General features: G+C 47.0%; 10 protein-coding genes, 1 long non-coding RNA gene, 1 other non-coding gene and 1 pseudogene across 31 annotated transcripts in view; 8 read left to right on the top strand and 5 right to left on the bottom strand.

Moving 5' to 3' along the window:
* The first annotated feature begins 1,942 nt into the window (after positions 1-1,942).
* On the top strand, positions 1,943-26,920 carry Unc93a (unc-93 homolog A). Of its 8 annotated transcripts, none has more exons than XM_021149216.3 (10): positions 1,943-2,121; positions 9,344-9,397; positions 9,623-9,767; positions 12,116-12,297; positions 12,596-12,825; positions 14,862-14,987; positions 17,717-17,934; positions 19,226-19,361; positions 19,906-20,037; positions 25,684-26,920. In XM_021149216.3, the coding sequence occupies exons 3-10, from the start codon at positions 9,681-9,683 to the stop codon at positions 25,947-25,949; spliced, it is 1,377 nt and encodes a 458-aa protein (XP_021004875.1). In that variant the 5' UTR covers positions 1,943-2,121; positions 9,344-9,397; positions 9,623-9,680; the 3' UTR covers positions 25,950-26,920. The 8 variants fall into 8 exon arrangements, with proteins under 8 accessions (XP_021004875.1, XP_021004873.1, XP_029326745.1 ...); XM_021149214.3 differs by lacking the exon at positions 1,943-2,121 and adding an exon at positions 3,596-3,718; XM_029470885.2 differs by lacking the exon at positions 1,943-2,121 and adding an exon at positions 5,162-5,249.
* A 3,634-nt stretch (positions 26,921-30,554) lies between these two features.
* On the top strand, positions 30,555-38,926 carry Ttll2 (tubulin tyrosine ligase like 2). 2 transcript variants are annotated; one of them, XM_021149479.2, is made up of 4 exons: positions 30,629-30,679; positions 35,662-35,783; positions 37,111-37,210; positions 37,381-38,926. In XM_021149479.2, exons 2-4 carry the CDS (start codon positions 35,776-35,778, stop codon positions 38,923-38,925), a joined length of 1,653 nt encoding a protein of 550 aa, XP_021005138.1. In that variant the 5' UTR covers positions 30,629-30,679; positions 35,662-35,775; the 3' UTR covers position 38,926. The 2 variants fall into 2 exon arrangements, with proteins under 2 accessions (XP_021005141.1, XP_021005138.1); XM_021149482.2 differs by lacking the exon at positions 35,662-35,783 and having other exon boundaries at positions 30,555-30,679.
* Positions 38,927-46,092: 7,166 nt separating this feature from the next.
* Positions 46,093-66,875, bottom strand: LOC110284065 (centrosomal P4.1-associated protein-like). 3 transcript variants are annotated; one of them, XM_021149657.2, is made up of 12 exons: positions 66,792-66,875; positions 66,059-66,185; positions 65,592-65,743; positions 64,932-65,147; positions 61,396-61,554; positions 60,069-60,168; positions 58,419-58,522; positions 57,428-57,526; positions 54,681-54,821; positions 52,653-52,737; positions 48,485-48,602; positions 46,095-47,112 (listed from the first exon to the last, which is right to left on the bottom strand). In XM_021149657.2, the coding sequence occupies exons 3-12, from the start codon at positions 65,694-65,696 to the stop codon at positions 46,923-46,925; spliced, it is 1,317 nt and encodes a 438-aa protein (XP_021005316.1). In that variant the 5' UTR covers positions 65,697-65,743; positions 66,059-66,185; positions 66,792-66,875; the 3' UTR covers positions 46,095-46,922. The 3 variants fall into 3 exon arrangements, with proteins under 3 accessions (XP_021005318.1, XP_021005316.1, XP_021005317.1); XM_021149659.3 differs by lacking the exon at positions 57,428-57,526 and having other exon boundaries at positions 46,093-47,112; XM_021149658.3 differs by lacking the exons at positions 66,059-66,185; positions 66,792-66,875 and adding an exon at positions 65,971-66,052.
* Positions 66,876-78,557: 11,682 nt separating this feature from the next.
* On the top strand, positions 78,558-80,664 carry Gpr31 (G protein-coupled receptor 31). Its single transcript, XM_021186103.3, has one exon. The coding sequence runs from the start codon at positions 78,613-78,615 to the stop codon at positions 79,570-79,572; it is 960 nt and encodes a 319-aa protein (XP_021041762.1). The 5' UTR covers positions 78,558-78,612; the 3' UTR covers positions 79,573-80,664.
* A 9,783-nt stretch (positions 80,665-90,447) lies between these two features.
* On the bottom strand, positions 90,448-374,798 carry Rps6ka2 (ribosomal protein S6 kinase A2). 4 transcript variants are annotated; one of them, XM_029471102.2, is made up of 23 exons: positions 374,543-374,798; positions 370,798-370,857; positions 321,391-321,450; positions 166,749-166,865; positions 158,539-158,620; positions 147,701-147,781; positions 145,417-145,496; positions 143,509-143,615; positions 140,721-140,758; positions 139,220-139,362; positions 134,162-134,232; positions 132,989-133,077; positions 123,644-123,708; positions 117,483-117,585; positions 112,718-112,848; positions 111,747-111,872; positions 105,006-105,095; positions 103,175-103,333; positions 101,047-101,208; positions 98,579-98,655; positions 97,732-97,849; positions 94,378-94,515; positions 90,448-93,562 (listed from the first exon to the last, which is right to left on the bottom strand). In XM_029471102.2, exons 1-23 carry the CDS (start codon positions 374,603-374,605, stop codon positions 93,437-93,439), a joined length of 2,286 nt encoding a protein of 761 aa, XP_029326962.1. In that variant the 5' UTR covers positions 374,606-374,798; the 3' UTR covers positions 90,448-93,436. The 4 variants fall into 4 exon arrangements, with proteins under 4 accessions (XP_029326962.1, XP_085689444.1, XP_029326964.1 ...); XM_085833318.1 differs by lacking the exons at positions 321,391-321,450; positions 370,798-370,857; positions 374,543-374,798 and adding an exon at positions 299,742-299,970; XM_029471104.2 differs by lacking the exons at positions 321,391-321,450; positions 370,798-370,857; positions 374,543-374,798 and adding an exon at positions 257,952-258,055.
* Positions 357,448-357,561, top strand: LOC115029797 (small Cajal body-specific RNA 3). The gene has a single exon (XR_003835359.1).
* A 26,244-nt stretch (positions 374,799-401,042) lies between the features above and the next one.
* Positions 401,043-420,352, bottom strand: Rnaset2 (ribonuclease T2). Of its 2 annotated transcripts, none has more exons than XM_021149270.3 (9): positions 420,332-420,352; positions 417,979-418,039; positions 414,789-414,841; positions 413,867-413,924; positions 410,206-410,276; positions 407,290-407,403; positions 404,516-404,561; positions 402,668-402,742; positions 401,043-401,336 (listed from the first exon to the last, which is right to left on the bottom strand). In XM_021149270.3, the coding sequence occupies exons 5-9, from the start codon at positions 410,259-410,261 to the stop codon at positions 401,142-401,144; spliced, it is 486 nt and encodes a 161-aa protein (XP_021004929.2). In that variant the 5' UTR covers positions 410,262-410,276; positions 413,867-413,924; positions 414,789-414,841; positions 417,979-418,039; positions 420,332-420,352; the 3' UTR covers positions 401,043-401,141. The 2 variants fall into 2 exon arrangements, with proteins under 2 accessions (XP_021004929.2, XP_021004930.1); XM_021149271.2 differs by lacking the exon at positions 420,332-420,352 and adding an exon at positions 419,855-420,073.
* Positions 420,309-421,120, bottom strand: LOC147000558 (uncharacterized; annotated as a pseudogene).
* Positions 421,121-437,685: 16,565 nt separating this feature from the next.
* Cep43 (centrosomal protein 43) lies at positions 437,686-468,984 on the top strand. Of its 2 annotated transcripts, XM_021149129.3 has the most exons (13): positions 437,686-437,887; positions 438,116-438,169; positions 441,256-441,310; positions 441,751-441,839; positions 442,226-442,363; positions 445,721-445,801; positions 448,299-448,358; positions 454,977-455,206; positions 457,168-457,280; positions 458,789-458,857; positions 463,639-463,678; positions 464,418-464,514; positions 467,034-468,984. In XM_021149129.3, the coding sequence occupies exons 1-13, from the start codon at positions 437,786-437,788 to the stop codon at positions 467,106-467,108; spliced, it is 1,203 nt and encodes a 400-aa protein (XP_021004788.1). In that variant the 5' UTR covers positions 437,686-437,785; the 3' UTR covers positions 467,109-468,984. The 2 variants fall into 2 exon arrangements, with proteins under 2 accessions (XP_021004788.1, XP_021004790.1); XM_021149131.2 differs by lacking the exon at positions 448,299-448,358 and having other exon boundaries at positions 437,687-437,887.
* Positions 468,985-501,466: 32,482 nt separating this feature from the next.
* Positions 501,467-524,469, top strand: Ccr6 (C-C motif chemokine receptor 6). 2 transcript variants are annotated; one of them, XM_085832745.1, is made up of 2 exons: positions 501,467-501,576; positions 523,367-524,469. In XM_085832745.1, the coding sequence occupies exon 2, from the start codon at positions 523,369-523,371 to the stop codon at positions 524,467-524,469; it is 1,101 nt and encodes a 366-aa protein (XP_085688871.1). In that variant the 5' UTR covers positions 501,467-501,576; positions 523,367-523,368. The 2 variants fall into 2 exon arrangements, with proteins under 2 accessions (XP_085688871.1, XP_021005425.1); XM_021149766.2 differs by lacking the exon at positions 501,467-501,576 and adding an exon at positions 510,460-510,580.
* Positions 524,349-536,430, bottom strand: LOC115029730 (uncharacterized). 2 transcript variants are annotated; one of them, XR_003835284.1, is made up of 4 exons: positions 536,387-536,430; positions 535,609-535,931; positions 531,877-532,009; positions 524,349-524,695 (listed from the first exon to the last, which is right to left on the bottom strand). It is a non-coding gene; the product is annotated as an uncharacterized LOC115029730 (long non-coding RNA). The 2 variants fall into 2 exon arrangements; XR_003835282.2 differs by lacking the exon at positions 524,349-524,695 and adding an exon at positions 529,895-530,034.
* A 12,287-nt stretch (positions 536,431-548,717) lies between these two features.
* On the top strand, positions 548,718-562,952 carry Mpc1 (mitochondrial pyruvate carrier 1). Of its 2 annotated transcripts, XM_021149726.3 has the most exons (5): positions 548,718-548,904; positions 558,591-558,594; positions 561,821-561,917; positions 562,112-562,244; positions 562,427-562,952. In XM_021149726.3, exons 1-5 carry the CDS (start codon positions 548,834-548,836, stop codon positions 562,449-562,451), a joined length of 330 nt encoding a protein of 109 aa, XP_021005385.1. In that variant the 5' UTR covers positions 548,718-548,833; the 3' UTR covers positions 562,452-562,952. The 2 variants fall into 2 exon arrangements, with proteins under 2 accessions (XP_021005385.1, XP_029327113.1); XM_029471253.2 differs by lacking the exons at positions 548,718-548,904; positions 558,591-558,594 and adding an exon at positions 558,648-558,669.
* Positions 562,953-575,849: 12,897 nt separating this feature from the next.
* Positions 575,850-576,716, top strand: part of Sft2d1 (SFT2 domain containing 1) — a 16,228-nt gene continuing 15,361 nt past the window's right edge. For both annotated transcript variants that reach the window (XM_029471510.2, XM_021186583.2), the window contains exon 1: positions 575,850-576,023. Coding sequence is in view for 1 of the 2 variants with exons in the window: in XM_021186583.2 (XP_021042242.1) it covers positions 575,961-576,023 (63 nt within the window). In the remaining variant the exon portion in view is untranslated. The remainder of the gene's footprint in view (positions 576,024-576,716) is intronic.

Raw genomic sequence — 576,716 nt, forward strand, 5'->3', positions numbered from 1 at the left:
GCATAAAGAATGCATTCAGGAAAGAAGGCCAATGCAGAGAAACAAGGGTCCCACAGAGAAGCCCTCGTGACAGAAAGGAATTGCAGCAGAAGCTTGCACCAGCATCCCTGGTAGAAGCCCAACCCAGTACAGATTTTTTTTTTTATGGCTTTAACATATATTCTGCAAACGTGACTCCAGTAGTACAAACTGGTTTCAGGTGATGGATGAACATGGGCTTCTGATCAAAGTCTGTGAACTGAGTGTGTGGTCTTTGAATGTGCTGAAAGATGTGGTAGGCATACTGAGTGTGATAGAGTACTAAGTCTGGTGGGAGTACTGAGTGTGATGGGGTACTGAGTGTGTGACAGTACTCAGTCTGGTGGGAGTACTGAGTATGAGAGAGTACTAAGTGTATGGGAGTACTGAGTGGGATAAGAGTACTGAGTATGAAGAAGTACTGAGGAAGACTTTCCCCACCCTGCAGCCCCCATGGCTGGTACAGGCACCTTGCTCTCACAGATGTCAGGCCTGTCCTATCCACAGGCACAGGTCTGGTGTTATGTGACTCTTCTCTGAACACCCTGCCTGGGGTGACTTTCCTCTGTGGCTGGATGTACGGCTCAGACTGACGCTCTTCTTCATCACTCCTTCCCTCCCAGAGTTTGGGAACGTTTTGTTTAAGGGTAGAATTGGGGAGAGGGAAAGTAGACTTTGTTTTTTAGATTTGGTGGTGATTGGAAAGAAAGCTGGTCCTGGTGACACCTACCAGTGACTTAAGTCTGAACTTCCTGTCTTATCAACAGAAAGGAGAAACGCCCCTCCCCCACAGCACAGAACCATCATCAATGGAAACATGGCAGATTGGTTTCTCTGGGCTCAGTCCACGAGCAATCAAGCGGCAGCCTGGAGCTTCCCACTGAAGATGACATTTTTGAAATTGCTTAGTCTTCTTCCTGAGGAGCCTAGGGAGGTTGTTTCTCCAGAAGGAGCCCTGGAGGTCACACCCACCCTTAGAGCCTTCCTGTGAATGAAGCCCAGGGGCCATCCATGACCTCACTAGCCTTAGCCCTTATTAGCTCTTATTGCCTCAGTGTTATAGAGAGATAAGACTGGCTAAACTACTTTGGACAGCAGGCATTTGGCACTTAGCACCAGAACGAAGTCCCAGGGTGCTGTGTCCCTCCAAGGACATCAAAGGTGGGCTCTAGGGTCTGGGGGGAGGTATATAGAGGACTTGGGGCTCCACAAAACACTACAACCTTGTAGTTGCTGAGGGAGACGGGAAAGCCATGGTGTGACTGAAGTGGGGGCTGTCTAGGATGCATAGAGACGGATTTCTGCTTCCCATGGGCAAGTGTTCTTTCCCAGCCAGGGCTGGACCTGACACACAGATAGCAATAGTCTGTCTCCCTTCTTACTAAGACTTAGGAAGCTCACTGTCATTTCTCAGTCTCCTGTGAATGTGTGTGGGATATCACAGGCAAAACCAATCTGTCAGGTGACTAATCTGTTAGGGAGAAGCCTGAATGGCAATGGCCAGCCTTGGTTGTGACCTGGCCTGGGCCCTCTGTGAGAAACAAAGGCTGCGGAGGGGTGAGTCAGAGGTAGGGACATCAGGGGCCTGGCTTTAGACCTTTAAAAGTCCTCGGGATGGCAGACGGGCAGAGAGAGTAGGTTAGAGCTGGGGATGGCTCCGTCCACATGCTGACCTGGAAGTGCTTTTCTCTAGGTCCTGGGACTTCCAGAGGTCAAATGGTTCTAATCTCAGCAGCCAACCCTGTGTGTGACTCCATCCCTAGTGAATCAGGGGCCACCTGTGATCTGAGGGTAGCAGAACACCTGGATGTTAAACCTCACCCCAGCAGCATGGGGTGCGGCGGCATAGGCTGTGTAGGGGTGTGTAGTTGGTGGTGAGGTTGCTCTTTCAACACAAAAGGGGGAAGAGTTGAGACGGAGACTGCATATCCATCACTGTTTCCTTGGAGCCTGGGTGCAGCAGAAGTCAGCGGGGCAGTGAGAGAAAGCGTAATCTTCATACATGTTCAAGAACAGCAGGTTTCCATCTCAGCTGTGGCTCTTCTTGTCTCTCAATTATCAGCAAAGGAGTGAATCTGGCACATGGAAAGAGGGGGGTGAAAGGTAAGAGAACGAGGTCGTGTGGAAGGCTTTCTGGAGCCACTGGTGGATGAACCAAACCCTGGGAGCTCAACCCCTCCCTCCTCTGCACTGAGAGATGTATGTGCAGGTACATGTAGAGATTCATAAGATCTATACACACACATGCACACAGACACACATAGACACACTCATACATGCACATACACACAGATGAACGCACAAGGACACAGACACACAGAATAACACACAGTGGGTACTCAATCAAGAGAGGGGGCATAGGCCAGGCGTGGTGGCGCACGCCTTTAATCCCAGCACTCGGGAGGCAGAGGCAGGTGAATTTCTGAGTTCGAGGCCAGCCTGGTCTACAAAGTGAGCTCCAGGACAGCCAGGGCTATACAGAGAAACCCTGTCTCGAAAAACAAAAACAAGAGAGGAGTCATGAGTTCAGAAGCTCAGCTCCTACAACCTAAAAGACTTAAAGGTCAGGGAAAGTTGGAAACATTTGAAACAGGCTGCGCATAGGTGAGGGCTGCATAGAGAGAGATGGCTGGTGCACGGGGCTGGTGACCTCACTGTGATCTGAGCCCCGTTCTCGCTCTGTTTCCCAAAGCTGACTTTCAATCTCCTCTTGGGAAGTGCAATAGCTTATTGGGCCACAGAGACGTCTTATCAATGCCAGCTATAAGCTACCCCCACCCCCTGGGGTAAGATAAAAGTGCCATCTGGCTTACTTGAAGTCACATGACTGAGTCCACATCCCCAGGACTCCTGCCCAGTCCAGACACAGACTATCCAGGGCTGGTGTGAGGAATGATCCCTGACTCATCATAAAAGCACTGGAGACCCAGACTACTCCAAGCCAGGGGGATTTACTTAGTTTTGGTTTCTCAGAAGTCATGAATGACAAGGAGCAAAAATGTCTGGTGTACCAATTGGGCACAAACCTGTCTAACATACATGTCTTTGCTTGTCTAAATGCCTCATTGGCTGAATTCTTCATGGAGGAACAATCTCTCCTGCATTGCCAACAAAGCCCTCACCTCCAAAGCTCCCATTCTCCTGGGGCTTGGAATCCCTTTTCCTTTTTCTGCTGGGTGGGCCGAGCCACACAGCAGATTGTAATAGAGCTACAATGTAACACTAAGACAAACTAAAATGTGCCTAAACGAGCAGGTGCCAGCTGCTGGCTCGGGAAGACAGGGGTCTAATATCTCCTACTTATTTGTGATTCTTTGATGAAACTGAAAATGGACCATAATGATTTAAGTTCTACAGCTGTTTGAGAGCCCATGGGGTGTGCGCGTCTCATCTGGGGGTTCTGACATCACCTGTGGGGTGATGCACACCCTCTGTAGATGACATCCAGATGTGAAAGCCAGCCCCTCCCACAGCCCCTGCAGTAAGAGCAGAGCTCCTGCCTTCCCTTGTGAGTCACAATCCTGCCTGCTCTCAATGCACAGCCTCAGCCTGACTTCTTCCTCAGCTGAGTTCAGTGTCCAGCCTGACTTTTTTCCTCCGCTAAGTGGGTGCTTGCCTCCTTGTGCTGTCTCGGCCATCTCAGCCTTGGGAATCTGCTAGGCAGTACGACGAAAAGGGACAGAGCAAATGGGATGGGCAGGTATGGCCAGGTATGTGTTTGTTAGCCTTAGAGGAGGCAGTTGATGAGCTAGTCCTGCAGGCCACCCAAGCACAAGCCCCAAACCACAAGTTCAGGCTGGGAGGAGGGGTCTGGCTTGGTGGAAGTGGCAGACCATTTCCATATCTAAGGTACAGAATTCAGGAGACATTTGCTAACCAACAGAGCTGTCTACCAGAGTTCACCTGGGCTCCAGGAGGGACCTGGGGATCATGGTAAATAGCCCAACCAAAAGGTGTTTCCCATCCACCTGCCCCAAGCAGATAACCCAGGGCCTGCGGGAAGGAGAGTTGGCAGAGGAGGCCCAGGCTGCACAAGCTGGTCCTTCCACTTCAGTGTTTCTGTACCTGGGCTGGTGCGTTCTTTCCCGGCATCTGGGTAAATCCCTGGGTGGTGGTGTGGACAGATGCCTTCGAGAATCAGGGTGAACATAGATCATGAACGCAGGTGAGCCATAAAAATGAGGCAACTAACTCCTCTGACTTGGCCTGTGTCTGATGGTTGGAAGAAGGCCAGACATGTGACCTAAGGCAGGACCCTGGCTAATTCCCCACCGACCAGTACAGAAGGGGACTGCTCACACTCAGGGGGCTGTCTCAGTTGATTTTGCAAAGTTCTTCCTAAGAAAACTTACTTTTGAAGTATTGTCTCCTTAAGAACATTTTTCCTTGTAAAACTAGATGATCTTAGAGGCTAGACTAGTATACAGCTCCATCAGACATAGACAGGTTTGTGCCTTTTCCTATGGAAGTTCAGCTGCTCAGAGGAGAACTTGATGAGTCAGATCTTAGAGCCACTGTATGTGGGTATGTGCACACAGTATGTGGACATAGACATGTGCACCGATATACAGTGAATATGCAATGCAATATGCTTTGCAGATGCATATATTTATAATATATCCATGTGTACATACGGAAATTAACTTTTCCCATGTTTTTCAAACCAGGTACTATTTATTTCCTTGTTAATTTTATGTGTATGGGTGTTTTGCCCATATGTATATCTGTGTGTCATGTACACATGTAGAACCCTTGAGGCCAGAACTGTGTATTGGATCTCCTGGAACTGGAGTTACAGACTGTCCTGAGCTACAATATGGGTGCTGGGAATCAAGCCCTGATCTTCTGGAAGAGCAGCAAATGGTCTTAACCACTGAGTATCTCCCCAGCTGTAGACACTACGTTTTAGTAGGAGCCTTTATAACTGGCCTTAACAACATTGGGTAGTTCCCCTGCCTGTCTCTGGAATCTGCCCCCAGAATCTTCCCCATGACTGGCTGGTTCCATAGCTCTGATCATGGCCAGCCAGGAGGCACCTTACAGACAGGCTTTGCTACTTGCTCATAGAAAAACAAGTGTTGCCCAACCCTGCTTTCCCAATGCACCCTGGCAAAAACACAACAGCTCTGAACAGTGCATTAAAGTTTTATCCTGGAAACCACACTGGCATCTGAAGATCAAAGTAGCCCTGTGCCAGGTAGTGACAGGAAGCAAGAAGGTCACAAAGGTAGGTAAGTAGACTCAGGGTGACACTTATCTAGCATGGGGACGGAGTACCAGTTTTATGGGTGTGTGTGTGTGCCGTGGGAGCAAGGTTCAAACTTGTCCTTTGAGCTCTTCCAGAATAACTTAATAATACTTGGCTTTGTTTGTGGGGACAGAGCAATCAATTACATGCACACGCAGGACACACCAGCTCAATGACCGCTTGTGTGTACCTTGCCTGAGTGCTGTGGACACACGTGAAAGTGTTCCTCAGCTGTCCAGCTCTTGGCCTCTAATTGCGGGTTGTTAGACCACGGTGAGCTGCCCGCTTCACTGAACTGACAAGCTGTGGAGGCCACAGAACCAGGCTTTACTGTTCAAATGGCAGATAATCTTCCCCTGGGGCATTTATGAATAAGAGCTGCTATGGGTGGTGGGTTTACTCTGCTGCCCCGGTGGGGATGGATTTGTATGTGTGTTTTCTGCCCTAACTGAGTTTTGGTGCCTGCTCTGTCTTATAGTCATGTGAGTTTGCTTGATTGACTTTGGATTTTGCTTGGCTGTTTGGTTTGTATCTGTTTCCTCCCCTGGACCTTGGCCCATGAGCACAGGCTGCTGGCCACCCTGTCAGAGGTCAGCTCCAGCTTTGTAATAACATCCATTCCCAGTATCTGTGGCTAGATGCAGAGGAAGAGCTGTGTCTACAGCACTGGAGACATTTATGTGTGTCAGCACGTATGCATTTAGGTATATCCTAAAACAGGGCCTGGTGTCATTATGCTTTAGAGTGTGGGGGTGTGGCAGTGAGTGACTCCCTGAGCTCTGGTTTTGGGCATTGCTAGGCATTGCTGCAGCAGCAGGGAGAGTCAGGAAGGGCTGAGCCCCAGACCCCAATCTGGCCTCCTTCTGTACAGGGTGGCAGTACCTTAGCCAGACTGGATGCCGTGGTCATTGGCTCTGCAGACTGAGAAGTCAAGAGTGACTGGTTCATCAGGTCACTCAAATGTCAACAGTAGAAGTGTGTCCTAGAACCTCTGAAAGACAGCAAGACCCAGATTCCCAGGTGATCACAGTCTCTGCCAACCTGGGGCTCCATAGGATTCATCAGTAGTGGGAGGGTGAGGGCAGTTTCTACTGTCTGTTGTAAGACGGGCTCTCTGGAAAGTAGTGGAAAATAGCATGGATACAAATTGCTAAGGGAGGTTGAAGGGGAGGCATGGAATATGAGTATTCCTAGAACGTAAGAGTTCCAGAATTCCAAAAGGGAGTGGTAACCCCCCAGTCTCTGAGTATGCGTGTTTTATTTCCCTGCAGAAAATTAGTAGAATCAATGACCATTCACTTGGTGCTACTTTTAGATTTCAGGTGTAAATGCCAAGAAAACTAATAGTAGCTTGCTCACATGAGCACGTTTCCTGAAAGAGCAGGCTATTGCTTAAGCTTCTCAACGGGGAGTTTACTGACTTAAGTGATTGTGAATCTCAGAGTCCCTGCTTTGGGCAGTGGTAGAACAGTGGTCCTCGGTGGCTGGTGAGTTACGTGATCCAGAGCCCTAAGGTTAAAGGACATTTCCTCCCTGGGGTCCTCATGAAGCACTTGGTCTTCATTTGCTCTCTGCTAAGTAGTCTCCTGTCTGAGCTCATGTGCAGGACCATGGCTTCTCTTTAGCCCCATGTGCATGCTTTTCTGGTTGTTGTGGTTTTATTGGTTTATCAAGTTGACATAAACCAGAGTCACATGAGACAGGGGAATCTTAAATGAGGAGACACTGTCATAAGATTGGCCCGGAGGCAGGTCTGTGGGTTATCATCTTGATTGATGACCAATGTGGGAGTGCTCAGCCGACACTAGAAAGTTGGTCCTGAGATGTACAAGAAAGCAAACTGAGCAAGTCAGAAGGAAAGTCAGTCTGGCAAGTGTTCCTCTATGGCTCTGCTTCAGCTCCTACCTCCAGATTCTGGCACTGACTTCCCTCAGTGTCAGAATGTGACCTGAGAGCTGTAAGATTAACTAAGTCATCCGTAGTCAGTGTTCCATGGCTGTGAAGAGACACCATGACCATGGCAGCTCTTATAAAAAAGAAAGCATTTAATTGGGGGCTGGCTCACAGTTAGTCCATTATTCTCAAAGTGGGGAGTGTGGAGGCATGCAGACAGACATATGCTGAAAAAGTAGCAGAGAATTCCAGAGAGGGAGAGAGAGAGAGAGAGAGAGGGAGAGAGGAAGAGAGAGAGAGAGAGAGAGAGAGTTTGTGCCCTGGATTGGGCTTTTGAAAGCCCACCCCTAATGACACACCTCCTCCAACAAGGCCACACCTCCTCCAACAAGGCCACACCCACTAATTTTTATCAAGTAGTGCCACTCCCTGGTGACTAAGCATTAAAATATGTGAGTCTATGGGGGCCGTTCTTATTCAAAACACCAAATTTGAAGTTGCTTTTGGTCATGGTGTTTTATCATAGCAATGGAAACCCCAAGACAGATGGTGAGAGTGTGGCATGATGACCAGTATGGTGTCTAAGTGCTTCAGCCTAGGAGCTTAGCCCTGGGTCAGGGTCTTGTTCCTGTCAGATCTGTTTCCAATACATAGCCTGGACTTCTCTCCTCCCATCCAAGTGCAGGTCTGCAGGGTGTGTCAGCCAGTGAGGGTAGCAGTCAGAATCTGGGACAGTAAGAGCACCCTTGATTCTGGCCTCAAGAAGACTGTACCTAAAACTCATCTCCTATAGACTTTGAACAATATTTCCCACTTCAAAATTCCCCCTTGACACAGATAAGGAGACTACCATCTAAAACATTACCCCCAAAATTCACTAAATGAAGCTAAAATTTCATTCGCTGGTAGCAAGGTTAGTGTGTGAACGTCTACGTGATGCTAAGTATTTCTCTCCTTTAAATGTCCCTCCTGCTCACCCTGTCTTATTGGCATTTGCTGGGGATCACTGAGTTAGGCTGGTTCCACAGTTCTCTATGCTGTTAGCCTCTTGGTCTTTCACAGCCTCCAGTCAGAGCCAGAGGACAGCCTCAGGCATATTGTCTAATGCGTTTGAGACAGGCTGTCTCATTGGTTTGGAGTTCACTCGGACTGGCTGGCCGACGAGTCCCAGGGACTCTCTCTCCCCTTTCCACCTCCCTATCCTTGGCATTATAACTAGTCACCATGTATTTTAACATGGGCTGGGATCAAACTCGGGTCCCCATACCTGTGAGGTGAGTGCTTCACTGCCTGGACCATCTCCTCCTGCCCCCATTAGAATATCCTGCTAGTGTATAGTGTTGTTCTCACATGCTTATCCATGTAATAACCCGTGTTTAGTAAATATTTAAACCAATGACTTCCACAAGGTTTGTCTTTCATAGAAACCGATTAAGCGATAAGAGCCTTATCTCCATTATGGGAGGTCAGGCCCATTACCAAGGCTCTAAGGGTTCACTTGCTTGGTCCACACTTAACAGAAATGACCAAAGACCCAGCACCTTGGGAACAGTCTAAGAACACTTAGGTTTACTAACAACTGGATAGAAGGAGACAAGGTCTCACTATGTAGCCTTGCCTGGCCTGCAATTCTATGTGAACCAGGCTGGCCTCAAACTCCTAGAGATTTGCCTGCCTCTGCCTTCAGAGTGCTATTATAAGCACCTACCAACATATCCAGCATGGAGTGTTTCTTCTTTTACTTATACTCGGTGTGCAGAACACTCTGGCACTCTGGATCTGGCCTGTCCAACACTTGCCCACTTGAATATTCAATGTTAATTAACTAAATGTGATCCAAATTCAGTTCCACAGCGAGTGCCAGCTATCCCTCAAGAACTCGGTGGCCACACATGATTGGCAGCTGCTGCGTTAACGGGCACAGCCCTGGGCTGAAATCCTGGGCTTTGCTGTCTTATAATGGGTCTACAATTTCAAATGCAAATTGCTACACATGAAATGCTATACTATAAAATTGCTCTCTGCATGTGATGAATTACCATGCCCTATCACTTGAAACATCATCGCAACATTGTGAAATCACCTGTCTTTGCACTTCTAAGGCCCTGGATAGTATCACATTAAATGTTTTTCAGAAGTTGGACGGGCATTCTAAAAGTTAGTGGTTTCTGCTTTGTTCTTCAGGACAGAAGAACATTCCATGTTCTGCACCACTGGCAGCTTCTCTGGACATATGAGGTACTGTCAAATCAAATGTACAAGAGTGTGGCATTCCTCTCTGAAAGTAACATGGAGAAAAATGCAGAGGAGCTGATAAGAGCCATAACCTTTCCTAGAGAGCGAGCATAAGGTGGACTCTGGCTTGCAAAAGCTAGCGCACTATCTAATGGCCAACCTACTCCTAACTCAGGGGTGATGCTTGGTACCTGTGCCATTTCCCATGTTCCAATTGGTTTCTCTTAGGGAGCTGGACGCGTACTCACTCTCTGACATCCACTGGTACTGACAATCCGTCTGCATAATGGAGAGGAGCCTGAAGAATGTTCTGGTGGTTTCTTGTGGATTCCTCCTGCTCTTCACTGCCTACGGGGGCCTGCAGAATCTGCAGGTGAGATGCACCCCTCATGTTATCCAGTCCACACCACCACACCCCACACACTGGCACACAACTCCCTGGAATAGTTTTCATTTTCAAATGAAGCCAAACAAGATTTAGTCTTGCTCACATTCCTCCAGAGTGACTCCAGTGCTCCACAGCCCAGGAGTGTGTGGCCCTGGGGCAAGAAGGAGGTTGCTGAGGGCTGACAGGACACTGCCTGTGAGTGGCTTTGTGGTTGGGCAGATCTGTGACTCTGCTGATCCTCACTTGACCTTACAAAGCTTTAAGCGAATCATGAGCTTCGGCAAAATCGTCTGCATTTTGACCGCTTATGGAATCTCTTCCAGCTCACATCTGTGAGCCTGTGTGAAAACCAAGCAGCCATCTCCACGAGGCGGGTGATCATGAGCTTCTAGGTCATGTGGGCCTGGGGATGATCTGAAAGCTTTCCCTGTGTAATTACAGTAAAAGTAGATTAATCTCTTCCTCCTTCCCACCCTCCCTCCTTCCCTACCTCTCTCTCCTCTCCTCCCCTTCCCTCTCCTCCCCTCCCCTCTTCCTTCCTTTCTTCCTTTCTTCCTTTCTTCCTTTCTTTCTTTCTTTCTTTCTTTCTTTCTTTCTTTCTTTCTTTCTTTCTTTCCTTCCACAAGCTTTGTTTTTATTTCTTTTTAAAAATTTATTTATTTATTATATGTAAGTACACTGTAGCTGTCTTCAGACACTCCAGAAGAGGGCGCCAGATCTCGTTACGGATGGTTGTGAGCCACCATGTGGTTGCTGGGATTTGAACTCTGGACCTTCGGAAGAGCAGTTGGGTGCTCTTACCCACTGAGCCATCTCACCAGCCCTTTATTTTATTTTTAAGGATTTATTTATTTGTTATTTATATGAGTACACTGCAGCTGCCTTCAGACACACCAGAAGAGTGTATAAGATCCCATTACAGATGGTTGTGAGTCACCATGTGTTTGCTGGGAATTGAACTCAGGACCTCTGGAAGAGCAGTCAGTGCTCTTAACCACTGAGCCATCTCTCCAGCCCCCCTCTCTCTCCCTCCCTCCCTTCCTCCTTTCCCCTCTATTTTGTCTGTATCTCTCCATCTCTTTCTCTCCCTCCCCCTCCCTTCCTCTCTGTCTCTGTCTTTGTTTTCACTCCCCTGTTCTCTTCCTTCTTTCTTTTCTCTCTTTCAAGACAGGGTTTCATGCAGCACTGGTGCTACCAGCTCAGTGCTGCTGCCTGCTTTGTGGTTTCTGACAGCTCCTGTGAGTTCACCAGCTGAAGGTAGCAGATGCTATGACTTTTGTGCTAACATAGCCCTACATGGCCCTCTAGTGGAAAGCACGTCCCAGCCTTTCCCTGGCCAGATAGAAAGGCTATCGTAATGTTTATGTAATGAGGTCTAATAGTGCAACACTCATGTGCTTATTTTTATATGAATATTCCATGGATGAACTTGTCCAGCATATGCTGGTATGCTAGACAACTTGAGCATAGGTATTCATGTGAAAAAAGTCATTAGCTTCTAAAATTCTGGCCCTATTTTAGATGTTGATGAGTGCCTGCATTTTCAGTGGTCTGCAGTCAGAAGCAGTCATAAGTCACAAATGTCCCTCCCCTAGTGTGGGTGGCAGAGATATCCCAAGATTGACAGGTACTGTGTCAGAATTTCACTAGAAATGCAAAGCAGGCAAGCTCACAGGTGCAAGTGAAGCACCCAGGGCAAAACTGCTTTTAAAAGGGCCAGGCTCAACAGTGCTTCTTGCTACTTGGAGTCTCCAGGTAATACTACTTTAGAGGAAGGTGATTGATTCAGATTCCATCTGTCAGGATTCCATTTGTAAGGATCTTAGGGACTGGCTGGAGTGTATGTTGGGTGCAGCTGACCCATGTGTGCACAGAACATGGGAGAGGACAGGTAGGATGATGCAGGGAGTGGAGGCAGTGCTTGTTCATCCCCTTCTCCCTCCTCTCCTCCCTCACTGTGTAGTGAGGGCTCTGGCTGGTGAATGCTCTGTCTCTGCTTTGAGCACACCTTCCAGGCTTCCCTTCCACCTTCCCATAAACTCCTCCCACCTTCCCACTGACTCCTCCCACCTTCCCACTGACTCCTCCCACCTTCCCACTGACTCCTCCCACCTTCCCATGGACTCCTCCCATACTGCCTCCTCCCTGGGAGTCAGAAGCTGAATCTGGTTTTATTCACCTTTACTGCACTGTCCTTGTGTGAGAAGGCCGGTATCTAGTGGCTCAAGGGTTGAGGTGGCCCTGAGCCTGAGGCCAGCACTCAGCCATATCTCCTCACCCCACCCAGTTCTCTCAACCGTCCCCTCCTCTGATGGCTTGCCTTTCATCCACAGAGCAGCCTCTACAGTGAGCAGGGCCTGGGGGTGGCGACACTCAGCACACTCTATGCCTCTGTGCTGCTGTCCTCCATGTTCCTCCCGCCTATCCTCATCAAGAAGTGTGGCTGCAAGTGGACCATCGTGGGCTCCATGTGCTGCTATGTGGTCTTCTCCCTGGGCAACTTCCATGCCAACTGGTACAGCCCCTCTAGCCGGCCCTTCCCAGTGTGTGTGTGCCTTCCTCTCTGGCTCCTGACCCTGGTGGTAACCCTTTCCTTGACTTGGGATCTCTCCTGGGGCCCTGCCTTCACACACATGGGTGTCTTCATGGTTATAGAGTATCCGATGTAGATGATTCTCAGGGAGATTCAGCCAGCAAGGGACCAACGACCCATTCCCTGTACCCTCAGATTTTGAGAATAGGACAGAGGGAATCACTGGCCTGCGTGGGTGCACACTGATCCCTACCTCCATCTTTGCTGGGTCTTTCTGCAGGTACACCCTGATCCCTACCTCCATCTTGCTGGGCCTGGGTGCAGCCCCTCTGTGGTCGGCTCAGGGTACCTACCTCACAACCATGGGAAATCTGCAAGCGGAAAAGGCGGGGAAGCTTGGCAAAGATGTGGTGAACCAGTATTTCGGCATCTTTTTCCTGGTATTCCAATCTTCTGGAGTGTGGGGCAACCTGATTTCCTCGCTGGTGTTCGGCAAGATGTCCACGCAAGGTAAAGGGTGAGGGCTGAATGGCCTTAGGAATATCCAGGTTTTCATGGGAGCTACATGCGGTCCCAATTCCATCTAAATGCCTGTCCTTACTGTGGAGGCAGGTGGTCCTGCACCTCTGGGGAGCAGCCAGGAGGCTGAGTAGTTGTCTTTTCCACAGGTACCCTGTGGAGGTTGGGAAACTCTTTGGGAAAGGGTGTGGTAGGGAACCTCAGAGTCACCTAAGACACCCCCCAAACCATGCTCACAGCACAAAGAAGATTTGCCCCAGAAGGACAGACAGCAGGGATAACGGACAAAGACGTAGAGGGAGAAGGGGAAGAGAGCAAGGGAGAGGTGAGGAAAGAGGCAAGGGAGAGGGGAAGGGGTGTTTGTCCCAGAGTGAGGGATGCCACAAAGGCCTGACTCTAGCTAGAGAGGAGACACATGTGGCCCATAGGCAAATGGCGGTTTATAAAGCTAAAATGGGAAACCCCGTGTTAGGATGAGATGTTTAATTTTGATTGGGCATGTTAACTGGGTGAGCCACAGGAGGCTTTTGGTTGCTGGACTTCAACACTTTGATAACTGGACCTTGGCAGTCAGCCTCAGTAGGAGGAAGTGGCCAAATAAGGGAATAGACCTTGAGGCTAGCTTTAGGAATGTAGTCTAATGATTTTTTTTAAAGATTTATTTATTTATTACATGTAAGTACACTGTAGCTGTCTTCAGACACTCCAGAAGAGGGCGCCAGATCTTGTTACGGATGGTTGTGAGCCACCATGTGGTTGCTGGGATTAGAACTCTGGACCTTCGGAAGAGCAGTTGGGTGCTCTTACCCACTGAGCCATCTCACCAGCCCATCTAATGATTTTTTAGCAAGGTAGAGGGAACTGGGGAGAAGGGCAAGGCCTGCCAGTCCCTTCAGGTGTCATGGGAAAACTGAGCACTCCCAACTTCCACACAGGTAGTAGGGATACATAGAGTGGCTAAGAAGAATTTACCTGCCTCATCTTCCTATAAAACTGAGCCACAGGTCAGTGTTATGTCCATCTGTCCAACTCCTTATCCCCTGACTTAGGGAATGTTCCAGGCCAGTCTTCCCTCAACCCCACCCACCAGGGGCAGAGCCAGCATCTCCTTCATGCCACATTCTGGCTGAAGGATGTCAGCCTTTCATTCTTACAGCAGAACTTTCTGGAAGTGACAGGCTCTGGATCGGAATGATTTCCTCCCTCCACCCTGGTTCTGATGACAGGAAGCTCAGAAGTCACCCACCCACCTCCTTCCCTCATGATGACCAAGTGTCCCAGGCAGGGAAGACACAAGGCATGTGGTCCTGTGCGTGATCACGGTCATTCAGCCAAACTGAGGACAAACCTAGTCTCTGTATCACATCAGGTGAAAGAAAGGCCACAGACTTTGCTTAGATACAGCCAGGCCACCATGTCCCTCAGTAATGAGATAAGCCCCCACTGGCATGCCCAGAGACTACCCTAACCTAGACAATAGTCCCTCACTCCCCAGAGAAGGGCCCACAGGCTTGTCTCTTACATGATTCTAGATCTTGACAAGCTGACAATCATTCATAGTAGTTCCAATTGTGTGTGTGTCTGTGTGTGTGTGTGAGAGAGAGAGAGAGAGAGAGAGACAGAGAGAGAGAGAGAGAGAGAGAGAGAGAGAGAGAGAGAGAGAGAGAGAGAGAGAGAGAGAGAGAGAAAGGTGTTAGGCATGTATTTATCACTGAACCATGTGCATGTAGTGCCTTCAGATCCCAGAGCAGACATGAGATTCTCCGGAACTGCAGTTAGGGAACCAATCCTCTGCAAGAGCAGCCAGTGATCGCAACCTCTGAGCCAGCTCTCCAGCCATCACCCGCCACATTGTTTTTTGTTTTTGTTTTTAACACATAGAGGAACCAACATTCATTTTCTGAAAAAAAAAAAAAAAAAAAAAAGTATCATGAAGCCACCTGCCACAGGTCACCATACTTTGACCTCTGACTTCGGCCTTAGGTCTTTAGAATTCTTACCTCATCGTCTTTATTCCAACTTTGTAGAGGCCATCCCAGAGGAACAGCTCATGTCTTGTGGAGCCAAAGACTGCCTGATGGGTCCAGCGGCCACCAACAGCACTCATCACCCCTCCCAGCAGCTGATCTACACACTGCTGGGCATCTACACTGGTATGTACAAGTGCCCAACCTCTTAGTGTGCCCGTAAGCCGACATTCTCCATAGAAACCCCAGCCACCCTTACCTGGCACGAGAGACGCCTCGATCACGAAGGCAGTCACCCAGGGCAATGGTTTCTCATTGCACTCTGGGTGTGTCAGCCCTTGTGATTTTCCCAAATGTGCAGAATGCACTGTATAATTTGCAATAATGGGAGGCTATGTTTGTGCTTGCCCTTTAATAAATAAAGCCCTACCAGTTATATTGGGTGCTGATCTCTGACAGCTAAGTCAGTGGCCAGGACCGTCCAACAAAGCCCCATGTAATATGGGCTGCATTGTTCTAGGATGAGGATGAGGTGGAAGAGCGAGAAGGAGGTGGGAAGTGGGTACCACAAGTGGCCTCTATGTTTCTACCTTCTTTGATCACCTGAAATCTACACGTGTGCTCAGTCAATATCTTGCTTACATTGCTGTGGCAATGCAGAGAGCAAGGGATCCTAGCTTGGGCTTTCTCATATCCACCCCAGCTGTGGTGGGGGAGCCAGATGCTTATGGAACCTACTGGGCTAAACTGGTGTCCCTGCCTGCTCCCACTGTTCTTAGACAGTCATAGAGAACCTGGGCTTGTGAAATGGCAGTGTTGTACAACTGGGGCGGTAGATAATTCAGGCTTTGGGCATCACATGGTCTCATGTGTCACTCACTATTATCTTTGTGGTGGGGGGAAAGCCACAGATAACCTTGATGAATGAGTATGTTCTTTTCAGTAGAACTTTAGCTATATATGTCTATAAGAGGCTGTTAAGGATGTCTTGTCCCTCAGACTGTATAGTGTCCATCCTGGCTGTTGAGAAAAGCACAGGCCACAGGCTGGTGTGTTCTTTGTAATTCTAGGGCTCCTCGTTTGTGGCCTTGTGGTACCTCCACAGTGGGGATACCCACAGGCCTACAGGCCCCTCTCAGTACATTCTCTGGTAACAGCCTCCGTCCACACACATAACTTATACACTGGATAAATCCTGTTGCCTACTTAGCAGGTAGAGTGGTTTAGGAAAGGAGGCCATGCCCAAGCTGGGTGGAGACATCGTCTTATTCTGAGACCTGGAGATTGTCTATGACCCTTTTTTTAAAAAAAAACACATCACCATAAACAAATAAGAAGAGATAAAAATGGACTATAATGTCCATAGTGGCATCCCTGGAGTGGTTACCTGGGGTTTCAAAGCATTGCATCCATAATGAAGTCTCTTGTGGTGTGTCTTTAGAGTTCTGTGTCACCAGCTCACACCTTGGAAGGTCCTGAACCTCTGGCATGGGGTACATACACCTCTGATTAGAGGATGTGGCTTCTGAGTCCATGACCCTGTCACTCGCAGGCTCTCACTGTTTCTTGTTAGAGATGGCGTTCTCTGTGCCACTCCAAACTTGAAGTCCCTGGCTGCAGAGTGGCCCGAGAAGAGGGAGCTTCCCACCATCAGTGGAGAAGAGACGCTTGTTTTCAAGCTCTACCCACAGCCAACATCTGGATGGTTAGAAAAGCACAGGGTGTTCCCATGCCCGGGCACCTGCTCACTTAAGGGTGACCGAAGAATGCTCATGGCAGGAGCTGTCCAGCCTGCTCCACAGCTAATCAGCACCACTGAAATATTGCATTAGAGGGAATGCTGTGTAGTCAGGAGAGAAAGCGGCTGAGTTACTGAAAGCTTTGAAGGGATCTGGACTTTTCTGAGTGTAAGTGTGTTAATGAGGAGGTTTCTGTGATGGGCACTGAGACTGGGTAGACCATCTTGGCAAACATTAGTCAGAGAGGTGGCTTCATAATCCCATGGTTCAGTAAGGCTGGAGCACAATGACATAGTCGAGCTACATCGGTGTCCACAGAAGTGCCTGTGGCTGAGATGGGAAAAGGTATTGGTAAGACAGACAGGATAAAATCATGTCATTTTAAAGATTGCTAGGATTTAGCTGTTGGTGCTGGGAGCGAAAGGGAAGAAACACACACCCCGGCTGAGTCTGACCCTCACTCCCAGAGTGAATCTCACATCCCTGGGGAACTGCCCTTGTCAGAAAGAATATCAGTGTTCAAAAGAAGTTACAAAAGACACCTCTCACCACTAGGGGCCAGAGGGGCCTCTGTATGAACCAAAACACCCACTTGAATGTCTGTTTCCTGCGCAGGGGGATGGAGCTGACTGGAGAAGTAGGGTGGGCAGAGCATGAAGAAAGATTTATTGACTCTGTGCATTTCGGTTGTGGATGTACAGAATGTTCAGGGTAAAATGGATACTTTTAGGTTCTTGTTTCGTTTTCTTCTCCCCCTTACAGATAGCCTATTTACATTCCAAATGCGACAAAAGGTCCCAGGACCCCTGGTGCCCTCTGTTAACTGTCCCATAAGCACATCCCTCTCTGAGGTCTGCCTGACGGGACAGCACACACCTGCCAGGTGTTTAATGCAAGAAGAGATTTCTGTATCCCTCTTCAACAGACACAAAGCTCTCACCATCTGTCTTGGGGGACTTTTGTCTTTTCTTTAAAAACATGCTCTTCCTCTGTGGGTGGCCTGCTGTGGGTGGCTTCAAGTGAAAGCAAGCCACAGGTCAGCTATAGACCTAGCACATATGAGATCAAGAGCAGCTTGTCACTAGTTACCCAGTGGCTAGCTGTCCCACGGAGATGAAGAGGGGTGGAACACGTATGACCCAGGTATCACTGACACCCGTCCATGTGTCCTTCTAGGCTGTGGTGTCCTGGCCATCCTGCTGGTAGCTGTGTTTCTTGAGTCCTTGGAAGACAAGCTTGAGAATGAAAGAGAGAGGAAGCCCAGACCACCACCTCTCTGGTCCACATTACTGTCAACCTTCATGCTGTTTAGAGACAAGCGTTTGTGTCTCCTGATGTTCCTGCCACTGTACAGTGGGTTTCAACAAGGGTTCCTCTCTGGAGAGTACACAAAGGTAGAGAAGCCCAGGGCTCATGCTGTGTACCCGGCCTCTACCTAAAGGGACCTTAGGGTGTCCCAGCACCAGTGGCCCGGGATCCTTGAGTGGATTCAAATTCATGGTTTTCCCAGTCCTACAATAGCTGAATCTATGATTCGAGACATTCGTCCCTGCCTTCTTATCTGACTTCTTCTTATTCCTTGCTAGGCAGCTGTCTTCTCTAGAAAGAACAAGGCTGGCAGAACGTAGCTGTTCCTAGCTGTGTGTGACACCCATGTCCTGGAGCCCTCCCTATATTCTCACAGTTGTTAAACACAGGGGAAGGAGTTAAATCTACGGGCAGTGCTGGAATTCTTCCCCATGCCCGCTTTCACACCATGTATTCCAGTCAAGAAACCTGTGTGGCCTGCTGCTCTCTTGCTCATGCCCCACCTGGTTTTTCTGTGCTTACAGAAGTCCCCTCACCTAGGGCAGTACAGGCAGTGTGGACACGCAGAGTGGGCCGTGCCTAGTGGCAGACACAATCACAGCTACTGTCTTCCATAGGGGCCTGTCCCCAGGTTCTATTGTTCTGAGGAGCCCCGGTGCTTCAGGAGGGAGGGAGGGAGCCACCTGTGCCAGGTAGTCCCTGGCTGAGACTCCTTTATGCAGGAGGCAAGGCAAGGTTGGGATCACTGCTGTATCCCCGGCCCTACCCATAAGCCTTGCCTCCTCATCACGCTAGGAATATTTCTACCTTATCCCCACCCTTAGGCCTCCCTCCAGAATAGCAAGACAGTACCTACCCAACCTAACCTGGATTTTCATAAGCTTCAGCTATCTCTGGATAAATGTGCCTCAAGCAATATTTAGCTGTCCTGGGTTTATCGAGCAATACTACTCTTTTAACTGGGGGAGGGGATCAGTCTTCTGTCTTTATTAAAGAAGATTAGCAACCAAAGAGCTGTGTTTTTGATTCATCCAGTAATGGAGGCCAAGTGTTGAGGCTGCCCTATGGCTTCCCTGCCACAAAGGGATGTCCCATCTCCTTCACGGGGCCTTAGGCCCGATAGGAAGTGATGAGACCTGTCAATGTTCTTGTGAACTGTGTAAAATAGTGTGTGTATCACACCTGTGGCAAAGAATGTATAGGAAGAGATTTTCCCAGATGCCTGTCCATTCTGGTCGAACCAGACCCTCTCCCACATGCCAGTGTAAATACAGGTCCTGGGCCACATCCGCATGTCAGCTGTCACATGGCAGAGTCAGACTGGAACCACAGTGGGACCTATAAGCACAACTCATTGAGCTCTTTGCTTCCCCCTAGTCTTATGTGACCTGTGCCCTGGGCATCCACTTTGTGGGCTACGTGATGATCTGCTTCGCAGCTATGACTGCACTGTGCTCCCTGCTGTATGGGAAGATCTCCAAGTACACGGGCAGGGCGGCGCTCTATGCGCTGGGTAAGTAGACACTTGTCAAGGAAGCATACACAAACCCGGGGCAGGGAAGGCTGTAGAGGAACCTTGGAAAGGGAAGCCCTGTGGGTGTGCTTTCCTGCCTCCCTTCTGTTCTTCCTGTGCCTCCAACACCTCCTGCCTTCCTCCAACAAAAGGAGTTACATGTTTCCCTCTTACAGGGATCTGCCGTAGAAGTCATCTCAAGGAACAAATCCAGACATGTCACTGCTCTGATTTCTCCCAGTCTTCTCTTATTGTTTCTATACTGGTTAGATGCCTAGCTCACATTGTAGGGACACAAACTATGGGTCTCCCAGCCACACAGCAGAGACTGTGGTCCTCACAGCATAGAGGCCTCCCTAAGAGTCAGTCATACACTCATACACCGGAGCTTTCTCTCACCATCCTGCTTCTGAGCATGGTGTGAAAGCGTTAGAAAGACTGAAAGCACAGGGGTTCTGATGGTAGTCCTAGTGCAGGCTCCCCGAGGTCCATCTCAGGCAGAAGGAACAGCCAATTGCTGCTCTGTCTTGTTTCCTCTGACCAGGAGCAGCCATTCACTTCTCTTGCATTGTGGTCTTCCTGCTGTGGCACCCAAACCCCAACCAACTGCCTGTCTTCTTCGTCCTCTCTGGCCTGTGGGGAATGTCTGACGCTGTCTGGCAGACACAGAACAATGGTAAGTGCCCAGCACAGGCTAACAAGGCCTCCATCTCCCTCAGTCAGCTGTCCTTGAGGGTAGCAAGGCCAGGAGGCAGCCACCAGGGTGCAATCTGGGCACTCTTTGTGTGGATAGTAGAATCCTCCAGTAGAAGGCAGGTCTGGAGCCCAGAGAGTGAGAGAGACAGATAGGTCTCGAGGACCATGCTCTGGATCTGAAGTGAGTTCTTATCCCCAATTTTGCATGACATAGAAGGAGGGTCCAGTTTGAACAGAGGCTCCATGCAGCAGAAGATGGTTCCTGAAGTGCTCACAGGTGTGCACAGATGCAGAACCAGAGGAAGAGATAGCAAGAAGGGCCAAAGAGCATCCCGATAGGGGCCACAGGACACTAGAATGCATGCCACTGTGTTCTGTGGACATGAGGCCATAGAAGATGGATAAAAGGATGCAAAGGAGAAAGACACCTGTGGGTAGAGGTTTATGGTCCTGATAGACAGGTGAGATGGTCTGATGACCCCCAAGAGAACCACAGGCAGGGAGTGTGACCCCCCTTAACCCAAGAGGACTGATTGGTGGTTGGCAGTTGAAATGACTGTGTAGAAGCGGAGGTAGATGTCACCTGAGGAAGACCTTGCCCAGTCAGAATGCCTGACCAAGAGGTCAAGAGGACCAGCAAGTGAGGGGCATAGCTAGACACAGGAAAATGCACGTGTTTGGAATGTTGCTGTCCCGATGGGCTGTGGAATGGGGGTACCAGACCCAGGGGCTCACCAGGGAGGCTCCAAGAGAGTCAGTGGGGAGGGGGTGTGTCAATGCTGTGTCAAGGTTGGGGAAATGCCAGGGTATTTGCACTGGATTTGCTAGAGGCTCTTGCTTCTACCCCAGGAGCAGTCAGAGGGCTTCAAGGCTGAGAAGGATGCAGGATGCTGTGTGGCTGATTTCTCTGCGCAGCTGACAGGGTGTGCATTTGGGTGCCGGTTATAAATAACATAGTAAGCTGGGCGCTCTCAACCCTAAGTCCTGCACTAACACCCAAGGTCCTGGAGTGCCTAAGGATCAGGTAGGGAAGGGCTCTGTGTCTGGAAGGTCTTAATGACCCCAAGGGAGTTCTGAGACAGATGTGGTTCATAAATGACCCCTTCCCCACTCTGTTCCATCGGCAGTCAGGACACTTTCAGGCTTAGACGCTTGCTAAAGGAAACCCACGGCAGGGTTGCCAGGAAAGGGAGGCCCGGCTACTGTCTGTGGATCTGCATGTGACCATACCACGCTACTGAAGATGGCGGACCACATCCTCCAGAGCTCGTCCTTGCTGCAATCCCAATGTGCTGTCCATTTACAAAGCTGGAAAAAAACACCCTAGGGAAACCGAAAATGGCCAGGTATAGAGGCCCTGCTGGGACCATAGCACTGTTGGCTTTAGTGGAAACTGAACCTAATGACAGGCTGTGTGTGGTTGGTACCCTGTATCCAGTTGTTTTTGACCAAAATCAGTAACTAGGAACAAACAGCTAGACTATTCATGGGCTGGACTGGGCTCCTGTTTGTAGGAATGTATGGGTTCAGTGTGTGTGTGTGTGTGTGTGTGTGTGTATGTATGTGTGTTGGGGTTAGGTAATCAGAAACCCACTTTAGCTTTTATTGGAAGTCCAGAACTATAAACTAGTGTCATGGCAGATCATGTAGGAATTTTAGACACCCTACACTGTCAGCACCAGAGAGAAATTGCATCGAACCCCGTACAGATCTAACAGAGTTCACTGAAACATACATGAAGTCTGCATGCTGGTGTCCTGAGCTCACTGCAGTTGCAGAAGCAGTATTTATGGAAGCAAGGAAGACACTGGGACAGACAGCCTGCTTTATCTCCCACCCCAGCATCAAGAGATTTCAGCAAAAACAGTTTTTCTCTTTGACATATAATGGATAATTACCTTAACTCTCCCTGTCTTTATATGGACTTGAAATATTCACCAAGAGTATCTTTGTTAAGCTTTGCAAATTATTCAAGACTGTATACACACACACACACACACACACACACACACACATGTGCATGTGTGTGTGTGATGAACACTCAAATCCAGTGAGTAACTTGAAAAACGACTTTGTTGAACAAGGGATGATAATTTAAATTGAGATAATTTCAACCTTTTTTGTACAGGTAAGAGCATACATTTTGTTAAAGATAAACCAGCTTCTCGGGGAGCAGTTTCTTTGAAAGCCTGTGCCTGCAGCCACCCCAGTGGGGAGTGTTGAGCGCAGAGTCCCTGCAGCTGGCTCCTGCCCAGTTCCCCAGAGCACAGTGCATCCACACAAAGGCATCCAAATGGACGTCTGTTCCTTTACAACATGGAAAGTTGCATGTAGCTTTGGCCACATGTCAAGAACAGTGCTGTGTGAGGCTGGGGAGATGGGATAGTGGGTAAATCCACTTGCTGCACGAACAGTATGTGACCTGAGCCTAGATCCCCAGGTCAGAGCCTGTAAACCCAGCACTGGGGAAAGGGAGAGGAGACTGGCTGGCCAGGCACTCAGCCGAAAACCAGAAAGCTCAAGCTCTAGTGAGAGACTCATCTTAAGGGTTCAGACTGCTATAGAAGAATATTCAATGCCCTCCCTGCCCTCCGACTGCACATAAGCACATAAGGGACAGATGTGGCAATATGGGTCACCATTTTTATCCTCCCTCAGTTTAGCAATCTGTCACAGGACTCGGACACTCGCTCCTCCTGCTGGGGCTAGGTACCCCGAGGGCTCTAGGAATCTCTTCAACCTCCCAGCAGTGAATCTCTGCCTATCTGCTCATTCAGTCTGACAGCTGAGGGAGGTTGGATGCAGTTGCTATAGCAACCCTCACATGCCATGGCAGTGCATTTAAGATGTAGCATGTCTCATCTAAAAATACACTTTGCCCTGTTAGCTGCTTGAAGAGTTTTTTTTTTTTTTTTTTTCAAGTTCATAAGTGCATGAAGTCTGACTCCTTCTGGGTGCTCCATTTATTTAACCCGCTTTCCCAACAGATGAGATGCCTGTTCGCTCCTCACATAACCTCATCCAAGGACTAGAGTCAGCGTCTAAGTCACTTCAACCTTGAGTGCCTTGAATAGATGAGGCAGACAGGTCAGGCTGAGGCTGAGAGCAAAACAAATCTCTTTGTAAACAAACAGGTTAGTTCACAATAGTCTTATGTTTCTAGACAAGCTGCAGAGGCAGTACCAAGTCTGCGCAGAGCCCGTGTCCAATCCCCCAGTACTGAGCATCTTCCACAGCCAGGCAGATCTGGCTGCTCTCTGGAAATGGGTTCATTGTGGCTCACAAAGGGCAGATATTGTGGGATTCCCCCATTTTACCACAAGCCTCCATTTCCAGCTGTAGGAGCCTGTGTTGGATGCCACCTTGCACTTGATATCCATGTCTGTGAGTTAATACAGGGATGGTCACCTGCTTGCCATGCCCCCTTGTCATCCATCTAGACATTGCTGATATGGACACCTGTTTTCCCATGTGACTTCCCTTGTCTGTCTGGTTGTTAGTAATGTGACAAATGAACATCCCTTCCCCTCCGTTGTCTGTCTAGTTTTAGCTCACTTGGACAACTCTCCCGCAGGGCTGGTTTGATTAACAGGCATCCCCGAAGGGAAGGTGGCAGTTCTGGCTATGCATCCAAACCCTTAGCTTCTTTGGCTGTGTGGTGACCTGGCTCCTTCTGATGGAAGTGTCTGTGTTGGCAGCGAGGAAGGAACAGGGCCATTTCTGCTGGTCCAGTTGCCAGGTAGATCACCCTGACCCCCCACAGTTACCAGCGCTGGAGTTCTTATTCTCCCAGCCTGGAGCCCTCCAGCCCAGGATCCTCCATGTTGATCCTTTCTACCCAGGATCCTTCACTCTGGGCACCCCATCCTGTGTCATCCATCCCAGGGCCCTCCCTCCCAGCATGCTCTATTCCAGGTTCTCCATCTTCGAGCCCTTCATCCTGGGTCATGCTGGGAAGTCAAGCAGGGTTTCTCAGGCAATGTGGGGCCTGAGGAGAAGGGTTTGTGTGAGTAGGAGCTGGGTGGAGCTGGATCAGCAGTCTGGGGCCTGGACAGACCATGGAAGTTCACCTGGTCTGTTACTGTCTCATTGGGTCCTTCCCTGATGTACCTGCTACTCATCCATGCCATGCAATGGAGTCCTAGCTCTCATCCACACCTATCAAAAATGTCCCATCCCAGCACAGAAAGCAAAGGAAGCAGTTTTCAGGCTGTATGAGTTTTACATTTGCTGTGACCAACAAAAAATACCATCGGTGGGGGACTAAGATAATCACAGATTCTCTCACCCTGGGGTGAGATTCCCTCTGCCAGACTGACAGACTCTTCTACTCAGAAAGGTTCAGGAATGAAGGCACACGCATACACATACACACACGCTCACACACACACATGCTCACATATATACACATGCACACATATACACACATGCACACACTCATACACACATGCACACAGGGACACACATACACCCATGCACACAGACACGTGCTATGTGTCAATTTAAAACTAAAAACAAACCAAAACAAAACAAAACGGCTGAGAACATTAACAAATAGAAGTCACAGAACTAGTAGTAGAAGTTTGAGAAATTTCCAGAGGCCTTGATTCCACCTCTAAGCACTTGGGGGTGGGCATCGCCCACTGGAATACTACTACCCAAATGTTGGTGGCATACCCTGAGAGGACAAATGTAGGTCCCATGAATATAACTGATTTCTGTTTAGTCCTGGGTGCTGGGGAGGAGCTGCCCCGCACCTTGCACAGTGTTGCCTTAACCACTTGGCAAAACAGACCAACTGTTGCTTGCTTGAGTAGATACTGGAGGTCTTCTCATGGTTTTCCCCTTTAAACATCTTTCCCTCAACCCCCTTCTCATGGGAATCTCAAATTTGGCACAGTGGTTGTTCTTTCTGCTAGCAGCTAAACAGTAAATCGTTGGTTATAATTGGATTGAGTCTATGGTCTTTCCCAGGGTTCACAAACTCCACAACAACACACACTCAACTCTTTGCTCTCTTTTCTTCATCGTTAGAGAGAGGACTGAACAGCTCCTTCCAGGATCTAGTGCTCTGGAACTTCCATGTATCTCCTCCCATGCTGCCCACTGCCAGCTATCGTCTGACTTGTCAGCATAATTCTGTGCTTTTACTATTTTTTAGCAAGAAAAACATCCAGATATTTTCAAGAAAACTGGCAGAGACAAAGCCTGTGTTCAGGACACTAATGGACCATGTTTGAGGTCTTTGTGTATGTCTGTGTGTCTATGGGTGGTGTGCATATATGTGTTCGTGTTCTTGTGATATCTGTACGGTAACTGGATGTATATGCACATGTATATGCATGTGTGTGGATGTCAGAAGTCAACATTATCTTAGTCATTCTTCGTCTGATTTTTTGAGACAGATTCTCTCTGACCCAGCTGGGTCAGCTGGTGAGCACACCCTGGAAGACCTCCCTTCTGTCCCAGCACTGGGGTTGCAGGCCAGCACCTGGCCTTTTCTGTGGATACTGAGAGTCTGAACTCAGGTTCTCCTGATTACCCACGAGCACTTAACCCACAGAGCCATCTCTCCAGCCCTGTCTGAGGTTTTTCACAACACTTCATTCTGGTCTCTCCTCCACAGCTCTTTTCGGTGTCCTGTTTGACGAGAACAAAGAACCCGCTTTTGCCAGCTACCGCCTTGGGGAAGCCATAGGGTTTGTCATTGCCTTTGGCTACAGCTCATTTCTGTGTGTGAGTACCAAGCTCTACATCCTTTTGGGTGTCTTGAGTCTGGCCGTGGTTGGTTACGGGACAGTTGAGTACCTGGAAGCCAAGGCTGCTTCCAAGGTCCTTGGTGCAGAAACGAAAAACCAGACAGAAGAGGAAGAAATGAAAACAAAAATGTAAATGTGGACAAGTGATGGCTGAGAACCCAGCCTTGGTCAGCAGAGGCGGTCCACGTAGCAGCGCTCAGGACATAGACTCGACTCTCCACAACTGTTTCGTCAATATGTGGACATTCTAAAGATCATCTATAGTTTTTTTTTTTTTTTCTGTATTTTCCGCAATTTAACAAATTTCTAGTCTAGTTTTCTACTCATGGAGATCAAAAGGATATGCAAAGGGCTGGCATTATAGTCCAGTGCTAGTGTGCATCCTTAGCAAACACAAGGCCACACGATCAGCCCACAACACTACCAAAAGGAAGCCGTAGCTAGGTGCTGGGGTGGAGGAAGTGGCTCCGTCAGGAAAGCACTTTCTAGGCTGAGCACGAGGACCCCAGTTTGAACCCTCAACCCATGTTTTTTTTTGTTTGTTTGTTTCTTTTGTTTTTTTGTTTTTTGTTTTTTTAAATCAGGGAAAGGTAATGTGCACATATAATTCCTGTACTGGGGAGGCAGAGGCAGAAAGATCCGTGGAACCATTGACTAAGTAGCCAGGAGAGCCAGGACCATGAGCTCCCGGTTCAGTCCTGAGATCTTGGTCCCAAGAACTAAGGTTAGTAGCAACCAAGGACACATAATGTCTACCTCCTACCCAGACACACAGACACACACACACACACACACACACACACACACACAGACACACACACACACCACTACACATGGAAGTATCTACTAATTTAATGGTAGATATGAATTCAATCTCAAAAATTTCCAGAATGTTTACCTTAGTTTTTTGTTGTGCTTAATAATTGGAAGAACCATCATATTATAAAATATAAACACCATAATTGTACAAATGGGCGAACACCTAATATCACAGTTTTTACAGATGGGTACAGGAAGTCACCTGAACAAAGACACTGGGCACTTTTGCGCCTCTTAAAAGTTCCCGGGGGATTTTCTAAATAAACAGTGAAATTGTTTTCTGGATCTATGTCTTGCCCAAATATGTTTTCTAAAAGCTCATGCAGATCATAAATCATACAACACATACACACAACACATACATGTATACTTGTGCATGCATGCTTGCCACGTTGGGGACTATACGTGTTAGAGGCCGTGGAGGGTTTCCAGATGGGATGCTGGAAACACAGTTCTCACTCTGGTCAATGTCAAACACACCTCACACATCGTACCTGCCAGCTGCTCACGCTATCACGGTGGAGTCAGACAAGGCATGTGTGTTACATGCCACATGCCCACTCTATCGTCATGACCCCAGTGGTGCCTTCATTTTTCTTCATCTTGAATAGCTCTATTAATGGCACAGCTGCCAGTTTTTCCACCCATGCTTTTTTCTCTAAGTCCTTTGTCGGAGATGGCGGCTACTCCGCATACCTTGGTGTTCCTACATGGAGCACAGTACTCCCTGGAGAACAATTCTATCTTCTTCCAGTGAGTTTTTCTTCTCTCCAACCAGTGCCCTGAGGGGTCATCAGTGGCAGAGGTGGGGAAATTTAAAATAGGACACAGGAGCTGGAAAGATTTGCCTGTATTATGCAGAAGTGTACCTGTGGCCTAAGGTGTTTCATGCATGCAAATCCCTGTATCCTGAATGACATTCTGAGGATGGCATGGAGTCCTTAGGAGAGGCAAGTCTGGGGGGTATTGACAGTGTGTGGATCTCACTCACACTTGGCTGATGGGAACCGGATGCCTGCTGGTCCTGCTTTGGAAGGCCTTCCTACCTGGGACCTCTCATGTCTCTCCCTGGTTTTCTTCCCCCTCCCTATCATTTCCACTCTGCCCCACACTGGCTGACTTCAATGGCCCAGCTTCACAGACAGTGGCTCCTCTGAGGTGTAATCCTGTTTTCTCCTAGTCCATCCTTCATGCTGAGAATGGAAAACAGGCTCACGTGTCACACAGACCCGTACCGCATGAACAAATTATGAGGGCTTCGTCTCTTCACTTGACAGGTGTTTAATTAGCACTGTCTTAGCTCCAGCCAGCAAGGCAGTGGAAAGACAATGCGGTGAGACCATGTGCTTCCACTGTGGAGAAATCTTTTACACAAACAGTGCAATGAGTCAGTAGGCAGCCACTGACACTAGCAATGAGACAGGGAAGACAAGATGTCTGGGTCAGCGCCAGGGCAGGAGAAGAAAGGTTAGGAAGACATTAATGAGGGCAGCACTTGCCCTGAGGGGTGAAAGTAAGAAGTGTTCAGGTTTGGGGTGCACTCTCTATATAGAGTCTGCAGGATGTGATGGTGTAGAGAAGGGGAGCCAAGAAAACTCCAGAAGGGTGACCTAGCAAAGAGTGGTCACCTCCTTACTGGAGAATGTCTTACATTATGGTACTGGGCATGTGACACGTAAACTCTTGCATGCATATTATCAATAATGAGTGAGGCTGAGATTCACAGGAGAGAGGACATGTTGGTTGTTCCCATCAACAGACATGACCGATCGCACATAGGCATTTGCTATCTATCATGCTGGAATGAGGCATGAACACAGCGAGATTTTCTGGAACTTTTTCTGAAGCAGCTCTTCTCCTTGGGGAGATAGTAGGGAGGGAGTCCTTGGGGATCTGGTGTGGGGTGAATTGGTGATGTATGTTCAGAAGTGGACATTAGGGGCGGATTTGGGCCACGATGGTGGGCACACCAGGATTGTTAGCAGAGGCTGAGGTGACCCTGGACCATGGAACAAGCCAACATTTCTCTGGGGCTGCTCAGTACCATGAAGCCCAGCCTCAGTATGGCTATTACTGGAATACCACATTCTCTCAAACTGTCCCATGAGATCCTGTGGGCATGCAGCCTAGAAGAGAACCAAGCCATAATGAAACCCAGTGGGAACCTGGAGAGAGTCGGCTCCCAGCCGGGCAGCCTAGGATGTGTGAAACTGGGCTCAGAAGGTGTGGATGTCTGTGTTCAAGTGTTCTTGGCAATGGCTGCTACCCTGGGTGGCCCCTCTCCCTTAGTGTGGATGTTCAAGCACAAAGTGACACAAATCCTGGAAGCTTATTCCTTGCAAATGGAGGGAAAATTAAAAACAGTTAAATTTAGGATTGCCAAGTAACTAAAATAGCTAATGCAGGCCCAGATACTGCCATCCTCCGATATCTCTGAGCTGGATACACTATCCAAATAGAATACATGTCAAACCCAGCCTCCAGTTTATGCTCATAAATAACATAAACTTAATTATATTTATTTATTTTTAAAACAAAATTTACCAGCACCTAGATCTGGAAGGTAGTGAATAATTTAAATTAACCAAGAAAGAGAAATGTCTGTGGATTGCATACCAACAGCCTTGGCTTGCTGGCCCAGAAGCACAGCTGGGGTTGGGTTGTTTTGTTTGCCTGGCAGAGTTCAGTCAGCATCTTGGCTGAGACTTCTTGTACTTACAGTGTGTCAATGGTTAATCACCAGTCAGTGATGCTGGTGATGCAGTGGGCTGATCAGAAGGGTCTCTGGCTCAGAAACAAATAGATGAGTCCTCTGGCTACAACCGAGATTCACTGTACAGACAGGGCTCAGGTCCCTGCTGTGGACACCAGAAGCAGTAAGAAAGCCTTATCTCTGGAGATGGCAAAATAGTAAAGATTTGAAAAACTCATCTGCTTTCCAGGAAGTGAGCTCTCATCTCCACAGGAGTCTGGTAGGCCTCAGAGTCCCCATGCACTGTAACACACAGTATATGAAGTCAAGTCCCCAAGGCACAAGCAACACAGCCCTCCCCCCACCCTGCCCCCTGGGCACTCACTTGCTAGGGTACTGACTGCCAGTCTTCTCTGAGGTAGGGAAGTCCCTCCCTTTGTGAGGACAGCGGGCTGTGCATTGCTAAGCAACAAGCATTTCTGTCATCCTGCCCTATCCACTTAGCTGCACAGGGGACAACACCCACTCTTGGCATCTCTGACCCAAAGAGAGGCCATTCCTATACATTAGGCTGGGGACAGATCTGCAGAAGTCACATGTAGAGTCCAGCACCTTCTGAAGAGGGCACAGGCTATTCAGTGAGTACACACTGGCCTGGCCTACCACAGGACCTGCTTCAAGGGGCTTAGCAACAGAGTTAGTCCTAGCCACCCAAGCTGTGTACCTACAACATACTTCAACCCAAAAGATGCATTTCTAGGATACCCTATGTGCCGGGTGCTGATCGTACAGAGAAAACGGTATTAGCATTGTGTCTGTGGTAAAGGTGGTAATGGAAGGGCACTCCTTTCTCTCTACCTGGCATCTCATGGGTAGAAGAGAGTCTACTGAGTTGAGTGTGTGACTGAGCAAGATGGGGCATCTTGCTGTTCCAGGAACACAGGAAGTGCCATGAATCCTGATAGGGAAAAGGGGGAACCTTTGTGTAAAAGGGGGGCCTAGCATTAACCTAATCAATGTTTCCTTCCATCCGGGATGGATTCGACACTTAAATAAAATATTGGGAAATGGAGACTCAGGAGGGCTGAGCCTAGGTGGAGGAAGCTGGTCGATGGGGTCAACCTTTGAAAGGCACAGCTGGCCTTGGCCTTTTCTTATCTGTTTCCTTATGCTTTCTGGCCACAATGGGACAAGCAGCTTTGCCACACACAGAGCCTGCTATGATATCCTGTCTCGATTTTAAACCAAGAGATCCATCCGACCTGGGATGGAAACATCATACACCAGAAGCTAACGCGAACTTTCCCTCCTTTCAACGGTGTCTTCCGAGTGTTTGTTACAGGACTGAAAAAGTAAGTGTGGAGGCCTGCCGCTACTGTGTGTCCCTGACTGATAGAGGTGAAACTTTCCGATAGCTAAAAGGCTGGCGCTTAGAGTTAAAGCTGGCCGAGCTAAGCTGTGTGAAGGAGTCATGTGTTCCTGGGGTTTTCAGAGCAGCAGACCCCTGCAGTAGACACGGGGTAAAGGCACTAACCAGAAGGTGAGGAACCACGCACTAGCAAGAGGCACATGCCATATGGGTAAATGCTGAGAGCCCAGAAAGGGTAGCTAATTCAACTTTAAAAAAATACTCTAAATACAAATTAACTTTTAGGTAGAAAGGGACAGGCCTTTAATACCAGCATTCAGGAGGCAGGAGGATCTCTGTTGAGTTTCCAGGACAGACTAAGCTATGTAGAGACCTTGTTTCCAAAAAAAAAAAAAAAAAAAAAAAGCAAAGCAAAATGAAGTGTGGCTTTCTTTCTGTTTCCTGTTTTGCACTTGCCAGATTCCAGCATTCCCCCTGGGAAACTTACTGTCTGCAGTGGTGAAAACTGCTTTTGTAGATCTGGTAACAGGGTCCCCTAGAAGGGCGCCTCTGTTTGACAACCAAATAACTGACTTTCCCTCTCAGTCCCTACATGACTGAAGTTCATAGGATTTGGTTACGTGGACTTGCACTTGGGCTTGACTGTGGCCAGGTGGAGAGGCACCTAGCACGGCCTGTCATTTAAGCAGAGACTGTGTCAAGGAGATAAAACGCAAACAAAGAGACTCCTAGTTCTGACTTGAGAGCCTGTTGGGACAGGATGAGTGGCTGAGAACCTGTGGCTACTGTGGCGGTCTCTGGCTTCTGGGTGTGTAGGCCTTTGCACTGAGTCTTTTCTCGTGGGACCCCATCTGCCCAGGATTACATCAAAGTGTGGGAAAGAGGGACCCTTTCTCTTTACCTGAGGCTGGAGAGCTTGTTCCCAAGGCTGAACTGGACTCAGAGATCACAAAACCTATAATTTTTAACAGTGTTCTGGTAACGAGCTCCTTATGGTTTCTACAGAATTGGGGGTTGGTTTTCATTAGGCGATGTTTCTGTTCTGATGACATTAGTGTGGTTGAGGGCGAGGAGCAAGCAAGCTCTGCATATTTTAAAACACGTGTCTGTCTGTTGGCGGCACACTTGAGGGTTCCGGTGCCTTTGCTGGCTCTCATTGCCATGCAGTTAAGTGGTATTTGGTATTTTCTTTGACATGAGAGCTCAGAGCTTACTAATATCCCACGGCTGGCATTCCATGGTACCAGGACCCCAAGCACACAGTGGAATGCACCTGCATTGCTGCTCCTGAAGGCAGTAACACGTGACTAGCCTGGTTAATCCCCAAGATCTGGGTTGACTTTGTGCTGCTCTGAGGTGAGTCTTCAAGCGAGGATTCCTGGTAGAGGCATTCCCCAGTGAAACACCACGGTGACTCCCAGTTCCTTCTCTTCCTGTGTCTTATCTTGGCAGATAGCCAGGTTCCCTCAGGCAGTTTTTCTGTGGTAGTCTGGCCTTGGCCTCTGGGGATGCCTGCATATGAAGTCTTGATGCCAAGTGAGCTCTTAGCAGTGTGTGCTGGTAACAAAGAGGCCAAAACGCCTGTAGTCGCATACCTGTTAGACCTCCTAAGGGGCTCCCCCAAAAGGAATCTTCTAGAAATGCGTGTTGGGAATCATGACACCCTGCCTTTTGTGGCCAGCTCTGGTAGTTTGCTGTCCTAGTGAGAAAACTACATTTGGAGTTAGTGGAGTTGCCAACCAAGCTGGGAACTGTGACTCCAAATGAATTTCTAAGTTTAGAAAGAATGCTGAGTGGTGTTCCTGTGACCAACACACTTGACAGAAACGCTTAAAAGGGGAGGGTTTACTGTAGCTCACGGTTTGGGAGGGATTCCAGTCCACCACGAAGGGAAGGCATAGTGGCTGGAAGGCGGGGTGGTGGCAGTGTGAGCCCTAGGCAAGATGTCAAGATCACTATTCCGGTGGGCGTGGCTTTCATTGACACAGTAAAGGCTCCGTGGTCTTCAAAATAGCACTTCAAATTGGGGAGAGCCTGTGAGGGGTGCTTCAGATGTAAACAGTGACTGTTCAGAATAAAGCTGTTACCCCAGGAGTTCTGCTGATGCCCATCGAAGCTAAGGTACAAGATGAAGGGGCCAAAATGACTCTCTCTTCCCCGAAGACATGGTGGGAACGGTTAGTTAACCATGTCCTGTTGTCTCTGTGATGACACATTTGCAGGTCACACGCTCATCATAGCATAGCGTGGTTTTTCAGTCTGAGTAAGATGCATTCAGTTTAATCTCTTATTTATATCAGTGCCACATGATATAAGCTGAAGTTGTTAGGGCCTCTTGCAGGACCCTCTGCCTCTGCATCCAAGTGCCCCAGCATGCATGACTTTTAGCGTATTTGTGGTTTTCATTACAATTCTGTCTGTCTGTAACATCATCTTGCCAATTTCCCATCTGTACATCTTGTGGGTTATAGACTAGAAGTCTAAATAAACTACTACACGTTACACACCTACCAGCACTCACATCTATACACTCACATATGTACACCATCCCCCAACACACAAATACACACGTATCAGACTTCACACCCCCACAACCACCCACATACACACCAACCCCCATCCCTATTCAGGCCATCTCCACACATATCACACACACACACACACACACACACACACACACACACACACACAAATTTACCCCATTCCCAAATCTCCCCTCCACACACATGCACACACCTCAACCCCACCTACCCACCTCATATCCACTCAAATCCACACCCACATCCACAATCCACTTTTACCCACATCCTTCCACACACTGAGACATACATACACAGATATTGCCACCCCCACATACTTAATGACTGAAGAGTGAGGTGAAGGTCTGGGGTGTGCTCTTTGTAAATGTTAGCATCTGTGACAACTCTTTGTCTTGGAACAAAATTTTCTTCTGAACTTTGGGTTTAGGGGTTCGCTTTGGTGCCAGACTCCTGGCCTCTGACCTAGGTAAGGAGATGCTGGGAGCAGAAATGAGCAATGGGTGAGAGTCTCACAGATGTCTGGTCCCCAGAAGTATCTACTCATGTTTGATATGGGAAAATGTGCAGGGGCTGAGGATACAACGCAGGTCAAGTGCCTGTCACAGAAGCACGAGGACCAGAGTTTGAATCCAGAGCCCATGTAAAAGCCTAGTAGATGTGGAGGCCACCTGTAAATCTAGTGCATTGGAGGGGAGCCAGAGAGACCCCGGAGCAAGCTGGCCAATCAGTCTAGCTAAAACTAAGTTCTGGGCTTAGTGAAAGAGCCAGCCTCAGTAAAAGAGCCAGTCTTAGTATCTAAGAGAGAGAGAGCAATGGAGGGAGATGTGGCACCAACCTCACTCAGGTCTCCACACACATGCAGGCACACATGCATACACACTTGCACACACAGACATGTATACACATGTGCATATATACATGTACATATATATATGCATACACTCACATGCACACACATGCATATACACAGCACATATATATGCACATACTCACATGCACACATACATGTACACTCACATGCACACACATGTACACTCATATGCACTCAAATACAAGACATGTACACACATGCACACACATGCATGCACACACATGTACACCCATGCACTCAAATACAAGACATGTACACACATGCATACACATACATGCACACACATGCATATACACATGCACTCACATGCACACATATGCACACACATCACTCACATACACATGCACTCACATGTACACACACATACGCATACACACAGAGGACTATAACACCTATGTCCCTCCCTCCTCATTCTTTGGCTTGCTGGCCCCCCATTTACTCTATCATGTGCAGGGTGCCTGATACAGGAACAAACAGACTTACTCATGTGGGCAAGGCAGCCCAATGGCCTTTCCTAAGCCTCTGGATCTGGAGAGGACAGAGAGGGACCATGCAGAGATACGCAGAACACCTGGAGGGACAATCTGCAACCTTTCCACTGGAGGGGACCCTGCAGCACTAAGCTATACTTGCCCCGCAGTGCCACCTGCATGGCCTCCAGCGGGACCCAGCAGACTGCCCAGCCTGCCTGGGGAGTTGGGTCAGGAGACTGAGTGGGTTTCTTTCTCTACTCTGGTTGAGGGGGTCGGTGAAGATGGGCACGACCTCTGGAGCTGTGCTGCTGAACCAGAGCTCGTCCCACTGGGAATAAAATGAAATTAAAGGGTGGTTTTCCCACGGCAGAGGGTGTAAGATGTTGCCACACAATAAGAAACAGTGTCCCTGGGTTTCCCCGCATGTGGGGATGTGTTGGGCAAGACCAGATTGCTCTTGCTGCCAGGCCCTGGCTCTGACTGATAGGATCATGATGGCACTTTGAGACATTGGCAGCAATCAAAACTGGGCAAACCCCTTGCTCAGCTTCCTGGGAAGCTGATAAAAACAAAGCAAATTTCCACTGCTAAGAGGATACACACCAAGAGTGAGCCGTTCCCATCAGAGAGAGGTGCATACCTGCTCTACTGGTGGGCCTTTTTCACCAGGTCCCATGGTTCATCTGAGTGAATGGATCTCTTTCCGAAAGGTTGGAGGCTTCTGTTACCAGCTCTTGTGCTCCGCAGTGGAACCCCTGGTCTGGACAATACCAAGGGGCAATCCAATGACTGCAACATAGCTATGACCCACTGTATGGTCTAAAGTATAGTCTGTGCTACAGCCACATATCATAGCCTATGCTATGGCCCATAGCATCCTTTACATCATGAACTTCACAACAGCCCCTGTATGAGAACATGAATGTGTTGGACTGCTCATTAACTTATGAGCAGCTGAGAGTCTTGCTTCTGTGGAAGACGGGAACATTAACTTGCAAATGTATACAGCCTAGCTAGGCAGTCTGGCCACCTCCCCTCCAGGGGAGGCATAGCCACAGCAGATCACTGTTTTCTTTTTCAGCCTCAAAGGCGTTCTGCACAAGAGTGGGGAGACACTGGAGATGGCCATTGGTCTTTATGAATCCATTTTCCTGCCCATGCTGTTTATGAAATTCTCACAGGCGCCACAGTACTTATGACCAAGTAAGCTTAGGAGACATGAGTAGTTCTTAGAGGTAGATAACAGTGTGGTGAGATGGTGGTGCCAAAACAAGAGCTTTCCCATTCTAAGGAAATGTTCGACCCTGGAGCCACACCTCTGCCAAAGGAAAGCACTTTTAATTTAAAAGTAACTGCTGTGGCCCCTCGGTACCTGCACAAACAATTTACAACACAGTCACGTATCACACCACACCACACCTAACACATACACAAACAACCATACATCACTTAGACACACACCACGTACACACACACCCACAGACATACATCACATACACAAAGACACGCATACCACATACACATACATCAACATACTACACACATACGACATACACAGAGACACACAGATCACATACACCATACACATCACACACAGAGACCCCTCCCCACACACATAGTGCACACAATACAGACACACATACTACATATACATACATACATACACACATACACACACCACATATACATACTCCACACACACACCATACATAACATATGCACATAGACATATATCACAGACACACCACATACACAGTGACACACAGATCACATACACCATACACATCACATACAGAGACCCCCCCATACATAGTGTACACAACACAAACATAGACATACACACCATATATAATACATGCATACATACACATACACACACCACACATACATAAACATATATACTACATGCACACGCTCACACAACTTGAAACACTTATTGATATCATTAAGCTCAGCTTGAAAATACACTACAAATGCAGGTCTCTTATTCAGCCCCTTGACCAAGGTTGTAGCAGTGAACATGTGTCATTTGGTTGAGTCAGTCCTAGCCCAGTATGCCCAGAATCACAGCTGCAAGCTGTATGTTACAGTGGCTCTCAACATTTGGAAACACATGATTGAAGAAACTCAGGAATTGCACGGCATTCACTCTTGTGTGTGAGTTGAGTGGGTGTTAGCCTGTATGCACGCAGGCTATGCAGGTGTGCATGCCCTCGTGTGAGTGGAGACAAGAGGCTGATATTGGATGTCTTCTTCTTTCACATCCTACCCTATCAGTTGAGACACGGTCTCTTGCACACCTGGAACTAACTCAGCAAGCTAAGTTGACTGGCCAGCAAGCTCTACCAGTGTTTGGCCTTTTATGTGGGTGTCAGGGATCCAAACTCATGCTTGTGTGACAAGTACTTTACCCAGTGACCCATCTCTCCAACCTCTCAATCTTTTTCAAAAGATGTGTTGAAATTTGCTTATCTATTAAAAAGTTAATATTTATTGTTTTCACTAGTTACCCTTATTCTTTCCAATACAGTGCTGATCACAGAGGCAGGGCTACAATGGATGGTCTGCACAGTTTGGGTGCTGTGACTGCAGAGATTTTTGGACTGCCACTAGAGGGACAGACTGTACAGGTAAGCAGACAAATGTCAGGCCTAGGCGGAGCTGGGTTTGTCTGCAGAGGTGGTAGGGAGGGCTCTGGCGCACAGAAGCGGGAGCTTGGGGGAGGGAGAGAGGAAACCATGTCACCTCTCATCTGAAGCTCTCTTATCTCATCCTTCCTGTCTGGATGATCAATGTTTAGGAAAGCAAGCCTTTGAGGACAGAAGATGAAACCCAAGGGCCCCCCTTGAAACCACTGGTGTTCCGAGTGGATGAGAGCACCCCTGGGCTCGTACAGAGTGTCCTCCTGGAGCGTGGGTGGGACAAGTTTGATGAGCAACGTCAGGATGTGGAGGACTGGAATCTGTACTGGAGGTCGTCCTCCTTCCGGAGGGCAGAATATGTCAATGTCAAACCCTGGCAGAGGCTCAACCATCACCCAGGGATGACCAATCTCACCAGGAAGGACTGCCTGGCCAAACACCTGGCGCGCATGAGAAGTCGCTATGGTGAGTCGCTCTATGAGTTCACACCCCTGACGTTCATCATGCCCACTGACTACACCAAGTTTGTGGCCAAGTACTTCAAGGAAAAGCAGGATTTGGGGACCAAGCCAAGCTACTGGATCTGCAAGCCAGCAGAGCTGTCTCGAGGGAGGGGGATAATCATTTTCAGTGACATCCGCGACCTCATGTTCAAGGGCACGTATGTAGTACAGAAGTACATCTGTAACCCCTTACTCGTGGGTAGGTACAAATGCGACCTCCGCATCTATGTCTGCATCACTGGCTTTAAGCCTTTGACCATTTACATGTACCAGGAAGGGTTAGTGCGGTTTGCCACGGAGAAGTTTGATCTCAGTAATTTGGAAGACTATTATTCCCATTTGACCAACAGCAGCATCAACAAATTGGGGGCCTCGTATCAGAAGATCAAAGAGGTGGTGGGTCAAGGCTGCAAGTGGACCCTCAGCAGGTTCTTCTCTTACCTCCGCAACTGGGATGTGGATGACCTGTTACTGAGGCAGAAGATCAGCCACATGGTGATTCTCACAGTCCTGGCCATGGCTCCCTCAGTCCCCGTCGCCTACAACTGCTTCGAGCTTTTTGGATTTGACATCCTTATTGATGACAACCTGAAGCCGTGGCTTTTGGAAGTCAACTACAACCCTGCTTTGACCTTGGACTGTTCCACGGATGAGTCGGTCAAGAGAAGCCTTGTCCATGATGTTATTGAGCTGTTATACTTAAACGGCCTCAGAAGTGAGGAGAAAAAGTGTGGGAGAACTCCGGGAAACTCCGTGGTCTCCCTTGCCAGGAGCGATCAGCATGAGTTTTGTGCGACCCCCAATTCCTCTTCCTATGCGTCTCTCATACAGTTTACGACGGGCAGTAAAAGCGACCCAGCTGTCCAGAACAGCTGTCCCAAGCACACTCGAACCTCCCAGTTGAGAGAAATGATGAGCAGGCAGGACAGACTTCTGACAAAAGAGGCAGCCAAAAGCAAGCCAAGGCACAAGGCTTGGCACTTGCCTCGCAAGACAGTCTTCCCGTATGCGTCTCAGTCACAGCCTCACAAGATGAAGGGGCCTGCGGGCGACCTCCCGGAAGCTGAAAGCACACCAAACGACCACGCCGGCAACTTTGTCCTCATCTTCCCGTTCAACAAGGCTACGTTCGGAGCCTCCAGGAATGGGTTAAATGTCAAAAGAATCATTCAAGAGCTCCAGAAACTAATGAATAAATAACTCTTTAAGTGATAAAAGCTAAAATGGAGAAGTGAGGTGACTTTTTGAAAAGTAAAGATTTCTGTAGCCAGGGAAGGCCATAGGGCCGAGGCCCTGACCCGCGCCTTTAGCACACACATTGTTACTGGGTGCAGAGGCACAGGGTGGATGGTCATGCTGCTACTGTCTCGATTGCTACCCATTACTACAATCAAACTGTGTTCCTTATAATGTAAGGGGGGAAAAATAACAAAAACAAAAAATATAACATCTTAAAGGGATTTCTTAGGTAAAATAGTACTAAACTGCCAGGATTCATTTATTTATTTATTTATTTATTCATTTATTCATTTATTCATTTATTATTTATTTGGTTTTCCAAGACAGGGTTTCTCTGTGTAGCCCTGGCTATCCTGGAACTCACTCTGTAGAACAGGCTGGCCTCGAACTCAGAAATCCACCTGCCTCTGCCTCCCAAGTGCGCCACCACTGCCATTGTTGGTCAGAATTATTTTGGGGGAGCTGAGGAGATGGCCTAGTTGGTGAAGTATTTGCCATGACACATGAGGACTCACACCTAATCTCCCCCCACCCCCGCACACACTCAAACAAGGAGCCAGGTATGCTGGCACAGGATTGGGATCCCAACACTGGAAAGGTGTACTCAGGCAGATACCTGGGGCTCTCTGATCAGCCAGCATAGCTGAATCAGTGAGCTCCAGTCAGTCTCAGAAAACAAGGTGGTTGGTTTGGGGGGAATAACACTTGAGGTTGATTTCTGGATTCCACTGACATGTGTGAGTGTGTGCACACACACACACACACACACACACACACACACGTCATCAGCATAAAGCCATTTAGAGTGCAGTGCATTATAGAAAGCCAATTGTTTAGAGATACTGGGTCCTAAATCAGATCTCCTGGAGATAGCTACCTGGAGGGTGGATCATCAGCCATACATATTGAGAAGTGTTCCTCCTGGCTGCACCTGTCGCCTGCCCCCATCCAGCACCTGATGACGGAGCCTCTCACACTTAGGCAAGTTATGGTCCTGGCAGATGAAAAGGCTAAAGATCCCAGACATCCTTACAAGTTAAGTGTGGCAGCCAGCGATGAGGCTGAGTGCACAGTTTGCCAGGAAGCAAGTTGTCACCCATCTCATTACTGGGACAGAGCACCTGATAAAAACAACTTAGTGAAGGGTTTATTGGGGTCCACTATCCAAGGGTACAGTTGGTTTGGGGAAGGCAGCAGGCCACTGGTCACACCGTGTTCACAGCCAGGGAGCAGTGAGAAACAAGGGGCTTGGTACTCAGCTCTCTTCCTCCTTTTCATCCTGTCTGAGACTCCAGGCCAGGGAGGAGCACTTCCCACGTTTAGTTGGGGTCTTCCCACATCGATAAACCCAGTCTAGGAACTCATGCAGATGCACTCAGGGATTTGTCTCCTAGACTCTGCGGAGTCAATACAACATTAACCGTCATGCAGAAGGTGAGTTCCCAGGGCTGGGGCTGGGGTGGGGACTAAGGGAAGGGAGGAGGTATTCCGTTTGGGGTGATGAGCACACTCCAGAACAGGGTAGCTATGACAACCACACGGCTTCACGAATGGGTCAAGAGTAATGCTTATGTTATGTGCATTTTATAACAAACAACAAAATCATTAGGTAATAGAATAAGGGGGTCCCTGCTGATACTTTTTTTCAGACATTTGTGGACAAATGTGCTTTTGTGGGATGCTGGGATTCACACAGGTGCTTGTGAGACACTGCTGGAGGGAACCAAGACTCAGGAGGACGGTTGTGACTGTAGCTCACACCCCAGCCTCCCAAACTGCCCCACTCCACAAAGGCTGTAGCTCCATCTGGCCATGAGCTTGTTGCCATCAGCACTGCTAGGGTTCCACAATCATTGTGCCCACTGGTGTCCCGGAAGGCAGCCCGGCTCACTGGAGACCCAGGGAAACCTATGCAGCCAACAGGTGTGTGAAACTCTACCAGCAGGTATTAAAGGGACCCTGGATTGGCTCCAGGCTCTGTTGACTGCAGTCTGTCTTGGGAATCATTCTGACACCATAGACAACTCCTGAGAGACTCATTTGTGTGCTTCTGGGACAATCTTGCAGACTACACACACACACACACACACACACACACACACACACACACACCAGGCTCTGAAAGGGCCTCAGTACAAGGCACTCACTATTTACTACTCTGACAGTAGCTCAGCCCCAGTGCCTCCAGGTTGTTCAGCAGCAGTCCTCCTATGTAAAGAACTGCGCAGAGTCTTACCTCCCAGGGGACCCAGTGTGGGCTTCCTGAACGGGATCCCTGTTAGTTATGGCCTGGGTTTGCCCCAGTCTGAGTCTCTGGACAGGCTTGCCAACCTCTGACCCATGTCTGCCAATGGCCTGAGACTTCGGACCCAATTTCTCTCTTAAGCTGAAGAATAAGCAGCTCTGCTAGAGGACTGGAAGGAGGTGACTCTCGCAGTGCCTCTGACGTTTCCCTTTAATCATTCTTGGAGTCTTAGAATGTTTCTGTAAATTGGCTTTTGCTGTTCTCAACCGGCTTAAAGCAAGCATGTGAATCCAGGAACCACTTGGACACATGTCCATTCATGGCTCTGAAGCAACGTCTGTCTCGGTATCATAGAGGGGTCCTCTTTTTAGTACCAGACCCATAAACCAAGGTCCCGGAGAGTGTTTAATCCACTCTGTGGCCAAACGGAACTTAGAGAGCCCTTGGTAATGGGTCTGCAAGAAGCAGTCTCCAATATAGCCCCCAACGAGAGCAGTGTCGTCCAGACCCCAACCACGTGCATGTGGCCCTGAGCGCAGAAGCAATTCCATCTTCTCAGACCTAACCTGAGACCAGCGGGCTAAAACCGGTGTGTGAGGGAGGGATCGAGGGAGACTGCGGCTCCTTTGAAGGCAAAGTTCATGCAGACAGCAAGAAAACCGATGGGGTTAGGGAAGCAGCGCGTGGCAGAGAACGTGGGAAAGTAGCTGGAGATAGGTCAGTCCAGACTGTCGTCTGAGGCTCTTCAAACAAGGTCTGGGATGAGATACCAAGGTGTGTGACCCAAGGATGGAAAAGCTCTCCCTGTGGGCTCCTGAGTGCTGTTTGCCCACCCTCAACCCCAGGTCCATCCAACAGCAGGTTAAAAGTAGTTTTCAACGGTGTGAAATAAAGATGGGAGAGAAAGCAGCATATGAATTAGAGACTGGATATTATAATAGAAAACATTGAAAAGAACCAGCCAGAAGTCCTGGAGCCAAGAAAAGCATCCACAGGAAAAGTTACCAGGAGAAAGGCTAGTTCCTAAGACAGGGCCACTGGACTTACTCAGTCAGAAAAACAAAAAGGAAGAAGGTGAAAAAGCAGAGGACAGAGTCGGGGAACATGTGACCCATCACATGATAGCGCCAGATGGAGAAGTGAAGGGAGCGTGGGGACTCCTCAGCCTTCAAGGTAGGGTACCCCCAGTTTCACTTCCCTGGTGTGGTGGCAGGACACTTCACAGGAGCAGAGAAAAGGAGGGACTGTGGCTCACAGTCCCAGGACATGTCGGTCTGGGATGGCAGGGAAGTTAGGGCACTGGCCATAGGTGTGGGCGTGTCCACACAACCTGGGCTCCTCACACCACAGCAGATCAGGAAGCAGAAAGAGCACTGGACCAAATCTGTTCAAAGATTCAAATCTGTTAAAGATTCAAAGGCTGAATCTTTAAGGTTCTATCAATCCACTTTTTTTTTTTTACCAATCTAGACCCATTCCTTAAACATTCCACAGCCACTCCCAGAAGTAGAGTGTTCAAACACGGGAACCCAGGGAGGGGGGCACATTCAACAGGTGCATGTATATGTGCATTTGCATGTATGTATCCCCAAAGACCCCAGAATCTTAAAAGCGTCAAGAAGAACACACATCATATAGGGGAGCCCTTGAGGTGCTCTCGGTAGGACTCTTGGCAGACACCATACAAACCGGAGGAGACGTGTTCAAAGTGCTAAGAGCTAAATGCAGCAAGGACTCTGTCCATACACTCTTGGCAGATGAAAGAGGAGAGGTTCCACAGTGCCAGATGCGGCAAAGGAGCCAGCAAGGGGGCGCCGGGGGGGGGGGCTTTGGGTTGAAATGAGAGAACACTAAATGCTAACTGAACCATGAAGGTAAACATACACTCAGACTCAGAATTCTCTTAACACTGAAGAGCTGGCACGGCAATCACTCAATTTGAACACATGAATTTAGCACCGGAGGGATGAACATAACCAAAGCCAGGGAAGCCTTTTTACTTTCTGTGGCCTCGTGCCCTGTGCTCTGCACTGAACCCATCCTATACTCACGCTCCTTAAGTCCCAGCTGGCTCAGGTTTCAAATGGTGACAGCAGGTGTCCCTGGTAGAGGAGGGTGACACCAATGGAAGTACAGTTGGGTCAAACTGAAAATCTTGAGTTCAAGAGACGCTGTCTATAAGTCACGGCCACATGGACATTAGACATCATTTCATATTCCTGGCTCCTGAATCCCACATGGTAAGATCAAGGTAGGGTGATAAAAACAGGCAGCTCCCTAGGGTGCAGTTTCAGGCATTGCCTGAGAGCTCTATCTGGGTCTGGGTACCGTGGGGTTGGGCACAAGACAGCAGCTTGAGAAGTTTCCCAGGATTTCTCTTACATCCTTTCTCCAACACAGCATTCTCCAACTCTTTGCTGTCCTTGTTCTGTCAATAACTGGTAGAGGAGAGGCAAGGTCCCAACTATGTCACAGCACACATGCTGACTTTCTACTCATCCCCCTCTGAGATACCACACCTCCCCATAGTTGACTCGGTGTGCATGCAGGTGTGGACAATGTGGACAACTACACTTTGGAGGGTGGCACCCACAGTTGTCTCCTTCTAGCTGAATCAGTATCCAAGATCCGGGCCCCAAGGCCTGTCTACTGTTCCACGATGGTACTAAGATGGTGTCCTGAATAGCTTTTTGTCAACTTGACATGGGTTAGCATAATTTGAAAGGAAGGAACCTCAACTGAGAAAATGCCTCTCATAAGATCTGACTGTGGGGAACTTTAATTAGTAACTTTCTTAATTAGTGATCAGCGTGGGAGGGCCCAGCCCATAGTGGGTGGTACCATCCTTGGGCAGGTGGTTCTGGGTTCTGTAAGAAAGCAGGTTGAGCAAGCCTTGGTGAGCAAGCCAGTAAGCAGCACCCCTCCATGGTCTCGGCATCAGCTCCTGCCTCCAGGTTCCTGCCCTGTTTGAGATCCTGTCCTGACTTCCTTTAATGATGAACGGCAATCTGGAAGTAGAAGCCAAATAATCCCTTTCTTCCCCAAGTTGCTTTTTGGTCATGGTATTTCATCGCAGCAATGGAAACCCTAAGACAAATTAGTACCAGGATAGTGGGCTATTGCTGTGACAGATTGACCTTGCTTTGGGAGGACTGTGGAAGGATTTTTGGACTTTGAGCCTTGAGAGCTCAGTGCACTGTTCTGTAGGAGTTTGAAAGATAAGGATCAAGAACAAGATAGGCAGTGGAGACCTGGCTTGTGAAGCTTTCGGAGGGAAGTTGAAAGAACCATTATTTTGAATGATGATTCTGTGGTTCTGGTTAGCTGGGCTTAACAAGATTCCAGAACTACTAAAGCGAGACCTTTGATTTGTTGGGCGATTTGATGCTGGTTAGCTGGAGCTGAGAAATTAGTGGTGATTAAGAAGAGACCAGCTGAAAATTGAGGGGAAATCTGGCAAGTGTTTCCTGAGAGACAGTCACAGAAGCTGTGTTCCTGAGGCAGCCAAGGTTGTAACTTGCACTGGCAGCTGAACCGCTAGTGTTGACTCACCCAGGTGGTACTGGTTTTGAAGGCATGAACGGGGTCATGGAGAACAGCTGAGCATTGGCACTGTGAACCAAGCCTAGGAGAGGCTATTGGTGAAGGTGCAGCCCAGTGGCAGCAGAAGACCCCAGCATTTTGGAGATACTAGTATCACAGGGTGACCACCAAGAACAGCATCAGCCTCACTGTGGAGCCACCTGGAAAGCTGTGTGCACTGCAGAGGGAGGAACTGGCAGTGACCCAAGCCCTTTGAGGGATTCCAGAAGATGGTGAGTGGGTCCCAGTTATCGGATGCTGAGTTACTTATACTGTTGGCTTTGCTTTGCTCAGATTGTGACTGGGCCCTGGTTCTTCCCTCTTGAAGTATGGAAGGACTCAAGTTATTTTTTGATTTTATGAGATCTCACCATTTAGAGACTAAATTTTAAGAGATTTTGCATTTTAAAAGAGACTAATTTTAAAAAAAGGAACTGGATTTTAAAGTGTTTGAATTTGGAAAATTTAAAACTTATAAACTGTTTTGTATTGTGATGTTGATGTCAATGTATGACTATGGGGATGGATAAGAAAGGAAAGATAATAGTGCTGTGTTTATGTGTCAAGTTGAAAAGGGATCCAGGGAGGTATAGGGGAAGAGATGAGTCAAATAACCTTGAACTTCAGCCACCTGTCCAGAGCTCTATAATGTTCTGTTTCATCTGCAGTCCAAGCAAGTCACTTTGCTTAGATTTGACCCAAGCTGGGTATGAAAGTTCCAGCAACCTGGCTCACACTAGGGACTTTCACCACAGCTACAGATGTGATGGCAGAAGACAGTCTGGACAGGGTTTTGGATCCTAGACCTTTGTGAACCTTGTTTCTAGCACCTCCTATCAGTTTTCATGATAATTTGAGGGCATCATCAACTGCTTACAAACTGCAAATCTCATGCAGAGGCTAACAGTGAGAGACAGCGTGGCACAGCCACGGTCACACAAACAATGAGGATTTAACAGCTCACCTCGATGAGGCAGAACCTAGTTGTGAAGACCCTACCCAAGGCATATATGACTCTAGTGGACAGGACATAAGGAAACAAGGGTATCTTACTGTCTGTTCCAGTGTCTGGTACAACAGCAGAATGACTGCACAGCCCAAGATGAGTCCAGAGATAGAGGATCTTTTCCCTACCTCGCAGATCCTCTGCCATCAAGAAGGCAAGCATGCTTGCCCTTTGGAACTTCTTATCATTGACTTCAGAAGGTGAACCAGGGCAAAGGCATGACAGGTGCTGCTGCCAGCCACTCCTCTCCAATGGACACCATTGGCTAACACACAGTGAGTTCTTCCCAAATCTACTCACTTTAGCAATATGGAGGACACAGAAAACAAAAACAAAAACACAAAACAAACAAACAAACAAACACCCACATTCTCAGAACTCCTCATCAGTGCAGGGACTGGAAGATTGAGATTGGTGGCTGCCTAGTAGCTAGGGAGGAATCTCTCCTACAGCATGGCAGAGCGCTCCCAGGAAATGAGGGGGCAGCTGGCAGACTCACAGGAACAGGTAGAAGGTGTGGCCCACTATGGTTCTGTTTTTGTTTTTATCTGTGCTTTTACTCATCTCCTTGTTGATTGACAGATCAAAATTGTGTGAATTTATGGGATAGAATGCCACATGAGGTTCTGTCTAGACACTTCAGGATGGTTAAACCAAGTCTATTCATACATCAGGCACCAGTGAAGATACATCCCCCTGGATCCCATTGATGAGGACTCTAAAAGGGGATAGAAGTAGATGCAGGCAGGTGTTGGCCAAGCAAAAACACGGAGCCAGCTGTTGTTAATGGCTGCTCCCAGGAACTACCTGGCAGTGGTCACGTTGCTCCCATTGTACCCTCTGCTCTCGGGCCAGACTCCGACAGAAGACACGGTCTGGACAAGGCCATGGAAGCCATGTCCAGGACCTCATTTCTGGCTACTGCTTCTATGTCCTCTCTCCCAAGATGGTGGTGGCTACATGGTCTCTTTCTTTACAATTTTTGGATGCCTCTTTACTCCTCATGTGCAGGGGATCTCCAGGATTGTCAGGGGAATCTACTGATGTGAGTCGCTTTGTCTGTTTTGGTCAAAACTATATTTGGAAATTGGAGCCTACTGCCTGGCCTTGAGTCTGTTGGATGCACTACTTCCAGTCCAGGATGACAGTTCCCTTCTCATCTTTGACCCTGACCCTCCCTGAGGCATACTTGGTCTCCTGGCAGCCATTGCAATACACAGTCTTGGTGGTGCCATCTGGGAATTCCTTCCGCTTGAACCTGGCCGTGTGGATTTCTTTCTCTCCGTTGCTGAACATGATGGTTTTGTCTCCGTTCCTGTAGAATAGAGACACTCTGGTAAGTGGAGCCATGCAAAAGCCAACTACGTGAGTGTGGAAGAAATGGGAAAGATCAAAGCCATAGGACCACCTAGATCCCCAAGTCTCCCCTCGGGGAGTAAGCTGAGGCTCTCCAGGGCAAGAGTAGGAAAAGCATTTGAGATTTAAAGGACAGGAGAAGCTCAGACTATCTGGGCATAGAAAGGTGGAGGGGCAGGGGAGCTGAGACCTGAGACCTGAGCCTACATTCTGAGATGGGTGAGCAGAGTCAGCGAGACTGCTCAGTTCATGACAGAAACGCAACAGAAAGAGTCCTGGGTTCTATGCACTCAGCTGAGACCACCAGAAGAGCTATGGAAGCTCTGGGTGTGGGATGAGAACCCTGAGAGCACTGGAGGAGCTGCTAAGGTCAAGATCATGGAGGAAACATGCCTAGAACACACCAGAGTCAGGGGATATTGGGAGCATTTAAGGTAGGTTTACTAAACTCTTGCCCAGGCTATTGGGTATATGCTGACCAAAGGCCCTGTGAACTTCACTGTCTACACACACCAGCACTGACACAGTGACTTATCACATTCTTGTCATAGTTTAGATTCTTTGCTTATGCGTGCTGCAATAGATTCATGCTTCTATCCAGCATGGCTTTGAGGAGGTGGACACTGACTGCACTCAAGGTTGGCCAGCTTCAGTCACCTATTGACTGTGTCTACAACCTGTGTTGACATGTCACCTAACAGCAATGACACACTTGAGAAAGACAGAATAGGATTCTTCTGACATCCAGCTAGATGATGACAGCTGATGCTGTAAACTGTGGGGTGACCTTTGTCCCTGAAGTCAATTATGGCACAACCTTGGGGACACGCAAAGGCCCCAAAATTCTAAGCTCATGTTTTCTATAAACAGATTTGAACTGAGGTCACACAAAAAAAATTCTTCTAGAACCAATGGTGTCATATATTTTCTGGTGTCATTTTTGTATTTTTTAAATATTTATTTATCGTTATTCCCGTGAGTGTCTGTCTATCTGTATATCTGTGAACCACATGAGTCCCTGGTGCCCATGGAGGTCAGAGGCGGCCATTGGGTTCCCAAAGAACTGGAGTTACAGACAGTTGCAATCTGTCATGTGGGTGCTGGGGACTGAACCTGTGTCCTCTCTAAAAGCAGCCAGTGTTGCTAACCACTGGGCAATCTCCCCAGGCCCCGTTGTTATATTTATATGAATGATTTAACTTTTGCATTCACGTAAATGAGTACAGATGTATTATAGATCTGTAGTCTTCTATAGCCCAGGGTTGAAGTATGGGTTCACACCATCTGGTGGGCTGTTGTGGGCGGGGGGTGGGATGGGGTGGTGTGCTGACCTCTTCACTGTCACAAATGTCCCATCGGGGAACACCGTCTCTTCACATCCATCCTTAAGCTGTTTCACTGTCCCATCAGGAAACACGGTTTCCTTGGAGCCATCCGGGTAGAATTTTTCTGCAGGACACATTTGTTTAAAGTACATGTTATAATGAATGCATTTGGAAGCCACGTCATATCTAAATGACCTAGGTTAAAATATTAATGTGAAAGACATTTTTTTAACCATATGAGCTTGTAGTCAGGATTGGCAGATATTACACCCACTGCCCAGTTGATCCAATTTCAGGTGAGTAAGGCTCAGCCATAGTATGGATGGTCTCTGGTGTGTCTAAGTGTGGGTGGTCTCTGGTGTGTCTAAGTGTGGGTGGTCTCTAGTGTGTCTAAGTGTGGGTGGTCTCTAGTGTATATAAGTACGGGTGGTCTCTAGTGTGTCTAAGTTTGGGTGGTCTCTGGTGTGTCTAAGTGTGGGTGGTCTCTAGTGTATATAAGTATGAGTGGTCTCTAGTGTGTCTAAGTGTGGGTGGTCTCTAGTGTGTCTAAGTGTGGGTGGTCTCTAGTGTGTCTAAGTGTGGGTGGTCTCTAGTGTATATAAGTATGAGTGGTCTCTAGTGTGTCTAAGTGTGGGTGGTCTCTAGTGTGTCTAAGTGTGGGTGGTCTCTAGTGTGTCTAAGTGTGGGTGGTCTCTAGTGTGTCTAAGTGTGGGTGGTCTCTGGTGTGTCTAAGTGTGGGTGGTCTCTAGTGTGTATAAGTGTGGATGGATGGTCTTTGGTGTGTCTAAGTGTGGGTGGTCTCTGGTGTGTCTAAGTGTGGGTGGTCTCCAGTGTGTCTAAGTGTGGGTGGTCTCTAGTGTGTCTAAGTGTGGGTGGTCTCTAGTGTGTCTAAGTGTGGGTGGTCTCTAGTGTATATAAGTACGGGTGGTCTCTAGTGTGTATAAGTGTGGGTGGTCTCTAGTGTGTCTAAGTGTGGGTGGTCTCCAGTGTGTAACAGTTCATGGGGTTTCTATTTGGTGATGATGAACAAGTGATAGACACACCTTTAATAGAAACAGAATTCAAGTTTCAATGTCTGACATTTTTCTGTGCTGTGGATTTGCGGTAAAATTCCTTTATTGGTGCCAGGTAGTGCTAGGTGATGGAGTTCCAGACTGAATTAAAATGGGAATGCAAGAGGCACCAGCGTTCATGATTCTCTTCCAGGCTGCAGTGTGATCAGCCACCTCATGGTCCTGCCACCACACCCCCGATACATGGGACTACATTCCTGTGAACTGTAAACCAAAATAAAGCCTCCCTCCCTCTCTTGCCTTTGGTCAAATATATGGCCACAACAATGAAGAAAGTAGCCAAGACAGCGTTGAAAATGCTTTTACTGTTCTATATGGATTTTCAAAGGCAAGCTAGATTATTAGCAATCACAGTGACATCTGCTTTATTCAGGGACAATTCCCCACTGTGGAGTGTGCTTGAAGCTCCACAGCACCCAAGGTTGTCACCCAGGGCCTGAAAACAGTGCATAGTCATAGCACAGAGAACTTGCCAATGTGCATTTACAGAAAATACAAAGGGCTTCTAAGCAAAATGGCAGTGATAGATTTCCTCCATGCAGTAACTATTTGTTAGCATAAAAATCTGAAAAGCTCAGAGGCAAGTTGGTGTGATGCCCTAGGAACTACTGGTTCTCTTTGATTCGATAGTTTGAGGATCTCAGAATCGTGCTGTGGTGAATATTGTCTGGGGGTTTCCATCCCACCTTAGGCCATTTGGTTCCCAAATAAAAGACACAATACCATAACATCTATTATAAGCCTTAAAAACACTAGAGCTGGGCAGATATCAACTCCCCCCACCCCGTGCTAATTTATCTACTTCCCTGTCAATAATCCCATCTTCCACCACGCTTCAATTCCAACAGGCTGACTCTCATGACCCCATGGTCTTTTTCCTTCCTCTTCTCCTCTCCCTCATGGTATCTGCCTCACACCTCAAGTCCAGGAACCAAAATTCCACCTATCTCTCTTGGGCCCAGCTATGAGCTGTTGGCATCTTTATTAACCAATAGCTTTAAACTAAGGCACAAAGTTTGCACAACAGAAGCTGGCACACAAGAGAATTCACTCATTTTGAGGCAAGTAGACTTGGGTTATAGAATTTAGCATTACAGCACATAGCCACAGACAAAACCTCAACAATCCTGTGACTGTCTGGTGCAGAATCAATGCAAAATGGTCTTTGCTGAACTTTGCTGAACACACAGATATACAGGTGCACCCAGAAATGGCAAGAGGGGACTGTGACGTTTTCTTTTCGAACTTTCACGTGAGGGTGCTCTGGAGAATGTGAGCTGTACATACGGACAGTGATAGAATTCAGAAACTGATATACAGTTAAGTGATGCATTTCAGACACATTCCGCACAGACCAGCCAAGATTCAAAAGAGCACATATGTCTATCAAACCCTTTTCTGTTTTTCATCAGACCTGGCTACCATCTACCAACAACCCCACAGGGCACTTGTGAACAAGCAAGTGTAATTTTTCAATGCAGAGTGTATGCCAAAAGTTACTGAAGAAGTAATTTCTCTCCTGTCCACACCTGTGCTCGCTAGCCTATAAAAACCTCAGGGGTGGAACAAAGACCATAATAGCACTGGCTTGCATATGAAGACTCAGCTAGATTCAGCAGCCCTGTGGCTGGGCCAGGGTCCACACAGCCAAGAGAGAAGCCTGATCAGCAATGGATTCATTATGTCTGGGCATTGTCCTATATTACAATTTATGAATTCTCTCACTAGTGCAAAATAAGATCACTCACACACACACACACACACACACACACACACACACACATACATACACACACACACACACACACACACACACACACACACACACACACCTATTTCAGATCCAGTAGCATGGGGAAGGCCCCAAATATCAGATGTCACTAAAATCGATCAGAACTGACGCTTCCAGTGCTCTGGTACTGTTTGATGATCATAGCGTCCACAAGGCTCATCTTTATAGATACACTGATACAGGATGCAACATCTGTGTGTACAGATTGGGCCTGAGCGTGGGCTCAAAATACCCAAAGAAGGGTGAACCAGAAACAAAAACAAAAACAAACAAAAAAACCCTCAAAAACCCAGCAAAACCAAACTACCTCTTGTCAGCTGCTGATCACCAAGGGATACTCCTACTTTCTTTGAGTTCTCTCTAGAGATCTGTAGCTATGGCTCTGAAGTGGGCTTGGCATAGCCAATCTCCTTACCTGCTGGGTCTAGGACACTCTACATTAGAAAACTAACATGAAGTGATCTTGGGCTATAGTGCCAGGGCACCTGACAGAAACACCCAGAAGCCTTTCTGGAGGGGCAGCTCCAGGCTGGGCCCCTAGAATCGCCACCAAATCTGTCTCCACGGGACAAACTGAAAAGCTGAAGAGACACGGCACCCACGAGGAACCAGCTGTGACTAGCCACACACTGGGTTCCGTGCCTGGGGGGTCAGGGGTCACTAGATCAAGACTGTGAGGCAACCATGTGTAAAATGACTTGAGACCCAAGGGAAAGGAGGAGAAAGCAAGAGATTAGGGAGTGTTCGCTGACATACTGGATAGACCTAAAAACGGACCAGAGAAGGAAGTGAAGGTTGTCATCAAACCAGGAAGGAGAATAAAGAGCAAGTGAGATTTAAAGAGAAAAATGGCAAAAAAAAAAAAAAAGAATTTACCTAAATGGAATGAATATAATGTGCTCAGCGAAGAGCAGACTGCCTGGCATGCTGTATCTGCGATTGGAAGGTTTAGGAAGACAAGGAATGGAGGGGCAGGCAATGTTTGCAGAAGAAACAGCTGAGAATATTCTTGAATTTAATAACATAAAAATGACAGACAAAAAAAAATCCAGTACATCTACCCAATCTGATGAATTTCAGGAAAACTAAAAATGACTCTCCGGGTATAATTTTGCCCTATGTGATTCATAGAGTGATTTCTAATTTAAAAAGAAAAACACTAAAATCTAATGGGGAAGCCCGAGCTTCTCCTTTTCTTCGGTGATTTCAAGGCTCAGTGTCTGCTGCCCTCTCTCCGTGGTACTCACCCACCCGACCATTTCCAACACAGGCACTGAGCCAGCAGGCACGCAGAGGTGACATCACTCACCAGTCCACTTGTTAGGAAACTGCACAACTTCAACACCATCTGGGTAGGTTGTGTGCATTGTTTGCGCGTCCGCATAATAATAAATCTGTGAAGATAGGGAAACCCACATTGGGAGGCGGTTCCCCTTACATTGTGAGCAACAGGCAATCATCTGATCAATTACTTCCCGTAGGTGGCTGAAAGTACAGGTGAGGGAGGCCTGACCACATCTGTGGGTGATTCCACAGGTGTGGAACACAGGAGGCGGCACTAGGCGCTGACACCCCAGCAATGACAATGACATTGGTTACAGGGAGACTGCGGGATGCAGCTTAGTCCTCAGTTTTGTACCTAAGTATGTTCTAATTCGTGACTTGCTGGCCTTCATGCCTCATGGGATTTGTAGCTGGTGAGGTCTAGGCTTTGGTGGACATGGACTGTGAGCCCCAGGGTCCCATGAATCCCACAGTTTTCAGACCCAGTGGCTAACTGCAGCCCAAGAGAGTAGTGCTCACAAAGTGCCTTGGAAATCCATGCACCTGCGACTCGTGAGCTGCCATTTGACCTTGGTGTACCTAATAGGCACATCTCCCTTGGTTTCCAAGGAGGAAGAGAGGGAGGGAGGACAACATTTACAAAGGGGAAGAGTGCTAAGTTCAGGGGAGTGGGTGTTCCTGATGCTAAGGCCAGTCCCTAGATCTGAAGAGGGAGACACTCTAAAAAGAAAAAGCCACAGCCAAAGGTAGAGTGGGATTGAATGGGGTCGTTGTCTAAAAAGGAAGAATATGGACAGAAGATGCTGCTCTACTCCTGATCCAAATCCTGCCTAGTTATATCAGATTGGTCCTCTGAGGTAGAGCCATGTCTCTCCAGCCACAGAAGAGGGAGGAGGAGATGGAGTGTCTTCAGATGGAGACATGTTATTGGAAAAGCTGTGACTCTGAGATCCGAATGTGTTTTGGTTAGCATCTGTGGACTTAGCACAGGCTGGTGTCATTGGAGAAGACAAAACACTAGTTGAGAAGACCTTTCCACTAGATTGACCTATGGTGAAATCGGAGGTGGGGGGCACTTTTTTGATGAGTGATTAATGTGGAAGAGTCTAGACCACTGTGTGGGTGGTACCACACCTGAGCAAGCCATGGGAAGCAAGCCATGTAAGCAGCGGTCCTCCATGTTTGCTGAAGCCCCTGCCTCCAGCTTTCCGTAGTGAAGGTGACATGTAAGCCAGATAAACCCTTTCCTTGCCAAGCAGTTCTTGGTTGTGGTGTTTATTATAGCAATAGAAAGCAGACTAGGAAATAGAGCTTTCGTGTCCTATGATTTTTAAGCATTCTCACTATATTGGCAATATGTCCGAAAGCCGTGGGCGTCGGGAGTGCCCCGTCTCCATCACTACGTAAGTACCATGCTTCCTCTCTGCAGAAAGGGGGACACAGGAAGGGAATGGCAGCCCCTGGACAGAGAGCCCTGGGGACAGGCACTCACTGTCCAGGGTTTCCCTGTCACCAGCACAGAGCAGGGGAAGCCCCTCCCTCCCAGCCTGCAGTGAGCCCTGCTCTCTCTCTCCTCCCTCATTCCTATTGCTTCTTATCATCTGTCCATCCTTGCACCACATCTGCCTAAGAAATGTGTTTGTGACCCCCTGCACCCCAAGGCAACGCAACACATCTTTTTACCCCATAGGGCCGTGAATTCCTGAAAGTCACCATTTAAACAGGTCTCCCAGGACTTCCTGGTTTATTTTTTCTCAGCTCAGGTCTGTGGAAGGGCATATGGATAACAACAACAACAACAACAAAAATTCACAATGGAGGGTGGGGGGCTTGTGGAAACACCACTGATGTGCAAATCTACGGGGTGAGACCATGAGGAATCTTGCTTGCATCATACACCAAAGGCAAAATTCTCATTAGCAAGAAAGTGCTGACCTCATGCCTTCCCTCATCTGACATCAGAGAAACAAAAGAGCATGCATCTATAAAAGGTTTGCTAGTCACTGGGTAGCCTCTGATTCTGAAAGAAGACATGCATGTCCACGGCACGTACCACTTTCTGATCGGACTTGATCTTCTTCATGTCACCGTTAAAAAACTTGATGAGGGTGGTCTTCTTGTCAGCACTGATCTCCTTCCTGGTTCCATTGGGGAAGGTGATGATGGTTCGCCCGTCGCTGAGCATCCGCTCCACCTTGATGGACACACAGAAACGCCCAGGTGAAGAGTTAGAGCAGGCATGTTGAACATGTTTCCACTATTTCCTCTTGTATTCAAAATCACTGCCCACTGTCAGCCTGACATGCTGGATACTAGCTGCTGTACACACACACACATGCACGCATGCACGCACACACACACACACGCACACATGCACGCACACACACATGCACGCACACACACATGCACGCACACACACACGCACACATGCACGCACACACACACACACACACATGCGCACACACACACATGCACGCACACACACACACATGCACGCACACACACACATGCTCTATACTGATGAGCTCCTTATTCTCGTGCTGCATGTGGTTATCAATAGGAAGTGTAATGATTTGTTCCTCAGTGTCTGCCATGAGTCTGTATGATCCATCAACCCAGGATTGATTGATGAGCCTGAAATCCTGGGCCAGATACCATTGCACGATTACTAAGTAGAAATGAATTTTTTGTGCTTATTTTGTTTTCCCACTTCATCCTCTCACCTCCTACTCAACACTAACTGGTTTCAACTAATAATGAGCAAATGGTTTCAAATGCATACTGCTAGGCTCTCAGCAGAAAGCATCATCCCTGTAAAGATTAACGCAAAGAAAGACACCAGCAGAAATAACCTCAGTTTGCTATGCCAATGCAGCCTCACCCACCACACCTGCCCCTTGCTCACATCAGGAGGCCATGATGAGTGACAGACGACATCGACGCTATAACAGTCACACAACGGTGAAGTCACCTAATGCAGTTCTGAGAGTGCGCCATGTGTGAGCATGTGATTTTCAAGTTTACACTATTAAAATAATTTCTAATTTAGACCGTGTCATGGTTTTTTTCTTTTTTTAATGTAGTAGATAAGTATATATAAATGGATTTGACAGGATGTAAAATCTAATCTGACTCTTAACATCTTCAGAATGGCTAGTCTAACTGTATAGAAGTTCAAGATGTATCAACTTGGACTAGAGAGACAGCTCAACCATGAAAGGCTAGACTCACAAACAAAAATATACGAAAAGTATACGCTTTGGGTCTGCTTAATTTTATTGTGTGTCTTTTCTTATTGCAAAAATTCTGTAATAAGGGTTTAACTAAAAATATAATTTATAATGTAAAATTAAATGAACAAGAAGTCAGCATATCCAATGCAAAGGCACACATAGATTCAGGGTGAGACATTGAAAGACACAGTACTGTGATGGGGAGCCAGGGATCTGGGGAGTGTGGCTGATGTCAGGTTACAGGACAGGAAGCTCATAGCAGAATGACACTTGTTATGGACCACATGCATATCACATTTATACCCTACGGCTTCTGAAGCCCAAGCCAGTGATTGGTCCATAGCTTGTTGGCCTAAGCAGCAAATGGCCCTCCTTCTTACAGACCTTGTCACCAAGGTCTGGGCTTTGCTCAGCTGTGTTTCTTTGCCTGACAACCATGTGAAACAACCACACTAAAGAAAGGCTTTGTGTTCTAGGAGTGTAGCTCAGTTGGTAGACTGTCCATGATGCTGGAAGTCCTGGAATCCCCAGAATTGCATAACAGGATGTGGGGGCACAGTCCTATAATCCCAGCACTCAGAAGTTGGAGAATCAGAAGTTCAAGGTCATTGTGCTACATGGTGAGCTTGAATACATAAGACCTGAGAACTGCCTAAGAGGAGGAAGGGGAGGAGAAAAAGGAAGCACAGGAAGAAGAGGGATGGAGGGAAGAGAAAGAGGAGAAGGGGAAGGGAGGAGCGGAGGAGGAGAGAAGGGAGGAGGGGCAAGGAAGAGGAAGAAGGGAGGAGAAGGAAAAGAGAAGGAAGAGGGTAAGGAGGGGGAGGAGGAGGAAGGGAATGAGGGGAAAAGGAAGAGGAGGAGGAGGAAAATGAAGCAGGGGAAGAGGAGGGATGGAGGGATGAGGGAGAAGAGGAGGAGGAAGGGAAGGAAGGAGAGGAGGAGGAAGAGGGTGAGGATGGAAGGAGGAATATAAGGAAGAAGAGGAGGAAGAGGGTGAGAAGGGGGAATAGAGGAGATTGAGGATGAGAAGGAAGAGGAGGATAAGGAGGAGGAGGAAGAGGAGGAGGAGGAGGAGAAAGAGGAAGAGGAGGATGAGGAGGAAGAGGAGGTTGTATTGAAAAGCTGTGGAGCCAAGCAGCCTTACTTATCTATTCAAAGCATTCTCTGCTTTCAAGGGTGAAGATCTATATAGCCAAAGTTCCAACAACAAAATGAAATGCTAACTCACTCCAGCAAAAGGGGGAGAGAGTGAAGGTGCTTTGAGCACAGAGCTGGGCTACAGCAGCTCACCCCTTCCCACCCTCCCTGAGGTAACCCCAGCCTTCTGGCAGTAGCACTCTGAGACAAAAAGTGCTTCTTGAGGTAGCTGTTGGGAGGCTCTGAGGGCAGAAGGGTGGGTGGATGTTCCTAACAGAGCTGGTATTTGTTACTGGAAGAAGCTGGATATCAGTGATGCTCTAGAGAGGTGCACCAGCCATTAGCTTGTAGCCCCAGGACAGATGGCATGGCTCAGACTACATAGGACAGAGAATGTGGCAGGGAAAGATTATGTGCAGCAGAAACCTACCTTGCCATTTGGGTGTCGCTTTTCCTTTGTCTCATCAGTCTTTGTAGTGTCCGAGGTTTGCTGTATTTCTTTAGGAGCTCTTGACTTTGTTGGAATATTCTATAAGGAGAGTATAACCACTGCCTCCTCTGTCCCCATCCCTAGCTGTGAGAACCATAGGTCCATCAATGCTGTGAGAACCATAGGTCCATCATTGCTGTGAGAACCATAGGCCCATCAATGCTGTGAAAACCATAGGCCCCATTAATGTTGGGAAAACCATAGGCCCATGAATGCTGGGAGAACCACAGGCCCATGAATGCTGGGAGAACCATAAGCCCATAAATGCTAGCTCTTGGGATCATGTTTGTGTTTGTAAAGGTGTGTCTTCCTCTTGTGTTCCCTGTCCGTACTGGGGACGTGGGGAGTGTGGTTGACAGACACCAAGTTCTGATTCTGTGTGCATGTCACTGAGGCCTTGGGGGAATCAGTGGCTGGAATCTGATTAACTAAACCCGTCTTACCTTTGCTGATTAGGTTGGGAAGTGTTACTGACTGCTTTTAGGGGATCTTCCCACTGCCTACTTTACACTCTAAATAACTTTACAGCCTGTGAGGTAAATACATCTTTCCCATGGAGAAAATGGCTTAGTTCTGCATGGATGTTGTGTAGCTATGATGCGACCCTGGCCATGGAGCTAGGGTATTTCTGCTGCCTTTGAGTTTTTCATTCCATTCATTTCTACTGAGCATTGCAAATAAGAACAGAATAATACTCTGTCTTCTCAATCCCTAAAGCTACAGAAGCTCCACCTGCTTTGCCTATGGGCCTGGCAGTCCTCCATTGGCTGCAGGCAAGCCCCGTCCACTCATCTGAAAGGCTGAGCGAGCTCAGAGACTGAGGGAGGACTTGCAGCCATAGCAGCCTCTGGTGCTCACGGGAGCATCCATTTTTGCCTCTACCTCCAGGTCTGTCTTCCCCAGCCTCCCCACCCGGTAAAACTCTACCTACCTGTACCCACAGTGTATTTGGGGAAAAACAAGGGATGACCCTGCTTGCTTGAGCATGCAGGAGAAGTTCACCGTCCGAAGTCTCTGGATTTGAGGACCAGATGTCTGAAACAGTGGAGAAGGTGATTTCAAGAGACTATGCACACACTGTGAAAAAATGTCATATTCCTAGTGCAGGGCTCCAAGTCCGATTTAAGTTTCCTGAGGTCACTGTGCAAATGCGGGTGGCTGGCTCTGTGGAATACAGGAAGTGCTGAGTGAAGTCAGCTTTTGTCCGCTGGTTGTGTCTTCACTACATGTGGTGGTGGCCCAGACATCTAAGCTAGCAGAGGGTGGCATCTGCCCCAGTAGGGGGCAGACGTAGGAAGAGAAAATTTACGAACTCATGACAACTGCCCATGAGAAGGAAATGGGTGGTTGGGCAGGAGCACTGTGCATCCGAGGCAGTTAGAAACAGGCAGAAAGGTCATGTTTACTGAGGAACAGAGAGCAGCAGACCTGCAGCCAAGAACAGAGACAATACTACATGGATACTCTCTCTCTCTCTCTCTGCTCTCTCCTTTCTTATATTATTCAGGATCCCTTAACTAGGGAATAGTGCTGCCCACTATGGGCCGAGTCTTCCTGTAATGATTCACAAGGCAGTGAGTTGTCTTGTGAATTCTCCACAGACGTGTCCACAGGCCAACCTGATGAAAATGACTCCTCATTAAGATTCTTTTCCGAGGGAGGTGATTTTTTTGTTTTGTCAAGTTGACAGCTAAAACCAACCAACACACAGGTTATGGTAGGTGTGAGCATTTGCACGCTTGGTCTCCATTCTCTGGGGGTTGGTATGACCTTTATAGAGGAAGCGTATTACTTGGGGGCCGGCTTTAAGAGTAAAAAGCCTTTCTTACTATCAGTTTGCTCTCTGTTTTGTGCTTATAGTACCTGCCATTATGAACTAATGCTCTGGAAAGAGCTAATAAACTCTGCTATGGTGGTCATGGTGCTTTATCACAGCAACAGAGAGGTAACTGAGACACAGAGGTTACAAAAGTGTTACAGGGACTCAGAAAGAGAGAGTCAGACAGAGACAGACAGACAGACAGGGGTGCTTACCCATGCACAAGGGTCTGAGGTTCAGTATGTCAAAGGGGACCCACAAGGACTGTGCACGGGGTGGGTAGGAGTCAAGCTACAGGTGGTTGATTGTTCTTTCTGCCCACAGCAGGTGCAGCAGAGCCTAGCAGCTCTGTGCAAAGGCTCCTCACCAGAGGTCATGCACACACACCTAGGGGCAGCCCAAGAGCACAGAGTGTGTGATAGCTACCTCTGGCAGCAGCTGGAGGGGAGCACTCCTCCTACTGTTGTGAGGCGCTCAGAACCAGCAGGTGGGACCCACCGGGACAGGAGAGGCTATATACCTGGATGGACAATTTGAGCTCAGAGGGAGGTCAGACAAGTGCTGGGGAGGGACATGTGCCACAGGTGGCCAGGGCTGAGGCAAAATTGTTGGGAGAGGTTACCAAGACAGACGGAGGAGCTCTAACTGGAATCAGACAATGGCCAGAACCCAGGGGGCTCTTGAGGCTTTACCCACATGCCACATCCCAGATCTTAATGGCTACCCCTTCCAGTGAGCACCGAGCAGGGACTCTCTTCTCACCAGCCAGTGACTCTGTGTCCAGGAATGTGCTGTCAGACAGTGGTTCCGGTGACATCCTGCCGAAGCTTCTTTGCAGAAATTTGGAAGACATGTGTATAACCTGGGAACAGGCAGGATCACAAAACCAGCATGTCATTTCTTCCAGCAATGCCACCAGCAGTGACCAGGTGGTGTGCACAGCCATGTCAGCTCTCAAGTGCCTAAGACACTTCTCAGGCTCTACCAAGAGTACTCGGCTCTGTTCCCTGGTTTCCAGCAATTGATGCAATGTAGAAACCCCCACCCATACACTAGGTTACCAAAAATGAGCCCTGACATTCTAGTGTTCTTCTGGAGCTGAAGGCACATATGCAGCTTTCTAATCTATAGAAACATTGTCATGTTTAACGAATTCCTGAGTCCATTTTGAGTAGCAAAGTGAGGGTTCTCACTGGGCTTCATCCATTGGGATAAAGCAGGATGTGTTCCTGGGGACGAGGAGGTGAGGAGGTAGGGAGAGGAAAGGGCTGGCAAAGGGCTTTCTGCTCTAGCATGAGGACCCAAGTTCAGATGCGTAGCACCCATAAAGCCCAGGCAGCAGGATGCCTGAAGCTTGCTAGCCCGATTGTGGAGTCAACCAGAGAAGGCCAGGCTCAGAGAATACGTCTCACAAAATGAGGGAGAGGGCCTGGAGGACCTGCCCAATGCTTAAAAGCTGGTGCTGCCCTTGCAGGGGAACCCAGTTTGGTTCTCCGCACTTATGTTGGATGACTCACAATTATGTGAACTCTACCTCAAGGTGACCTAGCACAACCTCTTCTGGCCTCCATGGGCACACACATGGGTAAAAACAATTTTTTAAAATGATGTGGAGATGGATACCGGAAGACAATATACACACACATGTACATACATACACACATATACATACATATATACACACACACATACATACATACATACACACACATATGCACACATGCATACACACATACACAAACACACACATACATACACACATGCATACATGTATACACACACATACACCACATACACAAACACACACATACATACACACATACACACATGCATACATATATACACACACATACACACATGCATACATGCATACACACATATACATACATACATACATACATACATACATACATACATACAAACACTTTTGAAATAAGGTAGAGATGGATACTGGACCCCACACAAACAGAGAGAGGGGAGAAAGAAGGGAGAGGGAGGGAGGGCAGAAGGAAGGGTAGGGAGAGGGAGAGCAGGGGGAGGAAGGAAGAGTCAGAGACTACACTCGAACAGTCCAAGCTCCCAAGGTCACCTTTTCATCCACAGATGTAAAAGACAGCCTTTCATCCTGGGAGTCTGTTCCTCCGGTGGCCATTGTGCTTCTGTTTGGAGGACTTCCAGAAAGCTCATCTCTTTCATCCCATGAGGTTGTCCTCTCGGAATCAATTCCCTCTATCTTTATGTACACTGGCTACAAACAAACGTGGGGGGTTTATGTTAACATCAGTAGTGCCATTCCAAAGTATTGATTAACACACCACATTTGCTACCCCACAGCGAGGACTTTAACAACCCCATGTTTTTTTCAGTTCCTAAGGTGTGTGGAGGAGAAGCTGCTCTCAGCATGCCCTCCCCCACAATCTGTGACCTCCCTCACAATCTGAGTTCAGAACCACTGCCTTCTGTAGTTGGCAATACGCAAAAGGTTCACAATCTGTCTAGAGAGGGTTTGATACTGTAGTGTTTAAAACATGTTTAACAAATTTTAAAACCAAATTTCCAGCCTTGGTCCTCTTTGTAAAGCTCACTTCCCTCATGTACACACCTCTGCTGAGCAGTCTTGCTGCACTCGGATCATTAGTTACATTTTCCTCTGTTGTGGCTACTGAACTGGCAGCAGAACCAGGCCACAGAGGAGAGCGTGCAGAAAGGCCACATGTTCAAGCCACAGGCAGGCAGGGACACCAGAGGGCAGGGGCTCCCAGGCTTAGAGGGCACAGTGAGGGAGGGACACAGTTTAAACATCTCACTAATATTGGGATCTCTTGGCAATGGCTTTAGTTAGGAGAGGTAAAACTGGATTCTGTCCAGGCTGGTGAGACTTCTGTGACCCATGAGTGCTTCCTTCTTCTTGCTGACCTCAGTGCCAAACCATCACAGGCCTCCAAAGACTAAGACTAAACAACTCGAACCTTCCTGCCCTTACATTACTCGACTTCAGCTGAGCATGTAGGAAAGTGGAAAATCACAAGTTTACAATGTTTGTTTAAAGATATATATACATATCATATTTTGATCATATATTCTTTCCTTTTCCTAGCTCCTCCCAGCTTCTCTCCACCTCCCTACCTGCACTACTTCATGGTTTATCTATCTGTCTGTCTGCCTGTCTGTCTCAAAAATAACAAAAAACAAAACAAAAAAACAAATTAAAAATTGAAACGTAAAAAGAAAAAAACAATAAGACAAAAGACCCCAACACTACCACTGCAACACACACACACACCCCAAAAAGAAAAAAACAACAAAAGCCAAAACCAAAAACTGAAACAATCAAACAGGACATGGGGTCTGTTTTGTGTTGGTCAACTACAAGGTCTTTCTTGGAGGGTGGTTAATACAGTGCCCCCCCCCTGCCCATCCTCCCCCAGCATTGAAGAACTTTTCTCCTTCCCAGGAGCTTGCATTTGTAAATAGCTTCTCCGTTAAGGGGGTCCCCTGTGTCCACTTCCCCTTCTTAGTGCTGGGATCTTATTCAGCTTGAACCTGTACAGGCCTCGGTGTGCTGTCTAGGTCTCTGTGAGTTTGTAGTGTGTCAGCCCTGTTGTGTCTGGATGATGCTGTTTCTGTGGAGGCGTGAGGGGGAGGGGGTTGAGGAAGGTACCCCGGAAGGTGCCCCATCTAGGACCAAGTGCCCCAAAGTCTCTCTCTGCACACTGTCCACTTGTGCTTTCCATGTTAATTACCATGTATGCAAGAAGAAATGCCTCTGGTGAGGGCCAAGGTGGCACTGATCTATGGATATAGCAACGTGTTATTAAGACTCATTTTATTGATACGTTCCTTTAGCAGAATAATTCTATTTGGTTTTCTCCTCGACTCATGGCCTATCTAGTCCCAGTTTCTTGGCCAATTTAGGTTTGGGTTCTATCTCCTGGAGTGATCTTTAAATTCAATAAAGAAGTGCCGGGTTACTCCCATAATATGTATGCCATGATTGCATCAATATATCATATCTTGTAAGCCGGGTGTGGTGGCGCACGCCTTTAGTCCCAGCACTCGGGAGGCAGAGGCAGGCGGATTTCTGAGTTCGAGGCCAGCCTGGTCTATAAGAGTGCCAGGACAGCCAGAGCTACACAGAGAAACCCTGTCTCGAAAAACCAAAAAAAAAAAAAATATATATATATATATATATATATATATATATATCTTGTAGGCAGGCAAGATATATTGTTATATCTGTTTTGGGTAAATGGGTTTGTAATGGGTGCTACTGATGGTTACTTTTCTCTTCTGGTAGCATGCAGAGTACCTCATAGCACCATGAACACTGGTCAGTAGAGTTGAAGCTCCTAGTGTCTAATAGCTTGATTTCTCCATTCCAGTGAGGAAACTGTGTCTTCAGACATTCGAGCCTCACAAGTCAGTTTGTAAGGAGCAACCAATAGCCTCGGCTATAGCCTGTTCTGTTTGGGGGGTTCCGTGGGACCCCTCTGGCCAATGTCTCAACAAGATGTTATCCATTCCTAGCCCTGGAGGATCTATTTGGTGGTATAAGATGTCTAGTTGGGGGTATTATCTTCCCCATTATATGGTGTATCCATTTAAATTCCTTCCGTGTGTGTGTGTGTGTGTGTGTGTGTGTGTGTGTGTGTGAATGTGTGTGCAGGCAAGTGAGAGAGAGAAAGAGGGAAAGAGAGAGAGAAGGAGGGAGGGAGGGAGGAAGGGAGGAAAGGAGGGAGGGAAGAGGGGGAGAGGAAGGGGGGAGAGGAGGGGAGGGGAAGCAGAAGAGGAGGGGGAGAGACGATCCTGAGTCTCAGGGCTTCCTTCTTCAAGTGTGGGGTGGGTATTCTAGGTGGCACACTCTCCCCTGAGGAAGAAGGGCAGTATGAATCTTCAACACCATGTCTCTAGTGCTGACTTACAGCTTCACACACATGTGTACATGTGGCTGACCTTCTGACATCATTCCTAGAACCGTGTTTGGCTACAACATGTAGCTTGAACAAATGTGAAAGTGTGGCACTCATAGTCTTGCTCTCTGTTGTTTTTGTTGTTGTTCAAAGATGTGTGTTTGTGGTGCGATGCTGTTCCTATCCGCAGTCACGTGAGGAGCGGTGTCATGTACCATCAGTGAGCATTTAAGAACTTGCCAAGCAATTACCTCACATCGAGGAGAGCTTAGCATCTGAAGATGTGGAGTGATATCTACCCACTTAGTATGTGCAAGGGGTAGTGGAAACATGATAGCAAAGGCTATGTGAAGTCTCTTACCAGGACCCCCTCAGCTTCTTTCAGTGACAACAGCCAGCTCCCAGTCACTCAGTTACAGGGTTGGCTCTAAGTCCTACTTCTGCCTGTGCCTGGGTAGGGTTAATGACAGGATCCAGGCCATCCGTTAAAGTAGGAACCTGGAGTCCTGAGGTGGCCTAGTGCACAGTTGTTCCATCAGAGCCTGTGAGTGTCCTGGAGACAGGGTGGGAACATGCTCTCCCCTGGGCTCCCAGGAAGGTTGTCAGGATTTACTGTCAGTTCTGTGTGATTTGACTGACAGATAGTGAAGCCCTCATGGGGTACCCAGTGGAGACAGTGTGCCTGCATGGGAGGGTGTAAGAAAGTCTGCTGTACCAGAGTATTGCTTGCTCTTGTTGGGGTGGGCGAGCCTAGAGAGGCTTTGGTGGCCTCCGCATCCTGCTTCTTCAAGGTCTTCAGCTCCGCACGGATCTCCTGGTTCTCCTTTATCAGAGCATCGATCTGGCTTTGGAGGTCTTTGTGAGCTACGCACCACCAAGATGATTGTCTTGTGAGCTCTGTCCCAAGGTCACAAATCTGCTTCTGCAGCCCCTGGGTTAGGAAGAGAGTGACAGACACTTACCAGGCAACCTGCAGGAGTACACCCCCCGCCCCCCCCCCAGACAGCCTCATTCTGAGAACAAATGGGGACGGATCCTAAGCAAGGTACAGCCCCCACTGGACAAGAGATCAGATGTGTGAAATCCTCTGTGTGTGTGTGTGTGTGTGTGTGTGTGTGTGTGTTAATAGAAGGAGACATTTTGCAGGCAGATGGGGGAACCTGACAAGGATCAGAGAATTTGCTGGTATGATTTAAGGAATGCAAATGTCCTGACATTTTTGATCCATTTTCAGAAGACTAGAGCCTTCTCCTGAACTAGAAGCCAGGGTGTGTCCCAGAGCTATAGAAAGGAAGAGCAGATAGCAAGCAGCAGCAGAGTTCTACCCTGCACAGTTCCCCGTCCAAGGGGCATGCTGCTTCTTGGCCTGGCTTACCACAACTTCATGAAGCTTGCTGTCCTCCTCAGGGATCTGGGCTGTGCTCTCCATCTTCCTCTTCTCATGGTTGGACGTTTTTCCTTGACTCAGATCCTCCAACATGGCCTGTCTCTGCTGACTATTTAGCCTCGAGGTGACCAGTAAGCATCCTGGTAGTAAAATGGAGACTCGTGAGACTTTCTTAGTGCATCCTATCTCTGCCCCTCTGATTAGTATCCAATGGCCTTCCTATCCTCCCACTTAGAATGGAGAATGGCCCACCATGCTTCACTAAGTCCTGCCACCCTCCTGCCTGGGAACAGTCTCCACCTGGAGCTGACCAGGAAAAGGTTCCCATGTCTGGAAACCGCCAAATGGAAAGGACCCAGTCACTTACAAGGGCTGTGTCCCCAGAGGAGGGTGGAAAACACTTTGGTTCAGAGAGTCAGCATGGTGCCTGATCACATGAGTACTGCCAGCATTACCTTGAGGTGAACAGGGCCTTGAGAGGGCGCCTGGGAGGTCTTAGTCCTTCGTCAGACCTTTGCTGTGGAAGGTTTGGCTGCCTCTCATCAGGACAAACCCCTCGTCCCCAACCTACAACTCCATAACCTAAAAGGATGACACAGAAGGAGGATTTATGGAACCTGAGAGTTGGAGCCGTGGGGGAGGAGCCCAGCAGGAGACAGTTGAGTGGAGAGAAAAATGGAAGAGCAGCCTTCCACACGAGAGCACGGCATATGACACCAATGACTAAATCAACCCCTCTACCACTAGTAAAGCCCCTCTGTAGCTAATCGCCATGCCCTTACCAATGTAGACAATGGTAGCCTCTGGCCGGCTTGTGGGAGGGGGTGTGAGGATGGGTGAGTGGCAGGGATTTCCAGGCAGAGCCTTTGGGAATGTCCTTACCCCAAATCACAAATATAACAGCACATTTCCTGTTTCTACATATAAATACTTGTATTCATCAACCTAGGCTGTATAGAAACAAGAATGAGAGGCTTGGCCACCGTGGTAGGGGATCTGACTGGAGACAAGGCAGAGCTTATTCATAACCCATTGCACCTTCATCTGGCCCGGGCCCCATGGTTTTCTGCAGGGGTAGACTGGCATCCATGGCTTCTCAGAAGGAGGACTCTATTCCCCAGCATTGGACCCTAAGCCCTTCTTACCAGGGAGTACCCTCCCTCTGTGCCCCCCAGCCAGTCACTTCACCTAGCCTAAGATGGTGACTTCTACCAGGACATTCCTCATCTAGGCCATATCCCAACAGCTCTCTGTGCCCTCTACACAGCTAGCTTAAGAACTCCAGGAAACCTGTCCATTCTAAACCGACTCTCTGTCTTAAAGGGCCATGCCATCTCATGCAGTCTTGGGGTTTTATATACAGTTATAAGATTTTATAATTACCAACATACCCATGATTCAGCTAGAGTAAGCTCATGTCAACCCATATAGAGGACTGGAGAGAGCCGGACTCTCTGCTCAATTGACAACAGAGTAAGTTGCAACAGGGTAAAAACCCAATTTTCTCAGCACACATTCTTGAAAAAAAAACTGTAAAATTTCTTTAAGATGAAATCAAACTACTCATAGATGTTCACAAGGAGAATATAATCTCTACGGGCTTAAACAGGAGATACGAGGCATGATTTTGTGATTCCACAAAAATGCTCCTCCCACTAACTTGTCCATCTGGTTTTTGTGATCATGGGCAAGGATGAGAAACAGAGAGTCAGTGTAAAGCTGAAAGCCCCGGCCATCACTTCTTACCCCCAGCAAAGTATTTGGAGTGGTTAAATATTTAAAGGCAAACAGAGGGGACATTTTTCATAAGAGTGTGTCATTCCCTACCTGGGGATCCTGGGGACATAGAGGGTTCTAGCTGTGTTGGAATTGACAGTGCTACTTCTGGGAGGCCTTGAACTGCTTCTCATTCTTTTTTTTCCCCCAAGGACTTGGACCAGTCCTTGTTAGCTAGGGGAAGCCATGTGCCCAAGGCTTTGATTGTATCCAATTGGACGATAAGACATCCACCACCTGGCTGTGGTCCGAGATGCTCCTTCCTAGAAAGGAATCCCTAGCAAGGCTCCATGTGATTGTCTATCCAGAGCTGGATAGAGTGGAGTTTCTGAAGCCCGAAGAGGCTGGGTGGAGAGTGTCCAGAAGCAGGGATATAGGAAGAACGAAACCTCATTGCTTCCTCTCCATTTTCTGATGGGCAAACATCTGTGGGAGCCTGCGCCGGTGTCAGTCAGCTTGAACCTGCTTGGGACATTGGTGTTGGATGGCATGGGGTCAGCAGAAAACAATGATGTGTTGAGTGAGGGACACAGTGAGTGCCTTCGCTACACTCCAGACTTGGCTGCTCACGCTCTTACGTCCATAGGGGAGGTGACAGCACACCACTCGTTCACCTTCTGAGAGCAGAAATCGACTCCTGCGCTGCCTGTTAACAAGGCAGTGGACTTTCTAAGAAGGTCCTAAAGACAGAAAGGTTTCTACATGTGATCCTCACAGACTGGCAAGGTGATTTGGGATTTTCCCTCCAGTAGTCAAGCCCCTTGCCTTATGTTTGAGTGTGAATCCTTAACTGTGTGTTTGTGAGATCGATGCTAAGGTGTGAATCCTTAACTGTATGTTTGTGAGATCTATGCTAAGGTGTGAATCCTTAACTGTGTGTTTGTGAGATCGATGCTAAGGTGCAGTCTCTGACCCTCCAACTCCTCTGTAGCGCAGATAACCATGGGCAATGACAGTCCATTGTAGAGTAGTTAAAGCAAAAACTGAAATCCACGGCTAAGAGAGAACACAAGCCCCCAAGTAAGACCCAGGCCCAGAGGTCCAAACATTTTAAATAAGCAACAGGGTGTGATGGTAAATACACAAAGATAAATGTATTTGCTCCCCAGTCTCTCCCTCTGTGGTGCTGAGACAGCCAATCCTCCTGAATTCTGTTGACTTGCCCACCCTAAGAATGAAGTGGCTGGACAGACAGGATTGAAGAAATGGAGGGGGCTTATTCAGATGGCAATAATACTTCAAGTGGGAGAATAGAAGGTCACCATGTGGGAGCAGCCAGCTGAGGACGGTAGAATCTTTCAACTAGTGGTAGCAAAAGGATTCCAACCAAAGGCTGTCAGTGAGTGTCACAGCTCTCACGACATCCAGAGAGCAGTCCTCTGACTAAGCCTTCAGAAGATGTACTAGTCAGGGTTCTCTAGGGAAGCAGTACTTATAGAAAGAGTATACGTATATACATACACATACATATATACAGACAGACACACATACACGCACATACACATATACATACACACACACAAACACACATACATGTACACACATACGACACATACATACACACATATAACACATACACGCACATACACTCACATACACAAATACATACACACACATACACATATATACATACATACATACACATACACACATGCATATACATACACACATACTCACATACATATACATACACACACAAACACACATACATGTACACACATATACACATATGCACAAACACACACATATGACACATACACACATACACATACAAACACATACACTCACATACACAAATACATATACACACATACACAAACACATACACATATACAGGTATACAAACATAAACACACATACATATATATATATATGTTCTTATAGAATTCCTACAGAAAGAATGCACACACACACACACATACACACACATATGAATGGAATTTATCAGAATCGCTTGTGTCCCAGCTAGTTTGACAATGGCTATCTACCAATGGAAGTCTCAAGAATCCAGTAGTTGTTCAGTCCATGAGGCTGGATGTCTCATCTGGTCTTTAGTGTACACTGGAATCCTGAAGTAGGCTCTCATGTCAGTGAAGGGATGAACTTTCTAGCAAGAGATAGGTCAAGAAGGCAAAGTGGCAAAGCTTCCTTTTCCATGTCCTTTATATAGGCTGCCAGGAGAATCTGTGGCCCAGATTAAAGGTGGATATTCACACCTCAAAGCTCTGGATTAGAAGTGTCTCTTCCCATTTCAAATGATTTAGTTACAAAAAGACATAGTCAAGTAGACAACGAAGAATAGCCACCACAACAGGCATGGCATTAAAGAGGGTGACACAAGAAAAGAGCTCTGAGAGGCTGAGGCAGGAGTGAGCTCCCTGCTTGAGGTGGCAGTATGTCTAGAGAGGCAGGAGCAGTCATCCATTTTCCCTCTCCAGGGAGCTGTACATCGAGTTTGACAATAAAGATGCCAAGCACCTTGTTACATAGACCCCTGCATACTCTGGTTACTGGGTACATAAATGCAAATGAGGTGAAGAATAAGAACCAATCAAGGGGAAGCCTGTTAGCCCAAGAAGCACAAACCCACCCAAAGGATTCCCAAACAGGTCAGTGGCTCCATTTTCTTTTTCCGACATAGTTGTTGGCAGGAAGCAGGCACTCTGAGATTGAAGGGCAGGACAGCATAGCATGTGCCTGGACTTTTCACTCCTGGACTCTACTGCTGGAGTTTCTCATGTCTCCTTTAGGGCAGATTCTCTGATAACCACCCAGGCAAAAGAATCTGGCTACCACCGGCTCTAACCATCCACCACCATGGAGGCCCTCCTACCATTGTGAATGTGAGGCTGATGGGGGACATTTCAATTCACACAAAACTCCCTATTTCTTTGGAATTTTCTGGTTGAGTGTGAATACCACAGACCATGCACGCTTTAAACACAGGCTCCCTTTTACACTGTGTAAGGGTTGCAACCTTTTCGTTAAACTCAGTGGTGAGAGCCTAGAGCTATGGTTCTCAACCTGTGGGTCCCAGCCTCTTTGGGGGGTCAAATATCAAGTATCCTGCATACCAGATCTTTACATTATGATTCAGAACAGTAGCAAAATTACAGCTATGAGGTAGTGATGAAAATATTTTTATGTTGGAGGGGGCAGGTCACACACATGGGGAACTGTATTACTAAAGGGTTGCAGCGTTAGGGAGGTTGAGAACCACTGACCTAGAGGAGCTGACAGTTAGCAGCACCCATAAGTTCTTTGTCTAACAAACACCTAGTTGCTGAGCAGCGTGGAGGACACGGTATTTTCCACGGTGACTGTTCTCTGAGCAGAGAGATGTCCAGAGCTGCTGGCACGAAGAATTACTCTCCACATGTGTTTGGTTTTTTGCAAGAGGATCCAAGTGACTTGGGAATTGGGTTGGGTACTAAAAGGAGAGGAGACACAGACTCACATAGACCCAACCATGAGCTATTTATTTCCTATATGACCCAGAGAGCTACTTCAAACCAACCTTGACTTCTGGCCTCAATGCTGGGAGGTCACTGAGAGCAAATCCACAAAGGCTTCAGACACCAGATGATGGCAGCTGTGTGCAGTTTCCTGGTGAAACTCTAACCACCAAGGTGACAGCACGTGATCCTGACAACAGAGTGACATCTCAGACCCAGGAAGCATGCCCCCTTCCTGCTCTTCTGGGGACAAATTCCTTGGTTTCCAGCCCCAAGGGATTGGCGCTCATATTAACTTTGCCCAGCTTCTTCTATTGTTCAAAAAGTACTTTGTTATTTAACAAATAACCCATTTAACCAAGCCTGGAAATTAGAAGTATACTTCTAATCCCAGTGTGCTTTCTCCATCCCTGTAGGCACATGAGCAGTGTAAGATAAAGGTGCCCACTGGGCAGAACCCTTCCAACCAGCACCGTGATTGTCTAGAAGGGGGCAGGGCGGGCAGGGGGGTCAACCAGGAGCCAGGGCAGAGCTGCGTGTGCTAAAGTCCAGGATGCAGCTAAGGGAACCCCACGCATGAAGGCAATGAGAATCCCAAACACTTTGCAATAGACTTGGTCTCCTTCCTTGATGCAAAGCACCAGACACATAGTACTATCTTCTCAGAGGGAAGGCTGAATGACGAGCTAACTGCAGGGGAACTCTGGTCTTATTTATGAGAAACAGACATGAAGACAAGATTTCTGACACCGTGGTCCTGAACCCCACAAAATTATGATCCCATGAGTCATCGGGATGGAAATAACTCAATGCCGTGGGCTTTTGTTCTGCTTTTTCTCATCTTTAAAAACCCTTGAAACAGAAATCAGTCACTGGCTTAGCTCATGACGAGAGAGAAGTCTCAGGTGACTGAGTTTTGGCCTCAGAGGACGTTAAGTGGGGCAGAGTCTGGAATGAACTGAGCCTGGGCCCAGACGCTCATACATGGTAGCATGAGTCAGCACGTAGCTCTAGGTGAGAGTATCTGCAGTATCAGAGAGGTGAGGTCTTACAGAGAGGCCAAAAGGCCAGGACGGGTGATCAACTGCTGTCCCAGGAGACCACCCTTGGGGAAAAGAAGTTCTGGAATCTAGAGATAAGACTAAACTGTAGGGTCTCAGCATAATGCATACTTTATTGGTCAATTGTCCTGTGATGATAATTTGATTCGATGGCACTTGATTAATCTTGTTGAAAGCAGACTCTGGGATTGAGGTTGCAGACTCTACTCCCATTCCAGACCCAAGCATGTTTGTCTCAAAAAGGCTCCCAAAACCTCTTGAGTCTGGGGATGAGATGGCTCCCAAAACTCTGAGACAAGATGGGAAAAGAACAACAAAACAGCCCCAAGAGTTAAAGCACCAAGTTCCTGAAGACACTATGAGGGTAACCTCTTCCAAAAGGGGTTTCTATTGTTTATCCCAGGATATAAAATGTCTACAGTGGGAAAAGCAGAAGTTCAACCATGGGTAGCTCAAACACAGAGTGAAAGTCCATCAGAAACTTCTGACTCCCTCAGCTTCCTGGGTTGGTTTCTGCTGGGTGTCTTGAGACCCGATTTGATGATGTTAGTTTTTGCTTGCTCTTTCAATTAGGTTGCCCAGGCGATGGTGATGATGGCGATGATGATGGTGATGATGGTGATGATGGTGATGATGGTGATGATGGTGATGATGGTGGTGGTGATGGTGATGATGGTGATGATGGTGGTGATGATGGTGATGATGGTGATGATGGTGGTGATGGTGGTGGTGGTGGTGATGATGGTGGTGATCTTTTCTCTGTCTGCTCCTCACTATCTATTATTTCACTCCTGCCAACTATACACTTATTTAATAAACTCACTCATCCAAAAACACAGCTATTATAGATTGTTCTCCAGACCACACAAAACAGTGTCCTTAGAAGCCATTCCTGTTAGATTTAGACCCTTGATCTTAGACTTGATAGAGGAAGCAACGGGGTCTGTTGCAATTTTGTCATCATAAAGCCAGCGGATTGCAAAAGATGATTCCGGACGAAGCATATAAATAACTGAAAGAGGAAGGTAGGATGCACAGCCTTTTAGGGCAGAAGGCAGCAGCCTGCCATGGGGAGAAGGCATCAGATACTGGTGGTTGGCTTCTTTGCTTGCTTAGTTTGCATTAATTTATTTAGACATTGTACCCTAGGCTGGTCTGAATTTCACCACACAACTGAAATATATTGGCCATTCTCCCCCCTTAGCCTCCCAAATGTTCCACAGGCCACCATGCTTGGCCCTTGTTTTCATATATTCTGTAAGTAGCATTTGTGGTGGGAAGAATAGTGGTCTCCAGAGATGCACCTCAAAAAGAGGACTTTCTGTGTGGGTGGGCCATGGATCTTATGATGGAGGAGGCATAGATTAAAGACAACAAAGTCACTAGTGTTCTTGAATCAGGGGGCAGATGGACCCCTGGGAGCACCAATGAGTACTAATGGTCAACAGTGGGAAGCAGCCACAGTGCAAGGAACAGAGGTGCCTCCAACAGCAGGCAAAGGAAAGATTTGCCCCTGAACCCCACCCCACCCCCAGAAGCATGTGGCCCTCGAGTTACGCTTCCGACCCACAGAGCTGTTGGGAGAAACTGTGAGGTTTGGAGTCCCTGGACTGTCAACTTGTCTTTCTCCTCTTCTACCTCCTCCTGCCTTCCCTCCTCATCCTCTCCTCCATTCCTCTTCCTTCTCATTTTCTTTTTTATTTTGTTGAAATGGACTCACCTAGCTCAGGTTGGCCTCAGACTCCCTAGATAGCACAAGCTGACTTTGAATCCCCATCCTCCTGGCTCTTCCTCTTGAGTAAGTACCATGTACAGTTAGCAGAGACTTTCTGAGCCTACCTTATAGTTCTGGATAGAGACTAAAGGTTTTTATGGTACTCTGAGTCATACAGCTTAGTTCTAGCTAGCTGAAACGGAAGAATGTCTCCCTAATGACAGAGGTGCTAAGAATGATACCAGGGATGGTGGTGATTGCCCTCTCAGACACACTGGCTCTACAGTTGTTGGAACAGATGGTGAATGCAGGAGACATGTTGAGGTTTGGTCTTTTGCTATCTATTGTAATGCTAAGTGTCGGCCCCCATGACTGGTTGTCCCAGAGATGAGAGAGTCCTCACATACACCTTGGCCCCAAGATAGGTCTGATTGGTAAATAAAGTCAATAATTGGGCAGAAGAGACATAGGTGGACTTTAGGTTTCCCAGACATGGGGGTTGGAAAGGGACCACAAGGGAGAAGGAAGAAGAAGCCACCATGGTTTAGGACTCAAGAGAACGTGGCCCTGAGGGCTGGCCAATTAGATTGAGAGCAGCACGGATGAAACATAGTAAGTAGTAACTTGGGGCTATTGGTAGGAAAGTAGAATTCTAATATCATAGAACATAGACAGCTGCCAAGCTTTTGTACTGTTTAAGGCTTACTGTAAATATAAAGGCTGTGTGTGTGTGTGTGTGTGTGTTCTACCCTAGAAGTAAGTTGTCTAAGGGGAGGTAGAAACCCCAGGTCAGGATTAAATATTTCTACAACAGAGACATTGAGAAATGTGGACTCAAAACTGCACTCCAGAGGGTCCCCAGCACATGAAACAAGAGCTGCTGCTGAAGGCCAACACATCTGCAAGCAGAACAGTAGTAGATTAAGTGTTGGCGGCCAAGGCAGGGTCTGCCCACAAGAAAGTGCACATTGGGAGCAGGGCACAGTGGGCTCTGGGTAGCACATTGCAGGACGTGTCTTGTAAACAGCCCTGGCTGCAGCTGACAATTCCGGAAAGGTGCAGGCATAGACAATGCACCAACCTAAGGCAGATGGTCAAGACCAAAGTCTTAAGGTTCAGCTCCTTCCTCTATAAATGTTAGTCCCTAAGATCTTACTAAGCTCCAAAAGGCTAAGATTCTTAAAGATCCTCTGTGATCTTTGAGGACCACTGTTGTGGTATGAATGAGAAAGGCATATATATTTGAGAGCTTGATCCCTAGTTGGCAAAACTATTTGGGAAGGATTAGGAGGTGTTGTCTTCTTGGAGGAGGTGTGTAAGGGAGGTTTCAAAAGCCCACAGCATTCCCAGTCAGCATTGTCTCTGCCTCCTCCTTATGAATTGTATATAAGCTCTTAGCTACTGCTACGGGCTATTCTTGCCTGCTTGCTGCCATGCTCTCAACCATGATGATCATAGGCTCTCTTGAACTGTCAACTCCAAGTAAACCCTTTCTTCTATAAGTTGCTTCGGCCATGACATCTCCTCATATCAAATAGAAAAGAAATTAAAATAAGCTTGGGGGAACCACTTCAGAAATCACATCCGTAAGTACCACAATGACTTGATAAGCATACCACATGCATCACTCATTGTTCTGCGACCAAGCTAAGACATACTGGGTCAGTATAAATACATGTTGCCTTCCATACTCACAGGCAGTCTCAGTAGAAGGTCCAGAAGTCCTGCATGAAGCCCTCCCCGTATATCAGTTTCTCTTCTTTCCTCCTGTCTGTGAAGATCTCACAGCTGAGGTGAGAGGCACGCTGGGAAGATCTCACTTCCCTTCTTCTGAGCATCAGAGGATCTTTCTCCCTGGACCCAGACAGAAGACTTAAATTATATTGGCTTCAGCCTTTGCATGATTAAAAGGAATTAAATTAAAATGAAGAATTCACTGATAAAATATAGTTCCCATCTGGAAATTCCTGCTCCTGGTTTCCTCCCACAAGCAATGGGAACAGGCTCCTCAGCCACACGAGACAGACTACCAAGAAGTGCAGCTTAGGGAGCCTACGAGGCATGCATGATCACGCATGTGTGAAGCAGGAAAACAAGGTTGATCTCTGAATCCCTGACATAGGATCTCGAGGTAGAGAGCATGAGGGCAGAGTCTGTGATGGAGTAGCCTCCTAGAGGGTAAGTTAACTAGAGTTACAGACAACTCTGTCATAGCTCAACTCTAGAGGCTTGTGACAACGTGACAGGTTCACCTCATATAGAACACGACCGGCCCCTGGACTAGGACGCACCACAATTGCAAGGCAGTTGAAAGGCCAGTCCCTCTCACCTGCATGGGTGGGCGTGACTTTCTGTGATCCAAGAATCCACACGAACACGTTCCTTGACAAATTCTTAGAAAAAAATCTTGCTTCCTTCAATTCCTGGATTAGTAAGTCTGCCAAGAAAATAAGAATATAAAAATTCCCTTTGTCAACTTTACATTTATTTCAAAAGAAGACTTATAAAAACAAACATTAACACTGTGTACACACAAGCCCCCCAAAGAGCCATTGACACAGTCGAGTTTCTAGCATTCTGCTTTTAGCCTTCTTATCAATTCTTTGTGAATTTCACATCATGTACCCAAATCCCACCCATCTCCCCATGCTTTCCTATATTCTCTCTATACTTTCAGTCCCCCAAAAGAAAATAAGATAGAATGGGGGGGGGAGGGAGAGGGAGAGGGGCAGGGAGAGAGGGAGAGGGTATCACACGGACAGCCCTCCCTTTTGGCCAAAGAACTTTACTTGCAACTGTTCATTGCAATGAGTTGTTGGTCTATTTCGAGGCCTCTGGCTTCCACTACTCTGTCAATCCTGGATCCTCACCAGGGCTCCTCTCAGGTCTCCTGTTGTTGCCATGGAGATCCTGTAGGTTTGAATCTGCAGAACAGAAGCTTTCAGGAACTCAAGAAGCTCATAGATGCTGTAGATGCTCATAGATGGGGTGAGCCAGCTCAAAGGCCTGGACCTGGGTCTGGGTGGTAGCTGAGTTGGTCCGCCCACCAGCTCCCCTGCACCCACACCACCAGGGATAAGCTCTTCAGCACTGCCCAACTAGCTCTCCCAATACTGCAGCCAGCAAGGGGCAGGGTCTCCTGCTCCCCTGCCCTTAGGGCTGGTTCACCTGCCCACCCCATACCACCATGGTCAGTTTTGCTGTGCTGCCCAGGTGAGGTGCAGGGCCCACTCTCAATTTCTAGAAATCTTTACACTGCCTCTGCTAGAAATGTGACAGACCAAACCTAAAGGACGCTCACTCACTACAATGTGCTGGTGAAGTTACTTTTTCAATATTATCAAGATTTAACCAAATCCCAATGACATGAGAAATATGCAGGGATACAGGGAAAAACAAAGCTGTAGAAAACTGTGCACAGCAATCAGTGATGTGTTTATTGCAAATGAAACCATGGACAGGAATGGCCAGACTCTGAGCAAGCAGTATCTCTCAACAGTGAGATTACACATGAGTATTCTTCTATGTACTTTACTTCTTTCCATATTTCCTATAACACTATATTGGCTTCATGATCAAATAAGAATTATAAATATTCAAGATAAAACTAGATAGTGAGTCTCAGCATCCAAAATAACCCTTTCTCTTTGTGATAAGCTGTGCACGTAAGAGCTGAAGCATGGACTTGGGTCTGCAGGCAACCCTCATGTACTCCAGTCTAATTGTAGCCCACATGCACTCCTGTCTGCAGGTAGTACACGTGCATGTGGTCTGCAGGTAGCCCCTGATCAGTCCTGTTCTGGGTGGGGCAGCAACACTTCCTGGGACAAAAGATCTAGGTTCCATGAGACTCCCCAATGCCCCTTCCCACACATCACAAAGAGCTCATGCTTGAAGATGTCACCATGGTAAGAAATATAATGGCTTTCACAGTGTTCATGTCCTAACTGTCAACATACCCCCTTATTTCCACATTGTCTTGCATCCTTCAAATGTCCATAATTTACCTATCAAGAGGCCTTAGTGGTCCAACCGTTGAGATTGGCATTCTCTAAAACCTTCTATTCTGTCTCTACAACTCTCAACCATGGTGCATCTACATGGCTCATGAGCACAAGTCATTCCCAGAACATGGTTCCAGACAGAGGAATATGGTTTCGTGCAGTATTATGACAAGGAACAGACAGTGAATGGATGGAAGGATTCTACCTTGCTTGCAGGGCTCAAAACCCAGTGTTCCAGGTCCTATGTAGGTAGTGTGAGTATCAGGGAAGAGTCTCAGCAGAAAACATTCTCTTGTGTATACACACACACACACACACACACACACACACACACACTTTTGACTGGATAGAATAAATGAAAAGTTCAACTTTAAGTAGCCAAGAAATCTGAAATAGTCTTTCAAGTGAATATGAAAATCAGCTTTGACCTAATGTGTAAAATCTAGCCACACTTCAGAATCTTACCAATGTCACCATTTGAGGAAGGGAATTGTAAACCTTCCCCATGAAACAGTCAGACTACAGAGCCATCTAAGACTGGTTCACACCACAGAACAGCCTGCCGGATTCAATCCAATCATTGTTTTAAGTGTCTAAAGGTGCAGATATCTTCATGTCATGAACCATTTTCAGTTCCTTCTTCAGCAGCTGGGACATGGCTCTGCCCACTAAGCCTTCTCAGAACACTAGGGCCCTGGCTTTGAAGCCCCTGATACAAAGTCAAACACAGTTTCCTCTTTCTCAGGGGCAAATGAAACAGCAAAACTTGGGGCCTTCCCCTGTGTCCATTCATCCTCTTTCCCCAAACAGATTCTGCTGGCTACTTGGTTCAGATTCTGGCACTGTTTCAGTATTATGTTCTCACTGAATAAATGCAGAACTTGTGTGCTTTGTGACAGGAAAGGGGCATTTTCCTTTTTTCTCAGAGGAAGGAGCACAGTGAGGCCTCCTAGCCCCTCTCTCTCCTCGCATTGCTTTAGCTCAGTGAGGCTCAGGCCCATGGAGCGCACCAACTGCTCAGCTGCCAGCACTGTGGTGGAGACAGCTGTGGGCACCATGCTGACACTGGAGTGTGTGCTGGGCCTTATGGGCAATGCTGTGGCCCTCTGGACCTTCTTTTACCGTCTCAAAGTATGGAAGCCTTATGCCGTCTACCTGTTCAACCTGGTGGTGGCTGACCTGCTATTGGTCACCAGTCTGCCCTTCTTTGCTGCCTTCTATCTAAAGGGCAAGACCTGGAAACTTGGACACATGCCCTGCCAAGTCCTGCTCTTCTTGCTGGCGTTCAGCCGTGGTGTGGGAGTAGCCTTCCTGACGACAGTGGCTCTAGACCGGTATCTGCGTGTGGTCCATCCTCGGCTCAGAGTTAACTTGCTGTCTCTGAGGGCAGCTTGGGGCATCTCCAGCCTCATCTGGCTTCTGATGGTTGTTCTCACTCCCCAAAACGTGCTCACTTGCAGGACTACCCAGAATTTCACGGAATGCCCCAGCTTCTACCCCACAGGAGGGGCCAAGGCCATTGCCACCTGCCAAGAGGTACTCTTCTTCCTTCAGGTCCTGCTTCCCTTTGGCCTCATCTCCATCTGCAACAGTGGGCTCATCAGGACCCTCCAGAAGAGACTCCGAGAGTCTGACAAACAGCCCAGGATCCGGAGGGCCAGGGTGCTGGTTGCCATAGTGCTGCTACTGTTTGGACTGTGCTTCCTGCCTAGTGTCCTGACCAGGGCTCTGGTGCACATCTTACAGGAATTTAAGAGCTGCAGTGTCCAGCAAGCCATAGTGCGGGCCTCTGACATCGCTGGCAGCCTCACCTGCCTGCACAGTACATTGAGCCCAGCCATCTACTGCTTCTCCAATTCAGCCTTCACCCACTCATACCGGAAGGTGCTCAAAAGCCTTCGAGGCAGGAGGAAGGCAGCAGAGTCACCTAGCGACAACCTCAGGGACTCCTATTCCTGATGACTATTGGAATCCTCAGTTCACCTTTTGTTTGGGAACCACTTTGGATCTAAGTAACAACCCAATAGTCTCAGGGTAAGGAGAAAGAAACTGCACTGCAAGAATCCAGACACAGTACGTCTCTGTGGTGACAAGCTGGGCTCACTTGGATTTCCCCCTGATATTTACAGTGCCCTGTGGCTGATTTGAATCGCCAGGACAGAGCCTTCCTCCATTGCACAGTGGCCATCCTGATGGAGTTGCCATGTTGCGTTGAGCATCTTTGCACTTCAACACAGGAAGAACTCACTGACTGCATTGGCAGAAGAGAGTGTTGATGCTGCTCCAGCACCCTCTGGTCTTCCCGGTCATGCTCTCTTTCCATGCTTCCATTCCCCAGTGTACAAACCACTGTCTTCTTGCCCTCCACGGAGCTCAGAACAAGGGACGCCAGCAACCTCCCCAGGCTCTGAAGAGGTCACATTCTCTTTATATATATATATAAATTTCTTCTTTGTGTAGGCTGTACAGTGTCTCAGAAAGTCCGGTGAGCTACCTCCCTCACTTTAAGAAATGTCTGCTAATTGCCTCAAAACTGACCTAGAAGTTCTTGCTTTGCTTTGAATGTCTGACTACTTTTTACTCTCCCTCCCCTGCTTTGGAAGAGATGCCATACTTTAATCTTCGTCCTGGGGAAACGGACTTGGAATTGAAATGGTGCTTGAGGCAAGCTAAGGGCTGGCAGATCATGTCATGGGAGCTGGGGCTGCTCTTGTCTCCTCAGTCCTAGAACACACAGGCCAAGCACAGCTGTTGAGCAGAGGGAAAGGGCTCATCACTACTTTATCTCTGTTTGTATGCTCACATCTAGAAAGGCAGTTACAGCACAGAGAAATCTCCACAATGCTTGTGGGGGCACCTACTGCCTTCCTAAATGCTCTTACAATAGCCCTGGCTCTTCACACAGGCATCCTACAGTGTTCCCTGTTTGATGCCAAAGCTGACTGCAATGGCATCACCATGTCTGCTTACAGTGTTCCTTGCCTGCTTGGTAGATTCCTTGTCAGGACCCCACCTGTGACATTATGCAGAAAGGTAGAAAAGTCCCATAGAGTCCCCAGAGAACAGAGACTCTACAGCAGTATATTGGTTTTCAGGATTTATTTCCTTCTAAGAGGGCAGACTGTCACAGGCCTGAGACAGAACTGCAGCCTGACCAGGGTGTGACTAAAATCTGCTGAGTGGAAGCATTCTGTGCTGTGCCCTCTTTCTTCCCTTTTAACTGAGGGAAATTGGCTCCAGTCTTCTCTCCCCACCCTCAGGCATCAGCAGTTTAAATGATGCTTTGAAAGCCTTTTATTTAGCATAAACATTCCCTATGTTGTATTATTGATCACATGAGTCTCAGATCTCTCCTACTCTTGGACCTTTAAGTCTGCTACTGCACTTACAACAGTCTGAACATCATGCCATTATCTGGACAGACTCTTCTCTTATGGAGCTGTAAAACAGACCATTGCCACTCTTTGTAAAGCTTTTCTGGGCAGGTGTAGGGAGGCCCAGGATCCCAGCTTTCCCTGCCCATCCTCCAGTTTCTTGCCTTGGACTCCTCTCTCACTTCAGCGGTACTGCCTCATCTCTGCCTATTTCTGTCCCTGACAAATGACACATCAATAAGCTCAGTGGTTTGGGAGACATCCTCAAACAACATCCCTGCCCTCAGGGTCTTATTTTCTGCCCCCACAGCAGGCACAGAGGAGGAAACACTGGTGCCTTAGCACGGACATGCTCAGCTGGACAAGATGGGGAAGGACACAGCATTGACAAAGTCCCTTACCTTAAATCTATTCATGTATAGCCAGGGAGATCATGGAGATAGCATCTTGCTCTATCCCTTAGCTCTGTGACCTGAGACAAGATGCATAACTGATTTCGTCTGTCCCCACCTCCAAGATGAGGGGAAAATATCTATAAGAAATCCTTGCAGGTATTAAACACGGAGAGCCTGTCCTGTCACAACCATTCAGTAGACATTAATTTAATCAGCACTTATTTCTGTTTGCCTTGCTGATTTTCCCATCAGTCTGTGGGCCTTGGAAACATTGTTTTTCACCAGCATGTCTCCAGCCAGCTGAGCATACAGTTGGTGCTCAGTGATGGGAACCTTGTAAGGTTCATTTAAACTAAAGGCTTTCTGTTCCCTTTGCCCACACTTTACAATGAGCATGCCTGGCTTCATCTCTCACATTGGGAAAAAGGATTTTTCTTGCCCAGGGTGGTGAGAGCTGTCCCTAAGGCATTCTCCTGGGTCACAGCTGCATTTGTGTGGCAGACTAACCTCCCTCTAAACTGTCAGAGGGAGGCACTGACACAAAAGGAAATGGGGGACACTCGTAAACCACAGGTCTCAAGGCCCCAGCTATGTCTTCTTTGGGTTGCACGGACAGGACTACAGTCTCTCTTTCAGCTAGCATCTCTCCAGGCTACTAGATTTCTGGGAAAGATGGCACCATAGCTGTTATGGGTTTTGTTGATATTACATCTCTGTCAGATTCCCCTGATCCTGACATCTTTTGTGAATATTCCCAGCTCCTGCCAGCCTCTGGCCTTAGTCAGGGACATTCCCTTTGTGGAAACTCACCTGGACAACATCTCCAACAGTAGTTGGACACAGCAGGGACTCACCTGATACCCACATCCACTGTGTCCTTACCCACGCTGTTCCCTCACAGCCAAAACATCTGGCTCCCTCTTCACCTCTAGTGCTTTGCTAACAGCCCAATTCACAGAGACCACTTCATAAATGAACAGAAAAGTGAGCATATTAGCCCAAGCTAACAATTGCACTCAATTATGTAGCAGGTTAGGGTTTGTTTGTTTTTAAATGCGGTTTGAAAGTCTGACTCCAGAGGCAAACTTAAGATGATCTCTTTAGGAAGATGCTGATAGAAATGAAAGCTAATGGTGCTGTTTGCTGAAAGATTCCCACTATGTGCACATGGTATTCTCACCAGTAATCTAAGTAACACTGGCCCTACAGCACATCTGTGGGGACTGTCTTGATGTGGAAGATCCAGCCCATTGTGGGTGGCATTATCCCTTAGGCTGAGGGTTCTGAAAAGTTTTGAGTCATTTCAAAGCCAAATGATGATGAGCAGTGCACAGCAGAATAGTGGACCAAAACACAGGGTTGGTAGAGCTTGGATGAAGACGAGGGACTCATGTTGACACCCTCAGAGGTTTTCATCTGTTAAAGTTCATGACGTCATATGCCATTCATGACATTATGTGCCATTTTCACCGTGACTGTGTCGGTTCAGAGGCTCAGTCACTGTGCTGTGAAGGATTACCACCGTCCATCCCCACAGCCTTTTCCTCCATAAGCGCACGTGGTCAGCCCTCCTTACTTTGAGCCACACTCTCCTCTCTGTGTCTGAATCCAGCTCTCTAGATGCTTCTTATGAGTAGAGAACTACAGTGTGTGTTCCACAAAGGATGCATTCTACGAAGCATGGTATCCTCAGAGCTTACCCGTGAGGTGGCAGGCATCAGCTTCCTTTCTTTGCAATAAAAATAAAACCAGGAAAAATAAATCGCATCCGTTCCTGCATCTACTGATCGGTTCTTGGGTTGCTCATGCCTTTTGGCTGGTGTGAATGATTTGGTATGAGCACATGTGTGCAGATGTCCCTGTAGAATCTGCTTACAGGGAGGGAGTGGAGTTTCTGTGTCGCATGGTAATTCTCTTTTTAATGTTCTGGGGACTCTGTTTCCCCAGGAGCCACATCACTTTGACTCTACCAGCAGTTGCTGTACAGGGATTCCAAACCCTCACAACCTCACCAGCCCATTATAGGGTAGTTGTAGAAGACAGAAGGCAGAATTTCTTCCTGGGAATCTGAATGCTTATTATGAAAACATGGACGAAGCTCTCAAAGCCAGCCCTTGGCAATGCCAGTGGGGAACACTGTGATTATCCTTTACTTACATTCTCTTCCCATTGTTTTAGTCAATCGGGGCTGATAGAACAAGACACCCATGGCTGAGGAGGCAAAGCTTGGGGGCTCACAGTGCTGGGAAGAAAGCAAACAACCAGATTATGACACTGGCAGAACAGGGTTGGTGAGGGATGCTCTCAGTTCCAGAGATGGCATCTTGAAAGTGTGTTTTCTTGTGGTTGGAGGATCCTGGGAACATCCATGAGCCTTGAGTGTAAGGGCATCGTGCTGGTTAGTTTTAAGTTTCAACTTGATACAAGTTAGAGATACCTAGGAAGAGAGCCTTAATGAAAAATTATCTGGATCATATTGGCCTAAGGACATGACTGTGGGGATTATCTTGGTTGCTTGTTGACATAGGTAGACCCAGCCCATCGTGGGCACCACCATTCCCTAGGTAGGAGACTCTGAATGGTATAAGTAAGAAGAAAGCTAGCTGAGAGCTAGCAAGGAAGTGAAATCCATGTATTTGTTCTCACTTTGCTCTTGACTGGGCATGCCAAGTTTCAAATTACTACCTTGATTTCCCCACAACCCTGGACCATAGCCTGGACTTGTTAGCCAGTCAAATCTTTCTTACCTAACTTGCTTTTTGTCAGTGTTTCCCACAGCTTCAGAAGTGAAACTAGAGCAGGCAGAGATCTCATGGAACTCTCGGGGGTGCTTTGTTAATGGGTGCCTTCCTCATGTGCCCTCCTTTCTCACAGCATTGGGGGCTGCCTGACAATGAGGCAAAGTGCTCCATTAACAACCACTATCTGGATTTCAAGTTTCCGCAGGGTGACATTTATGTTCCCCTCTAGGACAGATCCGTGACTTGAGTCCTACTCCACTCTATGAGTAGAAATGAAACTGTCCTCCAGGGTCCTGCTAGGACTCATAGGCTTTTAAAGACAAGTATTAGGGCATGCATGATAGCAAATTCTAGCAAGCCAGCTAGGATCCACATGGGAGCCATGCTGTCCCCTAGTGCTCACGGTCTCCTTTCTCATTCAGGACCCGACTCTGGTCAGGGAATGTGGAAGGAAGGAGTCCAACCATCTCTACCCAAGGGTCTAGTGTGGTGCTAGTGGGCATGGCCATTACAAGTTCGATTTCTTTTCAGTTAGTTTCAGTCTGTAGAAAAAATACCCTCCCTGGATATTTTGAAGTCCCATTTCTTTGTGTGAGCCTTTGAGAGGCATTGAAGAGGCTTGGAGGTCCACAGCAACATGTCCTCAAGTGTCTGTGCTGTGGACTGCAAGCGAAGGGCAGAAGCTGGAGTGTGGCTCAATCAAAGAGCGCTGCCCTAGGGTGTGCCGGGCTCTGGATATGATTTCCAATACCACAAACTCTTCATCCATGATATTTTTAGAGGTGATTCTGTAGCCCCCATGTGTGAAATCCATGATATCCATCAGGGTTTGTCCACAGTCACTTTGGTAATAGGTGAGCTCACTGAGGGATGCCCTGGACCCCATTCTCCAACTGCCAGAGGTGTCACCAAGCAGAAACACCCAGATGAGAGCAAGAATGCCTGGGGAATGACAAACGGGAGCCAGTGTGACTGTCCGCCATCCTGAGACTGATCTACCTCCCTTAGCAGAATAATGAAGGCTTAACCTAGGGGTGTAGGATGAGTAATACTAAGACTACATAGTACTAAGTGCTTAGTACATAGACTAAGGGATCACAGACTAGGGACAGCGGTTCAAGCATTGTGAGAGGGGAGGTGCCTCTTGCCCAAGTCAGTTACCACTGCCTGTTCCCCACTGTCAGGACATACATCCTCATAGCCTTCTTCAGAGATACAATAATTTCACATCTCACACATGACTTTGGGGATTTTTTTTTTTACCAGTCTCTGTATGACCTGGACCAGCAGGTCTCTCTTCAGTGACAGGGTCCCAAGTGTAAGGACCAGGAGATTAGAAGATAAGAAGTTGGATAAGTTTGGGGTTGGGAAATCTTGTATAGCCTGTGTCTTATGCCAAACGGGCTTATTAAGAAGTACGGCTTCTTATGTACTATTTCCTGGGAGAAAAGGGACGGTGTCAGCTGAAAGCTATCACACAGTGGAGCAAAATCAGCAAGAGGCTAACCAAGCATCCCCGTACAGAGGGAACACAAGATATCTCAAGGGTGCCATCAGCTGAGCACAGAGGCCTTGGGGCTGATAACTCAGGTGTCTTCAGGGAGAAAAGCCAAGTTCCCAAGAACCAAAACTTTAAACTCCCTCAAGGCCCCCAGCTCCAGAACAGCCTTGCCAGGTCTGGCTCTGGACAAGTACACAGAACTAGGTTCCGTCTGTCCTTTCTGCAGAGTTCCTGAGAAAGCCTTGCATCAGCCTGGCTTTCACTACCTGCAAGGTACCCCTGGCTCCACACACTTCCCAGAGAGCCCCATCATGGCTTAACACCCTTCAGGCAGTGTGTTGGCTTAGAAATAACTAAAAAACAAACAAACAAACAAACAAACAAACAAACAAACAAACAGGGAACTGAGAACAGACTGAGTCCCAAGACTGGGAAGGGTGATCTCTTTCTGTTCCAATTTCTGCAGTGTCACTTTGCATTACAAAGGACATCTTTCAAAGGAGCTGGCAGAAGGCAATTCACCTTCTCTTTCAGTGATACAACTTGGTGAGGCAGGGAGGTGCTGCAGAGCCAAACTGAAGGGCTAGAAGGATCAGAGAATCTGGGTGGGGGGATGGGGGGAATAGCTCAAGGCTGCATGTCCCTGAGCACCTTGATGGGGGTGAAGGGTGACTTCTTAGTCACTAATGGTCCAGTGCCTGTCCCTACTCTACATGACCTTGTAGCCCTCCTTCCTCTGGGGTCAACAGCCCCCCTCAGATGCAGGCAGAAAGGCTCTCTCCAGTATTTGTGCATCTAAGTCCTTCCACCCAAGGAACAACTAGAGTTAACACCTTGGGTTCCAAGGATGCTGCGACACACTGATCATCTCAATGTTTTTCACCTGTGCAGTTCTATTGTGACATTTATGATGCTCAGCTTCTGCCAGTATGGACCATCAGAGCACAGATTCCATGTTCTGCTCAGAACTCGGGACTAGCAGTCGCTTGTCCAGGCTGCAGAAGGAACCAGAAGCAAACACTGGCTAGCAGCCTCACCTGGGGGCTCTGTCTAGCACAGTGTCTGGCTTCTGAGAGAGCTAGCAAAGGAAACAGACCAAAGAAGCCTATCATTTTCGAACAGGGTTGAGCAGGGAAGTGTCGAGTATGTGGACTTACTGCCCTCTAGTGTCAGATTTTAGCAACTGCATACAGACACAACGTGCATAAGGCATGGTGGCCATATTTCCAGAAAGAGCTCTCCCACACTCCCCTGGAATGGTGGAGGACGTGTGTGTGTATGTGTGTAACGTGTGTTGAGGGCATGTGGAATTAGCTATGCCCTACATCGGGGGTGGGGTGGGGGGGGGCAGGCAGGGTGGGAGGCACCTTCCAGATACTGGTTTCTCAGAAGCCAAGCAGCCAAATTTGGGCAGCCTGTCCTGACCCTTACGAATGACAACAGTTGAAGTTCAGCTGTGAGACAGGGAGACTCGTCCATGTGAACTTAGCTTTGTCCCCGTTCCACATGGCGAACAGGGGATGTTCTGTTTGAAAAGAGCTTGGGGACCATTTGTATTTAGGGCTGGGGCAGGGAGCTGTAGTGTTTTACCATGGTTTCTTCTCTTTGAGACAAACTCTCACTGCATAGCTCAGGCTGGCCAGAAAGCCTAAGGTTCTCTCTATAAGCACACACCACCATGTCTACCACTGCCTTACTGTCATGGCATGGCTCCCAAGAGATCAAACTCGGAGACTGCTCCTGTCTGGCGCCAAGGACTTTACGGCTTTGGAATTCTTGAGAGATTTTCTGGATTCCAATGGCAGAGTCCTATAACTGGACTACTATTACCGCTAGTGCAGTTCAGATGTCTCAGATTTGGGTAAGGAGTCTAGTTCTCATCTCAGGTGAATGAAGTTAAATATTCTTTTCTTCTGGAGTGCACACTCACCTTTTCAGTGGCAAGTCAGGACCAAGAAGCAAATCTGCTGGGTCCACTCTCTAGGTCTCTAGTTTTAATCAGGCATGGGACGTGGCAGCCTGTGGGGTCAGTCCAGCCTGCCTGTGGCCAGGGTTTCCAATTTTATCGCAAGTCCCATACTCTGGGGTGGAGTACAAGAGGACCAAAATCAGTGGCAGACGGGGACTCCCAACAGCACTTTCCCCAAGCTGCTGAACCTGGTGCTGTGGTGAGAATTGGTTTCTTACCTAAGCTCAAGTGGGATGAGAAGAACACATGGATGATGTTCTCTGTGCCTGCTTACCCGTCATTCCTCGCCGGAGCAGAGTGGCAAACACCCACACTGACAGACGTCACATGGGAGTGTTTTTCAATTCTACATTTTGCTGTTTTATCTCGAGTCTTGCTGTGTTGCTCAGGTTGGCCTTAAACTCTTTGGTTCAGGTGATCCTCCTGCCTCAGGCTCTCAAGTGGCTGGGGCTACATCCGGGTGCCATTGTGGTCTGCTCATCTATTTTCACCTTAGATCATGGGTTTCTAGCCAAGAAAGGGGGTCAGGTCGATAAGAGGATAAAGGTGCTGAGTCAGCTGTTGGAGGGGCAGGACCAGGCATGGTTTGTGCCCTGCTTCCTCCTCTGCCCCAATGCCAGCAGCTCCGTCTGCTCGGGCTGCCCCCTCCCTCTCTGTATTTCACTCACTCGATGGTTGTTCTGCCCTCTCCTTGCTAATAGGCACCAATTTCTTGAGAGGTAGAACCACATTTATGACAGGACAGACAGAACTCCCAGGTCGGGTGACTTTTACACCATGTGACCTGGAAGAGTGTCACCCTGGGCCACCCTGGCAATGACTGTTGAGTGGTGTCTGGTCTGCTTTGCAGATGAGATTTGTTCATTATGTGGGGAAGGTCATGGGCCTTAACTACTAGAATCCGTGATCCTCAAATTCAGGTGACTCTTCAGTCCCAGAGTGAGGTGGGCCACTCTGAGAAGACTTGATCTCAGCAACTGTTGGTGCCCTGTTGTGCTTGGAGAAAAGCAATCCGCAGAGTCAAGTCTGCAGTTGGCAATTTGTGATACCTTGGAGGCGGGTGTTGCTTAGATGCGACTGAGCTGAGAAGGGCAGGTGTCTTGACAAAATAACACAAAAAACAGCGACAGTCCAGGACAAGCCTACCTTCTATTCCCAGCCTTGCAGACCCATGCAGAACTCTTCTGCTGGGAACGCAGAGCCACTTGTTGGGGTTGGGCGGGGGCAAGTCTCTTACATGCTGCAATCACAGCTGCCTTGATTCTTGACTAACTTTCTAAGGACACCTGTGGAGCAGACAGTATTGGCTTGTCTCTATGCAAGGGCAGGTGAGCTACCTGCCCAGCGTCTTTCTTTATAGGCAATGCTCATTTCAGTGTTAATTATGGGAGGGTTTGCTTACAGCCCCGCTCAGGAATCTTGGGATCATTGAACATACGGCGTTCATGCTATTATAAGCTGTGTGGTCCCTTCCCCAGTGTTTGTGAGACTTTGTTAGCATCTTCAGGACCGGCAGGCTCAGTTATTGGCCTGTAAGTGGGGCAAAGATCAAGAAACCACACTACTTCATACCCGATTCCTCCAACCTAGAAAGCACAGAGGCCCACAGCTGGAAGCAGACCTGCACTTGACTGTGTGGGACTCTAGCGGTTGAACTTCCCCCCGCCCCCAAGCTTCAACACCAAATCCCTAGAACCAGCATGTATGGCAGGTTGGGGAACAAAGAGGGGTTGAGAACAGAGGATCTTTCCATGTCATCCATGTATCTTGTGAGCTCACCCTGAGGGGAAGAAGCTGTTTTTAGTGACTTTGCTGTCATGCTGAAATCTCTTTAGGGAGTTCTGGTGTTCCTGCCTGCTCAGAGCTCCAACAGGGCCAGAAAAATCCGCTGTGGTGGGAAGCCTGGCACATGGGCTTCTATGATAGCCAAGCATACATCTGTGTTTGTGTGGTGACACGGTGCAGGACGGTAAGCAGAGGACATACAGGTATTGCCTATTGACATAAACTCCCTAGGAATTCACCAACCAAGAACTTAGATCAAAGAGTCAAAGACTAACAGTGTAGGTTCATTTTCACCTAATTTAAGGAAGGAAGGAAGGACCCATGAGGACAGGGGACAAAGCAACTCTTCGTCACGTTTTGATACACAGCATAATGTCAGTGCTCCCAGCTTAACACAGGAGAGCATATCTCATACACGTAGATTTAAAAGTGTGTGCACATAAATGCGCTTCTATTCCCAGCCTTGCAGACCCATGCAGAACTCTTCTGCTGGGAACGCAGAGCCACTTGTTGGGGTTGGGCGGGGGGGGGGGGGGCAAGTTTCTTACATGCTGCAATCACAGCTGCATATACATGCATACTCGCTTGCATTTATGCAAATATGCCAACTCATACCTCTCTACGCATACATGCCAACATAATATACACATAATAAGTGTGCACATATTCTCATACATTCATGTGTATGCATTTTATATATAACCACTACTTCTCCCCTCCCCCCACTGCTCTGAAATTGTAGTGGATGGTGTTCTGACTCATTTTCCCACGAGGTATACATATATAAATGCACACAGACACATATACACAACATTTTCAAGTGGATAGATCCCTGATGCTCTAAATTATAAATGCATGTATACACAAATGTGTGTGTGTGTGTGTGTGCGCACGCGTGTGCATGTGTGTGTGTGCAAGGCTCTTAAGTGGAGAGGCCAGTGCTATGCCCCCCCCCCCACGAAGTTCAGTGGCAGCAGAGGTTCACAGTGACCTAGAGTCAGAGGAGAAAACAGAGGAACTAAGGAGCGTTCTGTGAACTGTTATTAGCAACGCAGAAAGTGCAAAGGGTCTCATTATCCCAGAAAAATATTACACTTCATAAAATCCATGTTTATTCAAAAAATCTCATGGGAAAGTTTGGAAAGCATAATAAATATCTGTACAGTGGCCGCCCGTCTCAACACACAGCCAGACAGTGTGAACATGGAGTGAGCTGTAAACGGAACTGCTGATCATGTAAACGCAGCGCGGGCTGGGAGTGGGGTGGACAGGTGCCTTTCACCTGCACCGATGAGCCATGCTGGCTTCCCCTTCCACCTGTCCCTGCCACAGAGGGACCCCAGAGACCTTTCCCACTCCAGGTGTCTCACAGTCTTGCGGGTGGTGAAGGGCAGCAAAACGTGCCAGAGAGAATGAAGAGTCACGGTGTATCTCCTCCTGTGCTTGAGAGAAGCCGTACAATGCAGGGGACGTCCCAAAGGGCATCTTAAGGAAGAACACCATTTAATCAAGAATACTGCTGACATTAGATACCATCAGGACGATCCTCACTTAAAAAGCCAAACAATATCCAAAGACCAGTGCACACAGGTAGTTCAAAATCACACACATTCCAACCATAGGACAGGGGATGTTCACGGCTTGCCTGCCATTGACTCTGGGGTACAGAATCTGACAAGCACCCCATCCCCACCTCCTTCAGTGGAGCGCTCATCATGTTCTCAGCCCAAACAGGGCAGGAGCTGCAGTGGGATAGCCCAAAAGTGGCTCCGGGGGATGGGTAAAGGAGTCCCAGGATGTAGGCTGGGCTTTCCCATGACAAATTCTGTAGCTACACAAGTAGTCATTTGTGTAGAGAATACAGGGCCTTTCCTCGTGTTGGGTAAAGGGTCACAGGACAGGTAAACACTGGGGACACGGGGTTACATGCCACAGCAGACTGCTGTGGCACTGAAGACTTTAAAGAACAGGGATTAAAATGATCCTGTCACATGCTCCTCTGGCTGACTCCACGAGAGATTTCAAGTATCAAGTACTGGGTGAGGTGGGAATGTGGGGTACTCCACTTTCTGCAGGGCAAGGCTGAGCATCCTTCCAGACACTTCGAGGATGTGTTTGGTTTGACTGATGGTCTCCTCCATCCCTTTGGCGAGAGTAGGCTGAGTGTAAAGCAGCTAACCTCACATTACTGAAAGAGGTGATGGGCCATGTGACCATGAGGGGGACAGGCTATGCTCGCCTCCTCAGCCACGCCTTCTGTGTTCTGCTGTTCTTTCTTTTCATCGGAACATGTACACTTGAAGCTGCAAGCAAACCTAGCCTGAAGCCGTAAGCAGCTGGAGCGAGGGTGCATGCCAGAGAGGCCCTCGGAGGGTGCCAGAGCTCCTGTTCTTTTCCCAGAGGACAGACTCCGTCACTAAGACTACCCACTATACTTTCCCTCTGGATTTCTATCAAGAAACGGAAGGATTCGGGCCCAGAACATTAACTGGGAGATGATCTCAGCCTTGGGCAGGGCATCCACTGAGAAAGCAGGAGACCAGCCCCAGGGACACTGGAAATGGCGCACAGTCTGTCCCCACTCTGTATTTTATAATTCTCAAACAGAACAGAGTCCAGTGGAGTAATTAAAGCTTCTGAAATACGTTTACGTTTTGAGGTCTGAAATAATTAGACTGAGCAAAGGAATTATGTTCTGAACATTCCACTGGGGCAGGCATTGCAGAAGCAGCCGTGGTCCACCTGTGGTCTTCCTAGTGTAAGCCTGCTGTGACCAACAGGCGCCTCCTACACCTACTGGGCAGAGGGGCTGCTTCTCAGACTGGCAGGTTCTGAGCCTGACACAGTGGAGTGTCTTCTGACCTGAGTCCACTATTCTCAGCAGCCTTCAGAGAGACTTCAGGACACACAAGTCCCTCCTCTACACCCAGGAGGAGTGGAGCACGCCATGCGGGAAGGGTCTCACTCGGTTACTCTGCATGAAGAGTATGCCACAGACAGCCTGGTCCGTGTAACTACTGCTCCCTGCGCAGACTACAGCCTGAAAACAGGTTAGACAACAGAAACACAAGATGCAACATAGGACCACAGCTTCTAAGAAGAGCATCACTCCCACTGACAACTTGTCCAGGCACCTTCTGCCTGTCTAAGGCAAGGGGCTCAGGTGTTTCTCCTGTCCTCAGTCAAGAAGGGATAGGGGAGAAGACATTCTCTGTGGCCTAGGAAAGCAGAAAGTGAATATGCTATACCACAGCAGGCAAATATGAGCAGAGATGCCAACACACCCAGCAATGGCAGAGCCCCACTCTCTCCAGTGTCCCTGGGGCCACAGGGTTAAGGGGGCAGCAGTGTAGTGGGTACTGGCTCTGCCCGGCAATTTCCTGGGGCTCCTGTCTCAACCAACAGGAATCACGCTCTCAAGTAGACTCTAGCCATCTAGACTCTTGGGTTGGTTGCTTTCATCCTGCCAAGTCAGTGACAGAGTCAGGGAGAGGCTACCCAGCATCTTGCTTGAGAGCAGGAGGGTGGTGAGGGGCACTCTTTGGGTGATTGTGGACAGAGCCAGGCATCTAAGCTGGATGCCTTCACACAGCCACTGGCGTCGCCAGAACATCCAGGAACATCCAGCTCTTTGAGAGTGGCTCTGCTGTCTCCAGGCAGGGACTGTGCACTAACACTCTCAGAGAGACAGTGGGACACGTAGGTGACATCAGGATGGTAAAAGAGCTCTGCTTTGGGCATAAGCCATGATATGGAGACACTGAAAGCCCTGAGTGAGCCCAGGGAGGCTCCAGCAGGGTGCTATGAGGTGACAGATTCATTTGGTTTCACTCAGGAGGAGAGAGAGCGGGCGGCGAGGTCGGCGCAGCAAGGCTCAGACATCCTGGGCAGGACCCTTTCCAGGGCTGCAAAGGAAACAGAGAGACAGCCAAGGCCAGATCCATCTTTGTGCTGGACTCATGGGCACTCAAGTGCCCATGAACAGGACCTGTGTCTGGTGTCTGTGAGGCTGAGAGGACGTTGGGCAGGGCGACTGAGGCTGGAGACTTGGCTGGCCACTACAACCTAGTAGACGTGAGTCTCTTCATGCCTCTGCGTTGGGCCAAGCTAGATGAGAGCACAGGCTCTAGCCTTGGTGCCTGTGGGGTCCTGTTCAGAGCAAAGTAGGTGGCCGCCATGGCGCCCTGTAGGAGGAAAGGCAGGCAGGTGAGCACGGTGCCCAAATACTCTTGAATAGGAAGCTGGAAACACAGGACCTTGAGAGTCTCAGTCTACCCCCATGTAAAGCAGGGAAGGCCCTCCTCCAAGATTCCTGGTACACTAGGACATCAGTTATGCTGCAATGCCTACCACGTGATCAGCCCACGCATGACGGTGACACCTCAGCATCCCAGGCTCAACACGGGCTGCTGCTTTAGGGGGATTCAAGACTGGAGTGGAGTTCCTGGGAAGATCATAGGATAACCTTCCTGATGACAGGAAGGCAGATGTGTTTTGGGACCAGCTGGGTCCCCAGGAATTCATTGTCAATGATTCTTTGGCTCTGCTAATCTGAAGCAGTGTGAACTAACCTGGGCGGCTAGGCTCATCTTGGTGTAGACACAACCAGGATCTGCCTTCTAACAGGACTGGGCTTGGACTAAATGTACTCATTAGAAGGGTGGTCTATCCTGGACCTCGGGTCTGCCCAGCAGGTGGAAGCTGCTTAAACAGGAGTTGTGAGCACAAAGGGAACTTTTACAGACTTCTGGTCCAGACTGAGGGCTCCGGGGCTTAGGGCTGCACAGCCACGGTACCAGACACCACCCCTACACCAAAGCTGTCACTTAGACACAATTTGTGCATGTGTGATAAAGTGACATTTACGTGCCTATACCTGGGGACCTTACACACTACAGTTTCTCCCTCCCACCCCCCACCCCCACCCCCATGCTGAGGCACTGCCTTGTTTTGCTCCAGGAGCCCCGTGCCCACTCTCGGGACCCTGGCCGCGAGGTACCTTCACTAGATGGACATCCTGTCTGCTCAGCTGGCTTTGGGATAGGTACTCTCTGTTCACGATCCACGGGTGCTTCAACACTTGAACTGCTGTTAGGCGTTGCTGAGGGTCCACGTGGAGCATCTTGGACACGACATCCTGAGGAGGGTCCAGAGAGAAGGACTGCGGTGTGAGGCTGGCCAGAGAAGGCCCAGGAGAAAACACAACTCCACCTCTGAGGTGATTCTTTGCATTTTGTGTCACATGACTTCTAAGTCTACGAGTTGTGGATGTATTTTAAGTGTCAACGATTACTGACTTAGCAATAGATAGAAACTCTATGTCTCACTGAAGACTTGATAGCAAAGGTATTTCACATGTTAAATGGCTGAAATACTATTCTAATGAAAACGACGGCCTTCCACAAACACAGGAAATACCACAGCAGTGTCCTTCTATAGAGAAAACTAGCGCCTGGCAACAGAGACCGCAGTGGTGCTGGAATGAGTCTGTCCTGGAAGCACAGGTGCTCCTGGTCTCCAGTGTGTGCACGACAGTCATGAGGCACTGTCTGCTCAAGGTCTCAGCGCTGGGACGTGGTGTCCCAGGGCACACAGAATGTAGAGAAAGCCATGCTGTCAGGGCTGTTGGGGGGCACTCTGTGGCAGAGCGCTTGCCTGGAGTTATAGGCTCATGTGTAAAGCCTAGGTCCCCAGGTGTTAGTCCTATGCTGAGAGAGTCCAGAAACTTTAGGAGGTGGCGCCATCTGGAGGAAGTGGGTCAGTGGGAGTCAATTGTTGAGGGTGTTTTGTTGCTGGCTTCTTCCTGTCTCTCCTCTCTGCTTTCTAACTGGCTCTGCCACCTGCTCCTGCTGCCATAACAAATGACCATGGACTGAGCCCTCCAAAACTGTGAGCAGAAACAAATCCTTCCTAAGTTGTTTATGGCAGGAGTCTTGATCACAGCACAGAGAAACTAACACGCCCAGCATGTGTGGGGCCCTGGCTTTGATTTCTAGTCCCACAGAACAATCCCAAACCAAACTATGGCAAACTCAAAACCATGCTATCACAGGATTGTATGAGATGGGAGGATGGAAGGCTCTGCTGTGTGGTGAGTGAGGGAAGGAAGAGGGACAGGAGAGGATGCAGCAGTGGGAGAGGCAGTACTGACAGTGAGCAGAGAAGGTGTAGGTATGTGGGAAGGAGCAGCTGGGGTGGTAGAGTTCAACACACTTGGCTCACGCTCCCCAAACACCAGCTGTCTTCTTTATCACCACATATCACCTCCTCCAAGACCTCCACCAAACCCACTACTGTCACCTCTGCCGCCACCTCCTCCAGGACCTCCACCAAACCCACTACCGTCACCTCTGCCGCCACCTCCTCCAGGACTTCACTATCTCGCCTCTATCACCTTTACCAATGACCTTTGCCATATTTCCCACCACCACCTTATTCATCGGTTCTGCCAGGACTTCTACTATTATTCTTTACCTTCACCTCTATTTTCCACAACCATATTTCATGCTATCCTCTCTACCATACTGCATCACCACCTTCACCGGGTGAAGGGCATATTCTTTATTGCCCTCCATTGTCATCTCAGAGGTTCACTTCAACATTGTCACCTCAGCCACCACCCTACCCTCTACACCTTCAATTCGTGTGTGTGTGTGTGAGTGTGGTGTATGTATGTGACATGGAGGAATGTGTATATGCTGTGTGTGTATGTGGGCATATATATAGTGTGGGGTGTGTATATGCATGTGTGTAGATGGTGTGTGGCATGCACCCGCACCTGTGTGCATGTGTACAGAGGCCAGAGGAGGATGTTACATGTCCTGTTTACCTCCTTCTGCCTGATTTCCTTGCTGGTCTTTTGCTGAACCTGGAACTACATTGGCAGCCAGCCAAATCCAGTGAGCATTCTGTCTCCTCACCGAGCTCTGGAGTTAAAGGCGCACATTTGGCTATACCGACCTTTTGTTTTTGGGTGTTGGGTATTCAAACTAGCACTCCTACCTAGTCAACAGCTCCCTAGACTGACAACCCCTTCTAGCTCATCACTCCAGCTGTCCATGACCCCAGCTGTCTATCACCCCAGCTGTCCATGACTCCAGATGTCCATGACTCCAGCTGTCCATGACTCTAGCTGTCCATGACTCTAGCTGTCTATCACCCTAGCTGTCCATCACCTCAGCTGTCTATCACCCCAGCTGTCCATGACTCCAGCTGTCCATGACTCCAGCTGTCCATGACTCCAGCTGTCTATCACCCTAGCTGTCCATCACCTCAGCTGTCTATCACCTCAGCTGTCTATCACCCCAGCTGTCTATCACCCCAGCTGTCCATGACCCCAGCTGTCCATGACCCTAGCTGTCCATCACCCCAGCTGTCTATCACCCCAGCTGTCTATCACCTCAGCTGTCCATCACCCCAGCTGTTCATGACTCCAGCTGTCTATGACCCCAGCTATCCATCACCTCAGCTGTCTATCACCCCAGCTATCCATCACCCCAACTGTTCATGTCCACAGCTGTCTATCACCCTAGCTGTCTATCATCCCAGCTGTCTATCACCCCAGCTGTCTATTACTCCAGCTATCCATCACCCCAATTGTCCATCACCCCAGCTGTCCAGCACCCCAGCTATCTAGCACACCAGCTGCCATCTCTTCCATTGTCCACAGTCTCATCCCTTCCTGTCACCTTCCATAAAGTACCATTGCTCTGACACATCCTAAGGTCACACGGCGATGGTGATAACAGATATTGACTTATCACCACCTTCACCAAGACCTCTACAACCATACTGATTGCAAACACCAGGGGTGTTTGACCACTGACCTACAGCCTCAGCTGCTGGGCCGAGGCTGTAGGTCAGTTATTTTACTAGACCATAATTTGGTGATAGCAGACTAGAGTCTGATGGCCAGGAGAGTGAAGCTGATGACTGAATTCAGTGACTTTACAGTACATTTAGGCGGTCACCTGGAAACATCTCTAAAGAGGAGACGCTTTGGCAGCAGAGGGCTCTGCATTTGCTCTGCAGCATCACCTCTTTCCCAGGGTCCTTAACTGCCAGCCACACTGTAAACTTCCGGCTTGTAGGCCTGGTCACAGCAGCCAGTTCCCTGAGCACCACCCGCCTCTGACCCTCGCCACCTATGTCTACATTCGCCTACATTCTATTGGCTCACTTTACATTAACATCAAAGTCTTTCATTAAAAAAATAATGCAGGAATCACTCTGAGAATAACATGTTCATAATATTTATAATGTTCACGAGTGGCATTTCCAGCTTGTTCACAGACAATATTCCTGCTGCAGACGGAACGGCATAGGAGGCATGCATCCTGGGAAGAATACTCACTTTTGCTGCATCAGATATGGAGTCCCAGTTTCCCCCAGAAAGGGCGTACTTCCCACTGCCGATCCTAGCCAGAATCTCCTCAGGGGTATCGTCTGGGCCATTGGCAAACGGGGTGAACCTGTGTGGGAAGAGAATTAATACCCTGAGCTCACAGCTCCATACCAGGGCTTTCTGCTGAGGGGACAATGTCTGTCTCTTTTCTGAGTCCAGGACTCATGCCAGGACATGTCCTAACACCACACCACCTTCCTCAGTTGGTCAGTGCCACAAATCACCAAGATGGCAAGGAAGTCCTCTCAGCCTGAGTGCACATCATTTCTGGGCCCTTCCAGATCCCACTGGTGTCAGGATGGTAAAGGGTCTGCCTGAAGATTTGGATTCCATGATGACAGAGAGGTTCAGTGGCCAGGAACCTAGGGTGTGAAGTCTGAGGAGCCCATGGGCTGGTCTACCACCAAGTCTGGGCTCTTGGATAGACTGATTCTTGCACTTACAAAGGTCATATCATGGATGTCAAGTGTAGTTGTGGTCTACAACCTTGACACAGTCAGGTACAAATGAGCACAAATCGTCCAGGAAGAAGAACACGTCAGATGTGCCTTTAAGGGATTGGTTCAGGTGGTAGAGGGAAGGTGGGGCTGGTCGGCAAAAGGTCTGCAGGTTTTGTTTGTGGGCCCAGTCTATGGAGGCCACATAGCTAACTATTCTTGTCCTTTCATTATGCAGCAGGGTTTGAATATTCACCCTAACCCAGATGGCTTGATATTCATTTACACCCAAACACCAGGGAGGTGGGGTGAAGCCTCCAGTCCTGATGCTAAGAACACCCTTGGTGGCCCTCCATTACCCAGCCAGCATGGTGTACAGCAGGATTCCCAAGCTCCAGACATCACACGCTGCATCGTAGCCTTGCCGCTTCAAGACCTGGAGGAAGAACAGGCATGGTCAGGATTGCACTGGACAGCTCCACTTCAGAGTAGGTTTCCTAGGTGGACCATCTGCTGGCCTTGGGCAGTCCTACCTTCCGTATAGTAGCACCGCCCCCACAGGGACAGAGGAGTGAGGCATAGCCCTTGCCTGACTCATGGTTTTAAGAAGTTTTGTTTGCAGTTTACCATATTGGCCACGTTTAGGGGTATCATTCAATGAACATTCATGGTGCAGTGCGACCATCCTCCAGAGCCCCATTTCCCAGACTGAAACTTGGTCCTTGTTAAATACAAATTCTCTACTGGCCAACTCAGTCCCTGACAACCCCACTCAATGCACTCTGTGAATCTGGCTTTGCGAGAAATCCTGTGTAAGTACTAACACACAGTGTCAGCCTGGAGCTCACGGTATAAGCAAGAATGACCTTAAATTTACCATCCTTCTGTCTCCACCTCTTCAGAGCTGGGACAACAATGCACCACTGTGCCTGGTTTACGTGGTATTGGGGATTGAGCCCAGGGCTTCATGAATGCTAGGCTCGTACTGTACCAACTACACCCTGAGTGCCTCCTCCGCCTCTGTTTGTCTATTGTGACAGCCTGGTTTTACTGAGTTATGTTCTGAGCCCTGTCCTCAGGGTCCGTTCACGTTGTGGCAGGAGTCAGAGTTCCTGGCCTTTGCGGGATGAGTAACAGTATGGTATATGCACACACATATCTGCTTATCAGCCAGTGGCAGGTACTTGGGCTTCTGTTGTAAATGATCTTGGCATACCCAAGGATGGACAGACACATTTAATTCTTGAGGATGTGTACCTAGAAGTGAAGTCGCTAGATTGCTTTGAGATGAGATCTTCTCATGCCCTCTTGAGCCCACTTCAGCCTCCAGAGATTTCCAGCAGACAACAGATGTGTGTCACCGTATCAACATGTCTTAGTTGAACATGAAGGATTACTTAGGAAGGATTCTGCTGCATCATCACGTCACATATGTGTACATCAGGGGGATTGTTGGATGTGTTCATATTTGAGTGACGGGAACAAGCCCAGGCTGTAGTCATGGATCGCTGTGGACTGCTGTACTGGCCTGAACTCTGTGTTCAGTTTCTTCCCAGGTGAGAGTGAGGGACCTGCTTTCTTCACTGCTCTCCTGCCATTATGTGCCATGGTGCATGATGGGTATCACAGGCTGAGTGAAGTGCACACTTCCAAGTCCCTGGCTGAGTGACCTCCCAAAGTCGTGCAAATTCTGCATTCGCTTTTCTTTCCTAAATCTATGAGATAAGGGGACTTGCATGTGCTCTGTCAATATTAATGACACCCAAAAGAGCCACAATTAGAGCTTCAAGCCAGCCGCGTCCAAAGGGACCAAGGCTGCTCACACGCAGCCCCTGTATAACTTGAGACTGCTTCTCAGTCACTCTCGGACCTGGATCTGCCGAGTGTCTCTCAGAAAAGCACGCAGGAGTGTCCTACTTAGGACTCAGCGCAGATCTGACTGTTCTACTGAGAAGGTCCGACACAGGGTCAAAAGCCCTTTCTACACCTCTCCTGACTCCATCAGCCACACCAGCCCCTGCTGCTACCACTGTGGCTCCACTTCCCTATCAACTCGCACAAGAAACCAGCCTCGTCATCACAGCACAGTGAGTAGAACCTATTGGGATTGGCCTTGGGACACTGACAAGAGGGACAAGTTGTCCTTTGAGGTTCGCAGTGAGGAGCAGAGTGGGTCCCTTGCACACATGTGAGCTTCAGTTGCACAGTACTGTGGGACCCTAATGTTTTCCAGTTGGGTGGATTCTGACTTGTTGTCAAGGAAACGCTTGAACAGTGGTTCTCAACCTGTGGATGGCGACCCTTTGGGGGTTGAATGACTCTTTCACAAGGGTTACATGTGACCATCAGAAAACACAGACATTTACATTACAATTCATAACTAACAAAACCAGTTATGAAACGGCAACAAAATCATGTTATGGCTGGGGGTCATCATCTAATGAGGACCTGGTTTAAAGGGTCGCAGCATCAGGAAAGTTGAAAATCACTGCTCTATACAAGAGCCACGGTGCACTAGCACCATTTAAGTTTTTCCATTGGAAAATAAAATGTTCAAGGTGATTGAGTAGGACTGGCTGATTCCAGAGCCACCATATATTCTCTCTCTCTCTCTCTCTCTCTCTCTCTCTCTCTCTCTCTCTCTCTCTCTCTCTCTCTCTCTCTCTCTCTCCTCCCTCCACAGCAGGCTGCCTTCATCTCCTGAAGACACTGCTGAGCCCACTGTGTTGCCTCAGTGCCCAGAGCTCTCTAGTTACCCTGGTAACAAGAAAGGCTGCTTTCCTAAGCCTGGCAAATCTGCCTTTCCTGGGTTTGGGGGACTATATACCTCGGGAGCTACAAAGTTTGCAGTATAGCAGGGGGTCATGAGCAGCCCATTCTCCGCTCGAAGCTGTTTGGCAAACCCGAAGTCACAGATGCGGATCGATTCGGGGTTTCCAGACTCATCCACGTAGAGAATGTTACTGGGTTTCAGGTCCCGATGGACAACCTGGAAGGCAGAAAGCATTATTAGTCAGAGTTGAGGGAGTACGGGAGGCAAGGGCCACCTGAGAACTCATTACTGTGCAGGAGGAAAAGTCTGTGTTCTTCTGAGGGGCCATCCACGTTGGCCACTCAGAGCCAAGTACCCTGTGAAGGCTGTGGGCTTGCCTTCACGCAGAAGGACCACACGACTGAATAAACACGAGCTTACATAGGAGCAGCCGCTGGCACTACACCACAGAAGGGTCTGTGGCCGGCAGCTCTGGCTACAGAGATGAAAAGGTCCCTGTGCTTTATGTTCAACCAGGGGGGTTGGGGCATCCGAGGCACGGGCTACTTGTCACAGGTGCCGGGATCAATCACCGGTGGATCACTGTCACAGGCGTACTGACTCCTGGCAGCAGAGGGAGGGGCTCGGGGCCACACAGACTGCACCTGCACCATCCAAGGCACAGACTTCAAGTATGTCCCTCTGTTACAGTGACAGCTGTCACAACAGAAGGGCCAGCGATCCCTCAAAACAAAGAAGCTATTTAGGATGCAAAGTGAGGCCTTCTGAAGGGACAGAAGGGCCCTGTGCAGACATGTGGTGTGCCATCATGAGGCTTGGAACCTGAACACCCCAGCTGTCCTCTTGTGGAGCAATGACAGACTCTGCTAGGAAGATTAAAGTGACACACTTGGGTAACCAGGCCCGGCTTCCAGACACTGATGGCAGGCTACAGGAGAGTGAAGGGCTTGTCTCTATCCCTATCTCTCATTAAGCAGAGGAATGTCCGGGAAACTCACACTCAAGATACTGCTAGGATTTGGCTTTTGGGAAACTGTTGTAGAACTTCTGGATCTCAAGGAAGCCACACGAAGAATACCCACTGTGTGATCTGGCAACATCTGGCAAGCCTGTGGACACAGCTGGCCCAAGTCTGCTGTATGAGGAATTCTAAGAAGGAAGGAAGGACCACAGGGGAGGGTGGAGGTGAAGAATGGGGGGGGAGGGTGGAAAGGGAGAAGGAGGAGCAGGGTGGAATGAAGGATGGGGGAAGCATGAAGGAGATGATAGCCACACAGGATGGAAGGAAGGATGAAGGAGAGGATGTGGGAAGGAGGGAGGTGAAGGAGGGAGGAAGAAAAGATGCAGGAAGTATACTTTGCTAGGTTCTGCCCTGAGACTTAGAATGTGGCCTGAGTTCTGCAGTGCAGCCCTGGTGGGTCCTTAACCAACCTGTGCTTGGTCTTCATACAAAACACATGGCCTAGGCTTCAGAGTGAGTTCATGGAGAGCTTGGTGCAGCCTGGGCCCGGGCCAACTGTTAGCTTTCTGTTTAGCTTTATGTATCAAATGTAATGAAAATCCCAAGTCTCTCTTTATCAAGGCCAGAGCATCACATCTTCACTATAACTGGTTCACACAATTTAAGTCCTTCACACTTGGTTCCTGTATATACCAAGTGTTCAAATGACTTTAGACCCATAAAGGGTTGGAGATCACATCACAGCAAATGTATATTACTTGGGTACATTGAGTTTTTAGAGCTGATGGAGTAGAAGAGGGTACAGGAAAGCCTTGCCCTTCTGTTTGCCTACAGACAAGGTGTCAGTTTATAAAGGTGTCCCACTCCTACATCTACAGCTCGGTGACTCCATGGTCTTGTACCTATCTTCCTATTGAGTCACCCGCTGCCCACCTGCTTCTCCCTCATCCTTCCTTCCATCCTGTGTGGCTATCATCTCCTTCATCCTTACCTCATCTTTCACTCCACCCTGTACCTCCATCTTTCCTTCCACCTTTCCCCTAGCCTTCACATCCACCCTCCCCTGTGGTCCTTCCTTCCCTCTCAGAATTCCTCATAAATCAGACTTGGGCCAGCTGTGTCCACAGGCTGGTCCACCGTCCTTGCCACTGGGAATGTAGGTAGCCCCACCTAGGCCATGTCTTGTTCCTGTAGGCTATGGCACCCTGACCTGGGCCTTACCCCTTGGGAGTGCAGGTAGTCCATGGTCCTGGCGATGGTATAGAGCACATCACTGGCCTCACGCTCTGAGAAGCACCGCTGACGGAGGATACGGTCCAGCAGCTCCCCACCTCGCATGAGCTCCATCACCAGGTAGACGTACTTGCCATCATCATAGACCTGGAAGCCAACGGGAAGTGCACAAAACCTCAGCTGCCTGTATGGCGCCATGGCTGCCCTCCTCAGGGCCTTGGCTATGTGCAGGAGCAAGGGCTCCAAATGGGTTGTCAGAGAGAAGCTGGGGGCTGGTGCCCTAGGAATTGTTTGATGATTGCAAGCGGGCGAGTAGCCATTCCACCCACACAGAAGTGACTCTTCTTAGGAAGGTTTCAGCTTTGACATCTTGGGGAAGGAGCAGGCTGGGCCATAGGATGCACAGGGGTGGGATATGCCATATAGTGATACTGACAGTCTCTGAGTGGTAGGCATTCAGAGAAACATGACAGCAGCGACAGCACTCCCCAAGGACGTGGCTTCTCAACTATCATCGTGCATACAGTTTCGGAGGTCAAGTCAGAGTGTATATTTTGGCTCTGCAGGTCTGCAGGGGACAGGATATGGCCCTAAGGAAGACACAGATTTTGCCTGCACTAGCTTTAAACTTGGTTTAAAAATGGAAAACAAAATTTAAACTCTGGCTACTTTTGTCCCCTGTACATACAAAAATTGCATGTGTATCCCCCCGTATACACATGGAGATCACACATGTATTCCCCCTGTACATACAGAGATCATAGATGTATTCCAGTCACCATACACATGTGAGCCCGAGGGAGCCCAAGCTCTGAGAACAGTGTAAATGAGGCGGCAGGCCTAAATGTTTATTTTTATCTCAGTGATAATAATTTAATCAACGAATTTCCACAGCAAGCTACTAAAATAATTTATCTGACTTTGACCTGAGTAAAAGGTGTGAGGTTAATTCTACTGTGTTTGCTTTGGGCTTATGAACCCACTGTTCTATTGTGAAGGTGGGAAGATGATGCTGTCTCAGACCTGGGCTGCTCGCTTCTGACAGCGCAGAAGGGAGTTCTGAGTGCATGGATGAGCTGCTGTGGGTTCTGAATCTTACACATAAACCAAGAATGCAGTCAGAGCACCACACTTGTGCAGTGAGGTATCTGAGATCCCCAGGAGACAGAGCTAGCTCCATCAAAGCTTTTGAATACGAGGCACTCATTGCCTATCCCCTGGCATTGACCTCTATTCTGGGAGCTGCTGCCCAAGTGACACTGAGGTAGTACTGGGGGCTATACCCAGAGTAAGGACAAGTAGAGGAGTTTTCTTCTCTCCCCAAACCCACAGCTACACCCGAGGCTTCACGGAGTAGAGTGGCCTTGCATACTGGCTTGATGTGGCTGGCTCCTGCTCCAATCTCCTCGTCCTGGAAGGCCCAAAGAAGGCTATAAAAATCTCCACATCCAGGGCTTGGTGGAACCTGCTACCCTCACGCCACTCTGCATCTGTCAGCCAGGAGTGACTCAATGACAAGGAATAACACTCCTATTCTGATGCACACAGATGGGTCACTTCAGGCTTGTACATGGCAAGCTTGGGGAGAATGGGGGACTATCCAGAGGTATGCATATATCCAGTTACGTATGCATGCACCCAGGTTAGGATGGCCAGCCACCAAAGCATCTGAGACTCCCGGGTGGCAAGTGTCTAATACATACGATCCTGGGCACATCAAAGACGGGCAACATGAGAGACCTTGTACTATGCAAACAGTAGGATTTTATGTCAGTTGACGCAAAAGGCTGAGGAGGGGCTGCTACACAGCAGTACTTACATCTTTTAGGGTGATGATGTTGGGGTGCTGGCCATAGCGCAGGAGGATCTCAATCTCTTCCGAGGGATCCCTTTTGCTCTTATCGATGATCTGAGGGACACACAGCAGGTAGCGGTGAGAGGTTTGCTGCTGACCTTGATGGACCATTGCAGATAACAAACCTGAGGCTCCAGAGAGCCACTGCACAGCTGTCCCCAACCCCACAGTACTCAATCAAGATCAATTAAAGTTACTCAGAAGTGTAGATCTAGTCTCTCCTACATCAGCTAGCAAAAAGAGTCCAATTAAAAAGAGGAAACCAGATCTGTAATTCCAGCTACCAGGGAGCATGTAACAGGAAGACTGCAAGTTGTAGGTCTGTCTGGGCAACTTAATGAGACCCCCGCCTCCGAGTACAAAGTTGAAAAGGAGGAATGTAGTTAGGGATGTAACTTGGTGGCAGAGTGTGCATCTAGCATGTTCAGTGTCTAATGTGTACAATGTCTAGCATATAAAAGACAATCTCCAATAGTGCAAGAAAGAGGCCAGCCCTCAGACCGAACCTCAAGATAGCAAAAGGCCCAATGCAGCAGGGCAGGCACAGAGAGTTCACCCAGGCACTAGCAAGTAGCACAGCCTATTTCTGCCCCTGAACTCTGGGCAGTTAAGTTCCCCACTCCTTCAAAGTGAGCCTCCAATCACTGGATACCTCTGCTTTGTCCAAGAAGCTGCAGGCCAGCCACAAAATGAGGTAAAGTAGCAGGTTCTCCCAGACAGATGCTGGAGGCTGAACAGGGAGCATTTCCATGACCCAGGCCAACCAGATACCCCTTTCGTGTTGGGCTTCTCCTTCTGCCCAGTGTTTTGCACAGTACCTTGGAATAGCATTTAAAGCTGTCTAGTTCCAGGAAGATGGGTGCCTTCCCCTTATATGGTACTGTGAGCGGAAGCCATGAATGTCACATGCCTTTGAAACAGGAGTACTAACAGAGCTACTTGATGGCTCTGATACCTCCCAGGGTGGCCTGCTGCCTACGTTGGTGGGGAGAGAGGATCCATGTGTGTGGGACGGAAAGCACTTATGGTGAGAACAGCTCATAAACTCAGGAATAGCCCTCCACCCCCGGCAGAACTCTGTGCACCTGCGCACTAGCACCATCTAGTTTAAAAGCCTCCTCACTCTTGCTACTGTGGGTAACCCCTCCCTAACAGAGTCCCTTTGCAATACATTTATGGACATAAACAATTTAATAGCAGATGGTTATTTTCTTCTCTCAAAGGCGTTTCATGATAAAGCTGTCCACTCCTAACATCAATCCAGTCTCCTCACAAAGGATGCCAAATAACAAGAGGAAGGCTTTTGTCTACAGCCAGGGACACTCTTCAAGTTGGAAAAGCATTGCAGGTGCGTCCTACGCTGCCATTTGTGTTAGAGGCAGAGAAGGGATGTAGTCAGACACATGCATTTCCTTGGGAATGCATAAATAACCCTGAAAGGGAAGAGGAAAATCTTAATAACCGCTGCTTCCCGTGGAGGAGGAAATGGGCAGTGAGGTGATGGAGCCATGGCTGGGAGACCTTGAGGTTTCCTCCAGCATAGCTTTTCAATCTGGAACCATGAAGCCATTATCTATTAAAAATATTAAATGGGAGAACACTGTAACTATCATAAAAACACGCGGGACTACAAATGCTTGATCTGTTTCTTCACTGTGGTGTGTTTTATGCCTGTGTGTTCTTCTGATGTAAGTCACGAGAAAACTTCTGACAAGAGGTTATAAATACTTGCGAACAAAGCCACTACTAAAGACCTTAAGCTCTCACTGACATCGACTAGGACCTTAAGACCTGTTCAGGAGTAAGGACCTGTGTTCAACTCAGAGGCACACCGAGCACACCTGGTTAATCTCTTACAGCACGGCATCAGAGGCACACCGAGCACACCTGGTTAATCTCTTACAGCACGGCATCAACACAGGCTTGTGTGCTATAATATTAATATTACTCTGAATATCATTTAATTGTTTGGCAGAACTTGTAAGGCACCTCCATCAAATATGATCAGTGAGTGAGGTATTCTCTCAGGTGGCTGTTGCGTGGCTGAAGGGTGTGCAAGACCCTTCAGTGAGTTTCTGGAGGGGTGGTTTCTTGACTTCTAACCAAGTTCTTGCTTTGGCTCTCCTCTCCAGGCATAAGCTTGATAACAGAAACAACACACACAATGGCCGGAGGAAGGGGGCATCTTTCCTATCCACGTCTCTTCTTTTCACCAGGCAGCAGATGCACAGCAGGCCGCTGGCCAGGCAGCATCCTGCCCGGTGGGCTGCCGCCCCTGCTGCATGTGGATAAGCTCCCTGTGTGCTACTTCTCACCCTCCTCAGAGATGCCAAGCCAAGGTGTACCTATGCCCAGAGCAAGTGTGGCTTCCACAATGGCTGGCACAGGAAGATGGCTTTTCTTAGCAAGTGAAGCATGTTTGCTGGTGGCTGCTGCTGGCACACACGAGTCTTGGCCGCCATTCGTGTGTGTGTGTGTGTGTGTGTGTTTCCTCCACATCTCCATTTTCCTTCTCTGTGTCTGTCTGTGTTCTTCCTTGTGTTCCTCACATCCCATCACTGAAGCGCTGTCTTTCCTGGTGCTGAGACACTTGCCAGCTGGGTCTGAAGGCCCAAGTGTGAGCTGCAGGGCAAGCAGGATGCACCCTGCCCTTCTAACAAACGGAAGGATCATACTACGCTGGGACTGAGGTAAGTGGAGCATGTAATTACCTGAAAAAACTCTAACAGACATTTTCTCCTGTAAAATTAATTAGAGCAAATGACAAAGAGACAGAACTCCGGTGCTTTCTCAATAGGAAAAAATTAAAATTTCCATGCCAATCTGTCCTTCTAAAAATACGATCTCCAGGCCAAGCATCTGTTTAACTCCATTTCCTTTCTGGCTGACAAATTATATACACAGAATGAAACTGAGTGCAGCCGTGCAAACTGTGGTACACGGATGATGTGATGTGAATCCAAACTCTGGCTCCTACTGGGAGTGAGGCCTCTCCTGTCCTGGGTGTGGCGGCCACATCCTCTGTGGTAGTTAAAAATAGGATGACATACAAGCCAACACAGTCATCCAATTGCTGACAGGGAAGTCACAAACACCTTGGGAACACTGGTTGTTGAGATAGTCATCTGTCACTCTGCACACAAGCCTGAGACCTCAATGATGGGCACAGGTCCATGAGGTCCCAGCCCTCTTCCGGGGACTAGGAGCAGTCAGAGTTGTTGAGGAGGAGATCTGTGGGGCCCAAGATATGTTTTTCTGGCTCAAATAAATAGCCACACGTCTACTGAGCCATGGAACTGAACTCAGTGGCAACGTGCGGGACAGGGAAGCAGGAGGGAGACTTCTTAGAAAGAAGAGAAGGTTCCAAAGGGAGAAGGATGGAATGGGAGCAAAAATGTCTAAAGAAACTATTTTAAATGCTTTAAGAGGACAAGGTGACACACACTTTGGAATGACTTTAAGGCCCTTTAATTTTTACATTTTCATCCGTTTCTTCGGTTGTGTATGTGTATGCGTAGGCATGGCATAGAGCACGGGGCACCCGTGATGATCACATGACAGCTTGCTAGAATTGGGTCCTTCCACCATGTGGGTCCTGGGCTGGAACTCAGGTCATCAGGCTTGGCAGCAAGGGTTTTTATTTTTTATCTAATACAAACCACATGCATTTACTAACAGCACATGTGTGGCTGAGGGGCACAGCTGTTGCCTCCTAAGGAAAACATGTCCGTCACTGACCAGGTTCACATTTCCCCCAAAACTTCTCAGCCACAGGAGGGGGTTGTTAGTAAAGAGGTGTCAGTGCCTGAGCTGCATGTGTGCATGTAAGTATGCAAGGGGACAGGCCGTGCAATGTATTCCATGTGTGTTGAGGCTTCTGTCCTGTGACCAGGGAGAAAAGATGTGTCAGAGAAGCAATGACTGAAAGCAGCTGGCTTCCTGAAGGCAAAATCAAGGAGTCCACAGGCAGCGCGCGCCGTCGAGCAATTTTCTGAATGCCGAGCAGAGATGATCCAGATCCAACGCACAGCTCTGGAGTGCTTTCCTCTTAACTAACTAAGCGCTACAGTGCGTGAGCACAGGCCTCTCTGTCTTCTACAGCTCAGTCTACTCCCAACACACGTCTGGCTTTCTTGAGTCCACAGACCTACAGAAAGGCTTGACTAGACTCTGCTCACCAGAGTGGACATCCACTGTGGTTATGGACACAGGACATGATGGACTGTTGGCTCTTTCATCTTTAAAAGAAACTCAATAAAGGTTCAACCCTCACAGAAGTGGACTTACTGCTTCCTGCCCACACATGCCCTGTGCATGCTCCTAGGTGAAATGTGGATGCCTAGGTCTTGCCCAGAAACCATGGCTTTCCATGTTCCTTCCAGTGAGAGTTAATTTAAGCATTTTCCAGTAAATTATGGCCCACTATAGTCTTAGAGAGGACAAGGGGAGTCCCCACATGCCCACAACTTGCTTTGAAGCTGTGAAAGAGAAGCAGGAAAGCCTGGCTATTTCTTCACTGTTAACTAGAGACACAATACATAGCTTTTCTTCCTAGGGTGTACAGGTTGGAAAAAGCTATCACTGAGGGTCCACAGGGTCAAACCACAAAAGGATCTATGAGGACAGAGTCCTAACTCCCAACAAAGCTGGTGACAGATGGCTCTGCGTGAGAGCTGGATGCAGGAATACCAGAGAGAACATACAACTCTCCATGGGGCCTAGTCACAGGGCACAGAATTTCACTCAACAGTAGCAGGCTATTTCCAGAAGGGCACTGGGTCAGCTGAGCTGGAGACACAATAGATGTGTTTCTTAGCACTATTTGGCAGCCAGCCCTGCTTGCTTCTAGGAGTGCTGCTGGCCTCTAGATAAACTATCTAAAGAATTTCTGTGAGAAACAATTCACCCAGAGAAATACTAAGAAGCTCAATGCAAGCTTACAAAGCACTGGAAAGTCCCAGGGTGAGGCAGTACAGGTCTTAAGTAAGCCCCCCCAGCCATGCACGATAGACAGCCGGTGTCTATGTCACAGAGGCGGCACTCTGTGACACCGGCTGGTGATCCTGCTGTTTGTCCAAGCCCCCCTTTTTCACTACCATCACATCAAGGACTCCAGGAAGTTTCCATGTCCCACCTCCTCCCTCGGTCCTCCCCTTCATGGGCAGGCAGAATGGTGAGAGCGCATCAGCAGAGTTCTGAAGTTAACCCTTCTACGTTTAAACACTCCTATTTGAGAAATCAAAGGTCAGTTTGTCCAAAGGCCACCACAGGTTCCTGAGATGTTTGGCTGGTGGGTTTTGCTTTTGATTTTGCTCCTCCCCGCCCCGCCCCCTCGAGGCTGATGAATGCTCTCGCAGTCTGAGAAACCTGGGGCAGATAGCCCGTGAAGATGCACATTCTCTAGGGAATATGCTTTTGAGAAATGTTCGCTGTCAAGAAACAGCCGCAGATGCACGATACCTCATGCAGTCCATGTGCGGAGCACCCTTTTCAGAGCCTGGAAAATCACACACAATGGGTGGAAATGGCTCCTGTTGTGTGTCACCTTGCTGGCCAGCTCCACTTCTCCCTACTTACCCTGAAGAGCTGGGCCAGTGACACATGCCAAAAGTCTGTGTGTGTGTATGTGAGTGTCTATGTGTGTGTGTACATGTCGGTGCATACATGCCACACAGCACAGGTATGGAGGTCAGAGAACAACCTCAGGCCTCTCCTTTGACCTTGTCTGAAACAGTCTCTTCCCATTGTTCACTTCAGCACAGGCCAGGCTAGCTGGCCTAACCCATCCTGTGCATTCTCCTGTCTCTGCCTCCCATCTCCTCTAGGAGCACTGCCATACAGATGTGTGCTACACACCTGGTTTCATGTAGGCTGTGGAGATTAGAAGTCAGGCCCACATGTCCTGCAGCAAGGGTTCTAACCACTGAACCACCCCCTCAAGCCCTATATCTTCAGTGTTAAGACAGGCTAGCCTCACAGCTGTGTAGCGAGAACGCACGGTTGTGTGCATTTGTGTACGTCACACTCTGACTTCAGAAGATAGAGCTTTATAGAAAACCCTAGAAATTAGCACTTTGGATTCTTAGGTCCAATATTTAATCTAGCAACAGGTACAGAGCTGAAAATTACTGTGTAGAGCTCAGCATATTGGATTATAATATGTACTGTATTCTGGTTTGGTCTGGTGTGGGTGGTTGGAGGAAAGCCTAAGCCCTCTCCTTCAGTCTATGTTCCTATGTACTTCTTGGATCCATTTTCCACAGCTCTATCTTTTTCCTCTCCTTCTTCCCCCCTGCCCCCTGCATTTTTCCTTCCTTTGATAAATGCTATGCCTGCTTGCCCAATCCTATCTTCTTGGATCCTGGGTTCTGGGACTGTCATTCTTGGCATATGTTATACTTAGTTGCTAAAGATGAATGGTTCCATGTTCGACATAACTGAAATGTTTATGATTTGAAAAGACTTTTTTTCGGTCCTTTGAGATAGGATCTTGCTACATAGGCCAGACTCATCTGGGACACTCAGGGCTTTGGTTGCGACTGTGTGCCACCACACCCGGCTTAAAGAATAATTTTTAAATGGGTGATGCCATATCAAAACAAACTGATGTCGATCACGTCAGACCTTAGAAGCTGCGGATAGAGGGAGCCTGCTCAGCATCCACGTTCCTGCTGTGTCACAGGACATCAGCGCTCCTCAGCTTACCTTCACAGCATACTCAGCATCCGTGGCTTTGTGTACACACCGCTTGCACACTGAGTAGGAGCCCACCCCGATGTCCTCCTTGATCTCATAGCCGTCAGTGAAGTGGATGTTGTTCCCGTGTAGCTGCTGCAGGGAGGCCAAGACAGGGACGGTTACCAGCCTTTCACACAGGTACACGTGGCATCAGACACAGGTTCAGGGCACCCTGAGAACCGGCGAGCTTGGGGAAACTGAGAGTCCCTTGTCCAAGGCCACAGAGATACACGTACAGGTTGTTCTTAATATTCAGACACATAGATATCATGTGTGCACTTAGCATTCTTTTTTCCCCCTGAGATCTGTGGAAGTGAGACTCAGGGAGTGATGAGGCAGAAGCATTCCAGTGTGGCAGGGGCACTGTCTCCAGAGTAGCCCCATGAAGCACAACCTGGAATGCCTAAGTCGAAAGCCAGTCCTGGCTGCTGTGTGCAGTGCCCACTCATTCATCACTGAGGACAAAAGCCTCGTGAGCCATAATCACAAGGGAGACGAAGGCAGGGGAATCAAATGCCATCTACTCTCAGTGAAGGACACAGCAAGTGCTCAAGGGAGCTTGCTCCTAATCCTTCTGAGTTCTCTGAATTCTAGTGACAGCCATGGACTGACAGAAGTCTAAACACTGCCCTCACTGACCTCCCAGTGAATGACATGAGACACCCACAGCTCACACAGAGAAGATCCCCGAATCCGTCCTGAGGGGCCACTGGCACAGATGTCCACAGCAATCCTCTCAAGACCTTTTAATTCCTTCTTAGAAATAAGTGTGTTCAGACCACCAGGAACATCACCATAGTAACAGTTACAACTAGGGACAGGGGGGTGTCTACCATTAACTCACTGCTGACTCCCAACACTGAGCTGATAAAAGTCCACAGGGTCTCCAAGGCCAGGCATCAAGGCTATGGACTGAGCTCCTGGGCAATCAGACTTACCTGTACAATTGGGTGAATGGGGGCCTTGGGTACATCTTGCTGTGAGGGCTCCTGGACCAGGCTGGAGGCCACAAAGCTGAATCCTCTGAAGAGGTGGTGGGCGTTTGCACTTGGGGGGACACCAGGAGAATCTGCAGATAAGCAAGGCATGGTTAACACTTCATGAGATTCAAGTGAGGCAGGGCAAAACCATGGCGTGTGCGTGTGAACCCACATGGACCACCACATGTGCTGGAGAATGTACATTCGCAGAGAGAGGCAGAAACACGTGGACTATTCCAGGTACTGCTGAAAGTCTGACTCGGCAAACACATATAACACAGAAGTTCTCAGGTCACCGTGGATCACATGTTGTAAGGTTACTGACTTCAGAGGTTACTAGATTTTCCTCAACACAATCTACCAACCCCCAACTACAGAGCAAGATGAAAAGTCACCAGAAGTTCTCCTGTGCATTTCCCAGCAGGCACCACCTTTCTAGGTTAGGCGGGTGCTGTGTGCCTCAAGGCAATCAGAGAAAACTCAAGAGCTTCCCCAGGGCCACATTTACCTGTAACCCTACCTCTGCTCAAAGCCCAGCCCACAGCCAGCACAGCCTCTTCCACAGCCTCACAGCTCTATGCCGAGGCTACACCACTCTGATCCTCAGGGATGCATGGATGTGGGGAGCCGCCCTCACATTCGCCATTACAAGGTGGCACTTACACCCTGTGTTCTAAGTAGTAAACAAGCAAGCTGCGCATGTGCTGGGGTAGTTTTCCACTCCATGTGCTCTGCCTTCCCCATGACAACTCCGTCGTCGATGGGCTGCAGCCAATCAGGGAGCGATACGTCCGAGGCGGAGGACAATCCTCCATAAAAGGGACGGGGCTTCGCCATTTTCTCTCTCTTCTCCTCTGGCTCCTGAAGAAGTAAGCAATAAAGCTTTTGCCGCAGAAGATTCCGGTTGTCCTGAGCGTGTTCTTGCCGGTGGGGACAGAAGCTCGGGATACATGGGCAAAGTCACCGCTGCCCCAGAAGTTGAATGAGGAGTGATTATTTTCCTCCACTGTGATTTTTTACAAGTTCACAAAGCCTGCTCAAAAGTATGACTGTTAAAACATGGTTCTCCTCCAGGTTCACCACTAGGCAAACAGGAAGGTACAGGACTGCCTAGCAGGGAGAAATACCTGCATTATATACGACAGACAAGAATGGGCAAAGGAAGCCACCCCACAGCCAGCGTGGCCCAGTGTCTGGAGACACCCAGACCCTCAGATGAGGGGGCATGTGCTGTTTTAAATGCAATGGCAATGTCTGGTGAAGGGATCTGGAGAAGGGAGAGTTAGCAACCACATCTGGATTTGGCCAAAGGAGAAGAAGGCACTGGAACTGGCACGTCCTCTCGGAAGAGGCAGGATGGCCAATGGCCCCTGCATCTTCAAAGGCACACGGCCCTCTGAAGAGCCAGCTTACATAAAAGTGCAATGGGTATAGAGAAATGTTGCCTTTATCATTATTTGTGACAGCAAAAACAAAACAAAACAAAAAACAAGCAATACCACATCTCAAGACTCCTGGATAGAAAAGGAAGAGAGGCAAGACTCGCTGCTAACAAAGAGGGTCTGTCTCCCATGCAGACAGATACTAATGTGACTCTGAATGGGACCAGGTCTGACTGCTTAGAAATAAGCCCCAAATGTGCCAGACTGGGGATGCTCAGTAACACGGAGACCATGGCAGTGCTATTTTTAGAACATGAAGTTATGCACAGCGAGCCGCCCAGTGGCAGTCGGCACTTTAATGTAGACAGGCTGCTTCCCTCAACATGGGCCCTACAGACGGATGGGCTCTGGTTCTGTCAAGCTCTGCAGATCTGTCTTTCTTTTCGCAGCATGAAGAGTCCAACTTTGAGGTCTGTTTTCTTGCTTTCTCTTAGCACTAAGAGACTGGACCAGAGAAAAACAGTTTAACAATGCTTATGCCAATCTCAGGAATTGAGGTTTAAGGTTAAGAACTTGGGCGATTCTAGGAATTCCTTGAGCCTGGCAACGGTGAGGGTACAGACCACTGTACCCTCAGGGTCTGTTTATAGCACACACACACGCGTGTGTGTGTGTGTGTGTGTGTGTGTGTGTGTGCGCGTGCGCGCACACTTGTGCATGTGTGTAGGGAACAGGATACATGAACTTGACCTGATGCATTTTAGAAGTGAGAAAATACGGCTCAGGTCAGCGATGCTTTCCAGCTACTAAAGACGCCCTCTGCTTAGAGCCCAGAAATCAGCAGAAGCACAAGAACGGCCAGTCCACTGAAGTGCGAGGAGGTCATTATAAGGAGCTGAAGGAACTGATAGTTATTTTTTGAGGCTGGATGGAGCGCAAATGGCAAGTAGTATAGGCAGAATTTAGAGAGCTTTATACTCGGTTAAAAGGTGGCTGAACACCAGCATAGTACACGCACGCAGAAGATCAAAATTACAAGTTAAATTTTAAAAAGTAAACTTTCACAAGCAGAAACAACCTTTGGGAGCATTCTGCCCAATGGGATACATTTTCAAACCTTAGATCAGCAGGTCCCGCTGAGCAGCTGACATGCGACCCAGAAGCACAAGCTAGCTGGCTTTACTTTGATCGAGACTTCAGAAAGCCTGCCACGAGAAATACCCTCTGTGTGTCTAGTCTGTCTCAGGATCCCATCACTATGGCTCTTCAACTTGGAGGTTACTCAGCGCTCCTGCTGGGAAAAGCTTGCCTTGACCTCAACATCAAAGTGGCTGCTCTGCGCCTCTGGCACTTCCATTGCAGCCTCCCTAAATGCCAACTCTTGAAAAGATATCTGAACCTAGCATCTGAACAAATCACAATACTGAGGAATAATATAAGGCAGTTCTAGACACGGGGTTGAAGCACCCTGTCTGATGGGTTTTCCTTGGGCTAATATTGAGATAAAGCATCGTTTTCCATGTACAAAAGGCCTAAGAGGCTTATTTAAGGCCACACCAGCCAACCAGGCTGGGGTTTAAACTCCCCATCAAATACAGAGAGCACAGGCACTGGGTCATGGAGCTGCCGGCACCGGTGCCCTCGCTCTCACCAGTGTAACCACTAAGCATTTTTAACACGGAGCTTCCTTCACACGACGGATTCATGACTGCTGTTGTCCTTCCCAGTGGGGCTGCTGGCATCTCTGTGGTCTTGGCAGAGTCTTCTCTGGCTCACAGGCCATCTTCTCATCCTGAGAAAACTGTTTTGGCGTTTGTTCATCTGCAGCTCTGATGCAGGAGGATGCCTTCTGGGGTCTGACTTGCTGACAAGTCTCAGCAGCTGAACAGGCATCCTCCTCTGTGCCCCGGCCCATGCTGTCATGGACTGACCACACTGTGGCATTGACAATGTGTAGCATGACAATATTCAGGGACGCTTGTACCTCAGCCTTGCTGCTGACTATAGTTTTGGTCTTCCCTGGAGATGAGTGGGACCCAGAGGTCAGAAAGAGCCACCTGGGGCTGCCTGCCCTGAATCAATGCAATGTTCTTCGTGCCATATTGCTCAAAAAGGGACCTACCCCAGGCCCAAGAGGAGTCCCCAGAGCCCTGTCCATCATGACATAGGGAGGGCATGCCCATCTCTCTGACCAGTAGGGTGTGGATAAAGGCATTGCTCCAGAGCCTGTATCCAAGAGAATAGGGTGGGCTCTCTACCCCACTTCTCCTGACTTGAGACTCATGGTTGGTAATCTCTTGTTTTGTACTTAGGTTCCGACAACCATATGCCATTTCCTATTTAAAAGTAGCGAGGAAACACAAAGAATCCCTGCTCAGCCATCAGTAGCTCCCACAATGGCTGCCTGAACCTGCCCCTGAGTCTGCCAGGGCCTTAGGCACACCATCATTGGAGTGGCTCCCTCTGCCCTATCAGCTGTGTTTGCACACAGGGTTTTCGTGGGAGAAGTCAAGGTTAAAGGAGGTCAGGGTGCCGGCTTTTTTCCCACAGGACTCGTGCCCTTACAGGAAGAGGAAGAAACGCCAACATTCTACAGCTTCTCCCATCCATACAATAAAGGCATGAGAGGACACAGTGATGTGGCCAACTATAAGACAGAGAGGCCTTGCCAGGAACAGCCCTGCCCACAAAGTGACCTCAAACCCAGCCTCCTGCACCATGACACAACAAATATCTCTTGCTAAGCCACCCTCTGGTGTTACTCTGTCACGACAGTCAAAGACAATTATGGCATATGAGAAAATGGAGAACCAAAACGCTAATGTTTAAAGGGAGCTGACCAGATATGAGGGGTGAACCAGAACGCTAATGTTTAAAGGGAGCTGACCAGATATGAGGGGACTACACACAGAGACTCCAGAGATCTCACACACCATGAAGCTAAGTTTCTGTACTGGAATCTGTCAAACAGGACCCCAGCTTTTACAGAAATAATACACTTAGTTCATAAGCCCAGGGACCTAAAGATGGCCACCTTCTTCCATACCTTAGAAATGTGAACTACCTGTTTCCTTCCTGTGTCTTGCTTGTGTGCCCCTGGGAGGGCTGTCACTATCTTGAATCTCATAACAAGAGAGGAGGGGTCCACAGAACCCCGATTGTTTCTGAAGTGGGTGTCACACAGGAATCGTAAGAATCGATTCCACCCCCGATACCTTACTGCTAAGCAGAGAAATCAGGATCACTGAATGGGGCTGAAGGTTATTCACGAAGAGAGCATCTTTCACGAAGTCTACTGGAGTTAGGTGGGATCAGCCATGCTGGGAAGGACCAGCACACACCTGTGGGGGTCCTTGCAGTAAACTCGGGGTCAAAGTGGAAGGTGTCCTCAGGCCTGCCCACTGCTGGCTTGAAGGGTGGCTTGATCTCCTTGCGGTACAGCTTCTGCAGGGAGAACAAGACAGATGTTGAGGTCAAACTACCGAGAGCACAGGGACCAGAGGCCACAGCAGCTCTCATACTTCCAAGATACATGATGTGGTGCGATACAGATTCTGTTACTATATCCCACTGTGTCCTAAGAGACCGTGTATATAGTGTGGAAATCATATATTACATTACAAAAGGAAAGGTTTGAGATCTGCTGAACGTCCTTCAGCTTAGAGTAATGGTTTTCTAATTTTGGGGGGAGTAGGAGCTACAGGATTTTTATCTCCAAGAAAATATTACAGGTTAGCCGTGCACACTGAACAAAGTGGCTGTGGAACTCCACCTTGGAACACATTTCAACAATCCATGAATTGTAGAAACTGAGGCACAGAACACCCATTGCTCACATAGCCCTTCCCAGTGCCTGGGCCATTGGCAAGACACAGAAGTTCAGGATGGCTCCCTGTCAGACCTGCTGCTGGAACCTGCTTCCGAAACCCACAGTGAGTTTCCAATCCTCTTCGGAGACAATACTGGATGAGGAAATTCAAGGACAGAGCATACAAGTTTGGGATCTGGCAAGGTAGCTGTGATAGGCATTGTGGATGGTAAAGAAACAAGAGACTGAAGAGCAGAGACTAGCAAGAAGGAGGTGTGAAGGAAGAGGCAGGAAGCACCGGGAGAGCTGAGCCTGAGGGCCACCATGGGGACAGAGGGTGATGTCACAGGACTATGGGAACACAGGGTTCTTGGTATGTAGTCTAGGCTGGCCTGGAATTTGCCAAATAGCCTAGGATGGGCTTGAACTTTTGGTTTCCTACCTTAGCCTTTGATACCATGTCCTTGGTACTTATGGGGAAGGTTCTGGGGTCTAGCTTTGCAGTTGGGGAGTCACTGATAGTACAGATTCAATGTCTGCAGGCATATTATGCTCTATACAACTCCAAGACCAGGGAAAGGCAGTCCTATCATCTCACCAGGCAGGGAAACTGAGGCTAGGAGCTAAGCAGTAAGTTGTTCAAGGCCAAGGGTGAGTGAGTGAGGCTGAGAAGGGAGGAGCTAGACCCCAGGCTCTTCTTAAAACACCATATGCTCAAAACACAGTGCATCTGGGGAGAACACACTGAATCAGGCCCACTGGGAAGAGGCTAGCAGGACACTGACAGCCAGCGCCTGCCCTGGGGGTGGGGTGATGCAGAAAGGACAGTGTGACCTCCGATCCAGGGTGATCACAGGCATGCCTTGTCCAGCACTCAGATACCTGTCGGGCGCTGTGGAGAAGCAAAACTTCATCCCAACTCTGGACCAGAATTACTCTGTCATCCCACTCATTAAGAGCAGAGAAGGCCCGTGTTCTACCCATGCCAGTTCAGTCGGGATACACATCTCTAGTGTAGGTACCTCTGGGAGGAAATCCCACAGCAGGAACCTCAGACAAGGACCCAGGCCTTGTCAGGCTCTGGCAGCCTCCTACTCCTGCCCAGAAACGTCCAGCTAAACTTCAGATAGGCTTCTGAGTGCATTAACCTGCAGGAAAAGAAACCACCTCTCCTGAGAGAGGTGATGGAAAGTGAAGTGGGAGAAGGTGGGGAGAGGGAAGAAGAGGAGAGAGGGGAAAAGGGAGAGATGGACAGTTCAAGAGCCAGGTCTATTACTTCCGCAAGGGAGGCTGATTTACACATGGGATTTCCATTAGAAACAAAGTAACGAACGACTGAATGCTTATGTCTGAGGAGCAGCTTTGAATAGGAAAGCAGGAGCTCGGCATTGGTCCCTCAGTCCATAGGGACCTCCGTGTACAGAAGGCTGAGTTCTCACCTATGCTTCCTGCTACCATTTCTCCTCCCGAGGGGAATCCTCCTCAGCAGGACTTCTGGTAATGCCTGGAGATGTGGTCCGTCAGGCCAGTCCACACCATGAAGCATCACCCCAAGTGGTCATGATACCCACATGACCTGGCTTGGCTCCTCTCCCCACCCCCAATTCTGTCCTTTATGGTCTGACCATCAACACTGTGACTGCACAGTCAGGTTTGTGCAGAAGCAGCGTGACAGACAATATACATTGCTTGGCACCCTTTCCTCTCTATAGGAAGCACCGATGGGGGCAAAGCTGGCTGTGAGTCTGTTAACCTATGACAGACGAACAGACAGGGCACTCAACCAGCATTTCATAGGGAAACCAATGCTCCAGGAGCTCCAACTGCCTAAGATGGCTTAGTTCTACTTCCACACATTCTGACTCCAGGGACACTTTCTTGGTCCCAATCCTTCCATCTGCTTTGGTCCAGCAGAGCAGAGGTTCATGCCTTGATGTTATCTAGACAGAAACAGGAGTGACTGGAACACCCAGTGCATAACACAGCCAGGGGCAGAGAGATCCCTGGGTCAAGAGCATCTCGGACAAATAGAGGACACAGATGGTCCAGATGCTGTGCCGTGGGGCTCTGCTCAGCGGCACGTTGTGCTTCACCCCGCATTATGCTCAGTTCACTTCCCTGCCCTTCATATGCCCCAGAGCCCCGTGCTGGAGCCACCAGTGGCCACTGCTGAACGATCAGGGACAGAGATGATCACACATCACATCTGTGTGCTGTGAACGCCAGGCTGGATAAAGCATCCTGGCAGTGTGTCACCTCATGTTCTTTTGGAAGCCTGATCCAGCTACAGAGAGGCAGCAGGAGGCACGTGAGAGAGTGGATAGAACATTTGTCAAGGGACAGTCTTCCTGAGGCAGGGCCTAGCATGTGTCATTGCTATGGCATGGGCCTTCCATGATGGTTATCATTGCTGGCAGCATGCTCTCTACCCTAAGGTTGTCACAGCTTCTTCAGTGCCGGTGGCAGGAAGTTCTGGGCAGCTTCTACCCCACACCCTGTAGGGCTCTCTGGGGCAGTTGCTCTGTGCTACAGTGACTTCCTAGAGACTTCTCATGACCTTAAGGGCAGTTCTGTGTCTGCTCTTGCTGTGCACACATTCTGGAAGGTGCCAATATGTGCTCCTACTACACACAACATAGCTTTGTTTCCCTGTGTCCGCACGTGGGTGGTTCTAAGTTTTTGCAAAATGCCTTAGTTGGGGTTTTACTGCTGTGAACAGACACCATGACCAAGGCAACTCTTAAAAAAAACAATGTTTAGTTGGGTTTGGCTTACAGGTTCAGAGGTTCAGTCCATTATCATTAAGGTGGGAGCATGGCAGCATCCAGGCAGGCATGGTGCAGGCTGAGCTGAGAGTTCTACATCTTCATCTGAAGGACTGACTTCCAGACTGACTTCCAGGCAGCTAGGATGAGGATCTTAAAGCCCTCGACCAAAGTGATACACCTACTCCAACAAGGCCACACCTACTCACCAGGGTCACACCTTCTAATAGTGCCACTCCCTCAGCCAAGTATACACCAACCATCACACAAAGGGTGGCTGTGCTTTTGTTCTTGAGTACAAATGACTGTGTAGAGGTTGCTGTGAAGCAAATGCTAACAGACCTGTGCCCAGACACTGAGCTTGACTGATGTCTGTCATTCTGAGATTCTGGGATAATTCATGTCTACCTGAGTCAGGGCGAGGAAAATGGGACCTCATCGTTTTTTTAATCATCTCATTTGTCTGTCAGTATCAAGATGACGTCAGCCTGGCATTGACATGGAGAGAGCTCTCACAATGCACAGAGCTGAGGAGGCTGAGCAAGGTACGTCATGGTCTGCATACACCTGAGAGGCCTTGGGGAGCGTGAGCTAAGGGCAGGTAGCACAAATCAAAAGTGGAGGCTTCCAAAAACCACGAAGCCGGATCTACCCTGAGGTCACAGGCCCTAACATCTGCTTAATGCACAGTTTTGGGTTAGACAATTTGAAATCAATCTGCAAAGGGTGCAGATGTTCCTGAAGTGGCAATGCCGGCACATGCAGGCACAGTACGGGGGCCGAGTGGAAGGAAGTTGGGGAATGGAGGGACATCCAGGATGCTGTGGATGGGCCTTCAGGAAGAACACTACAAGCCTGCCAAACCCAAGAGAAACTATCCGCATCTACAAAGTCCCAAGACAGTCCCCATGGGGACTTTGGAGAGGTGAACTCTCTCCTGGTGCATCCATCACAGGAGGAAGTGGTGGAAATCCTCCTGCAGCAGTGGGAGTAAGAGCCTGTGATAAAAACCCAGCTGAGGTCCACAGTTAGGAAACACTCGGTGTACCCCAACTGCAGTGAATCACTATCCTCTACCTGCTCCAGTCAGCGCACAGGACAGCCAAGAGCACCAACATCATATTGCTACACACAGAGCTGCCTAGGGCCTCAGTTTCTCTTCAGACTCCTCAGCTCACAGAGAAACAGACAGTGTGCTGGGCTAGAAATGTAAAATGCACCACAAGCATGAGTTGTTCATATTAACAACAGCCATGGCCACCACGCCTGCAGGCACATCTGCAAATCTTTATGTCAAGGGTCTGGACTTTGACTTTGGACATTGGTCTGGAAACAAGCGCTCTGTCAGGTACCTCCATCCTGCCACACTGGGACTGAATCTGGTGCTGTTCTGTTCTCTGCCCATCTGAGTGTCATTTTTACCCTGGGTCAGCTCGCTAGAAGCTGGCTGGCTGGATACCAATGTGGACTGACTTGCTTAGCCCGTGAGGTCACCTTGTGTGTTTATTTTGGGTTTGAGCTAATCCTGAGCTCTCAGCAATGCCTCAGCCACTGGGGAAAAGGCAAACACAGCTTCCATTTGCTGGCCCCACCGTCCTCTGCACGAGCTTCCCAGTCTATAATTAACTTGTAATTTTTCACTTAGCTAGGCAAGCAGCACGGGTGTTCAGAGGGCAGACCTGGAGCTGGCACTAATGTGCTGGGAGCAGAGAACAAGCAGAAAGACGGGTAAATCACAGGGAACTGCCACCCTCCACCTGCCTCAGCTAACACTGGTGACCCACACTCTGACAGACGGTGTGCTCTATGCCCTCAGGTCATCAGATCCCCGGGAGACAGCTGGTGGATGACAGGTGTTTGCATCTAAAAAGTAGAAATATATGGTGGCAGTTTTGGGGGTCACAGAAGGCAGCGGAAAGCAAAATAAATAAGCGATTGTTTTATCAGCTGCATCCTGAGGCTGCACCTGGATATGGGCAGGAAACTGATGCCAGCAAATGTCTTCTCCTTTGTCACCCTTAAGTGCCCATGCTGCCAAGGGACACGGTAGGAGACCCTCTGGTGAAGAGAGTCCCTGAGAACAAGGGACTTCTGTGGGTTTTCAGTGAGGTGAACTGCTCACATCAGGAAGGTGTGTAGGACACACATGTCTACGACTCCCTAATGCATGTGCATGCAGATGTGTGTAGTGGGGTCAGGTTAGTTGTGGCCCTGTCATGGACACAAAGGGGTGGCACCTGGACCACTTGTGTGGGGAAGGAGAGCTGAAACAGAGGGATAGGTCAGATCAGATCAGCAAGACCTCTGCATTGCCTACCAAGGCCTTCAGAGCCTGAATACAGGTTCTTTTGAAAACCGTTCACACCTTCCTTCCTCCCTCCCTCCCACCTCTCCAGGTTACTTCCTACTTGTCTTCTCCCTGCTTCTGTTTGCTCTGCACTGGATGCTCACACACTGCGGCTATGTCTGAACAGCCAACTCACGGTGCATCAGACACCACCCTGATGCATAGACATCTGTTTAAAAGCCCTCAAGGATAAACGTAAACTAATCCCACGTGTGAGCGTGTTGTATGACACAGCATGGATATCAGGAGACATGCCTTGGGAGAGGGGAGAGCCCAGGAGGCTGACAGGGGCAAGTCACCCCTGCAAGCCAGTTGCCTCAGCAGCAGCTCACATCAACAAGATGACAGATGCTGTGGACCCAATGGGCAGGGTGCTAGCCAGGACTTTGGATGACGGGTGCTCACCAGTTTGCATCTCTCTGGGGAGACAGCTGTGTTGAGAATGTTCACACCCAGGTAGACAGCTGTGTTTGTCTCAGACTCTTAGGGTAGACAGAGGCCATGTGCACTAAGCAGCTGCCGTAGTCCCTCCGCCCCCTCCTTGCCCTGTGTGTACAGTGGAGGCCTCCACATGCGACTTACATTCCAGTCTATGGTGACAAAGAACGGGTGACGTTTAATTTCCTCCACTCCATCAACACCAGCACCTGTCACAACACAGCAGAGAAGAAATGTCAGTGAAGGTCCAAGGCCATGTGTCACCTCTGACTGCTGCTATTGCAGCTGTTTGATGCACACAGGGAAAGCTACAGGGAAAAGTCCTGACTTGGTCTCTCTTTGAGAAGAAAATTGAACTTGCCCATGGCCTGAGAGCCCAAGAAGCCCCCCGTTTGACTCCCAGGCCTGTGATACAGACACAGTCTGAAACAGAAGTGTGTAGCAAAGGGAAGGTCCAGACTTCCTGCTCCAGGTGTAGGAGGCCTGCATGGCCAAGAGAGGAGGAGCAGGTGGCTGTCATGGTCACAGGCCATGCTTACCACACCCAGAACACAGCATCAGGCCAGCTTCCCAGGACCTGACAAGGCACAGCGGGGCCAGAAGGTTCTGAGTAGAACATCTGGCCAGGCTGCTGTACCAGTGACCATGGGAAGGACGAATCTCAAGAAAAGGAGGAGATTGGATAGGATCGAGTTCTGGGACACGGAGCCTGGCCTGAGGTTCCATTACCACACCCAGCGCTTGCACAATGGTCACTCTCACCCAGGGGCAGATTGTGGTTCTCTGATTTCACTCACTGTGCCTACCTAACAGCTCCCCTTACTTTGTTTATATCCAAAGTTGTGTACTGCACAGGAGCATGGGTGGGCAGGAGATGGTGGTGTGTGTTGTGTGTCATGTGTGTCTGTGAGACTGTGCTGCATGTCCCGCAGTGGCAGACCAGCCTGGAGTGAATGGTGAGTTCCAGGGGGAAACGTGAATGTGTTAAGCAACTGGCAAACACGCACATGCACCAAATGTGAACCGGAGATGGGTGGGGAGGGGCGAGAGGACTCACTGTTCATTCCTCCTTTAAACCTGAAGCGGTGCTGAATAAGGTCCGTTAATTAAAAGCAAAGTCCAGGAGCTAAGGCAGGCAAGGAGCCCAGCCTCTGAGGCCGTGAGTCGGGGACAGAGCTAGTCTCAGCCAGCTGGGAACTAGATCACAGGAGTCTCATCAGTTCCTGTCCCAAGGGTAGGAAGTGAATGTCCCCTCCCCCAATGCTGCACCCCAAGCTCCTCCTGGCTCGAAGGCCTAACGGTTCTGATCAAAATCAGATGGTCCTCTTGAGCCCACACCCAGTTCCTAGAGCCCTGGCATGGGATGGGGATGCTCCTCCTTTATGAAACAGCTCTGCTCAGGGCACCGGGAAGGTCACCACGAGGCTACCTTGAGATGCTGTGGTGACCTGTCCTAGCTGGAGTCTGCTGGGGGGGGGGGGGGGCAGAGTCCCATGTAGCCCATGGCATATGCTCTGACCTTTCTGGTCCTCTGCTTAGTCCACAGCAAAGACGCGGACTACCTCTCACCTCTCAGGTAGCTTGGTCAGGCCTTGGCTTAGAAATATCTGATTAAGCCAATCACGCCAGCTTTTATTGACACACCAGTCTCAGTCTGTGTTGTTCCACCATTACGCCCAGATCTGATCCTTATCTTTCAGCTCAGACACCCCACCCCCACCCCCGGGAGAGGCTCCTTTGGATCAATGTGCCTATCTCCTTTGCTGTAGCCCAAATCCCAGAACCAGAGTATGTATGGGTTCCCGGCACCTAGGCCATTCCAGTGGTGCTGAAGTAACTGCCAGAGCCACTGACTTCCACAGCTGCCCTCCTGGACCACTGTCCCTGCACCCCTTTTGATGCAGCCTAGAACTGCAGATGACTGAGTGCCCCAGATTCACAGCTCCCCTTGGTCCCTACGATGAATGCCACCCACTTTCCCAGGCCTTGGCGTGCATGCTCTCCAGCGAGCATGCCTTGCCTCTGCTTGCAGAACCTCTGTATACCCATGGCTTGCAGTGCGGCCTGCAAGAATAAGGGAAACACGACAGAGAAGCTGGTGTTGGCTGTTGACGAATCCCCTCTGTTACAGTTCCCTGAAATCATCTTCATCTGCCGCAATTAGAATCGGACACTGTTTCAGTTTTGCAGTCTCAGCAAAAAGGGCTGATGTTCTGATTGTCGCTCAGAAATCCTATGCACTGTCTGCAGCCAGGTCCTTAAAATGTTGTTGTGGTGACCTTTAGAGAACAAACTTGGTCATTATTCTTCACACACGTCTTATCCTCTCCTGACGTATTTTACAATAGATAGCAATGGATTTGGCTCTGCTTTTATCTAGACCGAACACACTTGACAAATAACAGGGGGCAGAGTTCCGGGAGAGGAGGCTGGGAATGTGTTTGTGCTGATGTGAGAGCCAGAGCTGCTATGTTACAGGATCTTCACCAAACACTACTCAAGCCTCCCCCGTTCCAGGAGGATGCCTGCAACTCATCTCCTGTCACAGGCACTGACAGGACCCTGGAGTCAGACAGAGATAGGCAGAATGGAGGACCGTGTAGCTCTCTTTAGGCTCCACTATTCTGCAGCAAGTTTCCCAGGCAGTGACAGAGGACCAAGGGCCCTGCCACACCTCGCCATACACATTCTAATCACTGTGGGTACTTTTCACATGGAACAGCTTGAAACATGCTTCTCTGGACCCTCACTTCTATACTTGATAAAGGCATGAGGCTAATCAAGATCCATGCTATCCTGGGGAAGGATTCCTTCTATTTCCCATGTCTAGCCAGGCCTTCTCTGCACTTGAACACCCTCCTCTGATGTGCCCATTTCATCGGGACTTACAAACCCAGCAAACTATTCAGAAGAGGTTCTGACCTGTTAAAAAGATTTTCACTGGCTTTAATCTTACTTTTGAAAGTAGTTAACCCGTAGCTCCTCCGTAAGGTTTATACTCACTGTCCTTTCAGAATTGCACGGGATACACCAGTGATCCTCTCGGTAACACTCAGAATTCTCTCTGCTGGTGGCTTGCCTCCCTTACCTGCCCTGACTGGCAAACCATCTGAATCTAAGCTGGGACCACTGAGAGAACTGTCCAGGACTAGACATAAATGTGAGCTCTCTTTTGTATTTGTTAGCCACTAATATGGTATTAGCACATCATTTCTTTAAAGTGTTTTCTGTCCATTTAAATCTCACCCATATTATATAAACAACCTTTGCATGACACAACTGTGTGTCATGCAGAACTGCTGGGTTGTGTGTGGTGGTGGTGGTGGTGTGTGCATCCTATCATAATATAGTCCTAGGGCTTCTTGAGTTCTTGAGGAATCCCTAGGGCTGGTTCTGAGCTAAGCTCGTGTTGTTTGTGTAGTTTGAGGTAGCTGCCAAAGGTCCGTGTGGACACAGTCCTGAGGACACAGTCAAAGGCTGGTAGCACTTTGTAGAAACTGGGATGAGGCCTCTGAGATGGACAGTGTCTGCTGTCTGTCCGGATAGCCTTTGGACAGGAAACAGAATGGAGACACAGAACGCTTGGGTGTACTTGAGCAGGGCTCAGCGACTGCTCTAGACCATGTTCACCCCGTCAGTGTGAGGAGGGGCACTGCTTGCCGAACTGCTGTGTTCTCAACCCATCTCATTCCTTGCTGACCTCGCCTCATGCTCCCTCTGGGAGAGGCAGAAGCTGCTCATGGGGTGAATGGAAAGCCACTGTCTTTGAAAGGATCGGGATGCAAGTTAAAAAAATTGATGCGCTTTGTCATTCATCTGTTTCTGTGGGAAATGCCAGAGCAGAAAAAGTGGGGGTTGTGAAAACCAATCCCTGTAGATGCTCAGGTCACAGTGGCAAGAAGCAGACAGAGCTCCATGTAGAAACGGACACTGGGCAAGCTCCCACCAGGACAGTACTTAAGTCTGAGTTGTGGTGGATGCAGCCAGCAGACTAAGCAGCCACAACTCTGAGCTTCAGAGTGACATCTTCCGGCAGATGGTCCTGATTCTGATATGTCCACCTAGAATCATACAGGGTGACTCCTATGTCCTCGTCTCCAGCATCAGGGTTAAGGGGGCAGGCCCAAGCCCCTGACTTGGAAACAGCTCTCATTTACAGATGCCAGGACGGTAATCTCCCATAACCTCTGCTATGGATGGGTGGGTCCTTGATCCTTAGTCTACACCAGTTCATCCATGCAGGTATGAGGAACTGTCCCCCCAAGGCTGTTGTGCTCTCTGCCCCACAGGACTTCTGTTACCCATCCAGAGGACCTGACAGAGTCATCTAAGGGTTCAGGGCCTTGGTATGCCCAGCACTACAGAAGGCACCCAACACTTAAGTATGGCTGTAAGTGGCAGATGGAGGTTTCCATGTGGGAAGAGAAGTGTGTGGTACAGAGTGACTCAGTCAGCAAAGGAAAAGGCTTGGAGGTGGAGGTGGTTCAGGCCTGGGACAGCTCAGGATGCAGAAGGGCAACATGGAGAGATGGCTGCTCTAAGACATTCCTGTAAACCACAGCACCTCCTCACACCCACCTCCCCCCAGGCCCATTACAATCACACTCAATCTATTTGACACAGGGCAGTGTGGCCTGCATGCCAGGCTCTGTTATGCCCCTGTGAGACACGGGATGACTCTGGGGTACACAGTTATCCTGAGTTCACAGATAAGCAAGCACGCACAGACGCACAGGCTCGAGGATAAACAGCAAGTGAGCAAGGACCAGGCAGGGGTCACAGCAAAGCAGCTGCTCCCTCTCCAATGTACCCTGGCAGCAAGGCAGGTGTATGTACCTCAGAGCTGTGTCTTCTGTATGCCACCCCACAACTCCTGATAACGAGGACCATCTGTCAGATCTGGGAAGACCTCTGAGGCCAGCATATGATTGAGGGGCTCAAATGGGACCCTTCTAGATCATGTCTGTGCCAGGAAAGCTGGAAGATTGCCCTGGGCCATATGCAGCATAGTGGGGCTCAGGAAATGAACCCCAAAGCAAATCCCTGGATCCGAATCTGTGAGGTATGAAAGGACCAGAGCTTTTTATTTTATCCCAACACGCAAAAAAGGGAAACAGGTTTGAAGCCATTCTCAGGAAGCAAGAAGTCTGTGATCACAACTGCCTCTCGAGACAGGAAGTCTGGTAAAGGACTGAAGCCCTTGCTGGATGCCTCTGGAGCTGATAAATACAATCTCAAAAATAAACACAAATCTGTTAAGACTAGAATTTTATGTAATTATCTCTCTTCTTCTGTTTTCCGAAACCTTCCTATCTTTTATGCACATTGGCTGTGCAGAATGAAGAGTGTATAAAGGAAAACAAATAAATTGAGATTCTCATAACAATTCAGCAAGTTCAATTGCAAAGAGCGTCCAGGAGCCTCTGCACAGGGAGAGAGAAGAGAGACAGCCTTCACGTAAGTAAACTCCATTGTACAGCATCCAGGTGTGAATTAAAGACAGTTTCCTTGCAAATCTGCCAGATCCCCAAGGATTCAACACAAGGCCAGCCTCGGAGAGCATTTCCAAGTCTGTCCCAAGGATTCAACACAAGGCCAGCCTCGGAGAGCATTTCCAAGTCTGTCCCTGTGGACTGGAACCACCATGGACAATGCTCCATTGCTGCACCGTTAATAAAAGTCCCAAGGCTTGGCTCCAACTTCGGGCTCTGAATGGGTTACCGTCACCTGACTTTGCTCTGGAATGCCAAAGACCCCTTGGAAGCGGCTGTCAGACCTCACAGTATTTTTTTTTTTTTTTTTTGAACAGTAGAGGCTGTGCCTGAAGCACTGTGGTAGTCAGGGAGGAGCTGTCCCCCCCTGAGGTTTCCGACATGGAGTTCTTGTATTTCCCCGATGTCCTAAAAGGCAAGTGTTTATGAAAAAGCCAGCTATAACAGGTTCCTCAAACCTCACAGTCGGAGGACCGCAGGAACGAGTGGAATGTGATGATGGGTTCCACAGGTACAATGAGGACCCTGGATGCCTCCCTGACAGGAAGAGTTGCAAAGCTGTGGGCTCGTGAGGTCATGAGAGACCTCAGGGACTGACCAGCTGGGTCCTTGACCAGCTGGGAGAAGAGCTGACTGCCCACAGTCATTTAGCTAGACATGGCCAGGTCAGGTCCAATACTCAGTTAGGGAAGGACACAGAGGCTCATCTGTGCCTTTGCTTCCCACTATGTGTGGCCCATCTAACGAGGAACTCCACACCTCTATGAGAGGCAAGCAACAGGCTCAAATATGGGATTTGTTTTGTTTTGTTTTTGCAGCCAAAAGCAATTATCGTGGATGTTTCCCTGGTTTTGGTTTGGTTGAGTTTGCTGTTTTTCAAGACAGGATTTCTCTGTGTAGCCTTGACTGTTTTTGAACTCACTCCATAAATCAGGCTGGCTTCGAACTCACAGAAATCTGCCTGCCTCTGCCTCTAAAGTGCTGGGATTAGAGGCGTGCACCACCACTGCCCACCTGGTTGCCTCCTTGTTTATACGTGAGCCAGAGAGTTCTCCTTTGGCCTACTTATAGCACCACTGTGAGGACTTGTCTAAGGGTGACGACTGCACAGCGCTCAGTCAAGTGCCCTGACTTGATCTCCTGGTCACTAAGCAGCAACTGTCACACCTGTCACAGGCTGTCATCATCCCTTAACTGCCTCAAGGTCCACTGAGCATGGCTGTACTTACACTGGACAGTGTAAGCCACTCAGGAAGGGGCATGAGGCGTGCTCCAGGCTCACCCAGAAAGAACTGGCTGGAACCAGACATTTAGAAGACGGATGGAGTCAGGCTAGCCCTCCAGACATGGTTCAGAGGCAAGTGGCAGTGATGTGAACAGCAGTCGCCTGCACTGTGGGGAACCTGAGTCCTACAAAGGCACTCAGCAGTAGTGTGTTCTGAGCGGCAGGAGTGCTCCGGTATGCTCTGACCCAGCTCTTCTGGAGACGGGAAGAATAATCTCAAATTCAAGGCCAAGCAGAGTGAGTTTAAGGGCATCCTGGATAATTTAGTAAGACCTGTGTCAAAAGGAATAAAATGGCTGGAGGTGTAGATCTGTAGTAAAATGCTTGCTTAGCATGAACTAAGGATATCCGCTAATAAATGTAAGCATGAGGCTTCTGGGTGTGACCCTCAGCATCTCAAAGACTATGTGTTCTGAGAGCAAGTGCCCAGCCCTGTGCCCAGCGAGGTTCGTCTCAGGGCTATCCTGTGTTTATAATGTTTAACAATTACTCACCAAAGAGGGCTACAGGCTGGCCTGGGGCAAGTGTAATCAGAGGGCAGCTCTGGGACTCATGGTCACCCAGGTCCTGAGACAGCACTGTGTTCCCTGACTGAAAACGAATGCCCCACCCTCCATGCCTCACCCCTGAGGGTGTGCGGGTCTTGCTTTCATAGGCCCAAGTGACCAAGGACCACAGCCCCTGACTGTGCATTCCCTATCGGGAACAAAGCAAGACAAACCTGGGAGTTCAGAGCCCTGTGGGGGCCTCAGGACACACACATACACACACACACACACACACACACACACACACACACACACACACGAGCCTGGCCTACGACGCAATGCATGCGATCATAACCCACATGGTCCCAAGAGAAACCACAGGGACTCTTGGCTGAGGCTCAGGTACTACCTGAGACCTGCACAAGTGATTCAAGAACAGCACCACAGAACAATCTGGCCCACGGGTTTCCTCCAAGTCACGAGCCCAACACAAGCAACAACGCACATCCACACCAAGGCACCCACTGTGGCTCCACACATCCCCATCCTGGTGTCTGCCACTTCAGTTCACCACTGGCATCCTGGGGACAGGAGCTGCTTATATGGGACCTTCACTTTCACGCTGGTCGTCTTGATGAGCTCTTGCTAGGGAGACTGCTCTGGCCAGTTGTGAACAGTCTTTCAGCTCTAGAGCCCAACTGTAAAGACCCCACTGGGCCAGCCCAGTGAACCTGAGGTGACACAACACCCTGGCTCACCACTGCCCCGCTAGCTCACCACTGTCCTGCTAGCTCACCACTGCCCTGCTAGCTTGACCACAGAGGCAATCACAAGCTCCACACAGGACAAGCACCCTTGCAGTGTCCCCTGTGCATTCTACTCTAGGTGTCTCCACGTCAGTTTGTAGATGCTCCCCTAAGACCCTGTGTGTGTCTGGGCCTGATGGCTATGCACGAGGAGTGGAGGGGTGACAGGAACATCTGGAGCAGGGAGACCACAGTTGCTGTGTCTCTGACGAGATCATGAACCGGCCTTCTTTTGTTTTGTTTAAACCCTCGTCCTGTCTCTTGTGATAGCTCGTAACAGAACTATCTTCTAAAACAACTTCAGGAGGGGAGAGCAGTGTGTGATGTGAAAGCTGGATCAGAAGTTGAATGTGAATCTACTCAGCAGCAATGGCTTGCATTCACTGCATACAAATCCCCTCACGCGCCAACAGGAGGATCCCAGGAAGTGGGACAGTGCCTTTAATAGTAGCTTGACTTTTTCAATAACTGAAAGATTGTAAATGACTATAGACGTTCCCTGAATTAAAGCTGATACGTGAAAGAAATTAAATGAGGCCTGAGCTTCCTTTGGGGCTGAGCCAGGCAGAGAGAGAAAAAAAATCTAATTATTTCTTTGAGAATGATATATTTCCTAACTCACATCTAATGACTTGTTCCTACTTGTGAGGCTGGAGCCAATGGCCCGTGTTCCTTCTGCCCATCTGTGGGATAACCCATCCATCAGCTCACATTTCCATGGACCCTTACCCTATTCCTGTGTCTCAGTCCGTCCCCAAGGCCTTGCCAGGCCAAGCAGAAAACTCTGTATGGTTGGGAGAGGGAGGCGGTGCTCAGATAATGCTAAGGTAAGCCGGGCTCTGTACATGTTGGCTTCTTAAAAGGCTATAAATTAGAAGTGACCTTTCAACCATTTTGTCTGTACTTTATGGCATTTTTAAAGTAAGAGAAACAAAGCCAGAGGAGAATATAGTGGCTTTCTGCAAAAGCGGGGAATTTTTTTTTTTTTTTTTTTTTTTTTTGGTTTTTCAAGACCAGGTTTCTCTGTATAGCCTTGGCTGTCCTGGAACTCACTTTGTAGACCAGGCTAGCCTCGAACTCAGAAATCCACCTGCCTCTGCCTCCCGAGTGCTGGGATTAAAGGCGTGTTTTTAAAAGAGCAAATTGTTATACTCTGAGAATCAAATGCCTTTCAGCAATCCTGGTAAGTCCACGTGCCTGTGGGCGCCAGACCACAAGTGAGTGTTTTCCCAGCGTCGAGGTACCTCTGCTTCCTGCAACCTTAGCAAGGAAAAGTATACAGTTCAGAGTTGGGGCATAGGGAGGAAGTCCTCCATGTTCCCATGGGGAACGGAATGGTGGCCTCTCACATTCCTAAGGGAGGTCTAGAGGGCAGCCTCATTGCATTCCTGGGGTGGGGGTGTCACAGGGACCCTTACCTAGCCGGTTGCAGGGGTTCCGCTTGAAAAGGGCCCTGAGCAGGCTCTGGGCCTCCGCACTGAGGAACTGAGGCATACCCAGCTTGGCTCTGGAATGCAGAAGGAATGCAGGTTAGATGCCAAGAGCAAAGAGATGTGCGGTTCTCCACTTCTCTGCTTGCAAGGGGACAGACCCCGAACACTCAGCACTCTGGGGTAAGGATCCCTTTATGCCTTGAAACAGGATGGAGACACCACAGAGCTTTAGCTCATGTGGCCTGCAGCTGGCCGCTGCTGACCGTAATCAAAATAAAAAAGTGTAAAATTTTCACAACGGCCACTAAATAACCCGTTTAAAACACAGTGAATGATCAAAACAGCAATAGTGATTCCTGGAGTATCACCAGCATTTCACCAACATTTCCAGTGGAAATTAATTTTCAAAACAATTGTATTTTATAGCGTAAAGTTTCTTTAAGCAAAAAAGACTACTAGGGTTACATTTGTTGAGTTCCTTCCAGGCACCCTGGGGACAGTGGCGCTCTTATCTTCCCTGGGCTGGGCTGCCACAGAATTATGGAGGATGACTGGAGCATCCCAGGGGCCCAGCAGTCATGTAGGACCCTGGTGACCGTGGACCTTGCTGAGGAGCAGGTACTCAGTGTGTGCTGACCCGTCAGCTCAGACAGGCATGGGCCCACGTGGGATGGCTGGAGGGCCTGGTCCAGCTTTAGTAAAGAGTAAACCAAGTCCCCATTGAAAGCCAGGGGCAGAGGCGTTCCCACAAGGACACGGGGTGCAGCTATGGGCAGCTACCTGGTAATCACCATTGGTCAAGTGCACACGGATCTGGAAAAGCTACAGGGGGATTCTGAACAATGAGAGCCATTGGGATGTGTCCTCGAGGTAGAGTACCCTCTGTGCATCTTTTATCCCATGTGTAAGGGAGGAATTTACAACGCTAGGCTAGCCTTGCACTGTTTGATGCCTACCAAGTTTAATGATGCCTTAGTATATCCCAGGGCATCAAGGGTCCCACATTCATCTGGCACACACCCCAACCATGGTTATTATGACTTAGAGCAGGTGGGTCTACCCCAATACCACAGCTCCTACTAAATCCCAGCAGCCCACTTCCTCCCCAGCTATAAATACAAAAGGCCACTGTGCTTTGGAGCAGGTGGCCACACTCACTTGAGGATAAGGGCCATTGTTTCCTTCCTGTCCTTCCCCTGGAATGGCAGGGACCCTGTGAGCATCTCGAACTGCAGAGCAAAAGAGAGCAGGTGAGTTTGTCCCTTCATCTCGAATCCCATCAATCAGTGCAACACCAGCCACACGGCGAGGCCCTGGGGACAGTGACCTCTAGATTCCCACTCTAGCTGGAGAGATTCTTGAAGAATGAACACGGTGGGTGACTGTACCCCGTGTGGTTTAGGGACCACCTTTCCCAGGTGAGTGCTGTAGAGAGCTGCCGCAGGAGAGGGGTCAGAAGAAGGTCAAGAGGAAAGTTAGGGAAGGGAGGGAGGGAAGGAGGGAGAGAAAGCAGGAGGCCACCCACGCTGACCCCTGCACGGTCTATATCTTCCTCTGTGATGGGAAAGCTCCTCGTTACAGCCCATTAATAACATCTGATGGAGACAACACGGCACCGGCAGTCTCTCTCGCAGACTGCCACACTAAAACAACACTGGCCAGGAAGGGAGTGGAGATAAGGTGAGGCCCAAGGGCAGCCCTTACTGATCGTGAGTTTCTTACTACACAAACAATGCTGATTCTGTGGGTTCCAGAGGCCATGGCCTGGGATCCTACAGTCACCTCTGCCCACCTCCCTGAGGACACTGCTGCTGTGCGGGAGGGAGGCAGCACAACAGCAAACCCCCTTCATACACGGGAGACTCGAAGGCTCAGCATCACTGTGGGCACCTTTCACTCCAGTCTAAATGCGGAGGCAGCATCCTGGCTGGAGGGCTTTCATTGGTCACATTAAAACTGTGTGTCTTGATATTTTTACTGTGCCTGCCTGCCTCAGCCCCTTAAAATCTTATCATCCAGCGTCTTCCCCTTGCATTGTGAAAATCCTGGGAAACACAAGTACAAAGGCCAAAATAATCACCTCAAAGCCACCATTCAAAGACCCACTGCGCTGACCTCCTATAATATAAAACTTCTCACGAGTACTGTAAAACCTCTGTACCATCATGTGCCATGTGGGTGAGCAACAAGGTATCTACTGCTGGACACTTAAGATGGTTCTAATTAGGGTCCTACTAACAGTGTGCATTAGACCAGTGGTTCTCAACCTGTGGGTCTTGACCCCTTTGCAAAGGGATTGTATGTATATCAGATAGCCTGTGTGTATTACATTAAAGTAGCAAAATTACAGTTATGAAGTAGCAATGAAATAATTTTATGGTGGGGAGGGGGTCGCAGCATAAGGAAGGTTGAGAACCACTGTATCAAACTGAAATGTACCTAAAAGTTTCCTGAACTTGAGAAATGAGGTAATGTTAACCTCTTCCTGCTGGGAAAAGCAACCTGACTAAAGCAACTCAAGGAAAGAGGGGTTTCCAGGCAGGAAAGGTATGAGGCAGGAGCATGACATGCTGCTCACACTGGACCCACAGTCGGGAAGCAGAAAGAGAGAAATGGGGGTGCCTGGCTAGATTCTTCCTCTTTCCCTCTGCCCATGGACAGTGTGTCCATATCTATGATGGGTCTCTCCTCCTCAGGCAAGCCTCTCTGCAAACGTCCTCACAAACACACCCAGACCCGGGTTTCCTAGGTGATTCCAGCAAGGATCAACCCCCACTGACGGGCTATCAGAGTGAAGTTATAAACTTCGAGAAATGAGGAGGTTACAAGCTTTTGATCTTTTTTTATTATTGTTTGACAGCTTCATACATCTACATAATGAATTTTAGTCATTCCACCTCCCACATAAATATGTCATGAGAGTGGGAGGGAGATTGTTAGAAAGGAGGGTGTCAACGGAAGAGGCATGGGGGGCATGGGGTAAGATGGCTGTAATCTGTCTTCTTTTAAAATCGAATAAGCCCCTGCCAGTTCTGACATGTCACGTTGAACGTGCCGCCTGTCTTGAAGTGTGCACGATGTCGGGCTGCAGGCGGTAAACAAATGTACAAGTAATAAAACCAAGAGTCACAGAGTCCAGAAGAAAGTTTAAAAATAGACAGACGTAATTAAAATGACTAGAAGATGAGCAAGTCATCTGATAAATAGGATGAGCATTCATAAGCTGATTATAGAAATTACCATCTCAAAATAGGCTGCCAGGGAGGGGAACTCTTCGCTGCTTGGTTCTTCCTCGGAGTCTATTCACAGCACTCATGAACTCCCATTTCCAAGAAAGAGCATGTGACTGTGTAGAATGAGAAAGATGTGTCCCACCTATGGCCATTAAATCCCTCCTGCCGAAATGGAGCCCATCTTCATGTCTGGGTGCCGACTGGCGCCGCAGTCTTATGCGTGGCAACATTTCTTCAGTGGTTTCGTTCTGGCTTTGTCGGTGGCTGTGACAAGCGGAGTCCATGTTCTCTGCTTATATCTGCCCTTTCCTTTCCTTCCTACGTGTGGTTAGTATCTTTGTGGTTAGCTCCACGCACTAGAGGTCAATACAGGGCGCTTATACAACACTCCAAGTGACACTGAGATACTTCCTGGCCACCTTCACGTGAGCAGCTGTGATGTTCCCAGGGTGAGAAGCCGGACCTCCAATAGCAGTCTCAGAGCTCAGGGACTAGTTCCAAAGTTATCAGTTTTAATTGCCATGGCTTTGGGCATTGGTGTCACCTACATATAGTCTGAGAGGTCAGGGAGGCTGGTGGCTACCCCAATATGCACAGGATGCCTGCAACAACAGAGTTTTGCACCCCCAATTCTCATCAGGACTTAGGTAAAGTCCTGCCTCAAGGGAGCTCTGAGGAACCCAAGGTCAGCTTGAGGTTAGCTGTGAGTATTCCCCTCATACAGCCTCCTGGTATTGGCATGAGAAAAATCTGGAAGAGTGATCTTCACACGAGAGTCTACAATCCCACTTATCTAGTGGATCAACACGCTTAAGAAAAAAACAGGTTTATAGCTAATATCCACTTACCAGTGAGTACATAGCATGCATGTCTTTCTGGGTCGGGGTTACCTCACTCAGGATGATATTTTCTAATTCCATCCATTTGCCTGCAAATATCATGGTGTTCTTGTTTTTAATAGCTCTGTATCATTCCATTGTGTAGATGTAGCACATTTCCTTTATCCACTCTTAAATCGAGGGACATCTTGGTTGTTTTCAGTTTCTGGCTATTATGAATAAAGCCACTATGAACATAGTTGAGCAAGTGTCCTTGTGGTATGATAAGATATCTTTTGGGTATGTGCCCAGGAGTGCTACAGCTGGATCTTGAGGTAGAACTATTCCCAGTTTTGTGAGAGACCACAAAAATTAATTTCCAGAGTGGTTGTACAAGTTTACACTCCCACCAGGAATGAAGGAGTGTTCCCCTTGCTCCACAGCCTCTCAGCATGAGCTTTTGATCTTAACCATTCTGACAAGTGTAAGATAGAACCTCAGGGTCATTTTGATTTGCCTTTCCCTGATGACTAACGATGTTGAACATTTCTTTAAGTGCTACCATGAGAGATTCCTTGGTTTAGCTCTGTACCCCATTTTTTAATTGGGTTATTTGGTTTGCTGTTGTTGAAAATTCTTGAAAAAAAATATATATTGGCTATTAGTTCTCTGTTAGATGTAGTTGATGAAGATGCTTTCCCATTCAGTAGGTTGTCATTTTGTCCTATTGATGGTATCCTTTGCCTTATAAAAGCTTTGCAGTTTCATGAGGTGCCATTTATCAATTGTTGATCTTAGTGCCTGAGCAACTGGTGTTCTGTTCAGTAATATGTCTTCTGTGCCCATGTGTTCAAGGCAGTTTCCCATTTCCTTATCTATTAAATTTAGTGTATCTGGTTTTATGTTAAGGTCTTTTATCTACTTGGACTTGAGTTTGGTGCAGGGTGATAGATATAGATCTAACTGTATTCTTCTATATGCAGACATCCATTTAAACCAGCAACATTTGTTGAAAAGGCTTTTTTCCCATTGTATGGTTTTGGCTTCTTTGTCAAAAATCAAGTGTCTGTGGGTGTGTGGGTTTATTTCTGGGTCTTGGATTTGATTCCATTGATCAACCTATCTGGTTTTATGCCAATAATATGCAAATTTTATTATGACTGCTCTGCAGTACAGTTTGAAATCAGGGATGGTGGTGTCTCCAGACGCTCTTTCACTGTACAGGATTATTTTAGCTATCCTGGGTTTTCTGTTTTCCCATGTGAAGTTGAGAAGTGCTCCTTCAAAGTCGGTAAAGAATTGTGTTGGAATTTTGATGGGAATTGCATTGAATCTGTAGATTGCTTTTGGTAAAATGGCCATTTTCACTATGTTAATCCTACAGATCCATGACCCTGAGAGATCTTTCCATCTTCTGATATATTCTTCAGTTTCTTTCTTCATGGACTTGAAGTTCTTGTCATACAAGTTTTTAACATGCTTGGTTAGAGTTACACCAGGATACTTTATATTATTTGTGGCTATTGTAAAGGGTGTTATCTCCTTAATTTCTTTCCCACCCATTTATCACTTGTCTAAGGAGGGGGGTTGCTACTGATTTTTTAAAAAATAATTTTATATCCAGCCACTTTGCTGGAGTTATTTATCATCACAGGAGTTCTCCAGTAGAACATCTCTTCCTGTGAGTTAAACCTTCTCTCCAACTGTCTGACTGGAAGTACTCCAGAAGTTAGCAGCTTGAGTAGACACAGCCCGTCTTTCTCAGCCTGGGGGCAAGCTGAGGACCCAAGGATTGGTGGCTACAGTTCGTTGAGGCTTCAAGACATAACTAAGAGCAAATGTGAACCAGGGTTGTGGGGCCCACAGGGTAGAGGATGACAGCTGGCTATGTCTATGGAAGGAGCATATTTTGATGCACAGGACCATGTTTCTTATCACATCTACTGAGGGTCTCTCACGGTCTCAGCTTCTTCTGCTATTTAAATATGCTCAGGACAGATGCAGGGATCTCTCAAACTCACTGTTTCCTCCTGCTCAGGTAAGACACCGGGCCTTTCAAGCCCTGTTTCCACTCTAGTTTCCAACATCCCTGGATCAAGCTAGGGGGAGGAATTCAGCTAAGTAACAGCCACCCTTACAGAGGAAACCAGAGGACAAACCCTTACCATGAGCACACCGAAGGACCACCAGTCGGCACTCTGTGTGTGTCCACGCCGGTTCACCACCTCGGGCGCCATGTATTCAATAGTCCCACAAAATGAATAGGCTCTCTTGTCATGGTCGGTGGCCTCCTTGCTCAAGCCAAAATCTAAACATAAGCACAGCACACAGCACCACCTGAGTCTCCGAGCCATGGTCCCTGTGTGTAGACAGACCCCCTCCCACCCCAATACATAACACTTCTCTCAAAGACTATGGGCCTCATGTACACAGCATTACTCAGGCTTAATGTGCTTCCAGAGCCCAGAGAGTTCCTGAGGCTAAGTCCTACAGAGTGGAATTCTTGATAGAGCCTTGAATACTGCCACCAGCACCACCATCATCATCACCACCACCGAGTCCCTTGTCAAGTAGCAAGGAATTTTACTTCTTAGTAGTGAACATGAATTTCTAGAGAATGTTTCCCACGCATAAACATGAGGTGATTGCAGGCTGAGAGGCCCAGATGGAGAGAAATGAGGTGCAGCTCTTGCAGGAAGGAAGAAAGGAAGCATGGCTGGCACCTGCTTGGAAAGCAGTTCCCTGGTGAGCGGACTCAGTGGGTTGCAGTGCATGTGGAGATGAGGGCAGGATATGGCCAATGGGCAGGATAAATACAGGCCAAATACAGTCCAGAACCGATAGATTATCTTACAGCATGAAGGGGACTTGCAGTACACAGTACAGTGCAGTCTACAAGAATGAAGTCGGGTATTAACCATATGGCCTGGATGACCTCACAGATCTCTATGTAGAGGAAAGTTTGACGAGACTGCAGGATGCTAGCCTGCTGTCCCGGCAGAACAAGAAGGGCCTCCACTCGGAGCTGAAGAACTAGGGGCCCAGGGGACAGCTTGAGCTTAGCCTTGAGGCTTAACAGCTCCAGAACAGTAAAGAGTTAAATGTTTGTTTGTGGAGGAAACCACTGGAAGGTGGTGTACCCACGGGCAGGGCATCGGGATAAGATAGAATGTTAGCAGTTGGATTTATGATATTAATGCTACGAGGCTGGGATATAAGCAAGGAGAGCAGCGGAGCCATTACTGCCTGGGGAGACAAGGCTCCAGCCACTGAGCAGATCTGTGTCTGCCAGAGGGTGAGCATGTGCTCAGGGCTTCTAGTCAATTATGCAGTGATGCTGAGCAAGGCCTGGAAGGAGACTTCAGCAGGTGAACAGAGGAGGTGATGTACAAGTCTGGCTGTCCCCTTGCTCTGAGCACACACTGGAGAGGCCACCAAACCCAGGAGGGAGTCTATGGTAAGGGATCAGAGGAAGTATTCCAGAAGTCTGAGATATCCCTGCTGGGTGCTCACATTCAGAAGGCCAGCACTTGGGTATAAAAGACTCAGCCAGGTCAGAGTTGAGATGGGGGTGGGGGAAGCTGTGAAGAGATGGTCCACGTTTATCAGGGATGACAAGTGATGAAGGGAGATCAAGTTATCGGTTTGTTATTGTTTGTTACCAACCTGTGATCTTAATATGTCCCTCTTCATCTAGGAGGATACTGAAAAAAAAAAAAAAGGGTAAGAAAGCACACTTCAGAGAGGGAAAATTGACATAAAGTTCACAGTCCCCAGGCATGTACAATTCAGGGGAAAGCCCCATGGAGCTAAGATGCTCATGCAGGGCCTGGGATTCTGGTGTGGCTGCATCCTTGATAGGTCCTACTATGGCAATCTGTGTCCCATAGCCTGGACCAGTTCAGGAAGAGAATCAAAGGTCATGAGCCTGAGAGAGGAGACCCAAGGACCTAGTCTTGAGCCAGGAGGAGAGGAACCAAGGAGATGGGTCGTGAACCTGTGGGGACACAGGAATACATGTTCTGAGTTATCAGACTGGAACCCATGAGCCCCTTCTAAATATAAAAGTATGGGTTCTTGGATTTTCATTGACATCTGGAGAGTAAATTTCTGACTCTGAGAGTTCCTTGATACCCAGAGACCCTCTTTTAGGAACCTCAGACTCTCTTGGACCTGGTACCTGCAATTGGGACCAATCCTGGCCTCTGTACAGCTGAGGTTCAGCAAAGGGATTCCTGGGCTGACAGAGCTTTCATCCTGTGATGGAACCAGGGCCAGTCCGGCAGTACCCATAGCCACTGGATTCCTGGTCAGTTTTCTAGTGAGCCTTAACATTTTGAGCTGACCCTGCAGATGTAGAATCTGCCCCATCTCATAAGAGAAAGGGGAATGGACTGTCATCAACAGCTTTCCCTTGCACCCTAGGCTGAGTGGCTGTGAGACCCTGAGATGCAGGGCTCCAACATTTCTACCTAGTTTTAATACTGTCATTAAATTCAGTTCAATGAGATCCCATGAGGTACCATCCACCCCAAAGAAATGTGGACATGGCTAGAGAGGAAGGAAGCAACACCCTAAGGGCTGGGAAAGCCTGCCACAGCTTAGATTTCCACTCACAGGCACTCTGAGCTTCATATTCATAAAGAATGGGTTTGCCAGGATTGGGCGAGGGAGAAGTTGGCTAAGCAGAGGTAGGAGGGATAGTTATAGCTCTGCAGGCTGAACGGCACTCTGGTGATGGGCAATGGTGAGGGTACATGACACTGTCTATGGTCACCTAGCTGTGCCCTCAGCCACACATAACGAGTAAAGTTATTCTCTGTGTACCTGTCACAGGGTTAAAGAACAGCCAGTATTTCCTGGAAAGCTGCTATTAAGATGACAGCTTATAATGAAAGAGGTAAATGTTTTCAACTTTGCTTTGTTGTCATTCTGAGTCTTTGCCCTGAACTGAGCAACTTTCAAGATCCATTCCCAAATAACTCTAATTGGACCACAAAACCTTTGCCTTTCTCCTGTGAGTAGATGTTACTCTACAGCTTCAAGAACCATGTCAGTCTTCATAAATGAACAGGACCCAGGGCCTTGATGCCCAGAAAAACTGGCTCTGAGCACAAAGAAGTCTTCCATAGGGGGTCACGACTGTGGGCACTGATTTGTATAAGGTGCACGAACTCCATGTTAATTATGTGAGGTAAACTTACAGTAAGCTTTGCATGAGCCCTGGGAACAAACCAGGCTCAGCTATTACCTCCTGATCAGGGATCGATGAAGGGATGCTATAGGCACTGAGAGACTTGATATTAAACCTGTTCTGAGGTGTCATTCTGACATCTGCTCTTGCTCATGGAAGGGTCAGGTATAGGTCACAAGTTCCCACTCCCTGTGGGCTCCTGAAGACAGAGCCTTCAGGATCGCTTGACCATAGATTCATAGGATCAGCCAGTGATGCCCTGTTAACTGGGAGTTAATCAGAGCTCTATGCTGCACACACAAACAGGTGCTTTGCTCCACCAAACCCAGATGACAGCCACGTCTTCAGGGAGGCAGCTGTCCTTATCTCAGAATGTCTAGGTAGAGGCAAAGGAGGAAGGAGGGGGGTATCCACCCTGACCTGTGACCCCCTTGGATTACGGTATGGCCTAGGGCTGTCCTGGTGGGGTACCTCCTTTAGACACGACTGTGGCTGAGGCCTCGGGGTAGGATGAGTCAGCCAAGGAAACTTTATGGTTGGTCAGAGGATCCTAAAGCACCCCCCAGTAAGTCCGCATGCCTTAGTGATAGCTCCTCGGTCAGTTCTGCCACTCAAAGACCTTGCACAATGAAAATTAGGACGACGAGTCCCATGATTTTGCAGGGAGGTTCTTGTTTTCATTTAGACTAACTTAACAGACAACTCTAGAAATGAATAGATTATAGATTCTCAGCTCCAGATACACAGTGACCTGGGGACCCTGTGGCCATGTCCCTCACTGTTCCTCAGCTCATCCCTCAGAGCTCTAATCTAACCCATCTCCTAGTTAGCCATCTCAGAGGAGGCTAAGTGACCATGTCCCTGGCGCTTAGGGAGAGGCAGGACAAGTGTCTTGCATGGCAGGGTGCCTGGTGGCAGAAGGTGCTGGACTCAGAAGGGGAAAGGGTGTGTGTAGTTAGTCTCAGGTCCCACTTGCCTGGCCATCTTTGTATGTTGAAGAATGAGTGTGGCCTAGTCTCCCACAGTGGGCATTTCTACCGTAATGAAGGAAGGCCCCACATCTGCTGGGTACCGGTGCAGGGTAAGGAGGTAGCATCTGCTCAACCTCCTTGGGACTCCTGTACAAGACCCACCCACATGACACTGTGCCCAGCCCACTGTTGGGAGTGTACTTGGGAACTGCATCCTAGGTAACAGGCACTGCCGTGGGCTGGCAACAGATGCCTGAGGAGGCTGTGAACCACCTCTCTTCGTACTCACTTCTCTGGCTTCAGATCCCTGTAGATGATCCCCAGGCCATGGAGGTGGTCTAGAGCCAAGGCCAGCTCAGCCAGGTAGAACTTGACATCCTCCTCAGTGAACATCACCTAGTGGGGTGGGAAAGGACTGTGGCTCAGCTTACCCCATGGCTGCTTGTTGCAAAGGTCTCCTCAAGGAAACCAGGACTGTCCCAGAATGCATGTGTGGAGATCCTGGTTCTCCTGTGACACTTTCCTGCCACTCCTGAGCAAGGAGAGTTCTTCTCACAGTTGCAGGCCATGCTGTTTGTAGAGCTGATTTTTCTCATTCTTGTGAGCGGAACCTCAGCCCAACACCAACTTGCCCTCACCCCACAAACTGTTCAGGTCGAGTGCAACCCCAGGCTTCCGTCTTATTAGAATGCTCTGGTGTGAATTCATGATGGGTATTGCGATTCAAATAACCACGCTATGGAGGCTGGAGGACTACAGAAAATGGGAATCCTATTTCACTCTTCTCCCTTCCCTCTTCAGTTTCCCTGGGCTGATGTGCAAGCCGGCAGCTTGCACCAGAGGGGTGCGTTCTGCAAAGTACAGTGCGCTGGTGGGCGAGGGGCCTCAAAACACTGGTGCACAATGCTCTGTCCTGCCTGGCCCTGCTACTGCACATTTACTATGACACATTCATGTTGAAGAGACTGCAGTCCATGTGACCACTGAATTCTCTTTGAAAGTAGACATGCAAAAACCCTACATGCAAACTGAATGTGGCTTGAGACCAGAGCTAAAATGAGTGATTTGTGGGACTGTGTGGTGACTGTCACCACCCAAGCAGACTGGGCTCTCAGCTCCCAGTAAGAACACCTCTTCTAGGTCCTACAAAGTGTCACCTGGTACCCCTGGGAACTAGCCCTGGACTGTGGACGCCCTCTGCCTCCCAGCACTCTTCTAACCACATTCTATTTCCCAGGTGTCTCTCCTACTTGCTTGTCACGTGCTCTACATGATCTGCTATTTGTCTGGAGTTTTATGAAGGGTGGAGGAAAGGAGGGGGCAGTTTGAAAACCGCTGTCACAGGCAAATAAAAAGCACTCTGTTGGAAAGATATGAGGAGCCTTCCATCAGCATGCTGTCATACCTCTAACTGCCTTGAGCCTTACAGAATCATTCAAAGAAGAAGACAAGAATGTTGTTGCCATAGACAGAATTCTGAATTTCCTCATCCCACAATGCTAGCTCAATGCTCCTCAAATCACGAGGGACACAGACCCTTCCCGTGTGACTCTGGAGAGTTCTTAACTCTGCAGCTAGAAGCCAATGAAGCTCAGTCAATAAGCAAAGACCTGACAAGATGTTCCTCAATGTAGGCACATAGGGACCACTGTCCAGACAAGAGGCCAGCATGCTGTTAACCGTGCCTTCCAAGGATGGGAAGTGAGATGCCATCAGATACAGTCACTCACAAATGCTCCCACGAACTGTCTCACCTGTCCTATCTGGGGCAGCAGGGACAGACAGGGGACAATGCTTTGAGCGTCATTCATAGGAAGCTTGGGAGGAGTCTGTAAGATCTTCTAATCATGGACTGTCTGCTGATGTGGCTATGCAGATCTTGCTCTGTAGCTTAGGCTGATAGTGAACTCAAAACCTTGCCTCTGTTTCCTGAGTGCTGGGGTTATGGGTATGTGTCACCATGGCTGGTTCTGTGAAAGCTTTTGAAAACTCGAATTTACCATGCCTTCATATGACACCATATACCACGCACACTTCTCATCACTCAGCACCACGTCACATACCTCACACCACATATCACCACATTGTCACATTGCCCATCATACACATAAAACCCTCTCATGCCCATCTCCCTTAATGCCCTTCCTCCCTATCTCCCTAGACAGTCATCTCAGGGGTGGGCAGGGAGCTCACCTACCTCTTTGGAAAGCCTGGTGAAGAGGTCACCTCCCCGCAGGAAGTCCAGGATCAGGTAGAGCTTGCCTTCGGTCTGAAAGGCTGTGGAAGGAGATGCAGCTGAGCAAACACAATTCCCTCTGACCACTGAGTCTCTGTTCTTCCCAAAGCCCAGTTTCTGTTCGGTTCAGACAAGGCTGTTAATCTGTAGAGCCTCCTTTCACTCAGTCAGGCATAGCCGACCAGCTGGCGGTCAGCTGCCCAGGGACGGAGCCCAGCAGGAGGAGAAGGATGCTGCTCATGGTCCTCAAGAGGATGCTGCATGACTCAAAATGACTCAGAGAGAGGAAAGTCTGAACAAACTCATGTTCATCAATGGCATTGTCAATTAGGCATTTGTCATAGCCGGTCCTACAGGCAGACAACTGGCTGTAACGTTTGCTGGTGGAAGATGGTTCTGATAGACAGGAAGGGCATTTCTGCTTCCTCCTGTGGAAGTGCATCCTATACTCGGGGCACAAGAGGACCATTATGGACTTTATCCAGTCTAGCAGTGTTCTTACTGCTTCACTTGCCTGACCCCATGTCAGAAGGGAACTCATGTGCTATGTGAACGCATTGGTAGTGACTCAGGTCACAGTCTACACATCTCATATGCAGGGCTTAACAAGGGCACACCACAGACTGAGGGACCCAAGAGCACGTAAAGACCTGGACAAAAGAGTCACATTATTATTGCTGTGATAGTTAGCCCAATGGGTCTGTCAGCATTGGTGGCTAGGTCAACATCACAGAGGGTCAGCAACCATGATGATCAGGCTGACATTAGGAAGCATCTTTCATTGGGCACCAGGTTTCATACACAGGGTACCAGGCCAGAGGGACCTGCTATTTCTGTGTATTGAAAAGGTTTTCATTTTTTAAGAGGTCCTGGACCATTTATCATAAATGCTGGCATTTAGAAACATGGCTGTTAACTAGACCTTCACTTGGGGCTATGTGTACTACAGAGTGTTTGTTAAAAAGTCTGTGCAAGACGGGCGTGGTAGCTCACGCCTTTAATCCCAACACTTGGGAGGCACAGGCAGGCAGATTTCTGAGTTCGAGGCCAGCCTGGTCTACACAGTGAGTTCCAGGACAGCCAGGGTTATACAGAGAAACCCTGTCTCAAAACAAAACAAAACAAAACAAAACAAAACAAAACAAAACAAAACAGAAAGTCTGTGCAAGACACCCAGTTCTTAATTTCCTCATAAAAGCAGTAGCCCCAGTGCCTGCTTTGGCAATGCGCACCCTGGAAGAGATGGTCCTGAAGTCATCAGTGGCCCCTGCATGGGGATGACACGCAAATTTGAGAGGTGTTCTGTTTTTTGTTTTGTTTTATTGTTTTTTTGTTTATTTTTTGGTTTTGTTTTGTTTTGTTTTTGAGACAGGGTGGGGGGGGGGAAGAGAAACAGAGAGAGTGGGGGGGGGGCACCTTATTGTTGCCACTGAGCCTGAGGCTCTAGGCAAGCACAGCTGCCATGCCTGGAAGAATAAGGATTCCACAGGCTCTTCAGCCAACAAAAGAGCCAGCTTCTGTTCTTTCTGGAGGCTACACCAGATGACTCGCTGCAGGCCTGAACTATTTTCTTGGTCTCTGGAAGTCTCCCCATTCCACCCCAGGTGCATTCATGCCTTTGTTCCCCGTGTATCAGAATCTCTGGTTTCCCATGGTTTCTTTGCATCCTCTCTTTACAGGAATGCCTTAACAAGAAAAGCTTGCAGTGAAGTGCATGACTGAGGAGCCATTAATCTATTGACTCTGCCTCCTGCTTCACCCATGAGGTACAAAGGAAGGGAACCGGTATTGAGTAGAAAGGCAGGTTTGTGGCCTCGGAGAAGGTACTTCCCCTGAGGCTTGAGGGTAGTCTGAGGTACTTGGCACTCCACCTTGCCTTTCTTCATTCACTTTGAAGGCAGAGGTTAGAGATCAATACACTTTCTGCCCAGCAGCACTAGGTGTGTCATCACATCTCACCCCAAGGTCAGGAGACCTGGTACCAGGTTACCATGGTGATGTCTCAATGATGGGCAGCCCCACCTCACACAAAGTCTCTGGGATGAAGATAGGACAGCTTGCTCTCTTCAGAAAATCAAATAGGAAAGAGACTGAAGACTGGGGATTTAAGAGAACTTGATCTTCATACAAGACAGGATCCTGACACAGCGGGATCTCCTTTTCAACTAATAATTATTTCTGTTTCCGCTGATGGAAGACATCACTGTAAGTCCTCCTCAAATCATATCGCACTTACTGCACTTACCATAATGCAGCTTGACAATGAAAGGGTGATTCACCTCTGCCAGGATGTCTCTCTCCATCTTAGATCTGACCCGGTCTCGCACTGTACAACAAAAACAAAAGGATTTCAGGATGTGAGTGGAGATCTCGAGGCTTGGATACACAAGTAATAGACAAGCTAGTTCAGTCTCACCCACAGGGAAAATCTGGAGCAATATAATGGCCACTCTCCTTCACCGGTTCTAACGAGCACATACATCTAACGAGCACATACATTTTGACACATTGGCCTCCTTGTTTCCAGATCTTTTTCTGCTTACCAGAAACATGAAAGTGTATTGTAGACACCATGACACTTTCCTTGTAGGAGAATCTACTGCTGTGCCTTAAGAATAAGGACCCTTTCTCACAGGCTTTAGTGTCCTATCATCCTGTATTGTCTCTGGCCTTCATTCCATGCTTATCACCACTCCTGTCATTTCAAGCTCTTATTTTCCTCAGCCTTGGGTCTTTCAACTTGTGTGTGTGTGTGTGTGTGTGTGTGTGTTGTATTATGACATTCTTTTCAATAAACATTCTTTTCACATTTAGCCATCTGGAATACAGACATCATTAGTTTTTTTTTCTTTTTTTTCTTTTTTTTTATTTTATTTTTTTTTATTTATTTATTTTTTTGACATCATTAGTTTTGAGGCAAAACAAATGAACAAAAATAGAGGCTGACAACCACTATAGAGTAAGAGCAATGCTAAGACCCTACAGGCTAACTGGTATACCCAGGAGGCAGCACCCACTTGGCCTCTCGGAGGAATGGCTGAATATCTAGAATGACCACAGTGACATGTGCTTCATATTACATTGCTCACCGATATTAAGAATGGCAATATACACTTACAGTGTTATTAAAGAAATCCTTCCCCAAGGATGATGTGATGATAACAAAGTAGAATATGACATGGTTTTCCACCTGCGATTTAGACCTAACTCATAGTCCTGGAAGTCAGCGTTCTCACCCTGGAGCAAGCATGCATTTTCTTCTCAGGAGGAAATTATGTTCCACTGATTGAGAAGGTAAACAGTGCCCTCCAGCCAGCTCTCTAAGAGAGTAACTCGGCCCATGCATGGACAGTCACTGCAATGCCAGGCGTGACTCTTGGTGGCTAAGGGGTGGCTCTTTGGGAGGCATGGATGTGAGTCAGAAGAGGGAAAGAACCTAAGCAAGATATTGCCGGTAGAGCGTACTTCTTGTGATGTTCTTGCTGTGGAAGAGAAGCACTGATACACAGCTCCACAGACACACATGCCTACAGGACCAGGGTCATGAATGTGTCTCCCTCCCACTTTCTCCCTCCCACGTCCTCCCTGCCCACTGCTCACTGCTGTTCCATCACCATTTCTTCATGCCGTCTGTGCTAGCATTTAGCCAAAGTTCAGCCTTCTAGAAGAGGCTGGTAAAGAGATCCACATAAGAGGGCAGCAGTAGGGACTGTCAGTGGGAAGCTGCGAGTGCTGAGGAAAGTGGAGGGAAAGGAGACGAACCTTACAAGAACAGCATGTCAAGAGGCTGCAGACCAGGACTCAACAGGTGCTGGGCAGCCTGGGTGCAGCACAGAGAGGCTGTAGTGGGCAGGGCCAGCTTGCTGTCATGAAGTACATAAGATCCAGGAAGGAGGCAGGACATACCCATGGCACAGAGCCATGGCTGGACCTGATTGAAATGCCTGTGGGAATTGTGAGAGGCTGGTGCTCAGCCCCGAAGACACTGAGCTAGCATGAGGCAGACCAGAGAACGGAGACCAGGAACGGAACATCCCACAACAAGTGAGCGCTTATGGTAACCTGGATTTTGAGAAATTACCTTGAAGGGAAGCCATAGGGTTGTCAGGAGGATGCCACCTGCAGCCACACTGGGTGAAGCACTGAGACTGGCGGGAAGCTGGGCTACAGCTTTGCTAGCAATGCAGGTGTAAAGCCCCTGTCCCGTACAGTGGTCAACTTGGGAAGAATAGAATGTCAGAGGCCCTTGATGGGGACCTCAGGAGTATTGCTGTCCTGTACCAGGATTTAGAGAGGGACACACCCCATTGTAGAGAGCAACACGAAGGACAACAGAAGATGGAGAGCAATCCAGAAGCATGAGAGAAGCACGCTGCCCCATACTGGACAGTCCCAGACCACCCACCACTGTGAGAGCAGACATGGGGGCAATGACGAATCATCAGAACCTTTGAAACCTCACTCTTCCTGGGGTCCGCAATAGGACTGGGCAAGTAAAACCAGAGAAGCCCGTGCCTCTGCCACGCCTTTGCAATGACTTTTACAAGTTTTGATATGCTTTTATTTTCTTACAGATATAGCCCAGGGTAGACTTGATCTGATTTCCTTCCTTCAAGCTTTCAAAGCCTATTTTTTGAATTAAAAACTTTCACCTACCCGCTCTTGGAGAAATACCCTACCTAGATGCAGATAAAAACATGGGCTCCTGCTTATGCCAGGTTGAGAGTATCTTTAACCCACCGACTTCCCTGATGGTGCCCTGGAGACTCCAGAGGGGGTCTCTCCACCAACCACGGCTCCCAACCATGAAAGACGAATAAGAAAGGATGTGGGGAATTGCAGGCTGGTCTCCATTCGAGCTGAGGTCTGAACCCCAATGGTCATAATTCACCTACAGGACACAGTAGGCGTTCCCTCATGTTCCTGGAACTTCAGCCCCTGCCTAAGGTACCAGCTCCCACAGCCCCCACAAGAGAAGCATGGTCAGTAGTCACATAGGCAATGGCCCAAGCTTCTGACCTTCAGGCTAAACTCCTCCCCAGTTACCTAGCAACAGTGAAGACCATTAACAGGGCTGTTAAGCCAGCACCTCTCTTATTCCTTTGTCCTCTTACCTCTCACTTCTCTCTCCTCTTCCCTTTCTTTGTCTTCTTCTTTCCTCTCCTCTCTCCTTTTCTCTCTAGCATTTCCTCTTCTCCCTCTCTCTCTCTCTCTCTCTCTCTCTCTCTCTCTCTCTCTCTCTTCTACCTTCTCTCTTTCCCCTGTATTTCTATAATAAAGCTCTTAAACCATAGAGTGTCTCTGTTCCTTCAAGTTCCTCTGTACACTCTGGTCAGTATTGGGAACTTCTTCCCCTATTCCCTCTCTCCCACAAAGCAAAGTAGCTGGGGGGGGGGAAGGCAGGGCTGCCCCTTGGCCACCCCCTGAAGAGTGGGATAGAGGATTGCCCACCCAGGGATGAGTGGATAGGGTAGATAGCAGCCCTCCCACGCCTGACTGACCAAAGAATAGGGAACTTCTGGTGGGGCAGAATGCATTGGGCATCTTTTCCCTATCCTACTTTTCCCCAGGGCCCCCCCCCCGCCCTTATTTTGTTCCCAACAAAAGGAGATGCAGCGTTTCCCTACCTCCTTGGCCCCAAGACACAGATTCAGACTACAGAGGCAGGAGTGCGGAAGAGTTCCGGGCTTGTTGGTCAAAAACCAAACTGAAATCTGCTTATTCAGTGAGAACACAGCTTGGGTGGCAGTTAATAAAGACCTGCAGGGAAGGGAGGGGGGAATGTTCTCAAAATAAAAAAAAATGGGGGGAAACACAGATCATGAACCCAGGCTCTGAGTCTCAGCATCCCAAATCGCATTACCATCAAAAAGGAAAATCTCTCATTCCTGCATCAGGAGCTCAAGGGCAGTTGCTGTGGACCAAGCGGGGTCCTTCTCTATGCTGGACCGGGGCTGATTTTGCTGTTGGCCTCCACAGCACCTGGCTAGTGTTGTTACAACTGTGCTCTTTGTCTCAGTAGAACACAGGTTTGCTGTCATCCCCCCATGTCTCTTCACTATTCAAGTGTTTCCATCCCTATGACCTGGGACACCTGGCCTGCTGAAAAGGGAGGCAGAGAAAAGGGCTCGCTGCTCCATCATCTCACCGTGGCCTTAATCTGGTCCCCGCCACCTGAAAACCCTCTAAAAAAAAAATCAATCAATGTCCTTAAGCTCCCTCAGCTTGAATGAGGACACTGTCCAGCACCCATCTCCCAGATGAAGGACGCGGTCTCCAGCTTTTGAAGGTTTAATTTGTGACAGAAAATAGTCTGTGAGCAGTGGAGCGCCCAGACATATGGGAGTCAGAACTTTCTGCAGGTAATTACTTGATGCCCAAAGAGAAGAAGTCAGCAGGTGGCTTCCTAATGAGGAAATGAGAAGAAGGCTGGAAGGCTGGGGAGGGAGGGCACCAGCATCAGCCTGGCCTCTACCATTTCTGCACAATGTGGTTTGGGGGGGGAGTTTAGCAGCTCCCCCCCCCCCCCGCCCTGCCCTCTCATATGTAAAGTAGCATTACCTGTACTCGAACCCTAAAGGGGGCACCTAGAACTTGTGATTGGAGTGTGCCTTGCATGCCCCCTGCCTCCCAGGAATCTGAAATCACCCAAATGGGAATCAGCTGGCATCAGTGAGTTAGCTTAGAAATGTGATCAGATGCAAGCAACCACTGAAGCCGAGTTTCTGAATGAGTCAATGTTTTAACAAGACAGAAACGAACACAGAAGTGCTGACAATACCACTCTGGGGGCTGGAAGGAGTGTTGGGGTAACTCCAGGCAGAGACTGTTTCAAGACACTGCAGTCAACACAAGTGTCATTAATACTCAGCTGTACTGGTCACCAGAGTCCTGTAGGCATGTGTGTCTGTGGAGCTGTGTATCAGTGCTCCTCTTCCACAGCAAGAACATCACAAGAAGTACGCTCTACCGACAATATCCTGCTTAGGTCCCTTCCCTCTTCTGACTCACGTCCATGCCTCCCAAAGAGTCACCCCTCAGCCACCAAGAGTCACGCCTGGCATTGCAGTGACTGTCCATGCATGGGCCGAGTTACTCTCTTAGAGAGCTGGCCGGAGGGCACTGTTTTCCTTCTCAATCAGTGGAACATAATTTCCTCCTGAGAAGAAAATGCATGCTTGCTTTAGGGTGAGAACGCTGACTTCCAGGACTATAAGTTACGTCTAAATCACAGGTGGAAAACTGCACCAAATTAGCCCTGCAAAGAAATACCATGAGCCAACAATTCCTCCCACACTTGAGAGATGGCTGCAGGGACAAAAATTCTGCACCGTGAATGGTACCAGTCACCTTGAGACATCATTAAGCCCATTGACCACTTCAGACCACGCATGGGGGAAGCACAGCACTCTCCCTAAAGGGATGGCAGTCCCAACTCTGCACAGCCTGAGGTGAGCCTGGAGCCATGCTGCGCATTTTGCCCTCCTGGCCCCATCTCCAGACCAGTTGATTCCCATGGAGAAAAAGAGGAGAGAAGCTTCCTAAAAGTGTGTGTGCCAGCGGCGCTCCAAATCACCGAAGGTCTGACTTTCACACAAACGTGCTGGAGGAAGGCACTTATTGACCATGGCCGTCTTAGCTCAGAGGGTGACATGGCCACTGGAGTCAGAGTTGGCTGCGGCTTCACGCCTAGTTTCACACTCTGAACAGTGTACTAAGCAATCTCCATACTGGCAATGAACAGATACAGGAGGGAAGTTTAAGGTTCTCAGGCTCAGACGTTCCATGAGCCCCAGCTGCAGCTGGGAATCTGCTAGAAAGCCATTGTCACACTCGATACAGAACATCTCTTATGGCTGGTAACCGTACCAGCTCATGAACTGCACAGAAGGAATCAGGTCCATTTGCCATCAGGGCTCGTGCTTGGGACTGTGTCTCCGGGCAGAACATTCACTCAGTCAGTTCCTCCATTACTGAGTGAGACGCCCAAATTCCAGGGTCCCCTACATTTAAAGCCCATAATAGGAAACTATTTCCCAGAGTTCCTTTACACTGTCACAAAACTTTGCCAAATTCAAGAACACACACACACACACACAAAACCTATAAAGGTCCTTAAGGAGCGTCATCCTGTCACGAAGTGGGAGTGGGACTGGGAAGAGGGTGGACCTTAGCTGAGTTGGCAAGCAAGAGCATGTCCCTGAGGGCCCCTTTCTCCTGCAGCTGCAGTGCGCTTAGCATCCCTGTAGATCCCTGTAGAAACTGCTTGTCACCTCTGTGATGAAAGGAGAGATTGCTCCTGACTCTCAGAACTGGAAGGTAAAATAAGAGCCTTGAGAACTATTATCCTCCTTGCCAGGTCCCGGGGACTCCCACAGACAACAGTCCCCCTCCTGGTGTCACTGCACTGCAATCTGAAGTTCCAAAGAACGGTTTCCACAAGCTCCGACCCCACCCCATCCCCCATTTCTTCCTTTTCAAAATGAGTTTGCTATTCAACTAAATTCCAGTTCCCTCTGGTGACTGTACTCTTCGAGTTCATGCCTGGCAAGGGGAGGACACACTGTGGGCGTTACAGACACACCTCTCTCCCCTGCATGTCTTACAATCAACTGGCCTGCAACCTGGGGCTATGATGGAGAGGGAAAGGAACTGGGTACCTGAGTGGATACAGAAAACTTGGAAGGAAAACCAATTTGAATGCTCTTTTGCGTGGACTCTCCTCCCAGCTTTGAGAAAGAAACCCATATGGGGAGAGTGGGGTTAGCCCAGTGGGAGCACAAGGGGGCCAGGTGTCCACTCCACAGGTGCCATGTGATAGATACAGTTATCACATCTCGTGGCCACCACACACACACACACACACACACACACACACACACTGCTCTGTGAGGCTCCTCCATTTTCTCTTAAGAAAGAAACCCAATTGAATTTCTGGGGGAAATCTATTCCTTGGTGATGATCCATTATAGAGAGCCAAAACAGTGTGGAATATAAAATCCTATTTGATTTTAGCTGATTTTGGAAGGAGCACAAGGAGATGAAATCTTTTTTTCATTCCTTTTTCCCATATGGCTCATTTTCATGATATGTACGTGACTGCACATAGTCAAACATACTGTTGTAGAGTATTTGTTTTCTAAAAAACTGTAAGACACCAGGTTCCAGGAGTTCTGTTGTTGAAAACTTGAAATACAATTCATGGGGAAGAAAATAAAAGTTGTCTGTAATTTGGTAACTAGACAGAGTTTTTTTTACATATTATTCCTGCTGATGAAGACATGGAAGTGTGTATATATGTGTGTGTGTGATTTTGTATGTATGTATTTTATGTGTATGTGTGTGTATATGTTATGTGTGTATATTTGTGTGTGTGTTTATGTGTAGATTTGTGTGCGTAAGTGTATATATGTGTTGTGTGTCCATGTGATTTTGTATGTGTGTATGTGTGTGGTGTGTGCATGTGTTGTATGTGTATACTTGTGTGTGTGTGTACATTTAACACAGGCTCAGGGCACTCATTATGATCATCCAGGAGATGCAGTCTCATGTACTACTTAAAACTGGATCGGGGGCTTTTCTCAAGAGCACTTCACCTGCACTATAAGCCATCTCAAAGGCCATCATACAAGGTTATAAATTATATAGTGGCTGGAGAAGTTACAGGCTGGCATCCTGCTTATCTCTGATGGAATGATGGGCTAGTGAGGGCTACACAGAGAGCACATCTTCCTGGTCCTTCATGCCCGTGCATGCTGCAGCACAGGCTGGGCACCTAGGACCCTCCTCAGGGCCTCCCCCTTCACTCTGCTTCCCCTCCATCCACAGCTGAGGCAGAGGGTGAGGGTGCTTGGCAGTGCTTCTCTTGATTATCAACCTCATGGACTAAGGAATGATGGAGTGGTTACTATCGCTCAACCCAGGTGTATCTGGAAGGGCATTTCCGGACACAATGGGGCCCTGACTTAATGGATACATTAACCCCATTGCGGAGTCACAGTTTGGTGACATTACTGGAATGTGAGTGGTAGGTGTGGCCTAACTGAAGAGCATAGGTACCTGGGGTGTGTTTGTGCTCTGGTCACTTCTGGTCCCTGCCCTTTTCTCTGCCCCCTATTGTCCTCAGCACACTCCTGTTACTGCTGCCCTCTGCCCAACCACACGGAGACAAACGGCCCCAGACTGAATCTTCTGAAACCACAAGCAGCCCGTGCTCTTCCCTTCCTCCTTCCTGTCACATGACTGCAGGCTTTCACCACGTGACTGGGGAGGGAACTGATGTCAGGGACAGGAAGGACAGAGAAGGCACCGTTAGGTGTCACTTTAAGACCAGGAAGGCTAACAACAGTCAAGCAGAAAGTGAGGCAGTTATGTGGCCTTCAAGAACAATACACTCCTCAGGCTGAGCACCAATGACCTCAGCAGCCACTGTCACCTACCTTCCTTTGTCTTCAATTACAAGAGGGCCCCTTATCCGGACCTATCTGAGAGGAATTCACCTTTGACACTTTTCATTTTAAAACATTTTCTTCACCCTTAAAGTCCAGGCCCATGAAGAATTCAAGCTTATGTTTCCAACCTCTCTTCTAGAGCCGCAGGTGCAAGAGCTGCCTCTGTGAGTCAATGCCCTGTTTGGTTTCTGTTGCTGTGCTAGGACATACAGGAACTAGGGAAGGAAAGGGCTTGTGTGGCTTACACATCCTCCACCACTGCAGGAAGCCAGGGCAGGAAGTCAAGGCAGGAACCTGGAGGCAGGAGCTGATGCAGAGAGCGTGGAAGAGTGCTGCTTACTGGTTTGTTCCCCGTGGCTTGCTCACCCTGTTTCCTTGGGCAACCCAGGACCATTCGCCCAGGGCTGACACCAACCCCAATGGGCTGGGCTCTCCTACAGCAATAGTTATCAAGAGCAATGCCCCCCACAAACTTGCCTACAGACCAATCTCATCATGGCATTTTCTCAGATGAGGTTTCCTCGGCACGCAGCTCCTCCCTTCCGCCAAGTCCACCAAGCCAGCTCAGTTGGTCTTCTCGGCATCAAGAAACTAGAACATATGAACCTGGTGTCGGCCTTTTTCCTCTCAGTGTCCTGTCCTTGTGCTGTCTCACTGCCCAGAAACACACACTGTGTGGAGAGACCACCTCCCACTATGGGACAAGATAACGAAGAAAAGCATCTCTGGGAAGGAAGGGCTCACAATTCAAGGTACAGTCCACCGCGGTCGGAGCAGGAGGCAGCTGCTTGTGCTGTGCTCACAGCCAGGACGCAGACAGTGATGGATGCTGGCACTCGGCCTTCTCTCCCTCCTTTTATTCACCCATGGGTCGCTGTCACCTAGGGTGGTCCCCCTGTCCTCAGCTGGACCTCTCTGGAAACATCTTTAGAGACCCATTGAGGTGTGCATTTTCAGGTGACAGCGATGGTGACAGGCATCACAGTGCACAGTGGGGTTTGCACTCAGGGGCTATGCTGCTGATGGAGGGGCTCGCTGGGTCTCCGTGGGGCAGCTGGATTTTTCTGCCTCTGAAGAACTGCAGAAGTGGTCTATTTTGAGGACTTCCAAATGATCCTGAGCTAGTAGAGCTTTAATGTCTGTTTCTCTGAGACAATCCTTAAGTAAAGAGTTTATTTTATTAAATGTTGGATGGAGTTGTTTCCTATACACTCCTCAGCCAGAAAGAACAATTCTTTAACATTTTTTGTGAAGAAGTTTGGACTAGCTCATCGTATTCAACTAACAACTACCTGTACCAACATTATACCGCCCTTCAGTTATGGAGCCGAATGACCTGTGGATAACCCACAGTCCAGGCTCTGCTCCTACGCGGCCACGAGTCACTTGCCAGTGTTTACAGTAGTCCTTTCCTAGAAACACTCCAAGGACAGATCTCTGCCCAGGCTGGCAGAAGTCGTCACTATTTGCATTTTCTAACCACTGGCCAACCTAATTTATCTTTTTTATGGAAAGTGACTGCCAATCCCAAAGTTAGGCCTTAGATCTCACATATCTGCGGAACCCCAGAACCATCTCCTTTGGAAGACTTTTTCTGGCCTGTATACTAAGATTCTACAGTCTATGGAGTCTTCGTCCATACATCTATCGCCCTAGTGTACTGGTTGAAAACAAACTTTATCTCCCCAGATGGAGACCAAGTGAGTTGAAGGCACAGAATAACACATTCTTTGGATCCTCTGCTGCCAAGGTCAGTACATGATAGGGCCTAAAATATCCACGTTCCCCCATGACATCTTTTGAATCTCACAGCACCCAAGGGCCTATGCATGAGCTCCTATGCTCCAGCCGGATCAGCCGCTAGTCAAGGCTCCACCTATACAAGGCAGCACACATCACCAAGGAGCCACTGTCATATCACATCCATGCTGGTGTGAACCTTGTGTACATGTCACTAACAGACCACTGTCATATCACATCCATGCTGGTGTGAACCTTGTGTACATGTCACTAACAGACCACTGTCATATTGTGTTCATGCTGGTTTGAACCTTGTGCTGAGGGCAGGGGCCTTGGATTCCCCCTAAGTGACAGATGAAGAGGATGCTCAGAAGAGAACAGGTCTGGGCTTGGGACAGGCCCTTGTGTTGATTGCTTATACCTCACTGAGAGGATGGCACACCAGAGGCTGGAAGCTAGCAGTTCACTGCATGTCTAACCCCCAGTCACTGGGCAACAAAGGAGCCCAGCACATTTTCCAGTCAAGCTTTTGTGAAACTGAGCAATCCAGTGTGGCGGGTGGCGCTTGGCCTACTGTGGAGCCACAGTGGAACAAATGGCTTACTTCTCGCTGCTCGTTTCCCACATGATCCCTGCAACAGAACATATGCAGAACATTCCTTATGCAACAACTTCTCCTCTGAGAACTGGAGAAACTTGCAGGGATAGTTACAGCACCGGGGAAATGTCCAGAGCTTAGTATCAACCAGAGATCAAGTGCCCAGTGCCTTCCTTTCCTTGAGGAGCGGTTCCTGAGACCACGAAAACCAAGCAAGGATAGTATTTCCTCAAACTCCCAAGAAGACTGCAGTGGTGTAACTCAGAAGCAATTGGCCCCTCCCGGGACCCTTACCTTTCAAGGTGGCTTTCTTCAGGACCTTCATGGCGTAGAGCTGACCAGCATCTGATCCTGTAACCTTCCTCACCAAGAACACCTGAGGAACAGAAAACATAGTGGCTGTCTGTGGTGTTAGCTTTAACTGTTGACTGGATACAGCCAAGAGTCGCCTGGGAGGAGCCCACTGAAGATCAGCCTACATTGGGTTTATCTGCAGGAGTGTCTAACAGGATGTGTCTGCAGGATGTGGGAAGAGCGAGTCCATTACGGGTGACATAGTCAAAGGCAGGAGGTGCTGAGCTGTGTGGGAGTGGAGGAGCTGGGCTGAGTATAAGTTAGCAGGCTAACAAGTGAGCACTCATGCATCTGGCCCTCTGTGCTCTTGACTGGATATGACGTGACCGCCAGTCTCAATCTCCTGCTGCTGCAACTGCCCTGCAGCCCTGGGCTGTGGAACTATGCGAACCTCTTTAGAAGCTCTTTCTTCTCTAAGATGCTTCTGTTGGGTACTTTCTCAGCATCAGAGATGAGATAGGACACTATCTTAAGGGATTTGACAAGGGGCTATCTCCAGCACGTAGGCTGCCAACACACGGTTCATCTACCTGCTGCAGCTCTGTGCTGAGCACCATCCTGCATCTGGTTTGAGTACCAGAAGAGAGACCCAAACAGATCAGACTCCTGCTACTCCTGTTTGAACTATTTGATCACTAGTCCTATTGGAACTCTCTGTACCCAGATTGGTCTTAGAGTTTCTGTGATGAAACACCATGACCAAAGCAAGTCAGGGAGGAAAGAGTTTATTTGGCTTACACATCCACATCACAGGCCATCATCAAAGGAAGTCAGGATAGGAACTCAAACAAGGCAGAGAAGTGGAGGCAGGAGCTGATGCAGAGGCCATGGAAGGATGCTGATATGCTTGCTACCCATGGCCTGCTCAGTCTGCTTTCTTATAGAACCCAGGACCACCAGCCCAGGGATGGAGCCACCAGCACTGGACCAGGCCCTCCCCCTAATCACTCACTAAGAAAATGTCCTACAGGTTTGCATACAGCATTTTCTCAACTGAGCTTCTGTCCTCTCAGATAATTCTGGCTTTGTGTCACGCTGACATGAGACTAGCCTGGGCAAGATTCTAGCTGTGGGCCGCGGAAGCTCACAGACAGTTTTTTTTTTTTTTTTTGATTTTTGGTTTTTGTTTTTTTGTTTTTTTTTTGGTTTTTTTGCTGGCCCTTAAGCACACTCCTGTAAGCATTTAACATTCTCTGAAAACACTTTTGATTCAAGAACTAATCAACAAAAACAAAAGATACCTGAGACAGGCTGCACTTAAGGCAAGATTGCTGATTTTTGAAAAAAAAAATTAATGAAGAAAAATGCTAAGTGTGAAAAGGAATGTTCCACACATGAACAAAGCAATGAATTCCTAGAAGCCCTGCTGGGTGGCAGAGCCTACACTGGCACCCTGGGCTGTGGTATAGCTCTGGGCAGAGGGACGTTCCCTTAAATGGATCTTTTGCATTCTCCTTCCCAAAGACTTTCTAGTGGCCAGCCTCCTGCATGCACTTTGGGGTATTCTAGCTCCATGCAAACTCTAGAAAACCCACACTGTCCAAGGATGCGGCACCACCACGAGCTTATCTGTAACAGCAATCACAGAAGGACTGCATGTTGCCTTAGCCACGTGGTAGATATAAGTCCTCGCTCTCTTGGTTCTCTGTCACAGACAAGGAGACTGACTGTTCAGGAACCTGCAGAGTATGGAGCAGGGTCTCTCAGTGCAGAGACAAGGTATGGACCAATCGGTATCTGCTATCTTCCCGGGGAGACTCCAGCCATCTATTCCAGTGGCACAGCAGATGAGGAAGTAGGAGGACGCACTGATCATGGCCAGGACACATATCTGTAGATGGGAGTATCAACCCCACACCTACATCATGTGTACTAAAGGGAAGTCAGCTGCCTCCCGCCCCAGCACCGCCTCTACTCAACTCCTCCTGACCACTGTCAATGCTATAGTCACATCCCTCAGCAGAAGAGACTATGTGATGTCCATGGGAAAATGCCGTGCTCTCTGCTTGATGGCAAAGGAGCAGGAGAGAAGAGCCCTGACTTGTACGGAGATCAGCACCTCCAGGAACATACACGGTCCTAGGAAGTCATAGGGACACAAAAATGTCACTGAAAATGGCATGGGACATCCACGTGTATGTGTATACACATCTCCAAGGCTGGATGAACAGCCTATGGTACAAACCCAAGAGAGAGCCTGGGACTCACTCTCATATGTACCAACTGCCACGCTGGATTTCAGACACCACACCCACACACAGGATCCTGAGATCCATAGGGCCCTGGATACTGCCATGCCACATCCCTACAAGTTACTGTAGGTGGAAGAACTCTTGCTCCAGGCCAGTGGTTCTCACCCTTCCTAGTCCTGCAACCCTTTGATACAGTTCCTCATGTCGTGGTGACCCCCAACCATAAAATTATTTCATTGCTACTTCCTAACTATAATTTTGCTGCCATTATGAATTGTAATGTAAATATCTGTGTTTTCCAATCATCTTAGGTGACCCCTAAGGGTTTGCACCCCACAGGTTGAGAACTACTGTTCTAGACAATGCCATGCTGGGTCAAGGCCACCTCCTTGCTGGAGGGAATGAGCTTCCCAGTAAGCAGGTAGAAACGAAAAAGCATTTCTCTTATTCATTGCAGAAAAGTCTCCTATTCATTGGAATAAGGGATTTTTTTTTTAAGCAAAGGCATTAGAGCCTGACTGCTAAGTCCCTGTGTCTGAACTGACTCAGTGTATAATTCCATTCACTCTTCCAGCCTGTTCCTGACACCCACAGCATCTATCCACACTTTGTCAAAAAAGTGTAGAATTGCTAATGCCTGGCAGGCAGGAGGCATGAGAGAGGAGGGAGGAGGCAGGAGGGAGAAGGGAACAGGAAGGAGGGAAGAGGCAGGAGGGATGGAAGAGAGGGAGGATGCAGGAGGGAGGGAAAGGAGGGAGGATGCAGGAGGGAAGAGGCAAGAGGGAGGAGGGAGGAGAGAGAAAGGAGGAGGGAGAAGAAAGGAGTCAGGAGAGAACAGGAGGTCTAGCCAGGCATCTAGGTGACATGAGGAACCCCAGGTGCTATGCAGACCACGGCAGCTAAGCATCCATCCCATCTCAAGAGAAGGGAGGCTAAGAGCTACAAGGCAGGATGAGGCTTGTAGCAGGGTCTGTGCTGTCTGTCGGCCACAGGACCGGCACATTTACATTTTCCTGCCAGCCATCAGGCTGGAGTCAGGGGGAGCTGAGCACTGAGAAGCCAGCACACATTTCCCCTACTGTGTTCAATGTGTGGAGTCAGGGATGCACGTATCCGTGGCCAGGTCACTGAGTCTCCACAGGAAGAACAGTATCCTGGGTCACTGCTCCAGCCCTCATAAGACTCTGGCCAATACCGGTAGACAGATGATGCCTCCATTCTGTCATGTTATAGTTGAGACAGAAGCCCTAAGAAGGAAAGATGTGCATAGTGGAAATGTAGTCATAAAAATCACTGTGCAGGGAGGAGCCTGGGAAGAGGAAGCAGCGTGCTTACACTCAGGGCTGGCAGGCCGTTCTCTGTGTTTCCCTCCACACCCCCACCCTCACAAAATGTGACATGATATTACAGTGTCCCCCGAGTTCCCTGTAGTCCTCATGTCCACACAGCAGTGTGGGAGAGAGGCTGGTGAGCCCCGTGCCACATGACACCACACCAGGAGAGTCCTCAGATGCACATAGGCTGGTGACACACCCTTGGACTTCCTGACCTCCAGAGCCAGGAGTCAAATGAGTTTCTTTCCTTTAGAACTTGTCCTACTTTTAGTCTTGGAAATTTTAGTTATAGCACCACAGCATGGGCTAAGACAGGGGCCATGATAATGGCTGCAGAGAGCACTCCTGTCTAACCAACATCTAAACCAAAAACCACATTCTCGGTGCACTGGGCAGTGCCAATCACAAATTAGCCATTTCTGCACAGATGTTTGCCTATAAATGCTTAAAATTTTTTGGAGACAAAGATCCACTCTGTAGGCAAGGCTGGCCTCAAAAAATAAAAATAAAAATAAAAAAATCACAGCAATCCTCCTGCCTCAGCATGTGCACACTGAAAATTCTATCCTTATTTGTATTTCAGATTTTAATAATGAAACCACTGTCAGCAGTGGCTAATGCTTACGTTCATCTGTTTTAAAGCAGGGTTTCTACTTTTTTAAAAGGCATAGAAACGGCTGCACTCTGTCGCTATAATAGGCTCCTACTGAGAGCCAAGTATTAGAGCCGTATGCAGTAGCTCTCCCTAAGGTGACTTGAGAGGCAGACAGCTCTCCTAAGAGAAGGGGGCATGGCTGTGATGCAGGCAGAGGACTGAGTTCCCACAGCCGCAGAGACAGCGCTCAGGCGAGGCGTGTTCCTCGGCTTATATAATTTAGAAATGTATTTGAATGCAGTGAGAAAGCCCCGGAGCAACTCTGACGGTTTTAGCAACTGTAGCTGCTGTGCCCTGATGCTCCGAGAAGCAGTATGTGCTGACAGTGCCCCTGATGCTCCAGGGGCCGCGTGTGCTGCCGTGTGCAATGACTTGAACCACTTTCAGAACAAGTTCTGCACAGGCAGCTGTGTGGCCTGGGCCAGATGCAGTCACTCTGATACACACACACACACACACACACACACACACTCAATCTCAGGATCACCGTAATAGAAGACACCACTGCCTTATGCTCTTAGCAGCATGTTACTCAGTCTGGCCTCAGACAGCAGGATGCTCCAGGGCTGAGCCAAAGATGCATGGCTACTTTCTGGGAACTCCCAGGCAACGATCTCCCTCAAGAGAAAGCGTTTAGAGCTCCGCTCATGTAATACCACTGTTCAGTTACAGAAAAGCAAGGACATTTTAAAATGTCAGCTTATTCCCTTCTCAGAATGTGGGACTCACAACTTACCACACTCCAGGAAATTTTAAAGGAGAAAGAAGAAAGCATCTACTTGTCCTTTGGTATTTCTCGATAGAGGGGAGCTGTGGGGAGCTGGAAAAGGTGGGATTTCTCCACCCCGCCACAGGCTCTGGTAGATCCTACATCTCCTCCCTAGAGCAGCCAGTCTTCACCACCCCCATTCAGCACTGGAACGCACGACCAGGCTTTGTCCCTCTCCTAAGCTTAGATCACTTTTCTTTTTGAAGGCAAAGGCTATTTTACTCACCTCCCTCTTGGTCCAAGCCCAGACACCCCAGGCCTTATGCAGTGCTGATGGGCTGTAACCCAACACAGATGAAGAGACTGCATCAGAAAGACTCCACTCACCATGCCCTGCACACACGACAGCATCTAAGCCATGTGTTTCCGGGACACGGGGTACTAGGTAAGACCAGTCTCCAGGCTAAGGGCATTCAGGTTCTGGGGGTGCTCTGGCATGGCGACCCAAAGCGGTTAAGACTCAACTGCTGCCTGAAATCCCATCCTGAGCCTCCCTCTTCTGAGGTTCTGTGTAATCATCTGACCAGGGAGCAGAAGCAGGAATAGGCGCACAGCTGGATTTCAGTGGTCCTCTGCTGAGGTCCAGGGCAAACATGGTTTTCTGTTCCTTCGTGTCAGGGTTCATTCAGTAACCCAGGTAAGAAAGGTGGGACAGTAGGCTCAGAGATGGGCAATGGCCACCACTGCTAGGGTCAGGCTTTCCAAGCATGGCCTGCCCTGGGATCCATGGCATCCAGACTTATAGAGCAGACCAGGACCTTCCACAGAAAAGAGTTATGCCTGCCCTACAAGTGTGAGTACACAGTGCATCTGCCTGTGCCTCGGAGCAGGGATTGGATCGTGTGGGGCAGTCAGACCAGGGCTGGCTTCCCCGGTCAGCTGCTGATGCTACTCTTGTTAAAAAGAAAACCTGTACAGACAGATGTGGCAAGATTTGTGACTCCCTTAGCTGCTGTGCAGAGACCAGGAGAGCCTGAGTGAGTTCCCAGAGGGACCCACTTCTTTCTAGACTCCTAGTCTGGTCTTCTCACTTTCTGAGACAGAGCATGGCTGGAGCCATGAATCTCAGGGTACGACACCCACAGGAGCACACTCTTCCACTGCCTCCTCTTCCCTTCTTCTGACAGGTCCCTGCCCGATTCCAGTCCTTTGTCCCACCTCCCCATATAAGATCAGGAACTAAAGAGGTGGGCTGTGTAGTATGTCATTAACATCTCTCCATCAACAGAGCTAGTCATTTGTTCTATAAAAATGCTTTTTTTAAAGTATAAAATGGCCGGGCAGTGGTGGCTCATGCCTTTAATCCCAGCACGTGGGAGGCAGAGGCAGGTGGATTTCTGAGTTTGAGGCCAGCCTGGTCTACAAAGTGAGTTCCAGGACAGCCAGGGCTACACACAGAGAAACCCTGTCTCGAAAACAACAACAACAACAACAAAAGTATAAAATTAATTAATGAGCAGCCTAGGGAAGCCTTTCCTCTTCTATTTTATTTTTAATACAGGATCTCATGTAGCCCAAGCTGGCCTTGACCTCAATAAGCCATTGTGAATGACTGACCTTCTTCTGATCTTCCTGCCTCTTGTCTCCAGAGGGCAGAGATTACAGGCGTGTTCTCTCCCATCCAGTTGATACAGTGCTGGGAACTGAACCCAGGGCTTCCAGAGTACAAGATAAGTATTCTATCAACTGTTCCATATCATCAGACCTCCTTCTTAACCATATTTTCAATGACCCTATTCATGAGCAAGACATGCTCAGGTTCAGGGTAGCTACCGTTCAGGTGACAACTGACTGGACACGCAGGCTTTCGACGCACCTCTGTGGTGCCTGGGGAGTGTCCAGTTTCCTTTTCCCCAGAAGCTCACTCGGAGCTTCTGCTTTGGGATGGCGCTGTAGCAGCCACAATAAAACAGGAGTTACCCAGAAGCAGAGCCATCAACCACAGCCCATGGCAGAACTTCTGTCCTGGGAAAGAAGGGCCCCACTAGCACGAGTTTACACTGGAGGAGGTGTCTCCCACAGGAGACAGTCCATAGATAATGTTTATGAAAGGCAGGAAAGGGAAAGAACCCTTGTCTGTGTTTTCAAATCCAGACTCTTAGAGCTAAGCATCCACTTTGTAAACCTCGTAATTATACTGCTAATATACACAAGTATATATACACAGGCTCCTTGTTGCCTGACCATGTAGAAGGAAGGAAGGAAGGAAGGAAGGAAGGAAGGAAGGAAGGAAGGAAGGAAGGAAGGAAGGAAGGCAGGCAGGCAGGCAGGCATCCCCCCTCATAAACACAATCAAATGAATGGGGTCTGTAAGAGATCTCTCCAAACCTCAGGATTCTCGTTCCTGCACTTGAGTCAGCATGGATTGAGCCCACCCTCTTTCTGGCACAGTCATGAACACCAGCAAGATTTGGCAAACATTCACATGCAACACAAAAATTGTGACTCCAAAGCACCGGGTCAGTTCTGTTCACACTTTCGGGAGCATTGGCTTCCTGGTATAATGGGGCCCTTCTGCTCCAGCTCTCTGGCTGTCAGTGTATGCCCATCTCGCTGTTGGTCCAGTGGATACTGCGTGTGGATGGGGCACAAGGAAAGAGCCAGCATTTTCCATCTCCTGAAAGGGACCAGCCGCCGTTGCCATGATTCGTGGGGTACGAGGACATGTGCAGGCCCAGCACACGAGCCCTTCCAGCTTGGACTCATGACTAATCTAACTCACAGCAAAACAATATAAAATAAGTTAGTTCCTTTACTTTACAAGTGGGAAAACCAAGGTATCCCCAAAACTACTGTGCCATTGACCAGGTGAAGAGAAGAAACAGACTCCAAGTCCCGGTCTTCCTAACTCTTGAGTGTCAGTTATATAGGCCAATCCGGAGAAGGCCTTTCCCCCTCTATTTCTCTTCTTATTCTCTCATTAGTCACTTCCTTTTCAAAAGGAGCTGTTGTGGATGCCTCTCTCAAGACTCCCTGGCTTAAAAGGGATGGGTAATCCGGCTCCTTTAGTAATAACCACAAGCCAAGGGGGACCCTGATGAGCATGAGAATGTGGGTGATCTGGCTCTTCATGGCTCACGATTCTGACAATCACAGGCTCAACTAATGTGGGCAGTTCCGTGCCCAAACTCTGCCAGATTCAGCCGGTTACCACCTTTGCATCTCATGCCAGCCCACCAGTGTTGATCCGTTCAACTCACCTTTCCATATGACCCTTGTCCTAAAACCTTTAGCAGCTCGAACTGGGAGGGGTCTGCCTTCTCAAAGCCTTCCTTCACATGGTTGCTAATGTCAATCTCCTTCACAATGCCTTCTTCCTGCAAGACAGCAGTGATGTGCGGTTAGGACACAGCCGGACCCCCCCTTCACACCATCTGTACCCCTCAATCTGAGAAAGTTGTTTGCTCTGGGGGCTTCAAGAACGGAGGGTTGAGATGGTGTGCCATAACTGGCTGTAAGCCTTTAATGCTTTCTCTCTTCCAGAGGTTTCTGTCACCTCTCACCAATACCACAGGGACATCTGATTGTATTCCCCACGAACATCACTCTGCAGTTAACAGTTGAAATTGTTGCTTTCAGGCTCTCTGCAATTCCCCTAGGGCCAGGACATGATCTGTGTCATGAATCGCACTAAATGCAGGTTTCTGGCACAGTGCCTGAGAAAAGGAGGGTTTTGTTTTTGTTTTTTTTTTTAAGTATAAAATGAAGTTTATTTGGGAGCATGGGAAGGGGGCGTTGAAATGAAGTGGAGGCAGAGAAAGGGTGGGATAGAGAAGGAGAGAGACAGGAAAAGGCTAGCAGGGAACACATGGAGAGAGGAGGGAGGGGGAAGGAGAGAGAGTAGCCAGGGCAGGGTGCGGATAGGGGTCAGAGAGGGAACAGGACTCTTAAAAATAACTCGGTGTTAGGGGAAAGAAGCTGCTTTCAAGGCCAGACACCAGGTCCACTTACAAAGATATCATCTTGCGACTTTCGAGAGAGACACCAGAGGCAAGGGTCACCTCTGCATGCTGTAGATGACAATGAGCACTAAGAAATCCTACTGAATGGTTGCAGGGTTCCAGAATGTTCTAGGAGAGCAGGAAGTAGGAAGAATAGCCACAAAAGCAGCTGTAAGAGTAGAGCCCCGCCTTCCGCTTTCCATCTGAGCCTGAAGCTGATCCTGTGCCACAGCACTCCATACAGAAATACCACAGGCAAAGAGCTGGTCTTCCAGTAGTGTGGGCACACCTGTGAGCACAGGAAGCCCACCACTTCTGCTTCAAGGGACACGCCCAGAGACCTCAGGCCACAAGACCTGAGGAGCAGCCTGGGAAAGGATTCTCCCAGTTTCCATCTGTGCTGGGAGCTGGTCCTGTGCCACAGCGCTCCTTACCCAAATACTGCCAGGAGAAAGCTGGTCTCCCAGGAGTGCTGACACACCTGTGAGCACAGGTGACACCACCACTTCTGCTCAAATTCCTGGCCCAAGAGGGACCCATCCAGAGCCATCAGGACACAGGAACCAAAGAACAGCTGGGGACAGGATCCTTCCAGTTTCTAGCTGCACCCCAGAGCCATAGCTCTCCATATACAAATTCCTACCAGAGAGAACTGGTCTCCCAGGAGTACTGATACCAGCTTATAGGAGGGACAAGCCACAGTCAGAGACAGAAAGACTAGCTAACATCACAATTAACCAGATGGCTAGAGGCAAAGGCAAGAACGTAAGCAACAGAACCCAAGGCTACTTGGCATCATCAGAACCCAGTTCTCCCACTGCAGCCAGCCCTGGATATTCCGACACACCAGAAAAAGCAAGACTCTGATTTAAGATCACATCTCATGATGGTGATAGGGGACTTTAAGAAGGGCATAAATAACTCCCTTAAAGAAATACAGGAGAACACAGGTAAACAGGTAGAAGCCCTTAAAGAGGAAACACAAAAACCCTTTAAAGAACTACAGGAAAACACAACCAGACAGATGAAGGAATTGATCAAAACCTTTCAGGATCTAAAAATGGAAATAGAAACAATAAAGAAATCACAAAGGGAGACAACCCTGGAGATAGAAAACCTAGGAAAGAGATCAGGAGTCACAGATGCAAGCATCACCAACAGAATACAAGCGATAGAAGAGAGAATCTCAGGTGCAGAAGATACCATAGAAAACATTGACACAACAGCCAAAGAAAATGTAAAATGCAAAAAGCTCCTAACCCAAAACATCCAGGACATCCAGGACACAATGAGATGAGCAAACCTAAGGATAATAGGTATAGAAGAGAACAAAGATTCCCAAGTAAAAGGGCCAGTAAATATCTTCAACAAAATGATAGAAGAAAAAGCCCCTAACCTAAGAAAGAGATGCACATGAACATACTAGAGGCCTACAAAACTCTAACTAAATTGGACAAGAAAAGAAATCCGTCCCCTCACATAATAGTCAAAACACCAAATGCACAAAACCAAGAAAGAATATTAAAAGCAGTAAGGGAAAAGGGTCAAGTAATATATGAAGGCAGATCTATCAGAATTACACCAGACTTCTCACCAGAGACTATGAAAGCTAGAATATCCTGGGAAGATGTTATACAAACCCTAAGAGAAAACAAATGCCAGCCCAGGCTACTATTCCCAGAAAAATTCTCAATTACCATAGATGGACAAACCAAGATATGCCATGACAAAAACAAATTAATACAGTATCTTTCCACAAATCCAGTACTACAAAAGATAATAGATGGAAAACACCAACACAAGGAGTGAAACTACACCCTAGAAAAAAACCAAGAAAGTAATCTTCTTTCAACAAACCGAAAAGAAAGATAACCACAAAAACATAAAAATAACATCAAAAAATAACAAGAAGCAACAATCATTATTCCTTAATATCGCTTAACATCAATGGACTCAATTTCCCAATAAAAAGACATAGACTAACAGACTGGATACATAAACAGGACCTTGTATTTTGCTGCATACAGGAAATGCACCTCAGTGTCAAAGACAGACACTACCTCAGAGTAAAGGACTGGAAAACAATTTTCCAAGCAAATGGTCCCAAGACACAAGCTGGAGTAGCCATTCTAATATCGAATAAAATCAACTTTCAACCAAAAGTTATCAAAAAGAATAAGGAAGGACACTTCATACTCATCAAAAGAAAAATCTACCAAGAAGAACTCTCAGTTCTGAACATCTGTGCTCCAAGTGCAAGGGCAACCACACTCATAAAAGAAACTTTACTAGAGCTCAAAGCACACATTGCACCTCACACAATAATAGTGGGAGACTTCAACACCCCACTCTCATCAACAAAACCAGGACAGATCCTGGAAACAGTATCCAATCAACAAAACCAGGACAGATCCTGGAAACAGAAACTAAACAGAGACACAGTGAAATTAACAGAAATTATAGACCAAGTGGATTTAACAGATATCTATAGAACATTTCATCATAACACAAAAGAATATACCATATAATCGGTCACAAAACAGGCCTCAACAGATAGAACAAGATTGAAATAATCCCATGCATCCTATCAGATCACCACAGACTAAGGCTGGTCTTCAATAGCAACAAAAACAACAGGAAGCCTACATACACATGAAAGATCAACAATGCCCTACTCAATGTTAACTTGGTCAAGGAAGAAATAAAGAAATTAAAGACTTTTTAGAATTTAATGAAAATGAAGGCATAACATACCCAAACTTATAGGACACAATGAAAGCAGTGCTAAGAGGAAAACTCAGCTCTGAGAGCGCATACACTAGCAGCTTGACAGTACACCTGAAAGCTCTAGAATAAAAAGAAACAAATATACCCAAGAGGAGTAGACTGCAGGAAATAATCAAACTCAGGGCTGAAATCAACCAAGTATAAACAAAAAGAACTATACAAAGAATCAACAAAACCAGGAGCTGGTTCTTTGAGAAAATCAACAAGATGGATGAACCCTTAGCCAGACTAATCAGGGGGCACAGAGAGAGTATCCAAATTAACAAATCAGAAATGAAAAGGGAGACATAACAACAGAAACTGAGGAAATTTTAAAAATCATCAGATCCTACTACAAAAGCTTATACTCAACAAAACTGGAAAATCTGGATGAAATAGACAATTTTCTAGACAGATACCAAATACCAAAGTTAAATCAGGATCAGATAAACCATCTAAACAGTCCCATAACCCCTAAAGACGTAGAAGCAGTCAAGCAGTCATTAAAAGTCTCCCCCCGCCCCCAAAAAAGACTGCTCAGGATCAGATATGTTTAGTGCAGAGTTCTATCAGACCTTCAAAGAAGACCTAATACCAATACTCTTCAAACTATTCCCCAAAATAGAAACAGAAGGAACTCTACCCAGTTCATTCTATGAAGCCACAGTTAAACTGTGTATTCTCCCTTGGAGACGGAAGGATTTCTGTCTAATCAGGAACCTGTCACAATTTCCTTTTGTAGGGGACTTCATAAGAGATTTTTTTTTTCTATTTCTATCATGCTTAATGCTCCAAATAGATTTTTAAAACTGGTTGAGTGCATATTACTTTTAGCTTCAGAAGATATCATGTATATTTAAGAGGTATTTAACTATTATAAATTATTTTGATGACTTAAAAAATGTCAATACTGAGCTGTATATTTTAAAATCAATTTTATTAGTTTAATAAAAAAAATAGAATGTTCAAAAAAAAAAAGAGTAGAGCCCCAAAGAGGGATTGTTAGACTTCTTCCTTTCTTGTTTTTATCTCCTTTATGGCTTTCTCGTGTTGTGCTGCTGCAGCTAAGGTTCTGGGTATTACATTGAATAATCATGGTCAGAGCGGGCATCCAGTCTCATTCCCAACTGTAGGGGAAGTGTTTAGTTTTTCCCAGGTTAGAATGTTGGCTACAGATTTGTTGTATAAACCACATGTTCTTTCTCAGTTACAGATTTAGCCTATAACATGTGTGTGCATGCATGCATATATACATACATATAAATACATGCACACAGGAGTATAAAACGGAAAGGACAGTGAAGCTATACTCAGGGTACCTCAGCAACAGGGCTGCCTAAACAGGACCAGAACAACAAAGCAATAGACAACACTGTAGAAGGGTGGGAATCTCACAGAGCCCTGTCCCCGACTACAGGCAGCTATGGACACAGAGGGGGAAGGGGGGCTGGTTACACACAGGGAGGAGTTCATCTCACTCCCAACGGTCAGCCCTGAAATCACATACACACAAAGGCTGCTAGAAGGACTCCGCAGAGTGGATCTTTGCATCTGGGTACTTACTCATATACATAATAGTAACAGTGATGAAGAGGTCTTGAATTAGAGAGGGAGTGAGGTGCTGTACATGGGAGGGGGAGGGGTAAGAAAGAGAGGGGGATGACATAAATATATATTTGTTTGTTTTTGGTTTTTTGGGGTTTTTTGTTTTGTTTTGTTTTGTTTTGTTTTTTGAGACAGGGTTTCTCTGTATAGCCCTGGCTGTCCTGGAACTCACTCTGTAGACCAGGCTGGCCTGAACTCAGAAATCCACCTGCCTCTGCCTTCCGAGTGCTGGGATTAAAGGTGTGTACCACCACGCCCAGCTGACATAATCATATTTTAACTTTATTATAATATACTGAATAGAAAGGAGACCAAAGGAGGATAAATAATGGGATGGATGGGGGATATGAAAAGCTGACACACACACAGGATATGTGTGTGTGTGTGTGTGTGTGAGAGAGAGAGAGAGAGAGACTGACTGCAGAGCAGTGACGGAAGACTGGGTAGTAAAGATAACGAACAGGAAGGAGAGGAAAACCTAACGCATGCCAGCTCCCTTGAGGACTCCACACCTGTCTTCCTTTGAGACATCTGAGTCCAGTCAGCCCTCTGCTCCTCTGTCCATCTGGAAGTTATGTCCTACCAGCCTGCTACTGGGTAAATTGTAACAACTGTGTAACTAACTGATGGTGTCCAAAGCAATGAATTCCCTCTCTGTCTTTGACATTTCTCTCCAGAAATGTAAAGCTAATCAAGATGACCATTTGTCTCTATATATAAGAAAACTGGATGCTACAATGCCCCCTCCCCAGATGTGCCTATTCCCAAGGCTCACCTACCATTATCCCACCTGGCTATACTAATTAGATCTCTGGTCTGTGCTTTGGAAAACAGATAAGATTAAATGACCCTGCTGCAAGGAGAAAAGGGTGGAAACTAATGGTGTGACTGCTTTCTGGATGCAAGGGAAAAGGGTAGAAAAAGAAACCTGGTGTTCTTAGACACATGGGAGTGTTAATATATGGCAGGAAAGACCCCTCTGGATGCAGTGACAGAGTCTTCAATAAGGTGCATGGCGGTGTCCCACGTGCAGTGGGGGCAGCTGTGCCCTTATCTGGGGGCCAAGATGTTTATAGGAGAAAGAGAGCTGAGGTGGGCTTGGTATCAATCTTGGAAACTAAGGAAAAGCCTTTAAAGGTGACCCAGCAGCCAGAGGGGGGGTTCAGCTGTCAAGAACGATTGACTGTTCTGTCTCTAGAGGGCCAGAGCTCAGATCCCATCACCCACATTAGGCGGCTCATAACCACCCGTGACTCCGGCTCCAGGAGATCCTACACACTCTTCTGTCCTCTGAGAGCACTTCCACACTCACTGTATACATATACTCATTGATGATGATTGATGATTGATGATGATGATGGTGGTGGTGGTGGTGATGATAACGTAAAATCAAGGCTCAGTGTCCATCATAGACCTCTGAATCAAGCGTAACACACTTATCTCACTTTCCTGGCCTGAGATAAGGACCTTAGAGTCTGGTTTTTCCTTTCCAGCACAGCAGGGTAGCCACTTCTGCAAGTGTTTGCTGGCTGCACACTCTGCCTGTGAAATCCTGGCAGGAGGTCTCCTGGGACATAGCTCCTGAGTGGCAGGCAATGAGAGGACTCTGTCTCTCCATCTCTATCCTTGGCTGTGTGTTCAGCTCCTGATAGAAGTGGACCTTCTTTGGGATTCTTGTGAAGAAGAAAGTGTCAGAATGGGTGTGACGCTGCTGCCCTGGGGTCCACGGTGTTCACTAGCCCAGTGACTGTCAACAGCAGAACCCAGACCAAAGCAGCCACGGGCAGCTTCAGAATTCAGTTTCTGAAACTGAAGAAAACTTTCGGGCAGAAACCTCATGGAAAGGAATCTAGTAAACTACTTTCTCCGTCCTTCCCTTCCTTTCTTCCGCGCTTCCTCTCTCTCTCCACTGCCTCCTCTTTCTTCTCCTTTTGTTGTAGTCAACTTAGCTATTTCACATTTTTTAAAAGATTATGACATATTGAGGGAAAAGAAAAATAAATGGATTTAGCTCCAAGCTTTCCAATGCAGCCCCCCGCCTTCCGACATGTGCTATTGTCTACCCTTGCTTGGTCTGTCAGAGCTGGAAACCTGGCACAGAAGGAAGACTCACGTAGAACAAAGGTATTTACTGAAGCCCGCACAAATCAACAATTACAGGCCTCCAGTGACAGGCACAAATGAAGGCTGTCAAGAGAGGGGACAAACTGAGCTGCATCCCTGGGAGACTCACCACACAGTTAACTCCTGAGATCACATTTCCACTTCTCTAGGAACACCGTGCACCAAGAACTCAATGATCTGCAGCCAGGCCTACAGCAACCCTCTCTGTGACATCCTACAGGTGGGCTCCGTTCCTAAGCTCCTTGTTCCCTGCATCCTGTGTGCTGGTTTGGAAGAAGCAGGCTGGCCTAGCAACTCTCCCAGAAGCCACTGGGATTCCCATCACGCATCTCAATGTCCATAGGTTCCGCCACAGGACGAGACGTGTATTGCGCCAACTGTATATTCTCTGTTGTATCACTGTCTACCCAGCATCTACTCTGTAAGCGCCTACAAGGGATTCCTTGAGGGATAGTTTAAATGTTGGCCTCTGTAGAACACCCAGCTCAAAACGGCATCCAGTGTTTGGTGTGCACACGACCTCACCACCCTTACACCCTCCCTCTCTGTAGCGTGAGAAGAGTTGAGAACTTTCTCTAACCCTGAAGCCATCATGTAACATTATACACACATTTCTGAGTTTGAGGAAACTATATTGGAACAACCCCAAAAAGCCATCATCGATTGAGGTCCGGCAAAATAGTCAGTCACGTGCATCCAGATACAGATACACGTGCCACAGAGAGAACACACACCCTGTCCACCCCACGTGAGACACTGGGGATGGTCCACCGCTGGTCCTAAGATGCCAAAACGTCAATTTTTTTATCCTAGATAAAGCAGACTGCAGCTCATCCAGGGAGGGCGCCCATCTGGATTATCAGGTGAGAAGTCTGCTGACGTTTCCTGAACCCAAGGAACAGCAGGTCGGATTTTGGAGGCATACAGCAACAATGCAGGAACCCTCAAAATCCTGACCCCTGAGCAGAGGCCTAACGTTGTCAGCAGTGATCTGGTGCCCAGGGCTCTACTAGCGTGGACTCGATGGCTTCAGGGCCTTACTACAGGAACAGACATTAATAACTGCCTGTTAAACTTCCACACTGGACTGCTTGTGTGCTGTGGAGCCATCACCAAGCTCCTTGATCACTTACGAGTGGATACTTGTTTGGTTTGGCCTCTTAACACAAAGCAAGAAAAGTGGCTGGTTTAAAAGGAATGGCCAGCCAGCCTTGGGGTGATCATGAGTGCCTGTTGGGACAAAGCAGGAAGGAGCCTCGGAGCTAGGCCAGCTACCAGCGTGCTTCCAGTCAGAATGGTAACTCTCCCTCGGCTTTGCTCCAGACTTGAAGTGGTGGCTATCTATCTGCTATCGGCTGTCACGGTCTTCCTGTCACCAGACCTCTGGCTTACGCACGGCTGGAAGGCCCAGCACCTGAGTCGAGCCCTGCACGACTGTAAATGAACTCTGGCAAAAGGCCAAGGCACTTAAAAGAGAGAAGCAACCCACCAGCAGCTGCTTCTGGAAGCTTCTGGATTGCCCTTCTGTCTCGGAATGACAGCCGAGGGACGGCAGTGCAAATCCCTGCTGAGATCTGTGTAGGTATTCTTGGATCTTCCCCAGAACTCAGCCCCACTGCGACACACACAGGGCTGGGCAGTCTTCTCACGGCTAACTGGGCTTCGTATCTCAGAATGTCTCCTCGGAAGACTATTCAAAACAGTGGCTGGCTGAGGGTGGGGTTAGGTTTATGGAACATTCTAGCACATCTCTGGGATTTCCTACTTATCGAGACAACGGATACAGCTCATGGGTTCAGTCTTCAGCCACTTCTTCCCAGCGCAACACGTTTTTCTTACTATATTTCAAGCTCTTAGAATAATGGTTACGCAGAAAAATTGCTGCCGTGTTTTTCATTCAGGTTTTCACGAGATTGAGTATATTTTAACCTCATTTCAAGCCTGGGGCCCCTGGGCAGCTTCCGAGAGTGGAGTGTGACAGTGGGCCTGCCCATAACCCACAGACTGGATGTGAAGAATGCTCAGTGAGCATGGAGCTGCTGGCTGCAGGAAACCTCACAGTTCTGTTCCCTTTCCGCTCTCTCCAACTGTGGCTACGTATCCTGACTGGGGCAGGCTCCCAGCACACGTGACAACTGGAACCGCCAACACATGCCTCAGCATGCCTCGGCTCCCCCAGATGCACGGTGTGATTTGCATGAGGAAAGGTATCCCCTCTTCTGGTCCTGCCTCCCACATCCAAGTAGAAAAGACCTGTCCCTAAAAGAGACCAGAGTGGCTGTGTACTGATAGTGTCCTTCCTTCTCACCCAGACCTGCCACTGTGATGAACTACAGAGAAATGGCCCCCAGTGGCTCATATATTTGGATGCTTGGTTATTACAAAGTGGTACTACTTGACAGAGATTAGGAGATGGGGCCTCATTGGAGGAAGTGTGTTACTGGGAGTGGGATACGGGATTTCAAATGCTCAAGCTAGGCCCAGTGTCTCTCTCCTTCCTGGTGTCTGTGGACCTGGAGGTAGAGCTCTTAGCTCCTTCAGCACCATGTCTGCATGACCGCTACCATGCTGACAATGGCCTAAACCTCTGGATGTAAGCCAGCCACAATTAAATGCTTCCTTTGTAAGAGTGGCTGTGGTTGTGGTGTCTCTTCAGCAACAGGACAGTGACTGAGACACCCAGTGATCCCAAAGCAGAGCCACTTATGCCTTGCTTATACGTGGGGGTGTACTTTAAGAAGGCCACGCGAAAGCGGGAAAGCACCACCAGATAAAGAAGCTCATGGGGAGGGGAAGGGGCTGTCCTTAGGATGTGACAATTGCCAAGAAGGAACTCTTTCCAGAGAGAAAACTCACTGTCAGCTATGAGATCGGGGCTGCCACTCATGTGGAGAAATGTTGGGGAGGGAAGAGAATTCCCGTGTCTTTCTCTCCATACTCAGGTACTCGAATGCTCCTCACCTGGAGCTGGTCCGCTAGGCTGTGAGGGGAGCTGGTCTGCTAGGATGCGACGGGCACCTTACAAGATGTTCTCTCCTTCCAAGCTCAGGCAACAGAGTCACACAGGCACCTCTACTGTAGCTGACCCCATCCTGGTCCCTACACCACTGGGCAGCCCCTTCACCTCCATGTGGAAGCATCAAGAGCCTTACCCTCCAGGCTCTGCACTTCCCTGCCGGAGACCCCTGACAGCGGCCGCTGTCATTCCATCCTTTCACTTTTCTCGCCCTGAATAGTCTTCAACCTCTTCCGAGAAAGGCAAGTGCCACAAGTGGACTTGGTACACAACGCATCAGATGCTCCTGCCATGTCCAAGAATTCCCTGGAAGGAAAATGCCATCACACGAAGCCCCCAGGGAATGGCTAGTATCCCTGATTATCTCACCAAACACATGCTTGAGGAATGGAAAGACCAGCACACACTTGGGAAACAGAAGGACCAGCTCCCTGGCCTTGAAGCTGCCCGGCCCTTCCCCAGTCTTCACTACTGTCAATGGCCACTGGTCCTGAAGCCCCACTCCTCCTCCTTAAGTAGACACCCCAGCCCAGCATGTCCTGTTGAGACTCATCCGCAGCACTGGCAGGTGTGCTTGGCAATCCCTATTCCATGACCAAAGACAGCCAATGCAGACATCATTCAACTGGAGGAAAGAGTTCAGATGACCCACCCATAAGGAAAACAACCCAGTGATTTCAATGACATCATTGGAGGGAATCATCTCCTCCAAGCTGGGAAGTCGTTACTTAGATACTTGCACAAACCTATACCCCAAAACATTTGAGGGAACTGGGAGACAACTGGGCACCAACCCGAGGCTCCCCAACCTGCAGGTGCATTTCTACCTTTACTGTCTACAGACCTTCTCTCCAGCCTCAGAAGATGAACACCCAAGCTCCCTTTGATATCTGCCCATTTGGAAACTCTGAATCCTTGGCTCACTCGCTCTCTCCTGCTGCTGCATCACCCCACCTACCAGGCTCTCCTCCTCACTTATACACAGATCTCCCCCCTCCCTCCCTCCCTCCCTCCCTCCCTCCCTCCCTCCCTCCCTCCCTCCCTCCCAGGCAAAAGAGCTGAAATGCACACCTTGCTCCCTCACTAAGCAGGTGAGCCTTTTGGTTTTTGTCTTGACAATGTCTCCAGTGAACTTGAATCAGTCCCTTGTTATCTTCACTCTGCTCCATAGCCTTTCTGAAGCCACCAGCCTGCCTTGGCCTAGAAACTGGCTGTTAGTGTTCCTGGTTCCTTGCTGGCACAATCCACTTCAATCCACCAATGTGCGTGCAGGAAGGGACAGCCTACAGGAGCTGACTGGGCGGTAGTTAGCCCGTGCTCCATGTTCTGTGCTGGCGCCAGGCGAGGCGTCCACACTCCTCACGCACTTTGCCTTCAGCGCGCTCTGAGAGCAGATGCTGCCTCCTCTCAAGGGCAGATATGAACTGAGGACTACAGAGGCTTCACATGGCCAAGCAGTCAATTTGCTTACGAGGAACTCATGGTAAGAAGGGCCAAGAAGCTGGAAAGCAGGCAGTGCATAGGACATGTAAGCAGTGATCACATATGTACACACATCCGTGTGTGCACATTCATAAATAGCAGTGAAGCCAACAAATTGCTTCTCAACTGAGGTAAAGTGAAGAAGCTGCAGTGCCTGCCCTCAGGGTGATCAGTAGCACCAGAGCTACAGGAAGAGCCAAAGACATCGGCCTCGGCTGAATCACTGTCGCAGGCTATCCCCAAAGATAACGTGTTCTCTGCCTCCAGGTCACTCTAGTGGAGACATACAAACGATGCCTGATGAGTCTCAACATGTGGGATCTGCAAGGGGAGTTCCCCCCAGTGAGCTCAGGTTGGGTGGCCCAGGGAAATTGCCATGACAGATGGAAAAGGGATTCACACCCAAACTAGCTCTGGGATTTCTTTGTGAATTGGACCTCAGAATTGAACCTGTTAGAAGCAAGGACAAACTAAGATGGGCACCTAGAATATGCCTGGGGAGCCAAAACAAAGGCCCGGGGGGGTTGGGGGGTGACCAGTGGGAGCAACCAGACAAGGGCTCATTGCTGAGCCTGCATCTCAGAGCTTATGTGAGGTGAACAGGCTCTTCTCCTCATCACAATGTTAGAACCTCAGCTTGATTACACAGCCCTTGCCTCTTATGTAACAATGGGTTCGTTTCACTGCCTCTCAAAAGACCCTTTTGGCAAACCTCTGACATTAAAGAAAAGGAAAACGAGTTTTCTACAGAAATCTTACTAAAGGCACCATTTATGGCTCCCCTACAATGGGATTTTAAACAATGGGGTTGCACAAAGGGGAAGCCAGCTCTCCTGGTGCTAAAATTAATCCGTGAGCAGTTAGCCTAGAGATCATGAAAGATCAATGCTGCCCAGACTGGGCCCATCAGTGCCTGTGAGGATACGCAGAGCTAGAACTGTACACACTCAGTTCCCTGCCAGGACTGCACCTCACCTCCAGCACCTTCTATGCCCCACCCCCACCCCAGGTCATTGAATTCACAACCAATTCCAAATCCTTGGACCAACTGGAAAGAGGTACATGGTTTAGCATGGAAGTCACAAGAAGAGGCGATTACTTCTGAAGTCTGCTTTTGTCATTTCCCTGGCTTCCCCTGGGAGCATCCATTTCCTTTGGGCTCATCCATCCCTAGGGAACCAAGGACCTGAACTATAACTACATAGCAGTCCCTTCAAGCTGCCAGTCAATATGTTCTTCTGAGAGGATGCACCCTGGGAAGGACCTTCCGAATACCAAACACATCCCATTTGCAACCAAGGCCACACTTTGTTGAACCGAGATCTCACAGGTAATAGCCTGACCCAAAACGTTTGCTCTCTAGCCAGCCTCCAATTCCCCGGCCTCTGGGGGTGAGTGCTTAGCACAGAGCTGGGCAGGACATCATCAGGGCTGAGCTGCTATGATGCATCTAGGGAGAGAGAACCTTAAAGCCCATGGGCTTGGAGTTGGGTGTAGCACCCAGGATCCACATGCATCTGTGAGCATCACGGACTTGTCCAGGAGACACAAAGCTTGTGGGCTGCTGCAGCCATCAGTGCCAGCGGGGACATTGCCAGGAGGACGTTCTAACAGAACAGTGTTCTCCCATGTGGGTGTGAAACTGGCAGGCAGTTCTGGAAATCCTCAAGAGAGACACATGGAACCCAGCATCGGAGTAGGGTAGGGAAGGGTATCACTTAAAGTTAGATTAACATAGGTTAAGCCAGAGCTGACCTCTATGTCTGTGGTACCTGTCAGCACTTTCAGCTGGGCTCCAGGAACCCAGCATCCAGGCTTCATCACTAGCCTATTGGAACAAGGTGAGGCCAGTTCTTTCTACGACTAGACTATTCTGGTGGGGTGGGGGTGGGGGGATTACATCAGCACCAATTTCAGAACATTCTCTGGAAAGCCTGCTACACGGCACTGCCAAAAGGACCAGTTCCAGTGTAGGCTCCACGTGCCACGTTCAGTCCACAGAGTCCCCCTCTAATTTCAATTCTATGGCTGTTGTCTAAGGACCAACTGTAACTAACGGGGCTAGCTATCATCACTTTTACAATGTCACTGGTGGCCCCAAAGGCCACCCTTTGCCCTAGACATGGCCAAGGTTATAAGCCAGTGAATGCAGGCCAGTGGTACAATCAATTAACTCATGGTACTTATGGTACTTATATGTAGGTGATTCCAAACCAGGCCAGGTCTGTTGCTACACACAAAGGCAAGGATAGCTTTCTCCTTCATCAGTGTGGACTTCCTGCCCTCACACGGGTCCAGCCCGTCACGTTCTCACCCATTATCTGTAATCTTTCCATGCCTTTAGAGAGAGAGGTCTGTCCACATCCCACCCTGCGGCCCTTGGCAGAGCTGCATCCTCCTTGGAAGTGGAGCTGGATGCTGCACTAGCCACACCCTGCACACACCCCAGCTGCCAAATGCCCACACTGTAGCCACTCCCACTGGATGCACTGCAATTGGCCTCTACAGCTGGGCACTACACATCCTTGAGCCACCTACTATACACACTGAAGCATGTCACTGCATACAAAAGTCACTCACAGCACACACCACAGCTGCACAGACAAATGCACACACCACAGCTGCACACACAAATGCACACACCACAGCTGCACACACAAATGCACACACCACAGCCGCACATACAAATGCATACACCCCAGCTGCACACACTACAGCTGCACACACAAATGCACACACGGCAGCTGCACAGACAAATGCACACACTGCAGCTGCACAGACAAATGCACACACCACAGCTGCACACACAAATGCACACACTGAAGCTGCACAAATGCATACACCCCAGCTGCACACACTGCAGCTGCACAAATACACACATCGCAGCTGCACATACAGTTGCACACATCACAGCTGCACATACAGATGCACACATCACAGCTGCACATACAGATGCACACACCGTAGCTGCACATACAAATGCACACATCGCAGCCACACCTACAGATGCACACACCGCAGCTGACTAATGCTTACCTCTCACCTTGCTCTAGCTCAGTGAGTCCAAGGACCCCAGAACCAGATCTCACCATTTCCCTCAGATGTATGCTCAGGCAAAGCAGAGCAGCATTAGAGGCACTGCACTTCTAGTATTTGCCTGCTTGCCACCTGCAAAACAGTGCAGTGAACTGTGGGTCATGCAAGGAGGCAAATATGATGTTCTAGAAAGAATGTATGACTCAGAGGTCCACTCCAGCACACCTCTGTGCACCTGTAGCATTTCAAGATCATTCTACACCTTCATGTAAATGCTTGATGCCCATCCCCTACACTGGTCCTCCTTCTTCATGCCCACCCCGACAGGGGTCCAGACATGACTAACAAAGGGGTGACAGGCTTAGTCACTTCTCAGGGCTCAGACCCCAGGAGCTGAGGCTACCTGAGTTTTCCTCTAGCTGTGACAATTCTTGGAGGAAGACCCTGTTGGTCTCCAGGTCCAACGAACGCATCTCTCACTTCGCTACCTTCTTGCCTGTGCCCTTGACATTTGAACCTGGTGTATCTCCTTCTATAGGAGAACCTTTTCTGGGCATTCAGGCTGGCCCTGGCCCTTGCTGCATTGAGTGCCTTGCGCTTGACTCCTGGTTCCCGTTCTCAGCCTTCCCCAAGGTCTACCCCTCTGGGCACAGTGACTTCTCAAGGACACAATGGTTGTGTTCTTTTGTGAGGTCTCCCTGCCACTGACTGGAGGTCTGCCAAGAGTGGGTCCACTGTGTGTGGCTGCTGCTGTTGCTCTAGGGTGGTTGTGTGTCCTGTCCTGAGATTTGTCATATGCTTCTACAAAGACAACAGTAGCAGCTGTTGTCCCCACGAGAGCAGCTCTCTGTTGCTCTCCCAAACAGCATCTTCACACATCCCACACAGCTCTGGGCAAGACCTCAAACATATTCTAGTCTGGCAGCCGAGGAGCAAGGGCCCTGCACCTTAACTCTGTTTGCCCAGTGAACAAGATCTAAGGAAGTCAGTTGTTAATGAGCTCAGAGTCCAAATACTAATCACTCCTTGAAGGGACTTCATGAAACCACACGCATAAACTAGAGGACAAGGGTCCACCGCACGGGCTGACCCAGAGCACGCTTGCACTCAGCTACCAAGGCTATGACATCCCTCAAGCAGGTCACATGACAGTGGGTCCTAGACCACTCGCCCTAGGGGATCTAGGCTCTCAGTCCTGTGGAAATGAGCAGCCGCCAGCATTCCCGAGGGCAGGCAGGTCTCAGGGGCACTGAGTGCCTTTCTTTAACAGCTCCTCTACCACACTCCACAGAGCTCCCTGTCAGTGCTTCATAGGGAGAAATAAGGATAGCAATGGTGCCTTCGTTTCTGTGTGTGTCATCTCCCCAAAATTCAGATTCTGGAGCCCCAAAGTACAGGACTTACAGAGATGGCCAAATTAACACTCTTATTTAACAAACTCTTAAAAAGCAAGCGAGTACGGGACAGGCAGCAAGACCACAAAAGCAGCTTGGCGGAGGTGCCTGTACCCGTCACGTAAACCAAAATAAGTATTCTCTATAATAGCAGAGGGTTTGATGTGAAATACCATGCTCAAACCAATTCTACCCTGATGTCAAATATAGCAAAGTGCTTTAGATCAATGGGGAAAATAAAACATTTCAGGGGATAAATATTAAATATGCCCTCCTAAATAAGTAACAGCATCTGTTCAAATACTGAAAACATTGCCTGGGGCAAACCAAAGAATGAGTGAGTGACAGGTGGCGGATGCAAGCGTGCAAAAAGACAAGCGGAACGCTGTCGGGGCAACACACATTTACTCCAGTATAAACCTGAAGTTTTAAGTTCTTCCTTAGCAATTAAAAATGGCAAAATGTCTCTAAACATCACGTAAAATACCAGAGACTGGCACATCAATTTGAGGAAAATGCAGACCGTTATGAGGGGAACTGTGGCTGGTTCCCAAGTACACCACGAGCGTGGACAAGGGCAGTGTGCACACACAAAGCAACTACAGATGGACGAGGGGCCAGGCCACAGTCAGCCAAGAGGCAGGCAGAGCTTCGTGCACAATAAAGGCACCAGAGCACAGAGAGAATGGGGACCAGTCAGATCTGGCCATTAGAGCTGCCTTGTCTTTTGTGGATGGGAAATCAAACTCATCACTGGTGATCTCAGACTCCAGATACCTTCTCGGGGGTCTGATAAATGCTCGCACCCGAGGTGCAAGATTGGAAAGCCCAAGTGCAGACCGCTGCTTCCACCTCAGGAAAGTCACCGTAGGGGAGAGTGGATCTGGGCAGAGCAGCCCTTTCAAAGATCACAAACTAAAGACAATACTGATGGTAGACATGGAAGAGGTTGTGTGGTGGTACAGTTCTGGGGAGGCAGAGGATGAAGCAGGGGGATGGCTACAAGTTCAAGTCCAGCCTGGACTACTTGGCAAGTTTCAGACCAGTTTAGTTTCAGGGTTACTTAGTGAGAACCTGACTCAAACAAACAGATAAACAGTCGGGGGAGGGAGAGTACGTGTGTGGAAAATGTGGTCAGTGGAATAAACACCACGTCGTAATGAAAGTATGTAGTCAAGATTTAGGTTTTCAAAGTCACTTATCCAGTAATCAAATAAAGTAAAATAAAATAGATGAAATTTTTTTTCTGTCTACTCAAACAAAATGTTGAGGAGAAAAAAAAATCCCCAATTGTTTACTGAATTTCAGCACAGTGATTGCCTGACAGAAGAGATAGGTGTGAGCCCAACTGGAGAGAGTAGCAAGAGCCTCGATGTTGATTGTTCTTTCAGTTCTCAAAGCAGCAGAATTACAGACATATAGCTGTGTAAGAACCCATTTCGGGGCTCTTCAGGCTGAAGACATTGGGGAAATCCTAGATACTCTCTATTACGTAAATAAGTTAAATACACTCAGCACACCACTACATAGCAGAAAATTCGTTTATGCTAACAATGACATTAGACCATGCTTATGATATTGTTTCTCTTGAAAGAACATAGAATTCTATGTTAATTTTATGAGAAAACCCCTGTGCAAGTACAAACTGAAAAATGGAACCACCCAAAGTATGAAAGAAACACAGGGGGAGTCTCCAGAAGTCTAATCTCTATGGTCGCCTGATTCATCTCTGATACAATGTCTCCCATGTATTAATTGTTCCCTAAAAACTGGTGACAAAGGTATTGGGATTCCACGGCCTGTGCCCAGAACATGCTGCGGCGTCCTGTTAATGGACTATGGCCCTGACATTCCAGCGTGTCCTTATTTCCTGTGCTGTCCATGATGTCATCATGACCAGTGACATCCTCTAGGGACCTGACGATCAGTAAGGCAGTCCGAGATGAGCTAAGTAGGGAGACACTTTGGACTCTCCCAAGTTCAGGAGAGAGGGAAAGCTAACATAACCGATTAGCCTAGAGTTCAAAGACAAGGAAGCCAACACCCTTCATCCCCTAGAGACCTCCCACGTGCAGGTCACTCAAGACAGCACCACCCACACAGTTACAATGACGATGGCTTTAAACAGTCTTCAGTCCTCTTGATCTCAGGATATGGCTGCCCTGTGAAAGCTGTCCTAGGCAATGTGACCAGCCAGGTTACACCATGTGGGCGATGCCACGGGCTGGGTCCCCTCACCACGGAGCGCATCCCTGGCCTCTCACTGTCCTCACCAACCAACCAGTGCTGGCTTCGGGGAGATCTTAAACACTTCCCCAGTCTTAGGGTAACACAGCGAGGACAGGAGGGTGTCAGGGCAGAGCTTCACTGCTGTGGACCTGCATAGCCCCTACTTGTGCCAGGAGCCAAGAGTGTTTTACTTTAGACATGTCCCACCCACCCCCCACCCACACCCCCAGCTCTCTGTGCTAACACACTGCCATGGTGGGCTCAGCTCCCCTAAATACAGTGCTGGGTTTGGAGGCTGAACGACCTCTCACCTCTTAGGGAAGACCCGAAACCATCAAGTCAGAGCTCAGGAGATGGTAGAGTGGGTAGGGAAGCTGGCTCTACTAGCATAGTGGCCTGAGACTGAGTCCCTGTGACTGTAAAACTCCAGGCTTGCCTGCACAGTCCTGTTACTCTGGCCATGGGGGAGGGGATAGGCAGATCCTGAGCTAACCTATCCCAGCTTCCAGCTCAGTGAGAGACCCCGTCTATTCGGAGAGCAATGGAGGGCAGACAACAGCCTGCTCAGACCTTTGCATATAAGCACACAGGCACACAGGCGCACACACTCAAACACACACCATGAAGACAACAGAAATAACCTTTAGATAACTTCAGAGGTTCCTATTTTTTTCTTTCTGTCTTTACACTGAAACTCAGATGGATGCTAGGTGGTCTGACCAGTACTACAGAGCTCTCTCTGCAGGGTTCTGAGGTCCTCTGTGTGGGGTCCAAGTTTACCAAAACGACAAAGACTCCAAAATAGCAACTTTGTTCTGTTACCATGGAAAAAGCTATGGAGACACCAGCTAAAGCCCACAGAAGTGAGCTGCGATCTGCAATGAGTCTGGCGTTGCTTTCTGCTCATTCTCTGCCTCTAAAAACACCTTAGCATTCTAGCTACCCAGACAGAGACCTCTTTCTTCTTACAACCTGCTCTGCTGCTTACCTACAAGAATCACAGGTAGATCCCCACTACCTGCTCTAAGGAGTATACTGCCCCCCCCCGGGGGGGGGGCAGGGGGGAGTGTGATGGTGAGATTCAGATTGGCCTCCAGTCTTAGGAGTTGTGTACTATGGCCAAGTACCCCATACCCCAGCCATTCTGCACCTCGCTTATTGCTGGAAACCAGAAGCAGACATCTTTGCCCTAAGACGCTGAGGCTTAACAGTGGTAAGTCACAAGCAGAATCGGCACACTCGAAGGTTCCATGTGATCACTCTGCAACACAGCTCTGTGAAACAACTGCTTGACGCTCTGATGCCCTGCGTAGGGTGTGAAAACTGACCTGAGCTTGGGCCATCAGAATTCCCACCACTGTGGACCATGAATACAGAGGGCAGCGTGGACCGACCCGAGAGCTACGAAAGCACGGTGGACAGCATCCTATGCGATTCTGCATCTGAAACCTCCGCCAAGGCAACTAAAAGAGCAAAAGCCCTTCACATTTTGCCTTCTGCTCTAGGTCAATCCCGACACAGGCAGACCTAAATGTAGACATAGACGAAGCCAAGGACCACAAGAGGTTGAAGCGGAGGATGGTCAGTGTAATGGAAGGATGTGACGTGGGAGCATGGGGCTTGACAAGCACTCACAGCATGTTCAAACTGTTTAGTTCTGTGTTGTTTAATTTCTTTTCTATTTCCTTTGTTCAAACTGTTCTGAGTAACACTGTAAAATCAAAAGTTACTATAAAACATGGTGGCGGTGGGCTGAGGGTGTCTGCTTTCTGTACAGAAGCTGGCCCATCTGTGAGGAAGATGCATGTACAGGATGGGGTGCTCCTAGAAGTCTCCAAGATGGCAAATCCTCGGATTATAGAAAACATACTATGGCAGCCCATGCCAGTCAAGCAGCTTCTGTTTGAAGACGTTTTTTAAAATAAAATCATTGCTGAATGCCAGTGTCTGGGAGAAGATGAACGGACCATGTCATGTGAAGTTGACAGGCGTAAGGGCAGCTGTGGGTATATGATACAAGACACCTTAGGAGAGTGAACGGCCTTTAAAATGTAAGAAGTCAATTGGCAGGGAAAGAGCAGTTCTGTGGTATTTAAAGGAACCCTGTCTCTGGCTTTACCATTCCCCACCCTTTCCTTTTCAAAGGTCAGACATTTGCAATCTCATTTGTATGCTAAGAGGAGGACTCACAAGTGTCCCCTTTCATGATGATACAAACAACACACAAGCCAAATAACCCTCAAGGAAGAGTCTCAACCAAAAAGAACAGGGCTGCTTTACCACAGCAGAGTCCGAACTGTGACTCTGAGACCCCAGGTCTTATCACTTAGTGTTTTATGGCTTAAGCATGGTCTTCCCATGAGTCACTGGGCACCCTGGCACTGCTGGTATCAGGGGTCCCAGTCCTGCAGGCCCTGCCCTTCCAGTCCGATGACCAATGCATCCTCACTACCTAGTCAATGGGTATGGAGTCACAGCAACCCAAGGATGACCCAATCTTGGGCAAATGGAGCTGAAGAAGGGGAAGTTAAAAACAACCCCTCTCCCCTCCTCAGTACAGAGCTACAATGCACCCTGCGGCACCCCGACTCACCCTGTACTCTGCTCAGCTCTGACTCAGCTCTGTCAGGGAGAAACCCAAGATCTCATAGTCTGCGCACAACCTAAACAGAGCATTCAGGAAGGTTCTTCTTCGCCTCCTCTACCAGTTCTATGTCCCAACTGGAAAGAGCAGAAGTCCGAGGCTAAGGGGTCTAGGGTGAGTGAGGGAAAGGTATCCTATGGGATAGAATGGGGAGAAACATATGAAGGAACATTGAATTTTTAAATGGTTGGATACACAAAACCCACACCAGCGGGGGTTTTTGGTTGCTTGCTTGCTTGCTAGCTTGTTTGCTTTTTAAGACAGGGTCTGTGGAACAAGTAGACCATGCCACCGGACAGAACTGGGAAGGCTAAGTGAGCTCAGACCACGTGAATCTCAGAACTGAGAATGGTCCTGCCGACACATGTAACCAAGGATCATGACGATCGGTCACGTAGGGAAGACACCTGGAGTCCTCTCCTATGCAAAGAATATCACTAGCATCTCAAGCTGAGCCAGGAGGAAACACCTTCCCCTAAATCCCACTGTACTCCTCAATGTTTATATAGGCCCTGTCTACATGGAATATAGTGCACTTCTGAGACTGGCTGTTTTCACTGAGCTGTAACACTTGGGGAAGAGTTCTCTCTCCCGAAGCAGTCAGCTCTGGACCCTAGACCCACCTGGCAGGCCAGGCTCATCCGAGGGTGCTGCCGCTGCCACGGTAGCACAACCTTGGCTACCTGCCCTGTAAGCCTCCCCAATCTCCTCATTTCTCTGCTAAGAGCTGTAACACTTCCTGCTTTTCTGGTGGACTGAGACCCAAGGGACCCATTCGTCCTGGTTCCACAGAGGACAATGAGCATCTTATGAAGCTTTCTTACCCTGGCCTTGAATTGCGATGGAGCCAAAGACGACCTTGAACTTCTAGTCCTCCTGAGTCTGTCTCCCCAGTGCTAGGATTACAGCCACCACACCTGGCTTACGCCACACAAGAGACAGAACAGTCTTCTGTTCCTAGGCCCAGTAAACTAGTGGGTTTTGATGAATGATCAAAAAGCTTAAGAATCCTTCTTCATACATATTTTACCCAGGATAAGAAAATTCACTCAAGGACCACTTCCAATTGCAATGCTATCTGCTTCCACATTAGGAAAATTCCAGATCTCCCTGAGCCTGGAGCTGGGAGGCGGTGGGGCGGGAGCGGGTGGTGGCCGTACCCTGCACTATACCGTCCTGAGTGCAAGAGTCAAATTGCTTTGTCCCCAAGAATGCAAGAGCTGTTCCTGATCAGCCTGTTCGCTTCTCTTCACCAAGGTGTGAGGACAGTCCCCAAGGTGAGCTCTACATTGTCCTCGAACCCCAGGACAAGAGGCAGACAGACTACAGAAGGTTGGAAAGGCTTGGCTTGGAGACCAGCATAGTGAGAAGGCACTGGCACAGGAAGCTGCTGATCCGGTGGCCAGAGCACAGGCGTAAGACCAGGAGCGCTGGCCTTTAAGCCTCTTTGCCACCCAGGGTGATGAGACCTGGTAGGCGGCCTGCCTGCAGGCACAAGAAGTATTTTGAAAGAAAGCCTTTTTTGTTTGAAATGTCCAGCATTCAACCCAGTGCAACTTCTTAAGAGGGTGTAGGATTTCCCTGGGACTGCTCCCCACCCGTTACTATGGTAACTGTTGCCAGCTGCTCACCCCTGGCACAGTAGCTGGGTGTGGATGAGCTCCCAAGCACAGATTAGATTTCAAATTTAAATGTGCCTGGACCATGAAAGTTCTCCTTCAGCACAGGTCTTTTAAAAAATGTTTTCCCCATTCATAACATAGCAAATGCATACATCTTCCTCTGGAAAATAAAATAAGCATCTATTCTCCCTAGAGTAAAACACCATGGAAAATTGATATAGTTCCAAGTTCTCTGCTATTAAAACTGTTAGCTGTGAGTACACTGTGAATGGGAAGGCCAGAGACACTGAAGGAACAGGTATGTAGACCTGCTGGTTGCCTTTCTATCGCTGGACAAAGGAGTTGAGATAAGTAACTGAAACACTTTGCCCCTCTCATTCCCCATAGTCTCTTAAATCTACTGTTTGGAGCCTTGGGCCATGGTGGCTGGCGTGTATTCCCCTCAGAAAGCAAAGAGAGTAAGAGTGAGGCCAGAGTCACACCATCCCCTTCAAGGACAACTCAGCAGTGACCTGAAATGCCCCCACAGCCCACATCCTAAATATCCCACCACATCCTAAATATCCCACCACCCCAGGTGAATACTGGGAAGCGTTCAAACTCACAGAGCAGCTTTGTGTGGATGGCTGCCATGCATCCAATTACAGAGCATGGGGAACAGAGAGCGGGGACCTTTGCCACAGTCACCAGAAACTGTATCAGTGCCCTGGCAAGCGGGTTTTCAAATTAGGTGGAAAATTATTTGAATATCTCAGACAATAACTCACTGTATCTTATGTCCTCCATCATTTTCCTGACCTTAAAATTTATTTGTCTTCACTTGGTTAATGATCGATTTTACTTTGATATTAATAAACTCACATGAAGAAATGGAACTAAAGTGTAAAGAGAAATTGAACTTGGAAAAACAAAATAATTGTGCCACTATCAGTTCTAAGAGACTGCCATTTGAGTAACGTTTATTCTACATGTTTATGCTTTTCAGAGTGGCTTGTTCTAGCTAATTAGCTGCTAGAAACTGTCAGAATTGGTATCTGTGGCCTGAGCTGAAGGGCCGGGGCTTCCTGCAGCCCACATAGACCTGGATGCTCCACGCCAGGGAGGCTGGCACTTCAGGAAGTGCCCTGACCCAGAAACCAGGCTAGCAGGGCCATTCTGCATGTGAGGAAGACTCAGTCCACTTTGCCTCCACGAAGCTCAGGGACTGAACGCATCACAAGAGTCTCCAACAACCGTAGTAAGAGTTGGTGGGGATGGGGGGTATTGAAGGAAAGACTTGCCCACAGGTAAGTCAGCTCCAGAGCTGTCCAGAGGTGACAAAGGAAAAACGGTCCTGAAATAACGTAGGAACCAAGCTCAGGCAGCACAGAGAAACCAGAGACATGCAGATGTGCTGTCCCTGGTGGCAAGAGATGTGTCTGACTCTGGGAGACACTGGGCCATCTGAGTGGATCTGCTGGAAGGAGAGGTGCAGCCTCACTGGGTCCCACATACTGCGTCCATGCGTTCTATCTAACCTAGAATACAGTAGAGCGCCACCACCAAGTCCTGCCCATGCAGTCATCTCGTCACCCCGGGTGACAGACACTGATGAAGGACTAATAAAAACATAATGTATCCTTGACGTTTACCTGATAATCTTACTGGACTAGCTCTGCCACGAAAGCAGTTCTATAGATGAAAATATCTTGGTATTATTGAAACTTCATGTGCTTTGGATGCCATGACAAAATATGACAGGCTGGGCTTGTTCAAGAGGCAATTATTTCTCAGGGCTTGAGGCTAGAACTTCAAGATCAAAGCTTAGCAGTAAGGCAAGCGTCTTCCTCCTGGCTTCCATGGCTACCCCCTCTCCAGGTCCACGCACGGAGAGAGAGAACAGCTCTCGTGTTCTCTTCGTATATGGGCTTTAATCCCTCTGCCTCGGGGCCCCACTCCGTGAACTCTTTAACTCTGCTTGCTCTTACAGAGGCCTTGTTGAAAATATAGCCCCACCTGTGTCCTTCCTCAACACATGACTTGTTGGGAACACAATCTAGTCCTCAGAACTCAATCTCTCATTTATGGTCCTGTATTCACTGCACTCAGTGGTGATCTAGACGCTGCCAGTATCTATTACACTTTCACATACACTTCTCAGCTATACTAGAGCAGCCATGCCATGAAGCGGCACAGCTAAATGAAGCCTTCCCGGGAATCTTGAGGGGACTTGGGCTCTGATCACTGTGACTTGTACTGTGCCCTTCCCCACCTGCCCCACTACGTCACATCGATTCGAAGTAAAGGTCGACTACAATAGGTGATTGGTTAGGTGATGGCATCAAGTCTGTGATACACAGGTTGTTTGAGAAGTCAAACCCAGTGAGACCACCTTCTCATTGGCTCATGGGTCTCCTGTATGAAATGCAGTATGGGTCCAGAGGCTCAGAAACATTTGGCAGAATTTGTGTTTCCAACAACATTGACTACAGACTCATCTGGGCCAGCTTTCGGATCCTGGCACATCAAAGCTCCACAGAGAGATGGAAGGATTTCTATGCCAGCAGCTAGTGTGGACGACCAGGAACTCTAGGATCTTTGGGTCTCTGAAGCTTGGGCTCCAAGAGAGGATCATGACTAATATATTTGTCTTTCCACTCAAATTGTCCTGAAATAGAGTTGAAAAATAAAGTCCTGCTTTGACTCCATGAAAAAGCAGCAGAGTGAGCCAGCCGTGTGGGACTGGACAGGGAGATCAAGAGACTCCAGTGGGGAGGGCTCTGGAACCTCATGCTGTCAGCGGCTGCCACTGCTTCGCTGTGGCTTCCTTCTTTAGGAAGGCAGGGCACTGAGGAATGGTCACAGCTCTACTGATCAGGATGGCTCTCCAATATGCCTACTGCCAACCTAATCACAGAATCTGCTTTTGAGTTCATGGGTACCCGTGCCCCAAATGATTCTTAATGTTAACAAGACCAAATCAAAGATGACATCAAATTTAAAAAAACAAAAAACTATAAACAGAAAGAAAAGAAAAATAACCAAGGTTTACTCTGATGTAGTGAGAGTCAGTGAGTCAGCCTCAGACAACAGTGGGCTTCTTCAAAACCACCCTGGCAGAAGGAGCCAGCAGCCAACCAGAAACACACCCTACCCTCCATAAATAGGACCGTGTACAAGACACACACACACACACACCGGGAGACACTATATTTCCCAGGTCTCTTTGCAGGAAGTATGCATTCAATAGACTGTGACAAATGATCAAATGCTGCTCCTTCCAGAAGCACAGTGTTTCTTCCTAATGTGTGCAACTCTTGTGGGACGAGAGGGGTCAGTGGTCCTAAGATCCCTGAAATCACCATGAAGAAAACAAGTGGGCCTGGAAAGAAATGATTTCTCTCTTCTTTTTTTTTTTTTATTAGATATTTTCTTTATATACATTTCAAATGCTATCCCGAAAGTTCCCTACACCCTCCCTCCGCCTTGCTCCCCTACCCACCCACTCCTGCTTCTTGGCCCTGGCATTCCCCTGTACTGGGGCATATAAAGTTTACAATACCAAGGGGCCTCTGTTCCCAATGATGGCCGACTAGGCCATCTTCTGCTACATATACAGCTAGAGATACGAGCTCTGGGGGTACTGGTTAGTTCATATTGTTGTTCCACCTATAGGGCTGCAGACCCCTTCAGCTCCTTGGGTGTTTTCTCTAGCTTCTCCATTGGGGGCCCTGTGTTCCATCTTATAGATGACTGTGAGCATCCACTTCTGTATTTGCCAGGCACTGGCATAGCCTCATACGAGACAGCTATAACAGGGTCCCTTCAGCAAAATCTTTCTGGCATTGTGCAATAGTATCTGGGTTTGGTGGCTGATTATGGGATGGATCCCCGGGTGGGGTAGTCTCTGGATAGTCCATCCTTTCGTCTTAGCTCCAAACTTTGTCTCTGTAACTCCTTCCGTGGGTATTTTGTTCCCTATTCTAAGGAGGAATGAAGTATCCACCCATTGGTCTTCCCTCTTCTTGATTTTCTTGTGTTTTGCAAATTGTATCTTGGGTGTTCTATGTTTCTGGGCTAATATGCACTTATCAGTGAGTGCATAGCTAATGACTTCTTTTGTGATTGGGTTACCTCACTAAGGATGATATCCTCCAGATACATCCATTTGTCCAAGAATTTCATAAATCCATAACTCAAAACATCCAGGAAATCCAGGATTTTTCTCTTCTTAACTTACTGAAATATCATCCACGGCACTGGGCAAAACACCCAACAGGGCAAAGTCCAAGGCTGAATGCCCGTGAGTGAGGACATGTATGGTTACCTCCAGTCTTCCAGGCTCCACAACACTGTAGGCAAAGGAAGCCAGGAGGGCAAAATAAGACAAGTGATTCAGATTTGCTTCTGATAAATGCAAGGGAGGTGTGTCCTCTAAATCTGCTCTCATTCACTCTTGTGATACCAGGAAGGCCACGTATACACAGTTCTTACCTCTGAAGGGATGGATGGATGGTCAGCACACTTTGACTGGTCATCACAAAAGATAAATGAACCCTTTAGATGCTCATTTAGAACATCACAAAGTCCGCTCACTCACAGTGGCTCAGTGTGACCAGCTGCTGTTGGACCAAGTAGAATATTAGGCTGGCTTCAGGCTAGGAGACAAGGAGATATGGCCTGGGAGGGCAACAAGGGTGTTGGCCTTTTGTAGAGCAGAGGGGATTGTAAGAAAAGCTGTAAACCTGGTGAGCTGCAACCCAGATCAGAAACACTTAGCTGGCCACCACTCTCTTCAGAGCAGTACTTTACAGATCAGTGGTCCCTGTCTACAAACAGATAGTGAGAATGAAACAGACACTGGCCCTGAGGCCAGTCTCTTCCTCCAGCAGCAGAGACTGTGGAGTCCAGGTCATCTCCACAGCTCAGCCAGATGCAGAGTGCACGCACCTTGGCCTCTGCTCCATCTGCCCAATTCATGTTCATGTGAAGAAGCATAAGAACATAGATCCTAAGTTACTACATGTCACACCAATGCACATACAAAAATAAATAAATAAATAAATAAATAAATAAGCCCAACAGCCAGGATCCAAAAAATTCTTCCTTCTGAGAGGGGAACTCTAGACTGGAGGTCAGTGGAAACAGAGCTGATCTTGCCTTGTGGAAATGCTCCATTTGGGCAGTCATTCGACCCTTAGGTCTTCTGTTTCACCTCCATCAGTTTAAGGCATGGAAGATAGGAGCTGCCTTTCCAGTTTCCAGAGTATCCCATACTGACCTACAGTAGAAAGAGGCCACACCACCTACATCTCAAACATCTCTGGAAACACACACCCCAGCACTCAAAGACCTAAGGAATGTTCAGACCCACGCAAGCTGTATTTGCTAGAAATGTCTTTGAAATCTCTTGCTCAGTAATTCACATAAAAACAAACTCTTGAAAACACAATAAGATTGAAAGAACATTATACACACAGAGAAAGAGAGAGAGAGAGGGAGAGAGAGAGAGAGAGAGAGAGAGAGAGAGAGAGCATCTGTGAGGCAATGTGAACAGGGACCAAGGGAGGATAGACCAGGATTGGCTTGCAGGGTGGGAGAAGGGGCACTGAAACACAAGAGAGCCATTTGAGAAACTAAAAACTGGTTGGGTGGGATCAGTCAAGATAGGACAAAGGCCTAAGGTCTGGAACTTAGCAGCCCTAACTGGGTGATGCAGACCACCTGATTAGAGCAAATTTAAGTCTCTGCTTAAACCTCAGAAATAGTTGCCAATAAAACCAGAGTACTAACTAGTTTACACATCAACAGACCTGACAGATCATGAACTTATCACAGCACTACTTCAGAAGCTGAGGCAGGGGGACTGCTTGAGCCTACAACTTGGCAACTAGCTTGGGCAAAACAAACCCTGAGCTGGGCTTGAAGTACAACCTATGGGAAAGAAGGTCTCATTCCAGAGCTCCACATACCCCAAGATGATGACCCCTCAAAGACTGGGCCATCCACCTGATCTAGAGGAACCCAGGCCTGAGAGAGCAAAATTTGAATCCCTCTAGACAGGGAGTAGGAGGGCTGGGAGACACAGGAATGAAGGCTGTGCTGCCCATGTGCTCCATGCTAAAGCGGCGCTTCACTGTGAAAGTCTTTTATCAATAATCTATAACACCACTCTCTCTATTTTAACTACACACAACAAAATTTACTTTAAATATATGCATATTTAAATAAGTAGATAGATAGATGATAGATAGATAGATTTCTCAAAAGGGCCAAAGCAAGTGAAAGAAGACTCAGCATTCATGAAGCCAGGCAGAGGAAACACAAGCCCAAGGGAGCAGACAGATGTGCAGTCCTGGGGAACAATGGTCCCGCCCTGAGCAAAGAGCCAGGAAAAAAGTAGATCAGGAAAGATTATTCAAGCCAGAGCTTGAGCATATGAGCAAGGACTTAAATACAAAACAGGACAAGGCAAGTCTGTGAGAGCCAGGAGGTGCCTGCCGGCCAGAGGCCACATGGCTTTCTGCAGGGCCCAGCACCACGGGGCTGGGTAAACAGTTTATCTGCATCTGACTTGAGAGTTCCTCAGCAGACACAGTTTACAGTTCTCATTAACCCCATTAACTCAGACCAGATTAACTCAGCCAGATTACACAGGTGAGCAAGTCCCACTCCATAAACGGAACAAGAAACAAAAAGCCAGACAGGGACAGGCTGAGGGGGGTCAGTTCTGCTTGCCTAGCGCACATGAGGCCTTGGGATCTGTGTACAGCATCACATAAAACAGCATGGTGGCACATCCCTGTAACTACAGTCACTCCAACACCGCGGGACTGAATAAATATTTTGTTTTGTTTTTAAAGCCCTGCAGCAGGGCTTCAGCAAACAGAGCTGCCCCTGAACCCTACTCTGGAAGCACAACCCAGACAGGCAAAATCACCACGACCCTCAAGCAGACCCACCTATGCCGAATGCCACAGGCTGGTGGCAAGTCTGCCTCAGTCTGCAGTAGCTGCAGGCACTGTGGTTGAATAGTATCCCCCAAGACATGTTAAACACCAACCTTAGAACATGATCCTACTAGAAAACTGCCTCTGCAAATAGCATCAGCCAGACTGCACAACAGAAGAGGGTGTGTCCCAAAGCAGTATGGCAGCTGTCGGAAGCACACAAGAAGGACAGTCAGGCTCCAACTCTCTGAACCATGGAGTCTGGGCTACAGACACTGGAGAGGTAGGGTGGGTCCTCTCTAGACCCTTGGAGGCAGCTTGGCCCTGCCCCAGAGTGGTTTACACCTTTGGCCTCCAGAACTGGGAGTGCACATGGTCCTTTGGACTAAGCCATATGTATACGATCATCCCTAGGAGTGAACCCAGCTTGTAGTAAACACTGAAACCTGCCACTATACCAACATCCATGGTGACCCACATGACAATTTCAAGCAGGCCAATATTGTACAACCAGCTCCACAAAATACCACGTTTTAAGGAACAGCTGCCAAACCCCAGCTGAACAGATGGACTGACTCTCCCATATCTTCCCAGAAGGAAGCACCTGGGCTAATGGGATGGTTCGGAGCTTAGACATGGGGCAAGCCTTGTGAGATATGAGAACGTCGTCTGGGGAAAGCTGACTGCTGGGTGCTAAGTTCCAGGTGGACAGGAGCAGAGGCACAGCAGTCACACTAAAGATAACAATGCAGACTGTGCTTCTCAGCCTGCCAGAAGAAAGTAGAGGAAATGTAGTCACAGGAGGACAGGATGAATCTTAGATGAGGTATATGTCTACCCTGATTTGAACAAAACCATGAGACATCAACACATCACATGGAACACCCCAAGAAAGTACACGATGTTTGTTTTTATCGTTCTCTTTAAAAATGAATTAAATTATGAAATATGACCAGGTAGGGTGTAGCAGCTATGTAGCTCAGTCTCAGAAATCTGGGAAGGTAGGCAGGAGGTGGGAGCAGCTTCTTTTCCACGCAGAAGGGTAAGGACTGCTCAGGGAGCAAGAGAGATGCGGCTCACAACAGCTGGCAACTGTGTTAGAAACAAAGAACACCACAGGGTGATGCTTTCTCCGTCTACTAGAAACGGGGTCTCCTGGAGGATAGGCCTGCCTTGCTCTGCTATCCTGACCTTTAAGGCTGATTTCCTGGGCCCTGCTCCTGAGAATGTCCTCTGGTATAGCTGCTCACCCAGCTCCAGGAGCAAGCAAGTGTTTGTAACTTCATTTAATATAATGTAGGCCAGAGGAGAACATTTCCCTTCTCAATACACTCACTACTCAAGAGGGGTTGGGGAGTGGGGAGAGGGCTGGGCTTTAAACACAGAGTCTAGGAGTCAACTTTCTCTGCCTTGATTCCAAGTTTCCTAGTATAAAAGGAGTTAAGGGTGAAGCTAGGCACATGTGTCTAGATCAGACTCTTAAGAGACTAGGGGACAATGAGCAGCTGCACAGAAGAGGAACACACAGGTTGGGGCAGGGCAGGGATGGTGTCAAGGAGAGAGCTGCAGTGACACACTACCCTTTCCAACACTGTTACCTGCCATGGCCCACAAGAAAAATGGCCACTGATATTCAAGGGCTCCAACAACGTGGAGCACAGAGCACACACAGCTACCTGCCCAACTACCCTTACACATAAGTATGTATCCATCACCAAAAGTCAGTAGATTCCTACAAATAAAAAACATTGGTGTGAGCTTTGACCTTTGGCTGTGAGACATAGGGAACACAGAAAAAATCAGTCTTTAATCTCTCTCTCTCTCTCTCTCTCTCTCTCTCTCTCTCTCTCTCTCTCTCTCTCTCTCTGATAGCCATTACACAGCACTAGGGGTGTTATGGGTGCTGCTGGGAGAGAAAAGGCATCAACTGTCTTACGCAGCACTGGAACCTGTTTGATACAATACCAACCACTCGGGCAGGATGTGCCCACTGGTGCAATGATGGGGGAACGGTGTATGGGGTAGCTAGTCCTCCCTTGAGTGACCTGTCTTCTACACAATTATGTTTTTATACCCATCGATCTGTGCTGCTTTCAGTCTTCAGCCAAGAAGCTTCTAATGGTAGTGATTCATACAGAGACTCATGACTGTTCAAAGGTCTGAGAATAAGCAATGTGAGTTCTCAGCCACAAACGGTGTGTCTGTGTCACCCAATTCCCAACCAGCCCCACCAAGGCTCAGGAACATCATGAAAGGGGGCACAAAGAATGTCAGGACAACAGGACAAGGAGAAGTGCTATGAAACGCTGCTCTCTGACATGATCTCACAGCAGCTGTGATTACCTACAGACAGCACACAGGAGAGCAAACTAGTTAACAAGTCTAACACGGAGTGGGAGGGCTCTGGAGGCCCCACCCCAGCTCAGGAGCTATTGCCAGTTGGTGGCTGCAGAAGGAGAGTCACTTCTCTTCGAGAGTGGGCACTGCTGCTGGGCTGTCCACACCCCAGTGGATGACCCCACATCCATGATCATATACACAGTGCTAACTGTTCCCCAACAGGAAGAAAGTAAAAGAGCCCTTCTGAGGGAAAGGGAGTGAAAAAGGTGCGAGGGAATGAACCTGTTGTAGAAAATATTTGCTGTCAATCCAAGGGCTTCTTCCCTGCCTTTGATCATTCAGTTCTGGGATAAAAGACATACAACTTTTATTAGTATAATAAGCCTTAGTCCTCACTAGAGCTGGGCAGATATCTACCCTCTAAGCTGTTAGAATCTTCCTCCCCATCAATAATCCCATTGTATAATTTGCCATGGTCCATCTGGGCAGCTCTTAAGTCCAGTTGGCTAGCCCTCATGGCTATGTTTCCATGATTCCTACTTCATGGTGGCTTCCTCCTCTCTCCACCTTCTCCTCCTCCTCATGGTTCTCCTCTAACCCCAAGACCAGGAATCCCAAGCCCAGCCTATCTCAGTTTTGCCCAGCTATAGGCTGTAGGCATCTTTATTCACTAATCAGGGATAACTTGGGGTGCAATGTCATATAACATCACTTGGGTCTACCCTCAGATTCTCTCATCCATGGGGGTAACCAGGCTTTGGGGGCCAGTATTAAACATTACAATACATAGCAAAAGAACAAAGCTCAACAGGAACCCAGTGTCACCAGGCACACTGGGTGACTGGCTCCCCTGGTGCCCCTCTTCCTTACAGTACTACTCCCAAGCCTGGGTAGAAGAGGTTCCCACCAAGAGAGTGTGGGCAGATGGGCAGCCTGTGCTCCTACTTGTAGAAGCAACACAATGAGGCTGATGACAGATGGAACAGTTTGCAAAATTAAGCCTGGATTCTCTACAGTGTGGACAGACAGGGGATAGTAACGGAATAAAAAGCCTAGCTATATTTGGAGCTGACAAAATTCCTAGCTAGCTCTGCTGAAGAAGTTGAGCTGAAAGACATTGCTTGAGGAGTGCAGAGTCTGTTCACGGTGAACTAAACACCAGTGGTCTGGGTGGTCAAAACAGTGTGGTCCTTAAGTGTCTCTGTTTATGTGACACACCTTCCTGTTGCCTCAGAGAGAGGAAGCCAGGAGAATGGAGGCAGGAAAAGAAGACACATCTCAGCTCTGCTACGGCTGGCAGCAGTTCAGGAAGGACTGGCTCTTTCTTTGTATAAATTCCCAGCATCCCTCTTTCCTGTCATCCTCCCCAACTGCTGACCATGGCTCATCCAGTTCCTAGCACATAAGATTCCTACTCACTGTCAGATGGCCATCCTAGAAATTAAGCCCTTAGCCTGCCTGGCTCACCTGCAAATCTCGGTGAATGCAGGCTATTAATGCAGAATTACAAGTGTGGTCACAAGCCTACTGACCAAAGAGAAGGTCTTACTATGGAATGCAGACCAGCCTCAAACTCTCAAACCTCCAGTTTCCATGAACTGCTTGACGTTCACATCAGGAGGTTGGGCTCAGCCTGAGGTGCCAGCTGGCTCACACAGTACGTAATGGCCACTAATAATTATGAGGTCCCAAGAAGCATGGCTGCCAAGAACTGTGTCAGATATGCCAGATCTTTAGAAAGCTGGGTTCTGGACTGACAGGAGTGTTGAGATTGGTTGAAGACGTCTTAGAGAAGATGTTCTCATCAGAGAAGTCACAGGAGAAGTATTCTAGCTGCCTTTTCTTTATGACAAGGTTACCAGTTAGACAGATGTAGGACATATGGTAGGTGCCACATTTCTCTCAAATGTAGCAAGACGTGAGTAAAGCTTTCTCATTATATACCCCAGATGAAACGAAGACCTGGCGTCTTGTACTCAATAGCTACCTCAGCCAAAGTAGAGTAACTGATCAACCTACATCCACCGGGAAGACCCAGCTGTTGGCATCTGGCCTGGCCCACCTTGCTTTCTTGGCAGTACCTGCATGATACAGGAAGCTTTGTTAAGCTTTAAAGGATCAATATTCTATATAATGCAAGATGTACATCCCTAAAACACTAACAATGCAAAGTTCTGGATAGGATCACAAAGACAACAGCCAAGAACAGAAACACTACAAATCTTCTCTCATCAGGCCAAAACCTCGTGCGATCTACAAGGGCAGAAGTGGCAGGCAGCACCTGTGCATCTGAAACCTCTTATCAAAACACAGGAAACTACATTCCTGTTAAAATCCACCTTGTTTTCGCCCACCAGATACAGAATATCACATATTGCAATATTTTTCATATTCAATATTTCTAAAGAGAGAAAAGCTTAACTCAGAGAGATGATGATAAATAACGGAATGAAGGAAGAATTCAAGCCTGTTCTACCTCAGAGCTTACCTGTGCTGCTGCTGAATCAGTATATTCTGAACATACCCAGGCTACAATGACACTCAAAGAAAATGATAGAAATCCAGCAGCTACCAGCCATCAAGTTATATACTAGCAGATGCTCAGCATAGGTGAAATACTCCAAAAAACAAAAAACAAAACAAAAAAAACCCCAACAACAACAAAAAAAACCCACTCATTTTCATGATAGCAGCATCTATGACTTACACCTACGTAGGCATTCCACTGGTTACAAGGCACATCACACAAGTTATAAGGCGTCAGGAGTGCTAGCATATTCAAGACCCCTAAGTGGATCCGAAGAACTGCAGCCCATCAATCAGCATGGGCACTTCATACACAATATCAGATCTAATTGAAAGCAAGCTTGTGTGCTTAGAAAAGAGTTGTGTCAATGGCAAGCTGTCCACAAGCACGGATGGAATTGTGCAGGATCAATGAAGAGCAGCAACAGAGAGTGAGACCCTGAAACACTCAGTCCCAAATGGGATGTGTCCATCACGTCCCTCCCATAAGAGAGCTATGCAGAGAGACTGTAAGAGCCACAGGGGACAGAAAAGGGTTGACACACACATGAACTCAGAAAGAACGTGACAGCATCCACGGGGCCTGCAAGAGTTCAAGCCAGGCAGGGTCTCAGCACTGAGAGAGGAAGTAGACACAATCTCCCATCCCTAACCAAGAAACTATTAACCAATTGGCCACACACGAAGGGAGTCTTACCAGGTATACAAATACTTAAGGGTAGGTCCCATGCCTGGCAGTAGATACCAACACAAAAATGGACTCACTGGCATTTTGGGAGTCTTGCTTTGATTTGGTTTGGTTTGGTTTTGTCTTTTTTTTTTTTTTAAAGATTTATTTATTTATTATATGTAAGTACACTGTAGCTGTCTTCAGACACTCCAGAAGAGGGCGCCAGATCTCGTTACAGATGGTTGTGAGCCACCATGTGGTTGCTGGGATTTGAACTCTGGACCTTCGGAAGAGTAGTCGGGTGCTCTTACCCACTGAGCCATCTCACCAGCCCTGGTTTTGTCTTATAATGCATTGTTTGGGCTTTTTTTTTTTTTTTAAGCTTACTGGTCTTTTACAACGATATTTTGATTTCTGATTTTATGTTTTTATGCATTGTTTGAGTGCATATGCATCTCTGCCTGTGTTTCTGTTTCTCGTGCTTTTTCTCTGTTGGTTTGTTTATTTTTAATGTCTTTTTTATTTTTACTTGCCTGCCTGTTCTCTAATGAGAGAGAAAGATAGAAGGCATGGAGTTGAATGATGTGGAGGATCTGATAGGAGATGAAGAAAGGGGAACTCAGACTACAGTGTATTAAAAAAATTATTTTCGATTAAAAACTCAATAAAAGCTACAATCACGGGCTGGTGAGATGGCTCAGTGGGTAAGAGCACCCGACTGCTCTTCCAAAGGTCCAGAGTTCAAATCCCAGCAACCACATGGTGGCTCACAACCATCCGTAACGAGATCTGGCGCCCTCTTCTGGAGTGTCTGAAGACAGCTACAGTGTACTTACATATAATAAATAAATAAATCTTTAAAAAAAAAAGCTACAATCACTTATAAACAAAACAAGATAAAGCAGGTGAAACTCAGTGTGTTTGATATCAAGACTTAAGCAGGTAATGGCTAGAACAGAATGGTTTGGGTACAAGTTAGAAAATAGAGCAGAATACAGGTGGGAAGTCCCTGTCTCCCTAAGGAACAGGTCAGCAGCCTCCCTGGGTGGTAATGCAGACGGATGCAGAAAGGATGGGTAAACCCAACGAAGTGCTGCTAAGAAAAGTAGGTCATCATAGTCACAAACTAAAGGCCTGTACCACAGTCTACAAGCCAGCAAGCAAAGAGAAACAGGACACTGGGGGATGTCTCAGTTCATAAAGGGTTTGCCACACAGGCACACGAGCCTGAGTTCAATCCTCAGAATCGATGTAAAACATTATTTAATAGCTAGGTGTGAGAGAATGATCTTCAACCAGAGCGGAGGAGGCAGAGATAGCGGATCCCTGCAGCTTGCTGGTCAACCGGCCTAGCCTCACTCACTCACTGAGATACCCTGACTAAAGAAAACTGGATGGCTCCTGAGCAGCAAAGCCCAAGGCTTTACCTCTGATCTCCACTTGCACCTACAAACAGGTGCACCTACATATGTGTGCACACGTGCACGCATGCACGCACGCACACATGCTCTCTCTCTCTCTCTCTCTCTCTCTCTCACACACACACACACACACAGTGTGTGTGTGTGTGTGTGAAAAGAAAAACTTTTTAAGTTTGTAGAAATGACAAACTACTTTTATGACTTCAGCGTGAGGGCAGATTTCTTAGCTCAGAAACAGAATGAAGACACCATAAAGAAAAAAGCTGATAAATTTAGCTGCATAAAATGTAAAGTTTCTGTATAAAAGGGTTAAAAATAGGCCACAAACTAAATGGAATTTGCATAATACATATCACTGATGTCCAAAATACCAGATGAACTCTTGTGAAGACAGAGAATAGGAAAATTCCATAAATGGGCAATGTAGAGACAGTGGCCAGTGACAGGTAATGTGGCCAGCCACAAGCAGGGGAGAAGGGTAACTCCCGTGGCCAGATGGAGAGAATGCAGAAGGTCTATGGCAATTGGAGATCACGTGCCCCACAGACAGCCACTTCATTCTCAGATGCACACTAGGGAGACTTCTGTCCTTCACCGTGCTCTGTGTGGGGGAATGACAGGCGTGAATGAGTGCTCCAAGCAGTATTGAGAACAGCAGGAGGGAGTGGCAGGTGTCCACCCACCGGGAACTGAGGAGTAAGTGTCGGAACCATCCCAGTCAGAAAACAAACAACTCAGAAGCAAGCACGCAGGAGGAGCAAGGCTGTCCCACTGATCAACACTCACGCAGATACCTACGGAACCAGTTATGTAACCGAAGCAACGCGATTCCATTTATATCATATGCAAACCAGAGAATGAGCGTGTCTCTGTGTTTAGGGAACATAAAACGCAACACGGGGAGATAAATAGGCACGAAAGGCATCAAAACCAAGACAGTGGAAAAATGAGATTTGGGAGGGATCTCTGGGTTTACAGTCACGTTGGAAAACTTTTATTTCCGAAGCTAGTTCATGGGTGCATAGACATTTGTTACAGTACTTTTTTCTTTGTACAGATCCCTGACATATTTTATAGGAAAAATTCTGAACTCGGGTCACTGTTTTGACTTACTGAGACAAGGAAGTGAGCTTGCTCAGACTGACAGATCTCAGCTACAAACCTTCACAGACAGTGGAAAGCTATTCAGAATTGCCCGAATAGGTGACAACAGGGACAGTGAAAATAGAGCATTCTGGATCCAGAAAACTCCTTCCGTCTGTTGCCCTGTCTTGGAGATGCCATGTGACCAACCCTGCAGCCTCTAAGGGAAGGCAGCTCCACTGAGATTAGCCTGTGCTTAATGCACAGGCTGTGGCATTCTCACAAAGGAAAGTGTTCCTTCACTCCATTCAGTCAGGACCACAGAAGCCTGGGTGGATGGATTGGGCAGAGCAGAGGATGGGGCATCAGGGCATCTCCCACCGGACCCTGGAGATAGATCGGTGGAGATGGGGGATCTGGGTACCCTCTCTGCTTCAGTGGGGTTGGTGTGAGGAGAGCCCTGACCAGGTTTTGTGAGGGGAGGGTGACTGGCTATAAGGAGCTACAGCAGTGAAGAGCTAGGTTGCCAGAGGGGGAGGGGGTTGCCCTTCTGTAGGGAAGCAGTAGGGAAGGTATCCTGTAAAACAGCAGGCGATTTCAAGCCAACCAGAGATGTGAGCTGGATTGTAATGGGTAAGACAAGACTCCTCTAGGGGGGGCCTAAGGAGAGATCAAGAAACTCAGGTGGGCCAGGTGCATTACATCTAAAAGATAAGCCATCCCTGCTGGGGGACTCAAAGCCACGCCCCCAACACCACCAGCCAAGGGTAAGACTATGGCCAAGAACTTGGCCAGCTCTGCCAGACCGACCCTCTGCTCCTCCAAACATCACTAAGGAAAAGTGGGGGACCACAAACAAGGCCATTTGGGAGCCTGTCCTTGGCCATTCCTCACAGTCATGCTTTATCTGCAAGCGGAGTCCAAGAAAAGACTGACATCATGGGCTTGTCAAGATCAAACAGATACAGAGAGCTGAGTTCCTCCAGGTATGGGGTGCTAAGGGCCGCGGGCTCTGCCCACCCAGGTTCCCCCACACCACCTTCACAGGCCCCAGCTGGGCTGCATTGCCTTCCAGAAGCTTCCCCACTCCTGCATTTCAAGACTTGCCCTCTCCAGCTCATCTGAAAGCTGCCCCAATCAAGTTCCCTGAGGGCTGGTCTTAGAAGCTTAGTTTCATGTCTCAGGCTCCTGGTACGATCCACGATGCTGGTCACCATATCAAACATACCCTTCCCACAAAGCACTGCTGCTGAGTCCACGCCTTGCGTGGGGCACAGCATCTCACCACACTCACCGTTACTTCAGGACTATTACTCTGTTCTCCTTAACTTAGGTGAGCGCCTTAGAAGGAAGCCCTCAGGATTACTCTGAATTTAAGATCCACAAAAATCTCGTGGCCAAAGAATAGAGACCGTAAAAAAGCTACCTTAAAGAAGATTAACCGTAAACTGGGCGTGGTGGCGCATGCCTTTAATCCCAGCACTCGGGAGACAGAGGCAGGCGGATTTCTGAGTTCGAGGCCAGCCTGGTCTACAAAGTGAGTGCCAGGACAGCCAGGGCTACACAGAGAAACCCTGTCTCGAAAAACCAAAAAAAAAAGAAGATTAACCGTAAAGAAGCCAGTTGGCCGAGGAAGACCGGCAGCCCTTCCTCACCCGACAGTGTATGGAGCATGCTCAAAGGAAGGGGAAAACATCCCAAGACACACAAATGTGGGGGAAATGTCTGGAGTCCTCGTAGCGTGGTGCTTTGGGGCTTTTCCTTCAGCTCTTAACCACTCTTTTTCAGGGTTCTTTCTCTCTTAATGCACTGTGTCTCTGTATCTTTCTCCAGCCATGTGCCTCTGGTCTAAGTATTTATTGTGGGACACAAGAACCAGGATACTTCAGCATGTGCCTCTTTGCACTCAGACCCAGGCTAGAAAGACCCTGACTACAAAGGTAACGACGCTTGTTAACATCATAGAAGTTGTAAAATGCCTTGCCTTCTGTTCGGGCCTTGACATCAGACGACAATGTGGACATGAAGGCAGAGATTCTGACAGAAAGGGGCCATGAAGGAGACGTGTTGTAGAGGAAATACAAGCCACCCCCACTCCCCTCTTGTATCCCTGGGAAGGTTCCAAGGATTGCTGTAAATAGGACCAGCAATGAAATCCCATTGGAAAGACAGAGATGACTTGAGACCTGAGATGACACCACACCCTCCGGCTCCACCTAGCACATGGATGTGAACCTGGCAGAAGGCATCCCCCCAACCTCTAATCAAAGATCTGGCCTTGGGCCTCCACCTCTGCTGGCTCGGTACCTTGGCGATGGTCCATGAGAAACAGACCACAACAAAAAGGCACCAGGGGGACAGGACCCAGGGGGACAGGACCCAGGGGCTTTACACATCTAGCTTTCCATCGCCATGTAAGGTTGCAGGGTGACCATCCATAAAGGGAAACTAAAGGTGCGTGAGGCTACTGAACAGTCCAGACTTCAGCTGTCCTCAATGCGTCTTCTCTGACCCACAGACCTGGGCCCTGGCTAGTGTTCACCATAGCATCAAATTTATTACACACAGTTTCTGAATGCACACCCTACTGTTAGCTCTACGGGCTGCACACACAGGGACTGCAAATGAGGGAGAATTTGAGAATTCACACAAAAGTCAGAGAAGAGAATTAGTCTGTAGGTGACCTCCTCATGAACAGAGAGACAAGTGACACCCTGGGAGAGAAGCAGTGGCAAGTGGTGCCTAGAGCATATGTTTCTAGGACATGTAAGTTACTCTTAAAATTCAGTGGTAAGAGATCATTGCTGTTTGAATGGGAACTGTACCCCACTGGCTGGCATGTTTTGGTCCCCAGTTGGTGCTGTTTGGGGAATTCATAAGACATTTTGCACATTGGGCCCCGCTGGCAGACTCAACTTTTAAGGAGAGAAAATTGATCTAAATAGATGTTTCTCCAAGAAAGGCATACAAACGCCCAAGAAAGGGCCTCAGTGTCGTGGGTCATTTGGGAAATGCAAATCTAAACCACAGGGAGATGCCACACCGTGGCCACCAGCGCGTTCACGGCCACCAGCGTGGAAATTGTGGAAACCAGCGCGTTCACGGCCACCAGCATGGAAATTGTGGAAAGAACAGTTATAACCTTGGTGAGAACTGCGTGTCCCCAGATGGCAGTGACTTAAAAACAAGCTGAGTGGCTTTAAAGCATGGAGGGATCTCGGACAACACAGCAGCTCCACACCTGGCTATTTTCACAAGGAAGTGAAAAGGAATAGCCTCAAAAAAGTCACACAAAAATGTTCTTGGCACCATTTCGCAACAGCCAAACCATGGAACATTTCCAACATCTATGGACTTCTTGACACATTCATGGTGTGGCCATAGGATGCAGGACAAAGAAATGCTGGCATGGATGGGGTTTGGAACATTAAAAGTATTTCCAAACACAGTGAAAGGAGCCAGTCACAGAGCATCACTAATTTTAGGATTCCATTTGTCTGAAGTGTCTAGACAGGCCACTCTCTGGGGACAGATGTCCTCCAGCAGGTGCAGGGCTCAGGACAGATGTCCTCCAGCAGGTGCAGGGCTCAGGACAGATGTCCTCCAGCAGGTGCAGGGCTCAGGACAGATGTCCTCCAGCAGGTGCAGGGCTCAGGACAGATGTCCTCCAGCAGGTGCAGGGCTCAGAGCAGATGTCCTCCAGCAGGTGCAGGGCTCAGGACAGATGTCCTCCAGCAGGTGCAGGGCTCAGGACAGATGTCCTCCAGCAGGTGCAGGGCTCAGAGCAGATGTCCTCCAGCAGGTGCAGGGCTCAGGACAGATGTCCTCCAGCAGGTGCAGGGTTCTGGACAGAGGGCCAGAGAACTCTCATCTACATTTGGTTTACCCTGTCTCCTCTGAAGTTGATGCTCCCTAAGCAAAGCCCTGTTTATTCCCAAGTCAAGCATCCAGAGAGCTGAAGACTTTTCAATAAGATTTCCATGAACAACAAAAAATGAATTAACAACTTAAAGATGGAGGTTTGACTCTCAAAGTAACTTCCGGAATGTGTATTGATCGGTCCCCATGCACCCCACCATCAGTCACATCACTAAAAGAATATCAGAACCTTTTCTTCTCCCTGCCCAAGGACAATTGGAAATGACCAGAAGACCCTAATGGAAAGGACCTTGTTGTCCCCTCCCTCAGTAGTTGACTGCGAAAACTCTAGAGTCCTGGCTTTTAAAAGAGTTCTCTGGAACCCATTGTTTCCTGGGGGAAGCCGAGAAAAATGAGCAGGCATCCCACCCAGATGGAGAAAGGGTCTCTCAAAGCCTGTTCCTAATTCCATACAGAGTAGGGAAGCGGGTCCCATGCAGGAGGTGATGGGGAAACCCTCACCTGGTCTGGTCGTCCTTCAAGTGATTGCAGAAAGGACCAGGAATCTCAGCAGATGGGTTCAGTGACCCAAGGCATGTCCTGATATAACACTGTCATAGCTACAGTAGTGTGCCACGCCACTTGACCTTCACACCAACCACGTGGATGCACTGATCTTAGCTGTTTGCTAATAGCATAACCTCATTTGGAAAGGTTGAGTGTCAAGTGCAGTCTATTATCTGCAATTACTGAAAAAATGAAGAATTTACAAACTAGAATATTCAAAGCTTCATTTGGTGTATGTGTATGTTTGCATACTTGTGCACATGTATGTGCAAATACACGAGTGTAGGTCATGTGACAGCCACAGAAGAAACCCAGGTGTCATTCTTCAGGCACCTTGCACATATTTATTTATTTATTTATTTATTTATTGAGACAGGGTTTTTCTGTGTAGCACAGACTGGTCTCGAACTTACAGAGATCCAATTGCTTCTATTCATTCACTCACTCATTCATTCATTCACTCGTTGAGATAAGATTTTTGTGTGTAGCCCAGGCTTGTCTCCATCTCAAGAGATCCACTTGCTTCTGCTTCCCGAGTGCTGGGATTAAAGGTGTGTGCCACGGCCACTTGGCAGCACCTTTTTTTTTTGGACACAGTTTCTCCCTCACCTGGAGCTCACTGACTGGGCTGCATGGGCTGGCCATGGAGCCCCAGGAATCTGTGTTTCCCCTTTCTTTCTTTCTTTCTTTCTTTCTTTTTTTTTTTTTTTTATTTTTGGGTTTTTGGTTTTTCGAGACAGGGTTTCTCTGTATAGCCCTGGCTGTCCTGGAACTCACTCTGTAGACCAGGCTGGCCTCTAACTCAGCAATCTTCCTGTCTCTGCCTCCCAAGTGCTGAGATTAAAAGCGTGCACCACCATGCCCGGCTGTTCCTTTTTCTTGGCATTGGGATTGCCAACATGCACCAGCATACCTAGATCTGGTTGTGTGTGCTGAGGCCCACATTCAGGCCCTAAGGTTCTCTGCGGAGGCACTCTAATGGATCAGCATCTGTCCCACCAGGGACTCAGGAAGTATCCTTCTCTGCTGACTTCAAGATAAAGAAAAGGTGGTTCATTCTGAGACTCTTGCTCCCATTTGCATGCTTTGGAAACTTCCTACTCTTTCCTTTCCTTGTTCCCATTTTTCCCTCCACTGCAATCGCTTCACAATTGTCTTTCTCTTGTGAGAAAGAGTAATGCTTGTTAGCAAAGCTGTGTTCTTTTGTCTGTGAGCAGGAGGCACACACAGTGTGCCGGGCCATCTAACAAACACATAAATAGAAGTCAGGAAGTGTTCTTTTCACTCTTTTGGGAGGCAACTGAAAATGGATCTCCAGTTCCTGTCACGAATAAAAAGATAACCCAACCACACACCGGGTGTGGGGCGCGAGGGTAGGAAGAGTGAATCTAAATGCTCTGAGGTAATTAGCTGCCCAGGAACCATTAGCCCATCACAGGCCACGCCCTGAGAGAGCACCCGAAGCACAACACAAGCAAAAGTCTCTACAGCTGGCCACACAGTTCACTCTGCCACACACTCAAGTGTGTTTCTTCATAGGCTTGTGGACACCTCCCCAGGTACGAAGAGATGGCTTCTGTCCAAAATTCATCAGGAGTCCTCCTTGTAAGCCTTGGCTTCCTTTCCTACAACACCATATCGGTAATTTATCAAAATAAGATCACCGTCAAAGAGAGCAGTGCCCGGCGAAACCTTGACCACAGGGCACAGGGAAAGCAAGCGCGGGCTGCTGCCGGCTGGCTCAGCTGGTAAAGTGTGAGAACCTGACACTGAGGCAGGAAACCAAGCGAAAAGCCAGATGTGGGTTGAGATTCCAGTACTGAAGAGACAAGACACTGGGGCTGGGAGGTCCCTAGGGCTCAATGTGGGTAACCGGGCTAATCTAATCAGCTGTCCTATGTCTCAGTGAGGGACCATCTCAACAAACAGTGCTCCTGAGAAACACACTTGAGATTGACTTCTGGCCTCTGCACATGTGTACCCATACACTCCCCAGTCCAAACCACGCACACGCACACGCACACGCACACGCACACACATACACAAGAAGAAAGCCATGAACACTTCTGTGCTTCTATGACATTGATTCTATCAGTGACATCTGATATTCACTCCCTCGCTGCACACTACAGGGACAAAGGAAATAGAATAGATTTTGCAGGTGGACTGGGGGCGGGTGGGCATGGAGACAGGAGGGATTGGCTGGGGAGGGAGGGAGGGAGGGAGGGAGGGAGGGAGGGAGGGAGGGAAGACAGTGAAGAGAGAGAAGGAGAGGGAGAGAACAGGAATAGAGGGGCAGGGGTGGGGTGATAAGGAAACCGAGTGTGCAGGAACTTCCTGGAACCTATGAGGCTGACCCTAGGAGGACTACTAGTATTGGAGGATACAGAGCCTGAACCAGCCATCTTCTGTAACCAGGCAAGGCTTCCCGGTGGGACTGGGACAACAACGTTCCTTCCACCCACAGCCTGCCCAGCCTGTACGGGGCTCTGGGGCAATGGTGGCTCGGAGCTTGTAGGAGTGGTCATCAATGGCTGATCTAACCTGAAGCCCAAGTCACAAGAGGTAGCCCATGCCTGACACTGCCTGGATGACCAGGTACAGGAAGCTGGATGGCTCAGAGACCTAGGGCAGAACCAAACACAACTGACTTTAAAAAAAAAAAAAAATCAATGAAATGATTCCTGACAATATTCTGCTATACTCGTAGATTGGTGCCTAGCCTAGTTGTCATCAGAGAGGCTTCCTCCAGCAACTGATGGGACAGATACAGAGACACACAGCCAAACATTAGGTGAGCTTGGGAGAAATCCCACCAAAAGTCAGAGAGGGAGGATTGTAATAGCAGGGGTTGAGGCGTGGGGGGTAGGAGGGAGTGTCAGGAAACCAGAACACAGCACATAGAATCAACTAGCAGGGCTCGTAGGGGCTCCCAGCGACTAAAATAGCAATGGCAGAGCCTACATGGGTCTGAGCTATGTCCTCTGAATTATGTGGTTGTTTAGCTTGGGGGTTTTGTGGAGCCCTAACAGTGGAGTGGGGGTGTCTTAGACTTTTGCTTGCTCTTGGGACTCTTCTCCTCCTCCTGGTTGCTCTGTCCAGCCTTGATAAAGGTTTGTGCTTAGTCTTGTTGTATCTTGTTATGCAGGGTTTTTGTTTTGTTTTGTTTTGTTTTGTTGTTTTGTTTTGTTGTTGATATCCCTGAGAGGCCTGCTCTTCTCTGAAGGGAAACAGAGGAGGAGTTAATTGATGTAGGGGGTAAGGGGAAGTGGATGTTGGGAGGAATGGAAGAAGGACAGGACCAGGAGCAGTCAGGATGTATTATATGAGAGAAAAATAAATAAAAAGAGATAAGAAAAATAAATAGAACACAAACCTATCCTTTAAAATAATTAGAAATACTGTTTCTGTAATTCAATCATTCCCACCACGCCTCCATCTTTAAATCCTTGTCTACAAATGCTGGATTTTACCTTGGAGGTCAGCGCAAGAAAGAAAAGTAGGCAAAAGAGGAACAGCCCTACCCCTGAAGCTGCTAAGCATGCTGGGAAGGGTCAATGTCAGTCAGCATGGCAGGATTTAAAACCACCATGGAAGCACACCACTGGTGTGTGTAGGTGGATGTTTCCAGAAGGGTTTAAGTAAGAAGAAAGACCCACCCTGAATGTGGGTGGCATTATCCCTGGCAAAGGTTTCGAACTGGATAAAAGGAAAGAGTCAGCTGGGCACCAGCTCCTGTCTCTACTCCTGCCTGCAGATGGGATGCTGTGTAGACCAACTGCCACGCTCTCCTGCCACTACACCTTCCCTCTGATGATGGAGTGTAAGGGCCAACTGTGAGCCACACAGACCCTCCCGTCCGTCCGTAAGTTGCTTTATCAGGCATGATGTCGGGGTGATAGAAAAGTAACTAACACACACTGAGAAAACCAGAGTGTGGACAAACAAATAACACACATACTGAGAAAACCAGAGTGTGGACAAACAAATAGGGAACTGGGGCTTTCTCAGTGAATGAAAGAAATTTATTCTAATCTCCTACTTCATCATCTCCCATTATACTGTAAATTCAAAAAGACATTTCTACTATTGTTTGAAACATACATTTAAAAAAAAATAGGGGCTGGTGAGATGGCTCAGTGGGTAAGAGCACCCGACTGCTCTTCCGAAGGTCCAGAGTTCTAATCCCAGCAACCACATGGTGGCTCACAACCATCCGTAACGAGATCTGGCGCCCTCTTCTGGAGTGTCTGAAGACAGCTACAGTGTACTTACATATAATAAATAAATAAATCTAAAAAAAAAAACAAAAAAAAAACAAAAAAAAAAAATAGGAGACTGGAGAGATAGCTCAATGAGGACTGCTCTTCCAGAGGTCCTGAGTTCAATTCCCAGCAACCACATGGTGGTTCACAACCATCTTCCGGTGTCTCTAAAGACAGCCACAATGTACTTATATACATTAAATAAATTAATTAAAAAAATTTAAAAAGATTATTGCATTTCCCAAATATACTTCCTAGTAAGGAATGCCTCTTGACGTGTAGCTATGTAGCAGAATTCTAAAAGCACGCTCAACATTGTTAACTATATGCACACCCACTTATCCCAATAAACTAATCATTCAAAAACATTCAGGCTAGAGCACTCTGTGGTACAAGCAATGGGCTGGAAATCCTGTACAATCTCCCGAACACCCCACCACATCCCCATCACACCCACACTGCCCCATGTTGCCCCACGCTGCCCCATGTTGCCCCCTTCTGCTGTTATCTTCTTGCTCACACAAACATGAACAAAGCAGAGAAAACAGGCAGACCTCTCTCATACAAAGAAGTGGTTAAGCTGGCCAACTCATCTCCAAGTAAACGTCACTGTAGTTAAAGACAACACCCTAGACAAATACAACAGAGCAGACGCCTGATTCCATGAGAGGATGTCAGAAGCCCTGACCTTTGATATGGAGTTTCTTCATATGTGAGGCCAACATACTAGTACTTCCTTTCCTAGGGTTCCTATACGGTATTCGTGAGAAAATACACGCATGCTAGAACGGCTTCATTTCCTCAGAGAAAACCTAAGTCAACATGGATTAAATTGGGAAAGGAGTTCCTTGGATCATATAACCAACGTGCTCCAAAGCAAGCTGAACTTCAGGCTCTGGCTGAGATTTCATTTCTCTCCATGACACTGCTCCTCAGTCTGGTGGCTTCATGCTGAGGCTGGGGACTGTATGGGTCCCAGATGGCTACAGAAGTACAAGCCTAGCCTCCAGGCGTCCTCCTCTCTCTGCAGCCTCTGAGCAAAGTCTCCAGGTCCATCTTGTCCTAACTGCCATTGCAGGAAAATATCATGTGTATACATACATACATACATACATATACACATGCACACATACAAGTGCATGCTACACACATATGTGTACATATGTTCATGCCTATATATATATGTGAACATACATGTTCATAAAATATTCACTTATATTTATAAAGATTTACTAGCTTTAAGCTACATTTCTTACTCTTCCTTGCCCATAAACAAGACCTCAAGTCAGCAGACCAGTGCAGAAATAAGGAGGGAACCTGCTGACTGTGTAAAGTAATCTCAGGACCCCACTGAGAGTCCTCAGGTGGGCAGGTGTGACAGACAGGGCCTGACAGGTGATAGACATTGCCTCTCCTCACCACTTGTTCTGAATTCACAGCTCTTCCTGGGAGAAAAGACCAGCCCCATAAAGAAAGCAACTGAGCCATCCCACTCACAGCAGGCTCACGCCAGGATGGGAGGTGGGGTGTTAGGCAGCACTGTCCCTCCATCTCAATGCTCCCCGTAGGGGAGGAGCCACTCTGATTGCACCCTGCCCATCACATCGATGTGGCTTCACAGTACCAACGTCTACTTCCTTCCCTGTTGAGTCCCGTTCCTCAGAGGCTGGGACAAAGCATTTACTCTTCCTGCTCTGCAGGCCCCTGTGTGCAGCCTCCATGCCTTCTGCTCCCACTTTGCTCCCTCTCTGCCTTTCCTTCTCCTTCCTTTGTCTCCTCCTCTCCAGCCCTCCCTCCTCCACTGGGCTCTTCCAGGATCACTATTTAGGATGTGAGCTTGGACATAGGTTGCAGGCCCCACAGAGCAGACTGAACCAGCGTGGATGGTGTGCTGCGCTTGAAGTCGGCTCTCTAGATGCTGTGCACCTGCCAAGGCCCCAGGACAAACAGGGCAAATCAGCAGGCAGACATCCAACCAGAAGCACAGCTGTCTCAACCTGGACCGGACTCCTTCGTGCCAAGTGCATCTGCGGGCGTCTGCTCGCCATGGGTGAACCTGTGGCTCACAAGCTATCACCACCAATGCAATCGGGTGGCTGCTCTGGTGGGTGCAGTAGCCTTTAGTAGAGAGATGGCAGAGCCTTGTGTTTCTGAGACGGTGAAGTGAGGGATTCAGGAAAACAGTCCCATCTGGGTTACTATGCCTGTGCGCTGTCTTCCCACCACAGGACTGGGCTGGCGAGGAAATCACCTGGATTCCTCTTTCAGTCATATGCATGTTCAGTTACCCACAAGGCCTAGCAAAACACAGCTCCTGGAGCTGGCTACCAAGTTCCTCCTCTACCTCTTCTCCCTGCATAAGAATCACTTATTAATTCTTAGGGTGGGGGGGAGGGGAAGGAGAGGGGGAGGGGGAGGGGGAGGGGGAGGAAGAGGGAGTTGGTGCTGGCATGAACACTGAAGCTTGCAAGGCTTGGCATGTGCTCCGCCACTGAGCACCCCACCTCTTGGATCGCAGAGGATCTTTTAAAGCAGAGGTTCCCATTGCTCCCGTATAGATATGTCATAGCTTTTAGAGTCAAAATCTCTCAAAGACCCCCAGCTCCACACACCCAGGCACGCCCTCCCAGGCACGCTGGTCTTCAGGTGAGACAGATCACTCTAGGACTCCCTGTCAGGAATCCACAGGTTTCCTTAAATGGCACGCCCAGCTTGTCCACCTGCCCTGCTTACATTTCTCCCTAGATCCTTTTGAGCAGGTGACGTTTCCTAAGCACACCCGGCTGTTTTCTCTAACACTATGGAGCATAAAGGCTATGATGGTGGAGTCCTTGCTCCCCTGTTCACCCTGGAGGGAGACCTCAGTGAGACCTCTGCTCACACAGGGCCACACGGAGAATAAATCAGATCCGGTGTTGTTTACAGACTGCAGCCCCCGGGTACAGGAGACCCCTGGGACAGCTGTGCTGCCTGGTCACTTCTGGACAGGCTGAGCCTGCAGCTCCCACTTTTTAGGCCAACCCTGTCCAGACCTCGTTCACCTACACTGCTCTGCTTGAGTCACACCCACCTCCATCTTGCAAGGCACTAAGATGTGAAATCAGACTGACAGGTTCATCTGTTACCCATCGCCTGGGTGATAACTCAGCACAGCATGCAGTGCACTCTATAGAGCCGGAGGCCAGGATCTCCTGATTGCTCTGCAGCTGGTAGCAAGGATATTCCCTCCTGAAGACTAGGAACATTGTCATGACTACACCCTACCGCCACCACAGTAGCCCCAGCTCCTCCCCCAAAGTGGAGTCTCCCCTGTCTCCTTCTAGAGAGACACTGGGTAGTACACAGAGAGTCCAGGATCATTTTCCTGTTCAAGATCCCGACCTAATTACACCTGTACAATCACCTCTGACTGACACAGTAACATCTATCAGTCCCAGGAACGAGGCTGTGACTATCTTTGGGAGCCAACCAATAACCACCTTCTGCACCCTCCAGGAATACACACTATCTGCCAAAGCCGTAACACTCTGAGCCCATGACATTGGCAAGGCCCCAGGGAATGCTGGAGAGGGGTGGGTAGCTCTACAGCTGGAGTGCACCTTGCATCCTGACCCCAACTTGTTCCTACTTTATTTCCTGCCATGGAAATCCCAGCAGGAAATGCTGGCATTGTTCATTGTGGCTTTATTTCAGAACTTTGGTCAAACACCGCATCTCAGTGGGTCCACCTAACTAGGAAACAGGCATTCACCAGGGCCTGGACCTTGCTACCCTTGCATGTACCATGGAGAGCATAGTATCTTCCCTCCGGAGCCTGCTATTGGCTTGATGTGCAAATGTGTGATCCAGAGATTGCAAGAGGAGAGAGGAGCCGAGAGGAAGAGAATGTGTGACAAACAGAGGAGACAGAAAAGTACTGTGAGATTTCTGACGATACATCAGGCATGCCGCCCCTGCTTCTTAGCTGAGACAAGAACTGGATGAAAGTCATGATGGACAGAAACACTGACCTATGAAGTTCATAAGTCACACCCTTCCTGTCCGGATGTGCAGTGGGTAGGAGTGGGGTTACAAGATGCTGCTCACATACTCCTCTGCCTGAACGGGGAGGGACAACAGAGGACACTGGGTTTGAAGAAGGTGGGAGGAGGCTCCAGAAGGAGACAACAAGTGCTTCCAGCTCCTTTCTCAGCTGTATCCCCTCCTGGATGATCACCAGGACCCACCAAAGTGCCCTAGGGAAGCCGTGGACTCTGGAGAGCCATGGCCAGTCGTGAGCAGGTGCTCCATCTGCAGCAGAGATAGCACTGAAACCTCCTACTCTGCTAGCTTCTGACCTCCAACGCCAGCCTGAATGGCTTTTTGACACTTTCTGAAGGGCAAATGGAAGATTTCCACTGCATTGGGAAGACCCAGTGTGTACCCAGACAGCACACACTACACTCTACGTGCAGTCCTTCCCACATGACCTAATAATGACCTTAAATGATGAGGCTTTACAAAGACCAGCCACAGAAGGGTGACATCAAGCAAGACACGTATCCTGTATCTCATATGTGCACCGCACCACTCACTGTGTGAGTTTAGAATCCGTGGTTAGAAGGAAGTGACTGAGTTTGACCATAGCCTACTCTCCTGCCTCACTGGCCCTTAGGAGGTACCCACCAAGCCTGCTACACAGACAGCTTTGTTGTCTTCTGATAGATTCCTCAAAGGCAGGGAGTGCTATTTTAACAGTGGAAGGAACTGGAGCTCAGCTGCTATTGCTGGTGACCTTGATGACGTCAAGTACCAAGTATTTCAGCAAGGACCCCAGAGGTGAAGGCTTTGCTCAAGTGGAGCGATCGGTTGCCAAAGTCAACTGGCATCCTTACTACTTGTGTCACAACACAGAAAGCCGACACGGAAGGATGACACAGATGTGGGGGACCACTGAGCATCGCCACCCAGGTCCCACCCAACTACTCAGCAGTAACACTCCTTCCAAACTAGGACCATGCCAGCTAAATCGCTTTCCGTCCAGAAGGCGTCTTCCCACACCTGACGCAGCTCATGGTGCCTCCTTGGCTGCTGCAAGGAGTACCTGGTACAGGCCAGATGCTGGAGACACCCGCCAAACTGAACAAGCCACCCCCACAATGGAGTCCTCGTGACCATCTTAGAGGAGAGATGAATGGGTGAGACGGAGGGTAACATCCCCTCCAGGCTGAGACAGGGACAGGGGTAGTGGAGAAAAATGAAAGTCATGGGTAGTGAGAGGTTGTGTTTGCTCACTGCAGACTGCTACCTCTTCTCCTCTCCCCCACATACACAAGGACCATGACAAGTTTTTTCTGAGGTACAACCCTTGCCAGGCGCCATCAGGACCACAGTACCATACTGTCAAAGGACAGAGCAAGATAGAGCATGCCAACCTCAAGTGGGACAGCTTTAATCCACTTTTCTCTGGTGGTAGGTTCTACAATCCCTCCATTGAGTCACGCATCAACATTCCTGTGTTCTGCATCACCACATTTTACAAATAAATATAACGCATGCTCAGCCTTGTGCTGATTCGGGGACTCCCTGAGATGAAGACTGAAGGTTAGCCACACCATTGCTGCCTTCGGTCCAGTAGCCCATCTCTCCCGGGTTCCACCGTGACAACTGACTAAATGGAATTCAAAAGCTAAAGGTGTTCTAAAAAATAAACATTTTCTTCTGGTTTTGTCTGGTTTTCTTCCCTTTCAACTAGCTTCAAAGTCAGCCAAGCAATGGAGAATCATTTACCAGCTACAAAGGTCTTAGCGCACCTCTGCAAGCCTGTTGTGAGTTACAGAGAGAGATGCCTCCTACCAGCTCTTCTGGGTTTCCTGCTCTGACAAGGAGCTTCTGGCTACCAGTGACCACATGAGCCCGAATGAGGGTCTGCTGGCTCCTGAGAGCATTCAGAGCCCACATGTGGGCTCCTCTGTCCCTCCTGAACACTACACTCCATTATTCCATCCCACCTCCCTCACATGGGCTGCTCCAGGCAGCTTCCTAACAAGCAGCGTCCTTGTCTCTTTGTGCTTATAAAGACATTGATGCTCCACAAGATGCCTAGATGTCAACACCAACGGATAGGCTGTCCTCCATCCTTCATTCAGGCCCTCTATCCTGTTCTCAAACACTTAGACTAGCCCCCGCCACAGCCATTCCCAAACAGAATTCACTTCTCTTTCTATTATAATCTCAGCTACCCACTTACTAAGTGAAACACAAAGGCATAACCCATCCACGGGCAGGAGGAGGTGTCCTGCCCATCCCACGAAGCCCCATCTTGCAGTGGAGAACACTTGCCCATCACAGCAGGTTCCAGGTTTGCACAGACAAGCCCAGTGAGGATGGCAACCCCAGAGGCACACAGACCTCCTGTGGGCTTCGGCTCTTTCCCAGTCCCAACCAGTAGTGACCTGCTTATTCCCCTGCTTTGATGTCCTAATCTCCTGGATTTTCATCTTTTTTCCCCAGGAAGCTAGTGCATTTCTGCCAAGGCTTCACTCCTTGTCACCATCCCTCAGCTTGGACGCACGCGCACACACATACATGCACACACAAACACACACACACACACACACTGCTGGGGTGGGGACACAGACAGACAGACAGAAAGACAGAGATTATAGATGACAGATACAAATACTAAACCTCCTTCTTTTTGAGACAGAGAGTCATGCCTCCCAGACTAGAACTTTAGCTCTATATAGCCAAGGATGAGCCTGAACTCCTGCCCCTACCTTCTGGGATTACAGTACGGGGATTACAGACCTGAGTTACCCCTAGTTTTATGAGGTACAGAGGGTCAGGCTCAGGCCCTCTGGATGCTCTCTACCAAGTGAGCTGTATCACCAGCCCTAAACCTTCATCCTAAGGACACTGTAATCTAGGAAAGCCAGCTTTCTGGTGACAATATTAATCGGAGCCAAATGTGTACCCAGAGTGGGATCGCAGAGGAAGCTGGCAAGAACTGTATAATGCCAGCCCTGGACAGAGGGTCTGGCTATTATCTGGGTACAGCCCCACGGAATAGCCAGTACAGATCTTCCCTAGCTGGCCTATGCCATGCATCTCTGCCCTCTGGAGGCCTGAGGTACCACCACTACAAAGCAGGCTGTCTTTTGCAGTTGAAGAGGCAGGTAATCCAAAGGATTAAGGAAGTGATCCAGCCAAAGGCAAGAAAACAGGAAGTGTGAGGTAGACAGGCAGCTAGCCAGGAAGATGTAGGCATGCTCACAGCAGGCGTTCACAGGGACACAGCTGGCCCAGGGGTGCAGAACTTCCTCTACCACTGGAAGTGCAGCTGCCGACAGAGTCTGGGGACCTTTGCAAGCTGTGGCTGGGGATTAAGCAGGTCTCCATGACCAGTGATATTGTTGTTATGTCTTTTAGCAGACCTCAAGGAACTATGCAAATCGCCAGCTAAGCAAAGACAGCATCCTTGCCGGCTTGGTAGCACACAAGTGCAGCTCTTGCACGTTTACCTGCTGAGCCCCGGGAGGAGGTTCCTCTTGTTATTGGCAGCCACATTACCATAGCTTCATCCTCACTGACTTACCAGACAACATAAACAGTGCCTTCCATATCTGGGCATCAGATACAGGCACTGCATGCGTCTGCATCTGACCCAGGAGCTGAAAAGCTTACTTCTTAGCAGTTTCCCCATGGTCAACTCAACAGTTTTATTAAGTGAAAAGGTATCTACAAACAGAAGGCCAAGAAAGAAGCAACAAACCACGGCCCTATAACTAAGTAAGCGCAGAACATTCCAGAGAACTCTTCAAGTCTTTTTTTTTTTTTTGGGGGGGGGGGGGGGGGTGTCGAGACAGGGTTTCTCTGTGGAGCCCTGGCTGTCCTGGAACTCACTCAGTAGATCAGTCTGGCCTTGAACTCAGAAATCTGCCTGCCTCTGCCTCCCAAATGCTGGGATTAAAGGCATGCGCCACCACTGCCCAGCAAATTCTTCGAGCCTTGCTTATTCAACAGCACAGAATGTTGGCGGGGGTGGGGGTGGGGTGGGGGGTGAATACATATTGATAATATATTATATAATATAAATATATCTATTTATATAATTAAGTTATGATATAAATATAAATAATATTTATTTTATTTATAACACATTACATAAAATAAATGTGTTTTATATTTATATGTGTATTATTAAATATATATTCTTTATATAAATATATATTTTGGGGGCTGGTGAGATGGCTCAGTGGGTAAGAGCACCCGACTGCTCTTCCGAACGTCCGGAGTTCAAATCCCAGCAACCACATGGTGGCTCACAACCATCCGTAACGAGATCTGACTCCCTCTTCTGGAGTGTCTGAAGACAGCTACAGTGTACTTACATATAATCAATAAATAAATCTTTATAAATAAATAAATAAATAAATATATATATATATATTTTATTTATATTTTCTTCTGGCTAAACTCCTAGATACCAACTCTGCCTCCCATGAATAAACTTCCCCCACCTCAGAGGGGCACTCTCTCCACTACAGCATTCAAAGGTCAGGACTGCAGCAGTAACACTAGTCACCTCCCACTTCTTCCTCCTGCAGCTTCCTCCCTGCAGCCAGGGCTATGGAAGCTGCCTCAGAGGGTGTCTTCCTCTCCTACCAAGTATACACCCACCATATCTGAGGAAGGAGCACCAATCCATCACATTTGAGAGAGAGAGAGAGAGAGAGAGACCCCTGAGTAACTGGACATCAGGTATCAGGTGTCCCAACTTTTATTTGATGTTCCCTTCGTTCTGTCTTCTACTTCCGAATGCATGAAAAAGGAACAAATAGTTGTACTGAGTGGCCTCCCTGTGGTGACCCTGTGGTCTCACTGTGACCATGGAGACAGCCAAAGGAGAACTGGCAGAATCTCAAGAGTTTGGTTATATGTATTTTTGAGTAAGCAAAACTATTTTGATAAATTTCTTTGATGTAAAGAAAGAAAGTATGTGGTGGAGGGGGAGCTACAAAGATAAGGCATATCCCAGACACAGTGAGCACAGGGAAAGAATTAGCTATAGTGTCTAGGAAATGCAGTAAAGGATAAATGGCCAAGTGACCTTTACTAATGTGACCACTCTGATTTGTGGCCTGCAGTTCTGTCTGTCTGTCTGTCTGTCAAAGCCTACGACAACAAGTATTAACAGAATTTCTTGGGTATTTACTGTGAGTACTTGAAAATTATTTTAATTGGAAATTATTTTCCTGTAAACTATCTGAATTAGAAGAACTTATGCACTTATCTATTGGTCACCAAGAATAAAAACTGTTTCTACCTACAGCTGGGGGCACGCCTGACATTTGTCCCTAGCTGCTTTCTTAACATACGTGATTGGGACACCATGTTTTTCTTAAAAGGAGTTGAGTAACTAAGATCCCGTCTATGAACACAGACAACCTTTGGTTACCTTTGCCATGACAAATAAACCGGCAACTGATCAAAGTAAATCACCCAAAACCAGTGATCTAAGAAGTTCACATGACTCCCACCCCAAGAGCAGGCTTCGGTGGATTTCTTAACCACTGTCTCTAGATACTAATTTCCTTTGCATAGTTTTATATGCTAATTGCTTAGCTCAGTACATGTTACCCATTCTAAGACTTTTTTTTTTCTTAAACCTAAACAATGGAGCAAGGAAGTAAATGGAATCCTGCCACCCCACAGTTTATCACCACTGAAAACCCCCTTCTTACTCCTTATTTCTCACAGACTCTCATTTGGTAGAAATCTCGGTTTTGGATGAAATGGCTAAAATAACCGATCAGAGATCTCCCTGGTCTTGATAATACCAAGTGACAGGCTATTCCATAAGCAAGCTGACTGTGCGTATCAATACCTTTAGTCAACAGAGGAGATCTCACGTTTAGCAGATAAATAACATCCTTTTACATTAATTAGAAGCCTTTACTGCCTCTGGAGAGAGTATAAACCAGAAGTATACGCCTACGATGGATCGCACCTTTGGGGTTTCAGATGCCTTCCTCCTCAGCTCTGAGTGGAAAAATGGACACTGGAGTATCTCTGTGCTCCAACAGCCAGGGCTAAGCAGCCCACGTGGGTGATGGATCCGCAGATAAGTGCAGCTGACTCATGGCCGGCATGGTGATAAGAGGAGCACTTACCCCAGCCAGGAGATGGAAACTCCATCTGAGTAAACATGGCCATCCTATCCTGTGGGCAGCTGACCTTCCCCCTGCCAGGCAGGAAGGGCACGGGAGCTTCTAGTTACCAGACAAGGCCTCTATCTCACAGACAACACGAGCCACCCAGTCGATAAACACTGGGTGATATGAAAGCCACTTGATAAACCCACGTACATCTTATCAATCTCATCCGCTAACAGTGACTGAGCAGTTTGATCCCCCAGACTCTAGTTTGTCTTTCCATATAGTCACTCACTAACCCCAACAGCATCCATCATTTCTGTCTTGTGGCCAAGAAAGAAGAGGCTTACAGAGGTTAATAGCCTCTCTAGTCAAAGGGGGAGTGTGAATCTAATTGAGTGCACATGTCAGATCCACTTAAAATTGTCTGGCTTCCAGAAAAGGTTTTCGAAAGAAAAAAAAAAAGAAATTAGGCTATGAAGCACATTCCAAAATATTTCGTAGAGTAATTACCTTTTTACAATGGCAACGGCTTCCTGTGTGCCTAAATGCATCAATGGCTACAAAGCCAGAAACTGCTAGACTTGATAACAGCAGTGCCCTGCTCCTACATGAGGGATGGTCTTTAGACCAACACAGGAGATGGGGCCTCCTTAGACTCCACTTCCTCGTCTGTAGCTGGACCCTGGGATGAGGCAGTGGTAACACCTCACTGCTGTGACCTCAGGCCATGCCACAAAGGCTGCACAAGGCCCCAGATTCAACAGTCTCTGGAACACATCTGTGCAAGTGGCCCACCTGGCCTGATCACTTAGGTCAATGCCAATGCCAGACAGAAATATTTAAATGAGATTTAGTTTAAGCTGAAATTCACAACATGTTTCCACACATATTGGGTAACTTGGTCTCCACAGCCCCAGGTTTATCAAACATTGTATTCTAAAAGTAAAATAAATTTTAAACCAAATGTTAAGTCACGTTTAACAAAGATATCACCACTTCAACTTGCTGTTGGTTTCCTCTTTATACCACTAGGCTTCAAGTCGCAAAAAACATAGATATTTACTTTTTCTGTGTATCGTAAGAACAATTTTCAAAGAACAATGAAGACTTTCTGAACGGTGAGTTGCCCTTTTTTATCTGTCCCAACAGAGAGGCACAAGAGTGCTCAATTCTTTATGAACTCTCTCAACCTCAAAGTGCAGACAGACCTTCCAGCTGAGTTTTACATGCTTTGGATGCGCTCTTCTTTGGCCCATAAGCAGCTGTCTATCTACCAAGGAATGCAAAGGGACCTGGCGAACTGTGAAACTGTCAGAAACTTACAGGATGAGCAGACAGAGCCAGTGACACATGGTCCTGGGCAAGTGAGGTGCCCTGAGGCCAGAACTTCTTTGGCATTATTACAATCTGCCTTGTCCAAAAACAGCCTGAACCCACACAGGTTCTTAACACTACAGAAAGGTGGGTATGCTTTTAACAGACCCTTCTTTTCTCAGGGTCTTTCCCCATGCTAAACAGGATAAGGACAGAAGAATATACTAAGTGGGTTTTCACAGACATCAAATGGTAGAAAACTGAGGGGGCATTTGTAAAGCACACATCTATGCATCTGAGCTGACCACCTTAGCTAGGCCATGCATCCACACCTAGCACGGCATTACATGCATACACAGGGGGTGTTCAACTTACTGACAGAATAACTTACTGACTGGGCCTTTCAAAAGTGTGTGTGTGTGTGTGTGTGTGTGTGTGTGTGTATGTGAACAACTGAAACACATTGCCATATATGAAGGTCAGAGAACAACTTGTGGGATTCAGTTTTCTCCTTTTACCATGTGAGTCCCTGGGGATTGAACCCAGGTTGTTGGGCTTGGTAGCCAGCACGCTTGTTGAGCCATCTCTCTGCCCCCTTTTCCATCAGTGTGACCTTCTGCATATCTATAGAGTATACCACATCCTAGGGGTCTTAGGAATGTCATTCACACACACACACAGGTCTTAGGAATGTTATTCACACATACGCACGCACGCGCGCGCGCGCGCGCGCGCGCGCGCACACACACACACACACACACACAATTACTTTTACTGCCCCCAACATATGCGCATCTTGCTCACCACAGTATTTGAGGCCTTTCCACAGCCCAGTTCAGTTCTCCTTGCTGAATCAGCACACAGGCTTCTGTAACACCCAGGTCCCTCCAACTCCTCTATAAATGGCACATAGAGTTTGCTCACAGAGACGAAGAGACAAGAGCAACAGCTCAGAGACAAGGGACAGCATAATAATCTTGGTGTTATGAGAAAATAGATGATAAAAACACATCTGGTGGGAAGGTAATACTTCTGTAATTTCTGTTCCTGTTAGCTAGATTTTTACAGAATACCAGAAAAAAAATGAACTTTTATTCAATTTCTCTCATCGTTAAGTTTAAATACCCCTCTCCATTACCAGAATGATAAAACTGTGTTTGTCCAAAATCAGTGCTTTGCTCTCTGAGAACTGCTCTACTCTCTTCAATTCTGAGCTGGAATTTAGCAACAGAAACTTTTCAACAGCAGTTCCCTGGTGGTTTTAAGTCTGTCCCCGGACTTAAAAGGTCTCTTAATCATCACAGAGCCCTTTGCCTGTGTGTAACATACTAAGGCTGAGACAGAGCAATTCAATATGAAATTTGTGATATTTTTTTCTAACCACACACACAATTCCATATGGGCCTGCACTGAAGCAGGGGCATCAATGTTCCATGAAATCTCTAGGTTAGTTGTCAACTTTCTCTCACACACTTCACTAGCAAAGCGGGTCACACGGCTTTGCTCTCTATGGCCTCATCAACAACGTGGTCTGAGCACTGGAATGGGGTAGTTTAGTTGTTAGTTAGAAATGAAAGCCACCGCTAAAATCACAGACGACTGAGCATGGAAGATGCGAGACCTGCAAAGGTCAAGATTTTCCGGCGTCCCTCGGGTTTCAGAGCCAATGTATCTCAAAGCCTGGGCTGCGGGGGAATTGCGTCAGGCACTCCACCACCTAGGAGCGCCAGAATGCACAGAACCCTCTTGAGTTGCTTTGGTAAACTCTACACTGATCTCAAATACCCTGATCCACACAGTACTAGACTCAAGGTAAAACGGGCAGGCGCCAGAGGCTACAAAACTTAGGACTCATGGAGCCTCCCAAAGCACTCCCACACGCGGCAACCCAGCTGCACCGACCGCACCCCTCCTCTAAAGCCTCTCTCTAGGAGTGACCCCAAATCCTGTGCACACAGGGGCACTAGAAAGAAATTCACTGAGGTTAACTTCAATCGCAGCAAGGACTCGCTCTCTGCAGTTATGAAGTGCTAACATTTGGAGTCGATTTGATAGATTTTCATGACAACTGGACCAGTTTTCAAATAACTTCCCACAGCTGGCTGGGGTCTGGGGTGATGATGCACTGGACTGTAGCCGCACGCCCTGAGGCTCTACATGCCCACTCGAGGCGCAGCGGGGACCCGCATCCTGCGCGCTCCCGGGGAGGGCCTTTACCTCGAGGCGACTCAGACTGGAGCTCTTGGAGCGCGACTTCTTGCGCAGGTACACGGAGAAGAACCTGCGCACCGTGAACTTCTTCATGCTCAGCTCCATCGCCCCGCGCCCAGCTGCCAGGAGCCGCAGGGCCGGCGGGCGCGCATCCCCGGCACATCCCAAGCTAGGCAGCGCGCTGGCGGGCACGCGCGCCGGGGAGCCCGACGCGGCGGCCCTCGGCGCGGATGCGGGCTGCAAGCACAAAGGACAGGCCGCACCGGCCACCGGGCCCGGGTCCCAGGATCACTCCCGCGGCGCCTTTGCCTCCGGCCAGGAGTACCAGCTCCCGGCAGCCTGCCCCGCCCATAGACTACACCCAGCGTCGTTCCGACCAACCAGAGTGCGACGCTGCGCCACGCCTACACGCCCACCCACCAATCAGTGCCTGCAGCCGGAGCTCTTTTCCCCCTTTAGTCGGAAAACCTACTCCGGACAGCCCCACCCTCACCCCGCCCACCACCGTACTCTCCAATTATCACCAGCCATCCTGCCCAGGGGCGTTGTCCCCGTGAACGCCTCCAATCAGCGCCGTTGCCTACTCCTCCCTCTCCTACTACTCCTGCCCTCAGAGAACAGTGGGGTGCAGTATCGCCCTGCCCTCTGCCACGGCCGCCAATCAGCGCCCACGCCCGTTGTGTGCCTAATCAGCCGCTCCTGAGGCACGCTGCTCTTGTCCTGTCTCCCTGCCTCTTCTGTTCGAGCTGTTGTGTTCTTCTCCGAACACCTCTGTCCACTTGGACTCCACGCTTAGCATTTTGAATTTCTCTGCAAAGCAAAACTTTAATGACCTAGCACGCTAGAAAAGCGCCCACAAGCGCTACACTCGGGTCACTCCTACAGCTGGTCCCTGCAACTCCTTGCTTATTGGGGAAATCATTGGGAGAGGACCCCGCCTGCTTCGCAGTGTCAGCGGCCTTCCTCCTCTCGGTGAGGACGCCTCACGTGGTCGGGGCCAGCAGCTGAGAACAAAGGCTCACATCCGCTCTCTGTGACCTCGGGCTCCATTTATAGACAATTATCCACACAGATGACTTATCAGGGCCAGCAGCAGGAACATCCTGCGTCTCAGTCTGAGGGAGCAATCAGCGCCTGCTTTAACCTAAGTCCAAATGATCCTTCCTAGTCACACAAAAAGAAAGGCTGAGGTTAATAAAGTCTTATGCCCTGTGGCAGAATAGAAGCAGATTAGAGAAGAGCCGAGGGTAAGCCCAGTTCCTTTGGCCACTGGAGAAAACAGATTCTCCTGCATGATATGCAGCCCACCGGGCAGTTTTCAACACTTTCCCACCCAGACTGGTGGTAGTCATAAAGGACACAGAAATCAAAAGATCCAACATGCTGGGAAACCCACGTCACATAAAACATCAAAGGGCTAATTTCACCTGGAGCAGGAGTCAGTCCCATCTAGAGAGGGCTTTTAGGAACTGCTATCCCACTGGTGTGGGGCTCCAGAGATAGGCTGAGTGCAGTCAGTGTAAGGGTTTGCAGCTTCAATAGAGACAGTGTACACTGGCTTGTGACTTGACCTCAGCATCTCTCCCCGTGATGTCTTAGCTCCCAGAGGTGCCTTCTAGGGATGAAATTAGGAGAATGGGCTAAGATTGGGTCCTCTAAGCAAACCTTCTTGGCTACCCTTGGAATGTTTATTATTTTACACTGCCTGAGGGCAAGGCCTGGTCCTTTCTCAAGGAGACTTTAGCAATTAGAGTACCTAGTCATAAACTCCTATGGAGAATTGGTTCCTGAGACTCCTGAATTGGCAAGGTCTTGGAGAGCTGAGGGCAGAGACCTCTGGCTCACATTAGTTAGTGGTCTCCCTGATCACTCTGCTATCATCCCCCAGGAAACTGATCTTGGCTCTTTTTCTATACTTGGGGACCCCCTGAGTTAACTAGGTTCAGATGCTCACCCCTTCTGAAATTGCTTGCAATTAAGTAAGAAAGTCTGGAGAGCAGAAAGTCTCCAAAACACTGGAAATGAAGCTCAAAAGCAAGCAATGCAAGCTACATTTCAAAGCTAGGGTGGAGGAGGGCTACAGCCAACAGCCAGGCAGTAATCCACTGTAGTTAGCCGAAGGGAGATTTAGGGAGAAGGTAAGAATGCCTCAAGCTGAGGAAAACATCGCAGCATCAGCTCTGTCTATCAGGCTGACTTCCTGTGGCTTTGGCACTTAGCTGAAGGCCATTCACCTGGAGGAGTTCGGTAGCTGGAACCCACTGCAAACCACAGAGCTGCTCTGCACAGGTTTACTAATCCAGGCAACTTCGTTGAAGATTTTAGTGTTTCCAGTCCCTCTCTGCATGTTACACCTGCCCTGGAATTTGTCAGAGCACATCTATCGTCAATGCCACACATCAAGCTACTGGCTTCCAATGCAACCTTCCTCCCCTTAAGACAGCATGAGTGCAGAGGACTGGAGGGCGATGCCTCAGAAACAACCAGGTAAAGCCACATGGAGATAAGAAGAAAGCAGATTGAACAACTGGTCGACTACGCCTTCACATGCCTGTGTCCCCAGCTCAGGAAACTAAGAGGGAAAGGGGGTGGGGTGCACAAGCCTAAGAGAAAAGGGGAAATGAGCAGTGCATCTCAACTAGGAGAGACAGGTAGAAGAAGATTCATGACTAATGGTGTAGGAAAGCCAAGAGAGAGCACTGACATAGGAGGAGGAGGAGGGGGCAGGGGGAGGAGGACGAGAAACCATTACATGTAGAGAGAGTATCGAGGATCGTGTGTGTTGTATGGATACATTACCTGTCCATTAAAAACTATGGCCTACAAGAGAAGGTAGATTAGAAGGTCCAAAAGGCAGAAAGAATTCTGGGATAGAACTAGGCATGGGAGGAGTCGCTGGAGGTATTGACGAGAACAGATGCATGGGACCTGAGCAGAGGTAACCAGTCATGTGGCAGAATATGGATTAGTATAAGTAGGTTGTGTTAAGTTATGAGCTAGTCAGGGAACGAGCCTAGCTATGTGGCCTAGGTATGTGCAAATATTTTTTTGAGTCTGAGTCATTATTCCAGGAGCTTGGGAACAGAAGGAAAAACAGCCTGTCATAGACCAAGGAAGGGAAACCAGCCCGTTGTATACCAATTCCATTCACGGAGAGCATAAAGGAGAAGCCAAGCAGAGGAGGGGGCTCTTCCGTCGCTGGATGCTAGCGTGATTTTAGAGCCTCGCAGCTCTCCTGGAAGCACGAGGGATGCAGCTGTCGGGTGAAACATGATGTGGATAAGCACTAGGAGATGCAGGTTCTCTCCGCATCCTGCTAAGCTGCTGCATCAACCAACTCTGCAGCCAACCTTCTTTGAGAACTATTTGCATGGGGTGGGGGAACCTCTCTCTACTGACTAAATTTTCTCTTCTTCAACTGAAGGAACAGTATTTGAAAATATTAAACAGAGCTTTCATTCTTAACTCGGTTGGTTTATCTAGATAGGTCCAGTTATGAAACCCAAATTTTTGTGAAAATTGTTTAAGGTTATTTCAGTGGCCGTGATACTAATAGACTGACTATTGTGGGAGCAAATGCAGTGGAATTGTGACTCGCCGTAGCTGTAGGACAGAATTCATCAATGTGAATTCACCCCCAGGCAGGACATGGATTGGTCTTCTGCCTCAGCGCTGTGTTCTCTCCAGAGAACCACAGACTGGGAAAGACCTGTCAGAAAATGAGTAGTCTGTGGCTTGGGGGCACACACCAGCATCTGAGGAAGACTAGTGCACTCCTGGTCGCTCTGGAGGTGGAAAGAGCAAAGCGGGGTGGAGCATAGCTTCTCAGACCAGGTAAGGAGAGAGAAGGATGAAGAAAAAGAGCACCCTATACCCTGGGGTGGGAGACACTGGCGACCCTAGCCTCACTGTGTGTGGCCAAAGCAGGAGCTCAAGAAGTGACAGTTAGAGACATTTTTTTTCCCAAACAAAGGAGACATTATAAGAATCAGTGGATGGTACACACGGGAATACATCTTCACTTTAGGATGTTTTCTTGACAATGGGGTACAGTGTAGAAAATCCTTGGAAAGTGGAAACAATTTCTATAAGAGCTCTGTGACAACCTGGGGGGGGGAGGGTGACAGTGTCTGGGCAGAGAATAAGTTACATTGTTCCAGAACGTAGGCAGGGAGTATAGGAGGACAGAGGGCAGCTCCTGGGCACTACGTCATCCCAAGCTCCGCCTTCATGTTGTCCTCCACGCATGGGAACTTCCCATGGTTCCCTACAACACCACAGCTTCCGTGTCACCTGTGTGCCATCCAAAGTAACTGGGCTGTGGAAAACCAAACCCCTGTGACTTCCAAGGGAGGGGAAAACACAGCTCCCGCCCGGGCAGCATCCTTAAAAATGTAGAAAATAATATCTAATAACCAAGGACTAATGGGGACAATTTAAAAATGAAATTGAACTACGGGGAAAATGAAATCAAAATTTAAATAAGACCTGTGGTCACAAAAAAAAACAATTGTAGTTATACCAAGGCCCAACTGCCTCTGTGTGAACACCTGTGTATTCGGAGTTTATTTCTGTGATTCCCAAATTATTAATCAGTTCTCTCCTGTGTACATCTGAATGTGACTTAAGGAGAAGAAGCACGGTGACTAAGAGAGAGTGACAGCTGCTACTGGGACCTGCAGTGTCATCATCCTGTCTCCATTGATTGAGGCTGTGCCCCACCCAGTGCCAAGCCTGGAGACACAGGGGAAAGGTACCCTAGGCTGTGCTCACAAGTGGGGAAAGCCCTGGGAGCCTCAGAAAAAGTTTCTGGTTCAGTTGAGAAGCAAGAGGCAGCCTCTGTGTTCACCCCGGAAGACAAGGTCATGTTGGCTGATTGACAGTGAAGAGATGCTAAAGAGCCAGAAAGTACAGTCCCAAAGACCATGCTGTCTGCTGAGCTTACATACCAGGTGCTGTGTGGAGGGAAGAGGGCAGAGCGTCCCAAGGCAGACTTTGGTCAGACATTGCACATGGGGACTTTGAGGAGCCCAATCCTGGCAAATCTAACCATGAGCATCTTCAGCCTTCCACATTACCCCTACACAGCTGATGCTGTCCTCAGCCACCCTGAGAACATACTGCCTGTCCACACCACACTGGGAGCAGTGAGCTCTGTGTCAGATATGAGTGATTCTGTACTCCTTGCTGAAGACTTCATAGGCCGCTACCTCCTCACCCACAAAGCAGAGCCCCAACTCCTCACACTATAAAAAAGGCCCTTGGGCCTCCTGCATCCCCCTTCCACCCTTCCCAGCACCAGGCTCAAGCCCTGGTTTTCTTCTTGGTCCCTGCATGTGTGAAGCTCAGTAGCCTTTGTTCTGGAGATAATGGAGGAGATAAGAAATATAAGAACTGGTCGCCTATCCAGCCCTTTCCACTATCTGTGTAAAGACCCCACTGACAAAAACTCAGGCAGAAAACAGACAAGCTGTGCCCGTGTGCACAATATAAACAGCCACACACATTCTCTAGCCCAGTGGTTCTCAACCCTTTAAAACAGCTGTGGTGACTCCCAGTCATAAAATTATTTTATTGCTACTTCATAACTGTAATTTAGCTACTGTTATAAATTGTAATGTAAAAATCTAATATGTGTTTGGTTTCCAACCTAGGACGAGGGACTAAGGTGCATATTTTATGTATCAAAGCAGACTGAGCCTCTAAGGTCTCCCAGCATCCCTCAGTCCCTACCTGGCATTCCCTGCCCCCAGCCATTACCTTGCCAGGCCAGGGGCTGGGCTGCCCTTCCCCAGAGGCTCCTCCCTATATAATCCAGACATTTTGGTCTCACTCTTCTCTCTCTGCCAATCTTTGTCTCCCCCCCCCCCTCTCTCCCCATGGGGACTCCCCTGGCCTCCTTCCGTGGAGCCAGTAAACTCACCTGAGAGCAGTTTCCCAATAAACCTGCCTTTAATATAATCTAATCTGGCTTGAATTGGCTCATTTCACTGGCTAAGAAATAACCTACAAATATGCAGGATATCTAATATGCAACCCCTGTGATAGGGTCACTTGATCCCCAGTGGAGTCATGACCCACAGGTTGAGAACTGCTATTCTAGAGAAAGCCAGGTAGCAGAGACTCCCTCAGACTTGGGACCAAGCTAACCACAAATCACAATGAAACCCACATCAGTCCAAGGCAACAGACCCAGAATCAGATGTGTGGTGACTCAGCTAGGGGAGGTGTCTGCTGCAGATGACAAGATGACCAAATGTAATATGTCCACGGAAATTAAAGCAAGATGTGCGAACGTGATTACAGACAGGAAACCACAAGGGTGACTAATCAGCTCTAAAACCACGGGAGGAAAGATGTGACATTTGACACTAGTTAGGGCCAACATAGGTGTGCTGTTCATCAGAGGAGGGTTAGACAGAGTGAAGTGGGGGGAAAAAGGTAGGTCTCGAACAAATACACATGTTTTATGAGTGTGTGTGTGATGGTGGTGGTGGGGGGCTCCTAATTTGCATTTCTATACTTTTGAGATCAAATGACCCAACCTGTAGTGGCTATTCCCGGTTGTCAACTTGACTATATCTGGAATAGTTCACAATCCAGAATTGGAAGGCTGACCTGTGGTCCTGATCTTGAGGCTGGGAGATATAAATTTCTGACCTGGATCCTGGCATGGAGATCTTGAGGCATAGTGGCTATGAATCCCAGGAGACTAAGGCAAGGAGATCTCCCGAGTTCAAGGTCATCTGGAACAAAGCAAGTCCCAGATCCAAGCATGGTGGTACACACCTTTAATCTGAGCCACACCTTCTGCTGGAGACCTACATAAGGACATTGGCAGGAGGAAGACTCTCCTTCGCCTGCTTGCCTTGTGGGACTGAGCAACTGCTAGATCCTTGGACCTCCATACACAGCTGCTGCTGCTCACCATTGTTGGGGAGTTGGACTACAGACTGCAAGTCATCAACAAATCCCCTTACTATAGAGACTGCCCATAAGTTCTGGGACTGTAGAGAACCCTGACTGTTACACCACCTTTGCTGAAACTGAGTTTAAGTTGTGTGGTCTTTACCAGGCCCTGTCACTGAATCTGAGCCACTCCTGACGTAAGACTAGTTTTCCAACCTCTGCACTCAGATCTGAGAGGCCCCTCAGGACTGTCACCTGTACTTGCAAACATTCTCAGACCCCTCCATTCTAACCCTCTCTCACAAGTTTTGCCAGATACAGTTCACTGGATACAACCTTACCACCTCCTGACACCCTGTCACCAAACTGACCAAGCCAGCAGGACCACCCACAGCTCCCTAGGACTTCTAAACAAGGGACACTCCTCAGAACACTGTTGGCACCCCTGAAGGACACAGGCTCTATCATCTGCCTGTTGGTATCATCTGCAAAGGTGAGCTGCCAGGGTCCATGGTCTCTGTCTAGGTCCTTGGTCTCTGTCTAGGCCCCCCTTCCTGGTTTCCTTTTTTTTTTTTAAAGATTTATTTATTTATTATATGTAAGTACACTGTAGCTGTCTTCAGACACTCCAGAAGAGGACGCCAGATCTCGTTACGGATGGTTGTTAGCCACCATGTGGTTGCTGGGATTTGAACTCTGGACCTTTGGAAGAGCAGTCGGGTGCTCTTACCCACTGAGCCATCTCACCAGCCCCCTTCCTGGTTTCCTTGTCTCTGCCCTCCATTCTATAGGCTCTGTAGGGTCTTTGCTTGGTACCGGTTTTGTCTGCAGCTTGCTATGACCTTGCCTACATCTTTTGCCAACACTAAACGACCCAAGCCTATATTCTACTGTTTTGGTGTACAAAATTGCTTTATCTCTGCGACATCTTTATTTTATTTATTTATTTATTTATTTATTTATTATTATAGATAAGTACACTGTCGCTGTCTTCAGACAGACCAGAAGAGGGTGTCAGATCTCATTACAGGTGGTTGTGAGCCACCATGTGGTTGCTGGGATTTGAACTCAGGAACTTCAGAAAAGCAGTCAGCTCTCTTAACCACTGAGCCATCTCTCCAGCCCTCTCTGCGACATCTTAATCTAACAAACATAAAGACTCTCACCCTTGCAGTGAAGACTGACGCCTAGCCTAGCAAGATGAGGAGGGCAATCTGTTAACTGAGAGAAAAGGACTTTTTCTCTCACCCCCAAGTCTGGGCATGAATTAGAGAGGAACCCTGAATGGAGGTGGGGGGGTGCTAGAAGGAAACAGGAACCAGATTGAAACTATAGCAGGAAGGGTCCTGTAACTTGAAAGAGAGGGGAAAAACTTTTCATAATAGAAAGGTCTAAAAAATCTGGAATCGGTTCAAAAGAGAATGTAAATTCCTTAATAGATTTTTTTTTTTTATTGACAGAGATCTTCATCATTTAAAAATATTTCACAGGCACCAAGAGTACAACACGGAACACATCCATGCATGGCAGGAACAAGATGAGCACACAGACGTTCTGAAAGCCACGAGGTGGAAGGAGGTGGCACCCACACACATACACTCTCTGGTCAGAGCTGGGGATGAGGTAAACTGGGGGATTCTCAACTGTATATTAAAGCCACATTTGTAGGTCCAGTCTTTCTGGGAAACACGCAAATAATGATTAAAGCATCATATGATCCTCTTGACTCTCTTCTTGACTCATAGCTGGTCCTGAGGTTCATCGTGAATAGCTACATACCACAGGTCAAGTTTCCCCAAAGAATCCGGAGATAGCACCAGGGACCATACAAACTAAGAGGTGATGTTAGTCTATCCCAAAGACAGCATCCCTAACTGGGAATAGGCTCATTCTGAAGGAAATGTCCATGCCTGGCATGTGACCAAGAAAGAACAAGGAGAGATGCTGATCTCCCAAAGTGAAGCAAAAGATGACAACACTTGTTTCTAAAGGTCCAGGTGGGAAACATGTAATGCTTACTCAGAAGTGCATGTATGTGCTTGCGGGACACATGCCCTTCACACCCGTGCCATGATAAACACAGAACCCCAGGGCATATGAGCTGACAGACTCCGTGACCACGCGTCAGTGGATGTGACAAGAGAACGAATTTATATTAGAGTCCCACAGAATATGCTCAACTGACGCCTCTGGGGGAATTTAAAGAATTACAAGGACAGTAGATGTTGTAAAACGACCAAGCATGTTTGTTAAAAGAAATAAAACTTGAAGACTAAAACTATAATAATTTATGTTTATAATTGATAAATAAATAGATCAACTTAAAACATTAAAAAAAAAAAAAGGAAACCATCAATTTGAAGAAAGCCCTAGAAAAGGCTGGTAAAGGAGAGGTTTGAGCTGATACAGGCAGAGTGTGAAAGACAACAGGAGCTGAGGCCGAGGGAGGGCAGCCATGTAAGCATAAGCTCCCAGTCTTCAGTGAGAGAGGACTAAAGAAAGGTCAATCTATGTCTAAAGAAGAAAGACAGCAGGTGAGGATGTTTCAAAACCAATAAAAACCCACCAATGGTCTTACTTACAAAGGCCTGATAATTCCAAAGAGGATTAAGCAAAAAGAACCTCACACCTAAACCCACATAATAACAAAAACAGGCAAACAGGAAACAAACCAGATTAGGCCATGAATGAGTTCTCAGTGAGGGAGCCAGTCACCATCTCAGAGACCACACCGTCCGAGCCCTCTGAGCTGTGAGTTTAAGAGAGTGGAGCGATTTGCATAAAGAGAGAGTAAAAGGAAGAAACAATCTCACCATCAAATTCTCTCCCTGAAAAAGCAATAATTTTCACGAACCAGGAAGACATTTGCTCGGAAACAATGTCCAAGCAATGCCAGGCTGATTATTAATTTGTTAAAAAGGCAAGGTTAAATTGTACATTTCACGGTTTTAAAAAGTGGGAGATATATATCTTCTTTTAAACACTAAAAATTACAACCAATATTAATGTGACAGATTCTTCAGTTAAAAGACAGATTGTCAAACTGGTTTAAACTAGTAGAACTTAGCTATAGAGAGATTGCTAAAACAAGACACATGGAAAATTTCAAACAGGAGTATGGAAAAAAGACATAACGTTCAATTAGCAATAAAAGAGACAAGGAATTAGTCTCACACAAAAGCAGTCACTGCTCACTGATAAACTTAGCCACAGGGAAGACACAATCACTCAAATACACATGTGCTGGTTAATACAGCTTCAGAAGACGCTGGCTAAACTCGGACAAAATAAAGCCATCCCAACAAGCCATGATCATTTGAATAAATTGTTAACACTTCCCTCAATAAATGAAAAGAAAATAACAAAAATATCACCACATTTTTGAATAATTAAATCATTTTATTTATTTATTTATTTATTTTTGGTTTTTCGAGACAGGGTTTCTCTGTGTAGCCCTGACTGTCCTAGAACTCACTCTGTAGACCAGGCTGGCATCGATCTCAGAAATCTGCCTGACTCTGCCTCCCAAGTGCTGGGATTAAAGGAGTGAGCCACCATGCCCGGCTAATTAAATCATTTTAAATGCTTTCTTTCTTTCTTTTTTCTTTTTGTTTTTTTTGAGACAGGGTTTCTCTGTATAGCCTTGGCTGTCCTGGAACTCACAATGTAGACCAGGCTGACCTCGAACTCAGAAATCCACCTGCCTCTGCCTCCGGAGTGCTGGGATTAAAGGCGTGGGCCACCATGCCCGGCTAATTAAATCATTTTAAAAAGCTTATTTTTTGAGCCTGTACAACACATACTGTTGAGTTATATATTCTTTTCAAATACACGTGTGTTTTTAAAAGTCTGTGTTATACTGTAGGCTCCAAAGCATGCTTTAATAAGGTTTCTGGAAGATAGTCACAGTAACTACTGCTACTGTAAGAACTGAGTTTTCATGCCATACCACAAAAATTAGCTTCATAACTAAAAATAGCTAATATGTTAGCAATTTTTGTTTGCTTTTTTTTCCTGAGACAGGATTTCCTGAGATAGTAAGATCTGGATCTTACTATGTAGCCCAAACTGGCCTCAAACACTCAGCGATTCTGAGCTCTGGGATTACAGACATGAGCCAGGAAACTTCGCTATCATTGGCAACTTTAAAGGGTAAATGTTTAGTAACCTTGAATCAAATACTACATTACAATGAAGATTAGAGATTACTTGGATTTAAGACATTAAAAACATATAATTAAGTTAGGATTGGGGGTACTATAGCATTAAATAGTTCAGCTAGACAGATTAGTGAATTATGATTATTAGGAAGCAATAAATTAAACATAGAACTTAAAAAATAAAGGAAAAGGGAATTCCAGGAGGATGAGCCCAGGGAGAGCAGAAGGGAGAAAATAATAAAGAACAATAATCAAAATAAACTTAAAAATTAAAGAAAGACAATTCAAAGGTATGTCCAAAAACTTAGCTTTAGCAGAAGCGTTGTGAGAATTAAAGGTCATGGGTGGCCCCAGAGGTGTGGAGGACAGCAAGTCAGGATGTGTCCCTGCCCTTTGTCTACAGTTATCACAGAGCTTAGTCTAGGCAAATCATACAGGGCCCACAGACGAAGGTCATGTGTCCACTACAGCCACACATGGTATCAAGATGCTACAGAGGCGCCCGCCTTAAACCACTCTCCAGGTCCCCTTCCTTCTCTTTCAGCGAATTCTAACAAGACTGCTGAGCCTCTGCAGGCTCCGTGGGAATCTCCAGGTACAGCCGTGGAGGAGGTTACTGCTGGTTCTCATGCTCATCTCACCCCACCTTCCTTGCTCCCTGGGCTCCAACCCCAGGGAGCTCTTTCTCCTTCTCAGACGTGCCAGGTTCCTCCCTGCCTTCCCGGGATTGGGGATATATACATCCGGCTACCCCCACACAGCTCCTGAGGTACTTGATCATTCACCACAAGAGCCACCAAACCCTCCACAAGACCTGTTCTGCAACATCAACCCTTCCCATGGGGCCCTAGATCCCCCAGGCCTCCTGGCGGATGTTTCTCTAGTGAACTGAGCCCCTCATATGTGAATGCTTAGAACTCAGGCATCTCTGTGTGATCCCTTGGCTGCTTCTATTGGACCAGAGACTATATGAGTATGGATTATGTTTGCCTTCCAAACACTACACACAGCTCCTGCCATGGACATCTGTCCTGACAGCCGGAGAGATGCTGTGCTTTCTGGACACAGTGCAGTTTTGATGCAGGACAGTAGAAGTACAGGAAGAGAAAAAATTGGGGGATGGCTTGGGGATCCCACCGGACTCCCTCCCTCTCTCTCTTGAAACCAATAACTAGCATGTCACCATCACCTTGACTCACCTTGACAGGTAATTTTAGGCTGTGAAAGACACACAGCATGTACTTCTTAAAAAGGAACTTTCCTGCAGGGAACAGGTACCACCACTGCGGTGCTTCCTGAGGCTCCATGCCAGGGATGGGGGTGGGTGGGTGGGGGTGGGGTGTTGGGGGTGGGGGCAGCTCCCATCCCCAACCATTTCTCTAACTCACTCTGTGATTGGGCATCCTTCCTGGAATACCTGGCTCGGATTTTGGAGACAGTGCAGAAAGCTCCATACCCTAGCCTCTCCATCTTTGGAATACAACTGCCCTAAACCAATCTCCAGTCTTCTTGGAGGAAAGATCAGACTGAAGGAGTAAGCATGAAAGCATAGTGCAGGTACATTTTAGCTTAGAAAATTTTGATTAGTCTCAAACTATGAAAAACCCCAAAGAAATTAGGGCCTCATGAATTTATCATCTCCACATAGTATTAACATAACTAGTGTGGCTATCTTTTTTTTTTTTTTTTTTGGTTTACTGAGGCAGGGTTTTTCTGTGTAGCCCTGGCTGTCCGGGTACTAACTCTGTAGAACAGACTGGTCTCGAACTCAGAAATTCTCCTGCTTCTGTCTTCCCAGGAATGGAATTAAAGACATGTGCCACCACCACCCCCAACCCTGGCTAGTACTTCTTCTATCTTAATTGTGTCCCTCAGGATAAGTGGCAGCCCTAACCTTGGTACCAGTCAATATAAACTAAACCAGAAACAGGGTCTTAGTAGATAAACCCAAGTGAAGATGAGGTTTTAACTGTGTAGGTCCTAAATGCAATATGGTGGGTGTTTTTATAAGGCCAGAGGGAGAGAGTAAGGAGGGGAAAGAAGGAGGGAGGGAGACAGGGAAAGAGGGTAGTTGAGGGGCCCGGGTGCACCTAAGTGAAAAGCTGGGGTGGCACATGTCCCCTATAGCCTTCAGAGGGAGCTGACCCAAGAACAGCCTGTGATCAGCCTTCCACAGAGAATAAATCTCTATTGTTCAAAGTGGCCCAGTTTGTGGACGGTTGTCATGGCAACCCTGGGAAACCAACAACATAAACTGCATTCTTTAAGGCTAACTATTGAACATTACATCTGACAAAAACTTGACCTTAATAGCATAGAGAAGTAGTCACCTTTCAAAGTTGACATGCCAGGAACAGTTGTCACCAAGGCTGCCAATGGGACAAGTGGGCTGCAGCAGGACCAGGCTTTGGCTTCCTTTGAGTCCTGCGAGATGTCCGCTGGAGGCAGGTGTTACAGTGTGGTCACTTCAGTCTGCTGCCCCAGGGCTCCCAGTGGCCTTGCCTTCTTCCTCACAGGCTCTTACCTCTCCTCTCCTCATGCATCCTTCCACCCTCCTCCCTGCAGTAACCACACCTGGCTACTCTAGATCTACATAGAGATGGAGCCCAGCTCCAAGCCTAACCTAGCCACGGCAATACGATAAGCAAATCGAACGCCCACATTGGGCTCAGGCTTCTCCGCACCTGACTATGGTTAACAACTAACTTTCCATCACAGACTGAACACTGGCATTGACCTCATAATTGACAAACACAGACAACAGCTTGCAAACATCTCTCAGCTTCCACTTCTTTCACCTTGCAAACTTCTCTCTCTCCCTCTCCCTCCTCTCTCCTTTTCTCTCTCTCTCACAGACACACACTCACAATCACATTCACACACACACCAGACGTGTGTGCACTCCCAGTCGCACACACAGGCACCAGCACCCTCCCTGAGCTCCTGGACTACAGTGTGCATTTCTCTATCACATCAGCACAATCGTCACAGCTCTCAGTTTGTTCCTACATTTGTGACTAAAACGCTCCTTAAGGTGCAGACCACGATTCTGACAATGAGGCAGATGGCCAGGCACGGACTTGGTAGAACGGACCAGGGAGACGATACATTTCTAAGCAGTGACTCTCACTCAGGGACTGGCTATCTCAAGTCTTTCATCCATTCCCAGGTGTAGCCGACTTTGAAGTCTCCATTTTCAGCTCTCGGTGGCCTCTAGTCTGTTCCTGAGGCCACTCTATCATCCCGTCTTAGCTCTCTAGCCTTGCGACGGTTCTGGACATCTCTAGTCTTCCGACTCACACTGTGAGTGCTGGTCACAGGATGCCTCTGGCCTCTTCACAGCCAGCCCCTCAGGTGACCCACCATTTCCTAGGCCCCTGTAACTCACTGTGCAATGCCTCACAAATCCACTTCCCCAGGTGACCACGGGTCCCATACCCAGGCTCTTCTACTGCCTCTCCTTCCCTTCAGTTCATCCACCGAGCTCATCCTCCAATCTCAAAGCCACCAATGACAGCCCTGCTAACATTGGGCTGCTATTCAAGCATCCGCTGTCTGCTGTCAATCATCCTCAAGCCTCGCAGGTACACTCTGTAGTGCCTTGACCCTGCTACCCTTTCTCCTCGTTCTTCCCTAGCTAGTGACTGCTGGTGGTTTATACTGTTTGGAAGTCCAAACTCCGTCAAGGCCCATTTTTGCACTGCCTAATTTCCTGATAGGGTGCAACTTTCTCACATGAAACCCTGAACACTTTCTAGCTATTATGTTGACAATAATACAGAGCATTCTAGATAGTAATTTCTTTTCTTTTCTCTTCTCTTCTTTTTTTGTTTTTTCAAGACAGGGTTTCTCTGTGTAGCCCTGGCTGTCCTGGAACTCACTCTGTAGACCAGGCTGGCCTCGAACTCAGAAATCTGCCTGCCTCTGACTTCCAAGTGCTGGGATTCAAGGCGTGCGCCACCACTGCCCGGTGGTAGTAATTTCTTAGTTGTTCTTCCTGGGAGACTGTGTTACATATGGTTGGGGACTGCTCCTTTCTTGTCTGTGTAGGACAGTGTGTGTGTGTGTGTGTGTGTGTGTGTGTTTTAAATAAAATCCCAATTGTTCAGTTTTGCCAATGAAGACTCGGGAGCCAGACACTGGGTGAAAGGCTGCAAGGTCAAAGAGGCAAACAAAGCATTCAGCTGACCCTCCTTCTCCTCCGTCGACTTCCGGAAGAGGAAAAGGAAGCTTTCCTTATCATTTCAAACACCCTCAAACTGAACGTCCCTCCCTTCTGCCTCTACTGCGTCTCTCCATCCATCCTCCTGACTCCCTCTTACTCTCTCTGTTTCTTCTTTCTTTTTCTTTTTTCTTTCTTTTTTTTTTTTTTTTGGTTTTTCAGGACAGGGTTTCTCTGTATAGTCCTGGATGTCCTGGAACTCACTTTGTAGACCAGGCTGGCCTCGAACTCAGAAATCCACCCCCTGCCTCTGCCTCCCAAGTGCTGAGATCAAAGGCGTGGTGTGTCAGTGGGCATTAGCACAGACTTCAGACTCGTAATTAAGCATCATGGGGCAGGGAGCAGGCCACGATGGGTAGAGGGATAGTTCTTACCATTCCTTATTCCTATTATTCAAGCTGTAATGTAGCTTATAGCAAGCTAACCATTGTCATACATATCAGACCTGACCTGAACTGCTACATGAACGACTCAGCTGTCAAGCTGTAGAAACCCAAGAGATGTGTCCTTGTTGCTGGGACTATCAAAAAAGGCATGGTCACTTCAGTCACAGCTGCTGAGCACAGGTCTCATTCGTCAAGGTGGGATGACAGGAAGATCCCTGGCTTATGCAAGCTTGTGTGTCATGTTGTTGTCAAAATGCTTGTGTTGAAAAAAAATGCTTGTGTTGTGCAAGGAATGAGGATATGGAAAGGGGGGCCACTGCCTGGTTGCTGGGGCAGGGGAGAGTGGGGCAGGAAAAAGGGCAGGGAAAGGCAGAGCAGGAAGAAGGAGCAGAGGAGGGCGTGGCAGGAAGGGTGGGGCAGGAGGGCGGAGCAGGGAGAGGGGGCTGCCATCACCTTTTTTCACCAGCTCACTTCAGGGTCATTGAGAATGACAGTTCTTTTAGGCCTCTGCCCTGTCTCTTTGGTGTGCTTTGGAGGATCCAGAAATCTGCCGGAGCTTCAGCCTCCTGCCTCTTTCTTCCTATAAAATGATCTACCAAGAGAGCTGTCCTAAGGAACATGCAGAAGACTGTGAATTCTGCCTGGCTTGGGACTAATGGCAAGATGTGAGGTGTGTGCATGGAAAAGAGAGGCTCAACACTTTATATTTAACATGGAATATGCTGTTTTTATGAGCTGGCGCAGTCTTCGGCACCTAGAGTTATAGCCTCTGGATGGCTTCCTGCAAGGGTCTTCTGATTGCTGGGATGGGACCCAGATACAACCATGCTACCACACTTCCCAGCACAGGATTGTCCCAGAAGTTGAGGCTATTTCCCAGAAGATATTGCTCGACTGCATGAAGGTCCCTGTTCAGGCGAGAGCCTCCTCTCTACCATGCAAAGTGTTTCTTCTCCTACTTTATCTTATTATACGTCTCCTTGGTTAAAAACAGAACATAGCCTTTGCTTCTAGAGTACCATCTGCAACCATTTGTACAATCCAGCAAGTGTGGAACAGTGTCCCAGCACGTGGGCAGCCAAGGTTTTTTTAAACCAAACTATACAATGATTTCTGTGCTCAGAATTATGTAAATGTACCTGAAAACAGATTATAGCTAGAACCAACGAGACTTTCGTTGATCTGCTGTATGGATTTCTGTGCTCTGCAGTGATCTGTAAAGAGTACCAGGCTACTTTCTCTAGCCTGACATATTCTGTCAACTATAAACTACTCCATAGAAAACACAAGAACTCTATGAAGCCTCTTTATCAGAAAATCCTTGAATCACTTTAGATGCCATGTTGAAATATTGGCAACAACATTCAGCAGCGATCAACTGTGCCACATGGTGCTAAACTTGGGCAGAATCCACAAAGGCCTGTGTGTGCCCCAAGGTGCCTGCAGGCATTGTGAAGGCTAGCTCATGAGACCATGACTGCTCTGTCAGTCCACTGACTGGACTTCTCTGAGACTCATAGGAAGGTGGCACTGCAGAAGAGGACTCAGTGCTTGTCTTCATAGCCTCAGGTGACAGAGCCACAGGTCAGCCTTCCCCACCTCCTGCCTTCACTCATGGCTGCCTGCCGCTGTGCAGAGCTGGAACACAGGCCAGGAGCCATGTGCTTGTGTTCTGATGGCGACCAGGTTTGGCCAGACCTGAGTTTGTTCCTGCTGTTAGATTACTGTCATCATCAGGAGTTGAAAGGCTTTAAGGAAACTAAAACAGCCACTTTGACTAGGGGGAGTCAGAGCCAGAGAGCTGGATGACTCACAGAGAGAAAACCACTCAGAAGGCAGGTAGGCAGAGCTCTGTTGGTACCATAGCCTCTCGCCTCTCGCCTCTGTTCTGCTACTATTTATTGGGTTTTGTTTTGTTTTAAACAACCAAGGGCTTGTACCCAGCTGGCTGGAATACAGCCTCCAGCACAGTCCAGTAGTTCTACTCTCAGATGAGCTCTGGTCACTTCTACTTCGTTCTCTTTATAGAGTCCCACAAGAAGGTCCACACGGTGTACACAGCTGTGAGCTGGTCACTGTTCCTCAGTTTGGTCATGTCCTACTTTTTCTGACAGTTTTTACAGAGCACTGGCAAAGTGACCACACTAGTAAGACAGGACATTTGTTGCTAAGATCCTGCCCGTAGCCTCAAGCAGGGCCACGGGGCATGGGAGAGCTGCTGCTGGTTGTGACTGGTTGTGGGATTCTGGATTCAGTACTGAGACTATATAGAGTAAGGGAAACCTTTGTTAATTAAACAGGCAGGCGTGTTAGTTAGTCAAACTCTCAGGTCACAGGCCTTATTTCAGGACCCTCTGTTGGCTGAGCCTCCTGCCAACCTGCCCTGGCTCACTGGAAATCTCCATGTTGCCTAGTTCAGTGGCAGATGACAAGCCAGCACACATAGATACCACAACCACTGTAGACCACCACCACTCTTTTCTCCTCATGCTTTCTAGAGACAAAAAACTTCCCATGGATGTAGCTCATCCTTGGTCTGATGTAGCTCACCCTTGGTCTGCCGCTGGCCTCAAGCTCCTGGATGGGCTACAGAATCTGTGCCCTTAGTGATCTGAAGGTGGGCAAACACTGTTTCGTCACCCCTCCCCTTACAAATGATTCTCTGTTAACAGCTGAATACAGGGGATAGAGCAAGTCACACCCACATAGGCTGGACTTCATAATAAAATCCCCCACACTATTTTGTATGCAACTGTGGGCTTCTGAGATCTGTGAGGAGAAAGAAATGGCCATTATTGTCAAATTCTGGCGGCAATGTGAACACTAAGGAACCTGCTTTCTCTCATAGCAAGGACAGGGTTAAATGGAGAACGTGTACAATTGGAAGTTCTGGAGAGGAGAAGATAACTTAGGGAGAGTTCCTAGTTCATAAATATTTACTTATTAACATTTGTTGAAAGATATATATTCATATTTTAGATAGTATGGGTTTTGTTTTGTTTTGTTTTGTTTTTGTTTTTGTTTTTTTTGGTTTTTTCGAGACAGGGTTTCTCTGTGTAGCCCTGGCTGTCCTGGAACTCACTTTGTAGACCAGGCTGGCCTCGAACTCAGAAATCCACCTGCCTCTGCCTCCCGAGTGCTGGGATTAAAGGCGTGCGCCACCACGCCCGGCTGATAGTATGGGTTTTATAGTGCTTTGTAAAAATCAGAATATTCTTAACCTGTTAACAGATTTCTTCCACACCCCACTGCAATGCTGGAAGATCTCCACTAGACACACACATACACTCATACACACACACTCAGACACATATACACTCATACATACACACTCATATATATATACACATACTCATACATGCACACACTCATACATACATTCATACATACATACACATATACATACTCATACACACGCACACATGCTCATATACATATACGTTCATACATACACACACTCATACACACACACACCCTCATACCTATACTCATACACACACTCATATACATACACACATAGGTAGGCAGAGTTTTCATTCCCTGTCTAGGACTCTGATGTAGGGACCACAAGGAGGGAAAAGAAGGAGGTGGAGAGGGGAGAAGACACCATGGGGTCGGTGATTCATGAAAACATGGCCATGAGAATTAGCTGATTGGAGTTAAGAGCTGCCCAGATGGAACACGGAAAGTTATAACTCAGGGTTATTGGTAGGGAAGTAGATTTTAATAACTTAGAGGATAGATATCTGCCCAACTCTATTGCATTGAAGGCTTATTATAAATATAAAAGTTATGTGTCTTTTAGCTGGGAACTGAATGATCAAACCCCTGATCAAGATTAAATAATTACAACAGCCGAGGTCTCCTCCTGAACCAGAGGAGCTCAAGATGAGGAGATACTGAAGGCAGCTTGGTGGATAAGGGTGATGAGCAAACAGGCTGGGTCTCTCCCCGTGCCACCATCCTAGGAGCAGATGTCCCATTGCAAGATAGAAGAGGAGATGGACATGGTACCATCTGTGAGTTGTCACCACTCCAAAGTGAGGACTGAGCACAAAGTGCAGTTAGGTAATGGGTATGCCCACTGGGAAGGAAACCCACTACAGACGGAGCATGAGAAGCCACGCGGCAAGGTGCAGCGTGTTACACTGGTGAGAGCCTTCAGCACCAGTATCTGCACCTGAAGCCACGTGAACAACAGGCACCGGGCAGTAGAGAGGATGAGGAAGCAAGTCTCATGCTCAGAGCCCATTATACTGCACGGGGGATGGGTTGCAGGGTGGGAGGCCAGGGGAGGTTAGCTGTCACTCAAGCTGGACCACTTTGCACAGCCTTGGCCTTGGGCCTGTGCACTCTAAAGATAGAACTGAGACAGGGTGAGGCTGGTAGGTGGGCAACTGGAGGGAAAGCAGAGAAACCTTAATTTCTCATGATTTCAATGAAAAATTAAAGATTCTCTGCTAGCAGGGCGATCCATCTCTCTTGCTATAATTCAAAAGAACCCATAGCTCTTAGATTCCTGGTATCCTCTCACAAGGCTGGAAAGGATATGAGTTGGCCGTACAGGATGCATTTGGCAATCAAAGGCTCAATCTGATCAGAGTAACGGTGCCCTGGGCATCAGCAGTTCTGAGCTAGAGAGATCAGAATGCTGCATAGGTTCAGAGAATATGCCTGTAAGTACCTACAACTGCCTTGGGCATAAGATCCATTCACTGGAGATAACTGAATGTCCAGCGGCGATAGGAGAAATAGATGGGACTGCAGTGGGTACCTGAAGCAGGGAGATGGCTGAGCCACACACAGCAGCACCAGGCAGAGAGCAATGATGGTTCTATCGGCACAAACTACACAAACAGGAGGAACACGTCATTAGCATGGAAGCCCAACCTGGTGACTAGATAAGCAAGTCATCTGCAGAGGGTCAGGTGACCCTCAGGGGAGGAGAGAGAAGCACACCTTCCCCAGAATCCCCTGCTTCCCAGTGACCCTGGCCGTGGATGCTTTGCCTGGCCCTGCTGCCTTTCCTTTAGAGACCTGAGGCACTTCTGTGAGACACAGGCTGGCTATACAAAGGAGGTGTCCCAGAAGAAGTCCTAACGAGACAGGAAGAAAAGTCAACCAAATATCCTAAAGATATTAAGACAAAAGCCTTGTTTTCCAAATTAAGTCTTATTAATTACAAAATTGAAAACCATGGACTCGCTTATTCTGTCTATAAACGACACGAACACTCTCCTGCTGTTCCTTTGTTGGCCCCGCGCAGGGCTAGAGGGCTCCTGGGACAACAAGGGATCTGTCTGCCTTCAAAGAAGGATGCTGCCAGCAAGGCATAGAGTAAGTATTGCCTAAAGGCAGCTCTTTCGTCTTACACTTTGGGAATAAGGGTCACTGAAGCAGTAGCAGTGACTCTTAGGTTTACCACACTTGTAAGAATCATAGGAATTGGAGTTCTGAGAGTTCCTCTTGAATACTAGCAGCATTTCCATTAGAACGGAGGAGTGTTCAGGGATGGCTTTTTTTTTTTTTAAGATTATAATTTAATTGTAAGATTTTCTCTCTTTCCTTTCCTTCCTACACTCCCTTCCATATGCCCCTCCCCACTCTCCTTCAATCCCTGGCCTCTTATTTTCACGACTTGTTATTGCATGCATATGTGTCTGCATGTATGCACTTATGTGGGTATACACCCTTTTCTCTTTTGCGGTCCTGCTGAGCTTTCTGTACTGTGTACCCTGACCATACCAGTGCTTTGAATGGGGAGCTCTCAATCAGATGCCTCAAGATGCTGTTTTCAAAAGGAGAGAAATCGTTACCCTGCCTCCCAGAGTCAGAGCTGTTATCTTCCCCTTGTGTGTGCGTCACGGAGAAATCAAGAAAGGCAGAGGAGAAGAGGAGAGGGTGGGAGAGGCGGGAGCGGGGGTGGGGAGGTTATTGAACAGAGATGAATGCTTGTCTCCACACAGGAGACGTGGAGACAGTATTGGTACCAGGACGCAGAGGCAAGGGTGATAAACAGTGCCTCCCTCGTGAGCATGAAGTCTGTTTGAAGAAACGTGAGGTAAATGACTACTTCCGCAGTCAATGGCTCAGTCACCAGAAGGATCAGCAGTACAGGAAGACTTGTGGTGACATCTGTAGGCGACAAAAGACTCACCAAGCAGGCCTGTTGCAATACACCACGTCTTGATGCCTGATTTCTTCACACTCATCGCTAGACTTTCCTTTAGATAAGACATAACGACATGTAACGCTTTCTAGAATGCAAACCGTTAATCAGTGTTGCATGGTTTCCTTAGAACATCATCATGAGCACTGGGATATTGAGTAAAGTGCACCTCAGTTTGGAAGTTAATGATGGGTTGGCCTCATCCCTGAAAGTGTAAGTCCACACACTCTCCTGCAGTACTGAAGCGCGTCCTCTCAAAGAACAGCTGCTACATTAAGTATCACCTGTAAACTGGTTATGGTGGCCACACCTCTGATGTCAGTGCTCCAGAGGTGCTATGTATGCATATGGGCCTGGTGAACCTGGGAGGATGGGATGAGGAGGGGCTACCTGGGAGCCAAGGAGAGGAGCCCTGCTCCAAAGACAGCAACCCTGGCCTGCCTCTGAACTCAAATATCCAGCATTTAGGACGAGAATTACTGATCTTTAAAATGTTCAGTGCCAGGTGTGGTAGGGAATGCCTTCACACACCTGCCAACACACAGGAGGCAGAGGCAGGTGGATCTCTGTGAGTTCAAGGCTAGCCTGATCTCCATAGGAATTTCCAGGACAGCCAGGTCTACATAGTAAGGTCCTGTCTCACAAAACAAAAACAAAAACAAAATAATAATTAAAATAATTGCTCACCCCATTGCTCTTGATTCTGGCAGCCCACACAGTTTAACAGAGAAAGCGACCAGCCTGTTGTGGTTCCTCATCCAAAAGGCCCAGGCAAACTAGCACAGCAGGTACAGCTCCTGCTCCATCAAACTTCCCTCAGCTCAGCCTTGTTTTAGCCAGGAGCGGTGAAGCACAGTTGGAAAAGACAGCATCCAAGCGCAGGACCCCAACCTCACACTCAAGCCTGGTGTGGAGCCATAGCAGACGCCAGATGTGCCATCCTGTTCCATGTGTGGTACATGGACGATGGCTGAGTCGTCACGTGTCTGAAAGGATTTCCTTGTCTTTGTACAAGTGGAAGCCTTGTTTCCAAGAGCCCCAGAAAACCTAAGCAGGTAGCACCTGCAGAAGCGGGCGTGGCACCTGCAGCCTCTTAGAAAGGCTGGGGGTTCTGCAGACAGTGGGGTGGGACGGTGGCCAGGCTCACTGGCTTCAGGTGAGAGAGGGATGTGGCATCCCAGAAGCTGCGTGGGATTCTGGGCCAAGTCTGAAACCTTTTCTTCCCTTTCTATCAGCCATGTTGATAATTGATGATAACACTAACTGCTCAGGCTTATGATGGGAAACCACATGGTCACGACTGACCTCCGTGGGTTTTTCTGGAAAGTTCCACTGCGGTTAAAGAGGAAACTTGTTGGGTCCACTGATAGTTTGTCAGTCCATGTGTGTGAACAGTATTGCTGCTTTCTTGGCATCCCACATGGGTTTGATCTAAATTCCCTTGTTCCCAGACAGTACTAAACATTGCAGCCCCATCTTGAGCCATTTCTGTTGGTCCCGTCCTCACTCTGAGACATTATTGGCAATAAAGGGGGTACCATTTCCCCTTCTAGTGAACCCACACACCAGGCAGCACAACGGAAGCTCAGCTGTGTCGTTTATGACAGGCTAACAATGGCTGGCGCTGGACACTCTCTGCTAGAGACACTGTGCCCTCTCCCGAGGTGAAGATGTTTCAGAACTGTTTCAGGAATCTGGGACTTGTGCCTGCTCCTGTGGCACCGAGGAGCCTGAACTCGAACGTCTCTACAAACTCACTCTGAATTTTACAGTGCACTTAGCTGGGTTCCTTTCAGTAGAGGTGGCAAAGCTACAAGTAGAGAATACTGAAGAGCATAGCAAAGAGTATTAAGTGGAATCACAGGGAACTGCAAAGCTTGCATTTAGAATTTCAATTGCATCTTGCATAGTAGGGACTGCGGAAATTGCAGGGGCTCTGCAGCCTGCAGTCTCTATCCCCACCCCTCGGAGAAGAACCTAAAGGCAGCCAGGGCACAGCCAGCACGTCCGGCTTGAGAGACAAATGGGATAAACAGGAGATGGACTAGAGAGGGCTTACGCCCCGCCCACAGCTTTCCTGCCTCACTACTGTTCCTCCTTCTCTCTGAGAGGGCTGCTGTTCCCCTGCACAGTGCATACTTCATTCCAGATAGAAGACACCATGCAGAGTGCTAGGTGCAGCGGCTCACAGTGTAATCCCAACAATAAGGAGGCAGAGGCAGGAGGATGACCATGAGTTAGAGGCCAGCCTGGGGTACACAGTGAATTCCAGCAAGCTGAGCCCTGTGCATCTAACCTCTACCCTGAAGCATTTTTGGTTTCATACCCTTGTGGCTGCTTCAGCCAGCAACAGTCAGTTTTAGCACCAACTGCAGCCAGGACTCCGCTCTGGTCAGGGAAGGAAAGGTAACTCTCTCAGGAAATTGCTTTTGTTCATTGGTCCTCGAGAGCGTGGAAACTCAATAGACCACCCTCTAATTGGATCTTCTCCCTTGCCTCAGGCCCGGTGCCTCCCAGGACCACATCTGTCTGCCGGGCTTCAACTCACTCCCTGCCAGCATCACCATGCCCCTTCTGTCTACGCACTAATATTTGACCGAGGGTCTGGTATTCTTACTATGCCTTCAGCCACTCCCCTGAGGCAGCATCCCCTCCCCTGGGCATGGCTCACTATCCTTCTGTCCCTCCACCTCCACCTGGCCTTCCCCCTCTCTTCTCCACACATCTAAAAAGATCTGCACTTGCATGCTCACTGCTGGCCCCATGGCACTTTGTATTCTCATCCTCCCTCTATCCTTCTGTGTTCATCTTCTTCCACACAGGATACGGATCACAGGGATACTGGGGTTTGATGCCGGAAGAGGCTTTAGAACATCTATCTATTCTTAGGTTCCTTTAGACGTCTCAGGATAGGAGTTTAGACGTCAGAGATAGGAGTTGCTATAAAGTTTTCAGATTTCCAGTGTCTTGTGCACGTGTGCCCCGGGATAAAGCTGAGGGGTATTTACTTACAGGGGGTTATTGTTTCTCCGTAGCTGGGATGAAAAAGTCCATGGGAGCGCATTCCCTGAGCAAGCGAGGTCCTAGGTTCAATCTCAGTACCACACAAAGGAGGGGAAAACATATAACCCACTACACTAACTACCTCTTTAGAGTGGTGGTGACTAGCTGGCTTACTTTGATCATAATTTGATTCACAGTTATACATTTGAATAACAAAATTGAAAAAAAAATATTGTTCTTAAAACAGAGTGTTTGGTTATACAAGCCAAGTTTCAAGTTAAAACATGAAACCATATTGAAAAAAATGACAGAGGCGGTTAAAATTTTGGGACAAACCGATTCCTTTAAATATCTTTATTTTCCAATTGGGAAAATAAAAGCTCAGAGGCCTGGGCATTTTGAGCCCATGTCAGGAGTAACTCCAGACTCCTGGCCCATGGCCAGCTCCATCCACTATCACAAAAGGACAGCAACTGCTGGTGAGTCTCCAGGCAGGGCCACTTTTGGGTGTACTATCATGGGCCCCTGTAAAGTCAGGCACATGGGCCAGGGGATTCCCTTCCTGTGCATAATGCTCTGGTAGGTGTTTGGTTCTTTAGGAAAAAACACTGCATCAAAACATGTCAGAAGGATTCAGGAGTCCCAGGAGGTTCTTATCAGCACTAACCCAGATGTAAGAGTGGGGAGAATTCCCTATGACCACATTCCTCATGGCTTGGCTTACAGGATCAGCAACAAATATACAACGGCTAGTCCTTGAGCTGGAATAATGCTGGTGTGGGTTCCTGTGTCCTGCTAACCTTGAGTCACTTGATGCTAAGACTTTATCTGCCATGTGGCATGAAGCAGCCATGGCAGGCTCAGGAATCCAGCTTCTTCATGATGCACTCATGGGTGGGGTCTGCCCCGAGCCTGTGCCCTCACCAGAGCTACCCATTATGCACACTTCAGAGAAAGCTCCCCAGGCATCTCAGGCAGCAGGAGATACCCCATGACAAAGGCTTGATTTCGGGCTGAGGTAGTTCAGGATGTGAACCAGAGCCCACAGAATCACAGTGTTCTTCGGTGGGAGAGAGATTTGGGGGAAAAGGAGACTGAGTTAGGACTGGAAGAAGAAAGGAGAGACTGGAAGGAGATGGCAAACCGCTAGGGCTTCAGAGTGGGATGTGAGCAGGAGGCCAAGTGAGGAGAGTTAGGTAGTGCCCGGTACAAAATGAGGTCCTTGGGACACAGAGCCACCAGCCAGTAAGGAATTCATCTACGGAACTTTAGCTCTGCAAAGGCCCTGGATTTCAGCCTGAATTCATCACTTCCCAGAGGTGCAGAGAGTTTACCAATATTAGAGTCAGCCAGTTACAACAAGCTCTTAATGGAGGCTCACTGTCCATACCTACTGTGGGATAAATAGGATTGGAATCAAAAAGGTGAGAGGAAAGGAACCAGAATGAACAGAGAATCCCGGAGTCAGAGAATCCCATGAGGAGTCTTCCAGGATGTATGTGTGCACACATGCTCATGTGTGTATGCATACTTATCCACCACACTTGCTCACACATCTATACCTCATGAATGCTTGAGCCCATGTATATACACTCCTAAGCCCCTAGGAGGTCACAGCCAGGAAGAGAATCTGGGATGATGTCTAATGAAGGTAGTACAGGCACCAGATTCAGAAGCCACATCTGCAAGACAGAGCTTGAAGATAAGCAAAGACTGTAGGACTCGCTGGGGGAACCGAGGACTGAGTCACAGAGTCCACGAACCACAGCATCTGGGGGATCAACCCCAGATCTCAATACTCTGGACAATACACTTTGCTCCAGGACCAGGTCAGGATGCAGGCAAGGAAGGCAGCCATCCCAATGGCCAGCCAGCCTTAGACCTGTGGCACTCTGAACCTGGTGCCAGCAATCCCCACGCAGGGACCTGTGCTTCTGTTCCCAGTTCCTGTGGCTCCCGAGGAAAGGCTTAACAGGACTGGGCATCCGTCTACTTCTGTGATAATACCACACACTCCTCACTTCATGCCACCGTCTCCTTGTAGCAGCTCAGTCTGTGTGACATGTGTCACACTTGACTTCTGCTTGAGGCCAAGGTCCCCTTTGTAGCAAAAGCATGTCTGTGCCTGTGAGCCATGAGCTGCATCTGGGTCTGAAAGTCACAGCTGCCCAGAGGGGACACGGGGGTCTAGAAGGCTCTTAACCTTGATTTCTTCCAGGTGACCTACATTTCTTGAGAAAGGATGCTGCTGAAGCGCCCTCTTCTGTGCCATGGTCGGGATGCAGAGCTCAGGGAGATTGAATTCCACTGTCTTACAACAGGACTGTAATAGCAGCTAAGGGTTAACCATGGTGACCATGGCAGTGAGCGCCCTCTTGCTTCGAGCATAGCTGACCCACTCCTTAGTACACAAAGACAATGTTCCAAAATCATCTTAGTATCTTCTTCTTCTCCTCCTCCTCCTCCTCTTCTTCTCCTTCTTCTCCTCCTCCTTCTCCTCTTCTTCTCCTTCTTCTCCTCCTCCTTCTCCTCCTCTTCTTCTTCTTCTTCTTCCTCTTCCTCCTCCTCCTCCTCCTCCTCTTCTTCTTCTTCTTCTTCTTCTTCTTCTTCTCCTCCTCCTTCTCTTCTTCTTCTCCTCCTCCTTCTCCTCTTCTTCTACTCCTCCTCCTCTTCTCCTCCTCCTTCTCCTCTTCTTCTCCTTCTCCTTCTTCTTCTCCTCCTCCTCCTCTTCTTCTCCTTCTCCTTCTTCTTCTCCTCCTCCTCTTCCTCCTCCTCCTCTTCTTCTTCTTCTTCTCTTCCTCCTCCTCATCCTTCTTCTTCTCCTTCTCCTCTTCCTCTCTCTCCCTCCCTCCTCTCTCTCCTGCTTCCTTGCACCTCATGTTCCCATGTGAGTTTACACTGTTTCTTTGTCCTGCAGAAACTACCTGTGTCCTTAAAACAGAATCCAATCTAGACTGACATGAAAACCTGGCTAAGCTAGTATAGAGAATGCTCTGCACATCGTGGCCTCCCAGAATGCCCCTGCAGAGTTCTTTGTGGTAGAACCCAGACTGCAGCTGATGTGGAGATGTGTGATTCCCAACCTGGAGGAGTAGAAGGCTAACAGTGCCTGCGCGTGCATGTGGAGAGGCAAAAACACGGCAAGACAAGTGGCGTGGGATCCAAGCAAAGCTGAGGCCAACTTCAAATTCCTAGGAAACCCCTTGAACTCACTTAGATCTAGTCCTGCTGGGCCAATGGGTGGATGGTGTACCTCCAGGGTGGGCACAGGGACTCCACAGAACAGGTACAAAGTACCAGGTGTAACCACCACAGGTCTCTGTAATTGCCTGTCTGTCTCTGTCTGTCTGTCTGTCTGTCTGTCTCCCCCCGCCCCCCCAGTGCAAGCATCCATGTGGTGTCAGAGGTCAACTTCAGCTATCACTTCCCAATTAGGCTAGGCTAGCTGACCAGCAAGCGCAGCGACTCTCCTGTTTCTGCCGCCTCAGCACTTTTCCCAGGTGTGCACCTCGTCTGTCCTTTTTACTCCAACCCTGAAGCTTGCATTCAGGCCTTCCTGCTTCCAGGGCAGGGATAAGCATTTTGCTCACTGAGCAACCCCCACAGACCCTTTTCTATGGCTCTTTACATGAATGCCCCCTGCTGGGAAAGGGTATGGATAGTGCTTCTGTCCAGAGGGAGCAAGGGACCATTCTACAGGACAAAGCTACCTTAGTCTCTTCTGCAGCATGGGCCATCGGAGCAGGTCGGTCAGCACAGAGAGCATGCAGGAATTCCGTCAACCCTCTGTCTGCAACAACCTCATCTTGATACAACTACAACCCAGTGGTGACAGGCAGCTTTACACAGACACACTCGCATACACATGCACACACATGCATGCCCACACACATGCACAAACACACACAATACACTCACATGTACACATACACACACACTCGCACAGAGGGAGGTGGGGGAGAGGCTAGGAAGGCTGGGAGATTTACATAGTTCTGTCTTCTCTGACCACAGGATCAGCTGGTCCAGCCGGGACTTTCTCCCATAAATGAGGCACAGTACATTCCTGGGGCAGATGCCCTGGGGGCAGCTCTTCAGTGAAGCTGCCCACACAGCCCCTTCTTTCATCATCACCTTCTGGGAAACCAAGTGAGTCCCTCAGTTAACCTCCATTTTCTCACTTTATAAACTGTACCCAAACCTTTTATTCGGGAAATCCTGTGCCTTTGCCAAAGCAAGTCCTGGGAGCTGCTGGGTGGCCTCAGTTTTAAATGGCCAAAGGTATTAAAATGAAGCCGTGTGCTTGTGTGAAAAACAGAAGTCTGTTCTCTTCACTGTCCCAGGGATACCTCTGCTAATGGAGACCTCTGCACATGTGTGCTGTCCACAGGTGTGAGGCTGTTTGCCACATGTCTCAGCTGTGAGGTGGTTGTATATGTACATGTTCCTATGTGTGTTTACATCTCTCTGTGCATATGTGTTTCTGTGTATGTGCATCAATGTGTGTGCATGTACATATGTGTGTATGGGGGTATGCCTGTATGCATATATCTGTGTGTATGTATATATCTGTGTGTATTTGTGTGTATGCATGCACATGTGTGTGTGCATGTGTGTCCCTGTGTGTGTATCTGTTTGTTGTGTGTGTGTACATGCATGTGTGTGCATGTGCCTATGTGTGTGGTGTATGTGTCCATGTGTGTGTGTGATTGTGTGTGTGTGTGTGTGTGTGTGTGTGTGTGAGTGTAGAATAGAGGAGATGTCAGGAGTCTTCCTCAATCATCTGTCCCCTTCATTTTTTGAGACAGGGTCCTTCACTTAAGTTTGAGACTGCCAACTCGGCTATATGGGCTAGCTAGCAAACCTGAGGGGTCTTCCTGTCTCCCCTTTCCAGTGATCCAAAATATATCACCATATCCAGCATATAACGACAGCTCATAATGCTTATTTATTTGTGTATTTATGTATTTTGGAGGTATGTGCCTTCAAGTGCATATAGAGGTCACAGGACAATCTTTGGGAGCTGGCCCTCTCCCACCTCTATGTGAGACATAGGGATTGAACTCGGGTCACTAAGCCTGGCAGAAAGCACCCTTACCCATTGAGCCCTCATGCCCAGCTTTTTTATGTGGACTATGGGGGTTCAAATTCAGGACCTTCTGCTTCCTAAGCAAGGACTAAGCAAGACTGGCCAGTCTGTATCCCTAGCCCCTGATCTGCAAAGCTTTCTAAAGACATTAATGAAAAGAAAGCCCGTTACTTTGGCCCTAAGGACTATAGCATCTGTGACAGTCAATAGCATACAGTTCGCATATGTATTATAGATGGGTTTTCTGGCACAATAATGAAAGCAGAAAGTTCTATTTTCAGGAAGAATCAGGTGTTAGGAGGCCTGAAATTCACTCTGCTGCATTTTTCCTGGTATGTGACTCCCACAGCTGTGGAAACAATGCCCTGGTCCCTTAGCCTTCTTGCTTGGGGACTGCCCCCTGTGATTTCATGGGCCTATGCTGTGAGGCCTTCTTCGCCTGCTTCCCCCTTGCTCCAATAACCTCCAGAATGACTCCCCTTTCTCACAAAGCATGGCACCTGCCAGGCTCCCCGCATAAACAGCTCTCTGCTCACACATCACCCCTTGCTCAGCGGCCTCTTCAACATACCTCCCCAGACCAATTTTTCTCTCTTACATACTTTTGTCTCCCTTCCGTGTGTCTGAGACACTGCTTCACTGGGCGTGTTTCCGTGCTGAACGACGAGTCCCTGAGACTCCCACCTGAGGACAACTCCACACTTTTCTCCAAAAGTGTTGGACACTCCTGGGTTTGAGGCAGGGTGAAGGAAGGATATGGGACCACAGAGAATAACATAGGGATGGAAGTGTGCGAGGGAGACAAGGAAGCCAGTGGGCCTCACCATCCTAAGCATTGTCACAAGCCTGGCATAAACTGCCACCCAGTACGTAAAACATGACCAAGAAAGGGATGCGGGAAAGGGAGACCAGAAGCACCAAGGAGCTCAGGACCCTCAGACAGAGACCTGCTGTGCTAACGGAACCTCAGCACAGAGGAAAGAGCTCAGCCTTGATCCTCAGGCAGCTGTGCTGCACAGATCAGGGAACTTTTACACCCCAAATCTCAAAGGGGACCAGGAATAAAGGCAGTAAGAAAGCGGGCAAAGGAAACGTGTCAGACAACATACTTGAAGTTGTGAGGTAACAGTAAGCCGAGAGGGGAGAGACCTCAAATGCCACCTTTGATCTGCAGAGGTAATCACGTGACCGATGGCTTCCCAAGAGGACTGAGAACGAGCAAAAGGCAAAGCCCACACCCTGGCCCTCTCCACGGGTTCCTTCACAGCCCGACAGTGAGTACTTACTAACAGTAGCCCATAGAATTTAGAGGCAACGCGGCGGAGCCGAGAAAGCATGTCGCTTAGGTTAGAAGTGACGATGATTTGGGCCAGGAAGCAACATGGTCTTATTCTTCAAGCACCCTACTCTTCTCCATTGCTGAGCTGGCCTCCAGTAGGGTTTGTAAACACTCGGGCGGTTCGAGATCCTCTGAAAGTCAGTGGAGGGCAGTACGCAGCTGATCACGGCCAGGATACAGCCATTCCACATTTAGTAACTGGCTTAGCCAAACTCTAGGGTCACTTACTTAATATAGTGCTGCTCTTTCTACTGGGCAGCCAGTGCAACATGGTAGGCTGCAAATCTGGCAGTCCGGAGAGAAGCCCAAACCAGAGCGAGCCACTGTAGCAGCTGGCAGGAGACGCAGTAGTGGGCTCTCAGAGTCTCGACGGGGAGTCCATGCTCCCAGGAAGACAGCCAGGTCCCTATGAGTGCTGAGTGGTTCTTCTCAATGTAGTCATAATATTATTTGGTGTTTGTCTTACAGATTCTATTCTTGTGGCATAAACATGCCAATGTCCTTCTGCCACTGGAAGGTCCTTTACTGAGGAAACCTGAACCTTGAAGAATGTAAGCCATACACTCAAGGTGACACAGTTAATGGCAAAGCTGCCCACTCCCATGCAAGACATGCACAGAACCCTTGGATCTATGGCCACAGATACTTCAAGCACTTGAAGACTGATCACAGAACAGCTTTGGCAGCTGGGCAATGATGCAGTGAGAAAAAAGGCTGAACAGTGAGCCATGTACCCAGCTTAAACAAGAACAATTTTCTTATCACCATGAACTGTATTAATACAGCATGTGTGCACGCACACACACACATCAAAGAGTGTGGCTATGTACTAGAGAGAACTAAAAAAGTTCTCACAGGCTCAGAGATGAGGGTGCGCCTGGGCCTTCAATGATGTGGTCTGTTGGGATAATGTTCTCTGCTATTGCCAAGCTCCAGATGTTGTCATGGAGAGAACACTTCTCCCAGATGATGAGAATTAGAAAGCAAGGGTACAGGACAGCCCTGGAGCTCTGCTAGTGAGAAACAGAGCTGAGGACAGAGACCAATGGACAAGATGTGCACTGTCAGTGGATGGAGGCTCCAGTGAGAAGGAGGGCAACTGAGGTGTGGCTGAGTATGCCAGGAGTGAGGGTAGAGGTGGGCTTGGAAGCACCTGCCACTTCACTGGTGAATGGATCCACCAATTTAAAGAGACTGTGTTTCCAGGTGAACATTGTTTGAAGTAGAAGAAGTGCCACTGAAGATGCAGGGAGAAAGGAGCCAAAGAATCATATGGCCATTCATGCGAGTGTGGATGACGTCACAGGCAATGGCGAGTCTGACAGTGGAGAAGAACAATCTGGGTCTGAGATGGCTGCTGCATGCTCAGAGAACACGCAGCCATGCATGCTCAGAGAACACCCAGCCATGCATGCTCAGAGAACACCCAGCCATGTTGGTCCCACGAGGACAAAGAGAAGTTTGGCAGCCAAGTTACGTAAGGTTTACATGAGGTGAGTCTTTGGGGCTGGGGAGGAACTAGACTAGAAACCATAAAGAAGAGAGTGCTGGTGACCTCAGGACCCTCAGGTGGTCTCAGGAGTAGGACCCATGAAAGCGAACTGCTTCACTTAGAGCAGTGGTTCTCAACTTCCTAATGCGGCGACCCTTGAATACAGTTCCTCGGGCCGTGGTGACCCCCAACCATACAATTATTTTCATTGCTACTTTATAACTGTACCTTTGCTGCTGGTATGAACCTTAATGTAAATATCTGAGTTTTCCAATGGTCTTGGGCAACCGCCATGAAAGGTTCATTTGACTGCCAAAGGAGTCAGGGCCCACAGGTTGAGAATCAGTGACTTGAGGATCACAGAGGGATGAGTCCCTAGAGCCACCATGTCGTAGTTACAGAAAGCAGACACCCAATGGAAAGAGCTGGAGGGGGGGGGATAGTGAAGAGGAGGAAGAGGGTACTTATGTGTAATAATAAATAAATCTTTGGACTGGAGCAAGCAGGGCCTGAGCGAGCAGAGGTCCTAAAAATTCAACTCCCAACAACCACATGAAGGCTCACAACCATCTGTACAGTTACAGTGTACTCACAATAAATAAATAAATAAATAAGTTACCTTGGTCATGCTGTCTCTTCACAGCAATAAACCTAAACTAAGACAACCATAAAAACTCATATTGGACTTAAAAGGGACCAAGGTTACATAATTTTTAATTATTATACATAAGTATACTGTAGCTATCTTCAGACACACCAGAAGAGGGCATCAGATCTCATTACAGCTCGTTGTGAGCCACCATGTGGTTGCTGGGATTTGAACTCAGGATCTTCAGAAGAGCAGTCAGTGCTCTTACCCACTGAGCCATCTCACCAGCCCCCAAGACAACTCTTATAAAAGAAAACATGTCATTGGGGCTGGCTTAGAGTTTCAGAGGTTCAGTCCATTATCACCGTGGTGGGAAGTGTGGCAGGGTGCAGGCAGACATGGTGCTGGAAGAGCTGAGAGTTCTACATCTTGATCTGAAGGTAGCCACAGGGAGGCCATCTTTCCTCAGGCAGACAGGAGGAGGGTCTCTTCCATACTGGGTGGAGACATAGGACCTCAAAGCCCACCCCCACAGTGACACACTTCCTCCAACAATGCCAAACCTACTCCAATAAGGCCACACCTCCTAATAGTGCCATTTCCATAGGCCAAGCATATTCAAAGCAGCACAATGATGATTCTCTTTGCACACACCAGGAATACAGATAAGGCCAAGTGTAGTCCTTTGCCATAGTTTTGCATTTCTTCTGTTACTAGCAGAAAGCGTATCCACATAAACTCAACCCTGACTCAACCACCTGCGTTATGCTATGATGGGCTAATCACTCGCCACACGCGTGAGGTGGTTACCTCTTACACTCACAGCTGTGGGTAAGTCTGGCCTTGGGCGGGGTGACATCTCCATTTGTATGAACATTCTGAACCACAGGGCCTGTGCTAGGCAAATGCTGTCCTGCCCAGCTACAATGGCAGCCTTCATCCTTGTTCTTCTCAGGGATGACTGGGATAGCACAGGCTCTTGCGGGAGCGTGCATATTCCTATATAGCTAGAATAACTAAACTACCAGTCCCTTAGCAAAGGCGCGGGTCAAACATCTCACCGACCTTCAGTGACTCCGTGACCTTTGCTCCAGCTCTGAGATTATAGAGAGAATTGAAACTCATACGCTGGGCAAACATTGGTTTCTCAACATAATCATTCATTCCCCTAGACGCCGAAGCCCAATGGCATAAAGCTTCGACTTTATAACAGAAGCTACTTCACACCAGGGCCCTCTTCAGGGTCCCCGCTGCCCTGGACCCCAGCTACCCTGACCTTTTCCCAGATGAGGAAAGTTATTTCCAACATTTCTCTAATCATCGATTCAATTTCTGTTGTTGTATCTGTCCCTAAGGAACCCTCAGGGTCCTTAGGGTCCCTGTGACTTCCTGTCATTCTGTCACTGTCAGCTGTCTGTCACTCAGTCAGCCTGTCTTCATGCAATCTACCTCAAAATCCTGTTTATTTGGGGGAATTCATCTCAAAAACATTTCACTCTCTTTTTTTTAATTTTATTTTATTTTATTTTATTTTTTATTTTATTTTTTTTTTTTTTTGGTTTTTCGAGACAGGGTTTCTCTGTGTAGCCCTGGCTGTCCTGGCACTCACTTTGTAGACCAGGCTGGCCTCGAACTCAGAAATCCGCCTGCCTCTGCCTCCCGAGTGCTGGGATTAAAGGCGTGCGCCACCACGCCCGGCTGTTCTTTTTTTTTTTTAAAGATTTATTTGTTCATTATATATAACCACACTGTAGCTGTCTTCAGACACACCAGAAAAGGGCATCAGATCTCATTACAGATGGATGTGAACCACCACGTGGTTGTTGGGATTTGAACTCAGAACCTCTGGAAGAGCAGTCAGTGCTCTTAACCACTGAGCCATTCTCTCCAGCCCCAATATTTTACTCTTATGTTCAGAGTTGATGCTCTCATAATAGTCCCCAGCTCAAAAAATGGTGCCTGCCCACATATACAAGTTGACTGAGGGGCCAAACATTTCTCTCAACCTCTTTTCCCAAATCCAGTATCTCCATCCCCCATTGATGTGCAAGCATTTCCTTCTTTGTATGGCTGTTTTGTTGGCATTGCCTGTGTTTGTACCTCACGTGTGCCTGGTGCCCTCAGTGGTCAGAAGGGAGTGTCAGATCCCCTGGGACTTGTGAGCTGTCCTGGGGATGCTGAGAACCAAACCTGGATCCTCTGCCAAATGAATAAGCCACCAAGCCACCTCTCCAGACCCTGGAAACATTTCCAGCCTACTTCTATCTTAGCGTAAGTCGCTGCTGTCTCACACGTAGGTAATTTGTGCAACCTTCTTCGTGGCCAAAGAGAGCCTTGTGAGTCATAGGCCTGGGCAGGTCACCACCTTCTTGCATGAGCTCTGCACAAGGAGCAGAAAGATACCTGGTATGCCTGAGAAACATTCAACGAACATCACATTTCACAGAGAAACTTTAAAATCAGAAGCCAAGTTGCCCATTGGCATCATATGTGTGTAAGTCGGGGCCAGAGATGCATTCTGATGTGCTCGGATGAGGAAGAGAAAGGAAATAGACCCTAGTGGCGTGAAGGCAACAAGGGAGAGGAGTGACAGAAGTCATATATACAGTGTGAAAGCTAGATGCTCAACCGGAATACAGTAAACTAAGCTTAATGAGATCTCAAGATTGCCAAGAGGTTTTAAGTCAGCTTAGAAAGTAGGTCCTAGTTCTCGCTCTTTGGGAAGGTGACTGGCTCGTGTGTATAGAATCTACACCCTCCTAAAAGAGAACCCACAGAGCTCCCCTGAGCTACTCACTATGGGAGGATACAGCAACAACACTACTGTGACCCACTACCTACTGTGGGTCAGGGAAGTGGCCTCACCAAACACTTCATGTCTCAGTCACCTTTATCTTGGGCTAACAGCCTCCAGAACAGTGACCAGTTCAGGCACCCAGTCTGTGATGTTTTATTTATAGCCTGAATGGATGATAACACTGATGGTAAGCAATTACATTTTTATTAAATTAGACTGTCTTTTCAATACCCACCAAGAGAACCATCCAGATAACAGGTCAGCCACAAGGAAATCCAGGCAGCTGAGATGGCTGCTTGTGAGGGTCAACCTAATTTGCTTTAGAAATACTTAGGAGGTTGGTAGGGCACAGCTGTGAGTGTGTCTGTGAGGACTAAAGCATTGGGAAGACCTATCTTGAAAGTGATGTCACCAGATGGAACAAAAGTGGATAAAAGAAAAAGCCAACTGTGATGGCCATTCTCGGTTGTCAACTTGACTATATCTGGAACAAACTACAATCCAGAAATGGAGGGCACTCCTGTGACCCAGATCTTGAGGCAGGAAGATAACATGCCTTTGATCTGGATCTTGAGCCTGGAAGACATAAGCTCTTGATCTAGATCTTGAGGTGGGATTACACATACTTTTGATCTGGATTGACACACATCTTTATTCCATATCTTGAGACACACCTTTAATCTGGGCAGATGGTATCTTCTGTTGGAGGCTTATATAAGGACAATGGAAGAAGGAGGGGTTAGTTCTTCTTCACCCACTTGCACTCACTTTGCCAGCACATCCATTGGAGCCTACTTCTTCTGGATTCCAGTTTATACAGAAGACCAGCTGAGACACCCAGCTTCTCGGGACTGACCAACTACTAGATTCTTGGACTTTCCATTGTTGGATTAGTTGAACTACAGCCTGTAAGTCATTCCAATAAATTCCCTTTACATATACAATACACACATACATACATACACACATATACTTCATTATGTATATGTACACTTCATTTGTACATATACACATACATATACTTCATCCCAGAAGTTCTGTGACTCTAGAGAACCCTGACGAATACACCCACCCAGTACTGGCATGTTTCTCCTCTGTCTTTTGTCAGTCAAGAAGAGATGAAACACCATCATTATATGCTCCTACCACAGTGGCTTTTTGCCTAAGCATATAGGCTAAGCAGCCATGGGCTAAATCCTCTGGAACCAGGGACCAAACAAAATAAATGTTTTCTGCTGTAATCATCTGTTAAGCACTTTGTCCCAGCAACAAAGAGGTAATGGGTATAGAAACAGAAAAACAGGCAATATGTGAGAAGCATTCAGAGCAAGAGAATCTAACCGACAAGGAGGGTGTGTGTTGACCATCGTGTTTCTATGGTTTAGAAAGCATAACAGGACCAGAGTGAGTTGTCTGGAAGTGTGAGCTGAGTAGGTGGATGAATAGGTGACTGCCACTTATGGAAAAGTAACTATTCCAGCTGCACTGCCCAGAAATAGTCTGCTCAGCCATGGATCCTGGGCTGAAGGCCACTCACTCACACAGCATTGAGGGACAGAGTTCTATCACAGCTGTTTATGACCACTGTGTCACATCCTTGTCTCATTCCTGAGCTGTTGGAAAGGGCTGGGACCACAAAACAGGCAGAGCAAAGTGCATCCCTGTGGTGATAAGGGCGACCAGGAGAAACTTGAGGTCACCTTAAGCCTGGCAGACCTTACTGTGAACAGTGGATCTTGGATGTAGCAATGAAACTCCATGTGTGAGTTTTCCAAGCAGCTGAAAGATGAAAGGGCAAGATTTAGATGGACTGGGGCGCAGCTTCCTGTTCAGTGGGTTAGCTCTAATTAGCAACTGTGTGTTATCTCTAAGGGAACAAGATTCAAGATATGTGTGGCTACTGTTACTGGAGAAGAAACACCCAGAAAAGTTGCCAACAGAGGATGCTAAGGGAGTTAGCAGAAGGAGAAGGACAGCACCTCACAATGTCCCCTCCATAGTGACACTCTCTGAGGGTCACCTCACATAGACTGTGAGCTCTTCTCACAGATGAGGGGTGACAGCCACACAGCTAGCCAGCACAGTGCCAGGGATGGAGTGTGACTATGTCCCTGATGTGAAGACATTCTTGGGGTGACAGGAGAGTAAGATCAAATTTTTTTATTGGCTATGTTCTTTATTTACATTTCAAATGTTATCCCCTTTCCCAGCCCCCCCCCCCCCAACTTTCCGGAAACCCTTATCCCATCCTCCCTTCCCCTGCTTCTATGAGGGTGTTCCTCCACCCACTCCCACCTCCCCACCTTCGATTCCCCTACACTATCTATCAAGCCTTCATAGGACCAAGGACCTTTCCTCCCATTGATGCCTGACAAGACCATCCTCTGCTACATATGCAGCTGGAGCCATGTATACTCCTTTGTTGATGGCTTAGTCCCTGGAAGCTCTGGGGCGGGGGGGGGGGTGTCTGGCTAATTAATATTGTTGTTCTTCCTATAGGGTTGCAAACCCCTCCAACTCCTTCAGTCCTTTCTCTAACTCCTCTATTGAGGACCCCACACTCTGTCCAATGGTTGGCTTTGAGCATCCATCTCTGTATTTGTAAGGCTCTGGCAGGGCCTCTCAGGAGACAGCTATATCAGGCTGAAGGAATACTTTTTACTGGCTTGTTTCTTATGGCATGCTCAGTTTTCTTCCTTATATGACTCAGGATCACGTGTCCAGGGTGACACTGCCCATAGTGGGCTGGGCCCTCCCATATCAACTGTTGATTAGGAAAATGTCCCACAGGCTTGCCCAAAGGCCAATCTGATGGGATCCTTTTTCTCAGTTGAGGTGACCTCTTTCCAAACGCCTTTAGCTTCTATCAAGTCGATGTGAAACTAACCAGGACAATTTTCAACATGCAGTGTAGTTTCAAATGAGAATACACTGCTGGGTCATGAAGAAGGTAAATAAAGACTCCTAGAAACAATTCCCTGAAGTGGCAAAGGACAAAGCTGGACTATAGGGTGGTGGGAAAATACTGTCACTGAATGGCAGCACATGTGTGGCACATTTAAGATCCCAGCAGAGAATAGAGAAGTCCAAGATGGGGCTAAGGAGCCATTGTAGGAAGCAATTCCAGATGGTGGGAAGGCATCAGAAAGAGAAGCTATCAAAAATCCACACACTCCCTTCATAGTAATCATTATTACCACAAAGCAAAGAAAACTACTTCTTAACTTTAGACAAATGCAAAAAAGAAACATTCTCTATATAATTACATTTATATATCTGTATTTACATGTATAGCCAATCATTATGATGTCTGTGTTCCTCTGGGACCCAGAAATGGCCTAATTTAACTCAGTTTGTTTCTGCCCTTGCATTCTGACTCTGAGGGACGGGACAGGGCTGTGCTTCATGTCTAGTCGCAGAGTAGATCCTCAGTGAGGTCCTCTGGCAGCTCTGTGGGAAACCCTTGATACTCAGAAGCAAAGCTGTACCAAATGAGCTTCTGTACTGGAGTTGGGGCTCACAAGAATTGGGGTTCTTAAAAAATGATCCCAGTGTTCTGGAGATATGGCTCTGTGGTAGAGCACTTCCCTGGCAGCTATAAGGCTGTGTGTGGGTTTAATCTGTAGCACTGCAGAAAGATATTAATAATTTGGGAGCAAAAACCTTTCTTTGTGAAACTTCTGTCCTTCCTACCTTGGGGGCGAGCATAAAATTACCATGGCAGAGAACGGCTGAGGACATCATATATAGATAAAGTGCCATGTCTTCAGGCAGCAAACAGGAAGGGCCTCGCTGTGAGCTAACACTTTTGGCTTACTCCAGGGTGTTCACCCCAGTAACTCACACCCACAAGCCCTGGAGCCTGTCTGCTTTCAGGTGCAATCCTTTTCAGAGGACATGTGACTTCTCCTTTGGTGTCCCCAACACCAGTTTTCTTGAGCCACATGAAGGACAGAAACCTGAAACTGGGTGGACAAAGTGAGAACAGTCCATGAGCTAGAGACATGGGCAGCTGGGAGAAGCCACAGGGGCAATGCCCTGTGGGTCACGCATGTGTCACAACCCATGAGCTGAGGGCGGCTCACATGTCTTTCTGACACCCATCACTGTCAGCCCGTCCCTAAGCATGTTCTCCTCTTCCCACTGTGCATCTCCCAAGCGGCTGTAAGGTAGCAAGGTAGTAAGAGGCACCGGTCTCTAAGCCACATTAATATGAGCAGGTTGCCAGTGTCCTTCATGAGGAACTGGAGCCTCGGAAGTCAAGGGAGAGACAGGACGCGCACTTACAGGAAAGCACAGTTAGGAGAGAGGACAGTGTGCACCATGCTTTCCAAATCTCAGCTCCCACCTGCCTGCAGGTGACATTCCCCCATGCCATCTCTCTGCTCACAGAAGTCAGACTAGCAAATGGAATCAACAAGAGTCTCATGTGAAGGCTCATTAAGAGGATTAGTAAGCGTCAAACATTGGAGAAGGATGGAAGGAGATCTGGTGTGCTCTTCAGTCAGCCAAGCCCCTGGGTTACAGGCTCGTGAGTGTGCTCCATTCCAGATCACACCAACAGTCATCAGGAAGTCCTTCTCAGAGTCTGCCTGTCTTCTGACTCATCACAGGTAAGTGTAAATGGGTGTTGAGAAGGTCCACATATATACAGAATAACTATGATTTTCTAAAAAGAAGGGCACCTTTAAGAATTTCAGATGATGCCACATTCTCCTATTGAGCCATAAGATAGATACATCACACATATATGATATATATGTATACGTGCCTCACTATAAAGTAAGTAGCATTCAAAACCCTAACGGGATAGTAGTTGAACAAGATGACCTAAGTTTGATTGCACGCACTCCTTAAGCCATCACATAATCCTCTCTCCCCCACATGTCTGCTGGCTTTCACTGCTGTGAAAATACATATGTGACACTTAATGCACAAGTGGGTATCCTAATTTCTGATTCATCTGTCCTTTTATATCAAACCGTGTCTCAGATCTGAACTTCGCAGCTGTGGCCATAGAGACTACATTCTGGCAACACGTGTGCGTGGGCAGACACCTGTGTGCATCTGGGCCCATGGCCAAACGTTTTCTCTCTTCATTTCACCCTGAAAGGGACGTGTATAATGTATTGAAGTGTTTTTTTTTTATGTGGCTGTGACAACCAGAAGCTGAAAAGATGCGTTTTGGCTCATGGTTCAATGGCTTGGCTCCATGAGCTTACTCAGAATACCATGGTGGCAGGAGAGTGTGGAGGAAGAGGCTGCCCACTTCATGCCAAACAGGAAGCAGAGAGGAGGCTCACATCATGGAGAACAGGGAGCAAATAGTGAAGATCAAACTGGGGACCAGTTACAGTTAAAGGCATGTGTGCAGTGACTTCATTCCTTTAGCTAAAGCTATCTACCCACACCCCCAAACAGTGCCACCAGCTGGGCACCAGTGTTTTAGCACATTCAACAGGGGACATTTAGTATTCAAACCATACTATGTAACCGTCTTCTACTGTCAAAACTGGGACACTAAGGATAGCTAACATCCTTCATAAAAGAGGACTCTGACAGCAGAGAAGAAAGTGGGTCGAAGACCTTGGAACCTAAGAAAGAAGACAGTAGTGAGTTCTAGGTTGTATTCATATCTCATGCTAGACTGGAGCTCCAGCCACCCATCACAGAGAAGACTGTCCCCACATGTCTGCTGTGGCAGCCAGAGGCTGGAGTAAGCACAGAATTCTTTGTAAGCATTCAGGAGACTGCAGTGGGATACCCCTGTGGTGGTATCCATTGCCCAATGGACAGAAAGGACTTCAGCCATCATACAGTGGCCATGAGGACAGTCTACTCACCTTGGGATCAATGAACCCTTGCTTGGGGCTTTTACTATCAACCAGTAACAAGCCTTAATTAAATTCCTGCTTTGCAGCATGGAGGTGGTACCCTCCATCCCTCTGGTGGGGTGTTGGATCCGGCCTCTTAAAATAGATGTCGATTGAGGATTCAGTCTCAACACAATACCCCAAACCCACAGGTTACAAGGAAAGTTGGTCATCTCATCAAGAAGCAGGCAGACCTCAGAATGAAAACTGGAAGAGCCCACTGTTACAAATCAAGATGGCAAAGAAGCTGAGATCACCCATCCGTGATCACAAAGCATCAGGGATGGGAATACCCCAGCCAGGCTTGCAAACAAGTACAGAGTGGGGCTTCATCAAAGAAACAGACAGTTCCAGATAAGAGTCAAGAGAGAGAGGGGAGAACTGGACAGAAAACAGTGAGATGGCAGGCTCGACAACGGAATGCTGTCAGTTCAGAAATGAAAGAAAGAGGGCAGCATAAGCCAAATGCAGCTGCAGGAAAGACACACAAACGTAGGTTGCAGTACAGACAGACAACTGCAAGCTGCAGTAAAGACATAGACAAGTGCAGGCTGCAGGAAAGACAGGCAGACACACATGCAAGCTGCAGGAAAGACAGACAGACAAGTGCAGGCTGCAGGAAAGACAGACAACTGCAAGCTGCAGTAAAAACAGACAAATGCAAGCTGCAGGAAAGACAGACAGACAAGTGCAGGCTGCAGGAAAGACAGACAACTGCAAGCTGCAGTAAAAACAGACAAATGCAAGCTGCAGGAAAGACAGACAGACAAATGCAGGCTGTAGGAAAGACAGACAAGTGCAAAAGTAAACAAAGCAGGAGAGATGAATAACATCAAAAGCTTAAATGGGTGAAGAAAATTGGTGAAACAAAAAGCTAGGACTTTCTTACTGAGTATGGTGGTGCATGCCTATGCTACCATCAGTCAGGAGGCTACGAGGATTGAGAGTTTAAGGCCACCCAGGCTACAGGCTTATGGGCTACGGGCTAGTTTGAAGTGTGCAACAAGAAGCCCCCCTGCCCATTTAAATCTTACCATTTTCAAGGATCAATAATATTAACCTCTAACCAAACTGACAGGAGAGAAAAGGAGAGAGGAACGTGAGGAGAGACATCAGCACAGTGATCTGAGGAATGACTAGAACATTCCACACCCTGAAGACATCAACACTATGGTTAGGATGACCCCCAAAGGCCTTGCAGTGAAAGCTTGCTCCTCAGACAACAGCGCTTTGGGGAGGTAACAGAGTTTTGGAGAAGTGTGATCTGGTGGGAGGATGTCAGTTCAATGGGAACGTGTCCTGGAAGGGGATAACATGGTTCTAAGCCTCCACCTCTCTTCCTTCCTCCACCTTCCCCCTGTGTGACTTGCTCAGTTCCCCTCTACAGTGTGCCCCTGCTCCATTGCTGTCCCATCACAAGCCTGAGGCAATGGAGGCGTGCGACCAAGGGCTGTGAGCCAAAGGGAGCCTTCCAAGCTCTTGCCTTTCTCAGGTGTGTTTCATCAGTGACAGAAAGTGGACTCACATTTTTATTTTTACGTTGTAATTGCCAATGAGATGACACTTGTAGATAAGACTTAGGCTGGGGTCAGAATTCATGCTAATCACATAGCCCTCGCCCCCCTTCCATACCCAACACTCAGCTCTCTGATGCATAGCACGTAGCATATACTCAACTTATCTGAGTGTGTCTCACTGCCCTTGAGACCCAAAAGACACTCACTACTTTCCTCTTTAAAGCGTTAGGAGACTCAGATCCACAGACTGCCTTGGCAGCCAAGTGGCTGCCTATAAACCCGAAAAGCAACCAGATCCATTTCTGGCATTCATACCTGTGAAGATATTAGGTCCTTCATGTGTTTACTTAATAAAATCGGTTTTCATTGAATACAATCAATTGGAAATGTATCCATGGGAGGGGAGACCTCTACAAGAGTTGTAGAGATGGAAGTGCTGTCAGACTGTGTGGGAAAGACAGAAAGCAGCTGCTGGATATGTCTGTTCTTTCAAAGGACTAGAAAGTAGATATCTAGGTCAGAGCCCTGGGCAGAAACATAAAAACCCTCATGTGTGATAAAAAGGGAGCTAAAGGACACAGACATCTCAGAGAGGCCAAACACACAAAGAGAACAGACAGCGATTTATGAGTCCTGAAAGCAGGACTTGCTCAGTGCATCATTAATTCACATTTGTTTTCTTTAGAAAACAAAGAACAGGAGCCTGGACTTTTTTGAAATACTCAGAATGACGCCAAAGGCAAAGACTAAATGACTCCTGGATGTCATGTCCGGGTCCCTTTGACAGTGCTGTTTCAGAGGTGATCGATGTTGTAGGTGATGTCCAGAAATAGAGGACGTGGGCCAGCTTGTTACTGCCTGAGCCCCCATCAGCCATTCACTGGACCCACCACCCATGGGTCTCACCTTGTCACTGTCAGCATTAACCAGCCAGTTTCAGACCTTCTTGCCTGGGCTCAGCAGTAGCCTGCCTGTCCTGGCCTCCCTTCCATTTGACATGAGAACAGCTGCTATATCACCTTCTTAACATGCCTTCTTATTTCAGTCCCCAGAGGGCATTGTGCATGTCATACTATGGGATTCCTGCCTGACCCCATGATGAGTTACCCAGAGCCCACTGCAAGGTGAAGGTGGTATGTCCTAGGTTGTTGGTCTGTGGGATGTTGGTTTGAACCATGGTTTGCATTTCTACCAGAAGAAGCACTTCAAATCATGACAAATCATAATCAATTGACCCATAGCTGAGCCCTAGCCCTGAGCTAGTGGGACGACCATCAGACAGAGGCAGGAGGAGGGAGGAGACTGGTCTATTAACGTCTACATTATGCCCCTCTAAAAAGACATGCTGTTATAGCTTTTGGCGCTTATAGATATGACCGTATTTGAGGGAATTGTGCAGATGTCCTCTGCTTAGCACGAAGCCATCCAGGTGGCCAATCCAGCATGGCTGATGTCCTGCTGTGAAAAGACCCTGGAGAAGCTTCCCAGTGGGACAGGCAGGGATTGGGAACGCCAAGATAACCAGTGGCAGAAAGGTCACTGAAAAGCGTAAAGCAGTCCCTCTTCCTGGCCTGAGAAGCAGCCACACACAGGGCTCAAGCTCTGGCTGCAGCCCTGTACTAACGCTCTGCTCCGGGTCTGAGCTGCCTGGCACACACCACACTGCTGCAGTGGCTTAGGAGGTAGAAACACATCTTTCAAGAAAAGGCCAAACTCGGCTCCTGCATCTCCGCTGAGCACTGTACTCCAGATGACTGAGGTGGGGAATAGGCCTTACACTGCTTTCTCTCCCTCTGCACGGGCTGCATCGGTGGTCGCTCCTGCCTGAAGCTCCCTGCCTGGCCTGTGCTCTGCCCTCCACAGATCCAAACCTCAGCCACCCAACACACAGAGGTGGGCACAGCCTTTGCAAAGCTCTCCCTCTGAGGTAAAATGAGGGAAGACCACGGAGACCCAGGAGCTACAGGGGAGGCTGTGTGAGCCTCAGGGGTGCCTGACAGGGACAGGAAAGAGTCACCACAGCCCTTCTCTGCCCCACCTCACCAGATCAAATGGGTGACACCCGGGAACCCTACATCTAGACACATAGCAGCTGGGTACCCCTTCCATGGAGACCTCTTTATGACAACTGGGTGGGGGGGCCCAGCATCCTCTCCCGCACCCCAGGAGATGTGGATAAAGGTGATTACTTGGGGACCCAACAGAAAATGCTGAACAAGAGGGAGAGGAGGGGGCATCTTGGCCCAAAAAAAAAATCTTTTTTTCTTTACATAATCTATCTTGAGGTAATATATCATTTCTCCTTTCCTCCCTCCAAGCCCTCCTGTATACTCCCCTTGCTTTCTTGCAAATTCATGGCCTCCTTTTCTTCAGTTGTTGTTGTTGATGATGATGATGATGGTGATGATGACGATGGTGGTGGTGGTGGTGGTGATGATGTGTTTCTAAGTATGCAAACACAACCTGCTCAGCCTGTAAGTATAATTTCACTTACATATCTATTTTTTAGGGCTGACCATTTGGTACCGGATAACCAGTTGGCGTGCTCCTCCCTGGAGAAGGCTATTTCTCCCACTCTCAGCCTTCCTCCGTTGCCTGTGGTTCTGTCTAGGCTTGAGCCACCATGAGCTCCCTCCCCCTTTCACATTGCCGTGTCTATCTGTGCCGTCTTGGTTCAGAGCATGTTTACTCAGCCACATTAGAGTCCGTCCGTCCGTGGGCAGAGCTTCTGACGGCTCTTAGGTGGCACACGCTGCTCACAGTGAGCTCCCGGCTCTGGCTCTATCAATCCTCCTGACCCTTCTTCTGCAGTGACCCCTGAGGCTCCCGTGCGTGAGAGTGTTATAGATGTGCCCATTAGGACTGGGCTCCAAAACTCTGCATTTTTAATCAGTTGTGGTTTTCTATAATGGTCTTTATCTGTTGCAGAGAGGAGTTTCCTCGGTGATGGGAGAGAGGAGTATTTATCCCAGAGTACAAGGACAAATATTTAGGATGTAGTTAAGAGCTATTATGGTGAGTGGTTATGGTAGGTTGTCTTCCACATCCATGACTTTACTCTGTGGTTGCCTAGGTTCCTAGAATCCGCCATGAATTCCTGCTGGTGGAGCAGGGCCATAAGTCCAGTTAGAGAACTGTTAGTTACCGCCAAGGTATGCATGCGGCTACTGCACCTTGGGGTTATTGTGTTACAGTGGTTGTAGGTTGCTTCTCTCCTTTGGAAGCTTACATGACACCGTCTGAAAGCTAGTCCTCGGAGAAGCCTGGCGCATCTTAAATGCAGTGTTGAAGATCATGTGAAATACAGGTCAGCGGAACAGAGAAGCCTAACTCTGGATCCATCTGCACCTAGGTAGGTAGGACGTAACATACTTGAAATCAGGAACAGCTTGGAACAAAACCAGTAAAAGTCCTTTCCACACAGTACAGGACTTGAAGTGTCAAAAAGGTGAGCGTGCCAGGGAGGAGCCAGATGCCCGGATTAGCTTCCAGGAATGTGTTTGATAGGCGCTGCCTCGCTAAGCGAAAACATGACAAACTTACAATTTCCAGGTGTCTAAACACTGCAGTCAGAACGTAACCAATCTAGGGGAAAAACCAGTTCTATGAGATGAAATGTGTCAGTGTTCCCAGAAAGAGAACAGCCTGCACACAAGTAGGAGGGCCTGTGGGGGAGGAGGCGGAATCAGTGGGGAGAGACGGAAGCTGTGGGGCACGGTCGGTCGGTCTCCTCCCCATAGAGCGGAGGGGGTCTGGTCAGTGAGACAGGTGTGTCTGGTTGTCTGTACTCTGGGGTTTTCAAAGATGGCAGGCAGGGCATCATCTAGGACCCAGCAGTCGCTGCAGAAAGAAGTTGGCCTAGGACAGTAAACATCTGGGGTCAGTGGCGTATGTCTCCTTTCCCAGACTCCAGGACTCAGAGCCATGGGAATCGGAAAGGACCAGGACTAAGTGAAGACGTCAGGAGTGGACATATGAGCAGATCTGGTGCTGAGCAGCTCTGTGGGGTCCTGAGAAGGCTCTCCTGATCTCTGTACACTGCTCCGAAACAGTGCAGGAAGCAGACTGGAGGTGGGAGCCATGGGTGAAACGGAGTGCAAAGGAGGTGAGGCATAGCAGACAAATCCTGAAACTCACTGCTAAAGAAAGACAGGCTCTCGTGGGGCTGAAGACCACGTGAGGGTACAGATTTCAGATGTTTAGGTTCCAGAAGGTTCCAAGAGAACAAGACAGTATGTTGGAATGTTCCAGAGCTGGCCCTAGCAATGCTTTCCATAATTAGATTGCCACTGGCAAACTTCCTTTGTTAGTGATAGCTGTACTGGTTTTTTCATTTTTCTACAAAACATTGCACCTTTACTTCCCTTGCCAAACATCCTGAGTCATGGGCACAGGGATCGTCACATCTGTCCCAGCCCACTACTCTGAGCACACAACAGTTAGGGTGGCCCTGGGCAGAACCGCACAGTAGCCCAGCCTTTGATCCTCCAACTGGTTTTAATTTCTAAGAGGACTCTAAACTGATTCATCAAGGAAAACAAAAGCACCCAGAAATAGTTTCCCTCTTAAGAAGGCAGAGTCTTCCAACTTGTGAGTACGCTTCAGGCTTTTAAAGCTATACAAAAATCCAAAGGATCACATACGGACTCCTTACCAAGATAGATCTGAGCACACAAACGAGTATTTGTCCACACGGTCCTTTCCAAATGATCCAAAGAACATGACGTCAAAGCATGATGATAAAGATGTGTTTCCAATAATGTGGCAAAACACCTAACACAAAGAATCTGAAGATCCCACGTGCTCCTGCTAGTCCTCCTCACGCTCATCCTTGTGGTAGGCACTGGAGCTAAGCAACCACTGGACGACCACAGCAGCCCGAAGCTCATGAAATATGAGATCACCAGGTTCAAACCTATCCATCAGGCTCCTCCTCCTCTTCCTCCTCCTCTTTCTTCCTCTTCCTTCTCCCCTTTCCTTCTCTCTCCTCCTTCTCTCTCTCCTCCTCCCCTTCTCCTCCCCTTTTCCTCCTCCCCTCTCCTCCTTCCTCCTCCACTTCCTTCTCCTCCTTCTCTTCCTCCTACCCTTTTCCCCCTTTTCCCTCTCCTCCCTTTTTTCCTCCTTCTCTTTCCTTCTCTCTCCTTCTCCCTCTCCTCCTCCCCTTTTCCTCCTCCCCCTCCCTCCTCCTCCTCCTCTCCTCTTCCCTCCTCCTCTTTCCTTCTCCCTCTCCTCCTACATGTAGTTGGAAAAATACTAACATTTGAAAGTTAAAAGAATTTCACAAGTCCAAAGATATTGTGGGTGTCTGTCTGATCATACAGGTTAAAAATTGTCAAAGGTTTGCCTAGAATTGACCTCAGACAATAAAGTCAACCAATTCAGCTTCATCTGGCAAACCTTCCAACAGCGGGCCAGATGGTAGATTGTACTAGAAAACGCCACAGACACCGCAGAAATGAGTGAGTGTAGTGTTTTCTAATTATACTTTCTTTTTTTAGCTTCTTGCAGTTTTTATATGTCATGAGAAATTCTTCAGATTTTTTTTTCCAATCACTTAAGAAATATGCAACTCATTCTTGGCTCAGAGACCATTCAAACAAAGGAGGTGGCAGTGTGACAAGCCACAGCATCTCTGTCTCATCGTCAAACAACAAGAGGTAGTCATCTTAACGAGGACACAGAGACCAAGGTGGGAGCACCTGCTGACAAAACCACTCTCCTCACACAGCGTGTGCCAGAGAAGAGGCCCTTGGGTCACCCTGCCCAGCTCTAAGGGGACAGGCTTGTCTGTTGGTTCCTGATTTTGCTTTCTTTCCAATCCATAGATAATCCTTCCTCACATGACCGTCTCCAGATCTCACACAACCAGAATGCTTGTAAGCTCCGGTACCCGCAGACAAGCTTGTCCTGCTGTAGAGGACAAGGACTGGCTCTCAGATTGCCCCCTGTCCTGTGAACAATGGGGCTCACAAAGAGGCAGGTTTGGGCAAGCTGGGCTGACTCTGGCCGGCAGCCAGCCCGACCCACAGAGGTCCTGGGCTGGTTACTTTGTTGCTGTTTGTAGCAGAGAAAAGACAAAGGCCAAACAGACAGTGGTACCCTGGGAGGGATGTGCTACACCAATGCTGTTTCCTAGAGCTGGGAGGATAATGGACAGAACTGTCCGCTCATTAGGTCACTCAGAGGACAGGCCTCTGAGCAGGGAAGAGACAAGCACAGGTGCTCACTCTGCCTCATCTGTCCGCTTAGATTTTTTTATTAGGACAGTATACTCAAGTGACAAATAGCACCGGGGAGTTGTCCTGTGGTCACAAACACTGATCCGGCAGCTACCAAACAGGCACTCAGAGAGAAGGTAAAATGATCTGAAAAGGAAGAGCAGAGCAATTCAGTTGGGGAAAGTGATCAGGCGGGAGACTGGTTCAAACTGGTTCAAAGGATCCTGCGGACACTCGGGATGCCAGCTCTGCCTAGGGCCTGGCGCCATACTGACTTCTCACAGCAGGTGATGTGTCTGAAGACCATGGTCCCCAAAGGCTAGGAACAGGGGAAGGGAAAACAAAACTAAAGCAAAAACAGTGTTCTGCAAGTCCAGGCCCCCAACAGGGCTGTGACGCTCTTTAGATTGGGCCACATGAACTGTGGTAGAAAGACTTTTGATTCCAATTTCAAACCATGCCCTGCTTTGTCCCTCCCTGTACAGTCTTCCCCCCCCCCATCCCACTTTTAGGACTCCACCAGCGATTCTTCAGGTTCTTTCATGCAAACCACTTTAATTTCTGCTATCAAGGCGGTGTCTCTGCATTTCTGGAGGCATCTCAATTATCTACTCCCTTTCCATCCAACTGAGCCTGTAGGTCCTAGGACTACCACTCCCTCCATGGCACCACCCACACCCATGCTTAGCTTGGATGACTGGAAGATGGCTACAGTACCCAGGTCTTGTTACCAGTAAGAGCGCAGAGAAACTGTCTTCAGAGGCTGGATATCAACTCCTAGAGTCCTGTCCAGGCAGCAACTGAGGCTGATGCAGAGCCTCAGATTCTCTCACAAGAGTCTGAAGGAAGCTGGAGGAAGGCCCAGCCCAAGGCCAAAGCCCCCGGATTGATCCTGCTTCCAAACTTACTGGTGCCAAGATCCAGGCTGCTTATTGGTTCAGGTTCTCCCCCTGAGAAGAAGGTGACTTCCAACAGCCAAGTGAGATGTCATGTTGGAGCACCTGGCCCTGCCAGTCAGACTGTCAGAAAGGACAGACGTACACTAGCATATGTGTGAGCTCCCCACCCCACCCCAGACATGTCCAACAGATACACAGACATTTCCTTCACTGGCATGTAGGAACCGCAGCAGCAGCTGGAGGTGGTGTGGGTACTCTAAGGGTACTCTCAAGTATCAATAGGAGAGTAAAGTTAGAACCAAGAGACATATCTTGATTATCTGCGCTACGAATGAAAGGAAAACCAAGTGTGACTCACTTCATCATACAAGAAAACAACAATCTGCCTTGAGATGTAAGTTAAACCACAGATTCGTGGTGTTTTACAGATATTTGAGAGGTGGAGAGAGCTTCCTTTCAGAGACAAGTTTATCTCTGTCCACAAACATCTCCCCCGACCCCCCACATACCTATGGATGTGTGCACAAATCAAATATACCATATTGACTCTATTTGCCTGTGAGTGTAAATAAATGGTGGGCATGGTTGCTGTGGTCTGTCGGATTTTCGGTGGGGAGTCAAGGTCTCCTAACTCGGTTACTCCTTTTTCTCTCTGGATTGTCTGCTGCTCTGGCAACGTGAACTTTGCTGCTGTGTTGATGGCGGTGTGGCTGTGGTGTCTCATGGTGGGCCATACCTGTGTCCATCGTCTGCGTGCTTTAATACTTCTTTCTCCCTTGAAGTCAAGGTTGCTTATTGTCCTTATCAGTTGATCTTTGCTATTTGAAACTTTTAGTCTAGGCTTCTCTGTTTTCACAAACACATACAGATGCATTCTTTCATACAACCAGTGAGTTTTCTGTTTCGTTTTCACTTTCTTTTCTTTTTTTTTTTTATTTATTATTATACCTAAGTACACTGTAGCTATCTTCAGACACACCAGAAGAGGGCTTCAGATCCCATTGTGAGCCACCATGTGGTGGCTGGGATTTGAACTCAGAACCTTCCAAAGAGCAGTCAATGCTCTTAACCGCTGAGCCATGTCTCTGCCTCTGTTTTGTTTTCTTATGTTAAATGCAATCTGAGAATTTTTAGGCTTGATATACTTAGTACTGTCTATTCTTCCAGTACTAGCAGGGGCTAGCCATGTTGCCTGGCTCACTGTGTCCTGACTCTCATGCTCACTCGCATTTCCCAGTGATTGGCAGGTGGCCCATGTCTTTCTTGCTGCCTGTGTGTTCCTGTTCTGCTAGTTTGAGCTGTTGCTCATCTCAGTGAAAAAAAAAAAAAAAAAAACCACAAAAAACAAAAACTCCATAAGGAATGTAAACATCTGTCTCTTGGATTATCACCTTTACCTTGCCTCCTGGAAGGACCTTGCATGAAACAAAACTGCTGTAACCCACTCTGTTGCTTGGCACCTTTGGTTTTCAGTTTATTAAACTGTGACCTTGGTTTTTCTGCCACCTCAGGGCCTCTCTGCTCCGGTTACTGACTGAAACCTTCAGCTGCCTCTGCTCCAAGAGTCCATGGAGACGAGCACCTGGCACCTCCTTCTCATGCCGCTTGTTTGATGTCATTTAGACTCAGCTGCAGACATCGCACTCCATCTGTGACAATGAGCAGGCAGCTCTTTGGCTTTGGCTCCATATTTTAAAGGGCTCTAGTTCTTCTCTTTTTTTGTAAAGACTTTTCCATTTATTTGATTGTGTTAAAAAATGTTTTAGAGAAAGGCCTGCTGCTGCCGTGTTATCTGATAACTTCCTCTTTTAAAGTCTCCTTTTCTTTCTCCTTCAAGACAACCTTGGCTCAGTATTAAATTCACAGGCATACCAAGCAATGTTTTCTTTTACAAGTAACAATCCCTCCCCACAGAGAGGATAAAGGATCTGATCTGACTCATTCTACCTGTCATCCAGGCACACCTGATGTACCCTCACCTGTCAGCTGCTCCCCACCTCAGGTCTATCCTTGACTCTGGTCTGTCCTGGCTCTGAGTGTGATCCAGCCTCAGGGTAGTCCTCCAGGTTTCATCCCCACTGTTGGTTTTTGGGAGCCAGTTTTCTTTCTACTTTAACTGCTTAATTTTCTTCAACTAAACCCAATTTGGCTCCATATCCCACTTTTCCTCAGTCCTCCATGGCGGTCCCAGGAGCTCAGTCCCCAGGCTCTGCTCTGACCTGTTGTTCTGGCTGCTCTGCCGTGTGTTCTGCCTCTCCTTCAGTCTTGCAGGCATGGCTGTCTGCAGTTCTTCACGGGTCTGTCCTCCTGTGGCTCATGTGACCCTCTCCCTGATGACATCCAGTTTAAAAGCGTGTTTGCTCTCAAGCCCTAAACTACATTTACCATTTTAAAGGCTGTTCCTAAATGTCACCTGAAAACTCCCCCAATAAGCCTTAGTCCAAAATAACGTGTCCAACTAAATGACCCAGATTTTCTCCAAGAACACATTTTCTATCTTGAATAATATCGTTTCCATCCCTGGAACCTGACTCAGGGGGATTCTGTCGACTTTTTCTCTCTTCACATCGCTCAGTTACTGGCTACTCCTTAGTAACCCTGGCTGCAGGATTTCTCACACACTCCTCCCTTTCCCACTTCCTGTCCCTGCTTAGTCCTCCTGGGCACCAGCATCTAGATTATCCTCCACTGCCTCCTCGGTGGGCGAGGGCAGAACTCAGAAGCCTGGGTGCTCAGGGTAAGTGCGTGTCCAGCATCTTTGTCATAGGAGCAGAATCAATGCTCACACTCAGCATGGTGGTTTGAGTCCACCTGCCCGGCCTGACTCTCCTCAGTTGTTGCTCTTTGCTGATGATGCCACAGACCAGCTGAGTTAACTGCCAGCTTCAGATAAGGCAAGACCTGCCCACAAGTTGTCTGGTGGCTTTCCCTGAGGGTTGCAAGGTCACAGCTGGTAACTACGCAGTCGGACTCACAGCAGAGAGAATGGATTCTCCCTATGTTTGCATGTTGGTAAGCAAGGAGATACCGATTTCTACAAAGAAAAGGGTCTTTGCCGTAGAATGACACACGCCTCTTAAGCACAGTTGGAGAAGAGGTTCATGTTCTAACCACATGTGCTCTCTGACCACGCATGGATGCTGACCACCCAGAGCACTTTGTTCCATGAACCATAGTCTTGGAGCAAGACAAAAGCTGCCATCCTTTTTGAATACTGGAGTACATATACAGAGCACAAGCACAGCCTTTGCTCACATACACACATGCACACACACATACACACATACATACATATACACATATACACACACACATATATATATATACACACATACATATACAATATACACATATGCACACACGTACATGCATACACACATGTACAGGCACACATATATATGTACATATACACACATACATATATACACGCATACATATATACACGCATACATATATACACACATACATATATACACACATACACATATATACACACATACACATATACACACAGAAATCACAGAAACTGAGAGTACCAGAGAGGCTGTTGATAAAATGTGACAACCCTGGTGGCTGCTGTAGAAAGCAGTCTGACTGTCCCTCAAGAACTTAAGCACATATTACCATGTGAAGTAGCAATTATGCTTCAGGGCATATACCTGAGGAGCTGAAAGCCGGGCCTCAAACAGATGCCCACATACCTGCGTTCACACAGGCACAGCCAGCTATCCACACAGCCCAGTGTGAAAGCAGCCCTGGGGCCCCTGAGCAGACATCGGCTAAACAAAATGTGAGATCTGTGATATTATTTAGCCTTAAGGTAGAATGAAATTCTGACCCATTATACAATGTATGTGTACATGCTGAGTGGGATAAACCAGTCAGGGGAAGAAAAGTGTTGTATAATTCCAGTCCCTAGAGTAGTCATGCTCATAGGACAGAGAGTTTCCTGGGTTGATGGTGCTGTCTGACAGACACCTTTGACCAGTTCTGTGAATCAATCTGTAGCATCATGAACATATTTAGCACTACTGGGCTGTACTGTACTGGGCTGTAATGATGTGGTGTGGTGGTTAGTTTTAACTGCCAGATATATAATGCAGAATCGCCTGGTAAAGGTGACTCACTGAGGACTTGTCTAAATTAGGTTAGCCTGTGGACGTACGTGTTGGAAGGGGTTGTCTTAATTCTACCACCTAAAAGTGGGTAGAATCATTGTCTGCGTTTGATTCCTGGTCCAGCACCAGCATGGGTGCACTCATTCTCTCTGTTCCCGACTGGGTGCAGCTAGCTGCTCCAGGTTGCTCAATTTCCCCACAGCGATGGACTGTGGCCTTAACTCTGAGCTAAAACGTCTCCCTTAAGCTGCTTTTGCCAAGGGATTTGACCCCAGAAAGAGGAATGAACATTAGAAAGGTGGTAAACTTTACAGCTCTTTATATAAAGAGCAAAACCACAGACAAGATTGGTCCTTCAAGGAGAACCATCTGGCATAAAAAGAAAATATGTTAAATGTTCTTGACAAGCCCTCTGGTGGCTCAGCCACTATAGTGAGAAACGGTCCCGTGAAGAAGCCTAACAGGGGCATGAGAAAACCATGCTGAAAGACAAATCTTCAAAAGGAAGCTGTTTCCATACTTATTCCCTAGATAACCCACTGGACATTTAGGACATTTTAAAGGAAATATTTATTATTTTTCATGAGGGTTAAAAGTGGTATTATTGCTTGGTAAAAATATCATAGATTCTCAAGATGGTGAGGGACTCATAGGTTATCTGGATGCACTTAAATACAAAACCTGCTCTCTCTGGTCACTTGGGGACCATCAACTACCCCTATCCAGAAAACATGACAACTAGGCATGATGTCTTCTAGACAGTATGGGTCATTTTTATGGGGCTGGTTGTAAGCCTGGGATCTTGCTCTGAAACTCAGGCTTACTGTGGCCATGCACCGACATGTTCTTATTCTCATTAAGAAAGCTTAGAGGTTAATATTACAGAGCAATCATAGTAAAAACTGCATGGTATTGGAATAAGAACAGACAGGCGGATCAACAGAATCAAATTGAACACCCAGAAATAAGCCCACATACCTGTGGACACCTGATTTTTGACAAGAACAGCAAAACCATACAATGGAAAAAACAGAAAGCAATTTCAACAAATGGTGGTGGTCTAACTGAATGCCTGCATGGAGAAGAACGCAAATAGACCCATATCTATCACCCTGAACAAAACTCAAGTCCAAGTGGATCAAAGACCTCAACATAAAACTCAAATCGCTAAACCTAAGAGAACAGAAAGTGGACAATAGCCCTGAACGCAGCAGTCCAGGAGATAACTTCCTGAACAGAACGCTAATGGCTCAGGCTCTAAGATCAGCAGTTGATAAATGGGACTTCATGAAACTGAAAAACTTCTGTAAGACAAAGGACACTGTCAATAGGTCAAAATGGCAGCCTAGACATGGGAAAGAATCCTCACTAATCCTATATCTGACAAAGGGCTAATATCCAAAACTTATAAAGAATTCAAGAAGTTAAACTCCAACAACCCAATTAAAAAATGTGGCACAGAGCTAAACAGAAAATTCTCAACAGAGGAATCTCAAGTGGCTGAGAAGCATTTAAATAAATGTTCAAAGTCCTTAGTCATCAGGGAAATGCAAATCAAAACAACTCTGAGGTTACATCTTACACCCATCAGAATGGCTAAAACTCAAGATCAAAAACTCAAGAGATAGCACATGCTGGCAGACAGGAGCCTAACATAACTGTCTCCTGAGGGGCTTCATCCAGCAGTGGATGGAGGAAGATGTGGAGACATACAGCCAAACAAGAGTTAGGGAGTCTTGTGGAAGACTTGGGGATACAAGTGAGCAAGTCAGAGGGATCAAGGACACTAAAAGAAGGCCCACGGATTCAACTAACCTGGGACCATGGGGGCTCACAGAGGCTAGGCCACCAACCAGGGAACATACAGGAGCTGGACCTAGACCCCTTGGTCTTCGTGTAGGTCCCCTAACAAGTGGAGCAGAGCTGTCTCTGACCTGCCATTGGATCCCCTTTCCACTACCTGGACTGCCTGGGTGAGCCTCAGTGGTAGAGGATGTACCTAGTCCTTCTGGGACTAGATATCTCAGGGTGGGGTGGTACCCAAGAGGGGCTTTCCCTTCTCTGAGGAGAAGAGAGGGACCGATGGGGGAATGGATGTGTAAGGGTGGGACTGGAAAGAGAGAAGGGAGGGTCCTGTGAGCAAGATGTAATGTGAATAAAACTAAATTTTAAAAAAAGAAGGCTGAGAGGTTTCTAGAATCTTCTTTTTTAAAAACAATCGTGTCTTTCCTATGAATTTACTTTTTAAAGTTTTAGATTCCTTTCTTGAAAACATCTTGTCTCCCGAGCCCTGTGGTAAGTAGGGATTCCCACAGAGTACCTCACTGGACCTTCAAAATGATGCTTAATCCTCAGTTACCCGTGGGATGGTGCATCTCGAGTTTGTCCAGGTACACAGCTCACGGTCAGAACCCAACCCTCCCTAGCGAAGGGACCCGGTCACACGAGAGCCTTTGAAGATATGGTCAGCTGGATGTCTCCTTTCCTACAGATATTTACTTGAAGGAATAAGGTTCACTGTGAGGTGAAACAATTGTTATCCAAGAACATGAAAAAAAATTAAGGTTCTATAACTATTTCCTCCAAATTAAAACATTCCCTTCTGGGGGCAGAGAGAAGAAGTCCATAAGACTCAGAAGCTAAAGAACCTTCCAAACCCCAGGAAGTTCAGAAATCACAAGACTCACAGGCCCACACTCCAAGGTATAAACAATAAGAAATAACGGGGATAGAGGGAATCCAATGTTCTCTAGTGAAACTGCAGCAGGTTGTGTAGAAAGCTTCAGGGGTGAAGGTTGTATGGCTCATCACCCATGCTGCAGCAAGCTTTCCAGTATCACCACTGTCTTGGGGGTCATCCTCCTGGAAGTAACCCCAATAAACTCATTGGTTCAGCAAGCTAGACTCTGGTACAATCACTTCTTTGGTTTGACACTGGCACCCTACCTGCAGCAAGCAGGCATTTATTTGTTCATGTCTGCCCAAGAAAAAGCACACAGTAATGCCCTGAAAGCCTATTACTCCTTCTCAGGAGCTGATAGGAATCTCTGAAGTCTTCTACTTGTCTGGAGCAAAATTTCCTTGGTCTCCATCCTGGGGACAGATGAGCAGGTAGAATACCATTGAAGGGACAGGCACCATTCTCTGAGTCCTGCCCCGAAGTGGTCAATCTCCCGTCATTCACCGTGGCTTCTTGACTCTGCTCTCCCAGGCTCTACTCCCCCTCTCATTCTCTGTGATGGCGAGGAGCTGGATAGGATGTGGCTCGCTGGCACAATGCTTCCTTTTTATACAGGGCCTGGAATCCATCCACAGCAACACAACAACCCTGGTAAGCACCCGAGACCCAGGACTTGCAAGAGGCTGAAATAAGAGAGTAAGAGGGCAGGTAGGGCCTGCTGGGAGTCCTCACCCCAAAGAGGGAGGGTGCCACCATCCATCAAACCCATAGAAACCAAGGGACACTCAATAGCAGCCATCTGGCCACCAGTGGATATCTGTGGGTCTGCCTTTCTCCTCGAAGCTGGGGTGTCAGGCCACTCTGGGAGGTGAAACACAGAGCTGCTAGGCTATGTTCCTTCCTTGCTGCCATCAGGGTGCTGGGCTTGTGAGATACGCTCCTCCACTTGAGGGAGGCAAAACATAGCCTATGATAGGGGTCTCAGCCCATGTTTCTACAGGTGAGAAATGGTGCAGTCTGGGGCCAAGGTTCTCAAACTCTTGGGCACCCAAACGCTGCTGGGAACCATGAGGAGTTGAGGACAGGGCCACAGACCTGGGATGAGCCGGAGTGTGTGTATGGTGGGGGTGTGATGGACTGGGCTTAGCTCAGGAAGAGTGCCAGCAGTACAGAGGGGCCTTCTGTGGGAGATGTAGACATGGCTCTGTATGACAAAGGGTTCCCCCCTCTCCGCAGTGGTCCTTGATGAAGGAGATAGTCCTTGTTTGTCCAAACTGTTTATCCATGGTGGAAAAGGATGCATACGACTTACTCAGTGTGAACCAAAGATTAAATACCTTTTTGCAGTAAGAGACACCTGGGAAGGGACGCTTATTGGCTAAACCCTTGATGCCCATCTAGATACCTCATTAGCATGGAGAACTCCGGGCCCTATGCTGCCTGGCCAGTTGTCAAAGTCCTCCTAGTGGGGTGTTGTGGTCGCATGTTCCAGGATAGGAACCTGGTCGTGAGCAGATTCAAACGCCTTCCATTCTCAATTATGAAATTGCCAGGGTTCCTTAGTCTGCTCGACCTTAGCAGTTTTTCTGTCTGGTGACACGGTCCCACTTGCCCCACAGATGTCCAGATCCTGTCCCTCCACCCACACACCAACATGGCTGTCTTGGTAGTCCTGCTTATTCCAAGCTCCCTTTTGCCTTCCAGAGCCTAAAAGTAGGCAAATGGTTACCACACAGAAGATATTTTATACACATTTAAATCTTAATTTACATAATTAGCTTATTATACCTACTGGATGCTGACATTTCTCAATGTTAAAAAAATAAGCGAGATGCACTACACCTGAGAGAGATCAGCCCACAAGTATCTTAAGAAGATGAAGAAACAACAGTTGTCATACAAGCAGGAGGATGGACATCACGGGAGGAAGAGCTAGCAGCTCATCTCAAACATAAGCGCCTGACTGGTGCTCAGCTTGGCAGATTTCACAATTGCCTCCCCCATACCAACCTCTAGTCCATCAGCAGATGTTGAGAGTGCAGATAATCAAGAGCCATGTCAACACCAAGAGGAGCATTAACAAGGCCAGAGCTGCTTTCTGCACAGGGAGAGAAGGCCCACGATGGAGATGCAAGTTGCTCACACACGTTGCAGTGAGGACAGACACTGGGATCAGAGAATCATTAAGGGGGGACACAGCAAGGCATGGAACACTAGAGTGAACAGGAGGGTTTGTGGCTTCATGTAAGATTATGAGCTAAACAATGAAGATGGGGCTCTGAGACAGTGGGGGCAGGCCAGCGAATGCACTGAAGTCCTTGAGGAACATGGAAGGCACTTCCACACAAATAAGTGTAATAGATTAACTGTAAGTAAGGGTGGTGTGGTGGTTTGAATAGGTTTGGCCCCCATAGATTCATGTGTTTGAATGCTTGGTCATAGGGGGGTGTCTTAGTCAGGGTTTCTATTCCTGCACAAACATCATGACCAAGAAGCAAGTTGGGGAGGAAAGGGTTTATTCAGCTTACACTTCCATACTGCTGTTCATCACCAAAGGAAGTCAGGACTGGAACTCAAGCAGGTCAGAAAGCAGGAGCTGATGCAGAGGCCATGGAGGGATGTTCTTTACTGGCTTGCCTCCTCTGGCTTGCTCAGCCTACTCTCTTATAGAACCCAAGACTACCAGCCCAGGGATGGTCCCACCCACAAGGGGCCTTTCCCCCTTGATCACTAATTGAGAAAATGCCTTACAGTTGGATCTCATGGAGGCATTTCCTCAACTGAAGCTCCCTTCTCTGTGATAACTCCAGCTGTGTCAAGTTGACACAAAAATAGCCAGTACAATTGACCCCTTGTCAACTTGACACACAAACACATCACTAGTAAGCCTCAACCCTTAAATTCTTATTCATCCCCAAGATCTAAATAACTTTAAAAGTCCCACAGTCTTTACATATTCTTAAAATTTCAGTCTCTTTAAAATATCCATCTCTTTTAAAATCCAAAGTCTTTTTACAATTAAAAGTCTCTTAACTGTGGGCTCCACTAAAACAGTTTCTTCCTTCAAGAGGGAAAATATCAGGGCACAGTCACAATCAAAGCAAAAATCAATCTCCAACCGTCCAACGTCTGGGATCCAACTCACGATCTTCTGGGCTCCTCCAAGGGCTTGGGTCACTTCTCCAGCCATGCCCTTTGTAGCACACACGTCGTCCTCTGGGCTCCAGATGCCTGTACTCCATTGCTGCTGCTGCTCTTGGTGGTCATCTCGTAGTACTGGCATCTCCAAAACACTGCATGACCCCTTCAGTCCTGGGCCTTCAATTACAACTGGAGCTGCACCTTCACCAATGGCCTTCCATGGCCTCTCACAGTGCCGAGCCTGAGCTGCTGTGTGACCCCTTCGTGCCTTCAAAACCAGTACCACCTGGGTGACCCTTACACATTACCAAGTCCCACTGCAGAAGGAGTACAACCTTGCCTATCTCTGGAACACAGCCTCTTTGTGCTTTCAGAAAACACTTCCCAGAAGATGTCACCTCAACGATGCTGGTCTCTTCTTAATCACCGCTAATTTCTTAGCTCCAGCTAACCAGCATCAATAGTCCCAGTAATGCAAAGTTTTTGCTTTAGTAGTTCTGGTATCTTGTTAATCACAGCTGATTCTTCAGCCCCAGCTAACCAGAACTACAAAATCTTCACAATCAAAACAGCAATGGCCCTGAAAAGTCTTTAATTTTCCCTCTGAAATTTCACAAACCAGACCTCCATCTTCTGCACTGTTCTCAACATTATCTTCCAAGCTCCTACACAACATCTGACAGAGCTCTTAACAATGAATAGATCTTCAAACCCAAAGTTCCAAAGTCCTTCCACAGTCCTCCCCAAAACATGGTCAGGTTGTCACAGGAATACCCCACTCTGCTGGTACCAATTTGTCTTAGTCAGGGTTTCTATTCCTGCACAAACATCATGACCAAGAAGCAAGTTGGGGAGGAAAGGGTTTATTCAGCTTACACTTCCATACTGCTGTTCATCACCAAAGGAAGTCAGGACTGGAACTCAAGCAGGTCAGAAAGCAGGAGCTGATGCAGAGGCCATGGAGGGATGTTCTTTACTGGCTTGCCTCCTCTGGCTTGCTCAGCCTACTCTCTTATAGAACCCAAGACTACCAGCCCAGGGATGGTCCCACCCACAAGGGGCCTTTCCCCCTTGATCACTAATTGAGAAAATGCCTTACAGTTGGATCTCATGGAGGCATTTCCTCAACTGAAGCTCCCTTCTCTGTGATAACTCCAGCTGTGTCAAGTTGACACAAAAATAGCCAGTACAGGGGGAATGGCACAATGAGGAGGTGTGCCCTTGTTGGAGGAAGTGAGTCACTGTAGGTGGGCTTTGAGGTCTTCTGTGCTCAAGCTCTGCCCAGTGAGGAATCTAGTTTTCTCTTTGCTGCCTACGGAAAACAGTTTTCTCCCGTGTTGCCTGCAGATCAGGATGAAGAATTCTCAGCTCCTTCTCCAACCCTATCTCTGCTTAGACAATGCAATGCTTCCTGACACGGTTATAGTAATCCTCTGAACCTGTAAGCCAGCCCCAATTAAGTGGTTTTCTTTACAAATGTTGCCTTGGTCATGGTGTCTCTTCACAGCAATGAAACGGAAACTAAGACAGATGGCTTCTAACAAGAATCCTCTATTTCAGGAGACCACCCAGACCACCCCACAGCCAAGATGCAAAATGTGTGGTAACCAAGAAAGATTGCAGCTACGTCTTGGTGGCTGTGTTAGAGTTAACTCTCTGCCATGGTGAAGCTACAGGCTGCTCATGCAACTGTGAGAATGACCAGAGCTTAGTACAATTAGCAGCGCTTGAGACCCTTGAAGTTCTGAGGTCAGAACACTGACTGAGTGACTAAACAGCAGATATTTGAGGTCAGTGGCTAACAAGTCACAAGGCAGGGATGGACATGGCTTCAACACCCTAACTAGGTGGGCAGCCCATGCATGGACACTACACGGTCATGGCTCTGATGGGCCAGGGGCATGTGTGGAATGTGTGGGCCCATGATAGCCCAGAGAGTAACCGATATCATAGCAATTACCTCATCCTTTATCCAGTTCCTGCCATGGTCCTATACAAACCCCAGACAAGGAAGTTCAACAGTTTTTCCCCTCTTGGGAAATCCCCTCACTCTCAAAGTTTCTCTGGCCTTTTCTTCATTTCTTACTTTCCCTTGGGTTCTCATTTTTCTGTAATCCCTCTTAAGCCTGCTTCTGCTTTGGACAGTGCCACCTTTAATTTTCATGATACATGAGACACAGGCCGAGACAACGAACTCAGAGCCAGTGTCTCAGACTGACTATTGGGGTAGCTGAGTGTCCAGCACATACAAATGGGTTGAGAAAGATCCTATGACACACGCAAACCTAGAAACATCAGCACAGATGTGTAGTCAACTTCTGGGTCAAACGGGCATCTTCTCCATAGAGAGCTTGAGGCATTTCTAAAAGCACTCTTCAAGGATCCATGCTACATAGACATAACCATCAGAACCCAGTTAACTGCTACCTAAGAACTTGATCTCTCTTGCTGAGGTTTGGGAAATAGGCCTTACCCTAACTGCATGATGGTCTCAAGAAACTTATTTGAATTCATATTGTGCCAAGGTTTTAAGAACAAACACTGTCGGGCTGGTGAGATGGCTCAGTGGGTAAGAGCACCCGACTGCTCTTCCAAAGGTCCGAAGTTCAAATCCCAGCAACCACATGGTGGCTCACAACCACCCGTAATGAGATCTGATGCCCTCTTCTGGAGTGTCTGAAGACAGCTACAGTGTACTTACATATAATAAATAAATAAATCTTTAAAAAAAAAAAAAAAAAAGAACAAACACTGTTGTGACTGTGGTGGGGTATATCCTGTATTCGAGCCAGGGTGTGGGACTACCAGGTCAGAGGGAGTCCCATACCAGATTCCTAGTTGATACCCATGCCAGGCAGACTTGGGTGTCATGGAGATAGGGCCAGGCTTCCTGGTGAGTAAACAGCTTTAGGAAACTGCTCTGGACGGGTCTAAAAGTTTCTAATTCTTTCCGCTATAATGAGGTGCCAAAGCTACTCAAAACCATTGAGTGGGTTCTAGGGAAGTAGATGCCTAAATTTACTAGAACATTCCTACAGGACAGCAAAGCCTTCCCTGTGCCTATAGGAAGCTGCCCAGGAAAAGAGGGGTGTTGAACTGCATCTTCCCCCAAATTGGTTGATTAGTCATCCAGTAAAGTGGTCATCTCTAAAGCTATACATTTGTAAACAACAAAAATGGACACTGCAGATTTTATTTATATATTTGTACATATATAAGAAGTTATCAATTTGAGAGGGAAGGTCATGAGAGAGATTTGAGGGAGAAAAGGGAAGTGATTATATTTTCAATAAAAATGGAAAAAACTTATTAACTAAAAACAACAACAAAAAGGTTGAAGTCTGGGCCTTTCTTATCTCAGAAAGTGGCCTTATTTAACTCAATAATATGGTCACATTCCAAGAAACCCTTCAGAAATACCTAAGTGGAAAATGCATTGATCATGCCATAGACTAGTGGCCAGCCTAGCTCAGCCACATGACACATACAACATCAGTGCCTTCCCTTAAAAATGGGAGGCTAACTGAGCAATTTGGCTTGCTACCACCATGCACCAATCATCATTTGGGATGACAGATTGTGTACCACTTGCCTGGAGAAAGCTCACAGGTCAAAATTCAAAGTATAGCTTCTACTACATATATCACGTTCAAACCACTGTAAAGCTGAGTAAGTGTAAGTTGAACCAGTCTTAATTAGTGGTCATCAATGAAGTCCCTGCAGAGCAAGTTTAAATAAAGTTCTTGGAAGGAGAGCACTGATTTAATGTGACTACGTTCCCTGAAAGAAAGGAATTGAGCTCAGGGTCGCATGCAAGTGAATAGGCACCCAAGACTGGACCTGGTCATCTATGAGCCACAGGGATTCCCCATCACTGCAAACTCCAAAGATGCTCTCACAGCCTCACACCTTGACCCTGACCTCCAGCCTCCAGATTGCAAGACACTAGGTCTCTGTTAAGTCAGACATTTTGTGGCAATGTTACAGCCGTCTCAGGAAACAAATAAGGTCAAATAACTGGGGTCAGACATGTGCAGCAGCACACTGTTACCCAGGACCTAGGTGGCAGAAGCAGGAGGATCATGAGTTCCAGCCAAGCCTCAACTACATAGCAAGAAAACTAAAAATTTAAGAAAATTTAAAAGACTAAGAAAAATAACCAGTGATTTTGAAAATCTGTCTCTGAGGCTCAGAACAGTCTCCAGAGACTAAACATATTAGTGTGGGTTTAAAGCAAAGGACTATAGCCTCTTGCAAGCCCCTCAACACACCAGAGAGAGAGAGAGAGAGAGAGAGAGAGAGAGAGAGAGAGAGAGAGAGAAGAATCTTGTGTATGCCTGGCCCCAGCTCTGCACTAACCACAGCCTCTGGCTGGTCTTATTGGGTCAGCCCTTGGCCACACCTTCAGGCTGGTCCCAGGCACATGAACAGGTCAGCACGTGCCTGAGTACTGGGAATTGTGATGTATAGATGGGGCTTTTCTGGCTGCAAGTCTCACTGAAGATGTTGGCCCTTGAACTGTCCCCCACAGAAACAGCATGGGGACGTGTAGCCTTCCTCAGAGAAGCAGCATCTTTCGTAAAGTTGAACATAAGCAAAGGTAGGCACAGGCAAAGTCATATTTCTAAGAGTCAGAAAATAGGTGTCTTCAGTTTCTTCCACAGCAGGAGACCAGGGTCATCTGTTCACAAGTTGGGAGGGGCTTTGAAGTTTGAGGAGACTTGGGGATGACCACCACAATACTGGGCTTCTGCAGGTTGACCAAATGCAACAGACCTCAGCACCCTAACACCCATCCGACCTTCTTTTGTCTTCAGTAGAGTACGGGGCCACAAACCATTTTTCATAGCCACCTCATCAAATGGAAGATATAAGGATAGCCAGCGTTCAGACTAGGCAATTGACACGTGACTGGCTTTCTGGCATCTCACATCAAGTGTGTTTAATTCAGAGTGGTAAGGAGCTAATGAGTTTCCACGAAGCTGCATTCACCCTGGCAGGACAGCCCACACAGCCCCACAGCCTGTCCTCCATTCAGCAGAAAGGAGCGTGTTCTGCAAGGCTGGACAGGTCTGAGCCAGAGATGCTAGGCCATGCGTTATTTATAAGGCAGCTTCTCCTTCAAGACCATTTAAGCTTTTTGTGAGTTTACCTAATGAAATATTAAGCCAGCTCACCTTTCTCCTCCAAGTCTTTTGACAAGGAATATTTGATGAAATGCTGCAGGGTCTGGATCCCATTGTTACAGCAATCTGAACAATGTGATTCCGACCGAGAAGAGTCTTTTAAAACTTCCCGACCTGATTTGTATGCTTGGACCTCATTGCTTACTTCAGACCCACTGACTCACAGGGGACAGCTGTAGATTAAAATCCCATCAAGTATGACGAAGAACCTTGAGAAGTCACCAAGCCTGTCATGTTGGAAAGTCATGTGATATATAAGAAAAAGCAGGGAACCACCATCATCCCATCCCCCACACGGCCACTAGAGATGATGTCAGGGTTAACCTCACACACAGAAAAAGAAATGCGCTCGCAGCAAGTGTTTGCAACAACACGGGACAGACAGAGACTCGCTTGACTGTGCTCAGAAAGAGAACTGATGACAAGCTCCTCAGAGCAGAGGTCTCCATGCAGGGGACACTGAGCAGATGGCTCTGGGAGTTGAGGAAAGAGAGAGCAGCACATGACTTCTGGTACAAAGTAGCCCTGGGGATCAGCACAGCTATTGTTTAGCTTAAAATCTGTTCTGTTGGTTCACACAATGACAAAGACCCATCAGCCAGTGCAGACTCATCAGCCAGTGGAGAAACTTGCCTGTGGCTTATCACAGAGGCAAGAAACACACAGAGAAGCCGGGTGTCGGTGGCGCATGCCTTTAATCCCAGCACTCGGGAGGCAGAGGCAGGCGGATTTCTGAGTTCGAGGCCAGCCTGGTCTACAAAGTGAGTTCCAGGACAACCAGGGCTGCACAGAGAAACCCTGTCTCGAAAAATAAATAAATAAATAAATAAAAGCACACAGAGAATCGGGAAAGAAAATAGTCAGCTTGGGTGGTACCAGGTTTGCCGCCAGAAAGTTCCTGTGGCTCACAGAGCTGAGGTAATGAACCAGTGTTGCTTATAGCTTACAGGATGGAGCTGAATGTATGGTCATAAATCACATGTGGTGAATTGGCTCTGTCCACTTGGCTCTGGACCTTGGATGTCTCCCACAGCCTCGTGCCATCTTCCCTCATATGTGGAGCACAGCTCAGCTGTGTTGTGCATGAACACTGCCCTCGGGTAAGTCTCCCGTTAGAAGGTTACTCCTGCCATCCGTGCTGCTGACCATTTTCATGGTGTGAGACAAGACTTGATAATGTTTTCCCATCATTTCCTCTCATTTCTCTAGTATAATGCTTCTGATTCAAGTGTACAAAATATCACGGTGGCTAGTGCATGGCAGGAAAAGTTAAGGCCAGACACCCACTCCTGAGTGGGGAAACCCCAAGGTCTGTCTACCCAAGGTTCATCTGTCCCAACCACAGCCCTGCTTGCTGCGAGCTGACCCAGGCTCCACCTGCAGCAGGTCCCCAGCTTCTTAGGCGGTGGCTCTATGAGGAAGCATGAAGGACAGTGGCTAGCTTATGCTGGGAGCATGAGAAAGAAGACTTTCCCTTCAGTTATGGTATCTGTGGACCAGTCTAGTCACTAGGCACAGTGGCAGAAGATGCTGAAGAGAATATAGAGCAGAGGCAACAACCTTGAGAGCCTCCCTGGTACCTGTCCCTCCAGTACTATAACTATTCAAGGTGGACTGGGGGTGGGAAGAAGACAGGAGGGGGAGGCAGAGGCAGCAAGGCTGCAAGTTTCTAACAAAGCCTGAAAGGCAGAGACATAGCCTGCCTGTCACTCATGTTGTGTGACTTGTTCAGAAACGCTACATTAAATTTCAAGGTCGTTTTATGCCCGTTGCCAGCATAAAGTACAAAGGCTACTTTGTACTTTAGCTATGACGAAAGAAAGGTAGATGTACTGTGGCTTAAAATACCCATTGCCCTCCTGGTGAAACAGGGAGTGTGATACTGTGAACGTGTGCCAGCGTCATAGAAGCAAGTAACCTTCGCAGCGTGCCACACACACCCCATCACTCACCCAGCAATGACAGCGGCTGCATTACCGAGACGCTACCAATTTGCTTTTAGTTCCCAAAGTGTCTAATTATCACTCTTGCATCTTAGGCATGGGCATCTGGACTTCCTGGGGAATGACACATGCCTTCCTTATGCCAAGTATAAACCAGACTGTGAGATGCTGTTAGACATAAGCAGCACCCTCCGGAGGTAAGAAAGAGACTTCTAGGATTCCTCTGGGCAAACTGTTAAGTAAAAACCAGAAAGAGTTTCCCTCATAAGAAGCTAATACTCCGTTTAATCTATGAAAACAGTTCCTGATGGAGGGCTCCTCCCAGCTGACCACGTGAGTGTGAAGCAATTCTCTCCCTGTATTTGGGACTCCTGCCCTGATTATATAAAGAAGTGTGTTGACAGTCATGAACTGGACAAAGGCTCTACTTACAATAGCATATCACCTGCGGAGTTGGGCCCTCACCTCAAATCCTTGTATTGTTATAGTCTATTATTTCTGTTTCTGTAAGAAAAAGTCACCTTGCTTTCCTGATTATGAAAGAAAAAAAATGATCTATTTTTAATTGAGAAGAAAATGGAAAATACAGAAAAATACCAAGTAAATAAAAATAGTTTTCTGGGCTGGAGATATGGCTCAGAGGTTAAGAGCACTGACAGCTCTTTCAGAGGTCCTGAGTTCAATTCCCAGCACCCACGTGGTAGCTCACAACCATCTGTAATGGGATGCAATACCCACTGCTGGTGTGTATCTGAAGATAGCGACAGTGTACCCACATACATAAAGTCAATAAAAAATTAATTTTTCCAGTGTAGGCACTCAGTGAGAATCACTGCCCTGGATCTTTCTAGAATAGGTATTGCAATACGTTGTTATTTTAATTGAAATACAGTGCTTGCCAGGTCACTTGCCCATGTCCTGCCATTAGCATTTAGGATACGTAGGTGTCTTTTTCTTTTCTAGAAACACAGTGCATGTATCCAAGTACACTACTGCTCATTGGCTGTCTCTGCAATCACCACTGCACACAGCAGCCCAGGAAGCCCTGCTTTGGAGGAAGCCACAGCAACTTCTCTAGGTCTGCCACCTGCTGGTGGTGGGAAGGGGCTCTGGAGAGAGTGTGAGAGGAGAGTCTGGAAGACTGAGCTGTAGATGTGCTTCAACTAACCAAGGCAGATCTGAAATCTAGAGACACTACACGAGGACCGCGGTGGATACATGGAACACAGAGGCAACGGTGGACACTTGGTGACTGCACGTCCCTCTGATCCACACTGCCTTACAAGGTACACTCATATGCCTGTCCCCAAAGCCATAGAAATAGTTACCAATATGGTTCCCACATTATAAATGAAAAGGTTCAGCTCTCTCTTGAGTTAAAAAAAAATGCCAGCATAATAGGACCCAGTGACCCACATCAGAGGGAGTCAGACAGTGCCAATTCAGGATGCGTCAAAAGAATAGGGTTGGCAGGGAAGCAGTCATGATGCCCTGCTTTTCTGCTGTGGCCCTTGGTGTGTGCCTTTAGCCTCACAGCTCACATCTGGACAGGGTCCTCTCTCCGTGCTTTCGAGGCAAATGCTGGGAAAATACATCAAGTTTTGAAATGTTAATAGCCTCAACCTGGTACTAGCAATTTTGCCTTACTGAAGCTTAATAAAAGAAGCTATTTTTAAGTGAGCGAGTCTGGGAGCATACCCTAACAGCAGATATGAAGTGTACAGGAATTAACAGGAGTGTATAAACCTCTTGAGGAGCTAAGTATCTGAGCAGAGTCATTCATCGGCTTTGACTTGTCTAAACACACGTCTATGGCAGTGGTAAAGTTCCCTCTTTTCCCTGGCATTCTTATGGTTCCATTCTATAATTAAACAGTCCTAAGTCTAGAGCAGTAAAGAAAAAATGGTCAGGAACTCAGCAGTATGAATCCAAGGAAGCCACTAGGTCTGATAATCCCTGAATAAACCCCTTATGCACAACTGCTTTAACTATGTGGACGCATGCTTCCTAGATGTGACCAGGACCCTGTGAGTGCAGGGCCCTGTACTACAGCTAAGGATGTGTTCCATGCTGAGTCAGGTACCCCAGAGTGTACTGATGTACACTGCCTCTGGTAAGGAACGGATGATAAATCCAGAGCAGAAACCTCTGGTTAAGAAGTCTCTGTGGCCATCAAAGCCAGTCACATTGCTATGCATTTGCACAGAGACAGCCCTACCCAGACACATACAATATGGGCAGGAAATTTCCCACAGGCATCTTGGAGAGATTCTGAACTTGAAGGAGGATAACTGTCCAGGGGGTCTGGCCCTCCACAGCTCCTGCCTGCTAGGCCTTTATGCCAGGGGACAATGAGGACAATATATCAACTTTCCATAAAGCAGCCAAGGATCTCAAAACCTGTTGCATTTCTTCTGAGTCTTCCTCTTCCTGCTACCATTTAGCGCCTACATTGCTTCCAAGAGAGCATGCTTTAAGAAAAATGTGTTCATTGACTGTCCCTGCTGTTAGTGTTACTTCTAAGCTCTGTCCTACAGTTACCTGGCAACAGCCAGGTATGCCTAACTCACCATAAAAGGGGCTGCTTGCCCCCTCCTCTCTCTCTTGCTCTCTTCTGCTCTTTCACCTCTGTCTCTTCTCTCCCTGTTCCCCTCCCCCTCTCTTTCCATGTGTTCATGGCCAGCCTTTACTCTTCTACTTTCTCTCTCTTTCCTCCCTTCCCAATCCTCCCCCCCTCCCCGTGCCCTAAATAATCTCTATTCTATACTATACATGTGGCTGGTATTTCAGGGGGAAGGGATGCCTCAGCATGGGCCCACAGGGGCACCACCTTCTCCACACCATACCATACCTCTACCAAACATATCCCTGGCTTCCTTTTTTGTTATAAATCACAACTTCTGTGCTGTGTAAACAACACTCATGTCCAAAGCCTCGTGTTCAGATGGCTGGAGCAGGGTCCCTCAACCCCTAGGATCATGTTCCTCACTATTGCTGGTCCCACAGAACACAGGACAGCTGTGATCTGATGGCAGAGACCCATGTGAGCTCTAGATAGCATGCCCCTCTCCGTGCACCCCAGAAGTCTCTAAAGTTAAGCCCTGTGGTGCTTAAAATTTAGCCAAGATTGCTGGCTAGCATCTACCACTGAAACAATTTTCAGCCCACTGATAACTCGGTAACTAATGGGCTCGGAGGACCTAAATCTCACATTGAAAACCAGCAGGAAGGAGATACAGGCTATTCAAAGATTCCACATAGAACACTAATCTCTCTATGAAAGAATGAAGCAAGTCTCTACTATACACTGCATACCAAATCGCACTAGTACAACACTTCTGTCGTAAGAAAAATTGGCCAATATTTGCATTCATGAGTAGGAAAGGATTCTTAAACAAAATACAAAACTTGACTGATTTGAATATTTCAATTTTTCTTTACTACAAAAGATACTGTTCATAAGCGGAAGCAGAAATGGCTAGAGAGTATTAGCCTCTTTTAGGGAGCCCTGCCCTAGGTAGGTGGGCCCCTTGGCACAGTGACAGCCTCATGACAGACCTCGAGCCTTGAGCAGCATAAGCACCAGAGCAGATGTCACTGACACCCTGCCCCGTGCTGACACCGCCACAGAGCTGCAATGTCTGCCTTTGGGTGCAGTGCTCACGGGAAATGGCTTCGAGAGGACACTCAGCATTGGCTGAATTTGTCTGAAAACTTAAGGTTTGGTGGAGGGGAACCCTTAAGGCAGGGTGTCTCCAGGGCGGGCTCCAGAGCACATCATAAGGGTGGTACAGAGCCAGAACATTTTGACAAATACGAAGTTGAGTCAAAACCCACCCAAAATGATGATCTCTGTGCCTTGACCCCAAGAGAGAACTTCTGTCGCTGGGTCACAGAAGGAAAGACATCTGTGCCATGTGCAGGTCCAGCCACTTGCTCTTCAGCCCGCTTCCTGCCTGTCTGTTCCTTTTCTGTGCTTCTTCTGTTCTGTGCATATCAATGTTCACACACTACCGTCTTTATCACTTATAACACCCACTCAGTTAACTACATAATGGCAGCAAGCTCACTGTACACAAGGGCATTTATTATTTCACACCAGAGAGTCCACCCACATTCATATCTGTGCTTCAGGAGCAACATGGAGTCTGATGCCCAGGCAGATGGGTCCCAGCACAATGAGATGGGACCTGGAGTGAAGATACATGTCCCTCTGATACATGTCACAGGCTCTGGAATAAGGCCACGACCATCTACCTGGTGGGACGTACTACATACATAGACAGCTAAAGGACCAGAACCCCAAGGTAGTACGGGTATTAACAGAAGAAGACAGGAAGCTGTTGCTACAGCCCCCATCCAGCTTGGTACTCTGAGCCTGAGTACCAAGATGCTGCACATCCCAGCACTGTGCTAGGCAGGCCAAGCTACAGGGCACTGCACATAATAATGTTGGTCCCAGACAAGCCCCTCCACACAGTTATAGGCCAGGAAAGCTGACTTAGGGTCCCCACACTACAGAGTGCTAGGTGGTTCTGGCCCTCGCTGCCAGCCTCTAGCCAGAAAAGACTTAGTGGGTAGACAATCAGCCCAAACACCCAGACACTGAATGAAAAGGAAAAAAAAAAAAAAAAAAGCCTGAGTTCCGGTCCATTCCAGTGTGAGCTGCTTGGCTAGGTCACTGCTTTTAACCAGCTTGTGACAGGAATTGTACCTGAAAGGTACTTCTCACAGCACGTGTCTGAATGGCAGGCCCACGTTGCTATAACAACAGTTCTGCTTAGTCACAGAGCAACCGCCAGGGCTCCCTTCACCCCAGGGAGCTACCCCCATCCTGGGCAGCTCTGCCTCTGCCGAGCAGCCACAGCAGGCCACGCTGAGCATTCTGGATTTGCAAGGATGCTCTTCCTTCTCTTTCCCCTTTCACTCGTGACTTGAGAACAGGCAACCAGGCCTACATCAGGCGGGTGCCGGCCGGCCGCCTGTCAGAGCACAGCTGCTTCCCTCTGCAGCAGACACCCAGAGTAGGAGACCGGTGGTTTGAATATTTCTTGCAAACGAGCTTCTGACACTCAGCCCAGAGCTGCTTTTCCCACATCCAGCAGTCATCTCCCTGCAACCCTGAGACTCTGAGACATCACAGGTGGGTACCACCCTTCCAAGTTCATAGCCTAGGTATTTTCACTGTGAGTTTCCCATCCCAGGATCCATGAACATGGAGACAGACTAACCGGCCACTCCCCACCACGCAGCCCCAGGCGTTTATTACATTCTACCCACTGACCTGGACTTTCCTTTCTAAAGAGTCTCTGAGGACAGTCATCCCCGCCGATGCTGAGGTCTCCTGGGGCCAGTAGGGTCCCCGGCCTAAGGTTGGAGAAGTGAAGGTATCGTGCCTTGCCAGCGCATCTGCTTCTGAGCACAGACGACGTCTGCCCTGCTGTGCTGCTGCAGGTCGCTCCTGGGCCATGCTGGCCACACTTCGGACACACAGAAACTCTTCAAGAGCTGCTAGCACGATCCTACTGGCATGCAGAGGACCCAGGACCCCTGGGGCAGTCACTGGGGTCTCAGGAGGATTCCCCTACTTTGAAAACATGCAGCTCTATGGTGACAAGCTAAAGGAGGAACAGTGCCGGGGCCTCTGTATCCAGGGACTTGCAGGAGATACTGCGCTGGGGCTGCCTGCCAGAGGATCGGAGTCATGCCTGGGAGACACAGTGGCTGGACTCTGGAGGCAAAGGCCCATAGCTCTGTGTGGATGCGAGCATACATACATGTCACTCACATACGGTGTACATACGTACACTCCTGTACATATAGATGGTGCCCAGCAGAAAGTGCCTGTTCTTATTCAAGATGCTAGAAAACAGTAGCAGTATTTCATTGCCTTCCTAAAGCATCAGGGCAAAGCCTGCCTAGACACGCGGGGTCTACTCTGCCTCTTCCCCCCCTCACCTCACCTCTCCCCCCCACCTCACCTCCCCCCACCCCTGGGGACATACAGGTCAATCTGCTTTAACTGTTGCTCTGAGCTGGGCTCCTGGATAGCAGATGTTTGTACCCCGCACACCAGCGGCAGAAGGGTAAGACCAAGATCAGCAAAGCTTGTTCCTCTTGGCCCTGCCTCCTTGGCTTTGCAGCCGTGTCCTTTCCATGTGTCTTCAAAAGGCTGTTTGTATGTCTGTACCCTAGTCCCCTTGCTGATAAGAACACTAGTTAGACAAAATCAGGGCAACCCCCATGAGTTTATTTTATCTGAGTCTTCTAAAACAATCTGAGGCCCTAGAATTAGGAAGCCAGTACAAACTGAGGGCCCTTGTCAGCTTTCTGAAATGGCAAAAACAAAAACAAAAACAAACAAACAAACCAGCAGGGACTCCACACAGTATTCACTTGGAGAACAAAAGGGGCCAGGCATCCAGAAGATGGCTCTGGCTCCACCTGCCTCAGGCTTTTCACACATCAAAGGGCACTCGGGAGCTTGTAAACTCTGGTGCCACGATGTAAAGTAATTTGCTGGTTTGGGGAGTCGTGACTCTCCTCCCTATAACAGCTGATGTCAGAGAAAGAGAGGGCAGCAGGAGAAGAGCCAACTAGTTCGATGGAGGATGAGCTGCGCATCTGACTCTGTAGGGTGAGGATGGGGCAAGGTGCAGAATGGACTCCCAGGGATCACACGCTGCCCCACCCCATGCCCTGAGCCAAGGCTTCCCTTTGATCTACACTCCACCTTCTGTCATATCTGCCAACACGAGTTCCCTCACCTTCCAAGTCTCCCCATTTCCCTACGAGGGGCCATTCTACAGATGGATACCTATGCCTTTACAAACATGCAGCTGGCTGGGCCAGGGATGGTGACTTAAAAACTTAAAATTCAGACTCTTGATATCTAGGGAGCAAGCAGAACATAGCTCTGTTAGAATGGATGGACTCTTATTAAAAACAGTTTGGCTTCTCCTGGGAAAGACAGCCCAGTAGAACAGAGAGGGCAAGAATGAATAGGGTCTAAACTACACTAGAAAAGGCAAAGATTAGATATGGCTTTCTTCCTGTCCAGTCTAAAGGGCATGTCACCCATACCTGTCTAAAGGGCATGTCATCTAAAAACCTTCCCATGAGGATCCCGTCAACGCCTCATGCACTTGACTAGAAATCGCATCAAGTCCACATTATTTTAAATATGATTTTGTGTTTACCTTTTCCTGCTATTAATTTCCAATGATCTTAAAGGAGGGGCTAGTCTGGCATACCCACAGCCCATGGGCACCTGCCACTGTGCTAGAAAGTTCATGCTGGACAGAAGTCTGTGGAGCACCTTGGGAGGGTTGGACAGACACGCAGACACTTTAACACCTTGCAGATAAAGGAACTAAAAACGTGTATGTGTCTGAAGAGGTCATTTAGAATACATTGAAAGGTTGACCTTATTTTTTTTAAGGAGGGAGAGAAAAGAGGTAGGGGGAAAAAACCTCTTATGCATTTCACAGTGGACGTGGAGAAAAGTGGTTACTTCAAAGAGAGCATTAGCTGAAGGGATATTAAGGGGCTACTAAATATTTAATGAATTCAGCCTTATGGTATGACTATAGTGAATATAAATATATTCAGTCTTATGGTGCTGACGAAGGTCAGACATGAGGACAACGCTTGCCAGGGAGCAGGGGTTACTCAAATCCCTTTTTAAAGACAGGAAGACTTAGTCCAGCAGAGCGGATGGACTTCCCTCAAGGGTGAAATAGGGATCAGAACTCAGGTGCCCCCAACACCTGCACATCCGCCAGTATCTTCTACGATTAACTGATGGTGTCCTGTTTATTATTAATTTCTCAGGAAAAACTGAGCCAGAGAGATACACACTCATTTTTCTGTTTTGATTCAAGGGTCTTGCTCTGTAGCCCAGTTTAGCTGTGAATTCATGATTCTCCTGCCCCAGCCTCTTGAGTCATGTGACTGGCTGCAAGTGTGTGCATTTGCATATGTCAGATGTGCACTCTGGGTAATTTGACCTGCTCTTGGGGGTTTTTTGTAGTCTGCCACATGATGAACATGGGACGAACAGACATAAACAGACAAGTCTCATGCATGCCTCTGTGCCCTGTTCTGTTTGCTGTGAATTTTGGTTGCCCCTTTGGGCTCCAAGATTTCTTCTGCAGTTCAGTCACTAAGAAGGCAAGAGCAGGGTGCTGCCTACCTGTATGTAGCATCAAAGTCAAAATCCTCTTCTCCTACTTCATTTCTAGGCAGTGCCCTAGTTACCCACGGCAGGGGGCCAGATGTCCTGTGTGTGATATGAACTCTCCAGACTGCCCCCACCCCTTCTTTTTGGACACAGTTTCACCCCTGAACTCTACTAACACACATCAAGCAGACAAGTGTCCCTGGGATGGGCTCTGGTGACAGTATCACATTCAACTGACTGTTCATTTGGAACTAAATTCCATATAAATAAAATTTTAGTTATAACTCCAGAAAATTAGTACCCACAAAGACCCAACAATATTCCTTGAAAACATGCATAGTTCTTGGACATTTATGCAACACGGTGAATACAAATGTCATGTCTTCAGATAAAAAACAAACAAACAAACCACCATCTCTTTGTTGGCCCAGTTCTGTATTGTCCCATCGTATTCTACGGCAGAACAGCATGCTGTAAAACAAGACCACCTCTCTGATCATCTCAGTGCAGAGCCATGCACAGGGGTGTAAAATGCAGGCATAGAGGACAGACTAAGTGCTGGTGCTCACACGTGACCGGGGTATGTCATGAAACCTGACGCTACATATAGGGGCAGCTCAGCCACCACTGATTCTCTGAAACTGGGGGAAATGTACTGAGCTGTGGAGGCCAGAGATGAAAATGGATCCCAAGTGCTCTCAAGGGTTAGCAATAAGCAATATTGGGAGAGAGCCAGGACAGACACCTTCCAACCCAACTCAATGACAGTAAGGAACCAAAACTTGGAAAGACTGAAGATTCCCCTGCTATGGCTGGAACTCTGGAATTCTGTTTGTGATCCCCTGTCTCTCAGTTCTGTCTCCTCAACACAGAGCCCCTGCATGCAGGAACTCCTGCTCAGTGCTTACACAGTGTTTGTGGCTGTTGGCAATAGCTACTCCCACGCCAATGAGACACCAGGAACTATTCTCCTACATAGGACTTGTTCTTATCTATGTGTATTGCCACATCATATGTCTTTGAAGAATCTTGAATAAACAAAACCCACCAATCTTTTAAATTGTATGTAAAATTTTTGGCTTTACAATTTCTTGACAATAGCAACCCAGCAGAGAAAAGATGGCCACGATTGAAGAGACAGTCTGTTACAAGGGCAGTTCATGAAAAGGATATCTAGGTGTAGGCTCACTCTGGTTAGTTTGTGTAGGAAGGCAAGATCCAAAGAAAGCCATTCACTCTCAAGGGGCTGGATAACATAGAGAACAGCTCCCTGCTATGGGCAAGCTGTAACCTCAGAGCATTGGCAACAGACATATAGAACGTGCAGGGTCCATTCTTAGTCTGGCTCTGCTAGACAGCATGTTTAGCAATGGTGCACTAGAAGGATGAGCTCTGAAACAGTGTCCACAGCCAGGCATCCAGCCTCACTGTCATCTTGGCTGCAGGACCTTGGACAAAGAAGGGATTGTAGCATCTTAGAGACCTGGTCTCTTCCTCTAGAGCATGGGTCTCAGCCTTCCTAATGCTTGCGACCCCTTTGGTACAGTCCCTCAAGTTGTGGAGCCCCCAACCATAAAATTATTTTCATTGCTATTTCAGAACTGTAATTTTGCTACTGTTATGAATCATAAGATAAATACCTGTGTTTTCCAATGGTCTTAGAAAACCGCTGTGAGACCACATGAAGTTCAAAAAGAAGGAAGACCAAAGTGTGGGTGCTTCAGTCCTTCTTAGAAGGAGAACAAAATACTCACAGGAGTAAGTATGGAGATAAAGTGTTGAGCATAGACTGAAGGAAAGGCCATCCAGAGACTGTCCCACCTGGAGATTCATCCCATATATACAGTTACCAAACCCAAACACTATCGTGGATGCCAAGAAATACATGCTGAAAGGAGCCTGATATAGCTGTCTCCTGAGAGGTCCTTGGTCCTATGAAGTCTCTATAGATGCCCCAGTGTAGGGGAACTGAGGGTGGGGAGGTGGGAGTGGGTGGGTGGAGGTACACCCTCATAGAAGCAGGGGAGGTAGGATGGGATAGGGGGTTCCCGGGGAAAGGAACTGGGAAAAGGGGATAACATTTGAAATGTAAATAAAGACAATATTCAATAAAAAAAGAAGACCCCTGTGAGAGGGTATTATGGCCACAGGCTGAGAACCATCTCTCTAGAGGAAAGAGGAAGGGCTGTATGGTTTCTGGAATCCCTTCAGTCCCCTCCTGCCACCTGCAGCTGAAAGCATCTACATTCCTAGCCATCAAGGATCCCAAGCTCAGAGCCACCAAATCCGAATGAACATCTCTCATCCCCCAAGGCTGTGATACCTGATCTGAGATATTCCGTGCCTGTCCAGTAGTTTCCAACAGCCCCTGGATGAAGCCAGACTCTGGACCAGCTGGCTTAGACCCTCCTCCCTGGCCCCGAACTGGTTCCCTATAGAAGGATTTTCACAGTGGTATTTTGGCTTCTTCCCTAGCCTGCCAGTCAGGTCATGGCACAAAGCATCATTCAGAAGCACCGTGTTGATCCAAAGGCCCTTGCAGAGAGCTCACTGTTGGCAGCGTTTAACAACGTTCTCTTTCTGAGGTCTCTGGGGGAGTTCATGCATGGGCGTAGATGCGCTACCTTCTCCTTCAGGTTTCGCTGCTTGCTCTTCAGTGGGATTTTGGTTTCTGCGTCTATTCTGCCCAGGTTCTACTCCTTAAGGAGCGACAATCACCAGTGCCAGTGCACACTCCTCTGCAAACACGCCACCCTTTCAGATCCATGGTGGGCACCAGTGCAGGCTGAGAGCCAGACTCATCTTCCTGCCTTCACCTCAACAGGGAGACTGGATTCTTTCAGCTCCGTGTTGAGTGTGTTTAACCTTTTCTAAATCTCTGACCTGAAGACAGGCATCTAGTTAGAAATAGTGACAGGATCCTAACGCTCCTTTAAAGCAAAGTATTTTCCAGCCAGCTTTTAGCAAACTGGTATTGAGATGCAGCAGCCTGAGGGCTGAGATAGATGAGGAGCCAGCGTTCAAAGGCCCATCCTGGCCAAAGGGGGAAACAGGCTACCTACCACCCACTACACTACACCTGAAACAAGCCGAAGACAAGTTCCACTCTCCTCATGTATTAATAGCATCACTTTAGGAGTGATGCTAAACTAAGACACACACGTGCTTTTATTCTCACGTGGAAAGATCTACAGATGTAACGATATCACCCACAGGTCTGCAAAGAACCAAGCCTGTGCCCACTTAGTGCTGTGTGCCAATCCACGGGACTGGAACCCTTCTCGCCCTGCTGAGAAATGCTAGATGCACTATTGAAAAGGCAAGTTTTGTTCAGAAAAAAAAAAAAAAAGAAAGAAAAGAAAAAAGATTAAGGCTCAAAACTGATATCCTGTAACTGAGATTTTAAAGTCTCTTTTTGAGATTTTTTTTCCTCCCTGTCCCCTTAATTGATTTCAGAAAAAACAAAACAAAATAAAACAACAACAACAAAAAACAAAAACATAGGGTCTCAGCCTCAAACTCATCCTGTAGCCAAGGATGACTTAATTTCTGATCCTCCTTCATCGCCCTAGAGCTGGAATCACTGCAGTGAGCCACTCCAAGCAGCAATGCTAGGTTCTCTCTCTCTCTCTCTCTCTCTCTCTCTCTCTCTCTCTCTCTCTCTCACACACACACACACACACACACACACACACCCCTGCACATCAGTCACTGCAGGACTCTGCACATCCTCTCTCACTGAGGCCAGACAAGGTAGCCCAGGTAAGGGAATTCGATCCACAGGCAGTACATTCAGGGACATCCCACCCGCAACCCACTCTGCACTAATTTTTTTGTTATGTTTTGTTGTTGTTGTTTTTCAAGACAGGGTTTCTCTGTGTAGCCCTGGCTGTCCTGGAACTTGTTCTGTAGACCAGGCTGTGCTCGAATTCATAGAGATTCTCCTGCCTCTGTCTACCAAGTGCTAGGATTAAAGGTGTGTGCCAGTTACTACCTGGCCGTTGTTTTTCTTTTTCTTTAAAGGGATTGGAAAGACACAATTAAAAGCAGTCCCTCAGGTTGAGGATGCCCCTCAGTCCAGACCCTGCTTGACCATCGTGCACAAAGCCTTTGGTTACACTCCCGGTGCCGGATGAATCAGGTGTGGTGGCAAACACCTGGAATCCTAGCACTTAGGAGGGGGAGGCAGGCGGATCAGAGGGTCGTCCTTGGCCACACAGAGAAGTTTGTGGATAACCCGAGTTATATGAGCCGCAGTCTCAGAAAAAATCAATCACTAAAAAGTAAATCCTCTAACAATCCATCAAAAAGACGGGAGGAGCCATTCCTCAAAACCCGGACTGGCTGTAATCTGCTGTGAACTGCTAGAGGACATAAATGTGGTTCTTCATTTAACTTTAAAGCCAGCAGAAGGGGGCAGGGCACAGAGTGAGGAGTTCACAGAGTGGAAACTCAGTGTTTGGTCATGGTGTCTATACAATACCAAATCGTTTGCCGACACCAAGCAGGAAGGAGAAAGAGGTAAAGATGATACTTTCTGTTAGGTATATTTGCCACACTAACAACCTTTTAAAAAGAAAAATAAGAGTCCACAATGATAAACAATTAGAGCATGCTTGATTATCTTCACTTGAAACTCTACTTTTTTTTTTTTTTTTTTGAGACAGGGTTTCTCTGTGTAGCCCTGGCTGTCCTGGAGCTTACTTTGTAGACCAGGCTGGCCTCGAACTCAGAAATCTGCCTGTTAATCCGCCTGCCTCTGCCTCCCGAGTGCTGGGATTAAAGGCGTGCGCCACTATGCCCGGCTGAAACTCTACTTTTTATTAAGTCTAATTAATGGCTACCCATCGTCTTCTCTTTCTCTTCTTTCTAAACTTGCTGAAACTGAGAATGGGCCCTTGCTCTCAACTGTGAAACTGCACATTGGGACATTTGATCAGCTTGGGCCACAACTCAAGAGCAAAAAAATAAAAACTGATAGAGCTGTCAGGAGGTACTGCCTGGAGCTTTACATGCACCTACAACCGCCTACAACCTCCACCTGGGCCTCACCTGCAACCTCCCACCTGAGCCTCACCTGCAACCTCCCACCTGGGCCTCACCTGCAACCTCCCACCTGAGCCTCACCTGCAACCTCCCACCTGAGCCTCACCTGCAACCTCCCACCTGAGCCTCACCTGCAACCTCCCACCTGGGCCTCACCTGCAACCTCCCACCTGAGCCTCACCTGCAACCTCCCACCTGGGCCTCACCTGCAACCTCCCACCTGAGCCTCACCTGCAACCTCCCACCTGAGCCTCACCTGCAACCTCCCACCTGGGCCTCACCTGCAACCTCCCACCTGAGCCTCACCTGCAACCTCCCACCTGAGCCTCACCTGCAACCTCCCACCTGGGCCTCACCTGCAACCTCCCACCTGAGCCTCACCTGCAACCTCCCACCTAAGCATCTTTCTCCTTAATGAAAGATGGAGTCTCATTTAGCTCCAGAGGATAATTTTTCCTTTTCCTTGGCTCTCAGTGACAAGCTCTGTACCCCTGGTGATTTCCAAGGGTGAGATCAACTCCCAGTACCACCCCCTTCACCCACCAACATGTATCCCCTTACCTTCCTGAGAAACAGTTTCTGCAGCCTCCTGTGTGACCGCCTGATCATCTCTCACTGCCCAGGACCACTTTGGCTCCACAGACGCTCGAGCCATTCTGACCACCGGGCAGCTGCCTCTTCTTTTATCACCCCCCTCAGCGCTGTGTAGCACGTCACCGGGCATTAGCGCAACCCAGGCCATCTCCTTCCCTCCTCCTCCCCGCAGCCCTCTTCAGCAGCCACCAAGGCCATCAGAGGAGGAGTCCATTTCCTAGGCATCGGCTGGATGGCTGCAGACAAAACCCAGTTCTGTGAACTCCAGAAGAATGGGAAATAGCAATCAGCCCCAAGGCACCGCTCTTCCTATGTGCTAAGTGCAGGCTCCCCGTGCCGTTCGGAATCCCTTGGGGAGTTTCTGTATCTGGCAGGATCCATCAAAGCCAAAGCTCTGAAGAATTACTGCAATGTTCAGAACTGTCAAAGGCCTGGAGTGGCCGCCCTGTGGCCCTCCCCATGGTATGCCTGTCCACCCTTAGCATCGTATAAAAAGGCCCCTCCTTTCCCCTCTTCTATGTCCTTTACCCAGGCGTTGGCTCTAGCTGAGGGATGGTAAATAAAAATAACAACTTATTCTTGCAGGTGGCTCGTCCTGTGCATGAGGTTGTGGTATGGTGACACTATCCCTGTGACGCTCCTTAGTGTGGCATGTGAATCACAGAGACGTGCACACACATGTCTCTGTGGCTCACATGTTGGCTGCCTTTTTGTTCTGGAACAGGTTTTTGGCCGTATAAGGAAATGCCTGTTTTTAGAAACTTTCGTATTACTTCCAGCAGCTGACAAGGAACAGTGGGGAAGTGAGTTGAAGCGAACGGGCTTCCTTTTCTCACAATTCTTTCTTTGCCTCTGCTCATGTGTTTATCTTGTAGGTGCAACAGTTCTTGTTGTAGCCTAAACTGGCCTTCAATTCACACTCCTGCGTCAGTGCCAGGATTACAGACCTTCATCAACCACTTTTGGATGTGGCCTCATGATTGTTTTTAACTTTTTGCTTCTTTTCTTTCTCTTCCTCCTCTTCTCTCCTCTTTCTCTTCCTCCTCCTGTTCTTCAATATTAGAGACTGAAGTGAGGGCCTTGTCCATGATGGCAGTTACATACCACTGAGCTATGCCTCAGCCTCTTTTAATTTTGGAAATAAGGTCTGGATAAGTTGTCCAAGGTGGCCTTACCTCAATGCTCTCCTGCTTCAGCCTCCCAGGGAGGTGGCTGAGGGGCCTGGGCTACCACATCAGGAAGATGGCTGACTGATAGGCTACCACGCCCAGGCTCTCTCCACTCACCTCTTCCTCCTGTTTTACTCTGCTCTAGGCAGTCCTGACACAGCTCAGTCTTGATTTCTCCCTCTGTGAAACCACCAGACAATTAAAAGTCACCCTCCCCATCCTTTTTTTTTTTTTTTTTTTGGTTTTTCGAGACAGGATTTCTCTGTATTGCCCTGGCTGTCCTGGAACTCACTCTGTAGACCAGGCTGGCCTCGAACTCAGAAATCCACCTGCCTTTGCCTCCCAAGTGCTGGGATTAAAGGCGTGTGCCACCAAGCTGGGCACCTTCCCCATCCTTGTGTCTGGACTGGATCTGCATCCCTCCCCAGAATCCCTGGGTGCGGCCTGAGCCCTGTCATTGGGGAAAAACAGCAGCCTTCCTCCCACTGTATTGGACTGGAGGCAGAGCTCCCCTGTAAATGTGGCCTGCAGCCCAGCCAGGCCTGTCTCTGCACACAACCACTGGTGACATCGTGAGGAGAAACGGCAAAGCTTCTTTGCAGTGTCCTACAGGCTGTCCCTAGTGTCGCAGAGGACAAAATGAAATGTTTCACTGGAACTGTAGACTCTTGTGGCCTTCGTGATCAAGTTTATTTTGAGTATTTCAATCTGCAATGACCAAGTTTGATTGAAACATGAGGATTTTTTCGTGGATTTTTGGCTGGGGTAGGCAAGAGTGTGGTGCTGAATTCTGCCTCCTCTCTAGTTATGCAGATACAGTGGCTGGGGGAGGACAGGGCAGGGTGGTTCCAAGTGGGGGCCGCAGTCCATGTTTCCCCATGGAGGAGCACAGCTGCACGTCAGACTGGAACAGGGAAGCAGAGTCCAGGACAAGAGGGATTCCTGGTCAGGTTGGGAGCAAGTGCTGGAGCAGGGCTGGGGAGGAGAGGGAGGCCTTCTTTGAGAATCCTAATATTATGGTTCCTTTAGGCGAAGGCCTTCCCCAGCGATCTTTAATGAAGCAGCTCTCTCAGACAATCTTAGCTTCTTCATATTTCTTTTTCTTTTTTTTTTTTTTTTTTTTTTGGTTTTTCGAGACAGGGTTTCTCTGTGTAGCCCTGGCTGTCCTGGAACTCACTCTGTAGACCAGGCTGGCCTCGAACTCAGAAATCCACCTGCCTCTGCCTCCCGAGTGCTGGGATTAAAGGCGTGCGCCACCAACGCCCGGCTTTTTTTTTTTTTTTTTTTTTGGTCTTCATATTTCTTTATTGGGGGTGGATGTGAACACATATGTATTATTCGTGGTGAACCAAGGATTATATAACTTGGGGGAAGGGTGTGGGACTATCCAGGAAGGGAAAGGTCATTGACTGAAGACTAAGACTAAGGAGAGGCCTCACTAGTGCGGTGATGGTCCAGGTGCTGGGTACGTGACTGACTGCTCGTGATTAACAACTTGGGGTTGTGGTTATGTGCCCTAAAGCAGGCATGGAAACAAGGGGGGAGTTAGCTCTACTCCGGCCAGTCTCAGATCTCTGAGATCTCTGGGGTCTGAGCATGCTCCAGCTCACTAGCTCCAGGCCCATTCCTCTGGTGGCAGGGTCCACGTGCTCTACGGAAGATCATGGAGTCTTTGGAATTGTTTCAAGCATGTGCAAATGAAAACGCAGCTTATATTCACTAGCCAACCTTTCCCTCTTAAAGTACTTAGGAAAGATACTTCTATAGGGAAATGGTCTCAGCTTGACCCATATCACTGTCACTCAGGGACATCTGTGGGGTGAGAGGGCACTTAGAGAGGAGTAAATAATTTCCCCAGCTTATCTTGTGCACAGAATAGAATTAGGCCTCGAGATATTTGCCTATGTCCAAGGGTGGGGTGCATGGCCAGTTACCCCAAAGAAGGGATCCTTCAAGGAAAAAGATGCACCCAACACTATGGAAGATAGATTCATGCAGGTTCTGCTGGCTCTCTGCAAACAGACTGGGATCTAGTCCTCTAAGCTAGCTACTGCATAGCTAGTGCAGGCAAGCCAGCACAGCACAGCAAAGCTCACAAAACCTTCAGCCCGACAGGCTTGCAGCCTGTTTGCTTGTGATCTAGAACAAGACCCCTCACTGGAGGTGCTATGCCCCTTGGCTCTCAACGACTACATAGTTGAGCACGGAGTTGGTATTTCAAAAACAAAAACAAAAACAAAAACAAAAACAAAAACAAAAACTGGTTAGAGGGCTGAGAAGCGAGTCTGAATAACCCTGACCTAAAATGACTACATTTTATAATTGTAGTTTGAACGGTCCTAAATGGAATTCCATTCCAACTTCCACAAGAATTAAAAGGCAACCGTCCAAGACTTGGTGCCTTTGAAAGTGCATTAGCCAACAGACCAGGGCTTTGATCTCTGGGGAAATGGTGGTCATGTCAGGTTGGAGTGCAGCAAGAGAAACCTTTCATTTTTAATGGAATGTAATTGTAGATGCATGTAAGGTGTAGACTGGATGTTGTCATGGTGACCGTGACAAGAATCGCCTTTATTGAATGCCACGGAAGATCGTCATGACAACCTCGGCTTTTTTATCTCCAGCTGCGTGTTTAAAGAAGTGATTTTGAGAAGCAGCTCTCTATTTGTTGGTCCACGCTTTGAGCAAATGGACCATTGCTACATGGGCATCACTCCTGCAGTAGATCTCGTAGGTCACACAGTCACATCCCCGATAGTCAGCACCAATGCTGTGACAGCTGTGACAGCACTGCTTCCTGCTTGTTCCCTTCCTGCCACCAAGCTCAGCCTCAAGCACCATGTCTTCCTGTTCCCTTCTGGTCACTATGCTTGGCCTAGAGTGTCCTGTCCTCTTCTGCCATGAGTAGCACTTCTGGCCACCATACCCAACCCTCGAGCACCATGTTTTCCTGTTCCCTTCTAGCCATCATGCTCGGCCTCTGTCCTGTCTTCCTCTGCCATGTGAAACACGGTGTTTTCTTGCATTGGACCCACTCAGAACAACACAATGAGGATCTGATGTTGAGGTCTCCGTGTGACATGTCCTCCCCATTACAAATAGGGTTGGAAGTGACGTGTGTCTCCATGCAGTGCGTGGGTCCCGTGTCAGGACCAGGTTGCAGGCGCTTAGGGCAGGAGAGTTTCCACCTCAGCCTACTGACGAGGACAGGAGGCCTGTCTCATGTGACCCCTCACAGAGCCACAGAGCATGGCCTGTCTAGATGAAGGATCCTGACAGGAGTCTTTGTGATCCACAAAGCACAGAAAAGAGATTGAGAGTCAGAGAAGTCACCTACAAAGTGGAAACAGAACTCTCTTGCCCACATCTGACTGCATTTATCTTCAAACGCAGTCAAGTGGAAATTCCATAGCCACTGTCCCTTGCCACTTGAGCAGTTACTCTAATCCTCAGCATCCTCCAGGGACTCCAAATGTGTGCATGTGTGTCCCATCTGTGTCCATGCGTCCCAGCCCCATGGGAGAGGGAAGAAAATATGCAATGGTCCCCTGTGTGGTCCCCACACCGGAAGCAGGCACAACTGTGCCGTCTTATCAGAGCGAGCCTCTACCTCCATGGAACTGGTCTATAACCACTGGGGGCCATCTCCAGGAGGCACAGAGGTGAGGTCCTACCACATCCTAACATCCCAGCCACTGAAGATGCTCTGTGTCTCTGGGAGAATCACAAGCAGCTCCACTCACAGGGAGTCAGCAGCTCTGCCGAGGAAGGGCAGAGCTTTGCAGTTTGGCTCTGCTGGAAACTGTCATCACCTCTGTCCACTCCAGTTGCAGATGGAGAAGGAATTTCAATGGATGCCTGGGCCAGCAGGAAGTGTAGAGAGAGTGGCCATCACAGTGTCTGGGCAGGCTCAGATGCTACTTCACATGCTTGTGGGCTGCATGTGAAAACGACATCATGACTAAAACTGCTAGGAAGAGGGGCTCTGTCAGTTAAGCGCTTGCTGTAAAAGCCTGGTGACCTCATTTCAGATGTGCCCCCCCCCAAACATAAGATCTTGGCACAGCTGCATGCATATGTAATCTCAGCACAGGGCATGGGTGGAAATGGAGTGTTGAAAAGTCAGGTGGCTGCTCAGAGCTCATTGGTCGGTTTAGCTGAACTGGTGGACTCCAGGTTCACAGGTGAAATACCTTTCCTCAAATAATAAGGCGGAGAGCAACTGAGGAAGGTCCTCAACGTATACCTCTGGTTTCCACATGCATATAACACATCCACACATGCACAGGAGCACAGAGCCCACGCCCACCCACATGCACACGTCATTTAGAAGGACTACAGTTTGGATCTTAAATGTCCCTCAGAGGCTCATGTGTTGAAGAGTTGGTCCACAGCCTGAAACACAATGGAGTTGGAGTCCTTAAGAAGCCTTGAGGGATACTGGTCTCTTATCCTCTTTTGTTCTGTCATGAGGTAAGCAGCTTGCTACACCATGTGTTCACAATGGCTTGAGGGGCCCTCACCTGAGGCCTAGAAGCAACATGTCTGCTCAGTGGGGAATGGGAAACGCTGATTGTGAGATACAACCTCTTCCTCTCTATACTGGTGTTCAGAAAAGTCAGAGTGGGCACTGATGGACCGACCACACAGCTCTTCTCAGTGCCCAGACACCAAAGGTAAGACTCGTGGGACGTGGGTCTTGATTTGCCGTCACTGTGACTTCAAGCAGGGATCTTGTATTAAGAACATGTTGGGGACCCACTCCTTCAGCGGTCCAGGAGCAAATCAGGATGGCAGGAGGAACTACACTTCCTGCTTCCTAGTTTCAGCTCCAGTGTTGTTCAGCAGAGAGTTGTTAGAGGCATTTTGCTCAGAGTGAAGACACTGAGCCCAGACCATGTGGTTCAAATTCCAACCTCACACCCTGGCTCCATGTCCTCTGTGTTCTCATTTGAGAGCTGGGGACACAGACATCCATGACTACTGTGTGTGGCAGTGACTGATTAACAGGCTAACACTTACAACACTTTGAAATGGGACAATTCAGGACTGTGAGGGGGGATCGGTGGATAAAGTGCTTATTGTGGTAGTGTAAGGATCTGATTTCAAATCCCTCAAGCCCACATAAAGTCAGGCAGGGTAGCACCCGTCTCCATGGCAATCCCAGCCCTTGGACATGAGATGCACGGCAGGGACAGGAGACTGACTGCTCGGGAGCTTGCAGGCCAGCTAGTTTTACGTGTACAGCAATGAACAATGAAGAAACTCAGCTTCAAACTAGGTTGCCCTTCATCCTCTACACATGCACCATGGGGCAGACAGACAGACAGACACAGGGAGCAGGGGTGGTATTTAACATATGTAACAAAGCAATTTGCAGATGGGAGCAAACCTGGAGTGGGGAGATCCTTGCAGGGGATGTGGGGTGAGAATTCACAGAGCATCCCATCTGCCCAGTCCCCTGTCCCCTCCCTGTGCACCAAGGACATTGAGGAAAGCCATGTGCACAGCATGAGGCACTCTTCATGTGACTTAGCCTCCATCGTGGTAAGCCTAGAATAAATCAGGTCAACTCTGTGACGTCACTGACAAAGGGGCAGATGCCCTCTTATCCTGACAACATTCTGAGGAACCCTAGACTTGAAAATGTATCTGTTTGTTTGTTTGATGTTTACGTAAGTCTGTGTATCATGTGTGCTTGGTGCCCACCTGGGCTACAAGAGGGCATCAGATCCCCTGGGACTGGAGTCACAAACAGTTGCGAGCCTCCACGTGGGTGCCGGGAATCAAACCCTGAATTACAGGCAGCCTTGCCACCTTCAAGACTTTCTCCAGGATCCTCCCAATTCCCAACTCTGAGTTGCCCAAGTCTCTAGCATGAAATGACTTATGTAACCAGTGTAGTGCCCCCTGGACTTTGCCTCCTCCAGATGACATGTGATGTGTGTGCTGTGTACACAGCTAGTTAGCAGAGGCCAGAAGAGGGTCTGTATATACTCAGCACAAGTTCTTTTTCCTTAAATATTTTTGGTGTGAGGCTGGTTGCGTCTCTGTATAAGAAGCAAGCATTGATCCGTGGACTGTGCACAGCACTACCCAGTCCTAACACGGTCACAAGCCACTGGAGAATCCTGCTCAGATTCTTACTGCTTAGTAAGAAATGACAGAATGCAAAAATACAGAGAGGTGAAGACATGCGCTTCACCGTAACCCTCACAGCTGCCTCCACTTTAAGGGTTTTGAGGGCTGGTGTGGGGAAACATGATTATTCCTTCTAGAGGGATCTCTGGCTATGGGTCCCTCTCTGTTGCCTATGGAGCCTGTGGACAGTCATGGAGCACCTCTGCGTGTGGGGCTCAGACAGGGCCTCAGTAATGACTGGGCAGCTCCTTTAACTTTGAGAGTCTTCTAAAAGATAGTCCTAATCCCTCTGACCTTTGTCTCTTGAAGCCGTTTAGAAGGTTCTGGTCTAAGAAAGGTAGAGGCTGTGAGATGCCAGGCTGGCTTTTAGAACTGAGGATCTAAGAGCGTCCACTCCTACAGGTGTGAGGCTGGCCCGGCACTCAAGTGCAGGGCTTAGAGTCCCGGCAGCTCTAAGTAGTACCGTAACAGAGAGACCCTCCAGAAAGCCAGTCTCCTTGGGTCTGGAGGCCATCACAACACCCCCAGCTCTGACCCTGTCCAGGGTCACAGGGCTGTGCTTGTGATGGAGACACTCATTTGCAAGGTAAATTTCAGATCTCAGCATGCTCTTCCCTGGGTAGCTGAGGTGGGGGGATCCATCACATAGGGAAGCTACCCAGGGAAGAGCGTTGTGATGGCCTCCAGACCCAAGGAGGACAGTAGTTCTCTTAACAGATCAAATGCTTTCTCTGCTGTCACTGAGCAGAGGCCACCTCCAAATGATGAGATGACCAGAGCTGACAAATGGAGCGATTAGCTGATTACCTTTTATCAAATCCAGACACACCCAGAAAGATAAAATGTGCAGTGTACCAAGGTTGCCCTGTTATTTTCAATATTTAGGGTATATTTAATATAAGGATCTGTCTTAACTAGTTAAAAATATATACAAAATTACTGCACCTGTAGTAAAACTTCTTTGCAAATTATAGAAAAGTATGGAAAAAATCATTTTCCCTGTGATCCTAAAACTTGGTAGAGAACTTTCAGACTCTTTGGGTATTTCCTCTCCTCCTCCTCCCCCTCCTCCTCCCCCTCCCCCTCCTCCTCCTCCTCCTCTCCTCCCCCTCCCCCTCCTCCTCCTCTCCTCCCCTCCTCCTCCCCTCCTCCTCCTTTTTCTTCTTCCTCTTCTTCCTCTGCCTCTTCCTCCTCCTCTTCTTCTTTTTATCACTTTTCTCCAGACATTTCTTTCAAACCCTGTGTGTTACACTGGGACTTGGGAAGTGGGGTAGAGATTTACAATAAAAATTTGGGTCAGTAATTTTTCTTAAAGTTAATGCTTGGTTTATCAAAACATAGCCTAGAAGGAAACAAAAAATTACTACTTTGCTCCAGGTTTCCCTCAGTCCGGATAAACCTCTGGACATTTCCTGCTGAAATGCTGCGATTGGAATTTTTGAGACCATCTAATGATTAGATACAGCCACGAGATCGCATCGGACAAGATACAGAAAGCCACTCTGTTTCCATGTTCTGCTGATGGCAGGTTTCCCTGAGGCGACACTCCCTACTTCTGTACAGGAAGCCTCCCTCAGTTCCCCAGTCAGCACCCACCTGGCTCCCTTGTAGGGTTGATATGGAGCCACACTGGACATGAAAAAGCCCCTTAACTGGGGCTGCCCTGGCAAGGGGCTCTGAAGGCACAGCCTAGTCTGACGCAGGATCTTTGATCTCAGAACTAAAACATAGACCCTCATGCTTATTCCCTGCATGTCAACTGTTTTCCAATGTCACCTCCAGGCAACCAGCTCCATAAGAAGGAATACAAACTTGTGATATTGCTTTCTGTACTTTGCCTTCAAGGCAGAGATAAAGGATGGTAAAATGGAAACGGAAACATAGCACATCTCTGACAGACCGGGTCAGGTGGGTGTGGGAGGAGAGAGGCTGAAGACCTGTTGGCACAGCTCAGCCCCCCACTGACGAATTCTGATTGCAAAACTAATTTTGTCACTCAGATGGGACTGCCGACAGCCAGCCAGCCTCAAAGCCAGGAAGGGTGAATATTTGTCTGGTGGGTATCAGCACATTGCATTTCTCTGCATTTGAGGTATCTCATTATTTTCAAAGTAAATCAAAGTGGCTGGCAACAGCTAGATCATTGCACAAATGGTAAAGAATCAAAAAGCAACACACACACACACACCACACTCACACACACCCACAAACACACACACACACACACCACACAAACACACACCACACAAACAACAACAACAACAATAATAATAATAAAGAGTGGCCGAACTTCTATGATTCCATTTCTGTCTGACAGGAAGCCTGGGCTTGTCAGGATCTATAGACTCTCAACGAGTAAAGAGTCATCTCTGTAAAAAAAAGTGCTTCAAGCCGGGCGTGGTGGCGCACGCCTTTAATCCCAGCACTCAGGAGGCAGAGGCAGGTGGAATTCTGAGTTCGAGGCCAGCCTGGTCTACAAAGTGAGTTCCAGGACAGCCAGGGCTATACAGAGAAACCCTGTCTCAAAAAACAAAAAACAACAACAACAAAAAAAAGTGCTTCACTAAGACACCTGCACTGTGCTCTTCAAGAAAACTTTATCTCCTTTGTTTCTTTCCCCAAATTTTTGTTTTTATTATAACCAAAGAAATAAATAGTAAAATCACAATGGTGAGGAAATTTAACTAAGCAAGCAATGGGTCTTAGAAAACACACAAGCAATTTAATGTTACAACTATCATTACATCAGCCATCTCCAAGACAGTACTGGAGAAGAGTTCCAATTCTTCCAAGTTCTAGGCACACACATATGCCACAACAGCTAAATCTTTACTATGAATTCAGCCCAGGGCACTGTAGTAGTACAGTCTTTTAAAATAAGCCTTTGGGGGGCTGGTGAGATGGCTCAGTGGGTAAGAGCACCCGACTGCTCTTCCGAAGGTCCAGAGTTCAAATCCCAGCAACCACATGGTGGCTCACAACCATCCGTAACGAGATCTGGCGCCCTCTTCTGGAGTGTCTGAAGACAGCTACAGTGTACTTACATATAATAAATAAATAAATCTTAAAAAAAAAAAAAAAGTAAAATAAGCCTTTGAAGTCTTATTATAGAGCAAGAGTTAGGAAGAGGGAAAGAACATTGAAGGACCAGCAGAGGGAAGGCCAGAATCAGCCCTTTAAAGTCTCCCTGCCCTAGCTGCATATGTATCAAAAGATGGCCTAGTCAGCCATCACTGGAAAGAGAGGCCCATTGGACTTGCAAACTTTATAGGCCCCAGTACAGGGGAATGCCAGGGCCAAAAAGTGGGAGTGGGTGGGTAGGGGAGGGTGGGGTATGGGGGACTTTTGGGATAGCATTGGAAATGTAATTGAGGAAAATACCTAATAAAAAATAAAGAAAAAAAAAAGAAATACAAAAATAAATAAATAAAGTCTCCCTGCCTTGCTAATCCCCACACTGCCCAGCCTGTCCTGAGTAAGGACTGACCTCCAGTCAGGTCCCCACTCAGCCCAAGAGCCTTGCAGTGCCCGACTCTCTGCCACAGAACTCCACTCTGGGGCCGGGGTGTGTTTTCACCACTCCTAGTGGTTACACTCAAGACACTGAAAGCACAGCCAGGCCTGTTTGGGCACTAATGGGAGCAGAGGACGCTTGCCAAGCACCAGGCTCTACTGTGCCTGGACCTGGGGTGTGATCTGGAGACAGCATCCCGATAGAAACAGTGAGTTCCTGGGCAGTCTCCAATTCTAGCCACTGTCCTGTGGGTGACCCCTCAGAAGAAGTCATTGATTTCTCCAGAAAGGACTCACCAGCAGTAACCTTCCATGCCACGGCCCCTAGATCCACTCTTGGCGCCTAACAAACACACCTAATTTTATTCTCTCGGCATACCTTCCCCCGCCCCAGATAGGAACCTACTACATAGACTTGGAGGGCCTGATATTTGCTGTGTAGATTAGGACAGCATCAAATATACAGGAATCTTCCTCTCCTCTCAATGCTCTGGGATTAGAGGTGTGGCTTGTGTTACTGTAACTGGAGCCCTACATTCATTTCGGTAGCCAAGAGCAAAGGAGCCATCCACACTGAAATCTCTTCTCACAGCTATGATGAGTCTAAGAATGGATTGTGAGAACATACACAATAAGAAAACAGATTCCCCAAGGAGCACAGCTCCTTCCATCTATGAACAGACAGACCCAAGCCTTACCCACTGCAGCTTTGACTGCCTCTTCCTAAGGAGGGTAAAAACAAGACAGAGATTCCCAGGCTTGATGCAGAAGTCCTCCAACCCCTTCTGCAATCCACAGTCTCCCGGGTTCACTGAAACTAGGATGCCCTTCAAAACAGCATTCTGACATCTATCTTACCCTTAGATAAAACTAACTGGAGGCACTTTGAGATATGACACACCAACACCCATTATCACCGAACAGACAGCTCTACCAACACGATTCTTATGCCTAACATAGAAGTCCACCTTGGTGAGAGGATGATGTCATGGTCAGGGGATGATGTCATGGTCAGGGGATGATGTCATGGTGAGAAGATGATATCATGGTGGGAGAAGGATGTCATGATGAGAGAATGACACCATAGAGAGGATATCATGGTGAGAGGATGATGCCATGATGAGAGGATGATGCCATAAAGAGGATGATGCCATGGTGAGAGGATGATGTCATGGTGGGAGGATGATGTCATGGTGAGAGGATGATGTCATGGTGAGAGGAGGATGCTGAGAACGAGACTCTCTTATCAGACCCATCCTTGGTGTTGGGCTGTCAGATAAAGCATATGAAGTCTAGTGAAAAGCCCTACAGATTTGGCTAGTGAGAGGAGGGTAGAAGACAAGCAAGCCTGTGCCTTGTGTTGTTCGGCGTGCAGTAACTGGGTGTCAGGGGCCTTCCTCTGTCCCCATCCTCTCACCACCTTCTGTTCACAGAGGGAAATGCCTGCTGCCTAGCATATGGACTACCTAGGCTTTGACCCTTGAGCACACGCTGCAGTAATTTCTCTTTTGCTTTATAAACCTTTCTACTCTTTTCCTTCCCTTGATCATTATTGTTGTTGTAATATCACTACATATCATGATCATCATAAAAAACAACTTTTTCTGCTTTAAGAAAGCAAAAAATATATATATATCATACCTACTACATTAATACAAATTAACATCATCCAGTTGAAAAAACCCCTGCCTGGCTAGGTTCCAGTATCCTCCTCCCACGTGGTAGGATTATTTGTATCAGACATTGAGAACTAACATAAAAGACACCTTAGAAACTTTCTTATTTGCAATATTATTAAAATCAAACAGCTATTTGAAAATGAGAGACCCATCTCCAACTGAAGATTAGACCTAGCCCCCAAAATGTTACTACTAGGACCCTGGTTCACCCAAACATAAAGTTCAGGAGCTGGCAGGAAACCGACGGCATATAGATGTCCTAAAGGTATATTGTACATGACATAGATAATGATTATGATGACCCAAATATTCAGACTAAAAGAATCCACCCATAAGGACTGTTAGCTGGGTGCTGTTCCCATTTGGCACACAGGGCGACCCCTACTGTTCAAAGACTTTATTGCACAACCTACCATGCCTGTGTATGTCCCCTAGAATGTCAGAAGTTTTCAATTTTCTATCTTACTTTCAAAAAGCACATCACAGTTTGCTTCATCAGACTCCAGGCAGAGTAAACAAAGCAAAGAAACTGAAAAAGCCTGCACGGTGGTCATTCTTCCTCACTCCTACCACGTTAGCAGAGGGAAAGGACAGTGCGACTCATCCTACCTCTGTAGACGATGAGGAGGCTGTCTGCGTCTCAGCTGAGGAGGTTGCGTCTCCTTTGCCCTGGGAAAGCAGAGTGGAGAAGGAACATGGGTAAGTTTGTCCGGCCACAGCATATGCCTTCCGCAGTCCTCACCTGTCTGTGGGTACCCACCAAGACTGGCCTCCGTTTGTTTCTGAACATAAGCCTCCACATGGCTTCGGGGGCCTCGGGAGCTTCTGGCGCTGGAGAGGACCTCGCAGAGAGGACAGAGAGGGGAACTGGCAGCTTTTGTGCAACTTTGAAGATTTTGCCAGAGGAAATGATGATGTTTCCATCCTGAGCCTCAAATCTCAACTGAAAACGGCCACTCGCTTAAGCGGTGGGTCGGGCTTTATCGTCTGTGGCAGAGAGGGAGCAACCGCTATGCTTGAGTCTTTGGTACCTATTGCGTTGAAATGCTCCCGGCAGCAACTGTAACCACAAATGTAACTACAATATGTAAGCATACGCGTATCAGAAACTCAGTCACACTCAACGACTGATGCCTGACTGATGCCTAAACAAACCCAAGGCTACGCTGACTGGGATCCTGTCCTTTCCAAACCCCTTTTGGCCACCACGATTTAGAGAAAGTTTGGAGATTTGCTTGGCAATGTGCCCTGAAGGGCTTGAGGACAGAGGCTGTGCCTGTCCCCATCTCTGCACATCTCTCAAGCCTGTGAGATGGCTCAGAGTATAAAGACAGTTGCCACCAAGCCTGATGACCTGAGTTCAATCCCTGGGACCAACATGGTAGGTGGAGAAAACAGACTTCCTCATTCCTCACGTTATCCTCTACAAATGCACAGGCATATGTGTATGTGCACACACACAATAAATAAATAAATAAATAAATAAATAAATAAATAAATATTCTCAACTTTCTTAATTCCTGCTATCTTGATTGAATAGACAACAGGTTGCTTATATAACAATCTACAAAGAAGGGGGGAATTTAATATGAAATCTAAGGAGTCCTTATTGTTATATTGTTACATTTGGCTTTGGCTTTTGTCAATCAGACCTCATTGAAGTGGATATTCTGGGTGGCAAACTGTGGTTTTTAATGTTCATATTTTTTTTCAATGTTTTTTGGAGTAATGCCCAACTCTATAATTTCTAATGGCTTTTTTCAATAAGAATTTTATTTAATTAAAATATAATTATATAATTCCCCTTTTCCTTTTTCTCCCACTAACCCCTTCACATGCACCATGGCATACAAATGCACACATATATACACCGAGGAAATAAATATCACTTTTCAAAGGGAGACTGCTTTTTGATCTGTTTGACCAGGCCTTCACTTACCACGCTGTCCTGCATTCTCTGACCTCTGTCCCTTACCCCACATTTACTAGCAAGTCAGAAATAAGGAAAAGCCAAAGTTCAAACTTAGGCCTTTGCTACTTAACTGTGGTCCAAATGTCATGGAGAGTCAGAATTGCCAACTTCACAAATGAAGTCAAAGGTCTCTCCTGTATCACTGCTGCACGGGCTGCCCTGGGTTGTCATAAGTTACCATGATTGAAACTTCAGGGTATGGAGAGAGCCCTGCATCTACTGGTTCTGACCCTCAGCTCAGTATGCCTTCATTTCCACAGGACCAACAGGAGGCTGCGAGTCTCACACTGGGAGCCTTGGAACCACCTGGGAGCTGGGAGCACTCTCAGCCTAGATAATAAGACCCTCTGGGGACAGATGCTGGCTGTGTTCACGTGAGTGTGTGTGAGAGCCATTGCCTGGTATGTCCCCAGCTAGACAGTAATGGCTGAACTGCATGGTCAGTCTCTGGCTTACTTCCTTACATGACCTACAGCTTTTATCCCAGACCCCATGATGCTGGAATGCATAGAGAACATAGTGCTGGATTGGGTGGGTTAGCAGTTTTGCCCTCTGTGGCAAATGGGCTCTTTCTTTCTGTGGGACATCAATTCCATCTAATCCAGATGTGTGTGGCCTTCCCCATCACTATCCCCTTCTCTCAGAGATCGTGAGGTCCAGACCCTACCTTGTCTCACCTTTGCTGAGGATCCAAGTGTAGGCAGTGCTTGTTTTGTGCAGGAGATGCTCCCCACCCCCACCAGAGAGTAAAGTGAAGCATGAATGGTGTGGTCTTTGAATATGCTTGGCCCTGGGAGTGCCACTAGGAGGTGTGGCCTTGTTGGAGTGGGTGTGGCCTTGTTGGAGGAAGCATGTCATTGTGGGGATGGACATTGAGACTCTCCTTTTAGCTGCCTGTGTGTCCGTCTTCTCCTGTTTGCTGTCAGAATGAGATGTAGAACTCTCAACTCCTCCAGCACCATGTCTGCCTGGACACTGCCACGCTCCCACCGTGAGCCTTTGAACTGTAAGCCAGCCCCAATTAATGTTGTTCTCTATAAGAGTTGCCGTGGTCATGGTGTCTCTTCACAGCAATGGAAACCCTAACTGAGACAGATGTGGAGAAACCCAGACTCCACTGACTCTTTGGGACATTTTGGTTCAAAGCCAATAGAGACCATTATTGTTCAGAATGGGTTCTGACAAATTGTTGATTTTTCGAAGACTTTGATTTGGTTCCTATGTAGTGACCATAAATGATACACTGAGTGGCAGATGCCTCACCATATGGAGCCTGTCATGACATGATATCGACACCTCATTCTACTCATGACCAGCCCACCAAGCAACGGCCTTGCCCTGAGCATGCTCAGGTGCCAACAAATTCCTTGGACTGCTTAGGAGCCCTGAAGATACTGCTGCTAAGCTGTGCTCATTTTCTAGTTTAGAACTTGGGCTTTTTCCCCTTCTCACCTCCAGAGGCCTGCAAGAAATACTCAGGACAATCACGAATCAGAGAACTCAGAAGTGGCTTAGGAACCAGCGATCTCCCACAGTCCGGCAATCACACCATACTTTCTAACCCTCTCATGACTGGTCCCTCCGTTGTCCTCTCCACCTGCTAATGAGCTCATTTCATCTCCATCTTGAGCCATACCTGGGGTGGGCTTTGCTCCAAATGCCCCCTCTTCCCTGCAACTACCCAGGAGCAAGTGGGGAAGACAGATCCTATCTCCCCATGGAGTCTCTGGGATGGGATGGATGGAGAGGAGATAGGAAGGGGAAGGGATGGGAGAGCAGTCTAAACAGACACATGTGTGATAGTGTGGACAGCACACTTGTAGCTGTCATGTTGTCTGGGGTCTCTGGTCTGGAGACCACACTATCTTCAGTTCCTCATGGTCTTTCTTTCTACTTGGCCCTTTGAGAGGAGCTGGGAATGAAGAGGCCCCTTCTTGCTGAATGATGGAGTGGTCTGAAGCCTCTGTGCACACCTCTGCACAGCCATATTGGCAAGCAGTGGGTAGAAGCAATGTATAAGCAATTTTCTAAAAAAAAAATTAAAATTGGTTTTCTTACAGTTTTATTAGTGTTTTGTGTGTGTGTGCGTGCATGCGTGTGTGCGTGTGTGAGTGTGTGTGTGTGTGTGTGTGTGTACGTACGTACATGGATAACTGTGCTTGCCACCTGATGATTTGTTTAGTCCCTTGACCCACACAGAGGAAGGGGAAGGCTAACCCCCATAAGCGGTCCTCTGACCTCCACAACCACGTAGTCCAGAAAGGCTCCTCCCTTCAGGTGGTAACTGGTCCAAGCCTCTTGCTGCTTCTGTCACAGTCAAGCACCCACCACGCTGATGACCATTGTCCTGGAGGAGCTCTGGCTTTCTCTGTCATGCCCACCACCAGGTCATGTTGCAAACTTGCCTCCTCCTCAGTTGTCAGCCGGGCTTATTTCCAGACACCAGACATTGGGCAAGTCGCTCCACTGCTCAGCCTCACTCAACTTCCCCATTTGTATAATCAAGATGAAGAGAACTTGCCACACACATGGTGTGGGGAGAAACAAGCACCAGCTTCCGGTGATGGATCGCCAAAAGGTGTAGATGCTGTCCCTGCTAGTGACATGGAGAACACGGAGGCTTCCTTCACAGTTTAACATCATGGGGAACCCATGAGCCTCTAGCCCTTCTTTGAGAACATTAGTCACATAATTATATCCTTCTGACCCAAGGGCTACAGCCACCCAGCTTCAGGTCTATAAGAGTGTGCCCAGAGAGGAGGGCAATTCAAACAAGCTGAAGGACCTGTGTGTGTGTGTGTGTGTGTGTGTGTGTGTGTGTATGAATGTAGGCATGACACCACCTAAATTTTATTTCCTAAAAAGAGTTAGGTCATGCAATCAACATTAATATTCTATCATTAAAAAAGTCATGTAGGGGCCGAGGAGACACCTCGGTGGGCAAAGTCACTTACTATGCAAGGCTGAGGCGCTGAGTTCAAGTCCCACAATCACATAAAAACTGGACATGCAGCACAAGTGCCTGTTACCCCAGCCGTCCTACGCAGAGAGGGAGGTGGAGACCAACATTCTAGAAGCTTCTGGACCAACTACAGGAGTCTCTCCACACCGGGAGACAACAACAAACCCAGATTCAAACTAAGTATGTGAGGACCAACGCCCACGATTGTCCCCTGACTTCTACACCTCACCATGGTATGTATACACAGCCTTCATCCACATATACAAATGTGCACACACACACATAGTAAACACATCATGTATGTATCATAGACACACATCACATGCACACATGCCGGTACACACACACACACACACATACACGTGTGTGTGCAAGCACAGATGTTCTGAGTCCCTTGATCCCTTCAGCCTTCCATGTCTCATGTGCATATTCATCCCACACCACTAGATGTCAGCAGAGGATGCACGGAGAAGCCTGTGAAATCCCAGAGATCCTTTATGAAAACAGAAGGAGGGAGGTTGTAGCCAAGCCCTTGAAAGTCCAGTTTCTGGAGAGCTAGAATGGTGCTCATGGTGGCTTGGGGTTTTTGACAATCTCCCCATGCAGCCCACCCTGGCTTAGAACCTACCAGCCTGTGGCAAAAGTGCAGTCTCCTACCCATTTTTCAGAGCATCCATGAGTACGTCATTCTCCCACCGCCAGAAACACCTAAAGAGTTGGCCACACTGTGCAAACCTCAGAAAGTCACAGCTACTGGCCAAGAGCAGGGTGATCACAGAACCCAGTGCCTCCCACACTCAGTGGAAGACCACCTATGGCATCTTCAGAAACAGTCCACAGTGCAAGCCTGTGCTGAGACAGCATGTGCTAAGACAGGGGACTGAACAGGTGCACGCCCCTCCTGCAACTGAGACTTTATTCTCAGCCCAGAGGACAAGCAGGAGATGGCCTTGCTTCATAGCTCAGCCTGTTGGTCCTAAAACACACCCTGGGTTGTTTCGCCAGTACTCCAACATTCAAGACAGTGTGGACATGTGGCTTTAAACACTTTTCTGGAGCCACGTGCAAGCTCAAAAGAGATTTCTCACAGACTTGGAATGCTGAAGCACCCAATGCAGAGCACCCAAGAGCTGGCCAATGAATGCACTGCCTTCGATATCAGAAGCTCCAGAGCTCACAGACATCCAGGCAGGGTCTCCATGCTGAGAATAAAAAAGAAAGAAATAAAACGTCTGAAGATTGCCTTCACTGGGGAAGAGCACTCTGACCTCATCCAGGACTCTGAGAAATCTGATGTCCCCAGTGGGCCAGAGCGCAGAGGAAAGAAAAATGCATGGATGGCTTTTCCAACATTGAGATTTCACAGAGAGCTGAGAAATGGGATATCTCACATCTCACCAATGCTCTTGGCCAAGTAAGAGGCTGCTACATTTGCCCAGAAGTTCATGGTAGAAACCAGCAGAGCCTCTCAGAGCCCAAAGGAGCATCATCAGAGTCAGGCCAAAGAGATGCAGACAAAGGACATGATGGCTGGCTTAGAGTTCTATGGGAGACACTAGGCCAAGAGGCATGAGTCCCGCATCAGAGAAGACTCAGCAGGGATCACCTGCTAGACAGAGGCCTCGGGCTGACCATCACCACTCTGCAGTGATCAAGAGAGAGAACGTGAAGTAAGATGAGGAGTGCTGTCCTGAAAGACAATGAAGACAGGCTCCTAGGGTGGCAGCGTCTCTGAGCCATCTTCCCCCTAAGCTCATTCACATCCTAAGTCACTGTTCAGAACACTCCCAGAAGGGGCCAATGGCATCCTTGTCTGAAGGAAGGGACACTCCTCCACGTGCCATTTATTGTTTGATTTTCTTCTTCTCCTCCCCATCCTCGCTACTCAAACACAAAGGAGAAAGAACTGTGATGGCCATTCCTGGTTGTCAGCTTGACTACATCTGGAATGAACTACAATCTAGAAACGGAGGGCACTCCTGTGATCCAGATCTTGACTTGAGGCTGGGAGACACAGGCTGCTGACCTGGATCTTGACATGGAGATCTTGAGGCATAGTGGCCATGAAAATCTTGGGCCCAGGCTAGCTAGTACACACTTTTAATCCCAGGAGTCTGAGACAAGCAGACTGGGGCAAAGCAAGTTCCTGTTCCAGGCATGGGGGTACATACCTTCTGGGCCACACCTTCTGCTGGAGGCCTACATAAGGACATGGGAAGAAGGAAGACTCAGCCTTCTTTGCCTGCTTGCACTTGTGAGGCCTATGTGTAATCCCAGAACTGAAAAATTAACAAGCCCTTCCTTACCTACTTGGCCTGAGTGGTCACAAAATCAGTGCCTTGACACTCCCCTGAGGGGAGCACCCTTACACTCACCTGAGGGCAGCACCCTACATTCACCATGGCTCTGCTGGGGAGTTCCCATTTTTGTCATCTTTAGGTTTAGAATTTTGTTTCAATTTAGTTAATGAGGTGAATTTCCCATAACATATATTGATTATTGCAAAGCAAGCAATTGGGTTGACTCACACCATGCTCACACGCACGAGGCCCCAGTACATTCCCAGCACTGGAAGTCCAACAGATGGTAGGCACACATGTGGCAGACTCCCATGTAACCCAGCAACATGCCCTCTTAGAATGTGCCCAGATTACCCAACACAAGTCAACTGAGCAGCTAGTGCAGTTGCCAGATCCTGCTGTGCGACTCCTCATGCCTGCATCACTGTATTCAACTTACAGTTCACAGATCCCCCTGCCCTGGACCACTTGGGAGGATGCACTGCATGTGATGTACTGTGCTGGGAAGGGACACTAGAGCCCAACCCGGCAACAATAGAACAAGAGAGTGGGCCTGACTTGTCCTGGACTCAGGCTAAACATATGTGGGCCTCTCAGACTTCTCATCAATCCAGAGTGGCAGGCACGGGCCTTCTGTGGGTTTCTGGGAATCTGTAACAGCAGTGTGGTCCAAGCTGAAGCTCAGCTTGTACTAGAAATGTGTCTGAGTCACTTGGAAGAAACACACAGAACTCCAAACAGCCACCACGCAAAACCAGGCCCAGGAGGCACACTGAGGAAGAGGAAGGTGCCTGAACTGTCCTCATAAACCTAGAGCTAAGGAGATCATCCACCCTGTGTGGATGTGGCCGCAAGCCACATCTGAACCAAGGTTTCTTTCTTTCTCTCTTCTTTCTTTCTTTCTCTCTCTCTCTCTCTCTCTCTCTCTCTCTCTCTCTCTGTTCCTCCCTTCCTTCCTTTTAAAGATTTATTTATTTATTTATTTATTTATTTATTTATTTAATGTATATGACTACACTGTAGCGGTACAGATGGTTGTGAGCCACCATGTGGTTGCTGGGATTTGAACTCAGGACCTTTGGAAGAGCAGTCAGTGCTTTTACCTGCTGAGCCATCTTTCCAGCCCCCACATTGACTTTCTTGACATCCCAGCCTGAACACCAGAAGCCAATAACATGTCTTTCTGTCTGCTAAACATTTGTGACCGTCACCCTGGGTTGATAACCAATTGAGCTTTTAGGATTAAAAGTCCAGGGCCTTGGGGAGCCTGGCAGGTGGTAGGAGGTTAAGGGCTTGGTGTAAACTACCAGGCAGGTTCTGAGTCACACTTTCAGGAATAACATGGGCCCTCAGCACCAGAAAGGTTAGAGCAACTGGGAGAAAGGACAACAGATCGCAGACCTAGACAGGTGGGATAGCCTCCCTGAGTACCCTGGGACTGTAGATCAGAGGTAGACACTTTCCTGTGCTCCAACAGGAGCGTGGTGCTGGGGTCCTGTGTGAGAATTATCTTCCATGCCAGGTTCAACCTCATTGGCAGCGCAGCAATGACAGAGTTCACTCAGGAGCTGTGTCTTCTGCCCCAGAGGACAGATATGCTCACCTCTGGTTAATCATGGCCCTTTGATCCTCAGGGAGATAACTACTATGTCCATGTGGCTGGGTCATGGAGCATAGATGCTGGTCCAAACTCCAGTTGTGACGTTGTTGTGTGGTTGCTGGCTGTTGACTATTTCTGTGATGAAATGCCGTGACCAAAGCGACTTTGGGAGGAAAGGGATTATTTGACTTACACTTCCATATTACTGCTCACTATCAAAGGAAGTCAGGTCACGGCAGGAACCTAGAGGCAGGAGCTGATGCAGAGACCGTAGAGGAGAAGCCGTGGAGGCCAGGGATGCTTACTGACTTCCTCCCCATGACTGTACAGCCTACTTTCTTTTAGAACCTAGAACCACCAGGGATTGCCCCACCCAAAATAGCCTGGGCTCTCCCATATCAATCACTAATTAAGAAAATGCCCTACAGGCTGGCCTTCTGGAGGAATTTTCTCAATTGAAGTTCCTTCCTCTCCAGTGACTAGCTTGTGTCACGTTGTTAACATTTAAAGTGGTATTGCTGAGTAATGAAACTGGTCTTCCATGGAGTAGTGGAGGCCTTCCATGGAGGCCTTACAAGATAGGCCTCCCCAAGGAGAGAAACCTGCCTTCAGACAGCCTTTGGGTTAAAGTCTTGACTCCCTGTCTAGAAGGATTTCTGTCTGTGGCTATGCCCTACAGATTTTAGACTGGTCACTTATACTACGCTGTGGGCCAGATCCTTAAAATAAACATGTCTGAATATCTACATAGCTATATGCATGTAGCTCCAGACACCACATTCATATACCTAGCTTGCTGCTGCTTCCAAGCACCTCCTATTGGCTAAGCATCTTTGGAGAACCTGAGTTGCACACCATTTTGTCTGGAAGAGCATCTCAATATCAGCTCCTGCCAGCCTGTTCTGGATACTTGACCAGGGAACTGGAGATGGACTAGTAGTGCAAACTGGCAGGGACTGATGGGTCCCCCTTACTGATGTCTCCTGCATCCAGGCTCAGGAGACTGGAAAAAGGCTAATGTGAAAGGGAGCAGGGACAGGAGAGCCCACTTGCTTTTGCTCTCAGGGCCACAAGGAGGAGAACTTCCCACCCTTCTCTGTTACCCACCCTTCCAGGCAGGGAAACCCAAGGCCTCTGAACCCCACAGGCCTCCTGCAATCCTAACCCAGGGCCTCCCAGCCCAGCACAGGGCAAGATGAAAAACTATGGAGAAGCAGAGAGAAAGGCACAGGCACACTGCCTGGGAACGTGCACATGTTCAGACACTCAGGTTCTCAGCTCACAGGTCTTTCCAAATGAGTTTTTGTAACGATTACTGGCAGCTGATTCTGGGCATGTACTTGGAAGGAGCTCAAAAAAAAAAAAAAAAAAAAAAAAAAAAAAAAAAAAGAAAGAAAGAAAGAAAGAAATCAAGTGACGTCATCAGAGCCTTTTCATTCCCATCTCTCCATGGCTGTTTATGTGGACATGTTTGCTTCTGCTAGTGATGTCTGGAAACTAGAGGAAGTGGCGCAGAGCCCTGTTTAGCATAGACTGGGCCTTCCACGGACACACAAGCACCTATATCACCGTGTATGTCCAGTTCCCGACTAACCATTTTAGATCTTGTATTATCAATCAGAGAGTGTAACTAATCGATTATTTACCAACAATGGTTGTAATTTACAATGGTTGTAATGTTCAATCTAACAGTGGAGCTTATGGTAGCAGAATATTACATTTAAAACCGAATTTCAGTTTAGGAAGATATTTTATTGCAAGGTGGTGTAGGAAGGTGACTGATACAATGCTTTGAGGGAATGAGGGAGGGAGGGCGAGGGGGGAGACCCTATTGTTTGACTCAGCTTCCCAGTGCTGTGAATAGAATGGGAATCCAAGCTAAAGGGAAGACCGACAACAAAATTTTGCATTCTCAGAAAAAAAACAAACACATTTTTGTGTATTTTTGAAGAGGCTTGGCAAGCAGTCTAATTACCATGGAAACATTAAGTAGTGCCAGGAGTTTTATTGTAAAATACCAGGATGTTTACGTGCTGAGAAATGCAGCACTTCCCTGTGAAGCCCTAACAGGAGCCAGTAAGAGAGCATTCCTAAGCTGTTCGTTTCTGCTGAAAAAGATGCCTGTGGGCCCAGGAGAAAGGGCATCTCAACCAGACCACCATCAGACCAGATCCTCAGCAGTTCTGAGAGGATATTTAGAGCCAATGACTCATTGGGACGAGGCAATTAAGCAATAGGCAGGAATCCATAAAGGCCTGGACAAACCTGGAGCACATCTGCGCTGACCCAAGAGTCAGGCCCAGGAGTTCTATAACAACTTCTGGCCTCCAATGTTAGCATTCTCTCTAAATTGCACCCCACGGTTACCTGGCGACAACCTGGTAGGCTCCTCCCCACAGTTACCTGGCAACAGCCAGGTAGGCCTGGCCCACTATAAAAGAGGCTGCTTGACCCCTCCTCCCTTACTCTTGACCTCTTGCTTCTCTCCTGCCCTTGCTCTCCCCATCCCCATTCACTTCCGTTCCCCCTCTCTCCATGTGCTCATGGCCATGGCCAGCCTCTACTTCTCTTCTCTCTCTTTCTCTGCCTTTCTCTGCCTCTACTACCCTCTTAACTCCCCTCCCCATGCCCTAAATAAACTCTTGCTATACTATACCATCAGTTGTCAGTCATGTAGCTGGTCCCTCAGGGGGAAGGGATGCCTTGGCATGGGCCCACCGAGGCACCCCCCTCCCCCCCATACCTCACCACATCCCCACAGAACACATCTTGTACCTCTTTATCTTTTTATAAACACATCATCCACAACCTGCTCGCCAAGGTCCGATGCTAGGGCAGGGCTTGTGACCAAAGAGAAAAGATGGGTCGTATGGCAGCTTAGGTGCACATGTCTAGAGTTCATGGTGAGGTTCTAAACTCCAGATACAGTACTAAGGTGCTGAAAGAGGGAACTTGGGATTGGCAGCCTTATAAAAGGAGGGCCTCAGGTCCTTCTGGCACTCTGAGACATAGCATTTGTGCCCTCTGGGATGGAAGCAGACATCATCCCTCTGACCTTGACAGCCAGCCTCTGATCTGTGAAAAATAATGCCCGGTTTTGTAAAACATGAAGACTGAGATGTTTTATTATAGCAGCAGGAACAAACTCAGCAGCAAGAATGAGAAATGAATCAAATTATACTTGCTAGTCTCCAAATGATGGGTACTAGCCCCAGTGTGCCTTGTCAGGAGGCCAGCTATTGTGAAGTGACCTGGTTGTGAGAACAGAGCTTTGGAAGTGGGACAAAGCCCCAGAGAGCTTCAGCCTTGTACGAGGCAAGGTTGCAACAAGAAGTTGCTCTCTCTGAACTAGGGACAGAGTGCACAGGACGCCTCCCCGTGTGCACACATCTAGACTCTGGCACTGAGGGCTAAGCTTGTGGTGCTCATGGGCCACCAAGCCCATTGCAGTTTGTCACCGAGTTCAAGTGGGCCAAGTCCCTAGGTATTTCTTTTTCTTTCTTTCTTTCTTTCTTTCTTTCTTTCTTTCTTTCTTTCTTTCTTTCTCTCTTTTTCTTTTTTTAACTAGAGATAACTATAAACTCCCTTGCCCTCGATTCAATTGCTCGCCCAAATTAAAGCTTGATTCCGTGAGACATGGGAAGCATGGGCTGAGCTGCAGTGGGATCTAGACCAGTGTACGAGAAGGCGATGGAGAGAGGGCAACACTGAGGAGCACTCTAGGCAACGGGAAGCTCAGTCTCTGTGGAACTGAGACAATAAAGAAAAGCCATTCTGGCATTAGCGCTTCTGTAAATGGTTTTCCTGAAAATGCGCTGATGTTTTGTACCATTTACTTGATGAAGTCTGCAAGCAAATCATAAACCATGAAGGCAGGTCTTCGTGGAGGAAGGAGACACTGCCTGAAGGAGTAGGGGGAAAGAGAAATTCATATCACTTCTGATAAATCAAATTCTAGTCATTTTCTTACATTTGATTTTTAAAGGTTAAAGGTATTTTATTTATTTAAAATATCTTCTGTGGCGGCTCCCCCATGCCACACCCAAGCTCTCCATACAACCACATCCTTCTTCGTGGTCTAGACCAGTGAGTCTGTCTGATCCTCCCCTTCATGCACCCTGGCTGAGCTTTATACCATAGGTTCTCAACCTGTAGGTCATGACCCTTCTAGGGGTCACATTAGATATTTGCATTAATATTCTAACATTAGCAAAATTACAATACGAGATTGCAATGAAATGACTTTATGATTGGGGATCACCACCCATGAGGAACTGTATTAGAGTCACAGGATTAGGAAGGTTGAGAACTTCTGCTCTAGATCTGTCTCTACACTCCAGGTTTAGACCAGGATGTCCATCCTGCACACTAGAGCAGTCAGTCCCCTGTATCCACCTGACTTCATTCCACTGAAGAGATCTCCAACCTCCAGGACCAACCAGGCCCACACATCTTCTCTTCTGTCCCAACCTGCTCTGACCATCTCAGACACGGAACTGACTAAGGGAGTCCACTGGCTCAGACCTCATTGCAAAATACAAACAATATGACAGATCAAACCAGTATCTTCTCTCTAAAGCCTACCTGTGTATATGTTTGCAGATGAGAATGACCTGGATGAGCCCAGGACACAGAACTTAAAATAACATTCTCAAACTTCAAAGACTTCAAGGAGTGTTGAAGTCTGGTCTGTTGCTGTGTGCTAAACACTGGCCCTCAAGACCTTATTGGCCCCAGGGATAAGAGTCCACACATAGACCCAAGTGATGCTATGTAACCTTCCCTCCACCTCCAGACACACACACACACACACACACACACACACACACACCCTTAATCCCAGCAAGTTGTCCCTGATTGGTGAATAAAGATGCCTACAGCCTATAGATGGGCAGAAGAGAGATAGGCGGAGTTTGGGTTCCAGGGCTTGGGGGCTGAGGAGACCACAAGAAAGGAGAGAGGACAAGAACCCCTTGGGGTAGAAATCATGAAAACATAGCCAGGAGGGCTAGCCATTTGGAGTTAAGAGCTGCCCAAATGGAACATGGCAAGTTATAACTTGGGTTTATTGATGGGGAAGTACATTCTAATAGCTTAGGGGTAGATATCTATTCAGCTCTAGTGGTATAAAGGCTTATTATAAATATAAAAGTTATGGTTTTTTTTTAATCTGGGAACTGAATGGTCAAAGGCAGAGTAGACACTCCTATTTGAGATGAAATAACTACTACAACAAGGGAGTCTGCAGAAGACACCCAGAAACAGCTGAAGGGAATTAAAGAGAAGGCACAGGCACCTGAGCAGTGCCTAAGAAAACCCAAACAAGATTCCACACTTTCCCCATGAGAACCACTCAGCAAACCAGAGCTAAGAGAAGGTCAGGGCTACATGAAAAACAGCACATGTGAAAAAGACACAGCGAAGATCAGACTCTGGAGAAGGCAACTAGGCAACAAAAAAATTAGAAGTTATTCAAAGTGGAAATGTAGTAAATTTATCTCTTGCCATGTTCTGTAATGCAAAGTATTCCACAAAAATATCAGAACCAATAAACCAAATTCAGTAGAGCAGCAGTATACAAACTCTGCAGGCAGAAACCAGACACGTTTCTCCACACTAACCATGAATAATATCAAAGAGAAATTAAGAAATCAATTCTACTTACAACGGGATTGAAAAAAATAAAAGACTTGGTAATTAACCCAAAATAAAAGTCATGTATAATGAAAACTGGAAAGCGTTTCTGAGGGACCTGAGGGAGACAGGAATGAGGATAAATAAAGCGTGTTCACACACATGTAACATGAGAATTTAACATGCGTGATACTGTGGGTAGCTTTAACACACGTGTCTACCAAAAGGTCAAGGGCTTACTTTGCTGAAGTAGAAATATCTATGCTACCAGTCGTATGCAATCAATGTATATCAAATGAACAAAACAATATTAGCCAAGAACAAAGCTGAAGGAATCATACATCCTGATCCCAAAATTTAAGATGACAAGGTATTTACAACACTATGGGGCTGGTAGAAAGTCAGACATGTAAACCAAATTAAGTCAGACAGACTAGAAGTGACTCCTCACGGAAAGGGCCATATGACTTTCAACAAGGGTACCAGTCTTTCCCTGGAATAAAGAAACGGCCTTTTCAACACAAGGCTGGGAAAATCACATACCCACAGTCAAACAATGGTGCTGGATAACTCTGAAAGCATCAATAAAGCATAACTCACAATGGATTTGAGACTGGGTTAGTTAGGGTTTCTATTGTTGTGCTAGTCACCATCGCTGCAAGCAACTTGGGAGGAAAGGGTGTTTGACAGCTTACAGCTCTAGGGTCAAGCTCCATCATGAGGGAAGCAGGGCCAGGAGCTTACTGCCCGGCAGCTCAGAGGCAGGGACTGCAGTGGAGGCCATGGAGGAGTGCTACTTACTGGCCTGCTCCCGAGGGCTTGCTCGCTCAGCTTGGTTTCTCATACCCCCTAGGATGACCTGCCCAGGGCTATCACTGTCTCCAGTGAGCTAGGCCCACCCACATCAATCATCAATCAAGAAAACACACTACACACTTGCCTACAGGCAAATCCATATGGAGGCATTTTTCTCGGCTGAGAATCCTCTTCCCAAACAACTCTAGCATGTCTCAAGCTGGCATAAAACTACCTAACATAAGGGCTAAATGTAAAGACCAGAGCTATGAAATCCCTGCGGAACAATGGTGGCAGCAGATTCTGCAACAATTTCTTGGATGTATCTGCAAAAGCAAGACACCAGACATCAAAAGGAAAACATTGATAAATCTGACTTCATGAATGTCACAGGCATCAAAAGATACTGCCAGGAGGAAAAAGTCAACCTGCAGAGTAGGTGTGAGTGTTTGCCAGTCACTTATCTGGTAAAGGGATAATAGCAAGAATTTACAAAGAGTTGGTAAAAATAAATTAAATTTAAAACGTGCAAAGGAACTGAGCTGTCATTTCTACAAATGGCCAACAAACTTCTTTAAAAAGATACACCATTAAGTAAATCCAAGCCAGCACTACAGTGAGCTGTCACCTCACACCTATCAAAATCGCAACTCCACAGAGAAAATATCAAATGTTGGCAAAATGGAGAAAGACCAGAACCTTGTGAACCATTGTTAGAAGAATACAGCTGCTGTGGACTCAGTATGGTGTCTAAGGAGATTCAAATAAAATGGCCAATCAGGGTCTGTGCTCAGGAGCAGGAAGTGGGCCTCAAAGAGACATTTATAAGAACCTTTATTCACAACAGTTACTATGTCGAAGTTGGACTGGGCCTATAGCTCAGGGCTAGAGTGCTTGCCACCACAAGAGAGGCTCTGTGTTCACTCTAAATACTGGAGGATTCCTGGCAACAGCTCACAAGTCTGTTGACAAACGGATACCCAAAAGGTGTGTTAGACATACAGTGAATGTTATTCAGCCTTCAAGGAATAAAATTATGACAGATGCTACCATGTGTGTGAGACCCTTGAAGACAGAATTCTAAAGGAAAACCAGTCACAAAAAGAAAAATGGTATGTGAACTCATTTCTACACAGTGTAGCAATCAAACAAGAAGCTGGAAGGTGGATGGGAGGTGTTGGGTCTGCTGGTGGCAGGAGGGGGAAGTCAGGGTAGGAGATCCAGAGTCCCAGTGCTGAAAGGTCTGTCATAGGTGACAATGGCCACATGAACTTACCAAGCGACACCAAACTCTGTACCTCAAAATGGTTCACGCCATATATCTGTGCTTATTGTACAGTGGTAAACATTGGAAGTAGAGGCTAGAGCATTGGTTCAGCAGTTAAGAGCACCCAGAACCTAAATGATAGCTCACAACCATTTTAACTCCAGTCCTAGGGGATCCAGTGCCCTCTTCTGGCCTTCTTGGGCAATGTACCCAACACCCAGCACATACATACATGCAAGCAGAACACGCACATACATAATTTTTTTTTTAAATGGGGAAATACACTGCATCTAGAGCCTTCTCTACAATATTGGGAGTTGGCAGGAATAGATCCAGAATTAACAAAATAGAGGTTGTGAAGGCTGAGCTATACTAATGGCTGTGTTGGGGCCTTCCCATGGCGTCTCTCAGCCTGCTCCTTGCTTCAGAGCTCGCACGTTTTGGTTCACCCAAACCCTAGCCCCGTTGTTCAAGACTGTTGGTGCCCAGTGTAAGCAGAGGGAGAAGACTTTTGAAGACAATTGCTCCTGAGACACCAGAACCTCGGTGTGCCATCTCCTGGGAGGCGTTCCTCTAGAAGATCCAATTTAGCCACAGTCACACAATGCTGTGGGTGTCAACCCAATCCCACTGTTGCCAATGACTGTTTCTACTGTGGGAACAGCAGCTACGTCACACTCAGGGGTGACAAGTCAGAGAGGGCCTGTGTTTGAACTGTTCCATTATCCATGTACTTCCAAGGAACAATGTTCCTAAAATCTGTGGCAACATTTTTAAGTATGAAGTCATGACTTTGGGACCCAACACAGGTTCAGCCACAGTCACTAGAACTTAACTATAACTCAAAACTGTGAGATTTCAAGGTCGTTCTAGGACATCTACAGAGGCCAAAAAATCTGCTCCTTAACACCCTCATCTCTTGCTGAGATTGAACATGGGGGGTCTCTTCCTGGATGGCGCTGGCCACATTATAGCAAGCATCCTCTTCACCATCTATTTATGCATTTTGATATTTTTATGTTTTCAGTTGATTTCCTTCTCAAAGTAGCCCCGATCCAAGTGTCAAACATGCTGCTTGTGTTCCCCAGTACAGAGAGGATGCACACATGCTAGAGAAGCTCCAGTTAGCATGAGGGAAAGTTAAAGTGCACTGCAAGTGTGCAAAATAATAGATATACATTCAATAGACACACACAGAACAAGGCTGGCTGGCTGACCAGCTGACAGAGCTGTGGTGATCAGACACAAGGAGCAATGGTGCAGTTGTCACTGTCTCAGGTTTGTGACAATTGTACACAACATAACTAATAACTCTGTAACTATGACGTAGAGGATATACCCACCAGTCTTAGGGCTTCTTCTCATTTGGAAACATATCTAGGGCCAACCCACATGGCTTATAAAATTCGCCCCCTCAGAGATCCAAACAGATTCCAAACACACCATAAAGTGGTTGTAAAATAAACACTTCTAAATAGCTCAGTGTGCATTAGCTCTGGGAAAGAAGGTCATACTGTGCACCTCACACAATGTGACTACATAGAGCTTCAGGTAGGTAGCCTCATTGCTTCTCCTAGTGGGGTCTTAGCTGCCACAGTGCAAATCTCTCCCTCTAATCATCTTATGAGGTCACCAACAACAAGTCTTATTGTGCTCTCACATGGGAAGAACAAACTCCTGGCCTGGTCCTGGTGTGTCTCCCAGGGAGTGGCACTATTAGGAGGTGTGGCCTTGTTGGAGGAAATGTGTCCTTGTGGGTGTAAGACGCTCATGCTCACTCCCTGGAAGACAGTCTTCTCCCAGAAGCCTGCAGATGAAGATGTAGAACTCTCAGCTCCTCCTGCACCATGCTTGCCTGGATGCTGTCATGCTCCTGCCTTGATGATAATGGATTGAACCTCTGAACCTATAAGCCAACCCCAGTTAAATGTAGTCCTGCACTGGTCCTGTAAGAGCTTCATTGGTCATGGTGTCTGTTCACAGGAGTAAAACCCTAACTAAGAAGCTCCCACAGTAACACATAGTAAAGGCAGGCCACACACCCCACCTTTGGGAGGCCAATTTCTAATTCTTTCCATATCTGTATGACCCATGCAGGGATCACACTGGCAGAGGGAGCCATCCGGGTGATAGGTTCACAGTGACAGAACACTTGCTTGTCCCTATAAAATAACTGTGCCATAAGTTCAGAGACACTAGCTGGCCCACCTGAAACTGTGCTATGCTTGCATCATTCAGGTAGACTGATGGGCTGCATAAAGAGCCTGTCCTGAGAAGCAGCCATCCCTCACTGCCTGTGAACTAACACCACTGTCCCCAGCACCCAAACCGAGACCGTATCTGTGAACTTTGAGACTTTAAAAGCACAATGTTCTAAACATGCCACAATCTTTAAAGGATGCTTTAAATGTACAGGAATTATTTTTAATCCTTTGACCACAAGAAGACATCCCCTGAGCTTTTCAGAGTAACACCCAAACAGATTTATTTGTTACTCTGAGTGCAGCCAGGACTCTACTTCAGTTCTACAGGGAGGAAAGGAAAGTCATGTCTAGTTACCTGTTCCTTACAATCCAGTCACCTAGACAGTTCCTGGAATAACAGCTCTCATAAATTAAAATTCACTTAACAAGAGAATTGCATTAAGCATAATGCATTCTTTTTCTAGTGGCTCCAGAGTCCTCTAAAAATATTTCAGAGTCTCATCAGGGTGGTAATTACAAGGCTGAACAATGGATGCCAAGTGCATGACAGACTCTGGGATTAGTGGAGGGAGTAACTTATAAAACCTTGGAGGTGGTACCTGTATGTGACCCCAGCGTTTCGGGGGTAAAGGAAGAGTCTCAGAAGTTACAGGTCATCCTCAACTACATAGTGAATTTTAGGCTAGCCTGGGGTACATGAGATCCTTTCTCCTGCTTCAGAAAACTAAAACTCAAATCAGAACAAAACAAAACCCTTGCTGGCTTCACCCAGTCCTGAAAGAAGAGTGTGTATGCAGTCTGTGGTGTGCAGCTACCTACCCTCCAACACAGCCCCTCTGTCTTCACTCCCTCACTTCCGCTAGGGGACCATACAAGGCACACAGCACAGGGGCCGAGGCAGCCCTACTGCACCTCTCTCATGCTCCTCACAGAGGAAATCCTCCTCTGGGATGTTGGTGTTTGACCTGGGCCTCCCTCCCTGCACATCAGGCTGTGAATGCGTGTGAAACCCCACAAACCACTTCCAGACCCTCTTTCTTTGCAGCTTCATAAGTAACTGGAGCTAAACCCCAAATATGTTTTAAGAGAAGCTAGTTTCCCTGTTTTCTCGTGACCTCGAGAACATCTCAACTTGACAGCGTTGTAGAATTCCATCTTTGCCACAGAACCACTGAGAAAGAAGCCAGGGACTGGAAACAATGACAATTTCACTGAAAGCTAAACGGTGCCAACATAATTTCTAAAAAAAAAAAAAAAAAAAAAAAAAGAACTCTCCATCTCTGATGGAGAATAACTGACAACTCGGAGCAACATTGGCCTCAGGGGTTTTACTTTCAGACAAATCAACTAACACGGATTAAATCTTGAGATCCCTGCAAAGATTGCACTTTTCAATTGCGTCTAGTTCGAGGGGGTGAGAGCTACCTGTGTCCTCCCTACCCCAGATCCTGCCTATCAGAAGTCATCCAGATATTGCCTGTATAATTCAGGACGTTGCTGTGTCATAGACTCCAAGTGCTGGTGAGCAAGGGCTGCACTTAGGGGCGGGGACCTGCACCCTTGGTGGGAGGACCGGAAGCCCCTCAGCGGGAATGAGCCTTGAGTTCCACTTCTCCCTGCCCCTTCTGGCCCCAGCCCCCTTTGGAAGGCTGCCTCCGCACAGTGCTTTCCAGGAACTGATAACAGCAAATCTGATTGTGTCCAGCTCTAGTGACAAGAAATTCACTTTACATTTGGAATTTTGTTTTCCGAGTTCATTTGTGATATATCTCATTGGTTTCCTAGGGCTACCGAGGCAAAGAATCACAAACTAGGTTGTTTAAAATGAGAGAAATACCTTCCTGAGCTTCTGGGACCCAGAAGTCTGAAATGCGAGTGTCCGCAGGTTGTGCTCCCTCAGAAATCTGGCAGAGAACTCGTCCTTGCCTCTGGCAGTCTCTGGGGTAACTGTTACAAGATCTGCTTTCCACGGACCTGCCTGTGCCTCCTCAAAGGATGCCAGGCAGACTCAGAACACGCCCAAAGGAGTCCCTGTCTCAGTGAGATGTACGATGGACAACACCGTTTCCAAATGGACCCATAATCAATAGTCATAGTCCCAGATACGGGGGTAAGACTCCCTAAACTTCCTTCTGAGGGACACAAATCCAATACAATGTAAACACAAGGAAATCACTATAATAAAAAGTCTTTAGACCTTTTTCTTTCCTGAGTAAGTGTGTCATGCGCTGTGTCAGGAGAGCATTGGAAAAAGACCATTTAGCTACATCTTCCCCCAGTACAGGAATTCTGAAGCCTTTCCTCTTCACAAACCATTTTTGCCATTTTTTTAAAAACAAGACTAAAGGTATACAGAAAAACGAAACTAGATACAAGCCAAACATCTGCTGATAAATCATAAAGAAACTTCATTTAAAACAATTCTTTGACTTGGATATATTTACTAAAATAGAAAGCAGATTTTCTTACTAGAATTGGATTGCTTATTTGTTTTTATTTGAAGAATGAAACCCTGAGTAACTGGCACAGCAGGATGTACGGCAACCGCAGAGTTTTTCAGCTGATCAATGTTTTGGTTTTATTGGTATAATCATCAATGTTCAAGATGCTACTTTGCATAAACATGTGGTACAACATGGTAGATGTTTGCTGAGAGCCGTTTCAGAAATGGCTGGAAAGTCTATCCTGATCCCAAGCCAAAATTTAATGACTTTTTAAAAAATGAAACTCAGGCCAGCAACTCAAACAGCAATTTTTACAGTTTTTGGGTTGCTTTGTCTTTTGTTTTTGAGATAAGATCTTATATAACCCAGGCTAGCTTTGAACTTCCCATGTAGCCAAGGGTAGCCCTGAACTCCAGATACTTATGGTTCCATACTCCCAAGTTCTTGGATTACAGACTTGTACCATCATATCTACCCTGAAATACCAATTCTTTGTTCGAGACAGGGTTTCTCTGTGCAGCCCTGGCTGTCCTGGAACTCACTCTGTAGACCAGGCTGGCCTCGAACTCAGAAATCCACCTGCCTCTGCCTCCCGAGTGCTGGGACTAAAGGTGTGTGGCAGCACTGCCCAGATGAAATAGCAATTTTTAAATTTTTTAAATTGTATTTTATTTAGTGTAGAGAGAGTAAGCCCTTGGAGGTCAGAGGACAACCTACAGGAAACAGTTCTCCACCTGGACCATGATTCCTAGGAATCAAGCTCAGATCTTCAGGCTTGGCAGCAAACACTTGCTGGGACATCTTGTATGCCCTCAAACAACAATTCTAGGAAATCAAGCATTGTTACAGAAAACAATCATAAATATATTGGTTTGGTGTTTGCACGCTGAGGATGGCGGTGAGAAAATATTAAACATCTCGAAAACACTGTTTTCTGTAATTAAATGGTTCTGCTTCTACGGGAGTTTGCAAAGATAGTAGAAACAGCACAGTGCTTGATAAATACTGCGCTGAGGGGTTCCAGGCCTCGCTCCTCAGTGCTGCTTGGAGCACTGAGGCAGAGGGCGCAGCACACACTGCACGTCCGGAGCCAGGGCTACAGTGAAGCCACGGGATATAGCAAGGGGAAGAGCAACCGCAAACACATAGTTCATTAGACATCTGATTTCAAAATGAGTGCTGAGACCTTTCACTGTTGCCAAATTTTTCATGATCTCCACATTCAGTTCTGAGACTCTATGTGGGGCCATGGGCAGTTTAAGAAACTGAAACTTACATGGACATTGGGTATTTTCTTGAGATAGTCTTGCACCTCAAAGAATAAGGATGGATAGCATCGGGTATCCTATCAGGCATAGAGAAAATATCAAGTAAATATGTGTTGATTGTTACTGATCAACTCCATGTTTTCTACATGCATACAGTTTGCCATTATAAACATAGAATGTGCTTAATATATGTAAATCATGTATGTATGTATGTATGTATGTATGTATGCATGTATGTATGCATGCATGTATGCTTAAGTCAAAACCTTTTGTTGCACTAAGGTTATCTTACTAGGATTCCATTTGGGTATTACTGGACTTTTAAAAAAGACTGTCAGAAGCAATTACTGTTTGTTTTGTTTTGTTTTTTAGAGACCAAGTTTCCTGCATAGCCCTGGCTGTCCTGGAACTTGATCTGTACAGACCGGGTTGGCCTTAAACTCACAGAGATCTACCTGCCTCCGCCTCCCGAGTGCTGGGATAAAAGGTGTGTGACACCCCTGCCTGGCTAGTCAGAATCCATTGTAATTAAGAGCAATCGCAAATGTTAACTATGTTAATCAACAAAGGAAAATGTAAATATTTTTTAAAATCTAATAAAAAATTGCATTGCATGCATTGATTTTAAGACACGGTAGGACAAAGATACAACTTTTTAAATTGCCCATGCTGTTCACTGGCAGTAGAAGACAGTGTCTTGGCAGTGTGTACAAATGGACTTTGATGTGCTTCTGGAAGGTAGGAAAGTCTTATCCCAACATTTCAGACATGCATTTCTGGGATAGGACCAGGTAAGAAGGCTGACCCCGAGGGAAGTGCTAGCACTGTCTATACACACAGGGATTATCTGCTGCCATCATTCTCTGTAATGTGAAACTATCTGAGCTCATTTTCTCTGGCTAGTGTGAGGCCCCATGGGAGCTGGGGAGTACACTTAGGGCACAGCAACATGACAAACCCACAAACCACTATGTGAAGGCTGCCTGCCAAAACTTTAAAGGATCTGAGAGGGCAATGGCCAGCCATTGTCGCACCAAGCTGCTGAGACACTGGGGGTTCTGTTCGCACTTTCAGCTCAGATGCTAAATACCTTTACAATCCAAATGCCATGGAAACCAAATCCAAATGATTTCACTCAGCAGCACAGTCTTTAGCCTTTAGCTGAAGAAAGGAGCAGGCAGAAGGCAGTGTCCCAGAGTTAGCATTGGGTCTATGGTTTCATTACCACACCTTCCCTAAGACACAGCCACAGTCAAGGAACATGAGCATGTCGTGAGGTAATGTGAGACAGGTGGAGGACAGTGGACTAGACAGAAAGGGACAAAATCAGCAGAAGTTCTGGAAGAATTGCTAATGGAACATCTGAGTGTGTGTGTGCAGGAGATGGGGGTTGCCCAGGGCAGCCAGCCTTTGCAAGCCTTCAGGACCATGGACAGAGAGCCTTGCACACTTCCTTCTGCTAGACTGCTTCCATTTACAAAGAAAACGGGCACTACCAGCTTCACAGCTCCAGGCCTATCGGTAAACACTAAGATGTAGACAGTGCTGCTGCTGCTGCTGCTGCTGTCAATAGCTAAAAGTAATGTGTAGGAGGAACTTAGCCAAGCAGACCCAGCTGCAATGCTGGCACATCCGCCACTGATACTTCCACTCCAAGCCAACCTAGAATCTGCTGACATGGATAGAGACCACAGATGCTGGATCAGGCAATGAAGCGAGCCAATGAGAAAGAGACAGCACCACATCTGGCTACTTGAGAGCCAATGAGATGTTGGGGGTGCAGGGAGGTTAAAGTCTTGCCCAGCTCCTACAATAAACAAGTCTGCTTTTGTCACTTGCCTGACTCCCAAAGTCTGTGTCACTGACTCTGAGCCTTCTTATCCCTGCCCCCAAGGATCTTGGTTGGGGTCGCAAACAACATCTGGTGCCTAATGTGGGGCTCAAACTTACGACCCTAGGATTAAGAGTCTTAGGCTCTACCAACTAAGCTAGCCAGGCAACAGTAAAGACATCTAAAACAATTCCTCAGTTTACACTGAGGGTGTTAGGTGCCAGTCAATGTAACAGAGATCTCTACTATGACCCTCTATAGCACAGTTATTGTGATGGTTTGTATATTCTTGCACCAGGGAGTGGCACTATTTGGAGGTGTGATCTGGTTGGAGTAGGTGTGTCACTGTGGGTGTGGGCTTAATACTCTCACCCTAGGTGCCTGGAAGTCAGTCTTCTACTAGCAGCCTCTGGATGAAGATGTAGAACTCTCAGCTCTGCCTGTGCCATGCCTGCCTGGATACTGCCATGCTCCCACCTTGATGATAATGGACTGAACCTGTAAGCCAGCCCCAATTAAATGTTGTTTTTTATAAGACTTGCCTTGGTCATAGTGTCTGTTTACAGCAGTAAAACCCTAAGACCCTAAGTTATTATGCCCAGCTCCCCACATAGTGTTGTCCTGTCTATGGATGTCACCATCAGGACATTTGGAATGACCAAATCCTTGAATATCCATAGTTGTTACCTAAAACATTACTGAGCCAAATTGGAACATGGTAAAAGCACCTTGCCCATTGCTGGTTCTTTGAAAAGAGTTTAGGATAGATGGCCATGGAGTGGGTCAAGGTGTTTCAAATGTACTTATTGTGTGTGTTATTCTATGGATTTTCAGAGTTATCGTCACATGGCCAGAAAATAACCTCTTAAATTTCTTACATATTCATGTGCTCCCTCCCAAGACAGGATTGTCTAAGTCAGCACCAACATCCTCCCCAGGGAGCACCACCCACCAGCAGACACCCCAGTCAATTATGGAGCAGAACTGCGGACTCCAGGGAAGTTCTTCCTACAGTGTCTCATTTTAAACAGATATAGTCCATAGAAAGTTCCAGAGATCCAATAAACACTGGTATTTATCTCAGTATGCTTTCTCAATTGTTGCACTTCTTTTCTTATATTTCTTTTGTCTTTTACATTTTTTATTACACTTACTGTGTCTGTGTGTGTGCGAGCATGGGCGTATGTGTTCCGTAGCACTCCTGTGTAGGTCAGAGGACAACTTATGGGAGTTGGTTCTCTCCTTCTACTGTGTGGGTCATGGGGATTATAAGCTGTAGGCTTGGTGGCTGGATATAATTCCAAACAGTCATTTTGGGCTAACCTATCTGTCAGTAACTTTTTGCCTCTTCTCATTCTAGTATGTACCTTCTCACAGTCAAAATACTCTCCACAACCTCAATAATAGTGTGATAACAAGGAACCACACAGGAGTGTAGTATTGTAAAATCTGCAGGGTGAGATGCTGGTTCACAGACATTGTACTGGACCTCGCCGCCAGTCTCTTCAGCTTCCAGTGCAGAACCCACCTCTGCTTTAGCTTTGAGGGGGCTGGGCAGTGCATCCTGAGTTTTCTAGTTTTCTGTCTGTCATCCATTCTAATACAAATGCTTCACAGGTCACAATGTGTGTCCCTTGGCAGCACTGAGGAGAAATGTGATGCCGGTGCCTTTGGGTGTCGGTGAAGGTGGGGTCTGCCTGTCCATTGCTCGGTAATAAGTCATTTGAGACTCAAGGCTTTCAGAGTATACAGCTGCCAGGTTGCCAATGGCTCTGGTGTGCAGTGCACATCCTTCTTGTCCTCCTTGATAAGTGGGAGCTTGAAATGATGCCTCTCATTCTGGGCCTCTCCTCATGCTGGGCCTCCCCTCATGATGAACCTCCTCTCATGCTGATCCTCCCATTATGCTGGGCCTCCCCTCATGATGAGCCTTTCCTCATGATAGGTCTCCCCTCATGCTGGTCCTCCCATCACACTGGTCGTCCCCTCATGCTGGGTCTCTCCTCATATCGGGCCTCCCCTCATGCTTGGCCTCCACTCATGCTGAGCTTCCCCTTATGCTGCTCCTCCCCTCATGCTGGTGCTCCCCTCATGTGGGGCCTCTCATGCTGGGCCTTCCCATCACAACTGCTTTAGCAATTTTTTAAAGGCACAGTTTTATAATTCAATGCTTTTTTTTTTTTTTCAAAATGTGGCCAATGGGAGCCTCTTCATATCAAGCTGGTGTCCTTTCTGTATTCTCTTCAGTCACTAACATGTCCTTTGGGAATAAGCAAAGACTCCACACTCATAGAAACTTTACTTTTCATGACCCCTAGCCCCATTTTTCTCTCTTCAGGGGTGCAGGTGACTTAGTAACCAAGATGCAGTGCATCTTTCTCATGGCAACTGGGTGTCATCTCAATGCCCCGAAGTGGACAGAGCCATGTGCCTATGAGCTTTGTTATACGAACTATGCTGCAAACCCACAAAACACAGTTCAAACATCTTCTGAGTGGGGCTGGGAAGATGGGTCTGCGGTTAAAGGTGCCTGTGCTCATTTGGTTCCTCTTCAAGAGGAACCAAATTTCACTCCCAGAAACCATGCTGAGTGACTCACAACCACTTGTAACTCCAGTTCCATGGAATCCAATACCCTCTTCTAGTCTGTGTAGGTAACTGCAGTCATGTGCACACACCCACACCCAGACATATCAGTTAAAATTAAAAGTAAGATTCATTAAACCATACCTAAGGGGTCTTATTCCTGTCCTTACCCATGTTACCAGAGTCTGTCCATTCTCTAGAGGAGACTGTTTATTGGCAGGGCACTTTTTGTGTAGTTTTGGGTTTGTTTCCAAAAACTATATATAAATATATCCTTATTTCTCAGGTTTTTTTTTTTTTACACAAAAGCTGCATTACAGGTAAACATATATGAACTATGGCATACTGCAAACATTCTCTGCTGCATGTAGTTTGGTGAAAAGCTTCCAGACAAATCCAGGAAGGAGTCAGTGAGCTCTTGCAGGCACCACCTCATGTCTCAGGGCTGTGGACCCTCCCCCAGTAAGAGAACAGAGCAAATTCCAAGCAAGGATTGGGGTTCTCTAGGTGGCATTAGTTTCCTTCTAAGAACTGTCGTGCAAACATTTCTACAGGAGCCATCTGCACACACCGTGTGGAAGGAGAGCTCTTCAGGTGTTATTAATGAAGAGCAGGGTGGGGTGGGGGCAGACATGGTGTGATAAAGGATGCCAGATATTCTCACTGAGCTTGACATCCTGCTGGCACGCTCAGCAGCACACCAGTCTCTCCAGGTTTGAAGCTTTGGGAATCTTGAGTGAAGTTTTCCCTGAGGAATCCCCCTTCTGTGTCCAGGCCTAAGGGTATTATCTATGATCTTTCTGTACACACCATCTTTCCTTCTGCAGAGCTTATATAGATTATATAATTATCAAGACCCTCCCCCTCTTCTATTTGCCCCTGTATTCTGATCCTCCTTTTTGTAGATCTCTCTAGAAGGTCACTGCTACTCTGGGGGCCCCGTCCCTGTGTACCCAGGTCACTCCTATCATTTAGATGTCCCTCCTCCTGGATGGTCTCCCTACCTTCCCCCTCAGGCTCAGGGGGTGTTAGTGTTTTGCTTCCAGATGAGAAAGATGGCCAGTTGTGTAGGATGCATCATCGTGGTTGATGATCAATCTGCTTTGAAGACTAGGGGGAAAGACACAGTGAGAAGATACTCACGTGCCTGCTACACACAGGCTTTAGCAAGTGCTCTGTACTGTTGCAAGTCTAAGTTACGGTGTGCGCCTCTTGGCTCTGTAGAAGACAGCCCTCCCCTGTGATGAGGAAGGTGTGCTTCCGGCATCTCCAGAAGCACTGGCTTGTCCTCACATTATACATATATGCATGGTCACATTACACATATATGCATGGTCACATTATACATATATGCATGGTCACATTACACATATATGCATGGTCACATTATACATATATGCATGGTCACATTATACATATATACATGGTCACATTACACATATATGCATGGTCACATTACACATATATACATGGTCACATTATACATATATGCATGGTCACATTATACATATATGCACACATATATGCATGGTCACATTATACATATATGCATAGAAAAGCACAGTTCCCTGAACATTTGCAATGTGCTCATTCAATTTTTAACTACATTTGTCATGAGAGAACACATCACCTCCTTACCAAAAAGTAATTAACCCACTTAGGCCCTCAATTATGTTGCTTAATTATTATGAACTAATTAACTACACTGAGGATGGGTGGTTACTAGTTTGAGAACAAAATCTGTAATCACCCGTTACCTAAGTTTGACACAAGTAAAAATCAATAAGAATCACTCACAGATAAGTTTTTAAGGCAATATAAGTCAGGAGTTTATCTCCAGGATCTAAGCAATAGTTACTAGAGGATGGAGCCAGTGTATAGGGTTTCTTGTCATGAGTCCAGAGATGTTGAGCTATGCACATGGAAGCCCATCTACTCAAAAGACTTACAAGTATTTTTTTTTTCAAGACAGGGTTTCTCTGTATAGCCCTGGCTATCCTGGAACTCACTCTGTAGACCAGGCTGGCCTCGAACTCAGAAATTCGCCTGCCTCTGCCTCCCAAGTGCTGGGATTAAAGGCATGCACCACCACTGGCTGCTTTTGTGTCAACTTGATACAGGCTAGAGTCATCCAAGAGGAAGGAGCCTCTTTTGAGGAAATGCCTCCATTGGATCTAGCTATAAAACACAGTGATCAATGGGGGAGGGCCCAGCCCATTGTGGGTGGAGCCATCTCTGGGCTGGTGGTCCTGGGTTCTATAAGAAAGCAGTCTGAGCAAGTCTTGGGAAGCAAGCCAGTAAGCAGCATCCTTTATTGGCCTCTGCATCAGCTCCTGCCTCCAGGTTCCTGCCCTGTTTGAGTTCCTGTCCTGACTTCCTTCAGTGATGAGCACCAATTTGGATGTGTAAACTGCATAAACCTTTCCTCCTAATTTGCCCCTCTGTCATGCTGCTTCCTCACAGCAAAACAAACAAACAAACAAACAACCCTAAGACAGACACTATGAGCTAAATAGCAAAATCCTATTTTGAAATAAAACACAGGGCTGGGGATATAGCTTACTGGTGAAGCACTTGCCTACAGACATGAGGTCTCAGTTCAATCACCAATGCTATCATAAACAAAACCAAACAATAAAAATATTCTGTGAGCCACTGAAGAAGCCCAGAGCATATCGAACACTCTACCCCCTTATGTAAGGTAGTAAGAGAAGATGCCTGGACACTAGCACACTCCTCCGGTCATGGAGGCCAAACTTAGCTATGACTCCCCTTTCACAGTGCCTAAGCTGCTGAGCACTAGCCTGCTGGCCTCTCTTGCCTTGCCCTCTGCGCCCAATGGTGGCTAAGTTCCAAATCTGTCGTGATCTGTTGGGGTCCAGACGCTCTGCAATTCCTCTCTCAGGCGCAAAACCTGGCCCAGATGTGGATTGCAGAAAACTGCAGACATGAGATAAGGCCTAGGAGGAATGTTCTCGGAGGAAACAAGGCCACAGAGACATGAGAGAATGGAGGAAAGGATTCAGAGGAAGGGGTCAAAGAGATGGTTTGCTCAAGCTTTACTAGCAATGCCACCTTTAGTAGCTAATAGACAGTAATAAAGCAATGAGAAAAATAAAAATTGTCCATTCTGAAGTGAACCCAGAGTCCTATGTCTTTACCTACCATTACCCTCTCTCCCAAGTCCTGGCACTGCCCATGGCTGTGCTGGCTGTGGCACAGAACCAAGTCACCCCCCTGACATCCTCACCCTCCAGGAGAGAACCCCCATCGTTCCTGGAAGCAGGGAGTTCTCCTGATGGGCCATGTCCACTCCGAGCCTTTCCTAGCCGTCTCCTGCTCACCTGCCTCACACAGTAGCCTGAAAACTTTAAGTGAGTCCGCTTAGCATTGTCCTCAGTATCAGGACTGTCTATCTCCCTAACCACCATCCAAAAAAAAAAAAAAATGTCCCATGTTGAAATCCTAAGGCCCACTATCTCAACTCAGCATGGCTACATTTGACCCAGGGCCTCTGAGGAATGAATAAATGTTTCCATTAGGGCTCCCTCGTCTGCTCAGGCTGGAAGGGCTCCCTGGTCTGCTCTGCCACAGGATTAGGAAACCTAGATGCAAAGATGGTGTGGTGTTGTGTGCTCAGAGAGATGGTGGTCACTCACAAGTCAAGGAGCAAGGCCTCAAAAAACCCAACCCCACTGGCACCTTGGCCTTGTACTTCTGGCCCCCCAGAAACGTGATGATAACCTGCTGCCAGGGCTTTCTTTCTGCTTTATGAGACAGATGCAGAAAAGTCATAGTAACACTCCTCTCAGGGTTCCCATCCTGTGTTTGCTCATGCACCTGTTACAGCTCACTAAGAAATCAGCAAGGAACATACATTTGCCCACCCTGAAGCTATGTTTGGCACAAAGAAACTAGACACAGACTTCCAGATAGATGAATGAATGAATGAATGTAGGTCACCCATTCCCAGAAATTATAATTTTCCCAGAAGGGACCATGGAAATGGATTAACCCCAATTTATAGAGTTCTTGGTTCTGAATTTTCCTTTTTTCTTTTTAAATACATATTTATTTATTTATCTATTTATTATATGTAAGGACACTGTAGCTGTCTTCAGACACTCCAGAAGACAGCATCAGATTTCGTTACGGATGGTTGTGAGCCACCATGTGGTTGCTGGGATTTGAACTCAGCACCTTTGGAAGAGCAGTCGGCACTCTTAACTACTGAGCCATCTCACCAGCTCCTCTGAATTTTTCTTATGTGAGTTACAAACTTCTCCGAAGAAAATTCTTTAGTTAACGAACAGACAGGGAAATGGAAGACCCGTGGCCACACAGAACATCACTGTTGTAATTGCAGCCCCACAAAAGTACTGGTGTATTTATACCTAGCTTAAAACACAGGCTGGGGTGTTCCCAGCTCCAGTGTAGTCTATGAGACCATGGTTATACATTAGTCCATGACTATAGAGGAATCACATTTAGATCTTTATTCAAGGTAAACTTAAAACCCAGACGATGAGAAATCTGACGATTTAATACTTGGCAATATATTTTGAATTGTCACTTTTGTGTGATGCAGCTATTTGACAAGTTTGTGCATGTGTTTACGTCCTTGTTCATGTATAGATTTTTGCACACATACGTCCACATCCAGGAGACAGGGTTACACAGGTGCTTCACGATCGATGGGTTAAGCTAAGTTTGTAAGTGGCTCTGAGCTTGGACAGTGACAGCATTGTGGTATGAGCCACGCCAGCATTTGACCTGCCAGTTCTCCACCTGGGTTGGGACCACTGAAGCCTAGAACAGCCCACTCCATCAGTGGTGACTCTCCTGGCTGTGTGGGTCATCCAGTCTGGGAAACCCAGGCTATATTAGTATAAAACTTCTCTGTGGCTATTTTCACTCAAAATAAAACTTGAACATTTAACCTTGTCTTAAGTTCAATCTTTTTTACTTGTATGTAAACATTATGTATGTGCATGCATGTGTTTGTGTGTGTGCGCGCGTGCACGCACACACTCATGCATTTTAAAATATGAAAAAAAATCATATCAAAACAGCTAATAGCTAAAATGTGCTGTGCTCTGGCCTCCTCTGCTGCCATGGTGATCTCAGCCCTCACACTTCAAGGGCACCGATCTAAACAGTAGGGTGCACAGTGTGGCACCTCAGACAGGCAGACCTGCTTTCCCACACAGGAATAGTGCCCACTCCAAGGCACTTCCTGCCACCACCCCCTATCCCCTCAACTCGTATAAGGCCTTTAAGGGGACAGGGATATGGCTCAGTTTCTACACCTGAAGCAGTCTCCCAGGGTGCTTTTTCCCTGGTCAAAGATGCCCAAAGCCCCTTTAAAACCAGCTGCTAGAATACCTCTCTCAAAGCGTGAGAGATGAGGTATCTTCATGTGGATGGAGAAGCCAATTCTCCCTGGGACTTCTACAAGATGGGGAGACAAGGAGATGAGGCCAGCAAACAGGAGTGTGCCCCTGATCTCTCTGCATCCAGAGCCTAATGTCTACTCCAGAAATAAAGAGATGTAAGCCCTCACTTCCATATAACACCATGAATGAAGAGCTTTCTAGCCAGGTCAGCCTCATCTGCTATGGCTTGCCCTTGGTCCTTGAAGACTTGAGTTTGGTCTGGTGTACCACAGACTGGACAACTCTGTGGGACCTTGAGTGTGTCCTCACATGGTTGAGGAGTGAGACATGTCATTGGGTCTCTTCTGTAGGGTCGCTAATCCTATCCATGAGGCCCCACCCTCTGGCTAAATCCCGCCTTAAAACTGGCCTCACAACACTACCCATCTCCTTGAGAGTGAGGATTTCATATCCAGGGGGTAGCGGGTAACTAAAATTTAGAGCACAGTACAAATGAAGTGCCCTAGCAAGAAAGAGCAGGTCCCTGAGTCTGGCTGTCACCCTGTGGTCTTGCCTTTCACATCAACAAGAAAATAAAGAGAACTGGAATAAGCCAGTCTGAAAGACTGAACTGAGCCACACTCACCAAGTAGTTGTTAAAAACACTGGGCATAAATAGATGTTCTCCTTTGGCAACTTTTCTAGGTCACTGGGTATTTTAAGCTACTGAGGGAAGCGTGTGACTTTTATTAAGTGTCTGGGATAAAAGGAGCATAGAATATAAATTTTCCATATTTTAGTCTTCAGCATCCAAATAAACTCCAGGTTAGTGGATTAAAAAAAAAAAACTCAATGTAGTTTTCTCATTGTTTTGTGGCAATAGATGTCCATGTCACTGCACTAACCCGCCAGGAAAGCATATGTGGCAGTCCTACATTTAGGCATAGAGCTGTGCATGGGCCTGCAGAAGTTCTAGCCTTGCCTTTAGCTGGCCTGCAGGGCAGAGGACTTAAGGGTCCATCACCTGCCCTCCTGTTCACAGAATTAAAAACAACAACAGCAGCAACAACAAACACAAGCAAAAAACCACCCTCCTACTGTTGCACTTTTCTGCAACTTATGAAGCTGAGCCCTGGGTTAGAGCTGTACCGCTCAGTCACCTGAAGAACTCTGCACTGAACTTTACTAAGTGCATGTGTGGGGTTGTTGTTGTTGTCAATGTTGGTTGTGGAATCAGGACCTTTTAAGGCAAGCATTTTACTACCAAGCTGAATCTCCAGCTCTGCTCTGATGTTGTTTCAGGTTTTAATAAAGATATTGTAAGAGAGATGCAGAAGAGACTAACTCATTGCTGGTCCTCAACGAATCCATATAGGGAATGGTAACCGCTACACCACAGCACTGTGAGAAGGCTGTATTTCTGACTATTCTTGGATTGGCATACACACAGATGTTAAGAGTCATATGACTGATAGTCTTTGTCCTTATCCCTTGGTTTTGAGGAGCACAGTACAAATCTTAACCTCATCTTCAATACAGAAACAGGATGGTGACCAAGGCCACGGGGGGGGGGGGGTGGGGGTGGGGATGGGAAGTGAAGGACTTTGGCCAAGACACAGGTTTCCCAGACAAGATGAGCGCATTCTAAAGATCTGATACCTGGCAACAGACTGTCATTGGTAACATCACTCCATGAGTGTAGAGAAGTGTGTTGAGTGATCTTGTATATTCTTACCACAGCAAGAACACACTGCTGGGCACCTGCTGTGTACGCAGGTTCTGGCACCACACCCAAGTCAGACAAAAGCATGTGGCTGTGAGGACAGTGACAACAGAGAAGCTGGAGCCAGTGCCCGCTTCTTTGGGTGGGGGTTCCCTTGGGCGTACAGAATTCGGGAAGACCGTGAAATGCCCACATTTCTGACTTGGCCTTTGGGGACACTTGGGAATGGTTTGAGTGCTCATAAGAAGAGTAACAGGGTTCCTGGCTGGTGAGGCTAGGATTCGTGAGCACAGCCCAGGAGGAAGAACACTGGTCCAGCAAGGATGAGACCTATTTGCATATGCTGGATGGGATGCTGGGCTGGATCTAACAGCTTTGGGTAGAACCAGGTAGGGATCCCAATTATATTGTTGGATTTACCTAGAGCAACAGATGCCTGAGACTGACCCTGCGTTCTTCTCCAGTATGAACAAATTATGGAGAACCCCAGGCCACACTACTCTCTGCTACATTGCCTGCTGCCTTAAACATACCCACGTGGCATGTCTAAGGTCTACTGGCTTAGAACCCAAACACTATTGATGTTCTGTCTCAGATCCATGATGGTCTAGTGTACCACAGACTGAAACCAAGAAACCAAGTTCTCCTTGAGATGTTTCCTACATCCATCTCCTGAGAGGAGAGCTGTTCACAATGTGAGAATCACACTTTGAGTGCCAGAAAGCTAGAGACTTTTTTGATAACTGTTTAGTTTTAATGTTCAATGTCATTTTCATGAGCTATGAAGGGAAGTGGCCTGAATTTATGACAACTGTGAATCGCTGAGATATTTTGTAAGTGTGGTTTATGGTTTTTAAGCCCACCCAATGGGACGACTAAACACTCACAAATTGTTGAGTCAAGTCCTTATCCACAATACCTTAAGGACCAGATTTTACTTGCAATTCTCATATTAAAATGTCGTATTACAAATCGATCTTGCCAATGTATTTGAAAACATTTTGCTGTCTTATCCATTTGCCTAATTAGGATGTTCAGCAAACTTTTTCTCCCATGAGAACCCAAATGAGCACAGTAACGCGAACAGAGAGTGGGCGTTTACTACGGGAAGGAATTTAGCTGATCACCAGCATGGCTTCACACCATTTTATCCTCACAACCACAAGGCAGTTTGTTTGTGGGGGAGCAGATGCTGGGCTCCCCATGGGTAGCAATTTGCACATGAAATCTCCTTGAGGTCATCTCTATATCACCTAGAATACCATACACAGTGAGCACACTAGGTAAGCAGTTGTTAGGCTGCATATTTTCAGGAAAATTATATCGAAATATTCTGTACACATTTGGTTTAAATATTCTGTACACATTTGGTCTAAGGTCTACTGGCTTAGAACTCTGTACAGACGTGGTTTCTCAGGTATTTTCAGTCCATTTGATTGAATCCATGTTGTAGAGCCCCTGGGTTCACAGAGTCACAAATATCTCCATGAAGGATGAAAAGGAAGCTTAGAAGCGATGAAAGGAACAGATTCGCAGTTCAGGCTCTGATCAGAATCCATTCTATGCGGCAAGGCAGAGATGAGGCATCAGCAGTCTCTGTGAATGGGGCCCAAATTGACAGAGCTCGTGACTAAACAGAAGCGTTTATTATAGAGTCTTTGGGACTGTAACTTCCTAACGCTTATATTTTAAAGATCCCTTTTATTTATACATACAAGACAGTTCGCATCAATAAGTGTTTTCAGCAGTCTTCTATATCCCAGGCTAGCATCAACTTGCTGTTTAGCCATGGAGGACTCAGAGCTTCTATTCCCCATCTCTACCTCTTGAGTGGTGAGAGTACAGGTGTGAGCCACCAAGGCCGTGTACATTCCAGGCAAGCACGTCAACAACTGAGCTGCGTTCCCCAGATCAATGAACTTAGAAAAATTCATGCAGTCATCTGACCACAGTGAAATGTCCTTTCTGTGTCTCTGTGACCAGTGTAGCATTGGGACTGGCCTTTTTCACTACACCTGGTACTATTGAGATACCCTGACCTTGCATGGATCTTTGGCTTGGTCCTTCATTTCTACAAGTGGAATACAATGTTTATCTTTGCACAAGCTGATGGCCATTTGACCTGACTCTGGAGTGTGTGTGTGTGTGTGTGTGTGTTGAGTAAAGTACTATAAATGTCCACATGGAGGTATCTGGTAGACATTTTTAGGTCAATATCAAGAGCAGGATTAAGTTCAAGGTAAGTGGATATTCATCTTTATAAGGTACATTCCAATTGTTTCTCAGAGTAGCTGTGCTGTTTTGTGTTCTCAGCACCCATGAAGAACAGCTTGCACATCTTGCCTTTGTCAGCATTTATGTTTTAGGCACCGCAGTAGCCAGACAGTATAACTTCATCATGTTTTTAATTTGCACTTTCTAAACTATTAACTACGTTAAGCATCATCTGTGTTCTCCTGTCCTCCTCCCTTGAAATCTTTCTCCCCCTCCACATCACTGGTCCCTGTATAGGCTCATGGGTTCTACATGTATTCACAGTCAAACCTACAGATCTAAAGGTTTGATATTAAAGGTCCACCTAGAGTAAGAACATAAGTCGTCTTTCTAGGTCCGGGTTACTTCACTCAGCATTTTTTTTTCTGGTTCTAGCCCCTAGCTCACCTACAAATTCTATCTTTCTGCTCAGCTGAGTAAAATTCCACTGTGATGGAAGCTGCAGAGCTAACTGTGCAGACAAATGAGAAAATATCTTGGGTCTGCGGAAGGCAACGGTCCTACATAATAAACATGAGATGTCTGACCACTCCTCTCTGTAGACTGCCACTCTAAATACGGTTTTCCTATGATTTAGCTTGACATCTCTGCTGACTGAGTGGACAGATTTTAAAAGCAAACGAAAAAGAAAATCAAGTACTTCTCCAACCCCCCAAAATCCACTGTGTATTGATACTTTATTACTTGATGGACATCAGTTCCCATGTCCTAGCTACTGTGAATAATATTAACTATTCGATTAATTAATAATTTCTATGGATGAGCTTGCATCTCTATAGCAAGAATAGAGTCCTTTGAGTAGATACTGGGTTAGGCAGTAGATCCATTTCTAGCTTTCTGAGAAGCTATCATATGAACTGCCTCGGCAGCTGCACCAGTTCGTGCTCCCAATGGGGCATAGGTGTTCTCCACTCCCCAAGGCCACGCCAGCATTGCGTGTTTGTGTTTCTTAATCTAAGCCCTCCTGCCTGGAATATGATGAAACCTCAAAGTAGTTTTGTGCTTTGTTGGTGGCACAAGATGATCCCTTTAAAAGTGCTGTTCACAAAGCCGGGCATGGTGGCGCACACCTTTAATCCCAGCACTCGGGAGGCAGAGGCAAACGGATTTCTAAGTTCAAGGCCAGCCTGGTCTACAAAGTGAGTGCCAGGACAGCCAGGGCTACACAGAGAAACCCTGTCTCGAAAAACCAAAAAAAAAAAAAAAAAAAAAAGTGCTGTACACAAATTTGCAGCTCTTCTTGTGAGAACTCTGTGCAATTCAATAGCCCAGTTTTTAATTTACTTGCTTGCTTTGTTGCTCTTTAGGGATTTAAAAAAAAAAGTCTTCTGAATATTCTAGATATCAATCCTTCAACAGATGCATGGCTAGAAAACCTTTCTCCCTCTGTAGGCTGCCTCTTCCACTGATTAACAGTTTCCTTTGCAGTGTAGGAGCTTATTAATTCCAGGAAGTTCCACTTGGTGTCTGCCGGTCGGCCCCATTTCCTGGGTGATCAGAGTTCTACTCAGGAAGTCCTTGTATGAGTGAATAACCTTAAATATACTCCCTATTCTTTCTTCCAGAAGTTTCAGATATAACACCAAGATCCTTGGTCCATTTGTGTGCTGGATGAGAGAGAAGGATCAAGTTTCATGTTTCTACATGGAGACATCCAGTTTCCCAATACCATTTATTATGGTGTCTTATCTCTAATGTGTATTCTTTGGCATCTCTGAAAAAAAATCAGGCAGCTGTAGGTGAGTATAGTACTTATACCCAGGTCCTTGGCTCCACTGATAAGTGTGTCTGGTTTTGTCCCAGTGCCATACTGTTTTTACTACTATGACTTTGTAGTATAACTTGAGATTAATCATGGTGATGCCTCAAGCGTAATTTTTATTCTCCAGGGTTGTTTTGACTGCATGTTTGTTATGCTTCCATATGAATTTTAAGACTGGGGCTTTTTTTTTCGATTTCTGTGAAGAATTGCATTGGAATAATGCAATTATTAATTAATTATTAATTAATTAATAATAATGCAATGAAAAGTTCTTTATGAGATCGAATTGGGTCTGTAGATTGATTTTGGTAGACAGCCATGTTCACAATATTAACCCCACCAATCCACGTGCAGGGGAGGTCTCTCCATCTTCTAGTGTTTTATCCCACATCCGCAGTGTTTCATAGCTGTCATTCTATAGGTCTTTCGCTTCCTTGGTTGGGTTTGCACGTTGTCTTAGTTGGGGTTTCTATTCCTGCACAAAACATCATGACCAAGAAGCAAGTTGGGGAGGAAAGGGTTTATTCAGCTTATATTTCCATGCTGCTGCTCATCACCAAATGAAGTTAGGACTGGAACTCAAGCAGGTCAGGGAGCAGGAGCTGATGCAGAGGGGGGGATGGCTTGCTTCCCCTATCTTGCTCAGCTTGCTTCCTTATAGAACCCAAGACTACCAGCCCAGGGATGGCACAACCCACAAGGGGCCTTCCCTTTTTGATCACTAATTGAGAAAATGCCTTACAGCTGGATCTCATGGAGGTGCCTTTCTGTGTGATAACTCCAGCCTGTGTCAAGTTGACACACTAAACCAGCCGGTACACACATGTTGTGGGTTTGGGGAGGTTGGTTGGGTTTTTCTTGTTTTGTTTGTCTGTTTTGTAGTATGCATGGGGTTGTTTCCCTGACTCCTTTCTCAGACTATTTGCATTGGTATCTAAGAAGGCTACTGGTTATCTTAATTCTGTAACCTACTACTTTACAGCAGTGTTTGTTTGCTCCAGGTGTTTCCTAGTGGAGCCTTTGGGGTCTCTTGTGTACGGAATCCTAACATCTGAAAACAGGGATACTTTGAATCCTTCCTTTCATATATTCATATTATCAGTTTTTTTAAACAAACATCCAGTTGCTCAAACATCATTTGTTGGAAAGATTATTCTTTTCCCAGCGAAATATCCCTCCCAGCATCTGTGTAAAAATCAGTTGGCTACAACGTCAGGGGTCTCTTTCTGTGTGTTGCATTCACTCAATGCCAGGGCTCTCTTTCTGTGTGTTGCATTCACTCAATGTCAGGGCTCTCTTTCTGTGTGTTGCATTCACTCAATGTCAGGGCTGTCTTTCTGTGTGTTGCATTCACTCAATGTCAGGGCTCTCTTTCTGTGTGTTGCATTTGCTCATGTGTTCATTTTCATACCAACAGCAAACCGTTTCAATTACTCAGTCTCTATGCACAGCTTAGAGGGCTTCACATGCTGGGTATGGGGTTGACTGATTTACTCTTGCTTTTCGAAGTTGTGGCTATCTAAGTCCTTTGCACTTCTGTATAAATGAAGAGGCACCTTGGCACATCCTCTGAGAAGAAATGCTACAGTTTTTACTTGTGGTACACTGGGTCTCCATCTCTTACAAAGGCAGTGCCTTGACATGTGAGATTCCTCAACTCTGACTTGAGAATTAAAGCAGCTACCCTATTTCAGTCCTACCAGCAGTGGATGAGGCTACCCTATTGCGGTCCCACCAGCAGTAGATGAGGCTATCCCATTACAGTTCCACCAGCAGGTTATCCACTCTGGCTGCCGTGAGATGAAATCCTCTCAAGGCATCTTCCTGATTGCCCAAGAGATGTTAAAACTTTCTGAGATTTCTCACCCATTTTTCTTTCTTTTGCGGTTAATTTTTTTGTTCAGATCCATAGCTTTATTTTCTAATTGGGCCATTTATTATTTTTATTTTTAATATTTATTTATAGTAATATTTATTATGTTATTTATACCTATAACAATATTTATAATATTTATTTTATATATTATAATATAATATAATAATAAAATACTTGTTATTATTTTATTATTATTAATAAATTCCTATAAGGATATTCTGGACAATAATCATCTGTCAGGCATATAGCTGGCAAAGGCTCTCACCCCTCTGTAGGTTTTCACTCAGTTGATTGTTTTCTTGGCTGCACAAAAGCTTTTTAGTATTTGAGGTCCCATTTGTCAACTATTAGCCTTAATCACTACATGGATGGAGTCCAATTCAGAACATCCTTTCCCTCACTCATATCTTGTAGGACACTGCCTATGCTTGCTCTGACAGTCTTGGTGTTTCAGGTTTCAAGCTCTCGTTACCTTGTTGTTGTTGTTGTGGTGGTGGTGGTGGTGGTGGTGGTGTGTGTGTGTAGAAAACATGGTCTGCATGTGGAAATCAGAGAAGCACTTACAGGAATCTGTTTTCTTCCTACCACTGGATGCAAGGATCAGCCTCAGCCTCAGCCACTCTGGCTGAGTAGGTAAGTAGCGTTCCCCACTGAGCCGTCTGCCAGTCCACGAGCATTCTGCTTGTAGAATTACTTCCTTCCCTTCAGCAGCCTTTTGTAGTTTTCGGTATGCAAAGCTTGTACACATTACATAATAGCTATTGTTTAGCATCACTGGATGCTATTTTGTATTATTTTAAATTCAAGTTTTTTGTTACCTATGTAAATACAACCGACTTTCCTATATTTGTCTTACATCCAGCAACCTTGCTAAACTTCTTAGCTTCACTAAATTGTTCCAAGTTCCTTCCTTGAACACAGTATCACAGCCTCCCAGGGGACACTTCAGATCTCCTGTTCTTGCTATGGGACTTTCAGTGTCTTTACCCCCATGGTCAGCAAGTTGCTGCATACCCTGCTACCTGCTAAGGAACAAGATGGTGATGTTCTCTGGTCCTCTTGTCCATCTCTCATAATGGTTCACCAAGGGGCTACTGTCAGCCTTACTGGGGAAAGTTTGGGAAAGAATGACTCCCAGTTTTCTCTAGGGGCAGCTGTAGTCTCTTCCTCAGCTCAGGATATACATGCCAGCTTCCTGACTCTCCCAGCAGTGGGTGGAGCTTGGCTTCTGCCTTTCCTTGGGTCTCTGTGTGCCTTCCTCCTACCTAGCAGGAGAGCAATGGCTGTTTCCACTTCCTCGCTGCAGGCTCCACAGGTGCATCAGGGGCGCCTCCTTGATCTCACTCTGAGTGGCCATCTTTAATTTCTACAGCCCCCAAGTAAGGTCCCTCCCTGCCCCTCACCCAAGAGAGTCTGGTTCTGCATCATATGAGAACATTTGGAAGCTGAATTTCCTCCTCTGTTCCACAGAGGGCCACTCCCCCAGGCCCTGCTTTGCACCTCCTCCTTTGCCCGTGTAGTCAAGGCCAGTGGAGAAGAGCTATACACAAGATCTGGAGACAAATGGAGGCTCCCTATATTAAGGACTCTGAGGATCTAAGCTGGTGCATAGCCCATGCTCAGCGGCGATCTTTTTATCCATCATGAAATGCTCTGTCTGCCTCTGTCATGGCCACAGCTGAACTCCCCATGCCATGGAACCCTCACATTAGCCAGCATCCTGCAGGAGGAAGCTTACCTGCCTTTCTTGTTCCATTTTAAGGTTCAAAAATCACCATTCCCCTTTTAGACTACCTGCATTTATTTTTGTTGGTAGCCATGTTCACTTATGGCTTTCAACACCCTAAGCTACACCAGAATACCCTTTGTTGTTGTTATTGTAGATTGCCATTTTCCTTTTACAAATAACCTATCCAAAATATCTTTCCTACAAAGTGAAAATAAAGTTCCCACAGACTAATAAACAGAGGATCTTCTAATTAATAACTCCGAGTTATTCAGTCTCCTTGGCAAATTCAGCATCCCTCCATGGCAATGCCTGAGTCACAGCTGAGAATCTCCTTCTCTAGGAGACTTTAGGAGGTAGTCAGCAGCTGATGCTGTCTGCTAAAATTACCAGTAGGAAATCAATGTCTGTCCAACAGGGCTAAGTATGTGTGTGATTGGCTTCCTTAAGGAAGCATGGTAAAGTATTGAGAACAACAAATGGATTTTAACTTCTACTGCGAAGTGCTTTGACCTTCCTGACACAAATCCAAGGACCTAAGCTCAGATTTCCAGCATCCATGTAAGAAGCTGGGTACAACGCCATGTGCCCATAACGCCACCACGGCAGAGGTGGAGACAGGAAGATTCCCAGGGTTTACTGGCCAAGCAGTCTAGCTGAATCAGTGAGTTCTAATAATGTGAAGAGCAATAAAAGAAGACAGTCTCTGGTCTCTACACACACATGCACACATGCACACACAGACATTTATACACAAATAAAATAAAATACTAATGCATTTCACATTAGCATAAAACATGATACCACAATGCTGCTGTGTATCTGTGTGTCTGTGTGTGTCTCTGTGTCTGGTTTTCTGTGTATGTGTGTGTACAAGCACCCTCACAAGTACGCACAAGTGAATAAGATGGAAGGCAGGGACGCAAAGAGGAAAGGAACAGACTCAGGGCTGGTAAGTTGAGAGGCACAGGGGCATCTAGCCTTGCGCCTATGGATACAGGAGACTTTTCACTGGTCCACGGCGGTTGGGAAACACTCTCTTCTGTACATGCCTGTAGATTTGAACCATGCACTTATGTGTGAGTTCCCAAACAGACTGTGATACTGAAGGGAGCCACACCACATACTGCTGGTGATTCTGTCCCATGTGCTAACACAGACTCTGTCTCACATAGTCAGGGAATATTTGCTGAGTTGCTTGTCAAGTGGCCTGGAACTCATTCATCTGTTGTTCTCTGGACCCATGAGTCATGCTCCGATGGGCCACTCATTTATAAGAGGCAGAGGGAACCAAGGGAGCTGATGCTCACTCAAGGCTCCCTCTGAGAGAACACTGGGCCACAAAGCCCTCTTTGGCAATGGTTGGCTGCAGGAGCTCAGAGGATCATGAACCTCTCCTGGCAGACATCTCTTCTGTGTGAAATGTAGGAAAGATATGATGGACTGGACAGAGGCCCCTTGTGTAGACCTCTGTGTCATCAGAGATACAGGCAGCACTGTGCTAAGTCCTGAGCGGAAGGAAGGCCTGAGGCCCTGTACGACCGGTATCCCTTTTCCATTCAACAATATGGAAGTTGCACCTGATGTGCCTCATATCAGGTGCAAGCAAGTCAGAGACTGCCATGCACTCTGGTCGAGTCAGCTTGACAGGCAGAGAGGCCTAAAAGCCACTCATGAGACAGAGAGTTTCACGGAAACTCACTCCTGGAGTCTGGAGTTCTCTTTAACCCATATACTCATATTCTATTCCCGCATTAGTCTGGTGTATGGATCCACGTGCTCTCTTTTAGTATTATCTCATTATAAGTGCCTTTTAAGATTGAATTCTGACATAGCTAAGCCTTTGCCAGTGTTCCAATGTCCTAGAAAGTCCTTAAGCTGACCATGGGCTTGGAATTCAGGAAGAATGTTGCCTATTCAGTGACATTCAGAATTGCCTCTGGTATTACACTATCACTTAGAATAAAAGCCAAGTCGCTCCCATATACAGGAATTTACAACGGTTTAGGAAGTAGATCGGGCTGTGATTTTAGAGTATTGTATTATTCATGAGATGGTTAGCTAGAACGGAAGTCCCTAATTAGAACCATGACTTGGGTGTGAAAGTCCTTGTCCTAGGAGTGTAAAGACCTCACACCTGGCTTCTAAGACTATAGCTGACCTTAGATAGAGCTGACTTTGTCTCAGTTGTTTTATTGCCCAGTTCCTGCCAGTATTTGTGTTTACATTCCTTTGTTTTGTGCAAGAGTCATTAAGTATCCAGTAACATCATTTGTACCTTGCCAATGTGTCACCTAACTTCGCTATTTTCTTCTGTATAAAAAGTTTGATGCTCGATTTGACAAATTACATTCAGATTCTACACAACCTCTCCTTGTATGCATCTGTCTGTCATTCCATCTGACGCTTTGCCCACCTGCCCCAGAGACCCGTTCCACGCAGACAAAGGGATCCAGAGGGTCTGCGGCAAGAGACAGGAGGCACAGACTTGGTAGAAAGAGCCATACGCCAGGCAGTGGTGGTGCACACCTTTAATCCCAGCACTTGAGTTCAAGGCCAGCCTGGTCTACAGAGTGAGTTCCAGGACAGGTAGGGCTACACAGAGAAACCCTGTGTCGAAAAACGAAAAAAAAAAAAAAAAAGAGCCATACATAGACCTTGCCTTGCTGGCTGGATTGTTACAGTAAGAGGTCCCCTATTTCCCAGGGCCTAGGGAGAGTCCAGATGATGTAGCTCAGGAGCACACAGCGTTCCCGTTACACCGTTCCTCCATCCTGACCCTGGAGAACATGCTCTCCTGCACTTCACCTATAAAACCCCTGGGCTGCAGTCAGTGCCTGGCGAGCAATGCAGCTGCGATGGAACGTGCTGGAGCTCGTGCTGGTGAGTGTCCAGATTTGTCCAGCGGTTTGTGGATGCTACCACCCCTATCCAGGTCTCTCATAGATCCAGATCACAAAACTCTCCAGCTGTTGTGCCCCCTTCCCAGTCTGAGAGCTCTGCTGACTGGCTGCACGGTCCCTCTATGTTCATTCTGGGATCGTACTACGTCTAGCCTGCTATAAAAGCAGAAAGATAACGATGTCAGGCTGAACAGGGTTGCAAGCCTCCTCTCTTTGCCCATCCTAGATGGGCAACAGCACTCAAGTGAGAAAGGACAGCCCAGGGACAGTACCCCAGGGGACAGTAGCCCAGGGCACAGATGCCTGGGGACAGTAGCCCAGGGACAGTAGCCCAGGGGACAGATGCCTGGGGACAGATGCCTGGGGACATACATCATGAATGGCAAGAACTAGAGGCTTTGTATTCTATGAATTCTTGCAAAAAGAAAAAGAAAAAAACACCTGTTATGTGCACTGTCAGTTTTTGTTGCAAATTCATATACGGCCCCTCATTTTGCCTCAATAAATGTTTATGCTCCAAGGAGTCATTGTTACTTATGTGTGCCCACAATAACTTAAATTGAGGGGACTGAGTAGCTTGGCCAAGTTTCTCTGTTTTCCAAGAGAAATGCTACCATTTTCTGCGGGCTATGTAAGCATAAGCACAGGTCTGGGTCACCAACATCAAACTGTAAAACTGTAAAACGTGCACAGCAGAGACTGGGGCAGTCACTGGAACTGACTGATCCCGGAGACGTTGGAACTGACTATGTTACACAGCAAGCAGGACTTGAAAGTGTGCCTTATTAATCTCTCAAACCTATTAACTACCTCTTTAAGCTGTAATTGCATCGCTCTTAATTGCTTTATTCATTCCTAAGCTTCATTATTCATCTTGTCTCATTTCTATTCAAACCAGTTGTGGCGGTTGGTTTTTTTTTTTTATCTCTCTCTCTCTCTCTCTCTCTCTCTCTCTCTCTCTCTCTCTCTCTCTCTCTTCCTTTAAGGGGAAAGGACATCTTGCTGTTTATAGACTCCAAAGAGAGGAGAAGTGGTATGCTGACTCCCCGCTGCCTGCACAGGGCAGGTCTTTTTTGAGCCTCTCCCACTGGTGCTAGGACCCTGTCCAGAGCCCTGATGATGCCCTTAGGCTTGCTCTCTCGCTCTGGTATCCTGGTGTCTCCTGCCCCAGTCTCCTTCCCGTGACCTCCAGAGCCTGTCACAGTACTGCGGAGAGGCATGTGCTCAGGAGCTATTCAGTGATCTGCCCACAAAGCCTGGTGACACCTTAAGAGGGGGCCATGTGCCCAGCTCCAGAATCTCCCCCAGCCTTGGACCTGGTGCTGCCTGCCTCAGCTTCCTAGCTGTCTCTGGGCAGCTGCCTTCTGCCAGCCAGAGCCCTGCCCGAGTAGTGTTTCTGCAGCTCTCTCCTACAGCCTGAAGCTGGCATCCTCACCACCCACTCACTACCGACACTTCCTGTGCTGCCAGCAAAGGTGGGGGAGGGGAGACCCCACCACAGTCACAAGAAGCAACGTGAAATCTCAGAACACTCTCACGGTTTCCTTGGATCTAAAGTCGTCAAAGGCAGGGAAACTGTTCTCTATGATGATTAAGAAGCACAGCCCTGGAACCTAAGCCCTTTTAAAACACACTCTGTGACAGTGCTAGTATTTTCACATAAACTGAAAGTCCAGCTAAAAAAAACGATCTAAGCATCTGGCAACACCGGCGCCTAAAGCTGAGGAACGGCACTGGAGCCCCATGTGGTGTGGCGCTTAGAAGGTATAGGAAGCAAGCATCTATACGAAACTGTCCCCCAAGGCCAGCTCTCCCCACTCCACTGTCCCACCTGACCCTCCTCCCTGTCTAGGACCCAGGGAGTACTGACTGGCAAAGGGACTGCTATCCATGGCTCCATCTTTGACATCACATCTCCCACATGGATGGATAAGGGCATGGTCGCCGAATGCATGTCATTGTGGTGGGCGGAGTCCGAAAGGTGCTTCCCAGTCAATGAGGCAACAAGCTGCCTCTGGATCATGAATAACTAAATGTGTTCAGTTAACCCTGCAGGGCAAAGCGTATGCAGTCAGTGGGGAGCAACTCAAGGCCCCTCACTCTGCACAGCACAGCAGTTTCTCAGGCAAGCAAACATTTGTTGTCTGCATGAAACTTTAAATGTTCTAGCACACAGTAACTTTCCAGTTTGCTCACAACACAATCTTCAAAAGCAAACAAGAGAGTCTCCGAGTTACACTGCAGGCTCCTTAGCGAGTCCATGAGCTGTTGCCGCTGCTTCCTTCTGAGACTGCAATCTGCCTCGTGCTGAGCCCCTGAAATACACCCTTAGGGAAACATTCACAGAGAACCTGCTGGCTCATTGCTGTTGTTTAGAATATAATAGATACCTGCTTTCTGTGTATCAAATGGAATCAGAGTAAGGCTTCCCTCCAAGGAATTTAAAACACAAACTCCCCGAATGGAACCCACTTTCCCTGGAAAGGACAGCAGTGAAGGAAAACCGTGTTGTGTTAACTCTCAAACTCAGAAGCAGGCTTCTTGACCTATTTCCACTCTTTATGCTGGAATTTCCCTGGGGTTCCCTATGGGCAGAGCGGTGGCACCAGACACAGCTAGACAGAGATTATACAGGGAGATATTTAGACATGAAATATCCAACCTGTTCAATATTTTAAAAGGCAAGAAAAAAAAAAAGTCTTCACTTTCAAAAGCCACCTGGGGCAGGGGAGCTAAGCTGGCAGTTAAGGGTGCATACTGCTCTTAGAACCAGAGTTAGGTTTCCCGCACTCTGGGTAGCTCACAACTGCCTGTAACTCCATCTCCAAAGGATCGGAAGCCCTCCCATCTTCTGGCCTCTGAGAAAACTTCACTCATATGAACAACCCCCTCCCCCCCCCCACACACACAGGCACAGGTGCACACACGTTATTAAAAATAAAACGAGGGCCAAGTGTAGTGGTACACACCTTTCATCCCAGCACTTGGGAGACAGAAGCAGGCAGATCTCTTTAAAGCTGAGACCAGCCTGGACTACACAGTGAGTTCCAAGGCTACATAGTGAGACACCATCTCAACTGCCTCATTGTGTTAAGGTCATCCCAAGGTGGAAGGGCGCAATGTCTCCCCAGCAATCTCTAGATCAAGCATGGCTTCACCTACAGTTAGGATTTGAATGATTATTTTTTTCCTAAGTAAGATGACTTTTTATTGTCACATGCTCACTGGCAAAGGTGAAACTTTTGTAACTTAGCTTGTGGCCATAAAAGTTCCCTACTTTATCTGAGCCATAGTCCTTCCCTTTAGAAAACCTTACAGTTTGTCCCCCCCAAGGCCAAGAAGGACGGGTAGAGAATTACTTGATTCTAACAAACAGAAGCCAACCATAGGGAAAACCCAGATGTAACACTCTGCAGGGACAATGGACAATGGAAAACTGTATGCTGCTTTCCAGTGTCTTATATCAGAAACAATAAGCAAACAGGTGATTAACGTGACTCAGTCCCACCTGAGTGTCAGATTAAGATCCTGTAAATACCTCTACATTGTGTTTGGAGCTCTCCTTTATTTACTAAAGATTTTAAAATTATGATTTCCTATCATCTAGTCAAGAAATAATTTCCACGATCCTGTATTCCATTACCCCAAACAACTTGCACAAAAGCGAAGTGTTCCTATTGTGATATTCGCAGATTCATGTCTAGGTTCCCATAAGAAATACTGGGGGTCAGTGTGTGTGTGGCATATGGCTATAATCCCAGCTCTAAGGAAACCGAGGTAGGAAGGTCACTGGCCTCAGGACTGGGGGACGGGACCTGTCATTTAAGAGCCACTGAGCTGCTGTACTTCATTATAGCAGCTCAAATGAGCTAACACATTCTGATGCCCAAACTTACTGCTCCACACACGGTTACAAAATGAGCAGTCAGCCACACCTACACTGACAGTGCCACAGAATCTGTCTCCAGAAATCAACTCCTTTCCTTTCTCTAATGCATTGTGACATCCCAGAAAGAAAACTCACACTTGCTCCTGCCAGCAGCAGGCCAAAATGGGTCACCTAACCTTTGGCTTCTGTGCTGTGTGAATACACTGAAGGTTCCCAGAAAGCATGGCTCATGCCAGGCAGTGCTAAAGTGATGGCTGAGGTCTGATGAGTCCTGGGGGGAAGGGGGACGGGGGGGGGTGGGAACACAACTTGGCCAGTGTCCAGTCAAATGAGCATCTCTTCAGGAAAGTCCCTAGCTCATGCCTCATTAGCCTCTGCTTTTGTGGCCTGCTATCCAGAGAAAGCCAAGGTTCGAAGCCAAGCTGATGTTTAATCCAAACTCAGTCATGTTGCTTCAAAGCTCTGGAGAGAGCTGGGCTCCAAAACACTGAGACAGAGGGGAGGGAGGTGAAGTAGATTAATGACATTTTCCTAACTGACCAACAAGCTGCTTCACATGATCATGAGACCTGGGGACACCAGACAGACATCTGCAGTGTGTGTGTAGCTTACGATGCAGCCAAGGCAATTGTCCCCTGTGAGGAGGCTAGCAATGCCCAACAATGCAGTTCTCCTGTGCGGCAACAGTGGACAGAGCTGTGGATTCGACCCCTTCTGTGGCTCCCAGGGGCCCTGGCTGAGCACATCAACAGTCCTGCGGGTTTGCCATCCTTCCGCAGTTCCATTTCTTTTCTAAGCGTTGGATGTCAAGTTGCTAATCTAGAATACTTTTGCTTTCAACTTCGGCTCAGCTTTGGAACTGAGCCCCTACTGTCCAAAGTCTTTCTGGCAGATACACTCTTGTACATACTTTCCCTCTATGTCACCAGTGTTTGCTGGGACACTGTCACTGTGTCTAAGCCAGGGCCCATCTGTCTGGCTGGATAAGAGGCTCCTCGGAAGCACAGAAGCCAGATGATGCACATATGGAGCAGTCTGTGGTCTGCTTGCTTTCAGAGTTTCATTTCACCTCAGCATCCAGAGGTTCCCCACACCTCTTATTTGCTTCCAGCCTCATTTCCTGCCCCACTCTTCACTAACCTCAGCACTGCCCCCTCAACTCTCCTCTTCTTGACCCTCATCTTCTCCCGCATCTCTGGAGAGGAAATTCCCATAGAAGAACCGACCTGCCGGGATCCTGGGGCTTGTTTGCACACTCACAAAGCCTTCTAAGAGCTATGTTACATAATTCTCAGCAGGCAGGCTCATTCCCTACCCTCTTATACCTCTGCCAGTATTTTCACATCTTTCTTAACTGTCAATAGCAAGCCACTGCTCTTCCAAAGCCAAGGCTCCTCTTGGCTCATGTTTATCCTTCCTGGGTTAGGCTGTTTCTTTTGAGGGACATGCTGACATACTACTCATACAATCCATGCATGTGCACACGTATACTTACATCTGCAGATAGACACATATCTCATGGGTTATGTATGTTTAAACATACAGGTCTCTCTCGAGTCTACCTTCCAGGTTCAAATCTCCCACAAACAACCAGATTATTTAAAACAGAAAAAAGCCATAGTTACTTCTTCTGTGGTATCTTCTGGGGTGGGCTCAACATCCAAGGCGAGTTCCTCTTCGGTAGTCTGATAACAGAGACACAGGATAATGTGGTTAGCATCTCTTATGTGTGTAAACAGCCCAGTATTACTAGCTTGGTAGGTGGTGGTCTGTACCATAGTCCCCTTGCTCCTGTACCTCTGCCAGTGTTATACACGCAGACAGTGGGTATGCGTGTCTAAATTCACCAACTACTGAATCAATGAAGAGTGTATAACTCCCAGAACAACCCAAAGAAGACATTTACACAGCCTTCAGCCAACAAGAAGCAGGAGACATAAGCTTACACGATGGTCAAACATCAGTATGGTGAGGATGCCCAGAGGCAGACAGTGGGGGCATCTGTGATCATTCCTATTTGAATGGAACAAATCTCTGGTTAATTCCTCTAGAATAGGAATTGGATATTTGTGGTTTTGGTTTTTTTTTTAAAGATTATCTTGTATCAACCCTGGCAGCCTGTAACTAGATATATAAACATGGCTGGTCTTGTGGCAGGCTGTCTTCCCACCTTTGTCTCCTAGGTTTCCGGATGACAGGTGTATGCTCAGAAGAACTGATTCAGTCACAGATCGTAAAGCTCTGGTCTCACAAAAGCATCGAACGGCTTCTGTGTAGCCCAGGGCTTAAGCAAGAGTGCCACAGAGTCATCTCCACTTGCTATGCCATAGTGTGGAGAACTGCTCAGGTGGCCTCAGTCCCCTCACACGAAACATCAGAAAGGTGACAACCCCTACCACCTTGAAATTCAGGGAGAACTCAGTGACACTTTCCCACCTGTCACCAGGTCTAGAGGGCTCTGATGCTCTGTTAGCTGCTGGCAGCCAGGCTGGGTTAGAAATCACGCTAGCTTGACTCTGAGTCACCAGGGGATCGTGGCGGATGTATAATGTTTGAAAACCAGGACTTTGCTTTTTCTAACATACTGTGACATCCCAGAAAACTAGTACTGGCTCCTACAAAAATAAGATTAAAATGAGTCAGCTAAGCCTCACAGGTGACTTCTCACACTGGCTCTCTTGTCACCCCTTGTCTCCAGAGCACGGCTATGGCCAATGAATTCCTGCCAAAAACAGTTACCCTCGAGTCCTGCTTCTGGCCTGTGAGTACACTTCACAGAACACCATGGCCTCCCCTTCATGCTAAATTCTTCAGGGTTTCTCTGGAATCTCCAGTTTTTAATTAGCATGTTCTTCTTATGCCATTCATGGATAAAATACTATCCAAAATATCCCAAACCAATTCACAGTACCACAATTAGTCCCCTTAGATAGTCAATGGGTTTCCGGTTTTATATGCTGGAGCAATGATGGGTTTTATAAAGAATGTACCATGTTCTACTTCAGTGGGCCTCAGACCCTAGGTTTCATAGGACTGTGTACAAGAAACCATTGAGGGAAGAGAAGAGCAGAGTGTAGCCTAAAAGAAGAGTCTAGGACACTGGTTTCTAGCCAGTGGTGTTGAATGTGTTCCACGGATGTTCCCATCCATGCAAGGAAGTCAAACACTATGTGTGTTCTACCCACCCCTGCCCACCTTCTTCATCTATGAGTTATTTTAGTAGCATAGGTCATAAAACATGAGCAAAGTAAGACAATGAAGTCAGCTTCCAACTACTGAGACCCAAGGAACTTCACATTGACATGAAGGTTACTCGAGTGCTGGAAACATTATAATCCAGTATGTCAGTTGTGATCCTTCTGTGGAAAGGACTCTGGGGTTTTCCTGGTTCCAGATTACTGACAATTTAGTGCCCATCCTAACTATGCATGCTCCAAGTTTGCTATTCTGAAAAACTAACCCAGAAATCCTGAGGAAAGATCTTCTTTCAAGACTACTGAGTGCATCTGGATCTCCTCATGGTATCAGACAGATTCATCCCAGAAACCACAATCTCCCCTGCTGGGCAGCAGGACAGTGTGGGGGTCCTCAGCTCTGCTTCAAGATTCTGCACGTTTTCTTGGGTCATGACCTATTTTTATAGTAAAATTCATCTGCCTGAGGCTAGTCTTTTTCTAATCAACTTCAGAAATATTTCAAACACAAGCTGCTTTCGGGAGTCTCTGTCCTGGTGATAGTGCCAGACCCAGAATTCCAGCAGCACCCAACGTTTCCAGCATGCCTGCCTCTCCCCATCATCCAGTCCTCCCGAAAGAAAGCTCTGTGTTCAAGAAGCCAAGCATCTGGGCATCAGACAGAAACAGTAGGGTCGGCTACAGGACATAAAGATGTCTGCCCTCATCATTGGCTCCTCTATTGATGGATTTTTAGAAGAATCAAATATCTCTCAAGAGAAGAGTTGTTGGCTGCGGAGTGAGCGGCTTTGCCTTTGACTCCAAAGCTGGTACTTAGACTCTAGTACCAGAGGAGTAAACAGCAGTGGCCGTGCCAAGTGTCACCCTCGCTCACCACGGCAACAGCCTTGCACCAACACCCAGACTGGTCTAGCTACAAGATGAATCGCACTGCTCTGTGAAGGCTCTTCGCTCATGTACTGCCAACACCTTTCCAAGCACTTAAAACAATTTACACTATTTATTTAGTCTCTGTCTTTTTGTCTGTCAGTTTCTTTCTGTCTCCATGTGTCTCTGTGTGTGTGTGTCTGTCTGTCTCTGTGTGTCTGTCTGTCTGTCTCTGTGTGTGTGTGTGTGTGTGTGTGTCTGTCTGTCTGTCTCTGTGTGGGTGTGGGGGAGACAGAGGGCAACTTTCAGGGGTCAGTTCTTGCTCATAACCATGTGAGTTTGGGGACTCACGTCATCAGGCTTGACGGCAAGCACCTTTACCCACTTGCAAGTCCTATTTCAAGTATTTTTGTTTGTTTGTTTATGGGAGTTTGCCTGCTTAGAAAGTCTTCAATGTAAAATACCAAATAATCTGTTTTCTAAGACAGAATCTTTCATTCAGTTTAAAGATGTATTTATGTGAATGTCTCCATGTCATGAAATGCAAAGCAGTCAGCACAGAATTCATAAGTGCAATGCTGGACCTTGGACTGTGATATTGAGGAAGCTATAAAAATTAGCCATTTTAAATTTCCATTTCAGTTGCTCTTGACACAGTACAGGTATAGCTACATAGGCCGTCGGTCTTAACAACTTTGGAAAACTTTCCTCCCAGAAAAAATGTATCTGGTGCTCATGTAGAGCCCAAACGGAGCAAATGGGATTCGTGGCACAGAGGCGTGTACCTCCGGAGGACATCCTCCCCACTGTGGCCCCTGCACGGAGACACTGGGTCTCCTCACCCCTCCTTGCTAGCGGGTCCCTCTCCTTAAAGACATGACCATTAGGGCAGTGCTCTCTCTCTCTCTGCCTCCTGCTCCTTCTAGCACAGCTAGTTGGTCTCTGCGGCAAACGGGGATCTAGACCATGAGCCACTTGTTGAAAGCAAAGCAAATTGGTGCCAACTAGTTGACAAAAGGAGTACTTCAGGGCACAAGACACACTGCATGAAGCATGCTGAAAGGTGGCGGCGGGCAACAGTGCTTGCCTTCTGTTCCTTTCATGCTTGCACTACACATGCATACCACACGCTGCCACAGGCCGATTTATGTGGCCACATATGTGAAACACGTATGCAGTAAATCCACGTCTCTGCCATGCCAACCGCCCCTTAATAACTGCATCCCCCTGCCCCCCATCGAGCAGAGTCTATTTGCTACAGTCCAGCAGGCACCGTGAGAAATGCAAGCAACCCCTCCTCCGTGCTCACCTCTGTCTCCATGGGTTCCACCTCGATCTTCTTCCATAGTTCCAGCAACTGTGCGATGGGCATTTTTTTTAAAACTTTCCCTTTCTTCCTTCCAATCAAGTGTGGATAGTAAGAAAGTAAATAAACACAGGTGCCCAGCAGCCAGTGAATCGGCGTGACGGGATGTCAGGGTCTGGGGCAGCAGGCCAGGCTGGAGCAGAGAATGGGAAAGGCACACCTGACAATCTCAGATCTCCGGTGCTGGGAAGGGTCCTGAGGTCTTCAGTGCGGCTGCTCAGCAGGCTCAGCAAGCTCAGCAGGCTGCAGCGAGGCAAGGCGACTGCAGCTGCGTCTGGGTGTCTGTGCCTGTGCGTCTGACAGAGTAAAGCTTTGCTCACAGCCTCCAAGTGCTTCCCTGCCGCTCCCGCCCCTCACTATTTTACCTTAATTGGCTCTAAATGAGGGTGAAAGTTGAGTCTGAGGATGCTGCTGCCATAGAAACTGCTTAGCAACCACCGAGGGCCAGGGAGGGAGAAGGAGGACTGCAGCTCAGGCTCTGCCCTTCCCCTCCCCAGCTCTGCGACACTGCCTGGGACGCTATACCACCACCTCTGCCAGGAGTTCTGCTGAGGCTGGAGGCCAGATGCCGCAGAGACACCCCTCAACATCAGGGTTTCAGATACCCACGTTGGGGGCTGCGCTGATGCCTGAGGTAGCTTGGTGTTCAGGCATTGGGCCGGTGACAGCCAGGAGAAAGAAGTACCCACACAGGCTGAAATGACCTGGTGGGATGCTACTTCAGAATCCAATCTCTGATCTTACTTTTCCTGCTTAACCAGGAAGACAGGACCGGCAGCAGGAATACTGAGTATGGCATCCCTTTCCTCTATGCAGGGGCTGTTGAAACCCCAGCAGGCTCTGTGGAGGACAGGACAGGGAGGTTGGGGGACACAAATAACTGTTACTCTAAAACTCACTATGCATCAAGTACATGATCTCATTTGATTTTCCCACCCAACCTGGGTGTTACACTCCCATTTCACAGATGAGGAAAGTCTCATGGCTCAAACAGAAGCAAAATACTCCTGCACCTATATGACATCAAAGAGAGGAAGCCTTGTCATATCTGCCTGAGGTGGAGAAACGTAGTTTCTGAGGAGGGAGTGTGTTTCAGGGCGCACCTCCTGCCCTTGATTCCCTGCCACTGTATCTTTGGTCTCCTCTATCTCCATCTTGAAAAAAAAGAAAACAAAACAAAAATACATGCACACAGGAGGGGATGTATTCATCTCTCAGTACCGAGCCTAGACACACTTGGTTCCTACTCTTGGGAAATAGCGTTGAAGACGAATGTAGTTTAACCTTGCCCTGAGAACAACCATTTTCATTTGTGTGCCCTCATCTTTGAGAACGTCTAAGGCAATGGCTCCCTGGTTCAGAACATGATCATGTCCCTTTCATCTCTATAAAGTCACCAAGAAATACAATGTATTAAGGAAGGAAAGGGGCCCAAATATTGCATACTTCACATTTTGCAAACAAAATACTGCATCTGATGATAACAGAGGAGGTCAAGCGTGGCTGGGTTTACAATAGGCATTTCTTATTTCATCGTTTTACAAAATGAGGCCAGCGAGGACCTTAAAAATTAATTCTCCTCAGGATAAAAATAACAATGATGCTGTTCATTTTTACACTGGACACCTCCTGGCTGACAGGGCAGAGTGAGGACACCCTGTGTGCTGACCATAATAAAGTCAATTGAGACACGTGGTAAAAGGTCAGAGACTGACAACAGGCAAAACAGACTGGGCCTTCTCTGTAATAAAGCCAGAGAAACCACTCACAAAAGACTGCTGAAAAGACGTGAAAAGCATTTCATCTGACCACGTGAAAAATCTACAGGCAATGGAGGGAGACACAATAGTTGTCTTGTAGGGTTTTTTTCCCCCAAAATCCATTTCTAGAACATTCTACAGATGCCCCGCTATGGTAGGATGGGAAGAAATATTAGTCCTTCTCTTTGAGAGAAGAATGAGGAGGAAAGAGGTTTAGACAGGGCCTCTCAGGCCTGTTTCCTGAGCCATGCTTCCTGAGAGACTGGAGTAAAGTTTATGGGAGGCCCTGGGTTAACGTCCTTGCCAGAACTGTCGGTCAGCAAACCCTAATGCTGATGACTGTAAGGGGGTGCTCGGTATTGCTGCAGACACGGCTCATAATTCAGCACCTTGCCACTTTCTAGTCTCTGCTACATGAGCTGAACCAAACCCACATCTTCCAGGTGAAGCAGAAAAGTCTGAGGAGATGGCGTGGGAGAGAGGGCGGCTCTCAGTGGTGGGAGCTGGGCTCCATTCACCCTGCACGGCTGGCTGCCTTTGGAACAGAGAGCAGGTTATTCAAAGCAAACAACTTGGGCACTCAGAGAATGCAGCAGCACACGGAGGCCCAGCCCACTGGACAGGAGCGTGAGAGGATCGGAAAACACGGCACTGAGGGCCTAAAAATGAGGTAAAGTGGGAAAGGAAGCTTATGAGAGAAAATTAAGGATCCAGAAAGATGTTATCCCTGCTTATAAAGCTTTCTTTACCAAGAAAAGACATAAAAGAAAAGGAGTGGAGTCGTCTAAAGGAAAGAATTCCATCTGAATACCAGAGAGGATGGATGGCAGGAAGGCGCCAAGTTGCTTCGGATGAGTGTTCAACTGAATCCCAAGAAAACGCAAATGCTTTGTTCAACACGAAGGACACCTCCAAAATCTCACTTCCAAGAAACCTCCCTCGAAGATAACAACACTCTTCAGAGAATCCACTTTCCAGAGTAAAGGTGATGGGAAGCCCTGATGGAGTCCCAGCCACAGGATCATGGTGACACAAGACAGACACATAGGCATCAACCCCAGAGGACCCCACCCCCCAATTCTCAGCACAGATGAGAACCAGAGTACCAAGGTGCTGAGACCCCTGAAATCTGACGACGTGTTTCTTTTCTCACAGAAAGGAAGGAAGGAGGAGAAGCCTGCCCACCCTCTGACTCCCAGTGACTGAGGAAAGTGGCTCTCCCCTGGTGTGGAAAGGCTTTGGAGCCCCCTGCTCATTGGCTCCTGGCACCTAGTGCTGTTCCAGCAATCATGAAAGAAGAGCATGCTGCAAGAGCTGAGGAAAAAGGCCTCCACTAAAGCTAAGGCACCTGGTGTCTGAAATAATGAGATGTTCCTAGCCTTCACTCTACCCTTGACAGCTGGTTTCACACGGCTCAGGCTCTGTCCTGTCTTACTTCATGTTGCAGTTGAGGTATATTAAGGATTTGTAAAATAAGACGTATGCTCAATTCTATTGGGTGCTCTCTTGTGTTGCCAGTTCTACATTCATAGAATTCCTAAACACACACTCATTCACACACATACATACACACACACACATACATCACACAATTTACTCACACATACACACACTCACACACGCACACACATGTCCCAAATACACTCACACACACATTCACACACATATACACTCATACACTTACCCCACACACACATCACAAATATACTCACAAACATACACATGTACAAACATACTCATGCACACACCACAAACACTCACACACATTTACACAAGCATATGTACACATTCACGCATATACACACACACTCACACACACATGCAATACACACCTTAGACCCAAATTCATTTTAACAAAAAGGCAGTCAAGTTGTTGGTATTGGGTGAGCTCTGTGCCCTCAGATGCACACACTGAAGTCTCGACATCCTGCCTCCATTGTATAGAATTAGGGTACATGCAGAAGCCACAACAGAGTAGAGGTCACTACTCTTAGGAACTGGAACTGATAAGGGGAGATCTTTGTGCAGATACACACAGCACTCGAAGAACACCATATGGATGGAGCTGAAGTCTTTCCATGAAAGGTCAAGGAACTGCACATTCTCCAAGAAGCTAATGGACGGACGATTCTGCCTTAGAGACCTCCAGGGAATACCACCATGCTGCCATACTTTGATTGCAGACTTCTGGCCCCCAGACAGAAATAATACACTTCCAAGCTGGTGTTCTGTTGCTGTGGCACATCACCAAAGTGACACACCCCCTGGGGGACTGGAGAGAACAGAACAATAAACAAGACACTGCAATACCATCATGCCATGGCACTCCATGCAAAGAAGCAGGAAGACCCTGTAACTGCCCTCTCCGGCACAGGGGCTGTCCAAGCATGGAGACGTCCTGTCAGCTGGCAACAGTGAGACCTCAAAGCAGCTCCAAGTATTGGCAGCCTTCACCGGATCCAGGAAGATACCAAAGGCATTGAATCCAGGCAGCCCTTACAGACGGCTGTTAGAGGCCCATCTCCAGCACAGCATCACGGCATGCTTTACAGAACAGCCATGGGCTTTTCCCTCAGAAAATTACTCACAAGGAAAAAAAATTAAAGACTGAGCAGAGAGAGAGAGAGAGGGAGAGATACAAGCTCGGGGAAATTTTTACAGAAGGAATTTGCCATCTTCCTAGCCAATCCTTCCATCTCACTGGTGAAGAGAGTCATGGTAACCCAGTCTGCCCACATAGGACACCTGGATATTCTGCCGGCTGCAAAGGCTGCTGTCCCAAGGAGCACCACAGCTCGGGGCTAGCACTGCTGGTTCCGATGATACACATGTGCACATACAGAGCACAGAAGGAAGGGGAAATGAGTCCATGCTACCCTCCCGCTTCCACACTCCCATCTCTCTGCCTACATACATTATCCAGAAGTTAGTGCAGGCTCATGACATCTGAGCCATACAGTTTACCAGCCTTGTATTTGGAGTCTATCCTCACTAGCCCTGGAAAGACCACACCAAAGCTATGATCTTTCCTTAATGCAGCATCCTAGGCAGTGACTGTCCACTAAGCAACCCCTAGGGCTTATTTAATTATCTAATTAAATTTCACTATCGAATTAGCTTATCAGCTAGCTAAACATTTATTTCAGCCTTTAGGATTCTGGTCATACAACAGTGCGGCTAGAACCTGTGGACAAGCCGTCTGCAGGAAGGGTTTTGTAGCTCCCAGGGCCATGGTGAGAGATGCTATCCCATTCAAACACACACACCTGTGGAGGCATAGGCAAGCAAGCATGGCTTCAGCAAGAGTTTCAGACCAAAATAAAGAGAGATGTAGGATCTAAAAGTGTACTCTCTACTGAACCATATGTATGCACGTGATACCTATGACCAAATGTGGAAATACTAATAATAATAATAAATAGTCATAACAGTGTGGTACTGATAGAGGCTGTAGAAATAAAGTAGCTGAGGTGTAAGGGGTGTCATGAGTCAGACTCAACCAACAGCACACAGAGTTTTAATCGTCCTTTTTGCATCTTCAAAATGGCTGAGTGTCTTTATTAGAAAAGAAGTGCTCAGCAGTTATCAAGGACAGAATGGAAGGGAGTCTCAGATGTAACTAAGGAGTCTAAGTGTAGACCACTTAGCTAAAATGCACAGCGAGCACACACACACACACACACACACACACACACACACATACACACATACACAATGATTGAAGAGGCCAAGAAACAAATACACAAAGTTGACTAAAGAGCAAGTGAATCGAAGACCGCTCTGTACTCACAAGGCTCTGCTGGTGAAGTGGAACAAATCCTCACTGTAGTTGGTATTTACAATAGGAAATTAGATACGAGCACAAATGAGCCTTGGTAAAGTCACCAAAGCACAGCAGTTACACTCTCAGAACATGAGTAATCGCTAAAAGCACAGTATTTATAGGACTCTCCAAATAATCTGCAGAACCACGTATATGCCCCTGGCAACAGCATCTGAGTACTCTATAAGGTTCATGGACCACAGAATAACACTGCTAGTGGTGCAGAGACCTCTCTATGGAAGGGGATGGATGGCTCGAGAGAAGCATGCTATCTGATTCCATGAGTGAGTAGGTTGGAGAGAAGAAACCAAGAATGGGAGAGCTTCCAGTGGGGATGCAAGGCAGTGCTCCCGACAGCGCACCCAAGCGCACCCCAGGAGCCCAGTCTCGCTTCCTTTCTTGGCCAGACATACTTGCCTCTTTTTGTTTTGACTTTTTACAAGTACACAAAAACATGGAATCTGTACACACTAATGAGTACTATGTTATGTTCTAAACAGGTTTGCCTTGGGTATTACTGAAACCAACTTAAACATATTTATTCTGAAACATTTACCATCTTAATGCTAAAATGCACAGTTCTTTCCTTTAGCTTTTGTAATCATACAGTGCACTACTGCTTGGACACTTGACATGATGGTGCTGTAATTCCAGAACTTAAGAGATAGAAGAAGGATCAGAAATTTTAGGTCATGCTCGACTACATAGCAAGTTCAAGGACGGCATAGAATGCAAGAGTCCAGGTCTCAAAAAGAAAAAAAAAATATATATATATATATATATATATATATATATATATATATATATACTGATTGACGCTTTCTTACCTTGCCAGGAGACGAAGAACAGAGGAGCCAGGCAACCTTGACAGGAGGCCTTACAGGAAAACAAGCTTTTGTTCTTGTTCTTTCTCCACAAAGTGTTCCGCTTAGGAAATGCGTAGAGCAGAGAGGTAATAGGAACATTTGTGCGTCAATGTGTCACGACACTGCGAGGAGAAATCAGAGAGGTAACCTCGGAACAATGAATTAGAAAAACCAGAAAACAGTAGCCAGATAGGTAAATTGCTGTTGCCCTATTGGATCTCTTAGAGGAAGCTGTGGTCTTTGTACAGAACAAGTGTATCAGGATATGTTGGGTTAGAAGCTAAACAGAGAAGCTGTATGTCCAGGCAGCAGAAGGAACCAAGGAAGGCCCTCCAGACTAGGACAAGAGCCTTCCAAGGCTATTTGGAAGGACCCATCTGTGCGGAGGTCACACCAGTCATGAGCCAAACAACTACTGTGTTTGTGTGCACTGCACTTCAACTACAGCAGATCTCAGTTCACCTCTGGGAACCATTCGGTTTACTGACATAAGTGTTGATAAGGTACTTAGGACAGGTCATTCAGCGCTCACCAGAGCACCAGTGCAGGGCTGAACATACACTCAGTGCTTAACAGATCCCAAGGCCTGACACTATTATTGAGGCTATGGAGTGCTCACAAAAAAGGGTCATATCATGACTGCCCCCAAAAAACCCAACAAGCAACTGAAAGAGTCAGATGCAGATATTTGCACCCAACCAATAGACAGAAGCTGCTGACCCCTGTTGTTGATTTAGGGAAGGCTGGAAGAAGCTGAGGAGAAGGGCAATCCTGTAAGAGGACCAGCAGTGTCAATTAATCTAGTCCCTCAAGATCTCTCAAACACTGGATCACCAAACAGACAGCATACACCAGCTCATATGAGGCCCCCAACACACATACAGCAGAGGACTGCTTGGTCTGTGTTCATTCAGAGATGATGCACCTAACCCTCAAGAGACTGGAGACCCCTGGAAGTTAAGCGGTCAGGTGGGATGGGGGTGGGGGCATCCACGTGGAGACAGGGTGGGGTGGGGAGGAGGTGTGGGATGGGGAGGGGCAGGGAATGGAATATGGAGTGTAAAAAAATGAATTACAAATAAAATTAAATTAAAAAGAAAAAAGAAAGAAGTACCAACAGAAGAACCAGTAAGGGGGTGGGGTGGGTGCTGGTTCATGTGTGGTACGATCATGCACATGCCAACATATGCCTTTTTTTAAAACCTACTTAGACAAAAGTTCGTTATAAAATTACCTCATAGATAAAATGTTTCACAAAAGGGGAGTTACAGGTGTTGATAGTAACTTCAAAGCAGTGTTTCATTCTGTAAGCTCATTATAAGTTCAAAGCAACAGTTTCACATGGTCTTGCTTTATCATAGTGCATACCTGTGGCTTTATCCTTGGACTTGACATAGAACGAATGTTTTCCCTGGATCACAAATCTGTCCCGACTATTTTTCTTCTTAGTGTAATTTATGAAAGCTCATTATATTCCTTATCTTGCAGCCTTTACTTGTTGGGAGCGACCCTGTTTGAATGTTAACTGCCTTGACAACCATAAGTGCTTACTTACAAAGTCTTGGCCTTAGTGGAAAAGTACTAGCTTAGTTGAGATTTCTGTGGGAAAAGTTAAGGTCTCTGTGGGAAAGTACTACCCCCACTTAAGAACAAATAGCTATAGATCTTGTGGACAAGTACCTAGCAACCCATTCTGTTCTGTTCCTCCTGCTGAACTTTTTGCCTAGCAAATATCCTGCTTTTGGGAATAGGTGCATTCCCCCAGAAACAAAGCAATTCTGAGTCATCCCCCTCCCCATAGCCTGCTTCTATGGGTATAAAGCCTGTCTGAGAAAAATAAAATTCGTCAGCTTGATAAATCAGACTTGCTCTCCGTTCTTTGTGTTTTTTGTCCCCCATTCTCTCCACAGGTGGTTCCTCAGACCCTGTTTGACTGTCCCGCCGGTCAGGACATTTACTTCTATGAGGAGGGGTCACATGCTATTCATTTTTTAAATTTTAATTAATTAATTTGTTTATTTATTTTACACTCCATATTTTATTCCCCCCACAACCCTGTCTACCCTCCTACTGTTTCACATCCCATACCTCCTCCCAATCCCTCTGTCTCCATGTGAATATCCCCATCCCCCACCCTACTTGACCTCTAAACTCTCTGGGGTATCCAGTCTCTTGAGGGTTAGGTGCATCATCTCTGAATGAACACAGACTCCACTGTATGTGTGCTAGTGGCCTTCTACCAGCTGGTGTATGCTGCCTGTTTGGTGGTCCAGTGTCTGAGAGATCTCGGGGATCCAGATTAATTGAGACTCCTACAGGGTTACCCTGCATGGTACTGGTACAGAGATAGACACGTTGATCAATGGAATAGAATTGAAGCCCCAGAAATAAAACCACACACTTATGGTCATTTGATCTTTGACAAAGAATCCAAAAATATAAAATAGAAAAAAGAAAGCATCTTCAATAAATGGTGCTGGTCTAACTGGCTGTCTGTATATAGAAGAATGAAAATAGACCCATATTTGTCACCTTGTACAAAGCTCAAGTCCAAGTGGTTCAAGGACCTCAACATAAAACCAGATACACTGAATCTAATAGAAGAGAAAGTGGAAAAGAGCCTTGAACTCATAGGCACAGGGGGAAATTTCCTAAACAGAATTCCAATGGCTCATGCTCTAAGATCAAGAATTGATAAATGGGATCTCATGAAACTGGAAAGCTTCTGTAAGGCAAAGGACATACATAGTCAATAAGACAAATCAGCAACCTAGAGATTGGGAAAAAAATCTTCACTAACCCCACATCTGGTAGAGGGCTAATATTCAAAATATATAAAGAACTCAAGACGTTAATCACCAAAAAAAACCAAACAACCCAATCAAAAAATGGGGTATAGAACTAAACCAAAATTTCACAACTGAGGAATCGTGAATAGCTGAGATGCACCTAAAGAAATGTTCAAAGTCCTTAGTGATCAGAGAAATGCAAAGCACATGCTATTCTTTTTTTTTAATTATTTATTTTATGTATATGAGCACACTGTAGCTATCTTCAGACACACCAGAAGAAAACATCATATCTCATTATGGATGGTTGTGAGCCACCATGTGGTTGCTGGGAATTGAACTCAGGACCTCTGGAAGAGCAGTCAGTGCTCTTAACCGCTGAGCCATCTCTCCAGCCCCTGCACATGCTATTCTTAATTCTATCTTTATCTTTCTGGCAAAACAACTAAAGGCATCTCCTTAAACTTTCTTCCTATAATTACTCAAATCAAATCAAGAATGCAATAAATTCATTAATCCATCTACCATTAATTCATGAAAGTTCATCTTCATATTGATGATTCTGCAGGAAATTTGCCCAATAGTGTGGGCTGATGCCCAGGAATCATTAGTCTGTGTAATAGTGGCAGGAAAGGCATATCAGCAGTGAGAAGCAATCCTGGGATGAAATCTCTGGGGCTGTGCCTCTCCAGAGTACACCTATAAGAGCCATGCAAAGCCATGAGCCACCTCCAGGAAACTCACTAGCTTGCCATAGACTTTCCTAGACGGCTTCTGTCAAAAAGTGACTTATGGGGCTGGAGAGATGGCCCCATGGTTAAGAACACTGTCTGCTCTTCCAAAGGTCCTGAGTTCAAATACAAGCAACCACATGGTGGCTCACAACTATCTGTAATGAGATCTGATGCCCCCTTCTGGTGTGTCTGAAGACAGCTACAGTGTACTTAGATATAATAATAAAATAAATCTTTAAAAAAAAATCACAAAGTTAAAAAAAAAGTGACTTATGGAAGAAAGAATTTATAGTACTAGAGGAGGAGTCCAAAATGGCGGGAGCATGGCAGCATATGCAGCAGGCTGAGAGGTCAGATCTTCAACAACAAACACAAAGTTGCAAGCTTAGACTACAGTGGGGTAAGGTGATGTACTTCCTCCAGTAATGCCCACCCACCCCAAACAGCGCCACCCACAAGAGACCAAGTATCCAAATACATGAACCTTTGGAGCAAGACATTCCTCATTCAAACCACTGCAGGAGGCAAGACGGGAAGAGAAATGGCCCCGTACACCTGAGAGCAAAGTGAGGTAGGTATCCTAACATGGAAGACAGGCCATTTTTCCTAAAGGAGACTCCAAACATTGCACTTCAACCCCATTGCCCTGTGAGCAAACCTAAAGCAAATTAACATACTCTCATAACAAATCACAACTCTGCCAAATCTTAATAGTGGAACTTTAGTCACCTATGGCCTGCCAACTGGTCCAAACGTGCCCAACAGTGACAGTGCCCAACCGTAGCCAACCAGAGTGCTTCTGGCTCATGAAAACTACCTGTGCTTCTTTTCATGTAGCATCCCCAAACTCTACAAACGCGTGTCAGCCAATCATTGTCCAAGTAAACCCTGCTAAGCTTGTTTTGTTTCAACTACTCCTATAATAGCAAGCTTCCCTCAATAACAAAATCACATGTTGTGTTGAGCAAACCTGACTGCCCATGCTAGTCATGAAGGAAAAGTGTTTTTCGTTTCTTTCCAGCTATTACAAGTCTTCCCTAGATGGTGGTAGACAGACTGTAGTTAAAGTGATTTTTTTTTCTCAAGCAAATGTCTCCCCTCTTCCTGGCTGCACTTGGAAATGGATCCACACGGCACTGTGTTTGCTACAGCAGGAGCAGTTACGTTTTCTGCCAGCAGCTTTGCCATGTCAGGTTTCCAGATTTTCTTTCACATAAAATACCAAAGACTTGGTGATTTAGACAAGCCAAACAGCCTTCTGATTTGCTCATTCCATCCAGGTTTTTCTTTTCTTTTCTTTTTTAAAGTGTGGCTTGATTTCCCTTAAAAACAGCATTTTGTCTCTTGTTGTCAATCTGTTTTCCTACCCACAGCTGGCTACTGTCCTTTAGATGTGCAGTGCCAGCTGATATCACTTCCCCCTTCAATAAAAATAGAAGTCTCTGCTCAGAGCTACTGGAAGCTTTCTGCACTGTCAGGTGCTGATGCCCTGTTGGTATCTTCTTCAAAGGGGGCATGTGCACATGTGTATACTTCTGTGTGTGTGTGTGTGTGTGTGTGTGTGTGTGTGTGTGTGTGTGTGTGTGTGTGACATGCCATCAGAAGACAACTTGACCTTCACCTTGACCTCTGGAAATCTAATTTAGACCATCAGGCTGTACAGCAAGTAATTTTACCTGCTGAGCCATCATCTAACCAGCCCTTACAAGTTTTCTAAACTGAACCTTGAAAAACCAGAGGAAAGGAAAGTCATGGCATACAGGAATACATTATTTTACATATACAGGAATACATTATTTTATATATACAAGAATACATTATTTTATATATACAGGAATGCATTATTTTAACCTATAGAGCACGTGTCACTGATTACCTGGTACACTGCATCTGAAAGAAATGGCTAGGGCGAGGCATGGTGACAGTTTGCTTTCATTGGCCTTTGACTGGATTTTCAGTTTCCTAGGAGACACACTGCTGGGTATGTCTGTGATGGCTCTAACTATAGTTAGTACCATTCCAGAGACTGGGGTTCCAGGCAGGGTAAAGGGGTGAAAGGGCAAAGGAGGAAAACCAAGGACTCCTGCATTCCCCTCCCTTAGCTTCCTGTTAAATGAGATTAGGAGGTAAGAGTCCCACCCACCACAAAGCCTTCCCCAGCACAACAGACTACACCTCCCCAAACAATGTTCCAAATAAATCCTTTAGCAATAAGTCACCTGCCCAGAATGTAACTCTATCCCAAGAAAAGAGTACAGGGTCCTGATGGACAGAGATGATGAGTCTGAGTCTGACCAACACTGTGTCCACAGAGGCCACATGACACACACGAGCAGGAGGACTCGGGAAATCCATAGTGACCTTTCCTTTTTGGTATTATCTTTCCCCTCAATAACACAATGTCCACAAGCCTTGGGTACACGACTATGAAGATGAATTAGACCAGAGAAGGGAACAGGATTCAGGAAGCTGAGCCCTGGCACCTCAGGCCAGAGTGAGGACAGAGGCTGGCAATAGTATTGTCCCCTCCTATGGTCAAGAATTGAGACCTGAGCTTATCCGTAAGTCGTAGCCATAATTAAGTCCTTCTATAACAGTACTGAGTTTTCAGAACCACAGTATCTCCAGCTCACCCCATCCTCAGCTCTGGGTTTTCTTCATCCGTGGGAGCTGTTCAAGAATTAGTAAGGGCAGGGGGACAGACCTGCTCTGGCAAGAGGTAAGACACTGCTTTTCACCAGTCTGGACAGTCCAGTCCAGTCCAGGCGGAACTCTATTAGTAAGACAGTTCCTACAGGCAGAGGTTCTTGCCTATGTCACAGTGACTCACATGTCTGGCTTATCTTGTGCATGAGCTAGAAGTGAATGAAACACGAAAGACTCTATCTGGGTCCCACTTCAGTAGGAAAGGAGAGAAAATGCCTCCTGGATGTCACAAGATGGACGTGGAGGACAGCCTAGGAAAGCCAACAGCAGTCCATACTGTAGCTTGTGCAGTCAGAGAACTCCTCACAGAGATGGACGTGCTAGCAAAGGGGCTTGTGGGTCATAGGCTGGCTTCCCACACAATGGTCCAGGCCGGACCTGGCTAACTCAGGAACAGGGCAGCTTTGCTTTGTATACAGGGATCCAATTGAGAGAGGAGAAACCATGGGGAGGCCGTCTGTCCTGTAGACACAGCACCTTAACATTTTGCTTCTCTTAAAGCAAAGCATCTTGGCATTTTCACATCTTTTAAATTACTGTCTATTAAAATATCTTCTAGCCGGGCGTGGTGGCGCACGCCTTTAATCCCAGCACTCGGGAGGCAGAGGCAGGCGGATTTCTGAGTTGGAGGCCAGCCTGGTCTACAAAGTGAGTTCCAGGACAGCCAGGGCTATACAGAGAAACCCTGTCTCAAAAACCAAAAAAAAAAAAAAAAAATATCTTCTGAGATGGCCAGGTTGCTCAGATGGTTAAAAACACTTGCCATGGTCTAAGGACCAGACTTGGGCTCTCTCTCTCTCTCTCTCTCTCTCTCTCTCTCTCTCTCTCTCTCTCACACACACACACACACAGAGAATAGTGAAATAAAAATTAAACACTTCTATAGTCATCAAAATCACTTTAGCGTTCTGTATAGTATTCCATTGTGTTGGTACACTTTTGCTTGTAGAATCTGTTCCCACAGATGAACATTTTTGTTTCAATAAACATAATGTTTCCACTCTAAACTCAGGGAATATAGTCCTCAAAAATGAGCCTGCTAGGTAAATACAGTGTGAACACGTCTGCCTCTTATTATGCAAAACAACGAAATAGTCTCAAAGCAAGGTTTGCCTTACAGATAGGGGAAATGAGATTCGCTTCTGTAGATTTTTAAGCAGCCTGAAAGATCTTCCCAACTCAGAGGCACTGCACGTTTAAGATGATTACTATGAAAGCAGGGTTTGGAAGCACTATGAGACTGACTTACTAGCTTTGACAAAATTATATGCTATACTTCTGGCTGAGAAATTAATTAATCGTAACTACAATCCAACCTTATTGTCACTGAAATCAAGATTTGTTTGTGATCCATTCCTTATGAAAACTACAATATTAAACCAGACAAGGGAAAGGATAAAAATAAGAAGGGCAGTATGTCCTGTCACATAAAGTATATACTCTATAGGATTGCTATTAATGCAGAGCTGCGAAAAGGCAAACTCGAATGCACATGCCAGCGAGAACTGTCCAAGAAGTGACACTCGACCTGGAAGACACTAGAAAAAGGACTGAATACAAGTTACAGGGATAGACTACATTTGGGGGAAATTTGCTTTATTTCCCAAATATACAAAGTTGGGGTAATTTAAATCATTATCATGTAAGTGTGAAAAGGGAGCAGGAAGATGGCTAAGCCATTTGTGACTAAGCCTGAAGGCTTGAGTTCCATCCCTCGGATCCACACCTGCAGGCAGTCTTCTGATCTCCATGACTTGGCGTGATATCTATGTGCATGCTGGGATAGCTTCCTCTGCCCCTCTGCACATAGGCAAATAAAATATGAAATTTGTTTACGGTGTGAAATCATAACAACAAAGAAGGAAATACAGGTAAATATCTATGTGGCTTGGATAACTTAAGCTTGCAAAACTAGAATGAATTTCAAAAGACCAAATTAGGGTATATCTACACAAAAATTATCTTAAAAGACAACAAAGGGCAACAGTTTCTTTTTGGTAGTTTCTATAGTATAAGATTTAATAGGTAGATAGGGCCAGAAAGATGGCTTAGTAGTTACAATACTATTTTTAGTATTTTAGTTAGTGTTAGTATAGTAATTATATACTGCTTTAGGAGAGGACCCAAGTTCAGTTCTCAGTACCCACTATCAGACAGCTAACAACTGCCTGTAATTCCTGCCCTAGGGGATCTGACACCTCTTCTAGTCTCAGCAGGTACTGCACTCACGTGCACAAACCCACACACATAATTAAAATAGAAATAAAATAGGCAGATAAGTCATCGCCGTGAACATATGCATGAAATCTTCCATCAGCAAGCTTAGGGAAAATGCTCTGCCTAGCTCCTTATTCAGAATAAATGACTCTTTTAAAGCACGAATTCAAAGTATTATGCATACTTAGATTTTATTATGTGTCTGTAACACTTTTGATGTTTTCCATTATGTTTTAATGAACCATCTGTCTAAAACTTATTTTCAAAAATTGAGCCATTGGTAATTGGGTAAATTATAGACTTGTTAGTGCTTGTATTACAGCTCATGGTTTAGCGGTTGCCATCTAAGCTAACAGAAACCAGGATGCAGTTACGGCTTAGGCAGCAGCATTGAGCAGCGACTCAAGGACCAGGCTCAAAGTGTGGACGCCCAAGTCATGGCACCTCCCACAAGACAAAAACGCACATGGCTGTATAGCCTTAAGGAAAATCTCAAGGTGATAAGAAATGCCAAATAAGATCAGGACTCAGGAAGAATGGAGCATCTCAGCCTGTGACACCACAGGCAGCGTGGGTAAGCCCAGTTGCAGGAGAAGCAGGAACTCTGGACAGAAAGGAGCTCCATTCTCCTCTGTTATGTGGCCCAATGGAGTCTTCCTCATAGTACACAAAAGCAGGGCACTCCTTTTACCACCAGCAACAGTAAAGCTTTTGGGGGTGGCACGTTCAACCTTCCCAACAATAGCAGTGCTTAGTGAATCTTCCTAGCTCCTGGGCAGACAGGAAGGGTAACCTCTCCGTTAAGCCTTCGCAACAACACGGAAGCCAAGCAATTCTCAAACCCAGAGTCCAGGAAGGAAGCATTCGCCAAGCTACTAGACACAAAGCCTCCGGGCAAGGGTGTGTGGAGTGGAGCAGGGCAGAGTGTAGGAAGCGTAACCCACAAGGGGGAAGAAAGGTCTGCTGGGTCAAGGGCCAAGGACGTCCTTCTCCTAGGGGCTCCACATACCCGTTTGTGGGTGGGCGTGGCAACCGGGTTAGGAGGGAGGGGAGTTGGTTACTCCTATCAATCTCATTACGTCATCATGGGAATCGAATGTGGCTGTAAAAATGTGGGCATTTCATAGATGTTGCAGCTGGGTAGGATTGTCTAATTGCTTCCTCCCTTGGCAGCTTAAGTAGTATTTTCTGGAACCACAGAAGCTAGACTGAGGGAAATAAAGCTTCAGGTCAGATCCAGCTTGGATCATCCACGTCCTGTGTTCTCTTTCCTCATCAGGAATTCGTGCGGAAAAGAAGTTAACGTCTCAGGACTTTATCTCTGGTGTCTGCTTAGAATTTTATAAGAGTAATAAAACGGTTATTACTACATTGTGACATGAGAGCTACTCTTACTGCAAAATGTGAAAATCCCCTTTAGGGTGGGACTATGTGCCAAGTTGTTACAGAACACCATAAAACAAGCTGGGTATCCAGGAGTTGAGCCAGATAGCAGGAAGAAGTTGACTAAGTGAAGACAGCTGCAGGCATTGCCTACAGCAGTGGTTCTCAACCTTCCTGATGCATCCACCCCTTAATAGTTCCTCATGTTGCGGTGACCTCCAATCATAAAATTGCTTTCATTGCTACTGCATTACTGTAATCTGCTACTGTTATGAATCATAATGTAAATGTCTGTGTTATCTGATGGTCATTGACACAGAGGGCATTCAACTTTTAAAGACCCAGAATAATCCAGGGTATGCTTGAAATCTCAGCACTAGGCAGCCTGAGACAAGAGATTCAGACCAGTCCTGAGCTGCAGAGCAAGATGCAGTGGGCAGGACGCGTAGATACCAAACCCCAGCACAAACCAGAGGGGTTGGGGGGTGTTTATAATGATTTGAGTGGAAAAATATCCCCCATTGACTAAAGTATTTGAACACATGGTCCCATTTGGTGCCACTGTTTGGGGAAGTGGCACAGCCTTGCTAGAGGAAGTCTATCCTGTGTCAGGGTCATGATGCAAAATGAGCACATGAGTCAAAGTGAAGTTATTGAATACTTACGATGTGAGCATCTTGTTGAATGTCAATTTTCATTATATTTTTACTTATTTGTGTACACATGTGTGTGTGGATGTGTGTGTAAAGGGTTCAGAGGACAACTTGGGGAAGTCAGATCTTTCATTCCACTATAGCGGGATTGGGTTTGAGCTCAGGTCATCCGGCTTTGTGGCAGGCTCCTTTATCCACTAAACCATTTCACCAGCCTTGTTAAATGTAAATTTGACATTAAAAGTTAAAAAAAAAATCAAACAAGGATTGAAATCCAGTCTATGATATAGATGATTCAGATTGCAGAAGTGTAGCTAGAGTGATGAATAAGTGGACAGATATGCAATAAAACAAGTGTAAGCTGTGGGTGGTAGAGCAGAGGCGGTAAGCATGAAGTGTCTCCCGAGAGCCCTTTTGTTTGGGTTTTCTTGAGTTGGTAGTTGGTTTTCAATTTTACCGTTAATCTGTTTTGGTTTTAGGGGTTTTGTTTTGTTTTGAAGGGGGAGAAGTGTTGTTTGTTTGCTTTTTTTTCTTTTCTTTCTTTTTGATACAGAGTCTCACTCCAGAACTAGGCTGACCTCAAAGTCACAGCAATCCTCCTAGACCCCTGAGGGAGGGCTGGAATTCCACGTGTGAGCCACCGGGGAGGGGGGGGGGCGGAAATTAAAGTAACAGGTTGTATAAATAAAGTTAAAGAATATCAATAAAACATAGGATCAAAAGACTTACCACTTAAACAATGACCAGCTAGAGCCTAAGAAAGTTAGAGCCTAGGAGAGTTTTGAAACTTCTCTGCGCAGAAGACTTCCAAGGGCTTGGTAAACCTGGTAAGGAAGAACCTCTCACAGGAATGAGTATTTTACAAACAACCCCGGGGTAATTGTCAGGTACAGCCGAAACTGAAAATTGTGAGGGGGGCAAGGGGAGGGTGACGCTGTGCTGTAGAATCAGAGCTAAACGTTAGCATTTTGCTCAGAGACACTGGCAGTTTCCAAGTGTCCTTCAGTAACTACATGATGATAGTGATGAAATTTTCACTTTTAGAATCTCAAGACTAGTGAGTGCTGGACCCGGAGCATGCAGCAAGCATTAGGATTATGCTTAGAGCCAAGGCCAGAACAGCCAAGAACGAAAACAACACAAAAGTTATGGGCAGTGTTGTCCCATCAGGCCCTCAGCTAGCCATTCTTATTTTTGCTAATTTTATAGGCACATAGGCCAGTGTAGATATAAGGACTCCACTTCTTTGGAAAACAAGGCTTTAATGAGACTGCTTCCTGATAAGCTTTCAGCAGCGGGACAAGTCCTTGAACTCATCACTCTCTAGGGCCTGTGCCAGGCTTGCTGCTGTTGTTCAACATACCATTCCATTCTGTGTTCCTCTCACCTGGGCCTCACTTGCTTCCTGCCTATTCCCTGGTCATTTCACCCAGCCATTCGCTCCTACCTCAAGCACCCTCCAAGGTCAGGTCAAATCCTCTTTGCTTCTTGCAGAGTGAACACTCTGCAAAACATTCATAATAAAGTAACAGGATTTATGCAAAAGAGATGAACAGAAAATGATAGGAATGGACTTATAAAGCCAAGGGGGCAATGCCCAAGAAGCTGTGTTTATAGGAAACAGAGGTAGAGATGAAGGTGGCTGTTGGTACAGGGTCCTGGAGGGTAGAGAGTTCTAAGAACGTCCTACATGAGATAAGAAGGGAGGAGTCAGAGCAACAGTGTCTGAGGGTCTCCAACTAGAAAGATAAAATCACTGGTTTTCTGGAAGTACCCATGACAAGGCGTGCAGCCCTTGCTCTTGTGAAATCATGGCACCCATGGGTATACATGGTTGGAAGGGAGCCACACACAAACTCTTTCTGAACAGTACTGGTGCCCCCAGGCCACACACAGGGTAGAGGCTGCCTCTTCTGATGTTGACACACACGGAGTGAGGTCCTATGGATACACTGGTTGCCCTCTGTAGGTATGAAGGGAAAGAATCCCCTGGTCAGAACTGTAAGTTGCTCATAGGTGTTGCAGTGAGAACAGAGGCTGCAGCTGAAAGGACGATTAAGGATTAACACAGCAGAGCCTGGAGCACTGAGAAGGATTACTAAGAGGTGTGAGATAACCAAGCAGAACAGAAAAGAGACAGGGCAGCCTTCTGGGTCACCGAGAGAGCAGGCTGACCTGACCCAGCAAAGCCCTCAGAACATGTACAGGGTATGCCTGTCCCATTACACATCGTTATTAAGCCAATTGTAACAGAGTGAATTTTAAGTTGACTGTTAATAAGCTTAAACCTAGGCCACCCTATTAACATGGTGCTAAATATGAGGTAACCAAGAAAAACTGTAGCTGTATCTTAGCAGTTATGGTGGCTAACTCTGGGGTGGAAAAGGTACATGCTTGTCAAGCAGGTGTGAGAACAAAGAGAGCTTAGTAAAATTAATGCACGGGCAAGGTCAGAGGGTAGTAACACGGGGCAAGTAACTACCAGCTAAAAGACAGCCAAGGTCAAAACTGGATGGGCAGAGAAAAGCCCTAAACTGCGTAGGTAGCACATGAACATGAGGGGCGGGGTGGGGTGGGGTAGGTTGGAGGACGTGCTTAGAATGTGTGGGTTCCCATTGTCTCTCTCCAATCCCTAGACAAAGGAAACTCAAAGACTTCTTTCCATTCTTGGAGTTTCTCCCATTTTTTTCCTCAATTTCCCACTTTTCTGTAATAATTCTTAATAAAGCTTGCTCTCACTTTGCATACTGCAATCGTCCGAGTCCTTAATCTTCCTGGTGAGTCACTTCGCAAGGTCTATCTTTGATGACTGAGTGCCAGCATTTTAGGTCCTCAGGTAGTGCACACCTGGGCCACTGAATGTCCTGTCACTCAAAGCCCTGCATCACAGAGATGGGTGCATGCCTGGTGCTGTGCTCCAGCGCTGGAAGCACGGTGAAGCTCTGAGAATGTCTAAATTGACTCTTCTACGACTTTTGAGTCCCTTTTCCCAGTTTGTCATGGTCACCTTCATCAAGTGACCTTTAAGTCAGACTCAAGGACATCTTTCTTAAGCTACAATGTTACTCACAGGCCAACAAGATGGCACAGGAAGTAAAAACTCTTGCCAAGACTGACAACCTAAGTTCAATCTCCAGTGACCCGACTTCCACAGTCTGCCCTCTGACCACTACATGCACGCATGGCATATATATATATATATATATATATATATATATATATATATATATGTGTGTGTGTGTGTGTGTGTGTGTATGTATGTATATATACACACAAAAAAATAAATGTTGTAAAAATTAAGTTATCCCTAACATAGGAGATTCTATGAGACTTTATGTATTCATTTTCTGAATGTCCCTCTCTCCTATGGCCTTTGTGCTGCCCCCAGCCACATTCTCCGTTTTCTAGGACTCATAAAGAGTAACTTAGCATTATTAATTTTAAAAGAGCCCTTAATGAACTCCCATTGCTGGCATTATTGTCTTCCGTGGGTTTTCTTGACATGTAAACACTCAAATGTATTTTTTTTTCAAATTTCCTGAGCTTCCATTTCTCTTCACTGCTTAATAAGTCCCCATAAAAAAACACATGCAACTTAGAAAGGATAAAACCATGTCTCAGAATCAGAGAGAGGAGAGGCAAATGGGCTGTGGCTGGAGACTAGCTTTGGTGTGTGGCTTTGATCCACCCAACAGCTTGCAGAAGACACAGCACAGAGAAAGAACATAAGCGCTGTGAGGCCAGTGGGGGCTGAGGTCAGATTGGTGATAACTTGGCAAATTCTGGGGCATGACATAGCTTCACCAAAGACTTATGCAGGGATCACGTTTCTTTTACTGGCATCTCATTTGGGGCAAAAATCAATAAGATATGGCAACATATCAAACTGACTATGTAGTACCTGTCCACCATTTAAAGAGGAGGGGATCTTAAGGCAAACACGGCCTACCATATGAACTCCCAGAGGGTGGGTCTCCACAGAGCCATGCTAGAGAAGAGCATGTCGAATAGAAGCCTCGAGCTTCGCCCACCTGTGAGGAGGCCCCAGATCTTGGACAGATGGATAGTGTGGCTGTGCTGCACTGTGCTGCGCTGTGCTGAGAGACTCTAAGCACAAATGTCACCACAGCAGCAGCTCTCCAACAGCTCAAGGACATTTCTCTCTTGCCAGCTCTTGAAAACGGAACATTGCTTGCTTGCTTGCTTGGCCTTCCCTTGACCCCTCCCTGCTCTGCTGTGTTCAGCTGCCTGAGGCTGCCTGGAGAGTGGATTCCATCATTCCACAGGGTTGGGGAGATACAGATAGTCTAAGAGGGCCAGGAAACATTAAGATCAGCACGCAGAAGGTGGAAACAAGCTATTATGTAAAAGATGGCATTAAAGCAAGGTAAAGACATAAGATATGTTCCTACAGCTCTACAGAGGAGCCAACAACCCCACTCCTCAGTCTGCAGGGCTTCTCCATGCAAACTGCACCCTAGAGTCCATCCACTGGGGTATCAGGGTAGCAAAAGAAATATTCAAGGCAATCTTCCTGCACTTAGCCCTCTGCAGGGCCTTACAGCAAAGTGTCGGGACACATACTCCACTGAGGGTGAACTCTTAGAACATGTCTAGTATCGCTACACATACACCCTTCTCTCTGACCCTACTACTTGCATTTTATATCTTCTGCAAGAATTTTAGTATGTGGGGACGCACATATTGAACTTTCCAAGTAGTGAAAACGAAGCATTGAAAGTTGGTAAGCTTTCCCTTCCTTCCTTTCCTCCCTTATTTTGGGGTGGGGTGGGTTGGGGAATACCAGAGACCCTGTGGGTTAAGGACCATGGTAATGAAGGATGAAAATATCTCAGAGTGGAGAGTCAGAGCATCCTCATCTACATGGTGTGGCAGAGGCGGCAGACAGGAGCTCAGCTCCACTCAGAGGATCCATCAAATAAGCAAAGACATCAGAGGGACTAGGAGCCAGGTTTACTGATAAACAGAAGCTGAAGTGGCAAGGAGAATGATCAGAACGCTCCCTGTGGTAACAGGCTACAACTGGAACTAACATGAACTTGCTTGCTGCATATGCAGGTCAATTTCGACATAAATGTGTGGAAAGAACAGCTCTTGTCTCTGGAAAGAGCCAGGATCCAGGAACACGTGAGCAGACTCAGACACCGGCAGGGGACTCCCACTGGAACAATCATCAAAATAATGGCTCTTAACTTGCAGAATAAAATTGGACGCCTGAGAGTCCACTGGCTTACATGAGTACAGAGAATGCAGAGGAATTGGTATTTACATAACTTCAGAGCCAGAGCAGAGGTTGAAAGAAACCTTCTAAAATGAATATTCATTTATGTTCTCCAAGGGGAAGATGCCTCCTTGGATTTGCTGACTTCATCCCAAGTGTTAAGAGGTCAGGGTGTTAAAGCCACAGTGAGAATTTTCCCACGTACTAGATTGACTGTGTCCCATCCACACCAAGAAGGTGCATTCAGAGAAAACCCTTGGCAAATATCGACAGCCTATAGGCTGGAGACCCATTCTCTAGTGGACAGATGTCCAGAGTGGCATTTGCAGTGTGAACACAGCTTGTAGAATGGCCTGGGTAAGAAACCGTGAGGCTCTGAACCATGCTGGTAAATGGGAAGCTTTTTATGATTGAGGTAAAACTGTTGCTTTGGCATACTTTTAAAAAAGACTGAGTGTGCTGGCTGATGGGTGTGGAAAGCCATCCAGCCAGCTCTGAGAAGCATGTATGGGCTGGTGACGGTCATTCACCCAGTACCATGCACTGTTACTTGAATCGGAGGCACTGCTCCAGGGCTAAGAAAAGCATCCAGGGTAGGAGTCATACACACCAAGGCAAGAGGTGATGGCGGCACAGTTGTGGATAGAAGCTACTCCTGGAGATGCTCTGCACGTGTCTTTCCACTTTCTTACCTTTAACTTCAGTCATCCCTCCAGGTCCGGCTTCAGGGCTGTCCTTTCCTCAATGCTGCAGGCAAAAGGACCACCCTCCCTGAGCAAACTGCCCCTCTGGAAGACTGTCTCCATTCCACATTCTATAAAAATGGACTGGTCCCCAGTGTGGGGCAGTGGACTGTGCCACCAGACAAGAACTGGTAGAGCAGTGTGGCAAAGTTCAGAACCCCAGTAATATTCATAATTGAGAACGACAGGATTTCGGACCTGGTTCCTGTCCTAGAGCATGTGACCTCGACACCCCACTAAGAGGACCATGACAACCAGTCATGAAGCATAGAGCCGAGCTTCCTGCTTCCCTTCCTGCAGAAGGTCTTTAATCTCTGGTTCACTCTGAGCAAATCACACGCATCCTCACCTGCCATGAAGAAACAGTTTGGACAAGGACTGTCTCTTTCCAGGATGCTGCGGGATGAGGGCGGAGGTGTGGAGGGGGAAGTGCGTCATCATCGAGCTCCACTCCCAGGGCGGGCTCATTACAGGCCCACAGTCCCCATTCCCAACTCCTCAAGGACCCCGGAAGTGTGTGGGTACGCAGGAGAATGGGAGTTCCCAGTGGTGACTGGGTACCCAGGAATCTGATAACCACAGCCTCCGTCTCAGGCCCTGTGGTTTCTCACCCGGAGAAGCATGGGCTGGGACTCCCACCTCCCCTGAGTGGAATGTTGGTGTCCCCCAACCCAGCACCCCAACTTTGAGGAAGAAACTCGGCCCAGGGCCTCTGTGTTTTGCTTTCCCAAGAAGCATCTTCTCAGCAGCTCTGACACCCCAGCAGCGAGGCAGAGACCCAGAATCACACCCCAGTTCAGACAGTGTACACCCGACTCACCCCTAACATAGGTTCCCATCCACGTGCAAGCCTGTCTTAAAAACATGGCTGTCAGGTTTACAGCAAAAGGTGTCAGAGCTGCTTTATAGTGAGTTAAATTTGGAAACGCTCAATTGCTATGATAATGGTATTTGGAATTGGCCTCTCCATGTCTCCCTTGGCTCATCCAAGCTCACACACTTACCTGACACCAAGGCCACTGAGAACTTATTTACTACCAGCTGCTGTGTGTAGGCCAGAAAGTCAGAGCACTGGTCCAGTGGCAGAAGCTGCGAACTTCTGTGTTATTGCTAGGATTTCACTATTTAGCCTGCATGAGGACCAGAGGACTCTAGCAAACTCATTTCCTTCCATGGTCCATACCTTCCCATAATGCCAGACTATGTGAATTCAGGCTGCTCTCAAAAAATACTCCGGGGGCTGGAGAGATGACTCAGTGGTTAAGAGCATTGACTGTTCTCCCAGAGGTCCTGAGTTCAATACCCAGCAACCACATGGTAGCTGACAACCATCTGTAATGGGATCTGGTTACTTCTTGTGTCTCTGAAGACAGCTACAGTGTACTCATCATATGTATAAAAAGTAAATAAAACCTTTAAAAAATACTCCAACTAGAATTACAAATATGCCCCCATTTTAAAGAATGATGCTTACTTTAAAATAAAAGCAGACTAAAGTAAAGTCTGAGGAACACTGTAAGTCCTGTCTCCCTTGACCTCCAAGGGCACAAAATAAACTGTTGTAAAGAGGACAGACAACACAGCCTCCTGTGGAAACCCAGCTCTGTTTGCAAAGGGACTTGAAACAAAGCCATCTTCTAAACAAGCCCAAGGTTACACAGTTCTCCCACTATTCGACAGTGAAGGAACCAGTGCTGGTCCAGACAGGAGACAAGGCCCTTGCTTACCCATGTTTCCAACTGGCTCTTCCCACAGCTCAACACCAGCCGTGAGTTCCAGAGAGCAGTGCATGCTCTGGGCCTAAGTGAAGGGGCACTAGAAACAGATGTGCCCTCGGGAGGGGCAGAGGAACAAGGTAAGGAGAGGGACTGTGGGAAGGTGGGACCCAGCCCCCAGGACCACACCCCTATCCCAGGACTAGGCTGGGCCAGCTCCTCCCTCTAACACAGGAAAGCTGAAGAGCTGTTTCTGCTCAGATCCTCACTCATGTCTGTCCACAGAGCAGCTGTCTGAATTCGAATGCTGTGCTGGGGAGGGCCAGTCCCTTCAATTCCACCCCAATGACAGCCGTGTCACTGACCCAGATAAAGCCTGTTAACAAGCTCACTGCATTTCAGATGTCTCTTACAGACATCAAGTCAGGTTTTGCTCGCACTGATCTGAAAGCCTTTTAATTGTTAAGCAGATATAGTAAAACCAATCAACAGCAGCTTTTAAAGATGATTTGAGATGATCGTTGTTCTGAGGACTAAGCAATTTAAGCTTAACGCTGTACCTGTACACACTGTTCTGTTAAGTAAGCAGGATGGATAGGGCTGGTGCGAGGGCTCCACGGCTGCACAGAGCTGACTGCTAAGGAAAAGACTGGGAGTAATGAGCTAATGTTATAAAACACTGACCATTAACATTGCTTAGGAAATATTAAGTTACAAAAGTAGAATTTAGCTGAAGGAACGAAGTTAACTGGCATACTAACCATACCTGTTAGAAACTGAAAGCAAAGTCTAACATAACTGAAGTTTTAGGTTTGCTTAGGATATGTTTCTGTCAAGGTTTATTCACTAAGACTGACACCACCCACTAGTCCCTATTCCTGTAACAGAAAGGACAACCCTGGTCAGGAGGCCCTATTCCCATATCAAAAGAACATGCTTCCACCACTAAGTTCAAAGAGGATGGCACTGGTTAACACAGCCCACACAGTCCTGGCCCCATTAACAGAATCCTGCCAGGTAGACAGGAGGACCCTGGGTAACAACTACTTGAAAAGAACAACATTATATACTTCAAAAATAACTGGAACAGTAGCTTCGCTATGTAATCCCACTGTCTGTCCAAGATGGCAAAGCTTGCGTTGTCTTTCTCTATAAAACATGTCTGATTGCTCAAAGTTAACTTGGTAATGTGTGCAGAATGCTGTAGCCCAACATCCATATAGACTGTCACGTGTCTCTACGCAAGGCCAGTGTCTCTGCGCACTAGCCAGACTGCCAGAGCAGACATATACTTTATTGAAGAGCTTTTCCTTATTCTCTGAGAACACAGAGTGAATTCTCACTGGGGAGTGTTATTTCACTATAGAATGACCTGGGTCTGATACCCAGAACCTAATGCTAGAGAAAATGACTCCCCAAAATTTTTCTCTTACCTCTATATAGGTGCCATAGTATGTGCACCTACACACACACACACACACACACACACACACACACACACACACACACACACACACACACAGGTCATACATGCATACATGCACAATATTATTTTTAATTTGATATAAACAGAGTAATTTAAACTTGACCAAAATAAAAAGTTGTTGTGCTGAGACTTTCAAGTTCTTATTAGCAATATGAATCTTGCTTTTCTGGACAGGAAATGAGGCTGACGACTGCGGCTGTCTGTGGGACAGGAAATGAGGCTGACAGCGGCTGTGTGGCAGCCAGCTGGCAGGAACAAGCACAGCAGGACCTACTAATCAGAGCAGACAAAAACCAACTCCTTCACACACAAGAAAAAGCCAAACACATTTTAAGAAATTTTTAGTAAAATTTTAGAAAGCAATGATTTGTGAACTTTTCTTACTTCATGGGACACAAAATATTTCCAAAATGTGAACATCAATGTTAGGTCTTTGTAGGTGGAGGGTAGAAGATTGGACCGTCTTCACAGACCATCATCCCATGTGTAGAAGCCCCCATGGCCAGCCAGGCTTCCTGCCTGGAGGACAGCTGCTCCCCTGGCTCAGTGCAGTTCCTCAAATGTAAGTCCTCCTTGGTGAAGCACAGCTCTATCTGGCCAACGGTCTGTACGCTCTCTCCCTAAAAGTAGAAAAGGCAGACAAGTCAGAATTCAGGAGCCCTGGGTTGTTATCAATCTGGGAGTCACAAAACTTGAACACTGGCAAACAACAAAAGCAGCGGCTCCAGATCAGGCCCCAGATTGGCAGACCCTCTTCACACAGGAGGGCTGGTGCTCAGGAGGGGACCTGGGCAGAGCTGTGCCTCTCAGTCCCCTCTGCTAGTCTGGAAGCCTGGTGTTTTCAGCTTGGAGAAAACACAAACAAAAAGTGACCACAAAGATACACATGGAGACCCTGGCAGAGTAAAGGTCAAGAAAACAGCTCCTGATGGCCCAAAGGGTACCCATGTTTTAGTTAGAAGCTTGGAAAAACTACAAGTTTGTCTAGAAATTAGACAGTAAAGCCACGTTAAAGGAATTAAGAGCTTAGAAACCTACAGGGGTGTGGCACACAGAGAGGCAGGTGGATCTGTGTACATCGGAGGCCAGCCTGGTCTACACAGCCAGTTCCAGGACAACTCGTTATATAATAGACAAACCCTGCCTCCAAAGTGAAAATGAAAAATAAACCGAACAAATGAACAGACAATATAAAGAAACAAAACAAAACTCTCAGAAACTTAATAATGTTTAACTCAGAATTCTACCTCCTCGTTCCCCTCTCCCTCCTCTCCCTCCCTTCTCTTCCAACTGGATAATCTTATTAGAATGAAGCAGCATAGAAACAAAGCCTACGGTGCTACACAAAACTAGCCTTGGAGCCAAACAACTGCCATTTTGGTGAGTCTGGCTGTGCCCCTTACAAGGGATCATTCCTTCATGGTTTAAGCACCTTCAGAGGGCCAGGAGGGTCACGTGATCCCCACCTGCCTATTCGGTGGCTTCCTATCTCCTATTGTAGGCAACTAACCACACGTGGTCTCTAGGCGGGGCTTGAGTACACAGTCAGGAACGACTAGATATAAGGGTCTGTCATGTGGCTTTGTAAATGCCCTCATCCCTGCTGGCTAAAGGTATCCTGGTATGGCCTTCTGGAAAAGAAACACCATGCCTCTGTGGTAACCCCTGCCTATGCTCTATAATGAAGTCCCATGAACTCCTGTGAACTCTGGTAGAATCATGCCTCAGTATGGGACCTTAGGAGTGGAAGCAAATGTTTATGTCTCCCCCAAGGAAGGAATTTTAGAAACACATAAGTTATTTCAAGACATCTATGTGCTTGCACACACAGACAATACACCCAAATACATCCCTGTCCCACAAACTCCACAGTGGAGACAAAACTATCAGGAAAGTAAAATGATCTTTTCCATAGAGAGAGAGAGAGAGGGTGACAAAATGCATGTCTTACCTGTTCTGGCATAAGGCACTGGATTTTAGGCACCACTCCATAGATTCTGGTAAGTGCATCTTTGAAATCTGCAAGCTGATATTAAACAAAAGCATTAGCAGTGAACTTCAACAGGAGAATTCTCTCACACTCACCATCTCCCACCCCTGTACGTCTAGAGAACCTGAAGTCAAGTTTGAGGATGTCCTGGACTCATCACTGAAGGACGAGTCTCTACCCAACTAGCCAATCTGTGCTCTGCCCAGGAGGCCCAAGCATCATCAACAGTTTGTCTGCTCTCGGCTCCTCCTTTCCCTCCACTATTCTTCCCTGTCTCCAGCTTAGCCCAGCGTCTCCTCCTATGCTACCTTACCTATAAGCCACCCTTACCAAAATGATGATTGGGACCCCCAAAGCTTTCCCCCAGGCCTACCCCTCCTCAGAGCTCTGCCTCTGCAGCTCGCCTCTGCAGTGGGAACTGCCTCCATCACAGGGAAGGAAAAAAAAGCAGCTCCTCAGAGCGCCCACCTCCCATCGGTGAACTACAAAATTAGACCTTGTGTGCTGCGACCGTCATAGGATAAACACACATCCCATCATGCTCCAGGTGAGCTCCCTCCTCTTCCTCTCCTTCCCCCCAGGAGGCCATCTGCAGTACTGTCTCTGTGCTATGGCTTCTGTAACAGCCGTTTCTCCACCCACATCTGCCTGGCCTCTCTGCTGTGGACTTTGGCAGCACGTTTTGGACAGGACACTTCTATTCCACTCTGCTGCCTCGTTTGACGCTTAAATTCACACTGTCTGGTTGCATTTATCATCCCTCCCCTTACTGAGCCAAGTCCAGCAGCAACCACATGGCTCGGCCTCTGCTCTCCCTAGAGGTCAACCCTCCCTTTGTCTTTGGTCCCTAGCACCAGGCAACCAGAACACGTCAGGACACTGGTTCATTAGGAACTCACTCCTCAGAGCTGCCTATGGATGATGCAAAGCAGAAAGTCTGCTGTAGGTCAAATGCGCTTGGATCTGGAATTTTACTGAACCACTGTCTGGCATTCCTGCCACCTTACCAAGTGCACAAGGCAGCTGGGCAGTAGGGAATCCTTGCCATTCCCATCACCACAGATCTCATCTCTGCACATCAAGCCGGGTGAGACTATAATTCCTCCCCGTATCACCTTACATAGGAATCCGATGAGCTCAGGGAAGCCCTACAAGCCCCCATCCCGAGGTTGTCCAGAAGGATCTAACTTAATCGGCCACCACAGCACCTTCCTTAAGCCTAGGCTCCAACTCCCTACTCTCTATAGAGGAAGATACAAATCAACCGGGAAAATGAGCACAGTCCTGCAGACAGAGCTGCCGGGTTACTTGATACACTGTCACAGGACAGAGTAACAGTGCCCTCTGCGAACTCGCCTGTAAGCCCAGGTAGCATTCAAGCTTTGGGAGAGACATATGTCTCTGCGACAGACAGAAAACAGACAATCCAGAGTTGAAGGCATCTACATTGCACACGTCCTTCTCAGTCAGTAAGAAGAGACACTATTTCCTGTGTCACATAGTTTACATGAAAAGCAAAGAACCAATGTGCTTCCCCTCCAACTCCATGACGTTAGATGCACTTTTTCAGACTCGTGCTCTGCCCTGTGCTGAGGCCTTGGAGGTCAAGTGTCTGTGCCTCCAAGCCAGTGACATAAGCAATTCATAGTGTATGCTCATATGCAAACACAAAGAATCCAAGGAAAACCCATTTCAAGGAGGTTTGTGCTGGGTCACTTTAAAACCCAAGTGCAGCCTGCAGATGAATGGATCCTGCCAAATGTCCCCAGTGACACACACTAGACACTAGATAGATAAAGGTAAACTTACCTGGTAGTAGTTGATGGATGGCTTGATCCCAAATTTTTGTAGTACACTAAAATAAAATTTAAAAATTAGCTGCATTATGAAAGCACATTGCACTGTGTTCTTTTTATTGGATTTCAGTGAAAATCAAGATGCTTTTAAAGAAGACTGTCTGTTCTGACTTCCAGCAATAAGTCTGTTAACAAGGACAGCAAAGAGGCCACTCCCATCCCCTTCTTTTCTGGCCTGGGTACATGCTATCCACATGGCCCTCTCCAGGAGTACACAGTATTCCAACATCACCCTCCACAGCCACAAACTCTGTGCAAACTACTGGTCACACAAGCTCCACAAGACACCTTATCCCTGCTCATGTGACTCTAGGCTTAGCCTGAAGAACTGTGCTGGCCAGATCTTCAAAGTATTTAAATGCATACAGCCTAGAACCCCATCAAGTTTCTGGAAACAAACTAAAATACTGGAGGCACAATGTAAAGGTCCCTAGACCACTCATTCCAAAGGAATTCTCTGCGGTCCACCATAGCTTCCTGCATGAGTTTGGATTGTGACCCGAGAGGGTAGATTCCAGGCTGCAAGTCTAAGTACTGGCTTGCCATCGCTCTGTGGCAGCAAAGGACGAGCAGAAAAGGTCCCCAAAACCACAGAAATGCTCCCAAATCTATATAAGCTTGCCACTGCCTGCCCTAGCCATCAGTATATGATCAACATGGGTTCCAAGAAAGTATGAAAGACTCCAGTTTCAAACCAATCTTTACTCTAGGTTACACCACCAGTGCCTCGGGTAGACCTGTTGTTAGACCTGGGTAACACGTTATTAAGTTTTGTGACCAGAGGTTTTACTGCTGCATTTTCATGGCATTACTGAAAAGTGCTGCTTAGCACCAGTGGTCAGACACTACCCACCTGACGCAGGCAGCCCAGGAATAAAGCGGAGAAGGACGGGCGAGCTGTGTCATGTGCTCTTCTGAGTGAAGACAGCTGCATGCTAGCCCATGCTGCACTTGCAGGTGCTCCGAGAACCACCTTGCAGTAGCTTTTACACTAAGTAGTGAGTAAGCATGATGTACGGTCTATGGTACCTTGTTTGTATCTTATGAAACACAGGAATCCTACATTTGTGTGGAGAAACTGCAGAGAGCAATCATTCTTCTGCAACTTTGCCATTAAGCAGGCACTACTGAGGGAGCCTTCATGTAGCAGGCCCATGTCTGGGATGACTTGCTGACAACTAGGTGTGTGGCTATGCGTGTCTGTGACTCCATAAAGCGGTGTTTCAAGGGTAAATGCTCTATAAACTACTAATTTTTAAAGGCTACAGATAGAAGCGACTTAGTTACTTAGGCCATTTTCAACTCAGAACAACTGTGGCTATCGGCTGGGGCCGTTCTCAGCAGCAGCAGCAGCAGCAGCAGCAGCTCTCTGTGGGCCTGCCTGGCAGCCTTTCTGGAAGGGCAGCCTCTGTTTCACTGCTGCCGTCCTGTGCTTCAGAAGTACAGGATGGTCCCTCTGAAGTACCCAGTGGGTTTCTGAAGTCAGTTTCCAATGGTTTAATCCTTACTGAAAGAGAATACTATATTTTCAGAAACCCCACAGGCTAAATAAACTACATACACAACTCACAGCACTGAGGACTTGTCACACATGCTGGTATGTAGCTCCTACTGCATATACTTAATGATGAAGATATTTTGGATGTTTTATTTTGTTTTGAGACAGAGTCTCACTATGTAGGCCAGGTTAGCCTAGAACTTGCTATGCAGATCAGGCTGGCCTCAACCTTAGACACCCACCTGCCTCTGCCTCCAAAGTGCTGGGACTACAAGTATATGCCACCATACCAGCCTAATAATACAAAAATTTAAAAGACAGAAGGAACTCCAAAATCTAATCACTGACCACCATTCTTTTTATGTCATGGAGAAAAGATCTAAAGAGGTTTTATGTCAGAAAGGATCACAAGGCCTCTGCAGCCCTGTGCTTTGCCGGCTGGTGGCTTTAAGGTTACCTTTGAGCAAAATGACACGGAAGACTGTGTGAGATGGAGAGACATCATCACGAGCGCTCTCTATGCTACAGAGGCAAAGCATTTTCCATGGAGCCAATGGCTTAGTCATCCTCAAGCAGATCTAATTCATGAACCTTCAATATGATGGATGAGCAAAGGATCTCGGGTTATTCCCACTGAAGGAGAATTGCTCTGACTAGAACAGGCTGTACGAGTGACAAGCTGAGTGCAGACACTGTAAAGTCTCTCATCATCCGCAGACATTCAGTCCTCACAGTCTATGGCTGTGTCTTTACATAGGGAGGATTATCCATCTCTCTAGCTCCAGGGTCTGCTGTAAGGGAATTCATTCCATTCGTGAGCACGCCACACTCATGGCTCAGACCCCTGGGGATGAAGGCTTCAGCCTACAGTTTTGGAGGCTATCTACATTCAGCCTGCGGCAGGCTGGGCTAGCCTGGGATCCCATGTGATGCCCTCACCACTCTCTCACAGTTCACTGGCTTATAACATTCAGTCACAGTACGACAACTTGAGAGGCAGCAAAATGACTTGGCAGGTAAAAGCACTTCCCACAGAAGCCTAACAAACTGGGCTCAATACCCAGAACCCGTGGAAAGGTAGAAGAGAACCATCTCCACAAAGCTGTCCTCAGATCTGCTCACATGTACTGTGGTACACGCATGCATACACTCATGCACATACACTTAGTAACAAATAAATAATAAATTCAGGTCAATGACAAAAGGCCTGCAGAGAGGCCTGTACCCACCTGTTGAGGTCAATCTGCTTGTACAGCTCCAGGCTCTTCCCAAAGTACTTCTTCTCGGAATTGAGGGCGTCCACCTGGGCAGCACAGGTGCCGTGTTTAACCCACTCATGTTTCCTGTGAGATTCACAGTATAATGCTCAGATAAGACCTCTCATACAGAGCTGTCATATGCAACCTTCACAAAGCAGGAAGGACAGATGCCAGTGCTAAGGCCAAGGCCCAGCAACGTGCAACGACATCCAAAGAGCACCCCTCAATCTTCTCATGCTTCCCACTACAAATCACTTCCAGGACAGCTCTACAACCACAGACACTCAAATAACAACAAACTAACTGAGAAAGAAGAAAATGTCACTGTTGAGACACCTGCCATGTTACACAGTACTATGTGGCCCTCTGTAGAGCCAGTGCATAAGCCAGGGAATTCCAGAGAGTGGCACAATCCAGGCCTGGTTCAGCATAAGGACAAAGAGGAGGCAGGATGGCTTGTCACCACCACCACCACCCGAGCCCATTCCCTGTCAGCCTCCCTCTCCTAATCCAACAATTAGCAGCACTCACACAGGTGTTCTCCTGAAGCCTGCAGGAGACAGAGAAACCGGGGGAAACACCCGCGAACAGTTAGTAGTTATTGTATTACAAAAAATATGTAATGATAACTCCTTGTATCTAATCAAGAGGCTTTGTTGTTGTGTGTTGGCTGGTTAGGTTGTTTTGGTTTTGGAGGCAGGGTCTTGCTGTGTAACTCACACTAAGTCTGTCTTCCTTCATTTGCTCCAGGACTAAGTTTTATAAACATTTTGCATTCTTTACTGTTTTACAGAATTCTGCAATGGGAAATAATACTGTTAGTTTATGAATGAGAAAGTTTTGCTCTCCAACACACAAAGACCAATCTACCATGACCACACACACACACACACACACACACACACTCACACACACAGAGGAACGATGACTCAGCAGTTAAGAGGGTGCACGCTGCTCTTGCTGAGACCCCAGGTTCCATTCCCAGCATTCACACGACAGCTTTCACCGTCCTCAACTCCATTTCCAATGGCTCTGACATTCTTCTCTTCTGACCTCCTTCAGTACCACGGTACACATAAACGCATGCAGGCAAAATAAGCCCACACGTAAGAAACAGTTTCTTAAAGGATACTATATTTTTAACTAGAGTTTTAAACGTTGTCTAAGAGCTTCCCTTCACCCTGATCACTGGAGTGTAATGAAGCTCTCAAGAATGCCAAGGTAGCCAAAGGCAGCTCAAGGGGAACACAGCGCCAGGCTCACCCAAGTACAAACTCTAATAGACAAGTCATGTGTGACAAGTCTGTCATTTTTAACACCCAACTTAAAATTGAAAAGGCAAATCAGTTTGCCACTAATAAAACACAAAAATAAATTCCTATTTTACCCGTGCTGTTTGGTTAACTGTATAGGGTTCCATGTACAGAAGCGGCTGTCTTATCTGTACTTCAAGCCATAAGGTCGGACAGCTTCAAGCATGGTGTACAACTGGAATCCTATTTTACATAATTACTGCTACAGTTTGGTTCTGGAGTGTTCTGACCCATACATTAAAGGCTTGGTCCCTAGCTAGTGATGTAAAATTATAGAGATGTGGTCTCTGAGAAGAGTTCAGGCCACTGAAGGATGTACCTAAGAAGACACTGTGACACCCCTCTTCCTGTATGTTTTTGTGTTTCCATGAGGTGAGCTGCTGCCTCTGTACGTGCTCCACAATGATATACTGGGCTGCAAAGGTCCAAAGGCAACACAATCAACCAGAGATTTAAATCTCTGACAACCATGGGCCCAACAAATCTTCTCTTCCCATCTGACGTTTCTGGGATATCTGTCTCAGTTACAGAAAGCTGACACGCACCATTCATCATTTCAAGCTCACTGAGAAGTCCTACGTATAAAGGACTTTTCATTTTCCCTCACCTCCATTCATTACAGACATTAAGTTAAAATACTTCCTAGACTACAGGATATGGAAGACAAGTTCAGGACTTGCCCGGGCTACAAAGTGAGCTAGCCTGAGCAACTGAGTGGGAACTGAGCTCAGTGGGAAAGCAGTCAGTGTGAGGGACGTCCTAGACCCAGCCCAGGAAGCCACTCGTCACCCAAGCCTTCACTGAGTGTTCTGTTTAGCTAGGGCTGATTCCAACATTCACATTACAGTCCACAGATCCTAATTAGCACCCTTCAGGAAGAAGTCATACTCCACACCATGATCCAGGACAGGGGCATCCCTCACATTCCACTGCTTTGTAGCATTTTGCCAAACTTAAGCATTTTATTCCTCCAAAAATCCTACAAAACAGAAATATTTCTAGGTTTAATTAAGATATCTGGAAAATAATACTAGCTATAATAATATTTCATATTGGAAGATGTCAAAAAAATTGCCTTCATCTGAGTCAATTTTATCTTCTTTTAAAAAACAATGCTTTCCAAACAGTTAATTCTGGGCTCAGCTCCTGCTGACCTGGAAGAAGACCATCCCTGTGAGACTCCAACCTTCTCTCTGACCCAGGTCTCCATGACATCACTATTTTAAGGCACGTTCCCTCTCTGTATCTGTCTGATTCAGACTGATTTTTAAATATGCAAGCATTTGATTTAGTTAAATTTCAGGAAATGGGACTCTTTCAATGAAGTAATAAGTGAAGTAACAATAGATTAGAAAACAAGTTCATACAATAAATCCTACCTGAGCTCATCTGTAACCTGCTGGAGAGAGGTGTCCAAAGCAACAGACCAGTCATTTGACAATAAATAGGCAGCTCTCCAGAGACAGGGTCTCTCATCTATTCTTTATGCCTCCCACAAGCTCTCATCCAAAACACTTACAAACTCTCATACCTTTGTTTAAAATGCATATGGCCAACAGAAACTCAGACTTACCAGAATTGGCTGCGATTAGAAGACCGGTGAATCACATCAGGCCAGTAGATCTTCATGTCTCGCAAAAGGTCCTATTCATAATTTAAACAGAACATTTACCCAAGACCTAATAACTCAAAACTTCTAAGCAAATTTAACAAACCAATATACTAAACAAAAAGCACTCGATCTCTGACAACTTAATTGAGCAAAATGATTTTGTGCTTATCCTGCATGAAGCATGTTAAAGTCGTGAAAACACAAGCCCTCAGAGAATGAGCTCAGGAAGAGATGGGCTCTGAATCCACAGATGCATCAGGAGCTTTGCCATCAGTGACAGCTGCAGTCTGAGAAAGCTATGCACCACAAGGCTCCAAGCACAAGATGTCCTAGAAAGGGCAAATTGTGACACAATGAGATCCGTGGTTTGCCGTGTGCCACACCCACTCCAGTGAAGTCTGCGTGGCAAGCCCTAAAGCTTGGACACAGCCCTGAAGCAAAAAGTTTCATGGAAATGTACTCTCCAGGAGCCTTGGCATCCCGTAGCATGAATGCTCCAAATGTGTCCCTATGTCAGCTGGTGAGTGGATGTGTGCTTTCTTTCAGTATTGTTTTATTATAGGTGCCTCCAAGGAATGATTTGACAAATACCTAAGTTACATTGAACTTTGCTTCCTGGCCTTCACCAATGTCTTAAGTAGTCCTTGAGCCGACCCTGGGCTTGGAATTTAATAAGAATGTTACCTATTCAGACGAATTGCCTCCAGTATTGAAAGAGAGATAGTGAAAGAAATCAGGCATTACTATCTACTACATAGAGTTAGAAATTTCAGGGCAAGTTTAGCAAAGTAAGTTTAAAATTCTTATTATAGTTAAGTATGGTAGACTACATTACTTAATAAAAGAAAAGTCCCCCACAAAATCATTTAGAATAACAATCACTCCCATGTGAAGGAATTTACAATGGCCTAGGAAGAAGGAAGGTTGTGGTCTAAGAAGGAACTAGAGTAAATACTTAGTATAACAGCTGAGTCACTCCCATATACTGGAATTCACAATGGTCTAGGGAGAAGGTGGATTAACTATGGCAAGAGCATGAAGCCCTTGCCCCTGGCTTCTAAAAATAAGCTGACCTTAGGTGGGGCTGCTTTTGATCCCAGTTGCAAACACTGCCTGGTTCCTGTTAACTTTTATGTAATACATTTCTCTGTTTCATGTAGAGTCATTTTGCATTGGGTAACCTCAAAGTACCTTGGATGACCTTAATGTATCACTTAATTTCGTTGTTTTCTTCTGTAATACAAGTCTGATGCTTACTTTGAGAAATTACACTCAGATTCAGTCTGTTTGTCACCCTGCCAACTCCTTGCTCACCAAGTACTAGAACCCTGATTCTCATGCGGGTTGAGGGACTGCCTAAGTCCAGCCTGAGGCAGCCGTGGATATCAGAACTGACAAGAGGAGGTTGGGAGGTGAACATGGACTTTAGGCAGTGATACCTCTCCAGAGGATAGTTACCTCCTGACTTGTTAAGACCCATAAACTACAGCATAAGGTATGAATCCTAATGCAGGCTGTGTCCTTCAATTAATAGTATGGGATCAATACTGGCTTATTTGTAAGAATACAGCAAATGGATGGGTGGTAACAGTGAGGAATACTCAGTCTATACTTTGCATTTGGTTTTTCTTTTTATATAAAACAGCTCTAAAATAAATGTCTATTTAAAAAAAAAACAAAAACAAAAACAAAAAACAAAAAACAAGCGCCAGGCAGTGGTGGCGCACACCTTTAATCCCAGCACTTGGGAGGCAGAGGCAGGCGGATTTCTGAGTTCAAGGCCAGCCTGGTCTACAAAGTGAGTTCCAGGACAGCCAGAGCTACACAGAAAAACCCTGTCTCGAAAAAATTAATTAATTTAATTAAATTAAAATACAAGTGCCAGACCCTGATTTTCAGAGGAGCCTTTTGAGCATGGCAGCCTGCACCCTTCTAATCTGGCAGGCTCAGTCTATATAAGCAGAGACAAAAGAACTTCAGTGAAAGGGAATGCAGATGAGTGTATAGGAAGGACACCCTGGCTTTCCCTGATCCTCACATACCAAACCCTGCCAGCCAGCTTTCCCGCCCAACGTGAGCACAGACCTGCCTCTTCCTCCTCTGCAATGCTGCCCGTCCCACCTGTCAGTTTCATGTGCCTCCTCATGGCCCCTTCCCTCAACCTGGCTTCAGCCCTAGTCAGACCTCTGGGGAATAACTGAGGGTGATGTAACTGACAGCCAAGCTAGGGCATGTTCCTGCTAGGGGGACACTACACTGAACACTAATGCTGCAGACGCAAGCCAGGATTTTCTGGGGAACAGTAGGGCATGGCTACTACAGACCCAGGGGCCCTAGCAACAGGCAGCTCAACCCTGCCATTCTGACTTCCCTCCTAGGCTATCTAATCCACAGTTACTATGGTTACTATGGAAACCCCTCTTCCTCATTGCTCCCTCTTTCATCAGCTTTTAAATGCTGAGTCCAGTGTTGTGCAACAACAGTATATTAGCCGATGAGGTGGTCACTGAAAGAGAACTGAAAACTTTGCCTAATGCCTCAATGTGATGACTTGCAATATAGTGGACACTGGCAATATTTTACAATCTCTATAGACACTGAATAACTCTGGCTTTAAGAAAAACGCACTTTGATTAAGTGACAGTCTTGTACCATTCGCTTTAGTCTCACCATCTACTTCTACCTCAGCATCTGTTTCCTGGAAACCTGGCCTGGACTCGAGAAACACGAGAAGCCTGAAGCAGAGTCTGTGCAGAGTTTTTATATGCCATGGCAATCTTGCATGGCGCACCCCAAGTATAGAAAGGACTGACAGTGCAGTGACCACCTCAGTGATACCTCACATGAGAGCTTCCGTGTGTGCACATCCACACACTCAGGAAAGGTCAACCATGCCTGTCACCCAATGACAGAATGTTTGGCTCTGTAACGCTGACCTGTCAGGCCTGCCATGTGCTCTACACCACCCAAGTCACCCTGACATATGACCATATACAGGATTGTTGGCATCCCTTAAGGAAAGATAATGTGTAGGAGTACGTTCAACATGCCACACGACTCCCAGAGCAAGTCTGCTAAATCTCTCGAATGCTCACAACTTACTCCTGACCTAGGAGCTTTGATAATGAAGAGGCCCACCTTTTCCTCCTTGCTCAGAGATCCTACTTAGAATTTTGTGCCACCTACGACCAGAAGTGACCAGCCTGGGGTACCATGCACCTACTCTCATAGCCACAGTTGTCTGCAAATGGCTCACCCTAGGCCACACAGACCAGCTGCCCATTTTCACTTACTGACCGAGAAGGCCAAGGGCCAAGGACTAGCTAGGGCTGGCAGGTAAGCCTCAGGGTCTATGCAGCCAGGACAGGCCCTGCTCCCACCTGAGCTCGCTTCTATCAGCTTTACTCAAGCTGAAGACAAGGAGGAAAATGTTGATTTGTTTGTTTGTTTGTTTTGTTTTTGAGCTTATGTGATTGTCGTAGATAGTAATTACTAAACAGACCCAGGGGCTCAGTACTAGTGAATTCCTTCCTGATCCTGTATTTTTAAAACTTAAACATAAGAAAGCGTTCATTCAGTTCACCATTCTGTTGCAGTAAGAGTATAACGGAAAGCTCAGTACCTTAATCTCATCTAAGTTAAAGTGCCAGGACTGGTTACAATCTTCTGCTCTATCGGGCCTTGAAATCCAAGTTTTAAGAAAAAGAAGAAACAATAGTCTCAGTTAGGATGTTTTATATAAGGCACTAGGAAGTAATTTAATCGAAATCTGCATAAAACAGAAATTCTGATCAGGACCTCCTCACTCCACACTAGGCAGTCAACAAACAAAAGGTTCTGGGCAAATAGTTTTGACTTTGTTCTGAAAAAGGAACCGGTAGAGTCAAACAAGGCCAGGAGCAGAACAGACAAGCTGGGTTGTCAGCAGAAGAAATAGGGAATAGCTCTGGATGGAGCCCAGTCTCAGCTCTTTCCTACCCGAGAACTTGAAGGTGTATGGGCCATAACCACTCTAATAGTGGCAAGGTAATATGCATACTCCAATACTACAGCTGTATGCATCGACAAAGAATGAAAGAGAATGCAGACAGACATGGTGGAAGGGAGTTGGCTGCTTGTAAAGTGTGTAAAACCATTTATCTGTCTATCTACTGATCTAACATTTTAAGTATTTATTTATCTATGACACTCGGGGGATGGAGAGTCTCAGTAGTTAAGAGCACGGGCTACTCTGGAAGCAGAGGACCTGTGTTAAATTCCCAGCACACACATGGTGGTTCACATCTGCCTGTAATGCCAATCCCAGGGATGATGTCCATTTCTGGCCTCTGTAAGTACCTGGTACACACATGGTGCACAAACATACATGCAAGGAAAACACCATATACATAAATGGAACTATATTCATATGTACATGAATATATTCATATGAAACTGGTCAGCTGGAGAAACTGCTACCAAGTTTAACAGTTCTACTTATGGCGACTGGACTCAAGCTAGCTTTCCCAGACTGCTTCATTAGCTTTACTGTATTAGATGCTTGCCATAGTCCATGTATTGTCCAGTAATCCAGAGAGTCTTGGCAGCTGTTAACTTCCTAGGGAGAAAAGATAAGGAAAGTGATTGGTTGTTGAAATATTTATCGGCTCCATTTTCATCTAACACACATTAACTAGACACAGGGGCATCACTAGCAGAAAGAAAGCCCAGTGTTTGCACTGCAGTTTACTCCAGCATTGAGCTCATGAGGAGAAGTCAGGGCTGCACACTCTAGGTCAGTCCTCAGACAACTGAGCTGAGAGGACCAGGCAGCTGCTGGGTCTGCTCTTTTCATGCATTCACAGATACGGATACGCACACTTACTTATGAATAACCTGCTTACCAGAGGCAGATGTGTAAGAACACCCTGACACACTGGGACTCTTAAGTCTGCTCTGGTACCAGACCGAAAAACATCAGTAAAGTAGAAAGTACTGAACACTTGAAGCCAAGAAGTGTAAAATAGGAGTATATATCAATAATAATGATAAACTCAGAGATAAAAATCTTTGTAAGATAAACCTCTTAGAGCCCTCCAAATGGTTTAGCTAAGATGAAATTTTTCCACAATAAATGATAATATAAATAAATATACTTGGGCTATCAGACTGGATAAAACAGAACTTAGGACACATGCATACATATATGCACACATACATATATACATACACCCCAGTAACCAGACAAATATGACACCTAGACCTCTTTACTACACACAGACATCAAGCCTCTCTTGTGCAGATGCCTCCTCACTATGCAGCCTGTTTCTATGGATTATGGACAGAGAGCAGCTTAGGTGACTGAGTCACAGGGGAGAGTGGCCTGCTACAGACGGACCCAAAGACTAGAGACTGGGATAACAGGTCATATACTACACCTCAGCCAACACCACAATTCCTTCCTGAGAGCTCATTTCCTGTTGGTTCACTGTGCCTGAGGAGCAGAGCCTACCTGAAAGGTCTTTGCTACCTGCTAAGCTCCAGTCTACCTGCTTTTATGATGGTAACTCAGACAAGAGGTGGCTGTCGGCTTCACTCAGCCAACACTGAGGCTCATGGTACCTCTTGAGCTCATGGCAGGTGTGTCCCAGCATAAATCATGTCTATCTCATCAGATGGGATTGGGGGCGGGGAGGACAAGAGACAGCGATTGCCACTAAAGAAGGGCACACTATGGAAAGAAGTCCCTCATTCATGGTTTGAAATAAATAGCTTAAAGGTGACATTTTTATACAGACTGGTTTTCTTCTTTGAATTCCTAAAGCTTTCAGGCAGGAAGGCACTCCCATGCCTATTCACACTGCGGAGGGACAAACCCAGATTTCCTCAGACAGGCCAGACCAGCCTGGTGCCTCCTTGAGAGCAGCTCCTCTAGGGCTGGCCTGAGGCTGAGGCTTCTTTTCAAGTGGTTCCTGTATTAGAGACCAAGGTTTCCTGGCATCCAGCTGAGAAGAGCCAGGTCCTGGCCTCCTAAGGCCCTTGGTCCTACCCCTTTCCTTTTACACATTCTGACTCCACCCTCACACCAGAGCCAGGAGAATCACAGGGGTACACTATAGTAAGGCCGTTTTGATGACCTTCCCGGTCAAGAGGTCAAGAGTATAACTTGGAGCTGAGTTAAACAGCTCATTTTTCAACAGGAAATTAAGACGGGAAGTGAAACAGAAACACACCCTCCACACACACACACACACACACATTACTCCATGCTCAAGGACAGACAAAAAGCAGGGGTTGGAAGGCCTGGCAAGATGATCAAACAACACACATCAAAGCTTCTTGGTACCCTGCATAATTAAGAGGCTTCAAACTTTGAGAAAAACCGTCAGTAAGACTAGTGCCCAGTCTGTAACATGACAAAACACTTTAGATTTCACACAGTCAACTCCAGGATCGGCTTTATAAACTGCCCACAAGGAAGGGGCCGAGCAAGGGCCCCAGCTGCCATCACTCCAGCTCAAGGGGCTCAGCATGGGCAGCCCGCAAGGACTCAAGGCATGAAACAAGACACGGACCAAGGGGAACAGTGTTGGCGGCAGGCAAAGGCCTTCAACCGTAGTCTGCTCTTGAGAGATATCTGAATAAAACTTAGTACAGAGGGAGCAAGCAAGCACAGGCCTAATGAAAGCAGAAGCACATCGCCCAGAGAGACATCTCTCTCCAAAACGGCCTTTTGGTGAGCACAGCCTCATCTGGAAACAGAGCCTTTAAAGATGTAATCAAAGCAAGATGAGACCCTATCAGATCAGGCTGGGCCCTAAATCAAATTGGTGTTTTCCTGAGAGACAGGGACACTACGTGTAGTGGTTTAGATGAGACCGGCTCCTATAGGCTCATATATTTAAATACCTGGTTTCCCAACTGGTGAACCCTTTGGGAAGGATTGGGAGGTGTTGCCTCATTGGAGGAGGTGTATCACTGGGGGTGGGTTTTGAGGTTCCAAAAGCCCATAACTTCACCAATCTCTCTCTCTCTCTGCTTCTTGTTTGTATCTCAAGATGTGAGCGCTCAGCTTCTGCACCTACACCACCCCTCAGGCCACCATGCTCCCCTCCATGATGACCAAGGACTCTTAACCCTCTGAAACCGTAAGCTACAAATAAAGGCTGTAAGTTGCCTTGCTCATGGTGTCTTAGACATCATGTGAAGAAGACAGACATTGAAGTGGTACATCTATATAGAGGACACCAAAGGCTGTTGCCTCTATAGTAGGAGCTATGCAACAGGATCGAACAAATGCTCCCAAGAATTGATCCTACTGAAGCCTTGGTTTCAGGCTTCCAGCCCCAGTGCCGAGAGAGGGTGTACTTTTTTTTTTTTTTTTTTTTTTTTGGTTTTTCGAGACAGGGTTTCTCTGTATAGCCCTGGCTGTCCTGGAACTTACTCTGTAGACCAGGCTGGCCTCGAACTCAGAAATCCGCCTGCCTCTGCCTCCCGAGTGCTGGGATTAAAGGCGTGCGCCACCACGCCCGGCGAGGGTGTACTTCTAATGTTCTGAGCCATACCACTTGAGATTTTGTTACAGCCACTCTCAGAATCTAACAAATGACCCTCCTCTGCAAGCCACTTCTCAGGAGGTCCATTAACTGCCAGTGCACTGACTTAATATACCTGCTATACAGGTGGGCGCTAATACATACAAAGCAATTCAGACAGGCTCGCTGGATCAAATGGGCCAGTCAAAGCAGAGCTCACCTTGCATACTGTTGGGGGCCAGTGCTGAGTCAAAATTAGTTTTTTCCACTCATGGCTGCCACTGTTAAAAGACAAATTGATTTTTCAATACTGTTTTAAAGTGACAAAAACCCACCCATCCAACCAACCACTCGTTCAACACTGGAGAGTCTATGGGACTAGACAATACTGCCAGGAAGGAAGTCCCCACCTCATGACACTCTAAGAAACAACATGTATACCGTGGTGCATATCTTTAAGTGAGGGAGAATATAAACGCAATGAAGAAGACAGGTGGGTCGGGGTAGTGCCGGGAAGGCCTGCTGATGGAAAGTAATTGGACAATAAATTGCCTTTTTCAGGGTGCTCAGATAGAGGAATACAGACTCATAATCCTTCAGTCATCTTTATGAATTCCAACAGTTCTGAAAATTCACTGTATCCCTCTAATTCATGTAGCAACATGAAACATGACTTGAAATACCACAACAGTACTATCAATATCTTAGTCCGTGTTTACCTCACAGGGTGCTGCCTCAGATACCACTGTGGAAATGTTGTTACCTAGAACCTGGCCTGGGAATGGTCCCTGGCCATGTGTGTCATTCACAGCCTGGCCTGGGTAAGCAGCCTTCTTACATGTTGTCTGTGGTATGTGCTCCATGCCTTGTTGCATGCACACATACTGGACTGCTTCCATCACAAGTCTGTGAAGTGAAGCTCTCCCAATCCAGAGGCTTCCCAGAAGGACTGTGGAGCTGTAGTGTGGTTGTCCCCTATGGTGCATGTGTTGGAGGCAGAGTTAAAGCAACAGTGGAAGCTTTTAGATATGGGACCAACTGGGACCCATCAGGTCACTGGTGTTATGCCATTGGACAGAATTACGAGTTTTCCTGGGATCCTGGTTAGACCTCCTGACAACATAAAATAACAGAGTAGGAAAGCCTTCTCTACACAAGAGGTGGAGTGCACCGTGAGAACACAGCTGAAGAAAGTTAAAGGTCCAGCTGTCTCCAGTGGGGGGGGGGGGAGGGGAGAGAGAGAGAGAAAGGGAAGAAGAAGAAGAAGAAGAAGAGGAGGAGGAGGGGGAGGGGGAGGGGGAGGGGGAGGAGGAGGAGGAGGAGGAGGAGGGGAGGAGGAGGGGAGGGAGAGAGAGGGAAAGGAGAGAGAGAGAGAGAGAGAGAGAGAGAGAGATCAAAAGCTTCACCTACTCCAATGTTCAAGAGTCACAGAGAAGCCAAAGACCCACCCAAAGCACGGGATTCACCTGGCCTTAGGGCTTAAATCATGCCTAACCATTGCGTCAGCTGCATACATTAAGCTTGTTATAGGAGAACTGTGCACCACAGCCTTAGCTAACACTCACTGCTCCAAGTACTTTCTGTGTCCGCTGTTCTTCCTGGTATCAACTATGTTGTATGTGAGCAAGCCTGTGCCTGGGCTCCCACTCCTGGACAGGGACTAGCCTTTGCACCACTACCCCCGCAACACACACATACATACACACACACGCACGCAGGCACACGCACATGTCATGCCCCAGTGACTGTAAATAAATATGAAAGCAAGCAAATGCCACTGGTTTTCAGTTACTCTCTGGGAACAAAGTTCTCCTGGAGAGTTATGCCCCACCATTTCCGCTCCAGTGGTGTAAGCACCAAAGCTTACTAATCGACTGATACACAGAGGTGAGAAAAAACCCATAAAGTGTTTAGTGATTAATGAAGAAGAACTGGAGCAGAGATTACCAGAGGTATCTATCCCGTTGTTCCTGTTCCAGAGAGAACCAAGGGGCGCGCGACAACGCAGGGACCTCAGGGGATAGATAGAAAACTTTAACAGAGAAAGTAGGGCATCCTTCGTCTAGAAACCAGCCGCCAGCCCTGCCGGCGCTCACCTCCACAGTGGGCCCGCCCCGCACAGACAGCACAGCGCCAGACCCCAGCCCAGCACGGAGATCCAGCCCGGGAGTGCGCCGCGAGCCTCCGCCGGCGCCATCGCACTGCCCTGGGCTCTGCAGGCTCCCAGCGGCCTTTGCGCACGCCGGCTCCGCAGGCGGACCGACCTCCACCGACTGCTCAGCGCAGGCTTCCGCCAGCCAGCGGCGCACAACAGGGTAAACCCCTAAGCCACGCCCACAGTCACGCCCACAGCCGCGCACGGACACGCCCCCATGCCCCAGCCCAGCAGTCCCCAGGCTCCAGTTCCGGCGGGCACGCCCCTCACACTGCGCCCCCAACGCCCTGGCCCAGGAAGTCCCCACGCTCCAGGTACCGACGCCTCAGTTCCTGGCACCAAACTGACTTGACCCCATTGCTTTGGCCTCCCGACGCCTTGGCCTTCCGAAGGGATCAGTCCCTCAACTGCTTCGGACCTGGCAGACACGCTCCCACGCTCCGGCTCCAGACGCCCTAAGGCTCCGACCCACCTGACGGACACGCCCCCCACGCTGTAACGCCTCCCAATAAGGGGACATGCTCCCACGCCCTGACCCACCTCGACTCCACGCCCGACCCACCTGACCCTCCTCATGCTCCCACACCCAGCCCATCTGACCCACCTCTTGTCCCCATGCCCAGCCCATCTGACCCCCAAGACCACCTGATTGATCACGCCCAGGCCCACCTGAGGAATCTCTCGCCCCTCACATCCCACACACCCTAGACCACTTACTAGATTTCAGCTCCTCTTGCTAAGCCAAATCCATGTCCCCTCCTCACGCAGCCCCTCCCTCCAGGCGCCTGAGACTCCCTTGCTTTCCAGCCTCCAGCACACCTGGTCCACAATGAGGGGAACACAGGGGTCCCTGTGCAGTAGCACTTAGTCCTGTGAAACTCTCCTCCAGGCCTGGACCTCGTGGGAATAACACCATGGTTCACAGTAAGTAAAGATCTCATGGTCGAGATTACTATCTGCCATTCCCTCCAGCCTGAGTGAGGCCCATGCCACTTGCCCCCCCCCCCCCCCCGTTGCCACTGTAGGAGCCCAGCTGCGGACTGGATTGAGAGGGCTAACCATTTAAGTCTGCTTTGCCCGGAGTGTCCAATTCTACATCTCTAGGCAGCACACAGCCAAGTATAGCTATGATGTGACCCAACATAAAATCACAAACCAACCTAAAAACCAAGCAAACTACCCCAAATTCTACTTCAACCTCAGTCATGTCTATTTAAACACCCGAGAAGCCTTGCTTTGCTCCTGCCAAAGAAAAGCCAAACCTGGACTTTCTAAGGCCAGGTGTTATTAAGAAGGGTAATTGCAGGGGAATGGCTGAGAACTACCACATTCATGGGAGGGTGCTGTAGTTGGAATAGTTCACATGAGTCTCCAGGCTCCGAACATATTGTTGGAGTGTAATTTTAGAGCTGTACCAAGGACCGGCTTCTTCTTAAAGAGGATGAACCCCAGCCCCTCAGCCAGGGAGAGAACAGCTTAGCATGACTTGGGTCATGAGTGTTCTATTGCATGGGTTGGAGATGGACTTGGTGAGGAGTAGAATTGACAGGGACATCGGGACTTTTATTTAGGTAACATGGGGAAAAGACAGCTCTTGCAATAAGCCATTTCCCAGATCCCGAAGAGTCAGGGGCTTGGTTTTGTAATATTTGCCATCAGTTGGAAGGAGCCACCAGTTACTTCCTTTATCCTCAGCACAGGTCTGTCATCCCTTGAGAATTGCAATCCACCTACTGTTCTCGCTTCCCTCAGCAAGGGACCTGACCAGAGCATGGGCTCCTGCTTCCCCCTTCACTGACACGGGTCCCTTCAAGACCCTGGGCTTAATTTTGTGTTTATAGCTGTGTGTTCCTGGGTGGGTTGTTGTTGTTTTTGAGATCGAGTCTCAGTTCGTAGTTTTGGCTGACCTGGAATTGACTATGTAGACCAGCCTGGTCTCACAGAGATCTGCCTGCCTCTGCTGGATTAAATGTAAGGCTCCAGCTCGTTCCTGGTTTTTTGGTTTTGTTTTTGTTTTTTTAAGAGCTTCCAGGTTGTGGAAGTGCTTAACCTCCCAAAAACTGGATGTGAACCTGAAACAAGTGTCCAGTAGAAGCCTAAACAGCCCCATGCAGCCTGAGGAGAGGAGAAGTGTTTGTGATAAAGAAGAGAAAGGGAAAGAGGTGCTCTAGCTTATGAGGAAGCCAGGCAGCAGGGAGGTGAAGCATTGAAGGGATTTTATTCCCTCTCATGACCATAGTGTGAAGGGACAGATGGGGAGGTTTGAGGGATGGAATTTGCATGTGTATCTGTGGGAACTTGGCAGGGCTAGGCAATAGGCAGGGATGATCCTGTCCATTAAATCTGTTTAGACCTCAGAGGCCAGGGTGGCATGGCCTTTTGGTGACCTCTGAGTTTTAACACGGAGACTTCCCAAGGCAGTTTTCTCGAGATTATATTGAAAGCAACCCACTGCCCCAATTTTATCGGCTTGTTGCAACATAGTTTCCTTTCCAGATGCAAATAAGGCCTATGGGGATTTTTGCCCTAGACCCAGGGTGGAAGATAAAAGCTCCTTCAAAGGGCAGTGCTCTGATGCCTCATCATTCAGTGGAATCCTTTGGGCCAGGATCTGCCTTGTGAGTGGCAGTAGTGCACAGCGTCTGTGAGCACAAATGTGTCAGTTGTCAACAACAAGCTGAGCACTATACAACTGAATGCGCCAAGTGTCAGAATACAAAGTTAAAGCATCACATACCCTCGCATACCCTGATACTTGGGGGTTCTCAGGAAAACAGGCCCTGGGAATGTGGAGGCGGTGGCCAGCCAGAGCAAGGAGGGAGCATCCCAGCTGGGTTCAAAGTGCACACTGCTGGATGAAAGGGTCAAGATGAGCAAGATTTGGCACCCGGACTGCATGAGGCTTTAAAGCTGAGGGTACATCCCAGCTAAGAGGAAGAACCTGGGCTTCAGCTCATGGTTTCCCAGCAGTGAGCACTGTGAACAAAGCAAGCCAGCTAACTGGCTTTTTCCCAGCCAGCTTTCCACCTCTGCAATCAGGAGAGCAGCCATCTTGGTAGCCTGCCATATAGTTCAAAGAGAAAGTATCAGTAATGGTGACAGGAGCCATTATGCCCAGGCTCCAGGAAGAGCCCATGTTGCTTTACTCTCCTAGGACAGAGGCTGGGGACCTTGTAGTTGGGACAGTAGAGTTGGGACTTCCTGGTGGAAACTACCTTGGTTTGATTGCATACACGTGTATGGTTCCTTCTTTCTCCCACCAGCTATGAATTCTCAAATTCTGAAGAGTTTTATCATACTATGGTGAGTCTTACTTTAACACTCCCTTGCAGTCTGTCTTGGAAAGGGACAGCTCTGGTTTGTTCTGCATTTTCTCTTCTTGCAGTACCCAGATTTCTAGCCTTGCCATGTCAGGCTGGCTGTCGTGGGGCATTTTATAGAATTGGTTTTGGGCTATGGCTATGACAAAACAGGGACAGGAGAGAAATGGAAAAACTTTGTCAGGTGTTTCGTGAAATGTCATCTTTCCCTGTTGATGTCACAGAGAAAACTAGAGCCACGAGAGAGAAGCAGAAGAGACCAAACAGCCTGATGCTCTGTCATGAGAATTGTGTTATCTTTATCCTTTAATGCCAACTTTTGTACTTTGAACCAAAATGTCATCTACAAAATTCCGTTCTAAAAGTTTATTATCTGTATACTTCTGACTCATTTCACAAAGGATATTTACTCTGAAAGTGAAAAAAAAAATGAGCTTACTCAGACACAGTCACATGTACAGACACCCACATGCACCTATAAACACTCCTACATGGGTATTATGAAAGGCTGTTTACTTGAGCTTTTTAAACCATCATCTTGAGGGAAGCAAGCCAGCCATAGTAGACTCAGCATGGATGTAGGCAGAGGAGCAGGAGCATCACAGAGTGAGTGATGCCCTGCATCTCCAGGACTGCAGCCTCTACTCAGTGTCCTCTGTCTTGGGAGCCTCGCTGAAGAACAAAACTGGACACGTGCCAATGGCCTTTATCAAGACACCCATTAAAGGCTGGCCTACAAAGGAACTCCCTCAGTTCTAGCCTCTGACACTTTAGGCTCTAGTTTGAATGTTTACCCCTCTGACACTTGTTGAAATTTGACCTCCACTGTGAGGTATTCAAAGGCTAGAGATCCAATCCAATGTGGATTATATGGGGTGGGTTTATGGGGGTTAATTACGATTGAATAAGGTCACAGGCAGGGCCCTCCCAATTGTGTCTCTCTTTGGAAAGAGACACATACGCAATATACAAGATCATTTCTATCTCAATATAGAGCTACCTGTACCACTTTGGGATGCTGTCAACAAGAAAGCTGTCAGTCACCAGAGCCAACAACACTGCGTGGGCTTTCAGCCTCAAGTAAGCTATATAACTCTCCCTTCTTAACTCTTGTTGTCTGTCGTATTTTTATTATCAACAGGAAAGAGACTAGGATAAGCTGAGACCCAGGCGTCAGGGAGCAGTTAAGTCTGTCACTGTGATAAAATACCTGAAAGGAAAAGGGAAAAGGTGAAATGTTTATTTTAGCTCAAGGTTTAAGACATCAGGCCAAAGCCACTTGGCTCTGCTATTGCTAGGCCTATGTTAAGGCGGCCCATCATGGTGGAAAAGCATGCTGATAGAAACAGGGTTGGGGGACTTAAAATCTAGTCCCCAAGAGCACACCCCGGCTTCTTCAAGTAGGCTTCATCAAATCTAGTTGCCATCACCTTCCGGTCAATTAGAAAGCCCTCCATGAATAAGCCATTGATGACCCTCAGGACCCAATCAGAAACCCCACTGGCTGGCAACCAAGATCTTTGGAGAGCATTTTAAGTACAAATGATATCATCCCTGTCACAGTGTTACTGATGGTCAGTGTCTGGGTCACCTGTCTCCAGGCTCTCGATACCTTATTCAAGGAATTGAAAGCTTGCACAGATTGCAAAGTAGCAAGGAAACCTTAGTCCAAGCAATGCAGTAGTCCAGGGGAGAAGAAATATACTATCAAGATTGACAGTATGCCACACGAATGAAGGCCCTCAAGGGCCCCAATTGTTGGGGCTTCAACTTACTGGGTTCAGGAGAAGGAAGAGTTTGACTGTCAAGGGCATAGTAAAGGGTAGGTTGTCTGGTTTGATTGAGGGTCTTTTTTTGTTTGTTTTTCGAGACAGGGTTTCTCTGTGTAGCCCTGGCTGTCCTAGAACTCACTCTGTAGACCAGGCTGGCCTCAAACTCAGAAATCCACCTGCCTCTGCCTCTCGAGTGCTGGGATTAAAGGCATGCGCCACGATGCCCGGCTCTGATCGAGGGTCTTTTAAGTTATATGGCCTTTTCTGTACCACAGATATCCCTTCCTATGATGTATTTGACTTTAATCATATGTGTATTCAGTTATGCACAGGCCTAAGGCAGTAAATAGGGGATTCTTCCTACAAGTTCACTTTGAAGACACAATTTGCCAAAACTAGTATAGGTCAGATCAGCTTCCTACTCTCCAAACCCGGGCATAAATGGAATCTGATAGGATAGAATCGAAGTTTGATGGTTGCTAAGAGGAGAATCCATCGTTTCTTTTGTTTGTGATATCCACTGTTCGAGGGGGGATAGGCTTGAAGCTTGGTGCAGGTTAGTGGAGCTAGGTCTCTTAACAGGCTGCTAGATGTGTGTATCAAGTGCTGGTCAGGGCTGCAGGCTGCATAGCGAAGCTGCCCACTGATCTTACCTGCCCCAAAACCCTGACTAAATGTGTGAAGCTACACAGTGCTTGTGCATGCCACTAAGCTTTGGGGGTAACTTGTTACATCGCCATGGCAACTGGAAGAGAAGCTTGTTAATGGAGGAACAGACTAATGGAAAGGGATCAAGACAGACTTCTTTGAGTTTGATTTATCTTGGCACAGTGTGTGCATCCTTTATAATTATGAAAAAATCCTGACTCTTAAAATGGCGATAGGTATGTGGAATTAGGATGTGAGTGGGTGGCCAAGTTTCCTACTAGGACATTTCATAAGGAAATTCAAAACCAAAACCAAATGTAACATAAAAGAAACTGCAAGTTGTTTTCAGTTTCCATTCTGCTAATGATTGCAGAGCATTGTGATCGTGAATCCAAACACACAGAACAGAGTCCTGGTGGCAATGGTAGGGATGTCTGGTGTATAAAAGAATGAAAATTGGACTGGTGTGATCGATGGCTCAGCTGGAAAGGCACCTGTGCCAAGCCTGACAAACCTGTGTCGAAACTTTGGAACCCCCATGGTGGATGGAGAGAACTGACTCCCTGGAGCTGTCCTCTAACCTTCACATGCAGGCTATGGCTCACATGCATCCATACATATATGTACACTCATGTAGCTGGTCCTTTGTGGGGTTTTTTTCCCAGCCTTTATCTCCCCCACCCCCAGTTTTACCTCCTATCCCTAGATAGGAGAGACAGAGGGATAGGGAGGAGAGAGGGAGGGGAGATCCTTGAGTCTAATTTCTTTCCTTTTGTTTCTTCTGTGAAGAAAGGACTACTAACAAACCGAAACCAACCCATCTGAAAGACCAACAATTACCTACCCTGCCTATTAGGTCTCTAGCATCTATACACCCTCTGAAAAGTTCCCAGCATTCCAAATGTCACACAATTGCAGAAACTATCTGCAGCTAGCAAAACCATGCCTCTGCTAGAGTACGGGGCAAATCATAGTCAACTGCTGCAGACATTTCAAAGCAACCCTACATCCCTACACCTGGAATTAAAACAAAACCACATTCTTAACATACATCTGTGTTTTTAAAGAAACCAAAATTTCAGAATTCTCACTACACACACATATACATAAAATGAATAAATGTAAAAAAATTTTAATTAAAGTAAACTAATAAAGGATTTTAAAATTAATTTTAAAAACCCAGTGATAATGGGCAACTCGGGGCCATAAGCACCCTTAGGACAGGAGCACCTGAGTATACATCTTCATTAAGAGGAACCAGGACCTCTTAGAGAAATAGCACAGGACCTCTTTGAGACAGGCTGTCACCTGAGAGCTAGGAGGCCCAAAACACCTTGGGCCAAGGCAGATCCTGGAAGCTAATTTCACATGGCACCTATAGGGACAAAAAGTGTGTTATATAGAAAGTTCCGTATGTGTTATAGTATATGAACACACAACAATGATGGTGATGATGGTAAATAATAGAACAGAAAAGAAAGTCCTCATTGGTCACTTTGGGGCACACATGGGAGTAGTTCTGAATTCCAAAAGTGTGTGCTGATGAAGGTCTTCACTGTATCCCCTGCTCTGTGTCAACTGGATCTCAGGTTAGCCAAGTAACCTGAAGTCCCATCAGGCTCCACTGAAAGAAGTAACCAGACAGTAGGCTGGCAGCCAGATACAGCAGGGCACATAGCACACCTTCATGCAGCCTTGAAGCCCGGCACTGCTCTGCTGTTTCTGGCTTTTGCTCAGGGCTGTAGTTCCAGGCATTGGGACGCTTACTTTTTGGTCATTTGCCACATGCACCTTGAGCCTCCTGCTCTCCAGCCGTGGCTACACACATTGTAGCTCCAAGCTCATTCTGTCAAGGCACGCTGGTGCTTAGGAATTTGGTGTGTGGAGAGCACAGCCAGGTTCAAGGATGTGTTGCCACTAGGCTACTCCATTCTAACCCTGAGTAGGAGACAAAGCTAGGAGTTGTCCCTGTTGGTTTCTGTTTTAAAGGAAACCTACCACGAGTTCATAGTGATATTTGCAAGTCAGACCTAGGATGAGAGGCTCCCTCGTTTTGGTTCTTTGCTTTTATGGGCTTTTCCACATCCCTTTAATGTCTTACAAGCATTTGGCCACAGATTAACAAGGGAATTCTGTTTTGTCTAAATGGCACCCTGCTCCATCTTCAAAATGTAACTAGTCATTAAAGTAATTTTCCTTGGTCCCTGGGGCATACTCTGTTTTAGAAAGCTGGTTAAACCACAGAAAAGTCTCCCTGGACCAGATTGAGGTGGCGGCACACAGCTAGTCTCTGCTAATTTAAAGCCACCGTGATCCCATCATAATTTACTTTTATCAGCACTTCAGAAGCCTGGCGGAGGTGGAGGCCACTTGGTACATTGTTAATATTAACCTCCTTATATGTCAAGGTAGACTTCAAAAAGATGTATAGGGGGGTAGAGAGAGTGTGTGTGAAAGTGGTTTCTGGGGAAGAGAAAGAAGGCTACACCACCTTACCAGCCACAAAATATGGTCTGAAAACTCACCAGGATGCAGGCAGCCAAGCACGTAAGCTCTGGAAATCTGCTTTCCTGGGGATCACTGGTTGTCTCTCCTGTAACAGCAACCTGTACTGAATGAAGCCTCTGCTGGCAACACTTGCTTCCTCGGTCTGCTTTCCACACACCGGGTGTGGTTCCACTCTCTAAGCTAGGTCTCTTCAACCCCCTGCAAACCAGTATAAACCAGTACAAACTAGATCAGCTCCCAACCCTACCTATCCTTGTACCCAACATAACTGGAGAATGGTGGGCACTAAGAGGAGGAGAAACTTGCAGGTGGGGATCCTGGGTTGCTAATAGGTTGCTAGTGAGTTATTAGGGAAAGGGCATGCGCATAGCCCAGGCCAATAGGAGTCCCAGTTTGCTAAGCTATTCCATATTTGTCCACATCTACATTACTGTAAATTAAAACTGAGAACATTTAACATAGCCGCAACACTCCTGTTAGATTACTTGAGGGAGTTAGTTCACCCTGTCCACCATGTAGGTTCTGGAAATCAAACTCAGGCTGCCTGCTTTAGTGGCAAGTGCCTTTACCTGCTGAGCCATCTCACCCACCCTCTGACACCTTTACCGACAGTGTGTTGGTTATTTTGCAGTGATATAGCTCTAAACCTGACAGAATTTAAGGAAAGGCAATATTTGTTTGGTCTCACAATTCTAGAGTGCTAAGCCTGTTGTAGTGGGGAAGACTTGGAGCATCTCAGTCCATATGGGCAGCAGTATAGTGTAGGGGAAGCTGTCCACACCATGGCAGAGCAGGAAACAAAGTAGGAAGTAGCAGCTATGGTGACCTTCCTGGTCCCTGCATTAGTGACCTGCCTCAGCCAACCAGGTCCCTCCGCATCCCTATGAAAGTACTGCTAGCTGGTAACTAGCCTGTGGAGGAGCATTTCAGATCTAAATTATGGTGTTGTTGGAAAAACACAGATATTACCTCAAAGGATATAAAAGACAGTTCATTCTGGAAGCAGATACGTACAGCTGGGACAAAGATTACCTCAGAACCACATTCTTACACAGTAATAGTTTTTTTGAAATTTTTTTCAGTAACAGAACAACAACAAAAATCATAAGTCAAAGTGTTTTTTCAGATCCATTGATATGAACACTAGATAGGTGGGTCACAGCAAAACAGAAAACTGTCTATTATAAGTCTCAGATGTTATCTGAGGATATTCTAAGCCTTTGGGGTTTGCCTACTAGTCACAAGGATGGAGGTGGGCAGTTGACTGGCTATTAGTAAGCTAAAGGCAGCCCAAGATCATTTGGACCTGGACCAGCAAACCTTCCAATTCTCTGAACCTTACCCCAGAATCTTCAACACAGAGGCGGTTTTTCTTTTGTTCTTGAAACTGATCCCTTATGCACAAATCTATAAAAGTTTTAGAGGTGGTTAGATACATTTTTCTAGATTCATTTCATCATTTCATGGGTATGAGTGTTTGACTGCAAGTGGAGGTCAAAGGACAGTTTAGTGCACAGCTATCTTCCTTTATGCAGGGCACTAGACTTGCATAGCAGCCCCAACTTGCCATCTCACCAGCCCCTACTTTTAACATTTGCCAAATAATTCCATCCAGGAAGTCCTGCACCTCTCAAGATACAGACCATTCCCTCCCATTCCCGAGAGCGCCCCGTGCCCCTTCTCAGGTACTGCCTACCTCTCTCACAGAGCACCCATGCTCTGACTTCCAGCAAGTGGATTGAGCTCAGCCTTGAATGTTGAGCGTCTGGCATCTTTTGCTCAGTGTTGTGTTTGTGAAATCCACCCTGTCTTACATGTCTGTCACTCCTTCCTTTTTATCTATGATTAGTATCCCATTGTAAAATATCACAGTGGTTTTGTTCTCCGCTGGTGGCATTTGGATAGTTCCCAGGATTGGCTCTAATAAATAAAGTCACTGTGCACATCCATGTAGAATTCTTTTCAGGTTTCTCTTTCCTTCCAGTAAATATTCAGGAGCAGAATTGCTGAGCTGTAAAGACATTTGTATGTGTTCCTTGATGAGGACACAGGAAAAGAGTCGCCCAGTGGGATTGTCACAGTGTGGCTGAACCTGCAGTGCAGGATCCAGGGATCCTGTGTACCTGTGGGGATTGGTTGTATGGCTAGGCTTAGACTCCGTCACCTCTCTGTTTCTACATGTGCCTGAAAGGTATTTCCTTAGATGTACTTATGATATAAACAAGAAGAAAGTGCAGAGTTTTTAAGCACCGAATGTATATGGATCTGTGCTTTGGCTGAACAGTAAGAGTCAGGCCTCCACAGAAGGGGAAGTGTTGGCTCCAGAGAGCAGTATGCACTTTTAACCACGCAGCCATCTCCAGCCCCATTCTTCTAACTTGTTTATTCTTAACTATCTTTTCAGTTAATGGCACATTGTTGAGAGAATGGGTTAACTTTAAGAGTACTGAAGGGCTGGGCAGTGGTGGCGCACGCCTTTAATCCCAGCACTTGGGAGGCAGAGGCAGGTGGATTTCTGAGTTCGAGGCCAGCCTGGTCTACAAAGTGAGTTCCAGGACAGCCAGGGGTACATACACAAAGAAACCCTGTCTCGAAAAACCAAAACAAACAAACAAAAAAAGTACTGAAGGCCAGTCTCCCAGCCCCGCCCACCCCATCCCAGAGACTAACTGCAGAGGTGTCACCATGCAGACAAACACAGCTGTGGTCCTCTCTCAAGCCCTGTCCTGTGACCCTAGCAGCCCAAGTTTATTTCCTCCACTGTGGGAGCACTTCCTGGTTTTTGGTTACACTTCCCTGTAGCTTTGTTTAAAAAATGTCATTCTCTCTAGGTTACCACACTGAGGTGAAAGCTTTCTGTGCTTTGGGCTGTTTTGTTGTGATTCTTTCTGTCCTCACGTTTAATGTGAGGAACTAGACTCTTGCCAGCTCCCCCAGACAGCCTTTACAGATAGGCTCCCTGTGCAAGCCTCCCAGTCCTCTACAGCTATTACCTGTAAGAAACTATCCTGACTTCTGTGGTGGTCTTTTATTTTTTTATAATTTTATCATCCAAGTTGACATCTTCAAGCACAATAATTTCACGTTTTAAAGATGTCTTTTAAGTCTGTTTTAAATTGTAGCTTCCTATACTTCTCCTCGCCTGAGACTTCCTACAGAGGTTTCTACAGTTAAGGCTTCCTTCCTTGCATTCCCAGAGAAGATGGGGAAGATCCGAATGTTACTCTTTTGCAATTTGTACACATTTGTAGCCAGACAGAGAGAAACTTGTCAGGGTGGTGCTAGATCTCAGACCTGTGCCTCTGGGTCCAAAATCAGCTCTCTTTATTCTCATTTTTAAAATAGAGAGTGAATTCATAGCATTCTTTATAATTTTTTAAATTTCTAACATTTTTGAAGGTACCTAAGTGTTTGCGTATTTGTGTGTAACATATACGAGTCCAGGTTACAGGGTGGGGCTTTGGAGGCCAGAGGTCAGTGTTGGGTGCTTTCCTCTACCTTACTGTTTTTAAGATTTGTTTATTTTATCATTTTATGTGTCTAGCCTGCATGTGTATCTGTGCACCACCTGTGCCCTCAAAGGTTGGAAGAGGGCATCAGATCCCTTGGGACTGAAATTACAGGCGCTTCTGAACTGCATGTCACTGCTGAGAACTGAATCTGCAAGATCAGAGTTCTCTTAACTGCTGATCCAAGTCTTCAGCCCCCCACCCTTCTAAGACAGAGTTTGTTACTAAATCTGGAGTTAGCCAGTTGCCGAGGCTGGCTGACCAACTTCGTCTTAGACCTCACTTCCTCGGTGCTGGGATTACTGACACATACCACTCTTAACTGTGGACTCCACAGTGAGGTTCTCATGTTTTTAAGGCAGATACCATTGACAGGGACCATCTACCCGCCCCCAACCCCTCCCCGACAAATGCACACAATTTTTAAAATGAATTTGCATAGATTTTTGTTTGTTTGTTTGTTTGTTTTTGGTTTTTCAAGACAGGGTTTCTCTGTATAGCCCTGGCTGTCCTGGAACTCACTTTGTAAACCAGGCTGGCCTCGAACTCAGAAATCCACCTGCCTCTGCCTCCCAAGTGCTGGGATTAAAGGCGTGGGCCACCACGCCCGGCATGATTTTTTTTTTAAATTAAAATATTACTGGCAGGTGACTGGAAGTCCATCAGATTTATAGAGTATGCTTAGCATGCAGACTTCAAAGTCTTAGTTCTAGCCCCACTGTGAGAAAAAAAAAGATCTTTAAAGATAAATAATATCATCCCCTATTTAATTAAATTTATCTTAGCACCATAACTTAGAATCTGGCCAGGTTCTAAGTGTGGAATACACATAAGAACATCAGCCACAGCCACTGCAGCACTAAGAACATTCCTTCCCAGGCTCGAAAGTGCCAGGTATTGCTGTTACCATGGTGACAGCTTTTGAACCAATCAATTTAACATAGACATGCACTTAGCAACAAGATCATTAAATACAAAAAAAAAAAAAAAAAAAAAAAAAAAAGCTAGGTAGTGTGGAATAAAATGCAGAAGTAAATAAAAAACACTCAGAACTCTTCTCTTGTTGTTCATATTTAAAAGCATGTAAAGGCTGGAGATATAGCTTGGCGGGAGGTCCTGGGTTCTATGCACAGCACAGCAAGGAAAAAAAAAAAAAACTCTCAAAGGGTGAACTTAACGTTGGCCAATTAGCTGATACCACTGGCTGCACTTCTCTGCCTTGTAGGAGAGAGGTTTTCCCTCCACCCATTCCAGTGTCTGGTGGGGATCTGGTAAAAGAGGTTAAGAGGAAAGCGAGACAGAAGCTTATATCACCAGGTGCCCTGTGGTGTTCATATATCCTAGAAAAGCAATGTGACATTTGACAAAGTCCTGGCTTCCAGGGCAGAAAACAAGGGCAGAAGAACACATGAGATGTAATGGCCCAAGAGGCTGGCCAGTACAGTTTGCTTCCTCAGTACCTCCCAGGCTGCAGAGGGTCTGTCTGTTGGTTACTGGCTTTCCTGTTGCCTGGTAGAGAGAAGTAGACACCTTTGTAAATGCACATGCTGCTGCTGGGCAAACAGGCAGAAGGCAGGGCGTGTTTCTATAGAGCTGCTTCTTCTAAACTGCCTTCAGCTCAAAATAGTCCTTATGCCAAAGTGAGAGAGGGGTGCTCGAGGGGAAGCCGATGTGGCAAACTCCAGTCGTCACATCTTTGGGCAGGTAATACAAAACAATGAAAAGCTCTCTCTGGTCTGGTTCTGCTGCACACTGCTCCCTGGTGGTAAAGGATGAACCTGTCTCCCCTTCTACAGTTCCTTTATTCTGCTTTTCTTTTCTCTGCTTTATTAGTATTTAACTTTGTTTTGCTTAATCAAATTACTGCTGTGTCTTAAAGGTTCTCCAGTAAGTTCATGTGTGAACAAGCTCCTCCAGGAGGAGGCTAGGACAAGCTGAGAGGCAGAGGGGTGGGACCCTGTGATGGCATTCATGGCTTTATGGGGGAAAAGGACTGAGCCAGCAGCACACGCTCTCAGTGCTTCACCAGGAGCCACACCTTGACGCTGCTCTTTCCAATCTCCAGAAACACGAGCTAAATAAACCCTTTCCTTCATAAATTAGTACAGCCACAGAAGACAAGCTCTGATAGCTACAGCCTATAACTCTGGAAGAAAGTAAGATACCGTGGCAAGAGCAGGGACCCAGACAGGCTTGTGGTTAATCTCGGCTGCATACATTGGGCAAACCACTTACCTTTTCTAGGTTTTACAACTTCTCTGGGGGCACGAAGCAAGTACGAAAACAAAAGCAATTTGCTCGCTGTCCCATTGGCAGTTGAGAAAGTGAGGCACAGAGAGGCTAAGTGACAAGCTATAGTCAACAACCTAACAGTGCATTGAAACCCACGCAACACAACCCTAGAGTCCATGTAGATAGAACTTTAACCACCACCAACAACCTAGTGCGAGACTCTTCATGGAAATAATGAACTCAGCACCTTCAGAGCGCTCTGCTGAGTGTCCTAGCAGAGGAAGAGTGGTATACCTCTTCCCCGGCAGCCACATCACACGCACAGTCTGAAAACATCCAAGGAGCCTCCCAGGCCGGCCACTCACAGCATCCTGTCCATTCTCTACCTGCCTGATGCTCCCCAGAACGGCCTACTGAGAAGGTGCGTGTACTCTGGTAGCCAGACTAAAATCTCCATGATTTTAGACACATTTTTAATAGTAAAGAAATGACATATTCTAGTCCAAGAGAATTCAAATGGAAGCTGGGAAGGCATTTCCTTGCTAGATCCTGTCTGATCTTATAGGAACCCGGTTACAATATGTTGAATTGTTTTTTGTTTTTGTTTTTGTTTTGAGACAAGTCTCATATATCCCAGATTGGCCTCAGATCTGTATGTAACCAGATCTGTATGAAAGCTTGGACTCCTGGTTCTCCTAACCACCACCAGACTATAGGCAAGCACCACGAAGCCCAGCCTTACACTGGCTAGTTTTATGTGTTAACTTGACGGGACATGGGCACCCAGTCTATAAGACAGTTTAAATTTTGGTAACCTAACTAGATAGAATGGGACATGCTCACTTTAAAATTGTGTTTTCTTACATTTGCAGGAAAATTTGTATTCTAATGTTAATTTGAGCCCCCCAATGTTGTTTACACACAAGTATCTGCACATAGCTTCTGGGAATCGCCCACAGTTCATTCTGATCAGTAAATAAAGATGCTAGAAGCCAATGGCTGGGGAGAAGAAAGAGGGGGGCGGGGCTGGCTTGGGACAGCAAGGAAGAGGTAGGAGAGACTTGATGCCTTAGGAGTATGCCAGACAGAGACAAGACCCATCATGAGGTAGAAAAGAAAGGAGAGCACCTTGGGCTCTGAGCGAAGAGAAGGTCTCTCAGAGGGCTAATTAGACTGAAGAGCAGTCAAGATGGAACATAGTAAGTAGTAAGTCAGAGTTATTGGTGGGAGGTAGATTGTAACAGCATGGAGATTAGGCAGTTGCCCAGCTATTGTGCTGTTTAAAGCATATTAAAATATAAAGGCTGTATATGTGTCTTTCATTTGGGAGCATAAACCGAGGCAGCTAGTGACCCCATGCCAGGATTTACTAAAAATATTAATACTACAAATTTTGTTTTTATTTGTGTGGGCATTTTGCCTACATTTATGTATGTGCACCACATGCTTGCAGAGGCCAGAGGAGGGCAGTGTTCTCTTGGGCTGGAGTTATAGGCAGTAGTTAGTTGCCATGGAAGTTCTGGGAATCGAGCATAGATCCTCTAAAAAAGCAGCCAGCACTCTTAACACCAAGCCATCTTTCTGATCCTTATTTTATTTTAAAAAAGATTTTTGGTTTTGGGAGGGGGTCAGTGGGTATGAGCATATGAGTACAGGTGCCCAAGTAGGTCAGAGGTGTCAGATCCTCTGAAGCCGGAGTTACGGGCATTTGTAAGCTGCCCAGTGTGGGTGCTGGGAGCCAAGCTCGGGTCCTCTGCAGGAGCAGTATGTGCTAACTGCTGAACCATCTCTCCAGCCTCAAAAAAAATTTTTTTTAAAAGGACTTAGTCTCTCCAATAAGAGAGTGTGTTTTGCTTCTGGCCTTTACGCTGGGGGTGGGAAGAGGAACATACTCCAGGGTCAGCTTCAGTTTCCCTGGGCACTGAGCCAGCTAGCTCAGGAACAGATTTCCCCGGTCTCCAGCTCCCAAGTCACCCTGCAGACTCAAGCCCTTGTCAGTCTCCCTGTCACTGTGGACAGATTAAAATCAAACTACTATGTGTAGGTATGTGTGTATTTATATGGTCATGGGCATCTTGCTACTTCCACAGACACAGTAATTTTCCTTTGGGTCCTGACTGCAGTGGAGTGCCCTCTCTTCCTCGCCAGCAAACCTCCCAACACAACAGCTGTTGAGTTCCATCTCTTGGGGAAGCCATCTGGCTTTGGCAGCTCAGGCTGCCATACAAAATACCCCAGACCAGGTGTCTTCTACAACAGAAACCCAACTTAGTCTCTGGAGGAAGTTCAAGATGGTCTGTGTCTTCAGTTCCTGATAAGAGACCCTTTTTGTGTTGGGAGGGTTTGGGACACTGGCCCACCGATTATGACCTCACCCAGCCCTTACTAGTCTCATCTTCACTGCAATCACAGCGAAGTTACAGTCTCAGTCTTCAGTATCCCTAGTCTCCCTCCAGTCCTCACATAAGGGCTCACTCCAAGGCTTCAGACTGATGGCTGCCTGGCTGTGGGAGATAGTTTTCAACATCTTCAAGCCTCTTAATCTTCAAGGGTCTAGAACAGGATAGCCACTCAATTTTAAAGTATTGATTAGATGCATTTCAGACCTTTCTGAGTATCCAATCTACGGATCAGCTAATGCCTCAAGCCCATCATTCTCCACAGTAGCGTGTCATCATCTGCATTGGATCAGCACCCCCCCAACCCCCCATTCCTGGTTCCTTCTGCCAACCACACCAGTGCTGCTTTCACTGCACATGGGCCAAGTCAAGCACAGACAAGTTTCTTCCTTTACTGGAGCACTCTCCCCTTCATCTGGCCCTAGCTTGAAGTTTGCACACTACAAGGACTCCTCTTAGTTTTTCCTGATCTATTAAACCCATTTCCTTTCCTGTGCCCCGATTGTAATTAGACTGCCAGCATGGGAAGTACTCTTTGTCCCCTCTTACCCAACGTCCTCAGTGTTATGTGTGACCCTTCTAACCCCCTTAACTGTTCTCCTTAAGGCCAGTCTTAAAAATTAACCTCTCAATGGTTCCTTTCTTGGAAGATGTAGGAAAACAAACAAAAAACCACTCTTCTAGTTTCTCTCATAAACTGAAAAGCAGCACTGAAAGCGTTTAACTTTATTCCTATGTGAATCTGCATTCATACTGCACAGGCCAATTGCGTGGTTGGAAATGAGTCCACAACCCTTTTACAGACCGGTACGGGAAACTTTGTGAAGTTCCAAGCCAACACGGTTGAAGCTTCCCGTGTATGCTGCAGCCTGGAATTTCCTCTCCTGGCCGATTGCTCTTTCAAAAGAACAAGAGCAAGGTACCAGAGACAGCAGACCCCGCCGCCCAGCAAAACGGACTTAAGGTGAGCGAGTAAACTCGCACAGAGGCGAGAACAGAACGCCTACTCTCTGCTCACGCTTAGAAACAACCCCTTGGAAGGCCCCGCCCCGCAGTTTACTCCGCCAACTTGGAGTCTCCGCCCCTTAGTTCCTCTTGTCCCTCCCTCCCAGAGCATCTCCCCCTGACACCGTCATCTAAGCGGGTCGAGCCAGTAAGTTCAGCCAAAGTGGACTCTTCTCTCGCACAGGAATGGGTAAATTAAGTGCAATTTAGTGAAATTTCTAATATAATTCTGTAAATATGCCACAGAGCGCGTCACCAGGGCTTGACCCCGCCCCGTGCCTATGGCTCCGCCCATAAACGACACGCTGAGGCCCGCCCCTCGCGTCATGAAACCCAAACACCGGCCTGAAGGCCCCACCCCGTAGGTCTTCTTCCCCGCGTGAGGGGCGGGGCTGCGACTGCGCGCTCCCGCGCCGGGTGGCTTCCGCGGCGGCCGTTGGCCGTTAGCGCGGCTTGGGTGGTTGTCTTGGAGAAGCAAGATGGCGGCGACTACCGCCGCGGTGGTGGCCGAGGAAGACACGGAGCTGCGCGACCTGCTGGTGCAGACGCTGGAGAACAGCGGTGTGCTGAACCGCATCAAGGTGCGGCGGGGCGGCCGCCGGGGCTCGGGGCTTCGCGGGGCGCGGGACGCCGGCACGGGGCGGCCACGCGGCCGTGGGGCCTTGGCCGGAGTTCGTGGGCCGGGTGTGGAGCGCACAGGCCCGTCGCCTTCCGTAGCTCGCTGCCCGCGCGGCCGGCACCCTCGTGTCTGCCCCCGTTCTTTCAGGTTGCGAAACTGACTTGTAATCTTGTGGGTTTTTCTTTTGAAGGCTGAACTCAGAGCGGCTGTGTTTTTAGCACTAGAAGAACAAGAAAAAGTAGAGGTAAGAGACCCCCAGACCTTGTTCATGCCGTACCTCTTAACGCCCGGTTTCTAATAAATGGAAAGCCATCCTGAAATAGTTCAGTGACTAACCGGGGATGGTTCTGAACGGCTAAGGATTGGGCTTCTTTACCAATACTCATTTTCTAAATCATTTTGCACGTTTAGAGTGGCCTTAAAGTAGCACAGGAATTTCGGGAGACCGTAGCTAAGGCTCAGGTGCAGGAGTCACGTGAAAGCGTTTCGTTGAGTTACCGGAAGTATTACTTTGAACTTTTTATAAGCTAGTACACTTCAAATGTCTCTGCAGTAAGGAATGCACTGTGGAACCGTTTCCCAAATTCTGATTGGTTGGTTAAAAATCTGACCATTACTTTAAAAACATCTCCGATCTTATACCCCCCCCCCCCGCAAAAAAAGAAATCTAGTGAGACCTGAATGTTTAATAACTTGGCTTTTCTGCCTACCCCAGGCCCCAGCAACCATCCTGAGTAAATGTCCTGTAACTCCTTGTCAGTAAGAATCACAGGAGAATCAAAGTCTTACTGCCTCCATCCTTCCACGGCTGTGGCCCTGTATAACCTACCTGCTCTTAACTTTCTCCTCTTCATCCTTACTGTTGGTTCTTGGCTAGGCTGGGTCCCATTGTCCACCCTTGGAGTCCCATGTTTCTTTGCTTTTTTAAACAGATCATTTGATCCAGCGAATTATTTCCTTCTCCTGTTTGTGCATAAGCATTGCCAAAGAAAAGTCACTTAGCCAGGTGAATGTGTGAGTCCCATAGTGGAGGGTTGTAACTGAGCAGAGTCTGGGGTTCCCCCCTTCTGGTCCCCTTTAGCTTTCTTACCTGATCCCTCACTCACAGGAACAAGAGAAGCTCCTGGGTCCTAACTTGTGCCCTGTTGCTTCTATCCCAGTCTGTCAGTTCAGGAAGGTTACCTGTATCCGTATAGCTGTACTCCTGCTTTAAGAGAAGAGGCTCTGCCTTGCCAATATAATTTGTCTGGTATTGTCTGCTATGTATTCTCATCTCCTTAGTTATTAAACACTGTGTCTTTGATTTCTTTTCTGCTGGCTCTTTTGAGCACAAACATGTTTAATTGCTCTGAAAATCGTTTTACTCTTGATTTTCTCCTGCTTTAACGGGCAGAGTTTGAACTGTATATCTCATGATGGTTTTTATTACCAGGTATCCCTTGCTCCATTAAACATTTAAACACAGTACTGCTATACCTGAAACCTCTCTTGCTACATTCTAGAAGGTTCCTCCACTTGAGTATGCTTCAGCTGTCACCCAGCTTGCCTGGCTGTTGCACCATCTAACAGTGAACCCTCTTTCACTTTTGGAAATGTTTTGACCTTGGGAACCTTTTTCTAAGTGTTTTCCTTTTGCCTAGTCCTTGGTTTCTTTTAAGATCTCCTCCCTGCTTACCACACTTCAGTTGTCGGTATCCTGCCCCAGTACTTAGTCTGCAGCTTCCCCAAGGTAACCTTAACACCGCTAGTAACTTTGTCACGTGTCTGTGGTGCACAGCTCCCGTTCTGAGCTTCAGACCTGCGTGTTAGGTTAGGCTGCTTAACAGACTGATGTCCATGAATTTTCCAGGCCTGCTCTGCCCTTGCTCTATCATCTCCTGGCAGTGTCTGCCTGCCCTTCTTGGCTTAGTTACAGCTTTTCCAGAGTAACACTTGCTACTCCCCATCTGTCATGGGTGCCCTCATCATATGTCTCAGGTCTTCAGCTGCCCTGGGTTGGCCATTTGTAGCACATGCCTGAATCTGTCCTTCTGGTCTCTTTGACTAGTTCAGCGTTCTAGATTCTCTTTACCATGTACTTCTGTGATTTTTCTCCCTCTTTAACTTAAGGTATAATTGTTTCTGTAAATGCACACCTTAAAATGTCAGATTTGATAAACTTTACTATTTATGGAATGTGAGGAACACAACCAAGAAAGAAAATATAGGCACAACCCTTTGAGTTTGCCTTCCCCAGCATCTCAGTTAGTTTCAAAGCCATGCAAATGGGAATGTGTAAAATTCACTTAGGCCTGATAATGAGCATAATGCTGTAGTGTGTCTTACTATCCCATTTAGTCCTGGCTTCAGGAACGGTGGACTATTGCATTAGTCACTGAGTGCATAGTTTTATTTGCTTAGCCACCTACGCTTTGATACCACATTTGCGTTGTCCCTGGTTTTCACTGTCGATAATGCTGCTGTGAATGGTCCTGTCCAGATCTTTGCTGGGATCTGGGATTTATCTTTAGAAAATATTTGAGGGTGGGCTGACGAGCTCACCTGCTGGAGATAATAGTAACCTGAAACCCAAAAACAAAGAAACCTTCCAACTGCTCCACAGTACCCATGCATTTTATATTTCCATCCACAAAATGTGAGGCTGATTAAGGCTGTTGTTACCTACATTATCCTGTCAACAGTTACCACAGGTTTGGTTTGCAAGAAGTATATTTTACTATGTCTGTTCAGACTGTAAGCCAAAAGAATAAGTTGAGCTATGGCCACAAAAGGTCATCTCATAAACCACTGATTAATTTGGAATTGCAGATGGTAGCTATCTAAGATGATAAATTTCAAATTGTATGTACTTGAAATAGAAAGTTACAGTAAATTTAATGCCACACATGTTTGTAAAAAGCAGTGCAGTTATAACATGTTGAAGGGCTTGTGGGGTAGACAAGTGTAGGGTGCCTGCCTGTCATGTGCGAGGTCTTGAGTCCAGTCCCCAGCCGTGTAAAAGGTGCTTTAAAGGGTGAAGTGAATGTCTTCATATACAGCTTGGTTTCATTAACTTGAAAAGTTACTAAATAGCACAAAGTAAGCCCTATGCCAAGTAAATAGCTGTGAGATGGATGGTAAAACCATGATTTCATGAATAGCGTTGTATGTGTTCTTTATCTCTTTGCCAACATAAACGTGATTGTTGACACTCTGCTCTGGAGGATGTTTGTTTTCTCACCTGCCGACCATAAACTTGGGCTATGGGAAAAAAGAGAACTTTAACGTGCACTTTTTAGTTATTTTAGGGTAAACATATAGCACTTAAAGTATTTCTTTTATTTTCAACAGAACAAAACTCCATTGGTCAATGAGAGCTTGAAAAAGTTTTTAAACACAAAAGATGGTAAGATGTTATTGTATTTATTTGATCTTACATAGTTGTGGGGAGGGTAGTCTCACTCTGACTCATGCTGGCCGGCCGGGCTCTAGTCCTCAGGGGTCTTCCTGCCTGATGCAGACTTTACCCAGGAGCACACCACCATGCCATATTAAGCATTTGGATAGTGGGAAGTTGCTGGCTAAAGCAGACTTAGTATAGAACGGGAAACACTAAAACCCGTTTTTCAAACACTACATGGTCTTGAAGTTGCAGGTTGATGATCCTTATGCAAAAATAGAAACATGGGGATTTTCATGCTTAAATGAATTAGTCACAGAGGAAATATGTGATTTAAAAAACTTAGAGGCCTCATTTTACCCATAGAATGCTTCAGTTCACAAGGAATATTGAGAATTCTTTGGGCTCTGTTCACCATGTCTTTTTTTTCCCCTTGGTTTTTACAGGTCGTTTAGTGGCTAGTCTCGTCGCAGAATTTCTTCAGTTTTTTAATCTTGACTTCACCTTGGCTGTTTTTCATCCTGAAACTAGCACAGTAAGGAAAACACAGGATTTCACACTTAACCTGTGACTTCTCTACAGAGTGAATACTAAGTGAAAATGAAGTTGATCACATTAGGTTTTTTTTTGTGTGTTTGCTAGATTGTCTTTCTAAAAAGCCATCTGAGCTGCTTCATGTCACTTGAAGCTGCTGAGAAATGCATGTTACTGTAGAGTTGATCCTACTAAGACGTTAGACTCTATATATTGCAGCTGTCATAGTAGAAATCCTAAAACATAGCTGTTCTATACAAAACTTGCAAAGTTCATTTACTTAACAGACTTTAAATTCAAAGATGTCTTTACATTTCCAAAATACTCCCATTGGTACCTGGCTGTTCTTGCTATATTTTCTGCACCTAAATCTTATTTCTTTTCTAGATTCAAGGTCTTGAAGGTCGGGAGAACTTGGCCCGGGATTTAGGCATCATTGAAGCGGAAGGTACTGTGGGCGGACCCTTATTATTAGAAGTGATTAGACGCTGTCAACAGAAAGAAAAAGGACCGGCCAGTGTGGAGGTAAGTATCCTGAGCTACTTACTGTCTTCTAGATTTTGTTTTGGTAACTGTCTACTTAAGTCATGGAGATGAGTACGTGCTTAATGACTTGAGGCTTGCATGAAAAGAGCTGCTCGTGGTGGTGGTGGTGTTTTGTTCAGTCCACTCTTTTCTGTTTTGTTTTGTTTTTGTTATTGTTGTTCAGGGTTTCTCTGTGTAGCCTTGGCTGTCCTGGAACTTGCTCTGTAGCCTAGGCTGGCCTCGAACTCAGAGATCTGCCTGCCTAAGTCTCCCAAGTGCTGGGACTAAAGGCATGTGCCATCATCACCCAACACTGGAAGCTGCCCCTTAAAACAAAATGAAGTGGCCTGTGATGGTCTGTGAGTAGTTAATGAAAGTGAAAGTCTGTGGCTGGGCTTGTGTACCTGCTTTGGCTGTTGGTCCTCAGAGTTCAGGAACCAGGCTAGAGTAACTTGTAAACTCCTCAGGGACCAACCGCTGCCTTGACCATGTGCACTTTACCTCCATCACCTCAGTTATAAAATGACAATGAGAGTCGGACCAGCCCTCAGCATAGAGAGCGGCACTGATGGGTAGTCTTGTTACAAGTTCAGTGTGAAAGGCTGCCTTACACATAAGTTTTAGACATAAAGATTTTTTTAAAAACTTTTTGTCATATGTATGAGTGTTTTGCCTGCATGTGTATATGCACCATTGTGGACAGTGGCCACAGAGACCGAAAGAGAGTATCAGGTCTCCTGGAACCTGTTGTTACAGTTGTAAACAGCCATGTAGGTGCTGGGATTTGAACCCAGGTTTTCTGCAAGAACAGCCAGTACTCTTAACCACTAAGCCATTTCTCTAGCCCATCTAATGGATTTTTTTTTTAAACTGAGCTGTTGACATTACTTATTTTTAAAATGTTTTTAAACTCCAACTTTTTTTTCTTTTGTTAGATTTTCTTCTATATAGTTTTGCTATGTAGTCTAAGTAGGCCTTGAACTCATGATCTTTTTTTGTTGTTTTTTTTGTTTGTTTGTTTTTTTTGTTTTTTAAGTTTTTCATGTATGAAATATTTTATTTAGGAAGAGAAGGAAACATAATTATATCAGATCGGTGATTTAACAGAACTGTATCAGGTAGTGACTTTGAGTCAGGGCAGACTGTCTTCTGGACAATAATATTCTGCCTTCGATACCAGTATGTAAATTTCACTCAGAAGGTGGCAGGCATATCATTCATGTAGACTTGAATGTTTATATAAGCGTTTACTCCGTTTATGGCTTCTAGAGCCTGTGGTTTAGGTTGAATCTGATTATGTTCCCCAAAGATGGGTGTAGGGGAAGCATCATATGTCCTAGCATGGCATGTTCAGGTGCCAAGAACTTAAGACATAAGGATGCATGCAAATTATTGGAGTGCTTCACAAAAGTGAACTCATGATCTTCTTGTGCCTACTTATGACAAGTGTGACAAGTGTGTGCTATTAAACTAGCCTTGCACAGATGTATACTTTCTCGTTAGCAGTGACTTTTCTTGCCTGTCATCTTTCTTTTATGGAGTCTTGCTCATTGGATTGATGAGCTCACTTCCAGCCCCACACATTAGCTTTACCTAAACACACTGTTTTGCATGGTCAACTCCTTAGAGGCTGCACCACTGTCTGTCTGGATGTGCTTTCAGTCAGAAACATTTAGCTGAGAGGCAGGAGGGTCATAAACTACTTGTGGATTCTATTTAGAGACCAGTCAGAACCTGAAAATCACAAAAGCTTGTCTGAATACCAGTTGCATTTAAGACATAGTAAATAGATTCTCTGGGTAATAAAAGAGTAGGATTTAAGAAAGTCCTGTGTCTTGAAAGAGCTCATCTAATCAAGAAGATATACTTGTATAGAGAGTTTAATGTTTAAATGATCATCTAAGGTTATAGAGAAAGGTGTGAAGCAACTGTTTAATGCTGAACTCAGTTCACCATGTCATTATAAACTAAAATTCTTTCAGCGGACCAGACAGGGATTTGTATCTTCAAAAGGAAATGCTTTGTTCTCCAAATTGCAACACTATGAAATTGGGGGATTATCTCTTTTTGTTAGTTTTTTTTGTCTTCATAGAATTCATTAGTGGGTTTTGGGTGGGAGTTATTGGGGGGGGGGGCATTTGTACAAACAACACAATCGAGGCGCTCAGCAGGGTCTAGTGTCTTACTTGTTTTCATTTCCATAATTCACTGCTATTTTACTTTGTTACTTTGAAAGGAAACCTGTCATAACGAATAAAAAACTGATAGGTTTTTTTTTTTTTTTGATCCTAAACTTAAATTATGGATAAGAAAGCCTGCTATATGGTGATCCTAAACTTAGGTTGTGGGTAGGAAAGCCTGCTATATGGTGATCCTAAACTTAGGTTGTGGGTAGGAAAGCCTGCTATATGGTGATCCTAAACTTAGGTTGTGGGTAGGAAAGCCTGCTATATGGTGATACTAAACTTAGGTTGTGGGTAGGAAAGCCTGCTATATGAAGATCAACACATCAGACTCAGTTTTGTTGTCTTTCACCAAAACTGCTTTTCAGAGTTTGTATTTTAATTATTAGTATCTGTATGTGTTCAGGAGACAACTTGTGGAAGTTGGTTCTCTCCTTCCACCATATGGGTCCGTCCCCGGAAGCAAGTTGTCAGGCTTGACAGGAAGTGCCTTTACCCACTGGGCCATCGAGACAGCCCCTGCAACTGCATTTTAAAAGCTAACTTAAGAATTGGGTTGCTGTTTTTTTTCCCAACTGTGTATGATTAAAGCCACTGCATGTTTGCTGAGTTTCCCAGCGATTGGGTTCCCTCCTTCCTGGCATCTTTGGCAATTATATCTTCATCTCTTCTAGAAGCATCCATTCCTGCCAGTGGCTTCTCTTCAGTCTCTTCACTCATGCTGAGTGGTTTAAGATTCTGCTCTGCATTCATTGTCTATTTAAAACTAGAGCGACTCCAGCATGGGATGGAAAGTGCAGATTGTGTGCAGCTCAGACCCTGCTTCTGGAATCTTAGGAGCAGAAGCAGTTTGGAATTTTGAGCTTTTGTAATTTGTGATGTTTCCATAAACCTTGCCATCCAAGCAAACCCAGGAAGCTATGATGGAAAGGTGGACTGGGCACCCACAGTGTAGATCGCGGGCCCACTTCAAGGTGGCTAAGGGAAACACTTTGCAGGGAATTCAAATCTGACAGTTAAGTGTGTGTGTTCAAATTAGAGGAAAATCTAGAAAAGGGGTTTATGAAGAAATGTCAGTATGATGTTCCTAAATGCTAAATTTCTATTGAAGTATTGTTGACATAGTCATGTTTTAGTTTCTGTGTGTTTCAGTTTAAATTTTGGTATTTTTTAGGGTGCACTGGATCTATCTGATGGACATCCTCCATCAAAGTCACCTGAAGGAAAATCAAGTGCAAACTCCACCCCAAGTAAGGTGAGTGTATGGCTGGACAGAGATGTGGGCACTGGGCAGACACCCAGGTGTCCTGCTCCCTCTTCTGACCTGTTGCCTGTAAACGCCCTTTGTAACAAGTCTTCTTAAAATGTCTCCAAGGTGCTTTCCTCTTTTTGATTACATAAGTTTTTAAAAAGCTGCTTTTTTTGTTTATTTGTAATATTTGAATTTTGTATCTCAGAAGACACTGATACTTGGAAATATTTTTGTATTGCACTAGTAAGAAGCTTTGCATAAATTCTTAGCTGGTGACTGTGAAGTTCCAGAATATAAAATGTTGTAGTTGAGTTTTGTAGACTTTTTAGATGGATGACCAGATTTGGAATCATGGTAGTATTTAAATATTTATGAACTATTTTTGAGACTTAGAGGAAAGTATACTATGGTCCGAGTGTGCGTGCTCGCTATTAATAGATAAAACCTGATTTCAGGAATACTAGATGAAAGAGAAAAAAATTTTGAACACTGGAATTTAAGATCAAGGATTGTTTTTTGTTTTTATTTAAGCTTTTTTTTTTAATTTTAAGAATTTTTTATTTTATTTTATGTATGTAAATATACTGTAGCTGTCTTCAGACACACCAGAAGAGGGCATCAGATCCCATTACAGATGGTTGTGAGCCACCATGTGGTTGCTAGGAATTGAACTCAGGACCTCTGGAAGAGCAGTCAGTGCTCTTAACCACTGAGCTATCTTTCTAGCTCAGAGATGTATTTAATAATAGAGCATTTGAAGTGATGGTCTCCCAAGGCTGATAGAATACATCCTGACTGGTTCTAGTTGGTCCTGTGAAATAATGGGGTTGGGTCATATCTTAGTCCACCCAGGCTGCTGTTATAAGTGGCAGAGAGTGCATCACTTTGAACAGCATACATTGATTTCTCACAGATTGAGGCCCTGGCAGATTTGATGTCTGGTGTAGTCCCAGTTCCTTTTATATATCCTTATGTAGGGAAATCTTTAATCCATACACAAGTACTCCACACTCTTGATTAATCATTCCCCAAAGGCCCTACTTAATACTCTCTTACTGTAGGGATTGGGATTGCAACATTATCAGGGTTTTTAGGAGGGTGGGTGGGCATAGCTGCACAGTTCATTGCAGTTCATTGCAGTTCATTCAGCATTGAACTCTGTGACTTTCCCATCAGAATAGAAAGATGGTGTGCAGTCCATCCCACCACAAGGCTTCATGTGGATTCAGGGTGGGACAGGATTGCATAGATAAAACTGGTGTCTTAAATCAGGTGGCTTTCGGAGCTTGTGTGTATACTGCCAAGTACTTCATTGCTGAATGCCTTGGGCAGCACACTGGGCGTACTTATGGCTTCTTCCTTGACAGCTGGTTCCCTTTTTAAGCTTTGAAAGCCAAAAAAATATCATATTTGTAGCCAGCAGGGGTATTCTGTTGTGTGGCCTCTGAGATGTCCAGGCCTTTTCAGGTAAGGATTATTTCAAGATATTTCTCTTTTGATAATTATGGAAAGCTGTAACCCTGATTGACAGACTAGGTCATGAGTAAATTTTACAAAATCCTTTAAATGCTGAGTGTCAATGCTTGAAGTATTGACCTGCTTGGAAATCCACTTTTTAGTAAATTATTTTTTATAAGGGTAACTGACAATCCCATGTAAAGTATATCTTCAAGAAAAAAAATGTTATTACATGTTTTATTCTCTGTATATTTTTCAATATCTAAGAGTTAGTTATGATACGGAGTGTGTTAGGAAATGTTGCTGTAAGTTCTTACAGAAGAGCATCGTTCTCCTAGGCTAGTATGCAGGCCTGTGTCTCTCCTGGGGAGGGGTGCCACCCTCTGCCACCTTCCATTTCTTCTCTCAGTGAGGTCTCCTCTGTTGTGAGCTGGGGTTAGAGTGGTCCTTTAAGAAACACCCAAGATCTTGATAGCTGGCCGGGACTGGGGTCTGTTTAAAATACATCCTTGCTTTGTCACTTGCAGTACAGTTCCGTTACATACCTGAAGAGTTTGAGATTCTAGCTCTCCACTTTTCCTTGCCTCTCGATGATTCCTCATCAGCCTTGTGAGCCCACAGAGTGAAAGTGTAAGTGTGAGGGACACTGGAAAGTTGTAGCCAAGGACTGGATTTCAACCGGCTGATGGGAACCAGTTGTGTGCTCCTGGGGAAGCACACAAAGTATGCTGAGCCCCAGCAGCTGCTTAGGGTCTCCAGGCCAGTGGAGAGTGGTACAAAGGGCAGTGTGAAAGAAGCCAGGCCCCTCCTCAGAAGCTGGGGCCAGTAGTCAGTACCAGTTGCTGCCCAGAAACCTGCTGGAAGCTGGTTACAATGGGCGGACACTTCGAAAGTTATGAAAGGAAGCTGTGGCGAGGAATATGTTAAATTGTCCCAATTGCAGATATCGTCTAATAGCCGTCTTTACTGGTTTGGTAATGAGTTAGTTTATTTTTAAAGATTTACATTTTATGGTAAAATGTCATTTTATTCTCATGCTCAGATACCAAGGTATAAAGGACAAGGTAAGAAGAAGACAAGCGGTCAGAAGTCTGGTGACAAGGTAACATGCATGAGGGCAGAAGAGGAAAGCAGCCTGTGCTGAGACAGGCCCTCAGACACGGGGCCTCCTGCTGGCCTGGGTTCTAAGCTTTCTTCCTAAACATGCCTGCCGTCTGCTATCAGCCCATGAGAGCCAGAGCTGAGGCACAGGCCCGTCATCTGAGCTACTTGAGAGGGTAAAGGGAGGACCTGCAGGTTGAAGGCCAAGCTGGGCAGTGTAGTGAGATCCCATCTAATACTGCAAAGGAATTAAGTAGGCTGGGGAAATAGTCGAATGGCAGAGCACTAGACTAGCAAGCACTGAGCGCAGTCCTCAGTAATGAAAAGACAAGACGGAGAAGAGTATGGGAAGGCATACTGGCATAAAACAAAAATAACTTTTATCAGTCTGGTAAGAAAACATAGCAGTAATTAGAACTAGTCACAGCGATTTAATTTTCAATTCTCCAGGATCCTCAGTTCTGTGTGGAGTCTGATGCATAGACATATTCCTACCTTTAAAACATCTCAAATAAAGACTTAAAAAACAAAACCAACTAAGGTTTGCCTGTTAGCTGGCTCTAGCTGTAGTGATTGTAAAGGCAGATTCCCTTTGCAGTCACTGCTTATACGTTATTTGATGAAAAGATGCTCCATGGTCCAGTGAGTCCTGTTGTAACATGCACAGTGAGAGTGGCTCTGTCTGAACTCACAGGCTGACTGCAGAGGCCAGACAGCCTGGAGGTTATCAAGGGTAGTAACCTGTAGTTTGAGAGTCATTGCACTGTTTCGAATTTTTAAGTTAGATGCATATTTCACAGAATTGAGTTTTTATAACTTTACTACTAGTGTCTTAAGTCTTTAAACATTTTGAATGAATCAGTACATAAAACCAACATATACTAAGAGACATGGTTTTCACTGTAATGTGACAGCCGTGGTGACTTGGGCCTTCATATGCTCTCTGACTTGAGGGGAATTTAGAACCTTTTGGGCCCAATGTTTCATAGTGGGGACTGTAAGTCTAGCTCCTTGTGTTTCATAGTGTGCTGCTTCTTCTTTTTTTTTTTTTTTTAAGATTTATTTATTATTATACAAAAGTACACTGTAGCTTACTTCAGACGCACCAAAAGAGGGCATCAGATCTCATTACAGGTGGTTGTGAGCCACTATGTGGTTGCTGGGATTTGAACTCAGTACCTTTGGAAGAGCAGTCAGTGCTCATACCTGCTGAGCCATCTCACCAGCCCCATATTGTGCTTCTTGAGTCAAAACTATCTCCTCAGTCACTTGGAAGTCCTTTCTCCCTTTTCTTCTCTGGCCTTGTACTTTTCTGAACTGCTTTTGTAGCCAGTGTGGATCTGTGTTGCCTCTTTCTAGCCCTAGATAGCTAAGCCCCCTGCACTTTCTTCCTTTTTGCTTTGCCCTCTGCATGCAGTAACTTTTCAGTTTCCAGAATATTGTTAATGACTAATCAAGATGCCTAGTGGCCTGTAATGGTTGGAGATATGCCTACCAGAACGCTAGTGGGAGCCGCTGTGTTGGCAAGTGAGTGCCATTTCCAAGAGGAAATGCCATCTCCAGTTGTCAGAGCCTCATCCATGTGATGGACAGACACAAAGTGTGCGTGCTGTGTGTAGAATTCAGGGGCCTTGAGCAAAAACAAGGAAGCCCAGGGTATTGCTTCCCATTGAGCTCTGGCATTCTGAGAGCTCTGCTTGTGGACAGCTGTTGAGAGGCCCAAGCTCATGCTGATTGTGTGAATGCATTTTTGAATTATTCATAAGCTATCTCAGTATAGCCTTGTGCATCTGTAATTCTAGCACTCTGGAGACAGAAGCAGATGATTGCTGCAAGTCTGAGGCCGGCCAGGGTTACAGTACAGAGATTGTCTCAAATCCAAAAGCAGTTGTTTAATATGTGTGTGTAAATATAACTGGTGTGTAAGGATTTTTTAAACAATTTCAGTAAGGTTTCTTCATTTTGTTGTTAATAGAATGGATAGATTCAGAACACAGAGTTAAAGTTAAATGGGAAGTATTTGTTTAGTGAGTTTACTTTAATGATTTGTGTTTGTGTAGTTGAACAAGTACCATAGTACACATGTGGAAAGAGAAAACTTGAGAGTGGGCTCTCTCCTTCCATCATATGGGCCTGGGGCTGGAGCTCAGAATGTCAGGCTTAGGGGCAGGGCCTTTGCCTGCCGAGGCATCTCCCTGCCTGTGAAGGGTGAGATGTAGAGCTGTCTGTTCAGGTTTTCAAGGTAGTGCCGATGGTTATTTCTTTTCTTACCATTTTGTTTCTCCAAATAATGTCTCAATTGTCTGAGAAATCAGTAGAGAAAACCCCACTCTCCAGAGTAGTTGGACAACAGAAGCTGGACTCCATGCAGGCAGTGGGGGAGAAGAAAACTCAGTTGGGGGTGGGAGGAGGTGAAAGGGAGAAAATATGTTCAAAATACCATTACAGGAAATTCTCAAAGAATTAGCAAAGAATGTTTCTTAAAACATAGTAACTATAAAGAACTAGAACACCTAGGTGTAGTGGTGTGTGCCTATACACCAACACTGGGAAATTAGAGGCAGGAAGATTGCTGCTTCAAAGCCATTCTGGGCTTATGGACTGAGTTCTAGGCCAGCCTGGACTATATATAGTGACACCCTGTCTCAGGAACTCAGCAGCAAAGATATCATAGCAGACTGTGCAGAAGCCCTGCCCTTTGGGTCTTTACCATTTAACTAGAGAAACAAAGCAGGATAGGATTATTTTTAATATGTAGCCTCAGTGCATTCTTACCTGTGGGGTCGGGTGGAACTTGAGGGTCTCAGATGCCAAAGCACCTCTGCAGGTGTAGAATGAAGTTCTTTGTAACATGCCATTAAATGTTGTCTGAGAAGACTTCCTTCATCCGTTTCCACACGTTTGCTTTTAATTCTTAGTAATGTGATGTAGGTCATTACTCCTTTTCAGATAAATTCAACTTTATGTTGATTTTGGACATTTGGGCACAATCATGTTGTGTGTCTCTCGGGCTGGGTTTTTTTGTCTGTAGTTGTTGCCTCGGGGCTTTCTCTCATTCATTCCTCACCCTGGGGCTGGGTAAGTGGGAGGCAGGGAGTGAGAAACACACTTACCTAGCCCTGGTCCCTGGCTTCTAGACCTTCTTGACCTCTTGGCATTATCCTCAGATGAATGAGTCTGCGCTGCAAAGGGCAAGAAGGCTGAGGGGACCGTGCAGGGGCCATTCTGTCTTGGGCTTGCTCCCAAAGGCCGAGGTTCAGCAGTGTGTGTGTATGACTTAGATGACTGACTGCTGGTGGGAAGCGGGCTTCTCTAGAAATGGAGAGGTTTAAAAGATTTGTCTGGGCTTCTAGAATTCTGCAGTAGTAAGGTGAGCAAATAAAACTCTGTAAGTATAGTACTGAATTTAATTGCAGTCTATTCTTTCAATACTTTGTTCGTAAAGATTAGAAGTAGTAGAAGTAAACTTCATAAGTCATGGATCAGCAGAGCAAGAGGAGGAGGAGGCAGAGGTGATAGAGCCCTGTGTGAGGAAAAGAAGTAGGGCAGGTAGATATTTATAAAACTGAAGTATTTTGTCTATTTATGAATAGTGCAGATTAAGTTTTTACTTTGGAAACACAAATCATATTTTCCTTTATTTCCTTCAGTGCTAAGAATTAAGGCCTGGCAAGTCCTATTATCTAAGCCCTTTTTTAGGTTCTTAAAAATATTATAGCAGTAATTCAATTTTTGGCTACTAAACAAGGAGTTTTGGTTTTTTTTTTTTTTCATTGTGAAACTTTCTCTGATCTTATTTTCTATTTTTTTTAAACGATTGAATTTTTATTGTTTATTGGAAAGTTAAACCTATACTAAAACTTTCAAAAACTTATTTATTATAATTTGCCATATAGTTTGTTCATCTTGAGTTCCCTCAAAGGGAATAGTTGATGCAGTACTGTTCAGTAAGTCCTTTCATTTGTATTAAATGGCAAAGGCTAAGTGTTGTGTTACAGACAGCTATGGCTTTCTTCACCTTCTGTGCCTGAATAGAATCTGGAGCTTGAGAAATAGGACCTGCGAGCTGGGCATGGTGGCGCACGCCTTTAATCCCAGCACTTGGGAGGCAGAGGCAGGAGGATTTCTGAGTTCAAGGCCAGCCTGGTCTACAGAGCGAGTTCCAGGACAGCCAGAACTACACAGAGAAACCCTGTCTCGAAAAACCAAAAAAAAAAAAAAAAAAAAAAAAAGAGAGAAATAGGACCTGCTATTTCCTACTCTGAGGACCGAGCAAAAAGAAAGGTGTCTGTCTTGGCTTCTGTACTGTGAGGCAAGCCTGGGTGATGGTTTTTCCCTTACTACACATGGACCATTCTGGTTGTGTCCGGCTCCAGTGTCGTGTCTGCCTCTGCTGAGTAGCTCCCTAGTGGCTTAGAAAACGTTGTTTTCACCTTCATTAATAGAACTGCAAAGTAGAATCAAATAATCCTGTTACTGTGAAGATGTATCTGTCATACCATAGTGTCCTTCTCTATGAGACTCGGCTTCCTACAACAGGACCTTTCATCCCCAGTATGAATGCCACTGAAACCAGACAGGTGATGTCCATGACAAGCAGGGATCAGCATGCTCTGTCGTCTGTGTGGGCTTGAGCTGATGATGTGAACTCCAGGAGGAGGAGAGCGTGGCCTGGAGTCACTGACTTGTGATGCTGCTTTGTGTCTGTCTCGCTCTGCCTCTTCCTTCCCTGGTAACTTTCTCAGCAAAGTTTTGAAGAAGAGAATCACCATCAAAGCCTCTGTGAATGTGTTTAAATATCCTAAGACTTGGCATTTAGTTGTAGTGCCTTGGAAAAAGCCAATTATTAAAACATTTTCAAATCAAAAATCGAAACTGATATGAATGTAATTAGATATATATAAACATATTATACTTCTGTTTTTCACAATACCAGGAAAACTTGAAAAAAACGTGGAAGGGAATTTTTAAAGTACCTTCTTAAAAGTTTCCTATATAGTTTAAAAGGATAACTTGGATAATTTATTTTTCCAGACATCTTATTGTGATCATTAGTTTATCATTATTAATAGCCCACAGACTATACAATACAGTTCCATCTAAGTCCCTAAAAGTAATGTAAGTGTGTATCCTAAGACATGCTGTGCTGTCTGCATGTGGGAAAACAGAACAGCAACCTGCATAGTGCCCTATGTGTTAATCTAATCTGTCTCCCAGCTTCTTGCCTTGCTGCTTATTCTGACCCAGCCTGTTTGTAACTTAATGTATACATACTGACCTAAATTTAATTCTGGAGGAAATTCATGTCTTAGAAACACTACATAGAATGGCAAAGTTAATCACAGAGCAGGTGTTTTCCAAGTTCTTTATTTCAAGCATCACGGGGCTCTGTTACAGTATTATACACTATAGCATATAAGGCCAGGCCTTTGGGAATTGTCTTTTTCCGTCCACATTAAATGCAATTTTATATAACTAAACCTAATGATATAATCTGAGTATTAAGAACTAACCTCATCTGGATGTAGTGGCAACCTCTTGTAATCCCAGCCCTTGGGACCTAAGAGGCAAGGAGGTAGAGTTCAAGGTCAGCTAGTTCAAGGCCACCTGTGTGCCACATGAGACCTTGTCTCAAAAAGGGAGGAAATGGGTGAGCTAATCTGCTGTTCATTTTACCATTAACAAGTTACATAAATGCCTTTGTGTCCTTTTTTAGAATCCATCCAGACAACACATCCTACATGTATAGCCTAACGATTAATTAAGGCACAGCACTTAGAGCATTTGGAATTCTCCATAATTGCTAGCCACTGCTGTTACTACTGCGTTATTTGTTACAGTTCTTATTATTGATATAGATTGAACTGTTGTGAGACCAAAAGCCAGGTGTAGACTAAAACTATGCCGTGGTTCTCAGGGTAAGCCAAGCACTGTAATAGCAGTTCATGCTGACCTGACTGTGCATCCATGGGCTGGGAATAGAAGTGCTCCGCCATAGAACTCTTAGCCTTGGACTAAGTTACAAACAGGATTTATGTGCCTGCTTGTGTACATTTCATGGGGTGCAGGTCACTAGATAGCTAAGCAAGCCTGAAGTAAGGTAATTGCTGTAGCCGGGGTCTGCTTGTTGTAAGTTTGAGTGTTCAAAGGCTTTTATTTGGTGTTGGGTAGAATACTGTTCTCTTTTCTGATGAATAGTGCAACTTGCTTTATTTTGTGATACAGTCTTCTTAACTTTAGTGTTCTCTCCTGTTGCAAGCTGAAAGTGTGTTAAGATGGCTTATGCAGCAGCGACATACACACAGGATGGAAGGGGAAAGCTGTTGCGATTGAGAGTTGCTAAGTGAGACAGCCATAGGAAAGACCTTTTCATTTAGAAGGGAAGGGGAGAAGTAGTGTGGCCATATTTCCTTAACATTTTCTCATTTGAAACATGCCCGTGTCAGGAAGCCTCGGGTGAAGTGGGGAACCATAGGGTTGCACTGCAGTTTCTGATGGTAAAGGACAGACACACACACACACACACACACACACACACACACACACACCTATGTTGACTATTGTTTAAACTATCTTAGAAGCTTTGTCACCAAGAAGAGCTTTCTCTCCCTCTTTTCAGAAGACTAGCAGTGAGACCAGTCAGAGTGAGCCAAGTGTCTCCTTGTCAGAGTCCAAGAGTAAAAGCAGCCTGCACTCACTGGCCCATGAAACAAGAATTGCATCTTTCTTAAGCAGCAGCAGCACTGTCGATGCCAGAGACAAAAGTGCTCTTTGTCCAGATGACGGTGATGTGGAAGGAGACTCTTTCTTTGATGATCCCATTCCTAAACCAGAAAAAACCTATGGTTGGTGAGTAGACGCTTCTTCTTCACATTATCTGATCATGATTTCAAAACTGAAGTTTCTAAATGCTTTCACTTTATATTTTTAAACTAATAACCTGCTAATTATAATTATTGAACCCATAACTCTGATGTGTGTCAGTAATGCCTAGTATGTCTGTCATAAAATAATTCAAGGAATACTGAAGACACCAGGTATAAGCCATTTTCACGAGGTGAGCCTGCATCAGGACCCTACCATGTGACAGGAGCTGTTTTGAGTTTCATTTCATTTCAGGGTGCAACAGTGGGTTCTGACTCTTGCCTCGGAGTTCACCCTCAGAGGCAGTCAGGTAGTTAGTTAATAAGATTCATCTTCAGTGGAGATGCTGTGTGGTGGGTGGCAGTGGTGCAGAGGCCTTGTCAGTTTCAGGAGCTGACCAGAGAAGGCTGAGTTGGGGCCCTCATGGAGTACACCTGAGCCAACAGTTCAGGGAGTGAGCAAGCCATGTGGAATCAGGTTTGCACCACTCCCAAGAGAGGAACTAGCAAATTGGAAGGGTCTCATCAGCCCCTCAAGACATCAGGAAGGACAGTGTGGTCATAGGGGAGAGGGTTGTGTGAGTTGGATGTGGAGATGGAGGTCAGTCACAAGAGTGTGACTTCTCCCTAAGATTGGAAGCACTGAAGTCTTGACCCAGCCCACACAGATCCTCTGAGCCAAGGCCATGCAGGGTTTCCAGAGAGCACACCGTCAAGCTGTCAGGACTCTAGAGGAGCAAAATGACGGAGTGATGGGAAGTAGGTGCTTCAGGGACGCTTTAAGGCTAATTGCAAAAGGATTTGCAGATGAGTACAAGAGAACCAGGTGATAGACAACCAGGGTAGCTCTCGGGGGTCTACGCTTGAATACTTGGAAGGTTAAAACCCATAAACAGAGGTGGAAAAAAAAATGGGAAAAGCTGGGTCAGGTGGCACAGACATGTGGCCTGAGAGTCCCGAGTGTGATGTGTTAGGATCTAGATGTTGGTGGGCAGGATGTACACTGGAGAGAGCGAGGGAGTCATCAGTATATAGGGAATACTGAAGCCAATAGATAGGGAGATCACAAGAGTAGGCTGAGCACACTTGAGGTCAGTGAGGCGAGCAGGCAGCATAAAGGAGACTGAGAAACCATGGCAGGAAAGGCCAGAGACAGCAGCTGCAGTGGCATCTGACAATCACCCGCTGGGGTTAGCCATATGGAGGTTAGAGGTGACTTTGGCTGACAGTTTTATTGGACTGGAAATAGGGCAGATAAGAGGGTTATAGTTGACAAGTAAGGAATGTTGGGGAAGGATTAAAATAACAAGTCCTAAAGGGTACAGAGGATAGAAGTATGAGGACTTAGGCAGAATGTGGGTCTAGATGTGTGCATAATGCGTGCATGTTTGGGTATGCACGCTAGTGTAAGAAAATGATACCCAGGGCTTAGTATAAGGGAGCAAAAGAGTTCCTGGAGTGCTGTTTGACTCCAGGGAGAGTTGCCAGCAGGATGAAGAGGGTGTGCAGTGTGGGCCTGGATGGCAGTGCCTGGGGAGTTAGGAGTAAGCTGAGGGGAAATCTTGGACTAACACCCGCAAGGTCAGAGGCTCTGCCCTTCCTGACAGTGTGTGCATTTGAGAGGTAGAGCTTGTCTGTTGGCTGTGTACTGTCTTGTTTCTGGGAAGTGGAGGAGGGCATCTGAAGTGCAGACTTTAGAGAGAAAGCAGACTGCTGTAAACTCAGGGAGCTGGAGTGTCACTGACAAACTTAATTCATGGATCATGGATCCATAACCACAGCTTGCTCTGCAGGTTTGCTTTATGCTTTGCAGCCTGTAAATTCTTTTTATTTCCAGCCAGTGTACACATATAAAACTTCTTTACATTGCTTTTTTATGTTACAGACTAAAAGACTCTAGTGATAAGGTCTGAAACTGTCATTGACCTGTCAATTGCTTCCTGTTAGGAGAACTGAACCTAGGAAGCAAGTGGGAGGTCTGGCCTCACTGTCTGACAAGCCCCACTTAAGGAGCGGTCTCAGCTCCCTGGCCGGAGCCCCTTCCCTAACAGATCCAGAGAGTAAGTACTTGAATACTCTAGATAACTGTAGTGTCCATTGCTGCGCTGTGATCAAATACCAGGACCAAGAAGAAGCTGAGGGAGAAGGCATTATTACAGCTGACAATTGTAGTTTCTCATGAAGAGAAGTGAGGGCAGGGACTGAAGCAGAGGCCATGGAGGAACCCTGCTTACTGCTTTGCTCCCCATGGACTCAGCTTCATTTTTGATAGAACCTAGCTAGACCCACCTGCCCAGGGGCAGCATTCACTGCTACATCATTCATCAAGAAGATGCCTCCAGACTCACCTTATAGGTCAGTCTGATGGAAGCAGTTTCTAAGTTGATTATTTACTCTTCCTAGATGACTAGCTTATGTCAGGTTGACAGAAAACCAAAAACTAGCCAATCACACGTGATGCAATTACTATGGATTGTGTTTTGTTTTCTTTTGTTTTACAAAATCCTAATTTTAATCAATTGGACAATATTTTGTTATTTTCATTTCTTAATGTAGTCAGTATTTACCATTTTGTATTCTCCTTTGCTATGCTATTAAAATATTTTTTAGCAAGCTGCTTTTTTAACTGGGTTAGACTATTGATAGGTATGTGTTTGTGCGTGTGTATGTGTGTGTCTATATGTGCGTATTGCAGCTTACAGCTTGACTTAAACTTTTTAAATTTTTACAGATATGATACGCATTCAATACTCCAAATTTAGTCTTGATTTTTCTCTGGCTGCAATATGCATGGCCTTCTGTGTTTTATCAACATTGCCACATGAACACTAGGGAAGGCAAATAATGTTCTATGGTACTGCTTGCCACACTGTGAAATTTAGTAGGTTAGGTATATCCAGTGGAGTTTTTGCCTTATAATCTTGGCAACTTAGGATGAGTGTTAGATGCTGTCCCATTCCATGAATTTTTCATGGACCTTTAAAATAACTTAATTTTTTCAAGAAGTTATGGCATAGAATGGTCATTTTAGGCCTCACTCTGCTGTCAGGAGCTTGCATCTGAAGTGGGCTGTACTTTGGGTGCTGTGAGTATGAGATCCATGGAGAGGTTGCTAGCCCCATGTAGGGTAGTAGCCAGCCTCCTGCACTGTGTCATCCAATCTTCTCATCCTATCCCTGGGGCAACGCTGCGAGTCTTAGGATCTGTGAACCTCACCCCATCACAGTCAGTTCAGTATTTAACCAGCAGCTCAATTGAAGTAGATAGATCACTTGGACTTCACAGTATTGGGTTTTGTGTGTGTTTTTATTTTGATAATTGTGTCTAACAAAGAATAGTAAAATCTGATTTCTCCACGCATAAACCCTTTACCTTTTACCAAGAATAGATACCCAGGGAATGATAGTGCATGATTCTAGCCTGTGTTGGTTATAATTTATGATTTCTGTTCTAGGTTTTTCCCTGCATTGTTAGGGGTATAGATGTCCCACCCAAAAGAGAAGCTGATGATGGGCTTAGAGAATGTTGTTCTGAGTACCTTTCATGCAAGTATTTTTCCTGTCCACAGGTAAAAGGGGAAGCACGGTCCTGAAGGATCTGAAATTGGTTGGTGAGAAGATTGGATCACTTGGGCTAGGTAACTAGATTTCAGCTTTAGTATGATTGTTGAGATCGTCTTCCAGAATAAAGTCTACATGGACAACCTTCCCGCTGCTGTTCAGCAGCTACTGGGGAGTTCAGCCCTACACTAGGGGATAACTGTAGCAACAAGCTGGATAGATCTTTGTCTCGTGGTATTCAGACCATAGCTGGGGAATGCCCCTGGCCTGGGCTTTCAGGAAAGACCTACAGAAGAGGCTGATCTAGTCAGAGCTGTGTAACAGAAGAGTAGGTTAAGGGATGTCTCTGGGTGCTGTGAGTCCAAGATCCAGACCACAGGGAGTCAGTCTAGTGCAAGGCTCACACTTGTGAGAGGACAGCTGTGGGCTGCTGTGTAAGTAAGCAGATGTCTGTGGGAGTTAGAGGAGCAGTGTGCACAGAACTGAGTTGTGGGCACACTGCAGACTGCTGTAACACAGGGACCTCAAGAGACCCTTCCTTTCTCACTGACCTGAAGGAAATGGTACAGCCGGGGCACTTAGCCGTCTCCTGCCCTCTGCAGACTGATAGGATGCTAAGTTGCTCTGTTGTGAGAGCATTGGACTCTGGGGGGTTTAGAACACTGCTTCTCGGGCAGGCTGGGGAGAAAGTACCATATACCCTGTTCAGTTTATAACCTTGGGTATGTCGTGGGGCAGCGCAGAGTATCTCTCCTGTTTCTGGGCAACCACTCTAAATAGTGCACAGCACCCAGGTGAAAGAAGGAGAAATTTACGTGAAGATTCCAGCTATGGCCCCAGTTTGGAGTAAGCAGTGCCTTTGTTTCTTCTCTGTTAAATGGGAACAATAACATGTAGCTCAGTGTGAAGGCTGCACAGGATGTCCATGTGTATATGCACAACTGCACACAGCCTGGTTCAGGGCCTCACCTGCTGCTTTCCTTTGTGTGTCGGTTCTTTCCTTTGCAGTGTAGATGTTTTCTGAGCTGCCTTACTTTTGTTCCTCACAGTGCCCTAGAGGCCTGCTGGGTAACTGCTGAGTGGCCAGTGCTGTCCTTCCTCAGGGCCTCCAGGTCACCGCCTTGCTGCTCTTCTTCCTCCCCATTGGGTGTGGTCACATCTGCAGGGAGCTCTTTATCCTAGCACCTCAGTGCATTTTTGTCCCCTTCTTTGATCATGACACCTCAGGTGCTGCTCTGTCCCCTCATTATGGCATTGTGCTTCACCTTGTGGTTGTTCACCTGGTGCTAAGCTTTTGCTGGCCTCCCTCTTTCATCATTCTTGTTCTTTTATTAAAGTGTGGTTCCCTGCTCTGCTGAAGACAGCTCTGACTGGGCTGGTGGAGCAAATCAAATGGCAGTCACTGCTTCATTTTCCCCTCCACTGGCTTTGAAGTACATACACCTTGAGTTGAGATGGGGTGTTGTACAGGGCGGCATAGTAGGGCGACATCAGATCCTATAGAAATAAGTAGTTGTTTAGTGACTGCAGCACTGTCATTTAACCTAGGTTTCTGCTGTAATGTGCATGACAAGACTGCGTATAGCTGTGGTACCTACGCAGTTCAGGTAGGATAATGTCAGTGATGTGCAGCCCTCCCCTAGGAAGAAACTGCCTTTGTTGTTATTCAGAGAGACAGACTGCTCTGTCCTGCAGGTAGTGTAAGCTTCTAGAGTCTTGACTGTGTCACTTAGAACCTTCAGGGTTTCCTGTGTTCTCCTTGGACATGATTTAAATAGCGTTTCAGGGGAATGACATTTCATAGGAACAGTTTTAAAATACAGCTTTTCAACACAATCTATTTTACTTTAACAAAAAGTAGGCAATGAGCTACCCTTGTGGCACACAACCTTGATGTTAGCATTTGGGAGGCAGAGACAGGTAGCTCTCTGAATGTGAGGCTAGCCAGGCTACATAATGAGACTGTATTAGGTAGATGACCCTTCTAGAAGTCCAGCACAGTGACTACAGTTGGGATAGTATTGTGAATACCTGAAGTTTTCTAAGACAGTCGAGCTTGTTTGTACCACAAAATTGAAGCAAAAATACATTAACAAACTTCACTGTGCTAATCATTTTCCAAGACAGGCTATACATTACATAAGTATGTGTGATTTATAGTAAAGGTAGAAAGAAACAAAACTTTACAAATGGTATGTTTATAAATGGGCACTTCTTGTTTACAGCAAGGGTGGTAAACCATAAAATATTCTGTAGAGTAGCAGGTCGGTTTTGGCAAGCCCCGTGAAATCATCTCTAGCACATACTTCGTAGTGTTTATTATTTTATTTTTGTTTTAATATTTATGGGCTTGAAAGTTGGCCTGGTGCTTAAGAGCCCTGGCTGCTCTTTCAGAGGACCTGGGTTCAATTCCCAGCATTTACGTGGCAGCTCACAACTGTCCCATCATAACTCTGTCTCTAGGGGATCTGACGCCTCTCAGGGCAGCAGCCAGACAACCTGACACACCTGCAAGCAAAACACCCAGACACATAAAGTAAAGATTCATTTTTAAAAGTTACACAAAGTATCAAAAAAATTATATTTCAAAATATAAAAATTATTCTTTCTTACCTCATTGGCTAATATTGGTCAAATGCAAGAATGAATGCAAAAGAGACAAGTGATAGGCCAGGTGATGGAGATAAAGGCTGAGACAGAGCTCATCTAGACAGAAGGAAGAAGTCAGAGTCACTGGCTGTGGGCAGCATGTACCAGCCTCTCATTTAGTATATGCTCTGTTAAATGTACTCTTTCCAACTCATAACTTCTTGCATGTGGTAGCACACTAGTCAGTAAATATCTTGAGTTTGAACTAACTACAAATGCCAGAAGGCAGATAATTCATTTGGCTTTTCACGGATCCAAACTGCAGCCCTAGCTGCCCTGCTATCCTGACTTGGTTTCCTCTATCGTATTGTCTTAATTCTTGGAGACACAGCAGTCAGCTGTGACCATTGTTTGTCTAGTGGCACTTGCAGACCAGCCAAGGCTGGGCTTTGTTCTCAGAACATTTTCCCTCTTCTCTTCCCATGAGGACCAGACACTGCCTGCTTTCTCTCAAGCTCCTGCAGCCCCTTAACTTTTGTGGCTGGAGATAGAGACAGCTTCCTTATTCCAGAGAAAAGCAACCTAGAAATTTGTCCCTGCCTGTTACTTCTCTTCAGGGGCTCCAGCAAAGAGTCTCTGCTCCTCACCCCATGTTGTGCCTTTCTCACCTGCCACTGGAGCCCTCACCCCCAGTTAGCTACAGCTTTGCTACCTCCCGGCTTTCTGTTACCTTTAACTTTCCATCTTGCCTCTCCCACATACCATTCTCCTTGTGAGAAAAGACATCAGGCCACTCTTGTGTTCCACCAGCCCGTCTTGCTCCACAGTGGTTGTTGCAGACATGGTCTTCGCTGTGTCCGGCTTCCCTTCCCTTCAGGAACACATCCTCCTGGGATCTGTCCCCCTCCACCTTAGATTTCAGTGTACGCTGCCTCAGAGTTCTTCTTTCACCCACCATGCTACTTTTGCTTTGTTGTATGGTGGAAAGCCTCTCTGTGTTCATTGCTGTGCTGTGGGAGACCTCTTAAGAGTCACCCCAGAGTGTGATAGATGGCTAATCAGCTTCTGTAAGAGAGTGCTCTGCCCCCTCTAGGTCTTGGATCCTCCTCTGATCTGGTCCCATGTTTTAGCAGACCCAGGATAGTATAGGCAGCAGCTCTGAACAATTAACTTTCCATCCAGGGTTTTCCTGCCTTGCAGCCTCCTCTGGCCCCTCAGATACTTCCTGTGCACTTCCCAGCTGCCATTCTTTCCCATTGGCAGTGGTTGTCTTGTTTCTCCAGCATCTTTCCTTGGCTGCTCTAAAAGGCATCGGAAAACAACTAATTTGCAGTTAGTTGTCACTGAGAGCTATAGTTTAGCTCCTCAGATTGTTGTGTATATGAGGAAGCTTAAGGTCCTTCTGCATTAGTAACAGCTCCTGTGGTGACTGCATTTGGAACCTCTTGTGCATCAAACCCTATGAATTCAGAACTTTGTGGTTCCGGCCTGGTTGTGCTTGGACGCAACCATAAAAGGGCTCGAAGCACCCCTTTGGGTGATAGGCCCACATGCATATGTTGTGGCCTCTTCACACTTTCTGATTGTTTTTAAAATCTTCAATGAACTACTGAGTGAAGGTCATGGCAGTTGGAAACAGGATGACTAGAGAAGTTGATGGTACCTTGCTGCTGTGTCACTTTTTCTGTTTTTGTGGTGAAGAGGCTAGAGGCCAGATCCATGAACATGTTGGGAAAGTGTTCTGCTCTTAAGCTACCCCCAGAGCTGTGCTTCATTAGGTCCCAGGGGTGCATCATGGGGAGTTTCCCTGTGATTAAGCCACCTTCCTGAACCTAGAACACAGACAGGGTATTCACTAGTTAGCCTATGATGCAACCACTTGAACAGCTTTTATTATCTGCCTTCATTTTATGTGCTAAAAATACAATTTCCTGGGGCTGGCAAGATGGCTCAGTGGTTAAGAGTGTTGCTCCTGCAGAGGGCCAGGTTCATTTCACAGCATCCACATGGTAGCTCTGCTCCCAGGGACTCCAACACTCTCTCCTCCTTGGGCACCAGACACACACATGGCACACATACATAATATACATGCAGGCAGAATATTCATGCATATAAAATAAATCTGAAAAACATTTAAATACTATTGTGGTACTTATGTTTTCATAAAGTAATATTCAAAAATATATTGTTTTGCAGGAAACATGCTTATTTAAAATAAGTATTTTAAATAATATTTTTAACATGTTCCTTTTTAAAAACTGATTGCCAGGCACTGGAGAAGATGAGGACTATGCTGATGATTTTAATAGGTAAGAAACACCTTGAGGTGAATATGTAAATCTTTAAATCCTTTCTGAATACAGATATGGCAAAATTACGTTTATTTGGTGTTAATTCTCTTTTACATGTTGATTGAAAGTACAGAAAGATAGTTAATCCAAAATTATGTTTTGGAGTGACTTCTTCATCCTACAGTACAATGCAGATGAGTATGTATGCTGTGTTGGGGCGGGGATTGGAAAGAATAAAGAAGTGGCCGAGATGTTGTTAGCTGGTCACTCAAAACCAAGTCGCTAGCTATCCTAAGGCACGTTTTTGTCGTTGGGGGTGGGGATCATCTGAGTTTGACTTTAAGCAAAACTGCCTTCTTCAATATGACATTACTTAACATTTTGTTTGAGGTAACTTTCTTGTATGAATTGCCTATTAATGGGAAAATAATATTTGTTATAAATAGGATTAGAAAATTCAAATAGCATGTCTGGGTATTTTGACACTTTTCTTTTGCTTAGAGATTTCAGTTTATTACTATCATTTATTACCCTGTGTTGTAGAGACAGGAATAGCATATGACGAGTGGCATTTGAGAAATCAGGTTTTCCCTGTGATTGCCTCTGCTGCCCTTGTCAGCTTTCTCAGATGTCATATATGAAGTTGATGTTTAGTGTTGGTTTTGTATGGTATTTAGAGGATTAAGAATCTCTGGAAAGTTTGAGCACTAGTAGTTGTTCTTCAGAGTTCTTTGTCGTTTTCCCCTCTTTTCATTAGTGCTAGCCATCGCTCAGAAAAAAGTGAACTAAGTATTGGAGAAGAGATTGAAGAAGACCTTTCCATGGGAGTAGAGGACGTGAACACCAGTGATAAAGTAAGGGGCCACAGGCTGGGTGTGTCTGTCCACTTAATGACTTGTGAGGCCTGTGAAATGAATGTGACTAGTAAAATATGGTTGAAAATCACAGAAGTTCATGACACTTAAATATTCCAAGTCTGAAGCAAACCTTTAAGGGTGTGTGAGACTCAGCTATCCGTTAGCTGGTCCTTGTGCTCTGCAGGCTCTCTGGGCTTGCTTCTGATTAAGAGTGGCCACAAGGGATCAGGACTCGAGTCAGATGTTGCCTCTCTTAGGGTCACAGGTGAGGTTCTGTTTCCTGGGAAAGGTAGGGGGTGGGATGGTCTTCTGGTCATCTCAGGCTCCCCACGTCAGGAGAGCAAAAGGAAACAGCCTTTACTTGAGGTTAAAGCCAGGAATCCGTTGTTAAGATCCACACTGGAGCTTTTCACCCAACAGAGATAAGCTGCAGCATCTCTGTTGTTCACAACTTGGGTGGGTCTGCCCTCTCGAGTCATGAGATAACTAGAAGATGCCCAAGGCCTTCAAAAACGGTGAGTGTAGGCTGAGTTCCGATTATCACACAAGGAGAAGGCCTTCAAGAAAGATGGTATTTTAGAAGAAGTAAGCAAATTTTGAGTTTATGTTATTTTTATTGTATTGAGTTCCTTTGTTGTCTGGTTTGGATGTTTTGAGATAGGGTCCTTGAACTTAATATGTAGCAAAGGCAAGCCCCAACCTTGAACCAAGTCTCTTGCCTCCACCTTTTAGAAACTAGTTGTCTTAGGTAAGCATGAGTCTTAACATTTCAGTTTCTTTTTGTTGGTGTGGTTTATTTTTTCCATTGTTCTTGATTGACTTTTAGTTTTTTGTTTGTTTGGGAGGTGTTTTTTTTTGTTGTTGTTGTTGGTTTTTTTTCTTTTTTAATTTTTTAGATTGAGTCTCTGACTGTTCTGGAACTCACAGAGATCCGCCTGCCTTTTGTCTTCCAAGTGCTACCACTATGCCCAGCTTTACCAGTTTCTTTTATAAGGTGAAAATATTAACACTTAAATGCCACCAGGAGAGAGACCGTCTGTAATTACTGTCCCAGGATATAAGATGGGTTCTTCTCTAACCTTTACACCAGTTACCAACCAGAAGAGTCAAAAAACAGTTGGAAGTCTTATCAAAGACTATACTGAGCATTATTAGTTTTGTGTAGCATTTGTAATGGAATTCATGATAGAGGTCAGTTGCTAACTCATCTTCTTGGTAATATCACAGATTTCAAAACAGAGACAAGCAGGCTAGCTGGGCAATAGAGCACTTAGGTAGCAAGAGTGAGGCTTGGGTTTGATCCCCAGTAGCAGCCAGCAGTGACTGAGGCGGGGAGGCAAGAGGAAGAAAAACAACTACTGGTTTTCAGACTTTCACAGCACTCAACACTTTGACCACCATGATTTAGCACTGTACGGGAGAGCCTAGCCAGAGCGGTCGGGCAAGAGAGAGAATAAACATCCAAATAGCGAAGGAAGAAATCAGATTGACATTGTTTGCAGCAGGCTTGATCAAAGTGCATAGGAAATACAAAGGAGTCCACCTTAAGCTATTAGAACAGACTAACAGACTGAGCATAGAACAGAGTCACACAAGAGTCAGCAGCACTGCTGTACCCAGCAGCTCAGTGTAAAAGGGAAGCAAGCAATGCAGCCCCGTTTGCTATAGACCTAAACCAGCAGACTGAGACTGACATCTCCTGTAGATGACGACAGATCTTTCTTATTTATAGTCCCCCCACCCCCTGCTCTTGTCTCTAGTCTAAAATTAGCTTTAATACAGTATTCAGTTGTTTTGCAAGTACAATGGATTATGTTAATGGATTCATTATTTAATAACAGTTAGTAAAAAACATACAGATCCAAAGGATTCTGGATTTTGCAATGTGTGGGCTTTTTTGATTTTCTTTTTAAATAATACAACAACTTTAAGGTTATGTACAATAGTTATAATTTTCTTTGTGACAGAAAGTTGTATACCAAGACTGCTGTTTGGCCATAGGAGAGAAGGAGGGTGGTTTATTTGAAGAGATTCTTTTTTTTTTTTTAAAGATTTATGTATTGTTATCTGTAAGTACACTGTAGCTGTCCTCAGACACACCAGGAGAGGGCGTCAGATCTCATTACGGATGGTTGTGAGCCACCATGTGGTTGCTGGGATTTGAACTCAGGCCCTCTGGAAGAGCAGTCGGTGCTCTTAACCACTGAGCCATCTCACCAGCCCAGAGATTCTAATTTAACATTTCCTATATCCAAAGAATAGCAAAGAAAGATACAAAGGGCCAGATGAGCAGAGTTAAGAGAGTGTCACAAAGTTTGCAGAGGAGACTTGTTCTCACCTAGTGTCCCTGTTCCCTATAAGCCATCTCTAGTCCAGGGCTGCACCCCTCCCCCCCCCAAAGCAGACTTTAAAAGATAAATTATATGTTTATAAATTATATATTTAAATTCTAACAATATACAGATTGATTCAGACTTTGCTTATACTGGTTTTTCCCTTTCTTTTGGACAACAAAGCTCGATGACCTCACACAAGACCTGACTGTTTCCCAGCTCAGTGATGTTGCTGACTATCTGGAAGATGTTGCATAGACAGGAAAAGGAAGCATTCTGATCAACAGAGGACAAACGAATCATTGGCTCCATTTTCCTCAGTCACTCTTGCTGGAATGTCCGCTCCTGCTGGTGCCTTGCATTTCAAAAAGACTGCAGATATTTTTAAAATGAAACTTTTCGGCTTAGTAAACAAATACTTCCTATATGAGCCATTTCTAGGAGATTTACTATTCTGAATATGGTTTAGCTGCATGGCTCCAAGGAAATCATCTGTAGTCAGGCTCATTATAGCAAGGGAACCCTGAAATATCAGTGTTAAAGAGCAGAAAGAGGGTCAGTACAGCCATGGTTTGTGCCACTATGTGTCTGTGGCTGCTCCAGGGAGCTCACCCACTTAGTGTGTATCAGGTGGGTTAGCCCAGAGTTGGTGAGCTAACCTGCTAAGTCCATGGTGCTGAAGAGTGTCAGTGCAAGGTAAATTGGATCTCTGAACTTTATTTTGTATCTCCTTCCATTTGGGAGGTTTGTTAGACCATTACGGTTATATTCAAGTACTCTGTACTCTTAGTTTTGCTTGTTTTAAACTAGAAATGATTAGTACTCTTAATTCATAGACTTGTCAATAACAGTTACCAGTTAAGATCACGCTCTTCCTGCTGTCTGTAAGCAGCTGTAGTCACAGATTACTTCATTACAGTCGTAATTTATTCTTTTTAAAAATGCCTTGAAACATTCAATACCAAAATGCATCTGAAACCATTAAGCAGTGCTTTCATTTCAGATCTGTAAGTTGATTATATTTAAATCCAAATTGGAGTGAAATAGTAGTAATGGCCTAAGACCATGTATATTCAGTTTGACAAACTTTGTATACTGTACATAATTGCATTGTAGTTCTTTAAAAATAAAGCCAATAGTAGAATTCTTGGCAGATTTAATTTACACTGTTGTATGTAGTACTGCAGGGATATAGGACAGTGGCGTCTGTAATGTATTGAAAATGTACAGATAGAAACTCAGCCCAGTACATGCAGTCATACCACTAAAATTTGGGACTGTGTGAAACTTAGATGCATTTTATTTCAATTATGACTGTTAAAAGCTACCTTTATTATTAAAAGAGAAATTGGACATGACTGATCCATGGTGAGTGAGTGAGCAGGTGCTGTGGTTTGTATCAGTGCCACTTTCCAGTCCATAGTGCGTAAGCACAGCGACGTGTATCAGGCCTAAGTGTAGAGGAAATGAAAATGTAGTAATAAAGACTCGGGCTCTCTGACAACAGAGTCTGGCTTTTTACAACTTAAGTGAAACTGAACTACAATCATCAAGAGGAAGTAGAACAGAAACAGAGGTGTCCTGAAGCCCTTGGGTACTTAAGTTCTTAGTCTGCCCCATGCTTGACTCTTCGGAACAGCACTGGATGAAGATGCTCTCGTCTGCTTGTTAGATAATGCTGTGCCCTGTCATCTCTTCAGTACTGTGGAAGAGCCCTGGGGCTGCTGAACATCTGGAGTCTGGATCAGATGTGTGCCTTAATATTTGGTAGGCACTCCAGTTAGTGAACTAGCCTGCAAGCATGGCAGGATGTGGCTGTGTATATTTTGAGGAAGACTTTCCAACAGTCATATGTGAAATTTGAGACTTTCTATTACCCAGTGACTGATCTTTTGGTAAGTCTTGAGAGGGTGGAAAGAAAAAGCAGACTTTGTGGTCAGCACTACATGCAGGTATTGAATACTTCTTAAAAATGTGAAATTCATTCAACATGGAAGAAGTGGTTTCTACAGTATTCCTTGCTTAGATATTGTTAACCTGTTAAACCTTAATGTGTGAAATGAATGACAGGTTCTGCATGTAATAAATGTTTCTTTGAACAGTGAATTAAAATGTTGGCCAGCAGTATCCTCCATTTTACAGCGTTGGTGTTTTGTTTTGTTTTTTAAATGCTCTACTTTGCTTTGTAAAATGCCATTTCATTTTGATGAGCAACATCTTGCCCCTCGTGTACTACAGCAGCAGATGGTGCTCCTGCCTCCCTTGTTCTTCGTGCCATCTAAAGCCTCTGTTCGCTGTCCTAGAAGTGGGTCCTGCAGGCCCCCAAGCTTCTGCACCCCACAGCTTCTCAAGTTGCTTGTATTCACCTTTCCTTGTCTGAAATGGCTTCCTCGCAGCCACACAAGGCTGATTTTCAGTAAAAATGTCACACTAGACTAAGAACTCCTCTCTCCACTTAGATTTATCCTTGTGTTTGATTTCTCTGTTGTGGGAGACATGAACAAATGTCCTTCACCTAGATAGGATACCAAGAAACCATTCAAGTCTAGTTCAGTGGACTTGTCAGTTTATTGGGGCTAATTACAGAGCCCTTACCAACTCATGTGACTACTTACATCCAGCATCCCTAGAGCATCCTAACCAACAGCTCATCTGAGGAGTGTCCTTGGCAACTGTGCACTGCATATCTAACCTTGGGGAGGGAGTCACTAGACTTGTAGCTTCCTAAACTTACGGAGTTTACAAGTTTCCGTTGCATTTGTGTCTGCCTTCTCCCTGCAAGAGGGAATGTTTGGATTGGTGGGAAGTAGTCACACAGCACTCATTCTGGAATGATCCATGTTCCTGTATGTTGTCTGAGCACTCCAAAAGAGCAGGAATTGTGCTAAAATCTAATCTAATAAGAGCATTTGGACCCTAGTATAAACTTAAAAATGGGTTTTGCAAGTACTGCAGAATGCAGGGACTGTTTAGTGGCCAAGCAGCGCCTCCTAAGCTCAGGGCTACATTTTGGGATAGTGTCCCTGCCAGCCTGGAGTCTTCAGATGGGGTCATTAGGTGCAGGTTTGATTCTGGAGGTTGACAGCTCCTCAGACTGAAGGCCAAGTGGACATTTCCCAAACATGGAGATTCCCCTCATAGCCCTGGTGCCCTCATTGACATAAAGGAGCAGCTGTCCTGGAGAGAAGTGTGCAGTCTCAGCCCTGAGTACTGGACTAGGAAGGTTTGTCCATGGTGCCCTGCCTGTGCACATTAACAGGCCATGCTGCCAGCCCCTGTTATAGACAAAGCCTTAGTGGGGAGATGGAGTCCAGAGGATGAAGTCATACCCATCAAGCTAGTTAGATTTGCGTTGACGACTTCTACCTAAAACACATTGCTGTGAACAAAAAGTGATTGATTTTACATTTTCCCCCCTTATTTTCATTTTTTGCATATGGATCCTTTGCTTATATATCTGTACTAAATGTATGCAGTGCCCATAGAAGCCAGAAGGTGGCATTGGATCCTCTGGGACTAGAATGAGAGATGCTGACGGGATTCACTATCATGTAGGTGCAGAGACTTGAACCGGATCTCCTGGAAGAGCTCTAACTGCTGAGCCATCTTGCCAGCCCTGGGGTTTGGGTTTGTTTTGTTGGTTGGTTTGTTTGTTTTTCCCCCTTTTACATGGTTTCCTGATGTGTTACTTGGGGAGAATTCAATCAGTGCACGCCAGTCCTTTTTTTTTTTTTTAATAAATTTTAAAATTTTTATTAAAAAGGAAAAAATAAGAAACATAATTGAAAAAACTATACACCTACATGGACTTTGAAGAAGAGCAGGCAGTTCCCTGGCAGAGAAAATGGCATTAAGACAATACTTTTTGACCTGCTATGTGCAGTGTTAGCTGCTGTGATCTGTAACAGGACACACACAGCCACAGCCAATTGCCTGTGTCACAATCATCTGAGCTGATTTAACTCTGAAAGTACATTGGACATCTCCCCAAAGTTGGAAATTCAGTATTCATTGGATCGAGCTAAAGTCCCCAAATTATATATCAATCTGCTGTCTTCATTCACCTGAAATGAATGAATACATGCTGGAAAATTATAAAATCACTCACCCTGTCACCATTAGGGTTTATTTATTTATTTGTAATCTTGACTCCGGGGTTAGTAATTGGAAGTTACTTTATTAAAACAGGCATCTCAAAAAAGGTAACTTATTTAAAAATTGCCTCATTTTCCTGACAATTTAAGGAGGAAAAACATTGTTGGCATTAATCCCACATTGGGTCAAAAGTACATGCCAGTCTTAAGTGTTTGGAGCTGCGAGCCCATACCACTGTGCCTGGGGCTCAAGTGAATTTGAATTTTAAATCATTGGGCTATATATTCAGGGCTGGAAGGTTTGGACTAACAAGATATATCACAATCATACTCATGAGCTAACAGGTTGAATTCAAAGGATTCTATTTACAAAAAGGCCAAGATTAGAATAGGTGGGAAACTTGGCCAAAGGCCCTTCTATAACTGAGGTCAGCACTAAGGTGGTCGGTCACACAAAAAATTCTGGCTGGGTGGGAAACGATGTCCCTGGGTGGATCCTGCAGAGGAGATGGTCGTTCCCAGGAAGACGGTTTGTGGATGGAGCTTAGATCCCTAAGACCATTTTTTAAACCTTAAAAAGTCTTGCTACCAGAAGAGCGTGGGACTCCGGGCCAGTGAGGTTGAGCAGACTCACCATCAAAAGTTATACTGTAATTCTGCAGGGTAGATTCTACTTGCAGACAAAGGTTACCTTCTAAGGTTCCCAGATAGCTTCTAGAAGGTTGTGCTGTCCAAATCTGCCTGCTTGCCTGCACGCCTGCACAGCAGCTGTATGGATTAAGGTTTGTTTCCTGCAGGCCTGCCCCCCTTCCTGAGAAACAGGAACCAGAATGAGGAAGGTCCGTTAGCTGCCTGAGTCCATGCTGGCATGCGGGTGGTGGGTAGACAAAGACACCCAAGTTGATTTTAGCTTGCGGTGTCTCAGCTGGGAGCATGGTTGTCTCATACCTGGCTTCAAGCAGCATTCCCATCTTCCTCGGTATTCTTGCTGTTTTAACCCCATCTTCCTCCACCCCCAGCCTCTGTTCTCACTGCAACATGCAGGCGACTTGCAATGTCATGGGCCCTTTTCCTTGTCCTGCTCTCTCTGAGGTTTCTAAAACGAGATGGATGCCTGAGATGGAGATCACTGGCAAGTAATACCTCGCCACTCTCGTCTCCTCCCCTCCTGTGTGGTCTGAGGCCTTAGTCTTTCTGACCTAGGTTCAGAGCTTTGAGAGGACAGTCACTTGTCTCTACATCCAGCTGCGCCGGTTCCTGGACTGTGCATGCTGCTGAGGTACTACGGCTTTCCGGGTTGGCTCTACTACTGTATTTTACCCACAGGACCCTGGCCTCCCCATCTTACGTACACTTCGGCATTACCAGTCTCCCCCCACTTCAAGGCTTAGGTTAGAACCAGTTTTCTGCCACTGAGTGTGCCAGATTCTCATGGCCCCTAGGTGTGGTCTGTGAAGCACAGAACCGTGTCACCTTCATGTGGGAAGGCAGTCATCAGCCTGCTGAGGTCAGCACTAAGGTGGTCACACAGTCATCAGCCTCCATTGGAAGCTCTCTCTGAACCCTGAAGACCTAGAACTGCTGCCCATTCCAGTTCCCTTCAGGCCTTGATCCTATTCTATATCCTGTGCCTGAAACTCAGCTTCCTGGCTAGCTCAGTCTGTGATGGACTGACATGGTACAGACAGGTCCCACTTGACACAATGTGAAGAAGCTTGGCTGAGAGGTGATGGCAGGCTGTGCATAGAGACAAGCAGGGAAGAAGCAAACATCTACCAGGAAGCTGTTTTTGGATTGTGTGGCCTGTGATTGACAGTGCTCCTTGGATCCCATGGAATAAACAGCGGGCCACTCCACAGGGGAAATAATGTCCCTAGGAAGGAGCGTGGGTGTCAGCAGGGATGCAGGAAGTGAAGTGACAGAGGCTGAATATAAGTAGAGAGAATCCGTGTGCATGGCCCTGTGGTGGAGTGGTGTTGAACACATCGTTCAGTACCAGCGTTCCCAGTTTCCAGCTGTCGGAAGCAGCTAAAACCTGAGATTCACAGTGTAGACCAGGCTAGCCTCAGGTTTATGGCCCACAAGGAAATGTTGGGATTACAGACTTTTTTTGTTTGTTTGTTTTTTGTTTTTTTTTTTTTTTCAAGACAAGGTTTTTCTTTATGGCTGTCCTGGAACTCACTTTGTAGACCAGGCTGGCCTCGAACTCAGAAATCTGCCTGCCTCTGCCTCCCGAGTGCTGGGATTAAAGGCGTGTGCCACCACGCCCGGTTTGGATTACAGACTTTTGCCACCCTGCCTGGCTGACTGCTTATGTCCATCTTGTCTAGTGGCAGTATAGCCATTCTTGTCCTAGTGCCTGTTGGCATGGGGTGTCATTTCCTTTCATCCTTTTAATTCAAAGGCTATCAGAGACAGCTATGTCTTTGAATTTTACGCTGTCTCCCATAGATGCCATGTGGTTGGATTAGTTTGCTTGTTGTTTTTCTTTATTTTGGATGGAATGTTTATAATTGAATATGTGTGCCACATTAGATTGTTTAATAAGGCTCAGATCTGCTTCTTTATCTCAGACCATTTTTGTTTCCGTATGGCAGATATTTTCATACTTTCCAATGTAATTCCCTAAATATTTTCTTTATCGTTTAAAATGTATTTTCATTTATCTTTCTCAGTGACTGGTCTAGGTCCTACAGCCTACACGTCAGTTTATCATAATTTTCCTCTAACAGGATGCAGGGCCAGTCTTCAGTGCCTCTGCGCTTTGCCTTCATGTTATCCCTAGTATACCTGCTCCCTGTACAGCTAGCCCAGCATCTGCTGGGACTCCTGCTTTGCTTCTATAACTGTATTTTTTTTAAGTGCCCAAGATTAAGAAGTGAACCAGGGAAGCTCCTAGCGACAGAGTGATAAGGAAGGCAGATCAGATGAAGTTCAGAGGGCGTCCTCAGCTGCCTCCACAGGGATCTGAGCTCCCAGGTTGCACCTCTGGAGAATGAGACCTTCCTAATTTTGCTAGCCATCCGTGTTTCTGGGAGGATATCTGTCCCTTGCTCAGTGTCTGGCTCCCCTCTTTCCAGAACACCCCTCCCCCATGACATGCATCGTGTCACTTGCTGTGTTTTCTCACAAGTGGCCCAAGTTCAGTTAGATGTCAAGTACTTAGGGAGGAAGACTTTCATAGCTGTCCGTGGACGTTTAAGGAACCATGTGCCCTGCCCCATGACGGGATGCAGGTTCTGAGGATGCTGTGGTGTGTTCTACATGGCACAACAGCAGCAGGAGGGAGAGGGCTCCTGGAGATGGTCTCCACCCTCCACCTCTCGGGGTGTTAGCCCACTGATGGCCAGTGGCTTCTGAAATGGAACTCTTTGAAAGTTTGAGGAGCGAGGTCTCCTTTGTTCTCCGTGTCTATCTATGGAGGAGAGTTTACATAATAAAGATGAGTAACAGCAAAAGAATACACAAACGGTCTCACCGATCCTCACGTTACCTTAAAACACTGCTTTCCGTGTTATCTTTGTGCATGCATGCTCATGTGTGCCAGTATGTGCATGCCAGGGCAGGAGTGTGGCGGTCAGAGGCCATCCTCCAATGCTGGTCTTCACCTTCTACCTTGCTTGACACAGTCTCTCGTTCACTGTTGTGTGTCCTGGGGTAGGGTGACCCACCCTCGAGTTTCTGTGTATTCTGGCTTCACTTCGTAGGAACACTGGGACTGCAAATGGACATGGCGATGCCCAGCTCCGCATGGGCTCCAGGGATCTGAACTCAGTCCCTCACACGCACTTTATCCACTGAGCCATCTTTCCAGCTCCCAAAACACATTCCTGAAAGTCAACACGTTCCTTAGAAAGTAACACAGTTATGCTAAACTTTAAACTGTTTATGCTAAACATAAACAGAGAGAGGGGAGGGGTGCATGTACCATGGTGAACTTGTGGAAGTCAGAACTCTCCCTCCTCCTACTACAGGTCCTGAGTATCAAAATCATGGCTTATACAGAAAGTGCCTTATCCACTGGGCCATCCCTCTAGCCCTATTTTTTCTCTTTTTTCAAGGTCAAAAGATTCACAGAACTATAGAAACTATAAACTGGGTGAATTTTCTTTATTGATTCAACAGCCTATTTTTTAAAATTAATGTTTTCATACAATATATCCTGATCAGTTTCCCTGCCCTCATCTCCACCCATATCCTCCCCAACCACCACCAAACCATCCAACTCCACACCTTCTCTCTTTCTCTTTAGAAAACAGGCAGAATAAATAAATAAAAATTAAAAACAGCATGTGAAACACAGAGACACACAAACCCCACAAAAGCACAACATACAAGCTTATGAAGCCATAAGCCATAAGCAAGCAAAATATCAATAAGGTTAAGAAACAAAAAACAAAAACAAACCCTATGGCGCCTGCCCTTAAATGTGGTTTATATACCTATCGAGTCTCCATTGGAGAAAACTAATTTTTTTCTTTGCAAGCAGTGGTCACTTGGAGACAGTTGCTTAGGGATGGATCTCATGTCCACTTTCCCGTCTCAGCACTGGAACTCTGCCTGGCTTGGACCACGCAGGCCGTGTGCGTGTTGTCTTGGGCTCTGAGTTTCTGTGTGTCAGTTCTGCAGTGTCTGGAGCTTTTTCTTGGTGTCTTCCATGCCCTCTGGTCTTTACAATCTTTCTGCCTCCTCTTCTGAGAGCTCCACACATCCTGAAGGGAGGGGTTGGTAAAGATATTCTATTTAGGACTGAGTGCTCCAAGGTCTCTCACTCTCTGCCTATTGCCCAGGTATGGATGTCTGTATAGCTCCCAGCTCCTGCAGGAGAAAGCTTCACTGGTGACGGCTCAATGGAACATGATCTATAGGCACAGCAGAATGTCATTAAGAGTCATCATGCCTTTGCAAGCTCCTTTAGTAGAACAATCGGATTTGGTTTTCCCCTAGGTCCATGGCTTATCTAGTTTCAGTTTCTGGCCACTCAAGCACCAGGCACGGGTTCCATCTCCTAGAATGGGTCTTAAATCCCAGTTAGAAAGTGGGTGCTTACTCCCACAATGTTTGTGACCCTGTTAACTAGCACATCTTGCAAGCAGGTCACCACTGTAGATCAAAGGGTTTGTAGTTGGGTTGGTGTTTAGCTTTCTCCTCTGGTAGCTTACAGAGAACCTTTGAACACTAGGTAGGCAGTAGGGGTGAAGGCTGTAGTTAGGCACCAGCTAGACCTCTCTGTGTTCAATGAGAATATCATCTTCAGCAACAGGGTCTCAGCATCAGTTTTTGGAGAGCAGCCAATGGCCTTGCAATAGTCTAAGTTGTTTGGGGAATTCCCTTCTTTATTCCCCCCTCCCCCCCCACACACACATTTAATCTTTCCTTTTCAGTCTCCACCCTGTGTCTAACTGTATGTTCTATCTCTCCTTCCTTGGGAAATCCTCCCCTCACCCCTAGTCCCTTTCTCTATCCTTAATAATCTCTTTGGTTATATGGATTGAAGTATGCCTACTGAAGGATTAAAGGCTAACACCCACCTAGAAGAGAACACATACCAAATTTATCTTCCAGGTCCTTGTTACCTCGCTCAGTATGGTTTTTGTGCCTTCATCCATTTAGCTGTGAATTTCATGATTTATAACAGCTGAGTAATATCCCATTGTGTAAACGAACCATGTTTCCATTGCATATCATCTATAAATGAACATCTAGGCTGTTTCTGGCCATTATGAGGAGAGCGGCAATGAACATGGCTGCACAAATGTCCTGTAGTAGGATGTAGAGCCCTTTGATTGTTTGCCCAAGAGTTGTATGTCAGGCTCTTGGGGTCGAGCTATTCCCAGCTTTCTGAGGGACCCCCACACCTATTTCCAGATGCATGATCTCCTTTTCCATATCCCCAGTACCATGAGCTAGCATTGGTTTTATTGATCTTGGCCGCTGGGACTGGTCATTCCGTGAGATGAAAGCGCAGAGGAGTTTGATTTGCATTTCCCTGCTGACTAAGATGCTGAACATCTCTTTAAGTGCTTCTCCGGCATTTGTGTTTCTTATCTTGAGAACTTTGTTTTTAGTTCTTTACTTTTTAAATTTGGTTATTTGTTTTCTTGATAGCCATGTGTTTTTGTTTAGTTCTTTGTATATTTTAGCTATTAACCCCTCTATCAGATATGTAGTTGGTAAAGATCTTTTCCTATTATGTAGCCTGCTGCTTTGCCCAAATGTTGGTGTCCTTGGCTAGCCAGAAGAAGCCTTTAAGTTTCACGAGGTCCCTTTTATTCAGTGTTGTGCTAGCAGAATCCTATTCAGAAAGTCTTTCCTGTGCCAGTGAGTTCAAGACTAACCCCTCCTTTTCTTTATCACATTCAGTGTAGCTGCCTCTAACCTCTTTTTAAGCTTTAAAAATTAATCAAGGTAGGTGTTAAGGTGGGCCTGGGGTCAAATAATCAGTTTATATGATAGCAATAAAAGTACATGTTCTGGAGGACGCAGCAGACAACAAAAGAATGCTGATGCGGGGAGATTAGGATGGGCCACTCTCTGCAGTCAGACAGTGTCTGGTCCTACAGTGTTGCTCCTGGTAGGGTGAGAGCCTACCAGTTGTATGTACCCTAGCTCTTAGGGTACCTGAAGACTGGAGTCAGAAAAGTGGTATTATTCCTCCCTGAGGCATAAGAGAAAACTTTTCCCTAAATGACTGCTTGGACTCCTAGAACTTCTTGAAATGACCAGTTACTGCCAGGCAGGTCAACTCTCAGGCCTCGACTGGGACAGTGAATGGCAGGCAGATGGGACAAGTGGCAGGGCAGCTGGGATGGATGGGCAGCAGGCAGCTGGAAGAGGTGGCAGACAGCTGGGACAAGTGGCTGGTAGCCGGGACTGGCAGCACTTGCTGAAGGACAGTGAAACTTCATAAAGAAGTCAACAGATCTTCTAAGTCACCAGGGGAACATGCCAAGAAACCATCAGTCCAAGGCTCTGGATGAAGACAGGCTGGCCTCTGAGGTCTAGGAAAGTTGTGTTCAAAGTAAGTAAAAGGAAGAATCAACCGTCCTAAAAGCATCCCTCCAGAGAGAACTCAAAAACAGCTTCATGATTTTGTTTGTCTAAGCAAGATTGCCTGCATCAAATGCCCCTTAGTGAGGACAAAGGAACTAGGTCATCTACCGGGTGCGCGCTTTCATGTTGCTGGGCCCCGGGGGTAGCTTATTGAAGGGATTTTCACTTCTTTGAAAAAGAAAACAAAAATCACCATGGGCTTTAAAAAAAATTGGCAATGAGCCCTAAGAAACAGCAACTTCTTTACAATTTTTCCCCTGCTGAAAGTAAATTGGAGGTTCTGAAAGATCAGAGGAGTTGACTCTTCTAAGCTAGGACTATAGCTTTGTAATGAAACACTTGCCTGGCAAGGTCCTGGGTTCAAGCCCTAGTCTACCAAAATAAATACATAAAAATAAAAGCAAATGAAAACAAAGGCTCATAGGTGGAAACTGTATTCAATCGAGCAGTTTTATATGGCCAAATACGTATTCATCTGGTTCACTGTGGTGAGTACATATGAAGAGGGGATGTGGCTGTGGGCCAGAGGAGGGGCTGCTGGGACAGGAGCAGGCAGGCAGGACAGGCTAGGGATGCGAGTGTGAAGACCCGAGTTTGGATTCTCAGCACCCACATAACACTCAGTGTGGCAGTGAACATCTGTAACACCAGTTCCGGGGAGACAGAAACGGGAGGATCCTTTGGTCTTCCCAATCAACCAGTCTACCTGCCCCACAAATGACAGGTTCCAGATTTAATGAGAACCTCTGTCTCAAAAAGGAATGTGGAAAGAGCGTGGGATAGGCTCAGCAGGTCAGAGCTTAACCCCCAGAACCCATTGTGGGAGAGAGAACCAACTCCCCAAAGTTGTCCTCCGAGCGCCACCTGGGCATGCTGGCCTCTGTGTGCTCACCAACACCCCCAAAAAGAACAGTCTCACACACACACACACTCACACAAATAAAAATTATTCGTGGATGGGTACACACACGACACACGAGAGAGAGAGAGAGAGAGAGAGAGAGAGAGAGAGAGAGAGAGAGAGAGAGAGAGAGAGAGAGAATATAGGCCACATTAGATTTGTACCTAAATAGGAAGGCTTGCAGAAGATTATCTTGCTGTTACTTTCCAGATAAGCTAAATTTTCCGCTGTGGTCTGACTTGTGTGGTTTTAGAAGTAATGTGCCTGCTGAGAGTGAGTCCTGGTGTACAGCAGGGGTAAGCTTAGTTCTCATTTCCCAGACCCAACCCGACTCAACACATAGCCTTGCCGAGTAGGACCACTCAGTGATGGGTGATCTTTTTCACCAGCTCAACTTTCTCTTTAGAGGAAGGCTTTGCAAACGTTACCATTGAGAATGTGCTGAGGAATGCAACTCAGTTGTTCCATAAGTGTTTGTCTAATGGCTTCTTCCCTGAATCCAAGGCCACCTTCCTCAGTGTCACTCATCATTTACCCATGGTGTCCAGTCTCACCCTTAAGACTCTAAGCCAGCCAGGCATGGTGGCGCACGCCTTTAATCCCAGCACTTGGGAGGCAGAGGCAGGCGGATTTCTGAGTTCAAGGCCAGCCTGGTCTACAAAGTGAGTTCCAGGACAGCCAGGGCTACACAGAGAAACCGTCTCAGGAAAAACAAACAAACAAACAAAAGACTCTAAGTTTGTATCTGGTATTTTTTCCACAGGGACCAAAAGCTAATGAGCACAAGGATGCATAGACTTTGGTGTAGACGGCTTCATTTTAGCTGGATCTCGTTTTCTAAATTACTTATGAATTGCTTGGGGGCTGGAGGTACACATGGTAGGAGAATAAGAAAAATAAACATGAATTTGTGAGGATTATGGGGAATCTCTGCCACCCAAAATTATTTTGTCCAGCTTTTCCTATTTTGACAAAAGTCCTTGTATGCACAAATACAATAGCTATATTAAGAATCTAACATTTCTTTTGTTATTAAACTATAGGAGAAAGATGTAAAGTTGATGAGTTCTAAAAAAAGAAATCAGTGAAACCAGAGACAAAAAAAAAAAAAAAAAAGAACTATAGAATCCAACAACACCCAAATCCATCCTAAAAAATAGCACAATCCTGTACATTCTAACAAGTCAAAGGAAAGGGAACAAGTAGCTCGTGGTGAGTGCAGCTCCGTATGGCTGTGTACAGCCACAGTGAGCATAGCTCTGCGTCTCTGTGTATTCCCACAGCAAGTGAGCACAGCCCAGCGTCTCCGGGCCCACCCACAGAGTTCCACAGACAGCCGTGCACACTGGAATAGACAACTTAAAGTGGACTAAATCTCTGATGTACACAAACTCCCAAAACTGCCAAAAGAAGGGCCAATCATAGTGGTTCATGCCTATAATCCCAAGACTTGAAAGAACCAAGGCAGGAGGATTGACAAAAGCTGGAAGACAGATTGGTCTGGTCTACACAGTAGGCTCAAGGCCATCCATCCAGATCCTGCCTTTTGAGAATTATACTATTATAACAGCAAGATAGAGGAAGGAACGGAAAGGGAAGGGAAGGGAAGGGAAGGGAAGGGAAGGGAAGGGAAGGGAAGGGAAGGGAAGGGAAGGGAAGGGAAGGGAAGGGAAGGGAAGGGAAGGGAAGGGAAGGGAAGGGAAGGGAAGGGAAGGGAAGGGAAGGGAAGGGAAGGGAAGGGAAGGGAAGGGAAGGGAAGGGAAGGGAAGGGAAGGGAAGGGAAGGGAAGGGAAGGGAAGGGAAGGGAAAGAGAGAGAGAGAGTGGGGGGGGGGAGGGAGGAAGAAAAAGATCTCATCAAATAAAATAAGGAAAAGAAATGGTTGACCTAAGGGTCCATCTAGAGACCCTGAACTGAATCCAAGACCTTTCAACAAAGGAAATGTCGAGTGCTACGTGAAGTCACTGATCACCCACCTCAGAAAACTTGAAACAAAGCAAGCCATACAGGGGGAGTGAGTCTTTGGGCATTTGTAATGAGAGTGGTTTGGTGATGCCAAACAGATAAAACAGAAGAAGCAAAGGCGCCACACCAGTGTCTTTCACAAAGAAAACAATAGATAGAGAAAAATAGCATCAAGCCAAATCCCACTGTGGATGAAGTTATATGATGACACCCCCCCCCCATCTGTTGTTTTCAATACTGAAAACCAATGTGATCTGATATACTGAGAGCTTAAAAATAATGCATGAGTTGACCAATTGAGATGACAGGAAAATCTTTCATTAGATAAAATTCAATACACAATGACAACTTAAAAATCTCAAACTCGTGGCTGCAGAGATGGCTCTTGCAGAGGACCCAAGTCCCAAAGCACGTCACATCATGTCACATCACGTAAGACTTCCAATCACTCTATCTCCAGCCCCAAGGCATCTGGCACCCTCTTCTGACATTCATGGGCACCCATACACCTCTCTCTCTCTCTCTCTCTCTCTCTCTCTCTCTCTCACACACACACACACACACACACACACACACACACACACACACACACACACTAACTTTCCTAAGGAGAAAGTGAATTCGATACCAGCTTTTGTGATCAGATCTCTCACACTCCTGCCGCCAAGCCATCCCCACCAGGAAGGGCTCTACCCTCATGCTGTGAGCTAAACTGAATCCTACTTTCCCTGAGTTGCCTCTGTAAGATAGTTTGTCATGGCAGTGAGCAAAAGTTCATGCGGGCACTTCTCAGTTTCTTCATCTCAAAATCAGAAATGGCCACGCCCACTTAATCAGCTTCTCACTTTAGAAACACATTGGCTTTTTTATTTTTCTATTAGAGCAAAGGGAGGTAGCTTCTTTTCTCTCTTTTTTCCTTCATTTACTACTTCAGGCAGGAAGACTCCAGCACCTGCTCTCTGGGATCAGTCCCTTTGCCGCCCTGCTCACAGTATTCAGAAAAGCACATAGGTTCTTTGCTAGATGACGAGAGTATGACTGTACGATTACTACAATTACTGTACTATTACTAGTTCAAGTGATTTGCATGAAGCCACATCCAGGATGAAGAATAGAGATGGGCCCTAAGCTGTCATGACCTCTCAGATGCCCCATCTTCCAGGAACATCCACATGCGGAGACCAGAGACTCCCTCATCCTGTCATTTGAACCTTCACGAAGGCTTCACCATGCAGGCATGATTGAAGATGGACAATTGCACCAAGCTGATTGAGTAGATGGGTGTGAAGGGATGCTGTTGGACTGTGGGGAAAGCCCAGCACTGCCTGTCCAACCTCAGCATCCTTGGCCTCTCTGTCCAGCATGCCTTCCTCCAGGATATGAGCCAGGGCTCCTTTGTAGTGATGAGGGTCTCATAAGTCCCTCTTGGGCAGGTTTGGTCAAAGTGGTTGTCCCATGCTCTGAGCACACTCCCGATGTGTGCTGGGCTTGTCCCACTTTCTGAACACGTACTTCTTGTCTGTCAGCCACTCTGGGAAAGCCCCACTTGTTCCAGTGGGCCTGTTACACCTGTCTCAGTTTCAGGTCCCCAGACTGAGCAACCTTTAGTGGAGACGCTGTGTGCTGTCCCTGAGCGCAGCCTGGCTTCCTGATCCGGCCTGGGGTGGGAGGGGACAGGGCCTTTGTTTTCCTCTCCACTTTGATGCTCATGAAAGAAGTCAGGTCTTCTGGTCCTTGTCACCCAAGAGCTTGCTTTCAGATTCCAGCCTCTGAGGATGCACCTGAACCGACATCTCTGCCCTCCCTCGGATCTTACCATCTGCAGGGGTTTCTCTGTTTTCTGGATTCCTTCCCAGTGTCTTCTGTTCCCAGACCTACCCCATGTGCCTGTTCTGTACAGGCACCGTTAAACTGTAGCACCTTCAATCATCACTTCAGCCTTCTTGGTGAGAGCCCTCATGGATCTTATCAGGCCGAGTGAGGGAAATGAGGCAGCTCCTCCAGATGGAAGTGGCTTACAGGAGGGGACATGTTTGGTACGACACCTGGAAGCCCACACAGGCTCAGCATTAACTATAAATGCAGGCTTCTGCTTCCTCTTACACTGTAGGAAGTGGCAAACAGCCTTGCTCCTTCTAACAAGAAGTAGGGGCTGCAGCCCTGCAATTTCTCCTGCGTGCCCCCTCGAAGAGTGCGGGGTGAGAGACAACCAAGAGAGCAGAATCCTGGGGAGAATACAGAGGAAGCCATGGGATGACAGGGAGGGACGAGCCTGCCATGACTGCGATGTCCAACTGGTTCCAGATTTGACAGCACCAGGGAGAACAGATAGATGCTTGCTGCACAGGCTGAGAACACAGCAACTATGGCCCAAAGACTTCTGGGAAGCCAAACAAGGGTCGCATCTGCTCCCAACTTACCTCCCACGGAGTGCTCTAGGGTTGGCAGGAGAAGTGGGAAGGTGCAAGAACCTGGAACTAGGCTTCTGTGGCACAAGCTGGCTTGTGGGTGGGGACCGGTGTCACAGATATAAATGTTGCCATTTCCTGAGAGAAGAGGAATTCAGCCTCTGTGGCTGACAGGGAAGAGACCATTCTCCCATCCAAGATGGGCACAAGGAAGGAGGCTTGGGTATGCCATAAAAGACCCCTTCAAAGTTTGCCAAAGAAGTGTGACAGTGGAGATGACTCCTTCCAAAACCATGGGCTTGTCTGAGAGTAATATAGCAGGCAGCCGCAGTCAAGTTCAGAGCCCGTAGAGGGCTGCTGTCTGGTAACGATGAGCCTGGAATTTACCTGAGCAAAGACAGAACAGGCAGGAGGGAAACTCCCACAGCTCAGCCACTTGTGGGCTGAAGTAATCTCTCCCCCTCTCCCCGGGGGCTAGAAAGACTGGTGTACTGAAGATATGACTGACAGACAACCCCAGATCTAACTCAACCTATGTCTCCATTTATCTACCCAGATCTGTTTCAGATCTGTTGGAGGCTATCTATGAGCTCCCAACATCTTAAATATATTATTCATTGATTATATAAGTAGGCCAGTGGTTGAACTGAGACTTCAATTTTGAGGGGGGTGAATAAACTTAAATTGAGCTAACATCAGAATCAAATGAGAGAACTGGTTTGAAAATTAAGCATCCTGAACTTTCTGGGTCCTGTTCTTGGAAGATCTGAGGTGTGGGCTTTTAGGAGAGGCCCCTGTGTAGAAGGAGCCTACAACGACCCTTCCTGTTAAAAAGCTGTTTTGTTGGGGTGGTCCTCACGAAGAAGCAGTGATCTCTGAGAACTTTTGGTGTCCTGGGTCCACACCAGATTTTAGAGTGGTCTTCAGTATGAGGAAGAGAAACTCTAGGGTCCTCTGTGGGACTCTACGATGGGAATGTAGGGTCTTCTATGGAGGGAATGGGTAGGGTACCTTTTGGATATAATGAATCAGGTTATTGGTCAATGTAAGACCCACTGCCCTCTTTTCTAGAGGCCACAGATCAGGAATTTTCTGAGGAACCCAGGTTGGACTTTTGCCCACAAGTCTTACACCCTCCATTTAATAAAACTGAGTAGAAGGCCCACTGCAGCAGTGGTCTAGAGGTGAGCCTTGCATCAGATGCAGGCTCTGGTGAATTATGCCTGGTCACTGAACACATGGACAAGGTTGGAGGTGGGGAGTGTGGCATCTGTGTAGATGGCCAAAGTAAGTACGGACTCGACTCCCTGGAGGAACTCAGATGATGGCAACAGATGGCTTCATCTTCCTGCCACAAGGCAACAGATGAAGGATCTTCATATTCATCACTTCTCTTAGAGCAAAGCCAAGTAACCAAAGGGAACACAGAAGTCTGCTCTCTCGGCCACTTCCTCTCTGGGAGCCCTTTTCTTCTGTCCTCCTCTTTTTGGGTCTCCACAGCCCATATCTTCTACTTAGGGGATTGTGTGTGCCAGGCAAAGTATAGAGTGCATGGAGATACCCACACAGACCTTAGACCTGCATTCACGTATTTTCCCCATCAACATTCTGGGGAGAGAGCCTCCAGAAAATGCTATCAAGTCCGGAATGGCCAGAACTGTAGCTGGCTAGGAAGATCATTTAGCACTATTCTGACATATTGGATCCATGAAGACCTAGATCTGTCTGTGGTGTCTTAACATGCCTTAACATCACTTAGACTTCAGTGATCTATTTCTTCTCTGATTCTTTGTGTCAGTGTGTGTCTAGTGTGTGCTTTTTGTTTTGCTTTGCTTTGCTTTGCTTTGCTTTGAGTTTGTATCTTCGAGACAAGGTTTCTCTGTGTAGCACGGACTGTCCTGGAACTCGCTTTGTAGACCAGACTGGCCTCAAACTCTCAGAGATTTGCTTCCTGGGTGCTGGAATTAAAGGTGTGTTACCATCACCCAGTTAATGTGTGCTTTTAAACTAGCCATATTTATGCATATCCCAAAAGAGGAAATAGAGGCTCTCAGAGGTCAGTACATCATAGAGGCAAGATCCCCATACCATTGTGAATGCCCTCAGCCTTTGGGCTCTCTCACCTTCCATTCCAGTGAACACTCCATGTACCCTGTGTCCCTTACCCAGACAACAGCCAGCCACTGCATTGAATCTACTTCTTAGCTTGGTACCCAGGGTGGCTCATCTCAGCTGAATTTGGAACTGCCTAGAAGACGCACCTCTGAGTGTTTGTGACTGTGTGTCCAGAGAAATTCAACCAAGGAGAAGACTCGCTCTAAACGTCAATGGCTCTGGGTCTATGGGCTGGGGTCCAAGGTCAAATAAAAGGGGAAAAATGAGAAAGCACAGGGAAGAGCAGGGCCCCTCCACTCTCTGCTTCTGGATCTGAGATGTGAGCAAGGTCCTACAGCCACAACCACAGCCACTCCTGTCACCAATCACATCTTCCCCTCTAGGGCAGACTGTACCTTCAATCCATCACTCCAAAGAAGCCCCTCCTCTTTCAAGTTGTTTTTTTTTTTTTTTTTTGTCCGTTATTTGGTCACAGAAATAAGAAAAGTAACTGATTACAGTTCCCCATAATAGTATAGTGAGAGAGGGGATGTCCAATTGAAAATGGAAATTGTAAAGTGATCTAGGGTGTGACCCTGTAATATTTACCTAAGGGCTGAGATAGCCTTGTGGATTTTGCTGTGTCCACAGGGTCCTTACCAGGGCAAATGAGCTGGATCTCCAGCAAGGAGAAGTTGGAAAGGAAGTTGCCTCCACTTGGAAGCTCTTCTACAGCTTTTTGTTTTCAAGTTGAAACCTCTTCCCTTTTGAAGATGACAAATCAAAAACCTGGCTTGCCCCAGATTGGCGTCTATCTCTACATCGACTCAAGATTGACACGAGATCGGGTCTACAGATTGTTGCAGAAATGAGATAAGCATTGTGACTGCCCACACTCTAGTTTATCACATCAACTGTCGCACCACGCACTCCTTCGGTCTGAACAAATCTGGTAGCACCTGCTATTTGCTTGGCCCTGACCTAAAGGAGAGAGGAACAGCCAGGAACAAAACAGATCCTGTCCCTTCTGGGCTGGACATTGTGCAATCAGACAGATAGGAGGTGGGAACAAATGTCGCAGAGGAATCTCTGGGAACCCAAACTCTTGTGAGAAGGGCAGTCAGAAACAGCCAAGGAAAAGGAGGAGACAACTGAGTGTCTGAGGTGGTGGTGGTAGTGGTGGGGTGGGGGATAGAGCAGCACATCCAAGGGATGGCATGGTTACCAAGGCAACTGGTATAAACAACAAAGAGAGAAGAAACTTTGGGGAAGTAGACCTATGAGCATGGCCAATCCTTTCCAAGCCCCGTGAGGTCTAGTGACTATGCAGGGTTTTATTCTGAAGCATTTGGGTGGTCCCGGGGGTGTCTAGAACAGAATATAAACATGCTCCAAATATCACTAGAACTGTCTTGCTTCTCTGAGGGGCGGAGACTGACTATGGAGGACAGGTTGGAGCAGGGGAGCACTTATACAGAAGAGAGAGTAGAGGCTTGAGATGGAAGGGTCTGTATTAGGATCTTGAGTAGAAGCTTGCAGGACTTGATGCTGTATCTGATGATTCTTAGAAGAATCTAAGAAAGACCCCAAGTGTCTGGACCAGCACTTCTCAGTGGTGACCCCTTTGAGGGTAGAATGATTCTTTCACAGGGAAAAACATCAGAAAATACAATTTACATTACAGTTCATAACAGTACCAAAATTGCAGTTATGAAGTAGTGTTGGAAATAATTTTATGGTTGGGGTCACCACAACATGAGGAACTGCACTAGGAGGGTTGGGAACCACTGATCTAGACAGTCAGGAGTCACCCACTGCTGAGCTAGACACACCTTGCTTTTCAGGAACTCCCCTGAGTAGGGAGCTGCAAGTTCATACTCAGGCCTCTGGGGTTCTTTTGAGCGCTCAGAGTGTGTCTTGGCTATATAGAGAACCAGAGAAAATCTAGCCTGTACGTGCAGCTGACGGTGTCGTTACATGGCGGTGTCTCCCCATAATGCAAGGCCACCTGGACCTGCAGAAATCACCTTTGGGATACGTAGTTAGCTATGGATTCAAGGTGAGGCTGTGTCGATGCACCGCAGCAGCCTTTTAGAAGCAAACATATAGGCAAACACCCAGAGACAGCAGAGGTCGGCCAGCATGATGCTTGCACAGGTCAAGGGTACCACCACCTCAGAAGAGCAGAGCTGGCCTCTATCCCGGACTCCTTCCCAGGAGCTGCTCGGGAACAGACAGATGCTGCATCTTTTTTTTTTTCCTTTTTTATTTATTTATTTATTTATTTATTTATTTATTATATGTAAGTACACTGTAGCTGTCTTCAGACACTCCAGAAGAGGGCGCCAGATCTCGTTGTGGATGGTTGTGAGCCACCATGTGGTTGCTGGGATTTGAACTCTGGACCTTCGGAAGAGCAGTCGGGTGCTCTTACCCACTGAGCCATCTCACCAGCCCCAGATGCTGCATCTTAATCCTTTGATTTCTACCATATGGCCTCCTTGCCTGTGTTGTGAGCCCTGGAATGGGCACTGGGTTAAGGGAATTAACAGGTTCTCATGCTTTTCTGATGAAGCACTGCCGGCCGGGGCCCTAAGTGCTGGTGTTTAGGGCTGGAAGGCAAGAAGCCAGAGGAGCAGCTCGACCAGACTCTTCTCTCCCATCATTCCTCGGGAGTCAGGTGAGTATTGAGGACAGACAGCACCGGGCAGGCTTCCAGCTGCTCTGACGGGCACCTCTGTAGCTTTCCTAATGGAGGCCTTACAGCAGAGCTACAGTCATGAGCACTCAGCCCTCCCTGGCGTCAGAACCAGACTCTGGGTTATTGTCGTCACTGGCCTGGGGGAGGGGAGGGGAGGCTATACATTTTCACATCAGATCTCCTGACATAATTTACATACGGCTAAATGCATTCATTTCAGGACCAGTTTCAGTACCTTTTTAACAAGTCCAGACCAAAAGAATCAAAACAATCAAGACACAGAGAGAGTATCTAAATCCCAAGGCCTGCCTCCAGCTACCATCTCAGAGACCCTGCGCCTTCTTGTCCTTGTGTCCTCCCATCTCACAGACCCTGGACCTTCTTGTCCCTGTCCTACAGTCACACAATCCTGCACCTTCCTGTCCCTCCCTCCTGAAGTACCAGCTGACCTATTTGCAGGTTTTGTCTTCGAGATGTTGTCCCAGAATATCATGTCAGGTGTATCCTCAGTGTGTGCGCTCTGAACATGGAGTCTTTCTCTCATGGGTCGTCAGTCCCTACGTCATGGTCTTGAATCCATCAGCAGGCGATGAGTCCCATCACAGTGACATCATGCTAAGTGCCTGAGATTGTCCTTGGTGGGGTACTTAGCCCACAGAAATGGGCAGGTACTGTTGCTCAGTGCTCCTTTCCCTTGAAGAGCAGTGAACTTAACATTTAGTCCATCCTGGTGTCTCTTCTAATATTCAGAATGACTTCCTGGTCAGTCTTCTGCGTAAGCTGGCAGACGGTCACTGTTTCCTGCCCTGCCCATAGCCACTCTTCCACACATGCCCAGATTCCTGTGAGTGAGTCCCTGAGGCCTGTCCTGCCAACAGAGATGTGGATATGGAGACAGGAGACACCAGTCCATCCCCTAGCTTGACTGTGAGGATAGGAGAGAGGGGGATGGAAGTCAGGCTATTTTCCATTGCTACTGTTTCTGTGTCCCAGGGAACAAGCATTACAGAGGGACCACTCATTTTCCAGCTATACAGGGTAGGCACATATGCATGACTACTCCCAAGGGACTCAGGCTGGGTGACATGAGGTCTCTGAGCAGGCTCTGCAGGGAAACTGAACCTCACCAAAACTCCCCTAAGGCCTCTAATCCTGCCACCTCTCCACTCCCTCTGGCTTAGTTCCTCCATTGGCTTCAGGAACTGATAAAAGACCCTCAAAAAGGTGCTGCTCTATCGGGCAGAATTTCCTGCCTTTCCCTGAAAGGTTGGAGGTTTTGCAAAATCAAAGCCAAGCAGAAGGAAGCTCTGACCAGAAGCTCTGTCACCTCCAACGGCCTCCTGACAACTGCCTTTCCTCGCTGGCCTATGAGGACAATTTTTCATTTCTTCTGACAGCCATCATCTGTTCTAAGGCTCCATCTGATGGAGCAGACAGCCCTCAACATCCAAGGATGGCTTCTTTATCAGGACCCTCTCCTGTCTCTATCACTGCACTGTTTTGCTGGGTTCAGGGAGTTCCTGGAGTCTGGGAGGTATCTTCGGTTCTGGGTTTCTGTTCTTTCCACACAACCCAGCATCTTGTGGGCTGACTTCCGATCCTGATTCTCTGATGGGTTTGTTTTCATAGTAACTGTCTTAGTTAGGGTTTGTATTCCTGCACAAAAAATCATGACCAAAAAGCAAGTTGAGGAGGAAAGGGTTTACTCAGCTTACACTTCCACGTTTCTGTTCATCACCAAAGAAGTCAGGAACTCACACAGGGCAGGAACCTAGAGGCAGGAGCTGATGCAGAGGCTATGGATGGGTGATGCTTTCTGGCTTGCTCCCAAAGGCTTGCTCAGCTTGCTTTCTTATAGAAGCCAGGACCACCAGCCCAGGGATGGCACCACTCACAATGGGCTGGGCCCTCCACCCCTCCTTGATCATTAATTGGGAAAATGCCTTGCAGCTGGATCTCATGGAGGCATTTCTTCATGGAAGCTCTTTCTCTGTGATAACTCTGGCTTGTGTCAAGTTGACACACAAAACCAGCCAGTACAGTAACCAAAAGTCAAATAATTTCTTTGTAGAAAGGAAACACTTAGCAGCATACACCCAGTGGATGTACTGGAATCCAGGGCACACTGCTGTCTCTCAGGGCTTGTGGTCTGACAGCAATGAGGACTCTCTGATCTGCATGGAGTAGCACCCCACAGCCTCTGTTTCACTTCCAGTCTGAACCAGTATCTCATGTGATCTTGGGCTATTTAGACACCCTGTACTTTTCCACGCCGCAATATAACAGGACAGTTTGCTAAGCACCTAGAAACTTGAGGTTGTTTTGTTTTGTTTTGTTTTGTTTTATATCTTCTGACTTGAGGTTTTGTGTGGTGCTGGGAATGGAACCCAAGACCTTGCACATGCTCATCTAACTCTGTGTGATGCCCCACCAGTCACATACCTCTCATTAAAGCTCTCTGTAGCTCATGTTTATAACAGGACATTAGGCGTCCTGCAAACAGAGTAGTCACGGTGGGGAGACCGGAGACCCTTGTCCTTGTGTTCTGCCAACGCACTTCCAGGTTCATCTATCCCATGTCAGCTGACTATGAGATACTGGTGATCAGTTTCATTCATTGGATCACTCTCCTGTGTAAAGTTGTAGCTACTTAAAAAACAAAAAACAAAAAAACAACCTGCCTCTCCTCTGTGTGCCTCATACCCAGTTCAGTTCCTGGTATGCAGCCCTTAGACAGACTAGGGGAAGTGAGAGCAGGCTGTTTTCTTCCCCACAACAGCTCTATACAACCTCAGCACAGCTTCTAGGATGCCCCCAACTTTCTAGACTGGCAACTGAGTGTACTCATTTCGGACCAAACACCGGAGCATTCAGACCACCCTCTGATGCAGCTCTTGTCTATGTTAGCCCAGGGGCTAGGGCTGGCAGAAAGGCTAGTTTATTTTCTGATCAATAAAGAAACTGGTAGGATGCTTGCTCCCCGGGTCTGATGCCCTTCCCAGTAGGCAGATGGTACTGGTGGCAGATAAATAGGGTCCAGCATCCCTGTGCTTTGGGGTGTGGCTGGCAGATGAATAGGGTCCACCATCGCATCCCTGTGCTTTGGGAGTGTGGCTTCACAGTTCTTCCTATCACAGGCCCCCGAGTCCAGCTTGGCCTGACATGTGTTCTGATTGGGGTGTGGCATAAAGAATGAGATCTAGGCTCCCAGCCTCAGCCTCCCTGCAGCATGGGAGCGGGTATGAGTGCAGAAGAGCTTCTACTCAGCACAGGCAAATTTAGTCACCAAAGACCCTCCCTAGTGATAGCTACCATTCTGCCCAAGTAGGGTGTGTGTGTGTGTGTGTATGTGTGTGTGTGTGTGTGTGTGTAGCCAGTGAGACAGAATCTCTCACTGAACCTGTATGCTGTCAATTGTCATGGCTGACTGGCCAAGGAGCCCGCAGAATTTATCTCTGTGCTCAATCCAACCCCCAGATCCAAGCTGCTGCACCCAGATTTTATGTGGGTGTTCTCCCCAAGTGTTTATATGGATGTGGGGTACCAAACTCAGGTATTAATGCTGCCTAAGACATCTCCCTAGCCCTACCCAGAGGATTTTAAATGAACCTGAAGTGGTCCACCCAAATCAAAACGTGCTTGGGGCAACAGAGCTCTGCGCTTGACCACATTGCCTCTGTTGCAGCCGTGTCAGAGACACCCAGGAAGGAAGCCAGCTGCTCGGTGACTCAATAAGGTGAGTCCCTACCTTCTCTAAGAGCCCACAAAGTCTGCAGTGTGCACTAAAACCTTCCCGGGCACTGAGTCAGAACCACCCATGCATTTCCTCATCATGTTCTGTTTGGGACCTAGGGACCTTTGGGTCTAGCTTCAAGTCCCTCCCATCCCCAGTCATCCTGTGGGAGCCTGGACCCTGTATGTGACTCTCTTGTGGGAGAGAGCAAATGGGAGGTCCTCAAGGGAACATTGTCCTGCAGAGAGCTCCATAGAGCCATCCTGATCCTGAAACAGATGTGAAACTATACTCTGGAAGATCCTTCGGTTTTGTTTTTTGTTTTTTGTTGTTTTTGTTGTTGATGATGATGTTGCCTTTTTTTAAAGAAAAGGGACTAAAATCTGAGCTGGGTATCACATGCCTATAATCTGAGCACTTAGAAGACAAGGCAGTAGGAGCAGGAGTTCAAGGTCATCCTCAGGTACATAGCAAGTTTGAGTCCAACTTGGGCTACATAAGACCCTGTCTCACAAAAGAAAATGGAGCAAGAAGGAAAGGAAAGGAGAGGGGAGGGGAGTGGAAGTGGGAGGGGAGGGGAGGGGAGGGGAAGGGAGGGGAGGGGAAGGGAGGGGAGGGGAGGGGAAGGGAGGGGAGGAGAGGGGAGGGGAAGAGAGGGGAGGACAGAAAAGGAAAGGAGAGGAGAGGAGAGGAGGGGAGAGAGGAGAGGAGAGGAGAGGAGAGGAGAGGAGAGGAGAGGAGAGGAGAGGAGAGGAGAGGAGAGGAGAGGAGAGGAGAGGAGAGGAGAGGAGAGGGAGAAGGGAGGAGAGGGGAGGGGAGGGGAGGAGAGGGGAGGAGAGGGGAGGAGAGGAGAGGGAGAGGAGAGGACGGGGAAGGAGAGGGGAGGAGAGGACAGGAAAGGAAAGGAAAGGAAAGGAAAGGAAAGGAAAGGAAAGGAAAGGAAAGGAAAGGAAAGGAAAGGAAAGGAAAGGAAAGGACTGATTCCAGGTTTCAGTTTGGTGTGCCTCGATAACCCACAACTAGTTCTGCCCAATATTGATCTTGAGGTGAGCTTAAGCTACCTTAGCCTTTTGTACTTTATCTGTTTGCACTGAGTGCCTCACAGATGGCAGGAGATTTAAAGTGGTTGAGACAGAGTCGGTGAGTCCCTCTGACAGATGGGAGGAGAGAAAGCCTCTGCCCCAGAGCTCAGAGCTCCCTCGTGGAAGGCTGGGGAGGAGAGACCCACTGTGCACTGCTGGCAGGACTCTCTGTGGCCTTAAAGGGCTGCAGAGAGACGAGCCATGGAGTCTAACCCTGAGTGGTTTATTTTAGGCATATTTAAGCACAGCACAATTTGGTAAAAACGCTTCTCCTTGAGAAACACAGCAAGATAAATACAGATCAGATGTGACTACACTGAAACTCTGTAAAGTCCATAGACATGGGCTCTACAGACTGACTGAAAAAAAAAATTACAATTTACAATAAGGGTCTGGGGAAAGGTCTGGTGCTGGAAAAGTCTCTGGCCACACAAATAGTGTAGAGGTCACCAGGCTAGAAGACATATTTGCTCCCGCCTTCTGAGCGGATGACAGCTGCTGCATCCCTCCCTTGTAGGAACGTTTGTGCTGAACACTCCAGGTTCTCCCGGTGCCCCCCCCCTCCATGTAGCACAAAACCTCCATGTCTCCTACAGGAACTTAACAACTACCTAAGTGTGCCTGGAGGGGCTTATGGAAGTTTGAGGGGAAAGCCCCATCCTTCCGATGCTTTTCTCTATAAAATATTTGTTATTCCCTTGAAGCATGACAGACACTGAACCTTTATCAAGCTATCACGTTCAGCACAAGCCATGGTGCGTCGCCTGCCAGAAGCAATGAGAGGAGCAGGCAGCCGCCCACTGTGATGTTTCCTGAAGAGGTGAAGACGGTGGGTAAGATCATCAAGAAACATTCCTGCTTTGTAGTCGTCACAGCCGGACAGATCACAGGTCAGAGAGAGACAGAAAATTAAGGGAGGGGGCACGGAGCCCGAGTTACTTGTTGTCTCTGAGTCTGGTAGGAGGCGCCTTCCATTACAGATCCAATGGGGCAGGCATTGACAGTCACTGGGATCAGATTGTGGAGAAGGGATCAATATTCTCAGAACCTGCCATAGCTGAGCAGTGAGTTCAACCGTGAGCCCCTTCAGGCTTGGAAGTACCAGTTGCCCAAAGAGAGTTTCTAGGTCCCACCTAGTTGGACTTGGAAGACAAGCTTGTGAGAAGGAAAACAGGGAAAGATGTCCATCAAAAAAGAAGAACAGAAAGCAGACTTGTAGGAAACCAGCACGCAGAGAAGAAATGAACAGATATGTTTAGGGATTCAACAGCGCGCCAGGAGAATTATTATTTTACTTTGTTATCATTGTCTTTATAACATCCGATATTTGGTGCCTCGATCAACTTCCCACTGGTTAGGATTTACCAGGTTTCCATTCCATTTGAATGTATGAGGTTGCTTTTTCTTCTCAGAGCACTGACTACCAAAGACTGGCTCAGAGGACCTTCCATCCGAATGGCCTGAGGTAGGGGTGGTTCAGAAACTTAATTCAGAGAAAGAATGGGATTCCATCTGGGGGCAGAAATGGTGGCATCCAGCCCAAAGAGTTTAAGTCTTTACATCTCTGCCTTTGGCTAGCAAACGGACAATAAGAGTGGGTGGAGAATCGGATCTTTCCATTCTGATCATTAGAATTGATTTTTGTTAGGAAGTCGCTGTTGTTTTATAAACAAAAATCCCAACTGTTCCATTTGACCAATTGAAGACTCAGGAGCCAGACACTGGGGTGAAAGCCTGCTCGCTCAGAGAAGCAGAGAAAGCACCCAGATGACCTTCTACTCCACTGGCATCTCAGAAGGAGTAACACTTCTCCTCCTCCATGCTACCTTAAATACCTTTCAATTCCATGCTTCCTTATGTCCACTCCCTGTCAGCTGGTACTCGCTCCGCCTCTTGACCTAGGGTTGACTTTATTTAGCTCTTGGATTAAAGGTGTGTGCTAGGGCTGAACTGTACCACAACAAGGTTTCTTCAGTAAAGAACACAATCTTGAGGTTCACAGTGTGATCAAATGTCCTGAAGACTTACAGCCTGATCCTGGGGGCAGTAGGCAATGCTTTAAAATAGCTCAACTCAATGCAGGCAAAAGGGAAGTAGTTGCCAGAAATATCATAATGAGTACATTTCTACCTGTTTGATTCACAGAGACCAACGACTTTCACATGTAGTAAACCTTTCCAGTCCCCACAATTTGATGTTGCCAGGAACTGGCTGTTCTTAGCAAAAATTCATCCAGTTTCTTCTGGCTATAGAAGGGGAAACTTTGTTCCTTCTAAATCTATGGATTTCCCTAGCAATCAGGAAGGAATTAGACTCTCAACTGCTGCTCATTCCAACAAATCAAAGCAAACTTTCATTGTACATCCTTGCTATACGCATGTGTAGTGTATGTATTATGACAATAAAAAGGCATGCTACCCTAGGATGAAGCAGTGTTTACAGGTCTCCTGAGTTTTGTCTTGGTTAGACGCTGTCTAGAAGCAGCTCCTGGCCTTGGACAGCAAGGTATTACTGGGCAGGGATCAGACAGCCATGGGAGGGAGCAGGGAAGTATGACTCTATGTAAGATGCCTGTCCAGCAAGGCTCACTAGCTAGTCCAGGGAACCCAGCCGAGTTTTGGAACCCCAAATGGAGAGAGAATGGGAATTTATGCCCGTGCCCATCAGGCACCCAGAAGGGGTGCTCTGTGGTCTCCAGCACAGCCCACCATAGCACTTGGCAGCTGGCTCCCGTGCCGTTGTCCTGGAGATGGGATACAGGACGACTGAGGTCAGAAGCTGGCTGCCTGCATGAGCATCTCAGTGACTTAGGTGGAGTGAGGGGACCATCTTCAGCATCTGCTTGAAAATTCAGGGAACTGAGGAAGGCAATAAAACCTTTTACTCTCTCTGTTCCCCCTCTGTCACCAGCCAATGCAGGACACCCAATGGGAATAGTCTTTATCCTTCCACCAAGCAGGTACCATGGCTGAATTCTACTCTATGGGGCTCTTCGACTCCTTTTAGCATCCTTACTGATGGGAAGCCTTCTCAGCAACTGTTAAAATAAGCTTTTAAATCTACAAACTTACAAGCAGGAAAAACCACTTTTTTTTATCTTCCCAGGAGAATTTATGAACTACACAAATCCTAACTTTCCAGGGATGGAGAGTCCAGGATAAATGATCTGTTTTTTACATTTGCTGTTCTCTTAATAATAAAATGTGACTTGCATTGCCATATCTCCACCTTGTTGTGAAGCGTGGTTGGGGCAGGTTCCCCCTCCCATGTACGCCCAAAGGCTCCACCTCCAAGCATGTTAACATAACCCTATTGGTTTTAATTTTCTGACACACAGATGTTTACAGAACACACTGCAGACCGCAGGGGCTACACCGTCCTCATCTTACACCACTAGCTAACACCAGAAAAGGCGAAGCTTCTAGTTTCTTTGGAAAGTTAGTTATGCCAAATGATGGTTCTCTGGGGCACACAGGTGAAAGGATGTCTTGCTAAAGCAAACACATAAAAGACTGTTTTCCTGAAGCAGACACAGGTGAAAGGATGTTTGGATATAACAGACATGTGAAAGGACTCTTGATGAAGGAGTAGAAATATGACCCCATAGACAGTGGGAGATGAGCACTGAGCCTTGGTTTGCTCCCCTCGCCATTCTTCACTAAAGACATGTATGTATTGGTTTGCTTTACATAGCATTGTTGAGCTCAACTTGTGATAATACCACCATTGAGAGAAGAAACTCGCCCAAGAACTGTTTGTGAGGTTCCTGCAGCAGCTTGCTGCTTCCACAGCCTCACCTCAGGCCAGTTGACAAGCCTGGAGATTTCTTCAGGATTGAACTATATACAGTTGCTGGTTTGTGCCTGATGTCTGCCTGCGCAGAGGACTGGTCTGCAGCTGCTGAATCATATGTGGTGTTTGCTGATGGAACTGAACTAACTGCTGCCCAAGAAGACCAAGCTCGCCCCCAAAGAACTATTGCTGAACGGGTCCACTCCCCCCATATCGTAATAACTTTTCTCTTCCACTGCCTCTGCTGGGCGGTGAGCTAGAGGAAAGGTTGAACCCTTATTAAAAGTAGGTTGCAAAAAATGTATGCCTGCACACCAGCGTGTGAAAGCATTACAGGGACAGAGAATTGGGGATGTATAATGTTCTTTCTAAAGGGACAGCATGTGTTGGGAGGGGAGATTATGATGACAGTCTGTGCAGGTGGTGAAGACACCATAGTGCCTGGATTGTGGACAGTTGGATGGATGGCCTTGGGAGGTGTGTGCCTAGAGCTATATGTACCAGGAGAAGTAGTGTAGCTCAAGTCTTAGCTGCTAAAGCTGCCTTTCTCCTCCTCTGTCCTGTGCCCATCCCTACAGTGGAGGACAGAGGCCCCTCTCAGGCTCTTGATGAGGGGCTATGCCTGAGCAAGGAGCGCCCACACACTTGGCTTAGAGCCAGCAGCCTGGGCAGGCAGGACAGGATGTCACCACGGTTCTGTAGCTGCCGACAAGTTTCTGTTCCTCTGGCCCTGGGTCAGCATGTTGGGGAGGAGGCAGGTCAGGGGCTTTTGCCGGTTGGGAAGCTAAACCTTCGTCCTCATGTCCTATGAAACTGCTGCAGAAAATGCTATGGTTTTAATGGTTGTGTCCCCCAAAGTCAGGTATTGAAGCCCTTGCCTCCAAGGCTTAGGAAGTAATTCGCATGAGGTGTGATTAAGTCAGAAAAGCAGTGCCTCTTGAATGGGGTGAGTTCCTATTAAAGGGGAGGCCCAGAGAGTTACTTCTAACCTTATGCTGTGTAAGGACGGGGCACAGTAACATGACCCCATCTTTGTTTTGTATTTATGAGTGTGAGTATTTTACCTTCGTGTATGTTTGTGCACTGTGTACATCCCTGGTGCCTGTGGAGGCCAGAAGAGGACAACATCTGATCCCCTGGAACTGGAGTTACAAGCATTTGTGAGCCCCTAATGTGGGTGCTGGGGATCGAACCCAGGTCCTCTGGAAGACCTGTGGGAGTGTTCTTAACCACTGAGCCACCTCTCCAACCACCTCCTCCTTTTGGTTTTTCTTCCTTTAACATTTATTTATTGGGGAGGAGGTATACCCATACCAGGGCATATGGTGGCCGTCAGAAAATTGTAAGAGGCAGGCCTTGCCTTCCACAACTCAGGCTCTGAGTATCAAAGCAGAGTGTCAGGCCTGCCAAGCAACTGCCTATATTATCTGCTGAGCCACCTCGTGGCTGCCACTGTCTTCCTAACAAGGATACCGATTACAACGGGTCAGGATCAATACTGACAACTTTGTCTTAATTTAATCATCTAAAGAGGCACTGTTTGTCAGGTGTCAGGCACACTAACAAGGTTGAAATGATCTCCCATAGCAGCGCTGCAGGGGACTCTCCAGGCTTGTGCTCAGGCTCCCCCACAGTTCTCTTTGTGGAGAAGCCAACCTCTTCCTTCACAGTGGATAGCAATTCCTGCAGCCCACAGTTATCCTGTGTGAGAGTAGGCTGGGGTGCCTCCATGAGCCCCTGAGATAGAAATTGACATGTCCAGCTAGTGAAATCACTGCTGTTCCCAGCCTGCTCTGCAGCAACTGCTTCTGTCTAGTTGGTGCAGGGTGAGGCTGATGAACCCCACTTTACTGAGTCCCCTCTTTTCACACTGAGTTGGGTGTTTCAGTAAGTGAGATACAGTCAAGCTGACAGAACTCTGGATGAGAACAGCAGGGAGCAAACAAGCAGAGAAACAGCACGAAGAAGTCGTCGTAAACTGCTGGTTCTCTTCCAGTCTGAACCCAGATCTAAGTGGCCTGTGTCTCAGTTAGCTGTCTGGGATTTCCCAAGCCACTGTACCACATGGGGCGCAGGTCTGAGAGACTGGGCAGAAATGTTAACCAGCCTCCAAGATGAGATGTCTGTGTTGACTACCTTATCCTTTCTTTTACATCGAGTCACTAGCCTTTGTGAGGGTTGATGGGAGGGGCCGGCCACTCCTAGAGCAGGTACTTTCGTCCAGCTGACTGCTCGGCTTTCTGAAAGGGTTACTGAATGCTAGGGTTCCTGTGGCCCTCGTCTACAAGGTCACTCTTCTCCATCATCCCTGAACAGTCTCCTTGTCTGAGGTCCTTCCCTGGCAGGCGGACTGTGTCCCTATGTTCTATCTTAGCTGCTCTATAGACTGCTATAGCTGCTTCCGCTCCTGCCAGTGTGGTGCATGGGATAGGCCAAAGCCTCCTACCATGTCTGTTGCCACATAGAACTTTCCTGAAACTGTGAGCTGGAACTGAGCTAGAGAAAAAAAACACACTAGACATATGAGCCACGTCCTGGGTGACTTCCTGATGCGTCCCGAGCAGGCTGCTTTTAATGAATGAGGAAGTGGTGTTGGGTGTGGCAATCCCCGAGACCCCATGGTTATGTGGTAGCAAGGTGTGTTTAATGAGGTTCAGGTTGACAGTTGTTGATCGTCAGTGGACAGGCTATAAATACCAGCAAAAGCTTGACCCCGACATCCATAGACCTGGACTGTGATTTCCTGACTGGGGCCTTTGAAAGGCTCTGAAAATAGAAGGTACATGGAGCCCAGGATAGCTTGTCATTTCACTTCAGAGCTAAGCTGTGCGCACTTGAACTTAGACAACTTTGGAAAGTCTTATTTATTTTGTGCCCAGGGCACTCAGTGCTGTGCCCTTATCAGGCTCTCCCTAAGCCTGACACCATCAGATATAAGCCAATAGAAATAAGGGCATCAAATGTCTTGGGTTGAAACCAGAGGTGTATAAGCTCAACCTTCTTTATAATGATGAACCAGTTCCAGATGTGGCCTTTGGAATCATCTAGAACTCAGGCTGACCTGAGGCTGTATCATTTGTTCCCTCCTCTGAGCCATGTGGATCAGAAGGCAAGAGTGACGTCTCTTCTGTAATTCTGTCAGCAGTGAAGAGCCAGTGCTGCCTGGGTGATGCTGGGGATGTCACACCTTGGCCAGTTCATTTCATTTCCATGTACCCAGATGATGAAGTATCCCGGATGATAGAAACTCAAGCAAGCCTGTGTAATGAGAACTGAAATTCACTCAAGCCCAGCTGTATGTGAATTCAAGGTGCTTCAAAAGCAGTGTGAACCTACAGTTCCTTTCTAGGGACGAGCAGTCTCCTGCATCAGTGTAGAGATGGGAGATGTCCAGGTTCCTGCTGCCTACCTTGCCTCTGTCCCCGCTTTCCAACATCACTCTTGGCTCCAAGGCTACAGTTCTCTTTCAGAACTTCCTCCATCAGAGACCCTCTCACATGTGGTTACTGTGTGTAACCGAGTCCACAGCTAGCTGAATTACAGCGAAGGCCACCATACTGGGCACATTTGATCTCACAGGCTTTGCTGTCCTTTGATCAGCATGTAAATCCTTCAAGGTCAAAGACTTCACTGTTTGTATCCCTGCTCTCTCTCTCTCTCCTCTCTTTGCCCTATGTTTCTCTCTCTGTCTCTCTCCTTTTTTGTCTGTCTCTCTGTTTCTCTCTCTCTCCCCCTCTCTTTCTCCTTCTCTCTGCTTTCTTTTTGTCTGTCTCTCTCTCTTTCTTTTTGTCTGTCTCTCTCTTTCTTTTTGTCTGTCTCTCTCTGTTTTTGTCTGTCTGTCTTTTTGTTTTTGTCTCTGTCTTTTTTGTCTGTCTCTCCCTCTGTCTCTCTGTCTCTCTGTCTGTCTCTCTGTCTCTCTGTCTCTCTCTCTCTCTGTCTCTCTCTCTCTCTCTCTCTCCCTCTCTGTCTCTCTCTCTCGTCTCTGCTCTCTGCTTTCTGTTCTCTCTTATTCCTGGAACACTGTACTGCACAGACTGGGCACTGAATGAGTGTTTGGTGATGGGAGAGATCACTTTTTCATCTCTGTAGAAAAAGTCTTATTAACTGAATCCATCACTCCAGATGACTCAACACCTAAGGGAGCTGCCCTTTTTTCACGCCTGAGAAATAAGGGTAACAATATCCATTTTTCAAAAATTATTTGTCAGGAGTAAATGGTAAGTATCCTTGCCTTGTGCCACATAATTATTGATGGCCTTTTATGATATCACGGAGACTCACAAGGACAGGAGAGGCATGGGTGCCAGAGCCTTGGGCTGTCACCCACCTTGCCTACCAGAAATCGCTGGTGTTTTCCACCAAGAGCCAAACAAAGACTGTCCTGGTGGTGCTGAGGTTTTTACACTTCCTTCCTCCAGTAGCAAACATACGGGTAGCTAACTATAGTCCACTAGGTGGACAGGACCCCCTTTCAAAGAACTTTACAGTTACCTAGATGATATGTAATTTCCAAGAATCAAGAAGCATTCCACAGACTTAATAATTCTGAAATGAAAAAATTTGCATGTCACAGTGAAATCATTGACCTAGTTACATAAGTGCCCTCCTGCCTCCACCTTTGCTACCTCCAAACGGTCTGCAGCGCTGAAGACAGAACACTTGTGGTAAGGTATCTACCCCCAGGAGGGTGAAGAACAAGCCACACACTGCTTTGGGGAACCCAGCTTGGAGCAGAACAGCAAGGACAGACACGGTGCTAGTAACCTGCGGTTTGAAGTCATCACTTTCAGTCCCCTGTGACCAGGGCCAGGGTCTCCACACCTGTGAGAGGAAGCAAAGATCTAAGGAATCTGAAATTTGAGAGAGAAACTGCAGCTGCCAGTTTGTGGGTTGGAACATTGTTGGTAAGTTTTGTTTCAGCTTGGACTTTGGGAAAACACTAGGTTTCTGCTGTTGTAAATGGCAGGCTTTACAAGAAGAATAATATTGTGGTGGTCACATCACCAAGTCCTGGGTGCTTAGAGACTTGGGTTCCTTCAATCCCGTTTAGATGAAAGCCAGGTGCTCACTTTGGTAGTCTTTTGAGCGCCGTGAGTATTTTATTCTATGGGACTTAGAACATCAAATGTTGCTCCAACTATGTCTAGGGTTGGAAAGGAGTCATGCCCTTGGGTGCTGCAAGAAAGAAGTCTGAGTCTCCTGGGTTTTTCAGGTGTTAGGGTCTCTGCCCTTTCTACTCCATAAGGAGATAGAATATGATGTATTTTTGTTTGGTTATATTTTTAGACAAGGTCTCATATATCCCAGGCTGGCCTTGACCTTGCAATTAGCCAAGGATAACCCTGATCCTCTGCCACCATCTCCTGAATGCTGAGATTACTGGCACGTACCACTGTACCAGGTTTTCTGAGCTGCTGGGAACTGAACCTAGTCTTCCATGTACACCATGCAAGAGCTCTACCTTGCCTCTACCTCCCTTCCTCCCTCTCCTTCCTTCTTCTTCTTCTTCTTCTTCTTCTTCTTCTTCTTCTTCTTCTCCTCCTCCTTCTCCTTCTTCTTTTCTCCCTTTCTTTCTTTCTTTCTTTCTTCCTTCCTTCCTTCCTTCCTTCTTTTCTTTTCTTTCTTTCTTTCTTTCTTTCTCCTTTCTTCCTTTCTTTCTTCCTTCCTTTCTTTCTTCCTTCCTTTCTTTCTTTCTTTCTTCCTTTCTTTCTTCCTTTCTTCCTTTCTTTCTTTCTTTCTTTCTTTCTTTCTTTCTTTCTTTCTTTCTTTCTTTCTTTCTTTCTCCTTTCTTCCTTTCTTCCTTCCTTCCTTCCTTTCTTTCTTTCTTTCTTTCTTTCTTTCTTTCTTTCTTTCTTTCTTTCTTTCTTTCTTCACTTTTCAAGACAGGGTTTCTTTATGTAGCTCTCTGCCTCTGCCCCTGCCCCTGCCCCTGCCCCTGCCCCTGCCCCTGCCCCTGCCCCTGCCCCTGCCCCTGCCCCTGCCCCTGCCCCTGCCCCTGCCCCTGCCCCTGCCTCTGCCTCCAAAGTGCTGGAATTAAAGGCATGCACCACTACCACCTGGCCTGAATTCAGTCTTTAACCATCGACTACTGAGCTCTCAATGACTTACTGGGCGCTTGCTATATTGCCTTCAGGCTGGGTGCTTCTCTCAGAGGAGATGCTCAGGTGTGCCTAGCCACAGTTATGATAAATGAGCCTGTCTGATTTCTCAGCCTGGAACTTCTAGAAGCAAAGAGTTTGTGGGAATGCCAGCCAATGAGGCAAGATAGACCTTGAGTTACTGGCAAAGGCTGACAGAAACCGCTAACACAGGCACGCCTAGAACACAACACCTAAGTCATCACAGGCAACCCTCCTTTAAGGCAGTCAGCATTTGACAAAGAGGCACGGAAACATTTGCAGTTGGAGAGACCCCTCTGGAGAAGCACTGTCTGTAACAAGGACAGGAAGTACAGATTCTACAAACCCAAACTCTGGTGTCCTTGTTACTCAGGGCTGTCCTGGGAGCAGGGTGAGTCACAGGATGGTCCCCTAAAGTGGATGAAGCTCAGCAGAGGGCATGGACCCAGAGAGTAGGAAAGGGTTGAGGGAGAAGGGCAAGGTCAGGACAGAGAAGGAGCCTCTGCCTTGTGCTGAGAGAGAAAGCAGCAGCTGATCCAAGAGCCCACCAAGTAGAATGCACAAATCCACCCAGCACTTCTGCGAAATTCTCAGGAGAACTCAGGATGGCGTGACTGGTCGGAAGACATTCTTCCGATAACATCAATGTCCAAGTGAAAGTGACAAACTTGCGGGTTTCTCGGTGCTCTGGGTTAATGAGTGTCATTTAAAGATGCTGTTGTGCTTTGACTAGGACAGCATCAGACGTCCACGCTTTCCCCTGCTGCACTAAGTGCCTTGGGCTTCTTGAGTCCTGGCTTACCTGGAGACCTTCTATCTAATAATATCTTCTAAGCCAGTTCCAGAAAGAGGAAATGAGCAGAAAAAGAGACCTTAGCCAAAATAGATACAGCAGGCCCCTGCCATCAGCCTGGGTGCTTCTCCCAGGGGAGACGCTCAGGTGTGTCTTCATATATACTGACTATTTTAGGCACAGTTCTGATAAATAGGGCTGTCTGCTTTCTCAGCCTGGAACTTCTAGAAGCAAAGCGTCCGTGGGAATGCCAATCAATGAGACAAGATAGACCTTGAGTTACTGGCAAAGGCTGACAGAAACCGATAACACAGGCACGCCAACTCCATACACTCCCACGGCCACAGAGTCAGACTCACAGTCCTGAGGGCTTCAAGCTTCTTCATTTGCTGCAGAGAGGATGTTCACCTGTCCTCAGCAGAGACTATGAACAAAGGCCAAGGAAGGCAAGACAAAGCTAGAAGAAACTGCATTGGGTGTCATGTTCCAGCATGGTTTTCCCTCGTGGAGTTTCACAGTCAGTGTGTAAGATGCTCAGATAGGGTAACTGTCACTGACAGTGAGTCTTCAGGTCCCAGCAGTCATCTCTGCTGTTGCTGAATATAATACAGCAAGCTTCCAGTGAGTCCTTCAGAGCTCAGTAGTTGATGGTAAGAAACTGAATTCAGGCCAACAGGGGTGGTGGTGCATGCCTTTAATCTAAGCACCGGGGAAGCAGAGGCAGAGCGAGCTCCAGGACAGACAGAGCTACACAAACCCTGTCTTGAAAAGCCAAGAAAGAAAGGGAAGGACGGAAAGAATGAAAAGAAGGAGGGAGGCAGGGAGGCAGGGAAGGGAGAGGGAGAGATTGCATTCACAATCTAAGGAAGGGCTGGGCATAGGCACTGGGTTCTGTCCCCAGAACTGCACAAAACTGGATTTGCTAACAGGCACCTGTAATCCTACCTAGCGCTGCCGAGGTGGAGGCCAAAGCATCTGAAGAAGGGCGCCCTCATTCACACAGCCAGCTGGAGATCAGCCTAGGCCACAAGAGACCCTGTCTCAAAGGAAACAAAATGTAGCACTTTCCCGCAGAGGAATGAATCTGGCCAGCCACACAGGGACTCTTACTTGTTAAAATGTTTCTATTTGACAAGGCGTAAAAACCCTACAGGCGACAAGCCAAGAGGGAAAACCAAGAAGAAAGGCAGGTGAAAGAAGAGGTTTATATCTTAAAAACCAAGGAGAAATCTAGGGGTGGCATTCCAAGACGTTCATGGGTAGGACAGAATAGCCAGCCAGGACCAGGCAGACTCACCACAGCAAAGAGCTGCACTGCTAAAAACGGCTTCCCACAGCGCTGGGGTCAAGGGAACCTAGTATTTAGTGTGGGTTACCCCTGTGGCCTCTTCTGTATTTCCTTCCAGCTTGTTCCTTCCATGGGGCTCAGAAAGAGGCCTCACGTTTGCTCTGCTCCCCACACCTGACTCTGAGGCCCTAGGCCAGGAGCTCTGTCTTCAGGAGCTAGTAGGGCATTTGATAACTGCGACCTTGTGCTTAAGTGGGGCCTGCCACCTAGCCCAACAGGGCTAGAGGGAGTAAGGGTGGAAGAGCAGGCACGGGTGGTTCCTGCCTCTCTCTGGGCCTCCTAGCTCCACATGTACATTTTGGTACCATCACCATAGAAATGCATCCCATCACCATAGAAATGCATCCTGGGGGCACATCCAGGTAGCTAGCCCTCACTGGTGGAAAATTCTCAGCCCACAAGGTCTGTGATGTTTGGGAGCTGCCAGGGCAGCTGCTGTCACATTTTTGCCTTGGGATACTGAAGTGGAGGAGACCCATCTCTGTAAGTCAGTGTGGCCCTTTCCGGCAAGAAGAATGGAGTTGAAGGCCCTACATCCGGGCCAGTGGGCCCTGCAGTAAATCAGTGGGGTCCCAGGCCGTTTGCTCTGCTAACTTTCCTATGTGGTGAGCACGGGTGGTCTAGTACTGTTTCTAGCAGTGAGTGTCGGTGACTACAAACTTAGGCATTTCACCATTCTGATGCCAGCTCACTGTGTGACTGACAAGTCTCATCCAGGGACACCCAGGAAGTAAAGGTGTAAGACACCAAGCTGCTCTTAAGTGCCTAGACACTATCAGCGTAGTCCTCTGCGCTTATGCCTGGCCTGGCAGCTGTCCTTCTGGGTGTGGCTTATCAGTTTTGACATTTATTTATATGCTTCAATGAGAATCAAGCTGTATGCTTGACCCTACAGCCAGTGTAGTTTCATTTCAGGACCTCAATGTTTTCAAAGGCTACATGATCAAATCAAAATGTCCTATTCAATAAAGGTTGGTTTGATGGAAATCATACTTGGGAAACAGTGACCAGATAGGACCCACCAGAAGCAGGACATCAGCCACAAGCAAGGTGTTTCTCTTGGTTTTCAGAACAGCCCCACAGAAGGGAAGCTGTCAAAGGTATTCAGAAGAAAGGATGCCAAACTTCCTGCCTACACTGGTACCACAGCCCATCCCCTCCCCCACAGCCCAGCCCCTCCCCCACAGCTGGCCTCCAGCACTTTAATTTTCAGGTCTATTTACCTTCCCTCAGAACACAGTCCACAGGGCCTTCCTCTGCAGCTATTGAGTGGATGGCAGTTAGCAAGAGAAAGGGTACCCTCCACTTCTGGGTGTCAGGTGATATGCCCTTTCCCATCTGAAGGCACTGGCCCATGCTTTCCCATGGTGCAATGGGGGAACTGGATCATTCTTCACATACAGGACAGTTGCACTCACCTGTGGTCACCTTGTATGGAGTCTGACTTCCTGGTATCCCTCACTCCTCCCCTGAGTGTATCCTCACCTGTAGAGGAGCAGAGTGCCTGAATCCCAGCCCTCAGCACCAACATCTCTGTGAGGCCTCAGGGACCCCCTTTTCAGCTAGGTGTTACTACTGAACTTTACAGAGCCCAGGGAATCCCAGGAGAACCAGAGGGTGTTAGCCACTCTGAGGCCAGCTTCCAGAAAGAGAGCCTGAGGGGGCAGGTGGTCAGGTAGAGCTGAGCCATTCTTACTGGTTAACAGTTGAGTCCTATTGGATGAGAGATGGCCATCAGGGTAAGATAGTAAGTTCTTTAGCTGTCCCCGTGGACTCTATGTGTTCATTCTCCAAGGTCTCTTCAGCTCCTCCCCCCACTGTCTCTGCATCACCCTCCCCCACTATCTCTGCATTGCCCTCCCCATGGTCTCTTTGCCTTTGTCCCCTGCAGTCTCCTCTACAGTCTGTGTGCCCCAGTCCCCCATGGTCTCATAAGCTCTGCATCTCTGTTCCCGGTGTCTCTCTGTGTCTTTATTTTCTGGACAGTGTCTACATCCCCATCCTCTGCAGCTGTGACTGAAGCCAGAAGGGGGATTAGGAGACCTTATGAAAAGCGAGAGGCCTTGCAAAGCATGAGAGGTGGTGTTGCAGCATGACCCTGAAGAGTGACTGTGCTGTGCAAATCTTTTGTGTTCACTGCCGGCTAAGTCACTCTCCTGTTGGAGTCTTCGCTGCTGTAGGCATCTTTGGCGTTCATTCCCTCCCTGAAGTAGAGCCTCCTCCTGCACACTCAGACTGAGAGGTGATTCTCAGGCTGCTGGGCCTGGGCTGTTAGACACACAGTTGCTTTGCCTGAGAAACTCCAGTTCACAGATGTCCCTTTGGTCACTTTCCTCCTGCCTTCCCCAGTCTCCCGCACTGGGTTTTAAGAAGCCTGAACTTCTGAATAGCACTTTGGTTTCTCTCCCTTGCTTTGATTTGCCTTTGACCTCATGACACCTCTCTGGACCTTATACTTTCTCTCTCTCTCTCTCTCTCTCTCTCTCTCTCTCTCTCTCTCTCTCTCTCTTCCCTCTCTTCCTGTAGCCCCTCATGGGACTCAGTCATAACTTCAAAGCTGTGTCAAGTAAGATGTCAGGCTTACTTTGCCCATGCAGAGGCCGACGTAAGACACTACCAATGTCTTTGGGAGCCTAGTGTGTCAGGAATGCCCAAGACTCTGCTGGCCCACAGTCCTTGATTTCTTCCACCCGAAACCTTAGAAGACACTCAAGTCCTCTCCTGCCTAGTGACCTGTCAGCCCACCCAGCTGTCTCTGGACTTTGCTCCAAATGAAACTTTCACGTTGACGGCATCACGTTCAGACTGGAAAGTTGTAATATAAAGTGTACTGCTGCTGACAGAGGGGCTTACTTTCAGTGTACCATAGAGTAGCCCCACAGAGGGGCTGTGACATTTCACATTTGTGAGTGAAGCTTGGTATGGGGAATTCCCAGATAAAAACAAACGCACTCAGGGTAATGTACAGTGTGGATTTTTCCTTGAGATGTGGAAGAACTACTGAGCTAGAGAATACACAAGGCACCACTTGAGAGACCATGGCTCCGTATCATCTACAGAGGCCAGGGAACAGTGGCCATTTGAACGGAAGCCATCTGGTATGGACCAAGAGCCCTGGAAAGCTGGGTAAGGGTAGGGGAAGTAGGAGCTGTCGGGGTGGGGAGCAGTGTTCTGTGGTTCACTTTACCCTCTTGGGTGGAGAAGGGAGGTCAGAAAAGTCCCCGTTTTCAGAGAAAGATGTGGCTTCATAGTAGTTGTCCCACATTACGTTAGCCCAAAATGCAGGATTTCTGTTTGGTCCTTAACAAAGTTACATCTGTTTTATTGGTTTTTATTTCTTTCAGGTAAGTCTTTTTTTGGGGGTTTTTCTATAAGAGATTTACTTTCTAGCTGGGTGCAGTTTTAAAAAAAGTTCAACCAGGTGTAGGGTGCACACCTTTGATCCTAGCCCTCAGGAGGCAGAGGCAGGCAGATTTCTGCTCTCCACAAGGAATTCCAGGACAGTCAGGGTTACATAGTGAGATCCTGTCTCGTCTTCATGACAAATGAGGTCATGAAAAGAGTCTGGAGGACTTGGGGGGGGGGGGAGACAGACCAGGCACACATATCCCCAAAGTATCCTAGGAGCCTGGCTTCTTCCTTGTGCCACCAGTGAATTCCCTAGGGAGCACTCCTATCAGCTTCTACTCCAGAAGGGAGCAGATGCCCCAGAGATGCTGGAGCAGAGGGAAGAATGAGGCCAGGAGGGAGGGAGGGATGTGTGATAGTTCTAGCTGAAAGGATACGGGTACAGCACATGCTTCCCACAGGCAATAGGCTCAGGCCACTTGGAATACTACTCCCTGGCTCTGGCAGAGAACAGGGACAGCTGTGGTCACAAGATCTGCAGACCTCTCACCTCCCATGGAGAGCCAAGGGCAGGCAAGCAGAGCCAAGAAGTCTTCAATGGGAAGGCTTGTCAGTGTAGGTAATGAGCAGGACTCGGTGGACAAAGATGCCCATTGTGACAGCCAGTTCCTTGGAGAAACTGAGCAGGGCAGGTTCTAGTTTTCCTCTCGCATTCAAGGTCGGGGACAAGCTGAGTTCAGGGTTCTGTGGTGCAGAAAGGTGTAAAGTGAAGTGTATCCAGACTGAGCCAGTCGGGCCCTGGGTTGCGAGGCCACATGGTCAGCACCTCTAGGAAGTGAGAGTGGGGGGTCAGTCAGCCCTGCTCGCTGAAACTGACCGCTGTGTCTCCCCTGTGCTGTGTTTAGCATTTCCTGGGACTTGCTTCCTGGCCACCGAGGTGTGAACAACTTCACAGTTCTGTGAGTCTATGCTTCTCTCGTATTTAAACTACTGGAGACATGAAGAAAAAAATCTCTTTACCCTATGGAGCTGGAGAGATGGCTCAGTGGTTAAGAGCACTTGTTCTTGCAGAGGACCCCTGGGTTTTGGTCCCCGGTGCCCACATGGCAATTCACATCCGTCCATACCTTGACTTGCAGGGGGGTCTTCGGATGCCCTCTTCTAACCTCTAAGAACACCAGATGCACATGCGGTACATAGACATGTAGACAAGGAGAGCACTCACACACACAAAATAAGCTTTTTAAAAGGAGGGCTATGTGACTCAAAGGTGGCTGTATCCTGGGACCTCCCCTGTGGCACTGATGGCCTTGTAGCTCCCAGCCTGGAGTCTCCTCCCTTCAGCCATTGTCACTGTGCACATAACCTTGGAGAGGGCCCTTATGGATCTTGTAAATTTCAGGAGTCTCCTTGACTGTAAACTCTGTTTACTTTTTAAATCCAGGAGGGAGTGTCTTAATTCAGAGGAGCTAGCTACACAGCAAACACTTACATCTGAAAGTGAGTTTCCTAAGTGGATCCTCACCTCTTACTTCTCGGGATCTGGCTAAGGACAGGGCAGTCATGGGAACTCTCACCAGGCATTTACTGGATCCTTATTTTCAATCTCACTGCATGGAAATGGAAGCTAGCATCACTAAAGACTGTTTCTCCATCTCTGTCCTGTGCAAACCCCTCTCATTCTCTCCAGTGCTTGAGGTAGGGACCACTACTATGGGAGCTGGCTGCAGTTTGGGGCAGCATCTTGCTTGTGGCTGTAGGACTGCTGGGGCACAGCAGGGCACAAGACAGGCTCTAAAACCTACCTTCAGCCTCTCTGAACCCTGCAAATGCTGACACTGCCTCCAGGCATCTCCAGCATCCTCAGTCCCAGGAGACTTTGCTATGGACCCACCCAATACCTCATGTAGAAAACAGCACAAAGGTTCTCTTCCTTGAGAAACCACAAAACCAAATTCTTCTCTCCTCTTTTTTTGCACTGGTTTGACTCCAAGTCAGGTGATGGTGATGATGGTGGTGGTGATAATGATGGTGATGGTATTTAATAATTCCTTTTCAACTTACAGGCTGTACATGGTTAACCATTTGCATCCAGGCAGATAGGCGTTGCTTTTAAATAGGAAGTGGTGAGTTGGTGACTTTTTTCTGGCAATTCTACCATCTCACTACCCGTCTCTCAATGAGCACGGCTGGTTGCGTCTGTCAACAGAATAGTCCTCACATTCTTAGGACTGGAGCCTGGACAACCACTGAGGCAGGAGTACCTGGCCAGTCTACTTTGGAGCTCAGCATTTTCTGGGGTGAGCATGCATCCTTTCCCAATGTTTTTTGCAGACATGTCTTAGCTTCTCGGACATTCTCACCTATGGTAAGGACACTTTCCTATGGGACGTGGGCACACCAAGCTTCCACATAGTAGGTCCCTATGGTTATGTCACGTGGTTTTGTTTTGTTTTGTTTTTTGTTTTTCGAGACAGGGTTTCTCTGTGTAGCCCTGGCTGTCCTGGAACTCACTCTGTAGACCAGACTGGCCTCGAACTCAGAAATCTGCCTGCCTCTGCCTCCCGAGTGCTGGGATTAAAGGCGTGCGCCACCACGCCCGGCATGTCACGTAGTTTTAAGAGAGGAGCATGTTCTCCAGAAACTGGCTCTTTCTGTATGGCTTGCTGTGAAGTTTATTCTCACTGCCTCACATCAGAGCTTTGGAGATGCTGATTTCTTTAGGAAGTATCTGAGAGACATCAGTCTGTAGAGGAAGGGTGTGTGTGTGTGTGTGTGTGTGTGTGTGTGTGTGTGTGTTGCTAGGAATGGAATCTAGGGTACTGTGCATGCCAGATATGTACTCTGCCAGTGAGCTATATTCCTAGATGTATATTTACTTTACTTTGAGACAGGGTCTCACTAGGGTGTATAGCCTTATCTCAAATCCACATTGTGGCCCAGGCTATTCTCCTGCCTCACCCTCCCAAGGACCTGGGATCACAGCAAAGGCCCACCAGGCCCAGCTTATTGTTTTTGTCCTGCAGGGAGCAAAGCACAGACCTCAGGGATGTTAGAGGATGGCCCTACCCTAGCTGCATATTGTCCTAGCAATGTAATGTTTTCCTTAAGACCTGTTATTTAGTTTTTGTTCTGTGTATATGCGGGCATGGACATGAACGCATTAGTGTAATGTCCATAGAAGCCAAAGGCCTGGGGTCCCACAGGAGCTGGAACTGCAGGTCGTCAGGATCTGCCCAAGCTGTGCTGGGAATGGAGCTCTACTCCTCTGCAAGAGCAGTGCTTGCTCTTAGTAATGAAATCTCTCTAGAGCCCTACAAATACAATTCTTTGTTTAACTCAATACACAGAGAGATTTGAAACCAAGCCCTAGGACACAGAGGCGGTAGGAGCTTTACGAAGCGCACAGCTGTGCATGGACATTGTGGAGACCAGCATTTCATAAAGGAAATATTAGCTGTGCATCTAGCACCAACCTGTTCTCCCAGAATTCAGGAGATAAAGGCAAAGGATTGTGGGTCCAACTCCACCCTGTGTTAAACGTTGCTTCAAAAGACAAGGCAAACAAATATACAGTATAAAAGTAGGTTGCCAGACAAGACAGCAAATCACTGGAAAATACCTTCTGGGTTCCTCCCGACCAGCTAGAAAGCGGAAGCAAGTAGTGGAGAGTTTCAGCCGCACTGAGGTGGACAGAGCAGAGCAGAGAAGCCAGCATGCCTGTGATTCCAGTGAACTTTAACACACACACCAAACACCCAGCGTTGTGGTAAGAAAGCTTATGATGGAAGGAAGGTCTTGTAGGAACTGAATGGCAAAGTGACCCAGGTGGTGGGTGACAGGGTGACGGGGGTGGGGGTGGGGGTGGGGGTTAAACAGTTAATAGTCTCAGATGGGCTGTAACCTATCTGCTGGGACACTACCATGCTGCCTGTCTGAAGGAAGTCTGTAAGGTTGCAGCAGCAACAGATGGAAAACACTGATCTCCACACCCCACATATGCCTGGAACTTGAATTACAGCCTGCACTCAGCTGAACACACATGCACACACACACACACACACACACACACCTTGGCTATGTATACTCCTCTGCACACTTCTGCATAGGTACTCATTTATACATACCTAGGGCAGTATATAACATACATGCATATACGTGCTTATGTACACATATGCACACACATGCACCTATCCATACACACCATTAGAAATGCTCATGTATAGACAACACATACAGGTCTGTAGACACATGCATGTAGATTTGTGCATGCATACACAAGTATCCATGCCTACATACCTATACATGTGAACATCAATGCATCTACATATATGCACATATACACGTAAACAGACATGTGCACACATATAGATCTGGGCACATGCATAAACATACTCCCTCCATACCCCTCTTTCTATCCTTCCCTCTTCTTCCTCCTCTTTCTGGGCTGCCAGATGGTCTCTGTCCCATCTCAAAGCCAGCCATAACCATTCTCCCAGCCACATCCATTCTCTGGTACCATCTGAGGCTCTAATTGCCCTGAGAGTGGGATGCATGGCACCTTTAGAAACAGTTTCTTGGCACAGAATCCATAATGAAAACGACTCTAGGGAACCATATTACAGCACATTAGAGATTAGTTTTAGACTGTGCAGAAAGTATTACTAGTATTGAATTTCCCCTTGAGTAGCGAGGGGAAATTTTTCTATGAGATTAAGAGAGTTGCCTCTGAAGTGTTAGAACCTGGAAGCAGAAGCAGGGTTGGTCCAGACCGTAAGCATGAACTCCACTTTGGCACCCTGATACTGCTCCTTTCATTGGAGTGTGGAAGAGGTGGGCCTATGTGGTTTCAAACCTTAAATGTGAAAGCCATGAGCTAACTTAATCATTTGGGTACTGGGATGAGAGAGAGAAGGCAGAGAGAAGAAAGAGGGAGGGGAAAGAGAGAGCAGAGATGAGAGAAGGTGAACAGAGAGAGAGAGAGAGAAAGAGAGACAGAGAGAGACAGAGAGAGGAGAAGGTGCCTCTGAAGGAGCTGAAAAGCCATGCGAATCTGTGCTGTCCCCAAGAGCTGGTTTCTGATTCTAGAGTCAATCCATAAGAATCTGGTTAAGGCTATGGCTGGGCTTACATATCAACAAAAACAACAGAAAGCACACATATACATGGAAGCTGAACAATGCTCTACTCAATGATAACTTGGTCAAGGAAGATTAAAGGCTTTTTAGAATTTAATGAAAATGATGACACATCATACCAAAACTTATGGGATACAACAACAGCAGTGGTAAGAGGAAAACTCATAGTTCTAAGTGCCTTCAAAAAGAAATAAAAGAGAGCATACACTAGTAGCTTCACAGCACACCTGAAAGTTCTAGAACAAAAAGAAGCAAATTCACTCAAGAGGAGTAGAAGGCAGGAAATAATCAACTCAGGGCTGAAATCAACAAAATAGAAACAAAAAAACTATATAAAGAATCAACAAAACCAGGAGCTGGTTCTTTGAGAAAATCAACAAGATAGATAAATCCTTAGCCAGACTAACCAGAGGGCATAGAGACAGTATCCAAATAATAAAATAATTATTTTGTTTGTTGAATATTAGTTGAAAATATTAAAATCATGTTCTACAAACATCATGGAGATATTATTGATAATTTTTCTCACTGTGCTTGAAATTAGCACTTTTTAATGTTTAACTTCAAAGAGTTTATTTTTATTTTGAAAATTTTAAAACATACTTACTGATAAAATAATTTCTCCTAGAAACACTGATAATCTTTTTAAGTAAACTGATTGTTAGACAGTGTACACAGATATATAATGCATTTTAAATCTTCTCTCACTATATCAGGTGGTATCATATAAGGACTTTTGAATATATTTCCTAATGATTCACTTTTATATTATATACTCCTTTATTCATGCTTAACTCCCAAAGAATATTTTCTATGTTTTGAAACATTTATATTCAACATTAGATATAGGATTCTCAGTTGTGGATAGTGTTAAATATTCATTAATGATACCATTAGGGTATGAAAGGATATGAATATAAAAGTTGAAAAAAATTTATATGTATTATTTGATTCTCAAAATACTCAATATTATTAATATGTTTGATGTATAAAATGCATTTAAATAATAAAAAAAATTAAGGAAAAAAAAAGAAGAAGCTAGTCAACACAGCTTGAGTCGAAATTGATCTTTCCAGTTCTGAGAAACAGGTTCACTTGGATGTAACAGGGGTCTGCATGCCAAAGAGAGGAGGGCGGTCCCTGTGGCTTGTGCAGAGATGGTTAGCCACTGCAGTCCAGCACAGCATGGCCCAGGAACAGGCTCTGGGGAGCCCCTGTGCCTGCCTTTTTGAGGTCAGCATTTTCCAAAGACTCCTCCAGAGAACACTGGCTCAAAAGGTCCCATAGGAAGGAGATTTGTTGGTAGTAAGGGGACAGAGACACAGCTCCCCGATGTCACCCTCAGCAGCCTGAGGAGTGACTGTAATCTTCTAGGGACCTCGACAGATGCCAAATCAAGTTTTATGGGTTTGACACAGAAAAGAACTTCAGGCATAGCTAGTCTGAAGCAGATATGGAGATTTTATTAAAGTTATCTTAATATATACACAGGGGCTAGGGGGAAGAAAGGTACTTGGGGGTACTGGGTGGAAGATTTTCTATGAATCAGAGAGAGTAAGACAGCCAAGTGTGCGTGCTTAAGTGTCTGGGCATTAGCCATATGTGCCATTTGGTGGCCCTCAATGTATATCCTAAAATATTGCTAAGATACCTCCTCCAACCTCTTCTTTTGGCATCGGAGGTTATGGGGTGACACTGAATATGTCTTGGATGGAGTTATCATATGAAGTTAAGCCAGGAACAACTAGGGATGCACAGGGTTGAGCACACGTTCTTCTCATGTGAATCTCTGCTGGAGATGCCTAGAAAACTAAGGCTTTGTAGCTTGACAGGGAGGAAACATGCATCCCGAGGACCCACGGGCCTCACCTGACAGCAGGCTTTCCAGTAACCCACAGGCACGAGTGGGCACTTAGCAAAGGAAGCAGTCCTTTCCCAGAGCAGGGCCACCCCCCTCTTACCCTCACCCCACACAGCTGACTAGGAATGAACATGGTTTCAGAGTAATGAAAAGTACCCTGTGTTATCCCCAGTCCTCACCAGATAGGAGATGCCCCTGGAACTACCTCCCGTCTCCAAGAACCCTTGCTCAGATCACCCATAAACCCCAGACACATATGCAATAAGAAGTCCAGGCTCATGGGGTACTCTGCCAGTAAGCATCTATAGATAGGACTCCTGGGTCTCACAGGACCTTTAGCTATACTTCATGCTCATCACCTGCAGTGTCCGTTCTCTCAAGCTCCTGGTCCAAGAGGTCCAGCCCATCCTGTGTTCAACTTATTCACTCAAACTGGGGGCGGGGGTGGGGGTGTCACCATATCTCAAGGTGCCTGTGTTGCTATTGTTAAACTGCCTGAAATTGTTCCTGTCACTCATGTTGTCTCTAATCCCGGGCAGAGTCCTGCTTTTGGGTGGAGTAGAAGCCCCTCATTCCAGTCACGATCTCTCAAACGATGACAGATGTCCTTTCTAGCTGACCTTCCACTTCGGAAGCTAAAGAACACTTTATCATGCTTGTTCAATCAGCAAGGATCCCCAGGCTCCTCCCACAACCCCTAATCACCGTGTAAATCTGGCCAGAGCCAGGTGCAGATCTGGCACCAACCTCGTTCTGAGCCTGGTGGTTTTAGTGGTTTCTGCCTAAAAGTTAAAGAAGCATTCATTTTGCTGAGCTAGGAGTCTCCTATCATTGCCACTGAGTTGGCCGTTCACATGGCTGAGTGTCTTTTCGGTTCTGCAGCCAGGGATCTGATACCAACCACTGTTGTGGGGCAGGTGGGCATGTTCTCTTCTGGGCTCCTAATGGAGAATCTGTGCCTCTGACCCATCCTGTTGTTGGGCAGGGCTCAGTTCCTTTCACAACAGTTGTGGGAGAGGGAGGGCCCCTACCGGCCTCCCCAGGAAGCCCGCTTGGCTTGTGGCTTTATTTCTGCCTTCACCATAAGCACAGAGATGCTTCGAATCCCAGGCTTCCCTCTCTTCTGTCTCAGGTGAGACGAGAGTCTTGAGGCCCAAGTTCCCTCAGTTCCATCTGTCCCGTGTGCATACTCACTTAGGCTTAGTCATGTCTGCAAAGTCCCTTTGGCATTTAACCTGACATGCTCACAGGTTCCGGAGGCTAAGGTGTAGACTCTTCCGATCTGTGAGCACAGCATTGCTGGTATGTCAAGAACACTGGCTCTGCGCAGCTGGGTGTTAAGTCTGAAGTGCAAGGAGACACTGTAATACATCCAATGTAAGCACATGCCTGACTAGCTTAAAAACGAATGAGATATGGTTATTTTACTTGACTTTGACAATTACTGGGTGGTAGTCCCTAATTTACTTTTCTAACTTCTGGCCTGGCTATCTCCCTAGTGGTGTACCCCAAATATTTGCTGTTTCTCCTGGCTACGTGCTCATAGTTCTCTTCTCTCCAGCTCATTCTCTCTCCTTCTCCTTCCCCTTCTCCTCCTTTCTGCCCCACACAACCAGATAACTCAAAAAAACGCCTACCTCTAATCCCTCCGCTAATTGACTATAGCCATTTTTTATTTAACCAATAGTTTTACATTAAGGCACGAAGCTTACACAACAAAAATTCACTTGTAGGCCTACTCCAGAGTTTAGCATTAAAATACACAGCAGCAGAACAGACCTCACCAGGACATAGATGGTGCGATGGGTTAGTCAGCTGTGCCTGCTGGGATGGGCTCAGCAGGCTGGCTGGGCTTCCTATCAAATAAATGCTAATATTCTGCTCTTGCAAAACTTGGGCTTTTCAGAGCTGTTGACTTTTCAAACACAGCTGCAGGGGGCAGGAGAGGTGGCTCAGCCACACAGTCTTCTGTTTCCTCCACAGCTGAATTGTACATTTTAGATCCGAGGCACTGTTTGCTTCTGTCCATATTAGTTGTACATTGATTTTGGTCATCCACCGTATTAGCTTTTTAGATTCTTGATGTTTTCAGACACAACGAAGTTGCCACCTCTCTTCATTCTTACCCTTGATGTGACCGATGAGAGAAGCTCTCAGCTGAAGACTTGGATGGGTACCACGTCAGTCAAGGTCTGCCCCAGTGTGCCTGGGAACAGGCTCCACACAGATTATCACCACACCCACAGAGCAGTGACCCACCCCAATGCCCATCCCTCTGTGCCAGCACACCAGCTATGCTTCCTTCTCCTGATCGTTTTCAAATTTCAGATTTAGTCATAGATTTGCAAAGTCTGTCACACTTCCCTTCATCTGGTGTCTTGTGACCATGACTACCCAAGGCTTAGGACCAGACTGATGGCTACATGTCAGCCAACATATGATAACACACCAAGTCTGTGTCTGGTGCCTCAGACTCCTTCATGATATTCTTGAGTGAGTGCTGACTCCGTACCTCAGAGGTGACACTCACCTTTTCTGTACCTACAGATAAATTGTAGAGCTTTTATCTTATTTTTTTCACATGTATCGTGTGGAACATGTACACATGTATGTTCATATGTGTGGGCACATGTGTGTTCAGGCCCAAGCCTGATGCCATGAATCTTCTTCAGCCGCTATTCCATCTTACTCTTTAAGGCAGAGTCTCTTGAACCTGGAGCATGGTTAGTCTCACTAGCCAGTTGCTCCGGGGAATCCAATCTCTCCCCCTGGAGGCCGAAGCTATAAGTAAGCGTCCATACCTCCCTGGCACTCACAGGGGACCTGGGGATCCTCATGCTTTCATGGTGAAGCCACCTCCTAAGCCTTGAGTTTTGAAGCTTTTGACAGCAGTTGAGCCTTCCCTGACATCTCACAGAGTAGGCAGCCTGAGAACGATCTCCTATGAGTGTCTGTGGGATGATTTTAAAGAGCAGACAGGAAGAAGACGGGAGCTGAGAAATGTCCATGTTTTGAAGATATAATGAACTTCACCAAGACACACTTGGTGATGAGGAAGAATCTTTGGGTGCTAAGCACTTTCATATTTTCCTGATACACACTGTAAGGCCATGCTGGCCACACTGGCCCCGAAGGGGGAAAAGGCCAACAAGAGGCAGTCAGAGTGTGGTGGACAGTGACACTTTACTCAAGGTGGCTGGCAGCAGGCAAGGTGCCGTGACTTCTAACGGTGCCCTCACTGAACCCCCAAGGTTTCTCTCCAAAAGATAACATGGGGCAGTTTTTCATAGATTCCTTTAATATCAATCTGTTCTTTAGACTATTTCTATACATACTTGTTTGAGAACTGCTGACCTAGGAACATTTAAACACCAAAGACACCCATATCACAATGTATGTTATGTGTAGTTTGCATGTGGTAAGACCTCGTGAGTGGACTTGTGTGAAACCTGAGAAACAACCCAGAAAGGTATCTTGCTGTAGGCAGCTTGGCTACGGTTGCTTATAGGTTCACAGAAAGGCTCTGGACCTCCAGCCTCTCTCTTCTTGCTATCTTGACAGTCTATTTTGCTCTCAACTTTTCCATTTATTTTATTTATTTATTTATTTTTGGTTTTTGAGACAGTGTGTGCAGCCCTGGCTGTCCTGAAACTCACTCTGTATACCAGGCTGGCCTTGAACTCAGAAATCCACCTGCCTCTGACTCTCAAGTGCTGGGATTAAAGGCATGCACCACTACTGCCTGGCACTCTCAACTTTTTAAAGGACAGAAAGAAACATTGAGTTAAGAATTCACCAACATCTTTATCATCAAACACAAATTCTCCTAACAGAAAACAGACAGGCTGCATCTCCAGGGAACACAGTACTGCTCAGATTGGGTGGATTATGATCAGGACTCTCTACCTCCTGTGGTGGCCCAGATACCAATCTGCAACCAGTGCGATTTCCTAGCAACAACATGCGCCATTCTTGTGGTAACAGTAGTGGCTTGACAGGCTGATTCATTTCCAGGTACTGTGAATGTCTGCCATTCAAGTAAGCATGACAGCGACCTTCTCTCCGAGAGCTCTGATTGCCAATCTCACCGTGCTGAGATCAGCATTCTGCAGAGTTCCGGGGTGCTGGCCTAGCACATCATAGTGTTGTGCAGAGACAGGGGCAACTTACAAATCCTGGGTCTTTTGGACTTGGTTCGCCATTCTAATCAGTAAGAGTCAGTTAAGACACCCTCTCTTGAACATAATATGCATCCATATGATTGCCTCTGCTACTGATGCCCTTGGGCCTGGCCTGAGAACCAACCACATACCCAGATCCTTCCAATCATGAGGAACTGCATGGCCATCGCTGGCCATTCCTTCAGCAGGGGCTTTCAGAAGCTGTACAGACCTGAACTACATTGTTTAAGGGGGTCGTGTTTGCCTGGTACCTTCCTGACTGCCAGGCTCACCACCTTTACTCTAGGTCAGTGCCTAGCCTCAGGAGACTTTTGTTTTGTTTTGTTTTTTGTTTTTTGTTTTTTGAGACAGGGTTTCTCTGTACAGCCTTGGCTGTCCTGGAACTCACTTTGTAGACCAGGCTGACCTCGAACTCAGAAATCCGCCTGCCTCTGCCTCCCAAGTGCTGGGATTTAAGGAATGTGCCACCACCACCCGGCTTCAGGAGACTTTTTAAAGCTTCCATTCAAGTGGTTATACTTGAATTCAAAAACTGTGATTCATCATAGTGCAGATAAATATTTGTCTTACGTGGAGAATCTAACTGGGCATTGGTATACAGTGCGGTTGGCTGACCCTTGTAGTCTTTAATTCCAACCGTTTTCCCCACCAACACAATGTACATGGGGGGAAATCACCATGTCCCATCTCAGCCCAACCCCCTCCAGCTAAGGAGCCATCCTGACCACTCCCCTGCTTTGGTCTCACTAAAGGATACACAATGGTCCCCAACGGCACCCCATGATCATCTCTGCACTACCCTGAACTGTCACACCTCCTACTGTGCGTCCCTCCACCTGTAGCCTCTTCCCCTCCCCAAATCTATACCAATCCCACCCTCAGGGCCACCTCAGTCCTCCTGGCTCATGCACTTTCTGTAGCCGTCCTTTGATCTTCTCTATCACTACCTGTCAGTGGAAGGACATTTGTGTAAAAGAACATTTGACAGTTTTCAAGGTAGCATTACTGGGCATAATCACACACAGTTATTGAAGCCAACCATTCACAGGTTTTGACATACATGTAGCCACGCATCAACGATTCTGCTGTGTGGGAACACGAGTCACTCCAGATCCCCCTGGACATTTACGTTCTTCCCAGTTTAGAGCTATTTTAGAAGAACCATCTCTAAAAGTTCAAGTTAGTTAGAGTTTTTGCCTCTTGCCTGGGTGAATGCTAGCAGCCAGTTACTGGTTCACACAGCCAGTGCACAGCCAGTGTTACATGAGGCACACACTCTTTGGCCTACATGCTCGTGTGACCTCCTGTTCCCCCACTCCCAGCCAGTACATCTGCAGCTGTCCCAGGTCTTTGCAGATACCCTGGCCTTCCCTGATCATCTTTGTGGGCATCCATTCACACATATGTCAGGTATGTGGTATGTCAGGGGGGTTGTGACTTAGCCAACAATGGACAGTGGTCAACATCTTGTGTGCATATTGACCATCCCATATTTTCTCGAGTGTCTTTCAGGTGTGGACTAGTTGGAATTCTTCGTAAGGTCTGGATGTGACCAGATATTAGCTTGCAAATGTTATTTTCCAATTCAAATATTTTTTTCATTTCTAAGTATTTTGCAAACAGCAGATTAAGTACAAGTTATTATTATTACTTTACAATATATGCTCTCCCCACTTTTTAAAATCATATTTTATGTGCATTGATGTTTTGCTTGCATGTATGTCTGAGTGAGGGTGTCAGATCCCTTGGAACTGGGGTTACAGACAGTTGTATGCTGTAGTGGGGATGCTGGGAATTGAACTGGGGTCCTCTGGAAGAGTAACCAGTGCTCTTAACCACTGAGCCATCTCTCCAGACCCTGTCTTTCACAATTTCTGTAAGAAAATTCTTCTGTTCCTTGGGTTACAAAGGTTGTCTTATGTTTTCCTTTAGATGGTGTCTGTCTCTGATCTTGCATTTAGAGCTACAACCAGTTTGAGTTCATTTTTCTTGTGGTGGTGGTGGGGGGATAAGACACAGCTTTTTCACATAATATCCAGCTGAATCAGTACCATTATTTCAAGACAGTTTTTCCACCATGGACTTACCTTGGCACTTTGTTCAAAACTCAGCTATTTATATATAGCTCATTTCTGGGCTTTGTGTTGGTCCCATGGATGCTGGCTCCTGCCTTCTCCTTTGTCAGCATCCCCTGACCTGACACTGAGGCGTCCTGAGTTTCACAAGGAGGCTGTGTGAATCCTCCAACTTTGTTTCCTCCCTTGAATTCGTTGTAGAATGAGAACCAGTTAGCCAGCTGCTCTATGTAAAAACCCCCAGGAGGGCTTTGACTTCGTTTGTGGTGTGCTTACATAAACATTTGTGGAGAAATGCGTCTGTCCAATGCTAGACACCTCTCTCCTGAATACTCTTCTCTCAGCTATTAAGATTTTTCAGCATATAAATCTTATTTACAAATGTGTTGTGGTTCTTTTTAATCTCTCCATCCTTCCTCCTCTCTCCCTGTTCTCCCTCCCTCTCCCTACTGCCCTCTTTCCTCCTCTTGCCCTTTTTTCTAGCCTCCCTCCCTCCTGCCCTCCTGCCCTCCCTCCCTCCCTTCCTCCCTCTATCTTCTTCTTCCTCCTGCGTTCTTCTCCCTTGCTCCCTTCTGCCTTCCCTTTTTCCACCCCCTGCTCTCCCTGCCTCCTGCCCACCTCCCCTCCCTTCCTCCCTTCCTCCCTTCCTCCCTTCCTCCCTTCCTCCCTTCCTCCCTTCCTCCCTTCCTCCCTCCCTCTCTCCCTCCTCTCTTCCTTTCTTCCTTTTCTCCTTCCCTCTCTCCCTCTCTCCCTCCTCTTTCTCTCTCTCTCTTTCCCTCCCTCCCTCCCTCCTGCTGTCTTCTTTTCCTTCAGGATCTTAATTTATCTTTTGCTATTTCTCAAGACAGTCTCACTATATATCCCAACTGGTTTTGAACTCACTATCCTCCTGCCTCAGTCTCCTGAGTGCTACGGTTACATGCATGCCTCACCACACTTTGCTTCTAGCTTTCAGTTTCTATATTGTCTTGCTAGGGCAGAATCATTATGGCTTCATGCTCGAGGCCTGTGTCTATTCAGGATGTTCATCCTAGTAAGCTTATACCACACGCATGCAGGTGCCTTCAAAGGCCAGACCAGGGCATTGCCTCCCCTGGAACTGGAGTTAGCACTATGAGTCCCCTGACATGGTACTGTGTGGTTTCTGGGAATCAAACCCGGGTCCTCCAGAAGCGCAGCGGGTGTTGTTAGCCTCTGAGGCATCTCTCCAGGCTTTGAATCATGAGCTTCTATCCACATCTAGTTAGCTAGCGCAGATAGTTTTTTGTTCTGTGAGATTTTCTCATATACAATTAACTGGAATTTTGGGTGAAGACTTATGCAGATCATTTTTTTCTTGATATGACTTTTCTTAGGCCAAAGATTACAAACTGGCAATTAACTGTCAATGCTAACCAGTTCATTTACATGTTCCTTATGGCCATTTCCGAGCCACCGAAGCCAGACTGAGTCACTGAGACAGAGCCCACAGTGTTTGCTCTCAGGCTCAGAAGTGACCAGGAAAGTTGGTGAAGTGGGTATTTTCACACTGAGCACCATGCATTGCAGTGTGTTCTGATGGGGTAGAATGTTCCAGAACACAGCATGACTGGGGCACACTTTGCCTTTTTCTTTCCCCCAGCTTCACCTCTGCTCTCCCAACATCTGCACTAGTGAGCGTGTGGTTGAACTGCCCACTTCCCTTTCTACACCAGATCTGGCTCTCCCATCCACATAGAGAACCACTCCTGCCTGGGGTGAGAATCTACTTTATCTTGGCAGGGACTCTGGCATGGCTAGGTGTGGTTGCTTGAAAACACACTGTCACGATTTCTGCTTTCTTATCATCCAGGAATGAATTCCACAGAGCCCTACTTCGGAACGGATGATTATGGCAACACAGAGTACTCCATTCCTCCAGACCACGGGCCATGCTCCCTAGAAGAGGTCAGAAACTTCACCAAGGTATTTGTGCCAATTGCCTACTCCTTAATATGTGTCTTTGGCCTCCTGGGCAATATTATGGTGGTGATGACCTTTGCCTTCTACAAGAAAGCCAGGTCCATGACTGACGTCTACCTGTTGAACATGGCCATCACAGACATACTCTTTGTCCTCACCCTACCATTCTGGGCAGTTACTCATGCCACCAACACTTGGGTTTTCAGCGACGCGCTGTGTAAACTGATGAAAGGCACATATGCGGTCAACTTTAACTGTGGGATGCTGCTCCTGGCCTGTATCAGCATGGACCGGTACATTGCCATCGTCCAGGCAACCAAATCTTTCCGGGTACGCTCCAGAACACTGACGCACAGTAAGGTCATCTGTGTGGCAGTGTGGTTCATCTCCATCATCATCTCGAGTCCTACATTTATCTTCAACAAGAAATACGAGCTGCAGGATCGTGATGTCTGTGAGCCACGGTACAGGTCTGTCTCAGAGCCCATCACGTGGAAGTTGCTGGGTATGGGACTGGAGCTGTTCTTCGGGTTCTTCACCCCTTTGCTGTTTATGGTGTTCTGCTATCTGTTCATTATTAAGACCTTGGTGCAGGCCCAGAACTCCAAGAGGCACAGAGCCATCCGAGTCGTGATCGCTGTGGTTCTCGTGTTCCTGGCTTGTCAGATCCCTCACAACATGGTCCTCCTCGTGACTGCGGTCAACACAGGCAAAGTGGGCCGGAGCTGCAGCACCGAGAAAGTCCTCGCCTACACCAGGAACGTGGCCGAGGTCCTGGCTTTCCTGCATTGCTGCCTCAACCCCGTGTTGTATGCGTTTATTGGACAGAAATTCAGAAACTACTTCATGAAGATCATGAAGGATGTGTGGTGTATGAGAAGGAAGAATAAGATGCCTGGCTTCCTCTGTGCCCGGGTTTACTCGGAAAGCTACATCTCCAGGCAGACCAGTGAGACCGTCGAAAATGATAATGCATCGTCCTTTACCATGTAACACGAGAGCACAAAGCAACATTGCCCCAAAAGCCTTGGTGAAACTTGCTATTACATATGAAAAGGAAAGAAAAAAAAAAAAAAAGCCATGCCCAAATATGTACAGTAACTATGGAAATTCAGGAAAGACTTCCTGCAATATCAGAACCAGCCGGGAGGTGGCACTATCAGCCAAGTTCTTCCAGGTGTGGTTGACAAGAAACATTGTAGCTCCTCCCAGGTTGGTTCTACAAAATAAGATGGGAATGCCAGATTACTGCGAAGTGCTTATGAACATAAACATATTCAGAAACGTTCATGAAGGGGTCACAGACCTAGTGACCCCTAACACCCACAGCACAAAACAAGGATGTAGCTTGAGAAAGCAACAAAAGCCCTCCTGTAACTCATGTGAAGCAGATGGCAAGTCAAAGATCCCATACCCAGCTCCCTTTTATCTTCTCAGCAAGAAGGAGGCTGTGGAGGAGGAAGGCAAGAGCATCCATAAACTGGAACATCAACCTGGGTAGAGAGAGGCAGGAACCAAGTAGGAAGTCGGGTGCCTGGGTTTGCTACTGGCATGTGAGCTTGCTTCCACAAATGGAAGGAGTTTTCTGTGGTTCCCCTTTCCCCTCTCGAGTGGGTGGAGCCTAAGGAAGCAAGCTGGGATACTGTTCCAGGCTGGGCTCTGGGTTTAGCAGCACAGTTTAGCATTCATTCCTCGCATGGTAAACTTGGCTTGTCTGTAGCTGAAAGTGTTTTCCTTCCAGTTCTGAAACGGAGATGAAGATCCTGGTCACCGAGAGCTTCGAGTTAGCCTCTCAACAGTGGCCAGCACGCTGGCCTCTGAGACCAAGTGGACTTTTTTTGTCCATTTAAATTAGACGTTGAACCCAGGGTTTCACATAATGTTTGGCAATTGTGCTACCACTGTGCTATACTCCAGAGCCTTTCTGTATCTTTCATTTAGAGAGAGGGACCCACTAAGGTGTTCAGGCAGGCCTTGAACTTGGCAATCCCAGAGCCTCAACTCTACAAATAGTTAAGATTACAGGCCTGTGCCATTATGCCTGGCTCTCAGACTGGTCTTAAGGTAGCTCTATCCAAAGCCATAGTTAGATATAAAAACAGGTTTCAGTGAGTCTCTTCTGCCTCGTTAGAAGCTCATAGAACTCTAGTTCTTAAAGGGCTGCGGAAGCAGATGGCAAATGTGTCTGGAGATGGGGAGACACAAATCTCATTACAAGAGTTGCTGGTGTGAATGTCAAGAGACTGACATGTTCTATTCTGATACATGGTTTGGAAGCTGAATGGTTAGTGAACTGTTGCAATGCATTTGTTGTCATCTATAGTGAGTGCGTGCATTCGTGTGTGTGTGTGTGTGTGTGTGTGTCTGTTTGCTCAAGTTTTGAGGCCAGAGGATAGCTTCCAGTATATTCCTCAGGCTGTGGGTTTTTTATTTGGGGGGGGGGTTGTGGGGGGGGTCTCTCAGTGCTTCAGAGCTGAATGAGCAGCAAGACTGGCGGGGAGGGGGGGCGGGGGGGGCGGGGGGGGGGAGCCTTGGCTAGCACTGGGATTAAAAGCATGCACCACCACCAAGGGGTTTTCTTTGTCTTTTGTTTTTGTTGTTGTTACATAGATTCTAGCTGTTGAGCTGGTCTTTGTGCTGCAAGCCAAGTGCTTTGCTGCCAGAACCATCCCCCCAGCCCGACATTTGAAACATAACTCTTTAGCTTATTCCAATCTTTTCCCACATTAAAATATAAACTTATGTACAAGCCTTAATAATTCTGAGTCTTTTTATTTGCCTCGCTTTAAGAACCATTAAGAAAAAGAGAAAGGAAGGAAGGAAGGAAGGAAGGAAGAGGGGAACAGACTGTGCACCCCGTTTTCATGGAGTCCTGGTTTAATTTCTGTTGATGTAATAAAACTCCCAGAGGGACAAGCAGCAGCTTTGGGAAGAAGAGGCCTGTCTCAGTTTGCGATTTTAGGTCCCACCCATTATTGTGGTGCTGAAGTCAGTGAAGGAGAAACAGCCTCAGCCGGGAGCAGAGGAAGAGACATGCACACAGCCCTGCCGCTCACAGCTTTCTTAGTTTTTTATACAATTTGGCCAGTTCATGAAATGCTACCACCCACATTCATGACAGGTCTTCACACCTAACTAACAAGGTACCCCACCTACACACACCCTCAGGTCACCCCCATCTAGATAACTCCTCATTAAAGCTCTGCCCCGGTGATCCTAGGCTCTGTTGGGACTACAGTTAAAATTAACAGGCACACATGGAGTCCCTAGAGCGTTGTTAGTATTTTCTCAATGGAAAACGCTTTGTTCCAAGGCTAAAATGACTTTGAAATCATTTTGGTTTTAGGTATTAATTATTCTGTTTCTCGTTAGATAACTAGAAAAGAAAGTGGATCAATCTTAGGTGACAGAATCCACCATTCTGTAAATGAGCAGAGGTCCTTAAATCCTCCGCTGGCCTCTCGAACATGGATTCCTCTGCCAGCTGCCCACTGCATGCAACCCGGGTTGGTTTGTTTGTTTATTTGTTTCAAGTCTAAGTGTTGGCGATGGCAGAGAAGGACAGACTGCCTTGCTGAGATTCTAGCATCCAGAGGGAGAGGGAGAGGGAGGGGGCCAGCCCGCAGGGAGCTGCTGGCCTTGGGGCAGAGGAGGAAGCAGAGCACAAACCACGCCTGGTCCTGCCCCTCCAACAGCTGACTCAGCACCTTTATCCTCTTATCACCTGACCCCCTTTCATGGCCAGAAACCCATGATCTAAGAGGAAAGAGAGAAAGAAAGAAAGAAAGAAAGAAAGAAAGAAAGAAAGAAAGAAAGAAAGAAAGAAAGAAAGAAAAGGAAGGACAGATGCGGAAGATACTGGCACTTGCCCGTAGTTCCAGCAACTTGTAAGCAATGATAGAACAATGCTCTAGGCAGTGCTCAAGGCAATGCCCAAGTGTCTTAGTCAGGTTTTCTATTCCTGCACAAACATCATGACCAAGAAGCAGTTGGGAAGGAAAGGGTTTATTCAGCTTACACTTCCACATTGCTGTTCATCACCAAGGAAGTCAGGACTGGAACTCAAGCAGGTCAGGAAGCAGGAGCTGATGCAGAGGTCATGGAGGGATGTTCTTTACTGGCTTGTCTCCCCTGGCTTGCTCAGCCTGCTCTCTTATAGAACCCAAGACTACCAGCCCAGGGATGGTCCCACCCACAAGGGGCCTTTCCCCCTTGTTCACTAATTGAGAAAATGCCTTACAGCTGGATCTCATGGAGGCATTTCCCCAACTGAAGCTCCTTTCTTTGTAATAACTCCAGCCTATGTCAAGTTGACATACAAAACTAGCCAGTACAATTGACCCCTTGTCAACTTGACACACAAACACATCACTATTAAGCCTCAACCGCCAGTTTCTTATTCATCCCCTTTTAAATAACTTTAAAAGTCCCACAGTCTTTGCAAATTCTTAAAATTTCAATCTCTCTTAAAATCCAAAGTCTTTATAGTTATAAGTCTCTTCACTGTGGGTTCCACTAAAATACTTCCTTCAAGAGGGAAAAGCATCAGAGCACAGTCACAATGAAAAGCAAAATCAAACTCCAACTGTCCAATGTCTGGGATCCAACTCACGATCTGGGCTCCTCCAAGGGCTCGGGTCACTTCTCCAGCCTTGCCCTTTGTAGCTAGCACACACGTTGTCTTTTAGGCTCCAGCTGCCTGTACTCCGCTGCTGCTGCTGTTCTTGGTGGTCATCTCATGGTACTGGCATCTCCAAAACACTGCTGTCTTCTGCTGTAACTAGGCTTCACCAACAGCCTCTCATAGGCTCTCTTCATGGTGCCAAGCCTCAACACCTTTGCATGACCCCTTCTGTCCTGGGCCATCAATTGCAACTGAGGCTGTGCCTTCACCAATGGCCTATCACAGTGCTGAGCCTCAGCTGCTCTGCAGGACCCCTTCATGCCTTCAAAACCAGTACCACCTGGGTGACTCTTACACATTACCAAGCCCTGCTGCTGCACGAGGTACAACTTTGGCTATCTCTGGAACACAGCCTCTTTGTGCTCTCAGAAAGCACTTCCCAGAAGATGTCACCTCAATGATGCTGGTCTCATCACCGCTAATTTCTTAGCTCCAGCTAACCAGCATCAATAGTCCCAGTAATGCAAAAGTTTCACTTTAGTAGTTCTGGTATCTTGTTAATCACAGCTGACTCTTCAGCCCCAGCTAACCAGAACCACAGAATCTTCCCAATCAAAATAGCAATGGTCCTGAAAAGAGTCTTTAATTTTCCCTCTGAAATTTCACAAGCCAGACCTCCATCTTCTACACTGTTCTCAACATTATCTTGAGCTCCTACACAACATCTGACAGAGCTCTTAACAATGAATGGATCTTCAAGCCCAAAGTTCCAAAGTCCTTCCAAGTCCTCCCCAAAACATGGTCAGTTTGTCACAGGAACACCCCACTCCTGGTACCAATTTGTCTTAGTCAGGTTTTCTATTCCTGCACAAACATCATGACCAAGAAGCACTTGGAGAGGAAAGGGTTTATTCAGCTTACTCTTCCACATTGCTGTTCATCACCAAAGGAAGTCAGGACTGGAACTCAAACAGGTCAGGAAGCAGGAGCTAATGCAGAGGCCATGGAGGGATGTTCTTTACTGGCTTGCTTCCCCTGGCTTGCTCAGCCTGCTCTCTTATAGAACCCAAGACTGCCAGTCCAGAGATGGTCCCACCCACAAGGGGCCCTTCCCCCTTGATCACTAATTGAGAAAAATGCCTTACAGCTGGATCTCATGGAGGCATTTCCCCAACTGAAGCTCCTTTCTTTGTGATAACTCCAGTCTGTGTCAAGTTGACACACAAAACCAGCCAGTACACCCAAGGCAATGCCCAAGGCAATGCTCCCACCTGAGGCTGAGGCAGTTGGCCGGTGCTCCCACCTGAGGCCTTTCTCTCAGTGGATGTGCACTGTGCTTCTTGTTCCCTCTGTGGGCTTTTTTTTTTTTTTTTGTAAGATTTATTTATTTTATGTATGTGAGGCCACTGTCACAGTCTTCAGACACACCAGAAGAGGACACCAGATTCCATTACAGATGGTTGTGAGTCATCATGTGGTTACCGGGGAATTGAACTCCAGATCTCTGGAAGAGCAGTCAATGCTCTTAACCGCTGGGCTATCTCTCAGCCCTTCTGTGGGCATTTTTGTAGCATGATAAACCCTGCTGGAAATGGCCTGTCTTCTAGACAGTCTCAAGGACTCAATGTCTTCCAGGCCCTTTGCTGCTTGCTGGGTTTCCCTCTCCCAGACAGCCTGGCTCAGGACAGGACTGGTTATAGGAACTAGAGTCTACTTTCAACAAGTTTTAATCGCTTGTGATAGTTTCCCAATATAACTTACATTACAGCAGCAAGCTTGACCCTGTGGCTCTGTCCTTGGTTATCCTAGGAACACACATGTTCATGTTTCCTGCAGAAACTCAGGAGTTTTACTCACAGGAGTATAAGGTTCCACCTCAGACAACACAGGTACACCGTGCATATACCTTCATAAAATCCTGGATGTTCTGATTTCTGGAATAAAGAGGGATCCAAAAAGATCTATAATGGTACAGCTGTTAACTCCTCTCTCTCTCTCTCTCTCTCTCTCTCTCTCTCTCTCTCTCTCTCTCTCTCTCTGTGTGTGTGTGTGTGTGTGTATGTGTGTGTGTCCTTATCTGTGCCCCCCTCCCTCCCTTAGTAGGAGGAACCTGGAAGCTTCCAGGCTGTAGGAACAGAAATTTGAACTCAATATGGGTGCCAGAGCCCAAAAGCAGACAGGACAGACTACCTTCCCTGACCCGTAACTATACACGTTCTAAGTGGGGCTTTGGTGTTTTCAGGAATATGAAGTGGCCTTCTTGGACTTCTTTGGTGGATCTCTTTCTGTGTGTTTGCAATTTTACAATCTGCCACTAGAGGGCACTAAATGTTTGCCTGTTCAGACCTGCTGGTATTTATAGCCTTCCAGAGCCTTTAATAGCTCTCTCAGAAGGGCATTGTGCCAGACAGAGCCCCTAGGGGACACTGCCACCAGCATTTGCTTCTGGTTCCTTTTACAGCCTGGACAGGCGACTGCTAGCCCTGAGTTCTGAGCAGAACATGGAGTTTGTGCTCTGATGGTCCATACTGGCAGAAGCTGAGAATCATAAATGTCACGATAGACGATAGACCTGCACAGGTTAAAAGCATTGAGATGATCAGTGTGTGGCTGGTTGTTCCTTCAGTGGGAGGGCTTAGATGCCTTCTTAATGGGTGAGCTGCTACGAGCTGCTACGTAAGGACTTCAGGGAAGTCTGGGCAGAGAGTTGTTTTTGTTTTGTTTTGTTTCTTGTTTTTTGTTGTTGAAACAGGGTCTCCACTGAGTAACTCAGGCTAGCTTGAACTTCTGCCTCAGGTTCCTGAGACCTAAATTAGAGGCATTTGCCAAGCCCTGTAATAAATACGTTTACTTTTAAAAACAAACAAAAGAGTATTTTTTAAGTGTGTGTGTGTGTGTGTGTGTGTGTGTGTGTGTGTGTGTGCATATGAGTCACACGCTTGTGTCAAGGTCAACCAATTCTCCTTCAGCCTTGTTTTTGAGGCAGGATCTATCTTGTTTCTGCTGCAGTTCAGCGTATTTGATTCTGGAGGATTCTCCTATCTCCACCTTCCACCTTGGTAGGCATGCCAGGATTTCTAATGGGTGGTGTCACATACAGATTTTTATGCGGGTTCCAAGGATCACATCAGGTCATCAGGCTTGCTGGTGGGCATCTTGACTGCTGCACCATCTCTTCTCCCTGGTCTCAACACTACCCCCACCAAGGTCTGATCATTAATTTGTTACTCTTTATTGTTTTTTGAGGCAGGGTTTCTGCGCACCACCACTGCCAGGCTGTGACTCAGGACCTCTGAACCGCCCCCCTTATTTGTTACTCTTAAAGTCCTGACTTAGACTGGACTCGGAAGTAGAAGCTCTCTCGGCGAAGACAGCCTACATCTCTTGGCAATCTGTTCGTGGCATTTTCTTTGGCTTCCCTCGGTGTCTTGGCCAAAAGTTTGGCGTACCCACAGCCACTTAATGCATTGTTTCTTCAGACCGATACGCTGGCATCTCTGTCACAGGACGTGTGGAGTAACAAGATGCCAACTCATGGGTGCTTTGGTCCTGGGTTTCCCCCCTTCTTGGTTTGAGGAGGTCCAGGCTCCTGGACTACCTATGACCTTGGTCAGTCCCCACTAAGGCCGACCACTGTGACTCTGTGCTTCAGTGCTCATGTTTGGTGGCCCACACAGTGCCGTATGCCACCTGTGAATGTTGACATCTAAATTACTTAAATGCAATTCCAATTTTATTCTCATGGCTACCCAGCCACATTCCAAGTGCTAGCTCACCTTAGGTGTGTGTCCACTGTTGTAGAAGGCATGGGTGGTAACACTTCTGTTCCCAACCCCTGGGGGGAGGTGTCATGCTCTACCCAATCTTCTGGTTCAGGATTTACAGGTCAGGACCGGCTCCAGCAAGTTCCTGGAAGAGGAACAATGAAAGGGTACAAGTAGCCTGAAAGACTTTCAGAGAGCAGGAAATCGGACCTGGGGGCCATGTGGCTGTGAAGAACTAATGTCACTTGAGGCTCAGCCTATAGGACTCTGCACCCTGTGAACCACTTGGCTCCCAACAACAGGGCCTCAGTGGCTATGTCTGTTCCAGCACCGTGTGACAGTGCTCTAGCACAGTGACAGTGCCCCAGCACCATGAAAGAACCATGGTCACTCTCCACGTGAGCAGGTGTCATGCCCTTCTCCACCGTGAGCAGATGTAATTCCCACTGCCCACTTCAGTCCGGGCTTCTCAGAACAGTTCATGGCACGGGGGAAATGGGTCCTTGGAAACAGTCCCATGTTGACCCCATCCTTCAAATGCGCACAACGGTAAAAACCTGTTGGTCACACACCACTAACCCTGTCTTGTAGCTTCTGGATACCCTCGTTGTCCCATGCCTCCACCTACCCCACGGCACTAATGACAGCAGCAAGCCACAGTTTCCCAACACAGCACAGCCCCTCCTCATAAACTGCAAGGTGCACACCATTCCTAGCAGGAGCCATGGGCTCAGCAGCCTCTCCAAATGGTTATGGTGACTTCGATCTTCTAGTTTAGTCACCTGATAACTGTGACCAAATGGGCAAGCTGGTGATGGTCAGCACTTGATAGATGCAGGGGGAGGGGGCGTAGGGGGTGTGAGCAGGGAGGCGGGAGAGTGCTCGCGAGCAGATCCTAGAGAAAACTCTAGGTATTACTGTTAAAGATGTGACCATGTCCTACCTCTTTTCAAATCATCTCCTACTGGAGTCCTGACCTCCAGGGCTGTTCTTGGAGATGGGGTCTTCACTGAGGCCATCCAGTCAAGATGAGGCCATTTGGGGGTGGCCCTTTGGCATTCCTTCTACACTTCGCCCAGCAGTTACCTAGCAACAGTCAGGTAGGCCTGGCTTGCTATAAAAGGGACTGTTTGGCTTCTCTCTCTTTCTCTCTCTCTCTCTCTCTCTCTCTCTCTCTCTCTCTCTCCCTCCCTCCCTCCCTCTCTCCTCTCTCTGTTTCTTATTTTAAAAGATTTATTTATTTATTTATTTTTATGTATATGAGCATATTGTAGTTGTACAGATGGTTGTGCACCTTCATGTGGTTGTTGGAAATTTTATTTAGGATATCTACTTGCTCCAGTCAACCCCACTTGCTCCAGTCAGCCTGCTTGCTTTGGTCAACTCTGCTCACTCAGTTCCTTCTTGCTCCAGCCCAAAGATTTATTTATTATTATGTCTGTCTTATTTATTTATTATTAGCTCTGTTCAGACATGACAGTAGAGGGCGTCAGATCTCATCATGGGTGGTTGTGAGCCACCATGTGGTTGCTGGGATTTAAACTCAGGACCTTTGGAAGAGCAGTCAGTGCTCTTACCGGCTGAGCCATCTCACTAGCCCCTCTTTCTCTCTTTCTATCCTTCTCTGTCCCCTCTCTTTCTCTGCCTCTACTCCTGTCTCAACTCCCCTTCCCATGCCCCCAAATAAACTCTATTCTATACTACACCCATCGTCCTATGACTGGTACCTCTGAGGGTGGAGTGAGGGTGGTGGTGTTCAGCATGGGCACATTGAGGCATCCCCTCCCAACACACCATACCACACTGTATGAAACATATCCTTGGCTTTATAAAACACATCAGCTATAACCAAACATAGCCAGTGTCTTTATTAAAAGGCAAGATTTGGGGGTCTGGGGAGCTGACATGGTAAGACCATGTTAACAATAATTATTATTACTGTTAACAATAATATTTACAATAATAACAATATTGTTAACAATAATAAGAGTATGGTTTGGTTCCCAGCACACAGGTACCGAGCTCCGAAAGGGAGCAGAGACAGGAGAATTCCTGCGGTTGGTTATTCCATTTAGTGGAGAATAGCAGACTGAGGTGTGGGGAGAGACCCTGCCTCCTGGAAGTGAGCAGGATGATACAGGAGAACACTCCGTGCCCTTTTCTGGCCTCCATGCATGCTTATAGGCACCCATGCCTACACACACAAGTGCACATACACACATACAAATAAATAAATAAATAAATAAATAAGTATTTAGATTGTTCTTAAAGGAACTTTGGATGCAGAGACAGCTTATACAGAGGGCAATGCTGTGTAGAGTTTGGAAGACACCATTTGGAAGCCAAAGGAAGCTGCCTTTGAGGACCAACCCTGCTGTTCTTTTTTTTTTTTTTTTTTTTTTTTTTTTGGTTTTTCGAGACAGGGTTTCTCTGTGTAGCCCTGGCTGTCCTGGAACTCACTTTGTAGACCAGGCTGTCCTCGAACTCAGAAATCCGCCTGCCTCTGCCTCCCAAGTGCTGGGATTAAAGGCGTGCGCCACCACGCCCGGCTCAAACCCTGCTGTTCTTAATGGTTTGACTCTGAAATGTCTTCCACAGCTTCCTGCTTTGCTCCCAGTTGTCAGTGCTGTTCCTAGAGGCCCAAAGCCTTTAGAAAGTGGGGCCTGTCTGGCTAAAGCAGGTGACACAAGGCAGGACTTTGGTGACACCAATCCTGGGATCCATCCTATCTCACTCTTTCTGGGTCTGATGTGACATGAGCCACCTCACTCCAGTCCCCTGTCTCTATGAACGAACCCCTCTACTTTGCCTTCCCTGCCATGACAGACTGAACCATGAGCTAAAATAAGCCATCCCTCCTTGTTTCTCTTCGGTATCTCAAATGAGTTGATGAGAAAAGCAAGTAATATTCCAGCTGTCATCTCGACCATAGACTTCCAGTTTCCCCGACTGTGAGAAATGTGCCATCCACTCATGGGAGTGTGTTGTGACAGCCCTAGAAATCTCTCATACAGCTACCATACATGGTCCCCATCCCCAAGTAGGTCCCAGGGCCCACTGGTATTCCCAGCTGATCCAGTGTCTTGCCCTGTGTTCCTTTTCCCATCTGTCACTTGACCTGTTTGGGACTTGTGTTGGTTTTCTGACTGTGACAAAATAACAGAAATTATTATATTAAAAACAGGAAATGCCAGACGGTGACGGCATATGCCTTATGTCCCAGCAGAGACAGGCAGATCTCCATGAGTTCAAGGCCAACCTGGTCTACAGAGCATGTTCCAGGACAGCCAGGGCTACACCAAGAAACCTTCCCTCGAAAAAACCAAACTAAAACAAACAAACAAACAAACAAACACCCCAAACCTGAAAAGGTTTCGTTGTAGAGGCTCTAGTCTGTGGCTGACTGGTCCTATTGCTCTGAGCATAGCACATGACAGCAGGTTTATGTGGTATAGGAAGCTCATAGTTAGAATATGAGGAAAAAAAGGTCTGTGATTTCATAACCCTCTTACAGGGTTTCATCCAATAACCTCCCATCTCCACCCCATTCCCTAAAGTCTTGGCCTCCCCCACAGCTCCAAACTAAGGGCTAAAGCTCTTACTCTGTCTCAGCCTTTGGGGAAATTCCAATCCCTAAGACAGCAGAAACTTTCCTGGCGATTTCCTGTTTCCTGTGCATGGCTTTGCAGACGCCTTTGATAGTAATTTACTCCCAGGCAAGGCAGTTCAGGGAGAGCCCTCTACCTGTTTCCACTGTAGGAGCCCCGGAGCCCTTAGGTCAGCACCTTGGGATTCACACCGTGCAGAGCTGGCTACAAATCAGGCTTCCTCGTCATAGAGTGCCCTCATCTCCTGAGGCCTCAGGGAATGTCCTGTGGGCAGGTTCCTCAGGGTACAGGCTGTTTCTCACATCAGGAAGCTGTGCTTGGGGACTTGGCCAGCTGGAAGACAAGATATCCACTCCCACGTCATGAGGCACATCAAATCCAAGCGTACTTGCTGTGTTGTGTGAACTCTCAGGCCAGGTCTAAAAGCACAATGGCTGTGCTTTCAGAGTCATCCAGGACCTGGGGAAAAAAACAGAAGCTAGTTTTCAAAAGGAAAAATGGGAGAGGGTAGGGAGCCACAGGAGGGAGGAATCTACATAATATACAATATAGATCTACAATAATATACAATATAGGAAAATGGCCTTTATGTAAAAGCACCATGTACAATGGGTGTACACCATGAGTCTTATTTTACTTGCTGAAGGGAACATGGTGTTTTCTGAAGCCTTTAGGGTTGATTGTAGCCTCTGGGACCTAGACCCAAAGAGATACTTGTAGCACCACTGTCCTGTAGGTACCAGAGTACACGCCAGCTTGTTTTGTGCTTGTTTGCCCTGTATCAGGACTGGAGTCCTTGTAGCACGTCCCTCCTGGTGGCGAGATGCCTGGCCCTGGGGTCCCATGGCTCTGCCAGCTCCTTAACACCCCCTCCCCCAGCCTCTGAGCACAGTCCCTCAAGATTTGAGCCTCACATTCTCAAAGAAGCTTGCCGATTTTCCTGTCTACCTCCCACGAATCTCTGTTAGGTCATTTCTCCTCTGGGAGTAACCGCAGAGCCTGGGATGGATGCACCCCTCCCCCTTCAGCTTCTCCTGTTTCTGTTGAAGTCTGAGCATTGCAGAACCCTTATCTAGGTGCTGGTTGCAACACCACCGGGCACCAGTCTTTGGTGTCTGATGACACTTTGGGCAGATGGTGAATTGAAAGTGAATGAGGGAGATGAAAAATCAGATAAAAACCTGCTGTACACGGGTCTAATCTGAAGTTAATGTGTTAGGAAAGACTCCCCTGCCTTCTGATCCTGAATCAATCCCCACAGAGGCCCTAGGAAACTAACGTGGACAGATGGCATTAGCCATATAGACACATGGCATCAGCCACATAGACATATGACATCAGCCATTTGGAGGAAAAATGTGTGTGGTTGGGCTGGTATCTCAGGCTAACGTCGCAGCCCTACCTTGTGGGGACGAAATCCCGACTCAGGTGCTTTGGGGAGGAGGACTGTGACATGCATTCACATGGCTTTCTCAGGGCTAAGGGGACCAGGGGACATGGGAGGGATGTGGGCAGTGCTCCTTTCTCCACTGGTGGGATGTTGGAATGTGGCTACTGTCTGTCAGCTTCCCCCCGGACAACTGATGAGCACACGCAAATATTAGCTTGCAGATAAGCCAATCTGGTTGGCAGGGCTGTGGTCCACGTGGAAGTGGCTTTGAAGTTGAGTAAGCAAAGCTAACCCAGTCAGATTTCGACCTGTTTTCTGAGAACAGGTTAAGACTGCCACATTCCCATGTGCGTGGCTCACTGTGGATGGTGCTGCATTCCTCCAGGTTCAGCATCCAGGCATGGGGTCAACTGGCCAGGTCAGCTGTCCTACATCACACTGACTGAGTCCAGCTGGCAAATGGAGGCTTCCTTGATTTTGTTCCCCTTAGAAAACCGTCCCACTGAGGCTGAGTCCTCAGAATGCAAGGTAGCCCGTGGCTTCCTGCTAAAGAGGCACAGATGCAGTGCCATCTTGAACAATGCAAAAAAGGCTTCAACTAAGGCAAATCTGAGCAAGGAGAGGAAGATACAATCACTATAATAAGAAAATATTCCCAGAGAATCCCAGGGGTGATGGAGCGTGCGTATAATCCCTGCATTGGCAATGGGAGACAGAAGGATCAGAGCTGGAAGCCAGACTGTGCCAAGACCAGCATGCCTGGTGCCCTGCAGAGCAGAGGCTGAAGCCTCTGGTTAGGGAGACAGCACGGCAGGGAGGGAGCCTAGCCTCTATGACTCTGGAGTTTGTGTAGGTTCCTTGCATATGGCTTGGAGCATCAACATCCCGCACACACCTAAGCTGCACCACTTAAATCTGAAGTCGATAATGGAGACTCAGGGTTAGCACACCCCAGTTGTACGCCGGGTCTCTGGCATGGAGAGAAACCTTGCTGAAGACAGCCTAAGGGAGCACAGGCATTGGGACCTACCAGCAGATCAGCTACAGGTGGACAGACCGATTCTGTCCCAAAGAAGGACATGTCCTGCTGTGTTGACACCCTAGACTTACCTGAAAACCCAACAGTGAGGATACATGCTAAAGGACTAGTATCTCTGGGGTCAATGTTGACTTCTCTCTTTTTTTAATTGGATATTCTCTTTATTTACATTTCAAGTGTTATCCCCTTTCTGGGTTTCCTTCCTCCCTGGGTTATCCCCATCCAATCCTCCTTCCCCCTGCTTTTGTGAGGGTGTTCCTCCACCCACCCACTCCCTCCCTCTTCTTTCCTGCCCTCGATTCCCCTACACTGCAGCATCTATTGAGCCTTCACAGGATCAAGGACCTCTCCTCCCATTGATGCATGATGAGGCCATCCTCTGCAACATATGCAGCTGGAGCCATGTGTACTCCTTTGTTGATGGCTTAGTTCCTGGGATCTCTTGGGGGACTGGTTGGTTGATATTGTTGTTCTTCCTGTGGGGTTGCAATCCCCTTCAACTCCTTCGGTCCTTTCTCTAACTCCTCTATTGGGGATCCTGTGCTCAGACCAGCGGTTGGTTGCGAGCATCCGTCGAGCATCTGTCTCTGTATATGTCAGGCTCTGACAGAGCCTCTCAGGAGACAGCCATATCAGGCTCCTTTCAGCATGCACTTCTTGGCATCCACAATAGTGTCTGGGTTTGGTAACTGTATATATAGGATGAATCCCCAGGTGGGACAGTCTCTGGGTGGCCTTTCCTTCAGTCTCTGCTCTACACTTTATCTCCATATTTGCTCCTGTGAGTATTTTGTTCTCCTTCTAAGAAGGACTGAAGCACCCACACTTTGGTCTTCCTTCTTGAGGTTCATGTGGTCTGTGAATTGTATCTTGGTTATTTGGAGATTTTGGACTAATATCCACTTCTCAGTGAGTGCATACCATGTGTGTTCTTTTGTGATTGGGTTACCTCACTCAAGGTGATATTTTCTAGTTCTATTCATTTGCCTAAGAATTTCATGAATTCATCATTTTAATAGCTGAGTAGAACTCCATTGTGTAAATGTACCACATTTTCTGTATCCATTCCTCTGTTGAGGAGCATCTGGGTTCTTTCCAGCTTTTGACTATTATAAACAAGGCTGCTATGAACATAGTGGAGTATGTGTCCTTATTACCAGTTGGAGCATCTTCTGGATATATGCCCGGGAGTGGTATGTATAGCTGGGTCCTCAGGTAGTACTATGTCTAATTTTCTGAGGAACCAAACTGATTTCCAGAGTGGTTGTAGCAGCTTGCAATCCTACCAGCAATGGAGGAGTGTTCCTCTTTCTCCACATCCTCACCAGCATCTGCTGTCACCTGAGTTTTTGATCTTAGCCATTCTGACTGGTGTGAGGTGGAATCTCAGGGTTGTTTTGATTTGCATTTTCCTGATGACTAAGGATGTTGAACATTTCTTTAGGTGCTTCTCAGCCCTTCGGTATTCCTCAGTTGAAAATTCTTTGTTTAGCTCTGTACCCCATTTTTTAATAGGATTATTTGATTTTCTGGAGTCCAGCTTCTTGAGTTCTTTGTATACGTTGGAAATTAGTCCCCTATCAGATTTAGGATTGGTAAAGATTCTTTCCCAATCTGTTGGTGGCCTTTTTGTCTTATTGACAGTGTCTTTTGCCTTACAGAAGCTTTGCAATTTTATGAGGTCCCATTAGTCGATTCTCAATCTTACAGCACAAACCATTGCTGTTCTGTTCAGGAATTTGTCCCCTGTGCCCATGTGTTTGAGCCTCTTCTCCACTTTCTCCTCTATAAGTTTCAGTGGAGGTCCTTGATCCACTTGGACTTGAGCGAGAAAGGTCTTCTCACACCCTCTGCTTATTGTTTAACAGGCTGTCATTGCAGTGGGAATGCTGAGCTTCTTGTGCATCTTAGATAAGGATCCCTTAGCAGATAGATGACCTGAAAGCACTGCCTCCCTTCCTACAGCCTTGTTAGTCTTCCCTTTGAGGACCAGAATTTTATGTCAGTTCTTTGACATCTGTTGTAAATATTCTTTTCAATATATACATTCTCCTATGTGCGGCCACTGGGACCCCAAAAGATGGCTTCCTGCTGGCTCTGTGCTATTGGTAGAATTCCAGTCAGTGTGCTGAACAGACTAGGGGGACTGTTTTGACAGCCACAGACCCTGCTCCTGCTGGCTGTGGCCAGGGGGCTCTGCTTCCTCATGGAAGCTCTATAAGCAGAGCTGTGTCACTTTGCTGTTGATCTGGCTTCCTGGAACTTGTTTGTCACCTGCATAGAAACAGGGGATTGTGCAAGAGAAGCATACATGCAGACCAGGACAAACACCAGAGTAGCCACAGCCCCAACCTTCCCTAAGGTCAGAAATCACCAGGGATACTGTCTGTAGCCCTTTGCCCTGCACGAGGACAACGAAGGCATGCAGTGTCTGAGGGCTGTGATCCAGCTTATTAACCAGAGGATAGCAGGTAGAGGGGCCTGAGGTTCCTTAAGGAGGAGGAAAGGGGTGGAGGGTATTGTGCTGTATATATGACAACACCAAGCCCTTGTTCCTTTTCTGTCTGTCTGGTTGGTGCTGGGAACAAGCTGAGTCCCAGTCCACAGTGAGCACAGGCTCCATCACTGACTTTTCCCATTGGCATGGATGTTATCCCCATGCATTTTCTTAAGAATTCAATAGCCAGTAGGGTCTAACTTAAGAGTTACTGTGTCCATTTTATAGACAAGGAAAGTGAGGCCCTGTAGGATTTAATGGCTTCCATTTGTGGGCAACTCTGAGCATTCCAGGGTGCCGCAACTCAGAAAGCTCAAGTGGTCAAGATAGGACCACCAGTCCCGACCTGTAAGAAGTTCTCTGCAGACTGGCTCTGGGACTGAAACTTACGGTGCAGACTGCTCTCAGACCCTCAGTTCTCTGAGTCTCATGAAGACTCAGAAAACAACTAACAAACATTCTGATGCAAGCAGGCTTCCTACTTCCATGACCAGGAAGTTCCCCTTTCTGCCTGAGCTCCTGAGGACACAGGCTGTGTCTGTGCAGGAACTAAAGTGGACTCTGGTGCCACAGACCACCCCAGTCGGATACGGGGGTCCCTGGAATGAGGGTCCTGGAAGTCTAGGTGGGTAAGGATCCAGCAGTGACGAACAGAAACAAACACAGAGGCAGTTTGAATCTGAGTGTATTTTGCAGCTCTCAAGCAGGGGTTTTTATACATTAAAAAAAAACCCAAATAGCGGGGTGGTGGTGGCGCACGCCTTTAATCCCAGTACTCGGGAGGCAGAGGCAGGCGAATTTCTGAGTTCAAGGCCAGCCTGGTCTACAGAGTGAGTTCCAGGACAGCCAGGGCTACACAGAGAAACCCTGTCTCGAAAAAGCCAAAAAAAAAAAAAAACAAAAACAAAAAACAAAAAAAACAAAAACAAACAAACAAAAAAACCCAAATATTACAACTCTTAGAAGATGTGTTTAGTGAAGCAATCACAAATACCATCATTATCATTTGGCATAGTGAAGCACAAAAATCAAGCAAATATTACAACTCTGAAAAGACGTATTCAGTGAATCACAGACGGAACAGGTGACATCATGATTACTAGAAATCATCCAAGTGTTACAGCTCTGAAAGGATGTATTCAGTGGGGCAGTCATCCAAGGCTAGGGGCAGATTTCCAAGAGCAGGTTAATTGATCTTATGATCAATTATTGTTTAACATTTAATACCTGATTTTTTAATAAATAGTCAATGCATAAATTTAAACTATTTTAATTCTTTTATTTAAGGCTTTCTTTACCATATACCAAAGCCCACTTCCAATGACACATATGCAGCCATATGAAATTTTTTTGTTGGGAAGGTTTTTATCTATCATACTACTACTATATAATTTTGTAAATAATTTATAAAGTAAAGCATTGGTTTCCCCAGAGATAAGGTCCTGTTAATAACCCCATCTCAAGGGATGGTTTCTTTTTTTTTTTTTTTTTTTTGGTTTTTCGAGACAGGGTTTCTCTGTGTAGCCCAGCTGTCCTGGAACTCACTCTGTAGACCAGGCTGGCCTCCAACTCAGAGATCCGCCTGCTTCTGCCTCCCAAGTGCTGGGATTAAAGGCATGCGCCACCACGCCCGGCAAGGGATGGTTTCTTACCCATTATTCTTGCTTAAGATCTTGGCCTAGGCTACCAGAAACATGTAAATAAGAAAAGGAATAAGAGAAAACAAAACAGAAAAATTGCAATGAAAACTACGGCTCAATATTTTGTCCTGGCCAAGAGTTCCACAACCAGCTCCAGGAGGCCTCCTTTTGAAAATTTCGCCTCAATCTGTGGAACTTGTCACACAGATTCTACTGGGGTTGGTGTGGAAATCTGGAGCTTGGATGAGAGGCCTGCACTGTGCCATGATCTAGTCCCCTCGAGTTTTCAGTGGGGGACTTTTAGCATTTACTGACCAGTACATAAGTTCTTCCATAGCGACTGTGGATGGGAGGTGTTTGGGGGTCCTCTCTCTGCCATTCATTCACTAGGGAGCCACAAAGCTGCCTACCTGAGAGACCCTTCTTTTGTGACTTGTCTATGGGGGTGAGAACCAGAACCTGAGAAAGAGACAGAGAAGGAAGGCAAGTGCTTGTGTGTGATAACTCATCAGGGCACCAGCAACTCCCTGCCCCCACTTAAGTTGCTTTATTTTCTAGTCTGGGATCCTTCAGGCCACCCTTTGCTCCATGAATTAAGTGTTCTTTTTTTTTAATTTTTAATATCTTTATTACATATTTTCCTCAATTACATTTCCAATGCTATCCCAAAAGTCCCCCATAGCGCCCCCCCACTTCCCTACCCACCCATTCCCATTCTTTTGGCCCTGGCATTCCCCTATATTGGGGCATATAAAGTTTGCAAGTCCAATGGGCCTCTCTTTCCATTGATGGCAGACTAGGTCATCTTTCGATACATATGCAGCTAGAGACAAGAGCTCCGGGGTTCTGGTTAGTACATCATGTTGTTCCGACAATAGGGTTGCAGATCCCTTTAGCTCCTTGGGTACTTTCTCTAGCTTCTCCATTGGGAGCCCTGTGATACATCCAATAGCTGACTGTGAACATCCACTCCTGTGTTTGCTAGGCCCCGGCATCGTCTCACAAGAGACAGCTATATTTGGGTCCTTTCAGCAAAATCTTGCTAGTGTATGGAATTAAGTGTTCTAATGGGCTAAGCAGATGGTTTGTAGCAGAGATAGAAGAGCTGAAGAAAGCAGAAGCAAAGAGGACACAGGTCATTTCACAGTTACGTTCCTTTTGAAGCATGAACACAGGACATAGCAATGACAAAGGCCCTAAGGACTATCCTAGCACGATGCAAAGTTCACTTTCTGAGACAGGATCTATTATGTAACCCTGACTGGTCCAAAGTTATATAGCCCAGACTGACCTCAGTTTTAGAGCTCTGTCTGATTCTGCACTCCCAGTACTGGGATGCACCATGATACCTGGATAAAAACATTTTTAATGACATGGGAAAATGTTTTCAGGCTCTGACACAAAGAGCTGATGAGTGCTTGAGGTGACAGACTAGCCAGGTGTCCTGATCTCGTCATTAAACAGCAGATACATATACTGAGAGTCTGAGGTTGGGTTGCAGCGTATGACAGAGTATACATTTAGCGTGCACAGGGTCCTGGGTTCAAGCCCAGCAGCTGCCAGTCCTATGAGAGAAGTTTAGTTTTACTTAAGAAGCCATGACATTTGGTTACAGCCATGTTCTGAGTTATCATGATGGGGAAAAAGTATGAATGATGCTGGTGAGCACACAGGAGCTCTTCACATCACCAGTGACAGAGGCCCAGCTCGGGTTACTTAGTAGGTAGGGTGCTTGCTAGGCATAGGCAAACTTCCTGGGTTTATTCTGCAGCACTGCATAACTAGGTGTGGTGGGGCATGGCTGTGGGTCAGTATTTAGGAGATAAAGACAGCAGACTCAGAAACCCAAGGTCGTCCTAGCTTACATAGCTGGATGTCAGCCTGAGACCCTGTCTCAACAACACTACTACTAACCAAGGACCTTTGCTTCCTAGGCGATCCCATCACACCATGGGGCAGGTGTTATCATAGGTTTGGAATATTGTATGTTCATGTCCTTTCACAGGTTGGAGAAAACACATGTGGTTCTATCGACACCTGTCAACAACATTCATTCTCAAATGTGTCTTCTGTCCTTAATGTCACTAACGTTTGTCTTCTATTCTTTAATGCAATCCTACACACGGATCAAGAAGGTCCCAGAGGTCCATGTGTAGAGAGCTTGGACCCCAACTTTCTGCTAGGGGGTTAGTAGAATCTTTAAGGGGTGAGACCCAGTTAGAAGGAAGTTAGGTCAGTGCCAGGGTTTTAGAATTGCTTCCCTGGGGAAGACATAAACTAGCTCTACTTCTCCGTATAAGACCACAAAGACAATACACGTATAATCCCACTGGAGTCCAACCTGGGGAACCAATGAGTTTGTTGGGCTTAGAGAGCATGGGTGAGTGTGGGAGACCCAAAAACAGTGTCAGTGGATGATGGCTTCCTCACGGAGGCATAGATGGGGCCCTCCTTCACTTACCTTTCTCCAGCCTGTGTAGTCTAACCCCGCCCCCGCCCCACACCCTGAGGCCTGGAGAACAGGTTCAGTTAAGGCAGAATGGTGAACAAATGGCTGCAAGGTACAGGAAGGAGTAGTTGAAGTTGCCGGTGAGGCTCCAGCGACCCTCTTTACCCCATCCTCCCCATCAGCCAGCAGGCCCACTAGTGATGCTGTCGTGCAAGCAGACACAGCTGTGATAAAACAGCAGGACAGGTTGTAAAGGAACTCAAACAGGAGCTGATGAGGTTTGGTCTTTTGCTATGTATTGTAATACTAAATACTGGCCTCTAAGGCCCGGTTACCCACAAGGAGAGAGAATTCCCTTAAAGACCCAAGTGACCTTGGCCTCTAAGTTATCCCTGATTGGTGAATAAAGATGCCTACACCATAGAGCTGGGCAGAATTGAGATAGGCAAGGGCTTGGAGTTCCTGAGTTTGGGTCTGAGGAGAAACATGACGGGGAGAGAGGGAAGACACCATGAGTGAGGTGAGTCATAAAGAAGGGTTGGCCAATTGCAGTTAAGAGCAGCCCAGATGAAACATGGTATAATTCCAGGATATTAATGGGGAAATAAATTCTAATAGCTTAGAGAGTCAATATCTGCGCAGCTCTAGTGCTGATTAATGCTTATTATAATAATAAAAGTAGTGTGGAATTGTTGCAGGAACGGAATGACCAAAGGCGGGGTAGAAGTCCCTGACTGAGATTAAATAATTTCTACAAGGAGCCTGGAGGCAGGAGCTGATGCAGAGGCCCTGGATGGGGTGCTGCTTGCTGGTTTGCTCAGCATGGCTTGCTCAGCCTGGTTTCTTACAAAACCCAGGACAACAAGCCTAGGGATGGCGCCACCCACAATGGTCCACCATCAATAACCACTTAAGAAAATGCCCTGCAGGTGTGCCTACAGCCCAACCTTAAGAAGCCATTTTCTTCGTTGATGTTCCCTTCTCAGACTTCAGCTTGTGTCAAGATGACATAAAGCGATCTTGCACACTCTGACTCCCAGCCATTTGGTTTTGTGTGAGCTTACAGCACTAGGCATGAATTCCCCCCGAGACACAACCTTAACACCAGTCAGAAAGTTGGTTGCACCATGAAACTTCATGCCACTATTGCCTGCCCTATCTTGCCTGGCACTTTCATAGTGTAGCATGCAGGGTCCACAGCTGAGTAGAACTTTGGACCACAACTCTCCCCAGCAGTCTTCAGACACCTTCCAGCACTCTAAACGCTAGTCAGCAGACAGGGAACACTTCTAGTTCAGTTCCAGCTTTATGTCTCCAAGTAAGTCTTACAACCAAAGTACATGGCATCTTCAGAAACTGGGCATTAGTATCTGACTTTGGCAAGTGTGGAGAGCCGTGCCGCGAGCAATCGCCATTATAAGGTGGTGCCGGCCTCCGCTGTGCCTAACTATTAAACAAGCCTTGTATGCAGGTGCGAGAGTAAACTCACGCCTAGTCACTGCCTATCTCGGGGCGTAGTAATGGGGTGATGGGAGAGCAACAAATCAGGAGCTGACACGCCACATCAGGTGCTGAAATGCCATGGCTGAGGGCTATATAAGCAACGCCATTTTCCGGGGTCGGGGTCTTCCCTCCTGAAGAAGCAATAAAGCTTTTTCCTGCAGAAGAATCCGGTTGTCCGAGTGTGTTCTTGCCGGCGAGAACGATAGCTTGGGACAGGCAAGCAACCAGCAGCAGTGGCAATAGCCTTTCTCAGTTTTGGAATATCTAGGACCTCCTAGGGTCAATAGCCCACATGGCTCTGGGAACATCTCTTTCCACCCACAATTGGTACCTTCACTCATGCTTTAACCAGGGTATTGACACATGTAGGCACAGGCTACTGCAGAACTTTCTTTTGGTCGCAGTGGGTATCATTACGCAGACATAAAGCTTCCTAGACTTTCCCCACTGTGTCTGACCCAGTGTGAACTGACTTCCATCCTTGCACCTTAGTCTCTCAAATGTTTCTAGATCTAGAAACCACTCAGAAGCATTAGTCTATCCATATAATGAAACATTGATTGATCGATTGATTGATTGACTGATATGAAGCTCTAGCTGTCCTAGAACACTCTAGGTAGACCAGGCTGACCTCAAGCTCAGAGATCTGCTTCCTGAGTTCTGGGATTAGAGGGGTTGACCTCCATGCCTAGATTACAGTGAAACATCCTTTTAACAGAGGATGTCACAAGTTCCAGGCCAGCCAGGGCTACACAGTAAAAACAAAAATTACTTTCCTCCATCTCATGTCCCTTCCGTTACACTTAGGGGTAGCCACTGTCAGTGTTGTCCCAATATCTTTGCACACAAAGACATCCCTGAGCACAAATGAGTAGCATACTTTATACAATAGTCCACACATTTTTTTCCTGCAAATAAATACTATAATCACTTAGCACTAGGACATAAATAACTTGCTTTCTTGCCTACTCGCTATCTAAACCAAACTGGCCTCAGAACTCATAAGAGGTTTACCTGTCTCTGCCTCCCACCTGTTAGGATAAAAGTGTACACTACCAGGCCTGGTTTATTACTAATTTGTAGTTTTTTATGACAGGATGTCATGTAGCCCAGGCCAGCCTTGAATGGGTCCTCTTTTCTCTCTCACCTGCTAAGTTACACACTATGACACACGCTGGAACGCCTTGAGGATTGTTTCCATATTAAAATAAGCTCCACAAACTAGCCTTTCCAGGGACAGCTCTAGAAAGGGAATTGCTGGCCAAAGGGAATGTCCATTATAATACTTATACATTCCCTTGAGTGCTTGGTTTAACTTCCTTTATCCATTTCTGCCAGTGCATTCCAGACTTCATATTCCCCAGTGGCATTCTAAATTACTCAATTTTCCTTGATTTGAGGTATAATCCCCAAATTGTGCTTTTGTTGTTGTTGTTGCTGTTTGTGTGTGTGTTTGTTTTTTGCCTGGCCTTGTTTTTTGTGTTTCGTTTTTTAAATTTTGTTTGAGACAGGGTTTATCTGAGTAGCCAGGGCTAAAGAACTAGTTATATAGACACGGCTGGCCTTGAACTCAAATCCTCCTGCCTCTGTCTCTGCCTCTTCCTTGCTGGGATCAAAGTCATTTGCCACCAAGGCCAGCTTCAGGTTCGGTTTTGGTAAGGAAGAGAGTCCCCTCTACTCTAAGAAGGTTGTTAGAATAAACCGGCAAAAGTTAAATCTGAGAAAAGCTGCACATATTTACTATACGTAGAAGGGGAAACCCACAGAAGATTACCATTCGTTTAATAACTTTCGCCCCAAGCCCTACCCCAAGGACTCAGTGGTGACCTTGAACTTCCCACCACCCCGCCTGGTTTACGGCAGTGCTGGAGATGGAACACAGCCAGGGCTTCCGGAGCAAACCTGGCAAGAGCGCTGCAGTCCGGGCCCTGCAGACCCTTCCCTATAAGGGGATGGTCCTCTTCAGCCTCCTTTTGGTAAACAAAGACTGACACTGGCACGAACTCAGGGGACCGGCCTTAGCGTCCCTTAGCGCGGTGTGGCCTACTGGGGTGTGGCTGCGAGCGGCCTGAAGGCAGTTGTGTTCTTCACGCGATCCGGTTTACAGCGGAGGGGATTCTGTCACCTTTCCTCTCCTCAGTAGTGGTAGTGGTGACAGGAAATGTAGCCAGGCCCTTCTCATTACCTCCGGCTCAACGGTCTCTGCATTCTGGCCCCCCGCCATGTCTGGGGCGTGGCCCTGAGCCTTTGCGGGTGTACAGGCTAAAGCTGCAGTATGCACGCTCCGGGGACTTACGTAACCTGTGCTTTTCACACGTGGGCAGCCACACTTCTGGAGACTGAGGCTCTTAGCTATTTATAACTGCCTCCCTCCTCTGCACTCGGTGACTCCATCCCAAGCCGGTCGCCGCCGGTTTGCAGGATCTCACCGTCTCTGTGCAGCCGCCCGCGGGGCAAAGGGACAAGCGAGGGGTGACAGGAGCCCGACCTGCCCACCACACCCCGCTGAGACCCCGGAAGCCTGCCCAGGACCCCCAGGCAGAGGAGTGTCACCCTCGCAGCCCCTGGCAACCGCCAGCCGTCCTGGCCGCCGGGCCCTTTTACGACGGCAGCCCCGCGGAGCGCACCGCCCCGAGGGCAGGCGGGGGGGTGTGTCGACCGCGGCAGCCAATCCCGGACGCGCTCTGCGGTCTAGCGCGTTCTCATTGGTGGAGCGCCGAGCGGTCGTAAGGCTTCTCCGAGTGTCGTGAGGCGGGCGCTGGGGTGAGAGCGCCGAGGGCCTCAGCCGAGTCGACAGCGGTGTCATCTGTCTAGGTAGCGGCTTCACCGCCAACTGCACGGCCATGGCTGGAGCGCTGGTGCGCAAAGCGGCGGACTATGTCCGGAGCAAGGACTTCCGGGACTATCTCATGAGGTGAGCGTCATGGTAGGCCGTGGGGGAGCGGCCCGCTGCGGGGAAAACCCTGCGGCGCCGTGCCGAGGTGGGAGAGCGGCGCACGGGTGGAACGCGCTCCTACCGGTGCCCGAGGGGACGGCGCTCCCGAGGGTACAGCAAGTGACCGAGGGGATGGCGCTCCTACCTGTGACTAGGAGGGCGAAAGGGACAGCGCTCACACCCGTGCCCGAAGGGACAGCAGGACTCAGTGGACGCAGCTCCCACCCGTGACCTAAGGGACCGCAGGTTACTGAGGGTACAGCGCTCTTGGTTAAGGCGACCTAGGGAATGGCAGGTGACAGGGAACAGCTCCAGCCCCGCGAACTGAAAGACATGGTGCGACTGGGGATTCCCGCCCCAACCTGTGCCGGAGGGGACGCCTCTCCCACCCATGCCCGAGGGGACAGCGCTCCCGGGCAGGACGACCTAGGGAATGGCTGGTGACGGGGAACAGAGCTCCAGTCCTTGACTGAAAGACGCGGTGTGACTGCAGGGACGCCGCTTCGGCTCGTGACCGACCGGGCGAACACCGCTCCTGGGCAGGCAGGCAGGATGCCCTTGCGTGGGTTGACGTGGGGACACTGGGTGCTACCATCCCCCTCCTCGTCTCCCGGCCCGGGACTTGGCGGGAGCGGTGCTGGAATGTGCCGGGATCCGGGTAATGGGAGCTAGAATTTGCAGCACAGAGGTCGTTTTGTTGTTGTTGTTTTGTTTTGTTTTTCCGTTTGACGGTGCTTGGGGGAGGGGGACCGGACGGTCATGTGTCGCAGCCACGCAGTGCGTCTGAGAAGAGGCATTTACTTGCAAGGTGTGTGTCCCGAGGGCTTGACATTGAGAGGTTGAAAAAGCACTTTCCAGAATTCATTTTCAGTTATAATTTCCTGGTGCCTGATTCTATTTTAAGGATCTCACAAAATTTAGAAACCGATTACAATATTTCCAAGCATAGTTTTATTTTCTGGTGATTTTAAAGTTAGATAGTGGAGGGCTGCTTTTTTTCAGTAGTCAATACCAAGCCTGCCAGTGGTGGCATACGCCTTTAATCCCAGCACCAGGGAGACAAGCTGGAGGATCTCTTGAGTTCAAGGCCAGCCAGTCTACTGTAGTTAATAGTAAATACTTAGTGCCTTGAGTTTCTACAACTGTCTTACTCATCAGTCTTCACCGTCTTTTTTTTTAATTTTTAATATTTTTATTACATATTTTCCTCAATTACATTTCCAATGCTATCCCAAAAGTCCCCCATAGCGCCCCCCACTTCCCTACCCACCCATTCCCATTCTTTTGGCCCTGGCATTCCCCTATATTGGGGCATATAAAGTTTGCAAGTCCAGTGGGCCTCTCTTTCCAGTGATGGCCGACTAGGCCATCTTTCGATACATATGCAGCTAGAGACAAGAGCTCCGGGGTTCTGGTTAGTACATCATGTTGTTCCAACAATAGGGTTGCAGATCCCTTTAGCTCCTTGGGTACTTTCTCTAGCTTCTCCATTGGGAGCCCTGTGATACATCCAATAGCTGACTGTGAGGATCCACTCCTGTGTTTGCTAGGCCCCGGCATCGTCTCACAAGAGACAGCTATATTTGGGTCCTTTCAGCAAAATCTTGCTAGTGTATGCAATGGTGTCAGTGTTTAGAAGCTGCTTATGGGATGGATCCCTGGATACGGCAGTCTCTAAATGGTCCATCCTTTCATCACAGCTATGAACTTTGTCTCTGTAACTCCTTCCCTGGGTGTTTTGTTCCCAATTCTAAGAAGGGGCACAGTGTCCACACTTTGGTCTTCATTCTTCTTGAGTTTCATGCGTTTAGCAAATTGTATCTTATATCTTGGGTATCCTAAGTTTTGGGCTAATATCCACTTATCAGTGAATACATATTGTGTGAGTTCTTTTGTGATTGTGTTACTTCACTCAAGATGATGCCCTCCAGGTCCATCCATTTGGCTAGGAATTTCATAAATTCATTCTTTTTAATAGCTGAGTAGTACTCCATTGTGTAAATGTACCATAATTTCTGTATCCATTCCTCTGTTGAGGGACATCTGGGTTCTTTCCAGCTTCTGGCTATTATAAATAAGTCTTCACCGTCTTGATTAATGTCTTTTCCTTTGCGAGGTGCTTCTGTTTCCCTGGGACCTGCCTTCATGCCTGGGCTCAATTAGTTGAACACCTTCAACCCCCAGAGCACCATGCTGCTGCACTTGGTTTTTGATAAGACTTTCGGATCAAGAACTTTCTAGATTTCTAGGTCTGTTTTCTTAATAGTCCCCCCCCCCGTTTTTTTTTGTTTAATATTGAGTCTCAAACTCAGGTCCTGTGCCTTAAAAGGCCTACAAAGTTATACCCTCAGCCCTCAACTCTTTTTTTTTTTTTAATTTTATGTATTTGATGTGAACCTGAGTATATGTACCTTTTTTTAAATTTTATGTATTTGATGTGAACCTGAGTATATGTACCTATGGAGGTCAGATCAGGCATCCTGGAACAAGCATGCAGACAGTTGAGAGCCCTCATGTAGGTCTGGCAATGAAAACCAGGTCTTTTGTAAGAACAGTAGCGCCATTACTTGCTGAGCCACCTCTCCAAACCCCCCCCCCCTTTCTTTTTCAAGACAGGGTTTCTCTGTGTAGCCCTGGCTTTCCTGGAACTCACACTTTGTAGACCAGGCTGGCCTCGAACTCAGAAATTCTCCTGCCTCTGACTCCCAAGTTGCTGGGGCTAAAGGCGTGCGCCACCACTGCCTGACTCCAACCACTTTCTTAGTTTTACTTTTGGGTGTTTTGTTTTAAAGATTTATTTTTCTTATGTATATGAGTACAATGAAGCTGTCTTCAGACACACTAGAAGAGGGCATCGGATCCCATTACAGATGGTTGTAAAGCACCATGTGGTTGCTGGGAATTGAACTCAGAACCTTTGGCAGAGCAGTCAGTGCTCTTAACCACTGAACCATCGCTCCAGCCCTGTTTTGTTTTTGAGACAGGATCTCTACATATCTCTGCGTGTCTTGGAACTTACTAGACCAGGCTGGGCTTGAATTCACAAAGATCTTCCTGCCTCTGCCTCTGCCTCCTGAGTGCTGGGATTAAAGGTGTACACCACCACATCTGGCTTTTCAAAGTCTTCTTTAAAAAAACTATTTCCTGTTGGGCGGTGGTGGCACACGCCTTTAATCCCAGCACTTGGGAGGCAGAGGCAGGCGGATTTCTGAGTTCAAGGCCAGCCTGGTCTACAAAGTGAGTTCCAGGACAGCCAGGGCTATACAGAGAAACCCTGTCTTGAAAAACCAAAAACAAAACAAAAAAAACCAAACCTATTTCCTTATGTACCTTACCGACAGAAAGTTTATATTTAGAGCAGAGGTAACTGACTGTACGTACACACACACACACACACACACACACACACACACACACACACACATATTCTCCTTTCTCTGTCTGTCTGTCTGTCTCTCTCTCTCTCTCTCTCTCTCTCTCTCTAAAAGGAGTGCTTCCTAAACATGGAATATTAGAGTTGGGGGTAACCTAGCACTTTTCCTGCCACATGACCAATTAGATGATATTTAGACCAATTAGAAAACCTGAGGTCTTTTCAACGCTCAACTTGTTCAAGGCCAAAACGGAGTTGTTGGCTTAGGACTGATGTGCAGAAGAATGAAGCACAGAATGGTTTGAAAGACTTGCAGGGTTGGGTACTTCTGGAGTACCTTTTGGGGAGGTAGAGACTGGGTGGGGATGAGACAAATTCTCATTGTGTGGCCACAGTGGGCCTGGAATTTGCTCTACAGATCAAGATGACCTTGAACTCACAGAGAGCACCCAAGTGCTGGGTATAGTGTGTGCTGCCACACCCAGCCTGGGCTCATCCGGCATTAGGAAATAAAATAAGCTTAGGAAATCCCTTAAGCCAGCTAATCACTAATGTGATTTAATTGAGACACAAGCTTCTTCCATGGTTGTTGTCCTTTATCATTCTACGTCATCAAACTTCTAACTGAACAATAGAATCAGCTCTTGATTAAGTTAGTAGTGTTTACTGTGGTTCTCAGTGTGGAATGAATAGTAATGGGCAGTTGGTGACTTGTTACAAGATAGATGGACTCAAAGGGAATGTGTAGAGATATTCCCTAGCACTATTTTTTTCACATCATATAAGATCTGACTAATTCAGTTTTAAAAAAAGATAGCCATACATACTAGAAGAAAGCAGCAAAACTTAAAGATGATATGTCTATGTTAACAATCCAAAAGGACCGAAGATTTTATGCAACAAATGATATTAGTAAGGTCCTGGGTCAATTGCTTTCCTCCATACTTTCAACTAGTAAATGCAATTTGAAATTAAAATACAGTGCCATTTACATTATCACATTCAAAGGCTGGAGTCTGATGAATCCAGGGCCTTGCGCATGTTACACATGCATTCTACCACTAAGCTACATACCTGTCCCTAAATGAAATAGATGTAGATAAAAATCTAGCAAAATGGTATGTAAGAGCTATCTTAAAAAAACAAAAAACAAAAAAACCTGTAAAAGATATTAAAGGTACCAAATGGAGAGGAGCTACTCTATGTCCAGGAATAGAAAGACTGTATTTTCAAGATGACCATTCTTCCTAGCTTAACTTAGAGAATCAGTGCAGTACCAGTCAAAATGCCAGCAAAATTTAATTTGCAGCTATCAGTAAATGGATTCTGGGCTTAATATAGAATTTGATGCCCAGCAACACAAACACAAAAAAAGATAAGAGTAAATTGATAAGATAGACATATGGAGAGTAGAAGACTCGATATATTCAGTACAGCATTGTGGAAGAACAAGGTTGGAAGGCTGACAGTATCCAGTTTTGCAGTTTACTGTAAAGCTACAGTAATGAAGCCTGTGCTCCTAGCACTGGAGTAGACAAACAGATCAGTGGTACAGAACAGACGGGTCATAAGTAAACACACATAAGTGCTGTCAACTGAACATCGGCCAAGGATAACCGTCAACAATGGCATTGAGCGACTGGCCATCCACGTTAAACAAAACATTTAGGCATAGCCTATGTCTTTAACAAAAATTTACTCAATTTACATTTATAGATTAAAACATGAAGTGCAAACTATAGAATATGGGAGAAAATCTCAAGTATCTGGGTTTTGCAGTGACTTTTTAGATAGAATGCCAAAGGCATCATCCATGAATGAAAGAACGGGTGGAGCAGCCTTCATTAGACTCAAATGTTCAGCTGGACGTGTGGCTCATGCCTGTAAATGCCATACTCAGGATGCTGAGAACCCCAGGTGAGCCTGGGCTACACGAGGAGACTTTGTCTCAGAAGACAATTTTTATTTTTTATTTTTTTTATTTATTTATTTTTTTTTTTTTTTTTGGTTTTTCGAGACAGGGTTTCTCTGTATAGCCCTGGCTGTCCTGGAACTCACTTTGTAGACCAGGCTGGCCTCGAACTCAGAAATCCGCCTGCCTCTGCCTCCCGAGTGCTGGGATTAAAGGCGTGCGCCACCACGCCCGGCAGAAGACAATTTTTAAAAATCCCCTATGTGAAATAGAAAATAGAAGCCACAGAACTAAAAACGTATTTGAAAAAGATGACTAATAAAAGACTGTTAGATATGGAGTTCCTAAGACAACTAAATTGAAATGGGCTAAATGTTTTAACAGATACCACATAATTGCAGATATCCTGCAATTAAAAGCAGTTTTTACCTTATCTTATGAGAAGCTAGAGGAGGGAACTGATGGAGAAAATATCTCAAAAGAGGGGATTGGCCTGGACCCCTGTAACTGCAACACTGGGGCAGTGGAGACAGGCAGATTTCTGGGGTTTGCTGGCCAGTGTGCCTAGTCTACTTTGCAATCTCCATGCCAATGCAAACAAACAAACAAACAAACAAACAGAGACCAAGATGGGAGGAGAGCACCTCAGGAATGACAGTTGAGGTTGTCTTCTGTCTTGCACATATGTGCACATAAATATGCACACACAGTTTTGCATGCATCCTCTTTGCTGTCTTAAACCTGAGGTCAGATTCCTGCCCAGCTCTGCAAGTAAACATGTTAATTATTCAGGGAGTGTCAGTCTAAAACTGGTAATACTGAGCCGATTTATCCTAAAGTGACCTGATCTTTCTTCTTCCCCTGTGAAGTTTGAGGACACCAAGATCAGGATAACTAAGATATTTTCAAAAATCCAGGAACTTCAAAAATGAGACTTGTCAACAGCTCACCCAATGGTGGAACTGAGGCTGCCCCTCAAGTGAGAGAAATTACTTCATGGCCAGAGCTAAACATCACCACCACCACCACCCCCATGCCACAGTTATTTTCCACAGCAAGACCACATAGAACCAGACCAGAGAAAATGATCAACCAGAACACAACTGAACACCTGTGATTGCTATGCATACACCTTGTCCCTGCCTTTATTCCTTTGCCAATAGAACCTTCAAGCTCTTAGAATGCTAGGCCCCCTGTTCCTCCTGTTCAGCCATATGGAATAAAGTGCTTCATGCTACATCTTTGGTCGGACTTTTGGAGCTGTAAGTTACTGGTTGATACAGGAGGGCTCAGGCCACTGTGGGCAGTGCCACTCCTGGGCACATGGTCCTAGGTTGTGTAAGAAATGAGCAAGCCATGGAGGGCAGCCAGTAACCAGTGTTCCTGTGGTTCTGCTTCAGTTTCTGCCTCCAGGTTCCTGTCAGAGGTTTGCTCTGACTTCCCTTCATGCTGGATTGTAGGCCATAATATGGAATAAACTCCTCTCCAAGTTGTTTCTGGCTATGCTCTTTGTCATAGCAACAGAAAACAAACTAGGGTGGATTCCAGTTGGGTGACATTCTGGCAAAGGCAAAATTACAGAGGCAGGAAAGGGCTTAGGAGTCGGGCAAAAGAAGGAAGAAAAGGCAGAGGGCAGAAGAACGACTGATGACCTTGTCTGATAGAGCGTCCAAATCCAGAGAACAATTTCTCATCAATGGCAGTTGGAGTTCACTGTGTCAACTCAAGAAAGCAATGCAGTTTTTTTTTTCATATTCCAGTGAAGGAAAGCAGATAATCAAATAAAGGGAAAATCAAACATATTTTCCACTTGATTTTCATTACTGCTGTAAGTTGTATAGTTAGGAAGAAACTAGCCATGCTTGCCACTATACCACAAATGTCAAGTTGTAATCTGTATGTTACTTATAAATTTATCCTTGTTTGGAGCATGCACTGTTACATAATGGCAGGAAGCACAAATATGTTTTTTATATAGATAAAACACAAAGCATATATAAGCCGGGCGTGGTGTCGCACGCCTTTAATCCTAGCACTTGGGAGGCAGAGACAGGTGGATTTCTGAGTTTGAGGTCAGCCTTGTCTACAAAGTGAGTTCCAGGACAGCCAGGACTACACAAAGAAATCCTGTCTCTTACAGAGACAAAGTTTGGAGCTGTGATGAAAGGATGGACCATCTAGAGACTGCCGTATCCAGGGATCCATCCCATAATCAGCTTCCAAACGCTGACACCATTGCATACACTAGCAAGATTTTGCTGAAAGGACCCAAATATAGCTGTTTCTTGTGAGACTATGCCGGGGCCTAGCAAACACAGGAGTGGATGCTCACAGTCAGCTATTGGATGTATCACAGGGCTCCCAATGGAGAAGCTAGAGAAAGTACCCAAGGAGCTAAAGGGATCTGCAACCCTATTGTTGGAACAACATGATGTACTAACCAGAACCCCGGAGCTCTTGTCTCTAGCTGCATATGTATCGAAAGATGGCCTAGTCGGCCATCACTGGAAAGAGAGGCCCATTGGACTTGCAAACTTTATATGCCCCAATATAGGGGAATGCCAGGGCCAAAAGAATGGGAATGGGTGGGTAGGGAAGTGGGGGGCGGTATGGGGGACTCTTGGGATAGCATTGGAAATGTAATTGAGGAAAATATGTAATAAAAAATATTAAAAAAAAAAAAAAAGAAATCCTGTCTCGAAAAACCACCAAAAAACAAAAACAAAAACCAAACCCACAAAGTAAATGTGCCTAAAGCATGGAACATTAGCCTATACTCTTTAAATTGTTTTGTTATATATGGACCTGAAAGAGTGTATACTAAATGTGCGGGTGCCTGTAGAGTCCAGAAGAATATTAGATTACCTGGAACTAGAACTACAGAGAGTTAGTTATGAGCTGCCCAAACAAACTCTGCTTTCTAGAAGAATAGCTGAGCCATCTCTCTAGCCCTCACTTTTCAGATTTTGTTTTGTTTTGTTTATGTGTATAGTTGTGAGCCTTCATAAGTAGATCTTTGTACCACCTGCACGCAGGTGCCCACATGAGACCACAAGAAGGCATAGGATCCTTTGGAACTGGAGTTATAGATAGTTGTAAGCCTGCATCTCGATACTGGGAACTGAACCTAGGTCCTCTGTAAAAGCAGTAGATGTTCCTAACTAAGTGACCTCTCCTTTAGCCCTACAAAACTTTTGTTTTCATTTTTTTTTAAGGCAGGTGGTGGTGGCGCATACCTTTAATCCCAGCACTCAGGAGGCAGAGGCAGGCAAATCTCTGAGTTGGAGGCCAGCCTGGTCTATAGTGCAAGTTCTAGAACAGCCAGAGTTACAAAGAGAAACCTGGTCTCTCAGAAAATAAAATAAAATAAATGGGTTTTGTGTTTATTTTTTAAAGATAGGAAAATTCAACATTCAGGAAATATCACTATTGCTTCATGCATCCACTGATTGATTTAATAATTACTTTGCACACCAGGTGCCATTTTAGGTATTTCAGTTGTAAGAAAAATAGACCTTTGATGAGACTAACTTTATGTGACAGTGAACGTTCATTCCTGTTAAAGTTCAGCAGTGTCTCCAAGGCTGTGCTGACACACTGGCCTGCACGTGAACGGTGGCAAGTCCAAACTGAGATGTTCATTAAGTGTGAACCACACTAGCTTCAAATAATGAGTACAAAAGTATGTAAATAACTAATTGGTAATTTTAGCAATGACATGTTCATATTAAAGTGTTGCTTACATACTAGGATAACTTTAAGAATTTGTATCCCTCACACACATTCTCACTCCAGGTCTCACTATATAGTTAAAGTCTCAAACTTGCTTTGTATCCTTAAATAATCTCTAACTGACAATCCTCCTGCTGGAACCTCCCGAGTGCTAAAATTATAGATGTGCATCCTGAACTCTGCTCTTTACTTAAGATGACTTGCAGAAAAATTAATTACATATTTATCCCAAGTGTTTATTCACTTTGTATTTTTTAGGCAGCTCAGATCTAAAGATGAAGCATATTTTCATAGGATAAGTTGATTTCACCTGTTATTACATATGATTCCCTTATAAAACTGTAGTGTGAGGAGGTTCATGTGTCATAGCACACTTGAGAAGGTCAGAGAGCAACGTGGGATTCAGTTCTCTTCTTGGAATATGTGGGTCTCGGGAATCAAAGGCAGCTTGTTAGGCTTGGTGTGGGCACCCTTACCCACTGGGCCATCTGGTTTATCCTCAGACAGAAACAAACTGTGACTACAACAACTTAAATGCATGTGAGTTTGAAATGAACCAGAACCATTTGAAAGTATCTGATTCTTTTTCTTTTTGTTTTATTCCCTCCATGTCTCCTCTGTCTGAACCTTGGTGACTCCACAAAATAGTACGGTAAGAAAATTGTAGCCACTCTGGGCACTGTGGACTCTGCTTTCATAGAGTTAGAGATGACTCCCACGGTAGATGGTAAGCTGTAGGTGAAGCACATCTCCGGGCCCTGCCCCTGTGGACCACACTCTCCTGTGTTTAGAAAGGAGCCTGCACTCCTTCCTTAACAATAGTCACCTCAGAACGTGGCAGCCAGGCGGAGAGAGAGGAGCAGACTGAGTGGTTCTTCTGGCAGGGAACTTGTCCCATGCTGGCAGGGAACTTGTCCCATGCTGGCAGGGAACTTGTCCCATGGCTTTCCAAATAGAGAGAGAGACCTCATACCATGCTGCTTGCTTCTGTTTCAACTCTTTATACCTACAATGAAAATGCCAAAGTAAAAACATTTTTTCATGTAATTGATAAATACTAATCACAAAAAACCCTTATTTTTCTATAAATTGATTCAATCTCTGACAGTCTAGACCAGAAACATTTTAGATTAGGGAAGAGAGAATTAAAATTTGTACCATATAGAAAATATGCATTACAGGGCTGGAGAGATAGCTCAGAGGGTAAGAGCACTGGCTGCTCTTCCAGGGGTTCCAAGTTCAGTTCCCAGCAACCACATGGTTGCCTTACAACTAGGATCCGATGGATACCCTCTTCTGGCATGCAGTTGTACATGCAGATAGAGTACTCATGCATGAAATAAATCTGATAAAGGAAAGAAAGAAAGAAAGAAAGAAAGAAAGAAAGAAAGAAAGAAAGAAAGAAAGAAAGAAAGGAAGGAAGGAAGGAAGGAAGGAAGGAAGGAAGGAAGGAAGGAAGGAAGAAAGAAAGGATGCATTATAAGCTTTCTTTTTTGAAATAGTTTCTGCCTCATGTGTGTTTGTTGATAACAGACTGACTATGTAGACCAGGTTGATTTATTATTTATCTGTTTGTTTATCCAGTCAGTCATTTGAGACAGGGTTGGTCTTGACTGGTCTGGACCTCTAACTGACATCCCCCCTCCACTTGCCTCTACCTCCCAAAGCCACAACTAAGTGTGCATGGCCATACCTGGCTCATTATCTTGAATTCACCATCTTTCTGCTGTAGGTGCCAGAGTGCTTGGATTTAGAGGCACATACCATCACACCTAGCACCCTTTGTGTTTTTATGGAGTGTGTTTAAATGTAGCTCCATGATAAAAGTTCTCTGTGTGTTTCTTAGCTTTCAGAATTCCAACTAAATAATCATGTAATTGAAAACTTATTATTTTTAAATTTGCCATCATTTAAGTAGAAACCCTTCAGGCTTCCAGGTGGCTTGAGAGCTATGCCATTGTCTGCCCTTCCTTTGGCATAAGTCAGGTTATACCTGGTGGTGGGTAGTCAGGGCTGCTAAGCCCCCTTAGAGCACCTCCACAGGTTTTGTTACAGACTTCACCATCTGTGCATGGTAAAGTGGACATCAAGACCAGCATACAGTGCGGAGTTGTGGAAAGACTAACAGCAGAGATAGAAATAGACCAGTGGAGAAAGGAAGGAGGGAAGTTGGGCAGAGCTTGCTGTGCATGAACCTCAGAACTTACGTTTAATTTAAGCATGCTAGATTACCTTTCAGCATAGCTTCATATCACACTAAATGTAGCCCTAAATTAATTTTCTTGTATTGCCCTTTTTCCTACTTCCTGCAGGATTATTAAGACTGTAAATGTACTTCACAGTCTGTATCCATCATAATCTATGGCAGCAGGGAGGCCAGTGAAGGACAGTCTATTTAGTGTGTTCAAAGTCTATGCAAACAATTTTAATTCTGTTGAAAAAACCCACTGGTTTAATACATTTTCCCTCCGAAATGAAAATAAATTAGACATTGCTATTAAATGGCTTAATTTTGTTTACTTTAGATGTGGATAGTTTTAGAACAGATAATTATCTACTTTTTAAAAAAAATATTTACTTCAAAAGTATTTTCAAACAGTCTTAATTTCTTAGTGTGTGGGACCCTGGCTGCAGATTTCCAAGTTCATGTATAGGCTAAAATATAATTCTTTACTTGGACTGTAGAGATGGCTCAGCACTTAAAAACAAGTGTTATTCTTGCATAGGACCTGAGTTTGGTTCCCAGTGTCCATGGTGTGTAGCCCACAACCACTTATAACTAGTTTCCAGGGTGTCTGATGCCCTCTTCTGAACTCCGGGGCACATGTGCTTAGCTCTATAGATACTCCCTCCCCCCTCCCCACAAATACATATGCACAAAATTTTTAAAACATCTTTCAAGTCAAGCATGGTGGTGTGTGTCTTTAATCCCAGCAGGAGCAGGGAGATCTCTGTGAGTTGGCGCTAGCCCAGTCTACATAGTTAAGTTCTAGACTATCCAGTGCTACATAATGAGACCATGTCTCAAATAATAAAATCAAGCCACATCATGTTGGTGTAGCATGCCTTTGATCCCAACACTTCAGAGGCCAAGGCAGGTGGATTTCTGAGTTTGCGACCAGTCTGGTTTATAGACTGAGTTGCAGAACAGCTAGGGCTACACAGAGAAACCCTGGCTCTTGAAAAAGAAAACAACAACAATAAAAAAATTAATCAATCTTTAAAAGTGTATCCTTTAAAAATATATATTATTTCCTTAGACAAAGTGTCGAGGACTGTGAGATGACTCAGTGTTTAGAGCACTGTTTGCTCTTCCCGTGGTGCTGAGTTCATTTCCCAGCAACTACATGGTGGCTCACAACCATCTATAATGGGATCTGATGCCCTCTTCTGGCATGCAGGCATGTATTCAGGTAGAGCATTCATATGTATAAAATAAATAAATAAAATCTTAATTAAAAAAAGGAAAGAAAAAGGTGTCCAATTTTAGCTCTGCATTTTACTAATAATAATGAAAATTTGGGGAAAAGCATTTTGATAGATAGAAACATTATAGACAGTTATAACAAGGTTAGAATTATGTAAGAATAGATGATGTAAGAAGTTGGTATCATTTTTCAACTCTCTAAGTGGGTAAATGAGAGACTGCTGATTTATAATGTGGAAAATAGTAAGGAGCTTGAATAAACAGCTGATCCTTCTTAGCTCTGGGCTCACCCTAAAAGAACTGGCTCACAGGGAAATGTGAGCAACCGTGACCTGTAAGACATGAGGGTGAGGATTTCTTTCACACGTCTGTGTTATTTAAAGTGGTGGGATGCAGATGTTTCTGGTTTCTGTCTAACTTCCCCACCCTTCTTCCCCTCTCCTTACTGCAGCACTTCTGGGGCCCAGTTGCCAACTGGGGTCTCCCCATTGCTGCTATCAATGACATGAAGAAATCTCCAGAGATTATCAGTGGACGGATGACTTTCGGTAAGAACACGTTAAGGAACGGGGGGCATTGCACATGGCAGCTCCTGCATACAACTCAGCCCTGTTAAGGCTGCTAAGGGGTGCAGAGGTGGGGAAGGAAGGTTCTTCTTCACTGTGGCATTGGATGTATTGACTGTTGTTTCCTTTGGCCTGTAGTCTAGAGAGTCATGTTGTTTGTTTTGATGGTTTTTCAGCCCTCTGTTGCTATTCTCTGACATTCATGAGATTTGCCTACAAGGTACAACCTCGGAACTGGCTTTTGTTTGCATGCCATGTAACAAACGAAGTAGCTCAGCTCATTCAGGGAGGACGACTTATCAACTACGAGTAAGCACATTTTAATGTATTGTTTTGAGGAATTGGTGAAAAAACTCAATTTAAAAAAAAAAAACATATTGTACCACTGTTACAAAACCATGTTAAGAAACTTGTCTTCTAAAGCTATGCAGAGCCTCTGAGACTGGCGGTAGACTTTGTTTCTCACTGAAATTGTCTCCAATTATTTCCAGGATGAGTAAGCGGCCATCTGCGTAGCGGTACAAGAACCAGCTCTTGAAAGAGACAGTGCTCCAGCCACTGCTGCAGCCACAGATCATGTCAGCATGAATAGTCATGCTGAGGGGAAAACACAGAATGCTATCTTTAATGACCATGCCAACATTATTGAATAGCCGAGAGTCCCTAAACCAACTCTCTGCTGCCTTATCAATGCTAAACTTTATTTGTCTTCATCAAGAGTAGTTCAAAATATGCAACTAATTTAATAATTTTGAATGATGGTTTTATCTATAGCAATCTGTAGTAATATGTATATTATCTATTGGGATTTGTGTAATAAAAAATCTAAGGGAACAAAATTTTATAACTACAAGCACTTAAGTACTCAAAATTCTTGACTTTTTCTTTAATGACAATAGCAAACCCTCAGTTGGTCACATGTCTACACATAATTTCCAGTGATAACAAGTATCAGTGTTTTCCATATGTAACTCAGATCTGTAACTTAATGGCAATAAATGGTTTAAATATTTGCTATTTGAGTGTGACTATATATCTTGCTGTGTTGGTTAGGAAACTGCAGAAGCAAATGTCTGAAAGGATCGTTTCAGGAGAAAACAGGACTCCTAGAATCTGCTCCTGTGACCTGAGACGTGGAGGGGCTGTTTCTTTGCAGAGTACTCCAGACCGGGCTGTCACATGCTCTTGCTGAGTCCCTCTTCTCTCTTAGAGCCTCTCAGCTCTGAAGCAAGTAAACTTTTTGGGTGGTGGTGGTGGGAGCAGTGGTGGGGTGGGGCTCTCCCTGCCAAACTGCATCTGCAGCCACAGCCCAGACAGCCCCACTGGGAGTGGTTGCTAGTCCACGGCTCTCATGGAGTCCTAGCACGGACACCAACGACACGAGCCAGCACTGAGAGCCATGGGTACCTCATTCAGCGTAACGATTTCCTCTGCTGTTTATAAGGTGCAGTTACAGGAAACTAATGTTGCTTTCTTAGGCTTCTTCACAAAATTCATGGATTTGCATCTTGTTCTTTCAAGCTTTGGGGAAAGTTCTGACTTAATAGTCTTGAACACTGAGGAAAGAGCCCAAGGTTGTTCACACTTCCATCAGGAAGACTGGGCAGCTACTCATGGAGAGGGGTCCAGCTGAAAATACAGAACTAGACAGGCACCGCAGCAGCAGGGCATATGAGAACCGGAAGGGTCCTTCAGCACAAGTCAGTAGCTTCTCACAGAACAGTTCTTCATGAAACCCAGATGAAGAAATAAAGATTTCTTTGCCAGTGAGAAGCTAAGCACATAAAGACACTTACTGTCAAGTCTGGAGACCTTTGCTTCCACATACCCACAGGCGAAGAGAACTGATTCCTGCCAATTTTGTTCTCTACATCCGAACTCAAGCCATAGTGTGTATGAGCGTGCATAGCCATACTCCTTAATCCTGGGAATTTCTAAGCTTTGTCTTGGAGACCCGTGGAGGGCAGTATCACACATTGGATTGATTTCTAGTTTGTTGATCAGAGGATATGTCTCAAGGCTTAGAATCTAGATCCAACCTTTTCAGGAGAGCTTATGGCTTCAGCCCTGTGGCTACTGTCTTTGCCCAGGACAGCTGCCTTTGCCCCAGGCTGGCTGCCCTATCAGCCCCTCCTGGCTCCCTTTTGTTCCACCCAGCTTAGCTCCGGGATCAGCTGCCACCCGCCCCAACTCAGCCTCTCTCTCTACCCACCTCTGCTCGGGGGTGGGATGAGGTTGGGTGGGGATCTTGCCACCAACTCCCACCAGAGACCCTTGAATCTGCAGATAAAAGACACACAGACAGCTCTGTTACTTGACTAACTGGACACAACTGCTGGGCGCAAATTTCTCCTGCCTGGAAAAATTTCTCCCTTACCAATTATTTCCACCTCTCTTTCTGCCCTAAATTTAGTGGCTTGTTGCAATTAGCCTCTGCCAAACATCTTTGGCCAACCGCATATAGCGGAGGCTGCAGGTCCTAGCTCTCCCTGCGGCCTTACATGATTGCAGCATTCTCTTTCTTCCAAAGCATGGCAGAAAAGCCCCTTCTTCCCTTCCCTGTATCCCCTTTTTCCTCTTGGGACCAGGAAGTCCCACCTATACCTTCCACCCAGCAATTGGCTCCCATCCTTCTTTATTGACAAGTCGAAAATCAGTTAGGGAACCAGACTTAGTATCAGAACCTCCCCTTACAGAATGGCTGTGGAATACATTGCAAACTGAGCTGGGCTGACTGACAGCCCGGCCGAATGTCCAACAGTGTATAAACAAACTTAAAATCATGTTGCTTTATTCCATCTCTAAAATTAAGGGCAACAAATATTTTTCATTTCCAATAACAAAATAAAAGTTGTGACTCACTTCTAAAAGGATACTGATTCCAGTTGACAAAACTCAAGTGCCATGTCGGTCTCACCTCCACTGGCGGTTTTCTTGTTGTGAGTTCTGGGGCAGAGGTGACAGTTGTGAAACCATCCTGTACAACTGAGAATCTCCTGCCCACACAGTGGGAGTCTTGCCCCATGGGTGGTTGGAGGGACATGGCACGGGCTGCCTGCTGGAGGGAACTGGAGGGAAATCAATGGCCTTCTTGTTTCATAATTCTCTGACCTCAGCTGGCTCTTTGTTCACACTCCTCAGGGCTGCTTCTGCCCCTTGTCACACTGTACTCAGGCTAGTTGTCATTCATAAGCTCAAGTTGAACACAGTAACTTTCCTGTGTGACTGTCTCTACCTGAGATGTCTTAGGTCTTGTCTAGATCACTGTGTGGAATTTACAGAGAGTAATGACCGTGTGAACACAAGCCAGCATAAGAACCTGGGGACATTGACACTACATGGGATTACTAAAGACATTTGAAAGCCTCACTACAAGTCCCATGCATAGAAGACACACACACCATGACTGTAGCATCTTAGGTGAGGGCCAAGGAGCTACAACAGGCTTGACACACTAGAGGTCTATGGAGAGGAGCCATCAAGGTTAGAAATCAGACCTGGCTTTACCCTAAGAGCTGTTGGAAGAGCAGACTCCCTGCCTGTCTTCTTGGGGCGCCTGTAACAATAATGGATTAGCTGTCCCCTGACCCTTTCATAATGAAACTTAGACCATTCACAGTCACCTCACCTCAGACAGTTTAGCCAACATTCCATGGCCTACAGGCACCAGACCTCACTGGTCTCCTGGCAGGACTGGTCATCCCCCAGTGCTCTGAGAGGGTCACCCATCGGACACATGACAGCTTTCAGCCACTGCTGAAAATTCTTCCCTAAACCACCAGTTCCATTAGGGCAGTGGTTTTCAACCTGTGGGTCGAGACCCATTTGGGGCCACATCCTGCATATCAAATAATTTAGATTGCAATTCATAACAGTAGCAGAAGTCCTTGCGTTTCCTGGCTGGCTTGAATTTAACAAGAATCTGTCCTTCCAGGCAATCCTGGGGCACAGAACATCTCTCCAGGCTAGGCATGGCGCCTGGGACTCTCTGTTCCCAGTCATTACATGGATTCTTGTACATCAGGCCCTGAGCAGACTTACAAGGCCATGGACAAAAGTAGCAGTGGAGATGGAGAGAGGAAGGAAGAGGAGAAAGGAGAGAGAAGAACGGAGGTAGGGACAGATGCGTTGACTTGTCTGGCTTAGTAACTGGGAACATGTGTGCTTGCGCACACGTGCCTGCCTCTGAATAGCTTCATCTGTATACGGCTTTCCTTTTGGGGACTTGCGCACACATCATCACCTATTCTTCCAACATCCACAGCCTCGATTTTTTTCAAAACTTTTGGGTTCTCAGCATTGAACCGAGGACTTTGCTCAGGCTAGAAGGGGCTCTACCATTGATTAATTAAGTATTTTGAGCTTGCCATGAAACATATCAGTAAAGCTTGTAGCTATCCTGGCAAAATTGTGCCACCTTGTGGCATCACAAAATTTGAACTTCGAGGTGACCAACAATAGATCATTGTATACTCTGATAGTTGTGGTACAGAACAAAAATCTTCAACAATAGTTTCCTTCTAGAATGTCCTTCCTGCCTACATGACAGCCTGGGACAAAATCCTCACCTTTGTCAATCTCAACTCTTAGAGTAAGATAAGAGTTCAAGTAGACTAGAGCAAAGAGGGAGGAACAGAGGATGTCATTCTTGCTTTCAGCCAGCTCTGACCATGATTAACAAGTGGCCTCGTGTTCTTAATGCTTAAAGTGGGTGGGGCAGTGCACTCCTTGTCTCTTGTCTCCATTAGTGTTTTCAATGAGACTTGTGGGGAGTATGAAGGAGGCATGTGTATTTTGTCCTCCAGACAGCTCCCACCCACATCCATGAAGAAAAGGGTCTGTCTACAAAAGGCTGGTTAATCTGAGGGTCTTCTGCTTAGGGTTCTAGCCCACTGAACAATTTTGAGAAAGTCATTAGCAAAGCCCTTGGGCCTTTAGCTTGTTCAGAGGGATAATGTGAGATGCAATATAATTTCAGTGAACTTTTGGGATTAGAGTCCTTTGCTTGTTTGTTCACACACCAAAAAAAAAATATATATATATATATATATATATATAATTTGTAGGACACCTACATCACATGACTATGCTGACTGTAGGAAGATGCGAAGAGAAAATGAAGGGAAGGACACCATCTAAAGGTCGGCTTAGGAAATGCGTAGCACAGTACAGGATCACTGGGCTGGCAGTCCAGAAAACTGCTCAGAGCCCTTGATTCATCCAAGTATACAATTGCCATAAACCATCTCATGTTAAGAGAAATGTGACATTTCTCTTTTCTTTTTTTTAAAATTTAGTTAGTTAGTTTTAATTAATTAGGTGTTTTCTTCATTTACATTTCAAATGTTATCCCAAAAGTCCCCCATACCCTCCCCCCCAACCCCCACTCCCCTACCCACCCACTCCCACTTCTTGGCCCCTGGCGTTCCCCCGTATTGAGGCATATAAAGTTTACAAGACCAAGGGGTCTCTCTTCCCAATGATGGCCAACTAGGCCATCTTCTGCTACATATGCAGCTAGAGACACGAGCTCCGGGGGTACTTGGTTAGTTCATATTGTTGTTCCACCTATAGGGTTGCAGATCCCTTTAGCTCCTTGGGTACTTTCTCTAACTCCTCCATTAGGGGCCTTGTGATCCATCCAATAGCTGACTGTGAGCATCCACTTCTGTGTTTGCCACGCCCCGGCATAGCCTCACAAGAGACAGCTATATCAGGGTCCTTTCAACAAAATCTTGCTAGTGTATGCAATGGTGTCAACGTTTGGAGGCTGATTATGGGATGGATCCCCGAGTGTGGCAGTCTCTAGATGGTCCATCCTTTCGTCTCAGCTCTAAACTTTGTCTCTGTAACTCCTTCCATGGGTGTTTTGTTCCCAATTCTAAGAAGGGACAAAGTGTTCACTTTTTTTTTTTTCAAGACAGGGTTTCTCTGTGTAGCCCTGGCTGTCCTGGAACTCACTTTGTAGACCAGGCTGGCCTTGAACTCAGAAATCCACCTGCCTCTGCCTCCCAAGTGCTGGATTAAAGGCGTGTGCCACCACCACCCAGCGGATGGTTTTCTTTCAACTTTAAGTTGTGTGTGTGTGTGCGTGTGCGTGTGCGATTGTGTGCGTGTGGGCCACACATACCATTGTGGATGTGGATGTTGTTTCCATCTTATGTGAGAAGTGTCTCTTAGTGTTCACCACCACCTAAGTCATGCTAGTTATCCTGTGAGCTTCCAAAGAGTCTCCTGCCTCTCCTCCCATCTTGTGCCTTGGCTTTATGTAGTTGTCATAGCTTTTCTGCCTGTGCTTTGACAATGAGTGCTAAATGAGAGAGCAGCAAGAGCCCCGAAAGGAAAGATTTTCTCAGTGGTGGAGGAGGCTTGGGGAGAGGAGAGGACACTCAGCAAGGCACAGACATGTCTGAACCGACATGGCAACCATGTCCTTTTTCTTCCTTTTTTTTTTTTTTATAGTATAGAATAAAGTTTATTTTAGGCATGGGGAGGGGAGTTAAGAGAGTAGTAGAGGAAGAGAAAGACAGAGAGAAGGAGAGAGTAGAGAAGTGGAGACCGGCCATGACCACGTGGAGAGAGGGAGAAGGGAACCATGTCTTTTTTTTTTCTTGTTCAAGCACCCTTCTGGGACTACCTCTTGAATAAAAAGAGGTTTTAGTCCCCCTTCTAGCTTTCTGTGAGTACCCTGGAACTCCAGCTGGGATCCTGAGTCCCTTGTTGAGACAGTGGGTTAGCAGGACCTGGGGCTGCATTTGAGCCAGGCTCAGGGCTAGCTGGTGGTGGATGCAGAAGCAGGCTTGCTTTTGTTCATTTTTCATCAGATCTTTAAAGTCAGTACATGCCTGAAGAGCAACGACAGCTTTCTTTCCCCTCTAAGTTCAACCCTGAACACACAAGTATATGTTAATCAATTAATTTCTGAAAGACAAGACCTGTTACTCTTTTTGTTGTTTGTTTGAGTCTGGGTGTAGTGAGAATTTATTTAGTCCCAGGTATGGGATGTGGGACTGCTTCAGTGTGTCCACGGACACTAACTATGATTGTCTTGTGCACTAGGAGGAACAATTTTTGCCATTTGCAGATAGTTTACATTTTGAATTCCAGGGACTCCTCAGAGGATATAAATGGTAGAGCCCTGAGGGGCTAGGGGCAAGCTCAAAAGCAGCTGCTGCTCCCCCTGTTCCTGCTGTTGTTGCTGTTTGTCAAAGGGCCATGAGCAAAGAGTGTGGGCAAGTAGACTGTGCCACCAGACAGAATTACTGTTATGGCTGAAACAGGTTCAAAAATCCTGGTAAATCTCATAGTTGAGAAAGGCAGGCATTGGAACCAGCTCCTGGCCAGGCTCTACCTATCCTGGAACATGTAACCAGGACACCACTGAGAGGACCATGACAACCAATCATGTAGCATAAAAACCTATCGTTCTCCGTGCTAATGAGGGATCTAGATAAGCCCCAAGTGTTTAGGCAATGAATGAGCTTCTCTTCCTGTGCATCCCTGCCCACAAAAGGTATTTAATCTCTGGTTCACCTGGAATAAGATATACATTCATATCCCCCATAAAAATAAAGCTGTTTGGACAAGCAAGGACCATCTCCTTCATCAAGGATTGTCTGGGGGCAGGGCGGGAACAGTTCCTTGTATAGAACTGCACCTGAATCTCCCAGAGAAGGCCTTCTCTCTTTCAGCCCCTCAGTATTCCTGACACTCACTCAGAACCAAGCTGGATACTGCCCCACCTGGACTCAGTCACCCATTTTTTGCCTGGCAACTAGGGCAAGGGCAGACCCTCGGACCACCATTCTCACCTCCTCCAGGTCCCCAGTGGTGTCTGGGTACACAGGAGATTGAGAATCCAGCATCCTTCCCAGCCCCTGCTGTCCCCTCCCCTGGGAAACACAGGCTGGGACCCCCTATCTTGGACTGCATTCTACCTTCCCCGAGCAGCATGCCAGCAGCTAGGCAGACATGCAGCCCTACAGAAGAGAAGTTGGAGATATCCTGATGATGAAGATTGGACCTGCCCTAAGGAACTCAGTGCCCCAATCAGCAGGAAGTAGTCTAAAGAGATCTATATCCTTTGCCCTCTAACCTTCTTTCTCTCCTACCTAGTGTTGGGGGGTTAGGAGAGATTAAGATGGAACAAGGTTTAGAAGGTAATAGATAATAGAACTCAATAAGATAGCTAAAGAAATAACTATGCTAACACCCAGATCTCAGGCTGGCCTTGAATTCACTACATTCTAGGCCAAGGGATGATGTTAAACTCCAAATCCTCCTGCCTCCACACCCTGAGTCCTGGGATTATAAGCACATGGCACTGTGCTTGGGTTTATGCAGTGCTAGAGGTTGAACCCAGGGCCTAGTGCATGCTAGGCAAACGCTCTATCAACTGAGCTACACACCCACCGGATTCTGTCGTTCTTAATTAGGTCAAATTCAGCTACCCTGACACAAACGGACAGTTGTCATTTCCTTGGGAATCTATAGCTGTAGAGGCTACAGGAGGGCATTTTAATAAATCTTTGTAATGTTGGTCACATTGCCATGAACTGATGATTACATGTCAGGACCTGGGGAATTAATTTCACTTTTGCTTTTTAAGCAAGTCACATCCAAAACTTGATAGTTGGCTTAACAGTTTAAAGTATCAATTAGTGAAGATTACTTTGTTTTCAAGGACTTGCAAATGAGCCTCATGCAGGGCTCAACTGGACAGTCACTGAGGGGCATCAGCCACAAGACACTGCATGACTCTGATTGCTGCCAGAAAGGAAAAGGAAGCACTTTGTCATTAAGGCACAGAGTGCTTCCTGCTTGCTTTTCAGAGACAGGGTTTGGGGAAGGCATTTTCTCTTATGGCGAGGTTTGAAGTATGAAAACAGATCTCCCAGGAAACTAAAGGCCACCAGTGTGCCCGGAAATTACCATGGTTCTTTTTTTGGGTTGCTGTGCAAAGTATGAGACCTGGATATTTTCTATAAGAGCTGATCGCTGTTCTTCAACAGGTCTTCTGCTCAGAAAATGGGACAGGAAGCTCAGCCTAAGGCAGTCAATGCCACACACTGCAAACTGCAGGGCTTTTGTCAGCAGTGATTGTCTGCAGGTAGCTTTGCCCCAGCAGGCCAGCATCACATTCCTCCCGCTCCCCTCTCACCCTTGTTCTCATTGTGTGACAGAACACCAAAGGCTCCTTTCTGCACCCACAGCCTCTTGGGAGTTCTTCATTTCCAGGCCTCTTGCCAGCTCGGCCTTTCAAGTCTCTATCACACTGTCAGCGTGTGGACGCTACATGCAATGGCAAACCCCATGACTCATTCTGACACAAGCGCTGCTCTTCCCTCTGTAACCTCATCACCACACCACCTCCACAGCGCCCAAATGTCCATTCCTTCCTACAGAATCTGCTTGCTTCTGCCCTCTGCAGGCCACTCCCACTAGCACCTCTGACAGGTCACAGTACGTCCATTTCTGGGCCCAGTACCTACCTTCCTTGCCTGAGCCCATATAAGTTTCCCAGAGTGCAAATCTGCTTCTACCCTAAGCTCAAAGCTCAGTGGTCCCTGTGGCTCTTGTTGAGCACATGGCCCTGAAACAGGTCTCAATGGCTCCCTCTGCAGCCTGTCTCTTCCCTTCTCTCTCTCTCTCTCTCTCTCTCTCTCTCTCTCTCTCTCTCTCTCTCTCTCTCTCTCTCTCTCTCTCTCTCTTAGTTTTTTGAGACAGGGTTTCTCTGTATAGCCCTGGCTGTCCTGGAACTCACTTTGTAGACCAGGCTGGCCTCGAACTCAGAAATCTGCCTGTCTCTGCCTCCTGAGTGCTGGGATTAAAGGCATGCGCCACCACCCCCAGCTTCTTTCTTTTTTTTTTTTTTAATGCCAACAAAAGCCCACACACTGTCCTTGCAAACGTGCCTGCTCCTCTCACCAGCCTCTTCCAAGGTTGCTCTTTCCTGCAGGGCCCTGAGGCTCAGCTGTTAGCTCTGTTGTACTGTTGTAGTGGGCAAGTATTGTAGTGGTCCCAAGTGGGATGGACAGCCACAGTGAATCACTATTTCATATTAATAGCTTCATCATTTTTAATAGTTTGAAGCATACACAGAAAACAGAAGGACCCCACGTTTCCCCTTGCTTCTAGCCCCCACAAACTCCCCCTAAATCTTATGATGGGTGTTCTACTCCTGATGAACCAACTTGCATTTCTGTTATAGTTTCTGTTATAGTTCATTGTCCATTATAGGAGTCACATTTGGTGCTGCACATGATGTGGACTGGAACAGATGCATAATGCCATGTGTCTTAGTTCAGGTTTTATTGCTGTGATGAGCAAGACACCATGACCTTGGCAATTCTTTATAAAGGCAAACATTTAATTGGGTCTGGCTTGCAGGAAGCATGGCAGCACACTGGCAGAGATGGTGCTGGAGAGACAGCTAAGAGTTCTACATATGGACCCAAAGGCAGCAGGAAGAGACAGTGACACCCTGGCCAGGCTCAAACTTCTGACTCCTCAAAGCCTATCCCCAGTCACGTATTTTTTCCAACAAAGCCATACCTACTCCAACAAGACCACAGATCCTAAGAGTGCTACTCCCTATGGGCCTATGGGGACCACTGCATTCAAACCGATGCACCGTGTGTCCATCATCACATCCAGAAGCAGTTCCATTGCCTCTGTATCCATTTGATGCACCCCCACACACCCCCACCCCAATCTCAGAAACAAGCATCTGGTTTAACTTTTTTGGAATGTAACATGACATTGTGTGGTGTGGAGTTGTAATAGACACTGTCCTTTGCATTCAAGGGTCCCATGTCTTTTCCAGCCTAGATAGTTCCTTCCTTCCTCCCTTCCTCCCTTCCTTCCTTCCTTCCTTCCTTCCTTCCTTCCTTCCTTCCTTCCTTCCTTCCCTCCCTCCCTCCCTCCCTCCCTCCCTCTCTCCTTCCTTTCCTTCTTTCCTTTTAAAGATGAATGCTTTCTATGTAGCCCTGGTTGGGCTTGGACTTGCTATGTTGATCAGACTGGTCTTGAACTCACAAAGACCTGTCTCCCTCTCTCAACTGCTGGGGTTAAAAGTATGCATGACCAAACCTGGCTTAGTAGGCAGGAACTTAACTCAGTGCCTGGGAAGGACTTGTTTTCCCAGAGGTCCAGTCTCTCTCCACTCACAACCTTATTTTACACCCCGGTTACCTTGGGTTTGGAAAGTAAGGATTTCTCTGCCACTGGAAAAACCCTATGTTTGAGAACAGGGAAAATATGGAAGCTGTAAGTTCTTCTAGTTTCTCTGGGAAAAGAAGAGAAACAGGGGCCCAGAGCTGGGTGTGTACATGATGAGCAGCCAGGAGGACGAACAGCAACATTCAGGAAAGCCACCACAAATGCTGACTTGGGGTATGCTGAGCAATCATTTTCTTGAGCACATGCAGTCGGGTTCTTGAAAACCTCTGGTCACGTCTTTGTCAGCTGATCATTATGTAACCTTGTTTGCTTTGCATTATACAGATTTGTTAAGGTTGGACACACAGCTGCCACACTATGCCCAAGTAAGGCTTCTCTTTCCATCTTCCTAAGAAGGCAATTAGGAGCCTGGGCAGGAAAGATGGTCCCTGACTCATCAAACAGTGAGACCAGCAGCAGCAGCAGCAGCAGCAGCAGCAGCAGCAGCAGCAGCAGCAGCAGCAGGAGGAGGACAATAATGTGAAAATTGGGGCACTGATTGGGGCCCAGAAGGGAAATTTGTTTATAACATGAGCTGAAATAAGGCAGCCTACCTCTCTGGATCTCAGCTAGGATAGTGGGCTTGAGGTTCTCAAAACTCTGACCCTGAGCCTGCATGACCTGGAACATGCTCTAAGGATTGGCTGATTTGTAGCATCTACAACCCCAGAGGCTGTTGGTGATAAGGATGTTTTCAGTGTTTTTCTATTTAGTCCCCTTAACAGCTCTGTAAGGAAGGAATAGATGTTATTTTCATATTTGTTTGTTTTAGAGACATGGTCTCACTATGTAGCTCTGGCTTTCCCTCACACTATGTAGACCAGGCTGGCTTGAATTCACAGAGATCCACTGTGTCTGCCTCTCAGGTGCTGGGTTTAAAGGCTTGCACCATTATGCCCTCCTCATTTCCACATCTGAAGCCAAGGTTTGTGGTGATTTTTGTCAAATCCCGAGGCTACAAGAAGTGGGGGCAAGATTCCTTACTCATCTTATTATCCCCCACGATGGATCTAATAAATTCTTTGTAGCATTGTTCAGAAGACAGGTTTGGCTTCTAGGGAACAAGAAACAATAAAACCTATACATCAGCCTTTTGTTTGTTTGGTTGGTTGGGTTTTTGAGACAGGGTTTCTCTGTGTAGCCCTGGCTATCCTAGAACTCACTTTGTAGACCAGGTTAGCCTCTAACACAAGAGATCTGCCTGCTTCTGCCTCCTGAGTGCTGTACTAAAGGCATGTGCCACCACCTCTAATTCAGTCTTTATTTTGCTTTTAAGATTTATTTATGCTCTATTTATTTATATAATATAAATTAATATATGTTATATATAATAAATACTAAATATATTTATTTATTATGCTCTATTTGCATGTATGCCTGCATGACAAAAGAGGTCATCAGATCCCTTTATAGGTGGTTGGGAGTCACCAAGTGGGTGCTGGGAATCAAACTCAGGGCCTCTGGAAGAGCATCCAGTGTTCTTAACCTCTGATCCATCTCTCAAGCCCTCAGTCCTTATTTTTAATAGTTACATTTTGTTCTATATAATTAAATTTGTCAGGCAATTTACACTTCAAGACATGTGTGTTGCCCAAGGTCTCTATTCTACATAAGATCTTACTCGGCCTTAAGAATGACAGGGGCCTGGAGAGATGGGCTCAGTGGTTAAGAGCACTGGCTGCTTTTCCAGAGGATTCAGTTTCCCAGCACCCACACAGCAGCTCACAATCTTCCCTAATTCCAGTTCTAGGGAATCTGATGCCTTCTTCTGATAACTATGAATATGGTACACAGACACACAGGCAAATGACAGAAGGGGGTGGGGTCACATATATATCAAATCAGAACACTAAGAGGTCTCAGGCAAAACTGGGTTACTAAATAGCTTTCTGTCTGCAACACATTCTAGGATCGTTGTTTATTCTTGTTACTATAATTAGCACCCTATCATTTGTACAAATTAATGGGTTTCACTGTGACATTAAGATTCATGTATATGTCACCAGAGTTTTTGAACTGCCACTAATTATTTCAAGTACATACTCCTTCAAATCGAGATTTCAACTATATTGTGAGTACTGGCAATTTCATATATATTGAAAACCAGACTTTTCATAACTACTGTTATCAGATTTTTTTAATATAGAAGTTAGTATACTTCAAAGGGAAAATGTGTAGCCATATTAAAAACTATTTTATTGGACATCAACGACGATTTTATTGTACATTCGTTATCATCTTTGTTAATCTTTCAAAGGGCAAAGGGACAGGGCTTTCGCACTTTTGTTTGTTCAGGTCCAACTCCCTGAGAACGCTGGAGCAGTTTCATCAGTAAAAGATCTCCGTCTCTAGTAATGACTGCCTTTCGAGAGGCAGTAGGATTGACAATTAACCCTTTTTTTCCTTGATCCAATTATAAGGAAGAAGCTGTTAGTGAAGTCGTTAAAATAAAGGTCATTTCATTACCATCTCTCCAACCCAAAACAATCGGGGCAGGACCTGTCACTCAGTGCCTGGACAGTCATACAACTGGACACTGTTTCTCTACCTCTGAGTCCCTCCCTACTGGACGGGTGAACGATCTTGAGGATAAGAAAAGCCATTCACCAGCCCCCTGTGGGCACCCGTGGGCGTGCCGGAAGTGACGCAATCAGCCCCGCCCCAGCAAATTAAAGAGCAAGGAGGTGCGCATGCTCGAAGGAAGCGGAAGTCCGGATTTCCGGCCGGCGAGTGAAGGTGCGGATTCCGGGTGGGCGTGGGGGGCGGACGAGCTAGGGGCCGGCGGCGTGGCCAGAGGACAGGGCTATGGAGAAGCTGCGGCGCGTCTTGAGCGGCCAGGACGACGAGGAGCAAGGCCTGACGGCGCAGGTAACGTTCTCGGCCGCGGCGACAGTGGGAGGGGGGACCGCGAACCGCTGTCGGGGAGTCGGTCCCGGATCCCCGGGGCTGTCCGGTCCCCGCTTCTCTGCCATGGCCTTTCTCTGCGCCTTCCCCTCCTGCACCAAGTTCCGTCGCCCCTGCAGCGAGCAGGCCTCGGGGCCAGGCTGCCTGTGGCCGGCTCATGCATTCCAGGTCTCAAGACACATCTGGGGCTGGAGAGATGGCTCAGCGGTTAAGAGCACTGACTGCTGCTCTTCCAGAGGTCCCGAGTTCAATTCCCAGCAACCACATGGTGGCTCACAACCATCTGTAATGGGGATCTGATGCCCTTTTCTGGTGTGTCTGAAGACAGCTGCAGTGTACTCATATAATAAATAAATAAATACATCTTTAAAAAAAAATAAGGCTGAGATCTGGGCGAGAGACTGGAGAGCACGGACGTGCCAAAGGTTGCCTGTGAAGTCAGCCCTCCTTAGTAATGCATGGGTTTAATTAACAGAGCCCTTGTTTGCTTGTGACCCAGACCTGAGACTTGATAAAGACTTACTTCCTCCAGTAAGAATTAAAAATAGGCAAACAGGAACTGCTTTGTGTTTTGCACGCTAGCACACTTTGGTGTGTCTTGGCACAGACACGGGCCTGATTTTGTATTACATGAAGATGTTTTGTTTGTTCGTTTTT

Source organism: Mus caroli, unplaced genomic scaffold, assembly GCF_978045245.1.
Source record: "Mus caroli unplaced genomic scaffold, Mus_caroli_1 scaffold_18, whole genome shotgun sequence".
NCBI classification, from domain to species: Eukaryota; Metazoa; Chordata; class Mammalia; order Rodentia; family Muridae; genus Mus; species Mus caroli.

What these genes read in the sequence shown, in the direction of transcription:
- Unc93a (XM_021149216.3), top strand. Translation starts at nt 9,681, where the DNA reads ATGGAGAGGAGCCTGAAGAATGTTCTGGTGGTTTCTTGTGGATTCCTC. An exon ending in GGCAACTTCCATGCCAACTG is followed by an intron (nt 12,298 to 12,595) that starts GTACAGCCCCTC and finishes GTCTTTCTGCAG; the next exon opens with GTACACCCTGATCCCTACCT. An exon ending in GGCGGCGCTCTATGCGCTGG is followed by an intron (nt 19,362 to 19,905) that starts GTAAGTAGACAC and finishes TCCTCTGACCAG; the next exon opens with GAGCAGCCATTCACTTCTCT.
- Ttll2 (XM_021149479.2), top strand. An exon ending in TAGAGGGACAGACTGTACAG is followed by an intron (nt 37,211 to 37,380) that starts GTAAGCAGACAA and finishes ATCAATGTTTAG; the next exon opens with GAAAGCAAGCCTTTGAGGAC.
- LOC110284065 (XM_021149657.2), bottom strand. Translation starts at nt 65,696, where the DNA reads ATGTTGGAGGATCTGAGTCAAGGAAAAACGTCCAACCATGAGAAGAGG. An exon ending in GCAAGCTTCATGAAGTTGTG is followed by an intron (nt 65,148 to 65,591) that starts GTAAGCCAGGCC and finishes TTCCTAACCCAG; the next exon opens with GGGCTGCAGAAGCAGATTTG. An exon ending in TCAAGTCCGATCAGAAAGTG is followed by an intron (nt 52,738 to 54,680) that starts GTACGTGCCGTG and finishes CTATCTTCACAG; the next exon opens with ATTTATTATTATGCGGACGC.
- Gpr31 (XM_021186103.3), top strand. Translation starts at nt 78,613, where the DNA reads ATGGAGCGCACCAACTGCTCAGCTGCCAGCACTGTGGTGGAGACAGCT.
- Rps6ka2 (XM_085833318.1), bottom strand. Translation starts at nt 299,927, where the DNA reads ATGGCCCAGGAGCGACCTGCAGCAGCACAGCAGGGCAGACGTCGTCTG. An exon ending in ACAATGGCCCTTATCCTCAA is followed by an intron (nt 133,078 to 134,161) that starts GTGAGTGTGGCC and finishes TCTGCATTCCAG; the next exon opens with AGCCAAGCTGGGTATGCCTC. An exon ending in CCATATCTGATGCAGCAAAA is followed by an intron (nt 94,516 to 97,731) that starts GTGAGTATTCTT and finishes GACCCTCCTCAG; the next exon opens with GATGTCGTGTCCAAGATGCT.
- Rnaset2 (XM_021149271.2), bottom strand. Translation starts at nt 419,955, where the DNA reads ATGGCGCCGGCGGAGGCTCGCGGCGCACTCCCGGGCTGGATCTCCGTG. An exon ending in TTAACTTAGATGAGATTAAG is followed by an intron (nt 410,277 to 413,866) that starts GTACTGAGCTTT and finishes AATTATGAATAG; the next exon opens with GACCTTTTGCGAGACATGAA. An exon ending in AGTGCCTTATGCCAGAACAG is followed by an intron (nt 401,337 to 402,667) that starts GTAAGACATGCA and finishes TTCTACTTTTAG; the next exon opens with GGAGAGAGCGTACAGACCGT.
- Cep43 (XM_021149129.3), top strand. Translation starts at nt 437,786, where the DNA reads ATGGCGGCGACTACCGCCGCGGTGGTGGCCGAGGAAGACACGGAGCTG. An exon ending in AAGAACAAGAAAAAGTAGAG is followed by an intron (nt 438,170 to 441,255) that starts GTAAGAGACCCC and finishes TATTTTCAACAG; the next exon opens with AACAAAACTCCATTGGTCAA. An exon ending in TATGCTGATGATTTTAATAG is followed by an intron (nt 463,679 to 464,417) that starts GTAAGAAACACC and finishes TCTTTTCATTAG; the next exon opens with TGCTAGCCATCGCTCAGAAA.
- Ccr6 (XM_021149766.2), top strand. Translation starts at nt 510,460, where the DNA reads ATGAGCACGGCTGGTTGCGTCTGTCAACAGAATAGTCCTCACATTCTT. An exon ending in GGAGCTCAGCATTTTCTGGG is followed by an intron (nt 510,581 to 523,366) that starts GTGAGCATGCAT and finishes CTTATCATCCAG; the next exon opens with GAATGAATTCCACAGAGCCC.
- Mpc1 (XM_021149726.3), top strand. Translation starts at nt 548,834, where the DNA reads ATGGCTGGAGCGCTGGTGCGCAAAGCGGCGGACTATGTCCGGAGCAAG. An exon ending in CAGTGGACGGATGACTTTCG is followed by an intron (nt 561,918 to 562,111) that starts GTAAGAACACGT and finishes ATGGTTTTTCAG; the next exon opens with CCCTCTGTTGCTATTCTCTG. An exon ending in GGACGACTTATCAACTACGA is followed by an intron (nt 562,245 to 562,426) that starts GTAAGCACATTT and finishes AATTATTTCCAG; the next exon opens with GATGAGTAAGCGGCCATCTG.